The 475,541-nt window shown below is 43.8% G+C and overlaps 13 protein-coding genes across 33 annotated transcripts; 4 read left to right on the forward strand and 9 right to left on the reverse strand.

Annotated features, from left to right (window-relative positions):
- Nucleotides 1-65,356: 65,356 nt before the first annotated feature.
- cyp4v2b (cytochrome P450, family 4, subfamily V, member 2b) lies at nucleotides 65,357-71,316 on the reverse strand. 3 transcript variants are annotated; one of them, XM_020502093.2, is made up of 12 exons: nucleotides 71,004-71,316; nucleotides 70,798-70,910; nucleotides 70,473-70,558; nucleotides 69,386-69,576; nucleotides 69,198-69,267; nucleotides 68,963-69,089; nucleotides 68,535-68,711; nucleotides 68,173-68,275; nucleotides 67,853-67,987; nucleotides 67,079-67,258; nucleotides 65,956-66,126; nucleotides 65,357-65,889 (listed from the first exon to the last, which is right to left on the reverse strand). In XM_020502093.2, exons 1-11 carry the CDS (start codon nucleotides 71,194-71,196, stop codon nucleotides 65,963-65,965), a joined length of 1,539 nt encoding a protein of 512 aa, XP_020357682.1. In that variant the 5' UTR covers nucleotides 71,197-71,316; the 3' UTR covers nucleotides 65,357-65,889; nucleotides 65,956-65,962. The 3 variants fall into 3 exon arrangements, with proteins under 3 accessions (XP_020357682.1, XP_020357683.1, XP_020357680.1); XM_020502094.2 differs by having other exon boundaries at nucleotides 65,357-65,847; nucleotides 65,914-66,126; XM_020502091.2 differs by having other exon boundaries at nucleotides 65,357-66,126; nucleotides 71,004-71,315.
- A 279-nt stretch (nucleotides 71,317-71,595) lies between these two features.
- Nucleotides 71,596-94,666, reverse strand: fam149a (family with sequence similarity 149 member A). Of its 3 annotated transcripts, none has more exons than XR_002257223.2 (15): nucleotides 89,638-90,090; nucleotides 88,438-88,527; nucleotides 87,996-88,128; nucleotides 87,369-87,511; nucleotides 87,023-87,154; nucleotides 79,586-79,747; nucleotides 79,220-79,413; nucleotides 78,829-78,983; nucleotides 78,524-78,627; nucleotides 78,048-78,293; nucleotides 77,560-77,693; nucleotides 77,080-77,202; nucleotides 75,703-75,781; nucleotides 74,508-74,663; nucleotides 71,596-73,479 (listed from the first exon to the last, which is right to left on the reverse strand). XR_002257223.2 is itself a non-coding variant. In XM_031789808.1 (15 exons), exons 1-15 carry the CDS (start codon nucleotides 94,533-94,535, stop codon nucleotides 73,403-73,405), a joined length of 2,052 nt encoding a protein of 683 aa, XP_031645668.1. In that variant the 5' UTR covers nucleotides 94,536-94,666; the 3' UTR covers nucleotides 71,596-73,402. The 3 variants fall into 3 exon arrangements, 2 of the variants coding, with proteins under 2 accessions (XP_031645668.1, XP_020357677.1); XM_031789808.1 differs by lacking the exon at nucleotides 89,638-90,090 and adding an exon at nucleotides 94,405-94,666 and having other exon boundaries at nucleotides 77,567-77,693; XM_020502088.2 differs by having other exon boundaries at nucleotides 77,567-77,693; nucleotides 89,638-90,087.
- A 22,367-nt stretch (nucleotides 94,667-117,033) lies between these two features.
- On the forward strand, nucleotides 117,034-190,720 carry sorbs2b (sorbin and SH3 domain containing 2b). Its single transcript, XM_031791375.1, has 27 exons — nucleotides 117,034-117,439; nucleotides 123,018-123,175; nucleotides 137,393-137,440; nucleotides 140,177-140,203; nucleotides 140,398-140,522; nucleotides 152,873-153,014; nucleotides 153,897-154,068; nucleotides 157,240-157,306; nucleotides 158,243-158,330; nucleotides 158,507-158,765; nucleotides 159,301-159,415; nucleotides 162,748-162,834; nucleotides 163,787-163,819; nucleotides 168,370-168,419; nucleotides 169,200-169,501; nucleotides 169,903-171,603; nucleotides 177,109-177,194; nucleotides 177,290-177,336; nucleotides 177,435-177,549; nucleotides 177,796-177,924; nucleotides 178,163-178,378; nucleotides 181,365-182,411; nucleotides 182,691-182,879; nucleotides 187,197-187,307; nucleotides 188,422-188,465; nucleotides 188,925-189,031; nucleotides 189,398-190,720. Exons 3-27 carry the CDS (start codon nucleotides 137,431-137,433, stop codon nucleotides 189,457-189,459), a joined length of 5,331 nt encoding a protein of 1,776 aa, XP_031647235.1. The 5' UTR covers nucleotides 117,034-117,439; nucleotides 123,018-123,175; nucleotides 137,393-137,430; the 3' UTR covers nucleotides 189,460-190,720.
- A 3,191-nt stretch (nucleotides 190,721-193,911) lies between these two features.
- Nucleotides 193,912-218,118, forward strand: pdlim3b (PDZ and LIM domain 3b). Of its 7 annotated transcripts, none has more exons than XM_031789810.1 (9): nucleotides 194,049-194,315; nucleotides 205,937-206,088; nucleotides 209,990-210,074; nucleotides 210,687-210,874; nucleotides 211,025-211,138; nucleotides 211,837-212,055; nucleotides 214,535-214,659; nucleotides 214,843-214,954; nucleotides 217,563-218,118. In XM_031789810.1, exons 1-9 carry the CDS (start codon nucleotides 194,223-194,225, stop codon nucleotides 217,750-217,752), a joined length of 1,278 nt encoding a protein of 425 aa, XP_031645670.1. In that variant the 5' UTR covers nucleotides 194,049-194,222; the 3' UTR covers nucleotides 217,753-218,118. The 7 variants fall into 7 exon arrangements, with proteins under 7 accessions (XP_031645673.1, XP_031645670.1, XP_031645669.1 ...); XM_031789809.1 differs by having other exon boundaries at nucleotides 194,050-194,315; nucleotides 214,532-214,659; XM_031789812.1 differs by lacking the exon at nucleotides 194,049-194,315 and adding an exon at nucleotides 205,215-205,295 and having other exon boundaries at nucleotides 214,532-214,659.
- A 111-nt stretch (nucleotides 218,119-218,229) lies between these two features.
- cfap96 (cilia and flagella associated protein 96) lies at nucleotides 218,230-223,067 on the reverse strand. Its single transcript, XM_020502095.2, has 8 exons — nucleotides 222,758-223,067; nucleotides 222,401-222,500; nucleotides 222,008-222,230; nucleotides 219,499-219,636; nucleotides 219,245-219,320; nucleotides 218,925-219,104; nucleotides 218,652-218,824; nucleotides 218,230-218,560 (listed from the first exon to the last, which is right to left on the reverse strand). The coding sequence occupies exons 2-8, from the start codon at nucleotides 222,498-222,500 to the stop codon at nucleotides 218,506-218,508; spliced, it is 945 nt and encodes a 314-aa protein (XP_020357684.1). The 5' UTR covers nucleotides 222,758-223,067; the 3' UTR covers nucleotides 218,230-218,505.
- Nucleotides 223,068-223,474: 407 nt separating this feature from the next.
- lrp2bp (LRP2 binding protein) lies at nucleotides 223,475-227,198 on the forward strand. Of its 2 annotated transcripts, XM_020502102.2 has the most exons (9): nucleotides 223,475-223,585; nucleotides 223,686-223,813; nucleotides 224,185-224,291; nucleotides 224,481-224,594; nucleotides 225,082-225,224; nucleotides 225,314-225,419; nucleotides 225,545-225,768; nucleotides 226,431-226,596; nucleotides 226,823-227,198. In XM_020502102.2, the coding sequence occupies exons 2-9, from the start codon at nucleotides 223,702-223,704 to the stop codon at nucleotides 226,886-226,888; spliced, it is 1,038 nt and encodes a 345-aa protein (XP_020357691.1). In that variant the 5' UTR covers nucleotides 223,475-223,585; nucleotides 223,686-223,701; the 3' UTR covers nucleotides 226,889-227,198. The 2 variants fall into 2 exon arrangements, with proteins under 2 accessions (XP_020357691.1, XP_020357692.1); XM_020502103.2 differs by lacking the exon at nucleotides 224,481-224,594.
- Nucleotides 227,199-227,221: 23 nt separating this feature from the next.
- Nucleotides 227,222-283,036, reverse strand: snx25 (sorting nexin 25). Of its 2 annotated transcripts, none has more exons than XM_020502100.2 (19): nucleotides 281,873-283,033; nucleotides 281,288-281,372; nucleotides 276,666-276,882; nucleotides 271,379-271,551; nucleotides 268,781-268,967; nucleotides 259,940-260,010; nucleotides 258,580-258,770; nucleotides 252,243-252,374; nucleotides 251,801-252,076; nucleotides 250,766-250,930; nucleotides 248,295-248,426; nucleotides 242,341-242,481; nucleotides 241,910-242,023; nucleotides 240,929-241,090; nucleotides 240,468-240,585; nucleotides 240,046-240,112; nucleotides 233,314-233,495; nucleotides 230,185-230,285; nucleotides 227,222-228,158 (listed from the first exon to the last, which is right to left on the reverse strand). In XM_020502100.2, the coding sequence occupies exons 1-19, from the start codon at nucleotides 282,179-282,181 to the stop codon at nucleotides 228,093-228,095; spliced, it is 2,889 nt and encodes a 962-aa protein (XP_020357689.1). In that variant the 5' UTR covers nucleotides 282,182-283,033; the 3' UTR covers nucleotides 227,222-228,092. The 2 variants fall into 2 exon arrangements, 1 of the variants encoding a protein (XP_020357689.1); XR_004202992.1 differs by having other exon boundaries at nucleotides 227,336-228,158; nucleotides 230,185-230,456; nucleotides 281,873-283,036.
- A 4,239-nt stretch (nucleotides 283,037-287,275) lies between these two features.
- irf2b (interferon regulatory factor 2b) lies at nucleotides 287,276-300,650 on the reverse strand. Of its 3 annotated transcripts, none has more exons than XM_020502107.2 (9): nucleotides 300,410-300,650; nucleotides 298,825-298,917; nucleotides 298,382-298,481; nucleotides 298,068-298,244; nucleotides 295,975-296,009; nucleotides 295,664-295,787; nucleotides 292,740-292,904; nucleotides 291,895-291,938; nucleotides 287,276-288,481 (listed from the first exon to the last, which is right to left on the reverse strand). In XM_020502107.2, exons 2-9 carry the CDS (start codon nucleotides 298,909-298,911, stop codon nucleotides 288,182-288,184), a joined length of 1,032 nt encoding a protein of 343 aa, XP_020357696.1. In that variant the 5' UTR covers nucleotides 298,912-298,917; nucleotides 300,410-300,650; the 3' UTR covers nucleotides 287,276-288,181. The 3 variants fall into 3 exon arrangements, with proteins under 3 accessions (XP_020357696.1, XP_020357693.1, XP_020357694.1); XM_020502104.2 differs by having other exon boundaries at nucleotides 295,664-295,790; nucleotides 300,410-300,628; XM_020502105.2 differs by lacking the exon at nucleotides 300,410-300,650 and adding an exon at nucleotides 300,116-300,319 and having other exon boundaries at nucleotides 287,286-288,481; nucleotides 295,664-295,790.
- A 625-nt stretch (nucleotides 300,651-301,275) lies between these two features.
- Nucleotides 301,276-308,209, reverse strand: casp3b (caspase 3, apoptosis-related cysteine peptidase b). The gene is made up of 7 exons (XM_020502108.2): nucleotides 307,080-308,209; nucleotides 306,828-306,923; nucleotides 305,302-305,450; nucleotides 305,072-305,200; nucleotides 304,678-304,853; nucleotides 304,298-304,439; nucleotides 301,276-302,004 (listed from the first exon to the last, which is right to left on the reverse strand). The coding sequence occupies exons 1-7, from the start codon at nucleotides 307,214-307,216 to the stop codon at nucleotides 301,796-301,798; spliced, it is 1,038 nt and encodes a 345-aa protein (XP_020357697.2). The 5' UTR covers nucleotides 307,217-308,209; the 3' UTR covers nucleotides 301,276-301,795.
- Nucleotides 308,210-309,970: 1,761 nt separating this feature from the next.
- Nucleotides 309,971-316,818, reverse strand: cenpu (centromere protein U). 4 transcript variants are annotated; one of them, XM_020502109.2, is made up of 13 exons: nucleotides 316,617-316,818; nucleotides 316,479-316,533; nucleotides 316,213-316,321; nucleotides 315,883-316,117; nucleotides 315,601-315,721; nucleotides 315,368-315,490; nucleotides 315,049-315,160; nucleotides 314,790-314,898; nucleotides 314,623-314,701; nucleotides 311,415-311,462; nucleotides 311,169-311,230; nucleotides 310,838-310,994; nucleotides 309,971-310,442 (listed from the first exon to the last, which is right to left on the reverse strand). In XM_020502109.2, exons 1-13 carry the CDS (start codon nucleotides 316,619-316,621, stop codon nucleotides 310,317-310,319), a joined length of 1,341 nt encoding a protein of 446 aa, XP_020357698.1. In that variant the 5' UTR covers nucleotides 316,622-316,818; the 3' UTR covers nucleotides 309,971-310,316. The 4 variants fall into 4 exon arrangements, with proteins under 4 accessions (XP_020357698.1, XP_031645677.1, XP_020357699.1 ...); XM_031789817.1 differs by having other exon boundaries at nucleotides 315,049-315,205; nucleotides 316,479-316,553; nucleotides 316,677-316,794; XM_020502110.2 differs by having other exon boundaries at nucleotides 316,479-316,553; nucleotides 316,677-316,793.
- Nucleotides 316,819-316,960: 142 nt separating this feature from the next.
- On the reverse strand, nucleotides 316,961-343,928 carry LOC109905002 (long-chain-fatty-acid--CoA ligase 1). 2 transcript variants are annotated; one of them, XM_020502111.2, is made up of 21 exons: nucleotides 343,819-343,928; nucleotides 332,155-332,381; nucleotides 331,521-331,635; nucleotides 331,369-331,433; nucleotides 329,208-329,309; nucleotides 328,932-329,031; nucleotides 328,522-328,697; nucleotides 328,237-328,269; nucleotides 328,078-328,129; nucleotides 327,858-327,931; nucleotides 326,739-326,816; nucleotides 326,414-326,548; nucleotides 326,164-326,298; nucleotides 325,930-326,025; nucleotides 325,462-325,534; nucleotides 325,129-325,217; nucleotides 324,717-324,833; nucleotides 323,628-323,771; nucleotides 320,557-320,658; nucleotides 320,131-320,202; nucleotides 316,961-320,011 (listed from the first exon to the last, which is right to left on the reverse strand). In XM_020502111.2, exons 1-21 carry the CDS (start codon nucleotides 343,850-343,852, stop codon nucleotides 319,871-319,873), a joined length of 2,160 nt encoding a protein of 719 aa, XP_020357700.1. In that variant the 5' UTR covers nucleotides 343,853-343,928; the 3' UTR covers nucleotides 316,961-319,870. The 2 variants fall into 2 exon arrangements, with proteins under 2 accessions (XP_020357700.1, XP_031645678.1); XM_031789818.1 differs by lacking the exon at nucleotides 343,819-343,928 and adding an exon at nucleotides 337,644-337,691.
- An 11,788-nt stretch (nucleotides 343,929-355,716) lies between these two features.
- Nucleotides 355,717-367,657, forward strand: enpp6 (ectonucleotide pyrophosphatase/phosphodiesterase 6). The gene is made up of 8 exons (XM_020502113.2): nucleotides 355,717-356,026; nucleotides 363,539-363,718; nucleotides 363,996-364,107; nucleotides 364,200-364,341; nucleotides 364,595-364,774; nucleotides 365,156-365,293; nucleotides 365,566-365,692; nucleotides 366,632-367,657. Exons 1-8 carry the CDS (start codon nucleotides 355,789-355,791, stop codon nucleotides 366,835-366,837), a joined length of 1,323 nt encoding a protein of 440 aa, XP_020357702.1. The 5' UTR covers nucleotides 355,717-355,788; the 3' UTR covers nucleotides 366,838-367,657.
- Nucleotides 367,658-370,046: 2,389 nt separating this feature from the next.
- On the reverse strand, nucleotides 370,047-472,940 carry LOC109905004 (storkhead-box protein 2). Of its 3 annotated transcripts, none has more exons than XM_031789819.1 (4): nucleotides 472,045-472,940; nucleotides 392,361-392,513; nucleotides 375,402-377,763; nucleotides 370,047-372,699 (listed from the first exon to the last, which is right to left on the reverse strand). In XM_031789819.1, the coding sequence occupies exons 1-4, from the start codon at nucleotides 472,370-472,372 to the stop codon at nucleotides 372,492-372,494; spliced, it is 3,051 nt and encodes a 1,016-aa protein (XP_031645679.1). In that variant the 5' UTR covers nucleotides 472,373-472,940; the 3' UTR covers nucleotides 370,047-372,491. The 3 variants fall into 3 exon arrangements, with proteins under 3 accessions (XP_031645679.1, XP_020357703.1, XP_031645680.1); XM_020502114.2 differs by lacking the exon at nucleotides 472,045-472,940 and adding an exon at nucleotides 438,168-438,739; XM_031789820.1 differs by lacking the exon at nucleotides 472,045-472,940 and adding an exon at nucleotides 399,114-399,294.
- Nucleotides 472,941-475,541: the final 2,601 nt, after the last annotated feature.

The raw sequence follows: 475,541 nt of genomic DNA on the forward strand, positions 1-475,541 counted from the left end.
AGTAGACTGAAACTCCTCCCCCTTTGGCAGTTCTATCTTGACAGAAAATGTTATAGTTCGGTATGGAAATCTCAGAATTTTTGGTGGCCTTCCTAAGCCAGGATTCAGACACGACAAGGACATCAGGGTTAGCAGAGTGTGCTACAGCAGTGAGTAAAACAAACTTAGGGAGGAGGCTTCTGATGTTGACATGCATGAAACCAAGGCTTTTTCGATCACAGAAGTCAACAAATGAGGGTGCCTGGGGACATGCAGGGCCTGAGTTTACCTCCACATCAACGGCGGAACAGAGGAGGAGTAGTATGAGGGTGCGGCTAAAGGCAATCAAAACTGGTCACCTAGAGCGTTGGGGACAAAGAATAAAAGGATCATTGCATCTGTTGTTATTCAGTTAATCCTGTACTCGATTGAACTATAGTTGGTTACTTAAACAATCAGGTAAAAGGGAGTGTGGTATATGGCCAATATACCAAGGCTAAGGGATGTTCTTATGTAGGATGCAACACGGAGTACCTGGATACAGCCCTTAGCCGTAGTATATTGGCCATATACCACAAACCCACAAGGTGCCTTATTGCTATTATTAACTGGTTTCCAACGTAATTAGAGAAGTAAAAATAAATGTTTTGTCATACCCATGGTACACGGTCTGATATACCACGGCTGTCAGCCAATCAGCATTCAGGGCTCGAACCACCCAATTTACAATAGACACTTAAATCATTGAGAAGGGCATCATTTTTTCCTCAGCCTCTCCTCTCTTTCTCTCCTCTACAGCCTGTCTTAATTAATTACTGGTTTAATTACTTCCACTGTTACAGTTAGCATGAGACATCAGCCAAGTTCAGCCAAGATGAGTCTATTTTGTATTTAGATTTCCATGTACTGTTCATGTAGTTCAGAGGGGTGTATTATGATGCTAGATCTACTCAGGAATTTATAAAGCTAGCCAGCTTCAGTTATTTTCACATTCCAGCTCATACTTCCACTTCCATGTTACAAAGGTGGAAATTGGTCCTCCCCCTGCTGTTAATTCCAGCCAGGCTTGTAACTACGCTTGCATGTCGCACGTGAATAAGCCCAGCGAGTCGAACGCCGAACTCTTCATTTAGACAATGCTGAACACCCATCCATGGGTGAGTCAGTGCAACTTTTACATTTTTGCCTAAATCAAAAGTTATCTTGCAAATTCAGCAGGCTATTGTGTGAACTATAATAGAAGTGTTGTCTTTCTTTCATTAGGTATTGTTCATGCCATCGTTGGTGTGCTTATCAATACACAAGCACCTTTTTTCCCACTCCTATCGCTAAAATAATTATGGTTCTTTTTTTTTTATTACTGTGCATGGTTTCAAATTCATCCTGTCATTACTAAATGTGTAATGTGGTAAAACAATATAACAATAATATAAAAATAACACAAACATTTGATGAATAAAAGATATAGTCGGTAGTCTTTCTCCAATGAAGGGGATGATGCACACTTTGCAAGAGGGTGGGAATCAACACTTCCTTCAGGAGTTAGCCTGCCCTGGAGCATGTTAGAGCTGAAAGATTCTTTGCCAAAGAAATTGACCTGGCTAAAAGGTGAGACACCTTCGTGACAATGGTTACCTTGTGTTGAACAGAAGTGACCCGAGATACACTATACTGTACTGTATATACAAAAGAATGTGGACACCCCTTCAAATGAGTGGCTTAGTCTATTTCAGCCACACCTGTAACTGACAGGTGTATACAATGGAGCACACAGCCATGCAATCTCCATAGACAAACATTGTCAGTAGAATGATTTTACTGAAGCGCTCAGTGACTTTGAATGTGGCACTGTCATAGGATGCCACCTTTCCAACAAGTCAGTTCATCAAATGTCTTCCCTACTAGAGCTGCCCCGGTCAACTGTAAGTGCTGTGATTGTGAAGTGGAAACGTCTAAGAGCAACAACGGCTCAGCCGTGAAGTGGTAGGCCACACAAGCTCACAGAACGGGACTGCCGAGTGCTGAAGCGAGTAACGTGTAAAAATCGTCTTTCCTCGGTTTTTACATTTTTATTTAACTAGGCAAGTCAGTTAAGAACAAATTCTTATTTACAATGACAGCCTACCGGGGAACAGTGGGTTAACTGCTTTGTTCAGGGGCAAAAAGACAGATTTTTGCCTTGTTAGCTCAGGGATTTGATCCAACAACCTTACAGTTACTGGCCTAATGCTCTAATCACTAGGCTACCTGCAACACTCACTACTGAGTTCCAAACTGCCTCAGGAAGCAACGTCAGCACAATAACTGTTCGTCGGGAGCTTCATGAAATGGTTTTCAATGGCCAAGCAGCCGCACACAAGCCTAAGATCACCATGTGCAATGCCAAATGTTGGCTGGAGCAGTGGAAGCGTGTTCTCTAGAATGATGGATCACGCTTCACCATCTGGCAGTCCGATGGATGAATCTGGGTTTGGCGGATGCCAGGAAATTGCTACATGCCCCAATGCATAGTGCCAAGTGTAAAGTTTGGTGGAGAAGGAATAATGATCTGTGGCTGTTTTTCATGGTTAGGGCTAGGCCTCTTAGTTCCAGTGAAATCTTAACGCTACAGCATACAATGAAATTCTAGACGATTCTATGTGCTTCCAACTTTGTGGCAACAGTTTGGGGAAGGCCCTTTCCTGTTTCAGCTTGACAATGCCCCCGTGCACAAAGCGCGGTCCATACAGAAATGGTTTGTCGAGATTGGTGTGGAAGAACTTGACTGGCCTGCACAGAGCTCTGACCTCAACGCCATCGAACACCTTTAGGATGAATTGGAACGCCGAGTGTAAGCCAGGACTAATCACCCAACATCACCCAACTAATGTTCTTGTGACTGAAGGGAAGAAAGTCCCCACAGTAATGTTCCAACATCTAGTGGAAAGCCTTCCCAGAAGAGTGGAGGATGTTATATAGCAGCCCATGATTTTGGAATGAGATGTTCGACGAGCAGGTGTCCACATACTTTTGGTGATGTAGTGTAGCTCGCTAACTCCTCCTATCCCTCCTCAAAGTACACCTCTCTGTAGAGTATCAACATTTTCGCTTTTATAATAAACAAATGCCTTTACAGGGTTATATATTCGTTTCTAGGGCACAATATGTGCTTGAAAAGTAGCTAGAGGTCTTACAGGACCAATAAAGGCTGTATATCCATCAATTAAAAATTATTATTTTCTGGTGCTCTTAAATTTTAGGGAGGGAGGGTTGGGAGTAAGAGCCCTGCACGGGCATGAATTTTAAGCTCGAGCCCTACCCATGCCCGCAATGTTCAGGTCCTACCCTACCCAGGCCCAATTGCTTCCTCCAAATTTACCCAGCCTTACCTGATGTATAACGTCAGTGTCTGTCGAGGTCAGGTAGCAGAGTTCTAGTTGGGAGGGAGGGGTTGGGAGGGAGGTGTTGGGAGAAAGGGAGATAGGGAGGGGTTGGGAGGGAGGTATTGGGAGAAAGGGAGGGATTGGGAGGGAGGGGTTGGGAGAAAGGGATGGGTTGGGAGGGAGAGAGGGAGGGAGGGGTTGGGAGGGAGGGAGGTGTTGGGAGAAAGGGAGGGGTTGGGAGGGAGGGGTTGGGAGAAAGGGAGGGGTTGGGAGGGAGCGAGGGGTTGAGAGGGAGGAATTGGGAGGGAGGGAGTAGGGGCGGTTGGGAGGGAGGTGTTGGGAGAAAGGGAGGGATTGGGAGAAAGGGAGGGGTTGGGAGGGAGGGAGGGGTTGGGAGGGAGGTGTTGGTAGAAAGGGAGGGGTTGGGAGGGAGCGAGGGGTTGAGAGGGAGGGAGTAGGGGCGGTTGAGAGGGAAGGGAGTGAGGGAGGATGTCCCAGGCTTCGACCCTGAAGAGCTGCTCCTCTGTCCTTCCTTCTCTTCCTCCTCCAGACCAGCTGTAATGAGTGGAGCCAGCCTAGGGTTGCATCTCAAATGGCACCCTATTCCCTATATAGTTCACTACTTTTGACCAGAGCCATGACATGGGCCATTTGGGACACAAGCCAGGATTTGGCACTATGAGGAACACACAGCACTTAGAGCAGCAGAGGAAACCTGTGAGTAGAGAGAGCCGCTCTGCCCAATTACGACCAACTGAGATACAGCCTCTCTCCATCCACTAACTGAGACACAGCCTCTCTCCATCCACTAACTGAGAGACATCCTCTTTCCATCCACTAACTGAGACACAGCCTCTCTCCATCCACTAACTGAGACACAGCCTCTCTCCATCCACTAACTGAGACACAGCCTCTCTCCATCCACTAACTGAGACACAGCCTCTCTCCATCCACTAACTGAGAGACATCCTCTTTCCATCCACTAACTGAGACACAGCCTCTCTCCATCCACTAACTGAGACACAGCCTCTCTCCATCCACTAACTGAGGCACAGCCTCTCTCCATCCACTAACTGAGACAGAGCCTCTCTCCATCCACTAACTGAGACAGAGCCTCTCTCCATCCACTAACTGAGACAGGGCCTCTCTCCATCCACTAACTAAGACAGAGCCTCTCTCCATCCACTAACTGAGACACAGCCTCTCTCCATCCACTAACTGAGACACAGCCTCTCTCCATCCACTAACTGAGGCACAGCCTCTCTCCATCCACTAACTGAGACAGAGCCTCTCTCCATCCACTAACTGAGACAGAGCCTCTCTCCATCTACTAACTGAGACACAGCCTCTCTCCATCCACTAACGGAGACACAGCCTCTCTCCATCCACTAACTGAGACAGAGCCTCTCTCCATCCACTAACGGAGACAGAGCCTCTCTCCATCCACTAACTGAGACACAGCCTCTCTCCATCCACTAACTGAGAGACATCCTCTTTCCATCCACTAACTGAGACACAGCCTCTCTCCATCCACTAACTGAGACACAGCCTCTCTCCATCCACTAACTGAGACACAGCCTCTCTCCATCCACTAACTGAGACACAGCCTCTCTCCATCCACTAACTGAGAGACATCCTCTTTCCATCCACTAACTGAGACACAGCCTCTCTCCATCCACTAACTGAGACACAGCCTCTCTCCATCCACTAACTGAGGCACAGCCTCTCTCCATCCACTAACTGAGACAGAGCCTCTCTCCATCCACTAACTGAGACAGAGCCTCTCTCCATCCACTAACTGAGACAGGGCCTCTCTCCATCCACTAACTAAGACAGAGCCTCTCTCCATCCACTAACTGAGACACAGCCTCTCTCCATCCACTAACTGAGACACAGCCTCTCTCCATCCACTAACTGAGGCACAGCCTCTCTCCATCCACTAACTGAGACAGAGCCTCTCTCCATCCACTAACTGAGACAGAGCCTCTCTCCATCTACTAACTGAGACACAGCCTCTCTCCATCCACTAACGGAGACACAGCCTCTCTCCATCCACTAACTGAGACAGAGCCTCTCTCCATCCACTAACGGAGACAGAGCCTCTCTCCATCCACTAACTGAGACACAGCCTCTCTCCATCCACTAACTGAGACAGAGCCTCTCTCCATCCACTAACTAAGACACAGCCTCTCTCCATCCACTAACTGAGACACAGCCTCTCTCCATCCACTAACTGAGACAGAGCCTCTCTCCATCCATTAACTGAGACACAGCCTCTCTCCATCCACTAACTAAGACACAGCCTCTCTCCATCCACTAACTGAGACACAGCCTCTCTCCATCCACTAACTAAGACACAGCCTCTCTCCATCCACTAACTGAGACAGAGCCTCTCTCCATCCACTAACGGAGACACAGCCTCTCTCCATCCAGTAACTGAGACACAGCCTCTCTCCATCCATTAACTGAGGCACAGCCTCTCTCCATCCATTAACTGAGGCACAGCCTCTCTCCATCCATTAACTGAGACACAGCCTCTCTCCATCCACTAACTGAGACACATCCTCTCTCCATCCACTAACTGAGACACAGCCTCTCTCCATCCATTAACTGAGGCACAGCCTCTCTCCATCCATTAACTGAGACACAGCCTCTCTCCATCCACTAACGGAGACAGAGCCTCTCTCCATCCACTAACTGAGACACAGCCTCTCTCCATCCACTAACTGAGACAGAGCCTCTCTCCATCCACTAACTAAGACACAGCCTCTCTCCATCCATTAACTGAGACACAGCCTCTCTCCATCTACTAACTGAGACACATCCTCTCTCCATCCACTAACTGAGACACATCCTCTCTCCATCTATTAACTGAGACACATCCTCTCTCCATCCGCTGGCCGCTGGGATGGCAAATTAAGTTGGTGTGCATTTAATGAGGAGCGGATGCCACAGTCATTCCTCCCTCCTGCCTTATATCAACAAGTTTATTTCCACCTGTTGCAAAGTCAACTGCTGCTTACTAATATATTTAGGTTTAGTGTGTGACTGAAAAATGATATGGGGATCCAGATAGACGTGATGCAGGGTGGGTGAGGTTCATTGTTATCATCCATCTAAGGGAGGGAACCCATACCCATACCTGTCCAGTCCCACAACGCACTTCTATACCTTTCAGTGATCAGAGGATGGACAAACTGTTAACAGTGTGGGAGAGGAGTGGGAGGCGGTGTGATTCTCTGAAATTTCAATTATTTGATTTTGGCCTTATAGGAGGAGGGGACCAGAACTGAAGAGGTTTGTACGCTGTGGGCTATACTGATATACTGTAGATACCTTCCATTACTGTCACGGTTTACTTCTGTTGAAGGAAAGGCGGACCAAAACGCAGCGTGGTTTTGTTCATCTTGTTATTTAATTGAAGAAAGTACTGAACACTGAATACGAATAATGACCGTGAAGCTAAATGAGAACTGTGATGACACAAGCAATCAACATAGACAATCACCCACAAACAAACAGTGCAACCCAGGCTACCTAAGTATGATTCCGAATCAGAGACAACTAATGACACCTGCCTCTGATTGAGAACCATACTAGGCCGAAACATACAAATCCCCAAATCATAGAAAAACAAACATAGACTGCCCACCCAACTCACGTCCTGACCATACTAAATAAATACAAAACAAAGGAAATAAAGGTCAGAACGTGACAATTACACTGAATGTATTTACTGTATAGCACACTGTAGATGTCTCAATAAATCATTGCCCATCACTTTTCAATCACCTGAATGTAAATAAATCACGGTTCATGACTGCAGGTTAGGGCACTATGGGATGTTATTCCCTCCCACAGAGAATGAACTTTTCCACTGTGGTTAAAAAACACTGATCCATGCAAGCTGATCCAGCAGCCAGTGTACTGCCCCCTGCTGCAATCTGGCTCCCAGTCAGGTAAACCCTCAGAACAGTTAGCCCTTATTAAGATTTTTTACGATTTTTGTTGTTGTTAAAAACAGATTTTGCGGGTAAAGTGATAAAACCAATTCTATGATGGGTGTCTGTTGAAGTGCAACATTCCATGATTGGATAAAGACCTTTATTTGAGAAATAGAACCCCCACCACCCTTCATCCCTAGCAACCAAACCAATGGTGTAGCTGAGATCATATTCCAACAATCCAACATCATAACAGACAATTTACATGTAACTGCCAAAATCATGGAAACACAATGAGGGGTACAAAGTATATTGAAAGCAGGTGCTTCCACACAAGTGTGGTTCCTGAGTTAATTAAGCAATTAACATCCCATCATGCTTAGGGTCATGTATAAAAATGCTGGGCAGGACATTATTTTGGCTTCCATGGGTATGGGATGACAATGACCCATCCACAGGGCATGAAGTGATCACTGAATGGTTTGATGAGCATGAAAATGTAAGCCTTCCAGTGTCTGCCATGGCCGTCTCAGTGACCAGATCTCTCGACAAATGAACACTTATGAGAGATTCTGGAGCGGTACCTGAGACAGTGTTTCCCACCCATCCTCAACAAAACACCATGGAATTTCTCATGGGAGAATGGTGTCTCATCCCTTCAATAGAGTTCCAGACACTTGTAGAATCTATGCCAATGTGCATTGAAGCTGTTCTGGCTCATAGTGGCCCAACAGCCTATTAAGACACTTTATTTAGCTGTTTCCTTTGTTTTGGCTGTTAGTTGTACAGGGGTGTGTACTGTACTTCTGTTCAAACTACAATGGACAATCAGTAAATATAGATGAAAAGCTAGTAGATAAGAAACTGTTACAGATTCACATTCTTTGATGAATTCTGAATAGAAATATGATTAATTTTATGTGAGTACCTATTCACATCCACAAGTATGCATTACCATCTTCTCTCATCCCTTGCATCTCTCTGCTCATCATGATCTGCAGTCTCTCTCTAATTAATGTTGGAGAATAGACTCCAGTGTCTGTCAGGTTTCCCCTAATAGTTTCAGAAGCCCCCGAGGCAGTTACACTTCCTGCTGCGCCTGCCTATGTTGCTCCCCGCCCTCCTCCCTCCCAGTTCACGGGTGTCCTTAAACCTGTCACAAATGATTACCTTTCATCCGAATAAACATGTACTGCCATTCAATCAGCCTGTATGTATTGTAGGCAAGCCGGCCAGGGATGTGCAGATTTGCTACAGGCAAGAGAGGAGAGCAAACTGATTCATATAAATGTATAAATGTATGAATGTGAGGTCTAAAAATAGCCTTGTTTTTCCTTTCCTATAAGCCATTCATCTGAGACATGCTCTTTTCAATGGGAAGTGATATATATAGAGAGAGGAGCCTCCTAGTTCACAGGGGACTGTTTCTCTTCTGCACAGCAGAGGCTTGCTTCAACTAAATATTTCTTGTTTTATGTAATACCGGTACCAATGCTGCGATGTGTGAAAATCCCAAACAGTGTTTGATTATGTTTCAGTACGAATAGTTAGATATGAAAGATTTGTTTGAAGAAATTCAAGGAACTGAAGCCGAAATATCTGGTAAACAAGTTTTTGCAGTAGTGTCTCTGTGGAACCTCATATAAAGCATGCTGTTGTTCTATCATGTCTAACGGTGTTGTCGTGAGACAGCTATTTCCTTGTGTTGATATCATGTCCATCCTCATCACTGTTCTCTTCAACACACAAACGCACACACACTCCCTCTGCATTCTGAGACAGGATTACTCCAGTAACTTCACCCCTGATTTCTACTCTTCATAGTCGATGACTAAAATGATCAGATCCCCGTACAACAAACTATGGTATGTGCAAATACTGTATAATAACTACAGCCCAGATGTTTTATTGGTCAGGTCACATGGGCAAGTCACATGGTCCTATATACAGTGGGGAAAAAAGTATTTAGTCAGCCACCAATTGTGCAAGTTCTCCCACTTAAAAAGATGAGAGAGGCCTGTAATTTTCATCATAGGTACATTTGAACTATGACAGCCAAAATGAGAAAAAAAATCCAGAAAATCACATTGTAGGATTTTTAATGAATTTATTTGCAAATGATGGTGGAAAATAAGTATTTGGTCAATAACAAAAGTTTATCTCAATACTGTTATATACCCTTTGTTGGCAATGACAGAGGTCAAACATTTTCTGTAAGTCTTCACAAGATTTTCACACACTGTTGCTGGTATTATGGCCCATTCCTCCATGCAGATCTCCTCTAGAGCAGTGATGTTTTGGGGCTGTTGCTGGGCAACACGGACTTTCAACTCCCTCCAAAGATTTTCTATGTATTTGAGATCTGGAGACTGGCTAGGCCACTCCAGGACCTTGAAATGCTTCTTACGAAGCCACTCCTTGGTTGCCCGGGCGGTGTGTTTGGGATCATTGTCATGCTGAAAGACCCAGCCACGTTTCATCTTCAATGCCGTTGCTGATGGAAGGAGGTTTTCACTCAAAATCTCACGATACATGGCCCCATTCATTCTTTCCTTTACACGGATCAGTCGTCCTGGTCCCTTTGCAGAAAAACAGCCCCAAAGCATGATGTTTCCACCCCCATGCTTCACAGTAGGTATGGTGTTCTTTGGATGCAACTCAGCATTCTTTGTCCTCCAAACACGACGAGTTGAGTTTTTACCAAAAAGTTATATTTTGGTTTCATCTGACCATATGACATTCTCCCAATCTTCTTCTGGATCCTCCAAATGCTCTATAGCAAACTTCAGACGGGCCTGGACATGTACTGGCTTAAGCAGGGGGACACGTCTGGCACTGCAGGATTTGAGTCCCTGGCGGCGTAGTGTGTTACTGATGGTAGGCTTTGTTACTTTGGTCCCAGCTCTCTGCAGGTCATTCACTAGGTCCCCCTGTGTGGTTCTAGGATTTTTGCTCACCGTTCTTGTGATCGTTTTGACCCCACGGGGTGAGATCTTGCGTGGAGCCCCAGATCGAGGGAGATTATCAGTGGTCTTGTATGTCTTCCATTTCCTAATATTTGCTCCCACAGTTGATTTCTTCAAACCAAGCTGCTTACCTATTGCAGATTCAGTCTTCCCAGCCTGGTGCAGGTCTACAATTTTGTTTCTGGTGTCCTTTGACAGCTCTTTGGTCTTGGCCATAGTGGAGTTTGGAGTGTGACTGTTTGAGGTTGTGGACAGGTGTCTTTTATACTGATAACAAGTTCAAACAGGTGCCATTAATACAGGTAACGAGTGGAGTACAGAGGAGCCTCTTAAAGAAGTTACAGGTCTGTGAGAGCCAGAAATCTTGCTTGTTTGTAGGTGACCAAATACTTATTTTCCACCATAATTTGCAAATAAATAAATTAAAAATCCTACAATGTGATTTTCTGGATTTTTTTTCTCATTTTGTCTGACATGAAAATTACAGGCCTCTCTCATCTTTTTAAGTGGGAGAACTTGCACAATTGGTGGCTGACTAAATACATTTTTGCCCCAATGTTTTTCAGTCCCTTTTACAACTCTAGTTGCAAATCAAATTACATCATGAAGTGACAACAACAAACACGTTTAATTGCTCAAATAATTTTGTATTTATTTCTCCCTCCTTGTAATGTCAAGAATGAGGTTACCATATCTGACATTCACTTAATTTGATTACATATATGTGTATTATGCTGAATTTATAATAATACCTTTTGCAGCTTCTAATACATTTTCCAAATTATAAACTGGATATATTCTCCAGTTGCCTTCAAATGCGGAGCCTCCTTAAAGTTGATTTACTCTCTTTTTAACAAATGTTCCTCTTAAACTTTGTGTTGTAGATGTAGGATGTTGGGGTAACTGTATATATGTGGAAAGATGGATAGGGCTGAGGGACTGAGCTGAAGTTGTTATTTTACCTTCATTTTAACAGATTCATATTGAAACCAAGATCTCTTTTGCAAAGGAGTCCTGCATGCACACAATTTAGAATATACAATCAAACACAAATATACACAATTACAAACACACTCAAGAAAAATAATTACATTCCTCAGCAAAGGAAGTCCCGCGTTTGTGTGTTTTCAGAGGATCCTATACCTGTCTCACGGCAATAAAGAAAATAAGAAGCCTGGACACCTGCTGCAAGAGGTCAGACCCATTTTTCAAAATGAACCATATTGATTCGTTAAGTCCTTGTCTTGTAATTCCATTACCAGGGGCCAGTCTTCCTAAAGGCCATGGGCAGCCCGCGGTTTGAGTCCCAAATGGCTCCCTATATACTGGACATCATTTGACCAGGGCCCATAGGGTCGTGCTCTATATATGAAATAAGATGCCATTTGTGAAGCAGACAACGGCCACCTAAAATGGGATCAGGAAAAGGAGTCCAATATTGTTGTCAGGGACACAGGGAGGCAGATGAGGTCAATCTGAAGAAATGTAAGGGATCCAATTAGATTCCATCCCATTCCACAACCATCATGGTCTGAGGTATGCAGAGGTTGGGAAGAGACAGAGACTATAAGGATACACTGTAAAGACTATTGTCTCGAGCATGTAAAGTCGCATGATAATCAATGCTGAATTACATAGTTAGAGAGGAGGTAGTTTACATCATCATCATCCACGGTAGGAAAAAGCTTGGATATACAGTACCAGTCAACAGTTTGGACACACCTACTCATTCCAGGGTTTGGACACACCTACTCATTCCAGGGTTTGGACACACCTACTCATTCCAGGGTTTGGACACACCTACTCATTCCAGGGTTTGGACACACCTACTCATTCCAGGGTTTGGACACACCTACTCATTCCAGGGTTTGGACACACCTACTCATTCCAGGGTTTGGACACACCTACTCATTCCAGGGTTTGGACACACCTACTCATTCCAGGGTTTGGACACACCTACTCATTCCAGGGTCTGGACACACCTACTCATTCCAGGGTTTGGACACACCTACTCATTCCAGGGTTTGGACACACCTACTCATTCCAGGGTTTGGACACACCTACTCATTCCAGGGTTTGGACACACCTACTCATTCCAGGGTTTGGACACACCTACTCATTCCAGGGTTTGGACACACCTACTCATTCCAGGGTTTGGACACACCTACTCATTCCAGGGTTTGGACACACCTACTCATTCCAGGGTTTTTCTTTCTTTATACTATTTTCTACATTGTAGAATAATAGTGAAGACATCACAACTATGAAATAACACATATGTTGTAACAATCATGTTGTGACCAAAAAAGTGTTAAACAAATCAAAATGTATGTTATATATTGAGATTCTTCAAAGTAGCCACGCTTTGCCTTGATGACAGCTTTGCACACTCTTGTCATTCTCTCAACCAACTTCATGAGGTAGTCACCTGCAATGCATTTCAATTAACAGATGTGCCTTGTTAAAAGTTAATTTGTGGAATTTCTTCCCTTCTTAGTGCGTTTGAGCCAATCAGTTGTGTTGTGACAAGGTAGGGGTGGTATACAGAATATAGCCCTATTTGGTAAAGACCAAGTCCATGTTATGGCAAGAACAGCTCAAATAAGCAAAGAGAAACGACAGTCCCATCATGACTGTTTAAGACATGAAGGTCAGTCAATTTTAAGACATGAAGGTCAATCAATTTTCAAGAACTTTGAAAGTTTCTTCAAGTGCAGTTGCAAAAACCATCCAGCCATATGATAAAACTGTCTCTCATGAGGACCGCCACAGGAAAGGAAGATTCAGAGTTACTCTGCTGCAGAGGAGAAATTGATTAGAGTTACCAGCCTCAGATTGCAGCCCAAATAAATGCTTCACAGATTTTAGGTAACAGATACATCTCAACATCAACTGTTCAGAGGAGACTGCATGAATCAGGCCTTTATGGTCAAATTGCTGCAAATAAACCACTACTAAAGGACACCAATAAGAAGAAGAGACTTGCTGGGCCAAGAAACACGAGCAATGGACATTAGACCGGTGGAAATCTGTCCTTTGGTCTGATGAGTCCAAATTTGAGATTTTTGGTTCCAACCACTGTGTCTTTGTGAGATGCAGGGTAGGTGAATGGATAATCTCCGCATGTGTGGTTCCCACGTGAAGCATGGAGGAGGAGGTGCGATGGTGTGGGGGTGCTTTGCTGGTGACACTGTCTGTGATTTGTTTTGAATTCAAGGCACACTTAACCAGCATGGCTACCACATCATTCTGCAGCGATACGCCATCCCATCTGGTTTGCGACTATCATTTGTTTTTCAACAGGACAATGACTCAAGATACACGTCCAGGCTGTGTAAGGGTTATTTGACCAAGACGGAGAGTGATGGTGTGCTGCATCAGATGACCTGGCCTCCACAATCACCTGACCTCAACCCAATTGAGATGGTTTGGGATGGGTTGGACCACAGAGTGAAGGAAAAGCAGCCAACAAGTGCTCAGCATATGTGGGAACTCCTTCAAGACTGTTGGAAAAGCATCCCTCAGAAAGCTTTTTGAGAGAATGTCAAGAATGTGCAAAGTCATCAAGGCAAAGGGTGGCTACTTTGAAGAATCTAAAATATATTTTGATTTGTTTAACTATTTTTAGGTAACTACAGATGGCATCCCTAGCCGCGTCCTTAGAGCATGTGCAGACCAGCTGGAGTGTTTACGGACGTATTCAATCTCTCCCTATCCCAGTCTGCTGTCCCCACATGCTTTAAATGTCCACCATTGTTCCTGTACCCAAGAAAGCAAAGGTAACTGAACTAAATTACTATTGCCCCGTAGTACTCAATTTTTGTCATCATGAAGTGCTTTGAGAGACTAGTAAAGGATCATATCACCTTTACCCTACCTGACATCCTAGACCCACTTCAATTTGCTTATCGCCCCAATAGATGCACAGACGATGCAATCGCCATCGCACAACACACTGCCCTATCCTATCTGGACAACAGGAATACCTATGTAAGAATGCTGTTCATTGACACTAGCGCAGCATTCAACACCATTGTACCCTCCAAGCTCATCATTAAGCTCAAGGCCCTGGGTCTGAACCCCGCCCTGTGCAACTGGGTCCTGGACTTCCTGACCGGCCACCCCAAGGTGGTGAAGGCAGAAAACAACACCTTCACTTCTCTGATCCTCAACACTGGGGCCCCACAAGGATGCATGCTCATTCCCCTAATGTACTCCCTGTTCAGCCATGACTGCGTGGCCATGCACTCCTCCCCACTCAATCATCAAGTTTGCAGATGACACAACAGTAGTAGGCCTGATTACCAACAATGACGAGACAGCCTACAGGGAGGAGGTGAGGACCCTGGGAGTGTGGTGCTAGGAAAATAACCTCTCACCAAACATCAACAAAACAAAGGAGCTTCAGGTAACAGCAGAGGGAGCACCTCCCTATCCACATCGACAGGGCCGCAGTGGAGAAGGTGGAAAGCTTAAAGTTCCTGGGCGTACACATCACTTACAAATTGAAATGGTCTACTCACAAAGACAGTGTGGTGAAGAAGGCACAACAGCGCCACTTCAAACTCAGGAGGCTGAAGAAATTAGGCTTGTCACCTAAAACCCTGACACACTTTTACAGATGCACATTTGAGAGCATCCTGTCGGGCTGTATCACCGCCTGGTACGGCAACTGCACCGCCCGTAACCGCAGGGCTCTCCAGAGGGTGATGCTGGCTGCCCAACGCATCACCGGGGGCAAACTACCTGACTCCAGGACACCTACAGCACCCAATGTCACAGGAAGGCCAAAAAGATCATCAAGGACAATAACCACCCGAGCCACTGCCTGTTCATCCCACTATCATCCAGAAGGTGAGGTCAGTACAGGTGCCTCGAAGCTGGGACCGAGAGACTGAAAAACAGCTTCTATCTCAAGGCCATCAGACTGTTAAATAGCCATCAGTAGCACATTAGAGGCTGCTTCCCTATATACATAGACTTGAAATCACTGGCCACTTTAATAATGTTTACATATTTTGCATTATTCATCTCATATGCATATGCTGTATTCTATCCTATTCTACTGTATCTTAGTCTATGCCGCTCTGACACTGCTCGCCCAAATATGCATACAGTGTATATTCCTAATTTCATTCCTTTACTTTAGATTTGTGTGGATTGTGTGTATTGTTGTGAAATTGTTAGATATTACTTGCTAGAAATGACTGCACTGTTGGAGCTAGAAACACAAGCATTTCGCTACACCTGTAGTAACATCTGCTAAACAAGTGTATGTGACAAATACAATTTTATTTGATTGTTCACTATTATTCTACAATGTTGAAAATAGTACAAACAAAGAAAAACCCTTGAATTAATAGGTGTGTCCAACATTTGACTTCTACTGTATACTAAACAAAAATATAAACACAACATTTAAAGTGTTGGTCCCATGTTTCATGAGCTGAAATAAAAAAAGATCCCATAAATGTTCCATATAAACAAAAAGCTTATTTCTTTGCAATTTTGTGCACAAATGTGTTTACATCCCTGTTAGTAAGCATTTATCCTTTGCCAAGATAATCCATCCACCTGAAAGGTGTGGCATATCAATAAGCTGATTAAACAGCACGATCATTACACAGGGCCACCTTGTGCTGGGGACAATAAAAGGCCACTAAAATATGCAGTTTTGTCAATCAGCACAAGGTGGACAGCTGGTGAAACCAAATATTATTTCTGTCCGTAATAAAGGCCTTTTGTGGGGAAAAACTAATTCTGATTGGCTGGGCCTGGCTCCCAGTGAATGGGCCCCCAAATGTGTGGGCCTATGTCGTCCCTGGCCCATCCATGGTTGCACCCCTGCCAGTTCATGTGAAATCCATAGATTAAGGCCTAATACATTTATTTAAATTGACTGATTTCCTTATATGAACTTTAACTAGTTGAAATAGTTTAATTTTGTATTTATATTTTTGTTCAGTATATACACTATATGACCAAAAGTATATGGACACCTGCTCATCAAACATCTCATTCCAAAATAATGGGCATTAATTTATAGTTGGTCCCCCCTTTGCTGCAATAACAGCCTCCACTCCTCTGGGAAGGTTTTCCACTAGATGTTGGAAAATTGTTGCAGGGACTTGCTTCTATTTAGTCACAAGAACATTAGTGAGGTTGGGCACTGATGTTGGGAAATTAGTCCTAGCTCGCAGTCTGCGTTCCAATTCATCCCAAAGGTGTTTGATGGGGTTGAGGTCAGGGCTCTGTGTGTAGGCCAGATAAGTTCTTCCAAACCAATCTCGACAAACCATTTCTGTATGGACCTCACCTTGTGCATGGGGGCATTGTCATGCTGAAACAGGAAAGGGCCTTCCTCAAACTGTTTCCACAAAGTTGGAAGCACAGAATCGTCTAGAATTTCATTGTATGCTGTAGCATTAAGATTTCCCTTCAACAGCCCCAGACCATTATTCCAAACTTTACAGTGGGCACAATGCATTCTGGCAGGTAGTGTTCTCCTGGCAACCGCCAAACTCAGATTTGTCAGTCGGACTGCCAGATGGTGAAACATGATTCATCACTCCAGAGAACACGTTTCCACTGCTCCAGAGTCCAATGGCGGCAAGCTTTACACCAATCCAGCAATTGGCATTGTGCATGGTGATTTTAGGCTTGTGTACGGTTGCTCGGCCATGGAAACCCGTTTCATGAAGCTCCCAATGAAGGGTAGAGGATTTTTACGGGGTACGCACTTCATCACTCGGAGGTCCTGTTTTATGAGCTTGTGTGGTCTATCATTTCATGGCTGAGCCGTTGGTGCTCCTAGACATTTCCACTTCAGAATAACATCAGCTCTAGCAGGGCAGAAATTTGATGAACTGACTTGTTGGAATGGTGGCATCCTATGACAGTACCAGGTTACTGAGCTCTTCAGTAAGAATATTCTACTGACAATGTTTGTCCACGGAGTTTGCATGGCTGTGTGCTTGATTTTATACACCTGTCAGCAACGAGTGTGGCTGAAATAGCTGAATCCACTAATTTGAAGGGGTGTCCACATACTTTTGTATATACAGTGCCTACAGAAAGTGTTCACATCCTGGACTTTTTCCACATTTTGTTACGTTACAGCCTTATTCTAAAACGGATTAAATAAGTCAAGGGGTCTGAATACTTTCCGAATGCACCATACAGTGTGTGTATATATATATGTAGCTCCTCATCAACACAGACACATTATATATATAGCTAGCTTGTAGAAGGGGACTTCCCACACACCCTTTGTGAATGTCACGTTCTATTCATAGCCTCTGACTGAAGACTAAAAATATGAGCAGGGTTTCTATTTCAGTTAAATTATTCACTCAAAATGTGCTGCTTCAAGGCATCATAGTTCCTCATCAACACAGACACAATATCTTTTGGTACACAATTTGATTTCTCACAGCTCAAACTGTCAAAACAAGTATAACAAATTCACATTGAGTTCCAGGTAAACACATCTGCATGGCAAAGCCTCCAAAATCGGCAGTGTATGAAATACGTGTTCTTCCCACTGTATATTGGCACCCCTGTTTTCATGTCCTCTATCAAATCTAAACATCTGGAGTTTGCTAAACAGCATTGGCATTTGCATTGGAAGTGGTGCTTGGTCAGAGGACGTGAAAATAAAGTTATTTGGCCAGACACACCAGCAGAAAATGAGCAGAAAAGAACCCATACCTACTGTAAAATATGATGGTGGATCTTTGATTATTATTGCACTATTTTGCTTCCACGGGTCCTGAGACCCGTGTTAAGGTCAACGGCATCATGAACTTACCCAGTACCACAATATTTTAGCCTATAACCTGGTTTCCTCTGCCAGATGGATGAAACTTGGCCGCAAGTGGATCTTCGACAAGACAATAACTCCAATCACACATAGAAATCCACATAAACATAATTCATTGACCACAAAAGCAACATTTTGCAATGGTCATTAAAGCCTCCGGACCTGTTGAGTTGATGAGGGGAGTCAATAAGCACAGATGAAGAATTTCATCTCCAACTCATAAAAAAATATTTTTAAAGGCTCACTGCCGTTATCCACGCAAGGTGAGGTATTGAAAGGTATTATAGTATATAATATAATTTCAATATAGGTCAGTGTTTTAATTATTTATTTTAAGCAGTTATTTTAGCTAATCTTTGTCAAGCATGTCAATAATTTCAGACCCCAATGTATATATCAACGTAGCTAGCTAGTAGAAGGAGACTATCCACACTTCCTTTACCCTTTGTGAATACCACGCTCTATTCATAGCCTCTGACTGAAGGTCTCAAAATATGAGCAGGGTTTCTATTTCAGTTAAATTATTCACTCAAAATGTGCTGCCTCAAGGTGTCATACAGATGTAGGATTTTAATTTGAGCCAATTTGCTACAGCAGGAAAATAATCCTGCAGCAACAGGAAATGTGAATTATTATGTCGATTATAATTAATAGACATATTTTGTAGTGGTTGATATATTTTTCATTAGGGCAAATCAAGACTAACATTTTAAAGTAGAAATTACAAACTTTAATAGCATTTTTAAACCTTGAATACACTACAAGTTTGCAAATCAAGTCTGACATTTTAAAGTGGAAATTACAAACGTTAGAAGTCTTTTCAAACCTCGAATACACTACACGTTTGCATTTCCTCAGCAACAAAAGAGTGATCAAATTAAGATCCTACATCAGTATGGTTCCAATGCATGGCAGAAATGTCAACAAAACAATATAGCATTTGAAACAGATTAGTTGGAGTTGTGAAAGGATTTAAATTAATTTCAACATACTCCTCGTATGTGCAATACAAAATGTGTTTTGTTTATGGAAAATATAAGTCTTATTGAAGCTATTTTAAATTAATTTGATAACAATGATACATTTTCCCTTACAAATGAAGTGAATCAATCAGAAGCTCATGATTCAGGACTACAATTACATGCCTTATACCCCTGACATATTGTTATCTCCCAACAACACATTAGTGATACTGAGATATTGGACATGCTTTGGATATATGTTTAACAAATATGACAATTCACCATGACACATTGGGTTTTGTTTGTTGACTGTTGGGGAGCCTATGTACAGAATATGTGCTTATTTCTGTAACAATACCTAGTTCATCAAATTGCAATGTATTAAATACATCAATTTATATCCTATTGTGCTTAGAGATGTCATTCAATGATAGAAACCTAGTGTAAGAAGAGTGAAACCTGAAATTTCCCCAATTGCGCTAGCGAATAGCTAACTTTTTGCTTGACGACGCCTGGTAAGACGCTTCGGGAAGGCGGTCAAGTGTGTTAGCAAGGCAGAGGTCCTGGGTTTGAAACTCTGTGTTTGCCGAATCAGGAGGAAGTGGTGCTCGCTAATCAGGTAGCACAATGTCCTTTACACTAGCTGTTACCTAACATGTAGCCTCAGTCAGTGCTCTCTGAAAGCCTTAACCCTGGGCTCACACATACAGGTTCTATTGGCTACATGATTCTATGGCCAGTCTCAGTTGTGGCCCACTGTACTGTACAAGGCTCCTCTCTCTGTTATTGAGAATTTAGTCGCAGTTCATATTAAGGAGTATCATCACTGACTCCCTGGGAGGGACATAACAATGGTGTCCCAAATGGTACTCTATTCTCTGTTCCCATTGGGTTTTGGCCAAAATGAGTGCACTATATAGGGAATAGGGTGCAATTTGGGATGCAAACCCATGCTTTAAGATGCAACCTCTAATCCCCTTTATGCAACTCAAATCAGCTCTCCCTCAGGCCCACTCCTCTTCTCTGCCAGCGCTTTATGTTGGTGAGATGAGTACACACTTTGGCAGGGACACAGAGGATACGAAAGTAGCACTGTGAGGGGGTGGAGCCAAAATAAGCTGGTTTTCCTCGGATTCCAGGTCGAGCAGGATATATTTAAGCTCCATTCAATAGACAGTGCCTTGTGTAGTGATGATTAAGGGACAGTACACCACCCACTCTGTAACCTACCTACCTATGCCAACAGACTGAAACACTGTAGACATAGTACAAATGTTCATCTACTGGTATTTCTCAAGTGGGAATATTGAATCCCATATTAGGATGATGGCGCCGCAGGGGATGGCTGCTGTCTTATCGGCTCTTAACCAATCATGCTATTTTGTTCCCCAAGCCATAAGACTCCTGAACAGCTAATCAAAAGGCTAGCCAGACTATTTGCATTGCCCTCCCCCTCACCACTTTTACGCTGCTGCTACTCTCTGTTATTATCTATGCATAGTCACTTTAATAACTCTACCTACATGTACATACTACCTCAATTACCTCGACACCGGTGTCCCCGCACATTGATTCTGTACCGGTACCTCCTGTATATAGCCTCCACATTGCCTCTGTACCGGTACCCCCTGTATATAGCCTCCACATTGACTCTGTACCGGTACCCCCTGTATATAGCCTCCACATTGCCTCTGTACCGGTACCCCCTGTATATAGCCTCCACATTGACTCTGTACCGGTACCCCCTGTATATAGCCTCCACATTGACTCTGTACCGGTACCCCCTGTATATAGCCTCCACATTGACTCTGTACCGGTACCCCCTGTATATAGCCTCCACACTGACTCTGTACCAGTACCCCCTGTATATAGCCTCCACATTGACTCTGTACCGGTACCCCCTGTATATAGCCTCCACATTGCCTCTGTACCGGTACCCCCTGTATATAGCCTCCACATTGCCTCTGTACCGGTACCCCCTGTATATAGCCTCCACATTGCCTCTGTACCGGTACCCCCTGTATATAGCCTCCACATTGCCTCTGTACCGGTACCCCCTGTATATAGCCTCCACATTGCCTCTGTACCGGTACCCCCTGTATATAGCCTCCACATTGCCTCTGTACCGGTACCCCCTGTATATAGCCTCCACATTGCCTCTGTACCGGTACCCCCTGTATATAGCCTCCACATTGCCTCTGTACCGGTACCCCCTGTATATAGCCTCCACATTGCCTCTGTACCGGTACCCCCTGTATATAGCTCCGCTATTGTTATTTACTGCTGCTCTTTAATTATTTGTTATTCTTATCTCTTCATTTTTTGGGGGTATTTTCTTAAAACTGCATTGTTGGTTAGGGTCTTTTAAGTAAGCATTTCACTGTTGCATTCGGCGCATATGACAAATAAAAAAAATATCATTTGAATCTATGTGATGGATATGTTGCACCACAATGGTAAATGTTCATTTACAAGGATACACAGTGTTAAGGAGTCCCTTCAACCATTGTATTACAGCCACACTAACTAGTAGGCCTTAGGACCGTGAGGAAGGCAACATAGTCCAGTGATGTCACTACAAGTGTAAATAGTTGTTATATGGACTGTAGTGTGCAAACCAAAACCTCAGAAACCTATTCAAATGGCTTAGACCTTAAGCTTACTTGACCTTTTCTCACGTAAATGTTTGACGCTATGAAACGTTTTTTTATGACTATAGTGGCAGGATGTTCACTAAGAGGTGAGACACACCAAGAACACTGACAGCCGATAGCTACTGTTTCATTGTGGGCATTGGAGAGCAGGACGGCAGTGTAACTGTAAAACCAGATGTCGTCATTGAAGATTATGGGTAATGCAAGCAGACTTCCAGCAATTAGTTTGCTGTTTTGGCAACATGCTGTACTAAAGTTGAGCACAATCTAGCAAAATAACTATCAGAGGGAATAAGATGCGTTTTAGAAATTCCCCTATGGCAAGTAGAATTTTCTCAACTGCAACAGAAAATAGTTGGTTTTGTTTTTTGTTGTAATCTACGATTCCTTTACGGCCAAGTCTCCGGTCTTCCAACAGATGGTACAGCTCTGTGGCTGATGTATCTGCCTCTCAACAGTCAATGGAAATGTTTCATCCACAATGGGCATTTTACATCTTTTATATTTTATTCAAAACCTTTTAACATCTTTAGGGATGGTTTCTCAGACACCAATCAAACCTAGTCCTGGACTAAGATGCACTTTTAATGGAGAATCTCTATTGAACATGCTTTTAAATCCAGGACTATTTTAAACCTATGTCTGGGAAACTGGCCATTGATGTCTGTGAACAGTGTTTGAGATAATCATCTGTAAAGCTCAAATGTGAAAACGTGAATTATGCCATGTCACTCCTTAATTAGATTCTAGATGAATCCCTAATAGGCTTTTGACTATGTCCCTAGTAACAGCCAAGAAAAAAAATATTCCAAGAACCTGCTATAATAGAATAAATCTGGATGTTTTTAATTAAGTGACATACTTAGATCAGGTCAACATGGTGTCAATCCAATTTCTCTCCACTAAAAGAGTCTGGCTATTTCTGTCTAATGTGACCTGGTTTCTACCTGTGGAACCTTTCTCCCAACCCTATCAACAAAATTATATTTTATATTACTTTATATTGAAAGTCCTTTGACCCTCTGGTCAGCTTCAGGCTGTCCCAAATGGCATCCTATTTAGGGAAAGGGGTGCCATTTGGAAAGCAGACAATCAGCCAAAATGAACTTATCAGTGTGATGGACTCTTTCAGGTTAAGCATCTTGGAAGGATGAGATGGGAGGACCTCTCACTTACAGAAGACCTTAAAGTGGTCTTCACGGATCCCAAATGGATCACATAACATTAAGACCCCTGTCCAGAACCAGACAATGTGATTCAATGTTGATAGCTTCAAAGTGATAGCATGAAACAGATTTACACTCACACACAGGAAATCCCTTACCGGTTCATTCTCACTGTTTCCAAGGAAATCGGTGAAAAGTCCCAGAGTGAGCCTGCAGGTTTTCTGAAATTTTGGTAGAATATACAGAATCTATGTTGCATGTTTTGGAAAATTACCCTCAGCCTACAGTACCAGCCCACTGTAAATGAGATAAGGATTGTATGTACACCTACATGAAATAAGGTGTGTGTGTGTAACCCCAGATGAGATAAGGAGTGTATATAAACCTACATTAGATAAGGAGTGTATGTAAATCTAGATGCATGTAAGTCTTAAGGAGCCCAGGGAGAATAGGGCACAATCTCTAAACCAAATACATCAGTTTAAAGCTGTGGGATTTTATTTTGATTTCTCTGGTATAAAGGTGTACAGTATCATTGTGACATTGATACAGTTGATCATCATTTAGAAGAAATAAAGAGGTGAACTGGTAGAGGAAAGGTGAATTGATAAAAGAATGGCGAATTTGTACCGGAAAGGTTAATTAGTACAGTGAAGTTGAATCGGTACAAGAATGGCAAATTTGTACAGGAAAGGTGAATTGGTACAGGAAAGGTGAATTGGTACAGGAAAGGTGAATTGGTACAGGAAAGGTGAATTGATACAGGAAAGGTTAATTGGTACAGGAAAGGTGAATTGGTACAGGAAAGGTGAATTGGTACAAGAAAGATGAATTGGTACAGGAAAGGTGAATTGGTACAGGAAAGGTGAATTGGTACAGGAAAGATGAATTGGTACAGGAAAGGTGAATTGGTACAGGGAAAGAGACTATTTGTTTTTCTTTCTTCATTGAGTCTTCTGAACAAACATCCCATCCATTTCCACAATTTTAGATCTCTGTCTCTATGGTGCTGTCTCTATGGTGTTGACAGTGGATTATGCAATGCAGGCAATGGACCCAGCCTGTCTGTGTGTGTTGAGATCCTTTACAGCAGAGCTGAGAGTAGAGGAGAGAAATGGTTTAAAAGGACAGATCCTCCTCATCAGCCACATTGCACAATGCCCCCTGAAGGCCCCATGTATGGGTGAAGAGCCTAAAGTTCCCCACCAAACTGTAGTAGGCAAACTCCACCTCCAGTATTTTGTATCTGTATTTATTAGGATCCCCATTAGCTGCTGCCGAGGCAACAGCTACTCTTCCTGGGGTCCAAACAGGATTAGAACAATTACATCAAAACAAAACAAAACACAAAAGCATCCCACATCCTAAATTAAACCATGCATCATACAAGACACCATTACATTATTACTCTACCAAATGTACAATACAAAATGTACCATACTACAATATTACAATACTACAATATTACAATACTGCAATATTACAATACTACAACATTACAATACTGCAATATTACAATACTACAACATTACCATACTCCCATACAACAATAATACAATATTACAATACTATCATACTACAATACAAAACTATTACAATACTACAATACAACAATACTACAATATTACAATACAACAATATTACAATATTACAATACTACAATATTACAATACTACCATACTACAATACAACAATATTACAATACTACCATACAACAATACAACAATATTACAATACTACCATACTACAATACAACAATATTACAATACTACCATACAACAATATTACAATATTACAATACTACCATACAACAATATTACAATATTACAATACTACAACATTACAATACTACCATACAACAATATTACAATACTACCATACAACAATATTACAATACTACCATACAACAATATTACAATATTACAATACAACAATACTACAATATTACAATACAACAATATTACAATATTACAATACTACAATATTACAATACTACCATACTACAATACAACAATATTACAATACTACCATACAACAATACAACAATATTACAATACTACCATACAACAATATTACAATATTACAATACTACCATACAACAATATTACAATATTACAATACTACAACATTACAATACTACCATACAACAATATTACAATACTACCATACAACAATATTACAATATTACAATACAACAATACTACAATATTACAATACAACAATATTACAATATTACAATACTACAATATTACAATACTACCATACTACAATACAACAATATTACAATACTACAATATTTTTGTGTGTACAGTGTGTGTGCATATGTGTGTGTGTGGTTTGTGTGTGTCTCTTCATTGTGCTGTGAGGAGTTGTTTTATCTGTTTTTTTAAATCTGATTGTACTGCTCACTAGAGTTACTTGATGTGGAAGAGAGTTCCATGTAGTCATGGCTCTATGTGGTACTGTGGAAGAGAGTTCCATGTAGTCATGGCTCTATGTGGTACTGTGGAAGAGAGTTCCATGTAGTCATGGCTCTATGTGGTACTGTGGAAGAGAGTTCCATGTAGTCATGGTACTGTGGAAGAGAGTTCCATGTAGTCATGGCTCTAAGTACTGTGTACTTCCCATAGTTGCTTCTGGACTTGGGTACTTTGAAGAGACCCCGTTGGCAAGTGGGGTATGTATGGGTGTCTGTGCTGTGTGTTAGCTGTTTGAACAGACAGTTTGGCTCTGTCAACACGTAAATATCTCTCACAATGACAAGCAGAGATGCAGATCAATCTCCTCTACTTTGAGCTAGGAGAGATTGACATGCATGTTATTGATATTAGTTCTCTATGTACATTAAGGTTTAAAGAACACCCTCTGTGTTCTGTTAGACAAGTAGCTCTTTATCCACAATATAGCAGAAGATGTAAAGCCAAAACACGTGTTTTCCACTGATCAATAATGTCAAAAGCTGCACTGAAGTCTAACAAAATGGCTCCCGCAATCTTCTTATTGTCAATTTTTTTGTTAGTGCCTTACACGTTGAGTGCCCTACACTATAAGCGTGCTGTCAGTTGTTCATTTGTCTACTGTGAAATAGCATTGTATCTAGTCAAACTATTTGTTTTCCAAAAGTTTACTAAGAGTCGGTAGCAGGCTGATTGGACCAAGGATTATTTCCTATTCTTGGGTAGTGGAATTACTTTTGCTTCCCTCCTGGCCTGAGGACGCACACTTTCCTGTAGGCTTACATTGAAGAAATGGCAAAAGGAGATAGTCCACTATCATACTCAGTCATTTCCATCCAAGTTGTCAGAACCAGGTTCACCACTTCCACACTCACTTCACAGAAATTAAGATTACAACGCTTGACTTTTATAATTTGGTAAGTTATGCATGGATGTGAAGATTGAGAGTTTGTTTCTGACATGTTTTGCCTAAGTTTGCTAATCTTGCAAATGAAAAAGTTATTAAAGTAATCGGCAATATCAGAGGGTTTTGTGATTAATGAGCCATCTGATTCAATGAAGGATGGAGCCGATTTCCTTTCAGGTTCTCCAAAGCTTTTTACTGTCATTCTTTTTTTAATTTATCTTTGTTTCATAGTGCAGTTTCTTCTTCTTTTAGTTTAGTTTAGTCACATGATTTCTCAATTTACAGTATGTTTGCCAATCGGCTGTGCAGCCAGACTTACAGTACACTGCTTATACCAAACATGAACACCTCCTAATATTGAATTGCACCCCCCCCCCCCCCCCCCTTTCCACCAGAACAGCCTAAATTTGTCAGGGCATGGACTCTATAAAGGGTGTCGAAAGTGTTCCACAGGGATGCTGGCCCATGTTGACTCCAATGCTTCCCACAGTTGTGTCAGGTTGGCTAGATATCCTTTGGGTGGTGGACCATTCTTGATACACACGGGAAACTGTTGAGCGTGATAAACCCAGCAGTATTGCAGTTCTTGACACAAACCGGTGTGCCTGTAACTTACTACCATACCCCTTTCAAAGGCACTTAAATCTTTTGTCTCGCCCATTCACTCTCTAAATGGCATCACATACATAATCCATGCCTCAATTGTCCCCAGGCTTATCAAGGCTCAAAAATCCTTCTTTAACCGGAAGTGGATTTATCAATTGACAAGTGACATCAATAAGGGATCATAGCTTTCACCTGGATTCACCTGCTCAGTCTATGTCATGAACATATTCTTGTTTTGTAAACTCAGTGTATTTCCCATTCCTTTTGCCTCATCTCTCTCAACCATAACATTCTTCAATTCCTCATCAATCCACAGGGAATTAGCAATTTTTTACAGACATTTAATGGGTGCGTGCTTATTAGTAACTGGAAGAAGCAATTTCATAAATGCGTCAAGGGTAGCAACAATTAAGTACTTCAACATAGGAATTACAACTCACCTCTTGTATGATCTCTTATACACTATTTTATGCCCAGCCTTTGAAACTTTGGTTCCTATTAGGGCAAACTGCCTCAGTGCTAACAGTATAACTCAGGTTCATAGGCACATGATTACTGATGACAATAGATGTGGGATTAACAGAGGCATTCGGGGGAGTTAAAGGAGCGTACATTAGGTTACTTACATTATGACTGACAACACCCCTGGTAAAATGTAGCAGCATGACCACAATTCTGCAACACAATGGTAGGGATTACCTGAGACGGGCCGCTGAGAAGTCAATGTCTCAATGCAGCCTTGAAATGCGAGGACAGGGTGTCCACCACATCCACTCACCCCTGTCCCTGGAAAAAGTTCTTCCTGGTCTTCCAGATGGCTAGCTTGGCTACTCCTGACAGAAAGTTTAGCAGGACTACCCCGCCCCTGTGCCTGAAACTGTACTTCGATCCTGGAATGAACAGCCTGGAAGAGAAAAGCTCCCATAAGGCCGAGAACCAGTTTGTTTGCAGAGTAAACATCCCTACCAGTCTTGAGAGAGAGAGGAGAGGAGGGGCGCGTTGAGGAGGGAGAGGAGTTGTAAAGAGGGAGAGGAGAGCAGAGGAACAGAGAGCAGGGGAGAGGAGAGAAGGGGAGAGGAGAGGTGAGGAGGGAGAGGATAGGAAAGCAGAGGGAGAGGAACGGAGAGGTGAGGAGGGAGAGGAGTTGTAAAGAGGGAGAGGAGAGCAGAGGAACAGAGAGCAGGGGAGAGGGGAGAAGGGGAGAGAAGGGGAGAGGAGAGGTGAGGAGGGAGAGAATAGGAGAGCAGAGGGAGAGGAACGGAGAGGTGAGGAGGGAGAGGATTGGTAAGGAGGGAAAGGAGAGCAGAGGATGGAGAGAAGAGGAGGGTGTTACGTGGAGTGGAACTGGGGAACCCAAGAGTAGACTCAGATGAGGTAACTGGGATGAAGTAACCAAGGTATTTATTGAAACACAGGGGGGAGATGGAGTGCAGGTCAGAGGAAGCTTGGGCGGGTTGCTGGAAACCAGGTGTGGAGGCTGAGGCTGGAGCGAGAGGGGCTGAGACAGGGTAAGCAGGGAATCCAGGACAGAGTAGCAGGATGACGAGACGTGGGACTGAAGACAGGGACCAGAGTCAGAGTGGACAGAATTGTAGCAGAGAGGAAAACAGTGTCAAGAAAGGAAAGCAAGCATAACAGGATCTGAATAGTAACAAACGGCTAGAAACGTACACTGACTGAGCAGAGATTACGATCTGGCAGTGTGGAAGTGGCAGGGCTGAGTATTTGTAGAGATCTTGATTATGGAACAGGTTGCAGCTGGTGGGGATCTGCTCTGACTCCAGCACACCTGTCTCCGCAGAAACGTACACTGACTGAGCAGAGATTACGATCTGGCAGTGTGGAAGTGGCAGGGCTGAGTATTTGTAGAGATCTTGATTATGGAACAGGTTGCAGCTGGTGGGGATCTGCTCTGACTCCAGCACACCTGTCTCCGCAGAAACGTACACTGACTGAGCAGAGATTACGATCTGGCAGTGTGGAAGTGGCAGGGCTGAGTATTTGTAGAGATCTTGATTATGGAACAGGTTGCAGCTGGTGGGGATCTGCTCCGACACCAGCACACCTGTCTCCGCCCACACAATTTTTTTTTTTTTTTAATTTTTTTTTTTATTTCACCTTTATTTAACCAGGTAGGCTAGTTGAGAACAAGTTCTCATTTGCAACTGCGACCTGGCCAAGATAAAGCATAGCAGTGTGAGCATACAACAAAGAGTTACACATGGAGTAAACAATTAACAAGTCAATAACACAGTAGAAAACGAAGGGGGGGTCTATATACAATGTGTGCAAAAGGCATGAGGTAGGCAAATAATTACAATTTTGCAGATTAACACTGGAGTGATAAAAGATCAGATGGTCATGTACAGGTAGAGATATTGGTGTGCAGAAGAGCAGAAAAGTAAATAAATAGAAACAGTACGGGGATGAGGTAGGTGAAAAGGGTGGGCTATTTACCAATAGACTATGTACAGCTGCAGCGATCGGTTAGCTGCTCAGATAGCTGATGTTTGAAGTTGGTGAGGGAGATAAAGGTCTCCAACTTCAGCGATTTTTGCAATTCGTTCCAGTCACAGGCAGCAGAGTACTGGAACGAAAGGCGGCCAAATGAGGTGTTGGCTTTAGGGATGATCAGTGAGATACACCTGCTGGAGCGCGTGCTACGGATGGGTGTTGCCATCGTGACCAGTGAGCTGAGATAAGGCGGAGCTTTACCTAGCATAGACTTGTAGATGACCTGGAGCCAGTGGGTCTGGCGACGAATATGTAGCGAGGGCCAGCCGACTAGAGCATACAAGTCGCAGTGGTGGGTAGTATAAGGTGCTTTAGTGACAAAACGGATGGCACTGTGATAGACTGCATCCAGTTTGCTGAGTAGAGTGTTGGAAGCCATTTTGTAGATGACATCGCCGAAGTCGAGGATCGGTAGGATAGTCAGTTTTACTAGGGTAAGCTTGGCGGCTTGAGTGAAGGAGGCTTTGTTGCGGAATAGAAAGCCGACTCTTGATTTGATTTTCGATTGGAGATGTTTGATATGAGTCTGGAAGGAGAGTTTGCGGTCTAGCCAGACACCTAGGTACTTATAGACGTCCACATATTCTAGGTCGGAACCATCCAGGGTGGTGATGCTAGTCGGGCATGCAGGTGCAGGCAGCGACCGGTTGAAAAGCATGCATTTGGTCTTACTAGCGTTTAAGAGCAGTTGGAGGCCACGGAAGGAGTGTTGTATGGCATTGAAGCTTGTTTGGAGGTTAGATAGCACAGTGTCCAGAGACGGGCCGAAAGTATATAGAATGGTGTCGTCTGCGTAGAGGTGGATCAGGGAATCGCCCGCAGCAAGAGCAACATCATTGATATACACAGAGAAAAGAGTCGGCCCGAGAATTGAACCCTGTGGCACCCCCATAGAGACTGCCAGAGGACCGGACAGCATGCCCTCCGATTTGACACACTGAACTCTGTCTGCAAAGTAATTGGTGAACCAGGCAAGGCAGTCATCCGAAAAACCGAGGCTACTGAGTCTGCCAATAAGAATATGGTGATTGACAGAGTCGAAAGCCTTGGCGAGGTCGATGAAGACGGCTGCACAGTACTGTCTTTTATCGATGGCGGTTATGATGTCGTTTAGTACCTTGAGTGTGGCTGAGGTGCACCCATGACCGGCTCGGAAACCAGATTGCACAGCGGAGAAGGTACGGTGGGATTCGAGATGGTCAGTGACCTGTTTGTTGACTTGGCTTTCGAAGACCTTAGATAGGCAGGGCAGGATGGATATAGGTCTGTAACAGTTTGGGTCCAGGGTGTCTCCCCCTTTGAAGAGGGGGATGACTGCGGCAGCTTTCCAATCCTTGGGGATCTCAGAGGAGATGAAAGAGAGGTTGAACAGGCTGGTAATAGGGGTTGCGACAATGGTGGCAGATAGTTTCAGAAATAGAGGGTCCAGATTGTCAAGCCCAGCTGATTTGTACGGGTCCAGGTTTTGCAGCTCTTTCAGAACATCTGCTATCTGGATTTGGGTAAAGGAGAACCTGGAGAGGCTTGGGCGAGGAGCTGCGGGGGGGGCGGAGCTGTTGGCCGAGGTTGAAGTAGCCAGGCGGAAGGCATGGCCAGCCGTTGAGAAATGCTTATTGAAGTTTTCGATAATCATGGATTTATCAGTGGTGACCGTGTTACCTAGCCTCAGTGCAGTGGGCAGCTGGGAGGAGGTGCTCTTGTTCTCCATGGACTTCACAGTGTCCCAGAACTTTTTGGAGTTGGAGCTACAGGATGCAAACTTCTGCCTGAAGAAGCTGGCCTTAGCTTTCCTGACTGACTGCGTGTATTGGTTCCGGACTTCCCTGAACAGTTGCATATCACGGGGACTATTCGATGCTATTGCAGTCCGCCACAGGATGTTTTTGTGCTGGTCGAGGGCAGTCAGGTCTGGGGTGAACCAAGGGCTGTATCTGTTCTTAGTTCTGCATTTTTTGAACGGAGCATGCTTATCTAAAATGGTGAGGAAGTTACTTTTAAAGAATGACCAGGCATCCTCAACTGACGGGATGAGGTCAATGTCCTTCCAGGATACCCGGGCCAGGTCGATTAGAAAGGCCTGCTCACAGAAGTGTTTTAGGGAGCGCTTGACAGTGATGAGGGGTGGTCGTTTGACTGCGGCTCCGTAGCGGATACAGGCAATGAGGCAGTGATCGCTGAGATCCTGGTTGAAGACAGCGGAGGTGTATTTGGAGGGCCAGTTGGTCAGGATGACGTCTATGAGGGTGCCCTTGTTTACAGAGTTAGGGTTGTACCTGGTGGGTTCCTTGATGATTTGTGTGAGATTGAGGGCATCTAGCTTAGATTGTAGGACTGGCGGGGTGTTAAGCATATCCCAGTTTAGGTCACCTAACAGAACAAACTCTGAAGCTAGATGGGGGGCGATCAATTCACAAATGGTGTCCAGGGCACAGCTGGGAGCTGAGGGGGGTCGGTAGCAGGCGGCAACCGTGAGAGACTTATTTCTGGAGAGAGTAATTTTCAAAATTAGTAGTTCGAACTGTTTGGGTATGGACCTGGAAAGTATGACATTACTTTGCAGGCCATCTCTGCAGTAAACTGCAACTCCTCCCCCTTTGGCAGTTCTATCTTGACGGAAGATGTTATAGTTGGGTATGGAAATCTCTGAATTTTTGGTGGCCTTCCTGAGCCAGGATTCAGTCACACACACAGAGAGAGAGAGAGAGAGAGAGAGAGAGAGAAAGAGAGAAAGAGAGAGAGAGAGAGAGAGAGAGAGAGAGAGAGAGAGAGAGAGAGAGAGAGAGAGAGAGAGAGAGAAAGAGAGTGTACTGAGTGTACTGGGGGAGTGGCGGCAGGTCAAAGAGACACAGGATGAGCAGTAGAGGGCGTTGCAGGAGCAGATGTGACAGGGGGAGAGGAGAGCAGAGGAGGGAGAGGACAAAGAGTAGGGAAGAGGAGAGTGGGGAGAAGAGGAGAGGAGGGAGAGGAACATATGGGAGGGAGAGGAGAGCAGAGGAGGGAGAGGACAAAGAGAAGAGAAGACGAGAGGGGGGAGAAGAGGAGAGGAGGGAGAGGAACGTATGGGAGGGAGAGGAGAGCAGAGGAGGGAGAGAATGAAGAGAAGAGTAGAGGAGAGGGGGGAGAAGAGGATAGGAGGGAGAGGAACGTAGAGGAGGGAGAGGAGAGCAGAGGAGGGAGAGGACAAAGAGAAGAGAAGAGGAGAGGGGGGAGAAGAGGAGAGGAGGGAGAGGAACGTATGGGAGGGAGAGGAACGTAGAGGAGGGAGAGGAACGTAGAGGAGGGAGAGGAGAGCAGAGGAGGGAGAGGAACGTATGGGAGGGAGAGGAGAGCAGAGATGAGATGAGGAGGCTCTGCCTGCCACTGTAGCACACGTGGAGCTCTGGCAATTATCATATGCATGCTGACCTCCTGTGTGTTAGCCCTCGGGAACACACTCTTGGAATCACACTGAACTGCTCTCTTTCTATTCTAATTTTTCCTCTCTCTCTCTCTCTCCCTCTCGCTCCCTCTCCCTCTCTCTCTCTCTCTCTCTCTCTCTGTCTCTTTGTCTCTCTCTCCCGCTCTCTCTCTCTCACACTCTCTCTCTCTCTGACTTTGTGGCTTACTCCCATCTCTTCCTCTCTGGTTATCGCTCTCTCTCTTTCTTTCTATCTGTCTGTCTCTCACAGGACACAGGATCCAAAGAGCTGTGAGACGCTCCCTGAATTAGAATGTAATTGAAATCTATAGTGGTGTAATTTAATGACTTTATTTTTTGTTTGATGGAAAATATTTGTAAATAAAATATATGACAGAAATGATCAGTTGGTTTAACACTTGGATCGGGTTGTGCACTCTTTAGGTTATTGGGAATGTTGTTCCATTTTTCTGAAAGAAAGACCATTCCTCAGATATCACCCTATCGTGTCATTATGCCTGTAGGATGGTCCTATCAGGAAGAGGCCAGCTTGCTTTTATTTCTCCAAAGCAGGGGGCAATAGCTAAAAATTACCTGAGCATGTATTCATCTGTATCCTGTTTTCCTGTGTCCTGTTTTCCTGTATCCTGTTTTCCTCATCCCATTAATGAGTCAGTGGCTACCTTTATTCACAGAACCTCAGTCCAAGGTGCTCCTGACTAGTACACCATCCAAAGAGCCATAGAGTTCTGTGGTATGCCGGTCTCCCTTGCGGCTCTGTGTTGGTATTTTGCTGGTGTTGCCTGTGTGTCATGTTGAGTGACTGGTGGCAGATATTGTTCCTGCAGGCCCCTCAGACTGATTCCACATTCAATGTCCCCAACCTGACAGCCCAACCTCTTCAATCCAATCTTCCCTCCCATCTGGCACAAAGCTAATACACCAACCTCCCAGAAGTCTTGGGCAGTTACAAGAGAGAGGTGAGGGATAACTCTAACATGATTGACTAATTATAAAAGAAAAGGTACAATAACATGATTTTGGTCAACCAAGTTAAATGGAGGACGAAGCTCAGTTGACTCTGTTTATTGTAAGGTTACTTTAAAGGCCCAGTGCATTCAAAAACATGATTTTCCTGTTTTAGTATATACACTGAGTACACAAAAGATTAGGATAACCGTCCTAATATTGAGTTATTTTTTTAAATTTTAACTAAAAACAATCACAGTAAGGTACTTCATTGTTACCCAGAAATCATTTGATATTGGGATGAAAACAGCTGCATTGTGTAACGGCATTCTTCGTTTGTTGAAAGTGCAGCGTGGTGGTTAATCATGATCTTTAATGAAAATAAGTACGATACATGAAAATAACTATATATAAACAAAACAACAAACGGAACGCGAAAACCTATTACAGCCTATCTGGTGAAACGAAACACAACACATAAACCCATGTCACACCCTGGCCTGACCAAAATATATAACGAAAACACAAAACACTATGACCAAGGCGTGACAGAACCCCCCCCCTAAGGTGCGGACTCCCGGACGCACCTCAAAACCATAGGGAGGGTCCGGGTGGGCGTCTGTCCATGGTGGCGGCTCCGGCTCGGGACGTGGACCCCACTCCATAAATGTCAATGTTCCTCCCCTTCGCGTCCTGGGATAATCCACCCTCGTCGCCGACCATGGCCTAATAGTCCTCACCCAGAACCCCACTGGACTGAGGGGCAGCTCGTGGCTGAGGGGCAGCTCAGGACTGAGGCAGCTTGGGACTGAGGGGAAGCTCGGGACTGAGGGGCAGCTCGGGACTGAGGGGCAGCTCGGGACTGAGGGGCAGCCCGGATCTGAGGGGAAGCCCAGTACTGAGAGGAAGCCCAGTACTGAGAGGAAGCCCAGTACTGAGAGGAAGCCCAGTACTGAGATGAAGCTCAGGTAGGTAGTAGGCTCCGGTAGATCCTGGCTGGCTGGCGGATCTGGAAGATTCAGGTTGACTAGCAGATCTGGAAGATTCTGGTTGACTAGCAGATCTGGAAGATTCTGGTTGACTAGCAGATCTGGAAGATTCTGGTTGACTAGCAGATCTGGAAGATTCTGGTTGACTGGCGGATCTAGCTGCTCTATGCAGACTGACAGCTCTGACTGCTCCATGCAGGCTGACAGCTCCTTGCAGACTGGCAGCTCTTTGCAGACTGGCAGCTCTGGCTGCTTCATGCAGACTGACAGCTCTGACTGCTCCTTGCAGACTGACAGCTCCTTGCAGACTGACAGCTCTTTGCAGACTGACAGCTCTGGCTGCTTCATGCATACTGACAGCTCCCTGCAGACTGGCAGCTCAGGCTGCTTCATGCAGACTGACAGCTCTGATTGCTCCATGCAGGCTGGCAGCACCTTGCAGACTAGCAGCTCCTTGCAGACTGGCAGCTCCTTGCAGACTGACAGCACAGGCTGCTCCGAACAGGCAGGAGGCTCCGGCAGCGCTGTAGAGGAGGAAGGCTCTGATAGCGCTGAACAGGCGGGAGACTCCGACAGCGCAGGAGAGGAGAAATGCTCTGGCTGCGCTAAACAGGCGGGAGACTCCAGCAGCGCAGGAGAGGAGAAAGGCTCTGGCAGCGCTGAACAGGCGAGGCGCACTGAAGGCCTGGTGCGTGGTGCTGGAACTGGTGGTACTGGAGCGAGGACACGCACAGGAAGCCTGGTGCGGGGAGCTGCTACCGGAGGACTGGTGTGTGGAGGTGGCTCTGGATAGACCGGACCGTGCAGACGCACTGGAGCTCTTGAGCACCAAGCCTGCCCAAGCTTACCTGGCTCGATGCCCACTCTAGCCCGGCCAATACGAAGGGCTGGTATGAACCGCACCGGGCTATGCACCCACACTGGAAACACCGTGTGCTCCATAGCATAACACGGTGTCTGCCCGGTCTCTCTAGCCCACCGGAAAGCACAGGGAGTTTGCGCAGGTCTCCTACCTGGCATAGCCATACTCCCTGTAAGCCCCCCCCCCAATAATTTTTTGGGGTTGCTTTTCAGGCTTCCTTGCCAACCGTGTTCCCTCGTATCGCCGGCTCCTATCTCCTGCTGCCTCTGCTTCCTCCTTGGGGCGGCGATATTCACCAGGCTGAGCCCAGGGTCCTCTTCCGTCTAATATCATCTCCCAAGACTAGAAGTCCTTATATCGCTGCTCCTCACGATTAACAGGGAGAGTTGGCTCAGGTCTGACTCCTGACTCTGCCACTCTCTCCGTGAGCCCCCCAGAGTCTTTTCGACTCCATTCGTCTATAGTCCTCTTCGCACTGTTCCAGCGAATCCCAGGTGGGCTCAGGCACTCTCTCTGGGTCGGCCGCCCACCTGTCTATTTCTTCCCACGTCGTATACTCCAAGCCTCTGCTATCCATAACGTCCTCCCTTCGCTGCTCCTGCTGCCTGTTACCACGCCACTCGGTCCGTGTGTGGTGGGTGATTCTGTAACGGCGTTCTTCGTTTGTTGAAAGAGAGTCGGACCGAAATGCAGCGTGGTGGTTAATCATGATCTTTAATGAAAATAAGTACGATACATGAAAATAACTATATATAAACAAAACAACAAACGGAACGCGAAAACCTATTACAGCCTATCTGGTGAAACTACACAGAGACAGGAACAATCACCCACGAAACACAAAGTGAAACTCAAGCTACCTAAATACGGTTCCCAATCCGAGACAACGAGAATCACCTGACTCTGATCGAGAACCGCCTCAGGCAGCCAAGCCTACACTAGACACACCCCTAATCATTAGCAATCCCAAATCCTATAAAACCCCAATACGAAACACAACACATAAACCCATGTCACACCCTGGCCTGACCAAAATATATAACGAAAACACAAAACACTATGACCAAGGCGTGACACATTGGACCTTTAACACAAAAAACACAAAATGAGGTGTCCAGAGAGTCTCAAAGCACTGAGTAACATTCCACATTTCTCCCACAGATGATGTTATAGAAGTTCCCTAAGGCAAGGAGCAATCAACAAAGTTGTGTAGAAGTGGCAGAATTTGTTTTCACCACCTGAAAGAACATCAGAAGTGAATCAGTGACTAAGATAGAGGCTTTCCACTGGGCAAAAACTGGTTGAATCAATGTTGTTTCCACGTCATTTTAACAGGAACATTCAGTGTGATGACATTGATTCAACATGGAAAACTGATTGGATTTGAAAAAAGTTATCAATGTAAAGGAATTGAGTCATATTTGGTTGATTTCACATTGACCACAAATTAATAACGGATATGTTGGATTCAAGTCTTCATCTCAACCAAAAACCCAAGTTAAAGAAAATCCAACATATTTATTATTAATTTGTAGATTCAATTTGACATCAACCAGAGCTTGAAACCCTACACCTATATGTCTGGTCTTTTTTTAGTTTAATCCTGGATTGAATTTAAACAATAGCTGTTGATGACTTTGCAAATGCTATTTCCGTCTAAATAGTATGAATAATCATACATGACTTACAGTATAAAGTATGGTTACATTTCATTTGCTCAGTTAAACCTACCCTTTGGAATGATAGCAACAGTGAAAATATTTAGTTATTAAGAGATTGCTACCTGAGCAGCTTAGTGAACACTGCAGCTGTACACAGCCCATCTGTAAATAGCCCACCCAATCTACCTACCTCATCCCCATATTGTTTTCATTGACTTTTTTGCTCTTTTGCACACCAGTATTTCTACTTGCACATCATCATCTGCACATCTATCACTCCAGTGTTCATTTGCTAAATTGTAATTACTTCGCTACTATGGTCTATTTATTGCCTTACCTCCTCACGCCATTTGCACACACTGGATATAGACTTTATTTTTTTCTATTGTGTTATTGACTGTACGTTTGTTTATTCCATGTGTAACTCTGTATTGTTGTTTGTGTCGAACTGCTTTGCTTTATCTTGGCCAGGTCACAGTTGTAAATGAGAACCTATTCTCAACTGGCCTACCTGGTGAAATAAAAAACATTTAAAATGTAAAAATCGCTCAATAATCATTCCCACGATAGCACATTGGTAGTAATCAGTGACAAATACCAAAGCTAGGCTGGGCTTGGTTAAAACCCTGAATGGGAGACCAAATTAATTGTAAATAGATAAACAGGAACTGTGAAGAGACACACACACAGCACAGAGACACATACAGTGAGGCAAAAAAGTATTTAGTCAGCCACCAATTGTGCAAGTTCTCCCACTTAAAAAGACGAGAGAGGCCTGTAATTTTCATCATAGGTACAGTTAAACTATGACAGACAAAATATGAAGAAAAAAAATCCAGAAAATCACATTGGAGGATTTTTAATGAATTTATTTGGAAAATAAGTATTTGGTCAATAACAAATACTTTGTTATATACCCTTTGTTGGCAATGACAGAGGTCAAACGTTTTCTGTAAGTGTTCACAAGGTTTTCACACACTGTTGTATTTTGGCCCATTCCTCCATGCAGATCTCCTCTAGAGCAGTGATGTTTTGGGGCTGTTGCTGGGCAACATGGACTTTCAACTCCCTCCAAAGATTTTCTATGGGGTTGAGATCTGGAGACTGGCTAGGCCACTCCAGGACCTTGAAATGCTTCTTACGAAGCCACTCCTTCGTTGCACGGGCGGTGTGTTTGGGATCATTGTCATGCTGAAAGACCCAGCCACGTTTCATCTTCAATGCCCTTGCTGATGGAAGGAGGTGTTCACTCAAAATCCCACGATACATGGCCCCATTCATTCTTTCCTTTACACGGATCAGTCGTCCTGGTCCCTTTGCAGAAAAACAGCCCCAAAGCATGATGTTTCCACCCCCATGCTTCACAGTAGGTATGGTGTTCTTTGGATGCAACTCAGCATTCTTTGTCCTCCAAACACGACGAGTTGAGTTTTTACCAAAAAGTTATATTTTGGTTTCATCTGACCATATGACATTCTCCCAATCTTCTTCTGGATCATCCAAATGCTCTCTAGCAAACTTCAGACAGGCCTGGACATGTACTGGCTTAAGCAGGGGGACACGTCTGGCACTGCAGGATTTGAGTCCCTGGCGGCGTAGTGTGTTACTGATGGTAGGCTTTGTTACTTTGGTCCCAGCTCTCTGCAGGTCATTCACTAGGTCCCCCCGTGTGGTTCTGGGATTTTTGCTCACCGTTCTTGTGATCATTTTGACCCCACGGGGTGAGATCTTGCGTGGAGCCCCAGATCAAGGGTGATTATCAGTGGTCTTGTATGTCTTCCATTTCCTAATAATTGCTCCCACAGTTGATTTCTTCAAACCAAGCTGCTTACCTATTGCAGATGCAGCCTGGTGCAGGTCTACAATTTTGTTTCTGGTGTCCTTTGACAGCTCTTTGGTCTTGGCCATAGTGGAGTTTGGAGTGTGACTGTTTGAGGTTGTGGACAGGTGTCTTTTATACTGATAACAAGTTCAAACAGGTGCCATTAATACAGGTAACGAGTGGAGGACAGAGAAGCCTCTTAAAGAAGAAGTTACAGGTCTGTGAGAGCCAAAAAAAAACACAAAAAAATCTTGCTTGTTTGTAGGTGACCAAATACTTATTTTCCATTTATTTGCAAATAAATTCATCATGGATTTTTTCCCCTCATTTTGTCTGTCATAGTTGAAGTGTACCTATGATGAAATTACAGGCCTCTCTCATCTTTTTAAGTGGGAGAACTTGCACAATTGGTGGCTGACTAAATACTTTTTTGCCCCACTGTACACATGATACAACACGTACTCTGCACACACGTACACATGGATATTGTATTGTAGATATGTGGTAGTAGAGTAGTGGCCTGAGGGAACACACTTAACGTGTTGTGAACAGTGTTTTCTACTGACCACTGAACTGTGCTCTGAAATCAACACGCATCATTGTTTATCTCCCCTCTGTATTCTTTGGGAGGATAATCTTCTCCTGCGTTCTCCTCTCCTATCTCTGAGTCCCAATTGGCACTATTCCCTTTATAATGCACTACTTTTGACCAGGGCCCATAAGGCTTTGGTCAAAAGTAGTGGACCATATAGAGAACAACTCTGCCCCATGCAGCCATTTCCCTCTACCTCCTCCCCATGCAGCCATCTCCCTCCATCTCCTCCCCATGCAGCCATCTCCCTTCATCTCCTCCCCATGCAGCCATCTCCCTCCATCTCCTCCCCATGCAGCCATCTCCCTCCACCTCCTTCCCATGCAGCCATCTCCCTCCCCCTCCCTCCCATGCAGCCATCTCCCCCTCCCGCCCATGCAGCCATCTCCCTCCCCCTCCCTCCCATGCAGCCATCTCCCTCCATCTCCTTCCCATGTAGCCATCTCCCTCCCCCTCCCATGCAGCCATCTCCCTCCATCCCCCTCCCATGCAGCCATCTCCCTCCATCTCCTTCCCATGTAGCCATCTCCCTCCACCTCCTTCCCATGCAGCCATCTCCCTCCCCCTCCCTCCCATGCAGCCATCTCCCTCCCCCTCCCTCCCATGCAGCCATCTCCCTCCACCTCCTTTCCATGCAGCCATCTCCCTCCCCCTCCCATGCAGCCATCTCCCTCCATCCCCCTCCCATGCAGCCATCTCCCTCCCTCCCCCTCCCTCTGTCTCTTTCTAATATCTGACTCTATCTGATGTCTGTCTCTATTTGATGGCTGCTCTATCTAATATCTGTCTCTATCTAATATCTGTCTCTATCTAATGTCTGTCTCTTATGTCTGTCTCTATCTAATGTCTGTCTCTATCTAATGTCTGTCGCTATTTAATATCTGTCTCTATTTAATATCTGTCTCTATCTAATGTCTGTCTCTATCTAATGTCTGTCTCTTATGTCTGTCTCTATCTAGTGTCTGTCTCTATCTAATGTCTGTCTCTTATGTCTGTTTCTATCTAATGTCTGTCTCTATCTAATGTCTGTCTCTTATGTCTGTTTCTATCTAATATATGTCTCTATCTAATGTCTGTCTCTTATGTCTGTTTCTATCTAATGTCTGTCTCTTATGTCTGTTTCTATCTAATATCTGTCTCTATCTAATGTCTGTCTCTTATGTCTGTTTCTATCTAATGTCTGTCTCTTATGTCTGTTTCTATCTTATGTCTGTCTCTTATGTCTGTTTCTATCTAATATCTGTCTCTATCTAATGTCTGTCTCTTATGTCTGTTTCTATCTAACATCTGTCTCTATCTTATGTCTGTCTCTATCTAATGTCTGTCTCTTATGTCTGTCTCTATCTAATGTCTGTCTCCATCTGGTGTCTGTCTCCATCTGGTGTCTGTCTCTATCTGGTGTCTGTCTCTGCTGTCTGTCTCTATCTGGTGTCTGTCTCTGGTGTCTGTCTCTATCTAATGTCTGTCTCTATCTAATGTCTGTCTCTATCTGGTGTCTGTCTCTATCTGGTGTCTATCTGATGGCTGTTCTATCTAATATCTGTCTTTCTAATGTCTGTCTCTATCTAATGGCTGTTCTATCTAATATCTGTCTTTCTAATGTCTGTCTCTATCTAATGTCTGTCTCTATCTGATGTCTGTCTCTGGTGCCTGTTTCTATCTGATGGCTGTTCTATCTAATATCTGTCTCTATCTAATATCTGTCTCTATCTAATGTCTGTCTCTATCTGCTGTCTGTCTCTATATGGTGTCTGTCTCTGGTGTCTGTCTCTTTCTAATATCTGTCTCTATCTGGTGTCTGTCTCTGGTGCCTGTCTCTATCTGATGGTTGTTCTATCTAATGTTCTATCTAATATCTGTCTCTATCTAATGTCTGTCTCTATCTAATGTCTGTCTCTATCTGATGTCTGTATCTATCTAATGTCTGTCTCTGGTGTCTGTCTCTATCTGGTGTCTGTCTCTGGTGTCTGTCTCTATCTGGTGTCTGTCTCTGGTGTCTGTCTCTATCTGGTGTCTGTCTCTATCTAATGTCTGTTTCTATCTGGTGTCTGTCTCTATCTGGTGTATGTCTCTATTTAATGTCTTTCTCTGTCGGATACTTGTCTCTATCTAATGTCTGTCTCTATCTGATGTCTGTCGGATACTTGTCTCTATCTAATGTCTGTCTCTAGCTAATGTCTGTCGGATACTTGTCTCTATCTAATGTCTGTCTCTAGCTAATGTCTGTCGGATACTTGTCTCTATCTAATGTCTGTCTCTAGCTAATGTCTGTCTCTATCTAATGTCTGTCTCTATCTGATGTCTGTATCTATCTAATGTCTGTCTCTGGTGTCTGTCTCTATCTGGTGTCTGTCTCTATCTAGTGTCTGTCTCTATCTGGTGTCTGTCTCTATCTAGTGTCTGTCTCTATCTTTTGTCTGTCTCTATCTAGTGTCTGTCTCTATCTGGTGTCTGTCTCTGGTGTCTGTCTCTATCTGGTGTCTATCTGATGGCTGTTCTATCTAATATCTGTCTTTCTAATGTCTGTCTCTATCTAATGGCTGTTCTATCTAATATCTGTCTTTCTAATGTCTGTCTCTATCTAATGTCTGTCTCTATCTGGTGTCTGTCTCTGGTGTCTGTCTCTATCTGGTGTCTGTCTCTATCTGGTGTCTATCTGATGGCTGTTCTATCTAATATCTGTCTTTCTCATGTCTGTCTCTATCTAATGGCTGTTCTATCTAATATCTGTCTTTCTAATGTCTGTCTCTATCTAATGTCTGTCTCTATCTGATGTCTGTCTCTGGTGTCTGTCTCTATCTGGTGTCTGTCTCTATCTGGTGTCTATCTGATGGCTGTTCTATCTAATATCTGTCTTTCTAATGTAGGTCTCTATCTAATATATGTCTCTATCTGATGTCTGTCTCTTATGTCTGTCTCTATCTAATATCTGTCTCTATCTAATGTCTGTCTCTATCTGCTGTCTGTCTCTATATGGTGTCTGTCTCTGGTGTCTGTCTCTTTCTAATGTCTGTCTCTATCTGGTGTCTCTATCTGATGGCTGTTCTATCTAATATCTGTCTCTATCTAATATCTGTCTCTATCTAATGTCTGTCTCGATCTGCTGTCTGTCTCTATATGGTGTCTGTCTCTGGTGTCTGTCGCTTTCTAATATCTGTCTCTATCTGGTGTCTGTCTCTGGTGCCTGTCTCTATCTGATGGCTGTTCTATCTAATGTTCTATCTAATATCTGTCTCTATCTAATATCTGTCTCTGGTGCCTGTCTCTATCTGATGGCTGTTCTATCTAATATCTGTCTCTATCTAATATCTGTCTCTGGTGCCTGTCTCTATCTGATGGCTGCTCTATCAAATATCTGTCTCTATCTGGTGTCTGTCTCTGGTGTCTGTCTCTATCTGGTGTCTGTCTCTGGTGTCTGTCTCTATCTGGTGTCTGTCTCTATCTGGTGTCTGTCTCTATCTAATGTCTGTTTCTATCTAATGTCTGTCTCTATCTGCTGTCTGTCTCTATATGGTGTCTGTCTCTGGTGTCTGTCGCTTTCTAATATCTGTCTCTATCTGGTGTCTGTCTCTGGTGCCTGTCTCTATCTGATGGCTGTTCTATCTAATGTTCTATCTAATATCTGTCTCTATCTAATATCTGTCTCTGGTGCCTGTCTCTATCTGATGGCTGCTCTATCAAATATCTGTCTCTATCTGGTGTCTGTCTCTGGTGTCTGTCTCTATCTGGTGTCTGTCTCTGGTGTCTGTCTCTATCTGGTGTCTGTCTCTATCTGGTGTCTGTCTCTATCTAATGTCTGTTTCTATCTGGTGTCTGTCTCTATCTGGTGTATGTCTCTATTTAATGTCTTTCTCTGTCGGATACTTGTCTCTATCTAATGTCTGTCTCTATCTGATGTCTGTCGGATACTTGTCTCTATCTAATGTCTGTCTCTAGCTAATGTCTGTCGGATACTTGTCTCTATCTAATGTCTGTCTCTAGCTAATGTCTGTCGGATACTTGTCTCTATCTAATGTCTGTCTCTAGCTAATGTCTGTCTCTATCTAATGTCTGTCTCTATCTAATGTCTGTCTCTATCTGATGTCTGTATCTATCTAATGTCTGTCTCTGGTGTCTGTCTCTATCTGGTGTCTGTCTCTATCTAGTGTCTGTCTCTATCTGGTGTCTGTCTCTATCTAGTGTCTGTCTCTATCTTTTGTCTGTCTCTATCTAGTGTCTATCTCTATCTGGTGTCTGTCTCTGGTGTATGTCTCTTTTTTTTAACTAGGCAAGTCAGTTAAGAACAAATTCTTATTTTCAATGACGGCCTAGGAACAGTGGGTTAACTGCCTGTTCAGGGGCAGAACGACAGATTTGTACCTTGTCAGCTCGGGGGTTTGAACTTGCAACCTTCCGGTAGTCCAACGCTCTAACCACTAGGCTACCCTGCCACCCCTCTATCTAATGTCTGTCTCTATCTGGTGTCTGTCTCTGTCGAATGTCTGTCTCTGTCGGATACTTGTCTCTATCTAATGTCTGTCTCTATCTAATGTCTGTCTCTATCTAATGTCTATCTCTATCTGGTGTCTGTCTATATCTAATGTCTGTCTCTATCTAGTGTCTGTCTCTATCTAGTGTCTGTCTCTATCTAGTGTCTGTCTCTATCTGATGTCTGTCTCTATCTAATGTCTGTCTCTATCTAGTGTCTGTCTCAATCTAATGTCTGTATTTATCTGGTGACTTTCTTTATTTTACATCTTTCTGATGTATGTCTATCGTCTGTCTCTATCTGGTGTCTGTCTCTATCTATCTGATATCTATCTCTATCTAATGTCTGTCTCTGGTGTCGTTTCTCTCATATGTCTGTCTCTTTCTAATATCTTTCTCTATCTATCTGATGTCTGTCTCTTTCTAATGTCTGTCTCTATCTATCTGATGTCTGTCTCTAACTGGTGCCTGACTCTATTTGTGGTTTTGATTGATGCAAGACGTGATGCTGGGTCGGCCCCTTCACTTGTGTCAAATTGTCCCTAGCAAGAGCTATTCATTATACAGTAGCCTACATTGCCTGTTAACATCGTTCCTCTCTAGATATTTTTTTGAGGAGATCAAGTTGCTAATCCGTTCTAAGTCGTTGTGATTCAGATATGCTTATATCTGAGCGGGAATGCTCCCAGGGTAGTAGCCAGCGCAAGGACAATCAATACCCAGTCTGAGGTCATCCTATCTTGGGCAGCCTCTGTAGTGCAGAGGCGTGGGAATAGATGATGTTACCTCAGCCTCATAGAGCTCCTGTTAACAAAGATACAGCCCTGCAAGAACAAAGGGATCTAATTCAGTTTAATTAAGTGTGAATGTCCACTGTCATTTTTTATTTTTAAATGTTTTATTTCACCTTTATTTAACCAGGTAGGCTAGTTGAGAACACCTTTATTTAACCAGGTAGGCTAGTTGAGAACACCTTTATTTAACCAGGTAGGCTAGTTGAGAACACCTTTATTTAACCAGGTAGGCAAGTTGAGAACACCTTTATTTAACCAGGTAGGCTAGTTGAGAACAAGTTCTCATTTCCAATTGTGACCTGGCCAAGATAAAGCAAAGCAGTTCGACAAATACAACGACACAGAGTTACACATGGAGTAAAACAAACATACAGTCAATAATACAGTAGAAACAAGTCAATATACGATGTGAGCAAATGAGGTGAGATAAGGGAGGTAAAGGCAAAAAAAGGCCATGGTGGCAAAGTAAATACAATATAGCAAGTATTGTCTCAGCCTCCAGTATTTATGCTGCAGTAGTTTATGTGTCGGGGGGCTGGGGTCAGTTTGTTATATCTGGAGTACTTCTCCTGTCCTATTCGGTGTCCTGTGTGAATCTAAGTGTGCGTTCTCTAATTCTCTCCTTCTCTCTTTCTTTCTCTCTCTCGGAGGACCTGAGCCCTAGGACCATGCCCCAGGACTACCTGACATGATGACTCCTTGCTGTCCCCAGTCCACCTGGCCATGCTGCTGCTCCAGTTTCAACTTCCACCTGACTGTGCTGCTGCTCTAGTTTCAACTGTTCTGCCTTATTATTATTCGACCATGCTGGTCATTTATGAACATTTGAACATCTTGGCCATGTTCTGTTATAATCTCCACCCGGCACAGCCAGAAGAGGACTGGCCACCCCACATAGCCTGGTTCCTCTCTAGGTTTCTTCCTAGGTATTGGCCTTTCTAGGGAGTTTTTCCTAGCCACCGTGCTTCTACACCTGCATTGCTTGCTGTTTGGGGTTTTAGGCTGGGTTTCTGTACAGCACTTTGAGATATCAGCTGATGTACGAAGGGCTATATAAATAAATTTGATTTGATTTGATTTGATTTAAAAAGGAGCAAAATAAATAAATAAATAAAATAAAATAAATACAGTAGGGAAAGAGGTAGTTGTTTGGGCTAAATTATAGGTGGGCTATGTACAGGTGCAGTAATCTGTGAGCTGCTCTGACAGCTGGTGCTTAAAGCTAGTGAGGAAGATAAGTGTTTCCAGTTTCAGAGATTATTGTAGTTCGTTCCAGTCATTGGCAGCAGAGAACTGGAAGGAGAGGTGGCCAAAGAAATAATTGGTTTTGGGGGTGACCAGAGAGATATACCTGCTGGAGCGCGTGCTACAGGTGGATGATGCTATGGTGACCAGCGAGCTGAGATAAGGGGGGACTTTACCTAGCAGGGTCTTGTAGATGACATGGAGCCAGTGGGTTTGGCGACGAGTATGAAGCGAGGGCCAGCCAACGAGAGCGTACAGGTCGCAATGGTGGGTAGTATATGGGGCTTTGGTGACAAAATGGATGGCACTGTGATAGACTGCATCGAATTTGTTGAGTAGGATATTGGAGGCCATTTTGTAAATGACATCACCAAAGTCGAGGATTGGTAGGATGGTCAGTTTTACAAGGGTATGTTTGGCAGCATGAGTGAAGGATGCTTTTTTGCGAAATAGGAGGCCAATTCTAGATTTAACTTTGGATTGGAGATGTTTGATGTGGGTCTGGAAGGAGAGTTTACAGTCTAACCAGACACCTAGCTATTTGTAGTTGTCCACATATTCTAAGTCAGAGCCATCCAGAGTAGTGATGTTGGACAGGCGGGCAGGTGCAGGCAGCGATCGGTTGAAGAGCATGCATTTAGTTTTACTTGTATTTAAGAGCAATTGGAGACCACGGAAGGTGAGTTGTATGGCATTGAAGCTTGCCTGGAGGGTTGTTAACACAGTGTCCAAAGAAGGGCCAAAAGTATACAGAATGGTGTCGCCTGCGTAGAGGTGGATCAGAGACTCACCAGCAGCAAGAGCGACATCATTGATGTATACAGAGAAGAGAGTCGGTCCAAGAATTGAACCCTGTGGCACCCCCATAGAGACTGCCAGAGGTCCGGACAACAGACCCTCCGATTTGACACACTGAACTCTATAAGAGAAGTAGTTGGTGAACCAGGCGAGGCAATCATTTGAGAAACCAAGGCTGTCGAGTCTGCCGATGAGGATGTGGTGATTGACAGAGTCGAAAGCCTTGGCCAGATCAATGAATATGGCTGCACAGTAATGTTTCTTATCGATGGCGGTTAAGATATAGTTTAGGACCTTGAGCGTGGCTGAGGTGCACCCATGACCAGCTCTGAAACCAGATTTAATGATGTTCTTAATGCATTCAAATATGTTTGTGATTCATTATGCAAAAAGGTCAAAGGAAGATTATGTGATAGACACTCCTCTTACCTCACACACAATGCTGCTTTTCATTATTATTATTTAATATTTTGTTGTTGTATTTTACCCCCTTTTACTCCCCAATTCCCCCGGTACTGCCACTTATTCCATTCACCAGGCTTCTAGGCGTCACTGAACTGGATCATCACCACAAACCTCAGACTGTCTTGTCTCATTACGCACACCTGGTTCCTATTCCCCCGGATTAGTATGTGTATACCTGTGTCCTCTGTTCCCCATTGTCCTTGTTGATTATTGTTCCAAGTCCGTTGGTCTTGTGAGTACCTGTGCGCTGTGGTATCGGCTTTTGTGCTACGCTTACTGTACATTGTATTACGGTTTACATACCGTGTTAGTGTGCACTTGTTATTACAGGTCTTGTCCCGTGTATCGTCATTACGGGTCTCGTCTGGTTTATTTATTCTAGGTTTACACCTCGCTCTTTGGTTTGTGTTACAGCCCTGTGTGATATACAGTACGTGTTTGTACTCTATTTTTGGGTAGTGAAATAAAAAAAAACTATTTAGTATTCCTGCGTCTGTCTCAGTAAACAACGTGACACATGTGTCCTCTGAAACATGACCCGCCAAACTGCGCTCCTAACTGCTCCACCTGCCAGCTTAACCCAGAAGCCAGCCGCACCAATGTATCAGAGGAAACACAGTTCAACTGGCGACCGGGTCAGCTTGCAGGCACCCGGCCCGCCACAAGGAGTCGCTAGAGCAAGATGAGCCAAGTAAAGCCCCACCGGCCAAACCCTCCCCTAACCCGGACAATGCTGGGCCAATTGTGCACCGTCCTATGGGACTACCGGCCGCAGCCAGTTGTGGCACAGCCCAGGAATAAACCCGTGTCTTTAGTAACGCCTCTCACACTGCGATGCAGTGCCTTAGACCGCTGTGCCACTCTGGAGGCCCTGGTTTTTCATTATATCTGATCATCATAGCAACATACTGATTCGTGCTTCTATTTTCCCACAATAGAAGATAACAAAGAGACTTTCGAAGATTCGGTTAGCCCACACTGCAAGGCGAAAGCTAACCTAGTGTAACCGGAGTGAAATGGCTAGCTAGTTAGCAGTGCGCTAGTAGATGTGGTTAGCCCATGCTGCAAGGCGAAAGCTAACCTACTGTAACTGGAGTGAAATGGCTAGTTAGTTAGCGGTGTGTGCTAATAGTGTTTCAACTGGTGGCGTCAGACTTTGAAGTATTTGTTTCCCTTGCTCTGTAATGGCTGCGGGTTTAATGGAACGATAGGTAACGATGCTTCGTAGGAAGCAGTTGTTGATGTGTTCAGCGTTGTCCCTGGTTGTAGCCCAGGTTGGGGCAAGGAGGGGGACGGAAGCAAAACTGTTACATTAGCTAGCTCACTGTACGTGCGTGCGTTACTGCCTCAGTATAATGATCACCACTATTCCAAGAAGAAGAAACATACAAATTACAGTATAATCTAGCAAAAAAGAATACAAACAGGAGTACGGGAAAAATGCTGGTTGACTTGAAAAACATAGAAGACGAACTGACACAGAGAGACAGGAAACACAGGAATATATACACCAGGGAAAATAAGTGACACCTGGAGTGGGTGGAGACAATCACAAGACAGGTGAAACAGATCAGGGTGTGACAAATATGAACTACAAGTTCTAATTTGATCTCATCAGCCTTCCTCATGATCTATTCTCTTTTAAATCGCAGTCAATTCATCACCAAGGCAAAGATCTGGAGCAAAGCTACAGTAACTGAAAATGATGGTTTACGATAAAGTGACACGGCTATAATCCAGTAGTAACCTGATAAAGTTTAAGATAAGGGTTAGTAGTAGAAGTTGGGAAAATGGATGGGGTAAGACCTTTGTAGACAATTATGAAGCTGTACTTGGGAAAATTTGACCTTTTCTCTGTGACAGAGGCGATGACATTGCTCTTAGGTGTTCAGCAGCACTGTAACCTTCCAAATGCCAGCCCTGATCTCATGCTTGTCTCCGAGGGGAAAGGTTGCAGCAGATTCCCTCTGTATGATGTTACCTTTTGCATGTGAGGGCCTTACTAATGTCTCATTTAGTTTGTGTAAGAAAAGTATATATCCTCTATATATCCTCAAAATGCATCCCGGCATGCAGCACTTGTTTTACGTCATCTCAGAATGATTACGATACAATACTGATGAAACAGCATCTATAGATAGAGGGACCTTTATGTTCTGAGTCAAAGCCCTTCCTCTCATTACATGACAAAAACACACATTTCAAATCATTAGTCGTTGAAGTGGATAATCTTAAAGCTGAAATCTGCATAAGGTGAAACAGAACCACTGTTCGCTCCAGCACATTTGTGATAGTTTTTTTGTTGAGTAAACGGAGGAGAGGAGCATCCAGCATTGTGGTAGAAAATAAATAGCTGTTCTATCACGCGTTCAATGATGTTCAATGATGTACGAGGGGGAAAAAACGTGATCATTGTTTAAAGAAACTCCTTTGTCAGGAATTGTGAAAAACTGAGTTTAAATGTATTTGGCTGAGGTGCATGTTAACTTCCAACTTCAATTGTATGTATCTGTGCCATTCACTTTGAACTGGACTGTTTTCTACAGAATTAGAAAAGTAGATGCGCTTCATTTGAGATCAAAACAAGAGCTACATGTAGCGACATGTGCACATTTGAATACTTGTTCACATCCTTTGCTAGTTAGTGAGTTATTATCGCAGTTATAGATCATTTGTAGTCAGCAATGGGGGAGTGATTGCTTCCTACAAGAGCACAAAATGTGTACATTACTAGATATCTTTGAAAAGCAAGTCAGGTAAAGAGCTTTTTAAAAGTTTTTTTAGTTTTGAATTTGAACCCTTTTTCTCTCCAATTTCGTGGTATCCAATTGTTTTAGTAGCTACTATTTTGTCTCATCGCTAGAACTCCCATACGGGCTCGGGAGAGACGAAGGTTGAAAGTCATGCGTCCTCCGATACACAACCCAACCAAGCCACACTGCTTCTTAACACAGCGCGCATCCAACCCGGAAGCCAACCGCACCAATGTGTCGGAAGAAACACAGTGCACCTGGCAACCTTGGTTAGTGCGCACTGCGCCTGGCCCGCCACAGGAGTCGCTGGTGCCCGATGATACAAGGACATCCCTACCGGCCAAGCCCTCCCTAACCCGGCTGACGCTAGGCCAGTTGTGCGTCGACCCACGAACATCCCGGTCGCGGCCAGTAAAGAGCTTATTTATCAAATCAAATTGTATTTGACACATGCGCCGAATACACAACCTTACAGTGAAATACTTACTTACAAGCCCTTAACCAACAATGCAGTTTAAGAAAAATACCTAACAAAATTAAGAAATAAAATAAATAAAAGTAACAAATCATTAAAGAGCAGCAGTAAAATAACAATTATGAAGCTATATGGGGGGGGGGGGGCAGTGCAAATAGGTTGGGTAGCCATTTCATTAGATGTTCAGGAGTCTTATGGCTTGAGGGGAGACGCTATTTAGAATCCTCTTGGACCTAGACTTGGCACTCCGGAACCATTTCCCTGTCTTAAAGGGGCAGTTCTGTATTTTGAGACAAGCTTGAATATGCTAAGTAGCCAATAGGCAGAGGGTAGCATAATTTCTCTGATTCACTGTAATAAAAGTATGGGAATAATGATGCATTTTATTTTGCCAAGTGTTTTTTTGCATCAAACAACACAACAACATTTTCAGTCACCTCCTCGTCTGAAGGACAAGTGGAAAAACAGGTTATGGCTTTTCCAGGCAAGAAATTGCCAAGAAAGTGAAGATCTCGAACAAACTGTCTCTAACCGGAATAGAAAGAGGAGTGGGAAGCCCCGGTGCACAACTGAGCAAGATGACAAGTACATTAGAGTGTCTAGTTTGAGAAACAGATGCATCAAATCAAATGTATTTATATAGCACTTCGTACATCAGCTGATATCACAAAGTGCTGTACAGAAACCCAGCCTAAAAACTCCCTAGAAAGGCCAAAACCTAGGAAGAAACCTAGAGAGGAACCAGCCTATGAGGGGTGGCCAGTCCTCTTCTAGCTGTGCCGGGTGGAGATTATAACGGAACATGGCCAAGATGTTCAAATGTTCATAAATCACCAGCATGGTCAAATTATAATAATATCAGTAGTTGTCGAGGGTGCAGCAAGTCAGCACCTCAGGAGTAAAGGTCAGTTGGCTTTTCATAGCCGATCATTAAGAGTATCTCTACCACTCCTGCTGTCTCTAGAGAGTTGAAAACAGCAGGTCAGGGACAGGTAGCACATCCGGTGAACAGGTCAGGATTCCATAGCCGAAGGCAGAACAGTTGAAACTGAAGCAGCAGCATGGCCAGGTGGACTGGGGACAGCAAGGAGTCATCATGCCAGGTAGTCCTGAGGCATGGTCCTAGGGCGCAGGTCCTCCGAGAGAGAGAAAGAAAGAGAGAAAGAGAGAGTTAGAGAGAGCATACTTAAATTCACACAGGACACCGGATAAGACAGCAGAAGTACTCCAGATATAACAAACTGACCCTAGCCCCCCAACACATAAAGTACTGCAGCATAAATACTGGAGGCTGAGACAGGAGGTGTCAGGAGACACTGTGGCCCCATCCGATGACACCCCCGGCAGGGCCAAACAGGAAGGATATAACCCCACCCACTTTTCCAAAGCACAGCCCCCACACCACTAGAGGGATATCTTCAACCACACCAACTTACCATCCTGAGACAAGGCTGAGTATAGACCACAAAGATCTCCGCCACGGCACAACCCAAGGGGGGGCGCCAACCCAGACAGGAAGATCACGTCAGTGACTCAACCCACTCAAGTGATGCACCCCTCCTAGGGACGGCATGAAAGAGCACCAGTAGGCCAGTGACTCAGCCCCTGTAATAGGGTTAGAGGCAGAGAATCCCAGTGGAAAGAGGGGAACCGGACAGGCAGAGACAGCAAGGTCGGTTCGTTGCTCCAGAGCCTTTCCATTCACCTTCACACTCCTGGGCCAGACTACACTCAATCATATGACCCACTGAAGAGATGAGTCTTCAGTAAAGACTTAAAGGTTGAGACAGAGTCTGCGTCTCTCACATGGGTAGGCAGACCATTCCATAAAAATGGAGCTCTATAGGAGAAAGCCCTGCCTCCAGCTGTTAGAAATTCTAGGGACAATTAGGAGGCCTGCGTCTTGTGACCGTAACGTACGTGTAGGTATGTACGGCAGGACCAAATCAGAAAGATAGGTAGGAGCAAGCCCATGTAATGCTTTGTAGGTTAGCAGTAAAACCTTGAAATCAGCCCTTGCCTTGACAGGAAGCCAGTGTAGAGCGGCTAGCATTGGAGTAATATGATCAAATTATTTGGTTCTAGTCAGGATTCTAGCAGCCGTATTTAGCACTAACTGAAGTTTATTTAGTGCTTTATCCGGGTAGCCGGAAAGTAGAGCATTGCAGTAGTCTAACCTAGTAACAAAAGCATGGATACATTTTTCTGCATCATTTTTGGACAGAAAGTTTCTGATTTTTGCAATGTTACGTAGATGGATAAAAGCTGTCGTTGAAACAGTCTTGATATGTTCGTCAAAAGAGAGATCAGGGTCCAGAGTAACGCTGAGGTCCTTCACAGTTTTATTTAAGACAACTGTACAACCATCAAGAATAATTGTCAGATTCAACAGAAGATCTCTTTGTTTCTTGGGACCTAGAACAAGCATCTCTGTTTTGTCCGAGTTTAAAAGTAGAAAGTTTGCAGCCATCCATTTCCTTATGTCTGAAACACAGGCTTCTAGCGAGGGCAATTTTGGGGCTTCACCATGTTTCATTGAAATGTACAGCTGTGTGTCATCCGCATAACAGTGAAAGTTAGCATTATGTTTTCGAATGACATCCCCAAGAGGTAAAATATATAGTGAAAACAATAGTGGTCCTAAAAACGGAACCTTGAGGAACACCGAAATTTACAGTTGATTTGTCAGAGGCCAAACCATTCACAGAGACAAACTGATATCTTTCCGACAGATAAGATTAAACCAGGCCAGAACTTGTCCATGTAGACCAATTTGGGTTTCCAATCTCTCCAAAAGAATGTGGTGATAGATGGTATCAAAAGCAGCACTAAGGTCTAGGAGCACGAGGACAGATGAGAGCCTCGGTCTGATGCCATTAAAAGGTAATTTACCACCTTCACAAGTGCCGTCTCAGTGCTATGATGGGGTCTAAAACCAGACTGAAGCATTTTGTATACATTGCTTGTCTTCAGGAAGGCAGTGAGTTGCTGCGCAACAGCCTTTTCAAAATGTTTTGAGAGGAATGGAAGATTCGATATAGGCCAATAGTTTTTTATATTTTCTGGGTCAAGGTTTGGCTTTTTCAAGAGAAGCTTTATTACTACCACTTTTAGTGAGTTTGGTACACATCCGGTGGATAGAGAGCCGTTAATTATGTTCAACATAGGAGAGCCAAGCACAGGAAGCAGCTCTTTTAGTAGTTTAGTTGGAATAGGGTCCAGTATGCAGCTTGAAGGTTTAGAGGCCATGATTATTTTCATCATTGTGTCAAGAGATATAGTACTAAAACACTTGAGTGTCTCTCTTGATCCTAGGTCCTGGCAGAGTTGTGCAGTCTCAGGACAACTGAGCTTTGAAGGAATACGCAGATTTAAAGAGGAGTCCTTGATTTGCTTTCTAATAATCATGATATTTTCCTCAAAGAAGTTCATGAATTTATAATTGCTGAAGTGAAAGCCATCCTCACTTGGGGAATGCTGCTTTTTAGTTAGCTTTGCGACAGTATCAAAAATACATTTCGGATTGTTCTTATTTTCCTCAATTAAGTTGGAAAAATAGGATGATCGAGCAGCAGTGAGGACTCTTCGATACTGCACGGTACTGTCTTTCCAAGCTAGTCGGAAGACTTCCAATTTGGTGTGGCGCCATTTCTGTTCGAATTTTCTGGAAGCTTGCTTCAGAGCTCAGGTATTTTCTGTTTACCAGGGAGCTAGTTTCTTATGACAAATATTTTTAGTTTTTAGGGGTGCAACTGCTTCTAGGGTATTGCGCAAGGTTAAATTGAGTTCCTCAGTTAGGTGGTTAACTGATTTTTGTCCTCTGACGTCCTTGGGTAGGCATCAAGGAATCAAGGAAGGGCATCAAGGAATCTTTGTGTTGCCTGAGAATTTATAGCACGACTTTTGATGCTCCTTGGTTGGGGCTGAGCAGATTATTTGTTGCAATTGCAGACGTAATAAAATGGTGGTCCGATAGTCCACGATTATGAGGAAAAACATTAAGATCCATAACATTTATTCCATGGGACAAAACTAGGTCCAGAGTATGACTGTGACAGTGAGTAGGTCCAGAGACATTTTGGACAAAACTCACTGAGTCGATGATGGCTCCGAAAGCCTTTTGGAGTGGGTCTGTGGACTTTTCCATGTGACTATTAAAGTCTCCAAAAATTAGAATATTATCTGCTATGACTACAAGGTCTGATAGGAATTCAATGAGGAACGCTGTGTATGGCCCAGGAGGTCTGTAAACAGTAGCTATAAAAAGTGATTGAGTAGGCTGCATAGATTTCATGACTAGAAGCTCAAAAGACGATTTTTTTTATTTTTTATGTTAGCAACACCTCCGCCTTTGCGGGATGCACGGGGGATATGGTCACTAGTGTAACCAGGAGGTGAGGCCTCATTTAACACAGTAAATTCATCAGGCTTAAGCCATGTTTCGGTCAGGCCAATCACATCAAGATTATGATCAGTTTATGATTAGTTCATTGACTATAACTGCCTTTGAAGTAAGGGATCTAACATTAAGTAGCCCTATTTTGAGATGTGAGGTATCACGATCTCTTTCAATAATGGCAGGAATGGAGGAGGTCTTTATCCTAGTGAGATTGCGAAGGCGAACACCACCATGTTTAGTTTTGCCCAACCTAGGTCGAGGCACAGACACGGTCTCAATGGGGATAGCTGAGCTGACTACACTGACTGTGCTAGTGGCAGACTCCACTAAGCTGGCATGCTGGCTAACAGCCTGCTGCCTGGCCTGCACCCTATTTCATTGTGGAGCTAGAGGAGTTAGAGCCCTGTCTATGTTGGTAGATAAGATGAGAGCACCCCTCCAGCTAGGATGGAGTCCGTCACTCCTCAGAAGGCCAGGCTTGGTCCTGCTTATGAGTGAGTCCCAACTGGCAGCTTCATGAAATAGTATCTGCAAAACACCAGTCTCAACATCAACAGTGAAGAGGCGACTCCGGGATGTTGGCCTTCTAGGCAGAGTTGCAAAGAAAAAGCCATATCTCAGACTGGCCAATAAAAAGAAAATATTAAGATGGGCAAAGGAACACAGACACTGGACAGAGGAACTCTGCCTAGAAGGCCAGCATCCAAGAGTCTTCACTGTTGACGTTGAGACTGGTATTTTTCGGGGTACTATTTATATAAGGGCACAAGGCGAGACCCAGATGCAGACACAGGAGGCAGATGGTTTGAGTCTTTGATATTTATTATATCCAAAGAGGTAGGCAAGAGAAAGGTAATGGACAGGAAAAAAACTCAAAACCAGTTCAGAGTCCAGGAGGTACAGTGTGGCAGGCAGAATGGTCAAGCAGGCGGGTACAGAGTCCAGAAAACAGGCAAAACCAGGAGAGAGTCAAAACCAGGAGGACTAGAAAATAGAAAAGGTAGGAGCACAGGAAAAAACACGCTGGTTGACTTGGAACATACAACTGTGAGACACGGGCTTAATCGCAGTTGCAATCTACTGCAGACAGCCTGCAGAGTTCTGTCTTACTCTCCAGGTCTGTACCCAAACAATTTGAGCTTCTACTTTTAAAAATCCACCTTTCCAGAAACAAGTCTCTCTCTGTTGTCGCTTGCTATAGACCACCTTCTGCCCTCAGCTGTGCACTGGACACCATATGTGAATTGATTGACCCCCATCTATCTTCAGAGCTCGTGCTGTTAGGTGACCTAAACTGGGACATGCTTAACACCCCGGTCATCCTACAATCTAAGATTGATGCCCTCAATCTAACACAGATTATCAATGAACCTACCAGATACAACCCCAAATCCGTAAAACAAGGGAACCTTCATAGATATCATCCTAACCTACCTGCCCTCTAAATACACCTCTGCTGTCTTCAATCAGGATCTCAGCGATCACTGCCTCATTGCCTGCGTCCGTAATGGGTCTGCGGTCAAACGACCACCCCTCATCACTGTCAAACACTCCCTAAAACACTTCTGCGAGTAGGCCTTTCTAATCGACCTGGCCCGGGTATCCTGGAAGGATATTGAACTCATTCCGTCAGTAGAGGATGCCTGGTTATTCTTTAAAAGTGCTTTCCTCACTATCTTAAATAAGCATGCCCCATTCAAAAAATGTAGAAACAGATATAGCCCTTGGTTCACTCCAGACCTGACTGCCCTTAACCAGCACAAAAACGTCCTGTGGCATACTGCATTAGCATCGAATAGCCTCCACGATGTGCAACTTTTCAGTGAAGTTAGGAACCAATATACACAGGCAGTTAGGAAAGCTAAGGCTAGCTTTTTCAAACAGAAATGTCCATCCTGTAGCACAAACTCCAAAACGTTCTGGGACACTGTAAATTCCATGGAGAATAAGAGCACCTCCTCCCAGCTGCCCACTGCACTGAGGCTAGGAAACACTTTCACCACCGATAAATCCACGATAATTTAATATTTCAATAAGCATTTTTCCCACGGCTGGCCATGCTTTCCACCTGGCTACCCCTACCCCAGTCAACAGCACTGCACCCCCCACAGAAACTTGCCCAAGCCTTCCACATTTCTCCTTCACCCAAATCCAGATAGCTGAAAGAGCTGCAAAATCTGGACCCCTACAAATCAGCCGGGCTAAACAATCTGGACCCTCTCTTTCTAAAATTATCCCCCAAATACGTACTTTCCACCATAATTTGCAAATAAATTCATAAAAAATCCTACAATGTGATTTTCTGGATTTCTTTCTCATTTTGTCTGTCATAGTTGAAGTGTACCTATGATGAACATTACAGGCCTCTATCATCTTTTTAAGTGGGAGAACTTGCACAATTGGTGGCTGACTAAATACTTTTTTGCCCCACTGTATGTCAGAGCAGCATTGGACTAAGATACAGTGACATAGTATAAAGTACAGTATATACATATGAGATGAGTGATGCAATATTTACAAACAATTAACGTGACTAAGATACCGTAGAATAGTTCATTTTACACGAATGAGATGAGTAATGCAAGATACGGAGACATTATTAAAGTGGCTAGTGTTAAATTTCCTTAAAGTGGCCAGTGATTCCTAATCTATGTCTATAGGCAGCAGCCTCTGATGTATTGGAGATGGCTGTTTAACAGTCAGTGGTATAGTATAGAATACAATACAGTAAGTATATACATATGAAATAGGTGATGCAATATGTAAACACAATTTAAAAGTGACTAAGATACCATTGAATAGTGTGGAGTGCAGTTTATATATATGAGATGAGTAATGCTAGATACGGAGACATTATTAAAGTGGCTAGCGATCCATTACTAAAAGTGGCCAGTGAATCCTAATCTATGTCTATAGGCAGCCACCTCTGATATGCTAGTGATGGCTGTTGATGGCCTTGAGATATAAGCTGTTTTTCAGTCTCTCGGACCCAGCTTTGATACACCTGTACTGACTTCGCCTTCTGGAAGATAATGGGGCGAACAGGCAGTGGCTCAGGTGGTAGATGTCCTTGATGATCTTTTTGGCCTTCTTATGGCATCGGGTGTTGTAGGTGTCCAGGAGGGCGAGAAGTTTGCGCCTGGTAATGCGTTGGGCAGACTGCACCACCCTCTGGAGAGCTTTGCGGTTGTGAGCGGTGCAGTTGCTGTACCAGGCGGGGATACAGCCCGACGGGATGCTCTCAATTGTGCATCTGTTAAAGTTTGTGAGGGTTTTAGTGAGGGTGTTAAGCCAAATTTCTTTAGCCTCCTGAGGTTGAAGCTGTTGCGCCTCTTCACCACACTGTCTGTGTGAGTGAACCATTTCAGTTTGTCAGTGATGTGTACTGTACGCCAAGTTACTTGAAGCTTTCCACCTCCTCCACTGCGGTCCCATCAGTGTGGATATGGGGGTAATGCCTCTGCTATTTCCTGAAGTCTACCATCATCTCCTTAGTTTTGTTAATGTTGAATGAGAGGTTATTTTCCTGGCACCACACTCCTAGAGCCCTCACCTCCTTCCTGTAGCCTGTCTCATCGTTGTTGGTAATCAAGCCTACTACTGTTGTGTCGTCTGCATATTTGATGATTGAGTTCATGGGTGAACAGGGAGTAGAGGAGGGGACTGAGCATGCATCCTTGTGGGGCCCCAGTGTTGAGGATCAGCAAAGAGGAGGTGTTGTTTCCTATCTTCACCACCTGTGGGCGATCCGTCAGGAAGTCCAGGACCAGTTGCACAGGGTGAGGTTCAGACCCAGGGCCTCGAACTTGATGACGAGCTTGGAGAGTACTATGGTGTTGAATGCTGAACTATAGTCAATGAATAGCATTCTTACATAGGTGTGCCTCTTGTCTAAATGGGACAGGGGGCAGTGTGCAGTGTGGTGGCGATTGCATAGTCTGTGGATCCATTGGGGCGGTAAGCAAATTGAAGTGGGTCTAGGGTGGCAGGTAAGGTGGAAGTGATATGGTCCTTGATTAGACTCTCAAAGCACTTCATGATGACAGAGGCGAGTGCTACGTGGCGATAGTCATTTAGTTCAATGACCTTTACTTACTTAGGTTCATGGACAATGGTGGCCATCTTTTATTTGTATTTTTATTTTACCTTTATTTAACCAGGTAGGCAAGTTGAGAACACCTTTATTTAACCAGGTAGGCAAGTTGAGAACACCTTTATTTAACCAGGTAGGCAAGTTGAGAACACCTTTATTTAACCAGGTAGGCAAGTTGAGAACAAGTTCTCATTAACAATTGCGACCTGGCCAAGATAAAGCAAAGCAGTTCGACAGATACAACGACACAGAGTTACACATGGAGTAAAACAAACATACAGTCAATAATACAGTATAAACAAGTCTATATACAATGTGAGCAAATGAGGTGAGGGAGGGAGGTAAAGGCAAAAAAGGCCATGGTGGCAAAGTAAATACAATATAGCAAGTAAAACACTGGAATGGTAGTTTTGCAATGGAAGAATGTGCAAAGTAGAAATAAAAATAATGGGGTGCAAAGGAGCAAAATAAATAAATAAATAAAAATTAAATACAGTTGGGAAAGAGGTAGTTGTTTGGGCTAAATTATAGGTGGGCTATGTACAGGTGCAGTAATCTGTGAGCTGCTCTGACAGTTGGTGCTTAAAGCTAGTGAGGGAGATAAGTGTTTCCAGTTTCAGAGATTTTTGTAGTTCGTTCCAGTCATTGGCAGCAGAGAACTGGAAGGAGAGGCGGCCAAAGAAAGAATTGATTTTGGGGGTGACCAGAGAGATATACATGCTGGAGCGTGTGCTACAGGTGGGAGATGCTATGGTGACCAGCGAGCTGAGATAAGGGGGGACTTTACCTAGCAGGGTCTTGTAAACCAGTGGGTTTGGCGACGAGTATGAAGCGAGGGACAGCCAACGAGAGCGTACAGGTCGCAATGGTGGGTAGTATATGGGGCTTTGGTGACAAAACGAATTGCACTGTGATAGACTGCATCCAATTTGTTGAGTAGGGTATTGGAGGCTATTTTGTAAATGACATCGCCAAAGTCGAGGATTGGTAGGATGGTCAGTTTTACAAGGGTATGTTTGGCAGCATGAGTGAAGGATGCTTTGTTGCGAAATAGGAAGCCAATTCTAGATTTAACTTTGGATTGGAGATGTTTGATGTGGGTCTGGAAGGAGAGTTTACAGTCTAACCAGACACCTAGCTATTTGTAGTTGTCCACGTATTCTAAGTCAGAGCCGTCCAGAGTAGTGATGTTGGACAGGCGGGTAGGTGCATCTTGAAGCATGTGCGGACAACAGACTGGGATAGGGAGAGATTGAATATATCTGTGAACACACCAGCCAGCTGGTCTGCGCATGCTCTGAGGACGTGGCTAGGTATACCCTCTTGGCCGGCAGCTTTGCGTGGGTTAACACACTTAAATGTCTTACCCACATCGGCCATGGAGAAGGAGAGCCCACAGTCCTTGATAGCTGGCCATGTTGGTGGCACTGTATTATCCTCAAAGCGAGCGAAGAATGTGTTCAGCCTGTCCAGAAGCAAGACGTTGGTGTCCGCGACGTGATTGTCTGTAGACCCTGCCACATACGTCTCGTGTCTGAGCAGTTTAACTGGGACTCAACTTTGCCCCTATACTGACATTTAGCCTGCTTGATTGCTTTGTGGAGGGAATAACATAAGACAACTACTAGAAGTGAGTATGAAAGCTGATTGAACATTCTTCCTACTCATACATTCACTGAAAGGAATTTTCATTCAGCAAGGTCAGGTTTTGTTGTCTTGTACAAAGTTGGAGAAATCGCTCTCCACAAACTATCAATACTGACAGGAAGATTCTCAGCAACAAAATAGTGATTCAATTAAGATCCTACATCTGTAGCTGTTCATTCATCAAAACACAAACCTGAGTCACTCCTCACTTGATATGTACAGGTAACTGCCAAAATAATGGAAATACCAACATAAAGGGTCGTAATAGCGTGTTGGGACACCATAAGCACTTTATTTTGACAGGTACCTGTATAATGCTGTGAACGCTGTAACACATTCTTTTCACAACTCCGCTTGCTGCTATTTCAAAAAATCCTGTGAACTAAAAGTTTGAAGATGGATTCTCCCTTGAAGAGAACAATCAACAGAGAGAGGTATTCCAGCTAGTTATTTCGGGAGATTTAGCATCCTCCCTCTATGTTTTGGATGGCATTGATCTCCCCTCGTTGTGCAGTGTCAGCCGTATGTAGAGGCGTTTGATGAAGAAGACTGAAGTCCTGGTGTTATCTGCTGTAATCTCCTAATGGGGTAATGACGGGCTACCTCCTAACCAGACAGCAGCTAGCACTGGGTCTTGGTCACAGAGGTTGCTCCCAATTGGCATCATGTATTGGCCCTGGTTACAAGTAGTGCACTATATAGGGAATAGGGTGCAATTTGGGAGGCACATCTACCCTACCCACTCAGTATCACAGGTTGTGGACTGTTTGCATGCGGCTCAGTGAGCTGAGCTGTCCTTCAAACACATTTCAAAAGAATCAGGCTGTGTGTTCCACTCTAAATCAATCTATTTTCTCTGTTCTTTCAGCAGTCTGTCTGGAACAAATCTCATTTTACCAAAGGGACAGTGTTGAGGTTGTGTTAATGCCTAGAACACCACAACACTGCTAACACCTGACCCTAATCATTGCTGCAACAGTCACGGGAGAGGAGCCATGCGTTCTCCGAAACATGACCCACCTAACCACGCTCCTTAACACCCGCCAGCACCAATGTGTTGGAGGAAACACTGTTCAACTGGCGACCGGGGTCAGCCTGCAGGCCACAAGGAGTTGCTAGGGCACAATGAGCCCCACCAGCCAAACCCTCCCCTAACCTGGACGACGCTGGGCCAATTGTGCACTTTCCTTTGCCACAGCCCGGGAATGAACCCGGGTCTGTAGTAACGCCTCTCACACTGCTATGCAGTGCCTTAGACCGTTGTGCCACTCAGGAGGCCCTACCTGACCCTAGTCATTGTGTTATTCATGTTATTGTGTAGTTGTTCGGTTGGGCCTCACATTATTTTCGGGGAGTGGATGTTGTAGAGGAGGTGTCATGAAACAACAGCTTTTCACCATATAACAACATAGAGCCTTTTACTGCATGAGCATCACTTCACTACCTGGGGTGTATTCGTTACGGAAACTATTGACCATTTTACAACCAAATGGTAGCAAACTGCAAAACAAGAGTCTCCATTGGACAAATTCAGGCAGGTCCTTCCTCGTTCCGTTTGCTTCTATTTAGGAACAGTTTTCCAACAGAATGGGCGTAATGAATAGGCCCCTGTAAACATCATGGCCATGGATCTTGTCTTCTGTTTCAACAGGGTTTGAGAAATCCATTCCAGAAGGGATCTGGAATGTTGTCAGCTTTATACTTCCTCGAAGAGGCATTATGTTAGCCAGCCACTAAATCTAATGCATTACATTGATTGACTGTGGGACTCCGCTCTTCACATTCAACTTTTGCTGATTTGGAGTGTCCATTTCCCACTGGGCACACACTCGTTGAAACAATGTTTCCATGTCCTTTCAATGAAATTACGTTGAACCAACGTGGAATAGATGTTAAATTGACAAATATGCCCAGTTGGGTATGAGTAAGACTGGAGCCCTTGACCTGGATTAGTCCTGTTTATACCTGGTTCTAACATTTGTCTTTTGTCCTGATCTCATCCACACTCTGATTGTGCCCACATATAATAAGCCAGTGCATTTACACATGGTATTAAAATGTCTCTCTTATCCATCCACTGCGTCCACATTGTGAAAGGATTTCCTGGTCCCTCCCTGTATGCACATTATTTTTGTAGATATTCTGTCAAATATATATATATTTTTAAAGAGAAATCAAGTCAATGGTGCCACCGGTCAATGATATTAGAGAGTGAAATAATGATGATTTAAATGGTTTCATTGTCCAGATCTTTCTAGACTTGTAAGATATCTAGACACAATGAGTCCCTGACTTCCTCCGGAGGTTGGCAGGGAGATCTGATCACAATGTGTCTTTTGATTGTCTGCACTTGTCTAAGAATGACGGGCAGAATCAGAATGTGGACGAGATCAGGACAAAGGACACGTTTGAATCAGGTATAAACTGGGCTAGTGTGTCTGAGTGAGAGTGCTGTTCTAGGATCACTTTTGCCTTTTATATCACAATGAGTAAGATTACATGGACAGGGGGGGGGACCTGATCCTAGATCAGCACTTCTAGTTTAAGATGCTTTGTGGATATGGACCCTGACTTGCACCCTATCTGTTGCCTTGAGGAGAGTGAACAGCTGATAAGCAGTGTTGTAATGCAGTTTAACCACCTTGTGGAAATGACTTGTGGGTGTAGGGAGCTTTTTTCACTGTGACCGGCGATTAGTTTACCCAACAATTATTTTTAACCACTACATCACTGCTGATGAGGTGCAATACTGGCCCACGGTGGACATCTGCGTTATTTCAAACAAGCCTTCTCAGGAGGGTGCCATTTTGATCCGTTTGGATGGGTTCCAATTAACTAATCAATCCTCAAACGTTCACTCTGGTGTCTAGAGTGTGGTAAAGTTTGGTGGTGCATGGCCACTGTGAAGTGGGCATACTGAGTTTTGCATTAGTCAGCTCAGTCAGATCCGTTTCCCAGGAGACCAGCTCTCACCTGAGGCATTCACAACCCAGAATCCAACTAATGATGGAAGATTCCTGCCAGTCTCTTTATTACTTGGACATCCTGCAAATGATGTTGGAAATGGGGCATCAGAGAGCCAGGGAGGGCAGAGCTGCCAATCTGAAGCCCATCATGATGGAATTCATTACAGGTAATACCCAGCATCTCAGAGCTGAACAGCATGTAAATATTGGTTCGGGCAAACTCAAAAACAAAAAATGTGAAGCATGCCAGCTAAGCCATTACACAACACAACACATTAATTGCACCATAACAGTGAAAAAAGGTTCCCACAAACTGTTTGGGCCTACATAAAGCTGTACCAACAGCAGAGCTCTCTTTTCAGCACCATGGAGTGAATCCTTACCACTGCTACACCTGGCTATCAGCGGAGTCTTGTCTGGCAGCAAAACAGTTCATTCAGCCTCATTTACCTCCTTTAAAAAAACATAGCTGATATGGATGGCATATAAGCAGACAATAAAAGCTCTTACAATATTCTGACATTTCTCTAAAACAGGCTACATGTGCACCACCAACAGCTAACAGCTTACTACACAACATACACTTAGGACTTTCTTAGCTACAGTATACATAGCTCCCTGGCATTTTACATCATTTATGCAGCAGCATACAAGACATTATTGGGCTCACCTTGTGCTGTGCTTTGAACAGGAAGGTGGTGCGGCGGTCCTTTGTGGGCAAATTGTCATCAAACTTTGTCAAAACTTTGGATTTACGGTGCTTTCAAGACAACTGGGAACACTGACGTCAGTGATCTTTAGGTCAGAGCGCTAGAAAGAAGCCCAATTTCCCGACTTGGAATTCTGAGTTGGATTACAATTGAAAACGTATCCCCCCCCCCCCCCCCCCCCCCCCCGAGTTCCCAGTTGTCCTGAACTCACTGAAGTCAGATTTCCCAGTTGTTTTGAACGTGGCAGAAATCATGCTGGATTGACAGCATGGCTAATGTTGAATGTCTATCCTTTTAAGCTTGGAAAAGAGACACTTAAACCCAGACCACACACCCACTCCACTGAATAGCAGGCTAGTGATTCATTTGCAACGCTTGCAGTTAGCCACAGATTTCTTCCAAAACACTCATTGTTGAATTTGCGATTTCCAACTTGTGTAATGTTTGTCGAATGGCCTATGAGCACCGATACGTTGGATCTATAATTTCTCTACATATGACAAGGATTAAAAAAGATTTGCTAGTAGATTGTCGTCTTGATTCATGATGATGACTGCTAGCTTGCTAGCTAAGATTGAATGTATGATGTTGATAGTCCAATCAAAGCTATGGTAGATATAATGTGATTTGACCATTTTATCTGTGGCCAATCACTTTGAGCCTTCTTGGATGGGCACTTCTAATGTAACTATATGGCAGAGCCCAAGGGGCCTGATTCTTCGAGCTCTGCCCGTAGATTTTGCTGTGATGTAGTGTTCCCATGAGTAACAGAACACTGAGCCAACCATGGCGCAACTAGAGAACATTACCAACGCTCCGTATTTTCCACTGGTTGCACCACCACCACAGAAAGCACTGAGCTAGGCTGAAACACCTGCATTTTGGAGCTGCCTTAGTCAAGAAAGAAAAATAGACCATGTTTGTAAGCGGCTTTATTAACTCAATTATGTTTTTGTTTTTTTTACATTGTTTGCAAACTGATGTGATACATATTAAAGCCAAAAGGCACTTTTTCATTTTTGCTGAACGGGGCTCTGCCACACCTGCCCTGAATTAAGGGTCGCCACTGGAGCTGAATCATTAGGTCAGAAACACTGATTTAGCAAATATATTTATCCAACCAGAATCCCTTTGTTTTACTTTATTCAACTAAAGCAAATAATTTAACCTTCATACATCATTTGTATTTATTAAAAAAACACTTGCTATAATATAGACACAAGATTGAGAAAGAGGCTACAACAAAACAATGTATTACGACATGACAAAGTACCATAGTATTATAGTAGAGCTGTTTGCCGGGGGAGACTAGCATCTCTTCTCTAGCATGACAAAGTACCATAGTATTATAGTAGAGCTGTTTGCCGGGGGAGACTAGCATCTCTTCTCTAGCATGACAAAGTACCATAGTATTATAGTAGAGCTGTTTGCCGGGGGAGACTAGCATCTCTTCTCTAGCATGACAAAGTACCATAGTATTATAGTAGAGCTGTTTGCCAGGGGAGACTAGCATCTCTTCTCTAGCATTGTCTCTTCTCTAGCGTAATCCAAATACCCTTCTCTGGTCGGAGTATGAGGTCACCCAGAGGTCTCAGCTCCTCTCGGCTCTGGCAGGCCCGTACGGAGAAGTGACGCAACACCGAAGACAGCACCACCTTCTCCTCCATCATGGCAAACCGCTGGCCTGGAGACAAAGGACATACAGACATGCATGTGAGGACACCATACACTGACATAGGCCTTTTCCGAATACCCATACTGGTGTTCTAAATAGTAGGCTTTTTGGGTATGAGACATTTAGAAATTTGAGTATGCTTTAAATGTCATACTAATTTTGTATTTTTATCAAGTAGAATTTGCTGCACCCTCACAGGTGTTTCAAGCAGCTGATAATCATAAATAGGGGACACGATCTACAAAAATGAATGAATGGCGGGAATCAAGCTCACTTGCGCATTCAGATGAAGCCTTCTCAGTATGGGTGAGTTGCTTACTGCATACTTTTTTACTGAACAGTATGTTCAAAATAGTATGTAGTATTAGTACACAGTCTGTAGTTTTAGTAAGTAGTAGGCAATACAGATTCAGACATACAGTAGACAATAATCTGACCGTAGAATTGTTTCCTTTCATTCAGCTTTTGTGAGTCTCTCTCTTTGTCACTCTCTCGGTCCTCTCTACCCCCCCACTCTATCATCTTGAGGAGAGAGACAATCTGTCTCATTCAGTGTGTGGGAGACAGGGCTGATTGGCGGCAGCGGCTCTACTCTCAGGAGATGGAGAGTCAGTGCTCCTTTGCTCCTCCTCGCTAAATGGATGATTGATTCTTGAGGAAGAGTGGGCTCTTAAAGGGAATGGGAGCGTAAAAGAGGTAAGTGAGGAAGCTGTTTCATAATAAGTGTTGGCTTTATTGCAATGTGACCCATCAGGGAAGGTGCAGCGCCCTGCTTCTAAATTGAGCTTCTCCTTTCAGTTTCTTTTCCACTTCCTGAAGCCAGACTGTGGGTCAAAATCATTTAGCTGGGTCCTTGCCCTTTGTCTGTACCATTGCAATCATTTTGATATATAATGGCTCGTATATTAGACCCATATTAAGAGGAGAGAGGGATATGAATGGTAATATGTCCTGAGCGAACCGATGCAGTTCCTGGGTCCAGCGGAGAAGGGGATGTATGCGTAGGGATGTCGTCCTGTGCTGTTCTCTATCAGGAAACGCTCTGGCCTGAACTCCTCGGGATCCGGGAAGTATCGTGGATCGCGGTGCAGGGCGAAGGGAATGATCAGGGCATTCACTCCTTTAGGAATTTTAAAGCCATCTGCAATGGGAGGATATTAAGTATCAGTCATGGAATTAAATGTAATTCATTTCTAACTGTGGGCTCATTGTACTGACAGTTGCATTGAACATTATGTCAATATTTTCTACCTGCAGTAAAACACTGACTTGTATTAAGCAAGGATGTTGCTTGGTCACACAGTGGAATCAAAGCTCAGTCCTTTGGCAAAGAGTGACATGTACCCATACTCAGACTAACAGATGCTTGCCCACCCTGAGAAGGAAGACCGGATTACTAACACTGTGATTTCGCCACTGAGTCGACAAATCTGTATTTCCTCTAAAACTAGTTATCCTTATATTCAGAGATAACAGGAAGTGCATATAATTTTCTAATTAGTCTAACAGTGAAATCCATCCATCTGCTTCCTCCTTGGTTTTACACTATCAGAAAATGCTTTTACTGCAAGCGGAGAGAATGGAGAACAGGCTGCCAGAGCTGACAAATACATGTCCTGACCTGTGCCGTTTCAATGAGATGGAGATGACACCCGTGGATTCAAACAGTGAGGATCTTAGTCTGCTGCCATTTTACAGGTAAAGGTGCACTTTGGGACAATCTGCTGCCACCTACTGATGTGACAGTCGTCGCTTACGGTGCGTGCGAACATGGGCACGGCGGGGAAGAGGCGAAGGGTCTCCTTGATGACGCATTCAAGGTAACGTAACCTCTTCAGGTCATCGACGGTGACGGAACGGTTGGAGGAACCTGGGTGGGTAAAAGAGGGACATATGGATGGGATTTCATAATACAATGGTCACATGCGAAAAGGAGAGAACAGGAATATGAATGTAAAGCAGTAGTGAGACAGAGAGATACGTGGCTATATGTAATACAACTGTCACATGGGATGAGGAGAGAACAGGAATATGAATGAAAAGGAGTATATTTACCAAACACCACTTGGAGCTCCTCCTGGACCTTGGTCTGGACCTCAGGGTAGGATCCCAGTAGGTGAAGGGCCCAGTTCATAGAGGCTGCTGTGGTGTCATGGCCCTACGAACACACAATCATTCAGGAGAGCGCATTAGGGTTGTGTTGAACAGTGTGCCATTTGGGACCCATTAGGGTTGTGTTGAATAGGGTGCCATTTGGGACATAACCCATGTGCAGTTGTCTAATGTACATCAAGTAATTTCAAGTAAAAGAGGAACTATCCCACCTACAGTATGAAATGTTGTTCGATTGCAAAGGGCCTCAGTGGAGTCACATGCTGAATGTGTGATCATATTGGTGTTGGGTTTCGTTACACTACCTCAAACATAAAGGTGTCCACCTCCTCTTGGATATCACTATGGCTCAAGTAATTTCCCTCCTCATCAGTGGCTTTTAACAGCATGTCCAGGAAGGCAAGTCTTCTCCTTTTGATGCCATGGTCAGATTCACTGTCTGAACCTGCATTCTCCATGCTTTCTGCTCTCTCCTTGATCACCTGGAGATTACACAAACATTAATACCATACATTTATATTTCATTTTTGTTCAAAATAAATATGTGCCAATAGCCATGCTAACAAGATGATTATTACAATATATAACAGATGATAGTCAGTCGACTGGAATCCTTTCTGATCTGTTATATATTGTTATGTCCATTTTGTTCATATGATCATTTTTGGCAGTCCAAATCACAAACACTTGGACATACAATAGGTTCCTTAAAGACCTCAGTAGATCTACTCACACTCTGAGTGAATGAATGGAGGATCCTCAGTCTATTGTCATGGTCCTTCCCCTCCCATAACAGACTGTAGATGAAGTCTGGCCAATACCAGGGAGCTCTCTGGCGACGTCCGATGATGTCACTCATTCTGTAAAGAAAGCTCAGTAAATCTAACAGAAACACCAAGGAATGTAGACAGGATGTAGACAGTGTATAAGACTATGTCATGATGGTTTATTAACATGTTAATACTTACTTGTACACACTGCGGACGTACTCAGACTCGCTGTTACTTTGTGCGTAGATGTTCTTTCCCATTGCCGTTTCTGAAACAAAAACAAAAAAATAGGAAACATTGTGTCATCATTAGCATTTATTACAAATGACTTTGATCACAGATTTGGAGTTGATTTTTACAGTCCCATTCCAAAATCAGTCACTCACCACAAATAATGTCCAAAGCACAGAGTGTAATGTAGCTAAAACAGTTGAATGGATCTCCTCCAGCCTGCTTCTCCAGTTTCTGTGTTAAAACCTCAGCCTGCTCATTCATCACCTCCAGAAACTCAGCCAAGATGGAGAAATGGAATGTCGGGGTCAACATCTTCCTTCTGCCACGCCACTTATCCCCTGTGCTGTTAGAGTCAGGACAGAGAGAAAATCACTTATCCCCTGTGCTGTTAGAGTCAGGACAGAGAGAAAATCACTTACCCCTGTGCTGTTAGAGGCAGGACAGAGAATTACCTTGAGTATTTCCCAAATGACACCCTATTCTTTATACAGCCCAATTGTTTATACAGCCCTATTCTTTATACAGCCCAATTGTTTATACAGCCCAATTGTTTATACAGCCCAATTGTTTATACAGCCATATTCTTTATACAGCCCTATTGGCCCTGGTTAAAAGTAGTGCACTATGGCCTGCCGAGTGGTGCAGCGGTCTAAGGCACTGCATCGCAGTGCTAGAGGCAACACTACAGATCCGGGTTCGATGTGTCACAGCCGGCCATGACCAGGAGACCAATGAAGTGGTGCACAATTGGCCCAGTGTCGTCCGGCTTAGGGGAGGATTTGGCCGGCTGGAATGTCCTTGTCCCATCACGCTCTAGCGACTCCTTGTGGCAGGCTGGCGCATGTACGCTGCCTTCGGTTGCCAGCTAGATGGTGTTTCCTCTGACACATTGGTGCGGCTGGGTTGTGGGTTAAGCGAGCAGTGTGTCAAGAAGCAGTGAGGCTTTGCAGGAACGTGTTTGGCTCTCATGGCTCTTGACCTTCGCCTCTCCTGAGACAGTATGGGAGTTGCAGCGATGTAACAAGACTAACTACCAATTGGATATAACAAAAATTATTTATTTATCATTTGTGACTATAATGGGAATAGGGTGCCATTTGGGATGCAACCAACACTGAATCAGAGGGGTGCAGAGGGCTGCCTTAAATCGACAGCTATATTTATGTAATCAGTTTAAAGTCCTCAGTCCCAATACTGTTTTTGATAATGGGAGAAGGAAGGAAGAGGAAAATGACCTACCTGGTGAGCAGGCCAGTCCCAAGCCAAGGCTGCATAAACCTATAGAAATAGGCCTTGTCTATGTGTTTGGAACTGTGCAGAATCCCCTTGGAAGAGAACAAATGAAATGAGAACAGATCCAGAAAAACAGACCAGAATTAACAAAAGATTGGAAGACTAGCTGTCATCATGACGTCAGCTAATGGGGATCCGAATTAAGTTTAAACATTAAAGTTATGCTCAATGGATAGGTAATGTGCTATATCTCTGACTGTATCTGATGATTATCCAGTCAGCGTCAGCAGTAATACAGGTAGTAAAAAAGTCCCAGCAGTGTGGTGATTACCTCCACAGTCTCTGCATGAAACAAGACCACCAATGGCAGGGGTCCAACCCAAACCTTCAGCAATGGTAAATGTCTGAACTCCTTAGTGCCTTCAATAATCTGGTTGAAGAAATCTACCAAAAAAGAAAAAGTACTGCTATTGCATTTGTTACTTGTGAAATATTAGATAGCCTAACCTAAATACAGCTCAGAGGAGAGGATCTTACCTCCTGCATTAGTGCTGAACAGAAGTGCATTCCCAATGATTGGATAAGCTCCATCCACTCCAGGGATTGGCCTCAAATCGTTCCAGTCCTGAAAGTATTTCTTCAGTGGATGGTACATGATGCAGGCCAACAGAACAATCAGAAGGACCAGACATATGATCCCCAGCGTGTATGTTCCAGACATAATCACCATCTTGGTTTAACGTAGCAGTCTGCTATGTTGTGAAATCCCTCTGATCTGTATGCGGAGCAGCTTTTGATGGACTTTAGACTGGTTATGCACTTCTCCTTTGGCACAGTTAACCGTACGGGTACTGGAACCTCGACTCTCATGCAGCTACAGTGTGAGAAACTGGGTCATGTTGGCTGCAGCAGTTAAGTGAGGGGTGGAATGATGGGGATGGGTAATGTGAAAACAAAGGTTGGCTGTGTAATGATAGCAATTACACAATCTGTGTGTGTGTGCATGTAGTAGTTAATAGTTATTTTCTCTTCTCCTCTGACATTGACTCATGGGGTAACTAAACCACAACTACAGTATCATTTGCACACTGATTAGATAAGCTCATTCCACTCCAGAAATACAAATGTGCATGTAACAGAAATAGCCATTTATTGCATAACAAAATTATATTGTTACAATTTCAAAACAATATTTGAATGAATGATCATTCCTTGAAAAACCTAGGGTTTTCAAGACACTGACATTTCTGTAGAAAACATACAAGTAGGACCTAGTTCATGTTTTTCCTCCTAACATGGCTCATTTACCAAATGAATTTAGCCACATTGAATTTAGATTTAGTAATGACCTTGTGTTAAGAAGCAGCTAATAATCTGTATAAATGTTATGGTTTCATCAATCAATGTAATAATAAAAAACATTGCATTGAGAATAGTTTAGCCAAATGAAAATCCAATTGGACCTTTCTTCCGGTTGTTTCCATAAATTCCGGTTATGACTACATAGAATACAGCTAAGGATGAGATTTATCATTGAACTCCCGCAAGAGTTAGGATTTACGTTTTGAAGCCAGATGAGTCTGAGTTGGATATCGCCACATGCGCAACATCGCAAGACTTCCGGGAATGCTTGAGAACTAGACCAAGCAGACCAGGCCAGGGTTTGGGGTTTATGGAAGACCAAGCAGACCAGGCCAGGGTTTGGGGTCCATGAGAGAAGAGAAATTCTTCCTTAGTTCTCGAAATCTAAAGGCACAACTTATGAGACAATGTCTTAAGTAGTTGAACATGTTATTACTCCAACCAAGTGAAAGTGACACGTTTTCATTTTAGTCAAAAATACCTTTATATTAAAGGAGTCCCTTTGATTTGATGGTATGCACATGCGCAGTTCGGCACATGACGACCGTTAAACCTGATGATGTGTTTCTGCACGAGCTTAGCTAGCCAACGTCGCCATGACATAGAAATCCCTGATCACAGTTGTAGGCTATTGGAGAAGCAGTTTCTGCCTTTTTATTTTAAATACTTTTTTTTACCACACGACCCTGCCAAGCCACGCTGCTTCTTGACACACTGCTCGCTTAACCCGGAAGCCAGCCGCACCAATGTGTCAGAGGAAATACCGTCTAGCTGGCGACTGAAGTCAGCTTGCAATTGCCCGGCCTGCCACAAGGAGTCGCTAGAGGGTGATGGGACAAGGACCTCCCAGCCGGCCAAACCCCTAACCCGGACAACGCTAGGCCAATTGTGCCCACCTCATGGGTCTCCCAGTCGCAGTCGGCAGCGACACAGCATGGGATTTAACCTGGGTCTGTAGTGACACCTCAATCACTAATGCAGTGCCTAAGACTGCTGCGACACTCGGGAGGCCTCATATTGTACTGTATTTGATATCACTTAGATTTTCACAAAAAAACTATCAATATTTCACTGGCGATTGTTGATTTTGGATGAAATATCAGCGTACGATTGCTTGTATGCATAGACACTGCTTCACAATGCTAGCTAGCTTGCAAAATCAACATCTAGGTAAACAAACAGTAGTGGACAATGTATTTAATCACATTTGTCCTATCCTGTAATCGCTCTTGCCACATCAATAAACTACAATGTATCTAATTAAAACGGCAGATATAAAATATAACCAAGCAGTCCTGCTAAATGCCATTGCAACCTAAATGTGGTATTTTCAAATTAAAACCTTGTCCTAATTGTCCACCTGTTATCTGCACATTGCGGTCTTACCTCTAGATAGCCACTGTCAGGGAGGCTAGCTAGCTATCACCACAGGAATGGCTTCAAAACGTAAGTCCAAACTCTTGTTTTAGTTCTATGGTAAATCTCACCGTAGCTGTACTTCATCAAGTCACACCCATTCATTCCAATTGTTGGTGTTCCTGATGCATTCTGGTCTTCCTGTCTGGACTGTGCTCCTATGACAACACCACCTGGAGTCTCTTCTTCACATGACCAGGAAACCGACCAAACACTTTACGTTGATAAGGAACACCTGGATAAGTTTTATACTTCCGTTAAACTACAGTAGAAATGACACATGCTTAATTACTGCTTAATTTCCTTTTCCATTCAATTCAGTTCTTATCTCCCTCTACTTATCTACCTACTAGCAATTTTCCTGTGCACATCAATCTACGAGCAGCACATTGCACTAAACCTTACTAGTGATGGAGGAAAAAAAAATCAATAGTTACATATCGCAATATAGTTTATTATATGGTTACATGAACCTTTTTGCTAGGTAGCGTTAGCTAGCGCTAGTTGGCTGTACCTGTGCCAAAACTCTGGTGTTTTTCATCCTATAGCTTGTTTTCCATCGCCACTTTTATATTTCCCTGACTGATCAAAACTCATGTTCTCATGGCCCTCTGGTGAGCGATATGTCTGGAACATCAAATCGGAGGGGAAAAAAACGCAGTATCGAATCGCAATACATATCGTATCGACACCTAAGTATGGTGATAATATGATAGAGGTGCCTCAGTATGGTGGTGATATGGTATCGTGAGGTCCCTCAGTCTGGTGGTGATATGGTATCGTGAGGTCCCCCAGTATGGTGATATGGAATCTTGAGGTCCCTAAATATGGTGGTAATATGGTATCGTGAGGTCCCTCAGTATGGTGATATGGTATCGTGAGGTCCCTCAGTATGGTGATATGGTATCGTGAGGTGCCTCAGTATGGTGATATGGTATCGTGAGATGCCTCAGTATGGTGATATGATATCGTAAGGTGCCTCAGTATGGTGATATGGTATCGTGAGGTGCCTCAGTATGGTGATATGGTATCATGAGGTCCCTCAGTATGGTGATAATATGGTATCGTGAGGTCCCTCAGTATGGTGATAATATGGTATTGTGAGGTCCCTCAGTATGGTGGTGATATGGTATCGTGAGGTCCCTCAGTATGGTGATAATATGGTATTGTGAGGTCCCTAGCAATTCCCAGGCCTATGCAGTACCCTCTCCACTTTCCTCCTAATAACTCCATGTAGTCATTTGCCCTTTATACAGTATTTACCTAACAGCAGTGGTTCGGTCCCACTCTCTCCTTCCACAGAGGAGGATAGCGGGCGCTGGCGTCTCATCATTGCCATGGTGCTCTCGGAGAAGCCACTGGAGCCGGAGCAGGTGATACCCACACCAAAGCCTGTCACTCCAATCGGAGCACAGTCACCTAGGAGACCAGAGGTGACGCATTACGACATGCCCGTCTAACGCCGACACAGATATCGTCCCAAATGGCACCCTATTCTCTGGCTGCATTCCAACACTTAAGACACACCCTCGCCCCTCAGTGCTCAAATTAAGTGGACACTTCTGATGATGTATCATGACGTCTGACGAGTAAACTTGCAGGGCAAAGGAGGAAGAAATTATTTTTAAATGGACTGCCCTTGGCTGGAAATTCATTCATCCTGCGATGATTGGGTTTTCAGCCAGCGGTAGTTTGTGGGTGCTTTATATGTGCTACAGTCAATTATGATTGCACGTCTACTATAGAACTATTAATGTACGGCTACTGTATGATAGATAGCAAATGAATTAGCTAACTCACGTTGGCCTGCCTAGCTGGAACTTATGAAGGAAAATGTTTTCTACAATTTCCAAAAGCTAAACAAACAAAAACATAATTCATTTTACGAGACGTGTTTGTTCATTAGTAGCACAATTTCTAACTTACTTACATATGTTTTTACTTACACCTTGTATGTTGACTCCATATTGACGTTGAGGTTTCGGCTGACTTTTCTTAGTGAATGTACAATCATCGCTAATTGAATTATGGGGTGTTTCAGCCCCAACATAATTGTATACTCGCAAACTTAGGTTTAGGTTGCAAACTTCCCTTTCCTGGCTAATAATTTGGACCAACAACAAATATGGCCGTGGGGTTTCCCCCAAGGGCATAAGGCGAGGGTAAGTGGACAAGGGTGTCTTTTATGAGTTGAACCGCAGCCTCTGTCTAATGCACTACTTTGAACCAGGGCCAATGGGGACGATGACACATTCTGCCTCTGCCTTTAACCTCCACTTTCCTCAAAGGCTGTAATAATAAATAATGAATTCCAACAACACGAGGCTATATGAACACGCACCGAAAAATCTAAAACAATATTTACAATGTACATAATACTTATAGATCCCCCTGCACTGGACACCTGTCCTGTCATTTGTTGGCTAGACACATGAGTACACAGTACTATTGCGGTCACCTGGGTGAGGTCCTTTCCCAGTCTTCATGTGGCAGGTGAAATCCATGGGAGTGAACAATCGCTTCATGGGTGTGTCTGACTAGAAAACAAATAGCTGCTTTCAAGTCACATGTTAAAAGAAAAATGATACTATTTGAGCAAACACACCTAGATAAATAGTGGTAATATGGAACCTACACTACAGTAATCCAAGCTAAAACAAGGATAATAATCTATTATGTTACCATAATTACCATGGCATTGCACAAAAAGGTAGACAGCTTTTATTTATTTAGCCCTTATTTAACCAGGTAAATGAACCCTCTACAGACTAAGCCTTACTGTAACGAGTGCACTGAGAGTCAGGAAGCAAGTTCAATGACCACGAAACACAAACAGCGCACCGACATGAAGACATGAGTCAATAACACCTGAGGAAAGAACCAAGGGGAGTGACAGATATAGGGAAGATAATCAAGGAGGTGATGGAGTCCAGGTGAGTGTTAAGAGGTGCATGTGGGCAAGACGATGGTGACAGGTGTGCGGGATAATCAGCAGCCTGATGATCTAGAGGTCGGAGAGGGAGTATGCGTGACACTTACTGCTATTAGCCCACATAAACGTGTTGAATAACATTTTCACTACATGGAACGAAAGATAGTCCCCCCCCAAAAAAAATCAGTCCTACTGATAGATATAAAAACCTAATTCTTTTACATGTATTTAACCCCTTATTCTTGCCACTAAACTGTCTCCACATATACTTCCATTCATTTTTTAAACTGGTACCGGGGGACCTTCAGACAAGTCTTGTGAGCCCTGTGGGCGTCCTAGAGTAAAACAACCGACATGTACGTGTCCGTGACAGTCTCGTATTTGTGTGTAGCCCAAACTGTTCAGACGCTACAGACATAACTTGACAGATCGGCTGTACCTCAGAGTAAAACGGAGAACACCATCGTGTTTGTGAGAGTCTCATCTTTCCATAGAGGGGTCGTATGCTACATCATAGTCTGACAAACACCGCTCTAGCTCTGCCACCTTTCACCTCAGATGCAGAAGTGAAATATCGGCGGATGTGGTGGATAGAGACGCATCCAATGCAAAAAATCTCTAACTTAAATTGACAGATTTTAATGGGGATGTTTTTATTATGCTAATTAGATTTCCACAGGGGTGCAGACATCGATTCTAGGGGGCATTAAGAACACATTCTCTTTTCCAATAACGAGTTGACCAAGGTCGAGCAATAATCCACGCTGCAAAGCATACAGCTTTGTACCCTTGATATAATGATAAGGGCATCTGTTATGCAACAGACAGTAATACAATCTCTTCTACTGCCACTCCCACAGACAACCCCACCACGCCACCACTGTGTGTGTGTGTGTCTCGTACCCGGAGTATGTGTGTGGTGTTGGGACGAGACAGGGACTCCAACAGCAGAGTGGGCTCTCTGAGGAGTGGAAGGATGGAGATGGGTACAGTGGTATGTCCTCCTTGCAGAATCCTCCGCCTGAGCTGTGAGAGAGAGCGAGAGATATAAAGCCCTTGAATTGAATTGAGAGAGAGAGACCAAAGTTCACTTGCCCTACAGCAGCACACACCTGCTCTTTGTACTGGAAATACGTATGTTTGCAAGGTCAGCCAAGCCAACACATATTTGCTTTCCATGTCCATGCAAATGCAAGAAGCGGAATCAATATGGTCATTTACGTTCGGTCAGAATGACAAGTAATTTAAAAGACATGTCATCATTACCCATTTATTATGGTATTCAGGCAAATGTAATTTACTATAACCTGCATTAGAATTGACACATTGATATACTAACTTCCTGCACTGACATTTGAGTATATTGACGAAACAGTAGGTCACCTGGTACCTGCATGGGTGCAGCAGTACACACTGAGGTTTCCAGCTCTGATTGGTCAGCATGGAGGAGGGGGAGGAGCCTCTGGTTCTGTATTGAACTGAGGATTGGGGACGGCTGTCCTTCTGTCACTGTGGTCCTACAGTACAAACCAGGACAATTACAGCCTTGTTATGATAGTTGGACGGCAGGTAGCAATGGGGCCAGTAACTGAAAGGTTGCTGGTTCAAATCCCAGAGTCAACTGGGTGAAAAATCTTTCGGTATGGCTATGAGCAAGTCACTTAACCCTAGCTGCTCTGGATAAGAGAGTCTGCTAAATGATGTAACACTTCTCTAGAACAAAACTGCAATTTTATTATTTGACCTAAAAATGTAAATATTACCATAACCAAGTCCTAATCATTTAATGTAGTTGCATATACCAATTATTATTGTGTTGCAATTAAACATCAGCCTAGCTTACTTATTAATATATACAGTAGATATCTCACAGTCTGGTTCCTCTGATGACCTGATGTCTGGGGACAGTGTGTCTGGGGCTGAGGCAGCTCCTGGCCCTGCCCCTGGAGCTGGTACTTCTGGAGGTGGAGCTGGGTCTGGAGCAGATATGGAGCCTGGGCAGGGGCATGCCTCGCTGGGCTGGGCCTGGGGCTCTGTGGGAGGGCGTACTACATGCTCTCCTGGATGGAGACATAGTGGGGGCTGGAGCTCTGCTGGGTCTGTCCTCCAGATCACAACTACAGAAAAGTTTTTAAAAAGTAGTGACATTACTTAAAGTCATACCAGTGTGTCAATTTCTTTTCTAATCTATTTTAGATGTTGGAGTTCTTATTTGTACTCATCTCAAAGCCTAACAGAAAGGCTGCATCCCAAATGGTACCCTGTCCAGCCCCAAAGAGAAACAGGAATGGTTTTGTTTGTTCAGGATCAGACCCAAGCTTATAGCTGGGGATTCAGACAGACTTACTGAGACTTCTCTGCAAATCCATGTTGTCTTTGTTGAAGAGGCTTAGCTTGGATTGTCATAACACCATTTAAATTAATCTTGAAGGTACTTGATACCTGAGAGGCCTAGAAAAAAAAGAAGTAAATAAATATAGCTCAAGGCTTGTTTTAAGGGGGCCTTGGCTCTTCTTTTGAGGCCATTGTAATAATTGTATTTGAGATAAATGTTAATTCAATTGAATGGTGTTGTTGCCATAAGTGCACGAGCTCCTCTAGAGAGTCAATGGCAGCAGCTGACACTGTTTTGGTGGCTGGCAGACTTCTCACCTGTGTACTGGGGCAGCAGTTGGACCACAGCAGCATGCTACGTGTGTTGGAGCCCCTGGAGAGAGGGACACGCTGACATTTACTGTTGATGTGAGGAGAGGGATCACCCAAGACTCCACCAAGAGCCTCCAAAACTCCTCTGTGACCTGCTCCACCTCCGGTAAAAACAAAATACTTTGATTCTTAACTAGGACCCAGAGTTTATCCTGGCCAGGTCAAGTGATCAGGTCTAACTCCTAGCCCAATTCATAACACAGCATAACAAAAGCCATTAGTTATAACAGAGTTGGTGTGCAGTACCATGATTGCTGTGTATAATAGGCATATCATCATTGGTATTCATGTAGTTCTATGGCAGCTCTGTAATACAGTGGTTTGTAGATAGACAGACCAGTGATTTGTCTCTGCCAGTGTTTGTGGAGGAGCTCCCCCAGAGAGTTCACCACCTCCCTCCACATGTCATCAAAGGCCTCGTCAGCCACGGCATCCCTGATACAGGTGTGGGGAGACACAGGGGGTACCCCGGATCTCCCTGCTGCCCCCACAGATCCCGAGACTCCTCTCTGACTCACCCACTCATCCTCCCTGGGGAGAAAACACTGACGTCACGACACACTGGAGCAATAAGGCCCTCGTTCCACCACAGGCTTGCACACAGACACACGCACACTCCCTCTCTCTCTCTCCCACAGGCTGTTACATGCTTCCACATAATCTTGAAATATTATGCTTAGAAAGTAAAGTTCAAATGCCTTACATGTCTTTGGCATCATAGGCAAGAAATTCCTCCATCCTTCCCTCTGCCTCGTAGACCTCTTCTTGTAGTAGGGATGAGTGATCACAGAGAGAGTGGGAGAGAGGGGTTGCCCCCTGCAATGTGCAGGGAGTTGGGGAAAGACCGTGACCTTCAACACATAACCTGCAGTCAGGAAAGCAGATTATTATGAGTACAGTGCCTTGCAAAAGTATTCATCCCCTTGGCATTTTTCCTATTTTGTTGCATTACAACCTGTCATTTAAATAGATTTTTATTTGGATTTCATGTAATGGACAGACACAAAATAGTCCAAATTGGTGAAGTGAAGAAAAAAAACTTGTTTCAAAATATTCAAAAAAATTCAAAATGGTGGTGCAGTGGTGCATGCATATGTATTCACCCCCTTTGCTATGAAGCCCCTAAATAGATCTGGTGCAACCAATTACCTTCAGAAGTCACATAATTAGTTAAATAAAGTCCACCTGTGTGCAATCTAAGTGTCACATGATCTTAGTATATATACACACACCTGCTCTGAAAGGCCCCAGAGTCTGCAACACCACTAAGCAAGGGGTTCCACCAAGTAAGTGGCACCATGAAGACCAAGGAGCTCTCCAAACAGGTCAGGGACAAAGTTGTGGAGAAGTACAGATCAGGGTAGGGTTATAGAAAAATATCAGAAACTTTGAACATCCCACGGAGCACCATTAAATCCATTATTTAAAAATGGAAATAATATGGCACCACAACAAAGCTGCCAAGAGAGGGTGGCCCACCAAAACTCACAGACCAGGCATTGAGGGCATTAATCAGTGGCAACAAAGAGACCAAAGATAACCCAGAAGGACATGCAAAGCTCCACAGGGGAGATTGGAGTATCTGTCCATAGGACCACTTTAAGCCGTATACTCCACAGAGCTGGGATTTACAGAAGAGTGTCCAGAAAAAAAGCAATTGCTTAAAGAAAAAGCAAACACGTTTGATGTTCACCAACAGGCATGTGGGAGACTCCCCAAACATATGGAATAAGGGATTCTGGTCAGATGAGACTAAAATTGAGCTTTTTGGCCATCAAGGAAAACACTATGTCTGGCGCAAACCCAACACCTCTCATCACACCTGCCAGGTTGCAGTTGTAAATGAGAACTTGTTCTCAACTAGCCTACCTGGTTAAATGAAGGTGAAATAAAAAGAAATAAATAAACCCCGAGAACTCCATCCCCACAGTGAAGCATGGTGGTGGCAGCATCATGCTGTGGGGATGTTTTTCATCGGCAGGGACTGGGAAACTGGTCAGAATTGAAGGAATGATGGATGGCACTAAATACAGGGAAATTCTTGAGGGAAACCTGTTTCAGTCTTCCAGAGATTTGAGACTGGGACAGGGGTTCACCTTCCAGCAGGAAGCATAATGCTAAAGCAACACTCGAGTGGTTTAAGGGGAAACATTCAAATGTCTTGGAATGGCCTAGTCAAAGCCCAGACCTCAATCCAATTGAGAATCTGTGGTATGACTTAAATATTGCTGTACACCAGTGGAACCCATCCAACTTGAAGGAACTGGAGCAGTTTTGCCTTGAAGAATGGGCAAAAATCCCCGTGGCTAGTTGTGCCAAGCTTATAGAGACATACCCCAAGAGACTTGCAGCTGTAATTTCTGCAAAAGGTGGCGCTACAAAGTATTGACTTTGGGGAGTGAATAGTTATGCACGCTCAAGTTCTGTTTTCTTGTTTGTTTCACAAGAAAAAAATATTTTGCATCTTCAAAGTGGTATGCATGTTGTGTAAATCAAATGATACAAAATCATTTTAAATCCAGGTTGCAAGGCAACAGAATAGGAAAAATGCCAAGGGGGTGAATACTTTCACAGGCCACAGTATACCTATTTCAGACAGAATTCATGCTATGTTGCCAGTAAAAAAATATGTCACTGTTTATATACCAAAGGTATTTTTCATTGTAATGACCCACATTGTAATGACCCAAGCGGAGCCTTCAGAGGGTTACGAAACAATGTGAAGTACAATAGGTCTTCACAGAACATAGGGCTATTTACATTGATGTCAAAATATTTACCCCTGATACTAACCTAGGTCGAGCGTCCTACTGGAAGCTAAATAGCTCCTTGTTAAATAATGATATAATTCAGTTTGAGGTTAAACCTCTGCTCTCACACTTTTGGGAAAGAGCTTGTGAAGAACAATCTTATCGCACGAACTGGGAGCTCTTTAAATTTGAAGTGGCCAAAGACCTTAGGAAATCTGGTAGTAATCTTGCTAAGACCAGAAGAGCTGAGGAGGAAAAGGTGATCATTAAGATAACTTCCCTTTCTCAGAGGTCCCCAGCCGGCCTCTCAGGGGAGTAGAACATGGAACTGATTGAGTTACAAAATAATCTGGATAATAAATACACACACACATATATATGATTAAATAAACTGGATAATATATATGATTAAATAAACTGGATAATATATATAGATTAAATAAACGGGATAATATATATAGATTAAATAAACTGGATAATATATATGATTAAATAAACTGGATAATATATATGATTAAATAAACTGGATAATATATATAGATTAAATAAACTTGTCACGCCCTGGTCTTAGTATTTTGTGTTTTCTATATTTATTTGGTCAGGCCAGGGTGTGACATGGGTTTATTTTGTGTTGTGTTTATGTATGGGGGTTTTTCATAGGTTTTGGGATTGTGGCTTAGTGGGGTTTTCTAGCAGAGTCTATGGCTGCCTGAGGCGGTTCTCAATCAGAGTCAGGTGATTCTCGTTGTCTCTGATTGGGAACCATATTTAGGTAGCCCAGGTTTCACTGTGTGTTTGTGGGTGATTGTTCCTGTCTCAGTGTGTTTGTATTCACCAGACAGGCTGTATTAGGTTTTCACATTTCCGTTTGTTGTTTTTGTATTTGTTTGTATTTTCATTCATTAAACATGTATCGAACTAACCACGCTGCATTTTGGTCCGACTCTCCTTCGACGGAAGAAAGCCGTAACAAAACTGGATAATATATATAGATTAAATAAACTGGATAATATATATGATTAAATAAACTGGATAATATATATGATTAAATAAACTGGATAATATATATGATTAAATAAACTGGATAATATATATAGATTAAATGAACTGGATAATATATATGATTAAATAAACTGGATAATATATATGATTAAATAAACTGGATAATATATATAGATTAAATAAACTGGATAATATATATGATTAAATAAACTGGATAATATATATAGATTAAATAAACTGGATAATATATATGATTAAATAAACTGGATAATATATATAGATTAAATAAACTGGATAATATATATAGATTAAATAAACTGGATAATATATATAGATAAAAAGCAGAAGGAGCCTTTATTAGATCTAGGAAAAAATGGCTTGATGAGGGAGAACAGAATTCATCCTATTTCATTCTACAAATAACACTATCCATCATTTAAACATTGATGGTGTTATTACAGATGAGCAAACAAGACTTGCTAACTACTCTAGCAATTTTTACTTAACATTAATAAATGTGAACCTACGACTGTCAAATATTGTGTGACACCCTCATATTATGGTATGCCAGTGAAAGAAGCGCTTAGATATTTAGGCATAACCATTAATAAGGATTAGAAGTCTAGAGGCTTACTAAATGTTAACCCTCTTATTAAAAAACCCAGAAGAAGCTAAATCAATGTCTACAGAGGGGTGTATCTTTAAAAGGAAGAGTCCTAATAACCAAGGCTGAAGGTATCTTTTTTATCTTGGGGGTAAAATAAGCAAAGACATAGACCAGATGCTTTTCAACTTTCTGTGGAGAAACCGAACTGTTGTAATGAACACTTATGAGTATGGCGGGCTGAATTATCTGGACTTTACTACCTTAAATAATACTTTTAAAATCAATTGGATAAATTAATTCCAAATAAGACCCCCTTCTATGTGGAAATGTATTCCTCATCATGTCTTCTCTACTTTTGGTGCCCTTAACTTCATGTTGGTTTGCAATAATATTGACACATTTCCAGTGAAACTCTGCTTTTTGTACTGTACCTCCTAGCCCAAATGTCCTTTGTATATTCTTTATATAAACAGTTGAAGTCAGAAGTTTACATATACCTTAGCCAAATACATTTAAACTCAGTTTTTCACAATTCCTGACATTTAATCCTAGTAAAATTTCCCTGTCTTGGGTCAGTTAGGATCACCACTATTTTAAGAATGTGAAATGTCAGAATAATAGTCGAGAGAATGATTTATTTCAGCTTTTATTTCTTTCATCACCTTCCCAGTGGGTCAGAAGTTTACATAAACTCAATAAGTATTTGGTAGCATTGCCTTTAAATTGTTTAATTTGGGTCAAACATTTCGGGTAGCCTTCCACAAGCTTCCCACAAGAAGTTAGGTACATTTTGGCCCATTCCTCCTGACAGAGCTGGTGTAACTGAGTCAGCTTTGTAGGCCTCTTTGCTCGCACATGCCTTTTCAGTTCTGCTCACAAATGTTCTATTGGATTGAGGTCAGGGCTTTGTGATGGCCACTCCAATACCTTGACTTTGTTGTCCTTAAGCCATTTTGCAACAACTTTGGAAGTATGCTTGGGGTCATTGTTCATTTGGAAGGCCCATTTGCGTCCAAGCTTTAACAACATCCGGTGAAATTGTGGGGTGCACAATTCAAATAAATACTCGTAATATAAACCATTCATGAACATACAAGTATCTTATATAATTTAAACGCTTACATTATTGTTAATCTAACTGCGTTGTCCGATTTACAATAGACTTTACAGCGAAAGCATACCATGCGATTGTCTGAGGACGGCGCCCACATCAACATATTTTCAACCAGCACAGGCTTCAGAAAATTACAAATAGCGATGAAATAAATCACTTACTTTTGAAGATCTTCCTCTGTTTGCAATCCCAAGGGTCCCAGCTACAACATGAATGGTCGTTTTGTTAGATAAAATCCTTCTTTATATCCCAAAAAGTCAGTTAGTTGGCGCCATCGATTTCAGTAATCCACTCGTTCAACATCGACTCGTTAAAAGGAGTCCAAAAAGCTACCACTAAAATTCGTCCAAACAAGTCAAACGACTTTTCTATTTAATTCTTAGGTTCTCTAAAATGTAAATAAACTATAATATTTCATACAGAAAGTAGTATGTTAAATAGGAAAGCAAAATTAGTAAGCGCGCCCTCTCCCTCGCGCGCCGAAAGACTGATATTGTTCCGGTGCTCTCTTCACCAAATCTCCAAATTCTTGCTTGTTTTTCAAAAGACAAGCCTGAAACCTTCAATAAAGACTGTTGACATCCAGTGGAAGCCATAGGAATTGCAATCTGGGAGTCGGAATTACATAGGGCCCATAGCTTTCAATTGTATGAGCCTGGGACCTAAAAAAAACAATATCTGGTTGGTTTTTCTTTGGATTTTCATTTGCCATATCAATTCTGTTATAGTCTCAGATATTATTTTAACAGTTTTAGAAACTACTGTTTTCTATTCAATGCTACCGATTATATGCATATCCTGGCTTCTGGGCCTGAGTTACAGGCAGTTTACTTGGGGCACATCAGTCAGGCGGAAATTCAGGAAACTAGACCCTATCCTTAAGAAGTTCTTACTGACTGATGTCTTGAGATGTTGCTTCAATATAGCCACATAATTTTCCTACCTCATGATGCCATCTATTTTGTGAATTGCACCAGTCCCTCCTGCAGCAGACCAAAGGACATTTCTCCAGAAAGTACGATCTTTGTCCCCATGTGCAGTTGAAAACCGTAGTCTGGCTTTTTTATTGTGGTTTTGGAGCAGTGGCTTCTTCCTTACTGAGCGGCCTTTAAGGTTATAGGACTCATATGGATATAGATACTTTTGTATCTGTTTCCTCCAGCATCTTCACAAGGTCCTTTGCTGTTGTTCTGGGATTGATTTGCACTTTTCGCACCAAAATACATTCATCTCTAGGAGAGAGAACGCGTCTCCTTCCTGAGTGGTATGATGGCTGCGTGGTCCCATGGTGTTTATACTTGCGTACTATTTTTTTTGTACAGATGAACGTGGTACCTTCAGGCATTTATAAAGTGCTCCCAAGGATGAACCAGACTTGTAGAGGTCTACAAAAAAAATTCTGAGGTCTTGGCTGATTTCTTTTGATTTTCCAATGATGTCAAGCAAAGAGGCACTGAGATTTAAGGTAGGCCTTGAAATACATCCACAGGTACACCTCAAATTTACTCAAATGATGTCAAGTAGCCTATCAGAAGCTTCTAATGCCATGACATAATTTTCTGGAATTTTGAAAGCTGTTTAAAGGCACAGTCAACTTAGTGTATATAAACTTCTGACCCACTGGAATAGTGATACAGTGAATTATTAGTTAAATAATCTGTCGATAAACAATTATTGGAAAAATGACTTGTGTCATGCACAAAGTAGATGTTCTACCTGACTTGCCAAAACTATAGTTTGTTAACAAGAAATGTGTGGAGTGGTTGAAAAACGAGTTGTAATGACTCCAACCTAAGTGTCTGTAGACTTCCCACCTCAACTGTACCTGTGTTACCCATGTACTTATTGTATTGATTTGTTGTTAATAAAAAATATGCACTTTTTTTGTTGCTAAAACAATAAAATAAAAAGCTGGGACAAGTTTTCAGAGGCATCGAAGGATTTTTTGTAAGAAAATACCACAACCATGACTGTGTCTCGATGTGGGTTTTCATGTACCACATTTTTTACTCCCTGCCCCAAACAGAAGGCACTGTATAAGGCAGACAGTATGGTAAAGAAAGTCAGGTTTTGATATAAAAGGGATTTTAGTTAGTTATGGTCTGAGAAAACATCAAGGTTGTTTAAATCTTTCAGAGTTCATCATGACGTGTACTTGGATTAGGTCTTTTGGCATTTCTCCTTACTAGATCATTTCTAGATCATTGTTTTGGATCACCTTTGAAAGCATACTGTGCTACCACTTGCATTGTATTCATACCATACTACAGTATGTGTATTTATGCAGCCAGACAGTCATTCTCCCACTAGTCTGGCTCCCTCACTGAATCCTGAACAAACAAGGCTGTAATAGGTGTGTTTAAGTAGGTGTGTTTAATAAGGTAAATCCTCGTTTGGAATTGATTAGTAAACAAACAACTGTGTTGCCTGGAGACAGACTGCCTGGATGTTATTCCCAGAACCATGGCAGATTGCTCATTATTTCATCTGTCCCTTAGCTGCCACAGAGCTCACCTCCACAACACACACCTGAACACACAACCATAATGCCACTCCTCCAAAATTCTCATGTCTGCTCTGTTGCCATGGGAAACCAACTGAAGCACCGTGAGATGTTAGCGCCATGTTGTTGTTTTTGTGTAGTATACACAAGGAGCCAGGCCTTACTCTCCAGAGTTCTCCCTCTTGTCCACACACGGGGGCAGCACTGCACTCCCTCTCCCTCCACTGGCCTCCACTCTCCTGTGAACGTACTGAAACCCTTCCTGATTGGGCGACTCCAGCTGATTACCCAGAATTCTGTGAAGGAAAGACAGAAACAATATAAGAAAGTATTGGAAAGAGACACAGAGGGAGAGCCAATTCAAATAAACACTTTCACATGAAGGACTTTATTTGCATCCCAACTGGCACCCTATTCCCTATGTAAGTGCACTACACTTGACAGGGGCCCATTGGGTAAAGAAGTGCATTATAGATAGGCATTTGGGACATGGCCATGCTGTTGGTGTACCTGAGGTGTGGGGAGTGTCCGGTCCACTCCTGACACTCCTCCTGCAGTCCCAGGGAGCTGCTGTTCACCCTCCCTTCATACAGCAGCTCGTCCACATCACTGAATAGCTGACGCACACGCTGGGTGTTCACTCTGTCAAACTCCTGAACACACCACAGGAGGCACACACTCACAAGACCTTCTATACTGCAAAGGGCTCTGTGTGTGTGTGTGTTTTTATTTATTTTAATTTTACCTTTATTTAACTAGGCAAGTCAGTTAAGAACAAATTCTTATTTTCAATGACGGCCTAGGAACAGTGGGTTAACTGCCTGTTCAGGGGCAGAACGACAGACTTGCCAGCTCGGGAGTTTTGAACTTGCTACCTTCCGGTTACTAGTCCAATACTCTAACCACTAGACTACCATGTGTGTGTGTGTGTGTGTGTGTGTGTGTGTGTGTGTGTGTGTGTGTGTGTGTGTGTGTGTGTGTGTGTGTGTGTGTGTGTGTGTGTGTGTGTGTGTGTGTGTGTGTGTGTGTGTGTGTGTGTGTGTGTGTGTGTGTGTGTGTGTGTGTGTGTGTGTGTGTGTGTGTGTGTGTGTGTGTGTGTGTGTGCGTGCGTGTGTGCGTGCGTGTGCGCGCTCATACATCATATCTCCATGAGTAGAGAGAGCTCTGTTCAGTAGAGAGGCCTGTATCACAGCTCTGAGTCTCAGACCAGCAGGTGAGGAGTCTCTCAGGGGTCACTCCTCCACAGGAAGACTGGTACAAAGACAACTCACTAGAGGAATACATTAGCATCAGAGAAGACCTCACCCATACTGGTTGCATCCCAAATGGCACTCTATTCCCTATATAGTGCACAACTTTTGACCAAGGGCTCTGGTCAATAGTAATGGTCAAAGGTAGTGCACTATAGAGGGAATTAGGGTGCCATTGGAGAAGCAGACCTGGTTGTCCATTATGAAACAAGTCGTTATATAAAATGTAACTTATGGCTATCTGTTAAATCTACTGTTAAAACATTTACTACTGATTTCTATCATTGGAAAATTACAACGTAACACATGATTGATTTGAAGCACAGTACCTTAGCTGACTTGCAATGGCCACTCCTTGACTGCCTCGGGTGAAGAGGGAAGGGTTTGAGAAAATGCTCTTCTCGCTGACCAGCTTTTTCCTGGAACAAATGCAAAGAAAAGCTGTCAATGTTTAAATGTTTTTGCTTTGCGGGGAAGTATAGTAGGTAGATGGAAGGCAGATGAGGAAGTTCCATACCTATGTGATTATCTTGCATACATTATACATAACACATACACCACATAACAGTCAAGTCACACCTGATACGTCACCTCCATGCTTACCTGATGAGTGACAGTGCCAAACAGATGTCCCGTTCAAAAGGACACCAGCAACATTAGCACGATGATGGTAACAAACCCTCACCCAGCCCGTACAACAGCACCCCAGCCAGCTTTCTTCCACTGACTGACTACCCCCCTAATCCCCCTGCTAGTTATGACATTAATAATTCAACCTGAACAAGGCACGGTAATAAATATGCCGACAATTACATGCCTGAATGAGTTAGTCTACTACTTCATCTTTTGTTGTTTGTTTGAAATAAAGATGGATAGACAGAATTAGACATTGAAATATATATTTTAAATTCATATCCACATGTCATATTGTTTCAATTTCTTGCATAATATGTCCCTGGATTTCCATTTAAATGTCTCTTGTACACAATGTAATCTGAGGAGAGAATAGCACAAACTGGTGTGAGGTAAATGTACACTGTCTGATAATGCCATTTCCAGTCCCTGCTGAGTTTTTGGCTGGGATAATGAACAGTGTGTCCTGACACTATTGCAACATACACAGCATGCTACAAATATTACAATGAATTATGTCATAGAGCAATGGAACTGTTAAACCGCTGAAAAGTCATTACAAGATGGAAACTGAAACCAAATCAGTGCTGGACTTGGACTGAAATAGGTGCTGGGACTCATTTTGGGTGCTGGTACTATTTATATTCAGGTGCAGGAGCTCCACAAATACTTTGTGTAGCTCCTATAAAGAGGAACAGGAGCTCAAGCTGTGGAAAATGTCAGGTGCCAGTTCTCAACTCCGGTGATCTCCTGCCCAAGTCAAGCACTGAACCAAATGTCATTGAAACTAGACGCCATCAGGTGATACAGATGAATGGAGTGGAGATAAATGTCTCAAATATGCATTTGTTATAATCAATTAACTATAGCTTCCTTACAAAAAAAACACGACTTACCCTATGACGATGAGTGCCCTGCCCCTGCTGTGTTCCGCTAGCCTACAGTAGTCCGTGTGGAGCGGGTGGACCAGCAGTGGGAGGCTGGAGCCAGGCAGGGCCCCCAGGTTGAGGGAAACACCCTGGGTAACGGCAGCTGCAGGCATCTACTCTCCCTCCCTAGAGGTGCCTGGAGCCAAAGAGCCAGGGGTTGTCCACTGCCTCCTCCTCAGCTGTCTGACCTGGCTGTCCACCCCAGCACTCTGCCCGGCACACCTCAGCCCACACTCACGCATCTCCAGCCAAAGGTTCCTCCTCCCCCGCCTCCTCTCTGGCTGGTACAGTAAAGGTCAAAGCAAACCCCAGGGTGCTGGTCACGCACAAGGTGACGATCTTCTCATCTTCCTCCCCGCCTCCGACGCCCCCCCTTCAGATCACCGGATGACTCTGATACCTTCTTACGGTCTGACCATGGTTGAAACTCCCTGCTGACGTCTCTCCTCTCTTTCTCTATCCCTCCCTCCCCTCCCTCTCCTGTCTATCCCTCTCCTCCCTCTCATCTATCCCTCCCTCTCCTCCCGTCTACTCCTCCCGTCTATCCCCCTCCTCCTATCCCTCCCCCTCCTCCCGTCTATCCCTCCTCCCCTCCCTCTCCTGTCTATCCCTCCCGTCTATCCCCCTCCTCCCATCTATCCCTCCCCCTACTCCCGTCTACTCCTCCTGTCTATCCCTCCCTATCCTATCCCTCCTCTTCCTGTCTATCCCTCCCCCCCCCGTCTATCCCTCCCCTCCCCTGTCTATCCCCTCCCTCCCATCTATCCCTCCCCTCCCATCTATCTCTCTCCTCCAGTCTATCCCTCCCCCTCCCCCTCCCTCCCGTCTATCCCTCCCCTCTCGTCTATCCCTCCCCTCTCGTCTATCACCTTCTCCCATCTATCCCTCTCCTCCCTCCCCTACTCCCATCTATCCTGCCCCTTCTTCCTCTCTCTCCCCCTTCCTACTCTGTCTCTTCTATGTCTATTGGTCTGCTGGGGACAGGCAGTTCAGTGATTCATTAGTTGCATGCACGTGCACACACACAGACACAGACACACACACTTACTAGTACACCATATCACTGCTATGTCTCCTGTCTGGCATCCAGGGACTGTCTTCATCTCTCTTCCTACCTTTTCCTGTTTTGTTTCCACTCATCTCTCTCTCTCATTCTTTTCTCCCTGAATCCTTCTCCATCCCATAGCAACAAATGCTATCCATACATCTTTCTCTCCGTTTCCTTATTTCCTTGGCTCCCACAGCAACAGTTGAGCCCCAGTGAGTGGAAAACCGGGTTGGTCCCACCTGTGGTTCAGTAGAGCGTTCATGTGGAAAAACCACACCTTGCTATCTTTGTCATTCTCTCCCCCTGGGCAGAGAGTCTAGCAGAACAATGAAACTGCTGTCCTCATCATGTTTCTATAAGCTCGTTCATTAAAATAATAAATGCACAGAGGAAAAGATGCATGTGGGGGAAAGCTTCATTTCCGCAAAAATAATCCAACTTAACTTGAATTTGAGGGGGATCCTGTATACTTCCTGTAAACACCACACACTACCACCCTCTAGTAAACAAGAACAAAAGCCCTCCTGTGTGGTATGGATGGCAAAGGAAAACTAATTAGCGAGAGAGTGATGCAGGCGGCTTAACGGTTGGTGGAGGTCAAAGAGGAGGGTGGACGTCCCAGCCAGACAGCTCACATTTCCCTCACAGAGCAAATGCCAAACCAGCCGAACACAACCCAGCCAACACATGCTCATCAAACTTTCAGCAACAGCACGGGTACAGAAAGGCCCACCTAATTGAAATGGAGTCGTTTTCTCCCAGGCCTTTGTGAGGCAACAATAGTACAGTGATTTCATAGGGCTTGAGCAACCATCCCTGTGAGATCTCTGCTGCTCCATATCTGCTTTTCTGTCAATTGAGTGACCACCAAGGTTATTATAGTAAATGAAAACGAAAAGTAAATCATGAAAAAACTATTCAGTAAACTGAAATAAAATGATTAACAAACCGGTTTGAAAAACTAAAACTATACTGAAACTATTATCTTTGACTCTAAAACCATTCAAATAAAATAAAAACCAAAATGAAGTATTTTCAGTTTTTTTAGGGGGCAAAAATCAAATGGGGTTTTCAAGGTTTTTTTCTGATTGGGTTTTCAAACTTCTTAATCTGGCGAGTCACATTAACACTGACTTTGTCATTTAAAAGGTAGACTCAGCAAGATGGCGTCAAAATAAACATGTATCTAACCCCCATATCACACACTCACAAACTGAAATTATAATAGTATGTGTGTACATTGTACAATCAATTAGTGAGAGAGCGCCTCAAATATTACATTTCTTTGTATACAGTATATCCACCGTCCACATAAATCCCTGCAAATCTGTTCTTGTTTCAGTCATGTCTTTGGTCACGTTCGCATGGTTATACAAAGACTCCCTAATGCGTGACAATAGAGCCTCCCACAGTGCAGGCGACGGCTGCATGGTGCAGCTGGTGAGAAGCAACTGCAGAAACTGGCAGTCAAAACGTCATGTCCTTTAATTGCATGATATTTGAAAAGTACATGTAGGTGTAAAGGATGTCACGCTGCTTGCTTAGTGAGTACCACTTCCTCATGATTCGGCTCACACCGAGGCTCGACCCCAGGACCTCTGCCTTGCTAGCACTAGTGACCGGCCTTCTGAAGTGTGTTACCAGTCTGCGCCAGGCTAAAAGCTAGCAATTCTCTGGTGGGGACACTTCAGGCTGCGGAGTATGTTTTACACATCCCCATGTGCTACGCAGTCCTCAGTCTGAATGCAACACTCCTTGAAAAGCGGTAACCGACGATGGTCATCAACTTGGCAAAAATGATCCGCTCGAAAGCGGCCATTGAGATGAGTACGATGCAAGGCTTTCCTGGGAATACCTGGGATATGTGCATTTACCAGTGGAGGCTGCTGAGGGGAGAACGGCTCATAATAAATGTCTGGAATGGAGAAAATGGAATGGTATCAAAAACATGGTCTTCATATGTTTGATACCATTCCATTACACTGCATTCCAGCCATTATAATGAGCTGTCCTCCCCTCAGCAGCCTCCACTGCACAGCACACTGTTACAATGTTACAACAGGACCAAAACAGCTGAGAAGTTTGCTCCTGGTTTTTCAGGAAATGTATCCACTACTACTAGTTTACTTGGTGGAGCTACATCTCCTGTCATTTCTCTGAGTCTACCTTTAAAGATAACGTAACCTATGACCTGACCCATCACCTTATGCATTACTGTCCAAGTAGCTTGGCGGTTAGAAGCATTGAGCCATTAACCGAAAGGTTGCTGATTTGAATCCCTGAGAAGGCAAGGTGGATAAATCTGCCATTCTGCCGTTGAGCAAGGCAACTAACTAACCCCCTGCAACAACATACTGCTTTCCAGTCAACGTCGATTAAGGCAGCGGAAGACATATTTCGCTTGAATGCATTCAGTTGCGCAACTGACTAGATATCCTTCCCTTCACAGTGGCAAAATGTGACATCACAAAAAATATACAACACATAAATGCCTCTCACCCATAGGCTACTTTCTGTTAATGTGCATCATGTGATTTTAACCAATTATGAGTAGGCGGTGCCTAATAATTCCCTTCTAATTGTCTACTAATTGGTTGTTGATGTCATTGGAAACACTTATCTTCCTCTCTTTTTGACTGGCGTGTTGCTGGAAATGATGAATATGAACATTTTTGAAATTTCCCTTTAAAAGTTCAGAACCCTCATTCTCTATTCTTTTCACAAGAGGTCACTAAAATATCATTTATCAAACTGCTGGAGTGTCACTTTGCCTAACCCCTATGCATTACTTTACCACACAAAATATAGCAGACATACTACTGCCGTGATTTCACTTTAATCCATATTCATGCAATGGCTACAACTGAGAGACTATTTAACAACAATTATAAACTGGATGGTTCGAGCCCTGAATGCTGATTGGCTGACAGCAGTGGTATATCAAACCGTATACCACAGGTATAACAAAACATTTAGTTTTACTGCTCTAATTAGGTTGGTAACCAGTTTATAATACGTAGCAATAAGACACCTCTGGCGTTTGTGATATATGGCTAAGGGCTGTTGTCGTCGTGCATAATAATAATAATAATTCTATCCCTTAGCAAGGTATATTGGCCTTACACCACATACCCTCGGGCCTTATTGCTTAAAAGTATAGCCCGCATTAACGTTCTTTTCAAATCAAATTACGTGAATGCAATAGCAGTCCCTCGTCTCATTATCTGAGACAGAGGTACTCAGGGGGTATTTAAGCCGTAACTATGCCTTAACCATGCTGTCAGGGTAGATGGAGCAATTAGATATAGCTGTGGCAAAGGAAAGACTACACCTTGATTCTCTGACATTGGCCCTGTATTAATTAGTCATATCAAGATGCCATTGAGGGACAAATGGAGCAGACCAGTTGATGAGGAAATTAAAAAAGGGGTCAGAAGACATCTGCACATTATACGTTTTTTTTCATTAACCTCCATAGGCGGCAGTGCTTGACTTTGAACGGAAAGTGTCTGGCGAACGAGATAAGAAGTTCTATCAACTTTACATTAAACAACAAATACTTACACAGTGGAAGGTGAGTATCACAACATTTTAAATAGTTCCACAAAGCAAAAGTATTTCCAACTTTTGGTTGTGATAAATCAGAAGAAAAAAAAGCTTAAAATTATGCATTTAGGGAATCTTACTTTGAACTGTCATCCTTCTGTTGCATCGGTTGCAGTCTGCTTGTGCTCGGCCTCTTCCATTGATACTGATCTCTGTCAAGCAGGAACCATTTGTCGGAGTTAAGATACATTATTTCTAACAAACACTCCATGGGCTATGGAGCCTGCAGATCCTTTATATGCGTTGTCTGTGCCTGGACCGTCATGAAAAAAGCCTAAACTCGTCCTAGTCCCTACTTTCAACTGATCCCAGGTCGGCTCGGTTTCGGAGACGTAAACTATGAATGGAAATGCGACCGCAGCCTCGCATCCCAAATGAACTGAGCCTGGCAGCACGTGTGCCTGCCAGATGCAGGTGGTTGCTACGCCAAACAAATGTGGGGAATCTGATTGGACCAAGGAACTTCGCTACTGTATCAGGCTTTGATCTAGCCTACTACATCAAAGACTTTCACTGAATGTATTGTATTCCTGCATTGCATTCAATATGTTAGTTATAACCAAAGTAAAATAGGACCATGTTGGTAGGCGATAAAACAGACGAGTTACAGTGCCTTCTGAAAGTACTCAGACCCTTTGAGTTTTTCCACGTTTTGTTACCTTAGTCTTATTCTAAAATGTATTACAAATAAATACATCCTCAGCAATCGACACAAATTATAGCAATCACAAAGCGCAAACAGGTTTTTAGACATTTTTGCAAATGTATTAAAAATCCAAATGTAAAATAGCTTATTTTTATAAGTATTCAGACACTTTGCCATGAGACTCGAAATTGAGCTCAGGAGCATCCTGTTTCCATTTATTCATGTTGAGATGTTTCTACAAATTCATTGGAGTCCACCTGTGAAATTCAGTTGATTGGACATGATTTGGAAAGGCACACGTAGAGGTCTGTCATTTTTATCATAGGTACACTTCAACTGTGAGAGACGGTATCTAAAACAAAAATCCAGAAAATCACATTGTATGATTTTTAAGTAATTAATTTGTATTTTATTGCATGACATAAGTATTTGATACATCAAAAAAGCAGAACTTAATATTTGGTACAGAAACCTTTGTTTGTAATTACAGAGATCATACGTTTCCTGTAGTTCTTGACCAGGTTTGCACACACTGCAGCAGGGATTTTGGCCCACTCCTCCATACAGACCTTCTCCAGATCCTTCAGGTTTCGGGGCTGTCGTTGGGCAATACTCCAAAGATTTTCTATTGGGTTCAGGTCTGGAGACCGGAGACTGGCTAGGCCACTCCAGGACCTTGAGATGCTTCTAACGTAGCCACTCCTTAGTTGCCCTGGCTGTGTGTTTCGGGTCGTTGTCATGCTGGAAGACCCAGCCACGACCCATCTTCAATGCTCTTACTGAGGGAAGGAGGTTGTTGGCCAAGATCTCGCGATACATGGCCCCATCCATCCTCCCCTCAATATGGTGCAGTCATCCTGTCCCCTTTGCAGAAAAGCATCCCCAAAGAATGATGTTTCCACCTCCATGCTTCATGGTTGGGATGGTGTTCTTGGGGTTGTACTCATCCTCCTTCTTCCTCCAAACACGGCGAGTGGAGTTTAGACCAAAAAGCTCTATTTTTGTCTCATCAGACCACACTACCTTCTCCCATTCCTCCTCTGGATCATCCAGATGGTCATTGGCAAACTTCAGACGGGCCTGGACATGCGCTGGCTTGAGCAGGGGGACCTTGCGTGCGCTGCAGGATTTTAATCCATGACGGCGTAGTGTGTTACTAATGGTTTTCTTTGAGACTGTGGTCCCAGCTCTCTTCAGGTCATTGACCAGGTCCTGCCGTGTAGTTCTGGGCTGATCCCTCACCTTCCTCATGATCATTGATGCCCCACGAGGTGAGATCTTGCATGGAGCCCCAGACCGAGGGTGATTTATCGTCATCTTGAACTTCTTTTCTAATATTAATTAATAATTTTCTAATAATTGCACCAACAGTTGTTGCCTTCTCATCAAGCTGCTTGCCTATTGTCCTGTAGCCCATCCCAGCCTTGTGCAGGTCTACAATTGTATCCCTGATGTCCTACACAGCTCTCTGGTCTTGGCCATTGTGGAGAGGTTGGAGTCTGTTTGATTGAGTGTGTGGACAGGTGTCTTTTATACAGGTAACGAGTTCAAACAGGTGCAGTTAATACAGGTAATGAGTGGAGAACAGGAGGGCTGCTTAAAGAATAACTAACAGGTCTGTGAGAGCCGGAATTCTTACTGGTTGGTAGGTGATCAAATACCTATGTCATGCAATAAAATGCAAATTAATTACTTAAAAATCAAACAAAGGACAACAGCATTTCACCAATCAGGCCTTTATGATAGAGTGGCCAGACGGAAGCCACTCCTCAGTAAAAGGCATATGACAGCCCGCTTGGAGTTTGCCAAACGACACCTAAAGATTCTCAGATCATGAGAAACAAGTCTCTGGTCTGATGAAATCAAGATTGAACTATTTGGCCTCAATGCCAAGCGTCACGTCTGAAGGAAACCTGGCACCATCCCTATGGTGAAGCATTAGTGGTGTCAACATAATACTGTGGGGATGTCTTTCAGCGGCAGGGACTGGAAGACTAGTCAAGATGGAGGCAAAGAATGAACGGAGCAAAGTACAGTGAGATTCGTAATGAAAACCTGCTCTAGAGCGCTCAGGACCTCAGACTGGAGCGAAGGTTGACCTTCCAACAGGACAACAACCCTGTGCACACAGCCAAGGCAACACAGGAGTGGCTTTGGGTCAAGTCTCTGAATGTCCTTGAGTGGCCCAGCCAGGGCCCGGACTTGAACCCGATCAAACATCTCTAGAAACATGAAAATAGCTGTGCAGCAATGCTCCCCATCCAGCCTGACAGAGCTTGAGAGGATCTGCAGAGAAGAATGGGAGAAACCCTCCAAATACAGGTGTGCCAAGCTTGTAGTGTCATACCCAAGAAGACCCGTGGCTGTAATCGCTGCCAAAGGTGCTTCAACAAGTTACTGAGTAAAGGGTCTGAATACTTATGTAAATGCCATATTTCAGCTTTATTTTTAATACATTTGCAAAATGTTCTACACCTGTTTTTGTTTTGTCTTTATGGGGTATTGTGTGTAGATTAGACAAAAGCAATTTAATACATTTTAGAATAGGGCTGTAACCTAACAAAATGTGGAAATAGTGAAGGGGTCTAAATGCTCTCCGAAGGCACTGTATGTATTATAACTTTTAGGGTAGACCTATGTATAGTCTGAATTATATCATTTTACTTTTTATTTTAGCCAATGTGGAAGAATATAAGGCAGACCCAAAACCAAACAACCTCTGCATTTACTGTTAATGGTTTAAACAGTAGCCTACCTAAAAATGATATGCAGCCATATGACCACCAGGGGGAGCTATAGAGCTTTCTGTGTTTGCAAACATTGCAGCAAGTTGGTGGCAGAACGAGGTGGGGTTCTTCTGGAATCCCAGCAAAAAAAAGCCTCTATTTACATGTTGTTTATGAGTGCATTTCACACCACCTTTGGATTATAATCGGATTTTAAGGCTCTTGTGAATGTCCTGCTTAATATAATGTTTGTGTCATCATCGCAAATCCCCTGCGTTATACTTAAAAAACACTTCCACCAGTAAAATGGCTCTTTGGCTAGCTTTTGCTACAGCCTATATCAATGAGCGTTAGCATTCTAGCAAACAACTGCTGCATCCTAAATAGTTATTTTGCTAAGATCACAAACAAATATAATCTTAGCGACTGTTCAAGCAAGAATCAAAACATAATTGTAAGCGTATGAGGACCCCCCTCCCCAAAAAAGTTATTTTGTTTAGAAGTAATAAAAAATACAATCTAGGCTGTTGAATGGGTGCAGATGGCCAAACCATCATACTACCACCATGCATGCTAGTTGGTCTGAGGTTCTTACTCTGGAATGCTGTGTTTGGTTTTCGCCAGACCTAATTGGACCCATCTCGTCCAAAAAGTTGACTCAAGATTGCCAAGAAGCTGGATGATCATCAAGACTCTTAGAAGATTTTTCTATGGACCGATAGGAGTATAACTTTTTGGGACCTGGATGACTTGCCTTAATAGAAGGAACTATGAATTATGCTCGGTATGAGAGAATCCTATAGGTGAATGTCAGGCCATCCATCTGTGAGCTGAAGCGCAGCTGGGTCATGCAGCAAGACAATGATCCAAAACACACAATCAAGTCTACATGAAAATTGCTAAAAAGCAACACATTTGAAGTTTTGGAATGGCCTAGTCAAAGTCCAGACCTAATCCCAATTGAGATGTGGCAGGACATGAAACGAGCAGTTCATGCTTCAAAACCCACAAATGTTGCTGTGTTAAAGCAGTTCTGCGTGGAAGAGTGGGATAAAAATTCCTCCACAGCGACGTGAGAGACTGATCAACAACTACAGGAAGTGTTTGGATGTGGTCATTGCAGCTAAAGGTGGTACAACCAGTTATTGTGTGTAAGGGGGCAATTACTTTTTCACACAGGGGCATTGGCTGTTGCATAACTTTGATTATGAAAAAATGTGAATATGTAGGTCATTGTTGTATTTGTTAACTCACGTTCCCTTTATCTAATATTAGGTTTTGGTTGAAGATCTGATAACATTCAGTATCAGAAACATGCAAAAGTAGAGAACATTAGAAAGGAGGCAAAAACTTTCTCACAGCACTATATCCTTGACTCAGGTAGGATCCCCTGGAGGGAGGTGCAGCAGTGGGAGAGAGACCCCCTCCCCCTCTCTGGTCCTTCAGAGTGCCTAAGTGACAGGCTTATTTATGTGGGCAGGTATAAATAGTGACAGAGGAGCCGTCCAAGCCAGCCGAGCCAGGCTGAAGCTAGCTGTGAATCTTGCCGCCGGGGAGGTGGAGATGTGAGATGGATGGTTTCACCATGGGGGGGGGGGGGGGGGGAAGGTCATGGTGAAATCAATACAGCCATAACTCAGCCCTGGGGAGGATCCCTACTGCTCCCTCCCTTTCAGGTGTTGCTGCCTGGCCTGAGTGGCCTCCCTTTTACATCTTTGTTAAGCCTATTCAGGAATTAGCATGGGAGAGACTGCTAGACTTACTCCACCCTGCACTGGGCTTCTTGCTCACCTGCAGACTAGGTGTGTATTACTTTTTTACTTTTGACTTCTTATCCAGAGCAACGTATAGTGAGTGCATACATTTTCATACTTTTCCATACTGGTCCCCCATGGGAATCAAACCCACAACCCTGATGTTGCAAGCGCCATGCTCTACCAACTGAGAAACCCAGGACATGATTCATTACATTCCAGGCCGATTACATTGCAGATTTTGTATTTCATCAACTATTGGTTGCGTGCCATGTCATTGACTACACAGTCGGGCACCAGATTGCTATATCATGTGATGTGATTAGCTGATATGTTAAACACATGTCTATCAAGGCGTTCAGAGATCTGGCATACATCTGCAATGTAGTCCGCCTGGAACGCCACTGTTCAGGCTGTGAAACAATGAGGTGGCATCCTATCAGATTCCTGTTTCACATTCCAACTGACACTTTCTTGGTGGAATGACAAGATCAGTGGATTGACATTGAGTGGATGAATGCGTCATGTCCAGTAAACTGGTAGTACATCGTAATAGATAGAGCAAAAAAATTGAGCAAAAATACATTTTTACCATTGATATTCTCCTCTCAGGATCCCATGCTGCATTCTGTTCTTGCAGACTTATTATTCTGCAGTGGTCCTTGACGCACACACTACTCTCTGAATATCTGGTCTTATAAGAGGCAGGTGGGTTACCTCAATGGCCAATGGACTGGGCATTACTTCACCATCACCAGTCGCCATGCGTTTCACTGAGCTGAGCACTGCCATTAGGCCTAATAACTAACACCTCCAAATGTAGGCTATTCTACTGCCATCCCCATCTGCTTTGGTTTAATTCTGGGGAAGCCAAGGCAAGAACTCTGATTGGTTTTGTGCTGGGCTAAGCCGCTGACTGCAGCTTAAAGTATTTGTCAAACATGAGACGCAAAAAGCACTTTTGTTTTGGTGCTGTGTTGCACGTGTCACCACATGTAGGCTACACAGCCGCAACGCTCTGTGCCACAGCGCTCATTAACTAAAACAAATGTTAACAAAATGTGTAATGCATTTTCATTTTAGTATGCACGCCAAACAAAAGGCAAACAAACTGGACATTGATCATCCTTTTGGAGATACGCCACTGAAGGTTATAGACCTAGAAAGGAACCGCATTTGAGCTGCAGGGCGTCAGGTAGAAACCAATCAGAAGCAGTAGATTGGATTGCTATGGGACAGTGAGAGGAGTCCAGCCTAGTTGACTGTCATTAAAAGTGTTTGGGATACCATGCGCTCCTGTTCATACAGTGGGGCAAAAAGGTATTTAGTCAGCCACCAATTGTGCAAGTTTTCAAGTTTTGAACATTTTCATCATAGGTACACCTCAACTATGACAGACAAAATGAGGGAAAAAAATCAGGAAAATCACACTGTAGGATTTTTTATGAATTTATTTGCATCTACAAACAAGCAAGATTTCTGGCTCTCACAGACCTGTAACTTCTTCTTTAAGAGGCTCCTCTGTCCTCCACTCGTTACCTGTATTAATGGCACCTGTTTGAACTTGTTATCAGTATAAAAGACACCTGTCCACAACCTCAAACAGTCACACTCCAAACTCCACTATGGCCAAGACCAAAGAGCTGTCAAAGGACACCAGAAACAAAATTGTAGACCTGCACCAGGCTGGGAAGACTGAATCTGCAATAGGTAAGCAGCTTGGTTTGAAGAAATCAACTGTGGGAGCAATTAATAGGAAATCGAAGACATACAAGACCACTGATAATCTCCCTCGATCTGGGGCTCCACACAAGATCTCACCCCGTGGGGTCAAAATGATCACAAGAACGGTGAGCAAAAATCCCAGAACCACACAGGGGGACCTAGTGAATGACCTGCAGAGAGCTGGGACTAAAGTAACAAAGCCTACCATCAGTAACACACTACGCCGCCAGGGACTCAAATCCTGCAGTGCAGACGTGTCCCCCTGCTTAAGCCAGTACATGTCCAGGCCCGTCTGAAGTTTGCTAGAGAGCATTTGGATGATCCAGAAGAAGATTGGGAGAATGTCATTATGGTCAGATGAAACCAAAATATAACTTTTTGGTAAAAACTCAACTCGTCGTGTTTGGAGGACAAAGAATGCTGAGTTGCATCCAAAGAACACCATACCTACTGTGAAGCATGGGGGTGGAAACATCATGCTTTGGTGCTGTTTTTCTGCAAAGGGACCAGGATGACTGATCTATGTAAAGGAAAGAATGAATGGGGCCATGTATCGTGAGATTTTGAGCGAAAACCTCCTTCCATCAGCAAGGACATTGAAGATGAAACGTGGCTGGGTCTTTCAGCATGACAATGATCCCAAACATACCACCCGGGCAACGAAGGAGTGGCTTCATAAGAAGCATTTCAAGGTCCTGGAGTGGCCTAGCCAGTCTCCAGATCTCAACCCCATAGAAAATCTTTGGAGGGAGTTGAAAGTCCGTGTTGCCCAGCAACAGTCCCAAAACATCACTGCTCTAGAGGAGATCTGCATGGAGGAATGGGCCAAAATACCAGCAACAGTGTGTGAAAACCTTGTGAAGACTTACAGAAAACGTTTGACCTCTGTCATTGCCAACAAAGGGTATATAACAAAGTATTGAGATAAACTTTTGTTATTGACTTATTTTCCACCATAATTTGCAAATAAATTAATAAAAAATCCTACAATGTGATTTTCTGGATTTTTTTTCTCATTTTGTCTGTCATAGTTGAAGGGCTACGGGATGTTAGGCATTTAGGCAGGTTACCTTGGAATTCTTGAGCACAGGGACTATGGTGGTCTACTTGTGGTTGAAAATGTCACTTGCCAGCTGGTCAGCACATGCTCTGAGCACGCATCATGGTAATCAGTCTGGCCCAGCAGTCATGTGAATGTTAACCTATCTTACTCACATCAGCTACGCAGAGTGTGATCACAGTCGTTCGGATCAGCTGCTGCAGTGTTATCTACCTTGAAACAGCATAGAAGACATTTAGCTTGTTTCCCATCTATTTCTGATGTCCATCCAGTTTGATTTCAATTTGACCATATTCTGAACCTATTTACAGACACAGTATATTTGACATTTGTTATCTTGTTGTTATTAGTCCCACCCTTCAGCTCAATTCAACTTCTCCCATTTATCTTGTAACACCATCCTTATTGGATTTATATTTGTCATATATTTTTCAAGTGTGATGTGATTCTTCACAAAAGTTCTGAACCTTTCTATTCTCATAGTTTCTACAGATTGTAAACTAAAGATAATGTTTTTGCTAAAAGTATTATATTATTGATCGATTAAATTACCCAGTATTGCTATGTGCAGCGTTAGCTCCAGGTAAATGCTGCAATTCTTCAGCCATTCCTGGACCTGTGACCAAAAACAAGCCACAAATGGACACTACCAAAATAAATGATCTAATGACTCTCTTCGCAGCTAAATCTGCAGAGCTGGGAAGGTTGTATCCCCCATATACATAACATTCTATTGGTTGCAAGAATTTTTAATAATAATTTTAGTTTTGTATATCAGTTCATAAACCATGTGTCATGGAATCTGTACATCGGAAATCTCTTTTGCAATCTATATGGCACAGCTGTGAAAAATAAATTGTCCTTAAATTAAACTGGTATATCTTTTTACTTATCACCATTTTCTTTAACCAATTTTGGTCTTTAATGCAGGGCCGAAAGACATGTTCCTCACTTTTTCCCCCTTCCACTTGAGTTTAACCACAATATTTGTTGTATTATTTGTTCTGTCTTTTCTGGTGGATTAAACTGAATTTGTAACCAACTTTCTATGGTTTGTTTTAAAAATAACTATATTTTGGAGATTTAGTTTTCAAATAACCGAAAGTGAGAGGTTGTAATCTGAATAAAGGGAAAAAGGCCATTCTTGAACATGGGGTCAGACATTCTTACTAATTTGTTAGAGAACCAGTTCAGATTTAAGTATAACTTTTGTATGACTAACACCCTTAGTAAGATGTCTAATGCTTTAATATTTAATCATTTCTGCCCTCCAAATTCATATTAATTCTATAAATAATCCCTTTTAATTTTAAAAATTAAATAAAATTAAATATTTGTTGCTCATATAATTTAAATAGGTTGCTAGGTGTAGGCAATACCATAAGCAAATAGGTAAACTGGGATATGACTAAAGAGTTAATCAGAGTGATTTTCCCCCCACAAATATACAGGAATTTTCCTTTTAATCTATTTTTGCAAACTTTCTATTAACATTTACTGGAGTGAGATCATTTCTTTCTTTCGGGATATGAATACCGGGTATGTCCACGTCCCCGAGTATGTCCACATCCCCGAGTATGTCCACATCCCCGAGTATGTCCACATCCCCGAGTATGTCCACATCCCCGAGTATGTCCACATCCCGAGTATGTCCACATCCCCGAGTATGTCCACGTCCCCCGAGTATGTCCACGTCCCCCGAGTATGTCCACATCCCAGAGTATGTCCACATCCCCGAGTATGTCCACATCCCCGAGTATGTCCACGTCCCCCGAGTATGTCCACATCCCTGAGTATGTCCACATCCCCGGGTATGTCCACGTCCCTGAGTATGTCCACGTCCCCGAGTATGTCCACATCCCTGAGTATGTCCACATCCCCGGGTATGTCCACGTCCCTGAGTATGTCCACGTCCCTGAGTATGTCCACATCCCCGAGTGTGTCCACATCCCTGAGTGTGTCCACATCCCCGAGTATGTCCACGTCCCCGAGCATTTTGCTAGAATTTTTGCATCACAACACTGAAATGAAAGAGGTCTCCAAATTGTTTTAATGAACTGGATCTTTATACGTATTTACCACTTGGATCCTGTTTCAGTAATAATGAAATCAAACCTTCTTGTTGAGTGTTTAATAATATACCATTTATTTTGGAGTGGTTAAAACATGCTAATAACAGTCCTCTGAGTATATCAACAAATGTTTGAAATACCTCCACTGGTACGCCATCCAGCCCTGAAGATTTCCTGGACTTAAAGGCTTTAATTGCATCAAGAAGTTCCTCCTCTGTAATTAGGCCTTCACATGAGTCTTTCTGTACAGATGCTAATTTGACATTATTAATAGGGTTGAAAATCCATACAATTAGCTTCGGTTAGCGGAGATGGAGGAGACTGAAACGAAAACATATGCTTAAAGTACTTTACATCCTCTTTCAAAATATAATTTGGTGAATCTGCTGTTTTGTCTTGCCGATGCACTGAAAACCCAGCTAACTATATATTATCCATGTTCGTCTTCAGCCACAACTTGTTGAAACATAGGATGTTACAGTTGAAACAGAGAGCTTAGTGACTTGGCAAGTAGCCTGTTGAGAACCAGCTGAGCTTCAGTCTCAAGCCTGCAGAGGACACTGGGTAAAATGTAAACATACTGTTTACACTGTGCAGGCTTTGGTCAGATGCATTAAGGAAATGTGCCACCACGTACAGGCAAGACTAAATCAAATCAAATCAAATTTATTTATATAGCCCTTCGTACATCAGCTGATATCTCAAAGTGCTGTACAGAAACCCAGCCTAAAACCCCAAACAGCAAGCAATGCAGGTGTAGAAGTGGCTAGGAAAAACTCCCTAGAAAGGCCAAAACCTAGGAAGAAACCTAGAGAGGAACCAGGCTATGTGGGGTGGCCAGTCCTCTTCTGGCTGTGCGGGTGGAGATTATAACAGAACATGGCCAAGATGTTCAAATGTTCATAAATGACCAGCATGGTCGTATAATAATAAGGCAGAACAGTTGAAACTGGAGCAGCAGCACGGTCAGATGGACTGGGGACAGCAAGGAGTCATCATGTCAGGTAGTCCTGGGGCATGGTCCTAGGGCTCAGGTCCTCCGAGAGAGAGAAAGAAAGAGAGAAGGAGAGAATTAGAGAGCGCACACTTAGATTCACACAGGACACCGAATAGGACAGGAGAAGTACTCCAGATATAACAAACTGACCCTAGCCCCCCGACACAAACCACTGCAGCATAATTACTGGAGGCTGAGACAGGAGGGGTCAGGAGACACTGTGGCCCCATCCGAGGACACCCCCGGACAGGGCCAAACAGGAAGGATATAACCCCACCCACTTTGCCAAAGCACAGCCCCCACACCACTAGAGGGATATCTTCAACCACCAACTTACCATCCTGAGACAAGGCTGAGTATAGCCCACAAAGATCTCCGCCATGGCACAACCCAAGGGGGGGCGCCAACCCAGACGGGATGACCACATCAGTGAATCAACCCACTCAGGTGACGCACCCCTACTACCATGACCCTCCATTAACAGAAACTGTGCATACACTTCTAATGCATTTCAGATATGTAGTATGATTTGATACATTTAGTAGGTACCACGATCTCATCATCGACCTTCCTCTCCACCACTCCACCATCTAAAATCCTCTCTCTCCCCCATCAGACCCTCTACCTCTCCCTTACTCCACATTCATCCTCTAACTTTCACCTCTCCCCCACCCTACTCTCTATCTGGCTCCCACTCCCCTCTCCACCTCTCCTTTCTCCTACCCTACCCTCTACCTCTCCCCCTGCTCTTCTCTCTATCCTAGTGCAAAATAACCGATAACTGCGAGCTGCAGTTTTCCAGCAGTGCTAGTCCTGTGTTTATCCATAACTGTGTTCTGTGAATGTACCATTATGTTTGTAACCAATGATTTCCCCCCTTCTTTCTCACACTGTTATATGGCAGCCCAATGCCCAGGATGATTGCATGTCGTATAGCTATGTCCAGGTCTATATGCAGTGTTAATTTCATCAACAAATATAGTGACAAAAATATTAGTCAAACGCCTATTTTTCAGTGGCAATTGACAAGACTATAACTGAGTAAATAGACCCAGAAAAACCTATAACTAAATAAGAAAAAAAATATCTGTTCAGTTGACCAAAACTGGAGGAGACTAAATGATCTCTGTGACAAAAATCTGACTACTGAGTGGACTGGACAAGAGTTTTTGGAGAAATTGAGAGCTTTTCAGCGATAAGCACAATTAATATTAGCAGCACAGATGCGCAACGCAGTTCTGCTCAGCAGTGGGATGGAAGCGCCACACTTTGCACAGATAGCCTAGCCTACATCAACTGGTGAACAAGCGATGAGAGTCAGCAGACAGGCTCCGCCTCCGCCTCTGATTATACACATCACGAAGCCGACTCTCTTGGTTCCCCGTAGCTAACCAGTCACCAGCAGCCTGGTTAAAAAACACAAGATGCTTACAAAATTAAAAACAATAGCAGCATTAAGTTAAATAGTAAAACAAGTCTAGCTATGTTTCTTTCCCTTGACTGTAGATTTTGTTGTTGTTGTTGTAATCTCTATGAACCCTCGCACTTTCCCCACTGCTTTTCATAGCCAGGTTCTGTAGCCAATGAACTAGCCAAGTCTCCTTTTTTTCCTCTGAGAAAACGGCATGATTCTAGCCATTACCGTTCAAAAGATATTACCCATAATACCGGCGCTATGTTTACTGATCGTTCAAATGACACCATGCGTTTTAATGTGCGACTATAGTCGATATTTCTTTGTTTATTTGGATCCCCATTAGCTTTTGCAGAGTCAGCAGCTATTCTTCCTGGGGTCCACACTAAAACATAAAACAATAACAAGTGACAAAACGCTGATACAGTGATAAACAAGGACAGTCACACAAATTGAAAACAACAATATACAAACAATAATAATAAAATGATGTTTAAAAAATGGTGTGTGTTAGAGTGTGTCTGAGTGTTCGTGTGTTTGTGTGTCCCCTCACAGTCCCCACGGTTCCATTAAGTTGTTTAATCTTTTTTTAAAGGTAATTCTGCTGTTTGCTTGAGTAATTGGAGATGGAAGGGAGTTTCATTGGATCATGACTCTGTATAGTACTCTGCATTGCCAAGAATTCATTTTGGACTTGGGGCCTGTGAAGAGACCCCTGGTGGCATGTCTAATGGGGTATTTATGGATGACTGAGCTGAATTTGATTTGATTATGCAGACAATCTGGTATTTTCATTACAGTAATACTGAAACTAGAAGAGGATAAGTTCATCTCAGGGTTCATTACAACAACAGAGATGAAACATAATGGTATGTAGGGTACTACGTTGTAATTCTATAAAGATGTTATTTTTTATTTAACCTTTATTTAACTAGGCAAATAGTTAAGAACAAATTCTTATTTACAATCACAGCCTAGCCCGGCGATGCTGGGCCAAATGTGTACCATCCTATGGGACTCCCAATCACAGCCAAATGTGATACAGCCTGGAATCAAACCAGGGTCTGTTAGGATGCCTCTAGCACTGAGATGCAGTGCCTTAGAGAGCTGTGCCACTCGGGAGCGCCAACAGTAACAGATACAAGAAAGACACTGAATCTGTTGATATATCTTGGCTTGCACCATGTTCTAATGTATGGGCCTTAGATTCTGGATTGGTAGGGAGCCAGCCCAGCTCATATCCATCCAGAAGCCTGTATTTAGTTACTAATGTACACAGCAGTGCTAAGAAACAGGTTGTATATTTAGAGATGTCGTAATACTCTCAGATGATATATAGGTTAGGATTTGAAGATGACGTGTAGGCTATATACAGGTCCTGCCTTGGGAAGTGATTGCACAATTGAATCGAAACTCAATTCAAGATCCAAACATGGGAACTTGTTGTGTAACCCATCAGAAAATGCCCTTGTCATGATGAAGGATAACAATCAGCAGGTGGAGTAGTACTGGGTTAGAATGTGCTGCCTGGCTGGTGCATCCTTGGTTTAAAATGGTGCTAGATATCTGAGGGGAGGATAACTGGCATGAAGGGCATATACACTGAGTGGACAAAACATTAAGAACACCTTCCCCCTTTCCCTCAGAACAGCCTCAATTTATCGAGGCATGAACATCGACAAGGTGTCGGAAGCGTTCCACAGGGATGCTGGCCCATGCTGACTCCAATGCTTCCCACAGTTGTGTCAAGTTGGCTGGATGTGCTTTGGAACATTTTTGATACACACAGGAAACTGTTGAGCATGAAAAACCCAGCAGCATTGCAGTTCTTGACACAAACTGGTGCGCCTGGCACCTACTTCCATACCCGATTCAAAGGCACTTAAATCTTTTGTCTAGCCCATTCACCCTCTGAATGACACACACACACCATCCATGTCTCAATTGTCTCAAGGCTTAAAAATCCTTCATTAACCTATCTCCTCCCCTTCATCTACACTGATTGAAGTGGATTTAACAAGTGACATCATTAAGGGATCATAGCGGTCACCTGGATTCACCTGGTCAGTCTATATCATGGAAAGAGTTCCTAATGTTTTTTACACTCCGTGTAAAACAGACTATAATATCTGTCTTCAAAACAAGGAAGAGACAGAGAGAGGGGCTTATTGAGTGATCATGTATCCAGGGAGAGTGATCATCCAGCCTCTGTACATTCCTAACTTGTTTACCGTCCAGATTACTGAGCTGTCTAACATTATTACTGTCTAGATGGGCCCACGGTGAACTGAAGCCTATAGGATGAGTGAGTGAGAGTGCTTGGATGTATAAGGGGTATTACTGGGACTCTTTGGCTACATCCCAAATGGCACCCTATTTCCTTTGTAGTGCTCTGCTTTTGACCATTGTCCATAGAGTTCTGGTCAAAAGGGGTGCACTATATAGGGAATGGGGTGCCATTTGAGACGCATTCTTACACCCAGCTGAGACGGCTTTCGCTCCCTAAAACACGTGTCAAACTCATTCCACAGAGGGCTGATTGTCTGCGGGTTTTCGCTCTCCCATGTACTTGATTGATGAATTAAGGTCAGTAATTAGTAGAGAACTCCCCTCACCTGGTTGTCTAGGTCTTGATTGAAAGGAAAAAACAAAAACCCGCAGACACTAGGCCCTCCATGGAAAGAGTTTGATACCCCTGGCAGCAGGGCTGCAGGAATGAACCAGCCACCATGTCCCAATCACAGAGCATGACCTTCCTGATGGGCAGCAGGTCTGCAGGAATGAACCAGCCACCATGTCCCAATCACAGAGCATAACCTTCCTGATGGGCAGCAGGTCTGCAGGAATGAACCAGCCACCATGTCCCAATCACAGAGCATGACCTTCCTGATGGGCAGCAGGTCTGCAGGAATGAACCAGCCACCATGTCCCAATCACAGAGCATGACCTTCCTGATGGGCAGCAGGTCTGCAGGAATGAACCAGCCACCATGTCCCAATCACAGAGCATGACCTTCCTGATGGGCAGCAGGTCTGCAGGAATGAACCAGCCACCATGTCCCAATCACAGAGCATGACCTTCCTGATGGGCAGCAGGTCTGCAGGAATGAACCAGCCACCATGTCCCAATCACAGAACATGACCTCCCTGCTGGGCTGCAGGGCTGCAGGAATAAACCACCATGTCCCAATCACAGAACATGACCTCCCTGATGGGCTGCAGGGCTGCAGGAATAAACCACCATGTCCCAATCACAGAACATTACCTCCCTGCTGGGCTGCAGGGCTGCAGGAATGAACCACCATGTCCCAATCACAGAACATTACCTCCCTGCTGGGCTGCAGGGCTGCAGGAATAAACCACCATGTCCCAATCACAGAACATGACCTCCCTGATGGGCTGCAGGGCTGCAGGAATAAACCACCATGTCCCAGTCACAGAACATGACCTCCCTGATGGGCTGCAGGGCTGCAGGAATGAACCACCATGTCCCAAGCACAGAACATTACCTCCCTGCTGGGCTGCAGGGCTGCAGGAATGAACCACCATGTCCCAATCACAGAACATGACCTCCCTGCTGGGCTACAGGGCTGCAGGAATGAACCAGCCACCATGTCCACCATGGGTTGCCATTTGATTAGCTATTAAGTCATCTTGTTTAGAAGTCTTAAGGCTTTGGTGTAGAAGCTGTTCAGGGTCCTGTTGGTTCCAGACTTGGTACACTAGTATGGCTTGCTGTACCAGCTGTACTAGCAGAGAGAACAGTCTGTGGCTTTGGTAGCTGAAGTCCTTGACAATTTTGGGGTCCTTCCTCTGACACCACCTGGTATAGAGGTCCTGGATTGCAGGGAACTCGGCCCCAGTGATGTACTGGGCCATACGCATTACTCTCTGTAGCGACTTGCAGTTTGATGCCAAGCAGTTGCCATACCAAGCGGGGATGCAGCCAGCCAATATGCTCTTGATTGTGCAGCTGTAGAACTTTTTGAGGTTCTGAGGACCCATGCTGAATACTTTTCAGATTTGGCAGATTGTGTTTGGAGTATTTCTAGTCTCTGTGACCTGCCAACAGTGACTCATACCATCAAGGCTACATTATTCCCAGTGTTAGACACTTCAGATTACCCTATATAAACATAGCCATTGTGCAGAGCGCCGCTGTGGAAAATAGGTGTTATTTGTTTGACAAATAGCAGATCAGATGCAGCCAGGAGTAATCAATATCCGGATTACTTGCCCCTGCTGAGATGCAGGCTTATTCATTTATTTTTTATTTTTTATTATTTATTTAACCTTTATTTAACCAGGAAGTCCCATTGAGGTCAGAAAGGGTGACCTGGACACAGGACACTTTTAAAACATTAAGGCATTATGACAAACAGACATGTCTACCTGTTTAAACCTAATTAACAACTCGCAGAACGATAAGACGTGTGTTTTACGTCATTGTAAATAGTTTTGTGTCTTTCATATAATCTTATACAGTATTCCCATCTGAGAGACCACTCAGTGACCGTTTTCACTCACTGCGGTGAGCACAGTTAATGCTAAAATGATGTCAAAGTACAGTGATATTGTACAGCATCTAACATTAATCATGCGTAGACATACAGATATAGGATCTTAATTTTATCACTCTATCACTTCAGTTGCAGATCATTTTCATGTACAGCAGGAAATGCAAACTCGTAGTGTATTCAAGGTTTAGAAAAGGCTTCTACAGTTTGTCATTTCCACTTTAAAAAGTTTGCCCTACCAAAAATGTCCATGAATTATAATCCACATAATAATTCACATTTCCTGTTGCTGCAGGATTCTTTTCCTGTTGTAGCAAACGTGCTCAAATTAAGATACTACATCTGTAGAGTAAACATTTTTTTAACTTTGCGCTGTATCTCTCGACTTGGACAAAACATTTAAAAGCTGATACACCGTATTTTTATTAACCATCCAGCTTTTAACCATCCTGTTTATCTACAAACCTGGAGAACATTTTCAGATAACAGTGCAAGCGTATGTTCACCAGTGGGCTTCCTTAGAACAATGAGAGAGCGTTTGTCGTCATCGCTTCTGAAACTCTAGCCTACCAGTGAAAGGTTTCAGGAGGTTTAACTGATTTTGGTTTCCTGTGCATCCCTCCCATGGCTCTGTATGGGTAGGGGTGGGCATTCGGTATGTGGATTCAGATCCAGGTATGACCTGTTTTTCACAGCCAGTGGCTCCAAAAGTAGTGCTGCTCTTCCCATTGTCATTGTATTCTGTGTAGCCAGATTCCAATTACATTTGAAGAGACTTTGTGTGTGAGTGGTGGGGCGAACAAATGGGAGACAGCCATGACACTGTGAGGTGGACAGAGGATTCTCTATTCTGAGGTAACTTGATCCTCTTTTGGGGTCCCTTGAGATTACTGAGCCCCCATTGCTCTTTCAGGACTGTACAAGGGTGGGAACCTGCCTCCAACAACACTTCCTCTACTAGCCATACAGACACACATGAAGACTCCTACCAAAGTGCAGCAGAAAAAATGCAAATGTCTACGTAATAATATCTCTCCACAAATGATGTTTTATTAAATGCACAGTTTGCCCCCGAACAGATTTACAATCAGACAGCTCATTATTTGGTAATAGACCAGAGAAAAAAGAGAATTCTCAAGAGATTAATGTCTTCAGCTATAAAGCACTGAGTTTATGAAGTAGATGGACTTTTTGTAACGCTGATAGATGCGTTTACAAACTCTAATGACTGTTATAGATTACACTTCTTACCCTGCTGACTTCAGAAGATAGATGCATATACAAACTCTAATGACTGTTATAGATTACACTTCTTACCCTGCTGACTTCAGAAGATAGATGCGTTTACAAACTCTAATGACTGTTATAGATTACACTTCTTACCCTGCTGGCTTCAGAAGATAGATGCATATACAAACTCTAATGACTGTTATAGATTACACTTCTTACCCTGCTGACTTCAGAAGATAGATGCTTATACAAACTCTAATGACTGTTATAGATTACACTTCTTACCCTGCTGACTTCAGAAGATAGATTCAACTATCTTCTGCTCTTTGATTGATACAAAACTGATGACTGTTAGATATTAGACATCTCAGTGTGGATGGGCACATCCACACATCCACACTATTCTACTCCTATGCTGAAAAAAATGCATAGTACGAGGCTGTTATTCTCTATTTAGTTTCCCCCTTTGCCGTAGATCAATAGCAATTGATAGATGAGGCTCTCTCACGTACAGGGCTCCACAGGGTGCCACAGGGCTCCACAGGGTGCCACAAGGCTCCACAGGGTGCCACAGGGCTCCACAGGGTGCCACAGGGCTCCACAGGGCTCCAGGGGGTGCCACAGGCTCCACAGGGTGCCACAGGGCTCCACAGGGTGCCACAAGGCTCCACAGGGTGCCACATGGCTCCACAGGGCGCCACAGGGCTCCACAGGGCTCCAGGGGGTGCCACAGGCTCCACAGGGTGCCACAGGGCTCCACAGGGTGCCATAGGGCTCCACAGGGTGCCACAGGGCTCCACAGGGTGCCACTGGTTCAACTGTCAATATTGATTTTACTGACGGATGTCTATTCATCCTTCATCAAATGTTTTTTTCCTCTTGCGCTGTTTAAATCTAAATAGATTTTAAAAAGTGTACATTCACATACACATATATATTTGCGTGATATAGCATAGTCAATGACACTCTGTTACATAGAAATACGTATGTGTGTAAAACTGTACTGTATGTCTTCTCCTGCAAACAGGCAGACAGACCAACCTAGATGTCCAGCATCAGAAAAGACAGAAAGTAAGTGTTTCATATCCATGTGAGAGAGATTAACACAGAAAGGATCCGTGTCATCCCCAAAATGTCCCAGAAAGATTTGGGGCTTATGTTTCAATGCCCTTCGCTGCTAATCTCTACTTTTAATGTGTCTGTATCATTTACACTGTCCTTCCTATGCTTTTATGCATTATTTTCACAGCACACCCTAAACAGGACGAACAAAATCAGTGCATGTACATGTTTCTGCCATGGTCTACTTTCATCACATCTATTTTGATATAATCACAGGCAAAAGCACAAAACAGCCTTAAATCTGCTAGGACAGTGAGCGGGCTTCGGGACAGAGTGCTGTAAATCCAGGGTGGATGGATAGGATGTTGTTTGGCCAGGGGTCTGTGGCAGGCTGCATCCCAAATGGCACCCTATTCTCTATGTAGTGCACTACTTTTGCCCAGGGCCCATAGAGCTCTGGTCATAGGCAGTGCAATGTAGGGAATAGAGTGCCATTTGGGACGCATCCCTGGCTTAGCACTTCAGGGGCGGTGTGAAGTGGGGAGGAGATAACCATGGGGCAGCATTGAACATGTCAGCTGGCCAAGGTAAAGCCGCCCGCCCAGGGCCCCGGCACTAACTGGCACCAGCCATGTCTATCTCAGCCTGAAGATTTCCCTTTTGTGTCTGTGCCAGCCAAAGAGTTAGAGAGCTTGCTTTTGAAACTGAGAAAAGGGGGTATTTTTCAGAGATGCTCCTCCATTCTTTTTGTTGCAGTAAATACAGATGTAATAATTTACTTCTCTAAATTGACACTTTGCTCCACAAGCCTTTGAAGTGTAAGTGAAAAATCACAGTAAGCATTCAGTATTTTTGTTCTTGTTTCATTTTCTGATCTTACAGAGCCAATCTCTTGGCAGTACATAGTATCACCTCTCTGTGGACATGGTGTTGCAGGAGAAAGTTGACAGCACAAAGGATACATTTAGATGTGTGGTTGGACAGGCGCTGCCACAGCAGATACTAGGATACAGTATACCCAAAATGCAAATTAGCAATAAATGAGCAAATTATTTGCAGAGTAATGAAACATGCAAATATTGCAGAATTATCCACCTGATGCAATCTGAAGTTCCAAATAGTACAATTGTGTCCTCTTAGGTTCAGTAGCTAGGGTTGTTGACCTCTGTATAAATTCAGTAATCTGGAGTCAAGAACAATCTATGGAAATATTGACTCAATTGTTCACTTCAGGCCATAGCCTCTCACGTGCAATTCAGCAGATATGCACATTGAGTACCCTAACCTCGGACCCCATACTGGCATTAAGAAGAAGGGCTCAAAGAGTCGAGCATAAACAAGACTGATTCTAACAGAAGCACCATGTTTTGATCAGCGAGCTGCTCTTCATCTGGACATTATCTCCTGTCTCAAGTGTTACAATTGTTTAACTTTTATGGGATGCTGCGTGGTCGGGTCTGGCCGACAGGACTTCTGTTTATCACAACTGTCCTGTGCACTTTGATACATGGCTGTCACAACATCACCCTCCCTCCACTTAGCTTACTGTAGGTAGTACCGCAGGCCTACATATTTTTTCAATTGAACCATAAGGTTGGCCGTTCAACAGAACAAAGAGGAAAATGTGTGATTGACTTTAGTATTTCAGCATGATCACTCCACTCCAAAACAAGTCAATTTAGAATTGTGATAAAGGTTGTTATCAGATGGACGTGGCAGTTAGGAGTCTGAGAAAGGCAAAGATAAGAACATAGAATTCTTTCAATAGCGTTTTATCAGCTAGCTACTTGGCACATATGCAGGTTAAATAGCTCGGAAGTGGACCAGGGGAGAGGCATAATTATAGGTTGTATTTTGAAACACAACCAGATACTGAACCACTAAGTGATATGGCAGATCAGTCACCCGTCATCACAGTCCCACTACGTCTTCAGCAGGACAGGACAGGCTCACCCACACTGTGGTGGGGTAGGGGTGGGAGAGTGGAGAATAGATACAGAGTTACAAAAAATAACATTGGGTTCTGGGCACTCTTTCATATGATACAATATTGTAAAGCCCAGCACTAAAGTCAATTTTCTGTCCCCCAAATGTATTTATTTTACTTGGAGGATTTTCGTTTTTTTTTTTAAGACTGTAAAATCACCAAGATTTCAGAAAAAAAATATATATATTTAGGAAATCTGTTCCCAACTATTCCCACAAATAAAAAAAGAGAAATATGTGCTGGTGTCTCAATGTAATCAAGGTGTGAAATGATTGTTATTTTCAAATTCAATCTCTCTTTGGGCTTAGTTATGGTCAATTTGCAGTGTACAAATTAATTTGCTCTGACAAAAAAATCTGAGATTTTCACACGTGGAGTGTTATTACATGTGAACCTGCAAATTCTATTTTCTCACGTTATTGAATTTCATTACATTTGGAGTTGTTTTAAATGTGAAACGGCAATTCAACTTGTGAAAGTGAGATGTCCAGTTGAACATTTTTCACATGTGGAACTACATATTTGATTTTCAGATGTGAACGTTTTGAACATGTGAAACTGCAATTCACATGTGAGGTGAGAACATGTTATGATCCTCACATGTGAAAGGTGGTGCTAACATGTTATGATCATCACATGTGAAAGGTGGTGCTAACATGTTATGATCCTCACATGTGAAAGGTGGTGCTAACATGTTATGATCCTCACATGTGAAAGGTGGTGCTAACATGTTATGATCCTCACATGTGAAAGGTGGTGCTAACATGTTATGATCCTCACATGTGAGGTGAGAACATGTTATGATCCTCACATGTGAAAGGTGGTGCTAACATGTTATGATCCTCACATGTGAGGTGAGAACATGTTATGATCCTCACATGTGAAAGGTGGTGCTAACATGTTATGATCCTCACATGTGAAAGGTGGTGCTAACATGTTATGATCCTCACATGTGAAAGGTGGTGCTAACATGTTATGATCCTCACATGTGAAAGGTGGTGCTAACATGTGAACTCTAAATTTAATACATGGGAAATATGTTTTGTTAAATTTAATTTAAGCTCAACATGTGAAAACAGCTGTGTTGTATTTTTTTTGGAAGCAAAGATTCATGTTGCCTGGTCTTTTATTATAATTATTATATTGCTCCGGCCTCCTGACCAATTGCTCCACAAAAATCGTCCCACAGCAGAATAGTTGCCTGCCCCTAGTCTATTTCAAGCACAGTGTCACCTTGTTCTAAAGCCCAATGAATAAAGAACGAAAGGGTATGGGTATATGGTGCCAACAAGGTAAAGCTGATTGCCTGATAGGCTGTGCATGAGAGAAATTGGATTAATTAGGCCTAATTCATAAAGTCGGTGACGGTGATGCATGCATTAATTAGTAACACAAACACGTTGGTTTCTTGAGGGGGTGAAATGTTGAGAAAACATGCACTTTTAAATGCCCTGAAAGGAAGTGGATTTGCTCCATTCAGAAGGACCTCGTGTTCATGATAGGCCATGCATGCCTTCCTTACAAATTGAACTGTTGGTTGTTTCCATGACTACGAAAACCAGCGCTGCACCAATGACTGATCTTGTGTTGGGCGACACAGCCATTTTCGCTCTCGGGGGAAAATAATATTGTACTGCGGTATTAAAACAAGGATTCTATTCTTGAAATACACACAGGCATACAGGTTAGATAGCAATTATTTATTTGGTGTGTTGCACAGTTTCCCGACCGTGCACTGCATTTACGGTTGGGGAAAACTGATTATCTTCTGTGAAGCATTTGTGGAGCTGCGTATTGTCTTGCGGAAGCTGGTCTGGGATGCTGTCGGAATAGATATCGAACTCATCCCATACTAGGCAACTGATCCAACAGCAGTGTTTGCGCTCTATGGACTGCCTGCCTGCCTGCCTGACTCCTCAAAAACAGGTGCATATAGTCTATAAATCATTTGTGGGAAAATATTTGCGCATTGTATTTCAGGGTCAAAGGAACACACGGTGGCAATTATTGGTAAGTATATTTATTGTGGCAATGGGCACGATAGAGGTGGGATAAATGTTCTGTATCACGGGTATTTAACTAGGCTACTGACTAATCACGCGCTGGAAAGTTATCTAAAGATACATTATTTTTTGCACTGTTATATTATACCACTGTGCTCAAAGCTGACACAGTTGTAAAGAGTTAAAATGTTGTAACATTAAGGGAAGCGTTGTATAACTCCAGCATACGGTCATTCACGTGACGCATTGTCCCATTATTACATGGGATTAAAGCGGTTCATTATTTTCAGAGCAGTTGAAGAGATGTGACTTCAAATCATTCATTTTGACTGATCAAATATAACACTGGTAGTACTGTTGTGTTGTAAACAAAGGGATTGTACCCTATCAAAGGTCAATTTTAAAACGTGTTAATTTGTTATGTTCGCAAGTGTTCTTCTGCATCAAAATGATCGAACTGCCTAGACTGGGTCATGCATTAGATTAGACCTAGGTGATAAAGTGAAGTGACAGCTAGGCCTGTGGAATAACATTGAATTCAGTTAAAATGTTTAAAATGTAAACTATGACTAGAACATGCCAGACATGTCAAACATCCTTGCGTTATATTTATAATATTCAACGATGAAGAATGAGTTATTCCAGGTAAGATTACATCAAGGACGGTCATATTGTGACATCATATCATACATATATTATGTTATATGTTATCATACAGCACACTAGACTAACCAACACATGTTCTATGTCAAGCCCTATGAGAATAGAGTACCAAGGTCATTGAATTAAACTACCATTATACTGTATACAGATGTATAGAAACAAATTAGACCAAAACTTGAATTATAGCACTCACAATGTGTGAAGCTACTTAAACTCCAAATGGTCTTCCCTTTGTAGTACATTTTTTAAAACTATTACACATTCCTGCGCCTGTCTCCCGACCCTTTATATGGGCCCTTGTCGAAAGTAGTGCACTATATAGGGAATATGGTGCCTGTCACTTTGGTATAAAGGGTCGGGAGACAGGCGCAGGAATGCGTAATAGTTAAAAAAAATGTCTTTACCCAAATTAAAGCGTGCCGTGTACAGGAACGGGGACGAAGACCAAACAAACACATATACAAAACACAGGGTTGAAACCCAAACAAACACATATACAACACACAGGGTTGAAACCCAAACAAACACATATACAACACACAGGGTTGAAACCCAAACAAACACATATACAACACACAGGGTTGAAACCCAAACAAACACATATACAACACACAGGGTTGAAACCCAAACAAACACATATACAACACACAGGGTTGAAACCCAAACAAACACATATACAACACACAGGGTTGAAACCCAAACAAACACATATACAACACACAGGGTTGAAACCCAAACAAACACATATACAACACACAGGGTTGAAACCCAAACAAACACATATACAACACACAGGGTTGAAACCCAAACAAACACATATACAACACACAGGGTTGAAACCCAAACAAACACATATACAACACACAGGGTTGAAACCCAAACAAACACATATACAACACACAGGGTTGAAACCCAAACAAACACATATACAACACACAGGGTTGAAACCCAAACAAAAGAGTGAGGAGTACCTTGAATAAATAACACAAGCGCACAATGATTATCACACGGGACGAGACCCGTAATCATCTGCGCAATCCACAATGGCACGAAAGCCAAAACAACATAGCACAGATACTCACACAAAACAATGGACATTGTAACAATAATCGACAGGACACTGGTAAACCAGGATTACACTTATACAATTACTAATCACTGGGAATAGGGGCCAGGTGTGCGTAATGTTCCAGAGGGATCCGTGACAGTGTCATTTGGGACTCTCCCTGTGAAGCATTAATGCATACCACAGATGCATACCTTCCTAGGTTTGGCCATACATCGTCCTATAACACAGTCTGGATACACATCAGCCTTTGACAACTATCAGATATCCAACTCCTCATAGTGTTGTCATATTCCTACACAATTTTGTCAATTTTTTTAAGTTATCACCAGGATGTGACCATCACTGTCAATGGTCAATAAGTCATATAAATGATTTCTCTCTTAGGGGCTGTGTGGAATGAAACAGCTGCCACTTGATAATATATACAGTACTGTAGCTCTCCTCTGGTACTTGCTGTCAGCCAGTTAGTGTGTGTGTATAGATCATGGGGTGTAGATGGACAGCACATTAGGGGAAAGAGCAATGTCATACACCTGTGTGCTGATTGATACATTTTTTACATTTTGAATGCCATTAGGTTCATTTACCTTGGCTCGAGTAGTCGAGTAGAGAAAGTTAACCTACATTTCTTTGCTGTTTGAAGTCCAAACACAGATAATAATTACATAAATAAATAAAGGGCAATGACATTTCACATTGAGAATGTTATTCATTCATGCTGAATTCCCAAGGGTATAAACTGACAAATGCCTATAATACTACAAAGAGCCACCCACTTGTATGGAGTCACTGGTAGGCTAGCCTACCTCTTGGCTCTGAACCTGATTATCCCTAAAATATCAGTCTGTCCTGTCTTAATGGTGTAGCTATCCTCGGCAGGAGAATATGAGTGATGTTGGTTTTATTGCACAGGTTTCTTTGGAACATGTTTGTGCTGACACCTTCAGTCATGGCACATTCTGTGACCTCTTGGGTGAAGGGGGAGTTCCTCTTCCAGGAGACGTCTGTCATGGCCCCCACCATGTCCAGGCTTGTTGGTGCCACTGCCTGCCAATCTCCACAGAAGTGTTTGTCCCAAATTGCACCCTATTCCCTACACAGTGCAAGCCTTTTGACCAGAGCCCTAAGTAGTGCACTACATAGGGAATAGGGTGCAATTTGGGACGCACCCAAGATCTGACCAGGCAGATTTCTATCCAGCATTGAGTTATTGTGGAGCACACTTACTTTCTGGACTGTGAGTGATACAGTATTCTTGCAATCATTCTTGCAATCATATTTCAAGTTGCAATACATTTAGATGTGACTTATAACTGTAGGTTACTTTCCTCACTGCCATAGAGACTATTTGGTTTAAAGCCATCAGTTTATACCTTTGGGAATGCAGCATGAATTAATAACATCTTCACTGTGAAACGTTATTGCCCAATTTTGAAATGTAATTATCATCTGTCTTTCCCTTCAAACAGCAAATAAATGCCACCCGAGCAACGGCCTGTTTACCCCTCTACCATCTAGAAGGTGGAGACAGTACAGGTGCATCAAAATTGTGTCCAAGAGACTGATTAACAGCTTCTATCTCCAGGCCATCAGACTGTTAAATAGTCATCACTAGTCAGCCTCGGCCCAGCACCCTGCCCTGAACCTTAGACACTGTTACTAGCAGACTAACACCAGGTACTCTACCCTGTACCTTAGAGACTGCTGCCTTATGTACATAGTCATGGAACACTGGTCACTTTAATAATGTTTACATACTGTTTTACCCATTTTATATGTATATACTGTATTCTAGTCAAGGCTCATTCTATATAACTACTGCTGTACACACCTTTTCTATTCATATACTGTCCATACTATCTATTCGCAACACTATATACAGTGCCTTCGGGAAAGTATACAGACGCCTTAATTTTTTCCACATTTTGTTAGGTCACGGTCTTATTCTATAATCAAAATGTTTTTTTCCCCCCCTCATCAATCTATACACAATACCCCATAATGACAAAGCAAAAACAGGTTTTGATTTTTTTTGTTGCTAATTTATAAAAAATATATATAAATATATCACATTTATATAAGTATTCAGACCCTTTACTCAATATTTGTTGAAGCACCTTTGGCAGCAATTACAGCCTTAAGTCTTCTTGGGTATGACGTTACAAGCTTGGCACACCTGTATTTGGGGAGTTTCTCCCATTCTTCTCTGCAGATCCTCTCAAGCTCTGTCAGGATGGATGGGGAGCGTTGCTGCATAGCTATTTCGGGTCTCTCCAGAGATGTTCGATCAGGTTCAAGTCCGGGACTGGCTGGGCAACTCAAGGACATTCAGAGACTTGTCCCGAAGCCACTTCTGCATTGTCTTGACTGTGTGCTTAGGGTCATTGTCCTGTTGGAAGGTGAACCTTCACCCCAGTCTGAGGTCCTGAGCGCTCTGGAGCAGGTTTTCATCAAGGATCTCTGTACTTTGCTCTGTTCCCTCGATCCTGACTAGTCTCCCCAGTCTCTGCTGCTGAAAAACATCCCCACAGCATGATGCTGCCATTACCATGCTTCACCGTAAGGATGGTGCCAGGTTTTTTCCAGACATGACTCTTGGCATTCATTCCAGCAAAATATTTTAATAACCTGTTTTTGCTTTTTCATTATGGGCTATTGTTTTTTATTTTACTAGGCAAGTCAGTTAAGAACAAACTCTTATATTCAATGAAGGCCTAGGACAACACTGGGGTTAACTGCCTTGTTCAGGGGCAGAACAACAGATTTTTACCTTGTCTGCTTGGGGAAGGCTTCCGAAGGCACTTTACATATTTATATCCTGGATTTGGACATTGCTGATGTTTCTTCATTTCTATCTTTGTTTATTGTTTTGTATTTTTAGGTATTACTGCACTGTTGGAGATAGAAACATAAGTATTTCGCTGCACCTGCAATAACATCTGCAAAATATGTGTACGCGACCAATAACATTTGATTTGATGTTTTGATACAGTGCTGGCCAACAGTCGCTTGAAAAGCTGTCAACCTCCTGACATTTGTGTCACCTTTTTAAGGGTCTAACCTGTCTCCCTGTAGCCTGAACTGTTGTGGTCTCCCTGAGAACTGTGGTGGTCTCCCTGACAGATCGCCACTGTCATCAGTCATGAACGTCACTGGTAAAAAATAGATCTGATGTAATACGGTCAGCCTTGAAGAAATACTGCACATCACCCACATATACGTTTCCCTTTCGACTTGACAAGAAATTGCATTCCGGCATTCCTTTTAATTGCTTCATTTCCTCACTGTGTGTGTGTGTGTGTGTGTGTGTGTGTGTGTGTGTGTGTGTGTGTGTGTGTGTGTGTGTGTGTGTGTGTGTGTGTGTGTGTGTGTGTGTGTGTGTGTGTGTGTGTGTGTGTGTGTGTGTGTGTGTGTGTGTGTGTGTGTGTGTGTGTGTGAGAGAGAGAGAGTGTTGCCTCCGGAGGTTCAGCACCTGAATTTCAAGACCTTGAAATCCCTCTCTGTACCTTGGCTACTATCTTTCACAGGTTCCAATGGTGTTGATTTACCAAAGATGCCCCATAACCTGCATAGCGCAAATGTTTGTATACTCACAAATGTGTTCCTGTGTATATTCTGTGGTATGCTGTGTGTCACTCTTCCCCAGAGAGAGCCCCAAGAGTATCTTTCCAGCCCCTAGACATACATGTCTGCATCTGAAAATAGCTCAAACCGCGGCAGCGCTGCTTGGACAGGCATGGGTTGACTCTGTCACGTCTTTTGCCTCCAGAAACCAGGATCACACTTGTCGGACCTTAACCCTGCATGTCAATGTGGTGAAATCTGCTGTGCCGCCGCCCAGAAAACAGATATAGGGAGAGGAGCTACATAAAACATCACGGATGTGTTTTCATTCTATCACGTAGTGTGTCTCGCTCTTCATGTCTGGTGAGATATTCCCTATCTTTCTTTGAATGATGTATTGGATACATGCTGGTTAGCTTTCCTGGCTGGTTGCTTGCAGCAGGTAGCCTAGTGGTTAGAGCAGTGTGCCTGTCACTGAAAGATCACTAGTTCAAATCCCTGAGAAGATGAAAAATCTGTTGATGTGCTCTCAAGCAAGGCCCTTAAACCTAATTGATCTAGGATCGCTGTTGATAATGGCAGACCCTGGCTGCGACATTACTCTCTGAGGGTGAGTTGGGATGTGCAAAAAACACATTTCCAATTCACTCATGTGTATTAATATACACTTGAACATGTGTGAAATAGGACAGCTATAAGCACCCACCTAATGATATTTATATATTTCTTTATCTCAGCTGATGGTTAATGGTTTTCTGTGTTAAATGAGGAGGTGATAAATTGTATATTGTACCATTAAGTCAAAAGTGGAAAGAAATAGTATGTCTTCAATTCTTTGACCAATTGGAGTTATTAATACTTTATATATAAGTTTATATAAGTAAGAGCAGTCATGTTCAAGGTTTCCTTTGACCTCAAAATATGTCATTACAGATATGCCACTCTTCCGTAAATCATATTTGTGTGACTGCTGAAGCGGTGGCTGACAAAACATTGTTGCGTCCCAAATGAAATCAATGCCACCTCAGTTATGGATAATGTGAATCTTCACCTGGAAAGCAAAAGACTCACAGGGTCTGGGATGGTTTGACTGTCAGGGTTGAAGTTGAGAGACCTTCGGAGAACTACCATAGAATGAGTGCTGATGATAGAGGCAGGAGAGGGGACATCACTCCATAATGGGGGGGGGTCTTCTAATGGAAGGAGACCAGATAAGTGCAGGGTGAGTACAGTACAACCACTGATGTAGTGTGATATATACTGAATAAAAATAGAAACGCAACAATTTCAACAATTTTACTGAGTTACAGTTCATATAAGGAAATCAGTCAATTGAAATAAATGTATTAGGACCTAGTCTATGGATTCCACAACAGGCAGACATATATACAGTTTCATCAGCTGTTCAGGTGGCTGGTCTCGGATGAACCCACAGGTGAAGAAGCCGGATGTGGAGGTCCTAAGCGGGCATGTGAGGCCGGTAGGATGTACTGCCAAATTCTCTAAAACGACGTTTGAGGCGGGTTATGATAATTAAATGTTAATTTCTCTATCTGGCAACAGCTCTGGTGGACATTCCTGCAGACAGTATTCCATTTGCATGCTCCCTCAAAACTTGAGACATCTGTGGCATTGTGTTGTGTGACAAAACTGCAAATTTTAGAGTGGCCTTTTAATGTCCCCAGCACAAGGTGCACCTGTGTAAGGATCATGCTGTTTAATCACCTTTTTGATATGCCACACCTGTCAGGTGGATTAATTATCTTGGCAAAGGATAAATGCTCACCAACAGGGATGTAAACTAATTTGTGCACAAAATTTAAGAGAAATACACTTTTTGTGCATATGGAACATTTCTTGGATCTTTCATTTCAGCTCATGAAACTTGAAACACTTTACATTTTACATTATATTTCCACTTTACATTATATTTTTGTTCAGTACAGTATGAAATAGTATGGTCTGGGCTTTAGCCCTCTGATGGTATCATTTTGGGTTATAGCAGTGTAATTTGCCAGGTTTATATTTCCTCTGGATGTTCAGTAGGGTATAGTGGATTAGTCAGTGCTTAGTTTACAGTATGGAATGCTGCGCAATTCTGTAAAAGATCATCACTATTGACTTTCACAATGTTAATTTTCCATTAAGTTTTCCATCTATGCAAACTCTGCTCCACTGTTTGATGCTGGTACTTTAGCACATGGTGTACACAACACAATAATAAAAGGTGCAAAACATCAAGTGGAGCAGCGGACGGATGCAGGCTTGCCTCAGGTGGAATGCCGGACGTATTACTCAAGTCCGTGAAACCACGAGAAGGAGCGCAAGGCCATGTGCAAAAGATGATTGCGCAATACGTATAAGATTGTCAATCCTCAGTGGGCAGGAAAGAGCTCCTTATATGAGCGTGGCAAAGCCTTTCAAAACATATTTTAAAGCAGAATTCTGGTACCGATTATAAAAAGCTAGTGTTTCACATTGTTGCCATAATTATACTACTATGTTAAACAGGACTCAAGTCCTGTATATCAGGGCAATATTTGACACTTATGCAATATTTGACATTTATGCTTAATGTATGTATTTATAGCTGCGTAAAAAAGCTGAAAATCCATAATCCATGCGCAGATAGTTTTATTAAAGTAAATAGAGTATGGAAATAATATGGCAAAAATACATATAATAGCATTTAGCTTCCACCCTTCAGTGAATATTATCCTATAGTTCAGGGACGAGTTCAATTCATTTCTGTGCCATTAAAAAAAGTAAAGAAGGCAGTCCTACAGTAATTCATAAGGTGGTGGACCCATGTAGTCAGTGGCCTTAAAGATCAGTACCCTCCCTCCCAGAAGGAGACAGACTTTCTGGCAGCTAGCCTCTTTCTCTCTCTCCAGACTGGCAGCTAGCCTCTCTCTCTCCCCAGACTCTCGGGCAGCTAGCCTCTTACTCTCCAGACTATGCAAGTTAGCCTCTCTATCTCTCCAGACTCTCTGGCAGCTATCCTCTTTCTCTCTCTCCAGACTCTGGCAACTAGCCTCTCTCTCTCCCCAGACTCTCTGGCAGCTAGCCTCTTTCTCTCCAGACTATGCAAGCTAGCCTCTCTAATTCTCCAGACTCTGGCAGCTAGCCTCTTTCTCTCCCCAGACTCTCTTGCAGCTAGCCTCTCTCTCTCTCTCTAGACTCTCTGCCAGCTAGCCTCTCTCTCTCTCTCTAGACTCTCTGACAGCTAGCCTCTCTCTCTCCCCAGACTCTATTGCAGGTAGCATCTCTCTCTCTAGACTCTCTGACCGCTAGACTCTCTCGCTCCAGACTCTGGCAGCTAGATTCTCACTAGAATCTCTGGCAGCTAGCCTCTCTCTCTCTCTAGACTCTCTGGCAGCTAGCCTCTCTCTCTCTCTCCAGACTCTCTGACAGCCAGCCCCCCCCCTCTCTCTCCAGACTCTATGGCAGGTAGCATCTCTCTCTCTAGACTCTCTGGCAGCTAGCCTCTCTCTCTTTCTCCAGACTCTATTGCAGGTAGCATCTATCTCTCCAGACTCTCTGGCAGCCAGCCTCCCCCTCTCTCTCCAGACTCTATGGCAGGTAGCATCTCTCTCTCTAGACTCTCTGGCAGCTAGACTCTCCCTCTCTCTCTCTCCAGACTCTCTGGCAGTTAGCATCTCTCTCTCCAGACTCTATGGCAGCTAGCCTCGCTCTCTCTCCAGACTCTCTGGCAGCTAGCCTCTCTCTCTCCAGACTCTCTGGCAGCTAGCCTCTCTCTCTCCAGACTCTCTGGCAGCTAGCATCTCTCTCCAGACTCTCTGGCAGCTAGCCTCTCTCTCTCTCCAGACTCTCTGGCAGCTAGCCTCTCTCTCCAGACTCTATGGAAGCTAAACTCTCTCTCTCTCTCCAGACTCTCTGGCAGCTAGCCTCTCTCTCCAGACTCTATGGCAGCTAGCCTCTCTCTCTAGACTCTCTGGCAGCTAGCCTCTCTCTCCAGACTCTATGGCAGCTAGACTCTCTCTCTCTCTAGACTCTCTGGCAGCTAGTCGTTCTCTCCAGACTCTCTGGCAGCTAGCCTCTCTCCAGACTCTCTGGCAGCTAGCCTCGCTCTCTCTCCAGACTCTCTGGCAGCTAGCCTCTCTCTCTCTCCAGACTCTCTGGCAGCGAGCCTCTCTCTCTCTCTCCAGACTCTCTGGCAGCTAGCCTCTCTCTCTCTCCAGACTCTCTGGCAGCTAGCCTCTCTCTCCAGACTCTATGGCAGCTAGACTCTCTCTCTCTAGACTCTCTGGCAGCTAGTCGTTCTCTCTCCAGGCTGTGCTGGAGGGCTTGCATGACCGGGGTATTTTTAGCTTTGTACCACCGTGAAGGAGTGACTTAGCTGTGACCGTACCGCTTTCTTTAAACACAGCTCATGTCTCATGTGTTTTTGGTTGTATTGTGAGGAAGTGTTTGGTATCTTCTGTTGGTGTTTTTTGAGCATTAGTGTTTTTGAATTGACTATTAAATGGGTCTTAGTGCATTATCATTTGTTTCATGTTTGTTTACTATTAAATTAGAACACATCTAGGATCTAATCATTATATCTGTCAGAGATCTGATGAGCAGGCTGTTTGAAGCTCCCATTTTGAAACTGTTATCTGAGAGATGATCTTGTGTTAGAAGACGTCTTAGAAGACTCATCTTTCTTAGCTTATTAGTTGATGATCAGCAGGGGATTTCTCCAAAGGTTAAACACCCAATTAACAGATGCTTCTCAGACCCCAGGGACTGGCCACTAGTGGAAGGAATTTAGGCTGAGTACCAAATGTCCCCCTATTCCCTTTATAGTACACTACTTTGGACCAGGGCCCATAGCGCTCTGGTCCAACGTAGTGCACTGTATAGGGAATAGGGTGCCATTTGGGACGCATCATTAGCCGTGCTGACCTGCTGCAGAGCGGAGGCGGCTGTGAATCTCCTTCCCCCAGGAGATATTTGTTTGATAACATTAAGGAGAAAATTCCAGCACCATGCCTGCTAAGGGGTGCTTGTGTATGCATTGCCTGGCTGCCACTTAACTCTGGTTGGCACTGTGCAGGGGTAGGAACACAACCCACTACCCTCACTGAGACAGTCTGAGAGACACTGTAGCATTTTATTACTGCCTGCTGCCTGTCTTCATCTGACTCCTCTTCATACAGTATGTGTTAGGATGTGTAGAATATAGAGCTGTTGACATGGCTGTGTACAATATAGAGCTATTGATATGGCTGTGTAGAAGATAGAGCTGTTGATATGGCTGGGTAGAATATAGAGTTGTTGAAATGGCTGTGTAGAATATAGAGCTGTTGATATGGCTGTGTACAATATAGAGCTGTTGATATGGCTGTGTACAATATAGAGCTGTTGACATGGCTGTGTACAATATAGAGCTGTTGATATGGCTGTGTAGAATATAGAGCTGGTGACATGGCTGTGTACAATATAGAGCTGTTGACATGGCTGTGTAGAATATAGAGCTGTTGACATGGCTGTGTAGAATATAGAGCTATTGGCATGTGTCACGACTATCACCGAAGGTGGCTCCCCTTCCCGTTCGGGTGGCGCTCAGCAGTCGTCGTCACCTGTCTACTAGCTGCCACCGATCCCTTTTCCCCTTTTCGTTTCGTTTGGTCTAATTGGGTTCACCTGTTCCTTGTTTGGGGGTTTGGGTTGGGGTTATTTAAGTTCAGTTGGCCCGCCTGTGTGTGTGTGGGCTTGTTTGCTGTTTTTGGTTCAGGAGTGTCCTTTTCATTTATGTCTGCTTACAGCGTGTGTACCGGTGTTGTACATTTAGGAGTGTTTTACGCCTGTGTTCGACATTACCCTCTTTTTGTTCGCTGTTGTTGGTCCGGAATAAATGGTTTTCCGAATCCTCTGCTCTCTGCGCCTGACTCCACACTGATCACTCTTCTAAGCCTGACAACATGGCTTTGAGTGAGAGTGTATGTAGAATATAGAGAGCTATTGACATGGCTGTGTAGAATATAGAGCTGTTGACGTGGCTGTGTAGAATATAGAGCTATTGACATGGCTGTGTAGAATATAGAGCTATTGATATGGCTGTGTAGAATATAGAGCTATTGACATGGCTTTGAGTGAGTGTATGTAGAATATAGAGAGCTGTTGACATGGCTGTGTAGAATATAGAGCTATTGACATGGCTGTGTAGAATATAGAGCTATTGACATGGCTGTGTAGAATATAGAGCTATTGATATGGCTGTGTAGAATTTAGAACTGTTGACATGGCTGTGTAGAATATAGAGCTATTGATATGGCTGTGTAGAATATAGAGCTGTTGACGTGACATTGAGTGAGAGTGTATGTAGAATATAGAGCTATTGACATATCTGTGTAGAATATAGAGCTATTGACATGGCTGTGTAGAGTATAGAGAGCTATTGACATGTCTGTGTAGAATATAGAGCTATTGACATGGCTGTGTAGAGTATAGAGAGCTATTGACATGGCTGTGTAGAGTATAGAGAGCTATTGACATGGCTGTGAGTGAGAGTGTATGTCGAAAATCTGTCAAGCTGGGAAACAGCCAATTGGGGCTAGTGCATTCTCCTTGAGGATCCATCTTGAACGAGCCTTTGACTTTTTAAGGAATGCATCATGCCAGTGCCTGCCCAGAAAGTGCAGTGCAGGACTTTAACAGTTACCCCTCGTGGCTTGCAATGACAGGGTTCTGAAAATGCAAGATTTTATCTTGTTCTGGGTTCCTCATGATCCTTTTTGTACCTCTACCTACTGTAGATAGATAATGTGGCAAAGAATGATCCCATTTGAAATAGTTGTAACAGAGGTTGGTGTAAGATAGGCGTAAGCTCCATCCTCCTCTCCCTCTCACAGGTACACACTTGGAGCGGTGCCGTCAAACTGTCATCTTACTAGCTCACAATTCAGTGTAGTCTTTTCTCTTTCCCAACAACACATGTTCTTATAATGACACGGAGTACCAAAACACAGCAATTAAGTGAATTATCTCTGGTTCTTAACATATAATCCCCAGAAATGCCCTGTGTACTGTCCTCCAGAATAATAAAGTAGATGAACAACACTTAAACTGGCCTGTCCTTCACTTAATGTGATCCAGAAATCCATTTTTAGGTCGCTTAAGACTTGTTTGTGTTCACATTCTTTGCTCACAAATATACTCTACATAAATAGCCGGAATCTAATTCAGTAGGGAAGCAGAGATTTTGGATGCCTTTTCTCCCAAGCTTTCTGTATTTTCTGTGCAGAGAGAAGTCTCTTCTCTCAGTCCTGCTGTGGCTCAGATGCTGTGTGATTTTAGCTGGGAGAGAAGCTTGTAGAAGATCAAGATAGGTTTTAGTTGGTTGAAAACCATCATAGTCTGTCTGCACTTCTTCCAACTCTCCAACTGCACATGATTTAGACTAGACAGGTATTTTATCGAGCATCAAACAACATCATCAAACAAGGCAATCCGTTTACACTTTTACATTAACAGGTTCGTAATGTGTAATTCTTTGATAGCAGTTTTGTGTATTGTGCATAATAGGCTACTTTTATATTATTATGGTTTTGTTATTTTGCCTATTCCAATCACACCAAGTGACAGTATTTGATGTGATTTATAGCCATGTTAATATGTGCTTTGAACCAGCTAGATGCATCTGTAAAAGAGCCTGTTTCTCTATGTCGGTCCCAAATGGCACCCTATTCCCAAAAGTGCACTACTTTTGACCAGAGCCCTATCAAGGGAATATGGAGCCATTTGGGACACATCCACAGTGTGGAGCAGCTTGGCTCTGACCTCTGAAGGACGGGTGAAGTGCAGGTTGTTATACTGCTGTATATACATGGAACAAAAATAGAAACGCAACATGCAACAATTTCAAATATTTTACTGAGTTACAGTTCATATAAGGATATCAGTCAATTTAAATAAATAAATTAGGCTCTAATTTATGGATTTCACATGACTGGGAATACAGATTTGCATCTTTTGGACACAGATACGTGGATCAGAAAACAAGTCCGTTTCTTATGCGACCACAATTTGCCTCATGCCGATCTCCTTCTCATAGAGTTGATCAGGTTGTTGATTGTGGCCAGTGGAACGTTGTCTCACTCCTCTTCAATGGCTGTGCGAAGTTGCTGGATATTGGCGGGAACTGGAACACGCTGTTGTTTATGTTGATCCAGAGCATCCCAAACATGCTCAATGGGTGACATGTCTGGTGAGTATGCAGGCCATGGAAGAACTGGGACATTTTCAGCTTCCAGGAACTATGTACAAATCACCAGACAATGGGCCTCAGGATCTCATCACGGTATTTCTGTGCATTCAAATTGCCATAAATAAAATGCCATTGTGTTTGTTGTCCGTAGCTTATGCCTGCCCAAACCATAACCCCACTGCCACCATGGAGCACTCTGTTCACAACGTTGACATCAGCAAACCGCTCGCCCATAAGACGCCATACACACAGTCTGCCATCTGTCCAGTACAGTTGAAACCAGGATTCATCCGTGAAGAGCACACTTCTCCAGCGTGCCAGTGGCTATCGAAGGTGAGCATTTGCCCACTGAAGTCGGATACGATGCCAAACTGCAGTCAGGACAAGACCCTGGTGAGGATGACGAGCACGCAGATGAGCTTCCCTGAAATGGTTTCTGACAGTTTGTGCAGAAATTCTTCGGTTGTGCAAACCCACAGTTTCATCAGCTGTCCGTGTGGTTGGTCTCAGACGATCCCACTGGTGAAGAAGTGTGATGTGGAGTTCCTGGGATGGTGTGGATACAAGTGGTCAGCGGCCGTGAGGCCGGTTGGAGAGACCGCCAAATTCTATAAAATGACTGTGGAGGTGGTTTATGGTAGAGAAAGGAAAATGTCATTCTCTGGCAACAGCTCTGGTGGACATTCTTGGAGTTAGCATGGCAATTGCACGCTCCCTCAACTTGAGACATGGCATTGTGTGTGTCTGTGGTGTCTGTGGTGTTGTGTGACCAAACAGCACATTTTTGGGTGTCCTTTTATGGTCCGCAGCACAAGGTGCAACTGTGTAATGTTCATGCTATTTAATCAGCATCTTGAGATACCACACCTGTCAGGTGGATGGATTACCCTGGCAAAGGAAAAATGCTCACTAAAAGGGATGTAAACAAAGGTGTTCGGTGGGGTTAAGGTCAGGGCTCTGTCTTGGCCATTCAAGTTCTTCCACACCAATCTCAACAAACCATTTCTGTATGTACCTCGCTTTATGCACAGGGGCATTGTCATGTTAAAACAGGAAAGGGCAACTAAGGGGCCTAGCCCGAACCATGAAAACGTCCCCAGACAATTATTAATCCTCTACCAAACTTTACAGTTGGCACTATGCATTGGGGCAGGCAGCGTTCTCCTGGCATCCTCCAAACCCAGATTCGTCTGTCGGACTGCTAGATGGTGAAACGTGATTCATCACTCCAGAGAACACTTTTCACTGTTCCAGAGTCCAATGGCAGCGAGCTTTACACCACTCCAGCCGATGTTTGGCATTGCGCATGGTGATCTTAGTCATCTGTGCGGCTGCTCGGCCATGGAAACCCATTTCATGAAGCTCCCGACAAACAGTTCTTGTATTAATGTTGCTTCTAGAGGCAGTTTGGAACTCGGTAGTGAGTGTTACAATTGAGGACAGATCGGTCCCGCTCTGTGAGCTTGTGTGGCCTACCACTTCGCGGCTGAGCCGTTGTTGCCCCTAGGCGATTCCACTTCACAATAACAGTCCACTTCCAGTTGACCGGGGTAGCTCTAGCAAGGCAGAATTTTGGCAAACTGACTTGTTGGAAAGGTGTTATCCTGTGACGGTGCCATGGTGAAAGTCAATGAGCTCTTCAATAAGGCCATTCTACTGCCAATGTTTTGTCTATGGAGATTGCATGGCCGTGTGCTCAATTTTATACACCTGTCAGCAACAAGTGTGGCTGAAATAGCCAGATCCAGTAATTTGAAGAGGTGTCTACCTACCTTTGTATATATAGTGTATGTTGACTACGATGTTACTTTAGATAATATGGTGAGCTAGCAGTTATGATATGAAGTTTTCGCTTGGAAAACAGATGGAAGGGGTGAGAGGAGGAGAGCGAGTGGATGCGAGAAGGAATTCAACGAGCTGTTTGTATGTGGCTATGAAAGTAAACTGTTTGCGTGTGAACGGAAGCAAATGGAACAAAATGGGGATTAGCATACCTGAATTTGTCCAATAGAAACTCTCGTTTGCAACTGTTGTACTAATGACTACACATAGGTCAGCTTGATGCAGGCAAGAGTGTTCAAGGCAGTATTGAATGTGTCACTGTCTGTCAATGTGACACTATCTTTCACCTACGCTGAACTCATAGGCTAGGTTGTAGCAACCTCATGATGGGTATAGGGAACATTTTAGCATCATGTAGTAGCCTGAACCTATCGGTGTTTAAACTGGGTGAATGGAATATCAATGACAGTCATCCAATATGCTGTAATAGAAATAAGGCCATACTCATAAGAAAATGTATCGTCCTCCCTCATCTTAAACAGCACCGACCACCACTGATTAAGACGGGGATATTACTTAAACAGCCATATACTCTAGTAAGTAGCTATCAATCTATGTACCATTTTATGGATGTCTGAAATTCTCATCTCTATTAGGGCCAATGGTTAAATACATGGTTTATTGTCCTGAATGGCCACTGCATTGAGGAAATGTTAGTTGTTCGTGGCTGGTAACCAACTTCCTACAGACATATTATATACATTTTAAGTCTTTCCCTGGAAAGCGCAGAACAATCCCCTCCTGGAACTCCTCATTGTCATGCCTGTGGAGATCGTAGTATGTTGACTGAATACCATGTGGGAACCATAGAAATAGAACCAATCTTGTCTTTCTAATCATACTAGTTCTGTGGTTGGAACATTGGGTCCCTGTCTCGTCTCCATTGCTCCTTGTCATTGAGGTGCCAGGCATAGGTTTCATGGGTTTGCCAGGCAAGAGTGTGACTTAACATCAAGTGTGAGACGATTCCTGTCTCTGTGGCTGGCCAAGCCCACCATGGGTTGCCCAAAAGAGGACTATAAATGGGCATCAAACAAGGAACAGCCGAGTCACCAAGATGGCCGTCGCCACCGCCACAAATGTAAAACACACATTATGCTATAGGCTAGGGGCTAAAATGATCATCATTCATCACCTTAGACTTAACTAATTTGAAAAACTGTTGGGTGGGAATGCAGTCCACATTTAAAGGATGAACCTTACAGATATTTTCTATGCAAGTTGTACTAGTTGAGAAGTAAGAGGTGGAAGGGCTTGCATTTAAATATCGTATTATGCTGTATTGTGATACAGTACAGTGCTTCTCTACTACTGTCTGGGAGATGTAAGAACTCATGATTTGATTGTTAGAGGCGCTGTACTAATTGAATATCAAAGGGAACTCTCGGTCTGCACAAAAGTATCTGATTAATCTAATCAACAGTGTGTCTCACCCGTGATACTCTGCACTGAGTCAGCCAGGTCAGGATGTTCCTGTGTGTTCATGAGCTGTATCCCCAGTCAGTCCTCATTAACGTAAGTAATGACATTTGCCTCTACTCAGCCATCTGGGTCCTGGCTCTGCTTCCTAAGATTGCCTCCTGGAGTAGGATAATTAAATGGATAGTATGAGGAAACTTGCTATAACTCTTGCAGACAATATCAGAGACACTCCCACTGCCACACCCTCTACTGCCTCACTTCCAGGCTATACCGTACCATCTACTTCCTCACCTCCAGGCTATACCATACCATCTACTGCCTCACTTACAGGCTATACTGTACCATCTACTACCTCACCTCCAGGCTATACCATACCATCTACTGCCTCACCTCCAGGCCATACTGTACCATCTACTGCCTCACCTCCAGTCTATACTGTACCATCTACTGCCTCACCTCCAGTCTATACCATACCATCTACTTCATCACCTCCAGTCTATACCACACCATCTACTGCCTCACCTCCAGTCTATACCATACCATCTACTTCCTCACCTCCAGGCTATACCGTACCATCTACTGCCTCACCTCCAGTCTATACCGTACCATCTACTTCCTCACCTCCAGGCTATACCGTACCATCTACTGCCTCACCTCCAGTCTATACCGTACCATCTACTGCCTCACCTCCAGTCTATACCGTACCATCTACTGCATGACCTCCAGGCTATACCGTACCATCTACAGCCTCACCTCCAGGCTATACTGTACCATCGACTGCCTCACCTCTAGGCTATAGCATACCATCCACAGGGTGTCCTGTGATATTCCATGCCCGTAGGGTGCTGGCTGTCTGACTTTCTGGCTGGCTGTCTGATTAGCTGGCTGCTCTAGCCTCTAGGGTTTCTCAGGCTGCCTAGTTGGTGTTGGTATGTGGGTCCAGCCCTGATCAGGCTGTCTGGTTGGTATGTGGGTCCAGCCATGATCAGGCTGGCTGGTTGGTATGTAGGTCCAGCCCTGATCGGGCTGGCTGGGTGGTGTGTGGGTCCAGCCCTGATCAGGCTGGCTGGTTAGTGTGTGGGTCCAGCCCTGATCAGGCTGGCTGGTTGGTGTTGGTATGTGGGTCCAGCCCTGATCAGGCTGGCTGGTTGGTGTGTCCAGCCCTGGGACTCTCCCTCCCCTTTTGCCTCTCCCTCCAGCAGCTGTGTCGCCATGAGTCTGCTCCCTTGAAATATAATATCATCATCTGTGCTTCATTTATCGCTGGCAGGCCTTTACAACCCCTGTTTAATCCCTGCTACATTTGTGTCTTTGAGAAACAGAACCCTCTGATGACTGGCTTTGAGAGAGGAGATGTGTGAAGATTTATTTGGGGTCTGACTTTAGGAGCCTCCTTTTTTATTAGGACGCCATATTAAGTAACTCCCCCCCTTCTCTGGTTTAGATCTACGACTGGGAACATGACTTTAGATGTTCAGCTGATCACGTTGCATGTTTGTCTTGTTGTAAGGCATTTCTAGCATTGATTGGTACTGTTGGTATATTTAGCTGCTTGTCAATAGGAGTGTTCTGAATTGATCAATAAGCTTCCACTGGTGCTGCAGGCGTCTGCCGCTGCATCGCCATGGAAATTGATAGGAGAACTACATGTGATGCATCATTCCTCATCATTCCATCATGCATTGTCTATAACTGTCTGCATTTAGAAACAAAATTATCACAAAAATCGCTTGCGCTAATCATGAGGAAAAATCAGTCAATAGTTCACACAGTTTTAATACAAAGATGGAGCAGGTGCTTCTGTTTCTGTCCACAGCTGTTCCCTCCAGTGTGTGTCAGCAGAAACATGTGTATGTCAGGCATGTGGCCAACAGAAGGCATACTGTACTGTCTGTCTGCCATGATGCATGTACTGTCTGCCATGATTCATGTACTGTCTGCCATGATGCATGCACTGTCTGCCATGATTCATGTACTGTCTGCCATGATGCATGTACTGTCTGCCATGATGCATGTACTGTCTGCCATGATTCATGTACTGTCTGCCCCAATGAATGCACTGTCTGCCATGATTCATGTACTGTCTGCCATGATGCATGTACTGTCTGCCATGATGGATGTACCGTCTGCCATGATGCATGTACTGTCTGCCATGATACATGTACTGTCTGCCGTGATGCATGTACTGTCTGCCATGATACATGTACCGTCTGCCATGATACATGTACTGTCTGCCATGATACATGTACTGTCTGCCATGATGCATATACTGTCTGCATGAGGTCTGAGCCAACATTTTACAGGACAATCAAATAGTGTGAGTCATGAGATCACGTTGTTGTACAAAGGAACTAATACAGTATTTAAACGACCTAGGTAAGCGGTGTCACCAAGAGACTAGAAGAGCCATATGCCATAAGAGGAAGCAGGTAGCAGAGTTTATACCGTCAGGTATTTGGTAAATATTCTGTATGTAGGCCTATCCTTCCTCAAGGTTGTAGAGCAGCAGAGATCTCTTCCTTCACATCGTCTCTTCCTTCCTTCGTTGTGCAGCGGTACATTACAGCCTTGCATTATCACATGCCTTATTAAGCATTGACGCACGGAGAGTAGTGATGGATAAAAGCAGGCAGACCAATAGGCCAGGTTTCTGAGGACTGGCTGGAGGTGGACTTGGATACAGCGTTGCCTGACTGCGTGTTTCTGTGGTAGAACTCGGTTCATTTATCACCTTTCACAGTCTACCTGCCTCGGAATCCTAAATGGCACCCTGGTCAAAAGGAGTGCACTAAATGGGGAATAGGGTGCCATTTGTGATTCATGCTGATGTTCAGGTAGATCTTCCTGCCAAGCTGGCTGCTCCAGTGACAAATATACTACTTTGGGGACAGCCTGCATTGCACTGTGTTTCTAATACTACTGCAGTGCTGACACAGGCAATGTCAAATGTATAGTGTATATCGAGACTTTGTTTTGTAAATACCAGAACAACACAATTTCATACGGTATAGAATAGGATCTGTTGAACAGTCAGCCTCAGATACCACAGTGTGCCTTTAATCTGTTACGGGTGAAACAAAAGACTTGTCTTTCTGTTTTTACAGGATAGTGTAAAGTGCTGCTGCGACGAGAGACCTTCAACATGAATACAGGTGTGTATCTGCCAGTGGACAGTTTTATCGCTCTTCTTCCTCAGGTCTCTTTGAATATCATTCAGCCTTTTCTTTATTGAAAACAGCCACACAAACCAGTCCTCTCTCTGGGCCTTTGTCCGACAGAGCTGCAAGTGACTGGGCTTCATCTCATGGCTCTCTGGTTAACCAGGCCTGTTTGTTAGTCTCATTTGTGGGCTTGACTTTTCTCCCAGATATTAAAGGAAGCTCAGTGGCTTACAAAAGAACTGGGTATTCCACACCCCAGATATGCAATGAATACAACCCCCTATTTAAAGTAACTGATTGTTTACCCATGTCTACGTCCAAGCCAGGCAGCTCTTCCTGTAAGCGGCAGGCCCTAGCTAGGATGCTTTTAGTATGAGTCATGAGGAAATCATAATTCTGCCTCTTCTTATTGCAAGGCATTGTCCATGTTGGCATTTGGGATAAAAGCTATTTTCTCAGTTGCATGTGATTTGATTATTTGGGATTTCCTCGCATTCCTCTTATTAAAGTACTTGAATAAAAGCTGGCATATCACTTTTCAAAGCCATTAAAATGATGATGTATTAGAGCCTACATAGCTTCTTATGGAACAATCCTCAGATCTATGCATTGTGCATGCAGTCACTCCCACCGTGAGAGATAGGCCTGAACTATGCACCACAACGCTACGCTTTCTGATGTGTTTTCTGCTGTGTTTTCTGCTGTGTTTTCTACTGTGTTTTCTACTGTGTTTTCTGCTGTGTTTTCTGCTGTGTTTTCTGATGTGTTTTCTGCTGTGTTTTCTACTGTGTTTTCTACTGTGTTTTCTGATGTGTTTTCTGCTGTGTTTTCTGCTGTGTTTTCTGCTGTGTTTTCTGCCGTGTTTCTGCTGTGTTTTCTGCTGTGTTTTCTGCTGTGTTTTCTGCTGTGTTTTCTGCTGTGTTTTTCTACTGTGTTTTCTGCTGTGTTTTCTGCTGTGTTTTCTGCTGTGTTTTCTACTGTGTTTTCTGCTGTGTTTTCTGCTGTGTTTTCTACTGTGTTTTCTGCTGTGTTTTCTGCTGTGTTTTCTGCTGTGTTTTCTGCTGTGTTTTCTGCTGTGTTTTCTACTGTGTTTTCTGCTGTGTTTTCTGCTGTGTTTTCTGCTGTGTTTCTGCTGTGTTTTCTGCTGTGTTTTCTACTGTGTTTTCTGCTGTGTTTTCCGATGTGTTTTCTGCGAGAGCTGCTCTAAATGATGCAGGATATGTTTCCTATTATCAGCTCATCAAATCTACAATAGAAATGGATCCTATTTCAATGTGCTGTACATATTTTATGTCCGTATATTCAGTACCAAAATTCGAATTACATTTTTCATTGCGTTATGTGACAGAATGCTTTATTTAATGTTATTGGGATCAGGCATGATTTGGGTTAATCTTCTTTATATGCTTTAATCTTTTTCACATTAACATCATTTTGCCATGAGGATGTATTTTAATTAATGTGCTTTGTTGGTGGGGGAGGGTGGGTGGCTTATGTCTGTCTTTGTTGGGTGGGTGGCTTATGTCTGTCTTTGTTGGGTGGGGGGCTTGTGTCTATGTCTTTGTTGGGGGGAGGGCTTGTGGCTGTCTTTGTTGGGTGGGTGGCTTGTGTCTGTCTTTGTTGGGTGGGGGGCTTGTGTCTATGTCTTTGTTGGGGGGAGGGCTTGTGGCTGTCTTTGTTGGGGGAGGGCTTGTGTCTGTCTTTGTTGGGGAGAAGGACTTGTGTCTGTGTCTATGTATGTACAGTACCAGTCAAAAGTTTGGACACCTACTCATTCATTCTAAAATAATAATTCCATTTGAAAATGCCCACATTCCAAATTCAATATTCCTCCCATCTGGGATGTCTTCCTCTCGTCAAACTTCACAGCCTTTCCATCCTTCATCTCACAGGTCTTTCATTCTCTCTCTCTGTCTCTCTCTCTGTCTCTCTCTCTCTGTCTCTCTCTCTCTGTCTCTCTCTCTCTGTCTCTCTCTCTCTCTGTCTCTCTCTCTCTGTCTCTCTCTCTCTGTCTCTCTCTCTGTCTCTCTCTCTCTCTGTCTCTCTCTCTGTCTCTCTCTCTCTTTCTGTCTCTCTCTCTTTCTCTCTCTCTCTCTCTGTCTCTCTCTCTCTCTCTCTCTCTGTCTCGCTCTCTGTCTCTCTCTGTCTCTCTCTCTCTCTCACTGGCTCAAGCAGCAGTCATGTTGATTACAGACAATGTCTCTTCAACTTTTGAACATAGTTGTGCCAGTACCATGGTAACGATTGTGTACTTATTCTCAGCCTAGTTTCCTCTTGAGTATGACCTCTTTTTGACCTGTGACCTTACCCAAACATAGAGCCATTGTTTGATCATTCCATGGACGGCAAGGTACCACAGTGTTAGGTGAAGAGTTTAGGATCTGGCTAAACAGACCGTTTCTATTCACGGTGCTGTTAGGACTTGCTTTCTGTTATGAGTGCTGCTGCTTTGATCTCTGTCGTTTTCTGTGTCCCTTCTTCATCACCCTCCATATCAGCTTCTTCATCACCCTCTACTCTCTGATCCATGGGGCTTTAAGTGGATGTGTTCATTCTCTAGCTTGTTATACATGAGGCTAGGTGAAGTTATATCAGTCATCATATTTGATGTTTTTCTTGGCATGTTTTAATTCGTTCCTGCCTTGAGGAAGATATATTACTCAAATTATTTAATCAGTTCCATCACAAACATGAAATACCTTCTTTTTTTTTATTTCTTCCATCTAGGTAATGAGTCTCACCTGTCAGATTCAGGTAAGGACTCCATTATTCATTATTTAATGATTTGTCATGACTTGACTTGATTTGTGAAATCCTCAGGATAGAGCTAAGGCAGGATCAAATAACTAATATTGGTCCAGTTACCATGGCTACAAAAAGCAGGAAAAGGCACAGGGCGGTAGGGAAGCGGACACTCACATGCTCTTTGTTCTGTGATTCGCTGTTAGATCTGTGGCAGTCATACAGCGCCACGGAGAGCCTGAGGAACGGCGACGTCACCACTTCCTCCCTGGCCGCCAAAGGCTTCAGGAGCGTCAGGCCCAATCTACAGGACAAGAGGTCTCCCACACCAGTGAGTCTTGTTGCTGGCGTTCAGTGTTTGTTTACACCACAGTTGTTTCCCTCCCAGCATGGCTGTCTCCTGTTTCATGTCTCCTGTCTCCTGTCCCCTGCCTGGCCTTTTCCTTCAACAGGAAATGGAAATGGAAACGCCCCTGGTCTCCGGACTGTGTTTGAAATAGCACCCTACCTATAGTGCACTACTCTAGTAATGAACTGTATAGGGAATAGTAGTGCACTGTATAGGGAATAGTAGTGCACTGTATAGGGAATAGTAGTGCACTGTATAGAGAATAGTAATGCACTGTATAGAGAACAGTAATGCAATTTATAGAGAATAGTAATGCAGTGTATAGGGAATAGTAGTGCACTGTATAGGGAATAGTAGTGCACTGTATGGGGAATAGTAATGCACTGTATAGAACAAATAGTAGTGCACTGTATGGGGAATAGTAGTGCACTTTATTGGGAATAGTAGGGCACTGTATATGGAATAGTAGTGCACTGTATGGGGAATAGTAGTGCACTGTATGGGGAATAGTAGTGCACTGTATATGGAATAGTAGTGCACTGTATTGGGAATAGTAGGGCACTGTATATGGAATAGTAGTGCAGTATATAGGGAATAGTAGTACACTGTATAGGAAATAGTAGTGCACTGTATAGGGAATAGTAGTGCACTTTATTGGGAAGAGTAGGGCACTGTTTATGGAATAGTAGTGCACTGTATGGAGAATAGTAGTGCACTGTATGGGGAATAGTAGTGCACTGTATATGGAATAGTAGTGCACTGTATAGGGAATAGTAGTGCACTGTATAGGGAATAGTAGTGCACTGTATAGAGAACAGTAATACAATGTATAGAGAATAGTAATGCAGTGTATAGGGAATAGTAGTGCAGTGTATAGGGAATAGTAGTGCACTGTATAGGGAATAGTAGTGCACTGTATAGGGAATAATAGTGCACTGTATGGGGAATAGTAGTGCACTGTATATAACAAATAGTAGTGCACTGTATGGGGAATAGTAGTGCACTTTATTGGGAATAGTAGGGCACTGTATATGGAATAGTAGTGCACTGTATGGGGAATAGTAGTGCACTGTATAAGGAATAGTAGTGCACTATATGGGGAATAGTAGGGCACTGTATATGGAATAGTAGGGCACTGTATTGGGAAGAGTAGGGCACTGTTTATGGAATAGTAGTGCACTGTATGGAGAATAGTAGTGCACTGTATATGGAATAGTAGTGCACTGTATGGGGAATAGTAGTGCACTGTATATGGAATAGTAGTGCACTTTATTGGGAAGAGTAGGGCACTGTATATGGAATAGTAGTGCACTGTATGGGGAATAGTAGTGCACTGTATTGGGAATAGTAGTGCACTGTATGGGAAATAGTAGTGCACTGTATGGGGAATAGTAGTGCACTGTATATGGAATAGTAGTGCACTGTATTGGGAATAGTAGTGCACTGTATGGGGAATAGTAGGGCATTGTATTGGGAATAGTAGTGCACTGTATGGGGAATAGTAGTGCACTGTATTTGCAATAGTAGTGCACTGTATGGGGAATAGTAGTGCAGTGTATAAGGAATAGTAGTGCACTGTATTTGGAATAGTAGTGCAGTGTATAGGGAATAGTAGTGCAGTGTATAAGGAATAGTAGTGCACTGTATTTGGAATAGTAGTGCAGTGTATAAGGAATAGTAGTGCACTGTATTTGGAATAGTAGTGCACTGTATGGGGAATAGTAGTGCAGTGTATAGGGAATAGTAGTGCAGTGTATAGGGAATAGTAGTGCACTGTATAAGGAATAGTAGTGCAGTGTATAGGGAATAGTAGTGCAGTGTATAAGGAATAGTAGTGCACTGTATTTGGAATAGTAGTGCAGTGTATAAGGAATAGTAGTGCACTGTATTTGGAATAGTAGTGCAGTGTATAAGGAATAGTAGTGCACTGTATATGGAATAGTAGTGCACTGTATGGGGAATAGTAGTGCACTGTATTGGGAATAGTAGTGCACTGTATGGGAAATAGTAGTGCACTGTATGGGGAATAGTAGTGCACTGTATATGGAATAGTAGTGCACTGTATTGGGAATAGTAGTGCACTGTATGGGGAATAGTAGGGCACTGTATTGGGAATAGTAGTGCACTGTATGGGGAATAGTAGTGCACTGTATTTGCAATAGTAGTGCACTGTATGGGGAATAGTAGTGCAGTGTATAAGGAATAGTAGTGCACTGTATTTGGAATAGTAGTGCAGTGTATAGGGAATAGTAGTGCACTTTATTGGGAATAGGGTGCCGTTTGGGATGCATCCCTGGTTAATTAATTGTTTAACTCAATAGCTGATGTCATTCATTGATCTCCTTGATAGTATTTTTCTTGTGTGTTGTACTGGCTTTTGTCAGTACTGATATTATTTTTCCATTGCTGAGCTTGAATTATCTACGAAGGTTCTGTTTTATCTGGAAGCTGTTGTGTATTCTGTACTGCCTGGTGCTTTTAGCTGGTCAAGGCCAGTCTTCGCTGCTAAACTGAGCTAGTTTTTGTTTACAAAACCACTCTTTCAAATGGACTACTTGTTGACATTTAAGGGCAAATGCACTGTATAACCACCCAACCTGTTAAGGTTAGAGAGAAGGTTTGCTGCCATAAAAAACATTCTGACTCAGATCGCTGAGAAAAAGCTTTCTCTTTATAGAAACACTGATAGCCACAGTACACCTTTTATTTGTCTCAACAGAAGACATTACAATGCCTTTAATAATGTATTTGTATGTTGTTGTCTGTCTCTCTTCTGTGAATGTTTTGGAATGCCTTGGCTGAGTAAGGCCCCACCTCCTCCCAGTCATAGCTCTCACCTGAGCCCTGTTGGCAGTTCCCCCTCATCCTACTGCCCTCCTCTGCCTGGCCCTGGTGAATGTTCCTCTAGCTCACTGGTCCTTAGGCACCGGTCCCACTCCTCAGGAACCATGTCCTCCTATTCACACTGCCCAGAGAACACCTCTCTCAACCCCAACACCAGGTTAACTGTACCAAGCACCAGTAGCTCCTCCCAATCTGTCTACAGTCAACCACAGGGATCCGGCATGGTCTCCCCAAGACTAACCTCGTTGCAAGTTACCGAGAGCACTTACACCCCTGGTACATACCCCCACCATGAGCCTGTCCTTAAAGACAAGCCACCCCTCCCCCAGAGAGAGAGACACACCTCGTCGCTGTCTATCCGCATCACCCCACCCACTCCCCTGGTGGTCACAGTGCCCCTGCTCTGCCAGTACACCCTCCCCTCAGCAGAGCCCCCGTGGACAGGACCCCAGGACACAGGGATGGCTCTCCTGCTCTTTCCCCCTGCAGGCCGACAAGTGGTATAAACCTTTTCTAGCTTTTACTGACTGAACCATCCCATTTTCTTCTAATGCTCTCTCACTCACAACCATGCAAAGTACCAGTAGCAGACACTCTTCACCAGTCAGTAGTTCATAGTAGCTAGTTTCTCCAGCACTGGACGTATTTTTGTGTCTGACAAGTAGTTTATCATGTCTGCCCTGGAGCACACTGAGGTTTCAATAGCTCGTTAGCGAGTTTGCAATTTCATAGTGATTATGGTAATTAGACCTGATGCAATAGCGCCTTTGAAAACTATGGATTTATGATAAGCCTTAGGAAATTGCAAAGAAATGATTTGCATGTCTGTGTCTGAGACCTAGTCCTTGCATTAATGCACCATTATTATATGTCTGCAGCAAAGGGTTTTGTAGGAAACCAAATGTGTTGTATTGTTGTTATTATAACTGGATCGGTTCCCCAACATTAGATTGAACTCAAACTAACTAGGAGACAGCACCTTTCCTTCCTCTCTCAGGAACCAGAGCTCCACCTGGCTTTACTTAAACATAACCTCTTCTCTCTTCACCTCCTATCTCCTATCTCTCTCAGGAACCAGCGCTCCACCTGGCTTTATTTAAACATAACCTCTTCTCTCTCTCTTCACCTCCTATCTCACTCTAAGAGCCGTCACTGCAGTGTGTGTACTATGTCTCACTCTAAGAGCCGTCACTGCAGTGTGTGTGCTATGTTTTTTCTCTAAGAGCCGTCACTGCAGTGTGTGTGCTATGTTTCACTCTAAGAGCCGTCACTGCAGTGTGTGTATTATGTTTTTTCTCTAAGAGCCGTCACTGCAGTGTGTGTGCTATGTTTTTTCTCTAAGAGCCGTCACTGCAGTGTGTATGCTATGTTTTTTCTCTAAGAGCCGTCACTGCAGTGTGTGTGCTATGTTTTTTCTCTAAGAGCCGTCACTGCAGTGTGTGTACTATGTTTCACTCTAAGAGCCGTCACTGCAGTGTGTGTACTATGTTTCACTCTAAGAGCCGTCACTGCAGTGTGTGTACTATGTTTTTTCTCTAAGAGCCGTCACTGCAGTGTGTGTGCTATGTTTTTTCTCTAAGAGCCGTCACTGCAGTGTGTGTGCTATGTTTTTTCTCTAAGAGCCGTCACTGCAGTGTGTGTGCTATGTTTTTTCTCTAAGAGCCGTCACTGCAGTGTGTGTGCTATGTTTCAATCTAAGAGCCGTCACTGCAGTGTGTGTGCTATGTTTTTTTCTCTAAGAGCCGTCACTGCAGTGTGTGTGCTATGTTTTTTCTCTAAGAGCCGTCACTGCAGTGTGTGTGCTATGTTTTTTCTCTAAGAGCCGTCACTGCAGTGTGTGTGCTATGTTTTTTCTCTAAGAGCCGTCACTGCAGTGTGTGTGCTATGTTTTTTCTCTAAGAGCCGTCACTGCAGTGTGTGTGCTATGTTTTTTCTCTAAGAGCCGTCACTTCAGTGTGTGTGCTATGTTTCACTCTAAGAGCCGTCACTGCAGTGTGTGTGCTATGTTTTTTCTCTAAGAGCCGTCACTGCAGTGTGTGCTATGTTTTTTCTCTAAGAGCCGTCACTGCAGTGTGTGTGCTATGTTTCACTCTAAGAGCCGTCACTGCAGTGTGTGTGCTATGTTTTTTCTCTAAGAGCCGTCACTGCAGTGTGTGTGCTATGTTTTTTCTCTAAGAGCCGTCACTGCAGTGTGTGTGCTATGTTTTTTCTCTAAGAGCCGTCACTGCAGTGTGTGTACTATGTCTCACTCTAAGAGCCGTCACTGCAGTGTGTGTACTATGTTTCACTCTAAGAGCCGTCACTGCAGTGTGTGTACTATGTTTTTTCTCTAAGAGCCGTCACTGCAGTGTGTGTGCTATGTTTTTTCTCTAAGAGCCGTCACTGCAGTGTGTGTGCTATCTTTCACTCTAAGAGCCGTCACTGCAGTGTGTGTGCTATGTTTTTCTCTAAGAGCCGTCACTGCAGTGTGTGTGCTATGTTTTTTCTCTAAGAGCCGTCACTGCAGTGTGTGTGCTATGTTTTTTCTCTAAGAGCCGTCACTGCAGTGTGTGTGCTATGTTTTTTCTCTAAGAGCCGTCACTGCAGTGTGTGTGCTATGTTTTTTCTCTAAGAGCCGTCATTGCAGTGTGTGCTATGTTTTTTCTCTAAGAGCCGTCACTGCAGTGTGTGTGCTATGTTTCACTCTAAGAGCCGTCACTGCAGTGTGTGTGCTATGTTTTTTCTCTAAGAGCCGTCACTGCAGTGTGTGTGCTATGTTTTTTCTCTAAGAGCCGTCACTGCAGTGTGTGTGCTATGTTTTTTCTCTAAGAGCCGTCACTGCAGTGTGTGTGCTATGTTTCACTCTAAGAGCCGTCACTGCAGTGTGTGTGCTATGTTTTTTCTCTAAGAGCCGTCACTGCAGTGTGTGTGCTATGTTTTTTCTCTAAGAGCCGTCACTGCAGTGTGTGTGCTATGTTTTTTCTCTAAGAGCCGTCACTGCAGTGTGTGTACTATGTCTCACTCTAAGAGCCGTCACTGCATTGTGTGTACTATGTTTCACTCTAAGAGCCGTCACTGCAGTGTGTGTACTATGTTTTTTCTCTAAGAGCCGTCACTGCAGTGTGTGTGCTATGTTTTTTCTCTAAGAGCCGTCACTGCAGTGTGTGTGCTATGTTTTTTCTCTAAGAGCCGTCACTGCAGTGTGTGTGCTATGTTTTTTCTCTAAGAGCCGTCACTGCAGTGTGTGTGCTATGTTTTTTCTCTAAGAGCCGTCACTGCAGTGTGTGTGCTATGTTTTTTCTCTAAGAGCCGTCACTGCAGTGTGTGTGCTATGTTTTTTCTCTAAGAGCCGTCACTGCAGTGTGTGTGCTATGTTTTTTCTCTAAGAGCCGTCACTGCAGTGTGTGTGCTATGTTTTTTCTCTAAGAGCCGTCACTTCAGTGTGTGTGCTATGTTTCACTCTAAGAGCCGTCACTGCAGTGTGTGTGCTATGTTTTTTCTCTAAGAGCCGTCACTGCAGTGTGTGCTATGTTTTTTCTCTAAGAGCCGTCACTGCAGTGTGTGTGCTATGTTTCACTCTAAGAGCCGTCACTGCAGTGTGTGTGCTATGTTTTTTCTCTAAGAGCCGTCACTGCAGTGTGTGTGCTATGTTTCACTCTAAGAGCCGTCACTGCAGTGTGTGTGCTATGTTTTTTCTCTAAGAGCCGTCACTGCAGTGTGTGTGCTATGTTTTTTCTCTAAGAGCCGTCACTGCAGTGTGTGTGCTATGTTTTTTCTCTAAGAGCCGTCACTGCAGTGTGTGTACTATGTCTCACTCTAAGAGCCGTCACTGCATTGTGTGTACTATGTTTCACTCTAAGAGCCGTCACTGCAGTGTGTGTACTATGTTTTTTCTCTAAGAGCCGTCACTGCAGTGTGTGTGCTATGTTTTTTCTCTAAGAGCCGTCACTGCAGTGTGTGTGCTATGTTTTTTCTCTAAGAGCCGTCACTGCAGTGTGTGTGCTATGTTTTTTCTCTAAGAGCCGTCACTGCAGTGTGTGTGCTATGTTTTTTCTCTAAGAGCCGTCACTGCAGTGTGTGTGCTATGTTTTTTCTCTAAGAGCCGTCACTGCAGTGTGTGTGCTATGTTTTTCTCTAAGAGCCGTCACTGCAGTGTGTGTGCTATGTTTTTTCTCTAAGAGCCGTCACTGCAGTGTGTGTGCTATGTTTTTCTCTAAGAGCCGTCACTGCAGTGTGTGTGCTATGTTTTTTCTCTAAGAGCCGTCACTGCAGTGTGTGTGCTATGTTTTTTCTCTAAGAGCCGTCACTGCAGTGTGTGTGCTATGTTTTTTCTCTAAGAGCCGTCACTTCAGTGTGTGTGCTATGTTTCACTCTAAGAGCCGTCACTGCAGTGTGTGTGCTATGTTTTTTCTCTAAGAGCCGTCACTGCAGTGTGTGCTATGTTTTTTCTCTAAGAGCCGTCACTGCAGTGTGTGTGCTATGTTTCACTCTAAGAGCCGTCACTGCAGTGTGTGTGCTATGTTTTTTCTCTAAGAGCCGTCACTGCAGTGTGTGTGCTATGTTTCACTCTAAGAGCCGTCACTGCAGTGTGTGTGCTATGTTTTTTCTCTAAGAGCCGTCACTGCAGTGTGTGTGCTATGTTTTTTCTCTAAGAGCCGTCACTGCAGTGTGTGTGCTATGTTTTTTCTCTAAGAGCCGTCACTGCAGTGTGTGTACTATGTCTCACTCTAAGAGCCGTCACTGCATTGTGTGTACTATGTTTCACTCTAAGAGCCGTCACTGCAGTGTGTGTACTATGTTTTTTCTCTAAGAGCCGTCACTGCAGTGTGTGTGCTATGTTTTTTCTCTAAGAGCCGTCACTGCAGTGTGTGTGCTATGTTTTTTCTCTAAGAGCCGTCACTGCAGTGTGTGTGCTATGTTTTTTCTCTAAGAGCCGTCACTGCAGTGTGTGTGCTATGTTTTTTCTCTAAGAGCCGTCACTGCAGTGTGTGTGCTATGTTTTTTCTCTAAGAGCCGTCACTGCAGTGTGTGTGCTATGTTTTTTCTCTAAGAGCCGTCACTGCAGTGTGTGTGCTATGTTTTTTCTCTAAGAGCCGTCACTGCAGTGTGTGTGCTATGTTTTTTCTCTAAGAGCCGTCACTTCAGTGTGTGTGCTATGTTTCACTCTAAGAGCCGTCACTGCAGTGTGTGTGCTATGTTTTTTCTCTAAGAGCCGTCACTGCAGTGTGTGCTATGTTTTTTCTCTAAGAGCCGTCACTGCAGTGTGTGTGCTATGTTTCACTCTAAGAGCCGTCACTGCAGTGTGTGTGCTATGTTTTTTCTCTAAGAGCCGTCACTGCAGTGTGTGTGCTATGTTTTTTCTCTAAGAGCCGTCACTGCAGTGTGTGTGCTATGTTTCACTCTAAGAGCCGTCACTGCAGTGTGTGTGCTATGTTTTTTCTCTAAGAGCCGTCACTGCAGTGTGTGTGCTATGTTTTTTCTCTAAGAGCCGTCACTGCAGTGTGTGTGCTATGTTTTTTCTCTAAGAGCCGTCACTGCAGTGTGTGTACTATGTCTCACTCTAAGAGCCGTCACTGCAGTGTGTGTACTATGTTTTTTCTCTAAGAGCCGTCACTGCAGTGTGTGTGCTATGTTTTTTCTCTAAGAGCCGTCACTGCAGTGTGTGTGCTATGTTTTTTCTCTAAGAGCCGTCACTGCAGTGTGTGTGCTATGTTTTTTCTCTAAGAGCCGTCACTGCAGTGTGTGTGCTATGTTTTTTCTCTAAGAGCCGTCACTGCAGTGTGTGTGCTATGTTTTTTCTCTAAGAGCCGTCACTGCAGTGTGTGTGCTATGTTTTTTCTCTAAGAGCCGTCATTGCAGTGTGTGCTATGTTTTTTCTCTAAGAGCCGTCACTGCAGTGTGTGTGCTATGTTTCACTCTAAGAGCCGTCACTGCAGTGTGTGTGCTATGTTTTTTCTCTAAGAGCCGTCACTGCAGTGTGTGTGCTATGTTTTTTCTCTAAGAGCCGTCACTGCAGTGTGTGTGCTATGTTTCACTCTAAGAGCCGTCACTGCAGTGTGTGTGCTATGTTTTTTCTCTAAGAGCCGTCACTGCAGTGTGTGTGCTATGTTTTTTCTCTAAGAGCCGTCACTGCAGTGTGTGTGCTATGTTTTTTCTCTAAGAGCCGTCACTGCAGTGTGTGTACTATGTCTCACTCTAAGAGCCGTCACTGCAGTGTGTGTACTATGTTTCACTCTAAGAGCCGTCACTGCAGTGTGTGTACTATGTTTTTTCTCTAAGAGCCGTCACTGCAGTGTGTGTGCTATGTTTTTTCTCTAAGAGCCGTCACTGCAGTGTGTGTGCTATGTTTTTTCTCTAAGAGCCGTCACTGCAGTGTGTGTGCTATGTTTTTTCTCTAAGAGCCGTCACTGCAGTGTGTGTGCTATGTTTTTTCTCTAAGAGCCGTCACTGCAGTGTGTGTGCTATGTTTTTTCTCTAAGAGCCGTCACTGCAGTGTGTGTGCTATGTTTTTTCTCTAAGAGCCGTCACTGCAGTGTGTGTACTATGTCTCACTCTAAGAGCCGTCACTGCAGTGTGTGTGCTATGTTTTTTCTCTAAGAGCCATCACTGCAGTGTGTGCGCTATGTTTTTTCTCTAAGAGCCGTCACTGCAGTGTGTGTACTATGTTTTTTCTCTAAGAGCCGTCACTGCAGTGTGTGTGCTATGTTTTTTCTCTAAGAGCCGTCACTGCAGTGTGTGTGCTATGTTTTTTCTCTAAGAGCCGTCACTGCAGTGTGTGTGCTATGTTTTTTCTCTAAGAGCCGTCACTGCAGTGTGTGTGCTATGTTTTTTCTCTAAGAGCCGTCACTGCAGTGTGTGTACTATGTCTCACTCTAAGAGCCGTCACTGCAGTGTGTGTGCTATGTTTTTTCTCTAAGAGCCGTCACTGCAGTGTGTGTGCTATGTTTTTTCTCTAAGAGCCGTCACTGCAGTGTGTGTACTATGTTTTTTCTCTAAGAGCCGTCACTGCAGTGTGTGTGCTATGTTTTTTCTCTAAGAGCCGTCACTGCAGTGTGTGTACTATGTCTCACTCTAAGAGCCGTCACTGCAGTGTGTGTACTATGTTTCACTCTAAGAGCCGTCACTGCAGTGTGTGTACTATGTTTTTTCTCTAAGAGCCGTCACTGCAGTGTGTGTGCTATGTTTTTTCTCTAAGAGCCGTCACTGCAGTGTGTGTGCTATCTTTCACTCTAAGAGCCGTCACTGCAGTGTGTGTGCTATGTTTTTTCTCTAAGAGCCGTCACTGCAGTGTGTGTGCTATGTTTTTTCTCTAAGAGCCGTCACTGCAGTGTGTGTGCTATGTTTTTTCTCTAAGAGCCGTCACTGCAGTGTGTGTGCTATGTTTCACTCTAAGAGCCGTCACTGCAGTGTGTGTGCTATGTTTTTTCTCTAAGAGCCGTCACTGCAGTGTGTGTGCTATGTTTTTTCTCTAAGAGCCGTCACTGCAGTGTGTGTACTATGTCTCACTCTAAGAGCCGTCACTGCAGTGTGTGTGCTATGTCTCACTCTAAGAGCCGTCACTGCAGTGTGTGTGCTATGTTTTTTCTCTAAGAGCCGTCACTGCAGTGTGTGTACTATGTCTCACTCTAAGAGCCGTCACTGCAGTGTGTGTACTATGTGTCACTCTAAGAGCCGTCACTGCAGTGTGTGTACTATGTCTCACTCTAAAGTCTTTTCTCCACGTTCATCTCTAACTTCAGGTCCCTCCGAGACCCCCACACAGAAAGACATCTCCTGAACCGACACTGCCAGCCTACCAGCCCCCCCTAAACAGGCCCTTTCATATACGTCTCTCATCTGACCCCTCAAAGTACCCCAGCCACCCCCCACCAGTCCCGGTGGGTCCCCGGACCCACTCCCTGCCCCCCCAGGGCCCCTCCACCCCCGAGCCCAGCCAGAGCGGGGCCAGCTCGGTCCTCAGCTGCTCCTACAGTGATTTGTCCACTGCCGTTCTGGAGGAAGAGCTGCAGCACTGTGCCCTGCTGTGTGCCACCGACAGGAGTTCTCAAACGCCCTCGCCCACCCTCAGCCAGACGTCGGCCATCACCGACGACACTGCGCTCACTGCCACTACCTACACCACCGCCGTCGCTAATGTAACTATTCACCTGCTATCTACCTGACCTGAGCTCACCCCTCTCCCTGCAACCTCTCCTCCCTGACTGTTTCAAATCTTTCTTCTGAAATGGGCCTGAGTTTAGTCCTGAGACACTAACCAGACTCCATCCTCTTGGGTTGATTGGTTGATATTCTCTCCCCTCTTCACCTGATGTGAACTGTTGTGCCTCTCCATCCTAAACAGCAGCTTAACAGCTCCTCTGTTTTGTGTTTCTGTGCTTAATGCTCTCTCAGGTTAACGACGAATGACATTAGTTCCACAGCTTCTCTCGACTTACTATAATTGTTAAGTTTTAACACAATATCTGAATATGCCAGACATTATGGGTTCATATCATGTTTTTTATTATGCCCCATTATGTTACATCTTCCCTTATTTTACCTTACCCAACAGTTACAGTAGGTGGAAAACAAGTAAACTACAGTGTAACTAAACCATGGTTACACCAGCCTTGTTCCTTTAATCAATCCAGAGCTTGTGTTTTAACCCAACCCAGTTGGGTTAACCCAGCTTCCCTTCTGAAACCTTGTCAATTCCATGTTTGTGGCTGGTTATTCTATTGTCCCTTTACAGTGTTGGTAGCATTTTTATGGTTTCTTTTTTCTAATCAAATGACAGATAACCAAACACTGTTTGTCCATAACAGATTCTCTGTCCCTGACTTCTTAAACGGCGATGAATTTCAGTCTCTTCATTCCTTTCTTTCTTGTCTGTTTACTAAGCTACTGGTGATTATTCTATTGTATATTAATTCTCTCTCTCTCTCTCGCTCTCTCTCGCTCTCTCTCTCTGTCTCTCTCGCTCGCTCTCTCTCGCTCTCTCTCTCTCTGTCTCTCTCGCTCTCACTCTCTCTCACTCTCTCTCGCTCTCTCTCTCTGTCTCTCTCTCTGTCTCTCTCTCTCGTCTCACTCTCTCTCGCTCTCTCTCTCTGTCTCTCTCGCTCTCTCTCTCTGTCTCTCTCACTCTCTCTCACTCTCTCTCTCTGTCTCTCTCGCTCTCTCTCTCTCTGTCTCTCTCGCTCTCTCGCGCTCTCTCTCTCTCTGTCTCTCTCTCTCGCTCTCACTCTCTCTCGCTCTCTGTCTCTCTCTCTCTCTCTCTCTCTCTCTCGCTCTCTCTCTCTGTCTCTCTCGCTCTCTCGCGCTCTCTCTCTCTGTCTCTCGCTCTCTCTCTCACTCTCTCTCGCTCTCTCTCTCTGTCTCTCTCTCTCTCTGTCTCTCTCTCTTTCTCTCTCTCTCGCTATCTCTCTCTCGCTCTCACTCTCTCTCGCTCTCTCTCGCTCTCTCTCTCTGTCTCTCTCTCTCTCTCTGTCTCTCTCTCTTTCTCTCTCTCTCGCTATCTCTGTGTCTCTCAGAACTACATGGCAGTGAATGGGAATGGCGGGATCACGGGCAGCTCCTACAGTCACCTCCAGAGGCCCTTCTCCCCCATGTCCTACCCCCCTCCTCCCTCACTCAGCCCCAGCCTTGGCCTCTTAACACAGGCCAGGAGTGCAGGTGAGTACTGCTTGATAGCTCTATCAGTTTACTTCCCGTCTTGAAACCTGCTGTAAATCAGTGATTGACTTAGACACACACAGACACACATACACACACAACTCTCCAAGGTCATTTGCCCCTTGGCAAAAGAGCTTCAGTCGGCAGTGCAGCAGAGTGTAGCCTGTGCAGGCGCTAGTAAATTTACAGCCTCTCACTCACTCCCATTGTTAACTGAGTGTGTCAGTCCTGCTAGTGCTCCCATGCACTAATCACAGCCCGACGCTAGCTGGAGTGTCTAGTTTGAGGTAGAGAGCGAGGGGGAAGAGGGGAAGAGAGAAGAGAGGTGGTGTGTGCTCCCTCGTCTGCGTCCAGTGATCTCTGAAATCCCAGTGGCCAAGTGACGCAGATTAAAGCTCTAATCTGAGGGAGGGGATTAGAGTGGCTGAGACCAGGCTCTCTCTTGTTTTTGTCCTATCTTTCTTTCTCTCTTCACTATTATAGTCTCCTGGGAAGGATCTAGTTCAGCATGTTTCTAATCACTATAGGTCCTAGAAGAAATAAGATATGTGTTTTCCTCTGTGTGTGTGGAGAGGAGGTTTACCTTTACCAGAGAGTTGTTGGTTTACCTTTACTCATCAGTGTTTACTGTTTACCAACCTCGCTCTCTGGGACACTGACTGACTGTCTGTCTGTCTGTCTGTCTGTCTGTCTGTCTGTCTGTCTGTCTGTCTGTCTGTCTGTCTGTCTGTCTGTCTGTCTGTCTGTCTGTCTGTCTGTCTGTCTGTCTGTGAGGTGACCTGGTCTGCAATAGTGTACAGTAGGCATGGTTTGTCTCTTCTTTCCCACTCCTCCCTCCTCCTCACCTTCTCTCTCCTTCCCCATGGCTCTCCTGTCTGGCAGAGGTCCGCTCCCCAGGCTACCCCCGTATGAGCCGCCCTCCCCCCGCCACCCAGCAGAGGAGGAGTACCAGGAGGTACCAGGAGCCCCAAGGGGAGGCGAGGGGGGGAAAGCCCTTCACCACGCAGGCATCGGCCCCGTGGATGAGTCTGGCATCCCCATCGCCATCAGAACGGTGAGTTGACAAAGAATGTGTCCCAAATGGAACCCTATATAGAGAATATAATATATAGGGAATAGGATATATAGGGAATAGGATATATAGGGAATAGGCTATATAGGATATATAGGGAATAGGCTATATAGGGAATAGGATATATAGGGAATCTGATATATAGGGAATAGGCTATATAGGGAATAGGCTATATAGAGAATATGTTAAATGGGGAATAGTCTATATAGGGAATAGGCTATATAGGATATATAGGGAATAGACTATATAGGGTAATAGGCTATGTAGGGAATAAGCTTTATAGGTTATGAATGGAATAGGATATATATGGAATAGGCTATATAGGTAATAGGATATATAGGGAATAGGCTATATATGATATATAGGGAATAGGCTATATAGGGAATAGGCTATATAGGTAATAGGCTATGTCAGGAATAGGCTATATAGGATATATATGGAATAGGATATATAGGGAATAGGCTATATAGGGAATAGGATATATAGGGAATAGGCTATATAGGGAATATGTTAAATTGGGAATATAGGGAATTTTCTGGATTTTTTTTTTTTCATTTAGTCTGTCATAGTTGAAGTGTACCTATGATGGAAAATTACAGGCCTCTCTCATCTTTTTAAGTGGGAGAACTTGCACAATTGGTGGCTGACTAAATACTTTTTTGCCCCCCTGTATAGGGAATAGGCTTTGTAGGGAATAGGCTATATAGGATATATATGGAATAGGATATACAGCGGGGCAAAAAGGTATTTAGTCAGCCACCAATTGTGCAATTTTTTTAAATCCAGAAAATCACATTGTAGGATTTTTTATGAATTTATTTGCAAATTATGGTGGAAAATAAGTATTTGGTCAATAACAAAAGTTTATCTCAATACTTTGTTATATACCTTTTGTTGGCAATGACAGAGGTCAAACGTTTTCTGTAAGTCTTCACAAGGTTTTCACACACTGTTGCACAATTGGTGGCTGACTAAATACTTTTTTGCCCCACTGTATAGGCTAAATAGGGAATAGGCTATATGGGGAATAGGATATGTAGGGAATAGGATATATTGGGAATAGGCTATATAGGGAATAGGATATATAGGATAAATAGGGAATAGGATATATAGGGAATAGGATATATAGGGAATAGGCTAAATAGGGAATAGTATATATAGGGAATAGGCTATATAGGGAATAGACTACATAGGGAATAGGATATATAGGGAATCGCCTAAATAGGCTAAATAGGGAATAGGGAATAGGCTATATCGGGAATAGGATATATAGGGAATAGGCTATATAGGGAATAGGCTAAATAGGGAATAGACCATATAGGGAATAGGCTATATAGTGAATAGGGTAATAGGGTATACAGGGAATAGGGTATATAGGGAATATGGTGCCATTTGGGACACATAGAGTATACTGCTACTACAGTGGAGGATAGGGCTTACCTCTATTTCATACCAGGGTTCACAAGGTACTTGAGGTGCTTAAAGTACTTGAATTTGGCACTCTGAAATTCAAGTACTGGAATACCTTGAAAATCAGACATTTCTCAAGTTGATACTTGAAAAGTACTTGAATTAAAATGAGAGGAGAACAGAAAATGATCAAATATTTTAATATGAAAAACATTACAAAAATGTATTGGTCCTGCGAATACATTTCCAGGCAGACTACAGAGTTTTATTTCCTCATGTGTTTTGTGCTGTGTTTGCCAGGGGAGCTCGCTCATTCCACCCACACTGCCACTCAGCCCAGGCAGGTACAGAACTGACTGATTAGGTGCCACCAAAAAATCGATAGCTAAAATGTTAGGCAAATGTAGATACAAGCCTGCCTGGCAAGATATTGATGTTTATGAATGGGTTTTGCCAGACCCAGCCTGGGATGTAGTGGAGGATAAACACACCTTTTTATTTGTGAAATAGTGTTTACGCACCTTTTTATTTAGTTAATTATCATTATTTCACTTATTACTATTATTATTGCTCAACGCTCAGAAGGCTTCTTAATCTGAGTTCTAATAGTTGATCAATGCTCAGAAGGCTTCTTAATCTGAGTTCTAATAGTTGATCAATGCTCAGAAGGCTTCTTGATCTGAGTTCTAATAGTTGATCAACGCTCAGAAGGCTTCTTGATCTGAGTTCTAATTGTTGATCAACGCTCAGAAGGCTTCTTGATCTGAGTTCTAATTGTTGATCAACGCTCAGAAGGCTTCTTGATCTGAGTTCTAATAGTTGATCAACGCTCAGAAGGCTTCTTGATCTGAGTTCTAATTGTTGATCAACGGTCAGAAGGCTTCTTGATCTGAGTTCTAATAGTTGATCAATGCTCAGAAGGCTTCTTGATCTGAGTTCTAATTGCGCCTACCTCTGCAAACGAGTGGAATCATGAATGATTCATGTATGCTCATTATGTTCGCCTTCTGCATTGTCATGATGTAGTAGGGTGTATTTTGCTGCTAAATTAGACTAAACTACCAAGAGGGAGCTTACTGCTTTGGGCTTATAGCTTGTTATCTATTGATAATCCATAAGGACTTCTCTGTCAGCTTGTGGTTCAGGATATTTCAGGAAAAAAGCTATCTTCTGAGCTACAGTGTAGCTTTGGTTCTCTACCACCACCAGAGAGATTTTTGCATAGATGAATAGAGGCTTATGTTGGTGTAAAACTCAAAGGTGAAATGTTATAACGTACATGTAAGTGGCTGCGTCCTATAAATCATGACTGTGTTCCTAATCTCCAATCAATGCAGGCCATCTGGCCAGGCCTGGCCGTCTCAGGGACTGTATTGTGAGAGGAGAAATAGATTTTCTGTCCCTGGGGTGTTTTATGAAACCCTGGGAAAAAGCATACCAACTGAGGTCAGATTCATTGGCCAGCCTGCAAACAACCACTTTGTATACGTCCCAAATGGTATCCTATTCCTTTCATAGTGCACTACTTTTGACCGGGGCCCTGTAGTAGAGGGAATAGGGTGACATTTGGAACACAACGTATATCTCATTATGTAATGGTAACCTGATCTAATACATTGATATGTATACTAATACTGTGGATGTCTCTATGTGTCCACATCTCACTACTGTGTTTTGTGGGTGTTATTTTTGGTAAAATGGTCCAGAGGGGGTTTATGATTTTGTTGTATGTTTTTCTTAAAGACCGTGGACAGGCCAAAGGACTGGTATAAGTCCATGTTCAAGCAGATTCACGTGGTACACAAACCAGGTAAGAGCTCATTTCCATAATATCTTCAGGATGTAGTTCCACCTAATCCATCTCTCCACTTGGCCAGTCCATGAGGAGAAGGGATTCTAAATGGGATAGTTATAGTGCTACAGTGACATTGGCCTACATTGAACTACATGCATACATACATACATACATACATACATACATACATACATACATACATACATACATACATACATACATACATACATACATACATACATACATACATACATACATACATACATGCATGCATGCATGCATGCATGCATACATACATACATACATACATACATACATACATACATACATACATACATACATACATACATACATACATACATACATACATACATACATACATACATACATACATACATACATACATACATACATACATACATACATACATACATACATACATACATACATACATACATACATACATACATAGAGAGAGGAGGGGGGGGAGATGACAACAGCTGACTATTTGTCAATAGAGCAGCTTTGCTCAGCAGTCTGCAGCTTAGAGAAATGTCATTACTGGGAATCTGACAGTGCAGTTCCTGCATAATGTGAGCCAGCTAGTACTGACCCCACAGGGATTACACAGGTCAGGGGTCACACACATTGACAACAATGACATACAACCATATGCTTCATATTTGTTTTCATTATTTCAGCAATACCTGCACACACTGCATTGGTGGTGCCTTTTGTAATACCCATATTGCATTTGAAGATGTGTTATGAGCAGTCAATTGGCTCCTTATAGCAGCCTATACAAATATGATAATTCCTGTAATATATTCATAATGCATTACACATAGATGGTGTTGCCATTATCTTTGACCACATGTAGAATAGCTTAAGAAATGAATCACTGTATGAAAACAAACTAAACAGTCATTGCTTTTACACGATGAGTTGCAGTGCACAGCTAATCATCCTACTTTGGTGTTTATCACAGAAAATGAAAATATGGACCCATATAATACCACCCACACAGTAGTGAATACCGGTAAGAAATGTATTATTTCATCACATGAATCACACATGAATCAAAAGTCTGTGTGCTGAGTGCCTGGAATAGGATAGAGATACATATGTCATACAAATTTCACCTTTGAATTCATGCCTACATTCTGGATTGCATCTGTTGGATGCATCTGTCACACGCATCTGTTGTTATTACAGATAGACATCATCGCTCAGCCCCAGACTATCGGCCAGCCAAGTCCTTGCAGACCCATGCTCCGCCCCAGACCCACACGTACCGGCCAATGACCAAGAGTGTGTCTGACAACAGCACGTGCAATGTCTTCAGGAACACAAATTCCTTAACCTCGCCCTCACCCATGCCCCCCACACCCCCTCCCATACTCTCATCGGCACATGTTCGAGAAAGGGAGCGCGAGAGGGACAGAGGCACAATAGACAGAGGCACGGTAGACAAGTAAGACAAAATTATTTAAAAATTCCTTTCAAGGGCCTCCCGAGTGGCAGCGATCTAAGGTACTGCATCGCAGTGCTTGAGGCGTCACTACAGACCCGGGTTCGATCCCGGGCTATGTCACAACCGTCCGTGACCGGGAGTCCCATAGGGCAGCGCACAATTGGCCCAGCATTGTCCGGGTTAGGGGAGGGTTTGGCCGGGGGGGCTTTACTTGGCTCATCACGCTCTAGCGACTCCTTGTGGCGGGCCGGACGCCTGCAGGTTGACTCCGGTCGCCAGTTGAGCGGTGTTTCCTCTGATACACTGGTGCGGCTTGCATCCTGGTTAAGGAGCGTGGTTTGGCGGGTCATGTTTCGGAGGACGCATGACTCGACCTTCGCATCTCCCTAGCCTGTTGGAGAGTTGCCGCGATGAGACAAGATTGAAATTGGGAGGAAAAAGGGGGTAAAATACACTCATTGAAATTATTTAGCATGGTAACTTTTGGAACAAGTGGGCCACTGCATAATAAAATGTCTCTGTATCCTCTAACAAGAAACCAATATGGACCCCCTGACAGAAAGGTGGACACCAGGAAATATCGTGCAGAACCTCGGAGCATCTTCGACTATGAACCTGGGAAATCCTCAATTTTGGAGCAGGAGAGACAGGTAAGACCAGTCACTCGCCACTAAACTAATCCCAGCAAACCGAAATTGGTTCTGTGAAAGTTCCCAGAACATTCGTTAGGTTGCTGGAAATGCTCTCATAACACAAATATTGTCTAGTTGTGCTGATTATTTATATAATGTTTGAATAAAACATTCAGCTGATGTTGCAAGAACATTCTTTACCTGGAAACGTTTGGGGAGTGTTCTGTGGTGGTTGTTACAGATGATGTGTAGAACATTTTAGTGAAAGTTAGGAGAACACTCCAAGGATATTTCATTCAAAACATATTTTAAAAAGTGTTAGAAAAAAACATTATTTCAGTGTATACAGACCTCAACTGATGTATGGAACCATTTTAAAACTACCTATGTTGGTTTAGATACAAGCATCATGAAGCCTCTAACATAATCAATTATTTTAATGTTTTTGGGATGTTGTCATCCTAATGTTAGATAAAAACCCTAACTAGAACTTAATGGGAATCTTAGCTAATGTTTAGGCATTGTCCCTGGTTTGCTGGGATGACATTTGAACTCAACTAAATTACCCTTGTTGATATCACTCCTCCTAGCATGTAATTAGCAGTGGACTGTTTCAGCAGCAGACCATGTGCCCTGCAGGGTTCATCTCATTAGCTGAGTGGTTTGAAATGCACCATTGTTCTGAGCCACTTACGTGGAACAGAAACACGGTTTATTTTGTGGCAGTATTTCATTTCAGTGGCAGTGTAATTAGACTACCAAAGGTATTTACTGTTTTCCTCTTTCCAGTAGGGGAGAGTGGGGTAAGTTTAGCCATGTCTTACATTCAGCATCACTCCATCAAGGGAAATATAATATTATTTCCAACAATGATATCTACATATATTTCAGGATGTTGTCTATCCTTGGAAATAATTCAGAATTCATGTAAATATTACAGTTTTTAAAACATAGGTTGTCCATTAAAAGTGGTCCTTTGGGGACAACTTACCCTGGGTATGGGGTAAGTTGACCCGCGAGACAGTGTAAGTTAAGCTGCCTACACATTTCTGTCCTGAATTAAATATTACCACTACCTTTTTAAAACCATATCTATTTTTATTTCCCAAACACAATTCAACACAAACACAATTCAGCACATTCACAATCACTGTTTTTGCCTTTTAATAATTTTTTATATTGTTTATTAACAAAGGCTTAACACCGAACAAACACTTTGTACTTTAAACACTTTAAAACATAGGCCAGGCACTGTCATTACCTCATAGCCAGGTCGTCATTGTAAATAAGAATATGTTCTTAATGAACTTACCTGTATAAATAAAGGTGAAATATATATTTTTAAATATCCCAGCGATAATGCCTTGCATTACGCATGGGAAGAAAACGCTTCAATTTGCTCAATTTGCCTTTGGCTCAACTTTACCCTGTGGCCATAGGCTCAACTTACCCCAAAGCAAACATGTTGACTATAATAGCCCACAAAGCTACAAGCTGCACTTTCATGCTAGGTTTAGGACCTCATATTGAAGCTTATAAAGACTCCAACTGATGTATAGAACAATCTTAAAACTACCTACATTGGTTTAGATACAAGCATCATGAAACCTCTTAACACAATAAATTCAGTTGACTTGATCAAAATCAGATTTTTGGACCTAACTTGCTTTTCATTTTTTCCATGTGGTTTTTTCCTTCACAGACTCCATGAAATGATTATCTCTTCCTAAGTATTTGGTCAAATTATTGATTTTGTATTCCTAGAAACAAGGGTGGCTCAACTAATCCTTTGGCTCAACTAACCCTTCACCTCAACGAACCCTTTACCCCAATAAACCTTTTACCTCAACTAACTCTTTACCTCAATGAACCCTTTACCCCAATAAACCCTTTACCTCAACTAACTCTTTACCTCAATGAACTCTTTACCCCAATAAACTCTTTACCTCAACGAACCCTTTACCCCAATAAACCCTTTACCCCAACTAACTCTTTACTTCAACGAACCCTTTACCCCAACTAACTCTTTACCCCAATGAACCCTTTACCCCAATAAACCCTTTACCCCAATAAACCCTTTACCTCAACGAACCCTTTACCCCAACTAACTCTTTACCCCAATGAACCCTTTACCCCAATAAACCCTTTACCCCAATGAACCCTTTACCTCAACTAACTCTTTACCTCAACGAACCCTTTACCCCAATAAACCCTTTACCTCAACTAACTCTTTACCTCAACGAACCCTTTACCCCAATAAACCCTTTACCTCAACTAACTCTTTACCTCAATGAAACCTTTACCCCAATAAACCCTTTACCCCAACGGACTCTTTACCCCAACAAACTCTTTACCCCAATAAACCCTTTACCCCAATAAACCCTTTACCCCAACAAACCCTTTACCCCAATAAACCCTTTACCCCAACAAACCCTTTATCCCAACAAACCCTTTATCTCCAACTTACCCCAGTCTCCCCTAAGCTATATTACCTCAAAGCTTGCTTGAGACTGCGGACAAATACCATTGCAGTTCAGACTGAGGATCTGTGTTATTGCTTACAAGAAGTGTATTTTAAATATCTTGTTTCTGAGGGTTGAGATGATTCCCAATGAGTGTTGCTGCAGTACATTGACGCACTGTTTCTCAGTGAAAGTGTACTGTACTGCTCTGTGGATAGATCAAGGTTCATGTTGTGGTGACTTACTGCCCTCTGCTGGTGTGTTCTTGAGGTTACCCTGTGAATGAATGAATTCGGCTGGTTACGATGGTTTTAATCCTAAGCAACCTGCCTACACATTGTTTGAAGTACAATACACCAACATAGCTACTGTAGTAGTGGGTCAAAGCTGTGTGCTGGCAACCCTTGGTAGAGCATGGGTGAAGTAGGCATTGTGGTGGTGTAAAACCTTGGTAGAGCAGGGGTGAAGTAGGCATTGTGGTGGTGTAAAACCTTGGTAGAGCAGGGGTGAAGTAGGCATTGTGGTGGTGTAAGACCTTGGTAGAGCATGGGTGAAGTAGGCATTGTGGTGGTGTAAAACCTTGGTAGAGCATGGGTGAAGTAGGCATTGTGGTGGTGTAAAACCTTGGTAGAGCAGGTGTGAAGTAGGCATTGTGGTGGTGCTCATGTGAATTTCCTTTCTTTTTCAGCTTGAAACCAATGCCTACTTTGTTTCTAATTATATATTACTTAGTACCTTTTTGCAATTGTTTTCCCAATGTTGCTGTTCATTTGCATCCATTTTACTCTGCTGTTTATCATGGATCATTCTCACCCTTACTCTGTGTTGATTTTCCTCCGCTCCTTCCTCTCTTCCCTCTCTTCTCTCCTCTCCACCCTGTCAATCCAGAATACTAGTAACTCAAACCCTACTGAGGTAGATTTAGAGGATGAGCCTTGGTATAAGTTCTTTGCTGAGCTGGAGTTTGGACGTCCGGTAAGTGAGGGCCTTTGTGGTTCTCTCCGTTAGCCAGCGCCATAAGGTGCTAATGTATCGCCCCCTGGCTGCGGCTGCTAGCACTGCAGCCCCATGGTGGGGAATGTGTGGCCATGTGTTAAGCTTGTGCCCCAGTGGGATGAACATGTTGTGCACTATTAGCATAATAGCATATCACAGGTGTCCCAAATGGCACTCTATTCCCTTTATATTGCATTACAGGGAATAGGGTGTCATTTGGGACGCAAGCACAGTGGTTGTGTTTGTTCCGCTGATGAGGAAAATACTTGACCTCTGTCAGAAGAGAGGCCAGAAATAACTGGCTGAAATGGGCAACAAAATATATAATAATTGACAATGATGATGTCAGTCCATTGACGGGGACTAAAAATGTAATATTTCTGCTCAGTTCATCCAACATTTTAGCAACGTGTTGTCACAGACCTGTGGTGTGATTAGGGTTGTCGTTGTTTTACATGCTTGACTGTTTGGACCTCACAGCAGTAGGGCCGAGGCTGCACAATTCACTGATGTGGAACGCATGTTTGCAATGATGTTGTCATTTAGCACCAGAGTGAATCACATGATCTATGGTGTGTAATACTGCTTGCCATATACTCTTTGGACCTGCCTCACAGCAACTGCTTGAGCACTCTGAGAGCTTTCAACACATTTTCAGTTGATTGCTTTTGCATGTAGCTTCTTGATCGAGCTTATTCATCCTTCCTTTTCTTACTTTTGCTGTGTTTGGTGTGTGTTGTGTTCATGTTTGGACAAGCATTCACAAGTGTTTATTTCTTTGTACACACAAGAGTTGTGTAGGTGCACAGCTGAGTGTGTGAGTGATCTTTAACCATGTAACTCTCTCCACATGTTCCTTCTCATGATGCCCCTGCCTCCTCTTCCTCCACTTCCTCCTTCTCATCTCCTCATCCTCTGCCTCTGGGTTCAGCCTCCTAAAAAACGTCTGGATTATATAGTTGAGGTAAACATGCCACTGCATGCCTGTTATTCAGCCCCTACTGTTTTTGTGGAGAGGTACAGCAGTAGTAGAGGTACAGTAGTAGTAGAGGTACAGCAGTAGTAGTAGTAGTAGAGGTACAGTAGTAGTAGTAGTAGTAGAGGTACAGTAGTAGTAGGGGTACAGCAGTAGTAGTAGTAGTAGAGGTACAGCAGTAGTAGGGGTACAGCAGTAGTAGTAGTAGTAGTAGTAGTAGTAGGGGTACAGCAGTAGTAGTAGTAGTAGAGGTACAGCAGTAGTAGGGGTACAGCAGTAGTAGTAGTAGAGGTACAGCAGTAGTAGGGGTACAGCAGTAGTAGTAGTAGAGGTACAGCAGTAGTAGAGGTACAGCAGTAGTAGGGGTACAGCAGTAGTAGTAGTAGTAGTAGAGGTACAGCAGTAGTAGTAGTAGTAGAGGTACAGCAGTAGTAGAGGTACAGCAGTAGTAGGGGTACAGCAGTAGTAGTAGTAGAGGTACAGTAGTAGTAGTAGTAGTAGAGGTACAGTAGTAGTAGAGGTACAGCAGTAGTAGGGGTACAGCAGTAGTAGTAGTAGAGGTACAGTAGTAGTAGAGGTACAGCAGTAGTAGAGGTACAACAGTAGCAGTAGTAGTAGTAGTAGAGGTACAGTAGTAGTAGTAGTAGAGGTACAGTAGTAGTAGGGGTACAGCAGTAGTAGTAGTAGAGGTACAGCAGTAGTAGAGGTACAGCAGTAGTAGTAGTAGTAGTAGAGGTACAGCAGTAGTAGAGGTACAGCAGTAGTAGTAGTAGAGGTACAGCAGTAGTAGAGGTACAACAGTAGTAGGGGTACAGCAGTAGTAGTAGTAGTAGTAGAGGTACAGCAGTAGTAGAGGTACAACAGTAGCAGTAGTAGAGGTACAGCAGTAGTAGTAGTAGTAGAGGTACAGCAGTAGTAGGGGTACAGCAGTAGTAGTAGTAGAGGTACAGCAGTAGTAGGGGTACAGCAGTAGTAGTAGTAGAGGTACAGCAGTAGTAGAGGTACAACAGTAGTAGTAGTAGAGGTACAACAGTAGTAGTAGTAGAGGTACAGCAGTAGTAGGGGTACAGCAGTAGCAGTAGTAGAGGTACAGCAGTAGTAGTAGTAGAGGTACAACAGTAGCAGTAGTAGAGGTACAGCAGTAGTAGTAGTAGAGGTACAGTAGTAGTAGTAGTAGAGGTACAGCAGTAGTAGTAGTAGAGGCACAGCAGTAGCAGTAGTAGAGGTACAGCAGTAGTAGTAGTAGAGGTACAGTAGTAGCAGTTTTAGAGGCACAGCAGTAGTAGTATTATTAGTATTATTAGTACAGTAGTAGCAGTGCCCCACCTGGCGCTGAAACTACTCTCGGGAAAGCCTGAAACTACTCTCAGGAAAGCCTGAAACTACTCTCAGGAAAGACTGAAACTACTCTCAGGAAAGACTGAAACTACTCTCAGGAAAGACTGAAACTACTCTCAGGAAAGCCTGAAACTACTCGCAGGAAAGACTGAAACTACTCTCAGGAAAGACTGAAACTACTCTCAGGAAAGCCTGAAACTACTCTCAGGAAAGACTGAAACTACTCTCAGGAAAGACTGAAACTACTCTCAGCAAAGCCTGAAACTACTCTCAGGAAAGCCTGAAACTACTCTCAGGAAAGCCTGAAACTCCTCTCAGGAAAGACTGAAACTACTTCCAGGAAAGACTGAAATTCCTCTCCGGAAAGACTGAAACTACTCTCAGGAAAGCCTGAAATTACTCTCGGGAAAGCCTGAAACTACTCTCAGGAAAGGCTGAAAGTTTACTGAAAGTCTCTTTTACTCCCCAGAACAGTCACCATTGTTTGTTTTCTTTTTCATAGTGTTTCTTTGTCATGTCATTGATTCAAAGCAGTAGGTTAACGGGCAAGTCAGTTGTTGAGGCAACAGCCATTGTCAACTGCCATGTTTGCTTTTGAGAGTATTACATTATATAATTTGATAATGTGTATAGTCTATATGTCTTAGCTAGAGACAGTATTAGTATTTAGGACTTCTGCTTTGGTTCAATAGGCTCTGACAGAGACCTTTATGTGGACATGTTTACTAGAGTATCATGTTACATACTGAACAAAAATATAAACACAACATGTAAAGTATTGGTCCCGTGTTTCATGAGGTAAAATAAAAGATCGCAGGCAAACCAATTTGTTTACATCCCTGTCAGTGAGCATTTCCCCTTTGCCAAGATAATCCATTCACCTGACATGTGTGGCATATCAAGAAGATGATTAAACAGCATGATCATTACACAGGTGCACCTTGTGCTGGGGACAATAAAAGGACACTCTAAAATGTGCAGTTTTGTCACATAACACAATACCACAGATGTCTCAAGTTTTGAGGGAGCGTTCAGTTGTAATGTTAATTTCTCTATCATATGCCGCCTCCAACGTCATTTTAGAGAATTTGGCAGTACTGTACGTACAACAGGCCTCACAACCGCAGATCATGTGTAACTATGCCAGCCCAGGACCTTCACATCCGGCTTCTTCAGCTGTGGGATCATCTGAGACCAGCCACCTGGACAGCTGATGAAACTGAGGAGTATTTCTGTCTGTAATAAAGCCCTTTTGTGGGGAAAACAAATTCTGATTGGCTGGGCCTGGCTCCCAAGTGGCTGTGCCTATGGCTGCGCCCCTGCCCAGTGATGCGAAATCAATAGATTATGGCCTAATTTATTTATTTAAATTGACTGTATTCCTTATATGAACTGAAAATGTTGCATGTTGTGTTTTATATTTTTGTTCAACATATATCCAGTTTCACCCACATTTTTTCTGACTAGGTAAAGTAGCTTAAAGTAGCTTTCCCCCCTTACCGACGAGGTAAAGTAGCTTAAAGTAGCTTTCCCTCTTACTGATGACGTAAAGTAGCTTAAAGTAGCTTTCCCCCTTACTGACGAGGTAAAGTAGCTTAAAGTAGCTTTCCCCTTTACTGACGAGGTAAAGTAGCTTAAAGTAGCTTTCCCCCTTACTGACGAGGTAAAGTAGATTAAAGTAGCTTTCCCCCTTACTGACGAGGTAAAGTAGCTTAAAGTAACTTTCCCCCTTACTGACGAGGCAAAGTAGCTTAAAGTAGCTTTCCCCCTTACTGACGAGGTAAAGTAGCTTGAAGTAGCTTTCCCCCTTACTGACGAGGTAAAGTAGCTTAAAGTAGCTTTCCCCCTTACTGACGAGGTAAAGTAGCTTGAAGTAGCTTTCCCCCTTACTGACGAGGTAAAGTATCTTTTGTCTGCCAGTGAATGTTACAGGAACTTCTTTGAGATAACATCACAAATAAGGACTTAAACACTGTAAGGTAGGATTTGTTTCTTTGAATTGTCAGTAAGGGGGAAAGTACTAGATAGGTACTGTACATTGTTGATTTGCCATATACAATGTCTGTACTTCACAGGCAGTGTGATGAATATCACTTCTGATGATACAGCTCTGTCTGTTTTCCGTCTATAGACCAAGTTTGCTTTGTATCTCATACCTTGCAAAGTAGCTATTTTACTATAAGAGTAAGTTACACACTCATCTCAAATAATACGGGGCGGCAGCGTAGCCTAGTGGTTAGAGTGTTGGACTAGTAACCGGAAGGTTGTGAGTTCAAACCCCCGAGCTGACAAGGTACAAATCTGTCGTTCTGCCCCTGAACAGGCAGTTAACCCACTGTTCCTAGGCCGTCATTGAAAATAAGAATGTGTTCTTAACTGACTTGCCTGGTTAAATAAAGGTCAAATTTAAAAATTACAAATAAAACTTTACGTGGCCATTAAATTAATTATATGATGAATATATTGGAGGAAGCCACTGTAGAAGTTATGGCAGGAGGTAGGTAGCTAGGATATCATATAATCAACCATAGAGCTTCCTGGACCTGAGACAGATCGTCACGGGGGGTCTTGGTCTGTCCGATGACGTGTTTGCCTGTGCGGTAGCTGTCGCTTTGAACATTATTTATGTTTACCGGTCACCAGTCTGTCACAGTGACACTCCATTCCTGGCAACCGGCATCAGGTCTACTTTTAAAGAGGGTTTAAAAAAAATGTCCGGGGCTCTGTTGGGCAGAGAGAGAAAGAGGCAACTAATGAACTATTACCAGGCTTCTGCCTCAGTAGCAGGGGGAATGGTCATCTTCTCCAGCCAGGTGTACAAGGAGTTCCCTGCCTTGTTCGACATTGAAACTCTCGTAAGTGAATCATCGCTGTAGGTTTTTGACAGAGGAACATACCCTTTTCACAGTGACAGAAGCCAAGGAAAAATGTTAAAGGTTGACGTTGGAAGATATTTAATTCAGCATTTCATGGATGTTTCCAAAGCCTTGTGTTCTCAGACAGAGGCTGCTGTGAGAGGGTGCTGGGTATAGTAGCTTTCTGAAGGAGCTCTGTTTGTTTACAGTCTGTCTGTTCACTTGTGTTCTCAGACAGAGGCTGCTGTGAGAGGGTGCTGGGTATAGTAGCTTTCTGAAGGAGCTCTGTTTGTTTACAGTCTGTCTGTTCACTTGGCACTCAAGCTGCTCTCTGCTCGCTTTCAGAGTTCCCTCCAACAGGCCTCTACAGACAGGAACACAGACAGGCCATCAAGGTAAGTCAGATCCCTCTCTATTAAACAACCATTGATTCTCAAGAGTCTATAGCAAATTATGTTGACACATCTTTAACAAAATGGCCCAGACTCTTTGCTTTATGTGGAGTTTGTCAGGCAACACCTTACCCAGTGTACTGTATATATGGAGCAGTGTGCTCTGAGTGGGACAGCTGGAATAGCCGTGCCCTTGAGTGCTGTCAACTCAGCCATGAATCTCAGCCCCCCCCACACCTCTTCCACTGTGGCCCGCTAGGGCAAATCTATACTTGTCATCACTCCTCACAGCTCTGTCTTCCAAGTGGGCGTACTGTAATAAACATTATAGCCTACTGTAACAGTATGGATACAATCAGTAGACAACTGTTATCTGAAGAAGAGTTGTTGATGAGGCTCACATTCACATCTCATACTGGGAATTATGTTTCATCCCATGAGGAGGAATGGTTTGTGTGTGGAATACTGGTCATTTTAAAGACCCATTAGGAGGCATGCTGTTGTCTGGCAAAATAACACTAAACCAAAGTTGATGATGTATGAAAAGAAATACAAACGTAAGCAATTTACTGTTGGTCTATTTTGATTACACTACCGTTCAAAAGTTTTGGGTCACTTAGAAATGCTAACACTGTATTTCTGGTCAATTTTATGTTATTTTAATAGACAAAAAATTAGCTTTTCTTTCAAAATCAAGGAAATTTCTATGTGACCCCAAACTTTTGAACGGTAGTATAGCTTGAATTAATGTGTGGCAAACTCAGGACTTAACCTATCTATCAGTGTCCACAGCTCAACCAGTGACTACAGGAAGAGGAGGAAGTCCGAGGTAGCAGCCCAGCAGCCCAGACCAGCCAGCACCCTGACCACAAGCCAGAGTACATCCAGCAGCCTGTCAGGGCCCAATAGCACCACCAGCCACCACCCAGTCTCCTGGCCTGTAGAATCTCCCCGTAGCAGCAGTTACAGCAGCGGCCTCAACTCCTCAGGACGGCCCTCTGAACCTCCACGTAGCAGTAGTTACAGCAGCGGCCTACGCAAGCCTGTGGCAAGCTCCTCCCCTGCCTCCCCCTCCAAATCCAAAGGTAGGGCCCATCTCTGAACTTCACTGGTTTGATAAAACTGAGAGAAGACAGATACTGAAACAGACCACATCAACAGTTGCTTAGACTTATGTATTTCAATTTAAAAAGCAGTGTAACGTTTGGCTTGGAATGAGAAGTTTTAAAGTGTAGTGCATGCTTTGTGCATTAATCTATGAGTGCTATGGAATACTTTATCCTCTGTGTACTATTTCCTCTCTGTGGCTAACAACGGTCTGCCACTCAGCTATGTATAAACATTATATTCTTATCAGCTTTTTTTATTGTGTGTCTCTCTAACCCCACTCTGTCTTCAGCTCTTCCTGGCTGATTTCCACGTGAACCTTTTAATGTCTTCTCATGTCTCTCTCTTACCATGCTGCTCTTGGTGGATATACCTTAAGGTGGGGATATTAGCAACACCTACTCAGCCCATTTCAGTTGTCCAGGTCCCTCTCCAGGTCCCAAACACAATACCTCACATAACTCAGTGTTTCCTTGTCTTTATGATGAGGCTTTTGACTGTGTTGAGCCCCCTGAGGGCTCTGATGAGAGCCCTGATGTGTGCCTGAAGAACGGCTGGCAGGCTCATGTCCAGAGCCAGAATGCCGAGGCCTGGAGCTCTGCTGAGGAAAAGCCAACCTCTCCCAAACTCAAGTCCTGGAGCTGTGACGACCTCCTGGCAGAAGATAGAGGATGTCCGGGAGGTTCTGTAGGTTCACAGGTTCGCTCCGAGAGTGTAGACTTCCTGTCACGTGAGCAGCAGGGCAAAGATCTCAGCGTCTGTGACAGCCCCCTGAGAGAGCGAACCCAGCACCACTCGGCCCACGATGCACCAGGCTTCCTCAAGCTGTACAAGAAGATGCACCACATCAACAGGCAGGATCTGATAGGCTCCCAAAGCTCCCAGGTCATCTGCTCTGTGAAAGCCCGGATCCTGGAGTACGAGAGCGAGCTGCACAAGGACCGGCTGGCCGGCTGGAGGGGCTACAGCGAAGAGGTGCCCCAGGACATGGTGCACAACAGGATCTCTGAGTTCGAGAGCCTCATCCAGAAGTCTAAGTCCATGCCCAACCTAGGGGGTGGGGGTGAGGGTGAGGCTACCCCGGGGGGCCCGTCCGGGAGGGGCAGCAGCCCCCAGCGATGCTTCTCCATCGAGTCCCTGCTAGACGAGGACCCCCCTGCCAGGAACCGCCCTGAGGGCCAGCCACACTACCCCAGGATCAACGCTCCCACTACCAACAACTGTGTGCCCATCCACATCCAGATCACTGGAGACCACCACCACGTCTACCCCCAGAGACCAGCTTCCCAGCAGGAAGTCTACTCAGACAGTGATCATGACGCCATCAGGTCCAATCTCAGTGACTTCATCCAGATAGAGGGATCTTCCTTCTGTAGTGAGAGTGACTACGACCGCTGCTCTAGGACGTCGTCTGAGAGCCCCTACGGCTCAGGCCACTATCACCACCAACACCGTCATCATAACCTTAACCATAACCAGCAGAAGCACCTGGTCAGCAACTGTAAGGGCCGATGCCCTGCCTCCTACACACGCTTCAGCACCATGCTCAAACACGAGAGGGCCAAGCAGCTGACAGCCGAGGATCCAGAGTCAACCCAGTCCAAGCTGGCCTTCCTTGTGAGTCCGGTACCGTTCAGGAGGAAGAGGGGCTCCCCTCCCCACAGCCACAGGCAGGCAGTCTCCACCCACAGCAGGCCCCCTCCCTGCTATAAGAGCTCCATGTACGAGGCTCTGGACGAAGCCCTGAGGGACATCTATGAACACATCCGGGCCGAGAGGAGGAGGGGCAGCCTGCCCGACAACAGAATCCTCCACAAGCTCCTGGACGAGCTGCTGCCAGACATCCCAGAGAGGAGCTCCTCCCTCAGGGCACTGTGCAGACACAGCCCCAGCCCGGGACCCAGCCCCGTCCCTGGGCCCCAGACCCTGGAGCAGGAGCAGCCATACCCCTCTCAGCCTGACGGCATGCCCAGCCCAACCTGCTACCAGCCTGAGTACAGCCGCCTCTCACACAGTGCCTCCTATCACCTCACAGACCCCAACAACAACAGCCATATCTGTGAAGACGACTACTACCAAGGTGGATGGTTCTCATAAACACACCCACCAGTCCCCTCCCATCTCCCCCGACCCACCTCTTTCTCACCTTATGGGTCGTCGTGGAGTGTTGTAGTTTGAGTTCTTTCCATTTCCCCTTCTGTCCCCTGCACCACTACCATTCTCCACCCGTCTTTGGGGGTATTGTTCTTGAGTTAGTGACCTGTGAGTGGTTCCATCTTCTGGAATGTCTGAGAAGCATGATTCCCTCCAGCAAGTCACCCGCCCCACTAACTCTGTTGTATTGATCAAGTCACCCCCCCAACTCTGTTGTATTGATCAAGTCACCTCCCCCCTAACTCTGTTGTATTGATCAAGTCACCCCCCCTAACTCTGTTGTATTGATCAAGTCACCCCCCCTAACTCTGTTGTATTGATCAAGTCACCCCCCCTAACTCTGTTGCATTGATCAAGTCACCCCCCCCTAACTCTGTTGTATTGATCAAGTCACCCCCCCTAACTCGGTTGTATTCTTCAAGTCACCCCCCCTAACTCTGTTGTATTCATCAAGTCACCTCCCCCTAACTCTATGGTATTCATCAAGTCACCCCCCAACTCTGTTGTATTGATCAAGTCACCCCCCTATCTCTGTTGTATTCATCAAGTCACTCCCCCTAACTCTGTTGTATTGATTAAGTCACCCCCCCTAACTCTGTTGTATTGATCAAGTCACCCCCCTAACTATGTTGTATTCATCAAGTCACTCCCCCTAACTCTGTTGTATTGATCAAGTCGCCCCCCCTAACTATGTTGTATTCATCAAGTCACCCCCCCTAACCCTGTTGTATTCATCAAGTCACCTCCCCCTAACTCTGTTGTATTCATCAAGTCACCCCCCTAACTCTGTTGCATTGATCAAGTCACCCCCCCCTAACTCTGTTGTATTGATCAAGTCACCCCCCCCTAACTCGGTTGTATTCTTCAAGTCACCCCCCCTAACTCTGTTGTATTCATCAAGTCACCTCCCCCTAACTCTATGGTATTCATCAAGTCACCCCCCAACTCTGTTGTATTGATCAAGTCACCCCCCTATCTCTGTTGTATTCATCAAGTCACTCCCCCTAACTCTGTTGTATTGATTAAGTCACCCCCCCTAACTCTGTTGTATTGATCAAGTCACCCCCCTAACTATGTTGTATTCATCAAGTCACTCCCCCTAACTCTGTTGTATTGATCAAGTCGCCCCCCTAACTATGTTGTATTCATCAAGTCACCCCCCCTAACCCTGTTGTATTCATCAAGTCACCCCCTCCTAACTCTGTTGTATTGATCAAGTCACCCCCCTAACTCTGTTGTATTGATCAAGTCAACCTCTCCTAACTCTGTTGTATTCATCAAGTCAACCTCTCCTAACTCTGTTGTATTCATCAAGTCACCCCCTCCTAACTCTGTTGTATTCATCAAGTCACCCCCTCCTAACTCTGTTGTATTCATCAAGTCACCCCCCTTAACTCTGTTGTATTCATCAAGTCACCCCCTCCTAACTCTGTTGTATTCATCAAGTCACCCCCTCCTAACTCTGTTGTATTCATCAAGTCACCCCCCTTAACTCTGTTGTATTGATCAAGTCACCCCCTCCTATTTCTGTTGTATTGATCAAGTCACCCCCCTAACTCTGTTGTATTGATCAGGTCACCCCCCCCCCCTAACCCTGTTGTATTGATCTGGTCACCTCCCCTTAACTCTGTTGTATTGATCAAGTCACCCCCCCCCCTAACTCTGTTGTATTGATCAAGTCACCCCCCTTAACTCTGTTGTATTGATCAGGTCACCCCCCTTAACTCTGTTGTATTGATCTAGTCACCCCCCTAACTCTGTTGTATTGATCAGGTCACCCCCCCTAACTCTGTTGTATTGATCAAGTCACCCCCCTATCTCTGTTATATTGATCAGGTCACCCCCCTAACTCTGTTGTATTGATCAAGTCACCCCCCTATCTCTGTTGTATTGATCAGGTCACCCCCCTAACTCTGTTGTATTGATCAAGTCACCCCCCTATCTCTGTTATATTGATCAGGTCACCCCCCTAACTCTGTTGTATTGATCAAGTCACCCCCCCCCTAACTCTGTTGTATTGATCAGGTCACCCCCCCTAACTCTGTTGTATTGATCAAGTCACCCCCCCTAACTCTGTTGTATTGATCAAGTCACCCCCCTTAACTTTGTTGTGTTGATTAAGTCACCCCCCTAACTCTGTTGTATTGATCAAGTCACCCCCCTAACTCTGTTGTATTGATCAAGTCACCCCCCTAACTCTGTTGTATTGATCAAGTCAACCTCTCCTAACTCTGTTGTATTCATCAAGTCAACCTCTCCTAACTCTGTTGTATTCATCAAGTCACCCCCTCCTAACTCTGTTGTATTCATCAAGTCACCCCCTCCTAACTCTGTTGTATTCATCAAGTCACCCCCCTTAACTCTGTTGTATTCATCAAGTCACCCCCTCCTAACTCTGTTGTATTCATCAAGTCACCCCCCTTAACTCTGTTGTATTGATCAAGTCACCCCCTCCTATTTCTGTTGTAGTCATCAAGTCACTCCCCCTAACTCTGTTGTATTCATCAAGTCACCCCCCTAACTCTGTTGTATTGATCAAGTCACCCCCCCTAACTCTGTTGTATTCATCAAGTCACCACCCTTAACGCTGTTGTATTCATCAAGTCACACCCTCCTAACTCTGTTGTATTCATCAAGTCACACCCTCTTAACTCTGTTGTATTCATCAAGTCATCCCCCCCCTAACTCTGTTGTATTGATTAAGTCACCCCCCCTAACTCTGTTGTATTCATCAAGTCACCCCCCTATCTGTTGTATTCATCAAGGCACCCCCCTAACTCTATTGTATTGATCAAGTCACCCCCCCCTAACTCTGTTGTATTCATCAAGTCACCCCCCCCTAACTCTGTTGTATTCATCAAGTCACCCCCCTAACTCTGTTGTATTGATCAAGTCACCCCCCCTAACTCTGTTGTATTCATCAAGTCACCCCCTCCTAACTCTGTTGTATTCATCAAGTCACCCCCCCTAACTCTGTTGTATTCATCAAGTCACCCCCTTAACGCTGTTGTATTTATCAAGTCACACCCTCCTAACTCTGTTGTATTCATCAAGTCACCCCCCTAACTCTGTTGTATTCATCAAGTCACCCCCCTAACTCTGTTGTATTCATCAAGTCACCCCCCTAACTCTGTTGTATTCATCAAGTCACCCCCCCTAACTCTGTTGTATTGATTAAGTCACCCCCCCTAACTCTGTTGTATTCATCAAGTCAACCCCTAACTCTGTTGTATTCATCAAGTCACCCCCTAACTCTGTTGTATTCATCAAGTCACCCCCCCCCTAACTCTGTTGTATTCATCAAGTCACCCCCCTAACGCTGTTGTATTCATCAAGTCACCCCCTAACTCTTTTGTATTGATCAAGTCACCCCCCTAACTCTGTTGTATTCATCAAGTCACCCTCCTAACCCTGTTGTATTCATCAAGTCACCCCCCCCCCTAACTCTGTTGTATTCATCAAGTCACCCTCCTAACCCTGTTGTATTCATCAAGTCACCCCCCCCCCCTAACTCTGTTGTATTCATCAAGTCACCCCCCCCCCCCCTAACTCTGTTGCATTCATTATTGCAGGTTATTCATATTTTCTCGTATGATGTTGGTTATTTTTCTCCCCAACATTAGTCTATTTTTAGATTTATTTACATGTATTTGTGTTATCATTGGAAGTTAGCCTCTTCACTCCCTGAGACGTGTACACATTGGTCTGGTCTCCCATCGCTGAGGGCGACACCCCCATACACCAAAAACATATTTACCAGCCCTCTGGTTGACCTATTTCTGATGAACCTTTCCCGTCACCGAAGGCTAATCTCGAATCTGGAATGCCTTACCAGTCGGCACAGGCGATACAATGTGTGAAAATAAATGTTTATAAGGCATTCGTGTTGTTGAGTCTTTGTCCACAGCTCAGTCAACATGAAGCCCACCACAGGACCTGTGTCTCCCTGCTACTCTAAAGAGATGCAGCCGTGTGTGTGTGTGTCTCGTCTAAAAGCTTCTGTTTATAGACATAGCAGGGGGCATATGACTGGAGAGCAGCTGAGGTGGGCTGTCTAAAAAGGCTTCTGTGGGATGTTGGCATGGGGAGAGACAGAGACAGATACTCCTCTCCTAGAAATGTGTTTTTCCTCAGAGGAGAAGTGGGTATGTCAACCTGTCTGCTTCATAGCCTGATACTTATGTCTGTATCCTGTCTGTGGTTTTGGCACAGCACATAGTGTGTCTTTTCCTACTGTTGGGAGAAATATCTAGTAACTGATGATTGAAACTCCAGTTGCTGGACCATTGACCAGAGTATGCAGGCCCCCTTTTACTTGACATACTATCCCAAGCAAAGAGAGGTTTTCTGGCAGCAGTCCCCACTAAGACCACATCAGCACCCAGTGCTGACCTGCAGTATAAATACTAGTGGGTGGCAGGTGGCCTAGCAGTTAAGAGATTTGGGCCTGTAACTGAAAGGTTGCTGGTTCGAATCCCTGAGCCGAATAGGTGAAAATGATATGTTGATGTGCCCTTGAGCAAGGCAATTGCTCCTATGGACTGAGTGTACAAAACAGGAACACCTTCCTAATGTTGAGTTGCACCCCCCCCCCCCCTTTTGCCCTCAGAACAGCCTCAATTCATCAGGGCATGGACTCTACAAGGTGTCGAAAGCGTTCCACAGAGATGCTGGACCTTGTTGACTCCAATGTTTCCCACAGTTGTGTCAAGTTGGCTGGATATCCTTTGGGAGGTTGACCATTCTTGATACACACGGGACTGTTGAGCGTGAAAACCCAGTAGCATTGCAGTTCTTGACACGAACCGGTCCGCCTGGCACCTACTACCATACCCCATTCAAAGGCACTTAAATATTTTGTCTTGCCCATTCACCCTCTGTATGTCACAAATACACAATCATAGCTTTCACCTGGATTCACCTGGTCAGTCTATGTAATGGAAAGAGCAGGTGTTCTTAATGTTTTGTCACTCGGTGTAAATCGCTCTGGATAAGAGTGTCTGCTAAATCACTAAAATGTACATTTCCATCCAGGGTGTTTGTTCCTGCTGGATATAAATGTTCTTGTTTGGAGTCATTGAGAGAGACGGGCTCGCTACTGAAAATATAACTGGATACAGCTGTATGGCACCCTATTTCCTACATCTGGTCTACGTGCCTTAAAGCGAGCTGTAGGGAATCCAGGACAGTACAGATACCTTTCTACAGTGGGGAGTGGTGAAGTTGAGTCTGTTTCCCATACCATACATTAGGTTAGATAAGGGTTTAGATTTTTTCTGTAGTTTTATTTTGATTCATCACATTTTTTATCTAATAGACCTCTTTTTGTTCCTCTCATACCCTTGCCATCGACTCCTCCCTTGCATGTTAAGTGTCTGTATGGACTGTTCCTCTCTGTTCCTCACTGTGGCCTTCTCTCCCTTTCTCACAGACCAGGACCCCACCAGGGGCCACTCTTACACTGATGGGGGCCGCCACACCCCCCAGATCAGGATACCAACCCCTGAAGTCAGAGAGGTAAACAATTGTATTTGGCCTCCGATTTATATTTGACACTTGTACTGAACACCGGTTGAGGGATGATTGATTGTTTCTTTCCATGCCCTCAACAGAAACAGCCAGCCAGAGCTGTATATGACTTCAAGGCACAGACAGTGAAGTAAGTACAGATCAAACCCAATGTTTGCTAGTATTTCAGATGAAGACAACAATGACGCATCCCTCAGCCATGACGCTAATGGTCCATGTGTTGTGCAGGGAGCTGACCTTCAGGAAGGGGGAGACGGTGTACATCATCAGGCAGATTGACAACAACTGGTATGAAGGAGAGCACCGTGGACTGCTGGGGATCTTCCCCATCTCCTATGTGGAGGTTAGTGTCTGCTCTCTACTCTCCTCTCTCTCATCTCTCCTCTCTTCCTATCATCTCTCCTCCCTTCCTCTTATTCTTACATCTCTCCTCTCATCTCTCCTCTCTTCCTCTCTCCTCTCCTCTTTTTCTCTCTCCTCTTCTAGCTGTCTCAATGTGGGTTTTCAATGCACATTATTGAATAACTTTGAGTTCATATTTGTCCCCTATCCTGAACCCACAGCCTATCTCTCCCTCTGTATTCTTTAGAAAATCCCTGTCTCTAAGAAGCAGCAGCCAGCCAGACCTCCCCCGCCAGCCCAGGTCAGAGAGATTGGTGAAGCAGTGGCTCGCTACAACTTTAATGCTGACACCAACGTGGAGCTCTCACTGAGAAAGGCAAGAGCCTCTCCGCTGTCACTGCATAACTTTGACTCTCAAATTGTCTGACTGTATATAGTTCTCATCCCCTGTCTAAAATTAAACTGACTTCTACCTGTGTGTGTGTGTGTGTGTGTGTGTGTGTGTGTGTGTGTGTGTGTGTGTGTGTGTGTGTGTGTGTGTGTGTGTGTGTGTGTGTGTGTGTGTGTGTGTGTGTGTGTGTGTGTGTGTGCGCGTGCGTGCGTGCGTCTGACAGGGTGAGAGGGTGATTCTGCTGAGCCAGGTGGACCAGAACTGGTATGAAGGGAAGATCCCAGGGAGCAACAAGCAGGGCATCTTCCCCGTGACCTACGTAGATGTAGTGATCAAGAAGTCCCCCACTGCCAAGAACCCCGCCCACCACTACCTAGAAGCCTCTTCTTTACCCCAGAGCCTATCCGCTGACAGGATTCACCCTGTGGGTTCGGCCAAGGTACGATGACCCCACCGGACCCCACATAACCTGACCCAAATGGCACCCTATTCTGTATTTGGTGCACTGCTTTTGACCAGAGCCCTATAGGCCGTGGTCCAAAGTAGTGCACCGTATAGGGAATGAGGTGCCATTTAGAAGGCACACAAAATATCCACTTGGCATTTACAATCTAAGTCATTTAGTAAGTGATCGGTTTTGAAGAGAGGCGTACTGTAGTAGAGTACTTTGTCTCAGTTAGAACATTCTAGAACTAAGGGTGGTCTTCTCAGCTGTCTTGTTATGCATATATTAGCATTGGGGAGCTGTTGTCCTAGCGTGACAATAGGATACGCTTCTAACACCAGCCACCAATCCATCAGGTTTCTTACACCAGCCACCAACCAATCCATCAGGTTTTTTACACCAGCCACCAACCAATCCATCAGGTTTCTTACATTAGCCACCAATCCATCAGGTTTCTTACACCAGCCACCAATCCATCAGGTTTCTTACACTAGCCACCAATCCATCAGGTTTCTTACACCAGCCACCAATCCATCAGGTTTCTTACACCAGACACCAATCCATCAGCTTTCTTACACCAGCCACCAATCCATCAGGTTTCTTACACCAGCCACCAACCAATCCATCAGGCTTCTAACACCAGCCACCAATCCATCAGGTTTCTTACACCAGCCACCAATCCATCAGGTTTCTTACACCAGCCACCAATCCATCAGGTTTCTTACAGCAGCCACCAATCCATCAGGTTTTTTACACCAGCCACCAATCCATCAGGTTTCTTACACCAGCCACCAACCAATCCATCAGGCTTCTAACACCAGCCACCAATCCATCAGGTTTCTTACACCAGCCACCAATCCATCAGGTTTCTTACACCAGCCACCAACCAATCCATCAGGCTTCTTACACCAGCCGCCAATCCATCAGGTTTCTTACACCATTCACCCATCCATCAGGTGTCTTACACCAGCCACCAATCCATCAGGTTTCTTACACCAGCCACCAATCCATCAGGTTTCTTACACCAGCCACCAATCTATCAGGTTTCTTACAGCAGCCACCAATCCATCAGGTTTTTTACACCAGCCACCAATCCATCAGGTTTCTTATACCAGCCACCAATCCATCAGGTTTCTTACAGCAGCCACCAATCCATCAGGTTTCTTACACCAGCCACCAATCCATCAGGTTTCTTATACCAGCCACCAACCAATCCATCAGGTTTCTTACACCAGCCACCAACCAATCCATCAGCTTTCTTACACCAGCCACCAACCAATCCATCAGGCTTCTTACAGCAGCCACCAATCCATCAGGTTTCTTATACCAGCCACCAACCAATCCATCAGGCTTCTTACAGCAGCCACCAATCGGTATGATTTAGTCTAACTCAATCCTTGACAAACCCACACTGTACACACACAGAGTTTCTCTATGTTTAAAGGGCCATAGGTTGAGCGGAAGAGATTTGTGATGCCGGCACTATGACATTCATTGTAGAAGCCTTGTTTTCCATGAACCTGTTTAATAGAGACCTCTGTGGGTGGGAGAGCTACCAGCTCCTGCTTCTCCAGTAAGACGTGCCAGGCCCAGTTCACATTTCACACTTCATCCACAGACTTGGCAGCAACAGGGCAGGCTGCATTAGATCCTTGGAAAGTCCCAACCACATTGAAGTTGACATTTTAAAATGGTTAAGGTAAGGATAAGGTTAAGGTTAGGTAAGGGTTATGGTTAAGTTAAGGATTAGGTTAAGGGTAGAATTTAAAGTTATGATTCAGGGTAAGGACCAGGGTGGGAAATTAACATCAGCCACCAGCCAAATGCTGGTAGATTTTGGCATTGTCTGGTAGAATGTCTATGTTTACAAGCCACATTGGCAGATGGTCACAGAGCATTTGGCTGGTAGAATGTCTATGTTTACAAGCCACATTGGCAGATGGTCACAGAGCATTTGGCTGGTAGAATGTCTATGTTTACCATTCACATTGGCAGGTGGTCACAGAGCATTTGGCTGGTAGAATGTCTATGTTTACCATTCACATTGGCAGGTGGTCACAGAGCATTTGGCTGGTAGAATGTCTATGTTTACCATTCACATTGGCAGGTGGTCACAGAGCATTTGGCTGGTAGAATCTCTAGTTTACCAGCCACATTGGCAGGTGGTCACAGAGCATTTGGCTGGTAGAATGTCTATGTTTACCATTCACATTGGCATGTGGTCACAGAGCATTTGGCTGGTAGAATGTCTAGTTAACCATTCACATTGGCAGGTGGTCACAGAGCATTTGGCTGGTAGAATCTCTAGTTTACCAGCCACGTTGGCGGGTGGTCACAGAGCATTTGCCTGGTAGAATCTCTAGTTTACGAGCCACATTGGCAGGGGGTCACAGAGCATTTGGCTGGTAGAATCTCTAGTTTACGAGCCACATTGGCAGGGGGTCACAGAGCATTTGGCTGGTAGAATCTCTAGTTTACCAGCCACATTGGCAGGGGGTCACAGAGCATTTGGCTGGTAGAATCTCTAGTTTACCAGCCACATTGGCAGGGTTTGGGAGCATTTTCTTCCTCCAATCCAAAGACCACATGTAAAAAAAAAAAACTTGTGTGTGTGTGTGTGTGGCAGCTCTGGAGGATAGAATCTCAACGCTGCAGTGGTGAAAGCGGAGTTGGATACAGTGATTTCTGGGATTGATCTTCATTATTTATTTTGGGTCAAATTTGGGCATCGACTAGCCTCTGATGGTAAGGACGTCCCAAGGATCTCAGATACCACTAACCCCCCGGTAAAGACTCTGTATCTTTACCACCAGTCTCTTTTCTGTCAGTGACCTCAAATAATCTGACTGGAGTCAATATTGGTAAATAGATTTCAGAATAGATGTCAGAAACAGTCTCGGTCCTATGCATTCTGACCTGGCCATTCCCCTCACTTATGTTCTGCCGTATGTTTCTGTACTCTCTCTCTTTCTCTCCCAAGTCATCATCCACGCGCCCTCGCTTCAGTCCACCATCGCCTTCCCTCTCCTTCAGGACACCCCGCTCCTCCCTGTTCCCATCCCCCTCCCCAAGTACCCAGAGGGCCCACCTGCAGGCTGTCACCAATGATTGGATAAACCTGACCCTGGGCCTATCCCCCTCCTGCACCCCGGCCCCCACTCCTCCCCCGTACCCTAACAGCAGTCTGCTGGCCGACCTGGAGGCCCTCAGCACCCTGGTGTCCCCCTCCCCCTATCCAGCCCCCAGCCATTTCCTGGTTTCCCCCTGCCCAGCCCCCACCTTCGGAACCGTAACCTCGACACCACGAAACCTCACACCTTCCCTCAGAGAGGGCCACTTTATCCCCATCACCTCACCCAAGGCTCCCATCTACCCCTGCTCCCCAGAACCCAGACCCTCCCCACTATCCTCCCTCCCCACCTCTGGCGGCACCTCTTTCACCTCATCACCCATCTCTCCCATGTTTGGGAGCCCCAAGTATGGCAGCGTGGTCGATTTGTCTCAGATTCAGAACAACACTAGCATCAAGCCCATTATAGACTCTGAGAAACCATTCGACCCCTTCTCAGACACAGTGGTCCTGTCTCCCACCTCACCTAAGGCCTGCAGTCCCATCAATCTGGTGGTGTACGAGCCCAGCGATTGCTCCTCTCACAGTGACCACCCATCTCAAAGCTACCCCCTGTCTCAAAGCTACCCCCTGTCTCACACCGACCCCCCATCTCAACTCGAGAACATAGTAGAGCTAAATCAGTTTATCTCAAAAGAGATGAATCAGTTCATGGAGGACTCCACTAAAGACCAGGTAGTGGACCAGGAACAGGAAGATGACCTTTGTGAGGAGCTGGTGTCCATCATTCAGGGGGGCGACCAATCCAAAGGGGAAGAGTTTTACAGACAAGCATCAGACGTGACAGAGGAGCTTCCCAAGCTCTTCATAGAGGAGGAGCCTACTGAGAGCAGGAAGATGACCCCACCTTATAATACCTTTACCCCTGTGTGTAGAGATGGGGCAGAACAGGACAAGGTAGAGTCCTCCCTGGTGTGATCTGTGTGTCCTAACCTGACACTGCTGTGCAAACATTTTTGCTTCCACTAACCCTAAAGGAACTTATTGAAATTTGAGGCAACTTTTTTTCAACTGATTTTTTTTCTGAGAGCTGGATTCTGAGAGAAACAGATTCTTGTTATGTCTGATTAGTCAGATTGTTATTTCTGGTTTGTTTGCCACTTTCAAACGATAACTCAGATGGGGCTGTGTGTGTAGCCCATAACACACTTTTCCTTTTGGTCTCTCTGTCACCAGGGTTCCTCTGTATGCCTCACCTCCCCTCCCTCCCAGCAGTTCACCATCCCCACTCTCTCCACCTCACCCAAACCTTTGTCTCCCCTCATATCCCCCTGCACCACCCCTCCACTTCCAGGGGTGCTACACTCTCCCCCACCCTACAACAAACAGTACCCCCGCCTGGAGCCTAGGTCCTCCAAGGTCAAGGTAAAGACCAGTTGCCTGTGTGACATCATGTTGTGACAACTAACTCCTCCCCTTCCCCTAATTCTCCTCTCTCTCTCTCTCTAACATTGACATACTGTAACATCCTCGCTAAGTTACTGACTACTCCTTTAACCCTTACTTCACTATATTCACTGTGGTACTGATACTGTCATTCGTTTTTAGTTCTGTTTACTTCACACTGTCATCTTTGGTCAGTACTGCTATTGGTTGGTTCATAGATAGAGTACTATGTTACAATACTACTGTAACATGCTTAGTCTAGATAAATGAATCACTGTATGTTAGGTAACAGATCTTTAAACAGTTGCAGTTCTATTAAATGGTTGATAATTAAGTAACATGGCTGCCAGATAGTCCTTGTCTACTTGGAATTTTTGTTTTCACTCTGTTATTTACCCTGGTCTCCAGGGTCAGTATCCACAAAGCAACTCAGAGTAGGAGTGCTGACCTAGGATCTGTCCATATAATCTTATTCATTCTGATCTTAAAGGCAAACCTGATCCTAGAGCAGCACACTTACTCTGAGACCCTTTGTGGATACGGGCCCAGGTCTCATGCCAGTCTCCTCGTAGCATAGATATTACTCTTACTGTCATTAAAGGTAGACTCAGCGATATGAAGTAGATGCGTAAAGTAACCAGCATATTGGGTCAATTTCCGCAACAACTACGAGCGTTTGGTCTCATGCCTACCACACTAACAGCGTGAAGCGAACATGTGCACATGCGCAGATACTGTGTGTGACTGTGTGAGACCCAAGTCTTGCATCTCACTCATCTCAACATCTGCAGTGCTGCTCTTGGTAACGTCATTTCTCTAGCTTTAGAAGCTTTCCTTTCTCAACCCTGGCCAGGGTTGCACATTTTGGGGAATGTTCAGAGGTGGAAACTTTCCGTGGGAATTAACGGGAATACTGTATATGGGAATTAACGGGTATATATTGGAATTAATGAAAATGTATGAAAATTAATATTAATAGCATTTAAATGTAGATGTTTTTTGCATTGGGTATATTTACCATATCATATGGAGACAGAAACATAAACCTTATACCTTGTCAGAAGTAGACATAATTGCAAATTATTAAGTCCTTCCAATAGAAATAAAAAATAAATGTGTTGACTCTTCACATGGGATGATTTCACTGAACAACAAAATAAAGGGAATATTGAATGATCCCCAATGATCCATTGCATCTCCCAAAACTGTTTTCAACATAGATCTGTAAAATAATAGTCTAGAAACTAAAGCTTTGGTTGTCTTCCAAGTCTTCTCCTTGGATCTCCTCAATGTCCACCTCTTGAACATCAGACTCTGAGGCCTCATCTTCACTGTCACTTCTCAATCTTGTTGAGGATGGCTCATTGTCAGGCTCAAAAAGCCTCAAATGTGCCCGGATGGCCACCAATTGTTTAACCCTTGTATTGGTCAGCCTGTTGCGTGCTTTGGTGTGTGTGTTCCCAAACAAGGACCAGTTACGCTCTGATTCGGCTGATGTTGGCGGGATTTGGAGGATGATGGAGGCAACAGAGGAAAGAGCCTCAGATCCACAAAGTCCCTTCCACCAGGTGGCTGATGAGATATGTTGGCACGACTGCCATGTTGCATCTCCATCCCAAGGCCCTTGATTGGAAGTGTACTTTGCCAGACTGCCAAGAACCTTGCCCTCATCCAGGCCATGGTGCTGAGACACGGTAGTGATGACACCATAGGCCTTGGTGATCTCTGCACCAGACAGGAGGCTCTTGCCAGCATACTTGGGGTCCAACATGTACATTGCGGCATGCATGGGCTTCAGGCAGAAGTCTTCACGCTTTTTGATGTATTTCAGAACTGCATTTTCCTCTGCTTGGAGCAACAGTGAAGTGGGCAGGGCAATACGGATTTCTTCTCTTACATCTGCAAGCAGAGTCTGAACATCAGACAGGATGGCATTGTCTCCCTCAGTCCGTGCGATGGCTACTGCTATAGGTTTCAGGAGTATCAAGCTGCTTACCACTCTCTCCCAAAATACATCATCTAGGAGGATCCTCTTGATGGGGCTGTCCATATCGGCAGACTGATATAGCCATTTATTGGAGAGACTCCTTCCCCTCCAGGAGACTGTCAAACATGATTACAACACCACCCCAATGGCTGTTGCTGGGCAGCTTCAATGTGTGCTCTTATTCTTCTCACTTTGCTTGGTGAGGAAGATTGCTGCTATAACTTGATGACCCTTCACATACCAAACCATTTCCTTGGCTCTCTTGTAGAGTGTATCCATTGTTTTCAGTGCCATGATGTCCTTAAGGAGCAGATTCAATGCATGAGCAGCACAACCAATGGGTGTGATGTGAGGGTAGGACTCCTCCACTTTAGACCAAGCAGCCTTCATGTTCGTAGCATTGTCTGTCACCAGTGCAAATACCTTCTGTGGTCCAAGATCATTGATGACTGCCTTCAGCTCATCTGCAATGTAGAGATCGGTGTGTCTGTTATCCCTTCTGTCTGCACTCTTGTTGAATACTGGTTGAGGGGTGGAGATGACGTAGTTAATTATTCCTTGCCCACAAACATTCAACCACCCATCAGAGATGATTGCAATACCATCTGCTTTCTCTATGATTTGCTTGACCTTCAGTTGAATTCTGCATCTAGCAAATGAGTAGATAAAGCATGTCTGGTTGGAGGGGTGTATGCTTGGCAAATAACATACAGAAATCTCTTCCAATACACATTGCCTGTAAGCATCAGAGGTGAACCAGTTGCATACACAGCTCAAGGAAGACATTCATCAGCATTTCTCTGACTACGTTCCTCCATTGAGTGAAACAAACTTCTGATTCCAGGAGGACCATGAGCTGTTGCTATCGATACGGTGTCTGATTCATCATTTTCACCTCGATAGAAGTAGAGGGACTTTTGTCAGACGTTACTTGTGAACGCTGAGCGAACTTTATGCACTTGGCCAGATGATTCTGCATTTTTGTTGCATTCTTCACATATGATTTGGCACAGTATTTGCAAATGTACAGCTTTTCCTTCTACATTAAATGCAGTGAAATGTCTCCACACATCAGATAGTTCCCGTGGCATTTTCCTGTAAAGATTAGAAAAAAATGATTTTAAAAAATTAATAAAAATACAATGATTTAAACACACTTTGAAATTACTTAAACACACTTTGCTGTAGGCTACTATTTACTAGTTAATAAAAATCATGTATGTCTGTAGCGGTTCTCTTGTGGTGAAGGAGAGTCGGACCAAAATGCGGCGTGTAGATTACGATCCATGTTTATTAAACTGAAGTAACACAAATCTAAATACAAACACTACAAAACGTAAGGAAAACCGAAACAGCCTAATATGGGTGCACATACACACAGAACAAGGACATCAAGACACTAAGGACAATCACCCACGAAACACTCAAAGAATATGGCTGCCTAAATATGGTTCCCAATCAGAGACAACGATAAACACCTGCCTCTGATTGAGAACCACTTCAGACAGCCATAGACTTAACTAGAACACCCCACTAAGCTACAATCCCAATACATACACACCACATACAAAAACCCATGCCACACCCTGGCCTGACCAAATAAATGAAGATAAACACAAAATACTTCGACCGTGGCGTGACAATGTCATATAAAATATATTCACCCCACCCAGTATTGTAATCAAAACTTACCAGAAAGCATGTAGTCCTTGGCTCAGACAGTGAAGTAGTGTGGGGTCAATAGCATCTCATGAGTGTGCAAAATCTTGAGAATCAGCTGTATATGTGATGGAAGAGTGCACTGCACTGTGGATGGAGAGGGTTGCAATTTCATTGAATTGGGGATAGTTTAACCAAAATATGCCACAAGACCTAGAATTGCCTTATGTGTATCCCACAAAAAAGGTTCACTGTGAAAGTTAACTTTTTTGATGAATTTAAAGCAAAATTCCCAGGCTTAACTTCCCATGGAAAATCTGGTATATTTACCACAAAGTTTCCAACCCTTTGCAATCCTAACCCTGGCTGACGTACGAAATATACTGCTGCTTCATACAAAGCTGGGAGAGAGAGATCACCAAAGATTGTTACATTTCAAACTTACCACTTACACAGTATGATCGAAATGTTCTGGTTTAATACCAAATATAATTTTCTAGAAATAGTGTTTAACTTTGATGACAGGTTTGGTTGCCCAGTTTGTCCCTGTTAATCGCCTGGTATGTCCTTTTGTGTGAGTGTGTGCGTGATCAGAGTGGTAAAGTATGTTTGAGTACTCTAATTGTAACTCCTGGTTGTGGTTCTTTCAGCCTGTAAATGGTGAGGTTGTTGTTGTGGGTAAGCCCCCTCGTAGCCCCGTGATGTCTCGGAGGTCCTGCGGCTCGCCCAGTAGAGCCCAGAGCTATTCCCCGTCTCATAGGGTAGGGCTGCTACCCATTATGCACCTTGTGTGACATCATCGTACGTTTGGGTTACTAGGAAACCAAGTCCTCTCTTTAGAGTTAATGTATCTCTTTTTTTCTGTCCATATCAACATATCTACCACATAATATACAACACTCTCACACATATGGTCTGTAGAAATACAACCTCCTAGATATGAAGAGATGAATATCCAGGAGACAACAGATATGTTAAGAATGTCCCACTGTAAGCAGAAGCATGCCAACCATGTCATTAAGCACCGGAGGAATACCTTCAACTTGAATTCCTGACCGTCTGTCCAGTGTGCATTGCAGCTTGGTATTGTGTGGGAACAGGAATCCCCAGTTGTGTCTGATGATCTGACAATGGGTCCCTGTTTCCCTGTTGCAAAGTGTGTGTCCCAAAGAGCGCCCTATTCCCTATAGAATGCACTACTTAGGGAATAGGGTGCCATTTGGGATGTAACCTTAGTGTCTGGTTTTTGGAGTGTGCTCCCTTGACAGCATCGTCTGAGGTTTTACTGCATGCCTGATGACTGACGGTTTAATTCAGGAGAATGGAATGGACTCCCCCTTTGACCCATAATTGTCTTCCCAACCTGTTAGTGTGGAAGCAAAACAGTCCATGCTTGTGGACTTGCTGTTTGCTAGGATGGCTTGTGTTAGCTTGAGTGCCAGTCTCTTTGTGCTATCAGGCCAACTCATTGTCACTCATTGTCTTGCCAATGTGGTTGGCAAGAGCACAAACTAATCTGGGACCAGTCTAGGCTTGTGTGCTGTGGAATAGGTGGATGTTAGGAATGAATGTTAGGATCTGAAATGCTTCGTTGCTCACTGTCTTCTATTCTGTCTCTGAGGGATGTTGAATAAATACTGTGTACCTCCCAGGAAGGCCTTAGTTCCCAAATCCCCCTCAGACAAGCAAAGTACAGTAAGCTCTTTGTCAGCATTGTGGTTCTAGCACATTAATTAAAGCAAAGATGGTTTTGGCTCTGGCACATTGTTGCTACAGTGATGGACACTGATGGTGGTAAAACATACGGCAGAGGAAGACAGATAGAAACATGACATGCCTACTGTATAACACTGCATTTCTCTTCTCTCTTCTCAGCGGCCATTGTTTACCCAAGATGCCCTGAATTGTGGTGGAGAGGCGTAAGTCTATCTTCTATTTCCACAACGATTTATTTCCCCAACTTGACTGTTAAAGCTATATAGAGCTTTAAAGCTTATTTTAAGTTAAGTCTGTGATTGAATGTGTCTAATTTGTATTATAAACTGGGTGGTTCGAGCCCTGAACGGCTGACGGCCGCGGTATATCAGACCGTATAACACGGGTATGACAAAACCATTTCTTTTTACATTTCTAATTACGTTGGTAACCAGTTTATAATAGCAAAAAAGCACCTCGGAATTTTGTGGTATAAGAGCTGTGTCCAGGCACTCCGCGTTACGTCGTGCAGTCATGCATAAGAACAGCCTTTAGCTGTGGTATATTGGCCATATACCACACCTCATCAGGCCTTATTGCTTAAATAAGCAGTAGCAATGTGTAAATGAATCTGATGATGTGACTGTATAATCCTCACTGATGACAGTTATTATGGTCTGTAGGTTCCAGGTCCTGTATAACTATGCTCCACGTAATGAGGATGAGTTGGAGCTCAAGGAAGGGGACATTGTTGATGTGATGGAGAGGTGTGACGACGGCTGGTTTGTAGGTAGGTCCGACGTTGTATTTATTTGCTCTATTAATATCCAAAAGATATAGACATTAATTATACAATAATTCCTGTGTAGGGGCTCTGCATGGCCATTGCCCACTCCTGTTCAGCCAATCATTCAGAACATTTAAAAGTTGTACTACTTAGCTGCTGCCAACAGATGGCATCCCTCGGCTGGAATTGAGTCATTAAACCAATCAGTGCTCTATGGAAGTTGTCCGTTATTTAGATGTGACAATAGTCACATATCCTCAGCCATTGTTCCATAAACAAAAACATAATGTACTCCACTGAAAAGGCTTGTAACAAACTATATCGTTGAGCTTTTCCTTTAATACCGCTATATGTTTGTTATTTTTCAAGGCACTTCCAGAAGAAACACGTTTTTTGGAACCTTTCCTGGAAACTACGTGAAGCGGCTATAACCTTGTACTCATGATGTCCAGCAAAACTGCAGTGGTTGTATAACTCAGTGGGGGAATAACCAATATATTCAGACTGTACAAAAACGTTACATTCATCTATGACTAGTTATTTTCATTTTTAAAAAACTTTTCCAGGAGTGACAATGCATTTACTAATTTGATGAATAGGAGAAGATATGAACCCAGTGGCCTTGAAGGAATATATTTCATGTTTGATTTAAGGGTATTCTACTCTACTAACTGTGAGGATGTCTCAGTGTATACAGTGGATGCAACAAATAAGGTTGAAAGCAGATTTGGTCATAAACAAAAATGAGTTATTTGTGCGTAATGAGAGTTATTTACAGTGAAGGAATGCCTTATAGACTAATGGGTTTCACAATAATGAAGTAACCAAGTGCCCTATTTACCATGTATTTATTTATACATAAATATATATTTTTCTTGTTCTGGAAGTACTCTATAATTGATTATGCTAATTGGCATTAGGAGAGTGTGTTATTAACCTTTTTGGAGAGGGGTTGTCCTCTTGCTTCATACAGTTAATGTGCAGGGGACCTGAACTTGGATCTGTACAGGCAGGCAGAAAGAGATGACAGTGTTGTTGGGTTAGTTTTATACAGGCAATTAGGGTTCCTCTTCAATGCATCCGTTAGCACATGGCTTTGGACAGACACATAGTTCATGTATTCAGGCAGTTACCTCTGACTGGAGCTAATGTCTTGTCCGGTTTTGTTTTTCTCTCCTGACATTCCTATAAGTATTAATAAAAAAGAAAGAGAAGACTTTTATGTAATTGGACAATATATATTTTTTAAAAGCAATGTCTTCTTTTTACAACTTGGGTAGAGTGATCTGTTATTTAAGATTGTTCTTTAATATATGATCATTTTACAATGTGAACTGTCAAATTATTTGAAATGATTTAAATATCTTAGGGACAACTCACCTGCCACAAATCCTGTATAAAAGTGTTAAACATATTTGAGGTCATTTAATTTACTGTCTGTATGCATTCAGCTCCAAATCACCGTTTGATTTATGCAATAACCATTCTCCCAAATACCTGCCTTTCTGTTCTAGAACACAGAGCAACAAAATGACAGAAGGATTGGAAGTGATGATGTTGTTGATGATGACATGTAATAAAGTCATCATGTAACTTTGTGTTCACTACTGCCTAAACACACCATACCGTATAGTCTGTCCTGTACAGTGTATGTCCCTGTGATTAAAAAACATCCACTGCCTCCATCAGTCATCAGCATGTATTTCCATTTCTTGCATTATTTCAGCAATAGCAGGTATGCCGGAGAGGTGCATAACAGGTGCAATAGCAGGTATGCCGGAGAGGTGCATAACAGGTATGCCAGAGAGGTGCATAGCAGGTATGCCGGAGAGGTGCATAACAGGTGCAATAGCAGGTATGCCGGAGAGGTGCATAACAGGTGCAATAGCAGGTATGCCGGAGAGGTGCATAACAGGTATGCCGGAGAGGTGCATAGCAGGTATGCTGGAAAGGTGCATATAACAGGTGCAATAGCAGGTATGCCGGAGAGGTGCATAACAGGTGCAATAGCAGGTATGCCAGAGAGGTGCATAACAGGTATGCTGGAGAGGTGCATAACAGGTGCAATAGCAGGTATGCTGGAGAGGTGCATAACAGGTATGCCGGAGAGGTGCATAACTTTGCAAACTAGCATTTGGTCAACATGTGAAGTCATTGTCTAAAGAAAACCTCTAGCAATATCAGCAAAAAGGAGAGAAAATGAAATGTAATTGTATATAATCAGTACATCAGAAAGTCAGTAGGAAGTATGTACTGTAAGTATACACAAACAAAGTGAACTATTGATATGGTGATCAAGGATCTACATCAAGGAGGTGTGAGGAATTTGGACATGGCGTCAACTAGCTCTGGTCCAGAGCGTTAGTGCGACTTGCTAAGACTGGGCCTTGAATGCTCAGCGTTAGCAAACCACTCAACACCATGTCTGCAGTCACCACCCTTCCAATACCTGGAGATCCCCTTCTCCCCACGGGACACAGGATGAGGTGTGGAGGCACATTCACCCTCAATGACAATATGTCTGTTTTTTCTTTCTATAATATTGTTTATCCAATCAATTCTGCCTGAATGTTTCCCTTCCTTTGTGCTCATTGTCTGAGGATTTTATTTCTCTGTATTATTCTTTAATAGTAGTCCTGCAATCAGCCCAATATTACCATGGTAATAACATTACCACTGACACAGTTATAGTGTGCAATGTGAAAAAGGTCCACCACAGTTCTCCATTACAGTTCTGGTATTGTGAAAATAGCCTGGTTATTTCAGCTCCCAAACGATTGACTGTTTAAATAAATGTGAAAGCAGGCTTCATCCTGTAACCTACTGCAGTAGCTGCTGGCCTGATCCTCCCAGCCTGCCTACTATATCAACAGCTGGTAGCTGCTGGCCTGATCCTCCCAGCCTGGCTACTATATCAACAGTTGGTAGCTGCTGGCCTGATCCCCCCAGCCTGCCTACTATATCAACAGCTGGTAGCTGCTGGCCTGATCCTCCCAGCCTGCCTACTATATCAACAGCTGGTAGCTGCCGGCCCGATCCCCCCCAGCCTGCCTACTATATCAACTGCTGCTGGCCTGATCTCCTTCCAGCCTGCCTACAATATCAACAGCTGGTAGCTGCCGGCCCAATCCCCCCAGCCTGCCTACTATATCAACAGCTGGTATCTGGTGGCCTGATCCCCCCCCAGCCGGGCTACTATATAAACAGCCGGTAGCTGCTGGCCCGATCCTCCCAGCCTGCCTACTATATAAACAGCCGGTAGCTGCTGGCCCGATCCTCACAGCCTGCCTACTATATAAACTGCCGGCAGTTGCTGGCCCGATCCTCACAGCCTGTCTACTATATAAACAGCCGCTGGCCTGATCCTCACAGACTGCCTACTATAGAAACAGCCATGACAAATAGAAGGCTCTAACCACACCGTGTCCTCAAGTTTTCCCTGGCGCCTCCATGGCAACTACAAAAATAAAGCCCCTGGTTCAGTCAGCATTCAGGCCAGGGCAGTCCAAGGTTTCTATAATTACGATCCTGGACCTAGGGGCAGACAGGCTGCTGTGTTTTCTTTCAGAATGAAGGAATCAGAAGTATTCCCCTGGTGCTGTTCTAAAACAAAGCCAGGGGAGACCTCCTAAGCCTTTTTAATTGTGCTCCCTTATTTATCGGTTGATTTATGAATCCCCAGACAAATCCTCCCAGCTGGACTCTAGTCAGCGGTGCTGTGCTCTATTAGAGGTTGTGCTTTCAGACTGGCTCTCCTTTCGAAGATAACATAATGACTTTCAAAGAAAGCACTTTATCTCAGAAAGCTATTGACAGTTGTGTGAATGCATCAGATGTGTGGTCATCCCTGGGAAGAGTGATGAGAGTAAGACTAAAGAATAAAGAGAGAATATAACAGTGAGAAACATACTTTTCTGGTTGGCCAACAGGCCTTTTGAGCTTGGTAAGGATAGGGCTCTGCGGGTTTCCTCCGGGGCTATAAAAAGAGACTATAAAAAACTGACCCTAACCTTAACCTTGACCTTAACCCTGACCCTAACCCTAACTCTAACCTAATTTTAACAAATTCTGAAATGTAATATCAGTTTGCAGGTCAGGAGTGTTCATATAGCCTTTTCCTTGTGCAATGAAGGCCTGCTCAATCTCAGGGGCTCAACCAAGCATTAAGTCCCCACCAAATAAGGGGGCAAGTTGTCAAAGCATGCAGGCCAAGTAAAACAGGTGATTTCTGACAGATTGCTTTGGCTCTCTAATGAGACAAGCACAGACTGCACTCAAACTGTAAATGGACTGTTGGACAGAGTGAATAGTCAGCCTTCTCCATCTGCACAGAAGAACATCTGCTTAAAGCAAGGCCCAGGCAGGCACTCATGAGCCCTGTTGATACCTGGTTCTATCATGCAGCCTATGTCCTAATCTTGTCCACATTCTGATTGTGCTCACATTTTTAGACAAGCGTAGATCATTAAAAGACACATTGTGATCTGATTGTGATCAGATCTTATAAGTGTGAACAGACAAGACCAGGTAAAGATCAGGACATGATCAACCCCGTCTCCTTCCCATGCAGCGCGTGTCTTGGCAGACAGGTGTTGTAGTACAACTTTTATCAGCTCCAGAGCCGGGTCTTTCTGTCTGCCACCCGGGTCTGGATGCCTGTGTCATCTATGTAATATTTGCCTGCGTCTCTATTTGGGCACTGGGTTGGCCTGCTGACTGATGAGGGTGGGTCATCACACAGGAGTTGTCGAGCCCAACCAACAAGGAACAGAGAGAAAGGGGGGAATAGAGTGAGAGAGAGATAAACAGAGAGAGAGTAACTGACAGGGTAAGTTCTAGCACTCTGCCTTAGAGGTCCTCAGACAGCCGGATGACTTCACTCTGAGGGCGGGGCATCCTGCTAACATGCCCAGCGGCCTGTTATAAAGGCTCCTGGCCAGAGAAAGGCTGCCAATCAGCTCTGGAAGAGCAGTGTGTCTGTGTGTGTGTGTGTGTGAGAGAGAGAGAGAGAGAGAGAGAGAGAGAGAGAGAGAGAGAGGGAGAGAGAGAGAGAGAGAGAGAGAGAGCGACAGAGAGAGACAGAGCGCGCGCGAGAGAGAGAGAGAGAGAGAGAGAGAGAGTGTGGAGGAAGAGATAAGCCTATTGCTGCTGTGACTGCTGCTCTACCAGAAACAGGGTGACAGCTAAGAAGATAATGCCCCAGAATGTGGTCCTGGATGGGCCAGCCCCCTGGGGCTTCAGGCTCAATGGAGGGAAGGACTTCAACCAGCCCCTGACCATCACCAGGGTGAGTGCCCACTGACCAACCTTAAACGTGATTAATACCATTTTTAAATATATTCTAAAATTGACTCGTAGGTGTGATATGGTTACATTTTCTGGTGCCTGTTAAATACAGTGGCAGCATTTTGAACTAACTGTAGACAATGGAGGGATTTCTGACTGAGACAGGCTTACAAAGAGTTACAGTAATCTAGGCTTGAGGAATTAAAAGCATGTAGAACTTTCTATACAGTATATCAGTGACAAATAAAAAAAATTGACTTTTGCTTTATATATAGATAATAATAAAAGCAGGACTGGACAACCTTTACATGAAGCTCAAGATGTAGGTCTGTGTCAAAGAAGACACAAGGTTTCTGGACGTAGGTTTTACACTGGTGGACAAATGACCAAGGTAAATAAAACAACCTCTGATTTCATATCATTGAGCTGGAAGAAGTTGTTAGACATCCAACATTTGATGTCAGCAAGATACTGGTTGAAGGTTTGCTATGCTAGCTTGATCACTGGGTCTGTTTGGTAAATAAAGTAGCATGTCATCTGCATAGCAGTGAAACTGAATTTTATGATTGCGGATGATGTCACCCAGGGGACTCATGTACAAGGTAAATGTACAGGATGGGGCCCAGAATGTACAGGATGGGGCCCAGAATTGACCCCTGAGGGACACCATAGTAAATAAGTGCTGGGGACGATACTGAACCACCCATGGTCACTGAGAAATGTCTGCCACATAGATATGACCTGAACCAGTCAAGGCACTGCCGTAGATTCCCACCCACCTCTCCAATCTGTCGACAAGAAGGTTATGATCAATAGTATCAAACATGACACTAAGATCCAAAACACTAGGATAGAGAACTAGGATAGAGCATTCACCAGCATCGTCAGCCAACAGAAAGTAATTACTGACTTTCAGTAAAGACGTTTCTGTGCTGTGAAGTGATTTGTTGTTCGTACTCATACTCAAATAAGCCACCAAATGCTTTAAAACAACTTTTTATAACATCTTGGATAAAAAAGGAAGTTTAGAGATGAGGGGGCGTATAGATTGGGCTTTTTAAGGAGAAGTTGGACCAGAACAGTTTTAAAATAGGCTGGGAAGGAGCCAGAGGTCAGGGAGCTATTTCCAATACACAGAATGTTGGGGCCAACAGTATGGATAACTTATTTTAGTAGTGAAGTAGGGACCATGTCCAAGGGTCAAGGGGGAGGTCTTCATGTGAGGAACAGTACCAAGGAGGGACTCAAAGGATATTTGCTCAAAAGAGTAAAAGGAAGCAGTAGACAGTCTCAGAGTAGTTGCCTCTTGACCAGAAATTCTGGTATGGGGTTGGCTACTGTCATTCTGGGATCTAAAATGTTCTATGTTTTCTGTAGAAAATAATCCTAAAAACTGTCCGCCAAGACCAGGGGATGCAAGCATGTCATTGTTAAGGGGGCCACTGACAACATACTCAATTGTCTTAAACAGAATTTTCGAGTTGTGGCACTTCTCAGAAATCAGGGTACTTCTCAGAGATCAGGGCACTTCTCAGAGATCAGGGTAGAGAAATAGTTTGCATCTTTAACAGCAACATTATAATTTCTCATCAGATCCTTCATTACTGGACATCATAGAATACTTGAAATTTGCATGCCTTCAATTTACATACAGCCTTTCTAAGTTCACTTTTTAAGGCATGACTGTGGTCATTTAACCAAAGTGAGACTGGCAGACAGTTTATTATTGTTTTAACTGATGCCACTGATTTTAAAGTAGCCTGATATACAGTGCCTTCGGAATGTATTCAGACCCCTTGACTTTTTCCACATTTTGTTACGTTACAGCCTTATTCTAAAATTGATTAAATAAATAAAAATCCTCAGCAATCTACACACAATACCCCATAATAACAAAGCAAAAACAGGTTTTTAGACATTTTTGCAAGTGTATTAAAGATAATAAACAGAAATACCTTATTTACATAAGTATTCAGATCCTTTGCTATGAGACTTGAAATTGCACTGATCATCCTTGAGATATTTCTACAACTTGATTGGAGTCCACTTGTTGTAAATTCAATTGATTGGACATGATCTGGAAAGGCACACCTGTCTATATAAAGGTCCCACAGTTGACAGTGCATATCAAAACAAAAACCAATCCATGAGGTCGAAGGAATTGTCCGTAGAGCTCCGAGACAGGATTGTGTCGAGGCACAGATCCGGGGAAGGGTACCAAAACATTTTTGCAGCATTGAAGGCCCCCAAGAACACAGTGGCCTTCATCATTCTTCAATGGAAGAAGTTTGGAACCACCAAGACTCTTCCTAGCTGCCCGCCTGTGAGAAAGAGCAAGAGCCCGATGGTCACTCTGACAGAGCTCCAGAGTTCCTCTGTGGAGATGGAAAACCTTCCAGAAAGACAACCATCTCCACCAATCAGGCTTTTATGGTAGAGTGGCCAGAAGGAAAAAGCCACCTAAAGACTCTCTACCCATGAGAAACAAGATTGTCTGGTCTGATGAAACCAAGATTGAACTCTTTGGCCTGAATTCCAACCGTCACGACTGGAGAAAACCTGCCACCATCTCTACGGTGAAGCATGGTGGTGGCAGCATCATGCTGTGGGGATGTTTTTCAGCAGCAGGGACTGGGAGACAAGTCAGGATCGAGGCAAAGGTGAATGGAGCAAAGTACAGAGATCCTTTATGAAAACTTGCTTCAGAGTGCTCAGGACCTCAGACTGGAGCGAAGTTTCACCTTCCAACAGGACAATGACCCTAAGCACACAGCCAAGACAACCCAGAAGTGGCTTCGGGACAGGTCTCTGAATGTCCTTGAGGGGCCCAGGCAGAGCCCGAACTTGAACCCGATCTAACATCTCTGGAGAGACATGAAAATAGCTGTGCAGCAACGCTCCCCATCCAAACTGACAGAGCATGAGAGGATCTGCAGACAAGAATGGGAGAAACTCCCCAAATACAGGTGTGCCAAGTTTGTAAGATCATACCCAAGAATATTTGAGGTTGTGATCACTGCCAATGGTGCTTCAACAAAGTGCCTAATAAAGGGTCAGAATAGTTACGTAAATGTGATATTTCAGTTTTTATTTGTTATAAATTTGCAAAGATATCTAAAAACCTGTTTTTCTTTGTCATTATGGTGTATGGTATGTAAATTGATGAGGGGAAAAAAAACGATTTAATAAATTTTATAACAAGGCTGTAGTAACAAAATGTGGAAAAAGTCAAGAGGTCTGGGTCCTTCCCGAATCCACTGTATTTCAGTGAAACTGTTCAGCAAATCAACGGTATGACGACAAAGACCCGGATCATTAGGAGAGGATATAAAAGCAGTGGTAAATGTACTAGCACTTGATGATGCGAGAGCGATTGGGGCAGACTTTTATTTTTTTAATTCTCCTTTTTCTTGATATCCAATTGGTAGTTACAGTCTTGTCCCATCGCTGCAACTCCCCTACGGACTCGGGAAAGGAAAAGGTCGAGAGCCATGCATCCTCCAAAACACGACCCTGCCAAGCCGCACTGCTTCTTGACCCACTGCTCGCTTAACCCACAACCCAGCCGCACCAATGTGTCGGAGGAAACACCTTCTAGCTGCCGACCGGAAGTCAGCTTGCAGGTGCCCGGCCTGCCACAAGGAGTCACTAGAGACAAGGAAATCCCGGCCGGCCAACCTCTCCCCTAACCCGGACGACACTGGGGTAATTGTGCACCGCCTCATGGGTCTCCCAGTCGCGGACGGCTGTGACACAGCCTGGGATCGAACCCAGGTCTGTAGTGATGCAGTGGCTTAGACCGCTGCACCACTCAGGAGGCTAGGGGTGGCAGACATTTTTAGGAGAAAGCATTTTAAAAACAATAATGAGATGGTCAGAGACAAACACATCAATAGTTTCAAAGTGAGCAATATTCAGACCATAGGACAGCAGGAGATCAACACTATGGCCTTGGTAGTGTGTAAGCCCTGTGGCATGTAGCACATTCTAACTCTCCCTGGCTAGTGCATTCTTTAAATAACTCCAACTGGTCAGAGAAATCCTGCAATGAACAAACTATTAGGTTTATGTTGTGGAGGGCGGTACACTAGAATGGATAAGGTGAGCTGTTGCTTATTCAAGCAAATGATAAGACTTTAAAATTAGGAACATTTGCAACATGACTCAGGGCTACGTACTGTATATGCTTGTCTCTATGAATGATGGCTACCCTCCCCAACAGGGCCAAACGGCCTGGATGTCTACTGAGGCACCATGGAGATCTCCAGTCACACCTGTCACAGCCAGGAGCACATATTTTCTTACCCCTCAGCCCCCTGGAACGCCCCTCGACCCCCAGGAACACCCCTTGTCCCCCAGGAACCCCCCTCTTCCCCCAGGAACCCCCCTCGACCCGGGTCCGTAACGAGCTGCTGAAGGAGTAGAAGGGATAGGACTGAGACTCTTAGCAGACTGTTAGTAGTGTAGCACTGAGACACTTAGCAGACTGTTAGTAGTGTAAGACTGAGACTCATAGCATACTGTTAGTAGTGTAGGACTGAGACTCTTAGCAGACTATTAGTAGTGTAGAACTGAGACTCGTAGCAGACTGTTAGTAGTGTAAGACTGAGACTCTTAGCAGACTGTTAATAGTGTAGGACTGAGACTCTTAGCAGACTGTTGGTAGTGTAGGACTGAGACTCTTAGCAGACTGTTAGTAGTGTAGGACTGAGACACTTAGCAGACTGTTAGTAGTGTAGGACTGAGACTCTTAGCAGACTGTTAGTAGTGTAGAACTGAGACACTTAGCAGACTGTTAGTAGTGTAGGACTGAGACTCTTAGCAGACTGTTAGTAGTGTAGAACTGAGACACTTAGCAGACTGTTAGTAGTGTAGAACTGAGAAACTTAGCAGACTGTTTGTAGTGTAGAACTGAGACACTTAGCAGACTGTTAGTAGTGTAGAACTGAGACACTTAGCAGACTGTTAGTAGTGTAGGACTGGAAGAGCCTGGGCTTCTTGACCAAAATGACACCCTATTCCCTTATAGTGCACTATTTTAGACCAAAATGAATGCACTATGTAGGGAATAGGGTACCATTTAGCATACAAATGTGTTGTGTCTGACGAGAGCTAGGATGGGGAGGTCACAGGTTTACTTAAGAGTCACACTGCAAGACTTAGTGAATACTTCCTCCAGCATTCCGGCTGACTGTAGAGGATCCTTGAGCTGCACTTTCATGTTCTGGCTAATGTTTGAAATCTTGTCAGGAATGGTGCTAATGGTATATAATGTAACCCAGCACTGTAACCCAGAGTATTTGGGACCAATGAAAAGCTGGTTATTTTTCATTCCTCCAAGTTCATGTCCTTATTACTTAACTGTGATCCAATGCTACTTCTTGGAGGTTTTGAATGATCATTAGCTGGACAACATTAACTATGATTAACTGTGGGCTTGAAGAGAGCGGTCCAGAGTTAGAGACAGATATGACCCATAATGACACAGGTTCCTGCTAACCAGCCGGATTTGATCCACATCGCTCTGATTAAGACCAGAATCTACATTCTGATTAAAGCCAGAACCTAAATTCTGATTAAGACCAGAACCTACATTCTGAGTAAAACCAGAACCTAATTTCTGATTAAGACCAGAAACTTAATTCTGATTAAGACCAGAACCTAAATTCTGAATGCAACCAGAATCTAAATTCTGATTAAGACCAGAACCTAAATCCTGAGTAAAACCAGAACGAACCTACATTCTGATTTAAGCCCAAACCTCATTTCTGATTAAGACCAGCACCTGTAAAGACGAGGAATAGGAAGGATTGGACCAAAACGCAGCGTCCATGTTAATTTTAATAAATAAACTGAACACTGCAATAACCAAAAAACAACAAAGAGAGAGCGTGAACAAAACAAAACAGTTCTGTAAGGTGAAGACACACAAAACAGAAAACAACTACCCACCAACACAGGTGAGAACAGGCTACCTAAGTATGGTTCTCAATCAGAGACAACGATAGACAGCTGCCTCTGATTGGGAACCAAAGCCGGCCAAAAACAGAAATACAAAACATAGAACAAAACATAGGATGCCCACCTTAACTCACGCCCTGACCAAACCAAAAATAGATACATAAAAAAGGAACTAAGGTCAGGACGTGACAGAACCTAAATTCTGATTAAGACCAGAACCTAATTTCTGATTAAGACCAGAACCTAAATTCTGATTAAGACCAGAACCTAAATTCTGAGTAAAACCAGAACCTACATTCTGATTAAAGCCCGAACCTCATTTCTGATTAAGACCAGAACCTAATTTCTGATTAAGACCAAAACCTACATTCTGATTAAAGCCTGAACCTAATATCTGATTAAGACCAGAACCTAAATTCTGATTAAGACCAGAACCTAATTTCTGATTAAGACCAAAACCTACATTCTGATTAAAGCCTGAACCTAAATTCTGATTAAGACCAGAACCTAATTTCTGATTAAGACCAAAACAAAGCAGAAAGCATATCCATGCCATAGTCAGGGTCTGGGAATACAATAGTGATCTACAATTTAGGCCAAATGTGTCTTATCATAACCATGGTTATTTCAATGATGCCTAATTGTTTCCTCTGCTGATTAGGTTTGTGACGTCTATCCAACAACAACATTCTGCAACATTACTGATAAAATCCCAGCTGTTATTCTATTAAAACCAACCACCAAACAATCATGGTGTATTGCTCATACAAAAATAACTGATAAGCAACGGAAGACCATGGTTATATACTGTTGGTATTCGTCCCAAATGGCACCCTATTCCTTTTATAGTGTACTAGTTTTAACCAGAGCCCATAGGGATTAGTGTTATAATATGAGTCCCATCTGTCTGAAAAGGATTGGTCATAAGGTGCTGGGAATTGGCTGGTAGTGATATCTTCATGTGGGTAGCATGCCCTTACTTGTGCAGTGCTCTTCTCTGAGAGGTGCCTCTGGGTCTATATGGCATGTTTTTCACAACGTTGTCAAAGCCATTACTGATGATGCCTACGTCAAAACAGGAAACAGGTGTTCCAGTATGTGACTAAACTGCAAACAGTCTGCTTCTGCTTGTACTGTATGCCAGTCTGCTTTTATCTGGTAACAATGTGTGGTTATGGCTGCTATCTAATTGTGTTTTGTATGCATATAGGTTTGAATAGTATGAGTGGTTATGTGATTTCATGAGGATGTGTGTTAGTGTGGAACTGAGACTGTGTGTGTGGTGGACGTATTTTAAGCCCCTCCCTCTCAAATGGCTCTAACTTCCTGTCCTGTCATGTAGAGTTCCTGGCGGTTCCTCTGTGTGAGAGGCGGTTGTCATGGCGGTTCCTCTGTGTGAGAGGTGTCATGCTGGTGTGGCAGTTCCTCTGTGTGAGAGGTGTCATGGTGGTGTGGCAGTTCCTCTGTGTGAGAGGTGTCATGGTGGTGTGGCAGTTCCTCTGTGTGAGAGGTGTCATGGTGGTGTGGCAGTTCCTCTGTGTGAGAGGTGTCACGGCGGTCCCTCTGTGTGAGAGGTTTCATGGCGGTTCCTCTGTGTGAGAGGTGTCAAGGTGGTTCCTCTGTGTGAGAGGTGTCATGCTGGTGTGGCAGTTCCTCTGTGTGAGAGGTGTCATGGTGGTGTGGCAGTTCCTCTGTGTGAGAGGTGTCATGGTGGTGTGGCGGTTCCTCTGTGTGAGAGGTGTCATGGTGGTGTGGCAGTTCCTCTGTGTGAGAGGTGTCATGGTGGTGTGGCGGTTCCTCTGTGTGAGAGGTGTCATGGTGGTGTGGCAGTTCCTCTGTGTGAGAGGTGTCACGGTGGTCCCTCTGTGTGAGAGGTGTCATGGTGGTGTGGCAGTTCCTCTGTGTGAGAGGTGTCATGCTGGTGTGGCAGTTCCTCTGTGTGAGAGGTGTCATGGTGGTGTGGCAGTTCCTCTGTGTGAGAGGTGTCATGGTGGTGTGGCAGTTCCTCTGTGTGAGAGGTGTCATGGTGGTGTGGCAGTTCCTCTGTGTGAGAGGTGTCATGGTGGTGTGGCAGTTCCTCTGTGTGAGAGGTGTCATGGTGGTGTGGCAGTTCCTCTGTGTGAGAGGTGTCACGGTGGTGTGGCAGTTCCTCTGTGTGAGAGGTGTCATGGTGGTGTGGCAGTTCCTCTGTGTGAGAGGTGTCATGGTGGTGTGGCAGTTCCTCTGTGTGAGAGGTGTCATGGTGGTGTGGCAGTTCCTCTGTGTGAGAGGTGTCACGGCGGTCCCTCTGTGTGAGAGGTTTCATGGCGGTTCCTCTGTGTGAGAGGTGTCAAGGTGGTTCCTCTGTGTGAGAGGTGTCATGCTGGTGTGGCAGTTCCTCTGTGTGAGAGGTGTCATGGTGGTGTGGCAGTTCCTCTGTGTGAGAGGTGTCATGGTGGTGTGGCAGTTCCTCTGTGTGAGAGGTGTCATGGTGGTGTGGCAGTTCCTCTGTGTGAGAGGTGTCATGGTGGTGTGGCGGTTCCTCTGTGTGAGAGGTGTCATGGTGGTGTGGCAGTTCCTCTGTGTGAGAGGTGTCACGGCGGTCCCTCTGTGTGAGAGGTGTCATGGTGGTGTGGCAGTTCCTCTGTGTGAGAGGTGTCATGCTGGTGTGGCAGTTCCTCTGTGTGAGAGGTGTCATGGTGGTGTGGCAGTTCCTCTGTGTGAGAGGTGTCATGGTGGTGTGGCAGTTCCTCTGTGTGAGAGGTGTCATGGTGGTGTGGCAGTTCCTCTGTGTGAGAGGTGTCATGCTGGTGTGGCGGTTCCTCTGTGTGAGAGGTGTCATGGTGGTGTGGCAGTTCCTCTGTGTGAGAGGTGTCACGGTGGTGTGGCAGTTCCTCTGTGTGAGAGGTGTCATGGTGGTGTGGCAGTTCCTCTGTGTGAGAGGTGTCATGGTGGTGTGGCAGTTCCTCTGTGTGAGAGGTGTCATGGTGGTGTGGCAGTTCCTCTGTGTGAGAGGTGTCACAGCGGTCCCTCTGTGTGAGAGGTTTCATGGCGGTTCCTCTGTGTGAGAGGTGTCAAGGTGGTTCCTCTGTGTGAGAGGTGTCATGCTGGTGTGGCAGTTCCTCTGTGTGAGAGGTGTCATGGTGGTGTGGCGGTTCCTCTGTGTGAGAGGTGTCATGGTGGTGTGGCAGTTCCTCTGTGTGAGAGGTGTCAAGGTGGTTCCTCTGTGTGAGAGGTGTCATGCTGGTGTGGCAGTTCCTCTGTGTGAGAGGTGTCATGGTGGTGTGGCGGTTCCTCTGTTTGAGAGGTGTCACGGTGGTGTGGCAGTTCCTCTGTGTGAGAGGTGTCATGGTGGTGTGGCAGTTCCTCTGTGTGAGAGGTGTCATGGTGGTGTGGCAGTTCCTCTGTGTGAGAGGTGTCATGGTGGTGTGGCAGTTCCTCTGTGTGAGAGGTGTCACAGCGGTCCCTCTGTGTGAGAGGTTTCATGGCGGTTCCTCTGTGTGAGAGGTGTCAAGGTGGTTCCTCTGTGTGAGAGGTGTCATGCTGGTGTGGCAGTTCCTCTGTGTGAGAGGTGTCATGGTGGTGTGGCGGTTCCTCTGTGTGAGAGGTGTCATGGTGGTGTGGCAGTTCCTCTGTGTGAGAGGTGTCAAGGTGGTTCCTCTGTGTGAGAGGTGTCATGCTGGTGTGGCAGTTCCTCTGTGTGAGAGGTGTCATGCTGGTGTGGCAGTTCCTCTGTGTGAGAGGTGTCATGGTGGTGTGGCGGTACCTCTGTGTGAGAGGTGTCATGGTGGTGTGGCGGTTCCTCTGTGTGAGAGGTGTCACGGCGGTCCCTCTGTGTGAGAGGTTTCATGGCGGTTCCTCTGTGTGAGCGGTGTCAAGGTGGTTCCTCTGTGTGAGAGGTGTCATGGTGGTTCCTCTGTGTGAGAGGTGTCATGGCGGTTCCTCTGTGTGAGAAGTGTCATGGTGGTGTGGTTCCTCTGTGTGAGAGGTGTCATGGTGGTTCCTCTGTGTGAGAGGTGTCATGGCGGTTCCTCTGAGTGAGAGGTGTCATGGTGGGTCCTCTGTGTGAGAGGTGTCATGGTGGTTCCTCTGTGTGAGAGGTGTCATGGTGGTTCCTCTGTGTGAGAGGTGTCATGGGGGTTCCTCTGCGTGAGAGGTGTCACTGTGGTTCCTCTGTGTGAGAGGTGTCATGGCGGTTCCTCTGTGTGAGAGGTGTCATGGTGGGTCCTCTGTGTGAGAGGTGTCATGGTGGTTCCTCTGTGTGAGAGGTGTCATGGTGGTGTGGTTCCTCTGTGTGAGAGGTGTCATGGTGGTGTGGTTCCTCTGTGTGAGAGGTGTCATGGTGGTGTGGTCCTCTGTGTGAGAGGTGTCATGGTGGTGTGGTCCTCTGTGTGAGAGGTGTCATGGTGGTGTGGTTCTTCTGTGTGAGAGGTGGTATGGTGGTTCCTCTGTGTGAGAAGTGTCATGGTGGTGTGGTTCCTCTCTGTGAGAGGTGTCATGGTTGTGTGGTTCCTCTGTGTGAGAGGTGTCATGGTGGTTCCTCTGTGTGAGAGGTGTCATGGTGGTGTGGTCCCTCTGTCTGAGAGGTTCTCACTCAGTAATTCCAGATGTCTGTTAGAGACAACAGAGTAGTATGAAACCACAAACAGACAACAGTCTGCCGTATGTGACCTGATACTGAGGACATGGCTCCTGATACCATACAGTATAGCATACCAAAGAAGTTCATGTTCTGTATTTGGTTTATACAGGTTAGAGTTGGGACATGTACACCACGTTCAAATGAGGAGTAATATGAAACAGGAACGTAAAGGAGGCAGCTGTCAAGTTGTTTCCCTCGTAGAAGATATATGATACAGGCAGCGTAACGTAACAGAGCCCAAATGAATCATCCAGCCATAAATAGCCGTATAGATTACCCCAGTCTGCATTAATCTGCCTTTTCAACAGAACAACAGGGGAGGAAAGTAGTGAGAGAAGGAGGGGGGGTGAGAGGGAAGTGTGGGCAGGTGGAGAGGCCCAGGCATGGTGAAGAGTTAAGGTAAGAACCTGGAGGCAGAGGGGTGAGGTGACTACCTCTGGAATGACGCTGACCAGGTAGGAGAAGGGCAAGGGGATGATGTCAGGCACCATTAGAGGCAGATAGAGAAAGGGAGTAGAGAAGGGGGGTGGGAGAGAGAGAGGGGGGGGTGGAGAGAGAGAGGAGGGGGAGAGAGGGGGGAGAAGAGTGGAGAGAGAGAGGGGTGGGGAGTGGAGAGAGAGAGAGGGGGAGAGAGGGGGAGAAGAGAGGGGGGAGAAGAGTGGAGAGAGAGAGAGGGGGGGAGTGGAGAGAGAGGAGGGGGAGAGAGGGGGGAGTGGAGAGAGAGGAGGAGGGGGGGGTTCTAGGCTTGGAGACAGAATGGATGCCTAAGCAGTTAGATCAGCAGGCTGTCAATAGTGTAATCCCCTATCCCATGTACTGTAGTCTGGCACCACACAGTGATGGACACGTCATCCACACAGCTTTATTTATAGGGCATGTAAAACACAGAATGGACTCCTATTCATACTCTAGGTGTAGCCATTATGTTGAAACAGCCAGTGTACTGCAATGTCTACCAACCACTGTGCTTCCCCGTCACTTCTCCCACACATTTGTGCCCCGTTAGAACTGTTCAAACTGAAGTGGTGCTTTGTTTCTAGGTGACGCCTGGCAGCAAAGCCTCGCTGGCCAACCTGTGCCCCGGTGACATCATCCTGGCCATAGAGGGTGTGAGTACAGAGTGCATGACTCACAGCGAGGCCCAGAACAAGATCAAAGACCCTGCCTCCCGGCTCGGCCTCAAGATTGAGAGGTAGGTGAGCAAGCAGAATGACTGGCCTGTGTCCCAAATGGCACCCTATTTTCTTTGTAATGCACTACGTTGTGCCCTGGTCAAAATAGGGCCCTGGTCAAAAGTAATATATACTATATAGGGAATAGGGTGTATTTAGGATGCACCTGGTAATAAGATGATAACACAAGTACAAGGACACCAGCCATCTATGGTCAACTTTTGTAAACAGTAGTGTACGCATGAAAGATAGATAGTTATGAACTGTTTGGTTCGAGCCCTGAATGCTGATTGGCTGAAAGCTTTGGTGTACCACGGGTATGACAAAACATTTATTTTTACTGCTCTAATTACGTTGGTAACCAGTTTATAATAGCAATAAGGCACCTCGGGGGTTTGAGATACAGTGCCTTGCGAAAGTATTCGGCCCCCTTGAACTTTGCGACCTTTTGCCACATTTCAGGCTTCAAACATAAAGATATAAAACTGTATTTTTTTGTGAAGTATCAACAACAAGTGGGACACAATCATGAAGTGGAACGACATTTATTGGATATTTCAAACTTTTTTAACAAATCAAAAACTGAAAAATTGGGCGTGCAAAATTATTCAGCCCCTTTACTTTCAGTGCAGTAAACTCTCTCCAGAAGTTCAGTGAGGATCTCTGAATGATCCAATATTGACCTAAATGACTAATGATGATAAATACAATCCACCTGTGTGTAATCAAGTCTCCGTATAAATGCACCTGCACTGTGATAGTATCAGAGGTCCGTTAAAAGCGCAGAGAGCATCATGAAGAACAAGGAACACACCAGGCAGGTCCGAGATACTGTTGTGAAGAAGTTTAAAGCCGGATTTGGATACAAAAAGATTTCCCAAGCTTTAAACATCCCAAGGAGCACTGTGCAAGCGATAATATTGAAATGTAAGGAGTACCAGACCACTGCAAATCTACCAAGACCTGGCCGTCCCTCTAAACTTTCAGCTCATACAAGGAGAAGACTGATCAGAGATGCAGCCAAGAGGCCCATGATCACTCTGGATGAACTGCAGAGATCTACAGCTGAGGTGGGAGACTCTGTCCATAGGACAACAATCAGTCGTATATTGCACAAATCTGGCCTTTATGGAAGAGTGGCAAGAAGAAAGCCATTTCTTAAAGATATCCATAAAAAGTGTCGTTTAACGTTTGCCACAAGCCACCTGGGAGACACACCAAACATGTGGAAGAAGGTGCTCTGGTCAGATGAAACCAAAATTGAACTTTTTGGCAACAATGCAAAACGTTATGTTTGGCGTAAAAGCAACACAGCTCATCACCCTGAACACACCATCCCCACTGTCAAACATGGTGGTGGCAGCATCATGGTTTGGGCCTGCTTTTCTTCAGCAGGGACAGGGAAGATGGTTCAAATTGATGGGAAGATGGATGGAGCCAAATACAGGACCATTCTGGAAGAAAACCTGATGGAGTCTGCAAAAGACCTGAGACTGGGACGGAGATTTGTCTTCCAACAAGACAATGATCCAAAACATAAAGCAAAATCTACAATGGAATGGTTCAAAAATAAACATATCCAGGTGTTAGAATGGCCAAGTCAAAGTCCAGACCTGAATCCAATCGAGAATCTGTGGAAAGAACTGAAAACTGCTGTTCACAAATGCTCTCCATCCAACCTCACTGAGCTCGAGCTGTTTTGCAAGGAGGAATGGGAAAAAAATTCAGTCTCTCGATGTGCAAAACTGATAGAGACATACCCCAAGCAACTTACAGCTGTAATCGCAACAAAAGGTGGCGCTAAAAACTTTTAGTTTTTCATTTGTTAAAAAAGTTTGAAATATCCAATAAATGTCGTTCCACTCCATGCTTGTGTCCCACTTGTTGTTGATTCTTCACAAAAAAATACAGTTTTATATCTTTATGTTTGAAGCCTGAAATGTGGCAAAAGGTCGCACAGTTCAAGGGGGACAAATACTTTCGCAAGGCACTGTATATGGCCAATATACCACGGCTAAGGGCTGTGTCTTGGCACTCCCCGTTGCGTCGTGCCCAAGAACAGCCCTTAGCCGTGGTATATTGGTCATATACCACACCACCTCGGGCCTTATTGCTTAAATACACACCACACAATGTTGAATAGTCTAGCAGTTTTGACATTTAAATACACACCACACAATGTTGAATACTCTGGCAGTTATGACATTTAAATACACACCACACAATGTTGAATACTCTAGCAGTTTTGACATTTAAATACACACCACACAATGTTGAATACTCTAGCAGTTTTGACATTTAAATACACACCACACAATGTTGAATACTCTGGCAGTTATGACATTTAAATACACACCACACAATGTTGAATAGTCTAGCAGTTTTGACATTTAAATACACACCACACAATGTTGAATACTCTGGCAGTTATGACATTTAAATACACACCACACAATGTTGAATACTCTGGCAGTTATGACATTTAAATACACACCACACAATGTTGAATACTCTGGCAGTTATGACATTTAAATACACACCACACAATGTTGAATAGTCTAGCAGTTTTGACATTTAAATACACACCACACAATGTTGAATACTCTAGCAGTTTTGACATTTAAATACACACCACACAATTTTGAATACTCTGGCAGTTTTGACATTTAAATACACACCACACAATGTTGAATACTCTGGCAGTTTTGACATTTAAATACACACCACACAATGTTGAATACTCTGGCAGTTTTGACATTTAAATACACACCACACAATGTTGAATACTCTGGCAGTTTTGACATTTAAATACACACCACACAATGTTGAATACTCTGGCAGTTTTGACATTTAAATACACACCACACAATGTTGAATACTCTGGCAGTTTTTACATTTAAATACACACCACACAATGTTGAATACTCTGGCAGTTTTGACATTTAAATACACACCACACAATGTTGAATACTCTGGCAGTTTTGACATTTAAATACACACCACACAATGTTGAATACTCTAGCAGTTTTGACATTTAAATACACACCACACAATGTTGAATACTCTATCAGTTTTGACATTTAAATACACACCACACAATGTTGAATACTCTAGCAGTTTTGACATTTAAATACACACCACACAATGTTGAATACTCTGGCAGTTATGACATTTCTTCCTTTCAAGCTTTTTTTTATCAGGATCAGCATTAGCAGTTGCCGATGGAGACAGTTAGTCTTACTGAGGTCTTACTGAGGTCTTACTGAGGTCTTACTGAGGTCCCACACAGAACAAAAATACATTACAGACTTTACAACTGACATACATTTAAAAACATTAACATGTAGTGTGTGTGTGCAGCTATCAGTTACACATACCTGTCAATACATACACACTACAAGCTAACAGAAATAAAAAAGGAAATCAAATCCCGTTTTATTTGTCACATACGCTGAATGCAACCGGTGTGGACTTTACCATGAAATGATTGCTTGCGAGCCCTTCCCAATGAGGCAAAGTTTAAAAAAGGTACAAAAATAGTAAGTCAAGGGGAAACATTGACTGCCTGTCTTTGGCTGAGCTATAGAGCTGCATAGTGAACTTGTTAGGCCTTTATGAGTGGTTGCCGGGCGCACGGCGCTCAGTCAAAATGCCAGGGCTGCATTCCATCTCTTTGATTCATAACCTCATGAAACTGTTTGAGAGTCTTGCGTGGGGTCAGAGATGCTCACGTGGGGTCAGAGATGCTCGAGGCGCTGATGTAAATTATGAGTGCAGCAAGGCCATGTTTGGGTCAAAATGCTAAGCAGCTGGCCTGTCTGGCTACGGTTTGATCTGGATTTATTATTTAATGTCAGGAAGGAAGGAAGGCTGCTGTATATCAGGGTTTGACTGACCCTGGACTCTTTCTCTGTCTTGCAGGCCTGAGACCAAAATGTGGTCACCCCAAGTCACAGAGGATGGGAAAGCAAACCCATTCAAGCTCAATTTAGAGGCAGAACAACAAGTAAGTAGCAGAAGGAATAAATGTTTTTAGGTTAAGGACTACATTCCGATTCACATCAATCCCTCTCCTGGTGTTTGTGTGGTTGTGTAGAGTTACAGTATAGCTAGTATTCAATTCAATTGAATTAAATTGTCCCCTTCAGGCATTTCTAGAGTTATAGTGGTACTTCAGATACATACAGTGTAGCTTGTATAGCTTTGACCACTGCATGCAGTATGTGTACCGTGTAGCTTGTATAACTTTGACCACTGCATGCAGTGTGTGTACCATGTAGCTTGTATAACTTTGACCACTGCATGCAGTGTGTGTACCTTGTAGCTTGTATAACTTTGACCACTGCATGCAGTGTGTGTACCGCGTGGCTTGTATAACTTTGACCACTGCATGCAGTGTGTGTACCGTGTGGCTTGTATAACTTTGACCACTGCATGCAGTGTGTGTACCTTGTAGCTTGTATAACTTTGACCACTGCATGCAGTGTGTGTACCTTGTAGCTTGTATAACTTTGACCACTGCATGCAGTGTGTGTACCGTGTAGCTTGTATAACTTTGTGTACAGTATAGCTTGTATAGCTGCATGCAGTGTGTGTCTCTGTCTTGCTCCACATGTAGGAGTTGAAACCTATCGGTACAGGTCACAACCGACGCGCCCAGCCCTTCATGGCTGCGGCCACCATAGACAACGGACGCCAGGTGGTGAGTTCCTCCTACAACACCCCCATAGGCCTCTACTCCTCAGGCAACATCCAGGACGCCTTGCACGGACAGCTCCCAGGCCTTGTTCACGATAAGCATGAGGGGTGAGTAAGTGCCAGACTGATCCGGGCCCCCTTCCTGATGCCCCGTGGACCCCACCTCTCCCCTCCTCCACCTGGTGTCACTAACCCTGCCTCTTGCATCTCTTCTCCTCCCTGGCTGCTCCTCTCTCCTCTCTCACTCTATAACCTCAGAGCGCCTCTCTATCTCCTCTTCTGCCTCCTCCTCTTCTGTTTTTTACAGGACCTGGGCTACTTTGAACACAAGTTTAACGTCAGGCCTAAGCTCTTCTTACCTGCAGGCCAAAGGTCACTAGTTTCAACATCTCTCTACTGATACAGTAATACAGTAATACTAGTTTCAACATCTCCCTACTGATGCAGTAATACAGTAATACTAGTTTCAACATCTCCCTACTGATACAGTAGTACAGTAATGCTAGTTTCAACATCTCCCTACTAATGCAGTAATACAGTAATACTAGTTTCAACATCTCCCTACTGATACAGTAATACTAGTTTCAACATCTCCCTACTGATACAGAAATACAGTAATACTCGTTTCAACATCTCCCTACTGATACAGTAATACAGTAATACTAGTTTCAACATCTCCCTACTGATACAGTAATACAGTAATACTAGTTTCAACATCTCCCTACTGATACAGTAATACAGTAATACTAGTTTCAACATCTCCCTACTGATACAGTAATACAGTAATACTAGTTTCAACATCTCCCTACTGATACAGTAATACTGTAATACTAGTTTCGCCAATCCCTACGGATGCAGTAATACTAGTTTCAACATCTCCCTACTGCTGCAGTAATACCATAGTCAGTTTTATTCAGTCACAGAGTAAATTATCTTATACTTACTGATTGTAATATTTCTATATAGCTGCAATAACTCATCTTCCATCTTTCCTGTCTCTTTCATGTGTTGTGCTGTCTCTTCTCCCCTGCCCTACCTCTGGCTTTGCAATCACTGACCACCGCCCTCAGTGAGTGCCCTCCTCCGCAAGGCCTGATGGGAAATGGCCATCAGACAGTGGTCACCCTCTCCCCCCCTGACCCTCCCCTGTCTGCTAACTCCGGCACAGACCAACCGCTGGCCCCCAGTGCTCAGTATAACTCCCCCATTAACCTGTGCTCTGAGGCCAACGTCTCGGCCGCTCAGCAGCTAGCTCAGGTCACCTCAGTAGAGGAACAGGTCCCTCTAAGGTAATCATAGGGGTGTGTGTGTGTGTGTGTGTGTGTGTGTGTGTGTGTGTGTGTGTGTGTGTGTGTGTGTGTGTGTGTGTGCGTGTGTGTGTGTGTGTGTGTGTGTGTGTGTGTGTGTGTGTGTGTGTGTGTGTGTGTGTGTGTGTGCGTGTGTGCGTGTGTGTGTGTGTGCGTGTGTGCGTGTGTGTGTGTGTGTGCGTGCGCGTGTGCGCGCGTGCGTGCGTGCGTGTGCAAATTTAACAACCTCTGCTTACATTATAGTACCAGTCAACATTCAAGGGTTTTTCTTTATTTTTACTATTTTCTACATTGTAGAATAATAGTGAAGACATTAAAACTATGAAATAACACATATGGAAAGTGTTAGACAAATCAAAACATATTTTAGATTTGAGATTCTTCAAAGTAGCCACTCTTCGCCTTGATGACAGCTTTGCACACTCTCGGCATTCTCTCAACCAGCTTCATGTCACCAGTCACCTGAAATGCATTTGAATTAATAGGTATGCCTCGTTAAAAGTTCATTTTAGGAATTTCTTTCCTTCTTAATGAGTTTGAGCCAATCAGTTGTGTAGTGACAAGGTAGGGGTGGTATACAGAAGACAGCCTTATTTAGTAAAAGACCAAGTACATATTATGGCAAGAACAGCTCAAATAAACAAAGAGAAATGACAGTCCATCATTACTTTAAGACATGAAGGTCAGTCAATTCGGAAAATGTCAAGAACTTTGAAAGTTTCTTCAAGTGCAGTTGCAAAAACCATCAAGCGCTATGACGAAACTGGCTCTCATGAGGATCGCCACAGGAAAGGAAGACCCAGAGTTAGCTTTGCTGCAGAGGATAAGTTCTTTAGAGTTACAAGCCTCAGAAATTGCAGCCCAAATAAATGCTTCACAGAGTTCAAGTAAAAGACACATCTCAACATCAACTGTTCAGAGGAGACTGCATGAATCAGGCCTTCATGGTCGAATTGCTGCAAAGAGACCACTGCTAAAGGACACCAATAATAAGAAGAGACTTGCTTTGTCATAGAAACACGAGCAACGGACATTGGTCTGATGAGTCCAAATTTGAGATTATTGGTTCCAACCGTTGTGTGAGGCAGAGTAGGTGAACAGATGACCTCCGCATGTGTGGTTCCCACCGTGAAGCATGGAGGAGGAGGTGTGATGGTGTGGGGGTGCTTGTTTACATACCCTACATGATTCATCTCATATGTATATGTATATACTGTACTCTATATCATCTACTGCATCTTTATGTAATACATGTATCACTAGCCACTTTAACTATGCCACTTTGTTTACATACTCATCTCATATGTATATACTGCACTCAATACCATCTACTGTATCTTGCCTATGCCGCTCTGTACCATCACTCACTCATATATCTTTATGTACATATTTTATCCCCTTACATTATCCCCTTACACTGTGTATAAGAAAGTAGTTTTGAAATTGTTAGCTAGATTACTTGTTGGTTATTACTGCATTGTCGGAACTAGAAGCACAAGCATTTCGCTACTCTCGCATTAACATCTGCTAACCATGTGTATGTGACAAATCAAATCAAATTTGATTTGATTTGATACTGTCTGTGTTTATTTAGAATTCAAGGCACACTTAACCAGCATGGCTACCACAGCATTCTACAGCGATACGCCATCCCATCTGGTTTGTGCTTAGTGGGATCATCATTTGTTTTTCCAACAGGACAATGACCCAACACACCTTCGAGCTGTGTATGGGCTATTTGATCAAGAAGGAGAGTGATGGAGTGTTGCATCAGATGACCTGGCCTCCGCAATCACCCAACATCAACCTATAAGGACTCTGGGCCAGACCCAGATGCAGACACGGGAGGATGTTGGTTTGAAGCATTTAATATTTATTAGTTCCAAAGGGGCTAGGCAAGAGAATAGTCATGGACAGGCAAAAGGTCAAACCAGATCAGAGTCCAGGAGGTACAGAAGAGCGGCAGGCAGACTCGAGATCAGGGCAGGCAGACATATTAGAGCGTGACATGTGACATCAGGGCGTGACACAGCCCAATTGAGATGGTTTGGGATGAGTTGGACCGCAGATTGAAGGAAAAGCAGCCAACAAGTGCTCAGCATATGTGGGAACTCATTAAAGACTGTTGGAAAAGCATTCCAGGTTGAAGCTGGTTGAAGCATGCAAAAGTGTGCAAAGCTGTCATCAAGGCAAAAGGTGGCTACTTTTAAGAATCTAAATGATAAAATATATTTTGATTTGTTTAAGACTTTTTGGGTTACTACATGATTCCATGTGTTATTTCATAGTTTTGATGTCTTCACTATTATTCTACAATGTAGAAAAAAGTTTAAAATAAAGAAAAACCCTTGAGTAGGTGTGTCCAAACTTTTGACTGCTACTGTATATTATGGTGAAGGCCAGAGGAATTCCAGAAAAAGGTACCATATGATAAAATCCTCTCCCTCTTGCATCCTAGTAGTAAGACACTGTCCTCCATCAAGGAGTCTCATGTGTACCGGATGCTCCAGGATGATCAGGATAGGCCACATGAACCACGTCAGTCAGGCTCCTTTAAGGCTCTGCAGGAACACGTGGAGACTGATGGTGAGCTAAATCCAAGCATACAGACAACTTATCCACTCTGACGGCACTTAATAACAAAGTACACATTTTAGTAATTATTTATTGATAAAAGGTAGAATGAGCAGGGTTGGGTAGAAACGGATTACACGTAGCAGGGATTGACACCTTAACACAGCAGTAAACCAATGTTTTGTGCATTAATAGGAGCAAAGCCGTTGATTACTAGAAGTGTAAGAGCTCCAGTGACAAAGCCTCCAACACCTGCGGGATCGCTACAGAAACTACCCCTCTGTGACAAGTGTGGAAACGGCATAGTGTGAGTACCAACTACCCAGGCTGACAGGAAATAAGGCACTGGAGTGCCATGGTGCTGCCCTCTCCCAATGACTCATCTGATCCTGCCCTCTCCCAATGACTCATCTGATCCTGCCCTCGCCCAATGACTCATCTGATCCTGCCCTCTCCCAATGACTCATCTGATCCTGCCCTCGCCTGATGACTCATCTGATCCTGCCCTCTCCCAATGACTCATCTGATCCTGCCCTCTCCCAATGACTCATCTGATCCTGCCCTCTCCCAATGACTCATCTGATCCTGCCCTCTCCCAATGACTCATCTGATCCTGCCCTCGCCCAATGACTCATCTGATCCTGCCCTCTCCCAATGACTCATCTGATCCTGCCCTCGCCTGATGACTCATCTGATCCTGCCCTCTCCCAATGACTCATCTGATCCTGCCCTCGCCCGATGACTCATCTGATCCTGCCCTCTCCCAATGACTCATCTGATCCTGCCCTCTCCCAATGACTCATCTGATCCTGCCCTCTCCCAATGACTTATCTGATCCTGCCCTCGCCCAATGACTCGTCTGATCATACCCTCTCCCAATGACTCATCTGATCCTGCCCTCGCCCAATGACTCATCTGATCCTGCCCTCTCCCAATGACTCATCTGATCCTGCCCTCGCCTGATGACTCATCTGATCCTGCCCTCTCCCAATGACTCATCTGATCCTGCCCTCGCCCGATGACTCATCTGATCCTGCCCTCTCCCAATGACTCATCTGATCCTGCCCTCTCCCAATGACTCATCTGATCCTGCCCTCTCCCAATGACTTATCTGATCCTGCCCTCGCCCAATGACTCGTCTGATCATACCCTCGCCCAATGACCCGTCTGATCCTGCCCTCGCCCAATGACCCGTCTGATCCTACACTCGCCCAATGACCCGTCTGGTCCTACCCTCGCCCAACGACCTGTCTGATCCTGCCCTCGCCCAATGACCCGTCTGATCCTACACTCGCCCAACGACCTGTCTGATCCTGCCCTCGCCCAATGACCCGTCTGGTCCTACCCTCGCCCAATGACCCGTCTGATCCTGCCCTCGCCCCATGACCCGTCTGATCCTACACTCGCCCAATGACCCGTCTGGTCCTACCCTCGCCCAACGACCTGTCTGATCCTGCCCTCTTCATGTTCTGGATAATGACTAAACCAAGAAGAATGTATTAATAAACCACAAAGGACCTCCGCTACATTATACACATGTGAACAGGCAGGTAATGAGAAACCATGGCAGGAATGTTTTTGCGGTGAGGAAACATAAGATGACAGCGTCTACCTTGCCAGATCTGTCCTCTCTCATCTTTTAGTTTTGGGGGATGAAAGTAAGAAGTACATGAAAGGATTGAGTAAGGGAATATACCTGCCTCTGATACTTTTGATGTGGTGGGGCACATCTGCTGTTGCATAAGACCAAGGTCTAAGTGGGGTATGGTTAGAGCTATGGTGGTTTTGGATCCATAAATCTATCTGGATGGCAAAGTATAACCTCCTGCCTAGGCTAATTGCACACAGCGCATAATAACAATAATTCAGAGCATTGGGAGGAAGTGTCTGGTAGACAAGATTAGGCAAAGTAAGTCAACTCTCTTGTCCCCTGGTGCCACAGTAAGACAGTCAACACTCTCTTGTCCCCGGTCCCACAGTAAGACAGTCAACACTCTCTTGTCCCCTGGTCCCACAGTAAGACAGTCAATACTCTCTTGTCCCCTGGTCCCACAGTAAGACAGTCAACACTCTCTTGTCCCCTGGTCCCACAGTAAGACAGTCAACTCTCTCTTGTTCCCTGCTCCCACAGTAAGACAGTAAATTCTCTTGTCCCCTGCTCCCACAGTAAGACAGTCAACACTCTTTTGTCCCCTGCTCCCACAGTAAGACAGTCAATTCTCTTATCCCCTGCTCCCACAGTAAGGCAGTCAACACTCTCTTGTCCCCTGCTCCCACAGTAAGACAGTCAACACTCTCTTGTCCCCTGCTCCCACAGTAAGACAGTCAACTCTCTCTTGTCCCCTGCTCCCACAGTAAGACAGTCATCACTCTCTTGTCCCCTGCTCCCACAGTAAAAAAGTCAATTCTCTTGTCCCCTGCTCCCACAGTAAGACAGTCAACACTCTCTTGTCCCCTGCTCCCACAGTAAGACAGTCGACTCTCTCTTGTCCCTTGCTCCCACAGTAAGACAGTCAACTCTCTCTTGTCCCCTGCTCCCACAGTAAGACAGTCAACACTCTCTTGTCCCCTGCTCCCACAGTAAGACAGTAAACTCTCTTGTCCCTTGCTCCCACAGTAAGACAGTCAACACTCTCTTGTCCCCTGCTCCCACAGTAAGACAGTAAACTCTCTCTTGTCCCCTGCTCCCACAGTAAGACAGTCAACACTCTCTTGTCCCCTGCTCCCACAGTAAGACAGTCAACACTCTCTTGTCCCCTGCTCCCACAGTAAGACAGTAAACTCTCTCTTGTCCCCTGCTCCCACAGTAAGACAGTAAACTCTCTCTTGTCCCCTGCTCCCACAGTAAGACAGTAAACTCTCTCTTGTCCCCTGGTCCCACAGTAAGACAGTAAACTCTTTCTTGTCCCCTGCAGAGGCACAGTGGTGAAGGCCAGAGAAAAGTTCCGCCACCCTGGATGTTTTGTGTGCTCCGACTGCAAAGTCAACCTGAAGCAGAGGGGCTACGTCTTTGTGGAGGGGCAGCTGTACTGCGAGACCCACGCCCGCGCCCGGACGATACCTCCAGAGGGACACGATGCCATTGCCGTTTACCCCACGGCTTGAGACCAGTGGACCGGGAAATGCACAGACCTGTCCAAATGGAGCAAGAACTGTAACTTGCCACTCCCCTTCTCATACAGAATATTTCAGGACAAAGTACATGATATATGGTTTCACAAGCTGCACTGTGGATAGATAGGCCATACTACAGTGGCGTTCATCAACGTAACACCCTGAACTGAACATATCAATATCTGTGGACATTATGATGCAATTGTGAATTTGCTTATCACCGTCAAAAACGCAACCATTTATCTTTTTAAAAAGGAATATGTTTGTTATGCCTTGTGAATACCAACTGTGCCTTGTGATTTAAAGGTTTTCTGAATTTGTTACCATTGGTAATAAAAAAAGAAGACAAACATATTATCTTGTTTGTGTCATGTCCTCTGTTATTACCACATTCAAGATAGTCTGCATTGAACTAGTCAGCATTAAACTACACTATAAAATCAGTTAAATCAGTCAACAAAAAGCTCATCAGAATGTCAAAGTATGCCTTTAATACGTCAATAAAATCCAACAGGAGCCGGTTGTCTACTTGATAGGAGTTTCCATGGAGACTCATCAATCATTCAGTGCAGGTCAGGCATCATGGTGGGGCTTCCAGCTTACTCACTCAACAGGACAGCAACATTTCTTAGTGCTATTCTGGATTTTTCAAAAACTTAAAATATCAATGTGAAAGATTATAAAAAATATATTGATATTTGAACAACATAAATTCAGTACAACCTCAGATAGCAAGTTTTCACATCAGTATGCCATAACAGATGGTATATTCATGGTGTAGTTTGCAGAGTGCACTGTCCTGAAAAACCAAAGACCCGAACAGTCAAACACAGTTTCCTCAAAATATTATTCTGTCTGAGAGGATATGGATGGAAGAGATGGAGTCTCACCTGTTCACATTAACACTGATGATGCTCTTCACGGGGGTGCTCTTTGGTCCGGGAGATGGGTGGAATACCTTTCCTTCCTTATTCACGGTCACAGATTTGGATCTCCGGGTGATGTAGGGGTCAGCAGAGTGAGAGGGGTAAATGTCAAATGTACCTGCTTTCATGCCGCCAATCTAAAACAGAGAAAACCTCCTCATAAAATCTCCTCATAACACACACACTTGTAATAATAAATCATAAGGTCTGATGTCTGTATCCTCTCTGCACTTTCACTGTTTTGTTTGGTGAGCTGGGTTTGAAGGGAACCACAAATCTCTTCTTCTCCTCCAATCTCTTCAGAGGTGGCAGAGGCTTGTCCAGTTTGTACGGGTTGTTGTCGAAACATTCCTTTGGGTGGAGGTTCAAGTGGAAAGCACCACCTTTCAGCATAGCTTTATGGCTTACTGTCTCTTTCTGAAAAACATACACTCACTTGTATAGTTAGAGAACACATGCACCTCTGGATATAAATGATTATCTTGGACACTTTTTCAACCATATAATTACATGTAGATATCTGTGGTTTCAACACTACTATTTTCCTGGCCTCTCACCTTCAACATCTCATTTGCTCTGTCATAGGGGTCTGAGGAGTAAGGGACAACTTTGGACAGGGTGACATTCGGATAGCTATGGGACAAAAGGCTCCATCACTATCCATGCATGAAAACAGAATACTGTACTGTTAAGTATAGTGAAACAACACCATGGTTGCATCCCAAATGGTCCCTTAATCTCTACAAAGTGCACTATATAGGAAATAGGGTGCCATTTGGGACACATCCCATCATCTACAGACATACTGAACCTGTATCCACTTCCCCTCTTGGGTGGGTTGGTGAGGATGTTCTTGCCTGATGGTTTGCATGGCTTCCTGGGGATCTTCATAGGACTCATGGCCTGGATGGGACCACTCAGAGTTCCGTAGTAGCTGCCAACCCCTGACCTTGAATAATGGGAGTAAGCCAAGTTCTGGCATAAATCACTGCATGCCACTGGAGCAAGTGGAGCAACTGTCTAAGAAATGCAGTATAGTTTGATCAGGTCTAATTTAATTGGGCCAGCAGTAATTTCCATGGTCTCAGCTCTCTGGCTGAGTGACTGGTCCCTGGTTCCTGGGCTGTGTTCCAAATGGAACTCTATTACCTATATAGAGCACTACCTTTGACCAGGGTCCATAGGGCTATATAGGGAATCAAATCAAATCAAATCAAATTTACACATGGTTAGCAGATGTTAATGCGAGTGTAGCGAAATGCTTGTGCTTCTAGTTCCGACAATGCAGTAATAACCAACAAGTAATCTAACTAACAATTCCAAAACTACTGTCTTATACACAGTGAAAGGGGATAAAAAATATGTACATAAGGATATATGAATGAGTGATGGTACAGAGCAGCATAGGCAAGATACAGTAGATGGTATCGAGTACAGTATATACATATGAGATGAGTATGTAAACAAAGTGGCATAGTTAAAGTGGCTAGTGATACATGTATTACATAAGGATGCAGTCGATGATATAGAGTACAGTATATACGTATGCATATGAGATGAATAATGTAGGGTAAGTAACATTATATAAGGTAGCATTGTTTAAAGTGGCTAGTGATATATTTACATCATTTCCCATCAATTCCCATTATTAAAGTGGCTGGAGTTGAGTCAGTGTCAGTGTCAGTGTGTTGGCAGCAGCCACTCAATGTTAGTGGTGGCTGTTTAACAGTCTGATGGCCTTGAGATAGAAGCTGTTTTTCAGTCTCTCGGTCCCAGCTTTGATGCACCTGTACTGACCTCGCCTTCTGGATGATAGCGGGGTGAACAGGCAGTGGCTCAGGTGGTTGATGTCCTTGATGATCTTTATGGCCTTCCTGTAACATCGGGTGGTGTAGGTGTCCTGGAGGGCAGGTAGTTTGCCCCCGGTGATGCGTTGTGCAGACCTCACTACCCTCTGGAGAGCCTTATGGTTGAGGGTGGAGCAGTTGCCGTACCAGGCGGTGATACAGCCCGCCAGGATGCTCTCGATTGTGCATCTGTAGAAGTTTGTGAGTGCTTTTGGTGACAAGCCGAATTTCTTCAGCCTCCTGAGGTTGAAGAGGCGCTGCTGCGCCTTCTTCACGATGCTGTCTGTGTGAGTGGACCAATTCAGTTTGTCTGTGATGTGTATGCCGAGGAACTTAAAACTTGCTACCCTCTCCACTACTGTTCCATCGATGTGGATAGGGGGGTGTTCCCTCTGCTGTTTCCTGAAGTCCACAATCATCTCCTTAGTTTTGTTGACGTTGAGTGTGAGGTTATTTTCCTGACACCACACTCCGAGGGCCCTCACCTCCTCCCTGTAGGCCGTCTCGTCGTTGTTGGTAATCAAGCCTACCACTGTTGTGTCGTCCGCAAACTTGATGATTGTGTTGGAGGCGTGCGTGGCCACGCAGTCGTGGGTGAACAGGGAGTACAGGAGAGGGCTCAGAACGCACCCTTGTGGGGCCCCAGTGTTGAGGATCAGCGGGGAGGAGATGTTGTTGCCTACCCTCACCACCTGGGGGCGGCCCGTCAGGAAGTCCAGTACCCAGTTGCACAGGGCGGGGTCGAGACCCAGGGTCTCGAGCTTGATGACGAGCTTGGAGGGTACTGTGGTGTTGAATGCCGAGCTGTAGTCGATGAACAGCATTCTCACATAGGTATTCCTCTTGTCCAGATGGGTTAGGGCAGTGTGCAGTGTGGTTGAGATTGCATCGTCTGTGGATCTATTTGGGCAGTAAGCAAATCGGAGTGGGTCTAGGGTGTCAGGTAGGGTGGAGGTGATATGGTCCTTGACTAGTCTCTCAAAGCACTTCATGATGACGGAAGTGAGTGCTACGGGGTGGTGAATAAGGTGTTGTTTGGGCCACAGCCCTGGTCTCTGAGTTGATTAGGGCCAAACAGAAAAAATATGACTCTGAATGGTAAAGGAATACAGAATGCATTATGCAGCTGGGGAAGAAACTGCATGACGGAGTGGAAACGGAGCTCTGGAGCTCTGGAGCTCTGGAGATCCTTCTCATGCGCTGATTCAAATTAAGCCTGTAACCATGTCAACCTCAACTATTTCATATAAATTACATTGTCTGTTTTGGTCAGGGAGATCAATTCTTTATTTGTTTTAAGGTTTAAGTCTCTTAATGTAATCAAGATCATCACCAAAACAAGGCCATTGTGTCTATTCACCATCTGTTCTAATGCAGCCTTTTAAAGTCTGGTTAAGCCTAAACCTCAAGTAGATGTGTGCTCTGCCATTAAGCACATGTCTGTGAAAAATAAAAAATTATCTCATGGCTTACGGTTTCTTTTCTCCATTGCTGGGGAGGAAGGCGCTGCCTACGTTCTTCTTGGACTGCTGACTCCTGTGTTGCCGGGCGAGCCTCACAGGGTCTGTGAGGGCTTCTTTTTCAAAGACCCGCTTAAAGTGAGTGTCAAAGTAGCCCACTTGTAACCCTGACTTCTTCTTGGTGGCCCCACCAGTCACTATTTGTTTACCCTTCTGAGCAGACTCGTTGCAGGGACCTTAAATGGTAGGTGAAATAGGATTCAACGTAACATTGTTTTACCATAAATATTACATCCAACTATCGCATCTTGCCTTACTTGTCTGTATATACTTCAATAGTGTGCAATATATATCATCTAGTTGAAATCCCTTGTCCACTGTCATTATCTAGACATGGTGTACTTACGCTGAATTAAAGGGGTGTATTTGTCTCCAATGGAGATGTATCCCATTTCCTTGAAGACTCCAATCCTCTCCATATCTGACTTCCCTCCTTCTGGGGGCATCTTTAGGGAATAACATTGAGCCCAACCACCAATTACTATTCAATTTAATAGCTACCTCTGTAAAGTAAATGTTGACCATTTCTATTCTCTTCAATTGTTATAATGGAATATATTCTCAACCCTTGATGAACTCTCCTAGGTTTATCTGTTATGGGATGACACCGTTGGAAATTCCATTATAATAATCAATCAATAGATACTCTTTAATAAATAAACTGAACTTTAAAATTCCGTATTATTCTAAAACAGAAATCTACCTTTAATTCGCGGGTCTTCGATCCGCAGCTTGGTTTAGAAAATTATGAATTGTTCTCGTTCCTGTATCTGTGTACATTGTGTTACCTTGGCGTCCGTTGTGCACAAGCGGGCGAGAGGAGGGGTTGTAGCTATCGTCTTTGCGGAGAATATTCGGATTCTATCTAGCCATGTAGCCTTCGCCTTTTTACTTGTCAATTAAAGGAAAATATAATCTACATTCTCACTTGGCAATATTAAAACATCAGTGTGGGGTTGAGGGTATCTCTCTACACTCTAAGTATGAATTATTCTCCACTGCAATGGTAACTCGCACACTGCACCACCACCTGGTAATATAATGAATAAATTATTTCGCAATTATTTTGTCTCACTTGCAAAAAATAGTTGAGTTTCCAACTAAACATAAACGGAATTACAACATAGCCTAGACATCATTTGTAAATGCACCAGGGTTTACACAGTTTCAGCAACAACAACAAAAATATGGGTAATCAGTTATTTTCTGTCAACGTTTATTGATAGGACGAAATGTATTTTTCTAATAAATTTTCAGACAAAGTATCATTCCTTTCTAATAATCCAATAGGCGAATATTCAAACAGGCCTAATCAACCATTGTGTTGTGATAATGATAATTGTTATTGTTACTGTTTGCACATACTAGTTGCCTACCTCTACACAACAATAGAGTAGTGTGATTTACTGAACGCACAAGTATTTGCGTCACAGTAGTTGTTTAGTAGTTGCTTAGTAACAGATTATATTGTGTCGTAGCATAAAGCGCACTGCAGACTTCATGCACACAAAATGAACAAACTGCGTGAAAGGTAAGTCAGTAAAAACAATCAAGGTGGGTTCTTATTTGATGTTTTAAAGCGTAGGTGTATCCTAGCAAACAGATTGTAAAAATATAGGGATGTATTGCAGGCTCTGAGGCAAGGGTATGAAGTCGGGTTATAAAATCGATGCTCCAAAGAAACACAGCCAAGAAAAGGTGTTTCGTGCCATCACGGATGTCTACCGAGATGAAGGAGGGAAACCGACTTCACACCAAGGTATTCAGCACAAGATAAAACAGACAGGCACTTTAGAACTGGGACGTTTCATGAGCTCAGATCAGCTGTTATGACGCACCACAGCTGTTGTTGTTGAGGTGAGTTAGGGAGTGACTTTAAAGTGAAGGAAAACCATTGAAAATATTAACCTTTGTAGATCACACTTTAATCGACCCACAGTAGAAGTGAAATCACTCAACAAATATAAAGAACAAGTTCATTTCCCACAATCTTTGGTTTCCTTCTATTCTGTAAAATATTCAGTTTGTTTGCCTCAGATCCACAACAGTCTGGGAAAATGGGCCCTGGTAAAAAATAGTGCACAGAAACACACAACCTGCCAGTTGAACCACATGATTTGTTCTCCTCAGAGAGCCTTGCCACTCAGGTGGAGAGGGCTGAGAGACTGCTGAAGGGTAGAGCAGAAGGGGGAGACAAGCAGGCCCTTTTCCTGCTGGGACAGCTGTACTATTATGAGGTAACAGCTCTCCCATTCATATATCATATGCCCATATACTGGACATAGAAATGTAGCTAGGCATGTGGTTTCCTCTGATATAATGGAGCCATGTCGGAGCCATTTCAGTAGTGCAGAAATACCAGTGAGGTATACTGATCTTGAGCGATGATGCCCTGGTTTTCTGATTGTACTTTACTGCTGGGCCAGGGGCGCTATGAGGAGGCAGAGAGAGTCTTTGACGGCCTTAAGGACAGCGATCCCAGAGCCCTCTTCCAGCTAGCTGTCATGTATTATGATGGCCTGGGCACTGCTATGGATCAAGTGAGTCACGGTATTGATAGTGTTGTGCATTCTTCCTTGTTTGGTTTACTGGGCTTCCACCTCATAATAAATTATAATGGGTAACTGAAGAACCCAATGGAGCATCTCTAAAAACTGCTCACTGTCACGCCTGCTACTATCAAATAAAATAAAATGTATTTATATAGCCCTTCGTACATCAGCTGATATATCAAAGTGCTGTACAGAAACCCAGCCTAAAGCAATGCAGGTGTAGAAGCACGGTGGCTAGGAAAAACTCCCTAGAAAGGCCAAAATCTAGGAAGAAACCTAGAGAGGAACCAGGCTATGAGGGGTGGCCAGTCCTCTTCTGGCTGTGTTACTACCATGTTGTAAATACAAACTACTGTAAGTCTACCAAACATACCTCATGTTGAGTAGTCTCCCTAGGCAGATGGGTTGCCTTCCACAATGTAACCTGTTTGTTGCGTTGGTCTGGGTTTTTACAGTGTGTTGTACTCCTCTCCAGGCAAGGGCAGTGGACTACATGAGGAGAGTTGTCCAGTGGAATAACCCAGAGGCAGGCTCCATCAGATACACTGCTCTGTATCACATTGGCATAGCCTACCTGGAGGGCTATGGGGTCCAGAAATCCAATACAGAAGCAGAAAGGTCAGCAGAAGCACACGCACAATGTTTGAGATGTTTGCTGACTCATGGAGAACTGTTGTGGCAGTGACTGTGTTGTTTTTCTCACCCAGTTACTGGCTCCTTGCTGCTGATGAGGGAAACCCCAGAGCCTGTGTAAAAGCTCAGAGTTCTCTGGGTATGTTCTACTCTAGACCTGAGACACAGGACCTCAAAAGGGTATGATGTGTTTACTGTACCCACGAGATATTTCACCTTGATCAATAATTCAGGATTCTATTTCAACTATTCCCTTTCATAACTCGGTTTCCCCACTGTGTGCATGTGTGTGCCCTGTGCTCCAGGCGTTCTTCTGGCACTCAGAGGCCTGTGGCAATGGCAGTCTGGAGTCCCAGGGTGCACTGGGGATCATGTACTTGTATGGTCAGGGCATCCAGCAGGACCCCAAGGCTGCCATTGAGTGCCTGAAGGAAGCGGCTGAGCGGGGGAATGTGTACGCCCAGGCCCACCTGGCTGCCTACTACTACCACAGGAAGCTCTACTCCAGAGCAGCAGCCCTTGCCAAAAGGTAAAATCCCTGTTCTGTCCACAGGTTATCCACCTTTGTATAAGTCAATCCACCACAATAATGACAGTTAAGTGTGATAGGCTTTTTCAATCAATCTCCCTTTGACACAATAGTATCCTAACCAACAGCAATTTGATTTCCCTTTGAACCATATTCATTATGCTGTTGCTGGTAACATACCCCATAGAGAGCCGGTCCCATCAGAGTTGTTCCAACCAGCAGTAAGACAAAGAGTCCTTGGAAGCAGTGTAGCGTGGTTGTGTTGTTCATGTCGGTATGAGAGACGAGACACAGCCCGCAAAATACCACTGCAGCCCTTTCGTTTATTGGAAATGGAATTGAAAATGTGTTGCAAAAAAGGGCAGTTAAATACATAAGACACTAACCATCTGTAGAACACTAAAGCAGTGATAAATATGTATGTTTTATTAGATAGAAGTCGAGGTAAAAGAAAAAAGATATGCTGCGGCCAGGGCTAACCTACTACCCTCTATTTCCACAAGGAAAATGATTGAAGCTATTAAATTGTAGGCTGTAATGTTCCGGAGTGACACCTCAATGGAAAAATCTATATTACAATGTAAATGTCAGGCAACTGAGCGTATTTAAGAAAAGTATTATTTGTGTGCCAAAGAAGTCATCTTCCCACAATGAAAATGTAGGATTACCAATTACGATGACATTGCTGCCATCGCCATGGTCACCGACTGCCTGCCTGAATACGTAATTAAGGGCGTGGCCATTGCTCTTTTCTACTACGCCCGATGTCTGGAACTGGGAAAGGGGGTTCCTCAGAGCAAGGAGAAGGCCTGGCAATACTTCACTAAGGTGGGCACACACATTCAAATGTATGTCAATGTCTGTCTTTTTGGTTGTGTGTCAGACCCCAGTAAAACTAGCATCGGCTAACGGGGATCCTAATAAATCAAATCAAATTCTGCTTGACCCATTTGCCTGAAATAGCAACATAAGTATCAGTGAAGGCCAATTAAGATGAGTAAGATTTTATCTCCATTCTGAATCTCATACTGGAAACTGTATTGTCTTTGACTAGGCTGCTCGGCTAAACCCAGAAGTGTGCCAGGACCTCCAGAGGGACATCATCTTTAGCAGAATGTAGAGATCCACCACCATGAGTCCAGATAGCAGTCTCCTCTGTTGCTTTGAGATTACTTGAGTAAATATCAGACCTGAATGCTTTGTGTTCAGTGTGTGGGTTTGGTATGGATAGGAGTATGGCGATTGTGTGCCCAGTGTAAGAACTGTTTAATAACTACAGACTCCACACATTAGAATGGTGTTACCGGTGTTACTCTGCATGAACTTGGGGTCCTTGAATTCAGATACAAATGTATATAAATTGTAGCATCCAAATTCAGATGGTTTCAATTTCATACAATTCTGAAAAGCTTACATTGACAAGTGGATAAATAACAAAAAAATAGTTAAGTCATACATTTTTCTTTTGCAATTTATTGCTTATAAATGCTCTAAACAATTTTTGGGTAAAAATAAAATCTATCAATAAGTCACAAATAAAATTGTCACAATGACTTTACATGACATATTGCACAATGAAGCCGTTCTACAATGAACATAATGTAACATTGGTGGGGAATGTATTTGAGGTCGGTATGCAGCTTGTTTCTTCATTATATGAGCACAACACTCATAATTTCACAACTATTCACATTTTGGATCCATAACAAAGTAATCAATCAATAGCCTGGCTTTCTGCAACAGACCTTGGCAGTGGGACTGATTTGTCATTTTGAGCTACTGAACAAAACAAAGAAATGTAAGGTAGTAACAAGAACAGAAGCTTGTCTCCCTAGTTTGAGCACTACATAATCAAATGCATTCAGATAAAAGTACCGCAGAACAACAGAAAATACATCATCCATTCAGTTTAATCTCATTGTTTACTGTACCATGCTGGAACATTACAGTACCTCTGTGTTGATGTTACATTTCTCTTCATGATCTTTCTGTTGAGTTAAAATAAAAAAAAATCTAGTTTGAACAAAAGATAATACATAATCCTTCAACGAGTGTCTCTCCTCTGAAAACCAAGACTAAACTAAAGCCATGACGATCTCCAGGTGCACCTCCATTTCCTTCACTCAGTGTGTGTGTGTTAGGCTGCGTCCCCAAACGGCACCCTATTCCCTATAGTGCACAACTTTATGCCCTCTGGTCAAAAGTAGTACACTATATTAAATGGCACCCTATGCCCTTTGAGGGAGGGAATAGGATGCCCTAGGGTTCTTGCTCCACATTAACCACACTATGCTGTGTTTTGCGTACATATGGGCCTCGCCCCATCAGATCTGGTCTGTCTCCACGTTGAGTTCTGGACACAGCTCTTTGAGGATCATCTCCATCAGAACCTGAAACAGGGGCAGAGGAAACGTGTCAGGAGGCCATTAAACAACACATCACTTCAGCCTGGACTCAAGTGAAGGAGAGTTTGTTTTGTGCACTTTGTTCCTATGCAGGCATGTATGAGAATGACTGACTCTTTGACCCACTGATATCTTCCCCTATTAGATGGAATGAGGCAACCATAGCATATGTAACACATATGTACAGTGGGGCAAAAAAGTATTTAGTCAGCCACCAATTGTGCAAGTTCTCCCACTTAAAAAGATGAGGCCTGTAAATTTTCATAGGTACACTTCAGCTATGACAGACAAAATGAGAAAAAAAATCCAGAAATCACATTGTAGGATCTTTAATGAATTTATTTTCTAATTATGGTGGAAAATAAGTATTTGGTCAATAACAAAAGTTTCTCAATACTTTGTTATGTACCCTTTGTTGGCAATGACAGAGGTCAAACATTTTCTGTAAGTTTTCACACACTGTTGCTGGTATTTTGGCCCATTCCTCCATGCAGATCTCCTCTAGAGCAGTGATGTTTTGGGGCTGTTGCTGGGCAACACAGACTTTCAACTCCCTCCAAAGATTTTCTATGGGGTTGAGATCTGGAGACTGGCTAGGCCACTCCAGGACCTTGAAATGCTTCTTACGAAGCCACTCCTTCGTTGCCCGGGCGGTGTGTTTGGGATCATTGTCATGCTGAAAGACCCAGCCAAGTTTCATCTTCAATGCCCTTGCTGATGGAAGGAGGTTTTCACACAAAATCTCACGATACATGGCCCCATTCCTTCTTTCCTTTACACGGATCAGTCGTCCTGGTCCCTTTGCAGAAAAACAGCCCCAAAGCATGATGTTTCCACCCCCACGCTTCACAGTCGGTATGGTGTTCTTTGGGATGCAACTCAGCATTCTTTGTCCTCCAAACACGGCGAGTTGAGTTTTTACAAAAAAGTTCCATTTTGGTTTCATCTGACCATATGACATTCTCCCAATCTTCTTCTGGATCATCCAAATGCTCTCTAGCAAACTTCAGACGGGCCTGGACATGTACTGGCTTAAGCAGGGGGACACGTCTGGCACTGCAGGATTTGAGTCCCTGGCGGCGTAGTGTGTTACTGATGGTAGGCTTTGTTACTTTGGTTGCAGCTCTCTGCAGGTCATTCACTAGGTCCCCCCGTGTGGTTCTGGGATTTTTGCTCACCCTTCTTGTGATCATTTTGACCCCACGGGGTGAGATCTTGCGTGGAACCCCAGATCGAGGGAGATCATCAGTGGTCTTGTATGTCTTCCATTTCCTAATAATTGCTCCCACAGTTGATTTCTTCAAACCAAGCTGCTTACCTATTGCAGATTCAGTCTTCCCAGCCTGGTGCAGGTCTCCAATTTTGTTTCTGGTGTCCTTTGACAGCTCTTTGGTCTTGGCCATAGTGGAGTTTGGAGTGTGACTGTTTGAGGTTGTGGACAGGTATTTTATACTGATAACAAGTGGAGGACAGAGGAGCCTCTTAAAGAAGAAGTTACAGGTCTGTGAGAGCCAGAAATCTTGCTTGTTTGTAGGTGACCAAATACTTATTTTCCACCATAATTTGCAAATAAATTCATTAAAAATCCTACAATGTGATTTTCTGGATTTTTTCCTCTCTCATTTTGTCTGTCATAGCTGAAGTGTACCTATGATGAAAATGACAGGCCTCATCTTTTTAAGTGTGAGAACTTGCACAATTGGTGGCTGACTAAATACTTTTTTGCTCCACTGTATATCTATGGAGGCAACTTCAGAGTATTTCACACAAATACCTTTATTGATATAGTGCAAATGGGAAAGCTTTTGGAATGTACACATGCCCTTTAAAACCCATTCTCCCTCTCTTTGTGTGGTCTGACCTGCCAGTAATGAGATGCTTTTCTGAACTGAGCTTCTAGGTGGCTGAGCAAGATGTGTTCGTGAAATGTCTAATGGAATCGGGGGGGTGGCTCTTTCAAACAGCATGTTTTAGGATACTTTGCAATTTCACAGGGTTGAGGTGAACTTACATAAAGCAGATGCTTGTTGGCATTGGCCTCCTGAAGTGCGTTGAAGATCTTGATGATCCCATACCTGGCGTTCTGCTGTCCCACCAGGTTCTGTAGTGCATCTGAAAGACAGTTAGCATGCTGTATGTGGTTGTTTTACCTACCTTAGTCGAATGACCTGACTAAGTCACCATGGATAAGAGCGTCTGCTAAATGACCAAATTGTAAAATGTAAAAATGTCCACATTCAGAGATCCAGCCACAGATACCCATCAGATCTAGGAGCAACATGTCTGCAAAAAAAGTCAAATAGGGGGTGCTTATATTTTCCCTGTCTCACACATGTACCAGTGTGTAACCTGTACAGTGTGTGGTGTGAAATGGAGCATACAATACAGGTAACTGCCAAAATAATGGATGGACACAAAGTATATTGAAAGTGGCGTTTTCCACCACCATCGACTAAACACCAAATTATGGAATTTCTCATGGAAGAATGGTGTCACATCCCTCCAATAGAATTCCAGACACTTGTAGAATCTATGCCAAGGTGCATTGAAGCTATTGCGGCTCGTGATGCCCCAACGCCCTATTAAGACACTTTATGTTGAGGTTTATTTTGGCGGTTGCTGTTAGCGAAGTATTTGTATTATTTATTTTACCAGGTCGGTTTTGCTCATCTTAATCAATAGATTCTGCTGAGCAAATTGGCCCTTGTATTACGCATATCTTTAATCTCTCTCTTGAACAAGGCACCTTTCCCAGGGACATGAAACAAGCTAAAGTTATACCTCTGTATAAGAAGGGGATAAAGTCTGACCCTGGGAATTATAGGCCTGCATCTATCCTCTGTGTAAATTCAAAGATCTTGGAGAGAATTGTACATGAGGGGCCTCCCGGGTGGCGCAGTGGTCTAGGGCACTGCATCGCAGTACTAGCTGTGCCACCAGAGACTGGTTTCGAGCCCAGGGTCTGTCGCAGCCGCGACCGGGAGGTCCATGGGGCGATGCACAATTGGCCTAGCGTCGTCCGGGTTAGGGAGGGTTTGGCCGGTAGGGATATCCTTGTCTCATCGTGCACTAGCGACTCCTGTGATGGGCCGGGCACAGTGCACGCTAACCAGGTCGCCAGGTGCACGGTGTTTCCTCCGACACATTGGTGCGGCTGGCTTCCGGGTTGGATGCGCGCTGTGTTAAGAAGCAGTGCGGTTGTTTATCGGAGGACGCATGACTTTCAACCTTCGTCTCTCCCGAGCCCGTATGGGAGTTCTAGCGATGAGACAAGATAGTAGCTACTAAAACATTTGGATACCACGAAACTGGGGCTAAAAAAACTAAAAAAACATATATTGTACATGAGCAAATGTATGAATGAATATGTTAACAAACAGAGTCTAATGTACGATTTTCAGTCGGGTTTTAGAAAAACATACTCCACTGATTCATGTCTACCTTACTTCATCAGGAAAGAGATTGATGAGGGAAATCTGTGTGGAATGGTACTGCTTGACCTACAAAAGGCCTTTGATACAGTTAACCACTGTCTCCTAATCTCCAAACTGGGGGCACTGGGGTTAAGCAGTATCCCTCTAGGCTGGGTAAAGTCCTATCTATCAGGAAGGGAGGGAGCAAGTAGTAGAGGTTAATGGTTCACTGTCTCAGGCAAAACCAATGAGTTGTGACATTCCGTAGGGGAGCATGCTTGGGCCTCTGCGGTTTTTATTGTATATTAACGATATGAAAGATTCTTGTTCTTGCAGTCTTTTTCTTTATGCGGATGTCTCTACACTTCTGGTGTCTCACAAAAGTAAAACTATGTTGGAGAGCGTACTTAACACAGAGCTTACTAACATTAGCAAATGGCTTGGAGTTAATAACACATCTCTGCACTTAGGGAAAACTGAAGCAATTATTTTTGGATCCAGACCTACATTGTGTAGGTCGTCTGAAATCAGAGTGGAGTTAGGGGGTGATGTGATGACTACTAAAACCTCTGTTAGCTACTTGGGATGTATCATTGATGGAAGCTTGGGAGGTGTTAGCATGGCCAATAAGGTGCTAGGGAAGGTTAATGCCAGGACTAAGTATTTGGCTGGAAAGTCCAGGCTGCTTGATAAGGACTCCATGAAAGTGCTAGCTACTGCCCTCATTAAATGCCATTTTGACTATGCTAGTACTTCCTGGTTTGGGGGCTTATCTAAATTTATATGAAGGAGAAGCTCCAGATAGCCCAGAATAAGCTGATCAGGGTAGTATTGAAGGTGAGTCCACGTACTCACATAGGCAGGAGCTGCTTTCAGGAACTAAACTGGCTGCCTGGGAGGCTAGGGTGTCCCAGATTAGACTAGGTTTACAGGAGTATTTATGGTCCTGCGCCCAGATATCTAAGTGATTACTTTCCTCATGTTAGGGATGCACACAATCACAGCACCAGATCAGGTGTTGCTGACGTGTGCTTATACGGGTTCAGGAGTAATGCTGGGAAAGGTATTTTTCTTGTATACTGGAGCCTCAGAATGGAATGAGTTGCCTCAGCCTATAAAAACATCCTCCTCTCTGGGCAGCTTTAAAAAATAAAGTAAAAATATGTTTAATGTCCTCTGTGCCCATATGAATAACCCCTATGATGTAACTGGAATGATGAGATAGATGTTCTTCTCTGTTTTTGTTTTATTATTTCACAGCCATACTGTGTTGGATCTTGTCTAGCCATCTTGTGTCAAGAGGACCACAATGGAAATAAGTCCCAGACTGTGTGTGTTATCCTCAATGATTTTATTCATGTGTATGTATGGCTTTTAAGTTGTGTGCTTGTTTTTTAAAATGGTCAAATTAATAAACTAAAAGATCCAATAATCCAATTGAAACAGAAACGTTTGTTTCAAAACCAACGCCAGACTCCACCCCCCACCCCTTGATTACTGATCCATGTCAGATATCAATCTCTAGCAGGGTTAACGCGCACACCCTTGTGGAACAGGGAGTTACAGCCACAAAATCAACATTGTACAATAAATACATTTAACTCCTGCGCACACGATTTTACCTCTGCAAACAAATCATAACATGTATTTGAAGAAAAAAGGTCTGACCAAAACATTGTTAATAAATGTGCAGAGATGACACCTGTATGGCAGGAGGGAAGACCTACCTGGGATATTGTCTAGCAGCTTCTGTTGAGCTCTCTCCTTGGTCTCCCGACGTTCTGTGTCGGACCGAGCCTTGATTTGGGGGGCCAGTTTTCCGTTGGGCCAGAATGTGTCACGGAAAATGTTGATGTAGCAAACAATCATCTGCTCACTGAAGATCCAGTTGACAGTGTCTCGAATCTGCCTGATGGGGAAGGGAGGGAAGGTTTTGACAAAAGCCTCTACATTACAGTATTAGCTAACATTACTCTATACATGTTCAGAACACAGCCACAACAACCCATTGCAGTGCATATCTGGAACACCCAGTCTGATAGCTGTGGTAAACATAACCCTAGTTGTGCAGTTTGACTTGTTAAATAAGCTAAACGATCTCAACCAGAGGGATATCACAGAGAGAAGGAGATTGATCCAAGAGTCCACAAACCCCTTGCATCAGTGTGTGAATCGTGGTAGGGTCAGAGTCAGCTAATGTGCCTTTGAGCAAGAGACTTAAACCTAAATATTCCAGGGTCACCATTGATAATGGCAGACCCTGGCTGTGACATTACTCCGAGGGCATCTCAGGGGGAGTGGGGATATGAAAAATACACATTTCCAATTCACACGTGCATATAATGACAAAAATAAAATCCCCCACCTAATTATTACTTTTGACCAGAACCCTATGGGTGAATAGGGTGCCATTTGGGACACAGCCTGGGAGAGTCTACGCACCATTTAGAACCGTGGGTTAGGGTGCAGAATAAGACAATAACATGATAACAGAAAAAGACAATAACAGCATAACATTTTATGGCTGCAGGGGCAGTATTGAGTAGCTTGGATGAAAGGTGCCCAGAGTAAACGGCCTGCTACTCAGTCAGTTGCTAATATATGCATAGTATTATTAGTATTGGATAGAAAACACTGAAGTTTCTAAAACTGTTTGAATGATGTCTGTGAGTATAACAGAACTCATATGGCAGGCAAAAACCTGAGAAGAAATCCAAACAGGAAGTGGGAAATCTGAGGTTGGTCAATTTTCAACCCAGCCCCTATTGAAAACACAGTGGGATATGGATAAAGTTGAACTTCCTAGGGCTTCCACTAGATGTCAACCGTCTTTAGAAACTTGAATGAGGCTTCTACTGTGTTGTGGAGCCGGATGGGAGCTCTTTGAGTCAGTGGTCTGGCAGAGAACCAGGTCCTGGTCACGCGCATTTCATATGATAGCGACCTGCGTTCCATGGCTTCTCTACAGACAGGAATTCTCCAGTTGGAACTTCATTGAAGATTTATGATAACATCCTAAAGATTGATTCTATACTTAGTTTGACAAGTTTCTTCGACCTGTAATATAACTTCTTAAAGTTTTTGTCCGACGTTCGGATGGACCTGCACGAGTGTTTGGATTTGTGTACTAAACGCGCTAACAAAAGTAGCTACTTGGACATAAATAATGGACATTATCGAACGAATTAAGCATTTATTGTGGAACTAGGATTCCTGGGAGTGCATTCTGATGAAGATCGTTAAAGGTAAGGGAATATTTATAATGTGATTTCTGATTTCTGTTGACTCCAACATGGCAGATAATTTTATTTATTTTCTGAGCACCGTCTCAGATTATTGCATGGTTTGCTTTTTCCGTAAAGATTTTTTTAAATCTGACACAGTGGTTCCATTAAGGAGAGGTATATCTATATCATGTCAAACAATTGTATTTATCGACATTTATAATGAGTATTTCTGTAAAATGATGTGGCTCTCTGCAATATCACTGGATGTTTTTGGAACTAGTGAACATAACACGCCAATGTATACTGAGATTTCTTTTATATAAACATGAAGTCCTATGAGTGTCATCTGATGAAGATCAAAGGTTAGTGATTAATTTTCTCTCTATTTGTGCCATTTGTGACTCCTCTCTTTGGCTGGAAAAATGGCTGAGTTTCTGTGAGTTGGTGGTCACCTAACAATCGTTTGTGGTGCTTTCGCTGTAAAGCCTATTTGAAATCGGTATACGATGTTTGAGGAATATGTTTGAGGAATTTTAATTACGAGATCTCTGTTGTTTTGAATTTGGCGCCCTGCACGTTCACTGGCTGTTGTCATCTCTCATTAACGGGATTGCAGCCCTAAAAAGATAACAGAATAAGACAATAAAATAACAAAATAAGACAATAACAGAGCCCTGCCTGTCACTCACCAACCGATGAGCTCTCGCTCTACAGATAGCTGGGGTGTTTTAGTACAATACCACTCGCTGTCATATACACCAGCGTTCCCCAAAAACCGGGCTGCGGACCGGCACATTCACTACCGGGCAGCACGGAAAAGATAAATATATATATATATATATATTTTTTTAAATCGGCCAAATAAAATACCTGTTGAATTCTTTGAGCGAAGAAAACGTGAACAAGAACGACAGAAGCAAGTCTTGAAAGCCACGTCAACAAACGTGGCTGCACCGAGAGCATCATACTTCGTGGCAAGCTGTATTGCTAAGGCCAAGAAGCCTTTCACTCTTGGCGAGTTGATGATTCTATCTCCTGCTAAGGACATTTGCCGTGAACTCTCAGGAGATGCTGCAGCTAAAAAGATAGCAGGTTCCTTTTTCGGCTACCACCGTCACTAGGCAAATTGATGAAATAGAGGAGGACGTTGAGGCACAATTGTTAGAGAAGCTTAACGAGTCACTGTGGTATGCAATCCAGGTTGACAAACCTACCGATGTTGACAACAAGGCAATACTGCTTGTTTATGTGCAATATACATTTCAGGATGTTGTGCATGAGGATACGTTGTGTGTGCTGTCCCTACCGACTAACAACGGCCACAGAACTATTCAAGTCTTTGGATGATTACAGTCGTGGCCAAAAGTTTTGAGAATGACACAAATATTAATTTCCAAAGTTTGCTGCTTCAGTGTCTTTAGATATTTTTGCCAGATGTTACTATGGAATACTGAAGTATAATTACAAGCATTTCATAAGTGTCAAAGGCTTTTATTGACAATTACATGAAGTTGATGCAAAGAGTCAATATTTGCAGTGTTGACTCTTCTTTTTCAAGACCTCTGCAATCCGCCCTGGCATGCTGTCAATTAACTTCTGGGCCACATCCTGACTGATGGCAGCCCATTCTTGCATAATCAATGCTTGGAGTTTGTCAGAATTGGTTGGGTTTTGTTTGTCCACCCGCCTCTTGAGGATTGACCACAAGTTCTCAATGGGATTAAGGTCTGGGGAGTTTCCTGGCCATGGACCCAAAGAATTGATGTTTTGTTCCCCGAGCCACTTAGTTATCACTTTTGCCTTATGGCAAGGTGCTCCATCATGCTGGTAAAGGCATTGTTCGTCACCAAACTGTTCCTGGATGGTTGGGAGAAGTTGCTCTCGGAGGATGTGTTGGTACCATTCTTTATTCGGGGCGGCACACACTCACACCTGTGTTAACCTCACTAGGGTAGGGGGCAGCATTCAGAATTTTGGATGAAAAGCATGCCCAATGTAAACTAAATGTAAACTACCTGCTACTCAGGTCCAGAAGCTAGGATATGCATATAATTGGTAGATTTGGATAGAAAACACTAAAGTTTCCAAAACTGTTAAAATAATGTCTGTGAGTATAACAGAACTCCATCCAAGGAAGTGCTATTATTTTGAAACGTCGCTTTTCCATTGAAAGCCTATCCACCATACAAAGACTTATGAGACAGTTCACGATCACTATGGCTTCCTCAACATGTGGTCAGTCTTTAGGCATTGTTTCAGGCTTTAACTCTGAAAAATTAGGGAGGAAAAGCACTTTCAATGAGTGGACAGTGGAAATTTCCAGACATGAGTCCAGCGTGTGACTGGGAGCGCGCCTTTGTTTCTCCTTTTCTATTGATGAAGCTTTTGTCCGGTTGAAATATGATCGATTATTTATGACAAAAACAACCTGAGGATTGATTATAAACATCGTTTGACATGTTTCTATGAACATTTATGGTACTTTTTTCCCCGATTTTTCGTCTGTCCGTTGCGACTGCGCTTTGTTCCAATGTATTACTGAACAAAACGCACCAACAAAACGGAGGTTTTTGAATATAAAGAGACTATCGAACAAAACATTTTTTTTGCGTAACATGGAGTCTTCGGAGTGCAAACTTATGAAGATCAAAGGTAAGTGATACATTTTAACGCCATTTCTGACTTTTGTTACTCCTCTTGGCTGCAAACTGTTTGTAATGATTTTGCTGCTTGGCGCTGTTCTCAGATAATCGCATGGTTTGCTTTTGCCGTAAAGCCTTTTTGAATTCTGACACAGCAGTTGGATTAACAAGAAGTTTCTTTAAGCTGGTGTATAACATTTGTATCTTTTATGCATGTTTATTATGAGAATTTCTGTTTCACGCTCTGCAATATCACCGGATGTAGTTTGAGACAGTGTTTTACTGAACAAAACGGGCAAACAAAACAGAGTTTTTTGGATATAAAGAGGGACTTGATCGAACAAAACAAACATTTATTGGGTAACTGGGAGTTTTGTGAGTGCAACCATATGAAGATCATAAAAGGTAAGCGATTAATTGTATCGCTATTTCTGACTTTTGTATGCTGGGCGCCGTACTCAAATAATCACATGGTTTGCTTTTGCTATAAAATATTGTTGAAATCTGACACCGTGGTTGGATAAACAAGAAGTTAATCTTTAAACCGATGTATAACACTTGTATGTTTCATTAATTTTTATAATGAGTATTTCTGTATTTTGAATTTGTCACTCTGCAATTTCACTGGATGTTGGCCAGGTGGGACGGTAGCGTCCCACACCCCCTAGAGAGGTTAACGAGAGAGTCACTGACATGATGTCAGCTGGTCCTTTTGTGGCAGGGCTAAAATACAGTGGAAATGTTTTTTGGGGGATTCAGTTCATTTGCATGGCAAAGGGGGACTTTGCAATTAATTGCAATTCATCTGATCACTCTTCATAACATTCTGGAGTATATGCAAATTGCCATCATACAAACTGAGGCAGCAGACTGAAAATTAATTGGTGTGTCATTCTCAACACTTTTGACCACGACTGTGCAAGTCAGGAAAATTTGATTGGTCATTCTGTGTTGCGTACACACAGACGGGGATGCTGCCATGGCTGGAAGGCTGTCTGGTTTCACTACCCGGGTTAAAGGCTACCTAGGCTACCCTGGTTAAAGGGTCAGACTCACTTGCACTTGCAACGGGTAGCCTAGGCTACCTGGGTTAAAAGGCTACCCTGGGGCGGCAGGGTAGCCTAGTGGTTAGAGCATTGGACTAGTAACCGAAAGGTTGCAAGTTCATATCCCCGAGCTGACAAGGTACAAATCTGTCGTTCTGCCCCTGAACAGGCAGTTAACCCACTGTTCCTAGGCCGTCATTGAAAATAAGAATATGTTCTTAACGGACTTGCCTGGTTAAATAAAGGTAAAATAAAAAACATAATTAAAAAAAGAGGTTGCGCCTGAACGTGAGTCTACGCCCTGTGTCATTCACAGAGAAATGCTGGCTAGCCGAAAAATGGCACCTGAATTTAACGTCGTACTGAATGAAGTTTTAAAGTTATCAAATAACATCAAAGCACACGCCCTTAACTCGCATCTGTTTGGACAGCTTTGTGAGGAAATAGACGCAGAGCACAAACGCCTTATCATATACACAGAAGTCAGATGGCAGGGGGAGATCGCTTGACAGAGTGTTCAAGTTACGAGAGCCGCTGCAGAGATTAAGTCACCACTGGCAGCAAATTTCAATGACAAGGAATGGATCGCAAAACTCGCTTACCTGTGCGACGTATTCAACCTGCTCAATGAACTCAATCGGTCACTTCAGGGGAGAATGAAAACTGTCTTGAAGTTGGCAGATAAAGTGGCTGCATTCAAAGACAAACTGGAACTGTGGGGACGGCGAGCGGACAGGGGCATATTTGAAACGTTCCAAACATTAGTGGGGATTTTGGGAGACAGAGACGTCTTTCTCCCAGCTGGTGCGAGATCACCTAGTCAATGGAGTTTGAGCGTTACTTCCCAACCGCAAAAGACCCACGAAGTGTGAAGGAATGGATCCGCAACCCATTCGTGAATGTCCCAGATGAATTGTCCATGTCCGTGCAGGAAGTAGATCAAATCCTTGAGGTTGTAAATGACGGTGGCCTTAAAAGTATGTTTGAGATAACTTCATCTCTGCCGACCTTCTGGATTAAAATCCAGGCTGAATATCCTGAGAGACACAAAAGGACAATGTTCCTTCCATTTCCAACAACCGATCTCTGCGAAGCGGGGTTTTCGCAATGATGGCAACAAAAACAAAAATTACAGAGTAGACTGGACATACGGAACATGTCACTGTCTCCCATCATCCCTAGATGGGACCATCTTGTTGCTGGGAAACAAGCTCAGGGCTCCCACTGGTGAGTTACAATGTTTTTATTATATGATTAGAGAAAAATATGCACTTTGTTTTTATGTTTCTACTTAAACTAAAATGTTATGAAAAAGCGGCTATACAAAAACTTCTAGGCCTAATTGATATTCCGACGGCCGGTCCGGGAAAATTGTGTCTACATGAGACCTGTCCATGGGACAAAAAAGGTTGGGGACCGCTGATATAGACCTTAATAAACCTGGCCCCTTCCCAGATCTGCGTGTACTCTTTGCTTCACACACTGGCAGGATATAAGAGCAGAAATCTGATAAAACATTTTCATAAAAAGAGAGTGATGCTTACTTGTTTATGGTCCTTCCAAACGTGACTTGAACTAGTGCAATTAGAGTTTTTCGTACCCATTTAAACACTGAGAATAAAGGAAGACAAACAATATCACAGAGTGCCAGGCTGATAGCAAGAGGTGACTAGATTAAATAACAGATCCATTAACAAAGTTAGTTTCCAATAACAACAAAGGATATAATCTATCCCTTTCAAAATTGCTTTGAACAATTCATTTGATTTAAAGAACACAGACATAACATACACACACCACACACTCAGTCTACTGAGGTGAAAATGACAGTGTAGTGTCCCCCAAATGGCACCCTATTCCTTTTATAGTGCACTGCTTTAGACCAGGACCCTCTCAAAAATAGTGCACTACAAAAGGGGATAGGGTGTCATTTGGGATGCAACCATAGTGTAGAGGTTCCACTCACTTCCTCTGAGCTCAAAGATCTCTCCTATGAGCATGAAGCAGGGTTCAGCCAGAGCGTCTTTCTTCCCATCAGCCTCGTCTCCATAGTCAGATAGGTCACTGTCATCCTCCGCCTCCTCCTGTTGGGGAAAAAGGAGTTAGTGTGTATGTGTCTCTGTGAGAAAGACTAAAAGGATAGACATGTTTATAGACATACATTTTTTTAACCTTTATTTTACTAGGCAAGTCAGTTAAAGAACAAATTCTTATTTTCAATGACGGCCTAGGAACAGTGGGTTAACTGCCTGTTCAGGGGCAGAACGACAGATTTGTACCTTGTCAGCTCGGGGATTAGAACTTGCAACCTTTCGGTTACTAGTCCAACGCTCTAACCACTAGGCTACCCTGCCGCCCCACATACGATACATATTAGTCCCACCACCCCAGCCAGCCAGGTCTCCTGATGTGATGGTGCTTACTAACCTCGGTGTGTGAGAAGAAGTCTCCAGACAGTCTCTCCAGGAAGGAGGCCAGGGAGAAGGAGGATTTCTTGTGGATGTCCATGACCTTCAGGTGCTCTGGGGAGGGGCTGAGGAAGGCATAGAGCGCCTCACTCTGACACATCCGCTCGTCTGTCAGCATTTTCTATACATGGTGGAGAAAACAGCTGCAGATTAGACTAGCTGTGTCCCAATTGACACCCTATCCCATAGGGCCCTAGCAGGGACAGAGTTGGAGTCTGGGCTACATCCCAAAAGGCATAGATTCCCAAAGGCTCTGGGCAAAAGTAGTGCACTATATTGGTCATCAAAAAGAAAGGAGGACCAGAACAAGGCACTCTCAATATAATGAATGAAAATGTTGATTTGTATGGCATGTTCAATGCAAACAGCGCTTAAAAACTATATATTGGGAATAGGGTGCCATTTGAGACACAGTCGATGCTAATAACTATGGAACCTGACGAGTGCAAATCAATGAGGCAAACAAACAAAATCCTCATCATTCTCGTAATAGTAAAGCTTTCCATCATAACTAACATTGTTGTAAAAGCTTGTAAAGAATGTGCTCAATTTAATCTCAAACTTTGACTCTCATCTCCAAACTTAATACATTGTGGTTGTGTCTCATTTTTCATTTTTTTTCTCCCCACATTGAAAGAGCCTAGCTTGAAATCCTGATGGCCAATCGACATGCCATGAGAACAGCAGGAACGAGCCACTCCAATAATACAAATTCATTTCCTATCAGACAGAAACATTTTGAAATGAGGAAACAAACTACCTGAGCTCCCAATGGTAGCTATATGTGACATCATCAACTCAAATTACATCTCCTGTTCTGAAAAATGATGTCCTTAGGAGACCGATACTGAGAAATGCCTTCCACATAAACAAAACACTGATTTGAGTGACGTTTTCACTATGATGTGTGGTTGAACCGTGTTGGCAGAGAGTGACTTACTTGTAAAAAGCTGTTGAGCTGGTTTTTGGACTTTTCAAGGAATTTTTGGTCAATTGACTTGAATGGCAGTTTACTGACGGAGGGAAGCTGGACTTTTTTCAAGGTAGGGAAACACTGCATAAAGAATATAAAATCAAAGAGAGGAGAGAGAGAGAACAAGAGGAGTTATGTTTCAGTCTTCAAGTCTCGTTGTTTGTAGCACCTCATGAAATGCAGTGGCATGGTGACTCACTCCATCTCCATGGCAACCGGCCGGTGGAAGCATTGTTAGGGTGATTATCAGATGGCAGGCAGTGATATTTGAAACAAACGGCTGTGATGTAGCAGTGCAGGACTGTGGTAATTAAAAGGCTGTTGTTGGGGGGCAGACAGAGGGTGAGTCAGAGACGCTAGCTAGGCAGGCAAAAACATTAGCATGGAGGATCCTTTACCTCAGTCAGTTTTCGGTGCAGGGCCTGGAACTCTATGAGCTTCCTGGTGACACTCCAGCGGCTGTTCTTAGAGTCGTCTCCCTCCAGCAGGCTCACTGAGACGCAGTAGCAAGGCATCTGCTCTCCATTCTCCTCTACTGCCTGGTGGGGGATAGGGGACACAGAGGGAATCATTTCCCTTTATTTCACTGCAAAGAATGAGTTGTGGACACAGAGTTAGAACATGGTCAGAGAGTATAGTCAATGGCTACAGTAGGGTGAGACCAAGTGGTCAGAGAGTGTGGTATGGTAGAAAATGACAAGATTGTGTTTTAATACGGTTTATGCATCGAATAAGGTTTCTCAGTACTCTCTCTCTCTCTCATCTGTGGAGTTGGACCTCTGGGACTTGGCGCTGGCAATTGATTTAGGATGTCTTGGTGAAAAAACCTACAGCCTGCACTCCAAAGAATGAGTTGGTGTTTGTGTACCAGGGAGGAGATGTCTCCGGTACGGACAGCTGATAAGAAGAACCTTGTCTTTGGGGCCAAACCCTGGATCCTATACAATTAGAACAGTCTTCACAGCAAATGCAATCTGGCTGGGGGGTTACTCCTTTCTGACATACAAAAATTCACCTCTAGAGCCAACCCACACATTTGTTGTTTGTCATGAAGACTCAGGAGGATGTACTTATATAAGTTGTAACCCAATTCTGCTCGTTGGGCTCTTAACAATCACCATTGAGTGACCGTTAATGCTCCGTTATTGCAATAATTACAGAAATCTAAAAGTCTATCTTTTGGTAAGAATAATTCCAAGACAATGGCCAATGGTTACAGTAGGATGAGAGCAAGGTGTACTGATGGGAGAAAAATATCACTTTTTGATATTTATGGGTCTTGTTTTTTTTTGTGTATATGTGTATTATATATACACATACATACATACACGCTTTAAATGTTATGATTCTTTATTAGTGTCGTTCCAAATGTTGGAATAAAAATGAGTTAGTGCAGGACGGTGCTTTTTTTATTTATGTTGGGGGCGGGTGGGGGGGGCTCATGGCTTGATTTTAGCTCTGACGTGCACTGTCAACTGTGGGACTTTATACAGACAGTTGTGTGCCTTTCCAAATCATGTGCAATCCAATAGAATTTACCACAGGTGGACTCCAATCAAGTTGTAGAAACATGAAGGATGATCAATGGAAACAGGATGCCCCGGTATTCAATTCCCGAGTCTCATAGTAAACGGTCTGAATAGATGTTTTTTATTTTGAATACATTAGCAAAAATGTATAAAAACATGTTTTCGCTTTGTCATTATTGGGGTATTGTATATAGATTGATGAGAAAAGAAACATGTAATCCATTTTAGAGAAAGTCTAACCGAACGAAACGTAGGAAAAAATCAAGACTTTTTGCTAGGTAGCGTTAGTCGGCTGTACCTAAGCCAAAACTCCGGTATTTTCCATACTATAGCTTGTTCTCTAGGGCAGTGGTTTTTCAACCAGTGTGCTGGGTTGACTTAGAAACACCCGTGCAGAAAGAAAATCAAATAATACATTGAATGGCACATGGTTACATCTGGATGGTTGCTTCAAGTCAGGTGCGCTCCGGCTGTTACATTTGAGGGGTGCGCATCACGAGTAAAGTCATTTGTATCATTTTACTTCACCATTAGCACAGGCAAATCGGATTAGTGTTAGCAGTACCCCAGCCTCTGCCATAGAAACAAACAGAGTGGCTTCCACTCTGTGGTTCCACCTTTGTAGAAAACCGCTTATTTCTAGACCTTTCCGTTCAAAAGTAAGACCTATTTTATGTTTTTCTTTCTTTGGATATTTGCGGGATGCTCTTAATAAGGATTAGACAATTTTTTTCAATTTTCGCCTAAAACGATATACCCAAATCTAACTGCCTGTAGCTCGGGCACTGAAGCAAGGATATGCATATTCTTGGTACCATTTGAAAGGAAACACTTAAGTTTATGGAAATGTGAAAGGAATGTAGTAGAACACAATAGATCTGGGAAAAGATTAAACACATTTTTAAAAATACCGTTCTTTTGCATTTTTTTTGTACCATTATCTTTGAAATGCAAGAGAAAGGCCATAATGTATTATTCCAGCCCAGGTGCAATTGAGATTGACCACTAGATGGCATCAGTGTATATGCAAAGTTTTAGACTGATTCAATAAACCATTGCATTTCTGTAAAACAAATTGTATCAAGACTGCCCAAATGTCCCTAATTTGTTTATTAATAACTTTTCATGACCAAAATTGTGCACTCTCCTCAAACAATAGCATGGTATTATTTCACTGTAATAGCTACTGTAAATTGGACAGTGCAGTTAGATTAACAATAATTTAAGCTTTCTGCCAATATCAGATATGTCTGTGTCCTGGGAGATTTTCTTGTTACTTACAACCTCATGCTAATCGCATTAGCCTATGTTAGCTCAACCGTCCCGAGAAAGGGACACCGATCCCGAAGAAGTCAATTGACTTGTCTAGTTAAATAAAAAGGTAAAAAATAAATTAAAATTGCACTAAATACATTTGTGGCAGAATCTTTTATCACATCGAGGTTTGTCACGGTTCAACAAAGGTTGGGAACCAGTGTTCTAGGGATGTGCATCTTTCCCTTTCAAGACAATTCGAAAAGTATCTAGAAACATGGGCTCCAATACAGGAACGATACGTTTTAGTTTGAAACGATTCGGAGAGATGTGATTTGATTAGAGAACGAATCGATGTGAGTCGGTTCGATGCACCAACATCTGTTGCATAAACATTACATTTTCCATTCTAAATTAAAATCTTCTGCTCATGGAACTCATGAGCTGGGCCTCTCTGAGATGTATTCGTCTGAACCAAGTGGCCAGGGTTCTGGTCTATAAGTTCCCACAATTTTGCTTCGGTACTGCAGTTTAACTGATGCCCAGCCAAGAAACACCATTTCCATACACTGTCACATAGATGTCAGATTTGAACATTCCCAATCAGACACTTTAGTCCTCACCTTTATGCACAAAACAGCTATTGAGTTATTCAAATAATTGTAGCTGGGGCAGATTTCCCCCCATCACTCACAGCTGAAGATTTTATGTCTGTCATGTTTTTGGATGACGATCAAAACTTGTTTTTATCATGGATCTCGTCTCTCTGCAGACAACCTATAGTGAGCACCATGTTTGGAACTAGAAATAGCAGTATCAAATCGCAATACAAATTGAACAGTGAAGGGAAAGGGAATAGCTAGTCAGTTGTCAATACATATTGAACAGTGAAGGGAAAGGGAATAGCTAGTCAGTTGTCAATACAAATTGAACAGTGAAGGGAAAGGGAATAGCTAGTCAGTTGTCAATACAAATTGAACAGTGAAGGGAAAGGGAATAGCTAGTCAGTTGTCAATACAAATTGAACAGTGAAGGGAAAGGGAATAGCTAGTCAGTTGTCAATACAAATTGAACAGTGAAGGGAAAGGGAATAGCTAGTCAGTTGTCAATACAAATTGAACAGTGAAGGGAAAGGGAATAGCTAGTCAGTTGTCAATACAAATTGAACAGTGAAGGGAAAGGGAATAGCTAGTCAGTTGTCAATACAAATTGAACAGTGAAGGGAAAGGGAATAGCTAGTCAGTTGTCAATACAAATTGAACAGTGAAGGGAAAGGGAATAGCTAGTCAGTTGTCAATACAAATTGAACAGTGAAGGGAAAGGGAATAGCTAGTCAGTTGTCAATACAAATTGAACAGTGAAGGGAAAGGGAATAGCTAGTCAGTTGTCAATACAAATTGAACAGTGAAGGGAAAGGGAATAGCTAGTCAGTTGTCAATACAAATTGAACAGTGAAGGGAAAGGGAATAGCTAGTCAGTTGTCAATACAAATTGAACAGTGAAGGGAAAGGGAATAGCTAGTCAGTTGTCAATACAAATTGAACAGTGAAGGGAAAGGGAATAGCTAGTCAGTTGTCAATACAAATTGAACAGTGAAGGGAAAGGGAATAGCTAGTCAGTTGTCAATACAAATTGAACAGTGAAGGGAAAGGGAATAGCTAGTCAGTTGTCAATACAAATTGAACAGTGAAGGGAAAGGGAATAGCTAGTCAGTTGTCAATACAAATTGAACAGTGAAGGGAAAGGGAATAGCTAGTCAGTTGTCAATACAAATTGAACAGTGAAGGGAAAGGGAATAGCTAGTCAGTTGCACAACAATGCATTCAACCCAAATGTATCTTTCGCATTTAACCCAACCCCTCTGAATCAGAGATAGGGAGGAGTTTTTGGGGACTAACTGCCTTTCTCAAGGGCAGAACGGCAGATTTTTCCACCTTTCCGGCTTGGTGACTAGGTTACCTGCCGCCCCCACACCTTCGGGACAATCGCAATACATATCGTATCGGCACCTAAGTATGGTGATAATGTTGTATCTTGAAGTCCCAGGCAATTCCCATCCCTAAAAAACAGTCACTGTATCAATTAGTATACTACTCTGTTATTATCTATGCATAGTCACTTTAATAACTCTACCTACATGTACATATTACCTCGAGTAACCGGTACCCTCTGTATATAGCCTCGCTATTGTTATTTTACTGCTGCTCTTTAATTATTTGTTACTTTTATTTCTTATTCTTAATTATTTCTGTATTTAAAAAAAAAACTGCATTGTTGGTTAAGGGCTTGTAAGTAAGCATTTTACTGTAAGGTCGACATCTGTATGTGGCAAATTAAGATATACTGTATCAATGAGGGTATGCTAAGAAAACACTCCAATGATGAGAACAAATTAACTCTGACTAAAGGACATCTTTAAAAGGTTGGCTGATTAGCTCATTACCATAATGAAGAATTGGAGACAATACTACCATGCTTAATTGAACATCACTACAAACACAAATTTGCTTTTGGCTGAGCAGAATCCGACATGGCTATTAGCTTAGCAGCATAGCATTAGGCCTTGGAGGGAGATTGTGCAGAGTGAACTTTGGAGAGTGGTGTCCTTTCCGTCCTCCTGTGTTTAGACATTTCACAGCCAATTAACAGACAAAGCATTAATCAAAGTGTGTCTCCCAGACTAAATGAAGCGTGAGGAGTAATATGCAAATGAGGCCCTCGTCCTTCCACATACCCGAACAGCTTAAATTGTATATAGCCTCGTCATTGTTATTTTATTGTGTTGCCATTTTTCCTTTTAGGAAATGTTTCTCACTTCCTTAAAATTGCATTGTTGGTTCAGTGTTTCACGGTAAGGTTGTTGTATACCTGTTGTATTCGGCCCATGTGAGAAATAAAATGTGATTTGAAGGAGATAAAAGGCGATCTCGTCTCATACAATGTACAGATGTAGGATCTTATATTTGAGCCAGTTTGTTACAGCGTGAAAATAATCTTGTGGCAACAGGTAATGTGAAAAATAATATAATTTGGAGATTTTTGTACGGGTTCATATATTTTTCCTTAAGGGAAAAATCAAGTCTCAAATGATAGTGGAAATGTTAAAACTTCAGAAGCCTTTTTAAACCTCAAATACACTAAATGCTTTACATTTCCTGCAATGCAGGACAGTTCTTTCTGCAACTGGATGATCAAATTAAGATCCTACATCTGTAGTCCAATCAATAACACCATATAAATGATGACTGGGACCATTTTATCCTTCCTTTCAGTTTTGTATTTTCTACCTCAGTCTGAACTCCTACCTCTCTCTCATCCATCTAGACTAGACAGAAGCTCTGTTATTAGTGCTGTGTGTAATAAAGGTTCCGGAAGGTGTAGATGCTATCGTTTCTCTCTGGCTCGTTGCTCTCAGATCATGGTTTAATCTGTTTCGAGTTTGGCCAGAGGTACTGGAGCCCTGGACACAGGAGACTAGAGAGCTCACTGCTGCGCTGCTGTCATATCACTGGAACACAGTCAATGACTAAGAGTTGGGATGGTGCTGTGTGTGTGTTTGTCTCACTCACCTCAGCTGTTGTGATGAGGGCCCTCCAGGAGCCCAAGTTCTCACACCACCAGTCTGTGCGGGAGATGTGCAGCTGCAGGTCACTGTGCTCCTTCTCCATGGCCCCAATCTCCTCCTTCAGTTTACACACAATCTGAGAGAGGACAGCGCGCGCGCACACACACACAGGTCAAAAGATGGCTCTAACCCAGACAGAGTACCAACTGTGTCTCATACACAGTACCAAGGAGCGGGAGACTAATCCGGACGCTTATAAGAAATCCCGCTATGCCCTCAGACGGACCATCATACAAGCAAAGCGTCAATACAGGATTAAGATTAAATCCTACTACACCGGCTCTGACGCTCATCGGATGAGGCAGGGCTTGCAAACTATTATGGACTACAAAAGGGAAACCCAAACTCGAGTTGCCCAGTGACGCGAGTCTACCAGACGAGCTAAATGCCTTTTATGCTCGTTTTGAGGCAAGCATGAAAGCACCAGCTGTTCTGGATGACTGTGTGATAACGCTCTCAACCTCTCCCTGACCGAGTCTAATACCTACATGTTTCAAGCAGACCACCATAGTCCCTATGCCCAAGGAAGCAAAGGTAACCTGCCTAAATGATAACCGCCCATGGCACTCACGTCAGTAGCCATGAAGTGCTTTGAAAGGCTGGTCATGGCTCACATCAACAGCATCCTCCTGGACACCATGGACGCACTACAATTCACATATCACCCCAACAGATCCGCAATCTCAATCGCACTCCACACTGCCCTTTCTCACCTGGACAAAAGGAACACCTATGTGAGAATGCTGTTCATTGACTACAGCTCAGCGTTCCAACATCATAGTGCCCACGAAGCCCATCACTAAGCTAAGGATTCTGGGACTAAACACCTCCCTCTCCAACTGGATCCTGGACTTCCTGACGGGCTGCCCTCAGGTGGAAAGAGTAGACAACACGTCTGACACGCTGATATTTACTATTGGGGCCACTCAGGGGTATGTACTTAGTCCCCTCCTGTACTCCCTGTTGACCCACGACTGCGTGGCCAAACACGACTCCAACACCATCATTAAGTTTACTGACGAAACAGTTGTAGGCCTGATCACCGACAACGATGAGATGGCCTATAGGGAGGAGGTCAGAATAGTGGCTGTGTGGTGCCAGGAAAACAACTTCTCCCTCAATGTGAGCAAGACAAAGGAGCTGATCGTGGACTACAGGAAAAGGCAGGTTGAACAGGCTTCCATTAACATCGACGGGTCTGTAGTGGAGTGGGTCGAGAGTTAAGTCCCTTGGTGTCCACATCACCAACGAACTTTCATGGTCCAAACACACCAAGACAGTGAAGAGGGCAAGACAAAACCTTTTCCCCATCAGGAGACTGAAAAGATTTGGCATGGGCCACCAGATCCTCAAAAGGTTCTACAGCTGCACCATCGAGAGCATCCTGACTGGTTGCATCACCGCCTGGTATGGCAACAGCTCGGCATCTGACCGTAAGGCACTTCAGAGGGTAGTGCGAACGACCCAGTACATCACTGAGGCCAAGCTTCCTGCCATCCAGGATCTATATAATAGGGGGTGTCAGAGGAAAGCCCAATAAAATTGTCAGACTCCAGTCACCCAAGTCGGCAAGCAGTACCAGAGCGCCAAGTCTAGGACCAATAGGCTCCTCAACAGCTTCTACCTCCAAGCCATTAGACTGCTGAACAATTCATAAAATTCACCACCGGACAATTTAAATTGACACCCCCCCTCTCTCGTACACTGCTGCTACTCGCTGTTTGTTACCTATGCATAGTTACTTCGTCCCCACCGACATGTACAGATTACCTCAACTAGCCTGTACCCCTACACACTGACTTGGTACCGGTGCACCCTGTATTTAGCTTCGTTATGGTTATTCTTATTGTGTTACTTTTGCCTACTTGGTAAATATGTTCTTCCTCTTGAACGGCACTGTTGGTTAAGGGCTTGTAAGTAAGCATTTCATGGTAAAGTCTACGCTTGCTGTATTCGGGGCATGTGGCAAATAAAGTTTGATTTGATACAATAAATATTAAAAAAAAAAAAAAAATCCATCTCTGCATTGTTGGGATGGACCCGTAAGTAAGCATTTCACTGTTAGTCCACACCTGTTGTTAATGAAGTATGTGACAAATACATTTTGATTTCAAGGTGGCTGTTCAATCAATGTCAGTTTTCAAGGGCTGCTTGTATTACAGGTAGGGGCAGACATTCTTTCAGGGAAAAATGAATGGGTTCTTTATGAATGCCAACACACAGACAGACAGAGGTAGAAAAGGTGTGCTTGGCCTGCAGATAAATGACAGCAGCACAGTCAATGATGGGCTTTTGTATTCGTCAAGTAAGCATAAATAGAGGATGCAACCTTGAGGGTACACTCAATATCAGTGTTCATAAAAACACACTAGCCATGCATTGAAACAATAGCAGCTGAACGGTGTAGTGGGAAACCTTTTTGTCTGGCTTGGGGGCATTTTGGATGGAGCCCAGGGCCTGACGTTTGTACTCCAGCTTGTCGTAGAGCTGGCGCAGCTTGTTGACAGCGTAGCTGGCCTGCTCATTGATGCCTTTAGTGCCTTCGTCCAGCGCCTCCTCCCCTCCCTCCAGAACCTGGAGCTGTGCAGAGGTGGAGGTTTAGATGATGGTGATAATACAAACGTGGATTAACTTGCCACAATACTAATAGAGCCCCACAGTGGAGGTGTCATAACACCCAGAAAACCTAGCAGTCAAACAGGGAAATGGTTCCAATTGTTTATCCAGCACAATTTCTTCCCATAGGCGATTTTACAGTTAAAATAAGGGCTGTGTTTCGTGAAGGTTTACTCTGGCGTGACGTTTTGATAACCGTGTAAATCTCTCTCGGACAAGGTGACTTATTAGTATAGTATACCTGTATACTCTCAAATTCGAAAATGCAAATTAGCAAAGTAGACATTATGTAAGACTACAAGTCCCTGCACATCATCTCTAGCTGACACCTTTGCTAACAGGTAGTGTGTCCATTTAAAAATTGCACAAGATAGTTCACAGAATTGTCCATTTAAAGAAATGTTCCCAATTTATTCATTACTAAATTTAGCTAACATTAGATAGTTAATCCAGATATTTTAAAACTTTGCCTCAATTCAGCAGTCTCGTCCAGATCATTATGGCATTTGTAGTTCTTTATGATAGCCACATTAGCATTTCTGGGAGGTGAATACATGTGAATGTATTGATAAGTCACTTTGTCCTAGAGAGATTAACACGGTTATCAAAACGCCACGCCAGGGTAAGCCTACGTGAAACACAACCCTTATTTTAAGTGTTTCTCAAATTCCCTACAGGAAACATTCATGGTGCAAAAAATTATTAGAACCATTTCCCTGTTTGACTGCTAGGTTTTATGGTTATGACTCGTACTGTGGTACTCTACGGACAACACTGTAGCACATGCTGGCTGGTATGTGAACATCTGCAGTGCATGTCCCCTTCCCAGCTTACCCCTTCGTCCTTGTCCTCGCTGCTGGACTGGGAGCTGCACTGCTGCTCCTCTCTCCTGATGAGCCTCTCGTAGAGGTCAGAGACCAGGAAGGACGGGTAGTAGCGCTCCTTCATGGTCTCATACACATCTCCCTGGATCCGGTGGAACACGTCCGTGCCCTTGTTCCCCACCAGGGTCTGCTGGATCTCCTTGTACAGGGCTTTCTCCACCGGGATCTCCCTGCTCTCCACAAAGAAGTTCTGGTAGATCTCCCCCACCAGCTGGGGAACCTCGTTCTGGGAAAAAACGAGTCAGGATGTGCACTGGGTTTTCAGCTTTAAAAGACAGTTCAGTTTCACCACAAGTCTCAGCGTAATGTTACCTGTCGGAGATATTTTACACGATGTCAGTCGTTAAGCCAGTGTTAGTAACGTTTGCTTTTGGAGGATGTGACAACTTTACCTTGTTGGCAGTCTTGAGCATCTCCACTAGCTCCCAGAAGCTGATGAGAGCCCTTTTGTCCACTCGCTCCATGTAGACACGGAAGTGCTCCCGGAACCCTGGGTTAGACATGATCTCTTCAAATTGGAGGATCTACAGGGAACAGACAGAACACAGGGGGTTTGCATAACGGCTTTTGATACCAGCCCTGCTCAAACATTTTAGATAAAACACTAAATATAATCTTGTCACCAAATAATTGATTTAAACACACTATTTTGCAATGATGGTCTACAGTGGCTGCAACAGCACTCAGTAGAGTAGCACCATGGTGTAGCCAGAGGTCAGCTAGCTTTCATCCTCCTCTGGGTACATTGACTTCAATAAAAAAAAAACTAGGAGGCTCATGGTTCTCACCCCCTTCCATAGACTTAGTCATTATGACAACTTCCGGTGTACGTCCTCCAACCTATCAGAGCTCTTGCAGCAAGAACTGACATGTTGTCCAGCCAATAAAAGGATAAGAGAATGAATCTAGTACTGAAAAGCATAAGCTACAGCTAGCTAGCACTGTAGCGCATTAAATGTGGTGAGTAGTTGTCTCAGAGAAAAAAAACAGCTTTGAACAAATTCATTTTTTCTCAAAATGAAGGAGAAGCAAGAGACATTTTCATTATTTGAAGTCCACAAGTGAAGGGACAAGGTGAGGAGAGTGTGTGTAGATGCAAAAAAGAATCCAACGTGGCTGCTACAAAAGTGTGTTTCTCAAACGGAGTGAAACAGGGATAAACATACCTGAAGTTGTCCAATAGAAACTGATTAAATTTTATTTAACCAGGCAAGTCAGTTAAGAACAAATTCTTATTTTCAATGACGGCCTAGGAACAGTGGGTTAACTGCCTGTTCAGGGGCAGAACGACAGATTTGTACCTTGTCAGCTCGGGGGTTTGAACTTGCAACTAGTCCAACACTAACCACTAAGCTACCCTGCCGCCCCTGCAAAATGCAGGGAAGAATGTGTCACTGTCTGACCATTTATTGGCTTGGCCAAAACTTTTGATTCGGAAGACCATTCCATTATTTTGGGCCAGCTAAGGAGTATTGGTGTCTCCGAGGGGTCTTTGGCCTGGTTTGCTAACTACCGCTCTCAAAGAGTGCAGTGTATAAACTCAGAAAATCTGCTGTCTCAGCCACTGCCTGTCACCAAGGGAGTACCCAAAGGCTCAACCCTAGGCCCCACGCTCTTCTCAAATCACAACAACATAGCTCAGGCAGTAGGAAGCTCTCTCATCCATTTATATGCAGATGATAGTCTTCTACTCAGCTGGCATCTCCCCGAATTTTGTGTTAAATGCTCTACAACAAAGCTTTCTTAGTGTCCAACAAGCTTTCTCTACCCTTAACCCTGTTCTGAACACCTCGAAAACAAAAGGTCATGTGGTTTGGTAAGAAGAATGCCCCTCTCCCCACAGGTGTTATTACTAGCTCTGAGAGTTTAGAGATTGAGGTCATCACCTCATACAAGTACTTGGGAGTATGGCTAGATGGTACACTGTGCTTCTCTCAGCACAAATCTACACTTGGTTTCCTCTATCGTAATCGGTCCTCTTTCCCCCCAGATGCCAAACTACCCCTTATTCAGATGACCATCCTACCCATGCTAGATTATGCAGACATCATTTACACTGCTCAAAAAAATAAAGGGAACACTTAAACAACACAATGTAACTCCAAGTCAATCACACTTCTGTGAAATCAAACTGTCCACTTAGGAAGCAACACTGATTGACAATAAATTTCATATGCTGTTGTGCAAAAGGAAGACAACAGGTGGAAATTATAGACAATTAGCAAGACACCCCCAATAAAAGGAGTGGTTCTGCAGGTGGGGACCACAGACCACTTCTCAGTTCCTATGCTTCCTGGCTGATGTTTTGGACAGGCCAGTACATCAGCAGACATGGAGGTCGTAAGAGGGCAACAACCCAGCAGCAGGACCGCTACATCCGCCTTTGTGCAAGGAGGAGCAGGAGGAGCACTGTCAGAGCCCTGCAAAATGACCTCCAGCAGGCCACAAATGTGCATGTGTCTGCTCAACCGGTCAGAAACAGACTCCATGAGGGTGGTATGAGGGCCCGACGTCCACAGGTGGGGGTTGTGCTTACAGCCCAACACCGTGCAGGACGTTTGGCATTTGCCAGAGAACACCAAGATTGGCAAATTCGCCACTGGCACCCTGTGCTCTTCACAGATGAAAGCAGCTTCACACTGAGCACATGTGACAGACGTGACAGAGTCTGGAGACGCGGTGGAGAGCGTTCTGCTGCCTGCAACATCCTCCAGCATGACCGGTTTGGCGGTGGGTCAGTCATGGTGTGGGGTGGCATTTCTTTGGGGGGGCCGCACAGTGTGCTCGCCAGAGGTAGCCTGACTGCCATTAGGTACCGAGATGAGATCCTCAGACCCCTTGTGAGACCATATGCTGGTGCGGTTGGCCCTGGGTTCCTCCTAATGCAAGACAATGCTAGACCTCAGCAGTTCAGCAGTTCCTGCAAGAGGAAGGCATTGATGCTATGAACTGGCCCGCCCGTTCCCCAGACCCGAATCCAATTGAGCACATCTGGGACATCATGTCTCGCTCCAACCACCAACGCCACATTGCACCACAGACTGTCCAGGAGTTGGCGAATCCTTTAGTCCAGGTCTGGGAGGAGATCCCTCAGGAGACCATCCGCCACCTCATCAGGAGCATGCCCAGGCGTTGTAGGGAGGTCATAGAGTCACGTGGAGGCCACACACACTACTGAGCCTCATTTTGACTTGTTTTAAGGACATTACATCAAAGTTGGATCAGCCTGTAGTGTGGTTTTCCACTTAAATTTTGAGTGTGACACCAAATCCAGACCTCCATGGGTTGATAAATTTGATTTCCATTGATAATTTGTGTGATTTTGTTGTCAGCACATTCAACCATGTAAAGAAAAAAGTATTTAATAAGAATATTTCATTCATTCAGATCTAGGATGTGTTATTTTAGTGTTCCCTTTATTTTTTTGAGCAGTGTATAAATCAGCAGGTAAGGGTGCTCTCGAGCGGCTAGATGTTCTTTACCATGCGGCCATCAGATTTGCCACCAATGCTCCTTATAGGACACATCACTGCACTCTATACTCCTCTATAAACCCGTCGCAAGACCCACTGGTTGATGCTTATTTATAAAACCCTCTTAGGCCTCACTCCCCCATATCTGGAGAGATCTACTGCAGCCCTCATCCTCCACATATAACACCCGTTCTGCCAGTCACATTCTGTTAAAGGTCCCCAAAGCACAAACATTCCTGGGTCGCTCCTCTTTTCAGTTCGCTACAGCTAGAACGAGCTGCAACAAACACTCAAACTGGACAATTTTATCTCAATCTCCATTCAAAAACTCAATCATGGACACTCTTACAGACAGTTGTGACTGCTATGGGTGGTGTATTGTTGTCTCTACCTTCTTGACATTTGTGCTGTTGTCTATGTCCAATACTGGTTTGTACCATGTTAAGTTCTGCTACCATGTTGTGTTGCTACCATGTTGTTGTTATGTTGCTACCATGCTGTGTTGTCATGTGTAGCTGCCTTGCTATGTTGTCGTCTTAGGTCTCTATGTAGTGTTGTCTCTTGTTGTGATGTGTTTTATTCTATATTTATATTGTATTAAAAAGTACTTATATATATCCCAGGCCCCATCCCCGCAGGAGGCTTTTTGGTAGGCTGTCATTGTAAATAAGAATGTGTTCTTAACCGACTTGCCTAGTTAAATAAAGGTTAAATAAAACGTTTTATTAAATGTGTATTATGTGCTACCTTAGTCCTTAGATGCGTTTACTTGCAGGCTGACTAGCAATGTATTGTGTTGCAATGTCCCTTACATTGGATGCCTAAATCGACTACAAAACAAGTTGAAGTGACATAATTCAAAAGGATACATAAAAAGAACTCCCCTAAAATTACTGTTCGCATGATTCGATGAACCGAATCCTATCTAATACAACGGCGAAGTGAATCCTTTGTTTCGTCAAAAAGAACCATTGAAAAGAATCATAAGAATCATTCACAAATGTTCATCAACTTTGTATGGCCTTAGTCGCGAGTGTCTGTGGAAGGTTTTTGGGGATATGACAAAAACATGATAATAATAGCTAAACAGTTAACTACAGGGTACAATATGTTTTGAATTGGCTACCTAATTAGTTATTAGTTTGTTCTCTATCATATTTTACAGGCTAGGCCTACCTGCTGCCGTCTCTGTCCTTGAGAAACGTCCCACTCGTTGTGCACACATGCAAGTGATGCGCGTAAACACACATGCACTAAAGCGTCATTTCGATCCTGGCTGATATGTAGATTTTTATTTGATTGATAAAATATATTTTTTAAACTGTGCCTAAATAAATTACATTAACAAATTCTTAAAATAAACTGAGGGTTGGAACTGACAGTTGGAAAACACAATTGTAAAATGTCATGACTTTTCCAGGGTTTTCATGACCATAGGAAGCCTGTATACTGGCCCCAAAGAACAGCAGACTGTGCATCCCAAATGGCAGGTCACTACCTTTAAACACAGGGCTATGGTCAAAAGTAGTCCACTATATAGGGAATAGAGAAAGGGGGATACCTAGTCAGTTGTACAACAATGCATTCAACTGAAATGTGTCTTCCACATTTAACTCAACCCCTCTGAATCAGAATAGGGTGGCAGTCAATAAATGCCATTGATTTGAAGGTTAGCCAGCCAATTTAAAGGTGACAACAAAAATGTACAGAGTAGAGCACTATTCAGTGTGGTGAGGAGACCTGAGGTTATTTATCACTGCCAGATACAGACACTGTGCTCATCAAAAACATTGAGAGCTCAGCCATCATGCCGTTACGGGACTAATGGGCCAATGTTCCAACAGGGTGTTCAGGGTGGGCTGACACAGACTGCATCCCAAATAGCACCCCATTTTCTACATAGTGCACTACTTTGACCAGAGCCCCATCCGATCAGTTACTGAACTCCAGATAAGGGAATGCCAGGCCCACATTCATTAAAGCTCAGACATCTGGGACTGCAGAGGAGTCAAAGGAATGTTTAATGACACTCAAATACAGTTACAATATGAACTAATGTAATGGGAGGCAATAAGGTCTTCCTCTCCCTGCTGTAATTATACTCTAAAGGGAACCTCCGGGTATGTCAACACAGCACTCACTGTGAAATGCCAAAGGGCTCAGTGCATGTGTGTGCTGTAGATATTACACTGTCAAACAAACACATGGCTGTTCTGCCGTCTTGGCTGTTCTGCCGTGTAATAAAACAGGATTTAATCTGCTACTGGCACTTTGTCAGAGTTTAGAGGGTTTAGAGCACGTGTCAAACTCATTCCTCGGAGGGCCGATTGTCTGCAGGTTTTCGCTCCTCCCTTGTACTTGATTAGTAAGGAACTCCCCAGACCTGGTTGACGAGTTCTTAATTGAAAGTTTAAAAAATTAAGACCAGCGGACACTACATGGAATGAGTTTGACACCCCTGGTTTAGAGGGATTACCAGGATGTGTACTCCAAGCATGCGCTGACCAACTGGCAAGTGTCTTCACTGACATTTTCAACCTGTCCCTGACTGAGTCTGTAATAACAACATGATTCAAGCAGACCACCATAGTCCCCGTGCCCAAGAACACCAAGGTAACCTGCTTAAATGACAACCCACCTGTAACAGTCACTTCTGTAGCCATGAAATGCTTTGAAAGGCTGGTGATGGCTCACATCAACACAAAAACCCTAGACCCACTCCAATTAGCATACCACAAGAACAGATCCACAGATGACACAATCTCTATTGCACTCCACACTATCCTTTCCCACCTGGACAAAAGGAACACATACATGAGAATGCTGTCCTACAGCTGCACCATCGATAGCATCCTAAATGGTTGCGTCACCGCCTGGTATGGCAACTGCTCGGCATCCGTCCGCAAGGCGATACAGAGGGTAGAGCATACGGCTCAGTACATCACTGTGGCCAAGCTTCCTGCCATCCAGGACCTTTATACCAGGCAGTGTCAGAAGACCCTAAAAATTGCCAAAGACTCTAGCCACCCGTCAGACTGTTCTCTCTGCTACTGCAAATATTTTCTTAACTGCACTGTTGGTTAAAGGGCTTGTAAGTAAGCATTTCACCATGTATTCGGCACATGTAGCAATATAATTTGAGAATATATATTTTTTATTTATTTAGAAGGTTTAGAGCAGAGGGACTGCAGACAGACTGACATAAACCCCAGCCAAACATCAACACTGGGCAGTGTGTGTGTGTGTATAGTCATACCCTCTGACTCTGGGGCCCCTCTCCCTCGTCCGTGCAGCCCTCCTCCTGCTGTTCGTAGTTGGGGCCCCCCAGGAGACGGATGCGTTTTTCACACTGCTTCTTGGCCACAGTCAGCTGGTTGATGTAGCGCTTCATGTTGCGTGCTCTGAGCAGGTCGGCCTTCATGGCTGCAGTCTCCTTCCCTTTACTGTCTGTAGGGACGAGTTGTCGGAAGACATCTTAGTATATTTAAAATATACGGTTGATCAGTTAAATAACACCGAGGCCACAGATGCTTTAATCCAAATATTTGATAGGTTAATCAAGGTGAACACCAAGGACAAAGGCACAGCCCTTCAAATAGTGATGAGAGAAGAGATTCTTTATCAACCTTGTATTGAGACCAATAAAACTAGCTCCCTCAGACAGAGAGAACAAGAGAACCCTGCAGGTCTCAGACAGGAGATGGGACATGAATCCTTCAGACAAATTGACTCTATTGAGTTCCACACCATCCCCATTACTGTGTTAGGATGATTCAAACAACTCATGTTACATCTATTTTCAACATGACGTCTCTGGATGGACTAGAGGAGGGTGAATGAGAACATGATGCACTACGTTGTGGAGGAAACATCATCTGCCCTCCTACAAACATAACTCAATTTCCCCCCTGTACAGAGGTAATGAAATCCTGGCTGGGAGGCAGATGGGGTGAGACAGAGGATCAAGTGAACAGCTTTTAGCTCACATTGGAGTTGCCACAATGTCTTTCTCATTCATCACATACAAATCATCCCCCCTCTTTCTCTGAATCATATCGCTCAATTCATCTGAGAAAAGGTGAAGACTGACAACTGCAGCCTCTCCTTTCTGCTGTGTGAGAGATCAGTGAATGACATTTAGCTTCCAGTCTGTCAGTTTCCAGTCCACTGCCCATCGCAGCTCGCTGAGAAAGAGAGAATATTAAAGTGTTGCAGCTTGCTGAGAGAGAAACATTTTAATGTATTCACTGGCTCATAAAGACCCTTCGCCTCATAGGAAATTTCCGGTTAATTTCTCTGGGTAATCACTGTGCCGACACCTTGGTAACTGCCCAGCTGTCAATCATAGCTCTTAGTCATAGATGCAACATCAAACTCCATTGACGTCAGAGCTGTTATAGACCTGGACCCGTACGCATAAAGCATCTCAGAGTAAGAGTGCTGATCTAGAATCAGTTTTCCTTTTTAGTTCACATTAAATAAGATTACATGGACAGGGGGAGACCTGATCCTAGATCAGCACTCCTACTCTAGACCGTATTCACAAAGTGTCAAGAGCACAGCCTGTAGCTAAAGGTTGTTCACTAGAGACAGTGGAGTTGTTGTTCATGGCCTACCTTTCTGTTTCTTCAGCTGGGGGAGGCTGCTGATGGTGGTGGCCTGAATGATCTCCACCACGATCTGGTACCTACAAAAGGAGCGAGAGGAAGAAGTTAGGAAGGGAGAAGAGATGGGAAGAACAAAAAGGAGTTGTTTCAGCTGGACTAACATGCCATTAGTATAATTGAAAACAGGACATCATCCTGTTAGCCTGCCCAAAGAGCCACCCGCCACAATAGTTAGATGTATGTCATTTATGGTTAAGTATCAGAAGGTAGGAAAGCCATGGTGGTGCAGAGAACATTTAGTTTGAATTTCACATCCCAATTACTGGTGAAATAAGCCATTAAAAAGTGCCAATGAAACAATGACTCCAAGCAACTGCAATCATTTTGCGTTCTCACTGCCTCGCCTCAAATGACCAGAGACGTCAAATAAATGCAATAGATGGCAGGGCACCATAGATGGCAGGGCCTCCCTCTGGCACTCTCACAGACAGACTGGTTTGCATGTAATTACCTCATTGCAGTCAACTACAAGTAATGCTGATGGTAGTTCAAGGCCATGTGACCTTGGCTATGGGTAGATATGATTGGGATGATAACCATTATATCCATCAGGAAATAATATTTGCGTCATACAGCAAGTAATCTTAAGACTGACGCAGACACGCATGCAACACGTCACTAACATTACATAGAGCATTAGACATACAGTGCTTCATACATACAGTGCATTCGGAAAGTATTCAGACCCCTGGACTTTTTCTACATTTTGTTACGTTACGGCTTTATTCTAAAATTGATGAAATAAAACTTCTCAATCTGAGCACAATACCCCATAAAGACAAAGTAAAAACAGGTTTTTAGAAATACCTTATTTACATCATTCCCTTTGCTATGAGACTCAAAATTGAGCTTAGGTGCAACCTGTTTCTATTGATCATCCTTCATCTGTTTCTACATCTGTCTATATAAAAGGTTCCACAGATGATATTGCATAACAGAGCAAAAACCAAGCCATGAGATCGAAGAAATTGTCCGTAGAGCTCGGAGACAGGATTGTGTCGAGGCACAGATCTGGGGAAGGGTACCAAAAGCCTTCTGCAGCATTGAATGTCCCCAAGAACACCGTGGCCTCCATCATTCTTAACTGGAAGAAGTTTGGAACCACCAAGATTCCTCCTAGAGCTGGCAGCCCAGCTAAACTGAGCAATTGGGGGAGAAGGGCCTTGGTCAGGGAGGTGACCAAGAACCCAGTGGACACTGACAGAGCTCTAGAGTTTCTCTGTGGAAATAGGAGAACCTTCCATGCGAAGCGTCACGTCTGGAAGAAAGCTGGCACCACCCCTACGGTGAAGCATGGTGGTGGCAGCATCATGCTGTGGGGATGTTTTTCAGCAGCAGGAACTGGGAGACTAGTCAGGATCGAGGGAAAGATGAACAGAGCAAAGTACAGAGAGAACCTTGATGAAAACCTGCTCCAGAGCACTCAGGACCTCAGACTGGGGCGTCCTTGTGTGACCCAGCCAGTCCCGGACTTGAACCCAACCTGAAATTAGCTGTGCAGCAACACTCCCCATCCAACCTGACAGAGCTTGAGAGGATCTGCAGAGAAGAATGGGAGAAACTCCCCAAATACAGGTGTGCCAAGTTTGTAGTGTCATACCTGAGAAGACTCAAGGCTGTAATCGCTTAATACGTTACTTAAAATGTCTAAAAACCCATTTTTGATTTGTCATTACGGGGTATTGACATAATACAGCACAAAATAGTGAAGGCATCATCAACCACTGCCTGTATGGGAACACTGTGTCCCAAATGGAACACTTCCCTATATAGTAAACTACATTTAACCAGGGCCCATGTCTCTGGTCAAAAGTAGTGCACTATATAGGGAATAGGCTGATTTAAATTAATTAAACATATTTTATAAATATTTTCAAGTTCAATGCAAACATGTTCACTGTTCTGCAATATATGCTTAAACAATTTAAGTATTTGCTGTGCATTAGTGATATAAACACCCCTGTTTTAGAGACATGTTGTAGTGATAAGGGATGTTAGCTTTATAACTTTTATTTTCCAATTCTATAAAAACATGCCAAAATGCTAACTAAATTAGCCCTGGAGCATTATAGTGGTATAAAACAGAAACAAAAGAAGTTGAGATTTGTATTACAAAAAAAGTGATATAAAACCCCCGTTTTAGAGACCTGTTTCAGTGATATAAATCCCCCGTTAGTGATATAAAAAATAAAAAAAAACTGGTAGTGATATAAAACCCCCTTTATAGTGATATAAAACACTCTGTCACGCCCTGGTCAAAGTATATTGTGTTTGTCTTTATTTATTTGGTCAGGCCGGGGTGTGACATGGGTTTATTGTGGTGTGTTTTGTCTTAGGGTTTTTGTTAGGTATTGGGTGTGTGGCTTAGTGGGGGTATCTAGCAAAGTCTATGGCTGTCTGGAGTGGTTCTCAATCAGAGGCAGGTGTTTATCGTTGTCTCTGATTGGGAACCATATTTAGGCAGCCATATTCTTTGAGTGTTTCGTGGGTGATTGTTCCTGTCTCTGTGTTTTCACCAGATAGGACTATTTCGGTTTTCACATTTTCATTATTTTGTAGTTTCTTCATGTATCGTTTTTTCCTTCATTAAAATATCATGAATCACCATCACGCTGCATTTTGGTCCGACTCTCCTTCACCACAAGAAAGCCGTTACACCCTCATTTTAGAAACCTGTTACAGTGATTAAACCCCCCTGTTTTAGAGACCTGTTACAGTGATATAAAACCCCCGTTACACTGATAAAAACCCTGTTCTTGATTCCCTGATAAAGCGCTCTGCTACAGTACATGTCATCTTACTGAAGCTCAGTTCCCATGGAAACCCAGCAGTAAGGTATACAGACACGGCAGGTTCGGTGTAATTTAAGCTAGAGCTCCACGTCATCAGTGGGCTTAAATATGGTTACATCTACCATGCTAAACTAGCTAATTTAGCTGTCTGCATACTGCAATTATCGCACAAGTGAAAAGCCTTATATCCAGCAGGTAGCCTAGCAGTTAAGAGCGTTGGGCCAGTAACAAAAAGGTCGCTGGTTCGAATCCCCGAGTCGACTAGGAGAGAAATCTGTTGATGTGCCCTAATGCAACGCACTTAACCCTAATTGCTCCTGTAAGTCGACTGATAAAGAGCCTCTGTTAAATGCCTAAAAAGTAAATCCACTGATTTAAACTGTTGGACACGGCAAGAGAACTAACACTTTAGCCTAAATGATTTCCGTAACTGAGAATCAGATCAGACACCTCTGGTAAACAGACTACCAACAGTAGATACATATGAGTCATCCTTAGATAATGTAGCAGGCTGTCCTTGCAACATTTTAGCCAGCTGCTTAGTACAAGAGAGCATTGCCAAGGCTCAGAGTGCTTAAGAATTTTTTTTTACAGTTGGATCAATATAGTTTCAAATTAGCAACGAAAAAAATAAAAGGGTCTATATCTTGTGATCGATGTGGATAACATGACTAGTTTTAACGATTAAAGCGTATGAAATCCTTGCCTTTGAGAGTGCCATACAGAAAGATTGGACTGATCCACAGTTGTGATGGATCCGGTATTATAAGATGCTTTGCTGATTTATCATACACTAGTAACTACAGGGCATTCAATGGCTGCATCCCAAATGGCACCCTCATCCCTATAGAGTTCACTAGCATAGGGCTCTGGTCAAAAGTAGCGCACTATAGGGAATAGGGTGTCATTTGGGACGAATACATCAGTCCTCCAATGCAGTTTCTGATCGTCAGGCACAAGGCAGGCTGAACACCAGCTGCATGCACAGTGCCTTCAGAAAGTATTTATACCCCTTGACTTATTCCACATCCTGTATTATAGCCGGAATTCAAAATGGATTTAATAGATTTTTCTTCTCACCCATCTACACACAATACCCCATTATGACAAAGTAAAAACATGTTTAGAAATGTTTGCAAACTTAAAATGAAATACAAAAATAATTTGCATAAGTATTCACACCCGAGTCAATACTTTGTAGAATACCTTTGGTGGTGATTACAGCTTTGAGTGGTCTCGGGTATGTCTGTATAAGCTTTGAGTGGTCTCGGGTATGTCTGTATAAGCTTTGAGTGGCCTCGGGTATGTCTGTATAAGCTTTGAGTGGCCTCGGGTATGTCTGTATAAGCTTTGAGTGGCCTCGGGTATGTCTGTATAAGCTTTGAGTGGTCTCGGGTATGTCTGTATAAGCTTTGAGTGGTCTCGGGTATGTCTGTATAAGCTTTGAGTGGTCTCGGGTATGTCTGTATAAGCTTTGAGTGGTCTCGGGTATGTCTGTATAAGCTTTGAGTGGTCTCGGGTATGTCTGTATAAGCTTTGAGTGGTGTCGGGTATGTCTGTATAAGCTTTGAGTGGCCTCGGGTATGTCTGTATAAGCTTTGAGTGGCCTCGGGTATGTCTGTATAAGCTTTGAGTGGTCTCGGGTATGTCTGTATAAGCTTTGAGTGGTCTCGGGTATGTCTGTATAAGCTTTGAGTGGTCTCGGGTATGTCTGTATAAGCTTTGCACATGTGGATTTTCCCCAATTCTTCATTGCATATTTTCTCAAGCTCTATTAAGTTAGATGGGGAGCAGCGGTCACGTGCAGTGCTGTGGAGACCGTTGTCCTTCTGGCAGGTTCTCCTATCTCAGCCATGGAACTCTGTAGTTCTGTCAGAGTGGTCATTGGGTTCTTGGTCACCTCCCTGACCAAGGTCTTATTGCCCGGTTGCTCAGTTTGGTCAGACGACCAGCTCTGGTCAGAGTTTAGGTAGTTCCAGATTTTTTTTTTCAATTTCCCAAATATATGCCTTATCACAATTCTCTCAGAACTACAGAGAGTTTATTGGACTGCATGGTATAGTTTCTGCTCTGACATACACTGTCAAATGTGGGACCTTATATAGACAGGTGTGTTTCTAAATCACCTCCAAAGAATTGAATTGTTCACAGATGGACTCCAATCAAGTTGTAGTGACATTTCAAGGATGATAAAAAAAATGTACTAGATGCACCGGAGCTCAATTTGAAGTGTCATAGCAAAGGGGTGTGAATACTTACCGTTTGTCATTATGGGGTATTATGTGTAAATGGGTCAGAAGTGCTTTAATAAAATTAGAATTCAGGCTGTAACAAAACTCTGGAATAAGTCCAGGGGCATGAATACTTTCTGAAGGCACTGTATTTCTGTATGCATGTACACGGAGTGTACAAAACATTAGGAACACCTTCCTAATATTGAGTTGCACCCCCTTTTGCCCTCAGAACAGCCTGAATTCCTCAGGGCATGGACTCTACAAGGTGTCGAAAGTGTTACACAGGGATGCTGGCTCATGTTGACTCCAACGCTTCCCCACAGATGTGTAAAGTTCGCTGGATGTCATTTGGGTGATGGACACTTCTTGATAAGTTTCCTGTGTGCGAGTGTGAAAAACTCAGCAGCGTTGCAGTTCTTGACAAACAAGTGCGCCTGGCACCTTCTACCATACTCTGTTCAAAGGCACTTAAATATTTTGTCTGGCCCATTCACCCTCTGAATGGCACACACACACACACACTACAGCTCTCAAATTGTCTCAAGGCTTAAAAATAATTATTTAACCTGTGTGTCTGCACACACATTTCGGAAGCTCTTCAGATCTCTTAACAAAATGTGGAAAAAGTTACAGTACACCTTATTCTAAAATGGATTAAAAAAACAAATATATATATATATATCCTCAATCTACACACAATGCCCCATAATGACAAAGCGAAAACAGGTTGATATTTTTGTAAATTATTTAAAAAACTAAAATACCTTATTTACGTAAGTATTCAAACCCTTTGCTTTGAGACTTGAAATTGAGCTGAGGTGCATCCTGTTTCCATTGATCATCCTTAAGATGCATCTACAACTTGGAGTCAACCTGTAGAAAGGCACACACCTGTCTATATAAAGTCCCACAGTTGACAGTACACGTCAGAGCAAAAATCAAGCAGGACAGAGTTCCTTTGTTCAGTGTGCATGTTCTTCTACCCATCTTAATCTTTTCTTTTTATTGGCCAGTCTGAGTTATGGCTTTTTCTCTGCAACTCTGTCTAGAAGGCCAGCATCCCGGAGTCACCTCTTCACTGTTGACTGAGACTGGTGTTTTGCAGGTTTTATTTAATGAAGCTGCCAGTTGAGGACTTGTGAGGCGTCGGTTTCTCATACTAGACACTAATGTACTCTTGCGCAGTTGTGCACCGGGACTTCCCACTCCTCTTTCTATTCTGGTTAGAGCCAGTTAGAATTGTTCTGTGAAGGTAGTACTACACAGCGTTGCACCAGATCTTCAGTTTCTCGCATGGAATAGCCTTCATTTCTCAGAACCATTTTGAGCCTGTAATCGAACCCACAACTGCTGATGCTCCAGATACTCAACTAGTCTAAACGACAGTTTTATTGCTTCTTTAAAATCAGAACAACAGTTTTCAGCTGTGCTAACATAATTGCAAAAGGGTTTTCTAATGATCAATTAGCCTTTTAAAATGCTAAACTTGGATTAGCTAACACAACGTGACATTGGAACACAGGAGTGATGGTTGCTGATAATGGGCCTCATTTTAAATGGACAAAAAAAAGTGCTTTTCTTTCAAAAACAAGGACATTTCTAAGTGACGCCAAACTTACAAAACATTAGGAAAATCTGCTCTGTCCATGAGATGGACCAGGTGAAAGCTATGATCCCTTATGACCCAGTCAGCGGCGCGGTGTCAGGGCGACAGGCTGACCCAGCCAGCGGCGCGGTGTCAGGCTGACCCAGTCAGCGGCACGGTGTCAGGGCGACAGGCTGACCCAGCCAGCGGCGCGGTGTCAGGGCGACAGGCTGACCCAGCCAGCGGCGCGGTGTCAGGGCGACAGGCTGACCCAGCCAGCGGCGCGGTGTCAGGGCGACAGGCTGACCCAGCCAGCGGCGCGGTGTCAGGGCGACAGGCTGACCCAGCCAGCGGCGCGGTGTCAGGGCGACAGGCTGACCCAGCCAGCGGCGCGGTGTCAGGGCGACAGGCTGACCCAGTCAGCGGCGCGGTGTCAGGGCGACAGGCTGACCCAGCCAGCGGCGCGGTGTCAGGGCGACAGGCTGACCCAGCCAGCGGCGCGGTGTCAGGGCGACAGGCTGACCCAGCCAGCGGCGCGGTGTCAGGGCGACAGGCTGACCCAGCCAGCGGCGCGGTGTCAGGGCGACAGGCTGACCCAGCCAGCGGCGCGGTGTCAGGGCGACAGGCTGACCCAGCCAGCGGCGCGGTGTCAGGGCGACAGGCTGACCCAGCCAGCGGCGCGGTGTCAGGGCGACAGGCTGACCCAGCCAGCGGCGCGGTGTCAGGGCGACAGGCTGACCCAGCCAGCGGCGCGGTGTCAGGGCGACAGGCTGACCCAGCCAGCGGCGCGGTGTCAGGGCGACAGGCTGACCCAGCCAGCGGCGCGGTGTCAGGGCGACAGGCTGACCCAGCCAGCGACGCGGTGTCAGGGCGACAGGCTGACCCAGCCAGCGGCGCGGTGTCAGGGCGACAGGCTGACCCAGCCAGCGGCGCGGTGTCAGGGCGACAGGCTGACCCAGCCAGCAGCACGGTGACAGGCTGACCCAGCCAGCGGCGCTGTGTCAGGGCGACAGGCTGACTTAATAAAATAGAACCTGCACACTCACAAGCTCCACCTCGTACCTTTATTCACAAACAAACCATGTTTAGATCCTACAAGAATCTTCATCCGGTTGGCATGGCTCATAAGAGTGTGGCGCTGGGGGGAGTAATGACTGTAGCCTGCAGGAGAGCTGAACACAGCACGGCCCAACACCAAGAGGTGGTAAAGCACCCTGATCAGAGGCTGCAGCCAGGGATTGTTTTGGTCCTAGTGTCATTTCATGAAAAGCTGCGCTGTATATCAATGATAAACACAGGGCTGTGACAAGGGGAGAGGGAGTCACGAATGAGGCTGTCAGACAGGAGAGCTCTCTATGCTTAGGGACACAGAGAAGCAGGTATACAGAGGCTCACAAACACATAGGTTTGTCACTCAGGGTGACTTAAGAGCAGAAAACATGGTAATTAACTACAATGACCAGAATCCATTGCGCCTACAGCTGCCTGTTCTCATTGGTTCTTGCTGGGAAAACATGCTTGTGGGGGCGGCAGACAGAGAGGAAGAAAGATGGATACACCAGACAGATAGAGAGCGGTTGTTAGGCATCTCTACCCGCCAATATATCTAATTGATTGATAGTTGTTATTTAGCAGTTTTACAAAGTATGACTTATCTACTATGAAGTACTACTAAAACAGTGATTTCGTCAGACAGCTAGCCAGGATGACTCTGTTGATTACTCTTTTGGGAGCACTGAGATAAAAGGCTGTCTGGCTAATACTGCCTGAGCAGAGATGAGATGACTTGGAATAAAATAACATACACAACTGAAATGGTTAGAGCCTAATAAGTGATAGTAAAGCGCAGTCACGCACTACCATCTTGTTTTGTGCTGTTACAGCATTGAACCCACATAATGCATGTATTGTTTAAAACATTTAAATGGATCATTTAAAAATAAACTGAACCAAAACCCGACGGGCTTCAAAATGCACTAATCTCTCAGCACTAAAGGGGAGAGACGGTGTGACGTGTTGGTATGATGACGCACGCAAGTCAGGGTGACACGAGACAGTGTGGTTGAGGTGTACGTGTCGGCATGGCTAATGAGTAAACTGGAGATCTTCTGTGTCAGTCAGGACATCGACACACATACGACCCACACTCAGAAGCAGGGTTGGGCTGCTCTGTCTGTACCTGAGCTGTTTGAGGAAGTCGATGTCTGAGGAGGAGCTGATGAGCTTGATGAACTCCTCGTAGGACGGGGCGTAGGTATAGGCCTTCTTGTGGTGCTCGTTGAGCTGCTCGCGGTGCTCCAGCTGAGACAGCAGCATGAGGTTCAGGAAGTCTGGGTCACTCAGCACCTCCACCAGCGGCTTCAGCACTGCACACACACAGTAGAAAACAGGGTTATAGTGTGGCATGCTCCAGCTTAATCATTTAGACACACACACTAGCTAATGTTGTAAAGTGACATCCTCTGACAAGCACAAACTAAAGAGCCATCTTTGAATGTAAAAGCCTCCTCTCTTCCTCAACCACACACTATCCTGGATTACCTTTATTACAATGGCATGTCTGGACTGCCTTCAGATGTCACTGGCTATCTTACTGGGCTTCTTCATATTTCATTTTTATGGAGGAGATAAATGTTTTATAAGGGAAGGGGTGACTCATACATGCTTACACAAGAAGCCATAAACAGCTGAACTGGTAAAGGCTGAGACTGGCAGGCAGTAGGCCAGGGCTATGTCCAAAATGGCTCCCATCTCACTATATAATGCATTGGTTTTGAACAGGGCCCATAAAGGAGTGCACTTTGTAGAGCAGGGTTTCCCAAACTCGGTCCTGCAGCCCCCCCTGTGCGCACATTTTGGTTTCTGCCCTAGCACTACACAGCTGATTCAAATAATCAAACTCATAATTAAGCTTTGATTATTTGAATCAGCTGTGTAGCACTAGGGCAGAAACCAAAACATGGGGTCCCCGGGGACCGAGTTGGGAAATCCTGATGTGGAGAATAGGGTGCCATTTGAGGCACCTTCCTCAGGGGTTTCATCATTCTGACAGCTGGTTGGATGGCTACAGCACCACGGGAGGGGGGGGGGGGGGGGGGGGGTCTATGGGCTGGAACAGGAACCACTCCCCTCATCCTCCACTCTTGCTGCGACACCCCCCCCCCACATATTTCCTTCAAGTCACTAATATTGAGATCTGAGAGAGCTGCAGACATCCCTCTGGTTTTGCTTGCTTCTGATGGGTATTAATACTGAGAACAGGCATCATCTGCACCAAGCTAGATGGTGTGCACTAGATGAAAGCTTTGCTGATGTGTGTTGGGAACATTTTAGTGTGTGGCTTAGAGGTTTCTATTCCATTTCAGTTTACAGGGTTTTCAGCCAAACACTGAAAGATCTGATATGCTTTATGTGTGACTGCAAACATTTCCGAGCGCTGTGCTGCTGTGATGCAAAGCAAACTATCAGATTTCTCACACATAGCTGGTGGAATGGCTTTCTAATGGTGATTTCAGAGATAATCTCTGGCAAATGGAATCAGAGATTGGCCACTCCAGGCAGCCCCCAGCCTTGGTACAGAGGGCAGCGGTCAGTACATTTCCCCAGACTTCACCCTCTCTGGTTGTGTCCCAAATGGCACCCTATTTCCTACAGAGTCCACTACTTTTGAACAATGCCCTATGCACTGTTCAAAAGTAGTGCACTACATTGGAAATAGGGTGCCATTTGGGAGGTACACCTCTCTCCACCCAGTCAGTCCTCCATGGAAACCCATAGAAGTACTAGAGCCTGGCCTCAGGTTGAGCTCAGTTAGAATACAACGTCCCATTGTTCAAGAAATCAAATCTATCCTCTAATCGCATTACTTTGTTGTGAGATCAAATAAAATAAACAAATTACAAAAAAGAAGAAATGCCCCCAAAAAACAGATAACATAAACAATAACATTGAAATCTGATAACATATCTGACTAATGTCGAGCAGCACTAATGTCGAGCAGTAACGTTGAGCATTTTGGATGCTCTTAAAACCTCACCAACACCATGACAGGAGAGTGGGGGTAAAAAAAAAAACTGTGCAAATCTAACATGTTCAGTACCTTGAAGGAGGGATGTTGCTAAGTAACGGTGGTAATGAAGAAATAATTAGAGGTCTGGAAGTATATTTTTGTCATCCATCTGTGCCTGCAAGATAAACAAATCGCCCCCACACCTTCTTGACAGCCCATTTAGCTCTGACTCCTTGGTCTGCAGTCAAGCAGCCTTCACTGCTATTCACAAAACCACATCTGTGATGGCACAGCAAGTCAGTTCACAAGGAAGTAAAATACACAGCCCTTTTCTGATTGGTGTTGCCTTTTGATTTTCGCGTCACATAACGTCTTCAGAGACAGTCCATAGTCATTCATATTTTAATACCAGTATCTGGTTGTTCAATGTTTTTTGGTTAGTACAGCGAGAAGCATGCGAGAGCATTTCCCCTCCTCCTAACAACATAAATACAGTAGCAGACAAGTCATTCAGTTGGAGCTCTGGCACATCATCCAGCCCACATCATTGCTCATCATGCCATTGTTACATGAAACAGATTTCCAATTCACTGATTAAGGGTGCCATTTGGGACAATTTCCCATAGGTTTTGGGCCTTGATCAAAAGTAGTGCACAATAAAGGGTATAGGGTGCAATTTGGGACGCATGGTGAATCAGTCCCTGTGTTGAATGAATAATGGATAAGCTTTAGAGAGGGAGGACGGTGTGTCCCTGGCTGTCTGTGTACCTTTGGTGGTGATAACCTCCACTAGAACCACGCGCAGGCTGTAGGAGCGGGCGTCTCGTGTGGGCAGCAGGCACAGCATGAGCAGGCGGGCACAGCAGCGCAGGAACCGTAGCTCCTCCTCAGGGCTCTGCAGACACTGGTGCAGGGGGAAGGGCTTGGGCAACTCCTCCTGCCTGGGAGAGGGGGGGGGGGGGGGGGGGGGGGGGTTAGAGAGTGAGAGAAGGGTGGGGCTCATCACAGAGCACACACTGCTGTCTCCTACATTTACTTTTTTGTTCTGCACACTACAGAGGAGCGTTTCCTTACTGCACAGGCAATGCCAGTATCTTTGTGTAAGCTGATTAGGGCTGATAAACTTAAAGTCAAATCAATGGAATTAATTGTAGCGCTTAGTTTTTTTCCCTCAATTGGACTCCAGGCAGGATAAAGGCTGGCCAGCCATCAGAGATTTGGTATTCAGCTTTAGAGGGCAATCTGTCCTCATGACAGATCTCTGTACAGAGGGGCTGGAGAGAACATAGCTGATACTGATCCATACTGCAGTCACAGCTCTTTCATTTTAATGAGGCACGACACCAGACATGACATCATGGCTTCTGAGCCATGATAGCAGGCATGACAGAGGAAGTGTGCATTTACTGGAAAGCCTACATACAGATGTGTGCTTTGAACAAAACACACTCACCCCTACTGAAGACTATCCATTCACTAGGATGGGTTTGTCAAAGTGAGAATCATCTGTGTGTGAATAAAGCTGCAGTCTTAAAAAATACAAGTGACAAACCCATCATAGAACAATGTCATGGGAGCTCTGGGGGGGCAGAGAACTCTGGGGCAGGGAACTCTGAGGGGGCAGATGTATCTCAGCATTTCTGGTTGATTGCATCTGAAACAAGCTGGGAAAGAAATGCATCTACTGTGCTAAATAATGAGCAGCATCTCCAGCTGGAAGTCTTTGGGAGAGAAGGACTGACTGGCTGAACTTCTGAAAAGCCTCATTTAAAGTTCAAGAGGGACCTCTGACATTACACAGACTGCTAGAGTAGCTCTGTCTGAACATAGAAAATGTGGCATTGGCAACATACAAAATAAGTTATTATACCATGTTATTTATACCCTATAATACACAATATTAATCTAGCACAGGAAGATTACACAATGGATGCATCCCAAATGGCATTTGGGAAGCATCCAATAAAACTTTCAGTTGATGGATGAGGACCTCTTTCTTCCTTCTTTCAAAGTCAATGTGAGGTGCAGAGCCAGAGACACACACAGTACAGAAACCAAGGGAAGCAGCTTGCTCACTGTGAGGACCTACCTGCTCAAAGTCTTTCAAAATAGTGACATTTGCTGTAAATTTCAACCGGTTACCTAGCTGAGAGCAGAGTTCCTGCTTCAATGTTGACTGTTTGGAACTGGCCTACTGTTAAAATGTATCTAATGGATTGCTTATAGGAAATATTTTAATTGGTTGCCTCACTATATTGTAAGTAACACTATGCATTATGGGAGCTAAATTAACTGACAGACAGTCACACAGTGAGTGACTTAATGAATACATTTAAAATTGTGTTTTTGTTAAGATATTTTATCAAGGTTTAAGATAAATAATTCTACCCAGAAACTTCACAATTAGGGATTAGAGGTTATGTAGCATGAACAAGGAGTAATTAAAAAGAATAAAACACAGCTCCAACTAGGTTGGAGGGGGAAGAGAGGAATGTGTGTGTGTGTGTGTGTGTGTCTAAAGTAAGCAAAGAGGATCCTTAACATATGTTTGAACCGACTCAGCTATAACTCTGTGGCGAAAAAATAAAGACCTCAAGAGCCCCTCTAGGTTTTCCATATCTGGGGGGGGGGGGGGGGCTGGAACTGTCTGCTAAGTAGTAATAAACTATGGTGAGACTTCAGGAGTTAATCCAGATAGTGTGTCACGTATGTGCGCTAGTGAGTTGGAATGAACTTTTGAAGCTGCTTTGTCCTGGTCGGAGAGGATGAGGGACATTTTAAAACCGATGACGTCATATGTGATATATAAACTAATGTACATTGATTTATGACCAGCGCTCTCGAGAATAAAGGCTATTGGCTAATCTTGGTAGACTGGTCTCTGTCCATTTTATGCAAATAAGGATCTTACAAATTCTTAGAAACAGACGGAGTGATTTAAATTGAATTGATTAATGAACACATATAGGAATTGTTGAATTCCTTTAACAGTTTCTGACTTCCACTGCTCAGACAGTACAGGACATCCTGAAAGTATTCAGACCCCTTGACTTTTTCCACATTTTGTTATGTTACAGCTGTAATCTACACACAATACTCCATAATGACAAAGCAAAAAAAAAAATGAAATATCACATTTACATAAGAATTCAGACCCTTTACTCAGTACTTTGTTGAAGCACCTTTGCCATCGATTACTTGAGTATGATGCTACAAGCTTGGCACACCTGTATTTTGTGAGTTTCTCCCATTCTTCTCTGCAGTTCCTCTCAAGCTCTGTCAGGTTGGATGGGGAGTGTCGCAGCATAGCTATTTTCTGGTCTCTACAGACTCTTCCTACAGTTGGATCCGTTTAAAGTCCAGGCTCTGGCTGGGCCACTCAAGGACATTCAGAGACTTGTCCCGAAGCCACTCCTGCGTTGTCTTGGCTACGTGCTTCGGGTCATTGTCCTGTTGGAAGGTGAACCTTCGCCCCAGTCTGAGGTCCTGAGAGCTCTGGAGCAGATTTTCATCAAGGATGTCTCTATACTTTGTTCTGTTCATCTTTCCCTTGATCCTGGTCTCCCAGTTCCTGCCACTGAAAAACATCCCTACAGCATGATGCTGCCACCACGCTTCACCTTAAGGTTGGTGCCAGGTTTCTTCCAGAGGAGATGCTTGGCATTCAGGCCAAAGAGTTCAATCTTGGTTCCATCAGACCAGAGAATCTTGTTTCTCACAGTCAGAGTCCTTTAGGTGCCTTTTGGCAAACTCCAAGCAGGCTGTCATGTGCCTTTTACTGAGGAGTTGCTTCCGTCTGGCCAGTCTACCATAAAGGCCTGATTGGTGGAGTTCTGCAGAGATGGTTGTCCTTCTGGAAGGTTCTCCCATCTCCACAGAGGAACTCCGGAGCTTTGTCAGAGTGGCCATCAGGTTCTTGGTCACCTCCCTGATAGCCCAGTTTGCCTGGGCACCTCCCTGATAGCACAGTTTGCCTGGGCGGCCAGCTCTAGGAAGAGTCTTGGTGGTTCCAAACTTCTTCCATTTAAGAATGATGGAGGCCACTGTGTTCGTGGGGATCTTCAATGCCAAAGAAATTGTTTTGTACCCTTCCCCAGATCTGTGCCTCGACACAATACTGTCTCGGGGCTCTACGAACAATTCCAACCGACCTCATGGCTTGATTTTTGCTCTGACGTGCACTGTCAACTGTGGGACCTTATATAGACAGTTGTGTGCCTTTCCAAATCATGTCCAATCAATTCAAATTTACCACAGGTGGACGCTAATCAAGTTGTAGAAACATCTCAAGGATGATTAATGGAAACAGGATGCCCCTGAGCTCAATTTCAAGTCTCATAGCCAAGGGCGTGAGACTTGTAAATAAGGTATGTTTTATATTTGTAATACATTTTCAAAAAACTTCAAACAACCTGTTATCACTGTCATTATGGGATATTGTGTGTAGATTGAGGAGGACATTACATTTTTTTTTATTCAATCCATTTTAGAATAAGGCTGTAACGTAACAAAACGTGGAAAAAGTCAAGGGGTCTGAATACTTTCCCCATTTCCCTGTCTGTCCTTGCTTTCCTATGAGTGAGCTCCACTTCTACATGTCCGGGGCATATGGAACAGAGACTTTACAGCATCATAAACACTGACCAGTAGCTCATTCTGCTCACAGCCAGTCATCCCATACAGTTGAAAATGGCTGATTTTGTCAAAATTGGAACAGTGGCTGTAAAGTAACATGCTATACATGACGCCAGAGGTCACGTTCTCTGCTTCACAGGGGGTGCATGGGTTTTGACTGACAGAATCAACAGTAATTGTGTGACGGTGGGGACGCAGGCCTGTGTTCCAAATAAAGAACTACACGTGCTCTTGCTTCTGTTTATCAACGGCAAAGCGTGTAGAGCTTTAAAAAAGCACCTGATAAGGAAAGAGCTTTCCTTGAGTGATAAAAGCTGATTGAAATGCCTTAGGAACTGTTCAGTTTGAAGAGGTGTGTGGCAACTTGGATACACCAGTTAGACCTCACACTCAAACCCTTGTCATTGTTTTTTTCTCATCTTGCACCTACTCCAAAAAGTACTTTCAGATTTTATTGACAAATGCTGTGAAAAGTACAGTAAATGTAAAATGCACATAAAATTAGTGTCATGTTTGGTTAAAGTCTTGTGACATGTGAACTGCTGTGTCCTGATAATTTCCCTATAATCTCCAAAGTGATCTCTTTCAATTGCTACCATGGTCATGCATATGCTTTTTATAGTTGTTCTGTTAGAAACATTTACATCTGGCCCAATCCATATTGTGACGACCCTCCCACTCGGTCTTCCGGATTCTTTCTCTTTGCTCGTTTTCCTTATTATGATGTAGGCGGAGGGAGCTGGGAAGGTCGTCAGCGACATGGGACACACCTGGGCCCATGAGGAGACTCTCCATGCAGACACACTGTTGGATTTTGGTTGTGGCATTTTTGTGGCTGTTTTGTTTGTTTGCTTTGGCACCTTTCAACACCCCTCATTATCACATTAATGCACGCAACCACTCACTTACGCTACTGATTACTGACAACACACAGCATTGTTAATTGTATTTACGTTACTTCAGTTAATAAATATATTTGTTATTCCTAATCTCCACGTTGTCTCCCTTTTAGTTACGGACTTCGAGACGGTTCGTGACAATATCCAATTTCCAAAGGGGTTACCCAAACAGCTAAAACAGTCAGACAGTGAAAAAGCATCCTCTCCAGTACAGTAGCACAAGTTTGAGTAAGAACCCTGTCCCGAGCTTTGCTCCATGGCCACAGACTAAAATAAGCAAGGCTGCTCTCCTTTCCTGAGAAAAGGGGGAAGCTGGGTAATGCCGAGTATTACAGAGTGATGTTGACCACCTCTATATTCTCAACAGACCAGAGAAGCCCATGTTAGGGCCCCTGAACCTCTCCTCTAGCCTGCTCCCCGATCGGTTTGTGTTGTCCTAACTCCTATGGTTGTCAAACCAGCATGAGCTGGCAAGACAGCACAAACAGATCTCCTCCTCCTCCTCCCACACCCTCCTGTACCTGGTATTGGCCGTCTTGAGGTCACAGAAGTGTGCATGGAGGGTCTTGACGGTGTCATTGCAGACCACGTTGACCATGTCGACGTCTGCCAGGCGGCCCCGCAGCTGCTTGGCCATCTCCCAGAAGTCCTCCGACAGCATCTGGTAGAGCTGTCCCTCGTCGCGGCTCAGCGGCACATACCACGACAGGACATAGTCCCTGTAGCTGTAGTCAAACACTGGAGACACAGAGAACAAGACGTGGTTGGTACACTGCTTGGCAAAATACAGGGTAAATTTCAGCAGAAGCATCAATAGAAATCTCTGCTGCTAAAGGGTAGCAAAACTCTGAATTCTCTGTTCAGCCACAATCAGTCTTTATTTCACAGTGTAGGTTTACATTAAGACTGGGTCATGTTGGACCATCAGCCCCACCTCCTTTTCTTACTCAATCCTAGCCTAGTACATCAGCCACTAATAGCTAGCTAATGCTTACTAGGTACGATTGGAAACATTGCTGTGTGCTCATTTGGATGTGTTCCTTTCAGAGCCACGCCAAGCCGTAATGTCAAATGTAATTCTATTAAACATTACTCTACCGGCTCCTCTGGTTAAACCAACACGTTGGTAGTGGGTTCACAATTCTAGTAGAGGTCAACCGATTATTGGAGGACCAAAAAAGCAGTTTTTGATTCAAATCGGACGAGATTATATATATATATATATATATATAAATATATAACACTCCAACACTGTGTTTTTGAATTATTTAAACCAAATTGAACATGTTTCATTATTTATTTGAGAGTAAAGAGATTTTATTTATGTATTAAGTTAAAATAAGTGTTAATTCAGTATTGTTGTAGTTGTCGTTATTATTTATTTATATATATAATATAATATATATTCTTTTAACATGAGTCTTCAATATTCCCAGTTAAGAAGTTTTAGATTGTAGTTATTATAGGAATTATCGGACCATTTCTCTATACCATTTGTATTTCATATACCTTTGACTATTCAATGTTCTTATAGGCACTATAGTAATGCCAGCCTAATCTCGGGAGTTGATAGGCTTGAAGTCCTACACAGCGCAATGCTTGAAGCACAGCGACGAGCTGCTGGCAAATGCAGGAAAGTGCTGTTTGAATGAATGCTTACGAGCCTGCTGGTGCCTACCACCGCTCAGTCAGACTGCTCTATCAAATCATACTTAATTATAAGATAATAACACACAGAAATACGAGCCTTAGGTCATTAATTTGGTCAAATCCTGAAACTATCATTTCGAAAACAAAACGTTTATTCTTTCAGTGAAATACGGAACCGTTCCGTATTTTATCTAACAGGTGGCATCCCTAAATCAAAATATTGATGTTACATTGCACAACCTTCTGGCAAATTAATTAAGGTCTTTGTTAGGAAGAAATGGTCTTCACAGTTCGCAACGAGCCAGGCGGCCCAAACTGCTTGCACAGAACACAAGAGAAGTGACACAATTTCCCTAGTTAAAATAAATGAATGTTAATAGGCAATATTAACTAAATATGCAGATTTAAAAATATATACATGTGTATTGATTTTAAGAAAGGCATTGATGTTTATGGTTAGGTACATTTGTGAAACGGCAGTGCTTTTTTCGCGAATGCGCTTGCTAAATCATCACCCGTTTGGCGAGGTAGGCTGTGATTCGATGATAAATTAACAGGCACTGCATTGATTATATGCAACACAGGACCAGCTAGATAAACTAGTAATATCATCAACCATGTGTAGTTACCTAGTGATTATGTGAAGGTTGAATGTTTTTTATAATATAAGTTTAATGCTAACTAGCAACTTACCTTGGCTCCTTGCTGCACTCGCGTAACAGGTGGTCAACCTGCCACGCAGTCTCCTCGTGGACTGCAATGTAATCGGCATCCAAAAATGCAGATTACCGATTGTTATGAAAACTTGAAATCGGCCAGGCCGATTAAAATCGGTCTACCTCTAATTTCTAGCACCTGAAGCATACGCACAACCATGGCTAGTGTGCATGCATCACTATTTACGAGGTCATGGCTGTGCGAATGCGTCGGGTGACAGAAACCTTAATCAACATGTTGAAAAGTTGGTTTAATAATACTTTCTTGTGGATATATCATCTAAAACTCAGAGCATCATAAGGACCAACCCCACAGACAACCGTGAGAGTAGATTCAAATTGTATTCAACATTAAAGCTTGTAGGGGGCCTGAAAGGACCTAAATTAAACACTGAGTTCTCCCAGACAGTGGATTTGCTTGCTATAACACCCATCTGGTCCAACAGGCTAACCTCTATGGTGCCTAAGCCAACCCTATACCCTTTCTGATTGCTCCTTAATTAAGCCAGTTGTGTCCTAGCCATCTAGGCTACAGTTTACTCTCCTGGTTGGGGAGATGTACTTCTTCAGTGGTACTCTCTCTGTGACATCAGCATAAGGCAGTAGCCATACAGACCGTAGAAACAGACAGTAAAGACCCTTCTTCTGGGAGGACGGCAGCACAGTACCAATGCTGGCTGCCAGGTAATAGATGTTCTTCAGTCAGGGGATTTACACAAACACACCCAAACTACTGGAGCCTGCAGCCACTCCATACAGAGTGCGACACTGCCTGTCATGATACAGAACCTCTTCCATATCAATGAGAATATACTGTACGGAAAGACTTGTCTCAAGACACTAAACCCAAAGCATGCCAAGGTCTGACTGCAGCTACATTTCTGTGCTTCTATAGCGAGCCAGACAGCACTGTATGGAGCACAAACCCAGGTAGAGTAAGGCGCTATAGCCTAGTCAGACATATCCCAAAAACGAAAGGCCTTCAATTTGCTTTGCTTCAGACTGACAGTGCCCGACTCCACAGTGAGCCCCCTACAGGATATTGTGAATAACTTAAACTCCCTTAGTGTGGAGAGACATGAGGTTGGTTGAGCTCTTGTTGAAAACAGTAACATAGTCAGTGAAGATCAGTTTATATCTCCTGGATGGCTTCACTCAATCCCTACATAAGAAGCACATGATGGTCATGCCAGTGATGGGGTGACCTGCCAACCACCTTGGCAATTCATTTGCATTAACACTAGTGAGCTCCTCCTCCATGACCCATCTTTACCAAACATGTGATAGGTCAGAGGGCAGCATGGACCTTGCTATGGCGTTGATCAGAAATTATCAGAAAGGAAGAGGCGGGGCCTCCCGAATGGCGCAGCGGCCTAAGGCACAGCATCACTGCAGCCTGGGGTTCAATCCCAGTGTCACAACCGGCAGTGACCAGGAGTTCCATAGGGAGGTGCACAATTGGCTTTACTTGGCTCATTGCGCTCAAGCAACTCCTTGATGACGTCTTGAGATCTGTATATACTGGAAGAGGCGAAGCGAGAAAGTTCACTCCGGTCAAAATCTGTCCACAATAAGCAGACCGCCTGTCTTCCCGCCTTTGGGACAACAACTCCTATTGTTAGGGCGGGGACCAGGCCATCATGTCAGTATATACAGATCTGATATGATATAACATTTTTATCACAATACCAGAGGGGGTAGACAAGACAGTAATGCCTTTCTGCATGACTTGCTGCAAATACATGACAATATATCACTACCAAATTCCAGCCATGAAGTAAGTGGTTCAATCCTCAAGCGAGGCTAACAGCTGCAAGAAACGATTGGATTGATAAATCTAAATTGCCGGAGAACAATCTCCTGCTGTATGAATGAAAGGAGTGGTGTGTAAAGTAAAAAGCATGTTGGTTAAACACAGGGCCAGGGAGGACAGCAAACATCTCCGTCCCTGTCCCAAATGGCACCATGTTCCCTTTACAGTGCACTACTTTTGACAAGGGCCACCATGCTCTCCTCCATGGACCCTGGTCAAAAGCACACTATAAAGAGAACACTGGGCCTTTCTTCCCCTCCAATCATGTGAGACCCTCTATCACACTGCTTCAACAGATTCAGTAATCCTATCCAACATAGGCTGAACAAGGTGGGGGAGGTTGGGTCAAACTTCCTTCGTTGTTCCTTTCTGTAATCAACATTTCAATAATCCCATTTCTGATTGGTTTCTGCCTGGTGGGTATAATAAGTGCCAGTCATTAGGGTTAATGCTACCTTCGATAAGGGGCTTGCGATTAACCATCCATGCAGTAACACACAGCAGCTTGTTAAATACAGTAATACACATGTAATTGTGATCTCATTACCAGGGGATAGCTTTTGTTTGCCAGTAGGGAAAGTTATTTGAAAGGCTATCTTCACCTTGTAAAATGTAAATGAGAAATGTTGTTTGGGGTGTGAGCAGATGTGGTGCTTAATGAATGACAATGTAGTGATCTCAACTACATACTCCTTGCGTCCTCGCTCCTCGTTTCCTTAAAACCTATTGGAGAAGGTCAGAGGGGAGGGACCTCTGGCTTTCTCATCCAATGGGTTGAGAAGGAGACAAGGATCGAGGAGTATGCAATTGAAATCTTGCCCGTGTTTCTTACACCAAGTGAAAGGAAGCTGCTGATCTCACAAGCTCTTCCTGAGAAGAGGAAGGCCTATTCTAGGACTGCCGACTCCACACAAATGATGGTTCTGCAGCATTATATTTGGGGTTTTAACCACCAAACACTAACCTTCTTTAAGGGCCTTGTCCACATTGTGTGATACCACCACTCTTCTTGTCTGCGCAGACTCCAAAAGTGGCACGGTGAACCTTCCCTGCAAACATAACACAACACAAGTACAAAGGATGGAGTCCCAGCCGAAGGTCAATAACACACTCTCAGCCCATTGTGTGCATACAAACAAGACCATTGACAAAGGACATCATCAAACAGAAATTCATAAATAATGGAATAGTTGAATGGGCAGTGATGTCCAACCCAGACAGGGAAGTGATTGAGGTAGTATTGAGCAACAAGGATATTTCTAAACATAACACCCACACAGTGTCATGCAGGAGATACAAGAGTGAGATGCCTATGCCTATGCTTCAAAGGTCTGGCAGACTGTTGAAGCTATAGGCTATAACACAACATGATAATGTGTCCTCACGCAGGACTGAAGAGCACAATAATGAATGCCTATAGAGGTCTACCATATTGATTTTAAAATGTCTCACTCTGACACACAACTCAGTGGCCATAACAAGGATGACATGGAGAACAATGAAAAGGCCCATGACATGAACATAAATAAAAACTATTCAGGATTCTTACCATTAATTTGTTAAACAAGTCCAACAGGTAAGCAGACTGTCTCTTTGAAGTTTCAAATCGGCTGATTTTAGGAGGACCCTTTTTAACGAGGAGACCAAAGCTTCCCAACAAGAAGCAGAACAATGCAAAGGAGATATAAATAAAAAGCTTCAGAAAAAATGACGTTATGGTGAGCCCCCCATATCCAAACTGAAAAAGTAATGCTGCGGCGATTCCCAAGCAGATGACGGGCAAGAAACGAAAAGAGGAACCGATGGAGGCGGCGCTAGACATGGGGGCATCGGTGCTGCTCCTGCCAGCAAAATGCATGCTGCTGTCAATGACATCTCCTCAACACCGACAAGAGAACAGGCTTTGTGTTCCTCGCAGCTGGATCTTCATTCAAACGCATTTACCATATTTAGGGAGAGACGGCACCCAAATATTGACATTGGATATTGGACCTTAGAGATGAAAAAAAAACATTCCCTTGCTGTTGTTAGCCTCCTATGTCCATGTAAAGGTCTGGGCATTGACGTCATTCTATGAACCTAGCTAGTCTATGTTGCTCGTGCCATCAGATTTGCATCGCAAAGCAAGCAAGTTTCCGGTGTTCCATGTAAACAATATCTCAAACCTAGCTAGCTGGGTTGGTAAGCTAGATACCAAATGCAAGAAAGCAGCGAGCATGTAAATTCATTACAGTTCAATTACCTAACTAGCTAGCTAACTACTTAGCTGGCCAGCTAACATTAATTACGTTTACAACTCGACAGAATCCGAAAGGTGGTTAAGGCTTCTTTGGCTAAATAGCTAACGTTACATTATATAGCCAACAGGCTCTGTCCGCAGCTAACGTTAGCAAGCTTGCTAATTGCTAACAAACTCCATCAGCAATTAGCTAGCTAGCAGCTAACTATGTGCAGGTAAATGCAAGCTAGCTTTAGTTAGATAACTAGCTTGCGTGCTACCTGAAACAGACCTTTCTCGATATTTTATCTCTAAACAAAATAAATATCAAAATGCCTCTGGTTGGAAAATTGGTATTCCTGAGTATGCATCGACACAGCTGATGATGACACCTGTGTAGGCGAGGCGATGGCAGGCCGTTTTGTTATCGATTGCCCTCTATCTTCAGCTGAGTGTCTAGTTTCCTGTTATTAACTTGACTGACACATTTCTTTCTACACGTGAAATCTGCCGACCAATCAACGTAGCGGTGTCAACCGCACAAACCAAATCAGGGGTGTATTCATTACGACGATTCTGTTGTTAAATGTTTCAACTGTTGAAAAACGTTTTGCAACAGAAACCGTTAACTCCAACCGCTCTTCAGCGTGACATTAACGCTGTTGGGTTCCTCAACGGAAGTTCTAGTTCATTTAAATGTTATCGTTTCTAAAGTTTGCCTTTCCAATCTGCACATATATAAATTATCAATTATACCATGCCTTAAAGTGGAGTGAACTTCTTCCAGCCACTTATTTTATCTTTTATTTTTTGGGGGCGAGACACAACTGAACTACAACTTCCGTTTAAGAACAAAACGGAACTCAACAGCATTTGGCGTTAACTGTTGCAAATCGTTTTGCAACAGACCAAACGTTTTGTAACAAACGAAACATTTTGCAACAAACGAAACATTTTGCAACAGGCGAAACATTTTGCAAAACAATCGGCATAATGAACCCCAGTGGTGTATTTATTAGTCCAAACAGTTGCAAATTAAAACAAGGCGTAATGAATAGCCCCCATGGGAAGTTGTCAGAGGGGTCACTGTGGAACAATCAGTCAATGACCTTTCAACATTCCACCAGGTTAAACAAAGGGGAAAAGGGGATAATCATTAAGATATTATAAGGGGATAATACACTTTTGTCTTTTCATTATTATACGCGCTTGGCCAATAAGGCTGCACCATTCGAATGCAATTTTGTCTGGGCCCAATCATTTTGGGGGTGGAAAAATATTGTGAGGCACTATCATTCCACCATTACTGTAAATATATTAAGGACTTTTTCTTAATGCAAAAATATTACAGTATATATAAATATTACATTATATAGCAGAAGACATTTTGTTTTTATAGTTTTGAGAAGTGCTCTACTCTACTCCCACTATGTGTTAATCTCCAAGACAACCATTTCTACAAACAAGGGGATTCAATTAAAGGATTGCATTTATTTTTGTCAATTGCACACAAGCTCCAACTGAAACGTGACTACCGCTTTTAACCCAACCCCTCTGAATCGGAGACGTGTGTGCGGGGGCTGCCACATTAGGCGTCCGGGGAGCTGTTGTTGTCTTGCTCGTGGACAGAATGACAGATTTTTCACCTCGTCTGCTCGGGGATTTGAACTAGGAACCTTACAGGTAACTGGCATTTCAGTACACACAGTATCATAATAATCATCAATTTACCCAAATATCCAGGCTCATAGTCCAACTGAATAAAGAGAGCTTTCATTGATGCATGGTAAAAAAAATATATACTTGCACTTAGTACTGTGATGTAGACACAGAGAAGACACAGAGAAGAAAAATGATGTTTTTACATTGTTCACAAAACTGCTACATTCCTACCCACTTAATTGCTTTGTGAGCTCACACACTAAACTATTGAATACTTTGATTTATATTTCAGTTATTACTACAGCCACTAGATGGTGCAATGTATTCAGACTTTGCATGATTCACCAGAGATACAGTGCCTTCAGAAAGTATTCATAACCGTTGACTTATTCCACATTTTTTACAGGCTGAATTGTAAATGGATTGAAGATACGTTTTACCCCTCACCCATCTACACACAATACTGACAAAGTGAAAACATGTTTGTAGAAATGTTTGCTGATTTATTGATAATAAAATACAGAAATCTCATTTGCACAAGTATTCACACCCCAGTCAATACTTTGCAGAAGCACCTTTGGCGGCGATTACAGCTTTGAGCTGTCTTGGGTATGTCTGTATCAGCTTTGCACATCTGGATTTGTGGATTTTCTCCTATTCTTCCCTGCAGATTTTCTCAAGCTCTGTTAAGTTAGATGGGGAACAGCAGTGAACAGCAATCTTCAAGCCTTTCCACTGATTTTCAATGGGATTCAAGTCTGGATCACTCAAGGACTTTAACATTCTTGTTCTGAAGCCACTCCAACATTGCTTTGGCTGTATGCTTGGGGTCATAAATCTTCACCCTAGTCTAAGATCATTTGCAGTCAAGCAGGTTCTCATCAAAGATTTTCCTCCATTCATTGTTCCATTTTATCCTTACCAGTCTCCCAGTCCGACACTGAAAAGCATCCCCATAGCATGAAGCTGTCACTACCATGCTTCACGGTAGGGATGGTGTTAGATGGGTAATGAGCTGTGCCTGGTTTTCATCCAGACAAAGCACTTCGGATTCAAGCCCGAGTTACTTGTCTCATCAGACCAGAATCTTTTGCCTTATGGTCTAAAATTTTCACGTGCCTTTTTGCAAACTCCAGGACTTTCTCAGGACTGGCTTCTGTCTGGCCCCTCTCCCATAAAGCCCCAGATAGGTGAAGTGCTGTAGAGAAAGTTATCCCTCTGCCAGATTCTCCCATCTCAGCCAAGGAACTCTATAGCTCTCTCCGAGTGGTTATTGGGTTCTTGGTCACCTCCCTGAGCCATGTCCTTCTTGCCCGGTTGCTCAGTTTGGTTGAACGGCCAGCTCTGGGTAGTTCCATATTTTTTTCCACTTGGAGAACACTGTGCACTTGGAAACTTTCAACATTCTAGAAATTGTTTTATACCCTAACCCCAGATATACACCTCAACACAATTAAATCTCGGCGATCTGTGGACAGTTCATTGGACTTCATGTTATAGTTTTTGCTCTGACATATACTGTCAACTTTGAGACCTTATATAGTGGTTAGAGCGTTGGACTAGTAACCGGAAGGTTGCAAGTTCAAACCCCCGAGCTGACACGGTACAAATCTGTCGTTCTGCCCCTGAACAGGCAGTTAACCCACTGTTCCTAGGCCGTCATTGTAAATAAGAATTTGTTCTTAACTGACTTGCCTAGTAAAATAAAGGTTTAAAAAATTATAATAATAAAAATAAATAAATATAGGTGTTTCTTTCTAAATCATGTCCAAACAATTGAATTGGTCTCAGGTGGACTCCAAGTTGTAGTGATATCTCAAGGATGATGATCAAAATAAATTGGATGCACCTCAGCTCAGTTGGTAGTGTCATAGCAAAGGGTTGTGGATACTTATGCAAATGTAATATATTGCTGTATTTCATTTTCAATACATTTGTAAACATTTGTAAAAAATAAATTCACTTTGTCATTATGGGGTATTGTGTGTAGATGGCTGAGAAAATTAATATATTTTATACATTTTGAATTCAGGCTGTACATAACAAAATGTGGTATGTCAAGGGGTTTGAATACTTTCTGAAGGCACTGTAACTACAGTATTGTCATGAACTTGACCCTTTTCATTTGCCCAGAGACTATTCAACCAAACCAAAGACATGAATGAAACTAAATGAAAGAAAATATAGTTGTATTTTATATACCTCTTTTCATTCAAACAAAAGTCCTTGGGCTGGACAATGCATTTTAAGATCTGCAGATGTCTGATGGTCCAGTCCTTTAACATTGCCGTTTCATAATGCTTGGCATTTGCATGCTGTTATATGCTCTGTCTGGACTATCCTGTGGAGTGGTTGAGACTGTTTACTCTGGGATTGATTAATGGCCTATCTGGTGTGTGGTTGTCACAGCAACCAGGGCACCAATTGGCTGTGTGTTCAGGCGCAAACAGGAAGTTAAGAGGCTATGAACAGCAACCGAAACTAAAAGGCAGCCAGAGCATGAGCCAAAGCAGGCCCATTTGGCGTGCTGCTGAAGTCGCAGCTCAGCAACTACCCCCCCCCCCCCCCCCCCCACACACACACAAACACAAAGGAATGTGAAAGGATTGTTAAGAGGAAACCAGGTAAAAAAAAGAAGACAAAACCCCCCTCTATTTTCAGTTCACAATCACTAGTATTTGTAGACTTTTCAAAGCCATTATGCTTTAGCTGGAGTATCACTGCATTCATGTCTGTTATTACTGCGTTGTCGGCACTAGAAGCACAAGCATCTCTACACTCGCATTAACATCTGCTAACCTTGTGTATGTGACAAATAAAATTTGATTTGATGAAACAAGTAATACTATGATTCAACACAGAGGCAAAAACACTCACTGTTGGCACCATTTTCTTTGTAAAAATCTTCCAGAGTTGAGAAAGGACAGCAGGAAAAGAACAGAGACATTTTTTTCTTGAATCCAACAGCTGGACCAAATAACTACATAAACGTTTCACACATGGTCAGAAAACAGACATTGCTGACCTCTGGTAATCTGTGTCACTAGAAAAAAAATGTCTACTACACTGTAGTACCACAAGATTACAAAACAATATTTTTATTAAGATTTGCATGTTGATCCACAGGATTAAGAGTTGGCCATGAATGTGTGACACACTCAAACGTGTGTAAATGGATTTAGCAACTATTTTAAAACATTACATAGAGGCACACATAAGCAACAAGCCTATACAATTTCACACATGAGATGTCACAAATGCAGACTTGATAAAAATGTATTTTTTTCTTCATAATGTGTCATGTAAATAACAATAATAAAAAACAAATCGAACAAAGAATCAGAAATCTCTCATTGAGTAAAAAATATACAAATCAAATAAATTGTCCACCTTAGATTAAAATGTCCCTTTATATAAAAAAATATATATAAGCTTGCTTAAAAGGCATCAAGATAAATGACCAGGTGCATTTACTCACTTCATCCTCCTAACCAATGGATGGCATCACCTTGAAGGTCAAAGACAAGGTTGGAAAGTTAGATCAGCAAGGCCTCTTATAAGGCCTTTCCCAGGCTTCAGCCTTGCTGTCAGTGTAAACACACAGCCAGGGTGGCCACTCACATCCCCATCAGTGTTTTCCATAAGGTGCAGAAGCGGTATGCCATTACGCAGACATATCAGTATATACATTAATAACAGTGGGTGGGGAGTGGGAGAGATGCCCAACTGTTTGTAGATTCATCCCCTCACTCCCATCCCATCTAAAAGGCCCTGAGATCTTGGCAGGTTCAGTTTGGGCATCGATTCATATTCTACAGCTCACAGAGCCCCTATACTGTATGTCCCATAGACATAGTCATTACTACGAGTAGGCACTCTGGTCCAACAACAAAGCCCAGCAGTGATCAATGCTTTTCAACGCCAAGCCTGCCCCTGACTGGCCTGTATCTGGTCTTGAGTCACTGCACTGCCAGGGCTTCAGCAGGTCTTCACAGAGGAGACGTCTGATGTCTTCATGATAACGCTGGCTCTGGTCTCTGCAGCAGAGGCCTGGCTGGAGGAAGCCTGCTCTGAGGGAGGGTGCTGTGCTGCTGGCATGTCCCTGGTCCAGGGGCTGTTGCTGTAGCTAATAAGGGGCATGGGGTCCCTGGTGCTGGTCACTTTGAAGTTGGTTACCTTTCCACCAGTGACAAAGGTGGCCATGCTGGGTAATGAGCACGAGGGCACTCTCAGCACAGAGGAAGTGAAACTTGATTCCCACAGCCCACCACGAAGATCCTGCAAGTCACACAGAAGGTGGGTTTAACTCAGCCAATGCCATAACCATTCAAACACTAATTTCAGGATATACATGAATATAGAGTTGGCTACTAGCATATTTCTGTTTGCGGAATCTTCAAAAATCATTTAAAGCATTAGAAGTGGGAATTTCATTGACATAGCAAGTCTAGCAAAACATGGCTGAAACACATAGACATTCACATATATTGTCATGTTTATGAGCACTGTCAAACTTGTTCTTAATACTTTCTAAAATGCTTGTCCTCCTGCTGTTGAGCTCTGCATGATTCATCTATACTAAGGAACCTCATACTAAAAAGGGACCTCATCTCCCCACCAAGGGCTTCATTGGGCACAGAAAATAGCCTGGTGTTATACTAGTTCTCCGTTCCTCCAGTGGACATGTCAATATGTATTCAAACAATACAAAGGCAACATTTAAGAAATAAATAATGCATTCTGTAACAATATGCATGTGCTTGATTTGCTATTGTCCTTGTTTTGTAACGCTATGTACAGCGCCTTCAGAAATTATTCACACACCTTGACTTTTTCAGCCCAAATTTAAAATGGATTAAATTTAGATTTTTTTGTGTCACTGGCCTACACACAATACCCCATAATATCAAAGCGGAATGATGTTGTTGTTTTTTAAGTTTAACAAATGAATTAACAATTAAAGCTGAAATGTCTTGAGTCAACAAGTATTCAACCCCTTTATGGAAAGCCTAAATAAGTTCAGGAGTAAAGATTTGCTTAATAAGTCACATAATAAGTTGCATGGACTCACTCAGTGCGCAATAATAGAGATTAACACGATTTTTTAATGACTACCTCATCTCTGTACCCCACACATCCACTTATCTGTAAGGTCCCCTAGTCGAGCAGTGAATTTCAAACAGATTCATCCACAAACTAGGGATGTTTTCCAATGCCTTGCAAAGGGCACCTATTGGTAGACATTGAATATCCTTTTGAGCACGGTGAAGTTATTAATTACACTTTGGGATGGTGTATAAATACACCCAGTCGCTACAAAGATACAGATGTTCTTCCTAACTCAGTTGCCGGAGAGGAAGGAAACCACTCAGGGATTTCACCATGAGGCCAATAGTGACTTTAAAACAGTTAGAGTTTAATGGCTATGATAGGAGAAAAACTGAGGATGGATCAACATTATTGTAGTTACGCCACAATACTAACCTAATTGACAGAGTGAAAAGAAGGAAGACCGTACAGAATAAAATATTTCAAAATGAGCATCCTGTTTGCAACAACGCACTAAAGTAATAATGCAAAAACCACTCTCCATATTTTCAAGCATTGTTGTTGCTACATTATGAGTATGCTTGTAATGTAATGTAAATGTAATTGTTAAGGACTGGAGAGTTTTTCAGGATAAAAAATAAACGGAATGGAGCTAAGCACAGGCAAAATCCTAGTGGAAAACCTGGTATCTGCTTTCCACCAGACACTGGGAGATGAATTCTCCTTCCAACAGGACAATAACCTAAAACAAAAGGCCAAACCTACAATGGAGTTGCTTACCAAGGAATGGCCGAGACACAGTTTTGACTTAAATCTGCTTGAAAATCTATGGCAAGCCCTGAAAATGGTCGTCTAGCAATTAACAACAACCAATTCGACAGAACTTTAAGAATTTTTTTTAAAGAAAGAAACCTGGCAAATGTTGCACAATCCAGGTGTGGAAAGCTTTTAGAAACTTACCCAGAAAGACTCACAGCTGTAATCGCTGCCAAAGGTGCTTCTACAAAGTATTGACTCAGGGGTATGAATAAGAGATATTTCTGTATTTAATTTAGCCAAAAAAAACATAAAACATCTTTTCACTTTGACATTATGGGGTACTGTGTGTCGATGGGTGAGGGAAAAATATATTATTTAATAAAAAAATTATTCAGGCTAACAACAACATGTGGAACAGGTCAAGGGGTATGAATACTTTCCAATCTCAAATACTTACCAATCACAAATCAAACACACTGTACGCGTTTGATTTGTGATTGGGCTTGATTTGAGGACAATTCAAGATATTAAATTAGGGTGAATCATTAGCCATGGGAAACAAGTGAATCCAGTATTCACCAGAGAGCTGCCTTCTGTTGCTTTGTCTTTCTTTACATCAGAGCACTCTAGAACAGGAACTGACAATATAAGCTAGAGGTAGTGGTAGAGTTAGTGGTACAGGTAGTGGTACAGGTGGAGGTACAGGTAGTGGTAGAGGTAGAGGTAGTGGTACAGGTGGAGGTACAGGTGGTGGTAGAGGTGCAGGTAGTGGTAGAGTTAGTGGTACAGGTAGTGGTAGTGGTAGAGGTAGTGGTAGAGGTACAGGTAGTGGTACAGGTAGTGGTAGTGGTACAGGTGGAGGTACAGGTGGTGGTAGAGGTGCAGGTAGTGGTAGAGTTAGTGGTACAGGTGGAGGTACAGGTAGAGGTAGTGGTACAGGTGGAGGTACAGGTAGAGGTAGTGGTAGAGGTGGTGGTAGAGGTGCAGGTAGTGGTAGAGTTAGTGGTAGAGGTAGTGGTAGAGGTAGTGGTAGAGGTAGACCTGGAGGTGGAGGTAGAGTGACAGTATTACCATGCTACAGTTACTGTACTCAGCTGTTAAGCAGTAGAACTGGCTAATGTAATGAACTCAAAATGGTGGGCTTCAAGTTAAGGCTTGTTTATCAAATGTTTCAGCTGTATGTGTCTGTGTTCCCAGGCAGGCCCAGCCATGCCGCCCAGCCCTATTGGAATAAGGGAATGTTGCTAGCGAAGTGCCCTTACCTTGCCTTAGCGAACAGGCCAGCTACAATGGCACCATAAACAGGCCATCTACAGTGGCACCATAAAACAAAGCTATCGCTCTGTGTTACAAGCACTCCTTAAAAGTTGCTGAAAATTATCAACCACTTATCGTGGACATTTTGCTGATATCTTTCATTAAGATAAATAACCTATAGGGCCCTACTAGAGAAATGTTAAATTTGGCACGAAATAAGTTTGCTAATATTGCTGATTGTTGACAGGACAATTGATAGCTACAACATTCGAAGTAGCAGCAGTAGTTTTAAGGGTAATATAAAAGAGTAACTGGTGCATTCATGTTATGAACGTAGCGTTCAGTTTATCTTTATCGAGATAGTTCACTAAATTTATCATATGGATTTTAATCAATATCAGCCAGCTCTAATGCACAGGCTTAAAATCAAAGGCTTCTGTGTACCTTTCCAATCTTACAGAAAAAGCTGCCTGTCTTGAGTGATTACTAAACTAACCATGGTTACCAGGACAACCAGTTCTAAATGATGTGTTTTGCTTCTGATACAGATTTGTATTCTATTGTTCAGAGTCCTTTAGTTTGTACACAGATGGGTATAATACGTGTAGACAGAGCTCAGGCCTTACCTCCTTGGAGTCCTCTTCACTGTGCACACTGTCTGGGTCACTCTCTGTTAAGCAGACCAGGAAGAAGAACCATGAAACACAGTCAGGGATTTCCAGACTAACAGGTTAGAGAGGGATGATGACGTGAGGATTATCTGCTACCATCAGTGATACACTCTAGGCAGCCTCTAAACAGCCTCTAAACAATCATTGATCGTTTAATGCTTCACCAAATACTAAACATGCAGGACTAGTAGTTGCACTGTGTACAGTATGTCACTTTACAACACATTAACTCACTCTACAGTAATAACAGGAGCAGGTTGAATGACAGTGGAGATGTAGCCATCTTTATGATGACACACACTGGCCTTGAGCTTGCAACAGCAAAGCCATAAACCATAATATACATTAAGTAATACAACACAGTACTACACTACCTGGCTCAAATAAAGGTTCAAAGGTTTCCATTTTACCTGGTATTTTGAAATGGAGCCGATACTGTCCCTTTGAAGCCACAAGCATAGAAGGGTGTTGAAAATCTAGTAATTAATACCTCCAATCACCAAATAAATGATTCACCTATCAGTCTTATTTGATTGTAGATCTCATTCAACTCTAGCTTAATTTTGATGTGGCTGACAAGGATTCTACTACTCTATTAAAACCTATGATGGGTACTGATGTGACTTGCAGGTCTTCTGCAGGAAAGATTGTAGCTGCCAGTGTCCTCACCGTGGGTGGAGGAGTTAAACACAATTCTACATGCCAATTGGGATCCCAAATTCAAGGGCAAGCACCCATGTCTGTTGTGTTAAGGCATGGGTTGGGATGGGAGCATTTAGGGGGTGGGGGGGTGGACTTACCTCCATACGAGGACACAGGGGAGATCTGGAGTGGGTACGGGTGGCTGGAGCTGACTGACTGCTCCTCATTCTCCGTGGTCACCTCGATGGTCTGGCAGACACAAGGCAGGTCGTCGACGATCAGCTGGTCGTACCCAGGACTGTGACTGCTCTGATGAAGATATTCTGAGGAAGAGAGGATGATCCCTGGTCATTAAACGGTAACCCAGAGGAAAGACACACAAGCACTCTACACACACGCACTAGGCAGGGTAGCCTAGTGGTTAGAGTGTTGGAATAGTAACCGGAAGGTTGAGAGTTCAAACCCCCTAGCTGACAAGGTACAAATCTGTCGTTCTGCCCCTGAACAGGCAGTTAACCCACTGTTCCTAGGCCGTCATTGAAAATAAGAATTTGTTCTTAACTGACTTCCCTGGTTAAATAAAAATAAAAATAAACATAGTAATATTGTTATATGGTGGTATTATATAATTTTGTATTGTAGATATGTTGTGGTGTAATAATGTTATATGATGTACTGTTTTATATTTTGTTTTAAATGTAATGTAAGTGTCTTAATGTGTTTGGACCCCAGGAAGAGTAGCTGCTGTCTCGGCAGAACTAACGGGGATCCATAATAAACACCAGGAAGAGTAGTTGCTGCCTTGGTAGGAACTAATGTGGATCCATAATAAACACCAGGAAGAGTAGTTGCTGCCTTGGTAGGAACTAATGTGGATCCATAATAGAGGTCGACCGATTAATCTGAGTGGCCGATTAATTGGGTCCGATTTCAAGTTTTCATAACAATCGGTAATCGGCATATTTGGACTCCGATTATGGCCGATTACATTGCAGTCCACGAGGAGACTGCGTGGCAGGTTGACTACCTGTTTCCAGAGTGCAGCAAGGAGCCAAGGTAGGTTGCTAGCTAGCATTAAATGTATCTTGTAAAAAACAATCAATCTTAACATAATCACTAGTTAACTACATATGGTTGATGATATTACTAGTATTACTAGCTTGTCCTGCATTGCATATAATCGATGCGGTGCCTGTTAATTTATCATTGAATCACATCCTACTTCGCCAAACGGGTGATGATTTAACAAGCGCATTCGCGAAAAAAGCACTGCCGTTTCACAAATAGTTAATATTGCCTGCTAACATGAATTTCTTTTAACTAGGATATTGTGTCACTTCTCGTGTTCTGCGCAAGCAGAGTCAGGGTATATGCAGCAGTTTGGGCTGCCTGGCTTGTTGCGAACTGTGTGAAGACCAATTCATCCTAACAAAGACCGTAATTAATTTGCCAGAATTGTACATAATTATGACATAACATTGAAAGTTGTGCAATGTAATATCAATATTTTGACATAGGGATGCCACCTGTTAGATAAAATACGGAACGGTTCCGTATTTCACTGAAAGAATAAACGTTTTGTTTTCGAAATGATAGTTTCCGGATTTGACCATATTAATGACCTAAGGCTCGTATTTCTGTGATTTATTATATTATAATTATGTCTGATTTGATAGAGCAGTCTGACTGAGCGGTGGTAGGCACCAGCAGGCTCGTAAGCATTCATTCAAACAGCACTTTCCTGCATTTGCCAGCAGCTCTTCGCTGTGCTTCAAGCATAGCGCTGTGTAGGACTTCAAGCCTATCAACTCCCGAGATTAGGCTGGCAATACTATAGTGCCTATAAGAACATCCAATAGTCAAAGGTATATGAAATACAAATGGTATAGAGAAATAGTCCTATAATAACTACAACTTAAAAATTCTTAACGGGGAATATTGAAGACTCATGTTAAAAGGAACCACCATCTTTCATATGTTCTGAGCAAGGAACTTAAACATAATTTTTTTTTACATGGCACATATTTCACTTTTACTTTCTTCTCCAACACTTGTATTGCATTATTTAAACCAAAATGAACATGTGTCATTTATTTGAGACTAAACGGATTTTATTGATGTATTATATTAAGTTAAAATAAAAGTGTTCATTCAGTATTGTTGTAATTGTCATTATTACAAATATATATATATATATATATATATATATATATATATATATATATATATATATATATATATATATATATATATATATATATATACATATAGATATATGCCGATTAATTGGTATGGGCTTTTTTTGGTCCTCCAATAAATCGGTATTGGTGTTGAAAAATCATAATCGGTCAACCTCTAATCCATAATAAACCCCAGGAAGAGTACCTGCTGCCTTGGCAGAACTAACGGTGATCCTTAGTAAACCCCAGGAAGAGTACATGCTGCTTTGGCAGAACTAACGGTGATCCTTAGTAAACCCCAGGAAGAGTACCTGCTGCCTTGGCAGAACTAACGGTGATCCTTAGTAAACCCCAGGAAGAGTACATGCTGCTTTGGCAGAACTAACGGTGATCCTTAGTAAACCCCAGGAAGAGTACCTGCTGCCTTGGCAGAACTAACGGTGATCCTTAGTAAACCCCAGGAAGAGTACATGCTGCTTTGGCAGAACTAATGGGGATCCATAATAAACCCCAGGAAGAGTAGCTGCTGCCTTCCCAGAACTAATGGGGATCAATAATAAACCCCAGGAAGAGTCGCTGCTACCTTGGCAGGAACTAATGGGGATCCTTAATAAATAAAAATACACAACCAAAAATAAAACGTATGCATATAAGACATTAGTAAGAGCATAATTAACTACTACAGTTGTGCAGTCTTGCATGTTTACCACACACTTTTAAAATCAACATCAATTACATTGATTACATTGATAGACACAAGGTGGTCACAAATGACATCGTGTTCCCTGTAAAAGTGCACTAATTTTGACCAGAGCCTTATGGAAAGTGATCAAAAGAAGTGAACTATATAGGGATTAGTGTACAATTGGGGACACAAAAAACACACTAATGCCAGGTATTACCTGTGCAGTCTGTAAAGTACTCGTCTTTCACCTCCTCCTTCACCTCCACCTTCACCACCGGCCCATGATGGTCTCCAACAGACCCATTCATGCTCTCCATGGCTGGGAACCCGGGCTCCACCTGCTGCTGGGGTGACAGAGATAGAGGGGTGTGGGCATCTCTCTCCATCCTCATTGAAGGTCTGTTATCGATGCTCATACCATTTTACATGCAAATTATTCATTTAAAATAATAGTTTGAATGTGAAATTGATTATAGACGTATGCACAGAGGTGTTGTGTAAACATAACATTTTGATGATGGTTATTACCTTGTTCTTTCCTCCTTTCTCAGTCCTCTTCTTTCCTAGAAAACACACACAGTCCATTGTTAATAGACAGTCCATTGTTACACACAATCTATTTCAGTGTGTCAAATGTGTATCAGTTTTCTACAGGTTATTAGATCATTTACCAAATTAATACTCAGAGCACATATTACACATGAATTGAAGTTGAATGCAAAACTGGCCACATCATAATGCCTTAATACAGTCATAAGTGTGACACTCTGAAAGCGGATATATCCTACAGTTTGCCATTTATAATGTTACTACCTGGTACTCCCTGTATATAGCCATGTTACCACCTGGTACTCCCTGTATATAGCCATGTTACCACCTGGTACTCCCTGTATATAGCCATGTTACTACCTGGTACTCCCTGTATATAGCCATGTTACTACCTGGTACTCCCTGTATATAGCCATGTTACTACCTGGTACTCCTTGTATATAGCCATGTTCCTACCTGGTACTCCCAGTATATAGCCATGTTACTACCTGGTACTCCCAGTATATAGCCATGTTACTACCTAGTACTCCCTGTATATAGCCATGTTACTACCTAGTACTCCCTGTATATAGCCATGTTACTACCTGGTACTCCCTGTATATAGCCATGTTACTACCTGGTACTCCCTGTATATAGCCATGTTACTACCTGGTACTCCCTGTATATAGCCATGTTACTACCTGGTACTCCCAGTATATAGCCATGTTACTACCTGGTACTCCCAGTATATAGCCATGTTACTACCTGGTACTCCCAGTATATAGCCATGTTACTACCTGGTACTCCCAGTATATAGCCATGTTACTACCTAGTACTCCCAGTATATAGCCATGTTACTACCTAGTACTCCCTGTATATAGCCATGTTACTACCTAGTACTCCCTGTATATAGCCATGTTACTACCTGGTACTCCCTGTATATAGCCATGTTACTACCTAGTACTCCCTGTATATAGCCATGTTACTACCTGGTACTCCCTGTATATAGCCATGTTACTACCTGGTACTCCCTGTATATAGCCATGTTACTACCTGGTACTCCCTGTATATAGCCATGTTACTACCTGGTACTCCCTGTATATAGCCATGTTACTACCTAGTACTCCCTGTATATAGCCATGTTACTACCTGGTACTCCCTGTATATAGCCATGTTACTACCTGGTACTCCCTGTATATAGCCATGTTACTACCTAGTACTCCCTGTATATAGCCATGTTACTACATGGTACTCCCTGTATATAGCCATGTTACTACCTGGTACTCCCTGTATATAGCCATGTTACTACCTGGTACTCCCTGTATATAGCCATGTTACTACCTGGTACTCCCTGTATATAGCCATGTTACTACCTAGTACTCCCTGTATATAGCCATGTTACTACCTAGTACTCCCTGTATATAGCCATGTTACTACCTAGTACTCCCTGTATATAGCCATGTTACTACCTGGTACTCCCTGTATATAGCCATGTTACTACCTGGTACACCCTGTATATAGCCATGTTACTACCTAGTACTCCCTGTATATAGCCATGTTACTACCTGGTACTCCCTGTATATAGCCATGTTACTACCTAGTACTCCCTGTATATAGCCATGATACTACCTAGTACTCCCTGTATATAGCCATGTTACTACCTAGTACTCCCTGTATATAGCCATGTTACTACCTAGTACTCCCTGTATATAGCCATGTTAGTTTTACCTGTTATTGTTATTCACTGTATTTATTCCTTGCGTCACTATTTCTGTTGATCTTAAAAGGACCCGTCAGAAAGCATTTCACTGTTAGCCTACACCTGTTTTTTACCAAGCAGTTCACTGTTAGTAAACCACGGGTGTAGACTAAGCACGTAACAAATAAAATGTGATTAGAATTCAACCAATGTTCTCGCTGAGCCAGAGACTGCGTTTAAACAGGCAGCCCAATTCTGTCTTTTTTTATGACTAATTGGTCTTTTGACCAATCACATCAGATCTTATCACATCAGATATTTTTCAGAAGTGAAAAAAAATATCTGAATTAGGCTGCCTGTCTACCTGCAGCCAGAGACTCAGAGAACCACTTGCCTTTCTTGGTCTGGCGCTCTGAAGCAGACAGCATCTTGTATACTCTGAAAGCGTTGGTCCCCTTCTTGATGCTCTTGTCTTTCACCTCCTCAATATCAGGCAGAGAGTTCATAGCACAGCGGAAATTGGCCTTCCATGTTTTCGGGTCTGGTTTGTCGATCCCTAGTTGGTATTTTCCTGATAAGACAAAATCACTTGTTATGGGAAGGCCATACTGCTGCATAAACTTAAGTCATAACACAACAGTAGCATTGGTCATGTAGAACTGTGTATTGTTGGCCATTTCTTATAATTTCAAATGTTCATTACCGTACCTGTATGAATGGCCCAGTTCATAAATAAAGGAGCGTCTTTCTCCAAATCCCAGCCATGCCTTGCAGCATGCATCCATGGAATCTGGAAGATCCTCTTCTCCTGCAGGTTCATCACAACAATGATTCATTCACTTGGCTAACAAATCAGCAGCACATACATGCGTTTCCTGTTTCTACATACAGTACTTGCCAGTGAGGATTTCGAAAATATAACAAGCAAACAAAACACACACAACTTATAAAACACACAACTTAGACAGAATATGGTTGACTGTTTAGATAGGAGTGTAGACCTGTCTGTGTGACGGAGGGGTTACGTTGTTGGGTTTGGTAGCAAATTGCTTCAGCAAAGACTGAAAACCTGGTACAGAATAATCTTAGAATGTGTTGATTTTCCATACTGAAGAAAACGGAATGTCTCAATAAAGATATATTTCACTCACTCTATTAATCCATATCAGGCCAGGGATTAGGGAAGAGTTTATCTGTTCCACCAGCCATGGCCGCATTCGCATCCTTTCCACGGGCATGGTCGCCTGCAGACAGAGAGCAAGGAGGAGATAAACAGTAAATGTAATGAATTACCCATTTCCTTAGCTTCCTGTAGACAGCAACAGGTCAGAAAACCTCACTGGCAAAGAGGCCCATTAGGGGGATGACATCATTCCCTGAGCCCATCAGCAACATCTGATATCATTCTCTTACTAAAGAGCAGAAACCCAGGGCCACAACAAATATTTTACAGAGGGGTTACAACAAAACGCGAATAGACGCAGTTGTGTTTTAGCACACGTCAAGCTTTACTTTGTTGATGTGTAATATGGTGTTAATGGTTACAAGGTGCACATAAGCTTGTGATGACCATGCAAGTTGCTTAGTTATTACTGCATGCAACCGTAGCCAATAATTCTCAAATCCACGTTACCCAATGGAGATGAGCAGCGAGGCGCTGAGTTTTGGCAGTGTAGCCTACTTCCGACTACATCGAGTCAGTATCAGTCGATACTAGTAAAAAATGTCCATTATTTCATGCGTACCTTGTACGTGTTTGTCATGTGTAACTGTTCTTTTCTTTCAGTTGCTGCAATCCGAAGGTTTTGATAAAAACATAATTCTATGTGACTGTCAAATTGCGTGGTGCAGGGCTGCTCCTTATACTTTAACAAACAATGGCTCTCTTGGCGGAGGTTGCGTAAAATGCTATTTTTAATCAAAAACGACTGATTGCAGCACCAAAAGTAAATAACCCAGTTACACAGGACAAACATAAGTACAAGGTATGCATGAAATAATTGACATTTTTTACCACCATCTACAGATCTCTATGTACTCGATGTAGTCGGAGGTAGGCTGCACTCCGCCAAAACTCATCTCATCGCCACCAAACTTCATCCGGTATCGTAGAGTTGAAAATTATTGGCTACAGGTAGACGTAGTGTAATCAAGTCGTGATCAAAGTTCACTTCAACAAAAGGCAACTAACTCCTAAACCAATATTCAGTAACAGGATATTAGAATGTTATATATATATATATACACACATACATACACATACATCTTGGGTTTATCATACATATTCTAGTTTGCTTTAAAAATGAGGCAGTAAAATAACTTAGTTATCATTTAGTAAACCCTGCAGTTGTAGCCTAGTATTCATGCAATTTACCAAGCGTGTTCCAATTCCATTATACTGCCCATCTTAGCCTGATAACATACACAATAACAGACATCTACCTGTAAATGGTTATACCGTAACAATTGCCTGTAGACATTTTGGTGCGCAATGCGCCACAAAGAAACATTTCGCTCAGTCTTGTCAAGTCACGTTGTCGTCAAAACTGACAGCTGTGCTAATTCAAGTTCACAAGAAAGCTGCCAGACATATCAACCCAAAAGTGAAAATAAACTTCATTCCAAGTCGGTTGGCCAACGGATCAACATTCTATTACTTTCGATTAGGGTTTACAATGTCGCTTCGTGATTCTATAGATACATAACTTCAGCGATAATAACATGCGGAAACGTTACCTGCGATAAAGTGTTCTATTCAGCTTGATTAATCGACAGTCCTCTTGTCAGTTGAACAATATTCTCGTGTAGTTTGAGTTTCTGTATATCAAACGAAAAGTTAATTTAGCCTATTTCAGTGTCCAGATCGAAAGCAAAACAAGTAAAGGAAGTGCTTGGCGTGGAAATCCCCTCCCGATTTGTTTGTCTCACGTCCCCTGAGCCTAGATGGCGTTGCACAGGGTTCTGGAGAGCACGGAAGTCTTCTCATTGGTCTACGCCTCTGCAACGGACAGCTCAATTTCATTTTCACTTCCTCAACACCCATCTGGTTGGATTCCAGCTTGCATTTTCTGCTTGAAACGAAACTAGTTGCTCTGTTTCAAAACTTGCTACAGTGCTTTTTGCATAGTTCATTTCTGAAAATGTGGACAGAAATTGTGTACTGTAAACCCTACATACAATATCAGAAAACAATGTAATTTTTGCCCATGGTTAATGAACTGTCTTTGTTATTTGAACTTGATGGAAGTAAAACCTTGTAGTTTCTGGTCAGTATTGTCAGAAAGGCAAAGCAGAGGCAGTGTGGTTTCCCTGGCCCCTAACACAGGAAATGCAAGCGCCTTGGCCCTGCAGACACAGACATCTTATCTGAGGCCAAACACTCTGCAAGTCCCACCCATTCAGATGTCCATCATGTGTTGGATAAAGACAGTTTCCAACTTTTTAATAACCATGATATGTTAGATTTTCATATGGAATACTATCACAATGAAATCGCAAACATATTATTTCACAATAGGATGCAAGAAATTCTTGCACCAGGAATCAACAAAAAATTTCTATATTTTCTTAGGATTTCAAGAAAAAAAATGTATTTACATAAATGTTGTTTCTTGGGAACACAATTTACCCAGGATAAAAGCTCCTTTATTCATGTAGTACCCTATTTGAATGTGCAAATGATGAAAAAACACCTCATGGGTGACAGATTATTTATATAGAGACAGAACACAACTTTACAATACTTATAAAGCCTGAGTGACTTTCATTCCATGTTATCTGAACATGTATTTACCCTACAATTCAGAGCATTTTAATTCCATTCCAAATTAATGAACTACATATCAATAGCAAGTACTGCTATTGTGTAGTCAATACTTAATGCCAGCCTTTCTCCATTAAAAAGCCATTCTCTGTGGTCCAACATAATGCCCTTTAGGCCTCAAGGGTAAACATTTCATACCTTTTCGCTTTTAGACTTTCCCCAAACAGAAGTATTTGAATAAGTGATTATCCACAGTGGTATTTGGTCCAGTGCAGAGAATCCCTCTGTATTATTTAATGGTCTTTAGAACCCCAGCAGACACTGTACAAATATGTAAAATGGTCCCACAGGATATACAATCACTGTGGAAAGTAGAGATGTTTGGTCAACATAGACGCAATGCAAGGGATCTGCTTGTTGGCGCAAGCCTCGAAGTCATGTGCCACCTTGTGGTTAACACGTGTCATGATCTGCATAATGTCCAGCTGTTTGCCGTACCTTTGTAACATCTCACAGAGGGCCTGGATGAACCAGGAGCCCTTGTCGGTGTTCCTCCAGGAGTAGTAGCCTATGGAGTTCACAAACCAAATCAGTCAAACACTATAGCAATGATAACCATTGCTAAAACTTCTAAAGTGGTACATGGTCGTTTTTGTACGTAGGTGCAGTGCAATTACCATACTTTTATTTGAGTAGGCCTATAGTCTACTGTGATTCACACATTTGCAGTTTGTTTAAGTTCAGACATCAGTTGTAAGTATTATGTAACAATGGGTGCCTACATTATACCATGTAAAGGTAACGTATGTAGTATGCATGAATAAATGACAGTGTTTAAAGCTGCAAACCTTCATTGACACAATAAAGCGGACACCCTGCCTGAGTTTTGGTGAAAAGCTGAGGGATGGGCCTGGAGAAACCTAACCACTCAAATTCAAAGCGAGAACTATGTATGCAAGGACTGACCATTCATGATATTATAATGATAGCCTCTCAACATGGTTAAAACTATACAGTGTTGGTTTGCATTTAGTTTGTTTACAAACAGAGTATAACAAGCTTATAGATGTTGTGTTCTGATGGGGTACGACGGTTAACCTAAGCTCATGAATATAACTTATAAATGCCTCAAGAAATCAACAGGTATATACAGTTGAAGTCGGAAGTTTACATAAACTAGGTTTAAATGTGTTTGGCAAAGGTGTTTAACAATTCCTGACATTTAACCCAAGTAAAAATTCCCTGTCTGAGGTCAGTTAGGATCACCACTTTATTTTAAGAATGTGAAATGTCAGAATAACAGAGAGAATTATTTATTTCTGGTTTTATTTCTTTCATCACATCCCCAGTGGGTCAGAAGTTTACTTACACTCAATTACTATTTGGTAGCATTGCCTTTAAATTGTTTAACTTGGGTCAAACATTTCAGGTAGCCTTCCACAATAAGTTGGGTGAATTTTGGCCCATTCTTCCTGACAGAGCTGGTGTAACTGAGTCAGGTTTGTAGGCCTCCTTGCTCGCACATGCTTTTTCAGTTCTGCCCACAATTGTTCTATAGAATTGAGGTCAGGGCTTTGTGATGGCCACTCCAATACCTTGACATTGTTGTTCCTTAAGCCATTTTTCCGCAATTTTGGAAGTATGCTTGGAGTCATTGTCCATTCGGAAGACCCATTTGCGACCAAGCTTTAACTTCCTGGCTGATGTCTTGAGATGTTGCTTCAATATATCCACATAATTTTCCCTCCTCGTGATGCCATCTATTTTGTGAAGTGCACCAGTCCCTCCTGCAGCAAAGCACCCCCACAACATGCTGCCACCCCCGTGCTTCACGGCTGGGATGGTGTTCTTCGGCTTACAAGCCTCCCCCTTTTTCCTCCAATCATAACGGTGGTCATTATGGCCAAACAGTTCTATTTTTGTTTAATCAGACCAGAGGACATTTCTTCAAAAGGTACGATCTTTGTCCCCATGTGCAGTTGCAAACCATAGTCTGGTTTTTTTATGGCGGTTTTGGAGCAGTGGCTTCTTCCTTGCTGAGCGTCCTTTCAGGTTCTGTCGATATTGAACTCATTTTACTGTGGATACAGATAATTTTTTACCAGTTTCCTCCACTATCTTCACAAGGTCCTTTGCTGTTGTTCTGGGATTGACTTGCACTTCTCGCACCAAAATACGTTCATCTCTAGGAGACAGAACACGTCTCCTTCCTGAGCGGTAGGATGGCTGCGTGGTCCCATGGTGTTTATACTTGCGTACTATTGTTTGTATAGATGAACACGGTACCGTCAGGAAATTGCGCCAAAGGATGAACCAGACTTAAAGGTTTACAATTTCTTTCCTGCGGTCTTGCCTGATTTATTTTGATTTTCCCATGATGTCAAACAAAGAGACAGAGTTTAAAGGTAGGCCTTGAAATACATCTACAGGTACACCTCCAATTGACTCAAATTATGTAAATTAGCCTATCAGAAGCTTCTAAAGCCATGACATCATTTTCTGGAATTTTCCAAGCTGTTTAAAGGCAGTGTCAACTTGTGTATGTAAACTTCTGACCCACTGGAATTATGATGCAGGGAATTATAAGTGAAATAATCTGTCTGTAAACAATTGTTGGAAAAATGACTTGTGTCATGCACAAAGTAGATGTCCTAACGACTTGTCAAAACTATAGTTGTTAACAAGAAATTTTTAGAGTGGTTGAAAAATTAGTTTTAATGACTCCAACCTAAGTGTATGTAAACTTCCGATTTACATAAACATTTAATTTAGAAGTAACTAAGGATTCTAGCTTATATGTTAAGTACGTAAGGAGAGGGCGGTTAAAAATAAACGGTTTATCAATAAACAGGGTTTATTACCTGGGGCTGTAGAGTAAGCATAGAGAAAGTCTGCCTCCACTGGAATCCTCGCTGGATAGTTACCAGCAACGCTGTCCGTCTCTATTCCACCAGCAACACTGTCTGTCTCTATTCCACAGTCCAGATCAGAGCCACGGCACGCCTACTCACCAGGTCCACAGGAAAGATTAGAGGTCAAGGGTCAGGGGAAGAGAGGCTACTCTTTTAACACTATCACTGAATATTAGTCATGCACTTTAGTACACAACATATTTACAAAGTCATGCAGTTACACTGCATCCTCATTCCTCAGTCTTTAGAGTTGATTCAACAAACATACCTAGAGAATCATTGAGCTGCGTAAGGGAAATTTAGAGCAGGCAGCTAAAACCTTACAGTACCTGGATGAAGAAGAGTTTGGGCTTTCCCACCAGCGTTTTGCAGCGGTCGCCCCTGAAGAGTCCGGTGAGCTTCTGGAGCTCCACATTTCCATCTGTGCCATAGAACACACCCTCTCCTCCATGGCTCAGCATCACACACACAAAGGAGGCTGACTGGCTGTGGTTGTCTTGAGACACTGAAAAATGTCATACACACATGTAGTTTAAACTGAAAGTCTATCAACATTTTTTATTCAGAGACATTTCCTAAAGTTTATCAAAGTTAGCCAGATGACACATCACTACTACCATGATTGCAATTTATTTGTAGATGATCAGAAAAACTTCTCAAAAGAAGCTTCCAGAACAGAAGAAAATCTAACTCACACACTCACATCCAGACTGGTGAACTTACCAGTGTAAAGCAGCTGTTGGATCTGCTGCACCGTCTGGTCATTGGCAACTTTCACGTTGTACCCCAAACGTTCAAACACTTTCCTTGCATAGCCAGCATCTACATCTGTTCCCTTGCGAGAACTCATTCCTTTCAAAGGGAAATTACCAATGAAGTGTAGACATCTGACATATCATTGTAACCTGAACAGGACAACAACAAAAACTCCTATTATACACACTTAGGCCTACCTGTTCTCCTGTCAAAGTTCTTGTTGTTGATGATGACACATTGTCCAAGGCTGGGGTAGTTCATTTTATATGTGTACATGTCAGCTGGAGGCCTAGCATCTACTTTCTGATTCTCTATAGTAAACCTTGGCAGTGAGGGACTCCCTGGCCTGGAACAAAGACAAAGAAGTTCCTTAACATTTAAAAGTGGACTTTTCATTGTCCGTGTTAATCTGGTTCCACAGGTAGCCTATGTTGAAAATCCATGTTGTTTGGCTAATAGAGTCCGGGGAATGAAACCTCTAACATACCAGAACATTTGCCAGAATGAATGGTTTCAACTTGAGGTTCACTGAAATCTCCTTAAGGTTGAAACGATACTAGGCCAATGTTTGCACCAGGGTGACAAATGAGGGATACGGCTTGAAAAAGTACCTTAATGCAGGGATGGACAGTGTTGCAGTACTCCTAATCATTCCATTATCTCAGTCGCAAATATTGAAATATTGCCAGTTTCTCTTATTTGAATAAAGCAGCACATTGGATTCAATTCAAATGCAACACCTAGCATTGGGGTAAGTAACTGTATTTTGCAATCCAACGGGCTGCTTTAGAATCAGAGAACCTAACATGCTGTCAAAAAGGGCAGTTTAATAAAAAATTTAAAAAACTTGCAGTATTTCAATCTTCTAAATATCCCATTATGCCAGCCGCATAATCGAGGATTTACAGCGACACCTTCCATGCCTGGATTGAGGTACATTTTCAAACCAAATGCCATAGCATCATTTAGACTAAAAGGAGAATGTAGTGAACCTCAAGTCGAAACCATTCCGACTAGACTGTACAGATGACATGCTTAAATGCATGCATCAACCAATGGTCATCAACTGTGGGGTCGGGAACCAGATTGCTATAACATATGTGGTTAGCTGATACGTAAAAAATACCTATCCTGGCGTTGTTAGATCTGGCATGCGTCAGCACGGTCTAAGCAGAGGAATACGACCAATATGTTTTGGTCAGACGTCACGTTGCATGCTCATGGAGATGAGATAATCATTTGTTCACCACGATTCATGGGTAAATGAAAGCATTAAAATATACTCCCTCGGAATGTGAGAGCTGATAGAACTATGTGTAACGGATGTGAAACGCTAGCTTAGTTAGCGGTAGTTCGCGCTAAATAGCGTTTCAATCGGTGACGTCACTTGCTCTGAGACCTTGAAGTAGTAGTTCCCCTTGCTCTGCAATGGTCGCGGCTTTAGTGGAGCGATGGGTAGGGTTCTTCGTGGGTGACTGTTGAGGGTCCCGAGTATGGGCGCGAACCAGGGACCCGACTGTCTAAAGTTATACTGTTACATATGTAAGAAGAGGCTCACTGGCCCAACTCATCCCAATGGGGTTATAAATGCCCCAGCTCATGTTATAAATTTAAAATCATAGAGTAGGCCTACATTCAATATACATACATTTCATTTTGTCGCCTGCTATTCTATATTATTTGTGAAGCTGATAGGTTTGACAGGAGAAACGCAATGCCTTACCATTGTGTAGTTATGCATTTGGCATCCACCAAATCAGACATGGTGCCAATCTCAGTTGTGCAATCAGTCTTTACAACGCCTAGCGTTATAGTTGTCCTGAAAGTGAAAAATAAAGTAGTTTATTACACACACACCGGTGGTTGCTTCCAAAGTTTAGTCCACACAGGAGCCAAGCATGGTTCTATAGTTAGCTAGTTTGATTGATAAATGGCAATAAATACGTTATCAATGTTAAGGGTAAAACAAACTTACTTTGCGTTAAACCGTTGAAATACACAGGTAACAGCGAAAAAGTAAAGCCTTCCCAATTTAACTGTGACTTGTTCATGAGATTGAGAATTGTAAAAAAAAAAAAAAAAGCTAGTTATCGCGTCATTTGGCAAACGCATCCAATCAAACGCCGTAGTTTAGTGTGTGGGCAGGTTTTCCCACTAGTTACCACAACCCCAAAGTCAAAATTGGCAATATCGTAACAATTCATGAAAACAAAAATGTGCTTTTTGGTCTTAATTTAAGGTTGGACGTAAGATTAGCAGTGTGGTTAAGGTTGAAATAAGATGTTTAGAAGATAAATTGTAGATATAGGCGGGGGTTATGACTTTGTGTCTGTGGTACCTAGTGTCGACCCGTGTGGGCGGGCCTAAAGTACACACCTTGACAAAGGACGGAATTTCCCAAGAAGCCTACAGAGTAACTTCCAGTGAATTTATTTTTTAAGAACTGGTTTAATAATCATATCCTGCTGGTGAGTCAACTTTTTAATGCATTAGGATTGTTACTCAATTATCTCGTAACAATATCCCTGTTACACCAAGTCCTAGATAGTTCGCTAAAGTCTTTGATACTATTCCATCTTCAACTCTCATGTTGTTTAGAGGTGTAACCAGATCTCATCTTCTTGAGCTACCCTCTCTTAATCCAGTTGACTCCTCAATAGAAAAAAATGCATTTATCCTTGCGCCCTCAGAACAACAGATCTATATGTGCTTTATTTCTATTACTTACGTCACCATTTACTGGAATACATTTGTCAATAATATCTGTTGGAAAAAAGTATGGTTATTACCACACAAATACCTGATCAGTATTACCCAGCGAATCATTACCTGAAGAAACTTTTTTTTTTTAAATACATTAACTGTACTTTTTGTGTTGAACATCCAGAGCAGTTTTGCATTTATTTTGGCATTTTCTATATGTAAAGAAATCATGGAAAGATATTTCTAGTTTTATCATTGTTAATATTCTTGATGACTTTTGTTTATTATGGGAGAATGTGCTGCTCGGGTTCCTTAACTGCAATAAGGATAAAGAAAACAATTTACCTCAATCGAATTGTGCTAATGGTAAAATTTCTGATTCATAAATGTAAATTCATTCATAAATAAACACTCTTCCATGTTTTCTATAAGGAATTGTAGCAGTACATTAAGAACATTCTACATTCTCCCAAAAAGAAAGCTAAATCAATACGTGTGTATCTTTTAAGGTCTTTGTATAAATCCGTAATTTGTTGTACCCCCTAGCATGTTATCATTGTCTGTTTGTATACTTATAGTATGTAAACATACTGGTGTTTCTGCAATAATAAAATGTAAATAAATATATTTACTTTCCTGTTAACGCTGTTCTCCAGATTCCAGCCGGAGTTATGGGGGGGGGGGGGTCTACAGATAAATCAAGATCAGAATATGGCGTAATTCCCTAATAGTTAAACAACCTTTAAGCGAGAGGAACCATGAATAAGGTCTTGCGAACCTACCGGTTCCAAGTGGAAAAAGCGTCTTCACTTTTTCCACCTTCCAATATGACAACTCTCAGGATGAATCAAAACACTTTTTTTCTTCTTTTTAAATGATCCATACTTTTCCTAACCCTAAAATGTGCCTAAATAATCTACAACAGAGTATTTTAGAATATACTAGAAACAGGCGAATATGCATAGATGGCTTTCTTTCATTGATCCCTATATTCTGAACCCCTTCTCTCGATATATTTTATTGAATCTGTCTACACAATTCTAAATAAAAAGGTGCATTGTATTTAAAGGGATGATTTAAAATAAATTTACTGAAACCCCCATTGAATGAAAACTCCACCCAGACTCTATTGGCCAGCAAGTGAGCAGGTTTGACAAGGTAGCCACACCTGCAGAAGACATTACATGACTAAATAAGGTTGATGCCAAATACTGAGAAGTGGGTAGGAAAGGCAATAATTCCTAAATAGGGATTGGCCACCATGTGATTTCTCAGAAATACATGTACAGTGAGCTCCAAAAGTATTTGTACAGTGACATTTTTTGTTATTTTGGCTCTATTCTCCAGCACATTGGACTTCAATTTTAGGGTATTTTCATCCATATCGGGTGAACCGTTTAGAAATTACAGCACTTTGTGCCCCCCTCTCCCCATTTTAGGGGACAAATTCACCTGTATATTAAAGTAGCAAAAAGTTATGTATTTGGTCCCATATTCATAGCACGCAATGACTTCATCAAGTTTGTGACTACAAATCTGAGTGAGAAAGTTAGACGCACAAGTATCGTACCTCCCAAAAAATGCTAACCTCCCGTTATTTTAATGGTCAGAGGTTTTGGGGGTATGATGTTTGTGCGTCTTACTTTCTCAGTCATTATTTGCAATTCATTCAGGATTATCTGTAATGTTAAAGAAACATTCTATTCCGATTTACATTGAAAGTGACTCCAAAATGACACAATACATTACTTACCATTCATTTCTATTGGGCACAAAATAATATGAAACATAAACAAACAGCAAACACTTCCAACAAATGTCTTGAGTCACAAGCTTAATTTAATAATTGTCTGCTAAGAATATGGGACCAAATACTTAACTTTTTACTACTTTAATAAACAAGTGAATTTATCCCAACACTTTTGGTCCCCTAAAATGGTGGGACTACGTACAAAAAGTGCAAAAATTTCTTAACGGTTCACCTGATATGGATGAAAATATCCTCAAACAATACAAAGCACCCCCAAAAAATGTCACTGCCCCAATACTTTGAGCTCACTGTATATACATTCATGTATGTTCAAGTTCAAATGGCAGTTTTTCCACCAGACAACATGACCCTCCAGCAAGGTGCTGATCCACAAATCATTTCCAGAAAAGGTACTCATTACTAAAACATTTATTTTAAAACACATACCTTACTTGAGATTTAATATACAAATCTCAAAAGGACCTTTGATCAACACTTTAAAAGAGTGTAGCATAATTCTCGTCAGATACAACCAATACAGTATTCTCGTCAGATACAACCAATACAGTATCCCCAAATATCATGAACATACCTGTAGAACATCAAGACAGGCTCAAACTATTGTCCTTGATGAGAGCATGCATCTGCCCCTCTCTTAAAGTTTAATTGCCAGGATTATTCATTTAAAAAAAATTGTGTAGCAGGTCCACACGCAAATGAGATTGATTAATTTACACCATTTAGTTTGCAACTTGGAGCTCACTTGTTGTGAGCCACTCTGTCCAGAGCCTGTTGCAGCCTCTCGTTGACAGTCTTCAGCTGATCTTCAGTCCCCAGCACATCACGGGCCTCCAGGAGAAGAGCTGGTAGACTGGAGGGGCCATACTGTGGAATGAGAACAGATGTCAACAGAACAGTGCTTTAACTCACTTTAAGCTACTATAATAGGTTATTATCACTGCCTCTTATGTTCATAGTTCATAGCTCCATTCCTGTGTATTTTATTCCTCTAGTGTTGCCATTCTCCCAAAAAAATACAACTCTGCATCATTGGGAAGTGCTTGTTAGCAAGCATTTCAAGGTAAAGACAACACCCGTCGTATTCGGCGCATGTGACAAATAACATTTTATTTGATTCATGCCCTCTGAAGACTCATCCATAAAAGTCTTTGGCCATAACTAAGAAACATTGTTGTATGTGACTGGATGTCAGCATTAGGTTAAATCCTAAACTGTAACTAGATGAACAAGAACAGAAGGCTTGTTGTTGATGTCCTCACCTCCTCTGCCTGGTTAGGGTGGGCTATTATATGGTCCAGGTAGCTCTTGTGCAGGTGACCCAGATCCTTCAAGAAAGTGGTTCCCTTCCGTATGTCTGTTAGCCTCTGCTCAAGTCGAGACTGGTCCTTCTGCAGGGCCCTCAATTGGGCTTCACTCCTGGCAGAGAACAAGGGGATGTTTCACATTCTGTATTCTGTTTTGTGATGTAGTGTTGTTGGGTTATTATTACATTCCATATAATATAGAAATAAAACACATCACATTAATTATTGCGTTACTTCAGCAGTTAACCTTGCTTTAGCTCCATTTGCAAGAAGAAAAAAAACATACCTTATAAGTTGATTTTTGGCCTCGAGCAGCCTGGCTCTCTTACCGTTAATGGCAGCATTCATCTGAGAAAACAACAATAGGCTGATGACTGACTTCCTTAAATGAATATGATGGGACACAGTGAATATCCTAGTCGTCCTTGAATAACTACAGAACATGAGACAAGAGTATAACCACAGACACTCATGCCCACAGGCTTCCCGAGATCTAGTGTTTGAAGTGTTCATATCTAAATAAAAGCTTTACCTTTGCGTTGTCCCTTTTCAGGAATTTTAGCTCCTTTGAAGCAGTTATCTAAGGAAATAAAAAAATAAGAAAATGTGTGAATGAAAACGTTCAAATTTTCAACATACACAAGATAAGTTGTATCCTTGAAAGGTTGTTGTTTTCTCTATAGTTTTTCACTGCCGTATGAACGTAATATATATATATATATATATCACACACACACACACACAGTTGAAGTTGGAAGTTTACATATACCTTAGCCAAATACATGTAAACTCAGTTTCACAATTCCTGACATTTAATCCTAGTACAAATTCCCTGTCTTAGGTCAGTTAGGATCACCACTTTATATTTTAAGAATGTGAAATGTCAGAATAATAGCATAGAATGATTTATTTCAGCTTTTATTTCTTTCATCACATTCCCAGTGGGTCAGAAGTTTACATACACTCAATTAGTATTTGGTAGCATTGCCTTTAAATGGTTTAACTTGGGAAGCTTGTGGAAAGCTACCCGAAATGTTAGACCCACAATCAGTTGGGTGAATTTTGGCCCATTCCTCCTGGTGTAACTGAGTCAGGTTTGTAAGCCTCCTTGCTTGCACATTCTTTTTCAGTTCTGACCACAACGTTTCTGTAGGATTGAGGTCAGGGCTTTGTGATGGCCACTCCAATACCTTAACTTTGTTGTCCTTAAGCCATTTTGCCACAACTTTGGAAGTATGCTTGGGGTCATTGTCCATTTGGAAGACCCATTTGCGACCAAGCTTCAACTTTCTGACTGATGTCTTGAGATGTTGCTTCAATATATCCACATAATTTTCCTACCTCTGATGCCATCTATTTTGTGAAGTGCACCAGTCCCTCCTGCAGCAAAGCACTACTACAACATGATGCTGCCACCCCCGTGCTTCACGGTTGGGATGGTGATCTTTGGCTTGCAAGCCTGCCCCTTTTTCCTCCAAACATAACGATGGTCACTATGGTCTAACAGTTCTATTTTTGTTTCATCAGACCAGAGGACACTTCTCCAAAAGGTACGATCTTTGTCCCCATGTGCAGTTGCAAAACGTAGTCTGGCTTTTTTGGGGGGGCGGTTTTGGAGCAGTGGCTTCTTCCTTGCTGAGCGTCCTTTCAGGTTATGTCGATATTGAACTAGTTTTACTGTGGATATAGATACTTTTGTACCGGTTTCCTACAGCATCTTCACAAGGTCCTTTGCTGTTGTTCTGGGATTGATTTGCACTTTTCGCACCAAAGTACGTTCATCTCTAGAGACGTCTCCTTCCTGAGCGGTATGATGGATGCGTGGTCCCATGGTGTTTATACTTGCATGCTACTGTTTGTACAGGTGAACATGGTACCTTCATGCATTTGGAAATTGCTCCCAAGGATGAATTATTTTTCTGAGGTCTTGGCTGATTTCTTTTGATTTTCCCATGATGTCAAGCAAAGAGGCACTGAGTTTGAAGGTAGGCCTTGAAATACATCCACAGGTACACCTCCAATTGACTCAAATGATGTCAATTAGCCAATCAGAAGCTTCTAAAACCATGACATCATTTTCTGGAATTTTCCAAGCTGTTTGTAAAGGTACAGTCAACTTGTGTATGTAAACTTCTGACCCACTGGAATTATGATACAGTGAGTTATAAGTGAAATCTGTCCGTAAACAATTGTTGGAAAAACCACTTGTGTCATGCACAATGTCCTAACCAACTTGCCAAAACTCTAGTTAACAAGAAATGTGTGGAAGGGTTGGAAAAACTAGTTTTAATGACTCCAACCTAAGTGTATGTAAACGTCTGACTTCAACTTTATATATTAGTACCAATCAAAAGTTTGGACACACCTACTCATTCTTTTCTACTCATGCTCTTCCTTGACTCTGCGGTCCAACTATCTCAATTGGGTTGGGGTCAGGTGATTGTGGAGGCCAGGTCATCTGATGCAGCACTCCATCACTCTCCTTGATCAAATAGTCCTACACAGCATGGAGGTGTGTTGAGTCATTGTGCTGTTGAAAAACAAATAAGCGCAAACCAGATGGGGTGGCGTATCGCTGCAGAATGCTATGGTAGCCATGCTGGTTAAATGTGCCTTGAATTCAAAATAAATCACAGTGTCAACAGCAAAGCACCCCCACGCTTCACGGTGGGAACCACATGCGGAGATCATCCGTTCACCTACTCTGCGTCTCACAAAGACACGGCGGTTGGAACCAGAAATCTAAAATTTGGACTCATCAGACCAAAGGACTGATTGCCACTGGTCTAATGTCCATTGTTCGTGTTTCTTGGCCCAAACAAGTCCCTTCTTATTGGTGTCCTTTAGTAGTGGTTTCTTTGCAGCAATTTAACCACAAAAGCCTGATTCACAGTCTCCTCTGAACAGTTGATGTTGAGATGTGTCTGTTACTTGAACCCTGGAGCATTTATTTGGGCTGCAATTTCTGAGACTAGTAACTGTAATGAACTTATCCTCTGCAGCAGAGATAACTCTGGGTCTTCCATTTCTGTGGCGGTCCTCATGAGAGCCAGTTTCATCATAGAGCTTGATGGTTATTGTGACTGTACAAAGTTCTTGACATTTTCCAGATTGACTGACTTTCATGTCAAAGTAATGATGGACTGTCGTTTCTCTTTGCTTATTTGAGCTGTGCTTGACATAATATGGACTTGGTCTTTTACCAAATAGGGCTATCTTCAGTATACCACCCCTACCTTGTCACTACACAACTGATTGGCTCAAAGCATTAAGAAGGAAAGAAATTCCACAAATTAACTTAACAAGGCACACATTAATTTAAACTAATTCCAGGTGACTACTTCATGAAGCTGGTTGAGAGAATGCTGGTTGAGAGAATGCCTTTGAATAATCTCAAATATAAAATATATTTAGATTTGTTTAACAATTTTTTGGTTATTACATGATTACATGTTTTATTTCATAGTGTTGATGTCTTCACTAGTATTCTACAATGTAGAAAATAGTAAAAAATAAATTAAAACCCTGGAATGAGTAGGTGTGTCCAAACTTTTGACTCATACTGTGTACGTATATACACACACACATACATACACATACATACACATATAAAAAAAAGGTATTTTGTTGTGGGCTGGGCATCCTGAAGATGCACAACACTATAATAATCAAATAAATACAAGTTTTTTCCACCACTTGGTTTTGCAAAGTATGACAACTCATCACCCAATATGAGTTACCTTCTCTGTGAGTTGATCTTCAAAAGAGCTTGAGAGAGCATCTATAGCCTGCAATACTGCATTAGATTCCACTGCATCCCTGAATAAAAACAGGGAGAACATTTTTTACTTGAGATAATGATTACTTTAAAGATGTGTCTATCTATGCTAAACTGATGGGAACTCACATATACTCTGACACGAATTCCAAAAACGAGTCCAACACCACATCAAGACCAGTGGGATTTTTTACATTCCTTCGTTTCTGCTGGTCTCTTTTGGAAGGACCAGCACTTCCTAAAAAAAATACATGGATTCATTTCTGTGGTGTATATTTTAAACAAATTAATTAAGTCATGCAGTGTGGCATTTCACTCAGGTGGTTTTGAGAGAGACTCATATGTCTGTCTGGGAGGATGTGGTGCTGAATAGATATCTAGCTGTTACCTGAGGAGGACTTCCCCCTCGTACCCAGCGAACTCCCCCTCGGACCCCTCTCAACTGAGGACTTCCTGTGCGTTCGCACATCGTCTGGTTTGGCCTTGTTCTGAATTGGATTCTGTGGGTGAGAGAACTGGTTGACTTTCCCCTTTTCCTTTGTAATCTGAAGGGTTGATGTGGTCAGGAAAAAGGCAACATATCCAAACAAAAAGTTGCAAATGTATCACAGATGACAAGGAAGGAGTACATGTTAGTTTTTTAAAGGAAAAGGTGACAAACATCTCACATTTAGTCACTCACTGGGAAGAGCAGTAGCTGTTCTTACCCAACTAATGTCCTCATCCGTAAGATTCTCTGAAGACAGGGATGTTCTACGTTTCTTATGAATAGGTTGAGGACTGGAGCCCGGAGCAGACTCCTCAATTTCCTCCTCCTCGCCCGATGACCTCTGTTAGTAAGCAGTGATTAGAGGACATTAAGCTCATCACAGGCAACATAATGTAACACTGCTCTTAGCAACCGTGTCTTATGTTACTGCGATAGGGGATAATGTCATACAGAGTCATCCACTTCTGTGTCCTGTTTCTTTCTGACTGCATTTTTCTGTGGTGCAGCAGGCCCGCTCTGAGCTTCTGTTAAATCCTCTTCACCTGCCCCTTCTGCAATCTCTTTTTGGGGCCTGACCATTATAAATGGAGGAAAAGGAACAGAATAAGTTTACAATTAGAACTTGTGCTCCATCGTTAGTGGATATTTTCTTATTTCCCCTCTCCATCACTTCATAAAGAAATGAGAGCAAAGGGGCTTGTAAGTTCTCACATTGTGACAAGCAGGTTTTACCTGGCTTTTGGTTTGACATTTTTCTGTTGAGATCCCTTTGGCTGGACCACTTTGCTAGCTCTCCGTTTGGTCTGACCTCTCCCAGACAGTGTGGGTCTTTTTGGGGTCGCACTATTAACCTTTTTGGATGGGCCCCATCTTCTCTTAGCTGCCCCCTCCTTCACCACTTCCTCTTTGTTTTGAGCAAAGTTTGGGCTGAAATCTTCCTCAAGGGCAGTGCTGTGCAGTGGGTTACCTGGGTGGTCAAATGTAGTCATTTGTTGTATTACATCTTGGCATTAATGATTTTTCGTACCCCCCAAAAACTATTTAGGTTTGTTTTCAACTCACCATAAGTATCGCACTCATCAAGGAAACTGGCTTTCTCAATGGTAGAAACATTTGGGGAAATATGACTGTCCGTTGCTTTAGATTTCTGTGTATCTTTTGATGGACCCTTCTGAGGTGAAAACATAGAAGACAGATAGCTAACGTTACAGTACCCAATGTTGCCCCTTTTCAATCCCTTGTAGCTAGCTAACGTTAGTTACCTAGGTATGTCTATGACATTTAACATACAATTAGTGAGACATTTGCAAATGGGTACTGTAACAAACCTCAACAAGCTCGTATTGCACAAGTTTGAGCATCTTCGCCATTTGGCTCTTCTTACTGTGTGGAGGAGAGCAGACCTGTGAAACATGTGAACTTGATATCGTTAACGTTATTGCTTTTTCTTGATTACTATTTGTTACCTCATGATGATTGATCGTTCAAAGATGAAAATGTAAGCTATTAACTAGTTGTATACATACAATTTGCAAAAGAACACTCAAAACATAGTAAATGGCTATGCAAAAGTAGCAAACGACGAGTTTGCACGCAAGCTGCTTGTGATGTTTTTTTTTGCGGATCAGCTGAATTTCTTTCCCGCAAAAACAAAATTCGAAAATTCTCGCGAGACTAGTCAGACAATTACACTCATATGACCTTGACGAGATGGTGCCCTCTACTGGATCGGATGACTGGATCCATCAGACAAAACACTCATGTACAGATGGCTAGAACTACTCTGCCATTTTAAATAAATACACAAATCTGTTAATTGGGAAAAGTTTTCCCCCTGAAAATCTATATTTATTTTTTTACAAAACAAACAAATCCAAGACAACATAGTAGTCGAAATAATACATCAACACCAACTTTAAACTATGCAATATTTCATATTAGCTACTGTTTTTTTATCACTCAATTTTCACAAGTATGTGGTACATTTTGAAAACTCTAAGAACACTTTCAACCGACTGAGTAGAATAAACATAACCAAAATCACAAGTTCACTGCACCAAATCACTCAATTCAGATACATATTCAATCTATCCATCTGCTTTCAAAATGCAATATTCACTTTACTTTTGATATGATTTTTTTGTCAAACAATCACAAACTACTGAACCAAAAATGTGTAGTTAACATATATAGTTTGATAACTGGTTAAAACTAGAAATGTGTATCTTGTATTTTTTGCCATTTGATTAAATGGTAGTTAAAATGATTAAATTGTGAGTATAACATTATCTGACGTATTGGGGACTAAACTAAATGTGCTCATACTATTTAATGGAAAACTTTGATTTAGCACAAATGAGTCAGTGGTGAAAGATGTGTGAAACCCCAATGAATGCAAAATCAAAGGTTCTGAACATAAGATAGGTGGCATTATAAGTGTTATCAGTTTGAGTTTTGAAAATAGACCACTTACATCTAAGAAATGTGCCAAATTGATTGAAAACTGTAAATCACATACCATCTGATTACACATGTGAAACAGGTTGTGCACATGAATCAAATAACACCACAACCTAATAAAAACAGCTAACAATTCATTAAAATAATTCAGTTGAATGACTTTTTCCCCACACAAATAATTTACACATATTGTATACCTTACAAAGATTGTCTGTAGAAAGTCTAAATTCAAATGCATCTAAAGTAATGGCGTTGAATGAAATGAATAAGATGCTATAGTCCTTCCCAAGATTACATTGAACATTTTTACAATCATGGTTCTCGATCTCAAGCTTTCACATCATTGAACCACTGAAGAACTATGCAAACAAAAACACATCCCCTATATAGATAAATATCTATCTATATATCTAAGAAAGAAAAAAAAAATCACATTTAGGCTTTAGTGTTTAGGTGTTTGTGTTGGAGGGTGTTCTGGAAAGTGAGAACATGTAGCCCTGAGAGTTGCAGTACAAAAGGAGGAGATGCCTGAGAACTCAGCACAAACCACTACTTCATTTGATGCTGATGCTTCATAAAAAGTCCATAAAAAAAACTCCTTAGGATTACACACATTCATGTATTGATACATCTTAACCTGAAAAAAACATTCCTGAAATGATTTATTATGCAATACAAATCATTACCCTATAGCAGGGGTCTCTAATTACATTCATCCACATGCCAATTTGTTTCTTGAGCGGATGGTTGGGGTGCCAGAACATAATTACAAATCATTTGTAAAATGCAAATTGACTGGAAGAATCCGAAACAGACAAAAACAATCATTTCAACCCTTGATTACATTGGAATATGATCACATATTTATTCATGGTAATACTTTGAAACAGCTTTTCTAAATTAAAATCACTTTGGAGATGATTCTGCCACCCACCCCACTCCCAAAAATAAAATTGTGGAAATGTGTATTTGTTTGCTCAGAAAACTTGTCGGGACACCTATTGGGGTTACCCAGCCATATAGAGTGGTAGATTTTCTACAGGTAGGCATGTATCCTAAGATATATTTCCCCTTTACACGGTTTCACCATCCCTTAAAGCCTATGATAACATCCAAGTCTTCATTGGAATACATTGTATGTTTGCAGTATATATATATATATATATATATATATGGCCCTAAAAATTGCCAAAGACTCCAGCCACCCAAGTCATAGACCGATCTCTGCTACCGCACGGCAAGCGGTACTAGAGCGTCAAGTCTGGGACCTAAAGACTCCTTAACAGCTCCTACCCCCAAGCCATAAGACTGCTAAACAGTTAAATCAAATGACTACCCGGACGATATGCATTGACCCCCTTATTTATTACAATTTTTTGCACTGACTCTCTTGCACAGGCTCCATGTACACTCACTAGACTCTAACCACACACACACACACACACACACAGAGACGCCACATGCACACAAGCGCTGCTGCTATTCTGTTTATTATCTATGCATAGGCACTTTACCCCTACCTAAATGTACCGATTACCTTAATTACCTCGACTAACCCTGTACCCATGCACATTGACTCTTGACCTTGTATATAGCCTTGTTATTGTTATTTTTATTGTGTTACTATTTTTCCTTTAGTTTATTTAGCAAAGTTTTCATACTTTAAAAGAAACTTGGCATCATTGGTTAAGGGCTCTTAAGTAAGCATTTCACAGTAAGATCTACCTACACCTGTTGTATTTGACACATGTAAAATGTGATTTGATTAGTAATATACATGATGGCACTGGACGGTGGTGGTTTACTGGTACCTCATTCACTTGACCTATTGAACATCACCAATTGACAACTAAGATGACTGACGTGCTCACAATACTCAACTAGTAGCAAGATAGATAGACAAGCTTTGGAAAAGGAAGCCCTGAAAAATGAGAGCCGGGTGTGTCGTTTGTTCTGTACACGAGAAGACTAATGAGGTATGGTATCATTTACTGACAGTTGCTATACACCAGTATATGGTATTATTTACAGTACTGATGCTATGTGGTATCATTTACTGACAGTTGAGAGTGACATCAAGAACAGTTTATTCTTCCCTAATGATCCTATTGTGTTTTGTTCCTATTCAGACAGAGAGCAACTGGTCATACAGGGTAAAGTGTATCCATAGACCAGGCCTCACAGACATGTCCTCAATCAGTTTCATAGAAGACCTCTTCTACCAGCTCTGGTTACACCCTACCTTCCGTCCTCCCACTGTTCACATCTTGATCTTGGAGTACAGTTTGTCGATCTGCTCCCTGAAGTAGTTCCTGAGTTCTGCTCTCTTGGCTTTCAGGGTGGGAGTGAGAAGTCCATTTTGGATAGAGAACATCTCTGTGAACAGGGTGATGTCCTTCACCTGATCAATACAAGAGACATGAAACAGATAACAGTTATGTTCTCTAGTTAAGACCTGATATGTAATCAAACAGACTGTTAATATTCTCTCAAATATTTTGTCTAAGATTAACCCTTTACCTGCTCAAAAGATTTCAGACCACTGTCTTTTCCTAGTTTCAAGATGTCTTCCAAGATGGCCTTCTTTACATCCTACAGAGACAAAAACACTTCATTTCAATGGTGTGAATTCTCCAACATATTCAAGTCAATGTTCTATATCAGGGAGGGGCAACTAGCGGCCTGCAACCCTCCCTTTTGTAGGTCCGCAGCTCAACCCCCCCCTCCGAATAAAAAATAAATACATCTGCAGTTTCTCTTATGTCAGTCACTCAATTAACCCATGTCAGTTAACATTTTTTTATTAACTTAACAGTCTAGCCAGCTATCATGGTCCAACTACAGACCAGGGGATCCACATTGACATCCCTCTTCTATATGGAACGAGACTGTTGAAAATATATCAAGTCTAAATTGTGAATCGGTGCAGATGGTCAGTGGTCCTACCATGTTGTTGCAAAGGTCTCCGTAGGATCCCTCCAGTCCTCTCTTCTTGGCCCAGCCAGGAAGGAAGTCAGGATCTGGCACAATGATGGCTACTAGGCATGCCTGGAGGAGAAAAACAACATTATAGCTGAGGGCTGTGCATTCTCACTCTGTCCACCTCATTTCCCAATGTTGCCATTAGCACAGCCAAACACGGAAGTGAAGGATTCGACTCCCACTTTACTTCCCTACTGCAGTGTGCCAGTGGCAAACTTGTCAGAGTAAATTATTTGAAAGAGTCAATTTATAGAGTATAAAAGTAAACAAGTGTATAAGTGTAATTTAATATATATATTTTTTAATTCAAGTTTGCTAATGTTAGCTAGACCTACTAGTAGGCTAGGTCTGTTGTGATAAAGTAAGTTGTGTCAGAGTTAAGGCCCGGGCCATCCACCAAGCCAATAACAATAACTAACGATAAATTACAGGCTACACAACTAGAAAACATTGGTGAGCATCCCCACTAGAGGATTGTTTATCCTTTTACATTGCTACACCTGTCAATCAACTGATCAACGCATCCTACTGCACACTTCCTATTAACAAGGTGGTAACACAGATACTGGTTCAGACCATTCAGTGCTTTCATGGTGTGTTCATCGTCAGTGACAACGGCAAATAATACTTCAATGTACAGTGCATTCGGAAAGAATTCAGACATGGACTTTTTCCACATTTTGTTACCTTACAACCTTATTCTAAAATGTATTAAATAATTGTTTCCCTCTTACATCTATACACAATACCCCGTAATGACAAATCAAAAACGTGGTTTAGACATTTTTAATTTACACAAGTATTCATACCCTTTGCTATGAGACTCAAAATTGAGCTCAGGTGGATCCTGTTTCCATTGATCATCCTTGAGATGTTTCTACAACTTGGGAGTCCACCGGTGGTAAATTCAATTGATTGGACATGATTTAGAAAGGCACACACCTGTCTATATAAGGTCCCACTGTTGACAGTGCAGGTCAGAGCAAAAACCAAGCCATGAGGTTGAAGGAATTGTCTGCAGAGCTCCGAGGCAGGATTGTGTTGAAGCACAGATCTGGGGAAGGGTATCAAAAAAATGTCTGCAGCATTGAAGGTTCCCAAGAACACAGTGGCCTCCCTCATTCTTAAATGGAAGACTTTTGGAACCACCAAGACTCTTCCTAGAGCTGGCCACCCGGCCAAACAGGTGACCAAGAGCCCGATGGTCACTGACAGAGCTCCAGAGTTCCTCTGTGGAGATGGGAGAACCTTCCAGAAGGACAACTGTCTCTGCAGAACTCAACCAATCAGGCCTTTATGGTAGAGCGGCATGACGGAAGCGACTCCTCAGTAAAAGGCACATGACAGCCCGCTTGGAATCTGCCAAAAGTTACCTAAAGGACTCAGATCATGAGAAACAAGATTCTCTAGTCTCATGAAACCAAGATTGAACTCTTTGGCCTGAATGCCAAGTGTCACGTCTGGAGGAAACCTGGCACCATTCCTACGGTGAAGCATGATGGTGGCAGCATCATACAGTGGGGATGAAAATAGCTGTGCAGTGACGCTCTCTGCCCAACCGGACAGAGCTTGAGAGGATCTGCAGAGAAGAATGGGAGAAACTCCTCAAATACATGTGTGCCAAGCTTATAGCATCATACCCAAAAAGACTTGAGGCTGTAATCACGACCAAAGTTGCTTCAACAAAGACCTAAGTAAATGGTCTGGGTTTAAATACATTTCTAAAACCTGTTTTCGCGTCGTCATTATGTATGGTCCATAGCCGACGTCACTGCTGTTTACAGCCTAACTTGAATAACCGCTCACACCTCCTGTTTTTTCATGTCAAAATAACGGCAGAGGCAAACAGCTTAGACCTGGTCATGTAACCATTTGGATCAGTTTTGGTCTATTCTGGACAGTTTAGGTCAGAAAGGTACATTAGGACACTCAAGGTGTTGTCAGGATGCAGCCCAGTGTTAAGACAGACCTACTATAGGATAATATGGCCTACTACAGGATAACCTGCATCTCTCTTCCAACAGGCTATAGAAAATAAGTCGAAATAAGTGTCCAACAAGCTTTTGTAGTGTGGGTTTTCCTGGGACCCACAAGATGTAAGAGGATTTGCCGTGGCAGCGGAGAAGCCAGGTGCGTAAATGCTCTACAGAACAATGAAGACACACAGGCTAGAGATGTAGCCTCTCACCTAAATTAGAAGCATATGCATATTAGCCCATAATTCATAAGCTCAATGTTAAGCTTAATACTGCAGTGAATAGCCAGTCGATTTACACAGCAAAATAAAAAAATACTTCATTGGATAAGGAAATCATAGGTTAGGCAGCCTACACTATGTCCGGCGCCGAGGCTGTGGCGTGCCGGGTCATCAGCTTGAAAAGCTACCTTATTGTTTCAGCTTTTTAGGGACAAGAAATGTATCCTACCTAGACTACAACAACACAATGTAATGAAGAACGTTATTGTTTTCAAGTGAGTGCAAAACTGTGGTCTAGGCTGTAAACTGCAGTGAATAACCATTACAAAATAACCACTTATTTGAATAACCACTACAAAAGCCTGGCGTTTTAAATGCATATTCATTTAGAAATAACTGCATCTAGCCTGCCTGATTGGGCAAGTATTTTTTTCTCATCATTTAGCCTACAAGGTCCAGGCACATTAGCAGGACAGTAATATGGTGTATTTTGTCATGATGTATCAACTAACAGAAACATGCTAATGCAGGGATTTCTAGCGGGGTGCATACTAATTATGATAATGCTCAAGCGCGGAGAAAGTTGTATCCATAGGTTCTGCGTTTGGCTTCAGTGCTTTAAAAGCGTTAAAAAATTAGGTGGATACCAGGGTCGTATTCATTAGGACTAAACGTAGCAAAACGTTTAGCATCTAAAAAAAATAAGGTTAAAAAAAAGTGTGTTTCTTATTGGACAGTGCAGGTAGTACCTCCCAGTTTCAGTCCATTAACTTTCTAATGAATATGACCAAGTAGTATATCCACTTTCCTTATGGACACAGTATCAATCCCTCCTTACCTGTAGGCTGTCCCCATGCACAAAGACCTGGGCCACTGCGTCACTCCTGGTGTAGATATTCTCTATCTTCTCTGGTGCAATGTACTCTCCCTGGGCCAGCTTGAAGATGTGCTTCTTCCTGTCCACAATTCTCAAAGTGCCGTTCTGTACACAAAGATGAGAGATCGTAATAAGAGTGTTATGAAACACTAGGTGGATATAGAGGCTGTATACACACTCGGTGGCCAGTTTATTAGGTACACAAAAATGGATCGCTCCTACAGTGAGTCATGTTGTCGTGGCTTGGTATATATAAAAGCAGGCATACCGGCATCCAATTACTGTTTGATTGAATGTTAGCATGGGCAAAACAGAAACCCAAGCGGCTTTGAGTGTGGTATGATAGTCGGTGCCAAGCATGCCGGATCCAGTATCTCAGAAACGGCCACCTTCATGGGCTGTTCACCCAGGACAGTGTCTAGGGTTTACCGAGAATGGTAAGAACATCCATTCAGCGGCAGTCCGGTGGGCGAAAACAGCTTGTTGATGAGATGTTGAAGGAGAATGGCAAGTATTGTGCAAGCTAACAGGCGGACAAATACCGGCGCATTGCAACAGTGGTGTGCAGAACGGCATCTCGGAACGCACAACTTGTCGGTCTTTGTCATAGATGGACTATTGAAGCAAACGACCACAGCAGGTTCCACTCCTATCAGCTAAAAACAAGAAGAAGCCCCTCCAGTGGGCACGCCCTCACCAACACTGGACAACTGAGGAGTGGAAGAACGTTGCCTGGTCCGATGAATCTCGGTTGCTGTTGAGTCATGCTGATGGCAGAGTCAGAATTTGGCGTAAGCAGCATGAGTCCATGGCCCATCCTGCCTGGTGTGAATGGTACAGGCTGGTGACGGGTGTACTGCTTTCCAATCTGCAGAAACGGTGTGATGCCACTGCGTCAGCATGGACCAACATCCCTGTGGAACATTTCCTGACTTGTAGAATCCAAGCCCCCCAAAGAATTCAGGCCGTTCTGGATGCACAGGGGGGTCCGACCGGTACTAGATAGGTACCTAATAAACTGGCCTGTGTGAGAGTGAGTTACATACTCACCGGTAACCACTTGCCAATGTCCCCTGTGTGGACCCAGCCGTTAGCATCAATGGTCTCCTCTGTCTTCTCTGGGTCCTTCAAGTAGCCCAGAAACACGTTAGCTCCTTTCACACACACCTGGAAAAACACACACACACATCCTATAGACTTAGTGCATGGAGTGTAAAGGGGATATGACCCATTTCAATGTTGATGAGGTAAACACTGCAAATACACAATCTTTACATTCTGAATGCATCCTAAATGGCACTCTATTCCCTTTATAGTGCACTGCTTATGACCAGAGGCCCTTGTCAAAAGTAGTTCACTATAAAGGGAGTAGGGTGCCATTTGTGACAGACTTCAGTAGAGTAACAGCTTCATGTTAAACAGCGCCACTCGGTACCAAGGGCAATGCCAGGCTCCCACCCACCTCTCCCTCTCCATTGGCAGCAAGGTAGTTCATCTCAGCCACATCCACCAGCTTCACCGAGTTACATGGCAGGGGCGCTCCAACATGACCTGGGGAGGGAAGCACAGAATCAGCCCAGACAGAGTTAGCCTCCATAACACAACTAGCCTATGTCCCAAATGGCACCCTATATAGTGCACTACTTTTGACCAGAACCTTATGGAATAGGGTGCCATACCTCACAGGACCCCCAGAGGGAGTTGGTGACTGGCTATAGCATACAACCTCTCTCCATAAACGGGATGACTAATGTGTGTGACGGTTAATGTAACGGTGGGGAATTGTGTTCGTTACCTGCCGTCCAATCCCCTGGTACTGTCATTGTGCAGCCCGCTGTGCATTCAGTCTGTCCATACCCCTCATACAACTGTTAAAGGAAAATATACTTTTTTGGTACCGTTTCCATTATTTTTATGTACGATGCAGGACTGGGTCTGTCCTAGACATTGCATGGGAGTCTTGTATTGATAACATACCGCTGGATTTCATTCATATCAATACCAAACTGACAGGCAAATTTCTACCTGAGAAACTTCAATTGTCTTGAATGGCATGTTAACCATTTACCCATCATGTGACTTTCAGAGCCTGGACCTTGCACTAACTAGTCCGACACAAACGTATAGCCCCTACAATCCACTTTACTGGCCTGGAACACTCATGAGATCCTACAGCTGGGCATCAGTATACCACCACACTACAACCTCCGCTGGCGCTATCCAATCCCAGAATGCACCAGTGGAGACCCTAAGACAGACTCACTTGGCAGCCCAGCGCGGCTCGCAGGAACGTCAGCACCGTGGCAGACACGGGGGCAGCACCTGTTATCATCAGACGCACCCGTCCTCCCAGACTGGCCTACAGGGGGCACCAGCGAGAGACTAGAATCAGGAGGTCATTAAGATGGCTGGACAAGTTTTAGACATGTTTTACTATGTGCCATTCAGTGATCTGAGAAGCATAGCAGTTCTCTCAGTCAGGGAGGAGATACAGTACCTGCACTTTCCTAAAGATGAGTTTGTCCCAGATGCTGTCCCTCCTAATGATGCCACTCAGCAGCTCAGCCTCTTTCCTTTTAAAGGCAAAGTCCAGCACCCACCTCTTCAGAGAGGTGTTAGCCTGCCCATAGATCTGAAGACAGGGAATTATGAGGTCAAAATAAAGCAACAACTGTAGTCAACACGAGAGCTGTAGCAGGCAGCAGGGCATTATAGGAAACGTAGTTAGGAGAGTCAGTGTTTCTCACCTTGTCGAACATCCTGTTGAGGAGGCGTGGCACCACAGGAAACACTGTAGGCCTCAAGGTGGTGAGGTCATCCATCAGCAGGCGGATGTCTCCCTGGAAGAAACCAATCCTCCCCCCATGCACCAGAATGACTCCCTGGGGTGAGAGGTCAGAGGTTAGAATAGCACAGAGGTGGAAAGGATAAATGATGTGTAAAACTCAAAACAGGTCTGTAGATATGGGACCATATCTGGAAAAAAAGCATCACGCACTTACTTTGTAGTAGAAGAATTTAAAGGTCAGAGGACTTACAGTAGCACAAAGATAGAAAAGCATGGATACATACCTCTACAACTCTCTCGAACATATGAGCAAGGGGCAGGTAGGATATATGAACATCATGGTGGTCTAATATGAGGTGATCCTAAAGGATACACACGCACAACAAAAACACATAGAACAAGGGGAGATAATGAGACCCCCTACAACCACCACCCCCTCAAAAATGTGTGCCAGAGGCAGGTATGACAGCAGTACATTCTCGTGGTTAGGCAGGCAACAGGCCTGGAGCCCACAGAACCAGAGGAGAGTAGATGAGAGGACAGAAGCAGGCGGGGCCAGAGCAGCACAGAAAGACAGAGATACAGCGGGTTAGCATGTTAGCGCTGAAACAGATACACCGGGTTAGCGCTGAAACAGATACACCGGGTTAGCGCTGAAACAGATACACCGGGTTAGCATGTTAGCGCTGAAACAGATACACCGGGTTAGCGCTGAAACAGATACACCGGGTTAGCGCTGAAACAGATACACCGGGTTAGCGCTGAAACAGATACACCGGGTTAGCGCTGAAACAGATACACCGGGTTAGCGCTGAAACAGATACACCGGGTTAGCGCTGAAACAGATACACCGGGTTAGCGCTGAAACAGATACACCGGGTTAGCGCTGAAACAGATACACCGGGTTAGCGCTGAAACAGATACACCGGGTTAGCGCTGAAACAGATACACCGGGTTAGCGCTGAAACAGATACACTGGCATTAGCAGAGAGGAAAGAAAGAGGTCCAGAAATAAGTTACAGCACAAATAGCTTAGCAGTAAATCTTGGCACTTGCAAAAAGGAGGTAGAGTAAGACAGACAAGCCAGACACAATAGAGACAAGGTTTCACAGCACAATTTGTCAGACAGCAACAGACAGTCCTCATGAGCATGTGGGTATCATATTAGATGGCAAGACAGTGTTTATACATGACTAGGTTGGGCGTAAACATGATATTTGACACCATCTTTCCTCACAATCATTAGCTCGTATGGTTCACAACGACAGGAAACATTTGAATACCAAGGGGCTGAAGTGACTATATCCTGAACTATGGGAGTTAAACTGCGGAGAAGACGATGCACAAACCTATTTGCTCACATATGTGTTAGTCGTAAAAGAACACTGTTCTATTGTTTTACCTCAATGACTTTGATGAAGGCAGAGCAGTTGGAAGCAACATTCCCATGTGTCAGCATGGCTCCCTTTGGGTTCCCTGAGGAAGACAACACAAAAATGAGAGACTAGCCTCATACATGTGGACACATTAAACAGTACTCTTCAGATAGAGCCACATAAGAGGGCCATAGAGGCCATCTTAGGACAGTGCTCCATTTGGCATTGGATCATACAATGGCGTACCTGTGGTTCCACTGGTGAAGCAGACAACAGCCATGTCTTCAGGACTGGGAGGCTGCAGAGGGCAAAGGGTCACAGGTCAAAGAACTGAATGAATGAAGGTGAAATCAACTTCAATCAATATGGGGCAGGAGGGAGGGACAGATAGGCATCTTTACTCACAACTGGTTGGTGGTGGTGGGCCTTGCCGATAGCCTAGAAGAAGACAACATGAATGAACGTAGCTTGAATATGTAGTAGCACAAGCTAGTCTCATGGGACAACACCAGATTGTAGGACTTCACTTGTGGTAAAGACAGACGCAAAACAACGCAATTCTAGACTGCGCCTACCTAAAGTCTGCGGTTTAGCACACAAAAGCAAAAGCTCCAAGAATTTGAAGCAAATTTAGTTCCCGAAAGTGGTAAAACAGACAGCCAAGTTATAAGTCAGAGTTTCTACCCTCACCTCCACTTGGCTCAGGCTGAGAATGTCGATGCCACAGTCCTTCCCCTTGGCCACCAGCTCATCCTCAAAGGGCTCCATGAGGATGATGGTTCTGACACGGTGCTCCCTGCCAGAGAAGCACTCCAGGACCAGCCTGGCCTTCTCAGGAACGTCACACAGTATGCTGGAAATGTTGGCTGTGTGCACGTGTACACACACAGAGAGGAGAGAGAGAGAGAGAGACAGAGAGGAGAGAGAGAGAGAGAGAGACAGAGAGGAGAGAGAGACAAAGAGAGAGAGGTAAATAGGGTCAACCACCAAACCCACAAGAAATGATTTCTCAACGAGATAAGCTGGGCATACAAAAGCTGATGGAAATATTACAATTGAAATGTATTCTTATTTGAGAGCTTCTCTTGGTTGTTGCTCACCCTTGTCGATGACATAGGCGATGGCCTCAGTGCCCAGAGTGTCATACAGGGGCACAGCCACCAGGGAGAAGGTATAGCAGGCCAGCTCAGCGATGGTCCACTGCAGACACACAGCGCATATGACTCAAACCAGTCTTATATTGCTTCTATAGAGTAATGCCTGTGTAGTATTTACCCCACATGTAGCAGATTCAGAATGAACCAGTTGAACGTGGTTAACATTGTATGTGACTGTCCTATTTCATGACGTACTGCTCTTCAAGTGGTCTTGCTCACCTCTGGTCGGTTCTGAGCGAAGATGCCAATGAACTGGTCTTTGGTTTTAGTGTGTCCCCTGTGGAGCAGCGCTGAGCCCAGGTTCTCTGCCTTCTCTGCTACCTGGGGGTGGAGGGGACACAGCTCGTTATTTAACTCGGCAAGTCAGTTTAGAACAAATTCTTATTTACAATGACGGCCTACCACAGCTAAACCCTAACCTGTAAGACACTGGGCCAATTGTGCACCGTTTTATGGAGGGCACACGGCTCTTTAGGGATGGGGTGGAGGGCACACGGCTCTTTAGGGATGGGGTGGAGGGCACACGGCTCTTTAGGGATGGGGTGGAGGGCACACGGCTCTTTAGGGATGGGGTGGAGGGCACACGGCTCTTTAGGGATGGGGTGGAGGGCACACGGCTCTTTAGGGATGGGGTGGAGGGCACACGGCTCTTTAGGGATGGGGTGGAGGGCACACGGCTCTTTAGGGATGGGGTGGAGGGCACACGGCTCTTTAGGGATGGGGTGGAGGGCACACGGCTCTTTAGGGATGGGGTGGAGGGCACACGGCTCTTTAGGGATGGGGTGGAGGGCACACGGCTCTTTAGGGATGGGGTGGAGGGCACACGGCTCTTTAGGGATGGGGTGGAGGGCACACGGCTCTTTAGGGATGGGGTGGAGGGCACACGGCTCTTTAGGGATGGGGTGGAGGGCACACGGCTCTTTAGGGATGGGGTGGAGGGCACACGGCTCTTTAGGGATGGGGTGGAGGGCACACGGCTCTTTAGGGATGGGGTGGAGGGCACACGGCTCTTTAGGGATGGGGTGGAGGGCACACGGCTCTTTAGGGATGGGGTGGAGGGCACACGGCTCTTTAGGGATGGGGTGGAGGGCACACGGCTCTTTAGGGATGGGGTGGAGGGCACACGGCTCTTTAGGGATGGGGTGGAGGGCACACGGCTCTTTAGGGATGGGGTGGAGGGCACACAGCTCTTTAGGGATGGGGTGGAGGGCACACGGCTCTTTAGGGATGGGGTGGAGGGCACACGGCTCTTTAGGGATGGGGTGGAGGGCACACAGCTCTTTAGGGATGGGGTGGAGGGCACACAGCTCTTTAGGGATGGGGTGGAGGGCACACAGCTCTTTAGGGATGGGGTGGAGGGCACACAGCTCTTTAGGGATGGGGTGGAGGGCACACAGCTCTTTAGGGATGGGGTGGAGGGCACACAGCTCTTTAGGGATGGGGTGGAGGGCACACAGCTCTTTAGGGATGGGGTGAAGGGCACACAGCTCTTTAGGGATGGGGTGGAGGGCACACAGCTCTTTAGGGATGGGGTGGAGGGCACACGGCTCTTTAGGGATGGGGTGGAGGGCACACGGCTCTTTAGGGATGGGGTGGAGGGCACACGGCTCTTTAGGGATGGGGTGGAGGGCACACAGCTCTTTAGGGATGGGGTGGAGGGCACACAGCTCTATTTATTTAACCTTTATTTAACTAGGCAAGTCAGTTAAGAACAAATTCTTATTTTCAATGACAGCCTGGGAACAGTGGGTTAACTGCCTTGTTCAGGGGCAGAAACAACATATTTTGTTTTATCTTGTCAGGTCGGGGATTCGATCTTGCAACCTTTCGGTTACTAGTTCAACGCTCTAACAACTAGGCTACCTGCCGCCCCCAGGGGAGGGTGGGGTGGAGGGCAAACAGCTCTTTAGGGAAGGGGTGAAGGGCACACCGCTCGTTAGGTAGTTAATGATACACACTCCAGGATGGATGACTCAGCAAAACACCTGGGACATATTCATTAGTACACACTGTAGCAAAACATTTTGCATTGGAAAATTATTTAGCAAGAACGGTTTCTTATTGGACAAGTTCAGGTAGTCCCTCTCCTCTGAGACCCTGTGGTCTCAGAGGAGAGGGGGAACACTAGGAAGAGTGACAGAGGACTGTAAGTTCCTCACTGGGGGAGGTGAATCCCTTGTGGTTTGGATGGGAGTGGCTGGCTTTCTGTTTAAATAGAGCACTCAGACACACCACAGGGCCTTGTAGACTGTTTAATTATGATAGAATAGTGCACCAAACAATCTTTGACTGCCTAAAACTACATTTGGTATAAGATCTAACCAGAAATATATTAATCATACTATAAAAAGAGAAAGTGACATTAATGTTGTTGTCCTACCTCGGAGTATGACAGCCACTCATAGGACTGGCTTGGTTGTCTTGCTCCAAGACAGGGACCATTGTCTAGTGGAAAACACACAATGAACATTTCAAATCACCTCAACGTCATAGTACGTCAAGTCTACATAAGGTGCTTAGCGAGACACTCACTGGAGACCCGTGCGCCCCGGAGGAAGAACTCATACATGGTCTTGGCGTCGTTGTACAGGTGGGTCATGTGTTTGTCGCTGTCCATGAGCGCTGACCGACGGGCATACTCTCCTCCCTGACAGGAAACACAATAAACAGCCATCATACAGGAGACTAGCTCACTGTCTGACTACAATAGGTATGCACCAAAGACGTCGGCACAAACACCAAGATTTAAAACTGAGGAACTCCTCTGTGTGCTACTAGTATAATGACTAGTGGTGGAGAAGGTTGTTCATTGTGCTCATCCATCCTGTTCTTTTCCGAGTCATTTCTGTTTGTGTGAAGCATTGTGTTTACTCACTCAAGTATAGCTACACACGCATCAAACTAAGCTGGCCAACGCCTTTTCTGGGCCAAGTGTGGTGGGTACGCTCCACCCATGACATAATGCCACTCTCAGGCTGGCATATTCAGCCCTTACTATGACACATGAAGTGAGGTTTTACTTGAAGAGGCTAACTTGATGCAGGGCTGAAAGCAACGAGAAAAAACACGTACCTCTTTACACATAACGATACTTTCAGGCATTGCCACGTCATACAGAAAGCATGCCATGTCCTTTACAATAGCAGGTCGGTGCCTACCTACTTACCGGAACCTCGACGGACTGCATTTTCAGGTCGCATGGTGGCTTCAGTGCCTTGGGCCGGGTGGTGTACCAGTAGGTTGTGAGAGCAGCAAATGCCCCCACACCCACCAACGTGTGTGTGGACAGACTGCGCAGGTACTGCCGCACCTCATCCAGCTCGGGGAAGCGCAGCTGATTCAGGAGCTGCTGGGCTTGCATGGTTGGGCCTTTGCTAGCGTCTGTCTGTCTGTCTGTTGGGAAGAAGAGGCATTGTTAAATTAACATAGTCACGTACTATGTCCTAAACCATCAAACAAATTTCCTCCTGGTGGGAAATCAAATCACAATCCGTATCCTAAAAAGGTCCATTTCTATGTTAGTTAGCTACTAGCTTAACATGTACTAAGCAGGGAACACTGGTTGTGAAATCAAATCAATGTTTGTCACGTGCGCCGAATACAACAGGTGTAGACCTTACAGTGAAATGCTTACTTACAGACTCTAACCAATAGTGCAAAAAAGGTATTAGGTGAACAATAGGTAAGTCCCCAAAAAATAATTTAACAGTAAAAAAGACAGTGACAAATAACAGTAGCGAGGCTATATACAGACACCAGTTAGTCAGGCTGATTGCGGTAGTATGTACATGTAGATATCCATATGCTACTCTATATTTAAAAGATCATACTCTCGCTGTAAACATTCTCAGGTTTGAAATTCCCATGGCATGATTTTGGCATGATTTCAGCATTCATTCACTAATAGCTAGTCTTATCCTCTGTGTGATACTACTAGTCTGTAGAACAATGGGTTCACTATGCTCTCCAATAACCCGCTCTCTTTCTTTCTCTAGTAATAGGTAGGGACAGGAACATTTATCAGTGTTGTCATGAAAACACACAGAGCAGAGGGTCCTTTATAGTGAGTGTAGGGTTGTGGTTCTATTGAACTTTGGAGCAGATAGTGGCCTACATCCCAGCGACCAAGGTAGATTAACCCACTAGAGTCTAAACTTGCCTAAACCTGGGGGGGGGGGGGGCTACTAAACCAACATATGGAATTGCTTTAAGACGCCATCAGGTATCTAAAATATTTGATGAAACATAACTTGAATTACGATCATGTCTCTTCGACCAGATTTCCTAAAATAAGTTCACTTTTAGCTGAATTCCCGATTATTATTTTTTGGTTGCCAAAAAACAGTGCATCCGGAAAGTATTCAGACCCCTTTACTTTTTACACATTTTGTTACGTTAGAGCCTTATTCAAAAAAAAAAAAAAAAGATTTAAATTCCCCTAATCAATCTACACACAATACCCCATGATGATAAAGCAAAAATGTATTGCAAAAAAAAAAATGTAAATAAAAGGTATTTCTAAGTATTCAGACCCGTTGCTATGAGACTCGAAATTGAGCTCAGGTGCATCCTGTTTCCATTGATCATCCTTGAGATGTTTCTACAACTTGATTGGAGTCCACCAGTGGTAAATTCAATTGATTGGACATGATTTGGAAAGGCACACACACCTGTCTATATAAGTTCCCACAGTTGACAGTGCATGTTCATAGCAAAAACCAAGCAATGAGGTCGAAGGAATTGTCCGTAGAGCTCCAAGACAAGATTGTGTCGAGGCAGAGATCTGGGGAAGGGTACCAAAATATTTCTGCAGCATTGAAGGTCCCCAAGAACACAGTGGCCTCCATCATTCTTAAATGGAAGACGTTTGGAACCACCAAGACTCTTCTTAGAGCTGGCCACCTGGGCCAAACTGAGCAAACGGGGGAGAAGGGCCTTGGTCAGGGAGGTGACCAAGAACCCGATGGTCACTCTGACGGAGCGCCAGAATTCCTGTGTGGAGATGGGAGAAGCTTCCATTAGGACAACCATCTCTGCAGAACTCCACCAATCAGGCATTAATGGTAGAGTGGCCAGACAGAAGCCACTCCTCAGTAATAGGCATGACAGCCTGCTTGGAGTTTGCCAAAAAGGCACACAAAGGACTCTCAGACCATGAGAAACAAGTTTCTCTGGTCTGATGGAACCAAGATTGAACTCTATGGCCTGAATGCCAAGTGTCACATCTGGAGGAAAACTGTCACCAAACAAGTTTCTCTGGTCTGATGGAACCAAGATTGAACTCTATGGCCTGAATGCCAAGTGTCACATCTGGAGGAAAACTGTCACCATCCCTACGCGGAAGCATGGTGGTGGCAGCATCATGCTGTGGAGATGTTTTTCAGCTGCAGATACTGGGAGACTAGTCAGGATCGAGGGAAAGATGAATGGAGCAAAGTACAGAGAGATCCTTGATGAAAACCTGCTCCATAGTGCTCAGAACTTCGAAGGTTCACCTTCCAACAGGACAACGACCCTAAGCACACAGCCAAGACAATGCAGGAGTGGCTTCGGGACAAGTCTCTGAATGTCTTTGAGTGGCCCAGCCAGAGCCGGACTTGAACCTGATCGAACATCTGTTGAGACCATTGTACCCATGAAGATGCGAGGCTGTAATCGCTGTCAAAGGTGCTTCAACAAAGTACTGAGTAAAGGGTCTGAATATTTAGGAAAACATGATATATCCGGAGGGGGGGGGGCTAAAATACATTTGCAAACATTTCTAAAACCTGTTTTCGCTTTGTCATTATGGGGTAGTGTGTGTAGATTGATGAGGGGGCTGTAATGTAACAAAATGTGGAAAAGGTCAAGGGGTCTGAATACTTTACGAATGCACTGTCACACACATATTTAATAAACTTCGAGGGGCCGCAAAAAATTATAATAAATTGCGGGCGACCTGTTGCCAACACATCATATCCAGTCAAACAAGTGATTCAATCCACATCAGTTAGCTAGATAAAGCAGTTAACGCCAACAGCCCTGGGTTCAGAATATGGAGGTGATGGCCCCCATGCAGTGCCAGCAGTGGATCATGCCTAGCAGGCAGGAGGAATGTGTGCCTTTGACGTAACCCTATAGGACCAACATGACTTCTCACCTACTTCTTCTGTCTATTATTGTCCCATGCATTTATTCTCAGACTGTTACACGCAGACACATCACCTGCTGCTAGAAAGATGCACAACACAAGGAGGACAAGTCTTGTCAGGCCCAACTGCTTTCCTGTCAAGTAGGCTATTTGATAGAATTTGAAGACAGTGTGGTGGAAGTGCATAATAACGGACTGACCTATTTATAACCAAGCCTTACTCTAGTACTTGAGTTTCAGTAAAAAGCCTAACAACCTCCGCTCTGTCCACATGCTTCCCTTCCCCAGGTTTTACAAGCAGCGTGGAAAGGTTTAAAGAGAGCACCATAGTGTGATGTAAACGCTCAGACATCCTTCAGATGTCTTTCTCCACAGCAGATATGCAACCAAGAGTGTCCTTCTGATCCACAACTTGCCACCAAACAAAACAGGTAGACAATACTGGGGTCTCAGAACTGGTCAAAACTACTGCACTTTCAGCAAATGCAAGTGTACTGTAGTGAGCTACAATACTAGTGCCTCCAAGAGTAGCTAGCTGATCCAAAGTGTCACTGATTCAGAGAAGCCACATGTTGCCTATAAATAGCAGAGATAACAGCAACATAGAGGTGGCTGGCCAGTGGCATACAGTGAGGGCCAAAAGTATTTGGACAGTGATCTTAACATAATTTTTTTTTTTATCGAACTCATCATTATTCATGATTATCCGTAATCATGGTAGCATCCACATAAATGTAGAAATCCACATATTATGTTCTTATTTACAATAAAAGTGACTCCAAAATGACACAATACATTATTTATCATTCATTTCTATTGGGCACAAAATTACCTGAAACAACCTAAAACTGCAAATGCATCCAATAAGTTTGTTGAGTCACAAGCTTTGTAGTCATTGCGTGCCAGGAATATGGGACAAAATAAAACACTTTTTACTACTTTAATACACATAAGTGAACTTTTCCAAATACTTTTGTTCCCTAAAATGGAGGGGGGGATATGTACAAAAAGTGCTGTAATTTCTAAATGGTTCCCCCGATATCGATGAAAATACCCTCAAATTAAATCTGACAGCGAGTTTGCACTTTAACCTCATATTCATTGTATAATTTCAAAAGTGCTGGAGTACAGAGCCAAAACAACAACAAATGTGTCACTGTACATACAACACACACACACACAGGTTAGAGCGTTGGGCCAGTAACCGAAACGTTTCTAGATGGAATCCCAGAGCTGACAAGGTAAAAATCTGTCGTTCTGCCCCTGAACAAGGTAGTTAACCCACTGCTCCTAGGCCGTCATTGTAAATAAGAATTTGTTCTTAACTGACTTGCCTAGTTAAATAAAAATAAATACACACACACACACACACACACACACACGTCTCTAGCTAATCAGAATGAGGGAAAGACTAAGGTCTTCTTAGCAGGTCAATATGTCTGTCCTCACAGGTGGCTGGCCAGTGGACAATAGTGCAGGAGCCTATCTGGTCAGATGACAGTTCACAGTGACCAGAGGACAGGTAATATGTCATGTCTCAAAGGTCAGACTCAATGGTCCAACCCCATTGGCCAGAAGCCCCTCAGATATCCGCTAAATGATTACAGGAAGTGGTGATTGAGTGGGTGAAGATATGGTTAAAGAAAAATATATATTTTAACAGCAGATTTTACTGGGAAAATATTAGTGGAAAGGACAGAAGGATTGTGCTGCTGTTCAATGGATGGGGAGGTTAATTAGCTATGTACCACAATGTGTAGGCATATTATTGTGAGGTTACTCGAGGTAACAAGAACTTTGAATAATCTGTTACATCCTGATGGTGACAGACGACATAGATCAAGTAGTACCACTACCAGGCCAAGAACATCAGTCAAGGTCTGGCCAGGGAAGCCATGCATCCAGTCACATCATAGCCTTGTTTGCCCTCCCAGGTTTTTCTGCCTTCCAACCAAAAGGTAACCTGAAACCTACTACAGCAGCCCGCCCGACCTCTAAACTTGGCAAGACTGGGAAGTAAAGGATCACCCCATGCCCTATCAGCCAAGCAGACTGAGGGAAGGGAGGGAGGAGCGGGAGTGTAGCTATTTAAAACAACATGAAGGTTGAACGGAAAATACTGGACAGGGGTGTGGTAGTGTGTGTTGGATAGGGGGAGCAACTCCCATTAACACGTAGAACAATTTATGGAGTGTGAACCATCAGACATCAAGACAGAGACACTGAAGTTCAACTGGAGACTCATGTCAAAGCCTTTGCATTAACACATGGGTTAATCTACAACCCCACAGTTATGGAGTCCTGGTTAATCTCATCACTCATTTACATCATCTTCTTTACTTATGGACATACATCCAGAGCAATGCTTGTTTCAGAGGCGTTGTGACTCATAAGTGACTGGTGGTGAGTGATGTGCGTGTCCTTCAAGCCAAATCTTTTCATTCACTGACTGGGCTTATTTACATGGTAAATTCTACACCTCAGGCTCAGATTATATCATAGTCACTCTCAAAGCACATACTCACTTCACTACTAGTGGCCAAGTCTAAGCAGTAGCAGTGTCTGGAGTTGACAGGCTGGTCACCTAAGGATTAAGAAGGGGGACAAACTCACTGCATTTGGTTCATACAAAAGCTCTTCCTAAACTGCAGTGTTTACAATAATGGAACACCTGAACACATCCAAAACCTGGAGGTGTTACAGTACAATACTATGATCATTACTCTATTGAGGGAATTACAGTACTATGATCATTACTCTATTAAGGGAATTACAGTACTATGATCATTACGCTATTAGAGGAATTACAGTACGATGATCTAGAGGTCGACCGATTAATCGGAATGGCCAATTAATTAGGGCCGATTTCAAGTTTTCATAACAATCAGATTTTTTTTTTTTTTACACGTTAAATAAAGATTAAATAAACTAGGCAAGTCAGTTAAGAACACATTCTTATTTTCAATGATGGCCTAGGAACGAGGCAGAACGACATATTTTTACCTTGTCAGCTCGGGGGATCCAATCTTGCAACCTTACAGTTAACTAGTCCAACGCTCTAACCACCTGCCTCACGAGGAGCCCACCTGTTACGCGAATGCAGTAAGCCAAGGTAAGTTGCTAGCTAGCATAAAATGTATCTTATAAAAAACAATCAATCAACGACTGTTGTTGCACCAATGTGTACTTAACCATAAACATCAATGCCGTTCTTAAAATCAATACAGAAGTATATATTTTTAACCTGCATATTTAGCTAAAAGAAATCCATGTTAGCAGGCAATATTAACCAGGTGAAATTGTGTCACTTCTCTTGCGTTCATTGCACGCAGAGTCAGGTTATATGCAACAGTTTGGGCCGCCTGGCTCTTTGCGAACTAATTTGAATTATGACATAACATTGAAGGTTGTGCAATGTAACAGGAATATTTAGACTCATGGATGCCACCCGTTAGATAAAATACAGAACGGAATAAACGTTTTGTTTTTGAGGTGATAGTTTCCGGATTTGACCGATGGCTCGTATTTCTGTGTGTTTATTATAGTTAAGTCTATGATTTGGTATTTGATAGAGCAGTCTGTCTGAGGGGTGGTAGGCAGCAGCAGGCTCGTAATAGTCAAAGGTATATGGTTTGAGAGAAATAGTCGACGCGTTATAATTCCTGTGGCTAAATATAAGCGAAGATTATAATAATAACTTGCGGCTGAACTTGAAAGGGGTTCCTTCGTTATTTTACCATTCATGTCTTCCCATACAGAATGTCTTTTTTTATTTTTTATTTTACCTTTATTTAACCAGGTAGGCAAGTTGAGAACAAGTTCTCATTTACAATTGCGACCTGGTCTTGATCTATTTCAAATAAGGTCTGTGTTTCATGCTTAAACCGCCTCTGTGTTTTGATACCCGTGTAAATCTCACTAGGATAAGGTAACGTTTGTCAAAATATTTTCATAAATCCACTCTACAAAAAAAAAAATATTTGCTTATACTTAGCCAATATTGATCAGTTACCTTGTCCTATGGATATCTACACAGCTATAAAATTGGCAAGGTGGTGTAAGCCTACACGAAACACAGACCTTATTTTAAGTGAATCTAAAAATATCCTATGGAATAAATGAACGAAGGAACGGCTTTTCAGATTTTACTAGAAGGTGTCATGGGAATTATGACTAGCACTTTGGTAGTCAATTCTTACCATGTCCATTATTAAAATAGGATTTCCTGCATATAGAAATTACAGTTTATGTTTTCAACATTCATCACAGGTAACTTACTCTATTTTTATTCAAACAGTTGAGAGTATTTGTCTCCTAAGCAGACTCTTCAGTATCATTGTCACTTCAGAGCTGTGTGTGTTTTACAGATGGCAGAGAAAAGCAGAGCACCAGTGTGGGACTATTACATGGAATTGGCACCAGGGAAAGCAAGGTGTCTTATTTGTGATAAAGATGTATTATATGTATTATATTAAGTTAAAATAAAAGTGTTCATTGTTCATTCAGTATTGTTGCAATTGTTATTATTACAAAAAGGTGTGTACATACATTGGGGCAAAAAAGTATTTAGTCAGCCACCAATTGTGCAAGTTCTCCCACTTAAAAAGATGAGAGAGGCCTGTAATTTTCATCATAGGTACACTTCAACTATGAAAAACAAAATTAGAAGAAAAAAAATCCTGAAAATCACATTGTAGGATTTTTTATGAATTTATTTGCTATTTATGGTGGAAAATAAGTATTTGGTCAATAACAAAAGTTTCTCAATACTTTGTTATGTACCCTTTGTTGGCAATGACAGAGGTCAAACATTTTCTGTAAGTCTTAACAAGGTTTTCACACACTGTTGCTGGTATTTTGGCCCATTCCTCCATGCAGATCTCCTCTAGAGCAATGATGTTTTGGGGCTGTTGCTGGGCAACACGGACTTTCAACTCCCTCCAAAGATTTTCTATGGGGTTGAGATCTGGAGACTGGCTAGGCCACTCCAGGACCTTGAAATGCCACTCCTTCGTTGCTCGGGCGGTGTGTTTGGGATCATTGTCATAATGAAAGACCCAGCCAAGTTTCATCTTCAATGCCCTTGCTGATGGAAGGAGGTTCACACAAAATCTCACGATACATGGCCCCATTCATTCTTTCCTTTACACGGATCAGTCGTCCTGGTCCCTTTGCAGAAAAACAGCCCCAAAGCATGATGTTTCCACCCCCATGCTTCACAGTCGGTATGGTGTTCTTTGGATGCAACTCAGCATTCTTTGTCCTCCAAACACGATGAGTTGAGTGTTTACCAAAAAGTTATATTTTGGTGTCATCTGACCATATGACATTCTCCCAATCTTCTTCTGGATCATCCAAATGCTCTCTAGCAAACTTCAGACGGGCCTGGACATGTACTGGCTTAAGCAGGGGGACACGTCTGGCACTGCAGGATTTGAGTCCCTGGCGGCGTAGTGTGTTACTGATGGTAGGCTTTGTTACTTTGGTCCCAGCTCTCTGCAGGTCATTCACTAGGTCCCCCGTGTGGTTCTGGGATTTTTGCTCACCGTTCTTGTGATCATTTTGACCCCACGGGGTGGAGCCCCAGATCGAGGGAGATCATCAGTGGTCTTGTATGTCTTCCATTTCCTAATAATTGCTCCCACAGTTGATTTCTTCAAACCAAGCTGCTTACCTATTGCAGATTCAGTCTTCCCAGCCTGGTGCAGGTCTACAATTTTGTTTCTGGTGTCCTTTGACAGCTCTTTGGTCTTGGCCATAGTGGAGTTTGGAGTGTGACTGATTGAGGTTGTGCACAGGTGTCTTTTATACTGATAACAAGTTCAAACAGGTGCCATTAATACAGGTAACGAGTAGAAGACAGAGGAGCCTCTTAAAGAAGAAGTTACAGGTCTGTGAGAGCCAGAAATCTTGCTTGTTTGTAGGTGACCAAATACTTATTTTCCACCATAATTTGCAAATAAATTCATTAAAAAATCCTATAATGTGATTTTCTGGATTTTTTCTCTCTCATTTTGTCTGTCATAGTTGACGTGTACCTATGATGAAAATTACAGGCCTCTCTCATTAATAGAGGAATGACAGTACTATGATCATTACTCTATTAATAGAGGAATTACAGTACTATGATCATAACTCTATTAATAGAGGAATTACAGTACTATGATCATTACTCTATTAATAGAGGAATTACAGTACTATGATCATTACTCTATTAATAGAGGAATTACAGTACTATGATCATTACTCTATTAATAGAGGAATTACAGTACTATGATCATTACTCTATTAATAGAGGAATTACAGTACTATGATCATTACTCTATTAATAGAGGAATTACAGTACTATGATCATTACTCTATTAATAGAGGAATTACAGTACTATGATCATAACTCTATTGTCACAACTGAATGTGTTTCATAACATGAGGACCATTTGTATACATGCTAAATGGACTAAAGTAGTAACAACATGAATGAAAATAATTTCAGCAAGGTCACAACAACGGAGGCCTATGTTCTATGGGGGGGGGGGGGTATTGTGATGTATGGTGCTAATATCATATAATGGAGTCCCAAGCTCTATGCCCACAATCTGTCCCGTCTGGCCTCTCCCAAACATACAAGCACCACATTTTTCAAGACATCTTGGAGTGGGCCCCTTTAGAGGGAGGATGAGTGGAAGAAGTGCCCTCAACTCAAGAGTCCTAGTTATGCTACATCCTAGGAGGTATATATTCAGTATATCTTGCAACGGAAACCGTTTACTAAACAAACAGAACGAAAACGGGACCTACCTGAATTTGTCCAATAGAAACATTTTGGTTTCTGTTTGGAGTAAACCATTTCTGTTGCAAAACATTTAGCAACAGAAGAATCTACATTATAAATACAACCTAGGTTAATGGCTTTCAAATGACAGAATGAATGCATCTGTTCCTGTTCTACAAAGACAAAACAATGTCATTAACACCCAGAATGTCATCTCATCAGCTAGACCCCTTAATCATGAATGCCATAGATTGGACAGAGTGTAGAAACCACTCTAAAGCATCTTTATTTAACTAGGCAAGTCAGTTAAGAACAAATTCTCATTTACATTGACGGCCTAGGAACAGTGGGTTAACTGCCTTCTTCAGGGGAAGAACGACAAATTTACACCTTGTCAGCTCAGGGATTCGATCTAACAACCTTTTGGTTACTGGCCCAACGCCCTAACCACTAGGCTACCTGCCGCCTGTACTAGGCTACTTGCCGCACCTTTATTGGTTAGTGAAGCAACCCCATTGATCAGTCTAGGCTACTTGTGGTCACACTGGATAAGCTTGGATTACCTTTGCCCACCCAGGTGAACTAGGTTCACTTGGCCAAAGGTTGCAGCAGAACAGACCTCTGAGACCATTCCCTTTACATCAGGGGTGTCAAACTCATTCCATGGAGGGCCTAATGTCTTAAGGTTTTTTCTTTTTTCTTTTCCACCTAGACAACCAGGTGTGGGGAGTTCCTAACTAAATAGTGACCTTAATTCATAAATCACGTACAAGTGAGGAGCGAAAACCCGCAGGCACTCGGCCCACCATGGAACGAGTTCGAAATCTGTGATTTACATTGTCTCAAGACAGGCAACCAGGCCAGAGCAACTTGTTATTGACCAATAATTTGTTAAAATGTGCAGGTTGTACAGATTTCAATATGCAAACATAGGCATATTGGAAACAATACACCCAGCAACTCGGCAAGTGCAATGGGGAAAACAATGTCCTGACAATAATAGGCTTCAGGGAGGTTTTTGTACCGGAGCACAATGAAAACAATCAACATGATGCTCCAATGACACCATAAAGGAGTTTAACTGGTCTCACTAAAACTTCTCCAAGAGCAGAGTGTGAAATTACAAGAAATTGCATGTGTGTGTGTGGAGACACACAGGGGAAAGGCAGGATTAATGGGCCGTGCAAGAACCAAAGTGACAGCTGAGCTGGGACCTGTTGAGCCATCCAATGAGGGAGTGTCACCTTTCACCTCAATACCTATGGTAGAGAGAGGAGAAAAGACCCGACTGCTTCCGATGCAGCCATGGGGTGAGCAGGCAAGGGCGTGCTGTCATTTTTAAAACTCACAGTAAGGAATGCACAACCGAAATACATTAGGAAACGCTAGCTTCCAATTTGAACTACAATCAGGAAAAACTGCAATAACCGCTAAGGCACATACAGTTTAGCACATTGATTTGGTTTAATCTAGCGTGAGACACGTTTAATTGATCAATAGCGAAGTAAATTGTTTTTGCTACTAATTAATCTGGATAGGAGTAGCAAGTTTACTATTAACTAACAAATTGACATGGCATTATGAACAACTGTTACCAGACGTGTCTCTGTCGCTAGCGTGTGTAGCTCTATCTAGCTATTACATTACGTATGGATCCGATCCATTCAAGCCATAAATCAACAAATGTTTATAATGAGGCGATTAAAATCTGCCATCATTCCTCGCTACAATAATAAACAACGTTTATTTCATTGTATATTTTTGGCATTGTTAACATTTGCATACATTTGCTGAACGTTTCCATTCATTCATTGAGACATACTGGTATTTCAAGTTAAAGGCGTTGAATAGTCTCATCTATGAAGCATAAATAGCTTTCTAAAATAATCTATCGTAAAAACACGACATAGACAACAATGACAACCTACCTTTGCAGCGCGCCAGCGTTGTGATATTGACCATGCGTCTTGGAGGATGGCAAGTCCGCGGTACACCCGGCTCGTGAGGCGACGCTTAGCCAATCAGAGCCTATGTACGTTTTGTTTGACTTAAAATCGTTGTATGGGCACAACTCATTGGTGAATTTTGCCACTGTATCGTTTAACAGTTATAAAATAATTGTTGTATGCTGTGTATTGTTTCTCAAATCCGAATTTTGACCCCATAGGTCTAAACCCCTTTCTTTATTTGTTCCAGTAGAATATCTGAAAGGTTCAGCTCCACTTGCTATTTATAGACACATGAATAGCTTACTACACTCTTTAACAAAAACAGTTACAGGTCATATGAGGAAATCAGTCCATTGAAATAAATTCATTAGACCCTAATCTATAGATTTGAGATGAATGGTAATACAGATATGCATCTGTTGGTCACAGATACTTTAATAAAAATGGGTCTCACAAGGGCCACAGCATCTCATGTCGTTTTTTTTGTGCATTCAAATTGCTATGATAAAATGCAATTGTGTTCATTGTCTGTAGTTTATGCCTGCCCATACCATAACCCCACCGCCACCATGGGGCACTCTGTTCACAGTGTTGACATCAGCAAACCGCTCGCCCACACAACGCCATACACATGGTCTGCGATTGTAAGACTGGTTGGATGTACTGCCAAATTCTCTAAAGCGACATTGGAGGTGATTTATGGTGGAGAAATTAACATTAAATTATCTGGCAACAGCTCTGGTGAACATTCCTGCAGTCGGCATGCCAACTGCATGCTCCCTCAAAAGACATCTGTGGAATTGTGTTATGTGAAAAAAACGGCACATTTTAGAGTGGCCTTCTGTCTCCAGCACAAGGTTTCACCTGTGTAATGATTATGCTGTTTAATCAGCTTCTTGATATGCCACACCTGTCAGGTGAATGGATTATATTGGCAAAGAAGAAATGTGTGGCCTACACTGCTGACAATGATAAACAGATCAATAAAAAAAGTTGTCTGATCCATATAATCGGCCTACGAAAAGGGGTGACACAAATACAATATGACATCCATCTAAGGAGAAAGTTATTGTCCAAAAACAACTAAAAGTGGCACTGACCCAATGATAAAGACATATGCACAATCACCGGAAATATGGCTGATGTTCTCCACTGGTGCCAATAAGATAGGCTACTATTCGCTCAATTAAGTTAAGAATTTTGATCACTAAAAAGACAGATTGGAGTCTTTTCATTGTCATATCTTTACAGCATTGGCCATTTCCAAACAGTTTTCCCACGATAGTGTTTTAAAATATTGTGATATGCCTGGCTGGCTCTCTCTGCTTTCAATGACAGTCGCAACTCAACAATAATCTATTTCAGTGGTCACCAACCTTTTGAGTCAAGATCACCTTCACAATCAAAAAGGAATCCAAGAACTAACTACCCCTCAGATTGAAAAAAAACATGATTTCATTTTTTTTTAAATGAACCTAATAAAACCTGATCTGTAGGAATGAGGTTTGTGCAGTAGGCCTAATACACTATCATAGATTATTGGCTATATGCCAGCCTGCCAATATTGTCCTTCTCAGACCATATTTTATTTCAAAACTCGAGCTTTGATAACAAAATAGATCCGTTGCTCTTCACAATTTACATCAACAACATAGCTCAGGCAGTAGGAAGCTCTCTCATCCATTTATATGCAGATGATACAGTCTTATACTCAGCTGGCCTCCCCAAAAATGTGGTGTTAAATTCTCTACAACAAAGCTTTCTTAGTGTCTGTTACGGATACAGTTATCCTGTGTGTGTGTGTATCCTGTGTGTGTGTTTCTTTTCTCTCCTTCTCCCCTCACAGGTGAAAATCATCACTCCCCAATCAGTCAACAATCAATCATCAATCAGAAGACACACCTCCTCCTATTTCCTACCCTATCACAGTTCCTTCCCCATGGTTTAAAAACCCCATCATTTGTTTGCTGTAGAGCTCAATCTCTCTGTAAATTCCATGTCTGTAGGTCTCTGTGTTTCACTCTCACTTTGTGTCTTAACCTCTCTTTTGTTTGAGCACCTCCATAGCACTTTGTCATCACCTGTGAGTATTGTTTTTGGTTATGGTGTTTGTTTGTTGCTGGTGGGAAAAGGGGGAAACCAAGACCAGTCGCCCATGGGCATACACTACCAGTAGGTGAACTTTGTTAAATACACTAGTTAGAACTGGGCGGACCACCCACTGTATTTTTGGTTAGTTAGCTGTTAAAGTAGGCTAGTCTAGATTAAAGGTGTTTTTGTATATTTATTGTTTCTTTCCTTGGGTCCAGCTCACCCCCTTTTCCTGCTTCCCCCCCCATTACCGTGTGTTTATAAATAAACCTGGAGTTTGATGGTAGATTTCTGTTGTCGTGGTTATTTCGTTCACACTTTTTGTCACAATAATAATTTGCATGAGTTATGTTACGGGTCTCATTACCATCCCCCCCTAGACTGTTGGGCCAAAAGGGATTCGTAACAGTGTCCAAGCTTTCTCTACCCTTAACCTTGTTCTGAACACCTCCAAAACAAAAGGTCATGTGGTTTGGTAAGAATGCCCCTCTCCCCACAGGTGTTATTACTAGCTCTGAGAGTTTAGAGATTGAGGTCATCACCTCATACAAGTACTTGGGAGTATGGCTAGATGGTACACTGTGCTTCTCTCAGCACAAATCTACACTTGGTTTCCTCTATCGTAATCGGTCCTCTTTCCCCCCAGATGCCAAACTACCCCTTATTCAGATGACCATCCTACCCATGTTAGATTACGGAGACATCATTTATAGATCGGCAGGTAAGGATGCTCACGAGCGGCTAGATGTTCTTTACCATTCGGCCATTAGATTTGCCACCAATGCTCCTTACAGGACACATCACTGAACTCAATACTACTCTGTGAACTGGTCATCTCTGTATACCCGTCGCAAGACCCACTTGTTGATGCTTATTTATAAACTCCTTTTAGGCCTCACTCCCCCTATCTGAGATACATACAACACCCGTTCTGCCATTGACATTCTGTTAAAGGTCCCTAAAGCACACGTCCCTGGGTCGCTCTTTTCAGTTCGCTGCATCTAGCGACTGGAACAAGTTGCAAAAAACTCAAACTGGACCGTTTTATCGCCATCTCGATATTCAAATACTCAATCATGGACACTTACTGACAGTGTTGGCTGCTTTGCGTGATGCATTTTAGTCTCTACCTTCTTGCCCTTTGTCTGTGCCAATAATGTGTGTACCATCTTGTGTTGCTGCCATGCAATGTTTTAGGGCTTGTTTTATTTTTTATTAATCCCAGCTCCCGTCCCCGCAGGCCTTTTGCCTTTTGGTAGGCCTTCATTGTAAATAAAAATATGTTCTTAACTGACTTGCCTAGATAAAAAGGTTAAATAAAACATGTACAGGTTGGTGTATCACTTGCGAGGCACAGCTGAGCATACATTTAAATAATTTGCAAATAATTTGTTTTGCTAAACTTATGGTCCCTGCATCTGATGGACATGGTGCTTTCAAGTCAAATGGGAACTCGAAAAAACAAGGTCAAATAATGAAGTCAGTGAACTCCAGGTCGGGGAGTCGTAGCTCTAGAAAGATGCCCGAGTTCCTAGTTGGATGACCGTTCCAAACGATTACCGCACATCGGTTCTCTTTTTTTCTTCCGAATTCAGTTATATTGAACACTATTAGTCGCAGCAGAGGTTCCGCCTCCCACCGTTCCTCTTTCCTCCTGTGAGACTGACCAGAGAGAGGGTATAGTCTTCCACCTGATGACGAAACTCGAGTCGCACTGCATCTGCCTCAGTGATAAATTAATGTTCCTATGACCAGAGAAAGTGAAATACTCCTCGATATTAAAATAGACAAGACGAGCTGCTAATAATAACAGGTCTATCGATACACTTGGCTACTCAATAATTGCAGTGAGAGTGGAATTAGAGAGAAGCGAGTTTTACGTTTTATAATGGTGGTTAATAAAAAGTGACAGTAGTGAATATAACTTAGGCATGAAATCGGTAATAGAAACAGCAGCTCTATGCTGTATTCTTGGACAGTATCTCTCCCTGGTCATGGGTTTAAACTTTATGAAGTCTCACGTAGGCTAGTATCAAACTTTGCTACCGCCAGGCTAGTGGAAGATGGAGGCACGGTGATTTGAGCTATCTGATTGGCCAGCACAGTAGGCACACTCTTTAGCAACAGATCTCCAGGTCTGGAAGGTAAACGGAGTTTGTCTTTTCAGACAAATTAAATGGTTAAAAATGGGAACATTTTGCCGACCCGGTGCGCGGGGCTTCTGAATCAAGTGTAACACGAAAAAAAGGAGCACAAGCCGTTGTCTTTATCGTTGGCTTTTCTACAGAAATGTTTGGTCGATCGACTAGGAATTCCTTGAAGATCGACCAGTTGGCGACCACTAATCTATTTGTTATTTGCTGCGCGCGCTGCCCAAATTACGGTCCATTCAGACGGACTGTAGGCTATGCGATTTAAAACAATCAACAACTTAAAAAAAGAAGCTAATGATATTCTGTAGCCAAATCATGCTTTCTGGTGTAGTGGCCTATTTTGAACGATTGTATTTATTCCTGTATAGATAGGAGCAAGCTAATTAGGCTATATAATTTTGGCAATTTAATTCAATTACTTTAGGGAAATGTAGCTTTCCCCTATCCGTATGGCCACGCCACCTATGCCTTTTTTAATGTGGCAAAAACACAACTACTCGTTTTATGCACATTCTTTCACTCACAAAATCATTTCAGTATCCTAACCCAACAGTGCACAGTGCACCCGCAATTTGATGAATGGAATCACACTCTAACAAGTAGGGGTTCAACAAGGGTTCTTCTAAGATCCTCAAAGTCCTTTGAAGAACCTTAGGGTTTTTGCAGTGAAAATTCCCTCCAAAAGGTTATTCTAAGAACCCCATAGGAGGTGGGGTTCATCGAGGAACCTCCTTTGTTGTGGGTTATACTCGGCCTTGTCTCAGGATGGTAAGTTGGTGGTTGATGATATCCCTCTAGTGGTGTGGGGGCTGTGCTTTGGCAAAGTGGGTGGGGTTATATCCTTCCTGTTTGGCCCTGTCCGGGGGTGTCCTCGGATGGGGCCACAGTGTCTCCTGACCCCTCCTGTCTCAGCCTCCAGTACTTTTGCTGCAGTAGTTTGTGTCGGGGGGCTAGGGTCAGTTTGTTATATCTGGAGTACTTCTCCTGTCCTATTCAGTGTCCTATGTGAATCTAAGTGTGCGTTCTCTAATTCTCTCTCTCGGAGGACCTGAGCCCTAGGACCATGCCTCAGGACTACCTGACATGATGACTCCTTGCTGTCCCCTGTCCACCTGGCTGTGCTGCTGCTCCAGTTTCAACTGTTCTGCCTTATTATTATTGCACCATGCTGGTCATTTATGAACATTTGAACATCTTGGCCATGTTCTGTTATCTCCACCCGGCACAGCCAGAAGAGGACTGGCCACCCCACATAGCCTGGTTCCTCTCTAGGTGTCTTCCTAGGTTTTGGCCCTTCTAGGGAGTTTTTCCTAGCCACCGTGCTTCTACACCGGCATTGCTTGCTGTTTGGGGTTTTAGGCTGGGTTTCTGTACAGCACTTTGATATATCAGCTGATGTACGAAGGGCTATATAAATACATTTGATTTGATTTGTTGGTGGGGCTTCTTGCAGGAACCGAACTGCCCAACTGAAACATTTGGAATTAAAAGGACAGCAGGTGCAGGTACTTAACAGAACAATGTAAAAATCTCCTCAATTTAAGGTAAGGTTTGTCCCTTATATGATCTAAATTGATATTGTTTTATGATACCATCTGTCTTTTCTTATTTGTGCAAACCTTTCTAAAACAGAAGAATATAAGAATATGCATGCCAAAAGAATATGTTGAAGGCTAGCTGTATTGGGTGCAGATGACTGAACTGGTCACTTTTGTGTCTGTCTGCAGGTATGTCAATTGGTATGTTATGCAGATTACATGTACCACCCTCCCTTATCTCTTAAATGAAAATTCCATAGGCCTCTACATTATGGACATGGTATGTGTATGAAACCATTATCAAAACAGTTTTTCATATTTAAAACAAAAACCAAGGTATGAATATTGTTGTGCATGTTTTGTTAAACATCTGTATAAATGGCCTCCCAAGTGGGGCAGCGGTATAAGGCACTGCATAGCAGTGCTTGAGGTGTCACTACAGCCCTGGGTTCGATCCCAGGCTGTCACAGCCAGCCGTGACCTGGAGACCTATGAGGTGGCGCATGTTTGGCCTAGCATCGTCCGGGTTGGTGTTTGGCTGGCCGGGATATCCATGTCTAATCTCTCTCTAGCGACTCCTTGTGGCAGGCCTGGCACCTGCAAGCTGACACTGGTCACCAGTTGTACGGTCTTTCCTCCCACACATTGGTGCAGCTGGCTTCCGGGTTAAGCGAGCAGTGTGTCAAGAAGCATTGGGGCTTGGCAGGGTCGTGTTTTGGAGGATGCATGGCTCTCGACCTTCGCCTTTCCCGAGTCCCATCACTGCAACTCCTGTATGGACAAGACTAACTAAGAATTGGAAACCACGAAATTAGGGGTAAAAGTACAAAAAAACAACATCTGAATCATTTATATTTTTGGGATTCACAGACTTTCACCCTTCCTACACCTCTGAATATAACAGGAAACCTGTTCGATCACCATGCACTGCAAAATCATTCTGTTTATGGAGAACATCAACACATTAACATCACCACACCAGTGGATATACCCATTGGACTTGGGCATCTGTTGGGAGTTTACCTCATATTTTGAGTTTTTTATTCTGCTTTGCCATTAAAATCATAACTTAATTCATTTAACTAGGTAAGTCAGTTAAGAACAAATTCTTATTTACAATGACGGCCTACACCTGCCAAACCCGGACATCACCGTCCTATAGGACTCCCAATCACGGCCGGTTGTGATACAGCCTGGACTCGAACCAGGGTGTCTGTAGACCACTGCGCCACTTGGGAGCCCGAAGACTGACAACTCAAGTATTGTGTTATTGTTATGGGTTTTAATAAAAATAATAATAGGGGAGGGGGGATAGTTCATAAACGAACCCCAGAAGGTTCTTCAAAAGATTCTTTGAGGATCCATTAAAAGGGGTTCTTTGAATAACTTAGGGGTTCCCCCAGAGTTTCAATTTGAAGAACCCCTAAAGGATACTCCAGGAACCTTTTCTTTTTAGAGTGGAGTTACAAAACACCTACTTGTATTGTAATGACATTCTGCTATTGTCATTAGGCCTAAACTTGTAGCCTGAATTGATTCATCCACTGTTGTCCAGGCACGCCTTGGTCTCGACCACTCATCTCCGCCTTGTCCACAAACTTCTCGGCTACTCATCTCCACCTTGACAAAATGTAGTGTTCTCCTCAAATCACAAGGCAATTTGGAGCGTATACCACCCGGTTTCCAGTCAATTCGCACATTTTTCACGCCATGCAGTAATGTTAATAATGGTATAATAGCCTATAGTTTTTTTGGGCATGTTGTATTAATTGTGATATGCTCACGTTTCAAACAGTACCGGACCTACAGTACCGCCTTACTTTCACCCATGTGTAAAACTATTTTCACAGAGGTTTCTACAACAGTTCTTTCTACCTCGAATCAAAAGGTGTTATCCTATGGGGACAGCCAAATGTAAAAAAAAATTCTAAGAGTGTACTACTTAAGTGATAATCCCCGAGAAGCAGCACCTATATTTGTCTCGGGCTATATCCTCCAAACACCGGCTTTGAGGGCATTATCACTTTTATACAAGGGATTACCAACATATTCAAATAACGATTGACATATTTTCATTAAAAACGTTACTTTGAATTTATTCATACTATTTCATCCATCCACAAGATCAGTGGCGACCCGTCATTCAAGGCAGCCCCACCTGTTTTGAGCTCCACATTTTAAGAAAATAAAGAAATAAAAGTAAACCTTTTTTTGGGGGGGTTGCCAGTTTGGCATGTTATTATTGTCAAGTTCTGACCTTTATTTCCATTGTTTTGTCATTATTTTGTATGGTCAGGGTGTGAGTTGGGGTGGGCAGTCTGTTTGTTTTTCTATGATTTGGGGATTTCTATGTTTCGGCCTAGTATGGTTCTCAATCAGAGGCAGGTGTCATTAGTTGTCTCTGATTGAGAATCATACTTATGTAGCCTGGGTTTCACTGTTTGTTTCCGTGTCTGTGTTTTTCACCACACGATTCTGTTTTGGGTTTTGTTCGTTGCACGTTTATTGTTTTTGTATTCAGTTGTGTTCATGTTAAGTGTTTCTTATTAAAAGAACCATGGATACTTACCACGCCGCATATTGGTCCTCCAATTCTTCTCGCCTCTCCTCTTCAGACGAAGGGGAGGAAATCCCTTACAAGTATGGCATTAATATGTCACATAACATTTTTTACACTGTTTGCAAACTTATCTTGGTAATGGGGTGGCAGGGTAGCCTAGTGGTTAGAGCGTTGGACTAGTAACCGGAAGGTTGCAGGTTCAAACCCCCGAGCTGACAAGGTACAAATCTGTCGTTCTGCCCCTGAACAGGCAGTTAACCCACTGTTCCCAGGCCGTCATTGAAAATAAGAATGTGTTCTTAACTGACTTGCCTGGTTAAATAAAGGTAAAAAAATTAAAAAGTTCTCTAATTGCGCCGTGATTGTCCCAGTGTTCTGTCACTCATGGGGACACTACGTCACTGCCAAATCTACGGGCAGAGCTCGAAAATTGGGTGCTTGGGTGCTGCCATAGAGTTACATTAGAAGTGCCCATCCAAGAAGGCTCAAGATCATTGGCCACAGATAAAATGACATCAAATCACATATCTACAGTAGCTTTGATTGGACTGATCATGTCAACGTCATACTTCCAAATCTTAGCTAGCAGTCATCATCATGAATCAAGTCGACAATCTCCTGGCAAATCCTTTTTAATCCTTGTCATATGAAGAGAAATTATACATAAAACGTGTCGGTGCTCATAGGCCATTGGACATAAACATTACACAAGTTGTAAATCGCAAATTCAACAATGAGTGGTTTGGAAGGAATGAGTGGCTAACTGCAGGGATTGAAAAGCAACCACTAGCCTGCTATTCAGTGGAGTGGATGTGTGGTCCCAATTCTGGGTTTAAGAGTCTCTTTTCCAAGCTTAAAATGCTAAACATTCAACATTGGCCATGCTGTCAATCCAGCATGATTTCTGCCGCGCTCAAAACAACTGTTAACTTAGAACTGGGAAATCTGACTTCAGTGAGTTCAAGACAACTGGGAACTCAGGGGGGAAAAAACTAGCCCCCGACTGGGAAAATACATTTTGAACAGTCATCCAACTCTGAATTGTAAATCGGGAACTCTGGCCTCTTTCTTGAGATACGACCGGAAGATCACTGACGTCATCATGATCCGACCTAGTTTTCTTTTTTGAGTTCTCAGTTGTCTTGAAAGCACCATAAATCCAGATAATTTTTTATTTATTTTACCTTTATTTAACCAGGCAAGTCAGTTTAAGAACAAATTCTTATTTTCAATGACGGCCTAGGAACAGTGGGTTAACTGCCTGTTCAGGGGCAGAACGACAGATTTGTACCTTGTCAGAATACCAGACTTTGATGACAAAATTTGCCCACGAAGGACTGCCGCACCATCTTCCTGTTCAAGTGAGCACAGCACAACAAGGTGAGTCCAAAAATGTATTGTATGCTGCTGCATAAATTATGTAATATGCCAGGGAGATATGTATACTGTAGCTAAGAAAGTAATACTAAGTGTATGTTGTGTAGTAAGCTGTTAGTAGCCCATGTGCCTCACCCTAATAATTTGGTCTATTTTCCCTGACTTAGTGGTGCACATGTAGCCTATAACCTGTTTTAGAGAAATGTAATCATTGAATATTGTAAGAGCTTTCATTGTCTGCTAATATGCCCCCTGTATTTATCCTACGGTTCTGACTTGGTGTACAGGAAGAACACTGTAAGAACGGCCCATGTTCTGAATTTTGTCGCTGTACATTTCAAAAGTGCTGAACAAATAGTTATATTGACTACGTCAGTCCTAGCTCACTCATGAATGTCTTAATCAAAATTACGCATTTCCTATTATCCGCTTGTCGTCCCCTTATGCCATATTTTGTACATCTCAATTGTCAGTAGAAACCACATTTGTTTAAGCAAGTCAGCCATTTCAGCTATATATTTTTTAAAGGCAGCAAATGAGGCTGAATGAACTGTTTAGCTGCCAGACAAGACTCCGCTGATAGCCAGGTGTAGCAGTGGTAAGGTGTTGGGACTACTGTTGGGACTCTGCTGTTCAGACAGCTTTATGTAGGCCCTAACAGTTTGTGGGCACTGTTTGTCGCCCTTATAGTGCAATTCATGTATTGTTTAGTGTTGTGTTGTGTTCTTTGCCCACGAAGATTTACATGCTAAAATTGCCACTGCACAAGATATAGTCCCGACACAAATCTGGGGTTGCTACCCAAGCCTGCTGGTCGTTCCTTCCATCGGTTCAGTTGCCAGGGACGCGGCCCAGTCTTTAAGTCTTTTTGTTCTGTATCTATGGACGCGACCCAGTAGTTCCTCTACATGTTCTATTGCCATACTGGCTGGCAACGTTCTTATCACTTGCTCGCTAGCTAGCCAACGTACAGTCACATCAAATAGTCCAGACTGATTAACAGCAAAGTAGCTACATTTGTTTAAGCTGTTTTCGAGTGGCATTTATTTGGATACATCCATACCAATAAGCTAATGAGGCACGATTTCACCTGGCATTGAAAATGTGCTCTCCTCAGGACACCGTTGTACAGAGGAGCTAGCCAACAACACAACTAACACAATCACTTCAAACTGAAGCTGGAAAAACTGCAAACTAGCTGCACATTGTTTAGTTTTACCATTTTTCAATTGACATTCATTTGTAAATATCCATTAAAATGATGCCAGCTGATTCATGATTTCGACTGGATGGGAAACGCTACCTGCCTGCCTTTCTCATCCCGACTCCCGACTCTTTCACTACTATGGGAAAGATGGAGATCAAATTTAAATATTGTAACAATGTTGTTGTCGGAGAGACAGACAGCAAAGTTTATATATATATATTTAGATATAGATATATTCTGTTAAACTAAATGTTAGTCTGAAACGAGATCATGTCTAGATGCTTTTTATAGTGGAGATTGAGTTTATAAAGTACCTGGCTAGGCTGATGAGACAGTGGATAGCACAGTCAGATGGAACAGAGTAAATAGGCATTTTGAATTAGATTTAGCCGGTGGTCATTTGTGGAATAGGAACAGGAAAAATTTGGTTTTAACCAATCAGCATTCAGGATTAGACCCACCCGTTGTATAACGTGTTGAACAAGTATTCCGTTGGACAAATATGTGAGAGGAGTACACTCTGCTGGTCATTTTTTATATTACGGGTTTAGAGTAAAAATGCTTTGTGGGTATTAAATACATCATTGATTGATATTATATGGAACTTGGTCTTCAATAATCCAATGACATTTTGATTGATGATTGATTCAACTATTTCAAATGTCAATATTTATTCAACAGCAAATATAATTTGCTCCATATGTTACAGTGGGCTTTAGGGTGTCACTTTAATTTTCCACTGTAGAAATTATAAAATAAATCACAAATGATTAAATACAAATATCACATAAGCCTAGGCCATTATTAAGTATTCATATAACAAAATAAAGAATAGCCTTAAAACTTTGAAGTGTTTTTCCTTAGAGTGAGTCTGAGAGCATGGACTTTCATTCTCAAACTGCAGTAGGCCTAGCCCTATAACAATGCCATTAGCCCCGCCTCGACTCATATTGGGGCCCCTGCCCCTGCTCGCATAGTTCAGTACCGTTACATGTGCGTATCAGAGGACCGTCACGAGCCATCATGTCCAGACTGAGCCTGGCCTGCGCTATCGCCATTCTCGCAGTGCTTTTGTCGGGATCCTGCCTCGCCAGCCGCAAACTTCTAGTGTTCCTCATCGATGGTTTTCGATATGATTACATGGACGATCTGCAAAATTTGCCTGGGTTTAAAGAGATTATGGATAATGGGGTCAAAGTGGATTACATGACTCCCGACTTCCCCAGCCTTTCATACCCCAATTACTACTCACTAATGACAGGTGAGATTATTTTATTTTTGACTGACTGTGCCTCAAAGTTACAGCAATGAAAAAATATAGATCAGGCTACGAAAGGTTGACCATGATTGATCACCAAATCAGATTTTCAGATTTGTTATCTTGGACATACTGTGTTACTAAATGGTAAGTTCACAGGTGCAATCCATTTGAACCTTTATTGCTTGCCTGAACAAATAGGAAATAGTGACAGTGGAGTTTAAACTTTGATGTTTATGTACAAAGTTGTAAAGTAGCCATTTGTACTAGGTTGTGGCTACACTGAAATAACAATAATTGGTCAATCATTCTCATCAATATTGTTGCAGAATGACTCATTGGTAATGAATGATTTGATAACTTAGGTTGACATATTAACCCAACAATTACTGAAAGGAAACTTTACACCATGGAATGGAACGCAGATAACATTTCATAAGTAGGCCATACTCTGAAATCCTTGTGTAGACATTGCTAGCAGCCTAATTCAGTGATGGATGTATAATACATCCATTGATGGACAGGAGCCTGGCACAGCTGTCCTGGGCCCTCAAGCAGTAGAACTCTGCCTCATCAGTAACAGAGCCCCACGCCCCTCTCCCTCCTGGCAACCACACTGTCTCTATTGTGCCATTTACATATGTTATGAGTGAAAACGAGGGACAACCAGAGCCATGTATCTAGAGAGTTGGGCCAATGAGGTTTCTGCATTATGGTACATTCAGCCATGTTAGCGCCCCATTAACATTACATGGGAAATATTTAAACAATGCTATGTCACAAAATGTCAGTTGAAGTCATAAGTTTACATACACCTTAGCCAAATACATTTAAACTCAGTTTTTCACAATTCCTGACATTTAATCCTAGTAAAAATGTATTGTCTTAGGTCAGTTAGGATCACCACTTTATATTTTAAGAATTTGAAATGTCAGAATAATAGTAGAGTGATTTATTTCAGCTTTTATTTCTTCACATCACATTCTCAGTGGGTCAGAAGTTTACTTACACTCAATTAGTATTTAGTAGCATTGTCTTTAAATTGTTTAACTTGGGTCAAACTTTTCAGGTAGCCTTCCACAAGCTTCCCACAATAAGCTGGGTGAATTTTGGCCCATTTCTCCTGACAGAACTGGTGTAACTGAGTCAGGTTTGTAGGCCTCCTTGCTCACACACACTTTTTCAGTTCTGCCCACACATTTTCTATAGGATTCAGGTCAGAGCTTTGTGATGGCCACTCCAATACCTTAACAGTGTCTTTTTTTGCCACAACTTTGGAAGTATGCTTGGGGTCATTGTCCATTTGGAAGACCCATTTGCGACCAAGCTTTAACTTCCTGACTGATGTCTTGAGATGTTGATTCAATATATCCACAATTTTCCTACCTCATGATGCCATCTATTTTGTGAAGTGCACCAGTCCCTCCTGCAGCAAAGCACCCCCACAACATGATGCTGCCACCCCCGTGCTTCAAGGTTGGTATGGTGTTTTTTGGTTTGCAAGCCTCCACCTTCTTCCTCTAAACATAACGATGGTCATTATGGCCAAACAGTTGTATTTTGTTTCATCAGACCAGAGGACATTTCTCCAAAAAGCACAATCTTTGTCCCCATGTGCAGTTGCAAACCCTGTCTCGCTTTTTTTATGGTGGTTTTGGAGCAGTGGCTTCTTCCTTGCTGAGCGGCCTTTCAGGTTATGTTGATATAGGACTCGTTTTACTATGGATATAGATACTTTTGTACCGGTTTCCTACAGCATCTTCACAAGGTCCTTTGCTGTTGTTCTAGGATTGACTTGCACTTTTCGCACCAAAGTACGTTCATCTCTAGGAGACAAAACGCGTCTCCTTCCTGAGGGGTATGACGGCTGCGTGGTCCCATGGTGTTTATACTTGTGTACTATTGTTTGTACAGATGAACACGGTACCTTCAGGCATTTGGAAATTGCTCCCAAAGATGAACCAGACTTAAACCAATTGTTTTTCTGAGGTTTTGGCTGATTTATTTTGGTTTTCCCATGATGCCAAGCAAAGAGGCACTGAGTTTGAAGGTAGGCCTTGAACTACATCCACAGGTACACCTCCAATTGACTCAAATTATGTCAATTAGCCAATCAGAAGCTTCTAAAGCCATGGCATCATTTTCTGGAATTTTCCAAGCTGCTTAAAGGCACAGTCAACTTAGTGTATGTAAACTTCTGACACACTGGAATTGTGATGCAGGGAATTATAAGTGAAATAATCTGTCTGTAAACAATTGTTGGAAAAATTACTTGTGTCATGCACAAAGTAGATGTCCTAACTGAATTGCCAAATCAATAGTTGTTAACAAGAAATTTGTAGAGTGATTGAAAAACAACTTTTAATGACTCCAACCTAAGTGTATGTAAACTTCTGACTTCAACTGTATATATTTAAAGTTAGGCCAACTTTTAGAATTTTGAATATTGTTCTAATTCTAGACATTCCGTGACATAGCATTGTTTAAATATTACCCATGTAATGTTAATGGGGTGCTAACATGGCTGCCATAGAATGTTGTTGTGTCATGTGAACGCATCATAATGCAGAAACCTCATTGGCCCAACTCTCTAGATACATGGCTCTGGTTGTCCCTTGTTCTCATTTTACATTTTTTAATTTCACCATGTAGGCAAGTTGAGAACAAGTTCTCATTTACAATTGCGACCTGGCCAAGATGAAGCAAAGCAGTTCGACACATATAACAACACAGAGTTGTTAACATACACTGCTTTGCACCTGAACAGTTCTCTCAGCTTAACACTGGACCTCTTCAGAGTCCTGGCAGTGAACGACACCATCAATGGCAGTGTAGTAGTGACATAACAACAGATGTAGGTAGTACTTCAGTGATAACAGCCCTGGGCTGTATGGCTCCTCAGTCAGCGGCTGTAGGCTATCTCCACTCCAGGCTGAACCCCTGGCAGAGAGAGTGCAGAGGGAAGAACAGTAAAGCCCGAAAGACAACAGATTCTGTCAAATCCCTCCCAATCACCGGATCACTTTGTGGATGATTTGCTGATGTAAGTTGTTTTGGTAGAGCACATTCCCCTCAACAAAGCCTCGGCTTAGGCTGCTACCATCATTTTGTGCACGTGCATTAACAACGTAACCAAAACAGAGCTGACAAAGGCCATCTGACACAGGGCCCTCCAGTCACCCCGGGCATCTGACACAGGGCCCTCCCGTCACCCCGGCATCTGACACAGGGCCCTCCCGTCACCCCGGGCATCTGACACAGGGCCCTCCCATCACCCCGGGCATCTGACACAGGGCACTCTAGTCACGCCGGGCTAGACGGCAACCATGCAGAAGGAGCTATTTCAAAGCTGATGGAGCTTTTCAGAGACTGGTTTATTTGGAGGGGGTCAGGGAAGGTGGCTTCTTCAGAAGAGCCAAGTGCTGCAGCTCTACCTGTGAGTTTACTGTACAGACTGCAGGGTTTCTACACATAGAAAGAGGAGAGAGTACTTCTTACTGTCCTGCTGTATATTATAAAATATATTCTCTGGTACTTTTGTATTCTTTGTAGTTCTAAAAGTTGCGCTCACAAGCCAAAAGTGGTCCCCGAAAATTGCGTACTATGTCACATGTGCAGATATGTGTGCCATGTAATTGCTCTCTTTCTCTCTCTCTCTGCTGTGTGTGCATCTTGCTAGCTGTCACTCAAATGGCGAGGAACAGTAGTGGTGCGTGGGTAACATCACTGGGGTAGCCAAGCCAGGAAAAAATGCCATATTAAAACCTTTGTGTTGTCACAATTGCATTGTTTCCTCTATAACCTGTTAGTTAATATGCCTTGACACCGTGATATATAGGCCAAGACAAGAAAAAGACACAGTGGCAGAATAAATTCAACCACATCTTTGATTCATCACAAAAACGGAGAACAACATCTGTCTGGTGAAGTCCACAAAGCATATTACATGTAACAAACTGCTACATGACCTACAGTATTGTCAAGCAAGGTAATGTTTCTGACATTTTTGGACTACTAAACAACTATTGATTTGGAAACACAGGGAGTTACAGCATGTCGCAAAGAAAGCAGGAACTATCTCCACTATTCCTTCAACATTTCAACATAATCTCCTATGATGATTTATGTTTGTGCGTTTGTGGGTGTGTGCAGGCGTGCAAGTAGAAAAAACATGTTGACTCACCCTACTTGTAGAGAAACATGAAATCCATCCTCTCTTTCATGTTGCCGAAACGTACCATGACTCAAACATTCGTTTTTGTTGTCCTAGGCTCCCTGGCTAAAATGCTTGCTCGCTAGCCTAACTTCTATTCATGGGCAACAATGCACTGGGCCAGCTAGTTAACATTAGCCTACTACTTCTACCTACATATGTAACTTCCATCCTCTCAGGCTAGGGGCACTACAATGTATGAATTTATGGTTGGATCAGAATCCCCATTGTGATCCTTGGCTAGTAGCCTACACAGGGATTTGGACTTGTGGTTTTACTTAATTGATCTCCATCCATGGTTAATTTAGGAAAGGGCCATTTTAGCTAGCTAACCACTGGAGGACAACGACACAAGGAGATGCAACAATAAAGAATGTCTGTCAATGACATTTGGCTTTTGATGTGATTGGTGAGAAGCCAAATTCTAACTGGCTTCCTTTTGACACTTTTTTTGGGAGTGCTAGGACCATTCACAGTTGAGCTCACTCAGTTTAGCTCAACACTGATTGGCTATTATTTGAAAAATGTATTAATTCAAAGAGAGTCCAAATGCTTGCTGGCTTCCCTTGCAGTCAATGCTACGGGTAGCATTAATGTCATACTTTTTTTGACCAGACAGCATCAGTTAGATGGGCTATACATATTGAGACAGAGTGGCGCTGTTTCACTTGCTCGGATTCTTTCTCCGGTGAGATACATTCAGCCTCTTGCAAATTGAAGGAAAAGTATGAAACACAGAGAGATGAAAGATACATTAAACATTTTTGTATTTAGTTCTTGGTTCATGTTTTGGGGACGCCTGGCATCCCTTGGCATCCATGAATACATGACACTGGTTGGAACTCAAATTGCTAGGAGGCTGGTCCACCTGGGGGGAAATGGCGCCAGTAATTAGTTGCTTTCGAACTAGGGATTTCATGCCTAATTGAGGTTAGACAGTAATTCTGCTCATAGATTATGCATGTACGAACTACACATTGACACATCCAGTCCAAAGAGGATGTGTCAATGTGTAGTTTGTACATGCATAATCTATTTCCCCTGAAAAGCTACAGTAAATAACTTTAATAATGGAAAAATATGTTCATTCTAGCATCTCTGTACAGTAAATTGGTAGCCTTATACAGGTCCTTTACTGGCCCCCATTCACCCTCTCAGTGCTATTTCAACTGAACCTCAGATGTCCATAGAGACTATTGCAGGCAACTAACAAAACACAGCTACAGTTTTTGTTTTTCTCAAAGGAAAAACTCTAGGCTAAGCTACCAAAATGATTCAGAGCATTTATTTGAGTCATTTCTGAATGTCGTAACTCTAACCAGCTGTGGCTCCAAAATACCCGAGATTAGCTACATTCCTGGCATCACTTTAATAAGGAACAACATCGTTGCATGAGTGCCTCTACAAACAGCAGTGGCAGTACTGAACGGTTGTTCAAATAAAAGATGTGTCCTTGCTCAACGTGTTGTCGTGTATGAGTTGTGACTGTAGTTGTGTTAGTGCTGTGACTAGTTGTTAGTGCTGTGACTAGTTGTTAGTGCTGTGACTAGTTGTTAGTGCTGTGACTAGTTGTTAGTGCTGTGGCTGTAGTTGTGTTAGTGCTGTGACTAGTTGTTAGTGCTGTGACTGTAGTTGTGTTAGTGTTGTGACTGTAGTTGTGTTAGTGTTGTGACTGTAGTTGTGCTAGTGCTGTGGCTGTAGTTGTGTTAGTGCTGTGGCTGTAGTTGTGTTAGTGCTGTAGTTGTGTTAGTGTTGTGACTGTAGTTGTGTTGTGACTGTAGTTGTGTTAGTGCTGTGGCTGTAGTTGTGTTAGTGTTGTGACTGTAGTTGTGTTGTGACTGTAGTTGTGCTAGTGTTGTGACTGTAGTTGTGTTAGTGCTGTGACTAGTTGTTAGTGCTGTGGCTGTAGTTGTGTTAGTGCTGTGGCTGTAGTTGTGTTAGTGTTGTGACTGTAGTTGTGTTAGTGTTGTGACTGTAGTTGTGTTAGTGTTGTGACTGTAGTTGTGTTAGTGTTGTGACTGTAGTTGTGTTAGTGTTGTGACTGTAGTTGTGCTAGTTGTTAGTGCTGTGGCTGTAGTTGTGTTAGTGTTGTGGCTGTAGTTGTGTTAGTGTTGTGACTGTAGTTGTGCTAGTGTTGTGACTGTAGTTGTGCTAGTGTTGTGACTAGTTGTTAGTGCTGTGGCTATAGTTGTGTTAGTGTTGTGACTGTAGTTGTGTTAATGCTGTGACTAGTTGTTAGTGCTGTGACTGTAGTTGTGTTAGTGTTGTGACTGTAGTTGTGTTATGAGTTGTGACTGTAGTTGTGTTTTATGTTAATTGTTCTGTTTGTGTTGTGAGATGTGATGCTGGGTAGTGTGAGCATGCTAGGGGAAGGGAGGAGGAGACACTGCCTGTGTGTGTGGATGACCTTGAGTCTGTGTGTGTTTTGTAAGGGTGGGGGAGAAAGCACTCGCTCACTGTCTCAACTGAATTGAACCTAGAGAACTTAGCAGTAAAACAACTTTAACGAATGAAGACGTCAGCGCTCAGAGATAATAATTTGTTGTTTTATTGCATCATATCAGTTCTAGGCATGGTCTGTTTCAGCCAGATAACCTACACTCTTAGAAAAAAGGTGCTACTAGAACCTTAAATGGTTCTTCTGCTGTCCGCATAGGAGAACCCTTTGAATAACCCTTTTTGGTTGCAGGTAGAATCCTTTTGGGTTCCAGGTAGAACCCTTTCTACAGAGGGTTTTACATTAATCCCAAAAGGGTTCTTCTACCTGGAACCAAAAAGGGTTCTCCTATGGGGACAACCGAATAACCATTTTGGAACCTTTTTTTCTAAGCGTGTAGGCTCTGTGAACAAAAAGCATCCGGCTGACTGCTGTTACACAATACATAATATTTTGTGAATGCTGGCTGTGTTTAAAGCACTGGGGGGTTAGCTTGCAAACTTAACATGACCAATATCCCATAACAAATACAGAACAGTAAAATTACAGGTCAACAGGTTGTTTAATGAAAAGAACTGAAGTATTCAGTATTCATGTCCGGGATCATGGATACCAACTTAGTTAACATCTAAATGATGGTTTATAACTGAAACACAGCTGTAAACAACAGTTTTCAGTCACATGAACCCTTTTGGACCGAGTTGGATAAAAATAAGTAACTGGGCCAGAAATACTCCAATGTCCTTATAAAGCTGGCACACATCAAACTCACTACCCTCACTTCCCTTGAGTCTTTGCCCATAAAAAGTCTTATCTATGTTCATATCTAACTTCTGAAATAAAAAAGCAATTTCTGGGTTTTCAGGCCGGTACTGTGAAGTGCACCAAATGACAGGGAATTACATGTGGGATCAGGGCTCTCTCAAGGAATTCCTAATCGGCATCAACCCAGACAGTCGGCTGCCAATGTGGTGGGACGGGTCTGAGCCCATCTGGGTAACCATGCAGAAACTCGGGAAGAAAGTCTTCATGTACTATTGGCCCGGTAAGGACAATTCTGGCAAGATGAAAGAAAGACATTAAGGCCCCCAGTGGTATTACATGGTTTTGGATATAATTATAGTTATTCAAGTATTTTAAATGTTTTGTCTACCAGTCATATACAGAACACAGGAATCAGATGCTGGATATTCTGGAATCAAATGAAATGCTTTCCATTGATGTTCATTCCAATTGGATCATTAAGATGAACTCAAGTGTGAACATTCTAGAAGCACAGTGAGCAGTGATGTGACACCTGTGTTCTACTGTCATGTTATCAGGTTGTGAGGTGGAGATTCTGGGTGTGAGACCTTCGTTCTGTGAGGAATACGTCTACAATCCCACAGAGAGAAATCTGACAGATTCTATTGAAAGAGCTCTCGATGGTTTACGGTAAGAAATTGAGGTATGTTGGCATCAGCCAGGTTTGGAATGTAGTGCCATTCTGTTGTGTTATAACAACAAGCATGTGTTTACTTCATCAGTAGTGGCAGAGCAGACATGGCTGCTGTGTACTATGAGAAGATTGACGTAGAGGGGCATCACTATGGCCCCATGTCTTCTCAGGTGAAGACTGCTGTTCAGAGGCTGGACATCGCCTTCCAGGTGCTAAACCAAAAAATTAAGGTTAGGCCCTATATTGTTTATCAAACATTGAAAAGAGACTAAAAATGAACAACTCAATCCAGCAAAAATGTTTCCATTCTACAATGATTTGTACAAAGTAACAGACATAGCCTACTGATTGTGGTGAGAATGTTGAGCGGACATTGTGACCAGATGGCCTTGGTCGAAAGTAGTGCACTATATAGGGAATAGGGAGCCATTTGGGACACGGCCTTTGATCTGAACAGGTCACCACCACCCTGCTGTATTTCAGGAGAAGGACCTGCGTGACGAGCTGAACGTCATCATGTTCTCCGACCATGGGATGACAGAGATCAAGTGGATGGAGAAAGTCATTGAGCTTGTGACGTACATAAACATGTCTGACGTTGTCAAGATGATGGACCGGGGGCCTGTCGTCAGTCTGTGGCCAAAACAAGCTAAATATGAGGAGGTAAGTTGATTTCCATTTCTGTCATACATACAGGCCAATTGTCTTTCAACCCAGCCAAGACACTGGAAAAAACATGCATCCTTGATTTCTCCTCTCTGCCAGAGTAAACAGAAACAAACATGTCATGTTGGCACATTTAGTCACTTGAATACTCTTCTCTGTCAAAAATCAAACATTTCCAAAAACGTTTGCGCCGTAACAATGTATATGAAAGGCCTCAGTCAAGCCAGCCATAACTTCTGTATCCAAATGTACAGGCGAAGGTCCCATATGTCATTAGCATGGGGTTACTTACTGCGCTGTAGACAATTTGCAGCTACACCTCTCCCTGAGCAAAGCAGGGAGGAAAAACATGAATAAAATGTGTTGTGTTGATGGCAGGTCTACAGAGCACTGAGCAGTGTACGGAACATGAATGTCTACAGGAGGAATCAGGTCCCTGAACGCTTCCATTACAAGGGGGGGAAGTTTGTCTCCAGTCTGACCCTGGTGGCTGACCCTGGCTGGTTCATAACAGAGGTAAGGCTTTGACACATCACATCTCAGTGATGATATACCTAGTTTACATTACAAATGGCATCCTATTCCCTATATAGTGCACTACTTTTGACTATAGCTCTATGGACCCTGGTCAAAAGTAGTGCACAATATAGGGAATAGAGTGTAATTTGGGACAATTCCTTAGCGTGCTATTATGTACAGCAAATGAGCAACACTGGAACAAGTAGGCTAACCTTCATTCCACTGTCTTTTAACCCATTACGTACTGACATGGCTGCCTCTGTTTTCAGAGCAAGTCCAAACTGCCTTTCTGGCAGAACAGCAGTTCACCAGAGCCGCAGGGATGGCAGCATGGTTGGCACGGCTACGACAACGAGTTTGTGGACATGCGGGGCTTCTTCTTAGCACAGGGACCAGGTAACAACTGTCTGACCAGTAGGCCTTTATAGACATAGAATTATACTGAACAAAAATATAAATGCAACATTTACAAAGATATTATGGAGTTGCATAGAAGGCAATCAGTCAATTGAAATAAATTCATTAGGCCCTAATCTTCCTCAGACGATCCCGCAGGTGAAGAAGCCGGATGTGGAGGTCCTGGGCTGGCGTGGTTACATGTGGTCTGCGGTTGTGAGGCTGGTTGGATGTGCTGCCAAATTCTCTAAAATGACGTCTAATGGTCGAGAAATTAACATTAAATTCTCTGGCAACAGTTCTGTTGGACATTCCTGCAGTCACAGCCAAACTTGAGACATTTGTGGCATTGTGTTGTGTGACAAAACTGCACATTTTAGTGGCCTTTTATTGTGCCCAGCCGAAGGTGTACCTGTGTAATGATCATGCTGTTTAATCAGCTTCTTGATATGACACACCTGTCAGGTGGATGGATTGTCTTGGCAATGTAGAAATGCTCACCAACAGGGATGTAAACACATTTGTGCACAAAATCTGAGAGAAATAAGCTTTTTGTGCTTCTTAGATCTTTTATTTTAGCTCATGAAAATGGGACCAACACTTTACATGTTGCATTTATATTTTTGTTCAGTGTGTGTGTGTGTGTATAGATATAGGATCCCAATGTACTGTACATGGTAAACACAGTGCCTGTGTACTAAATCATCACTATCATAGTGATATTTAACATGATCTGAGCTGTGCTGCCTATAACTTTTTATTGAACTTCAATATTCTAATCAGTGTTGTTATGACTCTTATCATTATCATGAGTCAAACACCTCAAATAACACTGATGTACTTTGGAAGTGACCCAGAAAATAATTTCTACTCTGCTGTACTGTCTTTGCCATGATAAAATCCACAGGTATAATAATCAACAAATTGTCTTACCTACAGATTTCAAGAGGAATGTGCGTGCGGCCCCTATCAGAGCAGTGGATGTGTACAACCTGATGTGTAGGACTCTGGGGATTCTGCCTCTGCCCAACAACGGTTCCTGGTCCCGGGTGGAGTACCTTCTCAGTGGCTCTGTGGGCCTGGCCTGGCCTAGTCCGCTCTGGTCTCTGGGTCTACTAGCCCTGGTGCTGTCTCTACAGGCTTAGAACCAGAGAGAATCCCTCATTCACTAGAGTGGGTGATGTCATATACCCACATAGCTCTATAATGGCAGGCAGAGTCATGGATCCTATTAAATGATTATTTTGTGTTTTCATTCCTAATTCTATGGGCAGAGCCATGTAGTTGAGTCCTAGACATTCTGTTACATAACAGAATGTTACAATGCTCCCCATGTAATGTTAATGGGGGGCTAACATGGCTGCAATAGAATGTTGCGGTGTCATGTAAATGCAGAAATCTCAATGGCCCAACTCTATAAATACATGGTTCTGATGGCAGCAATCTACCCTATCATGGCACCTGAGCCAACACAGGTTTCCAAACCATTTCCTATTCTAAACATGACAGTGAAAAGTACAAAACACATTGATCACACAGGTTTTATATCTAAATATGGGTTGACAGTGCCTTCAGTTTATATAACATAACCAAAAACTCTCTTAGCAAACCAAAACATTTTATAAGTAATCTGGACCAACCTTAGTTCACAATCATCTCTATCGTGATTTGCTGCTGCTAAAGGAGCTAACATGAGCGCTGTAAATTCCTTACAGCATCAATGTCCTCTTCATCATTGTATCTGTGAAGGAGGTTTGGATGAAAGAATGACGTCTTTTTTATAATTGTTTGAATATGAGGTTTAGAAGAACTCTGCATTGTTCTATACTGTAATGAAGTAAATGTAGTTTTTTTTACTTATTGTCACCTTTGTTTTTTTGCTGCAAATCTTCAGACTTCCATGGAAATGCTCTGTGGTGTTTCTACTAATTCGATTGATCAATAAAACCTTGAAAAAAAAACAGATTTTTGTCTGCTGGACTGTACAATATGCAGTTGTAAGCAGTCATTTTGAAGTAGCAAGTTGACTTTGACAAGGTAAAAGATAAGACTTCCAGAAGCCAGTCAAAGTAAATGTTCTAATACTTTGGGGTTCAAGTCATGTGAAAATGCAGAAGGACTGGTAAAAAGCCAAGGCCAATCGCATGGTGGTAGAGCATGGATTTAAAAGGCACGGTTCAAAGGTCTCAACATGATATGGTCATTCTGAATTACCTATACATGCATCATTACAGACGTTGGTTGATATGAAACAGACAACTTTCAATTGAACAATGAGAATGGTGAGACATCTGCTACTTTGGGTACACAGAGTGAAATTCAGCAGCCTAGCAAGTTCAAGATTGGATTGTCAGTTTGAGGCCTAGAATTCTGATACATTGATGGAAAAAACGTGTCGAACTTTACTTAAGAACATCTTAAGTTAGGTGTAAGCAGGCTAATCATACGATTAAGCCAAAATATGTTAGGATGTGGTTGATCTTGGTCGGCCCTCAAACTTATCACTGGGTTATGTTACAATCTGTGAGCACTAATTCAATTATTCACTCTCTACTCTTAGTAAACCCAAGATGTAGTGATTATATTATTTTCAAGCCCCAGAGATGTATTTTCCTGGCAGCGTAACAAAATACTGGAGTGACACAAAACAATGATAAAGAGACAAAATGCTATAAATAAAAAAACATAATTTGGAAGTTGTCAGAACCTGTCCAAAAGCAATAAACGTGACCGAATGAAATCCAATGACCTACACGACACGGGCCAAAGGTCATGCAGGAGTTTACACTACATTACCAAAAGTATGTGGACACCTGTTCGTCCAACATCTCATTCCAAAATCATGGGCAGTAATATGGAGTTGGTCTCCCCTTTGCTGCTATCACAGCCTCCACTCTTCTGGGAAGGCTTTCCACTAGATGGAGCATTACTGTAGGAACTTGCTTCCATTCAGTCACAAGAGCATTAGTGAGGTTGGGCACTGATGTTGGGTGATTAGGCCTGGCTCGCAGTCGGCGTTCCAATTCATCCCAAAGGTGTTCGATGGAGTTGAGGTCAGGGCTCTTTGCAGGCCAGTCAAGTTATTCCACACCGATCTCGACAAACCATTTCTGTATGGACTTCGCTTTGTGCACAGAGGCATTGTCATGCTGAAACAGGAAAGGGCCTTCCCCAAACTGTTGCCACAAAGTTGGAAGCACAGAATCATCTAGAATGTCATTGTATGCTGTAGTGTTAAGATTTCACTTCACTGGAACTAAGGGAACCTAGCCTGAACCATGAAAAACAGCCCCAGACCATTATTCCTCCTCCACCAAACATTACCGTTGGTACTATGCATTGGGGCTGGTAGCATTCTCCGAGCATCCGCCAAACCCAGATTCGTCTGTCGGACTGCCAGATGGTGAAGCGTGACTTATCACTCCAGAGAACGTGTTTCCACTGCTCCAGAGTCCAATGGCGGCGAACTTTACACCACTCCAGCCGACACTTGGTATTGCACATGATGATCTTAGGCTTGTGTGCGGCTGCTCGGCCATGGAAACCCATGTCATAAAGCTCCCGACCAACAGTTCTTGTGCTGACATTGCTTCCAGAGGCAGTTTGGAACTCGGTAGTGAGTGTTGCAACAGAAGACAGACGATTTTTACGTGCTTCAGCACTCGCCGGTCCCGTTCTGTGAGCTTGTGTGGCCTACCACTTCGCGGCTGAGCTGTTGTTGCTCCTAGACATTTTTACTTCACAATAACAACACTTACAGTTGACCAGGGCAGTTCTAGCAGGGCAGACATCTGATGAACTGACTTGTTGGGAAGGTGGCATTCTATGATGGTGCCATGTTGAAAGTCACTGAGCTCTTCAGTAAGACCATTCTACTGCCAATGTTTGTCTATGGAGATTGCATGGCGGTGTGCTCAATTTTATACAGCTGTCAGCAACGGGTGCGGCTGAAATAGCCGAATCCCCTAATTTGAAGGGGTGTCTACATACTTTTGTATATATAGTGTACCTGTCTTATGAACTATTTAGGAACCCATATGTGGAGTGGATGGAGGTTGCTGAGAAGAACTTGTTTTTGTTGTTGTAGCCAAATAGAGGCAAGAACTCCATCTAGTGGAGATAGATTGCAGCTCAGATGTGGGTTGGAGGTGCTTTAGTGTCATCTACCGGTGAAAACAAGTTATCAAGCCTCTTAGAGTAGCAGTGCTGATCTCGGATCAGGTCCCCCTGGTCCATATCATCTTGTTCATTGTGATCTAAAAGGCTAAACTGATCCCGAATCAGCAGCCCTACTCCGAGACAATTGATATATCCAGCCCCTGGTCTTCCATTAAATAAAGACATTCAAGACATATAACCAAACATGTTATTTTATTATCTTAAAAAGTAACAATCCCCAAAGGTTATATCACACACACTAGAACAACAGTAAACACCATGACTACACAAAAAGGGACTTAGATATTATAGACATAAAAAATCCCTCTTATTGTTGACATTATTTTACTAAGCATGACAGACCAAGATCATCTACAGTATGACATACCGTCACAATTAGAAACAACGTTATTGAACTCCATTATAAATCCGCAATGTTAAGGGAAGACATTTCATGGACTGTCAGAATTTCATATGAAATATTTTCAATATAAACAGAACATCCTTCTTGGATGGCTTTTACAGCAACCAGAGAACAGGCATTTATTTCAGTGCAAACATGACAATACAAGGCAGTCTTGGCTGCAATTCTCCCTTTTGATTTCAGAGGGAATTGATGATGTTGATCATTATTTGAAAAGAGCTCACAAAAACTGAAAATTGACCTCTTCAATGCGTTGTCATTGGACTGGAACTGTACTACCAAAGTGACAAGGTTGACACCACTCCCTTCATAGGCTCATCATCACACTGTATGAGACATGGATACTGATGGTACACAGTGCTGAGAGGACGGTGATGTATCCTATGGAAATGCTGTGCTATGAGGTCACCTTTGATATCCTTAACATCATTAAATAGAGGAGAGGAGAACCCCCCCCCCCCTCTAATCAAACTGCACAGAAATTATTACATTTCTGTTGGGGGAAGTGAGAGTCAAAAAGTGAGAATTGCGTGAGAAGAACACCTCTAATAAACTCAGACAGAGAGAGGGGCTAAATAGTCAAGTAGCGCATACATGTGAGCTCTGTTGTCGTGAGAATGACAATAGGAGAGTCAGTCCAGCACTTTGACATGGTCTTTGTGTGTGAGTCATTTCTAGGGCTTTAACATTGACATTCACAGGATACAGGCTGATGACAGTGATTTGTAAGAGGAGAGCCACTACTCTACTGTTGTGGAGGTAGTTGTATTAGAGAGAATCTGACAACATAGGGTCAAATATGAAAACAACTCAGAGAGGTGGGGAGAGAGGACCTTATCTGCCTCTATAAAAGAGAGGACTGACCTTATCTGCCTCTATAAAAGAGAGGACTGACCTTATCTGCCTCTATAAAGGGGATGGTTTTCGACGTTGTCCATATTCAAAAGTCCCTTGTTGTTAATGCATTCAACAGGAAAATACCACAGGTAATAGCACCAGGAATAGTGGGACATTTTGAATCCAATAAAAATAAAAGTTAGGTTTTTCCATCGTTGGCCATGACTGCCGTGTGGTACTGTTTAGAAACTCAATCCCTGTCGGGCATTGAGGCCTTTCCTTAATCTGTATTTACAATGTACCAAAATGTGCTGAGAGACCTGATTCTATGTAAACATTAGCTCTAAGAGCCCAGTTCAAACACTTGGATTTTGTTATCTAGACTACAGCAGCGTCAGGGCTGGGTTCAGTACCACGGAACAGAGGGCTACTCTGGTACACCAATAGTACCCTACAGAGAGGTTGGATGGACTGGACATGTTGCACTCCTAACATCACTAGGATAACATGTCACTTGAACCCTTCGTAAGACTGTCATAATAATGTCATAGCATTATAAACCATAATGACTGCTGCTTATGTCACTTGACACAGTCGTGACACAAACCATTACTCAGGTATGCTAATTGTCTAGATGTATGGCCAGACAATTAACAAGCCTAAACAACGGTTTCTGTTAGGACAGCTGTAAATCAGTCGTCATGAGCTGACATAATGGTTTATTGCATGTTATATTATCATGACAGCAGTATGTAGGCCTTATGGCAGAGGGGTCAGGTAAAGTCTAGCAAGCAGGGCTATGTATGCATTGCATTGTGTCAGAGCCTCATGTGAGCCAGCAGAGGGGGCTAAAGAGTATGTTTAAAAAGCTCAACAGCCACACATAGCCAAAAAATGGTAGGAGTGTAATTACGAGTGACCTGAGATTATAAAATTATACATTTGACACCAAAATAAATGACAGAATGTCAACTGGCAGGTCAAAGTCAAATCAGTCACATGAAATAAATTAAAACTGCTCAGTAAAAACAAAAACCTAAAAGGACCTGTAGAATGACGTTTTTTTCTTCTTCCAAGGTTTAGAATGGGATTGAAAAAGATCAATGCTTTGAAATATTTTTATAAATGTAATCTTGTGAGAAGTGGTGTTACAATGTAGTAGTGAGTATCACAAATTCAAAAATTACCCAACAGAAGATGAGGAAAACTAAACCAAAACCATTGCATGACAGATTGACAATGTAATACCAGTCGCTGAACGGGCTTGTGTGTGTTGTGTCAGCCAGTCTGGATACTAGAACAGCCCCAGTGAGGTGGAGGAGCTGTACTCATCCAAACCCAACACCTCCCTCTTCATTTGATCTCCCTCTCCTGCCACTGTCACACACTGGTGATGGAGGCCAAACAGTTTGAGGGTTTCTGGAGTTTCTCGGGTTGGGTGGTAGGCGGCGGCTCTGGAATGGTCCGGAAGGTGAAAGGTGGACCGTTGCCCGTGGCGATTCCCAGGTGTCCGGGACTCAGAGCCAGGTTCTGACGTCTGTTGCTCTCCACGATGCTGGAGGTGTTTGAGGCCAGACTCTCTCGTGTGCTGAGCCAGGAAGAAGAGGAAAGGAAGGGAAAGAACAAAAAGAGAACAATAGAATGGTGAAGAGAATGAGGAGAAAGAAGGAGAGAGTCCGAACACAGAAGCATGTTATGCTGCCTTCCCTTGTTTGTGTGGAATAGTGTGAGAGCAGAAAGTATCCGATTGATTGTTGACACATGTTGTCTATAAAGTTTTCCAGCTATAGGCATCACTTAGAGGTTAGGGGGTTCCCTTCAAGTAAATCAAAACTTGATATCCTCTCCATGTTAACCAGTAACTGCTGTAACCACTGTCCTGAGAGGCCGGGGGGAGGGGATACAAAAGGTGAGAAGAAAAGATGGGTATAGCAAGAAGAACAAATGAGAGAAGAGTCATATAAGATTCATAACCTCTGGCAGATATAGACACTTATAAAGTCTGGTTCTCATTCGTGGTTTGTCTGATGTTCTCTACAATGGAATTGTTTGTAACATTACATTACTGATAATATTTAAGGTATTAATATCTGTATGACAAGATAGTTGTTTTGAATGGTGTCTTACTGATTTAGAGAGGAACAGCATGTCAAAAAAGTCTGATCCTGCCTGTTTCTATCTTTTCACTGCCAGCTAGACCAGGTCACCCATGAAAGGTGGATGTGGTTCTCCTCACTGGCTCCATCTGCAGGCCAAGACTATGGGAGAGAGGGGTGGAGCAGAGCTAACTGGGAGGGAGGGGCCAAAAGAACAAGTACTGTACATATGTGGACCAATGCCCTTTCAGTCACACAGGAGATTAGTGACATCTGTCCTGAAGAGCTCCACATGATCACTAGTGTGATCCCAACCCAACAGAGTGGAAAGCCACATCACACTTCTTATCACCGTTCTTCACAGGAAAATAAAATGACAAGGTCATTAGAGGCTGTGAAATAGGCAACCGAATCTACAAGGAAGGGCCACCACTCCAACTCCAAGCCATTTCAAATCTGCAGCGGTCACTGTTTCCAGTTCCACAATCACTTCCATAAAAGGTTGCCCAACTTGTTTGAATAAGCTGGCTGAGGAGGCAGGTCAGTCTGCTGAGGAGCATTATCTAGAGACAGCCAAACGTCTGCTGAGGAGCATTATCTAGAGACAGCCAAACGTCTGCTGAGGAGCATTATCCAGAGACAGCCAAACGTCTGCTGAGGAGCATTATCTAGAGACAGGCAAACGTCTGCAGAGGAGCATTATCTAGAGACAGCCAAACGTCTGCTGAGGAGCATTATCTAGAGACAGCCAAACGTCTGCTGAGGAGCATTATCTAGAGACAGCCAAACGTCTGCAGAGGAGCATTATCTAGAGACAGCCAAACGTCTGCTGAGGAGCATTATCTAGAGACAGCCAAACGTCTGCTGAGGAGCATTATCTAGAGACAGCCAAACGTCTGCAGAATACAGAAACATTATTTTCCATTACTGGCCACGGGGGAGAGCGGGAGGCCGTGGCTGGAAACATGGTAGGGGCTGAGGGGAGGGGAAACTCAGCCCGAAAACAAATGAGCCGATGGTCCCAGAGGTTCTGAACTGCAAACCTAAGCGTGATACAAACCAATCAAAGACGAGCGGCGCTAGCCTGGGCATCCATCTTGTTTAGAGGCTAGAGCATGTGGTCGGGGTTAGACACAGGAAGACACATGTGACCCTAATGAAGCGTCACACACTCCCACTATGCCAGAGGGGCCCGGGTGAAAAGGATTTAGCAAAAACAGGCAGTGTTGTAATGCACAAAAGCTTTTGGGGGTTGCTATCTATATAATTTAAGACCACAGTTCAATAGTCTTTAAAAACACCCGGAATACAATTCTTCACACAATTTGAAAGTACATTAAAAAACGGTGAGGTCCGTTCTTTGCGGTAAAGTAGATTCAGGCCTGCCCTAATGACTTAATCACATTTTGAACAAGTCTTTGTTTATAGTTATGGCTTTTAGGATTTAGAGGCTCAACTTTTCTGTTATGAGAAGAGAGAGCTGTGTGTCAGCTGAGACAGTTGTGACCCGACAGATGAACCATGACAGAGGGAGGCCTGAGCTGAGGGACTCCCTCTTTCTCCCTCTACCACTGATGAATATCAAATCCTCCAAAACCTCCAGACTGTATGTTGCTTATGGGACCAAAAAAGGTCCTATTTTGTCAGCTGAAGGTAAAGCCATGTGAATGGTTGCCGTAATGGACATATTTCAGTGACAGACACCATGTATCACGAGGAAAAAAAACTCCACAAAAACACAGATGTCTGCTTACGCTCAAGTGATTCACTAAGACACTCAGAAGAATACCACAGTCCAAATGAACGTGAATCATTGAGGGAAGCACAGACATCAGAAAGAAAGAAACAAACAAACAAAGCAAACCAAATCCATTCAGAGCAAAAATGTTGTTTTGTAAACAGAAAAGCAAAAGTTCACATGGATGAGAGGCAATTATGGAATTGGGGAACATTGGAAACTCCTATTCTGTCTCTTCTACAGGGCTATAACCATGATAGGTTGTACTTCAGATTCACTAGAATCAACAGCACCATATGGAATAATATTACCAGTCCATTATGTTCTCATGTGAGAACAATAATCCCACCATTAGTCTATTCACAGAATAAGAAGCCATCCCCTCTCATGACCACCAACCACACAAACAGAGAGGCTGTGTGAGTGAGTGTGTTGTTGTCACCCGACGAGGCTTACCGTGGAGAGTTAAATCCACTGTCCACTGTAACACTACTGCTGTCCATGCTGTCCAGCCTGGCTGAGTGGGCTGACTGCTGGCTCTGGTTGTTGTGGTCACTCTCCTTGGGGTTGGGGAAGGTCAGGTTCCTCTCAAACCTGCGCTGGAGGTCCCTCTCCTTCTCCCGCTCCAGCAGCCACTGCATGGTACCCCCCCCTCCCCCTCCTCCCCCACCGACCCCACCACAGCCCTCAGGGGACTTCGGCTCCTGCTCTGCCTGCTTGGCTGAGGCGGCGTCCTCCAGCTCGTCATCATCAGACACGTTGTAGTAGTCGAAGGAGGCTTCCACGGCCGGGCACGAGCCAGCCTGCTCCATCCCTGAGGGGCCAGAGGAGGGGGGCCGGGGCACAGCTAGCAGGGGGCCCGGCTGCTCAAAGTGCTCCTGGCTGTCCAGCACCTCGGCCGACGACATGACCGGGGTCTTCCTCAGCGTGCTCGACCTGGAGTAGCTTCCGTCCCCGTAGCCGCTGGGCAGCGTGTTGGGCGGAGGTTTGAATAGAGTGTCTTTGCTGAAGATGTCCTTCCTCCTGTCCATGCTACCAGAGTTGGTGTTGTGGTGCTGTACTGAACGGCCATTTGGCAAAGGCTCAGGCATCTGGCAGGGCATGGGCAAACTAACACCGTTCTGTCCCTTTGTAGTGTCCTCTTTGTATTCTGGGGGATGAGGGGTCTGTCTGTCGGACGAACAGCCCACCTTCACCTTAGGTAAGTTATCGTGATTGGGTTTTCCTAAGGGGCTAGGGGTAGTGAGGACCGCCTCAGTGGATGCATTGCACTGGAAATAGTCCTCAGCCATGTGTTTAGGAGAATAAGCCTTCTGGCTGTCGTAGGCAGGTAAACGGTCTCTACTTTTGTTATTTTCAAGTGTTCTCCCTCCGTCGGGCCCACAGGGGTCAGAGGTTAACTTAGCAGCAGGGGGCGTGGCCCGCGAGTGGGAGTACTGGGAGGCCTGGGCTGAGGCCCTCAAGGTCCCATCATCGGTGTAGTAGCGGCTCCTGTCTCTGTCCCTCTCATCAGGGCTGCGCTCAAAGTAGTCCGGGGGCCCAATCTGCCCGGCCCCTAGGGGCCCTTTGGAGTTGTCCATGGAGCGGGACCGCTCTTTGGCCTTGTTGTCCGAGCGCTCGTTGCGCGACTTCCTCTCCTGCGTGTGGCTGTGGCTGCGGTGCACCTTGGAGTGGGACGGCCCGTGTGAGGGCTCGGGGAAGGGCATCTCCGTCCTCCTCTTGGCCAGCTCTCCCGACACGTCCCACTCCGGGGTGATGGGCAGGTGGGACTCCATGATGTTTGGGTTGCTGTGGGCCAGGTGTCGGGCACGGCTGCGCTCCATGGAGAAGGAGGTGTCCCGTGGCGAGCGCGCCAGGGAGGAGCTGTAAGCCCGGTAGTCCCTCTCAGCCCCCAGGTCCAGGTTGGATCCCTCAGAGGGGTCTCCCCGGGAGGCGCGGGTCTTACTGTGAGAGCGTGACGGCTTACCTTGGGGCTTGCGGTGTCCACGGCTCCTCCTGCTGCGTGCGCTGTGCTGGGCTGACGAGCTGGCTTTGCTTCTCTGAGCCCTCTCCTCCTCCAGCCTCTTCATCACGGCCGTGTGTCTCGCCACGTTTTCCACCGTCAGGTCCGGGTTGATCCGCCTGATGATCTCCATCTCCACGTCGCGCGGCACGGCCGTGGGCATCTCCTCGTCCCGCAGAGGCCACTCCTCTGGGGGGAACTGGGCCGAGAAGGTGGTCAGCTGCTTGGTCTTGTCCTTCTTGAAGCTCAGCCGGAACAGCTTGAGGCCAAACTTCTTGGACTGCTTCTCCCCGCTGCTGCCCCCCTCACGGTGCTTGGTCAGGGTGTCCGACTTGAAGGGGAAGCTCAGGGTGCTCCGGGTCTTTTCCGTGGAGGTAGGCTGGGGCTGGGTCTGTGTGGGTGTGTGAGGGGAGTGAGGTGAGTGAGGTGAGTGGGGAGAGTAGGCCTCTCTGTGCTCCTTAGGGGACTTCCTGGTGAGGGTCGTGTGGTGGCTGGGGGGGTCGTCACGGTAACTATTATAGGAGTCCCCATGGTTCTTAGGATGGGACCTGTCTCTGACACAGCCAGAAGTGGAAGGGGTGATGGTTCCAGAGAGGGGGGAGGTACACTGTTGTTGTTGTTGTTGTTGTTGCTGGCGGTCAGGTATCCTCTCATCCAGGTGGTACCATTTGGAGCTGGTCCTGATGAGAGAGGGCGTGATGAAGTAGGTCTGGGGCGTGACAATGAAGTAGCCCTCTGGTGTGGGGTAGATCTTCCTCTCCCGGACCAGCATACTCAGCGTGTGGTGGAGAATCTCTGCCGTTGGTGTGGGCACACCTAGACAACGACACGGATAGGAACATGTCAGAAATGTCAAACATAACATTCTGGATGCGTCCCAAATGGAACCGTATTCCCTGTGAAGTGCACTATATCATCTGGTGTATGCATCATTAGTGATATTGTCATATACAGTGGGGCAAAAAAGTATTTAGTCAGCCACCAATTGTGCAAGTTCTCCCACTGAAAAAGATGAGAGAGGCCTGCAATTTTCAGTGTAGGTACACTGAATCCAGAAAATCACATTGTAGGATCTTTAATGACTTTATTTGCATATTATGGTGGAAAATAAGTATTTGGTCAATAACAAAAGTTTATCTCAATACTTTGTTATGTACCCTTTGTTGGCAATGCCAGAGGTCAAACGTTTTCTGTTAGTCTTCACAAGTTTTTCAAACACTGTTGCTGGTATTTTGTCCCATTCCTCCATGCAGATCTCCTCTAGAGCAGTGATGTTTTGGGGCTGTTGCTGGGCAACACAGACTTTCAACTCCCTCCAAAGATTTTCTATGGGGTTGAGATCTGGAGACTGGCTAGGCCACTCCAGGACCTTGAAATGCTTCTTACGAAGCCACTCCTTCGTTGCCTGGGCGGTGTGTTTGGGATCATTGTCATGCTGAAAGGCCCAGCCACATTTCATCTTCAATGCCCTTGCTGATGGAAGGAGGTTTTCACTCAAAATCTCACGATACATGGCTCCATTCATTATTTCCTTTACACGGATCAGTCGTCCTGGTCCCTTTGCAGAAAAACAGCCCCAAAGCATGATGTTTCCACCCCCATGCTTCACAGTAGGTATGGTGATGCAACTCAGCATTCTTTGTCCTCCAAACACGACGAGTTGAGTTTTTACCAAAAAGTTATATTTTCTTCTTCTGGATCATCCAAATGCTCTCTAGCAAACTTCAGACGGGCCTGGACATGTACTAGCTTAAGCAGGGGGACACGTCTGGCACTGCAGGATTTTGAGTCCCTGGCAGCGTAGTGTGTTACTGATGGTAGGCTTTGTTACTTTGGTCGCAGCTCTCTGCAGGTCATTCAATAGGTCCCCCCGTGTGGTTCTGGGATTGTGATAATTTTGACCCCACGGGGTGAGATCTTGCATGGAGCCCCAGATCGAGGGAGATTATCAATGGTCTTGTATGTCTTCCATTTCCTAATAATTGCTCCCACAGTTGATTTCTTCAAACCAAGCTGCTTACCTATTGCAGATTCAGTCTTCCCAGCCTGGTGCAGGTCTCCAATTTTGTTTCTGGTGTCCTTTGACAGCTCTTTGGTCTTGGCCATAGTGGAGTTTGGAGTGTGACTGTTTGAGGCTGTGGACAGGTGTATTTTATACTGATAACGAGTGGAGGACAGAGGAGTCTCTTAAAGAAGAAGTTACAGGTCTGTGAGAGCCAGAAATCTTGCTTGTTTGTAGGTGACCAAATACTTATTTTCCACCAAATTTTGCAAATAAATTCATAAAAAATCCTACCATGTGACTTTCTGGATTTTTTTTCTAATTTTGTCTGCCATAGTTGAAGTGTACCTATGATGAAAATTACAGGCCTCTCTCATCTTTTTAAGTGGGAGAACTTGCACAATTGGTGGCTGACTAAATACTTTTTTGCCCCACTGTATAACAGCATTGAATGTTCATTAATCCGCTACGTATGAGCTATGATTGTATAAACCAATCCATCGATCATGAAAACTGTAATTCCCTCAATACATCAACCATATGGCGGATGTGGATCTGTCTGATGCTAATCTGACTATACAGGTTGTTACAGCTTGTTACAGCATTTCGCTACACCCACAATAACATCTGCTAAACACGTGTATGTGACAAATCAAATTGGATTTGATTTGTAGCTTGTTACAGCTCGTTACGGGTTGTTATAGCTTGTTACGTGTTGTTATAACTTGTTATGGGTATACAAAACATGTCTTCACTGTCTGATCAGCCCTGTTGGGAACCAGTCAGCCGGTGACACGGGCTACGTTCCAAATGTCACCCTATTCCTTATATAGTGCACTATATTTGAATAAGGTGCCATTTGGGACACATATAGAGAGTGCAGCAGTTGCAACTCCCCATCCACTCCTCCATGTCATTCACATCACAGTATAGTATAGTACAGTATAGTCCAGTATAGTATAGTACATTACAGTATGTTATAGTATAGTTTCGTATCGTACAATATAGAACAGAACAGTATAGTACAGTATAGTCCAGTGCTGAGCTGCTTCACTTCACTGGAGGTAGTATTACTCACAGTTACATCATGGTGCCCTTTCAGCCCGGCCAGCGTGATGCAATCCCACCAGCCATTCAGCCAGCCATTCAGCCAGCCAGCCATTCAGCCAGCCAGCCAGCCATTCAGCCAGCCGCATATGCAGGCTGAGGCTGCAGCAAAACACAGGCAGGCGAGGCAGCGAGCGGTCATACCCACCTCAGACACACACGCAGCAGACCGCACCACGACCACACGCTTCCCATACCAACAAAACCTGCTCCCATTCTCACACACACAGAATAGCTTCACTACAATACTTGGCATGTGATAGGGAAAGGCACCTACTGTGTCTAATTATTTATTCAATTATTTATTTGATTTCACCTTTATTTAACCAGATGGGCCAGTTGAGAACAAGTTCTCATTTACAACTGCGACCTGGCCAAGATAAAGCATAGCTGTGTGACACAAACAACAACAGAGTTACACATGGAATAAACAAGCGTACAGTCAATAACACAATAACCTAATATGTAGCGAGGGCCAGCCGACTAGAGCATACAGGTCGCAGTGGTGGGTGGTATAAGGGGAATTGGTAACAAAACGGATGGCACTGTGATAGACTGCATCCAGTTTGCGGAGTAGAGTATTGGAAGCTATTTTGTAGATAACATCACCGAAGTCGAGGATCGGTAGGATAGTCAGTTTTACTGGGGTAGGTTTGGAGGCGTGAGTGAAGGAGGCTTTGTTCTAGATTTGGAGCCGATTCTAGATTTGATTTTGGATTGGAGATGTTTAATATGAGTCTGGAAGGAGAGTTTACAGTCTAGCCAGATACCTAGGTATTTGTAGTTGTCCACATATTCTAAGTCAGAACCGTCTAGGGTAGTGATGCTAGTTGTGCGGACGTTTGCGGGCAACGAAAGGTTGAAAAGCATTTGGTTTTACTAGCGTTCAAGAGCAGTTGGAGGCCACGGAAGGAGTGTTGTATGGAATTAAAGCTTGTTTGGAGGTTAGTTAACACAGTGTCCAAAGAAGGGCCAGATGTATACAGAATGGTGTCGTCTGCGTAGAGGTGGATCAGGGAATCACCCGCAGCAAGAGCGACATCATTGATATATACAGAGAAAAGAGTCGGCCTGAGAATTTAACCCTGTGGCACCCCTATAGAGACTGCCAGAGGTCCGAACAACAGGCCCCCAGATTTGACACACTGAACTCTGTCTGCGAAGTAGTTGGTGAACCAGGCGCGGCAGTCATTTGAGAAACCAAGGCGATTGAGTCTGCCAATAAGAATACGGTGATTGACAGAGTTGAAAGCCTTGGCCAGGTCGATGAAGACAGCTGCACAGTACTAATATAAGTATAATACAGGTCTACTGTCATGGAACCATAGAAAGGGATTATTTAAACAGTCATACATCCCTAAAATGAACGGACTAAATATACTCCCTGCTAATTAAAGCAATGTTAAGAGTCTAAAATAGGATAATACATTCCTGGATTCAGCTTAGGAACTGAGTAATGGGACTAAAGGAAAACAGTGTAAATTGAGGGAACAACCAATTGTGGTGTGTAAGTTGAGGGGACCGGTTATGGTGGTGTGTAAGTTGAGGGGACCGGTTATGGTGGTGTGTAAGTTGAGGGGACAGGTTATGGTGGTGTGTAAGTTGAGGGGACAGGACATGTTGGTGTGTTAGTTGAGGGGACCGGTTATGATGGTGTGTAGGTTGAGGGGACAGGCTATGATGGTGTGCAAGTTGAGGGGACAGGTTATTGTGGTGTGTAACTTGAGGGGACCGGTTATGGTGGTGTGTAAGTTGAGGGGACAGGTTATGGTGGTGTGTAAGTTGAGGGGACAGGTTATTGTGGTGTTTTCAAATTGAGGGGACAGGTTTGATGGTGTGTAAGTTGAGGGGACAGGTTATTGTGGTGTGTCAATTGAAGGGACAGGTTATGATGTGTGTAAGTTGAGGGGACAGGTTATGATGGTGTGTTAGTTGAGGGGACAGGATATGGTGGTGTGTAAGTTGAGGGGACCGGTTATGATGGTGTGTAAGTTGAGGGGACAGGTTATTGTGGTGTGTGAGTTGAGGGGACAGGTTATGGTGCTGTGTAAGTTGAGGGGACAGGTTATGGTGCTGTGTAAGTTGAGGGGACAGATTATGTTGGTGTGTAATTCGAGGGGACAGGCTATGATGGTGTGTAAGTTGAGGGGACAGGTTATGGTAATGTGTAAGTTGAGGGGACAGGTTATGGTGGTGTGCAAGTTGAGGGGACCGGTTATGGTGGTGTGCAATTTGAGGGGACAGGTTATTGTGGTGTGTAAGTTGAGGGGACAGGTCTTGTGGTGTGTAAGTTGAGGGGACAGGTCTTGTGGTGTGTAAGTTGAGGGGACAGGTTATGGTCATGTGTAAGTTGAGGGGACAGGTTATGGTGGTGTGTAAGTTGAGGGGACAGGATATGTTTGTGTGTTAGTTGAGGGGACATGTTATGGTGGTGTGTAAGTTGAGGGGACAGGTTATGATGGTGTGCAAGTTGAGGGGACAGGTTATTGTGGTGTGTAAGTTGAGGGGACCGGTTATGGTGGTGTGTAAGTTGAGGGGACAGGTTATGGTGGTGTGTAAGTTGAGGGGACAGGTCATTGTGGTGTTTTCAAATTGAGGGGACAGGTTATGATGGTGTGTAAGTTGAGGGGACAGGTTATTGTGGTGTGTCAATTGAAGGGACAGGTTATGATGTGTGTAAGTTGAGGGGACAGGTTATGATGGTGTGTAGTTGAGGGGACCGGTTATGGTGGTGTGTAAGTTGAGGGAACCGGTTATGGTGGTGTGTTAGTTGAGGGGACCGGTTATAGTGCTGTGTAAGTTGAGGGGACCGGTTAAGGTGGTGTGTAAGTTGAGGGGACAGGTCTTGTGGTGTGTAAGTTGAGGGGACAGGTTATGTTGGTGTGTTAGTTGAGGGGACCAGTTATGATGGTGTGTAAGTTGAGGGGAAAGGTTATGGTGGTGTGTAAATTACGGGGACATGTTATGATGGTGTGTAAATTAAGGGGACATGTTATGATGGTGTGTAAGTTGAAGGGACAGGTTATGGTGGTGTGTAAGTTGAAGGGACAGGTTATGGTGGTGTGTAAGTTGAGGGGAAAGGATATGTTGGTGTGTAAGTTGAGGGGACCGGTTATGATGGAGTGTAAGTTGAGGGGACAGGTTATGATGGTGTGCAAGTTGAGGGGACAGGTTATGTTGGTGTGTAAGTTGAGGGGACAGGCTATGATGGTGTGTAAATTGAGGGAACAGGTTATGGTAATGTGTAAGTTGAGGGGACAGGCTATTGTGGTGTAAGTTGAGAGGACAGGTTATGATGGTGTGTAATTCGAGGGGACAGGTTATGATGGTGTGTAAGTTGAGGGGACTGGTTATGTTGGTGTGTAAGTTGAGGGGACAGGCTATGATGGTGTGTAAGTTGAGGGGACAGGTTATGGTAATGTGTAAGTTGAGGGGACAGGTTATGATGGTGTGTTAGTTGAGGGGACAGGATATGGTGGTGTGTAAGTTGAGGGGACCGGTTATGATGGTGTGTAAGTTGAGGGGACAGGTTATTGTGGTGTGTGAGTTGAGGGGACAGGTTATGGTGCTGTGTAAGTTGAGGGGACAGGTTATGTTGGTGTGTAAGTTGAGGGGACCGGTTATGGTGGTGTGTAAGTTGAGGGGACCGGTTATGGTGGTGTGTAAGTTGAGGGGACAGGTTATGGTGGTGTGTAAGTTGAGGGGACCGGTTATGGTGGTGTGTAAGTTGAGGGGACAGGTTATGGTGGTGTGTAAGTTGAGGGGACCGGTTATGATGGTGTGCAAGTTGAGGGGACCGGTTATGGTGGTGTGCAATTTGAGGGGACAGGTTATTGTGGTGTGTAAGTTGAGGGGACAGGTCTTGTGGTGTGTAAGTTGAGGGGACAGGTCTTGTGGTGTGTAAGTTGAGGGGACAGGTTATGGTCATGTGTAAGTTGAGGGGACAGGTTATTGTGGTGTTTTCAAATTGAGGGGACAGGTTATGATGGTGTGTAAGTTGAGGGGACAGGTTATTGTGGTGTGTCAATTGAAGGGACAGGTTATGATGTGTGTAAGTTGAGGGGACAGGTTATGATGGTGTATAGTTGAGGGGACCGGTTATGGTGGTGTGTAAGTTGAGGGGACAGGCTATGTTGGTGTGTTAGTTCAGGGGACCGGTTATGATGGTGTGTAAGTTGAGGGGACAGGTTATGGTGGTGTGTAAGTTGAGGGGAAAGGTTATGATGGTGTGTAAGTTAAGGGGACAGGTTATGGTGGTGTGTAAGTTGAGGGGACAGGATATGTTGGTGTGTTAGTTGAGGGGACCGGTTATGGTGGTGTGTAAGTTGAGGGGACCGGTTATGGTGGTGTGTAAGTTGAGGGGACAGGATATGTTGGTGTGTTAGTTGAGGGGACCGGTTATGGTGGTGTGTAAGTTGAGGGGACCGGTTATGGTGGTGTGTAAGTTGAGGGGACAGGTTATGGTGGTGTGTAAGTTGAGGGGACAGGTCATTGTGGTGTTTTCAAATTGAGGGGACAGGTTATGATGGTGTGTAAGTTGAGGGGACAGGTTATTGTGGTGTGTCAATTGAAGGGACAGGTTATGATGTGTGTAAGTTGAGGGGACAGGTTATGATGGTGTGTAGTTGAGGGGACAGGTTATGTTGGTGTGTAAGTTGAGGGGACAGGCTATGATGGTGTGTAAGTTGAGGGAACAGGTTATGGTAATGTGTAAGTTGAGGGGACAGGCTATTGTGGTGTAAGTTGAGAGGACAGGTTATGATGGTGTGTAATTCGAGGGGACAGGTTATGATGGTGTGTAAGTTGAGGGGACTGGTTATGTTGGTGTGTAAGTTGAGGGGACAGGTTATTGTGGTGTTTTCAAATTGAGGGGACAGGTTATGATGGTGTGTAAGTTGAGGGGACAGGTTATTGTGGTGTGTCAATTGAAGGGACAGGTTATGATGTGTGTAAGTTGAGGGGACAGGTTATGATGGTGTATAGTTGAGGGGACCGGTTATGGTGGTGTGTAAGTTGAGGGGACAGGCTATGTTGGTGTGTTAGTTCAGGGGACCGGTTATGATGGTGTGTAAGTTGAGGGGACAGGTTATGGTGGTGTGTAAGTTGAGGGGAAAGGTTATGATGGTGTGTAAGTTAAGGGGACAGGTTATGGTGGTGTGTAAGTTGAGGGGACAGGTTATGGTGGTGTGTTAGTTGAGGGGACCGGTTATGGTGGTGTGTAAGTTGAGGGGACCGGTTATGGTGGTGTGTAAGTTGAGGGGACAGGATATGTTGGTGTGTTAGTTGAGGGGACCGGTTATGGTGGTGTGTAAGTTGAGGGGACCGGTTATGGTGGTGTGTAAGTTGAGGGGACAGGTTATGGTGGTGTGTAAGTTGAGGGGACAGGTCATTGTGGTGTTTTCAAATTGAGGGGACAGGTTATGATGGTGTGTAAGTTGAGGGGACAGGTTATTGTGGTGTGTCAATTGAAGGGACAGGTTATGATGTGTGTAAGTTGAGGGGACAGGTTATGATGGTGTGTAGTTGAGGGGACCGGTTATGGTGGTGTGTAAGTTGAGGGAACCGGTTATGGTGGTGTGTTAGTTGAGGGGACCGGTTATAGTGCTGTGTAAGTTGAGGGGACCGGTTAAGGTGGTGTGTAAGTTGAGGGGACAGGTCTTGTGGTGTGTAAGTTGAGGGGACAGGTTATGTTGGTGTGTTAGTTGAGGGGACCAGTTATGATGGTGTGTAAGTTGAGGGGAAAGGTTATGGTGGTGTGTAAATTACGGGGACATGTTATGATGGTGTGTAAATTAAGGGGACATGTTATGATGGTGTGTAAGTTGAAGGGACAGGTTATGGTGGTGTGTAAGTTGAGGGGAAAGGATATGTTGGTGTGTAAGTTGAGGGGACCGGTTATGATGGAGTGTAAGTTGAGGGGACAGGTTATGATGGTGTGCAAGTTGAGGGGACAGGTTATGTTGGTGTGTAAGTTGAGGGGACAGGCTATGATGGTGTGTAAGTTGAGGGAACAGGTTATGGTAATGTGTAAGTTGAGGGGACAGGCTATTGTGGTGTAAGTTGAGAGGACAGGTTATGATGGTGTGTAATTCGAGGGGACAGGTTATGATGGTGTGTAAGTTGAGGGGACTGGTTATGTTGGTGTGTAAGTTGAGGGGACAGGCTATGATGGTGTGTAAGTTGAGGGGACAGGTTATGGTAATGTGTAAGTTGAGGGGACAGGTTATGATGGTGTGTTAGTTGAGGGGACAGGATATGGTGGTGTGTAAGTTGAGGGGACCGGTTATGATGGTGTGTAAGTTGAGGGGACAGGTTATTGTGGTGTGTGAGTTGAGGGGACAGGTTATGGTGCTGTGTAAGTTGAGGGGACAGGTTATGGTGCTGTGTAAGTTGAGGGGACAGGTTATGTTGGTGTGTAAGTTGAGGGGACCGGTTATGGTGGTGTGTAAGTTGAGGGGACCGGTTATGGTGGTGTGTAAGTTGAGGGGACAGGTTATGGTGGTGTGTAAGTTGAGGGGACCGGTTATGGTGGTGTGTAAGTTGAGGGGACAGGTTATGGTGGTGTGTAAGTTGAGGGGACCGGTTATGATGGTGTGCAAGTTGAGGGGACCGGTTATGGTGGTGTGCAATTTGAGGGGACAGGTTATTGTGGTGTGTAAGTTGAGGGGACAGGTCTTGTGGTGTGTAAGTTGAGGGGACAGGTCTTGTGGTGTGTAAGTTGAGGGGACAGGTCTTGTGGTGTGTAAGTTGAGGGGACAGGTTATGGTCATGTGTAAGTTGAGGGGACAGGTTATTGTGGTGTTTTCAAATTGAGGGGACAGGTTATGATGGTGTGTAAGTTGAGGGGACAGGTTATTGTGGTGTGTCAATTGAAGGGACAGGTTATGATGTGTGTAAGTTGAAGGGACAGGTTATGATGGTGTATAGTTGAGGGGACCGGTTATGGTGGTGTGTAAGTTGAGGGGACAGGCTATGTTGGTGTGTTAGTTCAGGGGACCGGTTATGATGGTGTGTAAGTTGAGGGGACAGGTTATGGTGGTGTGTAAGTTGAGGGGAAAGGTTATGATGGTGTGTAAGTTAAGGGGACAGGTTATGGTGGTGTGTAAGTTGAGGGGACAGGATATGTTGGTGTGTTAGTTGAGGGGACCGGTTATGGTGGTGTGTAAGTTGAGGGGACCGGTTATGGTGGTGTGTAAGTTGAGGGGACAGGTTATGGTGCTGTGTAAGTTGAGGGGACAGGTTATTGTTGTGTTTTCAAATTGAGGGGACAGGTTATGATGGTGTGTAAGTTGAGGGGACAGGTTATTGTGGTGTGTCAATTGAAGGGACAGGTTATGATGTGTGTAAGTTGAGGGGACAGGTTATGATGGTGTGTAGTTGAGGGGACCGGTTATGGTGGTGTGTAAGTTTAGGGGACCGGTTATGGTGGTGTGTTAGTTGGGGCGGCAGGGTAGCCTAGTGGTTAGAGCGTTGGAAGGTTGCAAGTTCAAATCCCCGAGTTGACAAGGTACAAATCTGTCGTTCTGCCCCTGAACAGGCAGTTAACCCACTGTTCCTAGGCCGTCATTGAAAATAAGAATTTGTTCTTAACTGACTTGCCTAGTAAAATAAAGGTAAAATAAATAAAAAAATAAAAAAGTTGAGGGGACCGGTTATAGTGCTGTGTAAGTTGAAGGGACCGGTTAAGGTGGTGTGTAAGTTGAGGGGACAGGATATGATGGTGTGTAATTCGAGGGGACAGGTTATGGTGGTGTGTAAGTTGAGGGGACAGGTTATGATGGTGTGTAGGTTTTAGGGGACCGGTTATAGTGCTGTGTAAGTTGAGGGGACCGGTTAAGGTGGTGTGTAAGTTGAGGGGACAGGTCTTGTGGTGTGTAAGTTGAGGGGACAGGTTATGTTGGTGTGTTAGTTGAGGGGACCAGTTATGATGGTGTGTAAGTTGAGGGGAAAGGTTATGGTGGTGTGTAAATTACGGGGACATGTTATGATGGTGTGTAAATTAAGGGGACATGTTATGATGGTGTGTAAGTTGAAGGGACAGGTTATGGTGGTGTGTAAGTTGAGGGGAAAGGATATGTTGGTGTGTAAGTTGAGGGGACCGGTTATGATGGAGTGTAAGTTGAGGGGACAGGTTATGATGGTGTGCAAGTTGAGGGGACAGGTTATGTTGGTGTGTAAGTTGAGGGGACAGGCTATGATGGTGTGTAAGTTGAGGGAACAGGTTATGGTAATGTGTAAGTTGAGGGGACAGGCTATTGTGGTGTAAGTTGAGAGGACAGGTTATGATGGTGTGTAATTCGAGGGGACAGGTTATGATGGTGTGTAAGTTGAGGGGACAGGTTATGATGGTGTGTAGGTTTTAGGGGACAGGCTATTGTGGTGTAAGTTGAGGGGACAGGTTATGATGGTGTGTAAGTTGAGGGGACAGGTTATGCTGGTGTGTAAGTTGAGGGGACAGGTTATGATGGTGTGTAAGTTGAAGGGACAGGTTATGGTGGTGTGTAAGTTCAGGGGACAGGTTATGGTGGTGTGTAAGTTCAGGGGACAGGTTATGGTGGTGTGTAAGTTAAGGGGACAGGTTATTGTGGTGTGTAAGCTGAGTGGACAGGTTATTTGTAGTGTGTAAGTTGAGGGGACAGGTTATGGTGGTGTGTAAGTTCAGGGGACAGGTTATGGTGGTGTGTAAGTTCAGGGGACAGGTTATGGTGGTGTGTAAGTTGAGGGGACAGGTTATGGTGGTGTGTAAGTTGAGGGGACAGGTCATGGTGGTGTCCGTTGAGGGGACAGGTTTTGTGGTGTGTAAGTTGAGGGGACAGGTTTTGTGGTGTGTAAGTTGAGGGGACAGGTTATGGTGGAGTGTAAGCTGAGGGGACAGGTTATTGTAGTGTGTAAATTGATAAACTGGCAAGCAGGCAGACAGACCGTTACCCGCCTACACATATGTCTGTATGACAGATCAGCCTTAGGGGTTGAGGTTGCCTGCCATTACATCATACGGGTTTAGTTGCAGACCAAAGTGACGCAACTTCCTCTTATTCCTCTGAAGATAGGAGGGAAGCCCTGCTCTTGTGACTCAAGTGTCTGAATGAAGGGGTAGTAACGGAGGAATAAGGGTGCACCTCAAAAGGCAACTCTTTTCCCTATTTCAAAATAGTACACGGTGAAGTGAATAAGGTGCTGTTTAGGACATCACCCATATCTGCTTGACATTGACAAAACATGACATTTGCCATTATGAAGCGGTACTTAAACTCCCCTATATAAACCTTTGCACCTCTGTGTCTAGGATGCCAACACACAGTCACGCACACACCTGAGCTGAGGGTCCAAACTGAATCATAAAGTGGGTAGGAGGGATAGGCCATAAAGAGGGTTGGAGGGATGGGCCATAAAGAGGGTTGGAGGGATGGGCCATAAAGTGGGTTGGAGGGATGGGCCATAAAGAGGGTTGGAGGGATGGGCCATAAAGCGGGTTGGAGGGATGGGCCATAAAGAGGGTTGGAAGGATGGGCCATAAAGAGGGTTGGAGGGATGGGCCATAAAGAGGGTTGGAGGGATGGGCATAAAGAGGGTTGGAGGGATGGGCCATAAAGAGGGTTGGAGGGATAGGTCATAAAGAGGGTTGGAGGGATGGGCTATAAAGAGGGTTGGAGGGATGGGCCATAAAGCGGGTTGGAGGGAGGGGCCATAATGGCTAAATAAAATAAAAACTGTGCAAGAGAGAAATGACAGAGGGAGAGACAGACAGAGGGAGGACTGAGACAGTTAACAGCTAACTAGATTAGCTCCTCCTCATTTTAATCCTTCCAGCACTGGCTCTGACCTTCCAGCGGGGGGGAGAGAAGAGAGAAAGAGGGGGAGAGAGAGAGAGAGAGAGAAAGAGAGAGGGAGAGAGGGAGAGAGAGAGAGACTGTGTGGTGGGGGGGGGGGGGGGGGGTGCAGAGTGCTGGAACACAAGGTACTTACTCAGCACAGAGGTGGGGACTAGGGAAGGGAGGGGAGAGGAGCATGATTGGATGGTCAAGGAGGAGGCAGATGGGCTAGAGGCTTATTCAGCACGGGATCCAATATTCTGAACGTTGCAGAATGTAATATATAGAATAAATAAACACAATATGCCATCACGCCATTGGTGGAAGATCTGCTGAATGGGCAGCTGTGAAGGGTCAAGGTGTTGCCCCACTAAAAATGTCTGCATGACCTTTGTTGTTCCAGTGTCAAGCTGGCATGGATCAGGTTTAGGTCCATCAGTGTATACAAAACAGCATACCAAGAGACTAGGGGAGCCTCCCGCTTAAAGCTTCAGTCCTACACATCCACTGTTTGCACTTCATATCTGCCCAGAGATGCAGTCATGTGCAACAATTAAGTGCAGGCAATTCAATTACCTCAGCGTGCATCACATGCTTTAGTTTCCAGTGATACATAGAGAGGTGGGCCCGGTTGAACCTGGCCCGGCATTAAACAGTCACAGTTCTGTCCCAAGTAGGCTCGTCCCCATCTGTAACAACCTTCCCCAATGACCTTTCCATAATATCTTCTGGAGCAGACTGAGGGTACGTCGCAAATTGAACCCTATTTCCTATTTAGTACACACTATTTGTATTTTTACTCCCAACTTCATGATATCCAATTGGTAGTTACAGTCTTGTCCCATCGCTGCAACTCCTGTACAAACTCGGGAGAGGCGAAAGTTGAGAGACAAGAGTCCTCCAAAACACGACCCTGCCAAGCTGCACTGCTTCTTGACACACTGCTCACTTAACCCAGAAGCCAGCTGCACCAATGTGTCGGAGGAAACACCGTACAACTGGCGACCACAGTCAGCTTGCATGCGCCCGGCCCCCCACAAGGAGTCGCTAGAGTGCGATGGGACAAGGACATCCCAGCCGGCCAAACTCGGACGACGCTGGGCCAATTGTGCGCCACCTTATGGGTCTCCCGGTCGCGGCCGGCTGCGACACAGCCCGGGATCGAACCCAGATCTGTAGTGAAGCATCTAGCACTGCGGTGCAGAGCCTTAGACCGCTGCACCACTCGGGAGGCCCCCAGCACACACTACTATGAACCCTGTGGGCTCTATGAACCCTGTGGGCTCTATGAACCCTGTGGGCTCTATGAACCCTGTGAACCCTATGGGCCCTATGAACCCTGTGGGCTCTATGAACTCCATGGGCCCCATGAACCATATGGGCCCCATGAACCATGGTGTAAAGTAGTGCACTATATACTGTAGTGAATAGGGTGTCATTTGGGACACAGATTGAGGAGTGAATACCCTTGCTTGCATGGAGCGCATTCATTTGACCCCCAGGCTAACTAAGGCAGGCTAACTAAGACAGGCTAACTAAGGGAAAAAGCAGATCAATATTTGCTATAGGACTGTACATGCTACTACAGCGTGATTTAGCCTAGTTTGAATGAGAACAGAAAACATCTTTTAACCTCTTGATCCTACCAATACCAGATCCGGGAGCGTGACTACAGGCTCAGCTCATTACCATAACGCAAAAAAATATTTTCAGTTTACTATGGGCACGCACTTCATCCAAAGGGGGCAGTATTCAGCCATAGGATCAAGAGGTTAAAGTATTTTTGAGCTGAAATAACCAGATAGGCCTTATACCGGACTGTATTCCATTTTATTTAGGTGCCAATAGTTATCAACTATTTAACTGCTTTACTAGCTATTTCATGAAAAATGGCAGTATTATCGCAAGTGTAATGGAAAACTATATGCTAACACGTTATAAAAATGACACTTCACAATACAACACTGATTGTTGTGAACTTCATCTCACTAAGCTCTTCTCCGAGCTAGTTTTACAATGGTGAGGTAAAAACAGGCCAAACTCCTGATTAAGTTTCCACATGTACTGTCAGCTGTAGAACGATGCATCCCTCGTCACACAGCCTCTCAACTTCTCATCAGCCCCTACACCCATGATTTAATATCCACGGTTGTGTGAGATTGGTTTTAATTTGTATACGCTGGCAATATAACTCCTCTCATGTTACATAAAGATGTCTCTGGCTGAGGAAGAGCTGCTCCATTTAGTCGGCTCCATCTGGTGACAGTAAAATGTGAGGAAATGAATTCAGACAGAGCACTAAATGACCCAGAGTTTTTCCAGTGGTCAGGAAACGCTCCTGGCTTTAATGACACATACAGCTGAAGGGGTTAGGTTTACGGCGGTGCAGCATTGCCTTTATGTGTGCGACCTGGGGTGGTTGAGAACTTAGCAGAATAAACATTTCTGGTGTTCGCTGTAACATATAGACACTGACGTTGTATTGTTGTTACCTGGGAAACATGTTGCCAGGTGTTCTGTCAGGGCTTCCTGGGTGACAGGCTTGCGGGCTGAGTTCATGGCCGAAATGGCCAGGCACAGCACCTCCCCCAGAGGGATGAACTGTGACTGGCTGATGGGAGACATACTGATGGGAGACACATCACCTGAGAGAGGAGGGAAGGAAGCACAGAGGTCACACAATCAATCAATCAATCACATTTTTATATCAGCAGTTGTCAAAGTGCTTTCCAGTTACCCAGCCTTGACCCCAGAGAGCAAGCAGAGGTAGAAGCTCAGTTACTAGGATTCCCTAGAAGGATGGAACCTAGAGAGGAACCAGGCTCAGAGGGGTGGTCAAACTACAGTACCAGATCAAAGGTCAAACAAACAGTTCCATGTAAATATCACAAAACATTGAGTTCACTGAAAATGTCGATAGAACAGCTCCAATAGAAAAAGAAAAGAAAAATTGTCAAGTTTCAAATGTGCCCTGGTCAAAGCTATTACGCTATATAGGGATTATAAGGCCGGGAATTACCAGGGACCTCACCGTGACATTCAATATTGACATTTATTGCTTACTTTTTTTACCATTGGACTATGTCGCTGCAGAGGGACAAAAGAGACCCATGACAAAATGAGAAACCAAAATATAAATAAAGAAATACAAGTCCTGAAAACATGTCGGCTCCCCATTTAGAGAGAAGATGGAGAACAAGCCATAAAATTAGAAATACCTGAGTTTTGGCGCAGGTACAGCTGACTAGCACTACCTAACATTACGTTTTTTAAAGAACCGATACTTGAAGTCAGTATTAATATAAAATCATAAAAAGTAATATTATGTATCAATCCACCCCCATCACTAATGGGGAATATTGGGGGAGGCTGCTGGTTTTGTCTAGTTTTGGGGTGAGATTGGGTGAGGGTGAGGCTGCTGGCTTTGTCTGGTTCTGGGGTGAGGGGGAGGCTGGTTCAGAAAGGTCAGGAGGGTAATAAGTGAGCAGTAGTAGGTCCTGGCTCCCTCCCATCACTCCTTTCCTTGACACTGCCTGTGGGGGGCCAGCAGAGAGAAGGAAAGGCCCTGCCTGTGGGGGGCCAGCAGAGAGAAGGGAAGGCCCTGCCTGTGGGGAGCCAGCAGAGTTGGGCCAGCAGAGAGAAGGGAAGGCCAGCAGAGTTGTGTTGGGCCAGCAGAGAGAAGGGAAGGCCGGCAGAGTTGTGTTGGGCCAGCAGAGAGAAGGGAAGGCCCTGCCTGTGGGGGTCCAGCAGAGAGAAGGGAAGGCCCTGCCTGTGGGGGGCCAGCAGTTGTGTTGGGCCAGCAGAGAGAAGGGAAGGCCAGCAGAGTTGTGTTGGGCCAGCAGAGAGAAGGGAAGGCCAGCAGAGTTGTGTTGGGCCAGCAGAGAGAAGGGAAGGCCAGCAGAGTTGTGTTGGGCCAGCAGAGAGAAGGGAAGGCCCTGCCTGTGGGGGGCCAGCAGAGAGAAGGGAAGGCCCTGCCTGTGGGGAGCCAGCAGAGAGAAGGGAAGGCCAGCAGAGTTGTGTTGGGCCAGCACAAAGAAGGGAAGGCCCTGCCTGTGGGGAGCCAGCAGAGAGAAGGGAAGGCCCTGCTGGACAATACTAAGAAGGCAAAGTAAGGACCAAAATTTGAGTGGAAATCCACTAGTATCCAGGCAGCGTCCGAAATGACACCCTATTCCCTATATAGTAACCCCTATATAGTAACCTATATATGGAATAGGGTGACAATTGGAACAAATCCCCAGTCTAAGAAGAGGGAGCTAGGCTAGACAATTAACCTGAGCAGTGTGTGACGATGCTAAACACAGTGAGTACTTCATATATATAGCCATGTTATTACCTGGTACTCACTGTATATAGTCATGTTACTACCTGGTACTTCCTGTATATAGCAATGTTACTAACCTGGTACTTCCTGTATATAGCCATGTTACTACCTGGTACTTCCTATATATAGCCATGTTACTACCTGGTACTTCCTATATATAGCCATGTTACTACCTGGTACTTCCTGTATATAGCCATGTTACTACCTGGTACTTCCTGTATATAGCCATGTTACTACCTGGTACTTCCTGTATATAGCCATGTTACTACCTGGTACTTCCTGTATATAGCCATGTTACTACCTGGTACTTCCTGTATATAGCCATGTTACTACCTGGTACTTCCTGTATATAGCCATGTTACTACCTGGTACTTCCTGTATATAGCCATGTTACTACCTGGTACTTCCTGTATATAGCCATGTTACTACCTGGAACTTCCTGTATATACTTCCTGCTGGCCTGATCTGTACCAAATCAAATGTTGTTTGTCAAATGCGCCGAATACAACAAGTGTAGACCTTACAATGAAATGCTTCCCTACAGGCCCTAACCAACAATGCAGTTAAGAAAAATAACTAAAATGTACTAAATAAAAGGTAAAATATATACATTTTTTAAATAAAAGTAATGAGGCTATATAGAGGTAATTGATGTAATATGTATATGTAGGTAGAGGTAAAATGACTATGCATAGATAATAAACAGAGAGTAACAGCAGCGTAAAAATCAGGTGGTCAATGCAAATAGTCTGGGTAGCCATTTGATTAGATGTTCAGGAGTCTTATGGCTTGGGGGTAGAAGCTGTTAAGAAGTCTAGGCCTTTTGGACCTAGACTTGGTGCTCTGGTACCGCTTGCCATGCAGTACCAGAGAGAACAGTCTATGACTAGGGTGGCTGGGGTCTTTGGCAATATTTAGGGCCTTCCTCTGACACCGCCTGGCACAGAGGTCCCTCTGTAGCGCCTTGCGGTCGGAGGCCGAGCTGTTTCCATACCAGGTGATGAAGCAACGAGTCAGGATGCTCTCGAAAGTGCAGCTGTAGACATTTTTGACCCATTCCAAATCGTTTCAGTTTCCTGAGGGGGAATAGGCATTGTCGTGCCCTCTTCACGCCTGTCTTGGACCATGATAGTTTGTTGGTTATGTCACCAAGGAACATGAAGCTCTCAACCTACTCCACTACAGCCCCATTGATGAGAATGGAGACGTGCTCGCAGCTCGCAGCTGTGCTTCTCTTTGTAGTCCGTATTAGCCCTGCCATATCTGACGAGTGTCAGAGCCGGTGTAGTAGGATTCAATCTTAATCCTGTATTGACGCTTTGCCTGTTTGATGGTTCGTCGGAGGGCATAGCGGGATTTCTTATAAGCATCCGGGTCAGAGTCCCGCTCCTTGCTTCTGGTTGGGGTATGTACGTACGGTCACTGTGGGGACGACTTCATTGATGCACTTATTGATCAAGCCGGTGACTGAGGTGGAATACTCAATGCCATCCGATGAATCCTGGAACATATTCCAGTCTGTGCTAGCAAAACAGTCCTGTAGCTTAGCATCTACGTCATCTGAACACTTCCATATTGAGCGAGTCAATGGTACTTCCTGCTTTCGATTTTGCTTGTAAGCAGGAATCAGGAGTTATGAGTAGAGTTATGGTCAGATTTGCCAAATGGAGGGCGAGGGAGAGCATTGAACACGTCTCTGTGGTCTAGGGTTTTTTCCCCCTCTGGTTGCACATGTAACACGCTGGTAGAAATGAGGTAAAATGTATTTAAATTAACCTGCATAAAAGTCCCCGTCCACTATCTATTGAGAGATTATGCAAAACACAGCTTGTTCTTCTGCAGGAGAGCAACTCACACCACGGCATCATAACAGGGTAGAACAGGGCTAATGCAAGCCAAGCACTGATGTGTCCCAAATGACACCCTACACCATTTAGAAAACAGGGTACCATTTGGGACCCAGGTCTAATCTCAGGTGGTATGCATGGAGGATGGAAATCCTAATTTCACTTTGGGTGTAACATGTAACTCATGACAATAAATACCAAGGCCAACATTACTGTTAAGTCATAAAAAGGTGTACAATCCAGATCTTGCTTGAATATCCTGTTGAGACGGATATTGGGAATGTAAACCATTGAAATGGATATAAACCTGTAAATAGCCATGTTACTACCTGGTACTTCCTGTATATAGCCATGTTACTACATGTTACTCACTGTATATATTCATGTTACTACCTGGTACTTCATATATATAGCCATGTTATTACCTGGTACTCACTGTATATAGTCATGTTACTACCTGGTACTTCCTGTATATAGCAATGTTACTAACCTGGTACTTCCTGTATATAGCCATGTTACTACCTGGTACTTCCTATATATAGCCATGTTACTACCTGGTACTTCCTATATATAGCCATGTTACTACCTGGTACTTCCTGTATATAGCCATGTTACTACCTGGTACTTCCTGTATATAGCCATGTTACTACCTGGTACTTCCTGTATATAGCCATGTTACTACCTGGTACTTCCTGTATATAGCCATGTTACTACCTGGTACTTCCTGTATATAGCCATGTTACTACCTGGTACTTCCTGTATATAGCCATGTTACTACCTGGTACTTCCTGTATATAGCCATGTTACTACCTGGTACTTCCTGTATATAGCCATGTTACTACCTGGAACTTCCTGTATATAGCCATGTTACTACCTGGTACTTCCTGTATATAGCCATGTTACTACCTGGTACTTCCTGTATATAGCCATGTTACTACCTGGAACTTCCTGTATATAGCCATGTTACTACCTGGTACTGCCTGTATATAGCCATGTTACTACCTGGTACTTCCTGTATGTAGCCATGTTACTACCTGGAACTTCCTGTATATAGCCATGTTACTACCTGGTACTTCCTGTATATAGCCATGTTACTGCCTGGTACTTCCTGCATATAGCCATGTTACTACATGGTACTTCCTGTATGTAGCCATGTTACTACCTGGTACTTCCTGTATATAGCCATGTTATTACCTGGTACTTCCTGTATATAGCCATGTTACTACCTGGTACTTCCTGTATATAGCCATGTTATTACCTGGTACTTCCTGTATATAGCCATGTTACTACCTGGTACTTCCTGTATATAGCCATGTTACTACCTGGTACTTCCTGTATATAGCCATGTTACTTTTACTTGTTATTGTTATTCACTGAGTATTTATTTCTCATGTCATTACTTAAATTTGGCATTTTATTTCTTATCTTTATCTTAACTCTGCATTGTTGGAAAAGGATTCGTAAGAAAGCGTTTCACTTTTAGTCTGCACCTGTGTTTACGAAGCATGTGACAATGTGATATTCTGAGTTGATCTTGCTGAGCCTCTGATGGGGAGTGGAGGAATTGACCTCATTCCCATATACCCATATGTATTGAGAGAGAAATACACATTGAGAAATACAGAGAGAGAGAGAGAGAGAGAGAGAGAGGATGGCTGAAGAAATCAACTAGGGGCTGTCACATCTCCCCTGCTGCCTGCCTACAGCCTGTCTCCCTCCCTCCCTGACTGCCTGTCTCCGTGTCTGCCTACAGCCTGTCTCCCTCCCTCCCTGACTGCCTGTCTCCGTGCCTGTCTGTCTGCGTGCCTGTCTGTCTGCCTGTCTCCCTCCCTCCCGGACTGCCTGTCTCCGTGCCTGCCTGCAGCCTGTCTCCCTCCCTCCCTGACTGCCTGGCTCCGTGCCTGCCTGCAGCCTGTCTCCCTCCCTCCCTGACTGCCTGTCTCCGTGCCTGTCTGTCTGCCTGTCTCCCTCCCTCCCTGACTGCCTGTCTCCGTGCCTGTCTGTCTGCCTGTCTCCCTCCCTCCCTGACTGCCTGTCTCCGTGCCTGTCTGCCTCCCTCCCGGACTGCCTGTCTCCGTGCCTGCCTTCAGCCTGTCTCCCTCCCTCCCTGCCTGCCTGTCTCCGTGCCTGTCTGTCTGCCTGTCTCCCTCCCTCCCTGTCTGTCTGCCTATCTCCCTCCCTGACTGCCTGTCTCCCTGCTGCAGTGTCACGGCGAGCACAGATAAAAGGGGGTTGTTTCAGGAGGAGAGAGAAGAGGAGTGAAAGAGAGGGAGCGATTGGGAGGGGAAGAGAGCGAGAAATCACAGCTGCAAAGACCTAGTGGGAACAGATTCAGCCAACAAATGTGCAGCCCTCCTTCCATGAAGAGGGAGACCATAGAGTGAACCTACTAACCCCATCCCCCAACACACACACACCAACTCCACACGGATTAAATGGAAGAGCATGCCTTTATGAAAGACGAGCTGGGTACAAATGGAGCGTGACAATCCAGAGAAAAGAGAGAAAGCCTTGAGACGCCTGCTTAGAAAGAGAGTGAAAGACCGACAGCATAGAGTGGAGCATTACAAGCAATATGCTAGCAACCCTGGGCTTTGCCATTGGTACAGTATTATATTTCAAGAAACTAGCTCAGCTAGTATCAGTGAAACCATTTTAGTCATGAACTATCTGAGAGATTGCTTGTATTCTACCACTGTCAGGACAGAATAGTGTTAACATACATTGTTACAATTATTGAACTACAGTACTTGATTGTGTATCTGTTAGAGCAGAGCTGGTTTTCTACAGAGCTGTTCTTCCCTCCATTAACATGGAAGCTGTCCTCTGGGAGAGACAGAGGAGAGTGGGAACTCTCTCTCTCTCTCTCTCATGCCTGCCTGCCTGCCTGCTGCAGTGGTAGTAAACAATTCACACAGCCAGCCAGTGTCCTTTGTCCACGCACCTCCTGCTTAACCCCACCCCCTTCTTTTGTGATTCATTCCGGCAAAGCTATGCTACACAATCTAAAGCAGGAAAAACGGTAGAGGGTGAGAGAGAGAGGTGGAGAGAAAGAGGAATGAGATGGGCAGTACCTTGGCTGATTCCGTTGACTCCTCCACTTTAATCCAAACAGATTCAGAGGCAGCTCTTTTAGCTGCAGCCTTCAGACTCAATGAGCATTCACTCAAGGGCCTTACCCAGCATGCTCCACTCCACACAAAGACAAGGGGGTGTGACCAATCACGTCTTGCTTCAGTATGCACTCTGCTTTTTCCCTCCCTCCCTCTCTGTGCTCCCTCCCTCTTGTCTCTCTGTGCTCCCTCCTTCTCTGTCTCTCTGTGCTCCCTCCCTCTCTGTGCTCCCTCCCTATCTGTCTCTCTGTGCTCCCTCCCTCTTGTCTCTCTGTGCTCCCTCCCTTCTCTGTCTCTCTGTGCTCCCTCCCTCTTGTCTCTCTGTGCTCCCTCCTTCTCTGTCTCTCTGTGCTCCCTCCTTCTCTGTCTCTCTGTGCTCCCTCCCTCTCTGTGCTCCCTCCCTATCTGTCTCTCTGTGCTCCCTCCCTCTTGTCTCTCTGTGCTCCCTCCTTCTCTGTCTCTCTGTGCTCCCTCCCTCTCTGTCTCTCTGTGCTCCCTCCTTCTGTCTCTCTGTGCTCCCTCCTTCTGTCTCTCTGTGCTCCCTCCCTTCTCTGTCTCTCTGTGCCCCCTCCCTTCTGTCTCTCTGTGCTCCCTCCTTCACTGTCTCTCTGTGCTCCCTCCCTTCTGTCTCTCTGTGCTCCCTCCCTTCTCTGTCTCTCTGTGCTCCCTCCCTTCTCTGTCTCTCTGTGCTCCCTCGCTTCTCTGTCTCTCTGTGCTCCCTCGCTTCTCTGTCTCTCTGTGCTCCCTCCCTTCTCTGTCTCTCTGTGCTCCCTCCCTTCTCTGTGCTCCCTCCCTTCTGTCTCTCTGTGCTCCCTCCCTTCTCTGTCTCTCTGTGCTCCCTCCCTTCTCTGTCTCTCTGTGCTCCCTCCCTTCTCTGTCTCTGTGCTCCCTCCCTTCTCTGTCTCTGTGCTCCCTCCCTTCTCTGTCTCTGTGCTCCCTCCCTTCTCTGTCTCTGTGCTCCCTCCCTTCTCTGTCTCTCTGTGCTCCCTCCCTCCTGTCTCTCTGTGCTCCCTCCCTCCTGTCTCTCTGTGCTCCCTCCCTTCTGTCTCTCTGTGCTCCCTCCCTTCTCTGTCTCTCTGTGCTCCCTCCCTTCTCTGTTCTCCCTCCCTTCTGTCTCTCTGTGCTCGCTCCTTTCTGCCTCTCTGTGCTCCCTCCCTTCTCTGTCTCTCTGTGCTCCCTCCCTTCTCTGTCTCTCTGTTCTCCCTCCCTTCTCTGTCTCTCTGTGCACCCTCCCTGCTATGTCTCTCTGTGCTCCCTCCCTTCTGTCTCTCTGTGCTCCCTCCCTTCTCTGTCTCTCTGTGCTCCCTCCCTTCTCTGTCTCTCTCTGCTCCCATCCTCCCTCCCCCTCTCTCTTCTCCCGCCCTCCCTCCCCCCTCTCTCTGCTCCCGCCCCCCCCCCTCTCTCTACTCCCACCCTCCCTCCCCCCTCTCTCTGCTCCCACCCCCCTCCCCCCTCTCTGCTCCCACCCTCCCCCCCCCTCTCTGCTCCCGCCCTCCCTCCCGCCTCTCTTTGCTCCCGCCCTCACTCCCTCTCTCTCTGCTCCCGCCCTCTCTCTCTCCTAGCTCCCTCCCCTTAATGCCCACTGACATACAAGCTTGTGGGCGGCCTGCCGAAAGCGTTGTTATGGCAACGCATCCCCAGTTGCGCCCAACGCCTGTTCTGCAAGCTTTTTCTCCCTCCCCCCTCTTCATGGCTCCCTCTATCTCTATCTCTCTATATCTCTCCATCTCTCTCCTTCTCTCCCTCCTCTCCAATGAAAACTTAAGTGCTGCTCACTGCAGGTTGGACTCAGAAGCACGTCCAGTCATGTGTCAGATAAAATGGGTGATCTGCTGCTCTCCTCTCCACACAGCTCTCTCTCTCTCTCTGTGTGTGAGGGGGATTCTCTGTGACCCAATTAGAAAAGGACAGCCCAGATAGCTCAATTTCAGGAGGCTTGCAGTCAAATCTAAGATATAGGGCAGTTTTTTTTGTATAAGCAAATAAAAGGGTATTTACCCAACACAATGTTATGTAGTCGAAACACAATGTGTCACTATGACTATGTGCCTGGCCTTCTCATGCTGCCAAGGAAGTGGGTCTCCATTGGCACAGATGTAGTGGAGAACTTGATATAAACCTGCTGAGTGGGTGAGAGAGGAGGAGATGTGGGGTTAAGAGGGGAGGTGGCATTATGTGAGTGGGGGAGGGGTGGACATTCATAGGGGCCTCCTGTGTCTCACAAAAGGGCCCTCGTGTTGACGCAAAATGTAGGGCTGTCCCAGACAAAAAATAATCTTTGTTGACTGAATCGTCAATCGATGGGTAGAAATGGAAAAACTTGTATTTTTCCATATATAGACACACCCTATGTTTCAATAAAATCAACTATATGTAGGCTACTGGGCTTGTCTGATGCTTTAAGCACTGCCGTAAAAAAAAACAAGACACAGAGGGAGTCAGAGATCATTATAGCCTAAGCAGAAAAAAAAAAAAAAAAAAAGTGTTCCCAACCCTTCTCCTGCCGCTGCCCTTTCTGCCTTTATGTTCCATTGCTGGTAATAGGCTATACACCAGCGGTCGGCAACCGTTTACATTTGCAGTGCCAAGTTATGGTACCATTTCTACTGATCTGCGTGCCAGTTACAATTTTCATATTCACATTTTTGTGGAGCAGTTTAATTTAATTTATAATAAAAAGTCTTCACATCTAAAAATCAATGTCATGAGGTTAATCAAAAATTATTTCTAAATGAAAATGATACAAATCTAAAAGTAACTTCTATTGCCATTGCCAATACGTAATAATAGCCTACATAAAGCCAACAAATAAAAACATTGCAGCCTTCAGGTCGAAAATATTCAGCTAAAAATAAATATCCTATGAATCACAGTGGTTATGCATGGCCTGTTTTTAACCTTTATTTAACTAGGCAAGTCAGTAAAGAACAAATTCTTATTTGCAATGACATCCTAGGAACAGTGGGTTAACTGCCTTGTTCAGGGGCAGAAAGACAGATTTTTACCTTGTCAGCTCGGGGATTCAATCTTGCAACCTTTTGGATACTAGTCCAACGCTCTAACCACTAGGTTACCTGCTGCCCCTGGTAACTTGGTCTGGCCCAAAGGTTTCTGGGCCCTAAGAGTTTCCTGTGCCGGACAGACACATTTTTCTACACATGGGATAAGAAGTAATCAGGTAGGCCTATTGTATGAGCATGACATTTTCTTCCCCTTTCATGCTGAGTGGTTATGTAGAAGGAGAGAGCTGGACAGATTTTTAAAATAGGCTGTTAAGGAACTATGGTCATTCTCAATGGATGTAAAAACAGACTTTGTTTACTTGCTGTTTGAGGCAAAGAAAAAAAGTGTGTGTATATATATATATATATATTTTTTTTACCCCAAATTTCATGGTATCCAATTGGTAGTTACATCAGATCCCCAAATGGGAACATTTATAGGCATACTTCTATGCATAATCAGGTACGTGTCCTTACACAAGATTGACAGGAACGCGCCAAACAAAAGACAATTCATAAATTGACAACTCGTAAATGGAATGAAATAATAAACCACAACTTTTCTCACAAGTATAGCCTAGGTTGTGCGCTCTGCAAACAACGTGTCCAGTCCTACAATGACAACGGTGAGACTGTAATAATAATATATTTAATGCATTAACAGAAATGACCGTAACCAAACAAACATTGTAGATGATCATTTCTGGTAATTAAAAGGTAGATTTACTACTGGTGATACTGGTGTGCATCCCCGAGGCTTCTGCAATGGACTAATCCACTCAGACAGACGTGAATCAGACAGGTGTCCGACAAAATAAATCTCGGTCGACCAACATCCAATCGACCAGTCGACTAGAGAAATCAGATGCAAGTATTCCAAATCAGAAACTATTGATCTGAGAGATTTGCCTTTAAATCACATGGTTGTTGCCATCAACAAGTCCCCAACTGAAACATGAGACCAGTGTCCCGGTGCTACTGTTAGAAATGTACATTCATTCACCACACTGCAGGTCCTGGGACAAGTACAATGGAGACCACACAAAGAGTGGTAGCAACATTTCACACCCATACTGGTAGCACATTACATCACAACACGGGATAACATTGTAACAGTGTGGTAACAAGTTTTAGTGAGTGGTATCAATGCTTTCATTGTGAATATCTATTCATTTTTACCATACTATTACCATGTTATTAGGTCTAATACTAGATTCTGTAAATTGCAACCTCAATATTTATATTCTGAAGGACTAAACTAAAACGTCTCAGGAACAGGTTTTCATGAATTGTTAATATTCACAAAATAAAACATTGATTGACAAAAGCATCCGGTTATTTTTCTCTAGAGAGGGTCACTGGACAAGGCACTTAACCAATGACCTTCAGGTCAGCAGAAGTGACAATTCCAGACCCTGCCAACCCATTACCCTGCCTATACACCTGGTGACAAGAATCAAGTTGTTACACAACACAAACAAAACAGAAGTATTAGGCCTACACTGACCAGAGACACTATTACACCACCTACAAACAACTGAAGGCACCATGTGGTCAAGTGTTAGGCTGCATTGCATGTCTTAACACTAGATGGGGGTAAGAGTATGGCTGGGTCCCTGTCACAATGTCAAAACAGGGAATGTAGTAGGCATACTGAATTAACTTCTGAGGAAGCAGTGAGTGAGTGAAATCTCCATGTGAAAGTGCTTTTGTTTGGCTTCTCTTTCCTAAACTGTTGCATTTAGGCCTAATCAGAGAGAGATCTAGGCTGAGGCAGTAACAGTCTTTTCACTTAATCTCCCCTGACAGCTCAAGTTGGAACATGTTTCTGTTGTTGCTCTTTTAGGGGCATAAAATGAATTGACATCCTATTTTACAGAGCATTACAGTGGAACACCCCCATCTTATCATGACTAGAATTACTGTACCATTACTACTACTACTACCACCACCATCCCCCAAAACACCACAACTACTATCCCCACCACTACCACCACAACTACTATCCCCACCACCCACCACTATCCCCACCACCATCCCCACAACTACTACTATCCTCACCACCACTACTACTACTACAATCCCCACCACTACCACTATCCCCACCACCACCGCTACTACTATCCCCACCACTACTACCAACACCACCACTATCCCCGCTACTACTACTACTACCAACACCACCACTATCCCCGCTACTACTACTACTATCCCCACCACTACTACCAACACCACCACTATCCCCGCTACTACTACTACTACTATCCTCACCACTACTACCAACACCACCACTATCCCCGCTACTACTACTACTATCCTCACCACTACTACCAACACCACCACTATCCCCGCTACTACTACTACTACTACTACTATACCCCCCACCACCACCACCACTACTACTACTATCCCCACCACTACTACCAACACCTCCACTATTCCCGCTACTACTACTACATCCCCCCCCCACCACTACTACTACTATCCCCACCACTACTACTACTATCCCCACCACCACTACTACTATCCCCACCACTACTGCTACTACTATCCCCACCACTACTGCTACTACTATCCCCACCACTACTACTACTATCCCCACCACTACTGCTACTACTATCCCCACCACCACTACTACTATCCACACCACCACCACCCCCACCACTACTACTACTATCCCCACCACTACTACTACTACTACTATCCCCACCACTACTACTACTATCCCCACCACTACTGCTACTACTATCCCCACCACTACTGCTACTACTATCCCCACCACTACTGCTACTACTACTATCCCCACCACTACTGCTACTACTACTATCCCCACCACTACTGCTACTACTACTATCCCCACCACTACTGCTACTACTATCCCCACCACCACTGCTACTACTATCCCCACCACCACTGCTACTACTATCCCCACCACCACTGCTACTACTATCCCCACCACTACTGCTACTACTATCCCCACCATTACTGCTACTACTATCCCCACCACCACTATTACTACTATCCCCACCACCACTATTACTACTATCCCCACCACCACCACTACTATCCACACTACTACTACCAGCTAACTAGCTAGCGATTAGCATTAGTGGCTAACACGATTTAGCTTAAATTGCTAAGAAAATACAAACTAGCTGTTTGCAGATGTAAGAAACAAACTAATATTGTAATTATATTACGCTAGTGGATTTATATTTAGATCAAAGTGGAAACAACATTGTTGCATGTGCTGCATTGACCATGCTGACTGAACGAAAGTGTTTTGTGGTCAAGCAGCAACAAAAGCGCTCCTTGAGTGGCAGGGGGTGGGACTAGGTCTGTGTGGAAAGCGACATGGAGAGGGATGATTTAAGTAGCGGAGTAAACTATAAAAATGGACGTTACACACAGCATATCACATTTAACAAACCAAACATTCAAATACCGTTATAGAAGGTAAAGTAAAAAGCCAAACCGGTCCGTGCATAAATACCGGTATATAGTAAAATACAGTATAAATCCAAGCACTATACTATCCCCACCACCACTACTACCCCCACTACTACTACTACTATCCCCCACCACCACTACAACCCCCACCACCACTACTACCACAATCCCCACCACTACTACTACCACCACCACCACTACCACTATCCCTGTCACCATCACTATTAAGTATTAATGTCCGGCGCCGACAGAGATGGCCGCCTCGCTTCGCGTTCCTAGGAAACTATGCAGTTTTTGTTTTTTTACGTGTTATTTCTTACATTATTACCCCAGGTCATCCTAGGTTTCATTACATACAGTCGAGAAGAACTACTGAATATAAGATCAGCGTCAACTCACCATCAGTACGACCAAGAATATGTTTTTCACGACGCGGATCCTGTGTTCTGCCTCTCAAACAGGACAACGGAATGGATCCCATGCAGCGACCCAAAAAAACGACTCCGAAAAAGAGGGAAACGAGGCGGTCTTCTGGTCAGACTCCGGAGACGGGCACATCGTGCACCACTCCCTAGCATTCTTCTCGCCAATGTCCAGTCTCTTGACGACAAGGTTGATGAAATCCGAGCAAGGGTAGCATTCCAGAGGGACATCAGAGACTGTAACGTTCTTTGCTTCACGGAAACATGGCTCACTGGAGAGACGCTATCGGAGGCGGTGCAGCCAGCGGGTTTCTCCACGCATCGCGCCGACAGAAACAAACATCTTTCTGGTAAGAAGAGGGGCGGGGGCGTATGCCTTATGGCTAACGAGACATGGTGTGATGAAAGAAACATACAGGAACTCAAATCCTTCTGTTCACCTGATTTAGAATTCCTCACAATCAAATGTAGACCGCATTATCTACCAAGAGAATTCTCTTCGATTATAATCACAGCCGTATATATCCCCCCCCCCAAGCAGACACATCGATGGCTCTGAACAAACTTTATTTGACTCTTGCAAACTGGAATCCATTTATCCGGAGGCTGCATTCATTGTAGCTGGGGATTTTAACAAGGCTAATCTGAAAACAAGACTCCCTAAATTTTATCAGCATATCGATTGCGCAACCAGGGGTGGAAAAACCTTGGATCATTGTTACTCTAACTTCCGCGACGCATATAAGGCCCTGCCCCGCCCTCCTTTCGGAAAAGCTGACCACGACTCCATTTTGTTGATCCCTGCCTGCAGACAGACACTAAAACAAGAGGCTCCCACGCTGAGGTCTGTCCAACGCTGGTCCGACCAAGCTGACTCCACACTCCAAGACTGCTTCCATCACGTGGACTGGGATATGTTTCGTATTGCGTCAGATAACAATATTGACGAATACGCTGATTCGGTGTGCGAGTTCATTAGAACGTGCGTTGAAGATGTCGTTCCCATAGCAACGATTAAAACATTCCCTAACCAGAAACCGTGGATTGATGGCAGCATTCGCGTGAAACTGAAAGTGCGAACTACAGCTTTTAATCAGGGCAAGGTGACTGGTAACATGACCGAATACAAACAGTGCAGCTATTCCCTCCGCAAGGCTATCAAACAAGCTAAGTGTCAGTACAGAGACAAAGTAGAATCTCAATTCATGTGGAAGGGTCTACAGTCAATCACGGACTACAAGAAGAAATCCAGCCCAGTCACGGACCAGGATGTCCCAGGCAGACTAAATAACTTTTTTGCCAGCTTTGAGGACAATACAGTGCCACTGACACGGCCTGCAACAAAAACATGCGGACTCTCCTTCACTGCAGCCGAGGTGAGTAAGACATTTAAACGTGTTAACCCTCGCAAGGCTGCAGGCCCAGACGCCCTCAGAGCATGCGCAGACCAGCTGGCCGGTGTGTTTACGGACATATTCAATCAATCCCTATACCAGTCTGCTGTTCCCACATGCTTCAAGAGGGCCACCATTGTTCCTGTTCCCAAGAAAGCTAAGGTAACTGAGCTAAACGACTACCGCCCCGTAGCACTCACTTCCGTCATCATGAAGTGCTTTGAGAGACTAGTCAAGGACCATATCACCTCCACCCTACCTGACACCCTAGACCCACTCCAATTTGCTTACCGCCCAAATAGGTCCACAGACGATGCAATCTCAACCACACTGCACACTGCCCTAACAAATCTGGACAAGAGGAATACCTATGTGAGAATGCTGTTCATCGACTACAGCTCGGCATTCAACACCATAGTACCCTCCAAGCTCGTCATCAAGCTCGAGACCCTGGGTCTCGACCCCGCCCTGTGCAACTGGGTACTGGACTTCCTTACGGGCCGCCCCCAGGTGGTGAGGGTAGGCAACAACATTTCCACCCCGCTGATCCTCAACACTGGGGCCCCACAAGGGTGCGTTCTGAGCCCTCTCCTGTACTCCCTGTTCACCCACGACTGCGTGGCCACGCACGCCTCCAACTCAATCATCAAGTTTGCGGACGACACAACAGTGGTAGGCTTGATTACCAACAACGACGAGACGGCCTACAGGGAGGAGGTGAGGGCCCTCGGAGTGTGGTGTCAGGAAAATAACCTCACACTCAACGTCAACAAAACTAAGGAGATGATTGTGGACTTCAGGAAACCCCAGAGGGAACACCCCCCTATCCACATCGATGGAACAGTAGTGGAGAGGGTAGCAAGTTTTAAGTTCCTCGGCATACACATCACAGACAAACTGAATTGGTCCACTCACACAGACAGCATCGTGAAGAAGGCGCAGCAGCGCCTCTTCAACCTCAGGAGGCTGAAGAAATTCGGCTCGTCACCAAAAGCACTCACAAACTTTTACAGATGCACAATCGAGAGCATCCTGGCGGGCTGTATCACCGCCTGGTACGGCAACTGCTCCGCCCACAACCGTAAGGCTCTCCAGAGGGTAGTGAGGTCTGCACAACGCATCACCGGGGGCAAACTACCTGCCCTCCAGGACACCTACACCACCCGATGTTACAGGAAGGCCATAAAGATCATCAAGGACATCAACCACCCGAGCCACTACCTGTTCACCCCGCTATCATCCAGAAGGCGAGGTCAGTACAGGTGCATCAAAGCTGGGACCGAGAGACTGAAAAACAGCTTCTATCTCAAGGCCATCAGACTGTTAAACAGCCACCACTAACATTGAGTGGCTGCTGCCAACACACTGACACTGACTCAACTCCAGCCACTTTAATAATGGGAAATGATGTAAATATATCACTAGCCACTTTAAACAATGCTACCTTATATAATGTTACTTACCCTACATTATTCATCTCATATGCATACGTATATACTGTACTCTATATCATCGACTGCATCCTTATGTAATACATGTATCACTAGCCTCTTTAACTATGCCACTTTGTTTACATACTCATCTCATATGTATATACTGTACTCGATACCATCTACTGTATCTTGCCTATGCTGCTCTGTACCATCACTCATTCATATATCCTTATGTACATATTCTTTATCCCCTTACACTGTGTATAAGACAGTAGTTTTGGAATTGTTAGTTAGATTACTTGTTGGTTATTACTGCATTGTCGGAACTAGAAGCACAAGCATTTCGCTACACTCGCATTAACATCTGCTAACCATGTGTATGTGACAAATAAAATTGGATTTGATTTGATTTATCCCCACCACTACTACTACCACCATTACCACTATTCCCACCACCACCACTACTACAATCCCCACCACCACCACCCACTACTACTATCCCCACCACCACCCACTAATACTATCACCACCACCACCACTACTACAATCCCCACCACCACCACCCACTACTACTATCCCCACTATCCCCACCACCACCCACTACCACTATCCCCACCACCACCCACTACTACTATCCCCACCACCACCCACTGCTACTAAATACGGAAGTGGTCCGATGAAGCGGATGCTAAGCTACAGAACGGTTTCGTAAGCACAGACTGGAATATGTTTCAGGATTCATCCGTTAACATTGACGAGTTTACCATCAATGACGTCATCCATACAGTGACCGTACGTACACAACCCAACCAGAAGCTATGGATAACAGGCAACATCCTCACTGAGCTAAAGGCTACAGCAGCTGTTTTCAAGGAGCTGGACACTAATTCGGATGCTTAAAGAAGACTAAGACACGGCGGTTGGAACCAAAAATCTCAAATTTGGACCCATCAGACTAAAGGACAGATTTCCACAGGTCAAAATGTCCATTGTTCGTGTTTCTTGGCCAAAGCAAGTCTCTTATTATTATTATTGGTGTCCTTTAGTAGTGATTTCTTTGCAGCAATTCGACCATGAAGGCCTGATTCACGCAGTCTCCTCTGAACAGTTGAAATTAAGATGTGTCTGTTACTTGAACTTTTCTGAGGCTGGTAACTCAAATGAACTTATCCTCTGCAGCAGAGGTAACTCAGTCTTCCTTTCCTGTGGCAGTCCTCATGAGAGCCAGGTTTCATCACAGCGCTTCATGGTTTTTGCGACTGCACTTGAAGAAACGGTTATATTTTGTTTCATTAGACCAGAGGACATTTCTCCAAAAAGTACAATCTTTGTCCCCATCTGCAGTTGCAAACCGTAGTCTGGCTTTTTTATGGCGGTTTTGGAGCAGTGGCTTCTTCCTTGCTGAGCGGCCTTTCAGGTTATGTCGATATAGGACTCGTTTTTCTATGGATATAGATACTTTTGTACCCGTTTCCTCCAGCATCTTCACATGGTCCTTTGCGGTTGTTCTGGGATTGATTTGCACTTTTCGCACCAAAGTACGTTCATCTCTAGGAGACAGAACGCGTCTCCTTCCTGAGCGGTATGACGGCTGCGTGGTCCCATGGTGTTTATACTTGCATAATATTGTTTGTACAGATGAACGTGGTACTTTCAGGCATTTGGAAATTGCTCCCAAGGATGAACCAGACTTGTGGAGGTCTACAATTGTTTTCCTGAGGTCTTGGCTGATTTCTTTTGATTTTCCCATTATGTCAAGCAAAGAGGCACTGAGTTTGAAGGTAGGCCTTGAAATACATCCACAGGTACACCCCCAATTGACTCAAATTATGTCAATTAGCCTTTCAGAAGCTTCTAAAATCATGACATAATTTTCTGGAATTTTTCAAGCTGTTTAAAGGCACTGTCAACTTTGTGTATGTAAACTTCTGACCCACTGGAATTGTGATACAGTGAATTATAAGTGTAATAACCTGTCTGTAAACAATTGTTGGAAAAATTACTTGTTTCATGCACAAAGTAGATTTGTTGCTGGGCAACACGGACTTTCAACTCCCTCCAAAGATTTTCTTTGGGGTTGAGATCTGGAGACTGGCTAGGCCACTCCAGGGCCTTGAAATGCTTCTTACGAAGCCACTCCTTCGTTGCCCGGGCGGTGTGTTTGGGATCATTGTCATGCTGAAAGACCCAGCCACGTTTCATCTTCAATGCCCTTGCTGATGGAAGGAGGTTTTCACTCAAAGTCTCACGATACATGGCCCCATTCATTCTTTCCTTTACATGGATCAGTCGTCCTGGTCCCTTTGCAGAAAAACAGCCCCAAAGCATGATGTTTCCACCCCCATGCTTCACAGTAGGTATGGTGTTCTTTGGATGCAACTCAGCATTCTTTGTCCTCCAAACACGACGAGTTGAGTTTTTACCAAAAAGTACTATTTTGGTTTCATCTGACGATATGCCATTCTCCCAATCTTCTTCTGGATCATCCAAATGCTCTCTAGCTAACTTCAGACGGGCCTGGACATGTACTGGCTTAAGCAGGGGGACACGTCTGGCACTGCAGGATTTGAGTCCCTGGCGGCGTAGTGTGTTACTGATGGTAGGCTTTGTTACTTTGGTCCCAGCTCTCTGCAGGTCATTCACTAGGTCCCCCCGTGTGGTTCTGGGATTTTTGCTCACCGTTCTTGTGATCATTTTGACCCCACGGTGTGAGATCTTGCGTGGAGCCCCAGATTGAGGGAGATTATCAGTGGTCTTGTATGTTTTCCATTTCCTAATAATTGCTCCCACAGTTAAACCAAGCTGCTTACCTATTGCAGATTCAGTCTTCCCAGCCTGGTGCAGGTCTTCAATTTTGTTTCTGGTGTCCTTTGACAGCTCTTTGGTCTTGGCCATAGTGGAGTTTGGAGTGTGACTGTTTGAGGTTGTGGACAGGTGTCTTTTATACAGATAACAAGTTCAAACAGGTGCCATTAATACAGGTAACAAGTGGAGGACAGTGGAGCCTCTTAAAGAAAAAGTTACAGGTCTGTGAGAACCAGAAATCTTGCTTGTTTGTAGGTGACCAAATACTTATTTTCCACCATAATTTGCAAATAAATTCATTAAAGATCTGGACAGTTTTTTCTAATTTTGTCTGTCATAGTTGAAGTGTACCTATGCTGAAAATTACAGGCCTCTCTCATCTTTTTAAGTGGGAGAACTTGCACAATTGGTGGCCGACTAAATACTTTTTTTGCCACACTGTATATATACACCTTTATTTAACTAGGCAAGTCAGTTAAGAACACATTCTTATTTTCAATGACGGCCTAGGAACGGTGGGTTAACTGCCTTGTTCAGGGGCAGAACGACAGATTTTCACCGTGTCAGCTCGGGGGATCCAATCTTGCAACATTACAGTTAACTAGTCCAACGCTCTAACCACCTGCCTGTCATTGCACTACACGAGGAGCCTACCTGTTTACGCGAATGCAGTAGAAGCCAAGGTAAGTTGCTAGCTAGCATTAAACTTATCTTGTAAAAAACGATCAATTAATCATAATCACTAGTTATAACTACACATGGTTGAGGATATTATTAGTTTATCTAGTGTGTCCTGCGTTGCGTATAATCGATGCAGTGCGCATTCATGAAAAAGGACTGTCGTTGCTCCAACGTGTACCTAACCATAAACATCAATGCCTTTCTTAAAATCAATACACAGAAGTATATATTTTTAAACCTGCATATTTAGCTAAAATAAATCCAGGTTAGCAGGCAATATTAACCAGGTGAAATTGTGTAATTTCTCTTGCACGCAGAGTCAGGTTATATGCAACAGTTTGGGCCGCCTGGCTCTTTGCAAACTAATTTTCCAGAATTTTACGTAATTATGACATAACATTGAAGGTTGTGCAATGTAACAAGAATATTTAGACTTAGGGACACCACCCGTTAGATAAAATACCGAACGGTTCCGTATTTCACTGAAAGAATAAACGTTTTGTTTTCGAAATGATAGTTTCCGGATTTGACCATATTAATGACCTACGGCTAGAATTTCTGTGTTTTATTATGTTATAATTAAGTCTATGATTTGATAGAGCAGTCTGACTGAGCGATGGTAGGCACCAGCAGGCTCGTAAGCATTCATTCAAACAGCACTTTTGTGCGTTTTGCCAGCAGCACTTTGCAAGCACAGCACTGTTTATTACTTCAAGCCTATCAGCCGAATGGCTGGTGTAACCGATGTGAAGTGGCTAGCTAGTTATCGGGGTGTGCGCTAATAGCTACCACCCTCCCCTCCCTTACTAGTCCCACCTCTATTAGACCCTACCCTCCCCTACTTGACCCACCTATATTAGACCCTCCCCTACTAGACCCACTTCTATTAGACCCCCCCCTCCCCTACTAGACCCACCTCTCCCCTACTAGACCCACCTCAATTAGACCCTCCGCTAGTAGACCCACCTATATTAGACCCTCCCCTACGAGACCCTCCCTTCCCCTACTAGACCCATCTCTATTAGACCCTTCCCTCCACTAATAGACCCACCTCTATTAGACCCTCCACTCCCCTACTAGACCATCCCCTCACCTACTAGACCCACCTCTATTAGACCCTCCCCTCCAATACTCAACCCTCCCCTCCCCTACTAGGCCCTCCCCTCCCCTACTAGACCCACCTATATTAGACCATCCCCTCCCCTAATAGACCCACCTTTATTAGACCCTTCCCCCCACTACTAGACCCTCCCCTCCCCTACTAGACCCACCTCTATTAGACCGTCCCCTACTAGACCCACCTCTTTTAGACCCTCCCCTACTAGACCCTCCTCTATTGGACCCTCCCCTACTAAACCCACCTCTATTAGACCCTCTCCTCCCCTACTAGACCATCCCCTCACCTCCTAGACCCTCCCCTCACCTACTAGACCCTCCCCTCTCCTACTAGACCCCCCTCTCCTACTAGACCCTCCCCTTTCCTACTAGACCCTCCCCTTTCCTACTAGACCCTCCACTCCCCTACCTAGACCCTCCCCTCCCTACTAGACCCTTTCCCTCAAGACCCTGCTTCTCTCCTACCAGGCTCTCCCCTCCCCTACTAGACCCTCCCCTCTCCTACTAGACCCTGGCTCTCTTGTTCTAGACCCTCCCCTACTAGACCCTCCCTTCCTCTACTGGCACAGCCCTCACAGGCGTTTGCCCCGCAGGAGGCTTGTGCTATTTCTGTTCTTTTTCACATTGTGGCACGTTTGTTTAATGATGTATGAGAATCCTAAGCAGCTGTGTGTGTGGTGGTGGAGAGGCTGTGTTTTTGAGCATAAATGTGAGGGAGAGAGCGAGTACTAGTACACTGCGGCTTATAAACATTAAAGACAAATCTCTCAACAGCTTTCACTTTGCACTGATAAAGTAGATCATCTTTGCAGTGAACTTCAATGAGGCCTTATGCACATCCCGGCTTTTAATGCACTTGGCTATTCTTTGATTGTTGCCTATCAAAGAGCATGAGGCCTCAAGGCAGAGTTCATCAAAACCAGGAAGCATTGGTAGCCCGGATTAGTGGGCTTGATAATCCAAAATTCTGGAAAAGAGAAATTAGTCTAAACCATAAAGTTATGGCTTATTAACAATGAATATAATGAGAAGTCAGAAGTTTTGTGCCTTTCAACACCCCCACCCCATACCCACTAGCTTTGGTTAAGCCCATTATACACTAATGTTGTTGTTTGTGGTGGGTGTTTTTTTGTTATTCTGAGCTGTTGGAACTAAAGAGTGGAACTGTTGGTCAGGCCTTTCACCGACCTCTGTATCTGTAATCTATCTTTCTGACAGACAGTGTTTGGTGATGGTGATGGGGTGAAATGAGATGGAAACAGGCTGTGTTGTGTCAGGGAGGAGGCTGATTAATGATATTAACAGATCTGAAGCCTGAGGTTTTTTTTAAGGGGGTCGACGAAACAAAACTTAACCCTCTGTCTCCTCCGTGCTGTAGTAAGTGTGACCCCACTGCCTCACCAAGGGAGGGGGTCAAACATTTCTCCCCCACCACGTCTGCCTTTCCAGTTTCCTCAGCCATTTAGGCCTAATTTGTCAGCAGGGCAGCACTACTGTTTGGCTAAGGCTATAGGCTGGTAGTGGTAGGAAATGTGGAGTTGGGTGAAACATTCCAACCTCAACAACCTCTTCGTCTTTCCAGAGCTCAGCTGAGGGCTGTAGCGTCAGGAAGATCAGAGGGTGTCAAAGTCTGTGTTCCAAATGGCACCCTATTTCCTTTGTGATACACTATTTTTGACCAGGGCCCGTAATGGGATGTTTTGGAGATGTGGGTGCCAAAGAGCGGAATGTTTTTTTTTATCTGGGCCAGCCCTGCACAGAGCTGGGCTATCTATCTATCTGAGGAAGCCTCCCTTTCATCTCTCTGGGTAACTGGAGAGAACATGCCAGATGCCGATCGAGCCCTTTGAACCTAGCCAGATTAGAAGCACGATGAATTAAATGTAAACTTGCTGTGTGTTTGTTCAGGGTGAGAAGGATAGGCCCTTGGTGTAAGTCCAGATGGATCCTCTGTCTGTCCAATGCTGTCAACTCCAAAGGAGCTCGGTCTCTTCCCTTTCCCCTTGTTGAAAGGACGGGGTGGTAGTGGTAGGAGTAACCACTATGCTATTACCTCATACTTACTGTATGGAGTTTCTGCTATACTAAACATTTCTTGTGACTTCCAAATGTGAACCTGCAGTTCACAACAAGAGGGTCTGAATTCTAGAGAGGGCAGCAGCAGGACGTTCCAACATAGCTGCTATTCAGGAGAGAGAGGGAGGGAGCACTAACCGGCAAAAAGTAGGACGCCAGCACGATGTTGCCACTTCACCATCTGGTTTGTGTGTGTGTGTGTGTGTGTGTGTGTGTGTGTGTGTGTGTGTGTGTGTGTGTGTGTGTGTGCGCGTTATACTGAGGCAAGCTCTGAGCACATTTATATCATGTACCACATGCTACTACTACTACTACTACTACTACTACTACTACTACTACTACTACTACTACTACTACTAGTCACAGGAAGTTGGTGGCACCTTCATTGGGGAGAATGGGCTTGTGTTAATGGCTGGAGCGTAATAAGTGAAATGGTATCAAACACAGCAAACATGGTTTGATTCCATTCAATTAGCTCTGTTCCGGCCGTTACTATGAGTCGTCCTCCCCTCAGCAGCCTCCTGTGCTACTTGTAGTACTACTAATACTAGTGTTGTGCTAATAGATTTATATTTATATACATATACAGTGGGGCAAAAAAGTATTTAGTCAGCCACCAATTGTGCAAGTTCTCCTACTTAAAAAGATGAGAGAGGCCTGTAATTTTCATCATAAGTACACTTCAACTATGACAGACAAAATGAGAGAAAGAAATCCATAAAATCACATTGTATGATTTTTAATGAATTTATTTGCAAATTATGGTGGAAAATAAGTATTTGGTCACCTACAAACAAGCAAGATTTCTGGCTCTCACAGACCTGTAACTTCTTTAAGAGGCTCCTCTGTCCTCCACTCGTTGCCTGTATTAATGGCACCTGTTTGAACTTGTTATCAGTATAAAAGACACCTGTCCACAACCTCAAACAGTCACACTCCAAACTCCACTATGGCCAAGACCAAAGAGCTGTCAAAGGACACCAGAAACAAAATTGTAGACCTGCACCAGGCTGGGAAGACTGAATCTGCAATAGGTAAGCAGCTTGGTTTGAAGAAATCAACTGTGGGAGCAATTATTAGGAAATGGAAGACATACAAGACCACTGATAATCTCCCTCGATCTGGGGCTCCACGTAAGATCTCACCCCGTGGGGTCAAAATGATCACAAGAACGGTGAGCAAAAATCCCAGAACCACACGGGGGTTCCTAGTGAATGACCTGCAGAGAGCTGGGACCAAAGTAACAAAGCCTACCATCAGTAACACACTACGCCGCCAGGGACTCAAATCCTGCAGTGCCAGACGTGTCCCCCCTGCTTAAGCCAGTACATGTCCAGGCCCGTCTGAAGTTTGCTAGAGAGCATTTGGATGATCCAGAAGAAGATTGGGAGAATGTCATATGGTCAGATGAAACCAAAATAGTACTTTTTGGTAAAAACTCAACTCGTCGTGTTTGGAGGACAAAGAATGCTGAGTTGCATCCAAACTGTGAAACCATACCTACTGTGAAGCATGGGGGTGGAAACATCATGCTTTGGGGCTGTTTTTCTGCAAAGGGACCAGGACGACTGATCCATGTAAAGGAAAGAATGAATGGGGCCATGTATCGTGAGATTTTGAGCGAAAACCTCCTTCCATCAGCAATGACAATGATCCCAAACACACCGCCAGGGCAACGAAGGAGTGGCTTCGTAAGAAGCATTTCAAGGTCCTGGAGTGGCCTAGCCAGTCTCCAGATCTCAACCCCATAGAAAATCTTTGGGGGGAGTTGAAAGTCTGTGTTGCCCAGCAACAGCCCCAAAACATCATTGCTCTAGAGGAGATCTGCATGGAGGAATGGGCCAAAATACCAGCAACAGTGTGTGAAAACCTTGTGAAGACTTACAGAAAACCTCTGTGACCTCTGTCATTGCCAACAAAGGGTACATAACAGATAAACTTTTGTTATTGACCAAATACTTATTTTCCACCATAACTTGCAAATAAATTCATTAAAAATCCTACAATGTGATTTTCTGGACTTTTTTTTCCTCATTTTGTCTGTCATAGTTGAAGTGTACCTATGATGAAAATTACAGGCCTCTCTCATCTTTTTAACTGGGAGAACTTGCACAATTGGTGGCTGACTAAATACTTTTTTGCCCCACTGTATATATATATATTTTTTTAAATCGTCAAAATCGGCGCCCAAAAATAGTATGCCCAAATTAATCGGCCATTCCGATTTGTCGGTCGACCTCTAGTCTAGTAGTGGAGGATCTAATAAAAGGTGGGTCTAGTAGGGGAGGGTCTAATAGAGATGGGTCTAGTAGGGGAGGGATAGGGTCTAGTAGGGGAGGGGTCTAGTAGGGGAGGGTCTAATAGAGGTGGGTCTAGTAGGGGAGGGGAGGGTCTAGTATGGGAGGGTCTAATAGAGGTGGGTCTAGTAGGGGAGGGGAGGGTCTAATAGAGGTAGGGCTAGTAGTGGAGGGTCTAGTAGGGGAGGGTCTAGTAGCGGAGTTTCTAATAGTGGTGGGTCTAGTAGCTGAGGGTCGGTTCTAATAGAGGTGGGTATAGTAGGGAAGGGGAAGGTCTAGTAGGGGAGGGGAGGGTCTAATAGAGGTGGGTCTAGTATGGGAGGGGAGGGTCTTGTAGGTGCGGGGAAGACTGATGATGCTATGTGGTGATTGGCATCCTGGGACAGAGAGGAGAGGGGGGCGTGTCTGATCAGCAGTGCGTGTGAACGGAGAGCGTTGCAGGGAGGGGGTGGAGCGTTGAATCAGACAGCCAGGCAGAGAGGGAGCCATGAGGCAGGGTTAACAAGTTCACACAATCCCTGCATGAAGTCAGCTATGGATGAGTGAGTGACAGTGAGTGAGAGGGAGGTCCTGTGATTCCTCACTACACTGGGCGGGGACTATGACAGTCCACATGTCAGGGACAGATGATGAGTGCCAGACTAGAGGCCAAATGATGTCAGACAAGAGGACAGATGATGTCAGACTAGAGGCCAGATGAAGTCAGACTAGAGGCCAGATGATGTCAGACTAGAGGCCAGATTATTTTATTTCACCTTTATTTAACCAGGTGGACTAATTGAGAACAAGTTCTCATTTACAACTGCGACCTGGCCAAGATAAAGCATAGCAGTGTGAACAGACAACAACACAGAGTTACACATGGAGTAAACAATAAACAAGTCAATAGCACAGTAGAAAAAGAAAAAAATTGTCTATATACATTGTGTGCAAAAGACATGAGGAGGTAGGCGAATAATTACAATTTAGCAGATTAACACTGGAGTGAAATGATCAAATGGTCATGTGCAGGTAGAGGTACTGGTGTGCAAAAGAGCAGAAAAGTAAATAAATATAAACAGTATGGGGATGAGGTAGGTAAATTGAGTGGGCTATTTACCGATGGACTATGTACAGCTGCAGCGATCGGTTAGCTGCTCAGATAGTAGATGTATAAAGTTGGTGAGGGAGATAAAAGTCTCCAACTTCAGTGATTTTTGCCATTCGTTCCAGTCGCAGGCAGCAGAGAACTAGAAGGAAAGGTGGCCAAATGAGGTGTTGGCTTTAGGGATGGTCAGTGAGATACACCTGCTGGAGCGCGTGCTACGGGTGGGTGTTGCCATCGTGACCAGTGAACTGAGATAAGGCGGAGCTTTACCTAGCATGGACTTGTAGATGACCTGGAGCCAGTGGGTCTGGCGACGAATATGTAGCGAGGGCCAGCCGACTAGAGCATACAAGTCGCAGTGGTGGGTGGTATAAGGTGCTTTCGTAACAAAACGGATGGTACTGTGATGAACTGCATCCAGTTTGCTGAGTAGAGTATTGGAAGCTATTTTGTAGATGACATCGCTGAAGTCGAGGATCGGTAGAATAGTCAGTTTTACTAGGGTAAGTTTGGCGGCGTGAGTGAAGGAGGCTTTGTTGCGGAATAGAAAGCCGACTCTAGATTTTATTTTAGATTGGAGATGTTTGATATGAGTCTGGAAGGAGAGTTTATAGTCTAGCCAGACACCTAGGTACTTATCCAGGGTGGTGATGCTAGTCGGGCGTGCGGGTGCAGGCAGCGAACGGTTGAAAAGCATGCATTTGGTTTTTACTAGCATTTAAGAGCAGTTGGAGGCCACGGAAGGAGTGTTGTATGGCATTGAAGCTCGTTTGGAGGTTAGATAGCACAGTGTCCAAGGAAGGGCCAGAAGTATACAGAATGGTGTCGTCTGCATAGAGGTGGATCAGGGAATCCAAGAGCAATGCAAGAGCAACATCATTGATATATACAGAGAAAAGAGTCGGCCCGAGAATTGAACCCTGTGGCACCCCCATAGAGACTGCCAGAGGACCGGACAACATGCCCTCCGATTTGACACACTGAACTCTGTCTGCAAAGTAGTTGATGAACCAGGCAAGGCAGTCATTAGAAAAACCGAGGCTACTGAGTCTGCCGATAAGAATATGGTGATTGACAGAGTCGAAAGCCTTGGCCAGGTTGATGAAGATGGCTGCACAGTACTGTCTTTTATCGATGGCGGTTATGATATCGTTTAGTACCTTGAGGGTGGCTGAGGTGCACCCGTGACCGGCTCGGAAACCAGATTGCACAGCGGAGAAGGTACGGTGGGATTCGAGATGGTCAGTGATCTGTTTGTTGACTAGGCTTTCGAAGACCTTAGATAGGCAGGGCAGGATGGATATAGGTCTGTGGCAGTTTGGGTCCAGGGTGTCTCCCCCTTTGATGAGGGGGATGACTGCAGCAGCTTTCCAATCCTTGGGGATCTCAGATGATATGAAAGAGAGGTTGAACAGGCTGGTAATAGGGGTTGCGACAATGGCGGGGGATAGTTTCAGAAATAGAGGGTCCAGATTGTCAAGACCAGCTGATTTGTACGGGTCCAGGTTTTGCAGCTCTTTCAGAACATCTGCTATCTGGATTTGGGTAAAGGAGAAGCTGGGGAGGCTTGGGCGAGTAGCTGCAGGGGGGGGGGGGGGGGGGGGGGGCTGTTGGCCGAGGTAGGAGTAGCCAGGAGAAAGGCATGACCAGCCGTTGAGAAATGCTTGTTGAAGTTATCAGTTATCATGGATTTATCAGTGGTGACCGTGTTAACTAGCCTCGGTGCAGTGGGCAGCTGGGAGGAGGTGCTCTTGTTCTCCATGGACTTTACAGTGTCCCAGAACTTTTTGGAGTTAGAGCTACAGGATGCAAATTTCTGCTTGATAAAGCTGGCCTTTGCTTTCCTGACTGACTGTGTGTATTGGTTCCTGACTTCCCTGAACAGTTGCATATCGCGGGGACTATTCGACGCTATTGCAGTCCGCCACAGGATGTTTTTGTGCTGGTCGAGGGCAGTCAGGTCTGGAGTGAACCACGGGCTATATCTGTTCTTAGTTCAGCATTTTTTGAACGGAGCATGCTTATCTAAGATGGCGAGGAAGTTACTTTTAAAGAATGACCAGGCATCCTCAACTGACGGGATGAGGTCAATATCCTTCCAGGATACCCGGGCCAGGTCGATTAGAAAGGCCTGCTCGCAGAAGCGTTTTAGGAAGCGTTTGACAGTGATGAGGGGTGGTCGTTTGACTGCGGACCCGTAGCGGACCCGTAGCGGATGCAGGCAATGAGGCAGTGATCGCTGAGATCCTGATTGAAGACAGCGGAGGTGTATTTGGAGGGCCAGTTGGTCAGGATAACGTCTATGAGGGTGCCATTGTTTACAGATTTAGGGTTGTACCTGGTGGGTTCCTTGATGATTTGTGTGAGATTCAGGGCATCTAGCTTAGATTGTAGGACTGCCGGGGTGTTAAGCATATCCCAGTTTAGGTCACCTAACAGAACAAACTCTGAAGCTAGATGGGGGGCGATCAATTCACAAATGGTGTCCAGGGCACAGCTGGGAGCTGAGGGGGGTCGGTAGCAGGCGGCAACAGTGAAAGACTTATTTCTGGAGAGAGTAATTTTTTTAATTAGTAGTTCGAACTGTTTTGGTATGGACCTGGAACGTATGACATTACTTTGCAGGCTATCTCTGCAGTAGACTGCAACTCCGCCCCCTTTGGCAGTTCTATCTTGACGGAAAATGTTATAGTTTGGTATGGAAATCTTAGAATTTTTGGTGGCCTTCCTAAGCCAGGATTCAGACACGGCAAGGACATCAGGGTTGGCAGAGTGTGCTAAAGCAGTGAGTCAACAAATGAGGGTGCCTGGGGACATGCAGGGCCTGGGTTTACCTCCACATCACCCGCGGAACAAAGGAGGAGTAGTATGAGAGTGCGGCTAAAGGCTATCAAAACTGGTCGCCTAGAGCGTTGGGGACAAAGAATAAAAGGAGCAGATTTCTGGGCATGGTAGAATATATTTAGGGCATAGTGCGCAGACAGGGGTATGGTGGGGTGCGGGTACAGTGGAGGTAAGCCCAGGCACTATCTCTGGACATGCTGGTTGTAATGGGTGAGGTCACCGCATGTGTGGGAGGTGGGACAAAGGAGGTATCAGAGGTATGAAGAGTGGAACTAGGGGGTCCATTGTAAACTAAAACAATGATAACTAACCTGAACAACAGTATACAAGGCATATTGACATTTGAGAGAGACATACAGTAACATACAGTAAAGTAATCGCAGGTGTTGATTGGGAGAGCTAGCTAAAACAACAGGTGAGACAACAACAGCTAATCAGCTAACACAACAACAGCAGGTAAAATGACGATGACTAGGCAGAGAGTGTCGGATTAACTACACACAGAGCCTGAGTTCGCGGCTGGGGCCGACAGATAAAAAATAAATAAATAGAATGGAGAACCGTGATTAATAGACAGTCCAGCAGGCATCAGCTATGTGGCCAAGTGATCATAGTGTCCAGAGGGCAGCAGTAGATGGAACAGGGGAGCCGCCACTACGCTAGCGCTTGGGCGACACAGCGTTCAAAGTTAGTAGCGTCTGCTCCGACGGAGATCGGATGAAGGCACAGTGGATGGAGTATTCGTCGGCAGACCAGTCGTGGTGGTGCGGCGGGGCGCCGTGTCGACAGAGAATCCAAGCCAGATGGCGAAAGAGGTATTGTAGAATTTAGTTTGCTAGCCGGGAGATGCGCCTGGCTCACAGCTAACTGGTGCTAGCTTCGTGGCAGTGGCGTTAGCCACTATAGCCAATCGGTAGCAGCGGTGAACCGGTGCCAAGGTCCAGAGTATACAGCAAGGATCCGGTGGAGTATTGGGCTCTAGCCGTGTATGAGTGGGGTTCGGGTGAACAGCTGAGTAGGCCGGGAGGTGGGCCTCAGGGATAGCTTCGATACTGGATGACACGGTGAGTGCAAACTAGCTGTGAGCTAGCTAGCTGCAAGCTGTGAGCTAGCTAGCTGCAAGCTAGCCGTGAAGATCAGAAGTAGTGGTCCAGGGATTACGGCAGGAATCCGGCGTTGTTGTGGAGAGACAGTCCGATACTGGTAGACTGGTGGGAATTATCCAGGCTAAAAACAGGGCTGGTATCTGTGCAGAAGGTAAAAGCCGCTAGCAGTGGCTAACAATGACTAATAAATAGCTTGTAGCTAATTAGCTGGTTAGCTTCTGGAGGTTCTAGAATGTGTTCTAAAGTTTTAAAAATTAAAAATAATAACGATACTGTATCACATTGGATGAGGCTGGTTACCGGAAGGTATAATCGAATAAAAAATCGAAAGGAGATTGAAAATAAAGTTGAAATATAAATACAAAAAATACGAAAAATACAAAAATACACGAGACACGAACAAAACACGTCTTCACTGCTACGCCATCTTGGATCTAAGATATCAGACTAGAGGACCACCGGATAGAACACGGAGTACAAAATCATACTGTGCAGTTTATCAACTCTTTCTTTCACCTACTGTAAACATAAGCACAAAGGCACATGGGGTAAGCTGGGTTATAGCGTCAATTGTTCTCATTTCACCCACAGTTATTATTACTATAAAAAGAGAGCCTTGATACAAATAAATAAAATGCATGTCATGCATCATATAGAGTCAATACCATTCACTTGTGATCACATGGATCAAATTTGCCTAGGCTACATGTATTGGACATAGTACCATTTTTATCAATATATATATATTTTTAAATATAATATAACTATAATTGTACCTTTATTTAACTAGGCAAATCAGTTAAGAACAAATTCTTATTTTCAATGATGGCCTAGGAACAGTGGGTTAACTGCCTTGTTCAGGGGCAGAACAACAGATTGGTACCTTGTCAGCTTCGGGATTTGAAATTGCAACCTTTTGGCTGTTAGTCCAACGCTCTAACCACTAGGCTAACCTGCCATTATATGTTCTTTATTGAGGAAAAATATAGTTACTTCTACTGAGATATGTGGTTGTCTCACCAAACTATCTTAAGATGAACGCACTAACTGTAAGTCACTCTGGATAAGAGTGTCTACTAAATGACTAAAATGTAAATGTAAAAATGTAGATAATACAAGTTACACAATGGCTTTGTTTGAGGTGATAAGCCTCACAAGGTCACCAAAGTCATGCTGTTCACATACTGACCCTTCATCCTTGACACAGCTGCCATAGTAACGTTACCACTTCCTGATAATGAAAAATGCAGAAACCCTCCCAATGCATTAACTCTGTAACAGTAAACCTGCACAGTGGGCTCTGGGCCCTGATTGATGCAGGCAGTCTAGCCAGCCAGCAGGTTCAGAGTAGCAGCTCTGAGAGGAAGCAGCAAGTCTTCCTGTAAATTTGAAGTAGAAATAGTAGAGCTTAGCAGCAGGCCAGCCTGCCGGGCAGGTAGCAGGCGGACACGTGGCGACATGAGAAAGGAAAAGAGAGAGGGAGGGAGGGAGAAAGAGAGAAAAGGAGAGAGGGAGAGAGAGAGAGGGAGGGAGGGAGAAAGAGAGAAAAGGAGGGAGGGAGAAAGAGAGAAAAGGAGAGAGAGAGAGAGGGAGGGAGGGAGAAAGAGAGAGAGGAGAGAGGGAGGGAGGGAGAGAGAGAGAGACCTGACGAAATCCCCAGCCATAACAAAGAGCAGGAGCTTACCTGGGCTGGCTGTGGCCCAGTCATTCTAGCCTGGTCTGGACTGACAGAGGGGAAGGAGGGGAGCGCTGTGCTCTCCCACTGGGCTGCACACACACAGCACCTTGCAGAGGAAGGTGTGAAGGCCAGGCTTACAGCAGAGCTGTGTGGTACTGCATGTACAGGACACTGTGTGGACGTTAAAGTAAGGTCATGGGACTTCAACGCTGCTTATCTTGAAACCTGGAAACCCAAAGTGCCTCCGTGGCATCCATTAAGTTCAACACAGATAAAACACGATACCAGCTCAATTTACAAATGGTGGCAGTCCAGGAGCGATAAATCAAAATGACTTTTACACCCTCATCCTAGTGGCCCTAGTGGTATGATTTATGACGTGAGAGCAGTTTGCAGGTTGACAGTCAGACAACGGGGTAAAAGTTCAGAGTGTGTGCGTGCACGGGGCAGGAAAACAGTGAGTGAATGACCACTACAGAGGATATGGGTAGGAACCTGACACAGTCATGTTTCTTAGGAGCTGTGTGAGGGACACATCCGCATGCCTCTGAAGGTCGAGAAAATATCAACCACTAGAGATGTCAGTACAAGTCCAATGGTAACTGAGCGGACACTTAAAATGACTTCCAGCCGGCCGGGGAGACACACATCCAAAGGGGGGCTGAGACGAGGGGGAGAGGAGGGTGAGAGGTAAGGTAGTCTGATGTGGGGGAGGGTCTGGGGAGAGGGCCAAGATTTCAACAGTTTACTGAAATGTGTCAGTGAGGAAAAAATAAGAAACTCTAACCGACCTGGGATAATGGAAATGTGGGCTAAGTGGGAGGAGGGAAGGAGAGGAGTTTTGGTAAAACGTGCTGGGCCTGACTTGCTGAGTATCTCCAGCTAGTACTAACTTGGGAGTCACAACCACTACAGGCAGAACAAAACTCTGAGCAAGTTATCAAAATAACTTGCAGTCACAACCACTTGGCCTCTCTGAGGATCTGTGATCCAAGATAACATCTGAGATCAAGAAATACTAGTGTTTCAGGCCAACAACTTCAAATGTATACACAGTGTTTAATTTCATATAATCTTTTTTGGGGGTGGGGGAATTGCTGAACCATTCATTGATTTTAATAATATAATGTCAACTGAATATGTTTGATGAAATAAATAGTCTTTCAACTTACCCTATAACAAAAAGACAGAATAAGTAGTAAGCTTTAGGTGGTATTTCTCTTTCTACAGACATTCTGTGCCATGAGTTCTTCTCCCCGAGGGAATGTCAGTAAACACATCGTCTCTGTCAGGACGGTAACCAAAACATCAAGTCAAGACATGCAGATGTCATTCAAACCTTTTGAAGAGATGCTTTTTCATGAATGATACTGTTGAGGTATTTTGACAAAACTAATCTTTCAAAGAGGGTGGGGATTTGGTTTAGTTTCTTTAAATTCTTTGTTAGGCATTAGCTATATGATTGGCATGGCTCCGTGACATTACAAGCTTATGTTGCAGAAAACAGCTAAGGGTATAGGCTATAGTTCAGGGGTCTCCAACCTTTTCTAGCATGAGAGCTACTTCAAAAAAAAAAAAAGGAACATGTTGCGAGCTATTCTTTTTTATAGCTTTCAAATAGGCATATTCTTCTCTTCTCCTCTTCCCAGCAAGTCTTCCCTGGGTCCTTGGTGCACAAGAGATGTGTTTTCTGCCAATATACCTGGTAAAATAATGGTTCATAACCGGTATTTGGCATGACAATCTTTTTTTTCTCTCTCAAATGTACAACTATCAATAGAGAAACAACTGAAGACCTCCTGAGTGGTGCAGTGGTCTAAGGCACTGCATCGCTAGGTTAGCTATGCCACTATAGATCCTGGTTCAAGTCCAGGCTCTGTCACAGCCGGCCGCGACCGGAATACCCTTGGGGCGGCACCCAACGTCGCCCGGGTTAGGGGAGGGTTTGACCGGCAGGGATGTTCTTGTCCCATCGCACACTAGCGACTCCTGTGGCTGGCTGGGCGCAATGCACGCCGACAAGGTTGCCAGGTGTACGGTGTTTCCTCCAACACATTGGTGAGGCTGGCTTCCGGGTTAAGCGAGCATTGTGTCAAGAAGCAGTGCGGTTTGGCTGTGTTGTGTTTCAAAGGACTCACGGCTCTTGACCTTTGCCTCTCCCGAGTCCATACGGGAGTTGCAGCGATGGGACAATTGGATACCATGAAATTGAGGATAAAAAGGGGGGGGGGGAATAATAATAAAATAATTGTACACCTAGCAAGAGAGGAATGCGTTGGTCTAGCAGTGTTTATGCTGTTAGGCCTACTGCTGCAGCACGTCATGGCAGCTTGTAAAACAATGGCAACCCAATTGTTACAAATAATCATAATATAGTTCTGTCAGGTAAGCCTACTTTGCAGTTAACATGAACATTTAACTGAGAAGGTTTTTAGGGAAAGTCTGGTTCTCATTAGCACCGCTAACTGGCTACATACAGAGTGATAGACAAACGTGCACACCAAACAGACAGGGACAATATTGCTGGAAATTAATTGGCAAGTATTGTGTTAGGTATGACTTTTTAAACCAATAGTGGCTAACCAGGGGTGGGATAATGTCAATGTGGCTTTGATTGGATAGTAGCCGGGAGTTGTGTGTTTATGACAAGCTTGCATGTACTTTCAGAATTGATTAGCGAGCTGCTCATAGGTGGGCTGTGAGATACTAGTAGCTCTACCTGTTGGAGACCCTGCTGTAGCTCCACCTGTTGGAGACCCTGCTGTAGCTCTACCTGTTGGAGATCCCTGCTGTAGCTCTACCTGTTGGAGATCCCTGCTGTAGCTCTACCTGTTGGAGATCCCTGCTGTAGTTCCACCCGTTGGAGATCCCTGCTGTAGTTCCACCCGTTGGAGACCCTGCTGTAGCTCTACCTGTTGGAGATCCCTGCTGTAGCTCTACCTGTTGGAGATCCCTGCTGTAGCTCTACCTGTTGGAGATCCCTGCTGTAGCTCTACCTGTTGGAGATCCTGCTGTAGCTCTACCTGTTGGAGATCCCTGCTGTAGCTCTACCTGTTGGAGACCCTGCTGTAGCTCCACCTGTTGGAGACCCTGCTGTAGCTCCACCTGTTGGAGACCCTGCTGTAGCTCTACCTGTTGGAGACCCTGCTGTAGCTCCACCTGTTGGAGACCCTGCTGTAGCTCCACCTGTTGGAGACCCTGCTGTAGCTCTACCTGTTGGAGACCCTGCTGTAGCTCCACCTGTTGGAGATCCCTGCTGTAGCTCTACCTGTTGGAGATCCTGCTGTAGCTCTACCTGTTGGAGATCCCTGCTGTAGCTCTACCTGTTGGAGACCCAGCTGTAGCTCCACCTGTTGGAGACCCTGCTGTAGCTCCACCTGTTGGAGACCCTGCTGTAGCTCCACCTGTTGGAGACCCTGCTGTAGCTCTACCTGTTGGAGACCCTGCTGTAGCCCCACCTGTTGGAGACCCTGCTGTAGCTCCACCTGTTGGAGACCCTGCTGTAGCTCTACCTGTTGGAGACCCTGCTGTAGCTCCACCTGTTGGAGACCCTGCTGTAGCTCCACCTGTTGGAGACCCTGCTGTAGCTCTACCTGTTGGAGATCCCTGCTATATACTGCTTCCCCGTCATCTAGTTCTAATGCTGCTTCCCTGTCATCTAGTTCTAATGCTGCTTCCCCGTCATCTAGTTCTAATGCTGCTTCCCTGTCATCTAGTTATAATGCTGCTTCCCCGTCATCTAGTTCTAATGCTGCTTCCCCGTCATCTAGTTCTAATGCTGCTTCCCCGTCATCTAGTTCTAATAATGCTGCTTCCCCGCCATCTAGTTCTAATGCTGCTTCCCTGTCATCTAATTATAATGCTGCTTCCTCGTCATCTAGTTCTAATGCTGCTTCCCTGTCATCTAATTCTAATGCTGCTTCCCCGTCATCTAGTTCTAATGCTGCTTCCCCGTCATCTAGTTCTAATGCTGCTTCCCCGTCATCTAGTTCTAATAATGCTGCTTCCCCATCATCTAGTTCTAATGCTGCTTCCCCGTCATCTAGTTCTAATGCTGCTTCCCCGTCATCTAGTTCTAATGCTGCTTCCCCGTCATCTAGTTCTAATGCTGCTTCCCCGTCATCTAGTTCTAATGCTGCTTCCCCGTCATCTAGTTCTAATGCTGCTTCCCCGTCATCTAGTTCTAATGCTGCTTCCCCGTCATCTAGTTCTAATAATGCTGCTTCCCCGTCATCTAGTTCTAATGCTGCTTCCCTGTCATCTAGTTATAATGCTGTTTCCCTGTCATCTAGTTCTAATGCTGCTTCCCCATCATCTAGAGTTAATCTGTCAGAGCAGGGTTAGTGATGTCAGCATCTGGGATTCCAGAAGGTGACTGTTTATTTTTAGCTGGCACAATGTGTGTGCAGTGCACTGAGAGAGATTACATGTGCGAGTGTATGTGAGCGAGCGATTCAGTGAGCGAGTGAAAGTGAGCGAGGGAAATGGAGAGGAAATGGAGAGCGGGAGAGAAAGAGAGAAATCCCACAGAGGTGCATATACTAGATATTAAAAGGAAGAGAGGGATAGAGAAGGGAGGGAGAGAGGGAGGAATGGTGACACATCATATCATTTGTAGGTCAGTCTTTTACAAATTCATGTTCCACTCATCTGTCCATCCAAAAATAATATTGATTTCAGAGGAAGGAGACTAATATATAATTTGTTGTCTGCTTATATTTGTCCTATTTCACACATGTAAAAGTGTGCAAACAGTGCATTGGGAAAGTATTCAGACCCCTTCCCCTTTTCCACATTTTGTTACGTTACAGCCTTATCTAAAATGGATTACCATTTCTTTTTTATTATCTCTCTCTCTCTATATATATACACACAGTGGGGCAACAAAGTATTTAGTCAGCCACCAATTGTGCAAGTTCTCCCACTTAAGAAGATGAGAGAGGCCTGTAATTTTCATCATAGGTATCATAGGTCCTTTTCATCAACTATGACAGACAAAATGAGGGAAAAAATCCAGAAAATCACATTGTAGGATTTTTTATTAATTTATTTGCAAATTATGGTGGAAAATAAGTATTTGGTCAATAACAAAAGTTTATCTCAATACTTTGTTATATACCCTTTGTTGGCAATGACAGAGGTCAAACGTTTTCTGTAAGTCTTCACAAGGTTTTCACACACTGTTGCTGGTACTTTTGGCCCATTCCTCCATGCAGATCTCCTCTAGAGCAGTGATGTTTTGGGGCTGTTGCTGGGCAACACGGACTTTCAACTCCCTCCAAAGATTTTCTATGGGGTTGAGATCTGGAGACTGGCTAGGCCACTCCAGGACCTTGAAATGCTTCTTACGAAGCCACTCCTTCGTTGCCCGGGCCGTGTGTTTGGGATCATTGTCATGCTGAAAGACCCAGCCACGTTTCATCTTCAATGCCCTTGCTGATGGAAGGAGGTTTTCACTCAAAATCTCACGATACATGGCTCCATTCATTCTTTCCTTTACACGGATCAGTCGTCCTGGTCCCTTTGCAGAAAAACAGCCCCAAAGCATGATGTTTCCACCCCCATGCTTCACAGTAGGTATGGTGTTCTTTGGATGCAACTCAGCATTCTTTGTCCTCCAAACACGACGAGTTGAGTTTTTACCAAAAAGTACTATTTTGGTTTCATCTGACCATATGACATTCTCCCAATCTTCTTCTGGATCATCCAAATGCTCTCTAGCAAACTTCAGACGGGCCTGGACATGTACTGGCTTAAGCAGGGGGACACGTCTGGTACTGCAGGATTTGAGTCCCTGGCGGCGTAGTGTGTTACTGATGGTAGGCTTTGTTACTTTGGTCCCAGCCCTCTGCAGGTCATTCACTAGGTCCCCCCGTGTGGTTATGGGATTTTTGCTCACTGTTCTGTTCTTCTCTAATTTTGACCCCACGGGGTGAGATCTTGCGTGGAGCCCCAGATCGAGGGAGATTATCAGTGGTCTTGTATGTCTTCCATTTCCTAATAATTGCTCCCACAGTTCATTTCTTCAAACCAAGCTGCTTACCTATTGCAGATTCAGTCTTCCCAGCCTGGTTCAGGTCTACAATTTTGTTTCTGGTGTCCTCTTAAAGAAGAAGTTACAGGTCTGTGAGAGCCAGAAATCTTGCTTGTTTGTAGGTGACCAAATACTTATTTTCCACCATAATTTGCAAATAAATTCATAAAGAATCCTACAATGTGATTTCTGGATTTTTTTCTCTCATTTTGTCTGTCATAGTTGAAGTGTACCTATGATGAAAAGTACAGGCCTCTCTCATCTTTTTAAGTGGGAGAACTTGCACAATTGGTGGCTGACTAAATACTTTTTTGCCCCACTGTATATATTTTAAAAAACAGAAATACATTATTTACATAAGTATTCAGACCCTTTGCTATGATACTCAAAATTGAGCTCAGGTGCATCATGTTTCCATTGATCATCCTTGAGATGTTTCAACAACTTGGAGTCCACCTGTGGTAAATTCAATTAATTTTGGAGTCGTAAAGGCAAACACCTGTCTATATAAAAGGTCCTACAGTTGACAGTGCATGTCAGAACAAAAACCAAGCTATGAGGTCAAAGGAATTGTCCGTAAAGCTCCAAGACAGGATTGTGTCGAGGCACAGATCTGGGGAAGGGTACCAAAACATTTCTGCAGCATTGAAGGCCCTCAAGAACACAGTGGCCTCCATCATTCATAAATGGAAGAAGTTTGGAACTAACAAGACTCTTCCTAGAACTGGCCACCTGGCTAAACTGAACAAGAGATGTGGAAAACCTTCCAGAAGGGCAACCATCTTTGCAGCACTCCACCAATCAGGCCTTTATGATAGAGTGGCCAGACAGAAGCCACTCCTTAGTAATAGGCATGACAGCCTGCTTGGAGTTTGCCAAAAAGGCACCTAAAGGACTCTCAGACCATGAGAAACAAGTTTCTCTGGTCTGATGGAACCAAGATTGAACTCTTTGGCCTGAATGCCAAGCGTCACCTCTGGAGGAAAACTGTCACCATCCCTACAGTGAAGCATGGTGGTGGCAGCATCATGCTGTGGGGATGTTTTTCAGCTGCATGTACTGGGAGACTAGTCAGGATCGAGGGAAAGATGAACGGAGCAAAGTACAGAGAGATCCTTGATGAAAACCTGCTCCAGAGTGCAACGTTTCACCTTCCAACAGGACTACTACCCTAAGCACACAGCCAAGACATCGCAGGAGTGGCTTTGGGACAAGTCTCTGAATGTCCTTGAGTGGCCCATCTTAAAGCGGTATCATATCACCCTATCTTTCCTGTTTCCCGGACTACATGTAGTACATTTCCTTTGGCAGACATCAACGTTACACACTAGCCCACAGACTACACTACTCGCGTCGCGAGCGTTGCAAAATAAATTTAGAAATCTATATTATTCAATTATTGCACCCACTCTGCTTGCGAGCGTCTGTGTTGCCAAGGAGTAAAATAGAAGTCACTTCTATTTGTGATGCAGATCGCGCTGCAAGTCCTGCCTCTCCCATCTCCTCATTGGTTTGCAGAAGCAGATACCCACATGCCATCTCCTCATTGGCTATACCCACGTAGGTGATTGAAAGACAAACTGTGTTGTCGGTCGTCGTGGTAATACTATGAAAGTTTAGATGCCAATCACCATATAAGTTCAAAGAAAAGAAGAAAAGGTCTGGAAGGAGGAAAGATGACTAGAAACGATTCGGTTGACCGTTTTATGTGTGGATTAATTGTCGGAGTAGGGGACCTTGTGCATTTCAGGTCAAATAACAACTCAATGTTTATATCCCTGGACAAATTAGCTAGCTACAGCAACCTAGCTACATAGGACAAATTAGATAGCAAGTGCAAGCTAGCTAGCCAAATTGCCATAAATGTTTAATGCTTTTCGACCTGTCCCCAAATTAATGTAATTGGTTCAGAGTTGGTTTTGATATTTTAACCTGCGTGTCGTGATCGTGTTTGGTGTGGGGGGGGGGACAAAATACATTTATGCACGATGGCGCATGCGCGCAGCCGGTTTGGGTTCCGTGTAAGGATTGGGAGGCATTTACTTGCCAAGTGCTCTTAAAAGCTCTCCCCACAGTCAGAAGTTAACTTTACAAAACCATGAGGAAAGAGGAGGCTTAAAACCATGAGGAAAGAGGAGGTTTAAAAACCATGAGGAAAGAGGAGGCTTAAAACCATGAGGATAGGGGAGGTTTAAAACCATGAGGATAGGGGAGGTTTAAAAACCATGAGGAAAGAGGAGGCTTAAAACCATGAGGAAAGAGGAGTCTTACAACCATGAGGATAGGGGAGGTTTAAAAACCATGAGGAAAGAGGAGGCTTAAAACCATGAGGAAAGAGGAGGCTTAAAACCATGAGGATAGGGGAGGTTTAAAAACCATGAGGAAAGAGGAGGCTTAAAACCATGAGGATAGGGGAGGTTTAAAACCATGAGGAAAGAGGAGGCTTAAAACCATGAGGATAGGGGAGGTTTAAAACCATGAGGATAGGGGAGGTTTAAAACCATGAGGATAGGGGAGGTTTAAAAACCATGAGGAAAGAGGAGGCTTAAAACCATGAGGATAGGGGAGGTTTAAAAACCATGAGGAAAGAGGAGGCTTAAAACCACGAGGATAGGGGAGGTTTAAAAACCATGAGGAAAGAGGAGGCTTAAAACCATGAGGAAAGAGGAGGCTTAAAACCATGAGGATAGGGGAGGTTTAAAAACCATGAGGAAAGAGGAGGCTTAAAACCATGAGGATAGGGGAGGTTTAAAACCATGAGGAAAGAGGAGGCTTAAAACCATGAGGATAGGGGAGGTTTAAAACCATGAGGATAGGGGAGGTTTAAAAACCATGAGGATAGGGGAGGTTTAAAAACCATGAGGAAAGAGGAGGATTAAAAACCATGAGGAAAGAGGAGGATTAAAACCATGAGGATAGGGGAGGTTTAAAACCATGAGGATAGGGGAGGTTTAAAAACCATGAGGATTGGGGAGGTTTAAAAACCATGAGGAAAGAGGAGGATTAAAACCATGAGGAAAGAGGAGGATTAAAACCATGAGGATAGGGGAGGTTTAAAAACCATGAGGAAAGAGGAGGATTAAAAGACAGGCAGCTTTTCCTTTGAGATTCTCTTCTACACTAGACACATACAGGTCAGAGACAAGGACATACTGTAAGGTATATATACAGCAGTATGTAGACACCCCTTCAAATGAGTGCGATCTGGCTATTTCAGCCACACCCTTTTGCTGACAGGTGTATACAATCGAGCACAGAGCCAGGCGATCTCCATAGACAAACATTGACAGTAGAATGGTCTTACTGAACATTTCCCTTCCCAGAAGAGTGGAGGCTATTATATCGGCAAAGGGGGGACCAACTCCGTATTAATGCCAATGATTTTGGAATGAGATGTTCGATGAGCACGTGTCCACATACTTTTGGTCATGTAGTGTATGTCTGCCACATACACCCACAGAGACAGACACACAATTTTGCTAATGGATTTGGGACAACATCCAAAAATGCCCCATAGTCTTTCTGTACAATGTAATGTTGAATGATAGCTCCTTCCTATCTCACCTGGCTATCTCACCTGGGGAAGGAAACCCTGACTTCCTCAGTCTTCGGGTTCATGTTCTAATTTTCCCCTTCAAGCTGAATTCAGCTGACACACAATAAAAGCTTGGGATGCATTTCTGCCTGTGGAATGTTCATAGTTTGCGTAGCAATGACAAATGCATTTACTTGAATTTTTTTATGTTCTTTGCAGTAGAGATCGACCGATTAATCGGAATGGCTGATTAATTAGGGCCGATTTCAAGTTTTCATAACAATCGGAAATCTGTATTTTTTTTTTTACACCTTTATTTAACTAGGCAAGTCAGTTAAGAACACATTCTTATTTTCAATGACGGCCAAGGAACGGTGTGTTAACTGCCTTGTTCAGGGGCAGAACGACAGATTTTTACCTTGTCAGCTCGGGGATTCAATCTCGCAACCTTACAGTTAACTAGTCCAACACTCTAACCAGCTGCCTCACGAGGAGCCTGCCTGTTACGCGAATGCAGTAAGAAGCCAAGGTAAGTTGCTAGCTAGCATTAAACTTATCTTATAAAAAACAATCAATCAATCAATCATAATCACTAGTTATAACTCCACATGATTGATGATATTACTAGTTTATCTAGCGTGTCCTGCGTTGCATATAATCGATGCGGTGCGCATTTGCGAAAAGGACTGTCATTGCTCCAACGTGTACCTAACCATAAACACCAATGCCTTTCTTAATATCAATACACAGAAGTATATATTTTTAAACCTGCATATTTAGCTAAAATAAATCCAGGTTAGCAGGCAATATTAACCAGGTGAAATTGTGTCACTTCTCTTGCGTTCATTGCACACAGTCAGGGTATTTGCAACAGTTTGGGCTGCCTGGCTCTTTGCCAACTAATTTGCCAGAATTTTACGTAATTATGACATAACATTGAAGGTTGTACAATGTAACAAGAATATTTAGACTGATGGATGCCACCCGTTAGATAAAATACGGAACGGTTCCGTATTTCACTAAAAGAATAAACGTTTTGTTTTCGAGATAGTTTCCAGAATCGACCATATTAAATGACCTACGGCTAGTATTTCTGTGTGTTATTATGTTATAATTAAGTCCATGATTTGAGAGAGCAGTCTGACTGTGCTATGGTAGGCACCAGCAGGCTCGTAAGCATTCATTCAAACAGCACTTTCGTGTGTTTTGCCAGCTGCTCTTCGCAATGCTTCAAGCATTGCGCTGTTTATGACTTCAAGCCTATCAACTCCCGAGTTTAGGCTGGTGTAACCGATGTGAAATAGCTAGCTAGTTAGCGGGGTGCGCGCTAATAGTGTTTCAAATGTTACTCGATCTGAGACTTGGAGTAGTTGTTCCCCTTGCTCTGCATGGGTAACGCTGCTTCGAGGGTGGCTGTTGTCGTTGTGTTCCTGGTTCGAGCCGAAGTAGGAGCGAGGAGAGGGATGGAAGTTACACTGGCAATACTAAAGTGCCTATAAGAACATCCAATAGTCAAAGGTATATGAAATACAAATGTTATAGAGAGAAATAGTCCTATAATGCCTATAATAGCTACAACCTAAAACTTCTTACCTGGGAATATTGAAGACTCATGTTAAAAGGAACCACCAAGCTTTCATATGTTCTCATGTTCTGAGCAAGGAACGTTAGCTTTTTTACATGGCACATATTGCACTTTTACTTTCTACTCCAACACTTTGTTTTTGCATTATTTAAACCAAATTGAACGTTTCATAATTTATTTGAGGATAAATATATTTTATTGATGTATTATATTAAGTTAAAATAAGTGTTCATTCAGTTCCTTCAGTTAATCGGTAATCTGCTTTTTTGGGTCCTCCAATAAATCGGTATCGGCGTTGAAAAATCATAATCGGTCGACCTCTACTTTGCAGTGAAAGGCCAGGGAACAAGCCAATATTCATGCACCAAACCAATCAACGGCCCAGGAATCTTTGAGCTTTGGGATGGAGAACCATGATACTATCAGAACCAGATATTTTGTCCCTATGTAAAACCCATGAGAGAACTAATGACATTAGAGAACATTAAGACTGAGCACAAGGTCCAGCTTAGCTGCAGCTCCCCCTCTGGCCACGAAGGCTACGTCCAAAAGGACAACCTATACCCTACATAGAGCTGTACTTCTGACCAGAGCCTTATAAGCCCTGCTCAAAAGCAGTGCACTATATAGGGAATAGGGAGCCATGTGGGACGAAGCCCAAAGCGGAGGGTGTTCATCTCTAAACAATGCCTGTGATTGTGACTGACCCTCTAATGCTGCTGCAGCCTGTGAGACAAGATCTATGGTTAAGGCCATAAGTCAGCCACTTACTACAATCCACCGGCTTCTTACCACCACTGGTTCATATGATGCCTTCATACGCAAAGGAATAGTTTAGTCGTGGTTACTCTGCCAAATGGCTGACATTCATATATATGATAATGTATTATTCCTTTGTAGGGCCCTGTGTTTTGGCTAGTCATGTCACATGACCTGGATTTGAACCTTTATTTAAAGCTTTTTCAAATTGTCCCCTTTTCTTTTTTATGTAAGATGGTCCAGGACCATCCTCAGACAATTGCTTTCAATTGTCATTTCTGGAAAAGGCTTAAAATAAAGTTTAAAATCCAGGTTATGGGACATGATTAACCAAAACACAGGGTCCTATTCGTTTAATATGCGTGAATATTCTCTTGTTATTGTTTACTTTGTCGAGTTGCATCATGTAGCTCAGCTGCCAGGATGTTGTATTGTGTAAGCCTATTCTTCCTATTTGAAAAGCTACTGTATCTGCTGGCTCTCAGACTGTCCACTGCTGACGCACACAGAAAACCCTCGACCAACAAAATTGAGCAAAAATGGTTCTGGCTCTGTCTCCCCGGTCATATATTCTAATTTGAGGTCTTTTTCCTCCAATTCATATTCATTTCCAATAATGGCCATGGCCATTTACCCTCTGACCCGCTGTGTTGCTAGGAAACTTGAAGAGGCCTTGAATCAATGTAAGTCTTGGCGGTCCTCGGCTCAGCCTCCATTCAGACTTTCTCTATGGGCTCGTTCAGGCTGAAAATACTCAGGCTCTCCTTTTCTCTGCCTAAGCAAACTGATTGGAGACGTTCTCAGGCCCCCTAACATGCATCCCAGCTCCATCGGTTTGTGTCAGCTCTGCTCCCCACATTAACAAGAAGTAATTAAATCAACTCTGAGGTTAGGCACGCTTAAAAAATTATTAGGATGGAGGAAACAAAACAGAACATCCTGGCACTGTGCGTTGTAGAGTGGCAATGCATTCTGGGGTTTGTGGTTAGCAGGGGGACTACATCTTCTGCTGAAAAGAAACGCGGGAGGTTGTCTTTTTCCTTTGATAAGCTACATGAACGAGGCCTACTGCTGAATATTAATCAGACAAGGCCAATAGGGCCCTCTCTCTCTCTCTCTCTTTTCATTATCAAAATGAGCTGTTTAACCAACAATGAAACATTATGGTTAAAATATCCCTTGCATATCGTAGGCTATTTTCTCTCTGGCACAGGTGATTGCCTGCATTTTAAATGCTGTTTCCCAAGCATTACAAGCATGTTTAGCTGGTGTCATCTGACCCTGGTCCTGCCCGGTCCAATTGTTTGTCATCAGCCAAGATTCAGACAAAGGCCTCTGCACTGTCTGATTCAACCCTAGATCTGATCAGCCTGCTGAATCATACCAACTAACTCAGCCTTTTGACAAAATGCTACCATTCCAGACTGATGTTCAGCCGTTAAGCTACTATCATGAAAAATCATGGTGGTAAAAATACAGTGATGTCATCATGTAATATTGCTGGGTCCATCTATAATAACAGAGACACATTGTAATTTGCAAAGCAAATAATAGGTTGACATATTTCAAGACAAACAAGTACCCCGCCTGGAAAAATGTAAACTCCAACATCATCACACCTTACTACAGTACAAACAGCAACACACACACAGAATGAGCCATAGTAGCTAGCTCCATGTCGACGGAGCAGAGCAGAGACTGACAGACCCACCTGATGTCATGTAGCCCCGGGGGGACTGGCAGATGTACTGAGGGGGGTAGTGTTTGTGAAGGCGGTAGTCCTTCTCGCTGCGGGACCGGGTGCGTTCCGAGGCCCGGTCCGAGAAATCTGAGCTGGGCCAGGCCCGACGCAGGGTGGTGCTCTGTGTCTTCTTCATGGGGAGGCAGGGAGGGAGGGAGGGCTAGGCTGACCTCCTGAGGGTTGTTGATACCCCCGTCCCCACATCCACCCTGAGGGAGGGCTACACCTCAGCCCAGGTCAGGCTGGAGACATGGAAGCAGGCAGCTAGATCACTGGAATACTATTACTCTCCCTCCGTCTCTCTCCCTGCTACACACACACACACAAACTCACTCAAGGCACGATCTCACAGACAAACCGTGGTAACGCTAGCTGCTTGGCTGAATGCTGTGGGAAGGTCTCGTTCCTTTTCCTTGAGTGATCCAAAAGCAGAGGCAGCGTCCAGCGATGCATTACCTTCCTCCGTCTGCCATTAATCCAGGCTTCCAGCCTCCAGCTTCAGCGTGACCAGAGACAAACGAACACTGGGGGGGGGGGGGGGGGGGGGGGGTTCTGGGTAGTGGGGCAGCGTGAGAGACCCCGAAATCCAGACAATAGCTCAATTCAGTGCGGGAGGGAGGGCTTGGCTAACCACGAGCCGCGAACACAAAAGAGGCCAAACAGATGAGATCTGCAGCCAGGGGAGGGCTGTCCAGAGCCAGTGTCACTCACCGTCTCCCTGGACTCCCAGAGAAAAGGACGGGAAGCTCTGTGCCGTGCCGTGGGCCCTGCGCCAAGCCAAACAACACATGAACAAACAAAACCCTAACCCTCCTCTCCTCTAATCAAAATCCAATCAGGGAAATCTGTGAAGCAAAAGTGCAAAAAAATAAGCGCTTCTTCATCAGTAGCAGGCGATCCCCTGTTAAAACTGGTCCATCCACGGACACAGCTCTCTCTCCTTCAGAAAGGGTGTGTAGTGAGCGAGCGTATCTATGCTCTGTCTGCGCGTGTGTGGATGGATGATGGAGGATGGGAGCTTGATACATATGAGCGAGGATAAGAAAAACACACGGGCGCGCAGGGAAGAAAACCACCCAGCCAGTGTGTATGAGCAGAAAGCAATGACTTTCTCCTTTCCTTTGTATTCCTGTTTTTCTCCTCCAACCCTCAGTGCGGCAGTCTCTCTCCCTCGCTCTCTCTTAAAGCAGTCTCTCGCTCTCCTTTACAGTTCTCTCTCTCCCTCTCTCTTAAAGCAGTCTCTTGCTCTCCTTTACAGCTCTCTCTCCCTCTCTCTTAAAGCAGTCTCTCACTCTCCTTTACAGCTCTCTCTCTCCCTCTCTCTTAAAGCAGTCTCTCGCTCTCCTTTACAGCTCTCTCTCTCTCTCTCTCTCTCTCTCTCTGCTGCTCGCTTGCCGGCTGTGTTGTTGTCCTGAATGTCTACTCTGCTCACAGATCCGGCTGCTCTGGAAGAGGAGTGGGTAGGGGAGGGAGGGAGGCAGGGAGGGGGGAGGCAGGGAGGGGGGGGGAGCAGGAAGCAAGTCAGTCAGCCCCCCTGTCCCATGCCAATGGAGGAGCTGTCTTGAGTTAGACTCACTGATCCTGTCAGGCTTTGCATTTCAACGTTGAAACTCCATTTAGGCTCTCACAGCCCCCCTGGCTCCCAGCCCAGCCTAAGAGCTGGGTGGTTATTTACATACAGAGCTGTACAATTTATAGAAACTCTGCCTCAAGTCGTAACCTCTTCCACCTCAGAAGGAGAAAGAAAACTCTTATCGGCTGCTCCTGCTAAAAGACACTGTCCTGCTGCTTTTGCTTTCTCTCCACTTTGTGAGCTCTCGTTCCACCTCTTCTTCCTATCCTCCCTCCTCTGCTCAGGGTCATCCGCAGGGTCCCCATGATTTCCACTCACTCGTTAGGATTCAGTCCAACAGCTGCAGTAGCAATTCCTCAGGAATGAGAGTTTGAGAGATAATTCCACGACAGCAAGGCGGCAGGGAGTGGGCTGGGCTGGCTGGAAGAATTGGAGCCTCTCCCTCGTTTCTCTCTCCCTCGTTTCTCTCTCCCCGTCTCTGTGAGCTTGATCAGTAACCTCTCATCCTCAGGACGATGGGTTGTCTCTCAGAGATGGCGTTTGTTTCCATCCAGACAGACTCCAGCCAGCCTACCAGCTCAGAGTGAGAGCAGAACACCTCCGCTCCACAACCTCTCCACATCAGGAATACGATGACAGCTAGCGAGAGGCAGGAGACAAATTCTACATACATTAAATATAAATCAAGATGCACTAAAGTGCACTGTGTTCACCAATGTTCACATAAAGTGCACTGTGTTCACCAATGTTCACATAAAGTGCACTGTGTTCACCAATGTTCACATAAAGTGCACTGTGTTCACCAATGTTCACATAAAGTGCACTGTGTTCACCAATGTTCACATAAAGTGCAGGCAGGGCAGGAGGTACTTCAGAGTTAGCCTGGATTTCAGGATAGTCTGTGTTTCATTGAAATCCATTGAAGAAACATGAGAAATGGTATATTCCTCTCTGCGCTAGAACTGGGAAATATATTGAATTAATTTGAATGAATGTTTGTTCCGCGATATTCCAAATGCCTGTAAAGTAAAAACATTCAAAAATGTTGATCTATATCGTGAATCGCCCATATGTTAGAAAACTATTCCGATATGATTATTAAGCCATATCGCCCAGCCCTACTCTGAGCCAACCATTAATCTCATTCTCTAATTTGTCCAATAAAGATGAGGTCAGAGTTCACTGTTTGGGAATAAAGACAACTTCTCCACCATATTTCCTCTGTAGGAATGGCCCAGCTGGACAATAATGTGACTGACTTAGCCACAGCCAAAAGAACAGTCGCAGATTAAAGGAGGAATCTAAATACAGTGTGTTCAGAAAGTATTCACACCCCTTGACATTTTACACATTTTGTTCTGTTACAGCCCAAACTTAAAATGGTTAAAAAATATTTTTTTTAATCCCCACTGGCCTACACACACACACACACAATACCCCATAATGTCAAAGTAGAATTATGTTCTTCAAAATGTTGACAAATTCATTAAAAAGGAAAATGTGAAATGTCTTGAGTCAACATATATTCAACCCCTTTTTTTTAATAGTAATCCTAAATATGTTCAGGAGTAAACATTTGCTTAACAAGTCACATAATATGTTGCATAACAGTGTCTCTCTCTCGGAGGACCTGAGCCCTAGGACTATGCCTCAGGACTACCTGGCATGATGACTCCTTGCTGTCCCCAGTCCACCTGGCCGTGCTGCTGCTCCAGTTTTAACTGTTCTGCCTGCGGCTAAGGAACCCTGACCTGTTCACCGGATGTGCTACCTGTCCCAGACCTGCTGTTTTCAACTCTAGAGACAGCAGGAGCGGTAGAGATACTCTCAATGATCGGCTTTGAAAAGCCAACTGACATTTTACCCGTAGGTGCTGACCTGTTGCACCCTCGACAACTACTGTGATTATTATTATTTGACCATGCTGGTCATTTATGAACATTTGAACATCTTGGCCATGTTCTGTTATAATCTCCACCCGGCACAGCCAGAAGAGGACTGGCCACCCCTCATAGCCTGGTTCCTCTCTTTATTTTATAAAAGCAGTGGTGGCTTTAAAACAGTTACAGAGTTTAATGGCAGTGAAACTGAGGATGGATCAACAATATTGTAGTTACTCCACAATACTAACCTAAATGACAGAGTGAAAAGAAGGAAGCCTGTACAGAATACATTATTTTAAAACATGCATCCTGTTGTAATAAGGCACTTAAGTAAACTGCAAAAAATGTGGCAAAGAAATTAACTTCATTCCTGAATATAGAAAGCGTTATGTTTGGGGTAAATCCAACACAACACATCACTGAGTACGCATAGTGCTGGCTGCATCATGTGATGGGTATGCTTGTCATTGGCAAGGACCACAGAGTTTTTTATGATACAAATAAATGGAATAGAGCTAAGCACAAGCAAAATCTGAGAGGAAAACCTGGCTCAGTCTGCTTTCCAATAGACACATGTACCTTTCAGCAGGACAATAACCTAAAACAAATATACACTGGAGTTGCTTACCAAGACAACACTGAATGTTCATGAGTGGCCTAGTTACAGTTTTGACATACACCAACAATCAAAGGTTTGAACACACCTATTCATACCAGAGTTTTTCTTTATTTTTTACTATTGTCTACATTATAGAATAATAGTGAAGACATCAAAACTATGAAATAACACATTGAATCATGTAGTAAACAAATAGCCAACCTTTGCCTTGATGACAGCTTTGCACACTCTCGACCAGCTTCATGAGGTAGTCACCTGGAATCCATTTCAATTAACAGGTGTGCCTCGTTAAAAGTTCATTTGTGGGCCTCCCGGGTGGCGCAGTGGTTAAGGGCGCTGTACCATCAGAGACTCTGGGTTCGCGCCCAGGCTCTGTCGTAACCGGCCGCGACCGGGAGGACCGTGAGGCGACGCACAATTGGCATAGCGTCGCCCCGTTTAGGGAGGGGTTGGCCGGTAGGGTTGTCCTTTTCTCATCGCGCACCAGCGACTCCTGTGGCGGGCCGGGCGCAGTGCGCGCTAACCAAGGTTGCCAGGTGCACGATGTTTCCTCCGACACATTGGTGCGGCTGGCTTCCGGGTTGGATGCGCGCTAAGTGTTAAGAAGCAGTGCGGCTTGGTTGGGTTGTGTATTGGATGACGCATGACTTTCAACCTTCGTCTCTCCCGAGCCCGTACGGGAGTTGTAGCGATGAGACAAGATAGTAGCTACTAAAAACAATTGGATACCATGAAATTGGGGAGAAAACGGGGTAAAAATTCAGGGGAAAAAAGTTCATTTGTGGAATTTCTTTCCTCCTTTAATGCATTTGAGCCAATGTTGTGACAACGTAGGGGGGGGGGGTTTACAGAAAATAGCACTATTTGATTTAAGACCAAGTCCATATTATGGCAAGAACAGCTCAAATAAGCAAAGAGAAATGACAGTCCATCATTACTTTAAGACATGAAGGACAGTCAAAACGGAAAATTTCAAGAACTTTGAAAGTTTCTTCAAGTGCAGTTGCAAAAACCATCAAGCTGATGATGAAACTGGCTCTCATGAGGACCGCCACAGGAAAGGAAGACCCAGAGGTACTTCTGCTGCAAAGGATACGTTCATTAGAGTTGCGAGCCTCAGAAATTGCATCCCCCAAAAATTATTCACAGAGTTCAAGTAACAGACACATCTCAACATCAACTGTTCAGAGGAGACTGTGTGAATCAGGCCTTCATGGTCGAATTGCTGCAAAGAAACCACTGCTAAAGGACACCAATAAGAAGAATGTCACGCCTGCTCCCGCTCCCACTCCCTGGAGCTCGAGGGCGCCAGGCTACCCGTCTTTACACGCACCTGTCAACATCAGACGGCCTACAGGGAGGTGAGGGCCCTCGGAGTGTGGTGTCAGCATCCCCCCCATCCACATCGATGGGACAATTGTGGAGAAGGTGCAAAGTTAAGTTCCTCGGCGTACACATCACGGACAAATTGAAATGGTCCACCCTCACAGACATCGTGGTGAAGAAAGCGCAACAGGGCCTCTTCAACCTCAGGAGGCTGAAGAAATGTGGCATGTCAGCTAAAACACTCACAAACTTTTACAGATGCACAATCGATAGCATCCTGTCGGGCTGTATCACAGCATGGTACAGCAACTGCTCCACCCACAACCGTAAGGCTCTCAAGAGGGTAGTGCGGTCTGCACAACGCATCACCGGGGGCAAACTACCTGCCCTCCAGGACACCTACAGCACCTGATGTCACAGGAAGGCCAAAAAGATCATCAAGGACAACAACCACCCGAGTCACTGCCTGTTCACCCCGCTATCATCCAGAAGGCGAGGTCAGTACAGGTGCATCAAAGCAGAGATCGAGAGACTGAAAAACAGCTTCCATCTCAAGGCCATCGGACTGTTAAAACAGCCATCACTAACAGAGTGGCTGCTGCCAACATACAGATTCAAATCTCTGGCCACTTAAAAAAATGTAATACATGGATTTAATAAAAGGTATCACTAGTCACTCTAAATAACACCACTTTAATCATGTCTACACATCCTACATTACTCATCTTATACAGTTGAAGTCAGAAGATTACATACACCAAAGCCAAATACATTTAAACTCAGTTTTTCACAATTCCTGACATTTAGTCTTAGGTCAGTTAGGAACACTACATTATTTTAAGGATGTGAAATGTCAGAATAATAGTAGAGAGGATTATTTATTTAAGCTTTTATTTCTTTCATCACATTCCCAGTGGGTCAGATGTTTTACATACACTCAATTAGTATTTGGTAGCATTGCCTTTAAATTGTTTAACTTGAGTCAAACGTTTCAGGTGGCCTTCCACAAGCTTCCCACAATAAGTTGGGTGAATTTTGGCCAATACCTTGACTTTGCTGTCCTTAAGCCATTTTGCCACAACTTTGGAAGTATGCTTGGGGTCATTGTCCATTTGGAAGTCCCATTTGCGACCAAGCTTTAACTTCATGACTGATGTGTTGAGATGTTGCTTCAATATATACACATAATTTTCCTTTCCTCATGATGCCATCTATTTTGTGAAGTGCACCAGTCCCCCCTGCAGCAAAGCACCCCCACAACATGCTGCCACCCACGTGCTTCATGGTTGGGATGGTGTTCGTCGGCTTGCAAGCATCCCCCTTTTTCCTCCAAACATGACCATGGTCATTATGGCCAGAGGACATTTCTCCAAAAAGTACGATCTTTGTCCCCATGTGCAGTTGCAAACCGTAGTCTGGCTTTTTTATGGCGGTTTGGAGCAGTGGATTCTTCCTTGCTGTGCGGCCTTCAGGTTATGTTGATATAGGACTCGTTTTACTGTGGATATAGATACTTTTGTACATGTTTTCATCAGCATCTTCACAAGGTCCTTTGCTGTTGTTCTGGGATTGATTTGCACTTTTCGTACCCAAGTACATTCATCTCTAGGGGACAGAATGAGTCTCCTTCCTGAGCGGTATGACGGCTGCGTGGTCCCATGGTGTTATACTTATGTGCTACTGTTTGTACAGATGAACGTGGAACCTTCAGTTGTTTGGAAATTGCTTTTGGCTGATTTCTTTTGATTTTCCCATGAGATTTTCCCACGAGGCACTGAGTTTGAAGGTAGGCCTTGAAATATATCCACAGGTACACCTCCAATTGACTCAAATTATGTCAATAAGCCTATCAGAAGTGTCTAAAGCCATGACATAATATTCTGGAATTTTCCAAGCTGTTTAAAAGGCAGTCAACTTAGTGTATGTAAACTTCTGACCCACTGAAATTGTGATACAGTGAATTATAAGTGAAATAATCTGTCTGTAAACAATTGTTGGAAAAATTACTTGTGCCATGCACAAAGTAGATTTCCTAACCGAGTTGCTAAAACTATAGTTTGTTAAGAAGAAATTTGTGGAGTGCTTGAAAAACAAGTTAATGACTCCAACCTAAGTGTAAATAAACCTTTGACTTCAACTGTATGTATGTATGTTTATACTCTATTATATCTATTGCATCTTGCCTATGCCGCACGGCCATCGCTCATCCATATATTTATATGTACATGTTCATATTCATCCCTTTACATTTGTGTGTATTAGGTAGTCGAATTTGTTAGATTAGAAGCACAATCATTTTGCTACACTCGCATTAACATCTGCTAACCATGTGTATGTGACCAATACAGTTTGATTTGATCATTACGCGCAGCTACACTCATTGGACTCACCTGGACTCCTTCACGTGGTTGATTTCCCCTGTATATCTGTCTGTTCCTCTGTGATGTTCCCTGTGTTCGCATTAATTGTTGTTATGTGTTCCTGTCCAGACGCTGTTCCTGTTCTGTTTCATGTCCGTCAGTTCTTAGACCTTCACTCCCTGTACCTGCTTCTCATCTCCTACATCGATCCGTTCAAAGAAGAGACTTGATTGGGCCAAGAAACACGAGCAATGGACATTAGACCGGTGGAAACTTGTACTTTGGTCTGGAGTCCAAACTGGAGATTTTTTGTTCCAATCGCCGTGTCTTTGTGAGACACAAGAGTAGGTGAAAGGATGATCTCAGCATGCGTGGTTCCCACCGTGAAGCATGGAGGTGGTGGTGTCATGGTGCTTTGCTGGTGACACTGTCTGTGACTTATTTTGAATTCAGGGCACACTTAACCAGCATGGCTAACACAGCATTCTGCAGCGATACACCATCCTATCTGGTTTGCCTTTAGTGGGACTATTATTTGTTTTTCAACAGGACAATGACCCAACACACCTCCAGGTTGTGTAAGGGCTATTTGACGAAGAAGGAGAGTGATGGAGTGCTGCATCAGATGACCTGGCCTCCACAATCCCCCGACCTCAACCCAATTGAGATGGTTTGGAATGAGATGGATCACAGAGTGAAGGAAAAGCAGCAAACAACAAATAAGTGCTCAGCATATGTGGGAACTCCTTCAAGACTATTGGAAAAGTATTCCAGGTGAAGCTGGTTGAGACAAAGCCAAGAGTGTGCAAAGCTGTCATCAAGGCAAAGGGTGGCTATTTGAAGAATCTCATATATAAACTATATTTTTGTTTAACAATTTTTTGGTTACTACATGATTACATGTTTCATAGTTATTTAATAGCTTTGTCTTCACTATTATTCTACAATGTAGACAATAATAAAAGTAACGAAAAACCTTTGAATGAGTAGGTGTTCTAAAGATTTTGACCGGTAGTGTAAATCGACTTTATAATCGATGGCAAGACTTGAAAATAGCTTAGAATTGATAACCAACCAACTTGACCGAGCTTGACGATTTTGGAAAACAATAATGGGCAAATGTTGCACAATCTAGGTGAGCAAAGCTCTTAGATACTTACCCAGAAAGACTCGCTGCCAAAAGGTGAATCTAACATGCATTGACTCTGGGTGTTGAATACTTATCTAGTTAAGTTCTATTAGTGTTTGATTTTTCATAATTGTTTTTCAAATGCTAGAATTTTTCTTCCACTTTGACAGAGTATTTTGTTTAGATCGACAAAAAAATGACAATTAAATTCATGTTAATCCCACTTTACGTGGAATAAGTAGGTGTGAACACTTTCTGAAGGCACTGTAACCTGTATAAAATCAAAACATAGGCCAGTAAATTGCTAAATAACCACTGAAATTCAAGACTGGTGCTACAAAAATAATTTAGAAACAGTAAATGTTAGCTAGCACCGACAGATTTTTCACTCTTCATATCAAGAGAAAACATTTGATTCACTTCGAGCCATGAGGCAACTCCCGTTACTCCCGTTCCATCCTCAAGAGTTATAGGCGAACTCTGACTCTGAGCTGATGCTAAGCAGACGTGGTTTTAAATGACATTTCCTTGTAATGAGACACTATGGAGCCCCAGAGGGATAAAACTCATGATAAAACCTGTCTAAGCCTAAGGTCAATGTCATTCACCCTCAGCTTCCCCAACACTGCAGCCTTACACACCAATTAGTATTCTGAAAGGATGGGCCAGTAAGAAATAACTGCGTGGGTTTTCAACCAATCACCAAGCCAAGAGGAACATCAACCCACTCATTTAATAAATGTCGTTATCCTTGCTGAAGTCATTGTATCCATATTGGGGTGGTGGGGTTGGGGTTAGGGATGAGCATTTGAAATGTTTTGACTGTTCGATAGGCTTGGGCGATATTTCCCGGGGGGAGTGGGAGCGTGCTACGCAACTGCTTACAACTAAAAGTATAAATATAAGAAATCAAATCAATTATATCCAGCTCAGGGCTCCAGTTACGCATTTGGTTTGCTAACTTGCTAGCTAAGTGGCTGGATGTCAAGATCAAGCTTCTTAGTTACATCAGAGACATTCAATCCCCTCCTGGATCAAGATCCCTGTTGCCTAAATAGTTTCGATTAAGTAAATATACCCCTTCGGTGCACATTCGGCAATACCGTATACCCCGGTGTGGTACAGAAAATCTAGATACCGCCCAACCACATTCCCCCAAATACTTGACAAAAAAAAAGTTTATTTATCTACAGTATGCCAAAATAATAACCACTACAGATAACAAATCCTAATTGCTAAATTGCCCCATACACACACACATATAAATATATATATACAGTCAATAAAAAAGTGCCATTTAACATTAATTATTTTGAACTATAATATCAACTGGTTATATTATATTGTGGAACACAATCAGTAATCTCAACTGGTTACATGATATAATGGAACACAATCAGTAATCTCAACTGGTTACATGATATAATGGAACACAATCTGCGATATCAACTGGTTTTATTATATTGTGGAACAAAATCTTAATAAGGGCAGTAACCTCAGCAGTGGCGCTTGCTTGTAGAAGCCTATAGCTGTGCAATGGCATAGCATTGTTTTGGTCATGACCCTCTTATTTCCAGAGTCCTTATCACAGTCAGGTACCTATTTTATAGTAAAAAAAAGAGTGATGTAATATAACAAAATAAAATAGAACAGAATAGTTTTCCAAATGAAAGACGTGATGTGCATGTTGTGCCTCAACAGTGATTGTCAAAGAGTGATCATTTGAAACAGGGCTCAATTTGGAGACGGTCAGAAACCAAAATCTGTCTTTGGATATACAGCTGTTGGATTTAGTTTATTCTGCATGTTTTGGGGAATTCTATAAATGGATGAACAATTCCACATTGAACACAGCATGGAGATGAATTACAGCCAATACATCTGCTTGGTGAGTAGGCCTATGCTTAATGAAGCTGATGAAAATACGCTCTGTCTTGATCAAACTAATGGTTTTGCATATTTTCAGTGTGGAACCTTGTCTATGTTTAGGGGGGTTATAGCCTAGGCTAACCAATTCTAAATGGCATTATCAGTTCGCAAAGTAGACTAAGCAGAATATAGATAGGGCACAATAAAAAACTACAGCTCATTGTTACATACACTATATATACAAAAGTATGTGGACACACGTTCAATGAGTGGATTTGGCTATTTCAGCCACACCCATTTCTGACAGGTGTATAAAATCGAGCACACAGCCATGCAATCTCCATAGACAAACATTGGCAGTAGAATGGCCTTACTTAATTAAGAGCTCACTGAGACTTTCAATGTGGCACTGTCATATGATGCCGCCTTTCCAACAAGTCAGTTCGTCAAATTTCTACCCTGCTAGTGTTGCCCCGGTCAACTGTATGTGCTGTTATTGTGAAGTGGAAACATCTAGGAGCAACAACGACTCGGCCCCTAAGTGGTAGGCCACACAAGCTCACAGAATGGGACCGCCGAGTGTTAAAGAGCGTAATAATCGTCCGTCCTCGGTTGCAAAACTCACTACTGAGTCCCAAATTGCCTTTGGAAGCAACGTCAGTACAATAAATGTTTGTCAGGAGATTCATGAAATGCAGCCGCACACAAGCCTAAGATCTCCATGCGCAATGCCAAGTGTCGGCTGGAGTAGTGTAAAGCTCGCCACCATTGGACTCTGGAGCAGTGGAAACACGCTCTCTGTAGTGATGAATCACGCTTCACCATCTGGCAGTCCGACAGACGAGTCTGAGTTTGGCAGATGCCAGGTGAACTCTACCTGCCCGAATGCATAATGCCAACTGTAACGTTTGGTGGAGGATGAATAATGTTCTGGGGCTGTTTTTCTTGGTTTGGGCTAGACTTATCTTAAAGCTACAGCATAGCATTACAATGACATACCAGACTATTTTGTTTCCAACTTTGTGGCAACAGTTTGGGGAAGGCCTTTTCCTATTTCAGCATGACAATGCCCCCATGCACAAAGCAAGGTTCATACAGAAATCGTTTGTTGAGATCGGTGTGGAAGAACTTGACTGGCCTGCACAGAGCCCTGACCTCCACCTCATCGAACACCTTTGGGATGAATTGGAATGCCGACTGCAAGCCAGGCCTAATTGTCCAACATCAGTGCCCGACTTCACTAATGCTCTTGTGGCTGAATGGAAGCAAGTCCCCGCAGCAATGTTCCAACATCTAGTGGAAAGCCTTCCTAGGAGAGTGGAGGCTGTGATAGCAGCAAAGGGAGGCCCAACTCCATATTAATGCCTATAATTTTAAATAGAGATGTTTGACGAGCAGGTGTCCACTACTTTTGGTCATGTAGTGTACTTTCCAACCTCAAATCAACCAATCCATTTTGAATTGATGATAACACTTTCGTCATTTGGCAAGGAATGTAGCTTGTGTGCCCCATCAGCTACGTTTTATAGGTATTTATTTCTGGCATAATGGGAGCTTGTGTGCCCCATCAGCTACGTTTTATAGGTATTTATTTCTGGCATAATGGGAGCTTGTGTGCCCCATCAGCTACGTTTTATAGGTATTTATTTCTGGCATAATGGGAGCTTGTGTTCCCATCAGCTACGTTTTATAGGTATTTATTTCTGGCATAATGGGAGCTTGTGTGCCCCATCAGCTACGTTTTATAGGTATTTATTTCTGGCATAATGGGAGCTTGTGTGCCCCATCAGCTACGTTTTATAGGTATTTATTTCTGGCATAATGGGAGCTTGTGTGCCCCATCAGCTACGTTTTATAGGTATTTATTTCTGGCATAATGGGAGCTTGTGTGCCCACTCAGCACGCGTGTGTGGAGGGAGAGGTCAGGGCGCAATTGAGTGAATGAGACACAAAAGGGAAAGGGAATTTAGGGAGAAGAGTGTAATGCTTGGCTTGGTTTATTTTTTGTTTTGCCCCGCAAATGCACATGTACAAATGGAACACTATAGTCAAGTAAGGCCTAATCAACGAGGGGCTATGCATTCTTTGGAAAATAATGAACAAGTGAAACAGAGTTGCTTTATTTTCCAGAGAATACATTGAGCCCGAGTTGACTATACCTTTCATACCATGGCTATAATTTAACACATTTGACGCTAGAAATGTGTTCATTCGCAGGTAGAAATGTGTTCGACAACATCCACTGAAATAGCTGCAGTAGTTGCCTTGGTAACCAAACCATCAGTCTTAGCTTGCTATAATGAAAATCGAATTCAACACTGCCAATAATGTTTTCAATTCGACTTTTGTTTTCAAAAGCAAATATAGAACATGTAAGAATTAACTATAGCCATTGAATTCTACACCGCTGATATACCATGCATTATAGGGAAATAATGCACGCTCTTGAATGCCCTTCAAGCCAATCAGAAATTAGTATTCAACAATGCCATGGTATAAGGTAAATTAACATTGTCTCCATGACCAAACTTCACTTCAGGTAGCCGCAAAGCACATTGGGGCGGCAGGGTAGCCTAGTGGTTAGAGCGTTGGATTAGTAACCGGAAGGTTGCAAGTTCAAACCCCTGAGCTGACAAGGTACAAATCTGTCGTTCTGCCCCTGAACGGGCAGTTAACCCACTGTTCCTAGGCCGTCATTGAAAATAAGAATGTCTTCTTAACTGACTTGCCTGGTTAAATAAAGGCAAAAAAAAAACATTCCACAAAATTGTTTTACAGTATTTGAAAAAAATGTCATCTCTGGACCAAGATCGAGCTTGGAAGTTCGTTCGAGTCCTCGCTTCCTCATACCCATCCCTAGTTGGGGGCTGTGGTGATCTCCCAGTCAGACCCCTGGGCCTCCGGAATTAGTTTGGGCTCATGTTACTGGGAGTGCTATGTCAGGCCTTTTAGTGATGACAGGCATGCACAGCCACACTGACCATGTGACCCCAGTAAGCAGCCAACGATACAGCCGCCGCAGCCCCCCTCTCACCCCATCATTCTTCTCCTTGGGGTCTTGGCGTGTTTGAGATATTCTGTCCCGTCCCCCACCAACACCACCACCCCTCCATTCCCAGGGCCTGAGAAACCCTCCTGGGACAAACAGCTCCTGCAGACCTCTCACCATCACATAAACCTGGACCACTTTGGCCTTTTATCAGTGGAATCTCATAACATACATGACAGCGCTCCTCGAGGCTCAGCCAAACATGGTCTAAATTGTCAGCCATCCCCCCCTCCAACCCCCCTGTCTATCACCACAGCCCTCCACCCCCCCCCCCTTTCTAACACCACAGCCCTCCTCCAACCCCCCCCCCCTTTCTATCACCACAGCCCTCCTCCACCCCCCCTTTCTGTCACCACAGCCCTCCTCCACCCCCCCCCCCCTTTCTATCACCACAGCCCTCCTCCACCCCCCCCTTTCTATCACCACAGCCCTCCTCCACCCCCTCCATATCACCACAGCCCCCCTCCGCCCCCTCAGCCCTCCTCCACCCCCTCCCTATCACCACAGCCCTCCTCCACCCCCTCCCTATCACCACAGCCCTCCTCCACCCCCTCCCTATCACCACAGCCCTCCTCCACCCCCTCCCTATCACCACAGCCCCCCTCCGCCCCCTCAGCCCTCCTCCACCCCCTCCCTATCACCACAGCCCTCCTCCACCCCCTCCCTATCACCACAGCCCTCCTGGATTTAATATTTTGCTGCTGCTGCTCTCCCATTTCCTAATTTGACCAATGTTCCATTTCCCAGAAAGAGAAAGAGCTCTGAAAATGAGCGCCAGAAAGAGCTCTGAAAATGGTAGCTAGCTAGCTGCTCCACCAGCAAAACCCCCCACTCCCCTCATCCCCAACCAAGTCGTTTTTAATGCAGCTCCAGCACTGTTTGGGTAATAAAATGATCTCATGCTCTCTGCATGCTGCCATGCCATTAGTAGGCCCGGACTGAGAGAGTGCAGGTCCCCCTCTCCTCTCCTCCTCTGCACGGCCTCTGACCCCGGTCAGGCAGAGAGCACTGTGGGATGATCAGCTGGAATAACAGGGGGGGTGGTGTCCTCAGGGAGAGGACCTGAGTGGAAGCAGGGATTTCAGGGGCACACGGGGAACTCTGAGGAGAACCAACTCCCTCATGGTGCCCCATCCTACCTAGTAGGACACAGCAGCCACCAATGAACATCTTTAAAGATAATCATGTACATGTAATACCAAAGCTGTCACTACCTTCCAGATAATCAAATCCCTTTTTGATGGTTTGATCTCTGACCTTTTCTTCCGCTCAATGGTCGTCTGTGTGTAGCAGTTGCATGAATCACAATGGTGACTGACTTTCTGATATTTCTACCATTCCAGTTGAACAGTCTATTCAGTATCCTCTCCACAGTTCAGGGCCATTGGCCACTGGCCCAGGGACAAAAACATTGCCACGATTTCAGACAGAAATATTTCATCAGATTAAAGAGTCCCTCATTGGCTGTAAGTCTCCTAGACAGAGTAGGGAAGTGGCTGTATTGGATCGGAACAGTCTTAGGTTTGGAGCTCAACAATCCTGCCATTTGGGCAGCGGGGTAACTTTTTCTGTTCTGTAAGGAAAAAGTCAAGACAGAATTTAAAATAATATAACACAGTTTTTACAGAAATGTGGTGAAAACGTGTTAGCACATAAAATTCTGATTTATTCAGTTTCTAACAAGGCCTGCTTCTAGCAGTTAAAGGAATACATGGTAATTAACCAATTGACATGATTAAATGTTTAGGGCCGTTCTCTCCTTCTAGATGTGATATCGACCTGCCGTCCACACATGTGGAAAGACCTGCTCAAGAACAGCCAATCCCCGCCAGCCAATTGGCAAAGTAAGTGTCCGGTACACGACACAATCACTCTCCAATCAACTAAAATAACACAGCTATGACCCACTCAACTGCCTGTCTCCAAATGTGTGTGTGTGTGTGTGTGTATGTGTGTGTGTGCGCATGTGTGTGTTTGCACCCCAACAAAGAAAACACACAAATACCCCCAAATTCGAAGGATTCACACACAACTCCTAAAGCACCATGCAGCATCATTTAAAAAGACATGTGTAAAGGGGGTAGGATGAAAGCGCTTAATGAAAACCTGATGACTCTGTCATTCTATAGTCCACCCAATGGAACAAAGTTTGTTGTAGCAGAGTTGAGCCCTTGCTGAATGGCTTGGATTATGTGCAAGCTATGGCTTGATCTAGCATGATAACTATTGGCCACTTTCCAATATCAACTTCAAGTGTTGCCAGTGATGTTATAACTTGAGACTCGCAAACCACAGCGATATTTACGGTTGTGGTGTTTATATTGGTTACATATAAACACAACGACAAAACATTTGAAAGGCCATTGGAAAAAGCACTAGGCCCTTGTTCCATTTTAGTTGCTCATCTGTAGGATTCCCTGCTCAGCTCAGCACAAGTAAGCATTTCACGGCCCATGTGACAAATACAATTTGATTTGATTTGAGCCGTGGTGAAATGTCTGTATCCATTCTGGGGTTATTTTGAAAGCTTTTTTTGTAAGGCGGCGGCAGCCTGGGTGGGCTGTAATTTAGTCTGGGTGGGCTGTAATTTAGTCTGGGTGGGCTGTAATTTAGTCTGGGTGGGCTGTAATTTAGTCTGGGTGGGCTGTAATTTAGCCTGGGTGGGCTGTAATTTAGCCTGGGTGGGCTGTAATTTAGTCTGGGTGGGCTGTAATTTAGCCTGGGTGGGCTGTAATTTAGTCTGGGTGGGCTGTAATTTAGCCTGGGTGGGCTGTAATTTAGTCTGGGTGGGCTGTAATTTAGCCTGGGTGGGCTGTAATTTAGCCTGGGTGGGCTGTAATTTAGCCTGGGTGGGCTGTAATTTAGCCTGGGTGGGCTGTAATTTAGCCTGGGTGGGCTGTAATTTAGCCTGGGTGGGCTGTAATTTAGTCTGAGTAAATGTAGAAATCTCAACCTGGAAATAAAGACATTGCAATGAGTGACATAGAGCAAGGAAGAGTGAAACAAGCAGGGAGCTAGTCTGGAGACGACCCAGAACATTTCTACACACGTCCCCCTGCTACAGGGAGCCAGTCTGGAGACGACCCAGAACATTTCTACACACGTCCCCCTGCTACAGGGAGCCAGTCTGGAGACGACCCAGAACATTTCTACACACGTCCCCCTGCTACAGGGAACCAGTCTGGAGACGACCCAGAACATTTCTACACACGTCCCCCTGCTACAGGGAGCCAGTCTGGAGACGACCCAGAACATTTCTACACACGTCCCCCTGCTACAGGGAGCCAGTCTGGAGACGACCCAGAACATTTCTACACACGTCCCCCTGCTACAGGGAGCCAGTCTGGAGACGACCCAGAACATTTCTACACACGTCCCCCTGCTACAGGGAACCAGTCTGGAGACGACCCAGAACATTTCTACACACGTCCCCCTGCTACAGGGAACCAGTCTGGAGACGACCCAGAACATTTCTACACACGTCCCCCTGCTACAGGGAACCAGTCTGGAGACGACCCAGAACATTTTTACACACGTCCCCCTGCTACAGGGAGCCAGTCTGGAGACGACCCAGAACATTTCTACACACGTCCCCCTGCTACAGGGAGCGACCCAGTGCTGTGCCATTGTGGATGGGGGGGTGGGGGACTCTGTCACAATTATTCTCTCTGTCTCTCTCTCTCTGAGATCCGGAAGCATGGCAGTGCGGTGTTTTGTGCTGGTCCTATGGCCTGGTCCTATGGTCTGGTCCTATGGCCTGGTCCTATGGCCTGGTCCTATGGCCTGGTCCTATGTCCTGGTCCTATGTCCTGGTCCTATGGCCTGGTCCTATCCTATGGCCTGGTCCTGTCCTATCCTATGGCCTGGTCCTGGTCCTATGGCCTGGTCCTATGGCCTGGTCCTATGTCCTGGTCCTATGGCCTGGTCCTATCCTATGGCCTGGTCCTGTCCTATCCTATGGCCTGGTCCTGGTCCTATGGCCTGGTCCTATGGCCTGGTCCTATGGCCTGGCCATTAATTCCTCATTGTAGCCAACGAAGAGGAAAGGTAATTGTATAAGACAACAATATCAGCTGTAGTAAAATGATTAAGTAGTATGTAAGTAAGACATTTCATAAAAGGAGTTCTAATTCTCAATGAGAAATTAGCAAAAACTAAAGCAATGGCTACTAACACACAATATTGTCTTATAAACTCAGCAAAAAAATAAATGTCCTCTCACTGTCAATTGCGTTTATTTTCAGAAAACTTATGTGTAAATATTTGTATGAACATAACAAGATTCAACAACTGAGACATAAACTGAACAAGTTCCACAGACATGTGACTAACAGAAATGGAATAATATGTCCCTGAACAAAGGGGGGGGGTCAAAATCAAAAGTAACAGTCAGTATCTGCTGTGGCCACCTGCTGCATTGAGTACTGTAGTGCATCTTCTCCTCATGGACTGCACCAGTTTTGCCAGTTCTTGCTGTGAGATGTTAACACACTCTTGCACCAAGGCACCTGCAAGTTCCCGGACATTTCTGAGGGGAATGGCCCTAGCCCTCACCCTCGGATTCAACAGGTTCCAGAAGTGCTCAATGGGATTGAGATTCGGGCTCTTCGCTGGCCATGGCAGAACACTGACATTCCTGTCTTGCAGGAAATCACACACAGAACGAGCAGTATGGCTGGTGGCATTGTCATGCTGGAGGGTCAGGATGAGCCTGCAGGAAGGGTACCACATGAGGGAGGAGGATGTCTTCCCTGTAACGCATAGCGTTGAGATTGCCTGCAATGACAACAAGCTCAGTCCGATGATGCTGTGACATACCGCCCCAGGCCATAGGCCTACAAGCCCTCAGTCCAGCCTCTCTCAGCCTATTGCAGACAGTCTGAGTACTGATGGAGGGATTGTGCGTTCCTGGTGTAACTCGGGCAGTTGTTGTTGCCATCCTGTACCTGTCCCGCAGGTGTGATGTTCGGATGTACCGATCCTGTGCAACTGTTGTTACACGTGATGCCACTGCGAGGACGATCAGGTGTCCGTCCCGTCTCCCTGTAGCGTGTCTTAGGCGTCTCACAGTACAGACATTGCAATTTATTGCCCTGGCCACATCTGCAGTCCTCATGTCTCCTTGCAGCATGCCTAAAGCATGTTCACACAGATGAGCAGGTACCCTGGGCATCTTTCTTTTGGTGTTTTCCAGAGTCAGTAGAAAGGCCTCTTTAGTGTCCTAAGTTTTCATAACTGTGACCTTTATTGCCTACCGTCTGCAGGCTGTTAGTGTCTTAACGACCGTTTCACAGGTGCATGTTCATTAATTGTTTATGGTTCATTGAACAAGCATGGGAAACAGTGTTTAAACCCTTTACAATGAAGATCTATTAAGTTATTTGGATTTTTAAGATTTATCTTTGATGGACAGTTTCTTTTCTTGCTGAGTTTACATTAGCTATAAGCATGTTATGTGAGTTTACATTAGCTATAAGCATGTTATGTAATTCATTATCTAACCCAATAGCCTATATACTATATTGTGATTGTTAGAAGAGAATTTGGCTGTAGAGATTTTTTCCCCCTCTAATTCCTCCTCGCACATCAAAACATCACCAAAACACACCTCTCACTCTTTGTGAGTGGCACTATACAAGTATCTGCCAAAATAAAGGAAACACATGAGTAAATGAGGGTTCCGGTGGCTCGGTTCTGGTGTGGGGTGCATTTTCCTGCCATGGTTTAGGTCCTCTCAACCCCTTGGAAGGCAAGGTAAACTAGTCATTTCTATCCTGATGGGAGTGGTCTCTTCCAGGAGGACCACGCCCCCATCCACAGGGTGTGAGTGGTCACTGAATGGTTTGATGAGCATAAAAACAATGTAAAGCATATACCATGGCCGTCTCAGTCACCAGATATCAACCCAGACGGCATCCCCAGCCGCGCCCTCAGAGCATGCGCAGACCAGCTGGCCGGTGTGTTTACGGACATATTCAATCAATCCCTATACCAGTCTGCTGTTCCCACATGCTTCAAGAGGGCCACCATTGTTCCTGTTCCCAAGAAAGCTAAGGTAACTGAGCTAAACGACTACCGCCCCGTAGCACTCACATCCGTCATCATGAAGTGCTTTGAGAGACTAGTCAAGGACCATATCACCTCCACCCTACCTGACACCCTAGACCCACTCCAATTTGCTTACTGCCCAAATAGGTCCACAGACGATGCAATCTCAACCACACTGCACACTGCCCTAACCCATCTGGACAAGAGGAATACCTATGTGAGAATGCTGTTCATCGACTACAGCTCGGCATTCAACACCATTGTACCCTACAAGCTCGTCATCAAGCTCGAGACCCTGGGTCTCGACACCGCCCTGTGCAACTGGGTACTGGACTTCCTGACGGGCCGCCCCCAGGTGGTGAGGGTAGGCAACAACATCTCCACCCCTCTGATCCTCAACACTGGGGCCCCACAAGGGTGCGTTCTGAGCCCTCTCCTGTACTCCCTGTTTACCCACGACTGCGTGGCCACGCACGCCTCCAACTCAATCATCAAGTTTGCGGACGACACAACAGTGGTAGGCTTGATTACCAACAACGACGAGACGGCCTACAGGGAGGAGGTGAGGGCCCTCGGAGTGTGGTGTCAGGAAAATAACCTCACACTCAACGTCAACAAAACTAAGGAGATGATTGTGGACTTCAGGAAACAGCAGAGGGAACACCCCCCTATCCACATCGATGGAACAGTAGTGGAGAGGATAGCAAGTTTTAAGTTCCTTGGCATACACATCACAGACAAACTGAATTGGTCCACTCACACAGACAGCATCGTGAAGAAGGCGCAGCAGCGCCTCTTCAACCTCAGGAGGCTGAAGAAATTCGGCTTGTCACCAAAAGCACTCACAAACTTCTACAGATGCACAATCGAGAGCATCCTGGCGGGGTGTATCACCGCCTGGTATGGCAACTGCACCGCCCTCAACCGTAAGGCTATCCAGAGGGTAGTGAGGTCTGCACAACGCATCACCGGGGGCAAACTACCTGCCCTCCAGGACACCTACACCACCCGATGCTACAGGAAGGCCATAAAGATCATCAAGGACATCAACCACCCGAGCCACTGCCTGTTCACCCCGCTGTCATCCAGAAGGCGAGGTCAGTACAGGTGCATCAAAGCTGGGACCGAGAGACTGAAAAACAGCTTCTATCTCAAGGCCATCAGACTGTTAAACAGCCACCACTAACATTGAGTGGCTGCTGCCAACACACTGTCAATGACACTGACTCAACTCCAGCCACTTTAATAATGGGAATTGATGGGAAATTATGTAAATATATCACTAGCCACTTTAAACAATGCTACCTTATATAATGTTACTTACCCTACATTATTCATCTCATATGCATATGTATATACTGTACTCTATATCATCGACTGCATCCTTATGTAATACATGTATCACTAGCCACTTTAACTATGCCACTTTGTTTACATACTCATCTCATATGTTATACTGTACTCGATATCATCTACTGTATCTTGCCTATGCTGCTTTGTACCATCACTCATTCATATATCCTTATGTACATATTCCTTATCCCCTTACACTGTGTATAAGACAGTCGTTTTTTTGGAATTGTTAGTTAGATTACTTGTTCGTTATTACTGCATTGTCAGAACTAGAAGCACAAGCATTTCGCTACACTCGCATTAACATCTGCTAACCATGTGTATGTGACAAATAAAATTTGATTTGATTTGATTAGATTTTTTAAATGACTACCGATCCATAGCACTCACATCTGTAGCCAAGAAGTGCTTTGAAAGGCTGGTCATGGCTCACATCAACACCATTATCCCAGAAACCCTAGACCCACTCCATAATTTGCATACCGCCCCAACAGATCCACAGATGATGCGATGTCTATTGCACTCCACACTGCCCTTTCCCACCTGGTCAAAAGGAACTCCTACGTGAGAATGCTATTCATCAATTACAGCTCAGCGTTCAACACCAAAGTGCCCTCAAAGCTCATCACTATGCTAAGGACCCTGGGACTAAACACCTCCCTCTGCAACTGGATTCTGGACTTCCTGTAAAAATACAAATATGAATAATATTATGCTGACTCAGCTGTGCCTCATAAGTAATACAACAAATTATCTATTACCAGTGTGATCATACACCTAAAATTTGAAAATATAATTTGAGAAGAACAGCATTGGCAGGCCAATACGCAGTGATAATGTATTGGGCCAATAGCCTACTGCACAAACCTCATTGAAAACAGAACTGTTTTTAATGAGTTAATGTTGCATATGCTTACATTTTTTAAGTCATGTTTTTAAAAAATCTGAGCGGTAGATCTCAGCTTGCATTTTAAATCAGAAAGTGATGTTCAATCAGAAAAGGTCAGTGACCACTGGTATAGTATAGTGTTTACTCAAAGTAAATGGTTCTCAGGTGCCGTCTTTAGAACCCCCTTGAAACTATGCAATTAGAGCAGAACACGTCAGTTTGAGTAGACATAACCTGACAAGAGATCATAACAAGACTAAACATGCTCTTTGCAAATAGGCAACAGGATGGGAGCTGCCTTACAAATGTGTTGTAGGGAAGGTAACAAAGAGCCCCAAATGGTATGTGTCCCTCTAGCCTACCTCATTCTAGCTGGCTAGCAGAATCATTCAGAAAAAACGCCTGCAAGAGCAGTGCATATTACAGTGTGTTACAACATCTGATGCTTGTGCTCCAGGCCATACTTATTTACTCACCAGATCAGTTATTCGTGTCAGTCTAAAAATGTCTATGGATAAAAATGGATTCCCTGTCTTATCTCTTGAAATAGCTCCAGATACTGGAATGTGCACCATAAAGAGGACATCATTAAAATGGTGGGGTGGTATTCTTCGCTATGCAACTGTGGCACCTAGTGGACAAAGAAGGACTTAAAAGTCAAATATTTACAATTATGTTACCTTTTGTTGCATTTCTTAGGCTACTTCGTTACCATAACAAACCTACCTGAAGAGCATTCAAAGAAAAGTCCAACAAAATACAGTTAGAATCGCAATGACATCCAATGACAACTCAAGCATCACAGTTAGAATCACAATGACATCCAATGACATCCAATGACATCCAATGACATCCAATGACAACTCAAGCATCACAGTTAGAATCACAATGACATCCAATGACAACTCAAGCATCACAGTTAGAATCACAATGACATCCAATGACAACTCAAGCATCACAGTTAGAATCACAATGACATCCAATGACAACTCAAGCATCACAGTTAGAATCACAATGACATCCAATGACAACTCAAGCATCACAGTTAGAATCACAATGACATCCAATGACAACTCAAGCATCACAGTTAGAATCACAATGACATCCAATGACAACTCAAGCATCACAGTTAGAATCACAATGACATCCAATGACAACTCAAGCATCACAGTTAGAATCACAATGACATCCAATGACAACTCAAGCATCACAGTTAGAATCACAATGACATCCAATGACATCCAATGACATCCAATGACATCCAATGACAACTCAAGCATCACAGTTAGAATCACAATGACAACTCAAGCATCACAGTTAGAATCACAATGACATCCAATGACAACTCAAGCATCACAGTTAGAAATAGACTGAACAGTACTTGTATGTCCCGATGCTTGAAGTTAACTAATGTTTTTGCACATTCAAGGCTAAGCCCTAAATATTTACTGAGAAGTTCGCTAGCTCATCCACAGGATGTCGCCGGATGTGTGACTTATGTTATTCCAGTGTATTACAACTGGAGTCAACTATGGTAATTTCCATGTAAAAGGACCCATGAGCACCAACATGTGAAGTTTATAGAAGCATGTCAAATTGAGTGTCAAATGAAAGCTGTCTATATTCTTGAGAAATTAAGGCATATACACATTTTGCAACCATTTTACATCCTAAAAATGTGGAATAAGCAAAGGCTTTGATTTGTGGTCAAACAGATGGAAAAGGGGTCTTAGAAAACATTTACCAGACAAAACTGCCGCAAATACATCAAAACACAATGATGTAGAAGTACAGACTCCTGCCAACTAATATCAACACTTATTACGTTTGGGATAGATTGTTCTGCCTTCTGTAAGCTTAAGAAACATTGCCTTGTGCCTTAAAAGTCTGTTACCCAAAACCCACATATCTTTAAGTTATTTTCTCATTTCTCTCCCTCTTGAGGGGGGGAGGATCATGAAAGATAACACAAGGTAGACCTAAAAATGTGTTCGTGTTTTAACTGATATCAATTGTTTCTGTATTATTAAGTGATTAAAACTCAATTCCGTTACCAAATTGTACTTCTGAAAAAAATAATTGGTTACGGAATTTCTGCAATTGAACTGGCTACAATGGGAAGTCATAGTCGTCACATCAACAGTTGGGTTCCCAAGTTTGGACAGCACAGTATGCAAGAGTTGAGTACACTATAATGTACTGTACTGTTTCGTACTGAAGTATGATGTACTACGCTCTACTGTTCTGTACTTTAATGTCCAAACTCGGGAAACATAGACGTCTGTGATTGGTTCGGATTTGGTCCGGTCCAGACCAACCACATAGTCTTGTTTGGTGGCAGAGCTAATTCAAATAATACTCAGTGTGTAGAATAATACCCAAATATGCAAAGAAGGATATTGCATATTTATACATTTGTGGTTCAATAACCAAATGTTGTTGTTGTTGTTGTTTAAGTCAAGGTGTCATGTCATAGCAGACACCCCATTGTTCCTGCAGACATGTTGAATCTTCATTTGGAGCAGAAAATATGGACACATGAAAAACTGAGGGAGATTTTATAGAAATTCTGTTACCAAACTTTGCATCTGCACAATTCTACCAGTAAATGTGTGACACACACAGGTGTCTGTAATCATGGCCGGGTGTGGCCTGATATCATTGGTTAATTCTTAGATGTAAAATTAACATACCAAAAACATGAATGGATAGCATACGATCATAGATACAATGTGGCTCCATGGGCCTACAAAAATGTACAATGCTGTCTGGATCTTTAATTTAAAAAGACTCTTGCTCCCGTCGGGCCTCATTTACTGAAGGGAGCAAGAGTCTTTAAATTAAAGATCCAGGCAGCCTCTCGTTTTAACAATAAATTGTCCTTTCAGTCTCAACGTAGACGTTGATCTGAAGCCATTCTTGTGATTATTGTGATTTTGTCAATGTAAATGTTTGTAGGCCTTTGTAGTCACATTGTATCTATGATGGAATGCTATCCATTCATGTTTTTGGTATGTTATTTTTACATCTGAGAATTAACCAATGATATCAGGCCACACCCAGCCATGATTACAGACACCTGTGTGTGTCCTTTGACACTATATAAACTAGTCACCGTGCAGTGTTTGTCATTGTACCCTGAAGAGGACAGCTTGTCTATCCAAACGTTGGTTATTAGGTTATTCAATTATTGCATCTGAGCTCCTAGAGTGTGCGTCTCTCCTTTAATTTTTCAGTTGTTCAACTTTTAAATCAATGGTTTTTGTTTGGCATACATTTTAAGAGTCTCGGTGCAATTCTGTTACCATGGGATTGCCCCTATCCAAAAGCAGTATTACTGGGGGATGATCCTGCTTAAAGGATTTGAGCGCCTTCCCCACTGGAAATACTTCAGAGATCAGAAAGGAACCCCATGACCACAACATAATGACTCTCACAGGCATTGTCTACACCTGAGTCTGATCCACCTTTCTCTCAGAGAGTCAGAGAAAGAGAGATCAGAAAGGAACCCCATGACCACAACATAATGACTCTCACAGGCATTGTCTACACCCGAGTCTGATCCACCTTTCTCTCAGAGAGTCAGAGAAAGAGAGATCAAGAGCGAGAGAGGGGGAGGGAGAGCGCTATCCCGTCCTGCTCACCTGTTTTGTGTCTAGATTCTAAGTTTAAGACATGTTGATACCTACTCAACCTGAGCCTTATATTGAGGCCTTATGTTCATTAGGCCCTTATGTTAATAATAAAACATATGGCCAAATAATTATATTAAATAAAATACAACTGTATTTGTTCAAACAAGAAGGACTACATAGGCAGTCCAACCCCATTAGGTGGCAGCACTGAACCAGGTTGTTGTAAAAAGGTAAGCTACCATTCTTTTTAACATTACCAAGTGAAGTACTGAATGATAAAGGGAAAAAATAAAATGCCTTTGTGTGTGTACACGTGTGTGTCTGAGAGAGAGAAGGGGGGGGGGGGGGGCAAGAGAGAGAGGCCAGGAAACAACCTGCCTGGAGGTGTGAGCCCAACCCAGCTGGCAGGGAAACAGTGGTCTAATGAGAGAGGAGAGGAGATTTACGAGGAGCTGTGACACGTAGCGCCCTCCTCCTGCCTGCAGAGACAGAGTCCACACGGAACACACCACTGACTCCCCCACACAGCAGCCAGAGCCAGGGTAGAGGAACAGAACAGTACCAGAGCACTACATTATCACCTCAATGCTGCTGGGCTGTTCTTCTGCTCATCTTTGTAGAGAAACATTTTTTATCTGATGAATTCAACTACCGGTAATTGTGTTGCGGGAATAGGTGTGTAGATGTATGCGTGTGTGTCACAGGAGTAGGTAATTTGATAACAGTGTAATTTTATCCTCAGACAAATTACAACTACAAAGGCTCTAGAGACCTTCATGTTACCATAGGTGGATGAGGCAGACTAGATGAAGGAACAGTTTAAAGGATGGGTGTCCTGGTAGGTGAGGGGGTTCACCTTTCTGCCTCCTCCTACCCCTGACTACTAGTCACAAACACAGATGTAAGGGTGCATGGCTCTTCCTTGGGCCTTGATGCCCTATAAAAGACCAGAGACCACAAGTACAGTAACTGAAAGATAATAGCGAGGAAGGAACATTGTCACGTGGTTAAGAGCAAACACTTAGAGAATGTTGGGACTCGATATCAATGATGACCCAAGTGCTGCACTGTGGTTGGCAGTGTTCCGCACTGGGACTCAAACACAATACAGTCCTTGATGCAATGTGATTCAGCAGCAATGCCTCATCTCTTACCGCTCCAACTCACTTTTATCCTACAGAAAGGAGAGAGTCTACAGCAGCGGGTACTGAAAAACACATCAGGGCAACACTTCACTATTGTGGAGTTTGACAGTTAGGTAGATACAGTACCTTTAGAAAGTGTTCAGACCCCTTGACTTGTTCCACATTTTGTTACGTTACAGCCTTATTCTAAAATATATTAAATATACTTTTTTCAGCAATCTACACACAATAAAGAAAACAGTTTTTGTAATTTTTGCATATGTATTAAAAAAACATTGTATTTACATAAGTATTCAAACCTTTTGATATGTGACTAGAAATTGAGCTCAGGTGCATCCTGTTTCCATTGATCAATCTTGAGATGTTTCTACAGCTTGATTGGAATCCAACTGTGGTAAATTTAAGTGATTGAACATGATTTGGAAAGGCACACACCTGTCTATATAAGGTCCCACAGTTGACAGTGCATGTCAGAGCAAAAACCAAGCCATGAGGTCGAAGGAATTGTCCGTAGAGCTCCGAGAAAGGATTGTGTCGAGGGCACAGATATGGGGAATGGTATCAAAAAATGTCTGCAGCATTGAAGGTCCCCAAGAACACAGTGGCCTCCATCATTCTTAACTGGAAGAAGTTTGGAAGCACCAAGAGTCTTCCTAGAGCTGGCCGCGCGGCCAAACTGAGCAATCGGGGGAGAAGTGCCTTGGTCAGCAAGGTGACCAAGAATCTGATGGTCACTGACAGAGATCCAGAGTTCCTCTGTGGAGATGGGAGAACCTTCCAAAAGGACACCCATCTCTGCAGTACTCCACCAATCAGGCCTTTATGGTAGACTGGCCAGACAGAAGCCACTCCTCAGTAAAAGGCACACGACAGCCCGTTTGCCAATAGGGATCTAAAGGACTCTCAGACCATGAGAAACAATATTCTCTCATCTGATGAAACCAAGGTTGAACTCTTTGGCCTGAAAGCCAAGCGTCACGTCTGAAAGAAACATGGCACCATCCCTACGGTGAAGCATGATGGTGGCAGCATCATGCTGAGGGGATTTTTTCAGCGGCAGGGACTGGGTGTATAGTCAGGATTGAGGCAAATATGAACGGAGCAAAGTACAGAGAGATCCCTTTATGAAAAACGTGCTCCAGAGTACTCAGGACCTCAGACTGGGGTGAAGGTTCACCTTCCAACAGGACAACGACCCTAAGCACACAGCCAAGACAATGCAGGAATGGCTTCGGGAGAAGTCTCTGAATGTCCTTGAGAGGCCCAACCAGAGCCCGGACTTTAACTTGATCTAACATCTCTGGAGAAACCTGAAAATAGCTGTGCAGCAACGCTACACATCCAACCTGATAGAGCTGAGAGGATCTGCAGAGAAGAATGGGAGAAACTCCCCAAATACTGTTGTGCCAAGCTTGTAGCGTCATACCCAAGAAGACTCAAGGGTGTACTCGCTGCCAAAGGTGCTTTAACAAACTACTGATTAAAGGGTCTGAATACTTACAGTGGGGCAAAAACATATTTAGTCAGCCACCAATTGCGCAAGTTCTCCCACTTTAAAAGATGAGAGGCCTGTAATTTTCACCATAGGTACACTTCAACTATGACAGACAAAATGAGGGAAAAAAATCCATTAATGAATTTATTTTCAAATTATGGTGGAAAATACGATTAAAACATTCCCTAACCAGAAACCGTGGATTGATGGCAGCATTCGTGTGAAACTGAAAGCGCGAACCACTGCTTTTAATCAGGGCAAGGTGTCTGGTAACATGACCGAATACAAACAGTGCAGCTATTCCCTCCGCAAGGCTATCAAACAAGCTAAGCGCCAGTACAGAGACAAAGTAGAATCTCAATTCAACGGCTCAGACACAAGAGGCATGTGGCAGGGTCTACAGTCAATCACGGACTACAGGAAGAAATCCAGCCCAGTCACGGACCAGGATGTCTTGCTCCCAGGCAGACTAAATAACTTTTTTGCACGCTTTGAGGACAATACTGTGCCACTGACACGGCCTGCAACGAAAACATGCGGTCTCTCCTTCACTGCAGCCGAGGTGAGTAAGACATTTAAACGTGTTAACCCTCGCAAGGCTGCAGGCCCAGACGGCATCCCCAGCCGCGCCCTCAGAGCATGCGCAGACCAGCTGGCCGGTGTGTTTACAGACATATTCAATCAATCCCTATACCAGTCTGCTGTTCCCACATGCTTCAAGAGGGCCACCATTGTTCCTGTTCCCAAGAAAGCTAAGGTAACTGAGCTAAACGACTACCGCCCCGTAGCACTCACATCCGTCATCATGAAGTGCTTTGAGAGACTAGTCAAGGACCATATCACCTCCACCCTACCTGACACCCTAGACCCACTCCAATTTGCTTACCGCCCAAATAGGTCCACAGACGATGCAATCTCAACCACACTGCACACTGCACACTGCCCTAACCCATCTGGACAAGAGGAACACCTATGTGAGAATGCTGTTCATCGACTACAGCTCGGCATTCAACACCATAGTACCCTCCAAGCTCGTCATCAAGCTCGAGACCCTGGGTCTCGACCCCGCCCTGTGCAACTGGGTACTGGACTTCCTGACGGGCCGCCCCCAGGTGGTGAGGGTAGGCAACAACATCTCCTCCCCGCTGATCCTCAACACTGGGGCCCCACAAGGGTGCGTTCTGAGCCCTCTCCTGTACTCCCTGTTTACCCACGACTGCGTGGCCACGCACGCCTCCAACTCAATCATCAAGTTTGCGGACGACACAACAGTGGTAGGCTTGATTACCAACAACGACGAGACGGCCTACAGGGAGGAGGTGAGGGCCCTCGGAGTGTGGTGTCAGGAAAATAACCTCACACTCAACGTCAACAAAACTAAGGAGATGATTGTGGACTTCAGGAAACAGCAGAGGGAACACCCCCGTATCCACATCGATGGAACAGTAGTGGAGAGGGTAGCAAGTTTTAAGTTCCTTGGCATACACATCACAGACAAACTGAATTGGTCCACTCACACAGACAGCATCGTGAAGAAGGCGCAGCAGCGCCTCTTCAACCTCAGGAGGCTGAAGAAATTCGGCTTGTCACCAAAAGCACTCACAAACTTCTACAGATGCACAATCGAGAGCATCCTGGCGGGCTGTATCACCGCCTGGTATGGCAACTGCACCGCCCTCAACCGTAAGGCCCTCCAGAGGGTAGTGAGGTCTGCACAACGCATCACCGGGGGCAAACTACCTGCCCTCCAGGACACCTACACCACCCGATGCTACAGGAAGGCCATAAAGATCATCAAGGACATCAACCACCCGAGCCACTGCCTGTTCACCCCGCTGTCATCCAGAAGGCGAGGTCAGTACAGGTGCATCAAAGCTGGGACCGAGAGACTGAAAAACAGCTTCTATCTCAAGGCCATCAGACTGTTAAACAGCCACCACTAACATTGAGTAGCTGCTGCCAACACACTGTCAATGACACTGACTCAACTCCAGCCACTTTAATAATGGGAATTGATGGGAAATTATGTAAATATATCACTAGCCACTTTAAACAATGCTACCTTATATAATGTTACTTACCCTACATTATTCATCTCATATGCATACGTATATACTGTACTCTATATCATCGACTGCATCCTTATGTAATACATGTATCACTAGCCACTTTAACTATGCCACTTTGTTTACATACTCATCTCATATGTTATACTGTACTCGATTTCATCTACTGTATCTTGCCTATGCTGCTTTGTACCATCACTCATTCATATATCCTTATGTACATATTCCTTATCCCCTTACACTGTGTATAAGACAGTAGTTTTTTGGGAATTGTTAGTTAGATTACTTGTTCGTTATTACTGCATTGTCGGAACTAGAAGCACAAGCATTTCGCTACACTCGCATTAACATCTGCTAACCATGTGTATGTGACAAATAAAATTTGATTTGATTTGAAATAAGTATTTGGTCAATAACAAAAGTTTATCTCAATATCTCAAACGGTTTCTGTCTTCAAAGTTTTCACACACTGTTGCTGGTATTTTGGCCCATTCCTCCATGCAGATCTCCTCTAGAGCAGTGATGTTTTTGGGCTATTGCTGGGTAACACGGACTTTCAATACTCCCCCCAAAGATTTTCTATGGGGTTGAGATCTGGAGACTCCAGGACCTTGAAATGCTTCTTACGAAGCCACTCCTTCGTTGCCCGGGTGGTGTGTTTGGGATCATTGTCATGCTGAAAGACCCAGCCACGTTTCATCTTCAATGCCCTTGCTGATGGAAGGAGGTTTTCACTCAAAATCTCACGATACATGGCCCCATTCATTCTTTCCTTTACACGGATCAGTCGTCCTGGTCCCTTTGCAGGAAAAACAGCCCCAAAGCATGTTGCTTCCACCCCCATGCTTCACAGTAGATATGGTGTTCTTTGGATGCAACTCAGCATTCTTTGTCCTCCAAACACGACGAGTTGAGTTTTTACCAAAAAGTACTATTTTGGGTTCATCTGACCATATGACATTCTCCCAATCTTCTTCTGGATCATCCAAATGCTCTCTAGCAAACTTCAGACGGGCCTTGACATGTACTGGCTTAAGCAGGGGGACACGTATGGCACTGCAGGCTTTGAGTCCCTGGCGGCGTAGTGTGTTACTGATGGTAGGCTTTGTTACTTTGGTCCCAGCTCTTTGCAGGTCATTCACTAGGTCCCCCTGTGTGGTTCTGGGATTTTTGCTCACCGTTCTTGTGATCATTTTGACCCCACGGGGTGAGATCTTGCATGGATCCCCAGATCGAGGGAGATTTTCAGTGGTCTTGTATGTCTTCCATTTCCTAATAATTGCTCCCACAGTTGATTTCTTCAAACCAAGCTGCTTACCTATTGCAGATTCAGTCATCCCAGCCTGGTGCATGTCTACAATTTTGTTTCTGGTGTCCTTTGACAGCTCTTTGGTCTTGGCCATAGTGGAGTTTGGAATGTGACTGTTTGAGGTTGTGGACAGGTGTCTTTTATACTGATAACAAGTTCAAACAGGTGCCATTAATACAGGTAACGAGTAGAAGACAGGGGAGCCTCTTAAAGAAGAAGTTACAGTTCTGTGAGAGACAGAAATCTTGCTTGTTTGTAGGTCACCAAATACTTATTTTCCACCATAATTTGCAAATAAATTCATTAAAAATCCTACAATGTGATTTTTTTCCCCCTCATTTTGGCTGTCATAGTTTAAGTGTACCTATGATGAAAATTACAGGACTCTCATCTTTTTAAGTGGGAGAACTTGCACAATTGGTGGCTGACTAAATACTTTTTTGCCCCACTGTATTTAAATGTTATATATATATATATATATATATATTTTTTTTTTCTTTCTAATACATTTGCAAAAATGTCTGAATACCTATTCTTGCTTCATCATTATGGGTTATTGTGTGAAATACATTTGAGAATAAAGCTCTAAAGTAACCAAATGTCAAGCGGTCTGAATACTTTCTGAACGCACTGTAATGCAGCCTACATTTCCCACTTCTCATATAGGGCTCTTTTTTCCCATTTTCTTTTCTACCACATAGGCTACGGTTACACCGGATAGTAGGTCTGAAGTGATGTAAACACTACTCTATTGCTACTTTGAAAACATGCCTGTCGGCCTGTCTAGAATAAAGAGATGTGTGTGATGTTTCTGCTCTGATTGGAGAGAATAAAAGGAGCAATGTTTGTAATAAAGCACTCATTCTCTACTGTAGAAAATGCACTAAAATGTAGTCTGGAGAAATACAACATTGGTAATAACAATGTTACAGGCTAAATGTAAAAAATTATATTTCCCATGTATCTACAGCCAACCTACAAAGTGACTTTTGCAGAATGTAGTGCTGAGCCATTAAACTAATTAACCAACATCTGTTCAAACACCTGAACTCATCATGAGAGGCCAGTGGCTCATGGGTCTGTGTACCCACATCCATACCAACCCATCAGAGGCGGTCCTAGCTTTTTGGGTGCCCTAAGTTTTATTTACAATAAGTGTCTCCAAAATGACAACACATATGATTAATTTCTATTGGGCACAAAATAATCTCAAACACAACCAAAGCCAACAGCAAATGCCTCCAACACATTTGTAGAGTCACAAGCTTGATGTAGTTATTGTGTGCTATGAATATGGGACCAATTACATAACTTTTGTCTACTTTAATACACATAAGTGAATTTGTGCTAATACTTTTGGTCCCCTAAAATGGGGGGACTATGTACAAAAAAGTGCTGTAATTTCTAAATGGTTCACGCAATTTGGATACAAATACCATCAAATTAAAGCTGACAGTCTGCGCTTTAAACTCAGTCATTATAGAATTTCAAATCCAAATTGCTGGAGTACAGAGCCAAAACAACAACTAAATTGTCACTGTCCCAATACCTTTGGAGCTTAATGTATATTGGAAATTGATCTGTGGCCTACAGAAGGGGGGCCGCCAGTTGCCCATCCCTGATGTATAGGATGAGTAATTGAGGCCTGGGTGTGTAAACTTACACCACCAGAGTGATTGGCATGCATGATTCTATTCATAAACTGAGACAAGTCGCTCTCCTCCTCCGAGGTGTATTCAATGTCTTTAAACAGCTGACTAAGAGCATATCAAATACGTTGCTATGGTTCCTATGGCAAGACCTCTGTTTAGTTCATGTTTGCTTTTCGGTAGATGTTGAAATAGCCCTTGGCCCGAGAAAGTATATTCCTGCTTAGGCATGTTACATTAATTGTCTAAAAGTGTTGCAAAACGAACATTGAAGATTTTGAATGCAGCCCAAAATGGCCAAACAGTGGTTAACACCACTTCTGATGTGCATGCATTGTATTGATGCTGGTGTGCCGCATAGCATCAACAATAAAAACACAACAACATATACATAAAAGCATATTGCTGATGGCATTGTTTTAAAGTACACAATGCCATCATTTTGCTTACCTAAATATTTGATGTGGAACCCTCGCGGAGGATTGAGAGACCTCCTCATCCATCCCTCTCTGAGAACCTCCAGGTGATCCTCTTTACCCTGGATCAACAGCACGTGCTCGTCAATCCAGCCCAGGAAAAACGTGTCCGATATGGCGTCCGATATTCTTTGATTCCAAACGTGCTGTGTGTTCTCAGCTTTAAAATCCGCAAAAATCTCATAGCCGGTGTGATGGCGCGGCAGTTCGTCGCTCTCAGACACACCAGTCGAATCACCCTTGCCGATCCGAGTCAATACGATGGCCAGGGAGTGCGGCGCTATCTGCAGAAAAGACTCCATTGTCGAGTTGTCCTAAGTCGTGAACGTTAAGTCATGAACAACATCAAACATGACACCATTCCGTTTTATACATAAATCCGAGTAGGGTAGCTAGGCAGACGACTTTGTTCTGTAACGAAGACATAGCACACATTCCACAGTAGGCTGCACAGCTCCTATTTTTTCCTATCCAGCCTCGTCAAGGCAACGTACCTGTCTGATGTTTTATGTCGAACGTACTCCTCCAATTAATCGAAATTACATCCACGTCTCAACCCTGGTTATCCCGGGGCGAATTGTATCGAATTCGACTACAAATTGGTAGCTAATAATTTAATCTAACAGAGAACGGTTACCGAGGATTCGATCTCGTGGGACACCTGTCCCTACTGCACCGCGCTCAAACTCGTGCCATCGCCTATTGTATATTGAAGGTAAACCCCTTCTTACCTTGCGAGCACAGGGAGTCCAATTTCAAGGTACCGGTGATCTTTCTCCAACAGGCAAGGTAAAATCCTTGGAGAAATCCTCAGGCGGGCCTCCAAGGTGTTATTACGCCACCTGCAGGCTGCTGTTCGCAGATAAACTTGAGTAAAGGTTGTTTCTTGTTGCACAGTGCAGCTGGTGCCAGCCAACCAGACAGAAATACCACTGTTCAGGCATAGGGCCTATGAAATAGATTCTGTAGCTGTCCATGAACAAAACCCCTAAACTATTTGAGAAGATGCAAATTAACTACTTTTATATCTCTTCTAGCTCTACTGTCCTAAAGAAATGGTTGGCACCCCATCCGTCCATTTCAATTGTGTTTATTGGAAACTAGTATATTAAACCAGTGCATTGTCACCTATACAACATTATCTAGTAAAGTTAAGTTTGGCTACTCTATGTGTGACTCAAGCACTCAACGCGTGTCCTATGGTTGTTGGGCATATATGAGGGAGGTAATCATATATAACTCACCTTACTTCTCTTGACTTTTGGGGGGTCGAAGTCGGCTTATGAGCAACCCTATTGGTTTGGGTATTACCACATGCTGGTCCCTTTTGGTCCTGCACCTGACCTAGGCCAGCGATCAGTTGTCATGAGCCCGAGGAGCATCAGACAGACATGAGACTGCCCATACAACCGGATTAGACCAAAGTCAGTCCTTACAGTGTAGATAAGTCAGTCCTTACAGTGTAGATAAGTCCTTACAGTCTAGATAAGTAAGTCCTTACAGTGTAGATAAGTCAGTCCTTACAGTGTAGATAAGTCAGTCCTTACAGTGTAGATAAGTAAGTCCTTACAGTCTAGATAAGTAAGTCCTTACAGTGTAGATAAGTCAGTCCTTACAGTGTAGATAAGTCAGTCCTTACAGTGTAGATAAGTAAGTCCTTACAGTGTAGATAAGTCAGTCCTTACAGTGAAGCTAAGTCCTTACAGTCTAGATAAGTCAGTCCTTACAGTGTAGATAAGTCAGTCCTTACAGTGTAGACAAGTCCTTACAGTCTAGATAAGTAAGTCCTTACAGTGTAGATAAGTCAGTCCTTACAGTGTAGATAAGTCCTTACAGTCAAGATAAGTAAGTCCTTACAGTGTAGATAAGTCAGTCCTTACAGTGTAGATAAGTCAGTCCTTACAGTGTAGATAAGTCAGTCCTTACAGTGTAGATAAGTCAGTCCTTACAGTGTAGACAAGTCCTTACAGTCTAGATAAGTAAGTCCTTACAGTGTAGATAAGTCAGTCCTTACAGTGTAGATAAGTCCTTACAGTCAAGATAAGTAAGTCCTTACAGTGTAGGTGAGTGAATTCAGTGAAGAGAAAACAGTGAAGCAAAAGCCCAAACTTTCTCTACAGTACAAATATGACAGATTTATTACAGTCTAGAAGGTTTAACAGATGATATCTGTCACTTGTATGGTGTTATTACCCCTGAAATGTAAAGCGTGAGTGGGTGAAATGTCTGTCCATGCCAGATTCAAACCAGATTAAAAAAGAGAACTAAAATACCTCCCAGATAGGCCTTTTTGGCAGGATGCCATGGTAGTGTATCGTAACATGTTGTTTCCCTTACTAGGTTCAGGTTTCTCTTGGACATGTTCCTGGATTTTCCTCTCTAAAGGGCACTGATATAAAGAGCATATGGAAATAGTATAAATTTCACAGCTGTGGTGAGAAAAACAGGCTTACACCTGGATTGATCTCCCATCAGGAAGAAAGTGCCAACAGCAGGCTGATATGATAGCACAATAAGTGATCAGATGACTTTGATTGCCATCTCTGCCCCTAAAATCACATACTTTACCAAGAAAAGGTGAACAAGAGTTCAGTACAAAGAGAAGACTGCAAGTAAGCAAGACGACCCTAACTTCAACCCCTAACGGAAACTTAAACCGCTAACCCTACCTTCATGTCCATATCCCAGAATAACCCTAACCCTAGCTTCACATCCATATCCCAGTATAACCCTAACCCTAGCTTCATGTCCATATCCCAGTATAACCCTAACCCTAGCTTCATGTCCATATCCCAGTATAATCCTAACCCTAGCTTCATGTCCATATCCCAGTATAATCCTAACCCTAGCTTCATGTCCATATCCCAGTATAATCCTAACCCTAGCTTCATGTCCATATCCCAGTATAATCCTAACCCTAGCTTCATGTCCATATCCCAGTATAATCCTAACCCTAGCTTCATGTCTAAGTCCCAGTTCAACCCTAGTCTTAACCACAACCCCAGCTTCATGTCTACGTCCCAGTTCAACCCTAGTCTTAACAAATCAAATCAAATTTATTTATATAGCCCTTCGTACATCAGCTGATATCTCAAAGTGCTGTACAGAAACCCAGCCTAAAACCCCAAACAGCAAGCAATGCAGGTGTAGAAGCACGGTGGCTGGGAAAAACTCCCTAGAAAGGCCGAAACCTAGGAAGAAACCTAGAGAGGAACCAGGCTATGTGGGGTGGCCAGTCCTCTTCTGGCTGTGCCGGGTGGAGATTATAACAGAACATGGCCAAGATGTTCAAATGTTCATAAATGACCAGCATGGTCAAATAATTGTTACGGTTTTGTTCCGTCGAAAGAGAGTCGGACCAAAATGCAGCGTGGTTAATACGATACATGTTTAATAGACAAATAAACACGATAAATACAAAAAACAATAAACGTACGTGAAAACCGAAACAGCCTAAACTGGTGCAATAAC

Source organism: Oncorhynchus kisutch, linkage group LG15 (assembly GCF_002021735.2).
Source record: "Oncorhynchus kisutch isolate 150728-3 linkage group LG15, Okis_V2, whole genome shotgun sequence".
Classification (NCBI taxonomy): domain Eukaryota; kingdom Metazoa; phylum Chordata; class Actinopteri; order Salmoniformes; family Salmonidae; genus Oncorhynchus; species Oncorhynchus kisutch.

Bases quoted from the DNA above. Each gene is read 5' to 3' on its own strand.
- irf2b (XM_020502104.2), bottom strand. From the start codon at position 298,911: ATGCCCGTGGAAAGGATGCGAATGCGGCCATGGCTGGTGGAACAGATA. The intron at 298,482-298,824 runs GTGAGTGAAATA...ATGAACCTGCAG, and splicing joins GCCTGATATGGATTAATAGA to GAGAAGAGGATCTTCCAGAT. The intron at 292,905-295,663 runs GTAATACCTGGC...TCTCTTCCTCAG, and splicing joins GTACTTTACAGACTGCACAG to AATATCTTCATCAGAGCAGT.
- snx25 (XM_020502100.2), bottom strand. From the start codon at position 282,181: ATGCATTTTGCTGGCAGGAGCAGCACCGATGCCCCCATGTCTAGCGCC. The intron at 248,427-250,765 runs GTTTCCCACTAC...GTCCTCTCTCAG, and splicing joins CCCCCAAGCCAGACAAAAAG to ATTGTGTGTAAACTGAAGGA. The intron at 233,496-240,045 runs GTAAGCATCACT...CTTCCCCATCAG, and splicing joins TTTGGAAGGACCATAAACAA to GCAGATTCGAGACACTGTCA.
- cyp4v2b (XM_020502093.2), bottom strand. From the start codon at position 71,196: ATGGTGATTATGTCTGGAACATACACGCTGGGGATCATATGTCTGGTC. The intron at 70,559-70,797 runs GTAATCACCACA...TTCTCTTCCAAG, and splicing joins TTCATGCAGAGACTGTGGAG to GGGATTCTGCACAGTTCCAA. The intron at 66,127-67,078 runs GTTCGCTCAGGA...CTTTGTCTCCAG, and splicing joins TGGACCCAGGAACTGCATCG to GCCAGCGGTTTGCCATGATG.
- cenpu (XM_031789816.1), bottom strand. The intron at 316,118-316,212 runs GTGAGTTGAAAA...TTGACCACCCAG, and splicing joins TGATGAGTGCGATACTTATG to GTAACCCACTGCACAGCACT. The intron at 315,491-315,600 runs GTATGACATTAT...GCTTACTAACAG, and splicing joins ACACAGAAGTGGATGACTCT to AGGTCATCGGGCGAGGAGGA.
- pdlim3b (XM_031789809.1), top strand. From the start codon at position 194,223: ATGCCCCAGAATGTGGTCCTGGATGGGCCAGCCCCCTGGGGCTTCAGG. The intron at 210,075-210,686 runs GTAAGTAGCAGA...CTCCACATGTAG, and splicing joins ATTTAGAGGCAGAACAACAA to GAGTTGAAACCTATCGGTAC. The intron at 212,056-214,531 runs GTAATCATAGGG...CTTGCATCCTAG, and splicing joins GAGGAACAGGTCCCTCTAAG to TAGTAAGACACTGTCCTCCA.
- cfap96 (XM_020502095.2), bottom strand. From the start codon at position 222,500: ATGCCCCCAGAAGGAGGGAAGTCAGATATGGAGAGGATTGGAGTCTTC. The intron at 222,231-222,400 runs GTAAGTACACCA...CTACCATTTAAG, and splicing joins ATACACCCCTTTAATTCAGC to GTCCCTGCAACGAGTCTGCT. The intron at 219,321-219,498 runs GTTCAGTATGTC...TTTGTCCCATAG, and splicing joins AAGAGGGGAAGTGGATACAG to CTATCCGAATGTCACCCTGT.
- casp3b (XM_020502108.2), bottom strand. From the start codon at position 307,216: ATGCGTTTGCCAAATGACGCGATAACTAGCTTTTTTTTTTTTTTTTAC. The intron at 305,201-305,301 runs GTAGGCCTAAGT...TCCCTTTGAAAG, and splicing joins GAACTTTGACAGGAGAACAG to GAATGAGTTCTCGCAAGGGA. The intron at 302,005-304,297 runs GTAATAAACCCT...TGAACTCCATAG, and splicing joins TGCTTACTCTACAGCCCCAG to GCTACTACTCCTGGAGGAAC.
- lrp2bp (XM_020502102.2), top strand. From the start codon at position 223,702: ATGAAGTCGGGTTATAAAATCGATGCTCCAAAGAAACACAGCCAAGAA. The intron at 224,595-225,081 runs GTGAGTCACGGT...ACTCCTCTCCAG, and splicing joins TGGGCACTGCTATGGATCAA to GCAAGGGCAGTGGACTACAT. The intron at 225,420-225,544 runs GTATGATGTGTT...CCTGTGCTCCAG, and splicing joins AGACACAGGACCTCAAAAGG to GCGTTCTTCTGGCACTCAGA.
- enpp6 (XM_020502113.2), top strand. From the start codon at position 355,789: ATGTCCAGACTGAGCCTGGCCTGCGCTATCGCCATTCTCGCAGTGCTT. The intron at 364,775-365,155 runs GTAAGTTGATTT...TGTTGATGGCAG, and splicing joins AACAAGCTAAATATGAGGAG to GTCTACAGAGCACTGAGCAG. The intron at 365,693-366,631 runs GTAACAACTGTC...TCTTACCTACAG, and splicing joins CTTCTTAGCACAGGGACCAG to ATTTCAAGAGGAATGTGCGT.
- fam149a (XM_020502088.2), bottom strand. From the start codon at position 89,783: ATGCCTGCAGCTGCCGTTACCCAGGGTGTTTCCCTCAACCTGGGGGCC. The intron at 78,984-79,219 runs GTCTGTCTATCT...TTTTTACCGGAG, and splicing joins CTGGCAGAGACAAATCACTG to GTGGAGCAGGTCACAGAGGA. The intron at 78,628-78,828 runs GTGAGAAGTCTG...TTTTTTTTCTAG, and splicing joins ACTGCTGCCCCAGTACACAG to GCCTCTCAGGTATCAAGTAC.
- sorbs2b (XM_031791375.1), top strand. The intron at 140,204-140,397 runs GTAAGGACTCCA...ATTCGCTGTTAG, and splicing joins GTCTCACCTGTCAGATTCAG to ATCTGTGGCAGTCATACAGC. The intron at 182,412-182,690 runs GTAGAGTCCTCC...CTCTGTCACCAG, and splicing joins ATGGGGCAGAACAGGACAAG to GGTTCCTCTGTATGCCTCAC.
- LOC109905004 (XM_031789819.1), bottom strand. From the start codon at position 472,372: ATGGAGTCTTTTCTGCAGATAGCGCCGCACTCCCTGGCCATCGTATTG. The intron at 377,764-392,360 runs GTAACAACAATA...GTCGTTGTCTAG, and splicing joins CCTGGCAACATGTTTCCCAG to GTGTGCCCACACCAACGGCA. The intron at 372,700-375,401 runs GTAAGCCTCGTC...TTCCTGGCTCAG, and splicing joins AGTGGATTTAACTCTCCACG to CACACGAGAGAGTCTGGCCT.
- LOC109905002 (XM_020502111.2), bottom strand. From the start codon at position 343,852: ATGGTCAATATCACAACGCTGGCGCGCTGCAAAG. The intron at 331,434-331,520 runs GTGAGTGTCTCG...GTTTTCCACTAG, and splicing joins CCGGGGCGCACGGGTCTCCA to ACAATGGTCCCTGTCTTGGA. The intron at 320,659-323,627 runs GTAAGGAGGGAT...TTTCTCCTCCAG, and splicing joins TGCATGGGGACAGCCTACAG to GCATGCCTAGTAGCCATCAT.